At 45.5% G+C, this 563,517-nt stretch overlaps 13 protein-coding genes, 1 long non-coding RNA gene and 1 other non-coding gene across 44 annotated transcripts; 8 read left to right on the top strand and 7 right to left on the bottom strand.

The window, feature by feature from the left end:
- Positions 1-5,218: 5,218 nt before the first annotated feature.
- ARFGAP2 (ARF GTPase activating protein 2) lies at positions 5,219-15,174 on the top strand. 2 transcript variants are annotated; one of them, XM_075754578.1, is made up of 17 exons: positions 5,266-5,494; positions 5,780-5,898; positions 6,846-6,918; positions 7,419-7,550; positions 7,643-7,723; positions 8,551-8,653; positions 9,315-9,371; positions 9,941-9,985; positions 11,105-11,157; positions 11,580-11,716; positions 12,226-12,357; positions 12,834-12,962; positions 13,042-13,170; positions 13,556-13,682; positions 13,797-13,887; positions 14,006-14,124; positions 14,532-15,174. In XM_075754578.1, the coding sequence occupies exons 1-17, from the start codon at positions 5,423-5,425 to the stop codon at positions 14,550-14,552; spliced, it is 1,620 nt and encodes a 539-aa protein (XP_075610693.1). In that variant the 5' UTR covers positions 5,266-5,422; the 3' UTR covers positions 14,553-15,174. The 2 variants fall into 2 exon arrangements, with proteins under 2 accessions (XP_075610694.1, XP_075610693.1); XM_075754579.1 differs by lacking the exon at positions 9,941-9,985 and having other exon boundaries at positions 5,219-5,494.
- A 780-nt stretch (positions 15,175-15,954) lies between these two features.
- CSTPP1 (centriolar satellite-associated tubulin polyglutamylase complex regulator 1) lies at positions 15,955-100,111 on the bottom strand. The gene is made up of 9 exons (XM_075754577.1): positions 99,998-100,111; positions 90,125-90,227; positions 72,580-72,710; positions 31,390-31,474; positions 25,860-25,945; positions 23,114-23,309; positions 21,440-21,549; positions 18,050-18,113; positions 15,955-17,520 (listed from the first exon to the last, which is right to left on the bottom strand). Exons 1-9 carry the CDS (start codon positions 100,041-100,043, stop codon positions 17,340-17,342), a joined length of 1,002 nt encoding a protein of 333 aa, XP_075610692.1. The 5' UTR covers positions 100,044-100,111; the 3' UTR covers positions 15,955-17,339.
- LOC142602061 (uncharacterized) lies at positions 18,183-21,433 on the bottom strand. Its single transcript, XR_012835720.1, has 2 exons — positions 20,578-21,433; positions 18,183-20,540 (listed from the first exon to the last, which is right to left on the bottom strand). It is a non-coding gene; the product is annotated as an uncharacterized LOC142602061 (long non-coding RNA).
- A 13,841-nt stretch (positions 100,112-113,952) lies between the features above and the next one.
- Positions 113,953-194,984, top strand: LRP4 (LDL receptor related protein 4). Of its 4 annotated transcripts, XM_075754576.1 has the most exons (39): positions 113,959-114,152; positions 153,932-154,078; positions 163,633-163,749; positions 165,824-165,937; positions 166,382-166,498; positions 168,953-169,081; positions 169,427-169,546; positions 169,670-169,795; positions 172,097-172,222; positions 172,650-172,784; positions 172,951-173,076; positions 174,106-174,336; positions 174,639-174,795; positions 175,158-175,375; positions 175,702-175,878; positions 176,447-176,572; positions 177,243-177,451; positions 178,094-178,175; positions 178,815-178,920; positions 179,916-180,117; positions 180,445-180,634; positions 180,899-181,030; positions 181,704-181,844; positions 182,580-182,666; positions 182,880-183,051; positions 183,135-183,297; positions 183,541-183,766; positions 185,932-186,235; positions 186,556-186,774; positions 187,080-187,214; positions 187,414-187,522; positions 187,841-187,985; positions 188,504-188,617; positions 188,916-189,039; positions 189,659-189,726; positions 190,345-190,432; positions 190,964-191,105; positions 191,670-191,738; positions 192,941-194,203. In XM_075754576.1, exons 1-38 carry the CDS (start codon positions 114,068-114,070, stop codon positions 191,712-191,714), a joined length of 5,454 nt encoding a protein of 1,817 aa, XP_075610691.1. In that variant the 5' UTR covers positions 113,959-114,067; the 3' UTR covers positions 191,715-191,738; positions 192,941-194,203. The 4 variants fall into 4 exon arrangements, with proteins under 4 accessions (XP_075610689.1, XP_075610691.1, XP_075610690.1 ...); XM_075754574.1 differs by lacking the exon at positions 191,670-191,738 and having other exon boundaries at positions 113,953-114,152; positions 176,450-176,572; positions 192,941-194,984; XM_075754575.1 differs by lacking the exon at positions 191,670-191,738 and having other exon boundaries at positions 169,670-169,783; positions 192,941-194,984.
- A 2,774-nt stretch (positions 194,985-197,758) lies between these two features.
- CKAP5 (cytoskeleton associated protein 5) lies at positions 197,759-249,683 on the top strand. Of its 2 annotated transcripts, none has more exons than XM_075754570.1 (44): positions 197,759-197,871; positions 208,438-208,529; positions 209,066-209,259; positions 210,397-210,603; positions 212,687-212,858; positions 213,883-214,015; positions 214,311-214,414; positions 214,761-214,874; positions 215,108-215,212; positions 216,902-216,991; positions 217,093-217,257; positions 218,073-218,201; positions 219,082-219,264; positions 220,210-220,323; positions 221,467-221,577; positions 222,835-222,927; positions 223,562-223,747; positions 224,220-224,314; positions 225,710-225,767; positions 225,850-225,975; positions 226,327-226,463; positions 226,615-226,789; positions 227,281-227,394; positions 229,419-229,547; positions 230,175-230,369; positions 231,012-231,147; positions 231,944-232,032; positions 233,239-233,364; positions 234,063-234,212; positions 234,629-234,832; positions 235,869-236,004; positions 236,811-237,004; positions 238,770-238,942; positions 240,101-240,274; positions 240,719-240,839; positions 241,567-241,746; positions 242,207-242,394; positions 242,813-242,888; positions 244,704-244,892; positions 244,989-245,126; positions 245,653-245,736; positions 245,830-245,989; positions 247,626-247,780; positions 248,948-249,683. In XM_075754570.1, the coding sequence occupies exons 2-44, from the start codon at positions 208,473-208,475 to the stop codon at positions 249,200-249,202; spliced, it is 6,114 nt and encodes a 2,037-aa protein (XP_075610685.1). In that variant the 5' UTR covers positions 197,759-197,871; positions 208,438-208,472; the 3' UTR covers positions 249,203-249,683. The 2 variants fall into 2 exon arrangements, with proteins under 2 accessions (XP_075610685.1, XP_075610686.1); XM_075754571.1 differs by lacking the exon at positions 197,759-197,871 and adding an exon at positions 201,844-201,876.
- Positions 240,889-240,999, top strand: LOC142602222 (small nucleolar RNA SNORD67). Its single transcript, XR_012835902.1, has one exon. It is a non-coding gene; the product is annotated as a small nucleolar RNA SNORD67 (small nucleolar RNA).
- Positions 249,684-252,673: 2,990 nt separating the features above from the next.
- On the bottom strand, positions 252,674-262,723 carry F2 (coagulation factor II, thrombin). Of its 2 annotated transcripts, none has more exons than XM_075754572.1 (14): positions 262,570-262,723; positions 261,470-261,696; positions 260,438-260,462; positions 260,180-260,230; positions 259,572-259,677; positions 259,362-259,492; positions 257,379-257,675; positions 256,930-257,043; positions 256,519-256,645; positions 255,857-256,024; positions 255,334-255,507; positions 254,990-255,168; positions 253,380-253,450; positions 252,674-252,963 (listed from the first exon to the last, which is right to left on the bottom strand). In XM_075754572.1, exons 1-14 carry the CDS (start codon positions 262,646-262,648, stop codon positions 252,820-252,822), a joined length of 1,893 nt encoding a protein of 630 aa, XP_075610687.1. In that variant the 5' UTR covers positions 262,649-262,723; the 3' UTR covers positions 252,674-252,819. The 2 variants fall into 2 exon arrangements, with proteins under 2 accessions (XP_075610687.1, XP_010302842.1); XM_010304540.2 differs by having other exon boundaries at positions 261,470-261,633; positions 262,570-262,716.
- A 5,258-nt stretch (positions 262,724-267,981) lies between these two features.
- On the bottom strand, positions 267,982-272,469 carry ZNF408 (zinc finger protein 408). Its single transcript, XM_075754567.1, has 3 exons — positions 272,223-272,469; positions 271,856-272,148; positions 267,982-271,364 (listed from the first exon to the last, which is right to left on the bottom strand). Exons 1-3 carry the CDS (start codon positions 272,459-272,461, stop codon positions 269,449-269,451), a joined length of 2,448 nt encoding a protein of 815 aa, XP_075610682.1. The 5' UTR covers positions 272,462-272,469; the 3' UTR covers positions 267,982-269,448.
- A 73-nt stretch (positions 272,470-272,542) lies between these two features.
- Positions 272,543-299,748, top strand: ARHGAP1 (Rho GTPase activating protein 1). 2 transcript variants are annotated; one of them, XM_075754569.1, is made up of 13 exons: positions 272,543-272,629; positions 277,671-277,851; positions 278,648-278,740; positions 289,350-289,437; positions 289,681-289,812; positions 290,311-290,397; positions 291,030-291,128; positions 291,841-291,948; positions 293,759-293,835; positions 294,236-294,313; positions 294,858-294,986; positions 295,155-295,258; positions 295,943-299,748. In XM_075754569.1, the coding sequence occupies exons 2-13, from the start codon at positions 277,716-277,718 to the stop codon at positions 296,120-296,122; spliced, it is 1,311 nt and encodes a 436-aa protein (XP_075610684.1). In that variant the 5' UTR covers positions 272,543-272,629; positions 277,671-277,715; the 3' UTR covers positions 296,123-299,748. The 2 variants fall into 2 exon arrangements, with proteins under 2 accessions (XP_075610684.1, XP_075610683.1); XM_075754568.1 differs by lacking the exon at positions 272,543-272,629 and adding an exon at positions 272,784-272,967.
- Positions 299,749-302,050: 2,302 nt separating this feature from the next.
- ATG13 (autophagy related 13) lies at positions 302,051-325,798 on the bottom strand. 17 transcript variants are annotated; one of them, XM_075754546.1, is made up of 19 exons: positions 325,335-325,796; positions 319,755-319,836; positions 318,861-318,941; positions 318,104-318,223; positions 317,626-317,672; positions 316,932-317,072; positions 315,833-315,873; positions 315,199-315,295; positions 314,755-314,853; positions 313,925-314,015; positions 311,432-311,530; positions 310,222-310,332; positions 308,965-309,098; positions 307,720-307,837; positions 306,901-306,978; positions 306,481-306,597; positions 305,891-306,019; positions 305,557-305,674; positions 302,051-305,129 (listed from the first exon to the last, which is right to left on the bottom strand). In XM_075754546.1, exons 2-18 carry the CDS (start codon positions 319,821-319,823, stop codon positions 305,582-305,584), a joined length of 1,665 nt encoding a protein of 554 aa, XP_075610661.1. In that variant the 5' UTR covers positions 319,824-319,836; positions 325,335-325,796; the 3' UTR covers positions 302,051-305,129; positions 305,557-305,581. The 17 variants fall into 17 exon arrangements, with proteins under 17 accessions (XP_075610661.1, XP_075610664.1, XP_075610662.1 ...); XM_075754549.1 differs by having other exon boundaries at positions 310,222-310,305; XM_075754547.1 differs by lacking the exon at positions 325,335-325,796 and adding an exon at positions 324,552-324,682.
- Positions 325,799-326,339: 541 nt separating this feature from the next.
- On the top strand, positions 326,340-329,722 carry HARBI1 (harbinger transposase derived 1). Its single transcript, XM_075754563.1, has 2 exons — positions 326,340-327,258; positions 328,939-329,722. Exons 1-2 carry the CDS (start codon positions 326,589-326,591, stop codon positions 329,313-329,315), a joined length of 1,047 nt encoding a protein of 348 aa, XP_075610678.1. The 5' UTR covers positions 326,340-326,588; the 3' UTR covers positions 329,316-329,722.
- Positions 329,723-332,393: 2,671 nt separating this feature from the next.
- Positions 332,394-473,589, top strand: AMBRA1 (autophagy and beclin 1 regulator 1). 4 transcript variants are annotated; one of them, XM_075754566.1, is made up of 19 exons: positions 332,398-332,590; positions 343,408-343,663; positions 343,913-343,971; positions 344,706-344,889; positions 345,550-345,722; positions 346,510-346,576; positions 347,153-347,299; positions 348,458-348,612; positions 365,733-365,819; positions 375,237-375,419; positions 388,487-388,567; positions 389,122-389,222; positions 418,408-418,518; positions 426,948-427,136; positions 427,592-427,746; positions 443,646-443,785; positions 461,652-461,744; positions 463,352-463,545; positions 471,988-473,589. In XM_075754566.1, the coding sequence occupies exons 2-19, from the start codon at positions 343,529-343,531 to the stop codon at positions 472,476-472,478; spliced, it is 2,745 nt and encodes a 914-aa protein (XP_075610681.1). In that variant the 5' UTR covers positions 332,398-332,590; positions 343,408-343,528; the 3' UTR covers positions 472,479-473,589. The 4 variants fall into 4 exon arrangements, 3 of the variants coding, with proteins under 3 accessions (XP_075610679.1, XP_075610681.1, XP_075610680.1); XM_075754564.1 differs by having other exon boundaries at positions 332,396-332,590; positions 347,153-348,612; XM_075754565.1 differs by lacking the exon at positions 332,398-332,590 and adding an exon at positions 335,172-335,346 and having other exon boundaries at positions 347,153-348,612.
- A 17,882-nt stretch (positions 473,590-491,471) lies between these two features.
- CHRM4 (cholinergic receptor muscarinic 4) lies at positions 491,472-508,668 on the top strand. The gene is made up of 3 exons (XM_075753073.1): positions 491,472-491,609; positions 504,657-504,698; positions 505,616-508,668. Exons 1-3 carry the CDS (start codon positions 491,555-491,557, stop codon positions 507,091-507,093), a joined length of 1,575 nt encoding a protein of 524 aa, XP_075609188.1. The 5' UTR covers positions 491,472-491,554; the 3' UTR covers positions 507,094-508,668.
- Positions 508,669-508,982: 314 nt separating this feature from the next.
- Positions 508,983-514,388, bottom strand: MDK (midkine). Its single transcript, XM_075754545.1, has 5 exons — positions 514,250-514,388; positions 510,698-510,781; positions 510,436-510,597; positions 510,166-510,327; positions 508,983-509,726 (listed from the first exon to the last, which is right to left on the bottom strand). The coding sequence occupies exons 2-5, from the start codon at positions 510,774-510,776 to the stop codon at positions 509,701-509,703; spliced, it is 429 nt and encodes a 142-aa protein (XP_075610660.1). The 5' UTR covers positions 510,777-510,781; positions 514,250-514,388; the 3' UTR covers positions 508,983-509,700.
- Positions 514,389-517,876: 3,488 nt separating this feature from the next.
- DGKZ (diacylglycerol kinase zeta) lies at positions 517,877-562,957 on the bottom strand. 4 transcript variants are annotated; one of them, XM_075754538.1, is made up of 33 exons: positions 550,968-551,102; positions 542,309-543,115; positions 541,389-541,497; positions 540,578-540,673; positions 539,699-539,776; positions 539,325-539,381; positions 537,071-537,139; positions 536,551-536,622; positions 536,123-536,239; positions 535,961-536,032; positions 535,572-535,667; positions 535,211-535,293; positions 534,617-534,677; positions 534,094-534,207; positions 533,546-533,686; positions 532,966-533,044; positions 532,607-532,662; positions 531,454-531,516; positions 531,137-531,210; positions 530,914-531,025; positions 530,452-530,651; positions 530,060-530,160; positions 529,848-529,927; positions 528,655-528,699; positions 528,310-528,379; positions 526,376-526,416; positions 525,635-525,825; positions 525,056-525,087; positions 524,249-524,289; positions 523,759-523,879; positions 523,190-523,226; positions 522,798-522,897; positions 517,877-520,326 (listed from the first exon to the last, which is right to left on the bottom strand). In XM_075754538.1, exons 2-33 carry the CDS (start codon positions 543,097-543,099, stop codon positions 520,210-520,212), a joined length of 3,516 nt encoding a protein of 1,171 aa, XP_075610653.1. In that variant the 5' UTR covers positions 543,100-543,115; positions 550,968-551,102; the 3' UTR covers positions 517,877-520,209. The 4 variants fall into 4 exon arrangements, with proteins under 4 accessions (XP_075610653.1, XP_075610654.1, XP_075610655.1 ...); XM_075754539.1 differs by lacking the exons at positions 542,309-543,115; positions 550,968-551,102 and adding an exon at positions 562,650-562,957; XM_075754540.1 differs by lacking the exons at positions 528,655-528,699; positions 542,309-543,115; positions 550,968-551,102 and adding an exon at positions 562,650-562,957.
- Positions 562,958-563,517: the final 560 nt, after the last annotated feature.

The raw sequence follows: 563,517 nt of genomic DNA, 5'->3' as shown, positions 1-563,517 counted from the left end.
GGGGTTCAGTTTAGAAAACTCTGAAGTGGGGTGATCTGCAGGGAAGAGAGATTACGTGTCTGCTGGATAATCTGGAAGGGTCATGTCTGATAGGAGAACAACCCTGCCAGCTCTGACCTCAAGCAAGTTAGTGCCTGTGCTGCGGACTGCCCTCGAAGGAGGGTAAGGTAGCTCGGGACCTGCCCACTGCCCAGTCTCTCCACCTTGCTTCCGTGTGGTGTGATGAGCATGACTTGAAGCTATACATCACTCATGTGATTGTCACCTGCCAAACAGCCTGCTCCCAGAAGGGACACCTATAACATCTCCAAACTGACCATTACAGCAGGGTATAAAACTTGTCCTCAGGTCCAGGAAACCCCAGAGAACATCCGCCAGCTCACCCCTGCTTGGGGTTATCCCCAATATGTCCCATGACCTGAGCACCTGCCAGGCCAGTCAGAGGTGAAGTTACCAGACATTTGAAAATAAACATTTAAATATAATATTGGGAACGGAGTTATAAAAGAAAAGCCTGAAGACATACATGTATACACATATACACGTACACTCACTTAACAACTAAGTTCTCAGAAACAATCGCAAGCAGCATGCCCCTTCCACCAAATGCCAGCAGTTTTGCCTGGCAGCACAGCAACACCGGCTGGTACAACTGAAAAGGACAATCCCGTCTTCTCCCTTTCAAACCTTCCTAGCCCTTCCCTTACTTGCTTCAGCAATCACACGAGCAGGGGGAGATCAACTCAGCAATGCAATGACAATCAGCATTTGAGCAGGGCTAGGGACACAACTCAGCCCATGGCCACCACTTGCCAGAGCACGTGCAATGGACAGCAAGTGCAAGAGGACAAGTCTTTTGGCTGCAACACAACCCCAAATTGTATCAAGCCAGCCATGACTGTGCTTCTCAGTATCTCTTGAGTTACCCATCCATTGTGTTCCTTAATTCATGTGTTCCTTCTACCTTTGCTGGCTTTTCTCCATACCACAACATTTGTAAGACTGTACTAAAACTGTGTAAGTTGTAAACCTTAACAGAATATTCACTCTACACATAGTGTATTAGCTCCTTATCTTAGGTCTTGCTGGAAGCATTGCATGGAGTCAGTGTGTGACGTGACTGCCTGCCTTGGTGCTATACTTTTTCCTAGGGATGCAGCTACTAATTACACTCAATCCAGCACACTGGCACGCTGGTCCCCAACAACCCTCAGCCAGCTGCTTCCCATGCATCAATCCCAGAAAATACATAGCCTTACGGGAATGCTGGACAGCTTGCTGATCTGACAGAAACCTAACCCAACTAAAGGAAAAGTTTTCTATACGATCCCTGAAACCACAGGAAATTGGGAGCATCTTCTTACACACTCTGGGAAGGGACCTGCCTGCTGAGAACCTGTCCCTTGCTCTAGCAAGAGGGAGAACACCTTCTATCTGATTCTCCTTTCCTCCTCTCCTCTGTCTGTGGTTATGCTTGCTCTTTCTGCTACTAAAACCAGCCAACTTCCCTGAAATACTGAGCAGAGCTCTCTCCTAGGGTTACTGACTATCCCCAGGGGAAATCACGCAGATTAGTTAGTGTCTGTAAACTGCTTGGGGGGGGGGGGAGCAAAAAAAAAAGCTAATAGACTTGTGTTAGGAATTGCTCCTGTCTCCAAGGCATCATTCTAGGTTCCTGGTACCCCACCGCTCACATTGTGATCCATAGGAAACGATATCTCCTAGTTATTTTTCAAGTAGTTTACTGAATTTGTCGGCCCCCTTCCCTAATCTTCTCATTCAGAAAAAGCATGAGAGGCCAATGGGTCTGAGTAGGAGAGCAACACTCAGCCACCTCATCCCTCTCCTGCACAGTCCTTTTACCCACATTCTTTGTTGGGCAGCAAGAAGGGAGCAAGGTCCTTCTTCCCCTCTGCCACCTTGCTTCTGGACAGACTCCCAGAGAAGCACTTTATCTTCCCTTTGGCTCAGACCTGCAAGTGCGGGGCAGGTTTTATCCCCATCACAGCACTTCACTCCCAAGGCTCTCCAGCTCTCTTTCACAGTAACCTCATGCCCTCAGACAACAAGACTTCTGTACTGCAAACGTGTCCCCAGTGGCATAGCAGACTGCAAGAACAAGCCTCATCACCATCCTTTGCTTTCCTTTGCTCTCTGGGATGATGCTGGGGACCATCTTTTACTGACAGCGGTGAGTAACAGCAAGGCAATCTCTGATTAGGAGGCTACATCAGGCTCAGGGTCTGGTGTCACAGCAGTCAGGAGGAAAAAGGCAGATGTCAGATGTGATGTAGATGGACAGGGAAGCTGAGGGCCAAAGACCAGGCTGCCAGCTTGGAGCTCAGAAACTCAGCACCAAAGCACATGAGATGCAAAAGAAACAGATGCAGGAAATAGCAAGAACTGTGTAGTGACAACATGCGCTCGCAGGGAACAGTCAGCAGCAGGAGGTCTTTCCTGTATAGACAAAGGCAACAAAAAGAAGCTGACTGTTTCTCAGACCAGCAGCATGCTCTTCCTGCTGCTTTTATGTAAAACTGATGGACAGGGTCAGCAGCCTTGCCAGGACTGGGAGGAACCGGCATGGGCTGGAAGGCCTGTAAGGGACCCAGCTGAGGTAGAGAAGCTTGAGTAACCCTGCTGTAGCAAGCCACAACACAGTGAACAAAAACCGTGCACCCTCCATGGAGGAGAGGAGCCTGCACTGTATCTCCCCACGTCTCCTAGCAGCAACAGGCAGAGACAAAGTGTGACACTGACCTGTTGGCCTCTGAGGCTGCCTTGGCTCCTCCTGGGCACATGCCGTTTCTCTCTCACAAGCCCCAGCTGGGGTAATGCCAGCACGAACACACTCTGCCCCTCCTAACCCCCACGTGACATTTCCATCCCACAGCCAAACACAGACCAAGCGAGAACAAAGCCAGCAGAGGACAGGAAGCAGCACCGCACAACAGATGGTGACAAGGCAGAAGCAAGCAACTCAGGTTGAGACTGCTCGAGCCAAAGTGAACACCACCACTCCCAACGCACACTCGTCACCTGAACTTGTTCCTCTACACGACAAGATGCAGCTTACACAGCCTCCACCCCAGCACCATACATTTCCTCTCCTGTCCTTCTGTCTAGCTTCAGCTGTCAGGGCCCTGAGTGTACTAACAGGCCTTGGTCATCCTGAGCATCCTCACCTGGGGCCTCTACAGACACCCCTGCCCATGGGTGTGGGGCTGGATGTGTTTTCATTTAAGCTCAGGCCAGAGCTACTAGCCCTTGTCTGAGCTAAGTTGGAGGTCTGGCTGTGAGTTCCTGATCCTGACCGGTAGGCTGGCTTACTAGCCTGACCTCAGACTTGCCTTGACACCACAGATATGCCTCGTGATCACTGGGCCTGATCCTGACCTCTGGATTGACTTTCCAGCCTGACTGCAGAATGCCTCATCACCATGAGCTTGCCTGGTTATCTCAATTCTTGGTCAAACCTGGTCACTACCATAGGCCTGCCTGGCTCTCCTTGCTCAGGTACTGTGGGGATGGACCATGGCTGACGAGGGCCCAGGCCTGCTGGCTTTGGGACCTGCCCCCACTCACAGCTCTCCTTCTCCCAGGGTACAGCTAGCCTACACTGCACCCTGACATTGCCTCATCTGGTATGACTGCCAGGACAGCTGCACCATGAATGGGATCAGGGACCTCAACTATTTTAAAAATAGATGTGAGGGGAAAAGCTATCAGTTACTTTTACCTGAATTAATTCCCCAATACTGTTTGTGTAATCCCAAAAATGGGCATATAGGCACAATTAAGGTAGCAGCATAAGACCAGCAGACACCAGGGGCTATTTAAGACAAGACTGCTGCCAAGAATGAGACCTGGCAGGCTAGATCAGGCTTCACTACCCAGTTCAGAAACTCATTTTGCAGTACCTCGAATCAGATGTGTCAGCCAGAAGCCTCTCATATTACTGTAGGGCAGTGTGGTGCCCATATCAAGTCTCACTCTGATCACATAGAGCTTTGCTGATTCCCAGAATGCAAGACTTCATACCCCCATTAAACCTGCAGGGTTTTTCTGCAGGGTTTTTTTTTTTGCCTAACAACTCAGTTTTTCCTGGTTGCATCTGTATATCCCAAGACTTTATGGATCTTGCTAAGATCACGGTTCCTATTGCAATGAATTCTACAGTCTACCTTATGTATCTGTGGAAAATGTGGAAATGAGTGAAAGGAAAGCCTTTAAATTTAAACTGAAAGTTGTATTGTCCAGATGTTAGTACATAACTGGCTTTTTTTAGTGACAAGCTAGTGCTACAGAGCAATCTACTTTTGGAGATAAGGAAATCCAAATTTATTCCTTCTCAGTACTACCACGCTGCTGGTTAGCTTTTGCTGTTGTTGCCCTTCTGAACGTCCCATTGCTATGCAGTCACTTTTTTTTTTTTTTTTTGTTAAAGCATGAAACTGGCTATATGCCATTGTCTTTTAGTTCAAAGCACAGCCATATCTTTTCCTATTTTTCTTGCATGATAAGTGAATTACTTTCTAGTCCATTCCCTCCTGCTTCCAAGCAGGTAATAAGCATTTTCAGGCCCTGACACCATCTCTGGCCTAAAGTAACAACTTCCCTACCTTGATTACTGCCTCATGCTGCCTTGATAACTGCCTAGGATTAGGCAGTGCTGCTTGCTGCTCTTGAGAAGTCTCCAGCTGACTATGTAATTTCTAAGTCTCTTCACTTGTGCTGGTGTGCCAGGCCCGGTGTCCGAGGATCCAGCTGCTGCAACAGGTGATGCCTGTAAGTGCTCATCTGAGTTTTTTCTCAGGTAGCAGCTGAGCCAAGGCAGGCATTCCCTCCCTGCCATTCTACACAGCCTCTCTCTCCAGGTCACCAGAGGCTCCCCAAGAGGAAGGGACGGCCCCAGTAATGCTCCCTCCTGCCTGTGCCGTGAAGGGGCTGAGGAATGCCGCCGGCAGTCAGAGCTGATGGGGGTCTCGGAGCGTGGAAACGACCCCGTTCACGTTTAGACTCAGAAAGCGGTTTGGCACAGGACGGCACCACGAAACCCGAGAAGCGACTGGGCCGGCGGGCTGGAGCAGCGGACGGGGTGATGGCGGGGATAGCGCAGTGCGCTGAGGAGGGGCCCTGACCCGAAACGCCCACCCCTGGGCGCCGGGGCCGCCCCTGAGCCCGGGGAAGGTGGGGACTCCCGGCGAGCAGCCCCGCCGGGTGTGGCGGTGGGAGCGGTTAATGGCGGACCGGCCCCGCGCCCCCGCCGTCATGCCGACGGGGCAGGTAGGGGCTGAACCCCGCGGGGACTCGTCCGCGGGCCGCTGTGGGCTCAGGCGGCACCCGTACTGCGGCCCGGCCCCTGCGCTGATTGGGCCCGGCCGGCACCCGTCGCCGCAGTGGTGTTTGGGAAGGAGAGATCATGGCGGCGGAGCCGAGTAAGACGGAGATCCAGACTCTCTTCAAGCGGCTCCGGGCAGCGCCGGCGAACAAGGTAGCGGGGCGACACCGGTTGGCCTCCCACCTTTCCGAACCGGGCCGCTTCCCTGTGGCCGCGGTGTGGACTCGGGCCAGGCCCCGGTGGGCTCCAAGCCGTGCGGCGGCGGCCAGGCGACCGGGCAGGGGGGCTGCTGGAGCGCGGGGAGGGCCCGGGAAAAACGGCCGGACCGCGGGGGACGGGGCCGCCGGGTTGCGGTAGGGGGTGGAGGAGCGGCAGAGCCGCCGCAGGAGCTGCTGGAGGCGCCGCCTCAGCCCGGCCGTCCCTCTGCTTTCGTTTTAGTCGTGCTTCGACTGCGGTGCCAAGAACCCGAGCTGGGCCAGCATCACCTACGGGGTCTTCCTGTGCATCGACTGCTCCGGCGTCCACAGGTCGCTGGGCGTGCATCTCAGCTTCATCAGGTGCGTGGGGCCCCGGAGTGTGGGGAGTGGGGAGCTCCGGCCCGTGGGCGACCGTCGGGCAGGCCTGGAGCAGCTGTGCCTCGTCGGTGTGGGAGCATGCAGGGACTCGGTTAGAGAGAAGCGTTAGCACGGAGTGATCGCTTCGGGTTTTACATGGCTTGTTTGCTGCAGGTTTTAGGTCAGTCAGCCCTTCCAAGATGGAGTTTCCAAAGCACTTCAGTGGAACATCAACATATTACTTTTGATAACCTTGCAGAAACGCTGACTTGGAGTTGTAGAAACTGAGAGGAGAGTGTGGTGTGTGAATCTTGCTAGTAAAGCAGCAATATGGAATCTGTCTTGTAATGCTGCGCAAGGCAAAAAGAGGAATATTATTTAATCTGTTCTGTATCAACCCAGTGGGGAAGAGGTGTTGGATTTTCAGCCTATGGTTCTTATTTTCTGTACTTGTAAAAGCATTTTTATGTAATAGAATCGTGACCTTTACTTATTCAGAGATAAGTTGAGTAACTGGTATGAGACATACTCTGTCACCTAGCTTTACTTGGGTGTTCTCTCAGTTGCTTTGTCATGTGTTCTAGTCTCATTTGTGGGATGGGCTGAATATGAGTGTCTCATGTTGTGGTGAGATCACATGTAGAACCAAAATTGTTGCCTGAGCTTTCCTAGCTCAAGCTCTGCTCTCCTAACAAGCAATACAAGTGAGAGGTTCTCTAAATTTGGACACTGCTATTTGGTGTGAAGCTGAAACTGGGGTTTTTTTCTCCTCACTTTACAAGTTCAAATTAATTTCTTACGGGAGCAAAGAAGTTACCAAGATGTTCTTTTCCTCTTTGCCTCCTACACTCTGGGACAGTAGTGGGATATCTGACTGTTCTAGCTCAGAGCTTGCTTTTGCATTTGGTGTGCCTGCACATTATTAATAGAAATAATTGGTTCTCACACAGGTCCACAGAGTTGGATTCTAACTGGAACTGGTTCCAGCTGAGGTGTATGCAAGTGGGCAGCAATGCCAACGCGGTGAGGAGCCTCTGTAGGCATTTTGCTTGCTTTCCCTCTTGCTAATCGACATCCTCTGTTTCTCATCCCTTTCCATTGTGTGGCTTTCTCAGTATCAACCTCATCTGCAATGTGTAATGAGGGGAGGTGTTTGTCAGGTGTGCTTGGAAGTCAGGCTGTGACCTTTTGAATGCATTGTTGTCTAATGTGCAGACCTGTTGTTTCCTTACATCTCATTTAAACGACAGGTGTAGTCCTCTTAAATGAAAGGAGTTAGTATCACTGATCAGTTTGAAAGCTCATGGTCAGCATTGTGACTCAGAACCATCCTTGTGTGGAGGACAGGGATAGCTTGCTTAGGCTTCTTGGAGAAAGCTGATCAGCAAATGGTCTGTTCATGCTGTGTGCTCGGTACATCATCCCTTGTCTCTGGGAAGCTTCCTTTTTCTGTTGAGTTTATGTCTAATGCTTGTTTGAGTATGATCTAGCAGCCAGGAGACTGAGTATTCTTCTCTTTTCAGACTGCTTTCTTCCGCCAGCACGGCTGTACTACCACAGATGCCAATGCTAAGTATAATAGTCGAGCTGCCCAGATGTATAGGGAGAAGATCCGGCAGCTGGCAAGTGCTGCCATGGCCAAGTATGGCACTGATGTAAGTCCAAGCAGCTCTGTACTGTTACATGCATAGTGCTGGATGCTGAGTCCTGTAAGATACCTTCTTTTTTTTCTCTCTCCTCTCTTCAGCTGCTTATCGATGGACTGAGTGGAGCCCCTGGGCACTCCCCTGACAAGAGTGATGCTGACTTCTTCATGGAGCACACACAGGTGAGAAAAATTGTCTAAACCAGACAGCCCTAACAGCTTTCAAATAGCCAGCTGTTCAGCCAGGAGCAGTCCTGCTTAGTTTGGAAGGACTCTAAATTGTATACTCATTCAGTAGTAACATGGAAGAACTAAGATTCAATCATCAACCTGGAACATAGTTACAGATCTAAAAAATCCCTCATGGGACCGTGATATACATGTCCTTTGTTTTCGAGACCATCTTTATCCTCAAGGAATACTCAGAGCTACTGGCAACTCCCAGGAAAACGCTTTGTGTACCTCATTAATGTGTATTCTTTCTGTACAGTTAAAGCAAGAACTGGTTATTGCTTTGAACTTCTGGTTTAGTCAGCTTTTCAGTGTGTAGACCCTGGCAGTGCAGATTTGGGCAACTGCACAAGGTTATGTGGGCTTTCTTAAGTGAATAGAGCAATGTGAGAATTTGCTGTATGGCAATAAAGAGAGTAGAAGCTGAGATTATTTTTTCCAGGGAAATGCATTCACACTTTCTCACAGATTTAAGTTCCTTTCCTTAACCTGGGAAGTCCTAACGGTAGCCCAGTCTGATACTACTGTCAAGTAGTACTTGACAAGTGATGCTGTCATTCCTCCTGGCCTTCCATTCAGCTTTTTTTTTTTTAATTTTTTGTCCCTGCTTAAGGGAATGTGGACTTGTCCATACATTACCTTCAATGAAGGCATAATTTGGAGTTGGAACACATTTGCTTTGACCTCAAACTGAATACAGGTCACTAAACCTGAAGTAAGTTCAGGATTGTTTGGTTCATTCATCTTCTGCAAATCACCAGAATAGCATCTCCTTGCAGTCTTCCAGTACCTGGGATGTAGCAGATGCCAGCCAGAGTCCTGCACAGTCTTCTCCGGAGGTGGAAAAGGCAGCAAAGTCATCAGAAAGCAGTGAAATGTCGAGTGAGTTCCCTGCTGAATAATTTTTCCAAGAACCTGACTTCATTTCTGGGAGAATACAATTCTGTACCACAGTTGGAAGGGCTGAGCTTTTCCTTTAGCTTGGGCTTGAAGGAGTGGAAGCTCTGTGCGCTGTATGATGCTTAGTTAAATTAGTGGAGACTTCTAAAAACGCTGCTCTGTTTGGGATCAGTTTTCTGCTTTTCCTGAAGTGCACACGAAACTGTTTTGGGGATTAGCTGCCCTGTTTCCCTGCTTTCAGACATAATTATTTGTCCAAACACTGTTCTCTATCCCTTGAATTTGATGGGTCTGGAAATGGCATATGAATATAGAGCAAAAAACTATTTCTAGAGTGAATGACAAGGAAACCAAGAATCTGAGGGCATAGCTGTAATTTGAAACAGCCTTGTGTATTCCCTTGCAGAGTGTTTGCTTTCTTTTAATGTGTTAAGAACACTGCAGAGGGAATAACTTGCTCTGTGAAGACATAAAGAAGTTGTGCTTGGGAAATTGCATGTTTCAAACTAACTTAGCTTGTTGGGGGTGGGAAGGAGGGAAGGCAGAGGAGGTGGAAGAGATGTAGTGGAACTGTGAGCACCCTGAAAAGAAAGGGGTTGAGAATCAATCTGCTGGATGTTGTCTTCTGGTTTTGCGTCCACAGGTTCCAGCCAAGGCCCATCTATTGACTTGTTGAGCACATCTCCTAAAGCTCCTCTAGGTAAGTAAGACTCTTTGCTATCTCTCAGATCAGTCTTGCTCTTATACCTGCAGCTCAGTAGAGAGCTCAGTGGAGCTGGACCTGATGAGCCAATTTTCAGAACATCTAGAGGAGCTTATCTTCCTTTGAAGCCAGTACCAAGGATCTCCCTGAACCCCAAAACCAAGTCACAGTTTACTGGAGATTTCCTCCTCCTCTGGATGATCGACTTCAAAGCTGTCACCTTCCCAAAAGCTTGTTTTCATTTTTTGAGCTTTGGACAAAACTTGGCATTTGCATATCTAGAACTTGACTGATCAAGGCCACATGGCTGTGGTGTTTGTCTTTTTGGTTTGGGTTTTTTTTTTCCCCCAGAACCTTTGGAGCCAAATGAATTCTAGCTTCCAGAGTAATAGGGATTTGTATCCGATTCCCCCCTGCATTATTGTCCTGGCTGCACAAAGAGCATCTCACTGGAGCTTCTTTCCTTATTGAGAGTGTGCTCCTAGCCCACAGTGGGTTCATCCTGGGTGGAAAGCCTATGTCCTCAAGTGTCTATTCATTCCCCATGTTTTATGTCTCTTCCTCAGACATGTCCATGTATCTATCAACACAAGGGCCTGCTCCTGCCAGAGGTAACTGGCTAACAGCTAGCCTGCGCTGGCTGCTTGTGACAACTCTGCTTGCCCCTTCTGTGATTCTGCCTTCAACTCTAACATTAGTTTTTCTGTGCTTGGAGGGAGAGAATGAGCCAAAACTTTCATGTACTGTATTTGGATCTAAACTAGCTATTGCTTCTTTGGAAAGGGAAATTGCCATTTCTGTTAAATGTTTCCTGACAGTATTAAAAAAAAAAAAAAAAAAAACCCCAAACAACCCTAAATCAAATGTTAGGAACAGCAAGCTGAAAGCAGTCTTGGGTAGACTGAGTGTTTTGAATGCCCCTATTTCAGAAACTTATTGTAAGACTAGAAAAGATACAGGAAGGGCTGTCGAGAATGATGTAAACTATGGGTTGACAAAAGTTATGTGGGCATAGAAAGGAAGGAGACACTTCTGTGGAAGAAAACCCCAACAAGGGCAATAAAAGATTTTGGAGCTACATGTTGGAAGCTAGGAAAAATGTCCTGGACAGTCCCTCTGTTTGCTTTATTCTTACACTTTTCCCCAGGCATCTGCTGCTTGGCTGGACCTTGGCTGGTTGTACAAGTGTGGCATGCTTCATGTCCCCAGAGTGACAGGTTCCTGGTGCAAGGTGTTGGGGAACCTGTTGCTTTTACAGCTCACTGCATTTTAGGTCCATTTTGTCATTGGTCTGCTCATGTAAACATGACTTCAGGGTTCTTGCTTCTTTGTCCCTAAGGCATTGGCAAGGCACTGATATTCATATGGCTCTGAAGCTGTGTTTTCTTGGATTTATGTATGGAATAAATCTAGTCTTTAGCTACCCTGATCCCTACTGGGTAGGGTCACCAACTGCATGACACCTGGAAGAGCTATTTGAAGGTCTTAATCCACTTATAAGTTTCTCCAGTAGTGGACATGCTTCTCTCGGCCACCAGCCGATAATTGTGGAGCTTCTATGTGCATCTTTCTTGGCTGGGTGAAGTCACCCAGGCTTCTGATGTGAAGCTGCATGGTGTGCCCTGGACTCTATACCAGCTGGACTGTGGTGGATGTTCATGTGGGTTGCTGACTAATTTTGGCTTAAATTAGTTCACTTCTGCTTATTTGCTGCTTCCCTCCTCTTGCAGAACTTAAATCCTCCCTCATTGGAAAGAAGAAGCCAGGAGCTGCCAAGAAAGGGGTATGTCTGAGCTCTTGTTTTATGGAGAGGAGGTAGAGCGCGTCTCATATTACTGCTATCCTGGCCCTTGCTTTCTGCCCTTAACGGAGCTGTGTACTGAGGGATCAATTTGGGGAAGAGAGAGCTTTGATTATATCACTGTTTATTTTGAAAGATAGCTTGTGTATTAATGGACAAAAACAATTAGGTTTTGGATCATTACTCGTTGTGGTCTGAAGCGTATGTGGCTGATCTCTTAGCAGTGGCCACTGGTGGGTTAACTCTTGAGTGTTCTGTACTCTGCTGCAAGCCTTATTGGGTCTGTAGGTTGTGGCTGCACATGGAGACTGAAGGCCTGGTCACTGCAGCAAGGAGTAGGGTTCTGGTTTTCTTCTACGATGAACAATCTAGGGTGAAGAACTCACATGTTTTTGTTTTTCAAGTTGGGTGCAAAAAAAGGTCTTGGAGCCCAGAAAGTGAGCAGCCAGAGCTTCAGTGAGATTGAGCGGCAAGCCCAAGTGGCAGAGCAGCTGAGGGAGCAGCAGGTGGTGGAGTCCAGGAAGCAAGCCGAGGAGTCCATGTAAGTGCCCTGTTTGGGCTGAATACCTTGCATGTAATAGGTTAATGCTGTTCACCCTAGGACCACCTAATGTGAGTACAGAGCATGCTGCATGATAGGATGAGCAGTAGCTATAAGCCAATATGGTTCTTTCAGTAGGGCACAAGTTATGCTGCCATATTTTATTCAAATTAGCATTCCTGGAAGAGTTAAGAGTATTTTGTGTTTCTGTTGACCTTTGGATAGGCCTGACAAAAGCAAAGGCTGAACTGGACAGGGCATTCTGTTGGGGAGGAGAGGGAGGGAGGAGGGCAATGCTTACAGTGAGAAAATAATGGTTAGCCAAAAAGAGTTGAATCCCGGTGGAGGTGAGATGGGAAGACAAGCAGTAGCTTTCATGTGAGGATTTTTGGCAGAGCTGTTGTGGAAATGGGTGTTTTGATGGGTTGTAGGTGTTACTCTCCCCTTTGGAGGTGTGTGGGCTGAGGGGAGGGTAATGAGCTGGTACCTACCATAGCTCTTTCCTTTAGAGTCACCTCAATGCGACTGGCTTACCAGGAACTGCAACTTGATCGGAAGAAGGAAGAGAAGAAACTTCAAAACCTTGAAGGGAAGAAGCGTGAACAAGCAGAGAGGCTGGGCATGGGCTTGGTGTCCAGAAGGTACTTGGCTGTGGATGGCATAGGACAGACAGGTGCCTTGGAAGCACCTTGCTCTGGAAAAGTTACCTGAAGGCAGTAGCTTGCTGCTCTTGCAACAGATAAGGAGCTAATTTAAAGTGGGCGTATGCTGGACTATTAAATGCTTCAGGCCCCAGAAGGAATGGGCACTCTGTTTAGAGGTTCTAGTTCTCATTTGAGCTTTTGCAAAGATGTGTGTGGCCTGTCAGTGTCTAGTCCTAGAGCCCTGCTGCTTGACAGATGTCCCCCTGCAGAATACTTCCCTTTAGAGGGTAGCTCAAGACTGGGAGAGAGTCAGGATAAGCTAGATAAGTGGTGAAGGGGGCTGGCAACCCACAGCTCAAGACTTGTGGCACCTGCCCTGCCTGTGAAGGCCAGATTTAGTTTAGAGGCAGACAGGTTATAGGGGCTGGATGCTGTCAGACCCTTTGGCCCTGACTGCCTGTTTGTTGTGCTAGTTCTGTTTCGCACTCAGTGATGTCAGAGATGCAAGTAATTGAGCAGGAGACGCCACTGGCTGCAAAATCTTCCCGCTCCCAATTGGACTTGTTTGAAGATGCTGGAGGCTTCACATCTGGACCCCCCAAGTAAGACTTAGCTTCAGTGTAGTCTTTGGCTTTTCCTGAATTTAATGTCTGGCCTAAATTACCTATTCTTGGTACCTAGGTACAAATACAGTCCCTTCTCATTCGAAGATGCATTTGGCTCACGATGGGAAGCAGACTCTTCATGGGGTATGGACAAAGAGGAGGAACCTGAGGTGACCATTTCCAGTATTCGACCAGTTTCGGAGAGGTAAAATGCCTGCCACTGCTACTGTACCTTCCTTGTGTGGGGAACAATGGGATAGATAGTCCTAGGAGCTGTGGGGAGAGATGCTGCTGTGTTATGACAGGAACTTTGTGCTGCAGAATGTAATTTGCTTGGACAAGCCCATGAAAAAGGGCCTTCAGTGAAAGAGGCTTGGGCACTTCTTTGCCTTTTGTGTCCCTAAGTTTGATACAGCCTTTACGGTCATTGAGTCCTGGCTGTCCTGAGGTGGGGAGAGGGAAACCCTGATGGTAGCTAGCACTTGAGGATTTGTTCCTTTCCTTTCATTGGATGGGGTCTGAGAGAGAAGTCTGTTTCTTAACTGTGTTGGTGAGCTTAAGTTGAGATGTCTGCCCTCTTGTTTCTTCAGACCTGCCAGTAGGCGGGAGGTGGAGAACAGGACATCAGTTGTGGAATCCAACGAAGCTCGGCAGAAGTTTGCAGGAGCTAAAGCTATCTCTTCAGATATGTTCTTCGGGCGGGAGGCAGATGTGGAGGTAGATGCATTCTGCAGTGCTTAAGCTGGTGCAGCTCTGGCTTCATCTCCTGTTTGCTCAGGTCCTACTTTGTTCCCTTCCTTTATAACCTTTTTGTTCTGTTTTCTGCTGCAGTATGAAGCCAGATCCCGACTGCAGCAGCTCTCAGGCAGCAATGCCATCAGCTCTGCAGACCTCTTTGGAGATGCTGAGAACACGCACTCAGGTTTGTAAGTGCTCAGCAGGTTGGGGAAGGGGGCAGCTTTGGAGGACCTAGACTGAAGGGGGTCAGGGTGCTCTCTGGAGCTGGGGGATTAGGGGCTAATTCTTGCTGGTTCTTGTAGGTGGCATGTCAATTGGAAATGTCCTGCCTGCAGCTGACATTGCACAGTTCAAGCAAGGAGTGAAATCGGTTGCTGGCAAGATGGCTGTCCTAGCCAATGGGGTGATGAACTCCCTCCAGGTGAGGTTATGCTGTGGTACCTTCAGACAGGTTATTGTCATGCTCAGGGACTTTCACCGTATTCTGGCTTTTGCTGGAATTATCATCTTCTCAAATTATGTGGACAGTCCCAGGTAGCTGTCTTTTTGTAGCTGATGGCTATACTATGATAGCTGGCCAGTGAACTCTACTTGGCCACCCTTACTCTCCTGCTGGACAGGACACCTTGTTATGTCAGATACGCCTTTTCCCCAAAACCTCACGCAGAACTTAAAGTTAAGGCTATTTTACTTATTGCCTTTGCATAGTGTCCTGTCTAGATAACCTCCTGCTGCATTCCAATCCCAAATACCCCAAGGCTTTGTTACTTGTCTCTGTAGTTTGCATGAAGTGTTGTAGCATAGTGTCTTGCTATGTTTCCTCCCCAGGATCGTTATGGCTCATATTGATGACCCAGGGACTGCAACTCACAGGGAAGCCAGCAAGAGGCACTGATGCCACCTTTTCCTGGAGTAAACTCTGCGGGATTGTCTTAGTTTGTCTGGGGTGGGTAGGGAGGGGAGAAGGTAAGCAGAGGGGGTCAGGATATGGCTGTGCCTAGGATGCTTTCCAAATATCTCTGGATTCCACTCTATTAAAATTCAATGTGCCCTCATACCCACTGCTATCTACTAGCCAGTGGAGACAGGTCTTCTTAGAGGGTTAACCTCACTGCTGTAAAAGATATGACAGGAGCTCCTGGGCTGCCCTCATCAGTACTCCTGTCCTTCTTGGCTCATACCTTAGCTCACGAAGAAGAAAGGGAAATGCTGTTTTTTCTGAACATCGTATTACCTGGTTCCCATGGACATGACTGTTTCTTTTGTTCTGCTCAGTGCTCCTAATCCATGGTGCTGTGGAGTCCTCTGTATTTGCAGGGTCTGACTTTTACCATGGGATAATCCTTTTTACTGTCTTGTAAACCAGCATATATTGATGCAGGAGGAAAAAAAATCAAAGCAAAGATTATTTTTTTAGCTTCTAATTAATTATGAGCAAAAAAGGCCCAGGTAAAGAAGTACTGTAAAGATATTTACTGGATTCCCTGGTTATTTTGTTGCCCAGCTTTGAACTGAGGTCCAAGTCCTGAACCTCTGCCTTTGCCATGAGGTGAACTTTGGCAGTGCAGCAGTGAGGGAGGAGTGTTCAACTTGGCTCTCTGCTCCTGATTCTAAATGAGAGCATGTTTTTCTCTTCCTTGGACTATGGTGTTGAGGATGGGGTAGGAAGAAAAAGGGGGGGGGGGGGGCAGTAAGGACTAGTTACATGCTGTTAGCAAAAAGTGACACTGGGGCTATTTGTTCTGAAGTTTCTGTCAGCAACCCTCTCCCTGGGGCTGTTGACAGGTGTGTGGGGGCTGTGGTACATCCCGAGCTGGGGATGGGAGAGGAAGGGTTACTCTAGGCTGCGGTGGGGCAGGAGGGGGTTAAGAGTAGGGCTTTCCTGTGTCCCCTGTGCCCGGGCGTGGCTGCCCCGTAACAGAACTCGGGGCGGAGCCGGAGCTCTGAAGGGCGGTAGCGCCCACGGCGGGAGGCGGGAAGGATGGGCGTGGCGGGAGGCAGCCTGCGCCTGCGCGGCCGTCTGCGGTGCCCAGGCTGGGAGGGGTGAGCGGGCGGGGCGGAGCTGCCCCAGCCCTCAGGGGTGGTGTCGCCGCCTTCCCCGGCCCGGGCGGGATCTGGTGGGGCACCTCGAAAGGCGGCGGAGACCCGCGAGTGCCGCCGCCTTGCGCCGCTCCTGTCCACCCACTACCCCTACCCCCGGCAGCGCCCTGAGGAGGGAGCGGGCCGGCCCAGAAGACCCCAGACACAGCAGTGGCCTTATGCAGCGTGCTTTATTGCTGGGCTGTCACACTCACTGATGGTTGGGAGAGAAAGTGCAGTTAGCAAGCACGTTAATAAATAAAATAACTTAAATAAATAACCCCTCCCATTACCTCCACAGGAGTGGCTGTGGTACAGACTCAGCAGTACTTATGAGGTTAGTCTTAAAATAGCTCCAGCATGTGTTGAATCCACTCACCTTAGGGCTGCTATAAGCTTTGGGTTATCAGCTCTTAGCCCATGCTACAGCAGTTTAGGAACAGGAGGAGCAAGGAGCTCCCAAAGAATCAAGAGAAACTCAAGTTCCCCAGGAAATAGTCTAGGCAAGCTGAGGCACAGGAGCTGGACTAGACAAAATGTTCAGGACTGCGGAGGCCAAACTGCTAGGTTAGTTACCATTAACACAATGAGCCACTGTCTTTTTGTAGTTGTAAAGGCTACACAGTGATGCTACAACAATGCCAATATTTACAAAAAAACCCCTGGGACTCATTTGATAATTGCTTCCTTCTCCTGTAGTGCTTCTATCCACCCAGCCCCAGCAGATACTCTGTATGTTTGCAAGCCACAGCACCTATGGACAAGGAATTTAAAGACTTGCTCACTCTCTCCTCCAACCCTGCTGAAGCTCACCTTTCCAAATGACCTTAATATGCTGTTGGAGGCAGCGGGAGGCCTCACAGAAGGGAACTCAGTACAGCAGAGGAGCCAGACAATGCCACGCAGTACTTACTGAAATCAGGCTTATTTGCTATATTTGCTTTGGCAAGTCTTGGACACACGGAGGAGGAAGCAGAGGCAGGTGGCATGGCAATACCTAAGCCCTTCTTTTCTAGGAACTTCAGGAATTTCTCTACCTTTGATCATACACAGGTGCAGCTTTACTGGGAATAATTATAATGGAGCACAACTGCAGAGCTGCCCCTGGCAATTTAACCAGTCTGTTGTCTAGGCCAAGTCTGAACACAGTCACACAACAAAACGCTGGCAATCAGCCTGCGCTAGCACTCCCACTGCTCCAGCAGCTGCTGAACTGTGAGGCAGAGCCCCGGTGAGAGAATACCTGGCTATTTCCAAGTGGAGGCAGTGCTAGCGTCTGCTGGCTTGTCTTGCCTGCCAGCAGAGGGTAGCATCGCTCTGCAGCTGGAAATAGCTTCTGCAGAGGAGCTGTTCCTGCACGAATTTGGAGTTAGGAAAAAGGCAGAATTCTTCCTGGGAAGAGATGGGTGGACCTGCAAAGGGGACTGGCACAGCTGCATGCACACTGGTGATGTGGACGGAACCCACCATCAGAACAGATGCTCTGGGAGGAGGTGCCGTTCCTCCAGCGGGTTGTGGGGAAATCCAAGATGGGAATGGTGCCCACTCTCATAACTTTCAGTTTTCAGAGGAGTCTGTCTCTTCATTGGAGCCTTCACTCTCAGCATCCATTTTTCGCCGATGGTGCAGAGGTTTCCAGGGAGAGTTAATCCTGGGTGAGTTACGGACAGGCAAATTAGCTGTGTCCCCACTGGAGCTGGTGGGACCGGAGACGGAAAGCCCTGAAACCTGAGCTACCCTGAAAGAGAAAAGACAAATGCTAGGCTGCCTAACTTGTCATCTCCAATCTTTACTGTAGCAGTTTTGGAGTGAACCTGGGAGGAGGACTTACTCACAACTAGCACAGGGATGGCAAGATGTTCATGGCTAAGAAGGGGAACACCTTACACTAGTACCTACCGGATTCACTGTGTGAACCTTTCTTCCTGTTTAAACAGATCTTTCTTCTGGGCTGAGCCTGTGTCCTCCAACACTCCTAGTTTTCACCATCCAAACAAAATTTCCCTATTCACTAGAGACTGCTGCTTCCTCTAGCTCTCTCTTCGAGGCACACTTTTCTCTGTTTCTGAAGACTTTTCTAAAGATTTTGTTAGCTGCACCAAGGCACCTTGAAGAAAGAGGCCCCCTCTGCTCTGGCTGCTCTGTTAGCTCGTCTATTGTTTTATAGTAGAGCAAAGGAATAGGGACAGTACTTTACTAAAAAGTCTTCCTTAGCATGTTACCCTTAATCTGTTGCTTTACCTCCTACTTTAGGCAACTCCACTTACAATTTCTCAAGTTCCTGATCCATGGCAGGGTCCAGAAACAAGTCTCCTTTATCTGGCAAAGCCCCTGGAAAAAAAAACAAAAACAAAAAAAACCCCCACAAAGTATCAGAGCAGAGTTAGACTATTCTTTCTGAAAGAAAAGTGCTCAAGCCGTAGCAGCATTCAAAAATCTGACCTGCAAGACACAGAAAACGCTTCCTTATACTTATTAGAGAAACAGACACTGAATGTTGAGGATCATGGACAGGTAAAGAATGATGATCCATACTCTCTCCTTCACACAGGCTATACCTCAGCTCAGACTAAATGGGAGGCACTCTCAGTAGTCTCACCTCTCAGAGAACTTGAAGAGCCCTAAGGATTGGCAGTTTCCATTCACTATAGAAAACTACTGAGTACTGACTGTCAGAAAGATGACAGTCTGTCAACTTCAGGCGTCTGCTAATTGCCCCATATAGTCGCCAGTCCCAGATCCTATGAGAGCAACAAATATGTTGTTTGTACCACAGCCTGAAGCACACACTATTGCACTCAGAGAGATGTATACTTCTGTGCCACTTGCCTTTCTTGTGGTGCGCTGAGGTTGGGGATCAAAACACTCCACAGATAAAAGACTATTGCTTTCCTCGCAATTCCGGAAAGTCAGGCCTGACTCTGGTGCACGTGAAGTCTACAGGAGTAAGCACGGATGGACTGTGCTCTAGCATTGCTTGCTGTCTGGGTGAGAGCATGAAAGGCTGGACCAGTAATTGGGTACCCTCTCTCAGCATAAGGTCAGCATGCTCCTTTTCATATTTGAAACCCTATTCAGGATGAAGGGCATGGTGTACTTCAGGACTGGAAGAGCTGGTTGATCATTCTTGCCATTCTCTGAAAGGACAGTGGCACTTCAGGAAGAGCCCAGAAAGGAAGATGGGGCTCTTAGGAAAACCCTTCTTCCCAGTTCTGTAACAAACTCCACCTTGTACAGGGATCATGGGAGGGTGTTATCAACCAGCACAGAGATGACAGGAATTGTCTTCCACAGCCACTGCACATCAGGCCAGAAAAACCACAACTTTTGGTAATCTGTACCAACAACGCAGTGAGGAATGCTCTTGTTTTTCAGAAGACGTGGCTGCTCTACTCAGTACCTTTGTGAAGGGGTTTTGTACTCCCTGTGGGGACACAAATCTGGTTTCTGGCCCTGGCACCTTGCTCTTGAAGGATGGGGCTGGAGAGCCACTTGCCTCACACAGGTGAGGTGGCAGCAGTCATCAGAAATGTAGCAACGAGTGCCTAAAAATTAGAACCAGTTTAGAGCAGGACTGACTCCCCACTTCTTGCAGTTCTGGTCTCCCCCCTCCTGGAAATGAACAGGGAAGCCTGGCACCACAACACAGAGTGTCAGGAGGTGCAGTGAAGTGCCCCAGCCTGCTCCTTTTCATGGGCTCAATTAAAAGAATAGGCAGCTAAAGCTTAACTTGTTTCTGCATTTGCAGACTGCAGTGAGGTCTCTGGGCACAAATATTACTTGGGAGAGTCACTAAATAACACTTAAAGGATTCATGAATCAACATTGACACTGGAGTTAGGCTGCCTGACAAACTCATCAGCACTGCCCCAGCCTGAACAAGGCACTCTAATCCCTACCCCTGTTCCTCAAGGGGGGGCTACTGGCTTTGTGAGGCCAGAGAGAAGGCAAGCATCCTAACTGAAAGCTCCTTTGCCTAGAACTACCCTTGCTGAAGGGCTTTGGGGAGCATGTGATTCCCTACAGAGCAAAGACTATTGAAATCACCCTTCAGGAAAGATTAAAAGACACCAGGAAAAGAATGCTCCTTTCCTTGCCAAGACGCTAGCACCTGTCAGACTTGTGGCTGCTGCCCCTCCTCTGAGAAAGGCCTCGGCAGGAGGCTGGCAGGGGGCCAGGGGACAGGCCCACATTAATGGAAATGAAAACCCACACACTTTGTAGATGGCACAATGGAAGCTGTGGGCAGGATTTTTTTCCCCTGCTCATCTGTTTTCTTTGCACTCGACTAGAAGAGGATTTCACAGGGCAAAGGAAAAAAAAAGACTTTGCTTGCTGCAATCCAGGCATCACCTTCCCCAGTGAATACACTGCTTCCTAAGCCTGTTTGCAGAGGGGATTGCAGGGCTGTACTCATGCACCTTTGATATGTAATCTCCATGTTGCTGGGTAAGCAGCCCTGCCCCAGAGGAGCATTAGCAGCTTAAATGGTTTGCTGTAAGAAGGGGCTCAGCCAGGGAGGGGACACTTACTCTACTATGACACACACCTGTGCAAAAGAACAAGCTCTCAGGCAAGGTACACCTTTTCACTGAGGCTTGTCTTTGTAATATAGGGACTGGCAGATACTCAAGTCTATCTGTAGAGGGAGAGGATACCTACCCAAAGGCAGAGAAAGCCCATCCTTACTGGCCAGATGATTTGCTGAGTGGAGATGAGTGAAGATGAGTGTTTGGGCCTCCACTTAATTTAATATTACTTTAATAACCTCCATTTAACCTCCATTTAAATATACCTCTTGGATACAGCCTTGGCAAACACGAAAAGCCATTTCTGTTCCCCTTTGCAAGAGGAGGACGAGCACAAGCAAGGCATATGGGGGCAATATGGAATTGTAAGTCTGAATTCTGTATGTATTACATACTGTCCTTTGCCGATGCAACACTTTGCTTCCTTGCTCTAGAACAGTATTGACCAGCACAACATGGAAATGAGCAGTGGGATGCTACTTGGTAATCCCTCTGGTTCCCACAGCAGTCTGGTACAGAATTTTGTAGCAGTTTATGTTTTATGATACCACTAGAATTTCAGCAGGCCCTAGATTAATATACTAGCGAGATCACACTGCCTTGAGGGAAGATGGGAAGAGCTGGGAAAGATTGGGCTTTGAGTCTTTGAGCCAAGGAGACAGCAGAGATTTTCCTATTAGGTGTACCTCCTTTTCCTGTAGACGATAGCAGTCACTTAACATCTGCGGGAGAATGAAGGGCTAAAACATAGGATGGGACTTCAATTCAGTACTGTCGACAGCAGTCAGCCGCCTTACTTGTCTCCTGACCACCTCTGCCCAGCCTTTATAACCAAAAGTGTTAAAACAACAGTTCTGCTAAAATGATCAGCTATTGAAGAGGAAAAACACTGTTTTCTTAGGGCAGCATTTCATATCTAATTTTATCCTTGAAGAAGCTCCACAGCTTCAAGCAGACAGTAAGGTGCAGTGCTATGTTTTTAAAGTTTAATCCATCAACAAAAAGATGAAAAACTTTCCCTCACTCTCTTTCTAACAATATAAAATCTGGGGCATAATTACAGAGGAAATTCCACAGAAATGCAGAATGACTGAAAATGTAGAGCTGTACCACTCACAGGAGTCTTACCTAGGGCTCTGTTGATCCCCTGATCCTTTGCAAGTGCCATAAGGAATCCATAGAAAGTCAGTCTCTGTGCACTACTCAACATTTCCTTCACAAGAGCAGAGGGTGGACAGCTAGGAAGAGAGAGACAAAGAAGTCATCTTGTCTTTTAAATTATCATCTTTTTTTGTTTGTTTTTTTTTATTCCCAAGACCCATCTCAAACTGGAGAAATTAACCCTTTTAGTTGCCCTGACTCAGTCTAAAACAAACAGCCGCCTGCTTGCTTATTTAGCATTGCATCTGCTCTCCATTTACTAAGCAAGATATTTGAGCAAGTCTTACCTGTCTCTTTTCCAAGGACAGGGAGAAAAGCCTAGATTCATTCAGAGGCATATGCATCCCAACTCTTAGCATATTCTTTCAAAAATCAACTGGGAAATCCTTTCTTTTAGAACACAATAAACTTTCATGAGGGATGTTATGTTGTTATCACCCTTTTATCAGTGATAGTCATCCAAGGGGCAGGAAAACCTCTCCAATGATAGCCTAAATATGTCAGAAAACAGTATTTAGGTGGGGCTAAATTGACACATCCCCTTCTTCTACACTCATCTTAACTCCTGGCACTGACTTCTAAGCAAGATCATCATAGTAATTCTTGCTCTTACCTAATACTCAAAGGATTTCATGCAAAAAACCCCTGCCTCCTAAAGAGAAGTGTTGAACAGTCCGTGGTGTAGTGGCACCCCTGGGAGATGTGGGTGTGGGCTGGTGATCCCTCAAGCAAAGGTTTTACCAAAGCCTGGCTGAGTATTGAGCTACAGGATGAAAGGCTGGCAATGGCTCCCCTTACAGTGCTGTGCAGAGCACAGCAGACCTACCAGATGGTCTTACCGTATCCTTCCCATCTGAAGTTCTCAGGACATACAGGAATGTAGAGCTTTTGTTATTTAAAAGAAAAAAACAACCTGGCATCTCCGTGCTTAGATATATATAGTACTGGACAGCAGTTCAGGAGTAATTCTGTGGATCACAAATTTGGATTCAGGCACCTAAAGCAGGAATCAGGTGGAACTTGTGTCCTGAGTCTTTTTGTGGATCTAGCCCATGACCTTCTAGCAGGGCATGTGCTCACTACCTGCAAGAAACTATGAAGAAAGTGTCTGTCAAAGCTATACAATAAGGTCTGATATTGCTCCATCCCCTGCTGAACTAAGGCTAGTCTTGTGCCCAGGATCTGTAACTGGAGACCAGCTCCATTACAGGCTCGGGTCCAGACTAGCAGTGTGATCTTTGCTAGGTACTAAGGCTTCAAACTCCATCCACCCTAGTGGGCCTTTCCTATGCTTCAACACCCAAGCACACAACTGCACTTGTTTATCTCCTCTAGTTAACTCATGATGGTAGATGGATCTCTCCTTGAGGAAAGTGTTAATGCAGAAGTGAGAAGGAAAGCAGAGACCCAAATCGATCCATTACTTCAAGAATCAGCTCAAATCCCATGTTTCTTAGGTCCATGAAATTGTTTCTCTCCTTTCATTAAAGGGGTTTGGCTATGATGTCTCCCTTCATACTTCTCCAATGAGATCTATTAGGGAGCTACAGCTTGTTCAAAGTCCTGTATTTCTTCACAGCTCTAACCTTACAAAGGGTCTCCAGAGATGCAGACTTCAAATGTTTTGGACTCAATTTGTACCTGTATTTTGATCTATCACACAAGGACTCCAGGCACTGGTAGAAGAGAGATGCTTCTACCCCATCAAGTGGGCTGCAGTCATTTGGGGGTTGGCGCTGCCGATGTTGGCCAGAGGATGATGTTGGCACGATCACAGTATTTGGATTCTTACCAGCCAGTAGATCTTGATAAATGGCAGCCACACTTTCCAGGAACTCTGAAAAAACAGAAAACAACTTAAAACTTAGGACTATAACCAGCAAAGCATCCTCCTGACCTACCAGACCTGGGATCGAACTGTCATTCCCTGCTCTGTGTTGTACATAGCACCAACAGGAAATAAACACTACGGCATCCTGCATATTCAGATCAGATATTATGCAGGCACAAACAGCCATTTCCATATAAGTTGCTGGCTCCTTCCTGTCAGGATGATTGTGAGAGGCCACTCACTCTGGGATGATTACGAAAGGCCACTCACTCCATTGAACAAGATTCTTCTCAAGGGAACAGAGACTAGGCTAGCTAGCACATGGATAAAACAGCCAAGCGTGAAAGCTAACGTCGAACGCAAAACTCGTTTGCAAAGTCTAGAAAGTTTTCCTTCTCTGTCTCTTGCCACTGATTAAGAACTCATCCAAGCTGGGAACAAACTATATGGAACTGCAACAGGAGGAAAGGGACCAAGTTAGTCAGGGCTCCAGGCTGTATCCCAGCTTGTCTCTGTGCTGCTCCAAAGTAAATATAATACGGGATCTAGAGGAAGGGCCAGGGCAGGTCAGGGCTAGAGTTGGCAGAAAGCCTCTCCCCAGGCTCCTCGTACTACCCACTGTTTACTGCAAGAGTCTAATTTTAAACAAGTTTGTTTATGGATGTGGTCAGCAGTTTACAAATCTAGATTCCATTTGGAGCGGTTTGCATGTGTGTGGGTTGGTGGGAGAGTGTATGACAGGCTGTGTGTGTGCATTGTGCCTGGGTGAACAGGACAGGGATGGGAGGTTTGAGCGTGTGTACACGAGGGCAGGCTTGTGAGGACTCCAGTGGCATTTAAGTCCCAAGTGAATGGAAGTGTAATGCTGTGCATGAGGCAGGTGGAGAGGAAAGGCAGGACGTCAGTGGGCCCTGAGGCTGTGCTAAGGTTCTGCAGCTCACTGGAAATATTTGTTATATGAGAGAAAAACTTTCCAAACACATTTTCTGTCCGTGGCTAAAGGCATTACAAGCCTGGTTCTGCCCAACCCAAAAATCACCATGTTGAACTGTTTTTCTTTGATGAAGTGTCACAGATAATGTTGTGATATGCACAGGGGAGATACAGGGGAAGTATATACAGAGAAGTACTGAGAAAAAGAGATTTTTGTATTAGGGATAGCAGCTGACTCAACTGCTAGAAAGACGGGAACTGACAGGTTGGATCAGATCTGCAGGCCACCCAAGTCTCTCTGACCACAGACTATGCTCCACCACAGCTTCCAGCCAGTGTCTCCCAATATCCAAACCTGGCCCCTTTTGCCTGGTCGAGGCCAATTGTGAGCTACGTCCATCAGAGGGAGCTGTTTAAGTGCGAGTGGACAGAAATCCACAAGCTTCTGTTGCGTTTAGAAAGTGCTCTGTGCTGGGAGATGAGTTAAGTGGCACCCCGGCAGTCCCCAGTGCTTGGGAGAGTATCTAACTTTGATAGAGGAAATGCTTCCCTCTCTTTGCCCAGTTAAGCAGTTCTCTGAATGAGATTCCCTTTCCTCAACCACATTTTAGGGAGGCTAAGGCAAACAGGCCAATGTATTTTAAAGCAGTCTCCCTGTGCAGAACAAGCACCTGAATGCTCATCCAAGTTTCTCCTCCTTGTCTCCTGAACTTTAATTTAAAAATACCTGGGGATTTTTACAGATGTATATGTGTGGGTGAACATATGTAAATATACACACAAACTAACATGATTTGATTTGTACGTTTCCTGTCAAGAATTTTTAAAAGAAGTACCCCATGTAGTTAAAACTCAAACTAGGGGAGAGGGGTAGAATATGACAAATGACCAACAATATGAAGAAGCTAGATGGGGATTAACTGTTCACTTTCCCTTCCAACTAGGGGTTCTCAAATCAAACAAGAGAGGTGGTTCTTCATGGGACACCTCTGGCAGACCTGCACAACTCCTTGCCAAAAGGTGTTGTGGAGGTTACAAGTTTATGTGATTTCAAGGGGAGGCTGAGGAAGTTCTTGGGAGAGGAGTCCACTGGGGGTTCCTAAGTCCATGGAAATTATACCCAGTTCAGAAACTCTTTGAGTTAAAACCAGGTGATAGTTGGGTGAGTATTAGGGGGAAGAATTGTATCCATTTGCCCAGTTCCTTTTCCTTTCAAGGCACCAGCTGGTGGGTTTTTCTTATCCTGTCTCCAGCAGGGACCAATACTGTAGGGGCAGAAATGCTCTATTAAGAAAAGGAAAAAAAAAATCCTAGTAAAAGTTAATTGTTAGGTGCTAACATACTCTAGATAAAGCTGGAAATTTATGTCTCAAGGCTAAGACAAATACATGCATAAGCCATAACAGTTACAGGTATCTTGTTATTCACAAAAATTTGGAACCTCCTTATGAAGCTTCCTAATCTCTTGGCATGACAGATGTCTTTCGCCAGTAGATTCCATTATATATATATTTTCTGTGAAAAAACATATCCTTACAAGTTTCAAAAAGGTGCAGGGATTGGAAAACTGTAAGGTTGTAATTCTGTACTAATGGGTGAAGTTAGCAGCTTCCCAGCATTTACCTGAGTAGTAGAACTGGATCTGGAAAGCAAAGAGGAAATCGGAAAAAGACATCAGGCAATCCATAGCATCATCCATCAGCACAATCCTAGGATAAGATGAGAGAAACAGTTTAGCATCTACAAAAGAACTAAAGTCTGTAACCAGGAACCCCAGATCTAGAGAAAGTGCAGCTAGGGAGCTATGTGCAGCTGAGGACTGCTAGTGGCTTGGCCCAGTATAAAAGGTTAGGAGAGAGGAATAGGAACACCCACTGCTGCACGGATGTGGACACCCTAACATAAAATGAAGTCATCTTGAGAACCTGCAGCAAGGAGAAGGTCCTGAATGTCAATGCTATCACACGCTTTGGCTACAGTGTGAACAGAGCAGTGTGACATGGATGTCAAACATTCAAAGCCTGGTGGACACGATAGAACAAACAGCAGCATAAAAACTGCAAGGCTGGTTCACATGGCTATACAAAGAGTAACTGCGCTACAGACAAGACAGTTACATGAGTATTAAACTGGTGTGAGCAGAATGAGAGTTATGCTATTCCTCTGTATACTAGAGCTCATCAAACTGGGATATTTTCAGATTCATAAGGATAACAACATTTATTAATTCCTAATCTATACTCAAACAAACTCCACTTGACTACAGAGGAAATAACATTGCACTAACAATCAGCTTTCTAATTACACGCTGTGAATATCCTATCCCCCCTTCCCAATGAATGAATCGGTCTCTTTTCATATCTACCAGGTCTATCATCTGACTATCAGGTCAAATTTCTTGGGCCAGGGACAATGTTTTCTTTCTCTCTGCTAAGTCTCAGGTGCATGTAGCTCCCTACATGCATCCCTATGTTGAAGCATACTTCATGAATATGGAAAATATCAGTAACAGGACATAAAGATGAAGTATAAGTGATAGAAAAGTCCAACTCCTTTCAGGGAAAAAACCTCTGGATTTCAGAAGTAGGCAAAAATGTTCATAAAAATGAAAACAAAAACAATGCTCTGGTCACTCACTACATAAGGATAAAAAGGCCAGTCTCTGAAGTGGGGAAAATCAAATGGCCTGATCAATGACAGCTCAGGCTGGAAAACAGAAGGAAACACTTCACTTCGATGGGAAAAAACAGAGTATTCAGATGGTGCTAAAGAAAAGCAGCTGGTACTTCTTTTCAACTGTGTGCAGGTCTACCGACCCTGTACAGTCAGTATCTGGTATATCATGTCTTATGAGAAGGATTACCAGCTCATTATAGCCAAAGTACGGGTCACCTAGTAGGACCCTTTTGAACATGGGGCCAAATGCAATCCATGGGCCAGCTCCTGCAGCATCAATGGTCTGAACGCATTGCTGGGGAAACGCTGTTCTCTCTCATGTTCTGACTCCAGGGAGCTGTGTGGGAGGCTGACCTAGAAGAGTTATAGGATCTTCCAAGACTTCCCTGCCACTCAGACCAGTTATGTTCACTGTGGCAAAATCAAACATGCAGAGCAGCTTGAATTAATTATCTCAGAGAAGAAAGACTAGGGCTAAGAGGGTCCCCAGGAGAAAAGCCAGTATTTAAAACAAAACCCTTTGAAGATGTAAAAGTGCTTCTAATTTATTTATTATGTTCCAGAAGCCTCCTCCTCCTCCTGTCTAAAGAAGCAGTAGCTTCAGTTCTTAATTCTCACTAATAAGCATGTTACTGAGATTGTCAGTGGCCACATCAAGGAAATGGCTTTGAAGCTGGCAGGCAGAGCATCTTCATCTCTCGGCAATACTGCTCAGCCACTGGTGTTTCCAACCACTATTTAAGCACTGGAAATGTGATGGGTGACATCGCTGATGAGGTGCACTCCCTCCTTTGAAATGATGGTCTGTCTCACAGATACCCTCAAAGCCCAAACTCCAAAGCTTTTATCAGTGCATTTCTCCATCCTGGAGATGCAGGAGAACAACAGTGGAGAGCAGTTTTTATGTGTTCATTATGCAGAATGATATTACATCACCTTCATGACAATTAACTCATTTTACTTGTTAAATCTAAAGCTATGGTCAGTGGCTGTGCTCTGCAGCACCCAGTCCCAGTCTCTCTGTTAGAGGAGAGAGCATGAGGAAACAGGCAAAGGTTTGAGGATTTGCTGGACACTTCTTCCTGTTAAAGACAGCAAGGAGCCTCTAAGGAAGACTGTACAGCACACATGTGACAGAGAGGCATCTAAACAGAAGCAGGTGCACTCCGGTGATGCGTTACTGACTCCACTCGGCCCAGGAGCCTGCGCTGTGGAAATGTTGAGAAGTCTTTAAATCCAATCCAATCATTTATGAGGAGATTGACTGCAGCTGGCTATTTTCCCACACAGCAGTCAGGGAAGCTAGGAGAGCATCATATGCAACATATCTGCATCTCTTCCCTAAAATATCTGGCAAGGAGAGAATCCTAGCCATGGACTGTAACCCAGACAGGACCAAAATTGAGGATGAAATCTGAAAGTCTGAACTGCAACTCAAAAGAGTTCATCAGGTAGCTGATATTTCAAGGAATTCTTTATTCATTCTTTCTTGTCCAAATTAGACTTTAAGCCCTCAGGGGCACATGCTTATTTACAAAGTTAGTAGTCAGCACTCAATGAATAATGAAAATCAAGGAGAAACTCTGGAAAGGACTGAAGAAAGATGCCTATACTTGAAGGACTCTGGCAAAGGGTGTAGTGGTCTTTCAGGGTTCAAGTGGGTTTGGCTGGCAGGAAAGCCTTGCTACTGTGCCAACGGGGAAACTTTATGATCTACTGATTGCGGTTAAAATCTCAGAAACCCAGACTAGACAGGATGTCCCCAGGACAAACTCTAGACCAGGCAAGTTGAAAGGACTTTTACTGTTCTTTGCTACCATTAAAGGCTAACTGACACAATCTATCTTAAGGCCAGGCTGGCTCAAATGAGTCTTCAGGGACTTGGTTTGTTTACCGATACATGGAGGCAAACATAAGCGGAACATACAAAAAGGGGCAAGATCTGCACTCTCAGGCAATGTTTTAACGACAGGGGTACAGAATTGCAAGCCCCGCTTCCATTAGTACTGATAAGTGCAACATGAGCTTATATACTACATAAAACAGCATAGGAGCTGTGAACAACTGAGCTCTTGCTACTCAAATGCTGGCGGTGAGTTCCTTGTGTTTCTATTACAAGAGAAAAGTCAGTGCTCAGGTACAGATCTTGAAATCATGGCATCAAACCAGAAAAATCCCTTCATTTTCTGTCCTTCTGCAGTTTCAAGATTCAGAAAACCAAAAGGTGTCTCTGAAGATCAAAGGTATCTCTGTAGATTAAAATCTTCAATCTGCTAATGGCTATAACCCTTTGAAGAAAAAAACATTCAAGAAATCTCAGAGACACAGATAGCCTGGTTGTTTTTTGGGTATGACTTATGCATTTTTGTGTCAACAGGAACAGAAAAATGGAGCACTCTGGTGTCACGCAAATAAAACCTATATTGTTGTAGCCTCTGTTCTTCTGCTCTGACATTTCCTGATCTTACTCCCAGTGTTTGTTATCAGTGCATAGCAACAGCTCCTGGATAAGCGGAGTGCACCGTGCTGTGAGATCATCTCAGTCATGCAGCACTGAGACTACAACTGCTCTCTTCCCAAGAGTGCCAATAATTACACAGGTCCTGGCTGTACCAGTGAATGCTGCGGCTACTCCCACCACTACTTTATTTAATTCCTTTCCTAAGCAAATTAGCAACAAAACCATTGGGGCTGTGCAGACTGAAAGAGGAACAATGTCAGCGGGTTTGCATGTGACAATCATGCTTTGCAAGGACTCAATCAACTGGTGCTGGAAGACAGCTTGCAGAGTTCACCTTTCTAACTGGCAGAGACCAAGGAGAACAATGGGAAGCATAGACCAGCAAAAGGACAAGTAAGCAAGCAATAGATGGAAGGAAAGAGAAAGATGGTTTAGAAATACAACAAGTTTTATTAAAATTGTTGAACCAGATTAGCTTGTAACAGAATAATAGCAATGTGTAAGTAAATCTCTAGCCAGCCAAAAGTAGGAGTGAAGTCATCCCCACCTGAGCCTGGGTGCCTCTGACAGAGATCTCATTTCTCTCCAACACCTGCTCCCAAAGCCAGCTTGTCTGTCCCTACGGCACACGCACAACAATGCGGCAGACCCCTGAATGGGGCCTCTAGTTTACAACAGCCTTGTGGATTAAATTCCTTGACACAAACATCATAACGTGTAGATATGCTGAAGTCTCCTTTCATGCACCATCACAAATTCCTGCTCAGCTCAGCTGGAACCCTATGAAATGCACACCAGTGCACAGGACTGGTGCTTGTGTACCTCCATGAAAGGAAGCAGCAGATATATCCCTGCTACAGGGTTAGCATTCTTTCTTAGTCTGGCATTGGAGGCCAAGCAACTGTACTCTGTGGAGGCCCACTGGTGAGCTAGAGGGAAAAGGGGCACTCAACTTTTAGTTTTAATTGAACCAGTGCAGCTTTAACTGCAATTCGATTTGGATAGCAGCACACAGGAGCCAGGGATGAATTCAGAGAATCAGCCCAGTGGAAGTACTAGCAGATGGGTAACACTTCTCTTTTTTCACTTTCCTTAATATAATTTTCATGGGACTCTGATGCTAATGAAGGATAACAGAATGACAAATAGAAAATGAGGACCTTTTCATTATTTAGGCCATGAACAACATAGGCAGCAGTTAATATCCCGATCACGCATCTGGAGCCTGTTTCCAAATGTCATTTCTAGGTCCATGAAAAAAGTTAAGTTTCTATGCCCCCTCTAGGAATGGCTAGGAATTCCCCCTAGATGGCTAGGAATGAGAGCATTTATTCAGTAACCTTGCTGTGATCATGGGGGGGAGGGGGGGTTTGCGCGCGCACTCCTACTGAGATCTGAACTGACCCCCCACCCCAACAGATGTATATGCCTTATTACATTTTCACTATCAGATAGTTAATAATCAACTGCCTGGGCTGGACTGGAACCAGCAAGCAGTATCAGTAAAAAGTTCTATATCACATTATCAGTGCCCTGAGCCATCTATCTGCTTTAGGCCTTGTCTAGATTAAAATTTCAAACAGATTAGCTACCATGTTCTTCGCTAATGTACTTTAAAACACTGGCAATCCTTCAGAGGTTAGTACCTTTTAAATGTGATCAACCATAGGAAGCTGGGGTGAGGGGGAACACATTTTAAAGATGGTAAATTGTATTTGAAATAGAGTTTAAAATCATGTCATTTAAAAACACATTGACATTATTTTATATGCAACTCATCTTCTGAACATAGAGCCAGCAGCATTCTGCACTGTTATTTCAGTCCCTGTATACCTTAAATATACACACTCTCTCATTGCTAGAAAAACTCCCTGTTCTTAACCTCAAAACACGGCATCTCTTTTCCCCAAATCTTAAAAGCTGAAGGTCCCTGTCCATACCTTTACCCACAGATCTAGTTCCTAAGTCCACATGTGTAGGACTGATCTCGTTTTAAAATAAAGGATGAGGACCCACCTTGCTGCTTTCTGAGTGAGTTCCATTGGGAAGTCAGGGCAGAGCAGCTGCAGCAGGCAGTGGTATTCCTGTGCTGTCAGCAAATCTGCAGGAAAAGAGAGGTGAGAACATCATAATTCTTTTACAGGCTGTTCCCTCCCCTTGCTTCCTCTCTCAGAAAAAACCCTCATATTCTCTTCTTCTCTCAGTTCAAGTAGACTGGGTAGTATTGACAATATAACTGCTCCCTAAACCCTCAGAGCTGGGCTTTTCTGATGGAGTTTCTAGCAAAGACAATCAGAAAGAGGCCTAAGAAAGGGGAAATCCTATTGAAGAGGCTCCTGCAGAGAAACTGGTAACAGGTAGTGATTCAGCGTGAAAAAGAGGTAACCAAAACAGGGCAGTTTCAAGTGAGAACACAGTTTGGTTTGATTTGAATATAACCATGTGGAAAAAGGAATCATTTCAAAGTTGCTTAAATTTGCTGAAATTCACTGGCATGGTGACATTCACCACATTATGCCTGAAAACCATCCACAGAACATCTGGCAGCAGTAACAAAGGCAAACAAGGTTTTTGGGTTGCGTATGGAAGGCTACAGAATATAAACCACAGACGTTATTACTTTGGCATTTGGTAAGGCAGCTGGATGGGCTCTGTTGGAATAATGTGTACAAATCTGGTCACTATATTATAGGAAGCACAGAACGAAGATCCAAAAAACACAAGAAAACCAATCAAATGATTCATGTTTTAGAGAGCAGCTTTGTGAAAGACTGGTCAAGAAAGGCCTCTGTGGTTCAGCAGAAGGAGTCTAAAAGAGGTGACTCTTAGGAAAGCTTATAGGACCCCAAGGGAATGGAAACATACTGCTGTCAAAAAGCCCTACATGATTGTATGTTCATAGTCCAAAAGGCTGTGGACTGGAGTTAAGGAGAAGACTAGCAGAACAGCAGCAATTTTTGCAGTACTTCTATATACAGAAGAATGCCAAGTATGGAAGAAAGAGCCAGGGGTGGAAGTAGAGCCAAGCAGTAGTCAGAGAGGGGATCCAAAGGGCACAGGCATTAGGACTGAGGTACAGAGCATGAGCTCTTTTGCCACAGACGCATCTTAGCCTTCCTTAGGCTCTCTAATCAACAATGTCCCAGATGATAGGCACAACTTCTGCATATCTTCACAACTCCTCTAAGCCTGGCAGTTCGACAAAAGCGAGAGAAAGGGAAAATACTACACCTTTGTCAGATGTTTCAAGAGGCAGGTATGCAGTATCAAACGGACATTTCACTGTGACGTCCAACCCAGCCAAATTAATATTTTCAATGCTGACTAAAGAAATACTGCAGGAGGGCTGTCACCAAAATCAAGTTATAGACTGTTCCTTTACCTACATTATTAGCCAGGAAAATGGAGGAGAGGAGAGCGCTACTATTTTTCTCTTCAGTTCAGGAAACCCTATAGCCGAAAACCACTGTTGTCAGACTCTTTGACATCCATTATAGACACTCTCTAGAGTACTATACTTTGCACTGCTCTTGGGAGGACTTTCTATCTAATGAAGCACCTTAGGTTTAGGGTCATTCTATGAAAACGTTATTTTGTTCTGTCTGGAAAAGCCAACTCTGCAGTCAGAAATCTGTTATAACACAAGGAAGTCTCAGCCTGTGCAGAACTACAATACCATTGCAAAGATTTGTGCAACATATTCTACTGTAAGGATAAATACATCAGAATCTCTCTTCTTCCAAAACCTGAATACTGAGCTGAATTAAATTTCCGTGACTGCACTGAAATTACAGATGTCTGGGAGAATATGGAGGGTGCTGTAACTTTTTTGTATTGTCATTTCTTACTAAAACACAAATCAGAGGCTGCTCTCTATTGCAGATGCTACCTTGGTCCTTCAGTCAGTGTATAATCTGAGCTTGCGTTAATGATAGTATCCAGTGGAATGGTGGGGTTTTCTCCTGCAATGTAAGCTAATCAGTTCCTTGAATGTCATCAAAGAAAGTATCACCATGTTTTAAGTATAACTGCAAAAGCATATTATTGAAAAAGTCCCAGTTAGCAGGGGCAGGAAGATGCATATTTTTAATTGAATTTTCGGCTCACTATTTCTCTTTCATGACACTACACAGAGGGAAGAAAATTCTCTTCTCTGTTATTTTGTTGGATCAACAGTCATTTATAGCAAGAGAAAGTTTGGTTCTTGAGAAAACTATCTGATCATGTAAGGTACATGCAAGTTTCATAAAATCATCTTCAACAGGCTCAGCACAGGAAGCAGGTTACAGGAAAACAGAAGTTGGGCATAAAAAGGCTCTTTTGAAACAGACGCTTTCTCATAATTAGAGGACAGTATAGACCTCTTACAACTACTCTTCAAGGCTTTCTAAAGCTAGCTTTGAATAATGCTGGGCATTAAACTTCCTATCTTTGTCTAAAAAGTCTACATGTTGGTCTGAAGGAGTCACACCATTTGGAAGCTTTATGCAATTTAGATTTTTTGTTTGGCTAAGTTCAAATTCCTATTTATGCATCCTTATACCTCTTGCTGTCCATTATTTTTTCCTTTCATTTGTCAACAGATCATTATAATAACCCTTTCTTCATATGCATCTTATTCAATCTATTCAACTGATAACTATATTTATTTAAAGTTAGATCTGTTTAAATATACCTTACCCTCTACATCCCTCCCTACCTAGCCCAGTCGTATCTATTGCTCTGCTTTGATCCCCTTTAGATTTTCACAGTGTGGTGTCCAGCAGTGTATTGAGCATCCCTCATACATTCAGGACAGGCTCTAGGAGGATAATCATCTGCCCACTTTCATCAGCGAAGCCCCTTTTCATTAATTCTGAATCTTAGCTTCCTCTTTTCTCACCCTGAAGGTGAAGGAGCTTAAGATTTTTTTGAAGGATGAGGTTTCCTGAGAAAGTTGCACTTTGTTCGTGGTCCCTGTCAGGTTGCTAGACAAAGGCAGCTTGAGAGGGTAACTGGGCCTTATGCAAGCATTAGTTTTGAGGCATAAATAGGGATCTCTCACTTGCTGGAAATAACATACTTTTATAATAATTTACACTGTCTTTTTCTCCTCCCTCTTCATACAAAGTCACAGCATCATCCTTACTTCTCCATCATAAAACAATGACACAACATAGAGCAAAAGCAGAAGTCTGCTCAAAAAAACTTTGGGAAAGGGTGGCAGAGATCCTCTCCAGCCAGCACATCAGAGGGTGAAGTTCATTGTCAATAAAAGTGGAATTAATAACAGTTTCAGTCTTTGAGCAAATGGTCTATTTAGATGGGAACTGCACACAAAGCTGAAGTGGTGCAGAGAAGTTCCTTCTCTGAAGAAAGAAGCCCTTTGCTTCTTATGCCTGGAGAAAGGGCACCAAATTAGTCACTGAAGTACGCAGGCAGACGCTTTTAGGCTGTAACACAACTCAGCCTGTAGACACCCCAGGCGCCTGACCAATAAATCATATGAATTTCTCAGACTAAAGATGGGTACCTATTACACAGGAAGGGGGATCACCACAGAACTTAGGAGGTGTCTACAGTTTGCTGTGATAACTGTTTTTCTGTTCCCTACAAGCGAGGTCAGTGAAGACCAGGCAGAAAATTACATTTGCCCGTGTACCATACTGTCTGCCAAGAGCTGCTTGGAATAAACAAGGGCAGTTTTGGTGCACGACCACATTGCTCCTTCCTGTCTCCAGGCCACAGCTGAGTAAATAGTGTTCAACACTGCATGATGAAGAAAGAAAGAAAAGAAGGACGGTACCAGTCAGAATGAGTGAAAACTGGAATCCACAACCACTACTTTGGTTGCTACCACAAATTACTGTATCTCAAGTTCCAGTAACAAATGAAGCAAATCACGGACAGTTTAAATCTGACCCCACAGCACAGGGCAGTGAGCTGTACGCACTCTACCATGCTCTTGCAGTGGAACAAACTTGGTCATACCATGTGTTTGAGGATGGAGAGAGATTGCAATCTGCATGTTAACCACGTTCATTTACAGCTGAACCTAACACTTTCCTCTTCTACTGCAAAGCAGCTAATAACAAATTCCAAAGTGATTTTAAAAGAGCAGTACACGAAGAAGGAGCTGGGAAGCTTAATAGAATAAGTGCAGGAAAGTAAAGTGGTACGGCTAGAGTTGCTCAGGAAGTACTTTAACCTTTCAGTCGTAATTTTTGCTGTACTGGTCTTCAAAATCCTGCCCAGCCTGTACTACTGCTGCCACTGAGCCACTAGCAAAATCCTGACTCTTCCCTACAGATCTCACTGTGTATGAGTAGTTTATTGTCTTTTGGTGCCTGAGGCAGACTCTTCGTCATGTTTCAGAGACATAGTGGAGAAGGAAGTTTGTCCATGTGGTATAGTCTTAGAAAACAAACACCACCTTCTGGGTAAAAATGGCCTACCTTTGAGAAACATGAAGGCAGCTGCTTTGTATTTCCCTGGCTTTTAAAACATGTATTGTTTTTACCAGCTTCATTTCTGCTTTTTATGTGGCTGACAGATGGCACCTGACCCAAAGTGATGCAAACTCTAGGAATGTGAAATTATGTGTTTACGCTGCTGTCAGTGTCGTGAGTGAAGTGTAGACACACCTGAGCTGTCTTTAAACTAGTTATCTTTCATACCAACAGCAGCCTGGCCACAGAAGCCTGGAGCTCAGCGAAGGTTGTAAAAATCTACCCAGGAAGCCAATAAATATTTAGGACTTAGCCTGAATTGCAGTCATTGCTGCTGTATCTAGGCTGCTTTCGGCACAAGAAATAGCTATCTGCAATGCTGTCACAACACTGTGACAGCTATAAATATGCCCAAAGCACTAGGAGAATATTTACTGTAGTTGGTGTATGAAATCTGCCCCAAAAAGTCACATTAGTAACTTCCCAGAAACACAAGGATTGCCTTGATGAATATACATTATAGTTCCCAATTCCCATCATCTTTTATGTACAAACACTATCCAAGCAGGCTGGAGCCCTGGGCAATGTAGCCTTCCCCTTTGGATTATGGCAGGACACACAATTTCCACAGGCTGCTTTTCTACCACATTAATGAAGTCATTCAAGAGTCATAAAGTCATAGAGCTGTAAATCAGTCTCCTGGAAATATAACAGAGAACAGCCTAATAAATAATATTTTTTTTTAAATGTTGGGAGAGTCTTTCCTAGCCTTCAGTTTTTAAATGTTTCTGGTATATGTATCGCATCCTTAGGATTCTCTCTATATTTGTACAAGCTTGCAACCTTGTAGAAAAGAACAAAAACAAACAAAAGCCCCTAAAACTTAACGTCTATGTGTTCTTGTGCTGTCTATAGGAGTCACAATTTTACAAAAAAATGAATATAAACATGAGTATTGATAATACTGCAACTTCACAACTCATATCTGGCTAATAGGCTATGCTCTGCACATGCCTTGTTCACAAGATACCTATGGCCTAATATCCTACATAGATCTAGTGCTAATAACAAACAGAAACCCAAAAATTCTAGGAAAATTAATCCATGTGTAGGACCTAAGCAGTGATATACAGCTGTGTAAAAAATCCCATTTCTTCCTCTAATACTTTCTACTCTAAAAAAAAATTTCTTCCTTTTCAATTAATCTTTTATAAAATTTTGCATTGAGAGATTTTATGAACTATCATGAAAAAGATTGGTTCTTGTTACTTGAGATAATAGTTGTTTAAATAAGAATTTGAAACAAAATAAAAACATTCAAGGGCTGTTTCTTTGACTAATTCACTTTTTCCACTGACAAGAAGAGATATAAAATAAACAGAAACCAGATCCAGAATATGCATTTGTCTAATTTTAAAAATTTATTTTCCTTATTTTCAAACAAACAAAAAGCGAAACAGCAGGTCATATAATTATCCCGATAATTTGAGATGGAAGGTTAAATAAAGCTAAATTAAACAATAAAGAATAAGCACTCATGCACTTTCCCCTTAAGTTGTATAAGCATGTTCACATAAGACGTGTACAGCACGATTCATTCCGCCCTTGAAGTGTACCAACAGCTCCCACAGTCATTAGAAAATAGTCCTAAGAGCATAGGAAAATCAGAAGAAAACTGAGAGAGACCAACCTGTTACTTTTAAGCAACAGGAAAATGCACTAGAAGCCAAAGATTTCTGCCAGGTTAGCTTAAAACCAACTTCATTTCTTAAGGGAACGTTTTCTAGTGAATAGTTTAAAGAGGGTAATTATCAAATACGTTTCATGCATCAACATAAGAATGTGTGCTTTACATGGAGTCTTGGACATAAGTAGCTTTAAAAGACCATGTGGCTTTGTACCAATATCTGGCTCAATCTCATTAGATACTAGCAAAAAAACCCCAAACAAACTATTTTCCAAGTTTTAATAACTGGATGCATTACCTCTACCTTCCTGATGGTGAAGTTCAACAAGCAGCTAAACCAATCTAAAGCCTTACTCCTGCTGAAAGGGGCAGGTCTCCCTCATTTCTCTCCTTTCCTTTCCCCTCACCTGTTGCTGGCCACGTGGTTCTGAATTAGCCCTTGCACCAGCTCTGGCACTCAACAGGCCCCTTGCTGAGAAAATTCAACTTTTTTCCGGGGCTAGTAAGTTGAACTGACTTTCAGAAATATCTGATGAAAGCTCATGCAAAGCAAGCTGTGGAAAAGCATGGTCACATGCAAGGAAGAGAGAAGGTGGAGAAGGAGAGCAGAACCTCCCCTCCTCAGCAGAGAAAAACTGTTAGATAGGCTCAGGTAATTCCCTGCTTAAGATGTTTTAATTCTTAAAGTCCAGGATGTATGCAAGGCATTGTCATGATCCTCCTAATTAAAAGTAGGTTCAGCTGTACTGGCTGCTAAGATGGTTTGTGAACAGTCTGAGACATACTCTTAAGGCAGAACTTTTGGCATCCTTGCTATCCAAGCAGGCAGATGAGTTAGGTTATTCACAAAGCCCATCTATTCTTTCCACTGATACCGTTTAGGTCCTCCCAGAAGGGATCCCAGAGCATCCTCAGGAAAGGACCCCAGAAGATTTTGTGTCTGACATGACAGCAAAAGCAGACAGGGTAACTGAAGAATGCACAGAGTTGCTAGAGTTTGGCTCTGTGGGGGGGTTCTTCCAGGAGGATACTTGCAGCACTGGCTGCACCCTGGATTGCCCCTCCTGACCTGTGAGAATATTAGCAAAATCGTGCCAGACATAAAGGTGCTGCTGCAGGCAAGGAGTCTTCACAAACAAGATGTTTTGCACTCTACAAAAGTAGCATGGCTGCAAACAGCAGACTTAGATATAGGTGACTCCTGTTGACAACAGGTAGAAAGATCCAGCTTCTGATGTGAAAAAGCAGAGTGACAGATTTAGTGAGATTTGCCGGGAACAACCTGTCAGACAAATATAGTGGAGAGCTAAGCAGACTGACCTAAAAAGATTTGTTTGGGGAGTGCTGCAAGAGAGAACAGTTAGAGGGGATTAGTACTGTGGTTGAGCAGAAAGCTAGTTTTGAGGCACTCAGGTAAGAAGGAAAAGATTCAGCTGCAGTGAAGAATGAACTCATTTGTTCTGGACGGACTCTGGACAGTTCATATGAACAGTAAACTCACTGAAAAGTAGGCTTATTATGGGCAAAGCTCCAGTAGCACCATATTTTGAGTGAGCTAGAGGTTTTTTAAAGAGTAAAATCCTCTAGATGGTGTGATTGTTTTCCTGCCCTTTGATCTTGAGTCCTTTTATCAATAAACTACTTGCCAGATTAACAAAAACAAAAAATGAATTTATACAGAACTGCTCCAATTCTATCTCCAAAATCCAGAATCTTGCTGTTTATATAAACTTTCATCATCCTCTAGTCCCTTTCAAATTCCCCATAATTATCCTTCAGTACCAAACGTTTCATGTGGCAGCATTACTTCAGCTTTGAGTGAATGTTGCTCAGGGCAGGATGAGCTGTGCCAAAGGTACAGTCCAAGGCTATCATCTGGCATGCTTATGTGGTTAGCAGGGCACATCCGCAAACTGAAAAATTTAAACTTTCATTAGAAACGTAGAAAAAGTTCTCAGCTCTCATGGTTGTAAAGAAAACATTCCAACAGTGGAAGAGTTTAACTGATGCAGTGTGGTATTCCTGAATCCACGGACAGCCTGAAACATGACTAAAGTTTGAACTTTCCACCTACTTTGAGGACCTTAACACTATACAAAATGCAACACTAAAGACAATATTAACTCTTTAATTTCTTGTTTTAACTACAGGATGGGACTTTGAATGAAGGTGGAGCTTAAAGAATTCAGAGTTCCTGAAGTGTAAGAACAGCAAACAATAAGAAAGGAGAAGCAGACACATTATTTCCAGAAGCAGAAAAAGAAGATAGAAGGTGACAAGCAAAAGGACCTGGTTTAAATTTTCTAGTACATTATTGACTACAGCAACCAAATAGTGGCTTAAACTTTATTTACTACATGGACAACCAATTTTCTCCATGCAGCTTTCTTTAATGTTTGAAAGATAATTCTGTGCATATTCTGAAGCACACATAATCCTAAAGATACGCTCAGCTCATTGAGGTGATCCAGAAGGACATGTAGCCTGCTCCAAAGGACATAGGCCTGAAGCAAACAAAGAGGCTAGTTTTGTGGACTACAGTATGAAAATGTATGAATTCCCCTCATGTTTCAGAGGCATGAAAAAGTCAAGTAAGAAATGTTAAGAATGTCCTAACATGTGAAGTTAAGTGTGATTATATGTAAGTATTCTTGGGTAACTGTAAGCCTGTGGAACAGCAGAGATCACCCCTGGTAATCCTCAGTCTGTAGCTACAATGGAAATGGCATCAGATAATAAGAGGCACTTTAATCTACCAAATACAGGCAGAGCAAAACGAAACCAAACCAACACAACACAAGACTGGCTCTTAAGACAGATAAACTAGAAAACTAGAAATAAGGTACAATTTCAGAGTGACAGTAATTTGTAACTGAAATGCTGTGACATTATGTTTCAACTATGAAACTATTTTTCCCTTTCACTGTAATGTCACTAAGGATGTAACTAGCACATCTTCCAAGCAATAGGTGAACTAATAGATTTAGACTGCTTCTATCTTGTTCAACAGTTGATTTTTTTCCTCGCTTTGAGTTTTCAGTCACTCATTGAGAAAATAATCAATCCAATGCCAGATCTAATTGGCCTTGTAAACAATAAGGAGCAAACATTCCTGTTGGAGTTCTGGCCATCTGGGGGGCAGACCGCTCAACCACTTGAAACAGGACCCACAGCAATCTTAATAGTGAAGTACAGGAATGCCGGCAACACTTCACTGGAGGGGACCATCAACATTTCCCCAAGCTCTCAAACAGCAGCAGTAATCTTTAGACAAGATGTGGATCAGCCTCTATTCAAGAAAACAAGTTGTCATTAAGCTTAAGATCTTCAAAACAACTAAAGAATTCATAGCTACACATCAGGAGATGGGCAGAATAAACAGGCAGGTGGTACGCAGCTGCATCTCATGCAATACAGGACCTTACATACAACCCCTCCTCCCTCAGATATTTACTAGGTCTAGTGACAATAATGGGACTATGGCCAGGGAGAGGCACACAGTCTTCAGTTACTGTTTGGTATTTCCTTTCTGCTTTGGGAGCCCCAAGAAATACAGTTAGCTGACAGACAGCTCATCTGTGTCATGCACGCAGGGTCAGGGAGCAGAAGAAAGCTATAACATTGGCCCAAAAAGAAAAGGAGGTAGAGGTGAAGGAGGACACACAATGAACTATGGAAATGCTGCAGATTACTGTGGAAATCTCAGATCGAAGACCTCCTTGATTTCCAGTTTCTTTCTAGCCCAACCTTTCCAGGAAACACCAAAGAAAGGTTTCAGTGAACCAATTCCAGTAGAATCATGTATTTTCAAATACTTTGAATCTCCCAAGTGTCTCAGACTTCAAAGTGGCATGCGAAAGTGCAAAGTGCAATGGTCAACAATTTTCTCAGAACAATGAGTGAAGCAGAAATGTTTCGGATTTTCCTCTTTTAACAACTGATTTGGAAGAGGCTGTCAAGGAACAGTGCAGTCGCTACAAACACCCCATGGAAGAGAGACAAAACATTTAAGCATAATTTAGATGACCATCAAGGATAGCCATGTGTGTCTCCCCCGTCTGCTCCTCCACATAGACTCTTAAATAATCCACTGCAAAGTTTTGAACAGTTAACTGCACCTTCACCAACAGCTGTCATCGCAGCAGGCACTCTGATACTGCTTCTCTGAAATGTGTCTATCATGAGCCCAACCATGAAAGAGACAAGTTCAGGCTTGTGAAGAATGGAGAATCCTACATGCCACCAAGATTGACACCAGTATGCAATTATGCAAAGCAGTCCACTCACTGTGGTTGAAACTCAAGGAGGTGGTTGTGATCCACAAAGCACTGAATGGTCTAGCACCTCCTTTTCTGTGCACTTGTGTTTACCGGGAACCACTTGACTACCTGAACATGAACTGAACGCTATTCATAGTCCTGGCCATTCTTTGACTTTAGTGCACAGTATATTTATATATAGGTGTATATACAGGCTATGCAGTATAATCCCAAGCACCCAGACTGTTGGCTAATTTTCACCAATTTCCTTTCACAAATTATAATGCTGAAAAACAGTCTGAAAGGAAAGGACATAGTTTTTATGAGCCTTGGGAGTCAACAGTTAGAGAGTCTATTCATAAAAATAAGTATTGCAGCATCTGGACCTATGCTTGGGCAGTGTTGTTCAGTCAAGTAAAATGTTCTCAAACACACCGATACTGAGTCTCTTTTATAAGTATAAAAACTCAAAAAGAAAAACGAACCTCAAACCAAACAAATCAGTAAGAGGACTGGCTGGAGGAAGGTAATCTGGTTAATGACAAGACTGAAGAAGTCATCATTAGTTATTTAGAAGGAAATGCAGTGGAGCATGTAAGCTCCACAGAGAATGTTTGGAGCCCATTACAATATCAATGAGCTAGATTAATGATTATAAATGACCACCACTACAGAACTGGTCTGAATGCAGAACAGAATGAATGCACTAAGAGAAACCTGAAACAACAAGGCATCCAACTACCCCTTTTAAGGGTATGCTTTTGGCTAAGGTTCTGTAACGTCTCTTGATTTTAACTCTTACAATACTCTAGTGAGCTGTGTGTCCTAAAAATATTAATATTTTTTATTAAAAACTGAGAAGAGAGAGAACAAAATAAGTTAGTTTTCTCTGTATTTCACATGGAGAAATACATGCTTAATAAGAATTTAACACAGATATTAATTTTTAAAAAATGAAACAAAGCTTTTTTTTTTTTTTTTTTTAAACATTCTTTAAGTTTCAGCCCAGCAAGTTCTAAACTCTTCAGTGTCTATTAATCCTGAAAGTTTCTCATGGACATCATGCATCTTTGTCAAAGTTAAACTTTGTCAAAGTTTAACTTAAATGCCACCTATTTTACAGCTAAATACACTTCCATGGACCATCTACCATGAACCACAAGTTAAGAATATTTTGCTGGAGGAAAGTTCAGGCAAATGCCCTAAATCCTCCAGCATTATGCCCTAACACTGATGGTATGCATATATTATGGTAATCAGGGAAGCATAAGGAACTAGACAAAAGAGTGACTCTTGTTGCAGACAGAAAAAGGACACTTTCTTGTTGCTGCACAGGGCTTTCTAGAGGGGAAAAAAAGGCCATCTACTGGAGGACAAACAGAGAGATGAATCCATACTGTAATCCTGGCTTGTAGAAACTGAAAATAGATAAGAGTTCAGTTGTTTAATCTTTTTCAGCCTCATAATGAGGTCAGGCTCTTCAGGATCTTTGTAAGGCTCTTTATGGCAGGAGCAATAAAAAAGAATATCACTTAACTGATTAGTGGTGGGATGATAGCTTAGCATACTGAGCAAATGATTTTGACCAGATATGATATGCAAGTGATTTCTCCTAAAGGAAGCATGATCAGTATTCTGTGGAAACTCCTAGATAGATTGCTGCTGTGACATAGGCTACTGAGAAGACAATGCAAAGAAGAAACAAAACACAACCTCTAAAAGGGCTAGAATTCTTGGAATAAAACAAGGCAGGAATCCTAAAACCCCAAATACAGTTACTGCTGACTAACCCGTTTAATGACAACAGTGAGATGGGCCATACATAGTGAGTAACACTGTATTAACCTCTACTAGCAGCTGGGGCCTTAGCTACATTGTTCTAGCACAACTGTACTCTTTGTGGTTTCACTTAAATTTTTTCATCTCCTATGCAACAATATCCTGACTGTTCAGCAAAAAACCCATCATGGAAATGCAAGTGTGATAAACCCTCAGAGTGGGAGTCAAGATGAAAGCTGCTCTTTAAGCATCTCCAGCCATTGATAACTTACAAAACACATGTTCCTTTTATTTGCTGCAACATTTGCCTTTCTTTTCCCATTCGATGTTGAAACTTATGGAGCAAGTCTGAAAATCAGATGGTGCAAATCATACAGCAATATAGCTTCAAGTAGTACTTAAATGTAATGTATTTCAGCATATGTTCTTGACTCAGAGGAAATGTGCTTATCTTTCAAAGCAGAGCTTAAAAGCTGAGGTCCTATTTGCTCCATACAATTATAAATGTTTCTTAATGCTGCCCTGTTGGGAAAAAATTGCTTCCTGGTGTTTCTGGCAAAAGAACTGTATCTAAACTCACTACATTCAGATGTAGCTGCATTTTAATAGTACTCTATGTGAAGTGGATGGTAAAAAAAGGCATGCTATATAAGTGTATTAATTCATATTCCTCTCACTTTCACGCAATGTTTAAAGACAACATCCATCCTTCCAGTTGTTTTTCACATGAGTTATCTCCTGTCTGGATCTGTTTCAGGCTTTGCTGTTCCAAGTCCCCACCTACATGTGCTACTAAGGGCTCTGAAACTAGTAGTGCTAGCTCTTAAGAGATTCAAGATTAAATAAAATTATTAACATATAGGGGATCCCAAAGGAAAGCAGAAAAGATCCCACCTCCTTAAAAGCTCCAAGATGTTCAGAGGACAAATACAAATTACAAGAAACAGCTCTTCAGTTATTAGAGAAATATAGAAGTGAATCTGGACTCGAGAACCTGGGTCCGCATGCCAAAACAAGACTTTACTTTTCAGCTCCTGGAATCAGAAACTCTGATAGGAAGAATGGGGGCCTTGAGAATCCATGCTGGTGGGCAACAAACAATGATGGAGTTCAAGGTTTCTAAATTATCCCCACTAAATGGGATATGTTTGGAAAGTCACTTTACATGACATGTTTATCAAGGAAAAAACAAATCTTCTATTTACTTTTGCTCTTTCCTTTTAGGAGGATGTTTTCTGGGGTTTGGTAAAGAACAAACAGACGACTGCTGCAAAGGGAAATAGACTGAGAGCCTTTATGTGTACATCTCATTTTCACTTGCAGCTTTGTATACACAGCTGTGACCAGAACAGACTTCTGCTGAATGAAGGACACACAGTTCTGCATCCACTGCCACAGCACAAGGAGCATCATCATTAATGCTTTCCAGTCAATGTTTGAAATAACAAATCAGTGAATTATTTGGGAATTTAATGAGCTTTTCCTCTGAGTTCCTTTTCTTTTTGAACTGCTGTCTGTATCACTCTAAAGTCTTTCCATGAATACACTGAAGACTTGAAAGCTTTTCAGTGCTAGACAGATTAGATTCTAATTTCAATGTCTGAGTAAAAATGTTAACTATTCTAGATGTTAAAAGGAAGCAATGAAAATACTTTCTATTATACCTATCAGAAAACAAAAAGAAAACTATACAACCACTAGAAGTCTCTGGTATAGCAGGAATATGTGGAGATGCAGGAGTGGAGTTTGTGGCTGCAATAATGTGCCTTCAGATGCTAAAGAGGAAGAGGGACAGAAGAGTTTTGACTCGATAAACTTATGCTCTGAAAAACAAGTATAATTTATTATTCATCTTTCCAGTATTTTAATTTTTGTAAGTGTGAATACTGCTGGTCAGCAACAGAAACAGGATTAGTATTTAGTGCTAATGATATATTAGCAAATGGCCATATCTAACTCAAAAATGTCCAAAAGCTGTAAGGAAAAAAATCATTGAATGAACAGGTAAAATTAAAGCAGGTGAAATAGTATCTAGAATTATTAAGCAGAAAGATAAAAAATATTTATGATTTTCTCAAAAAAGTGACAATGTTCAGCGGAGTCACAGGTCAAACAGCATTAGCTGTGCATAGGAAGTCTGGGATTAAGTCACAATTCCTCCCCTGCTTGGGAATACAGGAGAAGAATACAGTGGTCTAATGTTCATTTTTGAGGCACTTTATAACAGGTTAAAAGTTGATACGTAACATTATAAATAGAGATCTGTAATCCTTTTATGAACTTGGCTGCAAGCATTAGTGGGAATGGAAAACATGGCATGAATGAACAATTTGGAGAACTGAATAGTTATAAAAAGACTAAAAAAGATGATACTATCCCTGAAAATTTGGGACAGCAGTTACAAGACACTAGTACATTTGCATGTTTCAGGTAGAAAAGATACCACAACAAACAACAAAAAAAACCCCATAGAAAAACCAAAACACCAGCACTCTAATTTTCTCATAAGGGGTTAAGATCCCTTGGAGGAAGAGGATGGTTACTTGTCAGGGAAAATCCAGAGATCTGTTATACAGAGGCAAACTAACATAGTTAAGTGAGATATGGAAGTGGCTGGAGGAACTCTGCATGACCCTTAGGTGGAAGATGACATATATATATACATATATAAAAAAAAAATAAATAAAATATCTACTATTACACAAGGGAAGTTCAGCAGTTCAGCCAGTCTGGTAACTGTGACACTGCTTACTTTCCGCTGTGCGCCTGGTGATGCTGGTGTGGGGCACACGATAGAGGTCTTCCCATTTCTTAGGATGATGAATTGCAGTGCTGAATGTGCAATTTTGCCTTTCTTGCTGTGAACGTCAGCTAGAGCTGAAGCAGAACCTGTACGGCAAAGCAACTTCTTTCCTCTTATTTACATAAGACAGGCACAATCTCATCCTCTTAAATTATGTCCCCCAGACTTTTCACTTTCAAAGCAGAAGGCCTTGGGTCAAGAGAGAGTCTTCTGTCACAGAATGCCAAGGGAATTAGAGTATCTAATGTAATCATTGCCCATTCTGTACAGAACATCCATGGGACAGAGTCATGCATTTAGTCAGCTACTCAACACCAGCTAGATCCTTCAGTTATGGGTCTGGTCTCAAAATAATGTTGAATATTTTCCTCATTAATTTGACTGGGTAGATTATCGCTGAAAGCCCAATTGTGCCTTATTGTGCCTTATTGCTAACTGAACGAATGAGAAACAAATGAACAGAATCCCCAATGAAGAGATCTGAGAGCACTGCGAAGCAGACAGTCACTAGTATTCTAAACAAAACCTCTCTTTATTAAACTGGTTAATATCTAAATTTTTAAAATATAAGGACATACGTGTTTCTATTTCTAGGGTTTTCTTTGTCTGTTTCAAGACAGATCATCCTGTGAAATTGTAGCCCAACATCAGCTGTACAGAAGCAAGGTCTTTAAGTAATAGTACATGATACTGCATTTAATAGCGTTCCTGTGCCAGTCTGCATAATGAGTGGGGGATGAAAAGCAATCGTTTTTCTTCATGTACCGCTCAGTGAGGACAGTTCCAAGCCTGCCACACAAAACTTCTTTAATAATGCAATCCAGTGCCTTTGATTTGAGGAACACGCAAAAGAATAAACAACCTATTAATCTAAATTTTCTCATTTGCCTGAAAGTACAAAGCAGCAACGAACAAACCTCTTGGCTACATTAAGTGTACTGAAATGCAAAACTGCTTCTTTTCTCACCCTACAGTTACTCAGGAAAAAGGAGGGGGGAGAAGAGGGAAGGGAGAAAACAGGCAAGGGAAGCAGAAATGGTTTTAATATAAATTGCTCAGTCAAAACATAGGGCACAATGAATTCTGAAGAAGGCTTTCAAGTATTGCCACACGAAGGCACTTTAATACAAGTGGATATGCTCAGAAGATGAATGCAAGAGATAGCATTACTTAGTAAAGAGCAAGAATCCTCAGGCTAACCAGCTCTCAATTGAGTTGGTACTGTCAAGACGAAGGAACCACTGGTAGTAGCTTGATTAATGTTTTCAGTGGTTTTGTTTGTTTTGGGAAGCTTCAATACAAAATACAGGTGAACACTTTGATTAATGTTAGTCTCCTGACTGTCTGCAGTGGTGTGCTTTGCTCTGTTATTCTAATGTACTTGCAGTCAGCAGAGGTGCTTTCATTATCCATCCACAAATTTTAACATCTGAAAGAGAATTATTCTAGAAGCACTGTCAGTCTGACTCAGACCAAGCCTGCTGTGCCTGAGCACTATGAGTGTGGTTGGAGGATATGTTTAGGCATTTGGCTAAACAGTTTTGGCAAATGTTCCTGGTTCCCCTACAGCCTTTTTCACAGCTTGGAAGGGCAGAGAGAGATTAAAGTTGCCTGTTAAAGCAGCTTCACTACATCTATGGTTTGGGTAAAACATGCATAGTTTCAGTCAAACTCTTCTCTGTATGTATAGCAAATTATAATGTACACCAGAAAGTCAGGAAAAAGAAAAAAGCTACTTCATTGCCTGCAACATAAGTGGGCTTTTGGAAAAAGTGGAAAAAAATATTCTGACAACTTTAGGATGAGCAGAAAACCATAAACTGAGAAAAAGGTAGGACCTACACCATAGCGGAACTAATTCTGTGGGTTAAGCATCCGTAATACTTTTCATACGGAAGGTTCAGGAAGAGGCTTGAAATACCTGCAGCCAGGGTATTTTCAGTAAAATGTTATTTGAGCCAATATACTAGTCATCTTTCTGCTTTGGCTCCCACTCTTCAGCACGCAGTTAAAGCCAGACAAGACAAATTTAGCAAGCTGTTGATAGCTTATGCTACAGTTGTAAACAAGAGATCTGAAGTTATATATAAATTGTCTTCTGAGGAAGAGAAGTTTTATGGTGCTAAGAGCAAGTTTGGCCTGCTAGGCCCTTTATATCACCACCAAGCAAAGCCATAATACAAACATAAATTTTATCCTTGTTCATTGACTGAGAAGGGCAGTCCTACTCTCCTCCCTACCTTTCATTCCCATCTTCTCCATTACGCCAGCACAGCCCCATTGTGAACAGGGCAAGAAACTGATTAAACTGAAAAGTAACTTTTTTTTCCAGGTTATTTTTTGTTTGGATCAGCTCAGTGCTATCTTCACTACACAGCCAACTGCACTCCCACAAAGAAAGGGAAGAAGAGAAGAGGCCAAGGACTACTCCTTCCCTCACCAGTGACAACCTAAAAGCGCTTATCTAGCCACAGGCTCAGTTGTCTTCCTTGGGAAGAATGAGTTTCCTTGCAAGCCACCTTGTAGAATGGCTGGCCACAGCATTCCCAATAAAACTCTCCTCTTCTTTCTCCAGTGTCTGAAAGCAATGCATCACCCTCCCCAGAATGCAATCCACAAAATGTCCGTACCTCCACAGCAAACAGGACAGAGTGACAGGCAATATTTTACAAATGACAGCACCTGTGATTAGAAAAGGCAAGTGAAATCCATAATATTCCTTGTTAAAAAAAGAAAAAAGTCAACACTAGTGAAAAAGCAGGAAATTAATCTCTTGGAGAGTAAGTTTAACTATCTCCTGCATCATGCAATTCTAAATCATTACGGAAATAGCTTATGGTTATTACAGCTAGAGAATTAAGGGGATAAATCATTCTGAATTTATCTACTGAAGAATCTCTTACAAGAGTAAAATCTTGAACTAAAGTTAGTGAACAAGTGCCAGGTGCCTCCAATTATATCCTCCAGTAGCCACCATCTGAAGAAATTTAGGGTCATCTTAATTAAGGACAAATGAATCTTTAACCAGTCACTTTAGTTCACAGCAATGGTGTATGAGCCTCTGTTCTGTAGCATTCAGAGGCTGCATTTTAAATGGTTTTATTAAACAAGATAGGAACATCCCTTGCTCTGGGCAAAAAGTCATTAGATGCAGCTAGTTCCACCCCAACTCTCTTATGCATTTGTATTTGACTTGCAAAGGTGCGTCTCCTTCTAAAGTGCCATGTCTGTCTTAAGGTTTTCCAACTAAGTCAATTTTCTTTCTTAGTAATGGGACTACCTACCCTTTTGAAGGTTTGTTGGTTTTTTGTTTGGCTTTGGTTTGTTGGGGGTTTTTTTTAGAGTTAGTCATGATTATCAGGAGGTTGAAAGTGTAATAATTAATTTTAAAACTACCAGATTAGAATTCTCTGCAGAGAGCAGGTTATTAATAGCTAAAGAGTTCAAAATTCTGAAAATCCACCCACACTTGGACTGATATGCCAACATATGGCATATTTTGGCTTTGCTGTCAGTTTCTAGTGCTATTTGCAAGATTTACTATTCAACTTTATGAACAGCAAACAGCATTACAACAAACCACTCTAACCTGAGTAAACTGAAAGACCTGCTTTTGTATCTTCACAGTTTAAAAATCTATCTTTCCACTCAATAGAATAAGGATGAGCAGGGATCAATCAATTTATAGATAGTAACCCTTTTCGAGACTTTACAGCATTGCCTAAGCACTGAAATTTTAATTTTATGTTACAATTTCCTATTTCAAACTGAAATTTCCCCTGTTTACAGCTTCAGATGTTTTGGAAGTCATGCAAAGAATATAGCAAGGCTTTGTCCAAGCTGTTACCTAATTTCATGCACAGCTTATAAAATGAACAAAGAAGAACTACCTGCTACGGAATTTGTTCAGTACATGGAATAGGAAGGCAGTTAGTATTAATCAATTATTTCAGTAGTGTAAGACCCTATTTATCTCAAAAAAACCCAAGGAAAAGCCATTTAAAAACATGACAGTAAAACAGCATTATATTTGTATGGCTAAGCATTGTAAATGTCATAAAATGCTAAAATTAGGAACGTGCAGAAAACTTTACCTCGAGTCTGTATAAGTTATATCATCATTTCCTCCATTATGCAAATATTATTCTTCAGCCTTATACTACTATAGCATTTTTCCTAGTTTCTTCGTAACATCCATCATTCTTTCATACTTCATACAAATTTCATTGTCATGGTGGTGCCAAACATCTTTATTGACAGATTTTTGTATTATATTTTATTTGGATGGAATGTCACATATTTTCTTTTCCAAAAGGCATGCAGCCTACCCAAGATGAAATTCAGATAATAGATTAAGTTCTCAGCCAAAACCAGACAATGTTTTACCTACCTTTCTGATATATTTCAACTGGAAGATTCAAGTAAAACTCATCTAGGATTAGCACAGATATCTTTCATAGACTCTAAGTAGTATAAAAATAAATAATACAATGTAAAAAGGAGTCTGCTGACAGCAGTGAATAATAGTGAGAAGCCAGGAATTTCCAGAAAACTGTAAAGTGAAACAAAAAAAGAAACAGGTAGAAAAAAAAATCAGACAAAGATAATGATATGCATATCAGAAGAAAACTGTAGTAATGATAGTCCTCTTGACATTTTACTCCGTGGGGGGAAAAACAGTGTTCAGAAAAAGCGTGTGCTGTATTTAATACGGATGATCCTTCTTCTGCATAATCCAAAACATTTTCCATTTCAGTGATAATTTGGGAAGATGTCAGTAGTGGAGTGGTACTTAACATATTAAAAAATTAGAAACAGATGTTCATAATTTCTGTCAGAATTTTGAAGAGGGTTGGCTGACAAGCTCTCAGCACTGCTGAGAATTGATTTTCAAAGTCTGAAACACCTGGGAAATTTTATAGGACTAGAAAAAAGCTGAAGTCGCATTAGCACTTAAAAATTACAAGATCAGGGGCTTACTCTGACTGAAGCAGCTACCCAACAAGAGCATGCAGTATACCAGTGAGTGCAAAGATGGGGTTGAAATAAGGCCTAAAGTGCTGCCATCGGTTGAGATAACCTAGGCATCGGTACCATGGCCAGCTTGATAGTACTCCCAAACAAAATATTCAAACAGGAAATATTGGACTTCATTGGTTAATTACTAAAAGCATTCAACCATGAAAAAAATTTTCTTGGTGAATTAAGCAATCTTTTCAAATGGGAACATAAGTCTAAATGTAAAAAAGCATCAAATAACAGGCTTTGAGAGATATTACACTTTATACCGAACTGTGCTGTGATTAAAAAATTTAAATTCTTCAAAACACCACCAAACATATTAACAGGGTAACTGTTATGTCTCAAAATGAGGATGAGGAATCACTACTTAGAAGGTGTATTTCTCCTGGGATCCCCAAGAATACCCCCTTAGTTCTACATTCTGAAGGAATTTTTCAATTAATGGCCTAGAAAAGAACAAGAATTAATGATAACATTTGTGTACCATATAGAAACTGAGGAAACACTAAAAATTTAAAAGAAATGAGTAGTAACATAGAAAAACCTCATTGACATAGTTGGCTCGCACCTAGCTTAGAGTATCCTCATACATGAAACGCTCTATCTAGAAACAAAGAATGCAGAGGACTCCACCTGGGTAAACAGTTTCTATGAAGACAAGTGGAGAGGAAGGTGACCACAAATGCTCAGAATAGTGTAATCAGGAGAATAATGTGGTCCTCAGATAAGTAAACACAGCATTGTCAAGTAGAGAGGCTGAGTTACCAGCATTTGACCGATATGAAGTACCCACAACTCAGGAATGACGAGAGTTGAAAAGGAGTCAGAAGCGCTGCAAGAATGATTACATGCTTACAAAACATGCCTTACAGAGAGAGGCACAAGATGATAATTTACTTGGCTTATCAAAAAGAAGGATAAGAAATTGACTGCAACACGATTCAAATACTTAAAAGAATATAATTTTCATAAACTTTTAAAAAAATACTTTTAAGGTGAAGATAATCACATTGTTAAAGACTGTCACAAGTTGAGATTGTAGTAGCATGTTTAGGATTCTGATTTTACTAGCCCCTAATGATACTTTTCAGTTCAAAATTAAATCTTAGTAAATTCTGACCTCCAACAAAACAAAGTTATCAAATAAACAACCTTCTTCCTCTGTCAGGATAGTTTCTTTCTCACCTGGGCCTTCTGTCATCACTAGCAGTCTTCACAAGCAGTAGTTTTCTCAGGAGCAGCATGGAACGTGTACAAGGGCCACCCTACCGCATGCCTGCAGAACTACTACACATGGGTCAGGCTTCCTGCCTGTGTGCGAAAGCACGTGTGAGCACACCAGAAAGGTGTCCGAGAGCAGGCTATTTGTAGCGGCCCTCCTTCCCATGAAAACTCAGTACTTCATGGGGACCGGGCTGCAGGCCAGCCTAATTGCTCTGGCAGCACCGACAGCTAACTGCTTCCTCCTGCTATTTTTCCTAGGGGCCCTTCGGCCCCTTCAGGCTCACATGACTTAATCAAACCTGAATGCCCTTCTGGAAGATATGCAAATTATTTTTCAGTCGGACAAAAGTGTTTTGGCTCAATACTGGTGTTACTAAGTGAAGTTTAATGATGTGCTATACAGGTCAGGCTACATGGCCTAATGGTACTTTCTGGCTATAAACTTGACAAGTGTATTACTCTCTAAAGGAGGTTTTAAAACAAAGTATTAGTATATTACATTATATTATCTAACTAGACTGGGCCAAGTGTCAATACAAAGCAATAGGACCTGTATTTTATAAACTGCCAGGCAGTTTGAGTTCGGCCATGGTTGCAGAGTACCACACTCTGCATCCCACCTCTCCTGTGACCTCACACTGAGGCATTTCAATGCGCTATGCCAGCAGAAAACTAACGCAGAAGTTAGCAGCAGAACCAGCTGAAGTACTGAATATTTTTCTGCCAGTTTAGCATGCCGAGACAGATCAGCATGAGATCAGACAAGTGCAGGAGCTGCCATAAGAAGGATGTGAGAAGGCAGTATCTCACTAGCCAGCAATTAGATCACGTTATGCTGACATGGAACTGCAGCTGTAATTAAGGCATTAGTAAAGTCTCAGATGCATTCAGAGAAGACAACAGCTTCAGTTTCTGATTTATCTTAGGCATATGACCAAAAACAGTTCTCTTTTTCCTGTTAAGCTCTTACCACAAGAAACTGTGTCACTAGGATATCCTTCTCTTAAATACTGAGCTGAAACTTTTTCCACTGCAAAGTAGGATAAACCAACTATGAATGTTTCATAGCCATGTGAAGCACTGTAGTCTAGTTTTAAAGCCATTTAGAAACTGATTGTGAATAAAGACAAATTATGTTGCTTTCAAGGTAATGAAAGTACAATGTTTAAAAGAACAGGTTTCAACTTGTGGTATTTCATCTTGCCCTGGGCAACCCATTCATGCTACATGGTGGAACATACAGTCTTGTATATTCCCTTTATTTATATTAAAGATACAGTGTGGGATCATAAAATGCATTACAGGTGACAGCAAATACTGGACAACTCTACAGGACACGCATATGTACTTTCTTGTTTCTCTTTCACCTGTTAAGATCAACTCAAAACCCCAAGGACACTACAGGTAATGCTAAGATAAAGATAGTATCAGTTGTTCTAGTTACAATAAGCCTTCTGGGATAAAGTGGCAAGCATTTCACTGGGTGCAGAGATCAGCTCTTTCTAAACAACAGTGGTGTATCTACCTTATCCAGCCAGCTGCATGTCCTTGTATACATTACTAGAATTAATACTACACAGAACTCCACATAATTTGTTTATTTACAACCACTCTTCTCACATGCTAATGAGTGACACCAGCTCTTCAGAAGGAGAATTTGCTTTTCTTGCCAATGCACCCTTGGCAGACTCTGCCCTTGAAATAGAAGATTTCAGGGAGAGACTGAAGCCAACAAGAGGGAATGCAAGGGAGCATAGTATGATACGAGAAGAACGTCTGCAATTTTGCAGGGAGAAGACCCAGGTGCTATTTATTCAGATGTTTCAAGTCACACAGAGACACTAAGCTGTCCCATCAACAAAAGGTACACACTTAGATACTCAACTTCCAGAAAACGCCAGGGAACAGGTGCTCCCTTGTGCTTTAACCTGCTTACATAGTTATAATTGAAGATGCCTGCATTAAGAAATAATGCAATATATCATGCTTCCTCCCATCCCCTAAACCAAGGAAAACCTCTCTACTACATCACCTTCATCTCCATGCTAGCAAAGCCTACACAGATAATGTAGTTACCAGGCAGCTGCTTCAAACTGATTTGTGACTCAGGTAGAACATGCTGGGGTTGGGACTTTGCTTCTCAACAAGCAAAAGCTTAAAATCCTTCAAAAACAATGAAGTCGTTTCCCTCTCTTTTGTGGTCTTCCAAGCTCCTATCACTCCATAATGGTGCTTTTGGCCCTTTCAAATCACTTGACACTACTTGGAAGCAAGGGGATTGCATGCTGTAATTTTATCAGAATACATCTGTTCAGTGCAGCCAAAGCATGCAATAAAGTGCATACACAACTGAGTTAAAAAGCAATTTAACTCTCCTGATCTTTTAATAGTCCCTAGATTTCTTTCATCATTCAAACATGGAAGTCACATGCTAAAACTGTAAAAGAACTAAAGGGCTTCTTGTAGAAGTAACTTCCAGAGCACCCTAAAACTGCAGAACACCCTAAAACTGCAGAACACAGTATCTCTCCTGTACACTAGCATAACTGGGAAAAAAAAAATAGTTACACATGCAGAAACGGGCAAACAAACTCTGCAACAAATTTCAAAGCTGCTGAGCATTTAAGATATTCCACTGTAGTGGAATCTGAGGTAGTTCAGTTAAAGCCCAAACTGAATTTTGCAAAAAGTCAACAAACTGATTTCCAACTCATCCCATTCATCCAGTTGAGTCTGATCCACAGCAAGATTCAAGAGAAGTACGTGTATGCACTGTTCATTTTCTGGTGGTTTCAGAAGAAAGAATGGGGGGGTGGGGAGCTTGTTCATATTGGTAGCCCACCCAAAATCCAGCTTGTGAAGCAGCACACAAGGATTTATGCCTCTCCCCTAATTTATTAATTTTCATTTTAGCATTATGAATGAGTCAATAACATTTACTGCCACTTATGCCCAAGCTTCCTCACTTTCCTTGTCTTTATAATGAACAAGCTAATTATATTTTAGACATCTATCAAAAGCTACTTAACCTAGTCTGGTAAGCAGAGGCAGTTGTAAACCAGAATTAGTTTTAATTTATAACTATCATGGCAAGGAGAGGTGGAGTATGTTGGTTAAAATAACTGAATGATATTTTAAAAGTTATTCATTAGAATCACATTTGTGTTTTGCTACCTGCTTTTATGTTAAGGTACCCAGGCATCAGGACTAAGAGACAGGTATAAAATTCCATACAAATACCTTTTTTTTTTGTTTAAAAAAAAATAGCCAAGAATTGCAAACAATCATGCTTATAGTTCTAATAAAAATGAACTGAAACACACCTAGCATTCAGTAGAACAAAAGTATCCATTTTTCATCAGGTAGATTTCAATTTGTACACTGAAGGTGGAATACCAGTATTTATTTCCCTGGTAGCAAACCTGACAATTTCTTACCTCTACCTGATTCCATCACAGTTCACTGCTCTTTCAGTTTGCCAAATCAATTGTCTGAGTAGTTGTGTTATAAATCTGATTACTAAAGTGATCCGAGTTAAAAATAATCTTCAAAAAAATTCAGTAGTGAAAGGACAGAAAGAGAACACTGTACTGAGTATATCCAGATAATCCCTTAGTTAGGAAGGGGAAAAGAAATACTTGTGCAGAAAAATCTATAGCCTACATATCACTCTAGCTGGATTCAAAGTCCCAAGAAGTTCTGCAGTGCATTTCCAAATACAGCAGATGGGAGTCAGTCTCAGAAGCTAAACCTAAGGTATTTTCTGCGAGTTGTTTTCATTTACAATTATTTCTCATTGTTGTTGCTTATACTTATTTGGGTTTGTTTCTCCTCAAAACCATCACAGAAGGCAACAACAATGCTAATTCTTCTTTAGGACTCAAGGATAATAATATCTGTCATATCTGAATTTACCTTGAAACCATTCTGAGTTCAAAGTTACCTGAACAAGGCCCCTGAAAAGTAGAAAATTCACTTCTGGATACCTCAGTAACTTAGAAACTCAGTATTTTGAAAAAGCTTTCTTGATATATTTTTAAACACATCTCTTCTACAGAGATACAAGCTATTTCATCCTGGATTTATTTATTTTTGCTTGTATTTCCTCAAAAAGCTACTATAGTCTGAAAACAGGATTTTAGAATATCTTCTGGCTATAACTTGAACAACTGATGTTCCACACAGACTACATTGTAAGGAACATGTTGGATGACACAGTTAAATCCACCACGATTCAGGCTCCTCTACAATTAATTACTACTACACTCTGGTTTCAAATTGACCATTGCTGTGTAACTTTAGGAGTTATGTAAATTTCTTTTGCTATATTGCCTGCAAATGGTCTTACAAGTCAAATAAATAATTTTCTAAGGAAAGTTAACGTAGTAGCAAGAAAATATCCAGTGTTTTGAGGCTGCTTAAAATATTAGATTTACTTAACACTTACCACATAAACCTCTTCTCAAAATACCTTTGAGCCATTTCTTAGAAGTGATTGAATACTGAGGTCTGTGCCCTGCAGAGTAGTCAGAAGTGAGTAAAAAGGAAAATTCTTCTCTACCTATATCCATGTTACATAAAAAATGCTCAAAAAAGAAAAGACAATGTAGACGATTGATTTGCTTGTACAATGTCACTTTCATAATCTGAGTTTTTATGTTTTTAATATGTTCCATTTGTAACAATCAGAAATAGAATCATGCAAATATCCACAAATTAAGTACCAGATTTATTTGGCCAACACCTAATGTTAAACATTTAGCAAATGCTCAAATACAAAGAGAGTAAGAAAAGTGTCAATGCAAGGCAACAAATTTTAAACTATCTGGCTAATATCAATGGTCCACCTCATCTCTGCTGAAACTGTGCTAGGTCTGAAAGAGTGCAAGATGATTGTGTACATCGCGTGTGACAATCTTCTGCAACCAAACCACAACAAACAGAGCCACCACTTTCTTATTTCCTCTCTGCAGGTTTGGTTAGTTTTCACATGAATAGATACAGCTCTTGAAATCCAGTTCTAACTGTCATGAAGTTTTCCCTTCCTTCCTCCAGAACTGATTTTAATATCATCCAAAGAAGAGTTAAAAGGCAGAAAAATTCCCACAGGAAAAAAATTCTGAGTCTGAATTATGTGTGTGATTTGGGGGGGGGGGGGGGGGGGGGGCGTGGAGGAGAAGAGAAGAAAGACTGATGTTAAAGGTTTTTAAATTTCAAATGCTTATACTGTTTTACTCACTCTTGTGTATTTAAAGAAGAGTTAAATTTTCATTAAAGCCTTGATTCCATCAAATTTGGTCTATACAGATATCTAATTAGTCTCGGTTTTCCCTATCCAGTCAAAACTTCTAAGTCCAAAGACTACTTAATTTAATCCAACAGGTGGAACTCCAGGTTATAAATAGAAAAATGAAGGTACATTGAGATCAAGTGATTTGCCCAAGAAACAGATTAACAGGATTAGGATTCAGGAGCTGCCAGTTTGAATTTCTTTGCTTGTACCACATTTGCTCCAGCAAACCAAGTACAACAAGGAAAGCAGAGAAGGGAGGAAAATGCTGACATCTTCCACTTGGCAGCCAACAAAAAAATGCCAAAACCCTATTCGGTATCAGCTCTTTGCCTACAGATTCACTGCACGTACACCTAAAGCATGCCTATTATCAGAAATAATATTTTGAGTACACAAGAACTAATCTAATTTATTTTAAACCAGCCTAAGACCTTATAAGATAAAGCTCCAGACTCTGTGTGTGCATGCAATGGTGCGTAGAGGGATGTTGCAGATACATTCTTCTAACAGAGAAAGCTGAAAGAAATAATGAACAAAGTTTTCAGTAGCTGTATCACGTCTTAAAAAACCTGCTTCCCTTAGTAACTGTGTTTAATTGCTGCATCCGCTAAAGCTGGCATTGTTTACTTTCTAAGAAACAGATAAATAACATTTCATTAGATTTTTTTCCTTTAATATTAGTTCTGCAAGATGTCTTAGCTAGGATTCAAAGGAACTCTTCAAGAAATTACAAATTTTATTTCAGTGACTAGTGAGTTGTTTCTTAACTTCTCTAGTCTAGTATGATTTAATATGGTATTCACTTCCCTTTGCTTTGTTTAGGGAATACTTTAGATGCAAAAGTTGTGGAAGATTTACAAGAGAAGAAAAACATCATGGAATCAACCTTTTCTAAAAGGTTTATTCATGAGCATTACAGAATAGTGAGTACCAAACTAAAATGAAATAACACAGCATCATTAGAAAGACACATTTTGCTAAGTGTTTAATGTATTAATCTGGAAAAAAGCATGTTTGAAATGCAGAGTGGAAGGGTCATTTTTATGCTGCCTAACTTCAGGCACCAAACTTAGGTCCTCAATGAAAAGGCTGCTCTACCTCAACTGCTAACATAATCAGTATAAAGAAAGATTACCAGATAGTGATTGATGGCCAGGAACCCCTCTGAACTGTTCAGAACTGCCCTATGGATCAGGCACTCTCTGTTGACTACCAAAGAAGCCTATGAAAACTAGGTTTCCAGGTTGGACATCAAACTTGTGTACTCCAGAGGACAAGACATGATTGACACAAGCTGCAACAAGGGGCAAGTTCCAGCAGGTATTCTTTAGCTTTGGCTTTAGCTACACCAGTGCACATATTCAACTTTCCCATGCAGCAGCCTCTTTAGAGCAAATGCCAAAATCCCAGTTTGCTGGGTTCGAGATCCAAAGCTCGACTTTTAAGCCTGTATTTCCAGATAAATAGCAAGGCATAACATAGCCTGATCAGGTTCTAGACTTCTGCATTTCATTACTTAAATAAAAGAACTTAAATAAAACTTCAATAAAAGAAGATGGCCCTTCACAGAACAGATGTGCTTAGGAAATCTTTCGCTAGACATGTGCAACTTGCCTAGACTGGACCTAAGAGGAAAGAACAGCATACTGTTTTATAAGGTGGTCCCTTGAAGAACAACTTGTTTGAACAAAACTCTACTAGATAGTACTTTGAAGCTATGGAAAAACAGCAAAAGATTGCAACCTCTATATAAAAGGGAAATATTCCGAATTTACAATGAGGGAAGATGAATAAAGAAGTTACTCCAGCATATAAAGTAGTTTCTATTTTGAGCTCCTTCAAAAGAGAAAATCTCTTGCCAATTTTACGTTAGAAGCTAGCAACTTCTATGTATGGAGATTGGCTAAGTGATACAGTTACCAGCTAAATACCAGAATGCTTATGAGCTCAGGTACTTTCAGAGACGGTATACACACACATGGAATCACCTCCCTCCTCGAAGAGAGAAGAATTGTTGTGAAAGTGGCGCTGAGCATGTGGTTCTACAATAGAGATGATGAACTTGATGATATGACGTCTATCCTTCTCTAAAGACTTTGTCTAGAAAAGCAAGTAGTAAAGGGAGTTATAATGTCAAACTTCAAAAGAACTAAAAAATACATCCTACATCACCCCATGCAGGTCATGCGCAGTGATCTACTATTCTGAGTAAGGCAATGACTATTCTCAAAACTTTTAAAAAGAGAAAAAGAAGACAGGTTCTTACAATTTATCTAAACAATATTGCCGTATACTAACATATGTGAGTTTTCCTACTTGTCTTATGATGAAAGAAGCCTATATCTGTAAAAAAATACAATTTTAGCATATAGAATTAAATTCATAATACCAAAAGGCCAGACATCTTGATTTCACCTCTGAGTATGTGAACTTCAGCTAGTCACTTCTTTTCTCTGTCTCAGTTTCTGCAACTCTATAGTGAAAATAGTATTGTCAAGATTTTTGGGAAGCTTCATTCCTTACCAGCTGTAAAATATCTCAAGGTACACAGACAGCAGGTACAGAAAAATGTCATAATTAATCACCATTCTGAAATGAAGACATCACATTTGAGGTTCTGACCTTCACAGAAGAAAGCCTTGAAACACTTCTCAGTGCCTTAAGGACAATTACACTCGCTCAGTCGTTTCAAGGCTTTGATAAAAGATTTTCCAATCACAGTAGACAGAAAAAACAAAATTACTTCAGGAAGAAGCTACAATATTAACCGTTCGGTATCCTAATCATGTTGACTAGCATCTGCTTTACATTGTAACCTTGCACAGCACAGCAATCCCTCTGCCACTGCTGGTAGAAATGAAGAAAAATCATAGAATCATAGGATACCAAGTTAGAATGGACCACAAGGATCACCTGGTCTGACCTTTCTTGGCAAAAACTCTGTCTAGACAAGATGGCCCAGCCGCATCTTAAAAGTGTCCAAGTTGGGGAATCCACCACTTCCCTGGGGAGATTATTACAATGGCTGATTGTTCTCACTGTGAAAAATTTTCCTCTTTTGTCCAATCGGAATCTCCCCAGGAGTAACTTACACCGATTACCCCTTGAATCTTCCATGTGACTCCTTGTAAAAAGGGAGTCTCCATCTTCTTTGTAGCCACCCTTTAAATACTGGACCATGGTGATGAGGTCACCCCTAAACCTTCTTTTCTCAAGGCTGAACAAACCCCATTGTCTCAGCCTTTGGCAGGCTTCCCAGTCCTTTGATCAACTTTGTGGTCCTCCTCTGGACCCTCTCCAGCCTGTCCACATCTTTTTTGTATAGTGGGGACCAAACCTGAACACAGTATTCCAGGTGGGGCCTGACAAGCGCTGAGTAGAGTGGGATAATGACTTTTTATCTCTGCTGGCGATGCCTTGTTGATGCAACCCAACATCCTGTTGTCCGTCTTTGCTGCTGCAGCACACTGTTCACTCATACTCAGCTTGCTGTCCACCAGGATCCCTAGGTCCCTCTCCACAGAGCTACTTTCCAGCCAAGTGGATCCCAGTCTGTGCTGCACTTCTGGATTATGTTTTCTCAGGCACAAGACTTTACACTTCTCCTTGCTGAACTTCATAAGGTTCTTGTTAGCCCACTCTTCCAGCCTATCTAGGTCTTCCTGCAGGGTGGCTCTCCTGAAATGTCCACTTCCCCGCTCAGTTTGGTATCATCTGCAAACTTCATCAGGGTGCACTTGATTCCATCACCCAGATCACTTTTGAAGATATTTAAACAGTGTTGGGCCAATATCGATCCCTGGGGGACACCACTTGTTCGAAGAAGAGCTATTTATCGCCACCGTCTGGGTGCGGCCTGTCAGCCAGTTCCCCACCCACCACACCGACCACTTGTCTAGACCATAACGCATCAGTTTCTCTAGCAGGAGGCTGTGGGGAAACATATCGAAAGCCTTGGAGAAATCCAGGTAGACAATCTGGATTAGCAAAATCTATTAGCAGCATGGGGAGTGGGGATGATAAAGAGGAAATAAAGAAAAAACTTTGCTTCTGACATAAGATAGCAACGCAGAGATAGCTTCATACCAAAAGCACTGAGAGCTTGACTTTCTTTCAGATATTAAGTTATTCTGGGAATTATATAAGGGAAATTTTACTGGAAGGTAGATGAGAACTTTGAATATGCAATAACTTAAATCCAGCAGAAAGAGTAGGGAGAAAAGTAGTAATAGCTAACCAGACACCAGGGCTAAAAGAAAACAAATATTTGAGAAGCAGATGATCAAAACAAACAGATAAACTCAGGATGAGGATAGTATAATGACACAAAATAATAAAAAACAGGCAGGTAAAGAGGTGACTAGAGGAGGGGGTGAAAGTTCAGAAAGAAAGTTTGTCCTACAGCACAAAGGAACAAAAGGGGAAGGACTGAAATTCCATTCAGGACAATATTCTTTCCTGACGTCTCTTCTCCCTCTGTGAAAATGAACACTAGTAACACTTTGAAACCTGATACACTTGCACTGTCCAACAGAAAAAAAACCCAACAAAACCCAACATTTCTTTTTAAATGTTTGGTTTCCTTTAGGTTTATTATGTACTCCACGTACTCTCCAGCCCCGCTTGACAATATTGCTTCTTCTCTTAAGCAACACCAGGTTATTTTCTCCGTTACAAATAATACACAAGTTCTACTGGGGAGTCCATACCAGTTTATTAAATCAGCTGATGTAAATTTTGACTGCTTGTGGGGCTAGATCTTAATGCAGGAAAACCTCAGAGAAGACAAGATTTGACAAGTATCTCTGTGAGCACTAGAAGTAGCAAAGCTTTTATTCTACAGATTTGTGGGTTTTGGCTAACCGACATTGAAGTCTATGAAGGTGTGAACTTCTGTAGAAGCTTTTCCTGTGCTTGAAGTGTTTCTAAGGTCTTTGTCTTTATACCTGAAAAACCGTTTCATGAATCTTTCAGGAATTTATCTACCTGGCAAAAAGCAAAACCACAGCTCTGGATTTCAGGAGAGCAGACTTCAATCTCTTCAGAGCTGCTTGGAAGAATCCCATGGGATAAGGTTCTAGAGAGAAAAAGATGTCTAGAAGAGCTCATCGATATTCAAGTATCTCCTCCTCCAAGCTCAAGAAAGGTCCATTGTGCCAACAGAGGTGATGACAGTCATGCTTAATAAGAGCACAGAATGCAAATCACTCTCAGATCAGCTTATGAAGGAAGGTATCAGACTGTACATTATCAGAATCATGTCCCTGTGACAAATTCAAAATAGATCAAGCTTAATTTACAGACATTACTGACTACATTTCATAACTCACTTGCAGATTACAGGTTTTCCATAGTACTACCTTATCCCCATTTCACAAAGTAGTAGTAACATATCAAAGTACTAATCATGCATGCAGATCACTTCTACAGATATTCACCTAGGACTCTTGAAAGGTACATAACAGAGCATAAACAAACAATCCTATTAATCGTATACAACACCTTTATTCATGATCATACTGATTTAAACCGGACTTACAGACATTTATAGAGGTAAGGTGACTTTAAAGTGAAGTAAGAACTTCTACACCTAAGCACAGCTGTACTGTTTAGCTAAACTAATTCAACATCACACCTTTAGTCAAACATGAACATACTGAACATCACCAAGGCCTCAAAACAAAGTGCAAAGTAGGGACTTCCTGAGAGATTATGAGTTTGTAGGCATCAATTATCTCGCCTAACAAGAAAAGCTTTGCTGGAAGAGTTCAGTAACATCATTACAAAAACAGACATACAGCTCATGTCAGTCCTTTCAAGACCATGGGAAAAAATCAGTTCCTCAAAAGAAATAAATGGCACTCCCAAGCTTATTTTACCAGAATAACTGAATTTGAAGGTTTTGTGAGTATTACAGGAGGAGTGGAAGAACAGGGAGTGAGAGATTGTAGTTGTCCATATTCACAATCAACGAACAGGCGAAAAACCTGCAGGCCTGCTTGACCCAATAGGAGACATAGACTCTAAAGTCAGGAGCACATTACATAAATCAATCGGGTTAACTTAGGAAATCCAGGAAGCGAATCTGCAGTGATAGAAACCATGAATAACAAGACCATCAGAGAGAAAAGCTGTAAGAAGCAGCTGGGATGATAAAGACACAGAGATGACTGGTTCAGAGATTTTCTGTGCAGCTGGACAACAGTACTTGAAAAAAAGACATTAAAAAGAAGTAGCTATCTCTTCACTTATCATGACACCTCCTAGCACCTAGGCTACTTTGAAGAATTAATTGCATGTGTGTAAAGGAGGGTCCTTACTCTTTCATTCACACTTAACTAAAGCATACATTCTCTCTTCATAGCGCTTTTCTTCAATTTGCATCTACACTGCCCACAGTAGCTGAACACAGAGATGCTAGAGTTTATTCCGCAGCAACGAGTGATGCGGATGCACCATAATGACACTCCCCATACGTCAGCTGACCTGCTGAGACAGAACAACTAGTCTCAGGCTGCTGTCAAAGAAATATAGCTCTGCAGCTTCCAGGTCCCAAGCTAGTATCTTGAGATAGTGCTGAATTGTACCATACAGAAATACCAACCCTGAGCTTAGATTGTCTATATAAACATTGCATTACACAGCACAGACGTACACTTGAAGCCAACAGCATGGAGAGAAGTATGTTTCATGGTTCACTGAGAAGGGATGAAGATAATTCTTTCCTCAGTTTAGGCACTTTCAGTCTCAGGGCAGGTTAAGAGCCAACAGTGGGTGGAAAGCAGACGTAGGCTTCAGAGAGGCTCTTATTTTCTTAGAACCTCTTTGCAGAAAGTCACAGTATAAGGAGTCAAGAGAAACCAAGATTTTCATCTCCTTTCTCTACCTCCCTCCCTTTCAGCATCTCTGCTGCTCTAGAGTAGACTAGAAACACCATAGAACATACTAGTTAATGAAGTTAATGCTTCATAGGCCTTCTACTGGATGATTGCCTACGCATATGTAGTGCGCAGATCATCTCTCAAGACTTGTCACAAGTGAGAGAAAAGATAGACCAACTTCATTTAAATTAAGAAACATGGAACATTCAGAATCCCAGCCCAGATCACACAACTTAGAACTAATTTTATTCCAGGGAACTTCCCACAATTTGGGATGCTAACTCTTCAAGGCCCATATTGGAACCTAAAAAAGTCTTAATTGAAAAAATTCATTTCAGTTGGTTTGAATAAGAATGCTGTCATAAGGATGGGAAACTTGCCAAAAGACTGCAAAGCAAATGGTAATAATAATTACCAGTTGAATTGTGGATAATTGCTTAGCAGAAGGCAACAATGATCACTGTACAAAAGCTCATTTAAATACTTTTTGTCCCAGTTGAGTGAAACAAAGAACATATTCATTTGCCAATGACACAACCAGTGAAGAACTGTCAAAAGACACAAAACAGCCAAAAAATGTTAGAAAACAAACAGAAAAGTTTATTGGTTTAAAAAAAAAAAAAGTGCATTTAGAGAGATATACATCTAGAATAGAAAGTTGAAAAAATATTTGGAAATTAAGATGAGCTGGTGCATGTTCAAAGCTACAGTTGAAAAAGAAATGCAATATTGGTGGGGGGAACCCCAAAACCAGATTAGATAAGGAGGACTTCCAGTGTACTACATTTAATTTCACAAGCTGCATTGACAGAACGGTATGAACTGAATTCAGGGAGAGGCTAGGTGAAGACTCCATCGCTGATCCATGTGCTACTACTTCTACAAGTGATTACTGCAATACATTTTAGATGTAGGCAATGCATATGCCTTAAGTTACAATGCTTGTAGATATACCTCACCATCTCTAAAATGTAATCCTCTACTTATTTCTCCTAAGCCTAAGAAATTCTTTGTCCTAATATTCCAGAGTCATCAGTGGTTCCAGGCAGAGCTACATTGATAAATGATAAATAGCAACAGCTATAATTGTAGGGCAAAGAAACTGCAAAGTGAATAATAAAGGCTGGAGATCAATCATTTCAGCCAAGGCTATTTCATTGCAGAATGAGCTTCCAGAGAGCACTGTATTAAAATCCATAGCTTGATTATCTTTAGGACACACTGTGATACCTTACTGATTTCTAAAAGTTTTCCTACAATAACATGATATAAAGATCTGATTTGGTTTTAATAACAAAAGGGAAAAGGCAGAAGATTCTGACATTTGCTGCAATCATCACTGCACTGTTCTATGCATCTCACTAAGCAGAGATTGGCTAAGCTACAAATGGAGGTAGCGTTACAGCTTACAAGGGAGAGAGTGAAAAAAAAGAGGAATTTAATATAAAGACTTTTATGTGGAAGCATTAGAATGACACTAGTGAAGGAAGGGGTTTTGGAACCCAAGAAACTAATCTTGTCAGCAAAATGCATTAAAATAACATCTTTCAAAAAAGAGCTGGGAGAGCAGTGGTCCTTCCAGCTCTTTTCAATCTCCAGGTTACATGAATCATATGGACAGGGAATTTCTTTAATTTTTGTAAGGAATCTAGCCTTCCTGGTGAACTCAGGAAGAATTAGTCAGAGACACATACCGCTCTTCTCATTCTGTGAGAAGAATTGTGTACTTGGTTGTGGAAAACCTTCCTGCCACAAGCTCCAAAGGTAGGTAGACTTCCAATTTCCTAATTCAAGTGTGCAGAAGCAAAGAGGCAGCCAGTACACCACATGATCAATGTGAAAGAAACAAGGTAAGTTTATAAGTAGATTTTATTTCAATACAAGCAGTAACAGTACTTTTTGTCTGAAGGGGAAGTAAGAGTCTGCAAAAAGGATCCTCAACCAATATACTCCAACATAACTCTCTGCAGCAGTTTTATGCTTCAGTGGTGACTCTCTGCAGCAGTTTTATGCTTCAGTGGTGTGTGCATGGAAATAAAGTAACAATCATACCTCAGCACAAGGAAAAGATCCTGTATCTGGTGTTGAACCGTTCCAGGGTTATATACCTAAGATATCAAACAGCAGCTAATTTTGCTGGAAGCAATTTAAAATTGGGGGGGGAAGAGAAAAGCTGTTGAAAAGCACCAAAGAAAGCTGAGGCTCTAGAAAAAAGTGCCAACGGTCCTGACTGAGCTTTCTATTCACTTCTCAATACATCAGGCCTGGAACAAGTTTCTCAGTGCAAAATTTCTCTAATTGGCTGGAAAGCATTTAAGGAAAAATCTTTTTAATTAAAAACAGAGAACCAACAAGACATGAAAGCCATGGGGGTTGGGAGAGGCATATGTTGACCTTATGAAGCTTCACAGCAGAACTCTGCAGGGGCTGTTTAAACTGAGAAAGCACAGTTTTAATTAAAGAGTCCTGAGGAACAGACAATTCAAAAGAGCAGGTCAGCTAGATTCCAAGAGGTCAATTTAAGCCTAAGCAGAGGGAAAACAAGACTTCTGGTCATTTTGCCTTCCTCTGGGAGAAATCTGTTGCTAACTGAGCATTATGCTCTCTCTGTGCTTCTCAACACACAAGCTAGCTGTCAACTAACCACCTCTATGGGTGTTACATATCATCGGTAGGTGTTTAAGGGAGGGAAGAAGTTTTGTGAAGTCCACCTCAGTTTCTTGACACTAGATCACTTCTGCCCCCCCCCAATGCGTGGAATCCCAGATATGCTTATGCATACTTGAAAACAGAACACTGCATCTTGCTAAGCTTCTAAAAACAGTGGGAAATCCTATAAAAAACCAGATCCAGCATATCAAACAGAAATCCGCTTTTAAAAAACAAACAAACTTTTCCTTTACTTTTTGAAGTGTGTTGTGTTACTATCACATTTAGTGAAGCTAGTCATTTTTCCTTGCTATTTGGAGACAAAATGAAAAATAAATCTAGTCTCCAAACAAAAGGGGTTATGAAGGGCCATGTAACCAGAATCCATCAAGTAGCACAGCTAACATAGAAAAATGTAACATAAAAGCTGCTGCATTTCTCCATGAAGAACTACTTTCCAGTAATTCAAATGGATGAGGAATTAAGTAGAAAAGTAATATCTACAGTAATTTCCCAAGAGAAACAATAATGTTAGTGCACTCCTATTAGTGTATACATGGTCCTGCACACACACGGATTATTACATTTAAGTATTGCTTCTGTTCAGATTTCTCTCTTATTGGCCCTTTGAGAACTCATGATAGATGCATTTGCTTGGGTGAATGAGGTGTATATTCCAAGTCGAGGCATGGCTATTTCAAAACTGACAGGCAAAGCAGTAAATTTCCCCGCATCAAGGAGGAGCCAGATTAAGCAATCAGTTCACTCATTTGTGAGAAATTGTCTACTTTTCTAAAATCTCAGTAAAACACTCAGAAGTGGAAAGGTGGGGGTTTTGTTTGTTTGGGGGTTTTTTTTGAGTTTGCATAAGCTTGGAAACTGCATCATCTTACAGCTTTAATTTTATTCTCCCTTGCTTCCTCCAACCAGGGGGCAAGCCCTCATTTACTGTGTTGATGTATATCCTCACAGAGCTGGCTTTTATGCAGTTTATCAGGGATATCCTCCACAGATGGACAAAACTAAGAAAAAGGCACCACTCAATCCTAAAACAGAAATTCAAATCTGGAATTAAACTTCAAAGTAAATGTGAGGGTAAAATGGCAGTAAGCGCTTTTACAGCAAAAGAATAAATAAAACTGAGAACATCCTGGGAGACATGAAAGTTAGCGGATGTAATGCTTTTGACAAAGGAAGACAAAAAATGCCTTCATAGTTCTTTGCAGATATAAATCAATGACAGTACTGAAGCAGGGAGTAATCACTGCCCAGAAACAAACTTAGGAGAGAAAATTGGGACAGCGCAGAACTTCGCTGTAGAAGGCAAAGGGCATATTTTTACCCATTTCTGCACACAGAAATTCTATTGAAATAAAACTGGTGTTCGATGAATAACTCTCCATACACCTGACACAGGGCACCAAATGCAGAAAGATACCAGTTCAGGTCTCAAAAGTAATATACCAATGTTAATCCAAGCTATGTTGCTTCTAATTTCAGAACCAGCAGGTTGTTTGTCCCATGCTCTGTTGAATAGTATAGAATCACCACAAAGAGAATTTCTTACCAGGACTGTATAACTTACCTACCTCCTTGTGGTAGGTTGACCCTAGCTGGAGGCCAGGTGCCCACCAAACTTGCTCTATCACTCCCCATCCTCAGCTGGACAGGGGAGAGAAAATACAACAAAAACCTCATGGGTCAGATAATGACAGGGATATCACTCAGCAGTTACTGTCATGGGCAAAACAGACTCAACATGGGGAAATTAATTTCATTTATTGCCAATCGAATCAGTGTAGGATAATAAGAAATAAACCCAAATCTTAAAAGACCTTCTTTCTTGGGCTCAACCTCACTCCCAATTTCTCTACCTCCTCCCCCACAGCGGCACAGGGGGACGAGGAACAGGGGTTGTGGTCAGTTCATCACACATCATCTCTGCTGTTCCTTCCTCCTTGTGCTCTTCCTCTGCTCCAGCGTGGGGTCCCTCCCGCGGGACACAGGCCTCCACCAACTTCTCACCAATGTGAGTCCTTCCCATGGGCTGCAGTTCTTCATGAACTGCTCCAGCATGGGTCCCTTCCCCAGGGTCACAAGTCCTGCCAGCAAACCTGCTCTAGCATGGGCTCCTCTGTCCATGGGGCCACAGGTCCTGCCAGGAGCCTGCTCCAGCACAGGCTTCCCATGGGGTCACAGCCTCCTTCAGGCATCCACCTGCTCCAGCGTGGGGTCATCCACAGGCTGCAGGTGGATATCTGTTCCACCATCCACCTCCATGGGCTGCAGGGTCACAGCCTGCCTCACCATGGTATTCTCCACAGGCTGCAGGGGAATCTCTGCTCCTTTGCCTGGAACACCTTCTCCCCTTCCTTCTTCACTGACCTTGGTGTCTGCAGAGTTGTTCCTCTCACACATTCTTGCTCCTCTCTTCCAGCTGCTGTTGCACAGAAGTTTTTTTCCACTCTTCTTAAATGTTATCCCAGAGGCACTACCATCATGGCTGATGGGCTCAGCCTTGGCCAGCAGCGGGTCCATCTTGTAGCCGGCTGGCATTGGCTCTATCAGACATGGGGGAAGCTTCTAGCAGCTTCTCACAGAAGCCACCTCTGTAGCCACCCTGCTACCAAAACCTTGCCACGCAAACCCAATACACTCCTGCACATAATACGACGTTTAAATTGTCAAAATTATATCATCATAAAATGAGATGCTGTAGCAACAAACTATCTGTAGATAGAGTCGTGATTCCATGCAAGCTTGTGTAACTGTTTTTAATTTGATATGTGCATATGGTCTTGTGTTCTAGTGCAGTGATCATTAAGAAACAACTTAAAACTAATTTCTGGAATAATCCAATTAGAAGATCATAGAATTATAGAATCATTAAGGTTGGAAAAGACCTCTAAGATCATCAAGTCCAACCATCAAGATGTACCACCAGCCACGTTTCTAAAGAAATCTTTAAGTTGAAAGTCTAACTTTTGGCATCACTTAGTCTGACTTTTTCTATTGTTAAGAGACTCATTCCGTAGTTCAGATTACCAGTGATCTTACTTCTGGTTGCTGCTATTTGTTGTATAACGTGATTCCTTCCCACATTCATCTAAAAGCCATGTATTTCAAGGAAAGAAATCCAGGTCTAGTCTATGTCTGAGTGTGGTAATGGCCATATTTCAGCCACCATGTTGCACAGGTTCAGCTTCTTCTTAGTAAATCAGTTTAGTTCTTAAGAGACCATGAATGTTCCGAGTTCCCCTATGCACAAGAATAGCAGGAAAAGCCTCACAGCAAATGAAACTGAAATTAATAAAATCAAGGTTCTCATCTGTAGTTACTGCTAGAGAATCAGAGAAATTGGACTGAGTGGATGAAAATATTGACAGCAAGTTCTCTGAAGTGATCCATTTCTCTCTCTAGTTAATGTAAAAAGAAAATGTATATAAATGTAGAAATATACAGGTAAACATGCCATATTTGCCTGGATTAAAATGTGCAGCCACTGAATTTAAAGTCAGAAAAATATATATTGAACTCTTAAGGCCACAACCAGAGCATATTAACATCTGCCCGGCTTTTGTTCCTATGCTCCTCCTTCCCGTTCTTTTTCCACAACCTTTACCATATTCACATAAAACTGCTAAAAGTAAAAGAGAAGGGAGATATTACGTAGTGAAAACTTTTTGGCTCTTTCCAACAAATCCAGGTGCCCATCATCTGGTAAAAGTCAGATGCTAGATAGATGAAGCCTGATGAAAACTTGCATTGAAAGTACAGCAGTGGGTCATCTTCTCAATTTGTTAACAAGGTTCACCACTGACAGCTGCAATTCTGGTGGATGACTTCTTCACTATCATCTCTAACTCTCCTACAGAAATATGTTCCAGGAGTCTACGCTTTATCTTGCCTGACTATGACCTGACCTCAAATCAGAGATGTCCTCACTGCATACTGGTTAGGTTAGTACCATACAATTTACCTGAAATCTTAAAAAACATTATCCATGAACTGATATAATGATTTAGAATGTAACAAAGTGCCTATCACTGAGAAGGTGTTACAGACAGCATAGTTACTCACTTCAGTAGCTAATTACAGATTTTGTCATGTTTAGCTACAATTCTCTAATTTCCAAGGATCTAAATGGCATATGTCAAAAAAGTCAAGTCATTATTCATAGTCTTGCAAACTCTGTTCATCATGAGCAGAAGTGTTGCAAAGCTTAGCCAGAAGGTGAGGTTTTATCTATATTTAAGAGAATGGTTCTAGCCTTCCCTGAAACAAGAAGTGAGGCTGAATAGCCTGGAACAAGTGAGGCTTAATAGTAAAAAAACCCAAACACCCACCAACATTCATATTTGTACAGCAACATTCAGTGTATTTGCTTAAAATACTAAATTAAAACTAAAACAAAACATAATTTTAGTTGCGTGTAGTTACATGAGTTTATTTTGAACTCTGGCCAGGTCTGTAATACCTAATATACTGAGTGCAGTATAAGAATAGCTAGACAAGATAGTACATTGCTGAATAGTTGTTTTGGCTTTGGAGCTTTTTCCTTGTGGGTAGGGTTGGGGAACAGGTCATGCAGTTGTCAGTGGTCGCCCTTCCACAGCCATCAGGATCGTGCAACATTATCTAGGAGATGTGCCAGGACTAGGTCAGGCACAGCTCAGGTGGCAGCATTCACCACCCTACAGCCCAACACCACTATATAGTCTACCTCCTGCAGGGCTCCTGGTCAAAGCACTCAGTACTTCAACTGCCTTATAATCTCAGTGCCTGCTTCTCTCATGCTCCATACTCTATATTCTAACCATCTCTGGGTTTGCTACCCTGCTCCCATCCAGTGATCCCTGGCATGCTTTTTGTTTTTTCCACACCATCTATCCCTATGCGCAGGCTCACAAATGTCCTCCCTCTGATCTATTGTTGCTTGACATGCTGTTCTGTAATGGAAGTAGCATTGGCAATAAGGTGCTCCTATGCTACTTTATGCTGTGAGCATTTCTTTTAATATGCCACAGGCAATTGCGATGGTGTCTCACACAGTGCCTAATATTAACAACATTAGAAGATTAGAACACAGTGTGAAGTGTCAGTATTTGTACTGCATTAATAGCCTGGCTAATGATTTTAATGGCAAGGTAACAGGACAGCAGTAGATGCTGGAATACTTGCCTCCGTTTTTCCCCACTGTTCGGAAACACCTCCAGAAGGTCCGAAGAAAAGATGCCCTATTATGAGGGGTAGCTTGGACAAAGCTGAACTCACGGAATAAGATGTGTGTTCCTTGACGCACACTGTTAAAACTGTGGAGATAAAGTCAAAACAAGAGAACGTTAGAAAGCTGAACCAATGTGAATGTTCTGGGGCCAGCTGGAACAGTAGCAAGAAAACCACTGGCAGTTACAGTTTGTGAAACCAAATCTCCAAAGCTTATACCCATCTGTTCTCTAGAGAGAAGACTATTTGCAAAAACCACATATTGGAACTTAATTATAGGAATCAGAGGTTTGTGAAAGTAAAATTCATTCTAAAGAATCCCAGCAAGGGGTGTCCAAGAGCCACTTATTTGAAACCATTCCATTAGAAAATGACTGGCCAAGAGTAACTGTTGTTTATCTGACCAGAAGATGCCCTTTCTTTTAGTACCATTTGAACTTCGCTGCTATTCTCATCACAGTTTTCTGTGAAGACACCAAAAAAACAAAAAATCCTCTTTAACAGGAGCCTCAAGATTTCATTTCTAGGTTACTGAAACTTGATGGTATAGGATTCATAAAAATCTATTTCAGTTGTCATGAAAAGCAGATCAACCCTTCACTAAATGACACTTTGCGCTAGTGCATTTTGAAAAGAGTAGCTGGTTGTTATGATGGATAGTCAATTTGATATTCACATTCTTGTATTTTAGTACAAATTTCTCATATTAGAGTTGCAAGCACTTTAGGCTAACTTATTACAGTAAATATTTGTCTTAAGGCTTCTCTGAAGTGCAAGAAACTCTCCTTTAGACATGTCTAAGTTCAACATGCAAGAACAATAGAAATGCAAATACAAACACTAAATACCAAAGGGTATAATGACAGGGTTGCCTCAAAGATAGATTTGGTGCATTTCACTCTGCATCATGCAAGTGGGACAAAGCTTTCAAACACTCCAGAGAGATCATTAAAAACACTCACTTGGGACAGCTGCTTAACTCTCCCGCATAGGGGAGAATTAATGAAAAGAGACGAGTTTACTTTTATCACAGCAAAACCCCTCCATAGGTAGCATCTCCACAACAGACAAAATCTAGTGGTCAGTGTGAATCTTCTTAGTTTGCAATTTTAAATCAGCTCTTTAAATACAAATAGTTTAAATCACTTTATCCTTCATAGTATAGAAAAGGGTATTGCATTTGAAAGAGAATTATACCAGAGTTGAGCAAAATTTAAAAGTCATGTAGCAACTGGGGGTGTGTGGAGAGAAGCCAATTCAATTTTTCAGACAAGAATCACAATTTCTGTTTTTCAGTGTCCTGGTTCTCAAAAACATGTGAGTAAATGGATTTTTTTTGTCATGTGTTAAAAAACTAGGTGCAGAACACTGTTTCTAGCGCTCCTACCCAGACGAAAATGCAACTCAAAATAAGTACAATCATCTTATGAATAAAAAACACTGATGACTCTTGACTAGAATTAGGAACAGTTTCTATAAATATCATGGAAAAATATATTATTTCATATTTATGAAACCTTATTCATCCACCAGTGCTGTACAAACCAGAGGAAAGCACAGCCATTGTCTCAAGAGATTAAAGTAAATAAATAAATCATGTGCCTGATCAAAATATGCCCAAATTACGGGAAAGGACTCCCATGACTATCATTGTAAGTAAAGAGTATTCATTATACAGTGCTATAGCTCACTGTCTTAGAGTGAATGAATTCCGAGTAAGGGAAAGTAACTTGCATAAAGGCCCACAAGATGCCTGTGACAAAGCTGGAAATGGGATTTCAGATCTTCTCATCCCAAACCACAGCCTGTAAGACTTTTTTTCATTTCTAATTTGCATTGTTTTGCTGATGATTTGACAGGCTGATGAAGAAGAAAAGTTACAAATGAAAAAGAAGAAACTTCATGTAATAGGAGAAGGCAGCTTTCAGAAAGATGACATACATAAGGGAGACGTTTAGGAACAGAAAGAAGATGAAGGCACAATGATACAAGTAAATGCACCAAATTATGCTGCTCAGAACAGCTACAGCACATGCTACCCCTGGAAGCTGTAATGGAAAGGTCCAGACATGAAGCTAACGTACTATTAACTCACAGCAGACAGCCCAACTATATTAGTCCTTAATTCTAATAAGGGAAAACTTAAGTGACTTGCATTTTCAGCATGGGATGGCTCTAAACCTAGCAGGCAGAAGGGTATGATATCATTTGTTGTTACTTACTCAGTTAAAAGAGTGGGTGGATATGCTGGAACATCAGCACACCTGGATGTGCTGACAGCCAAGTGCCGCCAGCTAGTTGAGTAAAAGAAGTACAGTATTTCTTTCATTCCTCATTTCTTGCAGTAAGATTTTGTTTAACTATACAATGGAAAGATTTTTCCCCAAAAGCTCAAGCCTGCAAGCATAGGAGTCAGAATTTTATCCCAGTTAAGATGCTGCATTTCAGAGACCCTTCTTTATAAATTCCTTTTTACAAGTTGTAAAAGTTCAGCCCAAAGGAGCCAGTCCATGATGGAGCTATCCAGCAAGCAGCCCAATGACAAATCAACAGATCTATTCTCAGGCAGGGTCAAGATCACTACTAGAGACAGGAACACTGTACATTTTGAACAAACTATATATTTTGAAATTTCTCTATCATGGGTAGGTGGGCAGTACAAAAATAACTTGGCCACCTTTTCCTTAACAATTGCCCAGAGGTGAAGTTAATGGTTAATGTGGCAAGTAATAACAGCTTGCAGGTAAACCCTTCTGGAAGAAAAAGAAATGGTGACAACCCAAAGCTGTTACAGGTATTCCAACAGCATGTAGGGAGTATAACCAACACCTTACCTATCATTTTTATATACATGCGAACAGATGTCTTTTCCAGTTTCTTTTGAACACAAAAAATAAAACAAGCTGCAGACTCAGAGGAAGGGCTTAAGTAAGCAAGATATCAACAGCAAAGCAACATAGTTCAAACATTCTCAGCAAGTTTAATAGCTGCTGAGATTCTTCCCTCAGGATTGCTCAGTCTTCTCTCTGTCTGCCCTCCTCTCACTGAACAACCCACACCCTTAGCAAAGTTAGGTGACCAGAGCTTATCAGCACATTTGCAGGAGAAAGACTTACAAACAAACTACGGTATCTCAACAAAGTATTAGTTTGTCCTTGCAGAAGCAGGGAAAATAATTTTTCACTTCCCTGGTTAACTTCTCCTTCCCCTCTTTTTGGCATTTAGTGCAGCCATCTGTAAGAGATTCCTTCAAAAAGAAAGTTTTCAACAACTCTGCAAGTCTCCAAGCCTCCTACTGCAGACCTAACAGTTGCCTCAGCCCTCTACGTTACCAGTAAATAGAGTAGGCAAATTAGAACATTAACAAAAGTTACTAATGACGTGATTTTATTTGTCTTGCTGAAACTGAGACTAGAAATTGAACTGAATGTTCATTACTTAACACCAGATCGCTGCAAACACTCATATTTCACACAATAATTGCTAAACAGCTGGATGCTCTGTTAACAAAGCAACTTTTCCCATTCACTTGTGAGAATATTCTGGAAAAAGATGAGAGGAAAATAAAGCAAGGTTCTCGCTCGATGGGAAGATCTAAAGAAACTTTTGCAGTAGGGACTTCAAGATGCTTACTTTTTCACCCCTTCCCTTTACATGCCCCAGAGCAGCCAAACCACAGAAGAGTCTCTTCCAACGCCACTGATGAAAAAGCTGCATCTTGCAGCACACCCAGTCTATGCTTGTGGGACGGCACATGCACATGAGAGGAAGAAAAAGAGTTTTGGGAGGAGATAGTGATAAAACAGCCCAAGATCTCAGAAATGGCTGTGCTGGGAACTCTAGCACTCAGGTGCTGCTTCTCTGAACAGAGCTGCTTTCAGTAAGGCTTTGTCTTTTGTGTAATTACATTTCGGCAACTTGCCAGAGTTCAGAAACTTTCAAGCACTCTTTTCAAACCTTTGGACTTCTAAATAGATTGCAAAAGTCCCAGGATGCTATGGTAACATCCCAATTGAAACCCACTACAGTAGTTAGCCTCTGCCTGCTGAACTCAGGCAAAGCCAAATATGCACAATGCAGGGAGAACCCCAAGTGCCCGAGAAGGACAGAAGAGCTTGCCAGGACCCTGCTGTCCCCCTAGCAGGTGCCACCTTTGGTTACCATGCAAAGAGCTGAATGAGTTCACAGGACCCCTCCTCTACTAAATGGAAAACAAGAAACAAGGACCATTATTTCTTAACTTACAGCATTACTGCTTGTATTTTCCATTGAGAGCATGATGAAGGAAGAAAAACCTCACTTTGAAGGCTTATGCTGCTTCTCCAGTATGAACAATTTCCCCCCAACACACATTACTTTTCTTCCCAGTTACACAGGTGTCTAAGTCATTAAAACAGAATTGAGTGTCTTAAGTGAAAATAAGAGAGTCTCAAATGCAAAGTTGCTATCAGAGGCTATGTCTGGACTGACTGAAACGTCTGTAGAGAGACACAGTGCAGAGAATTTGATGTCAACATTATGGGTATCTCTGGGTTTGTTGTTTCTTGAAACACACTCTGAACTAGCTGTAGTCTGGTCCCATGGACTGAATGTTCATTTGCAGTTGGAACACATCTTCCAGTTTAGTTTCATCTGAAAGGAACCCAGGTCATGAGCTCTAAGACTGCTTCATGGTGTGAACCAAAGCACAGTAAGTAGGGATAATCAGGAGTATTAGGATTAAAGACTGTGGTACAATGGGTAACAAAGAACTAGCTCTAGCAACAGAAAATACTGAAATTCAAAAGGCTTTAAAACCCAGGCAATTTCTGTTGTTAAATAACTTATACACACACAAAGCATCCTCAAGCGACTAATCATACTTACCCCAAGGCTATGCTCTGAAATAGCAAAGTGATGTTTACCTTGCCTGGAATGAGCCCTGAGAGGGAACACTTAAAACTGTAGGCACCACTGGGAGAAAAAAAAAAAACAATCCAGTTTCACTACTGCAATGAATAAATTACTGCTGCATGAGCATAGTATAATTTAAGATCATTCTATTGTTCACCTACTGGTTTAAGTCTACTACTTGCAATATTCAGACCAATCATTAGATTGTTTCTTTAGCTGGAAGGTAGTAGGAGCATTAGCATTCCTCAACTCAAAGCTCTTGTATCAAGTGCTTTTTAAAATTTGACAGATATTAACATTTGGGACAATGAATTCAACCTCAAGGAAATCACCATCTTCCTCTAATGAAATTAGCAGTGCTTTTTAGGCACTTCCTCTGAAAGGTGTTAGTAGTGTTAAGACGAAACAGATGCTGAAAGTTATTCCTGATGACTGGCTTTAAGGAAAAATCCTTTTTTAACAACCAGGCAGATAGGAAATCATTAACACTCTTAACATTTTGGCAAGACTGGATGATGTAACACTGAAAACACAGAGACTGGATTTTTTGAGATCCTTTCTGTCTCACCCACTCAAGTTGAAGGGTGTGGAAAGAAGGAAAGGAGTGACACAAATTTTAATTTGTTTTCAGGCTTCTTGGTATAGGCTCAGGAATCTCTGTATTCATGGCAGAGTTAATACAGGTGGTACAGAGATTATCCCAAGTACCATTTGAAAGGAAATGAACCACAGCACCTGTGACACAGCTCAGAGCAGGCAGCGAACAAGTTTTCCTGTGTTGCTCTGTAGCAAATCAAACCCTCTCAGACCAGACTACAGATTCTGGAGAAGGAAAGGATTAAAAAGCAAGCACAGCAACTTGGAATCCCTTTATCTTTTTTAGAGTCCCTCTCCCTTGATTTTTGCTATGCTAGGTCAGTAATTTAACACCTTGAAGCTTTCAAATCAAAAGCTAAAATGACCTTACTGTATTGAATTATTAGCCCAGGATTTAAAAAAAAAAAAAAAAAAAAAAAAAAGAGGTAAAAGGAGGGGGGGCGGATCTCTAAAAACAGAGGCCTTTTGATCAGAGCAGCATCCTGCAGTTTGCTGTAACTCAAGCTGGCCATTCTTATATAGTAGGAATTAAGGACTCCCCCTGCCAGGCAGGGCCCTATTAAAACACAATAGCTGTTTGAAAAGGGTAAGCAAGCTGATATGGATATAATAGGCCACATATTGGGGCCCCTTTCTACTCTGAAATAAAGCTGCTTCTTAGAGTTATGAGCTGGGAAACCTAGCATTCAGGAAGATGGGAAAGGGTGTACAATGGAAGATGGTAAATAGCCCTGCAGAAGCCCTCCAAGGTGCTTAACAGAAAAGTAAAGAAGCCTTCAGAGATAAGCATCAATCAGCCAGGACTAGCTCTTTCAGTCTGATCAGGTGCTGTTTCAGACCACATGGTGTTTCAGTGAGCCTGGAAAGGTCTTGCTGGTATAAACAGAGATTTAGTTTTTACAGTAGAAAACACAGTGAGTTTTCTCACCCACAGAGACAGCTGCATGAATACCATTATAACTAGTTTTATGGAGATCACTGCAAGTCGCTAGCCAGCTTCCCTCAAAAACCCTTGCCCTTTTCCACCAAACCTAAAATAAATAAATGAAAGTTACAGAATTATAACTACACAAGGAAAGCTGCTAACTCTCCAGCTACTATATTTAGTATTTGTTCAAACTGGTCCAACTAGACATTTGGGGGCAAGAAGAAAATTCCTTATTGAACTGCTCTGTAACCTTCTAAATGCTGAGGGTATGGGAGATTCAAGTCCTCAATAAGCATTATTATCATACAGCCATGATCTCCATTCTTTGGCTTCCTTTATTAACCAACAGATGTATTTTTGTCCTCCCTGTGTCCTGGTTCTGGCAAGGATAGAGTTAATTTCACAAGGAGCCAGGACAGGTGAGCCAAGCTGGCGGGGGCTATTCCATACCATGTGACATCATGCTCACCACAAAAGGGGGCCACTCGGGGAGAGGCGGGTTCCGCGTGGCTCCGGGACGGGCTGAGCATCAGTTGGTCGGTCATCCTATCTGTAAATTGCTTTCTGTTATAACCCATTGTGAATATTTGTTACCAGTACTGTTGTTGATTGTTTCCCTCTCCCTTGCTGTCCCAGTAACCTGTCCTTATCCCAACCCTTGAGGCTTTGCCGTTGTTTTTCCATTTTCCTCCCCATCCCGCCAGGGGAGGGGTGAGCGAGCTGCGCGTGGTGCTCAGCTGCCGGCTGGGGCTGAACCACGTCACCTGTCACGCTGCGGAATTCATTCACTAGCTGCAAGATGCTACAGAAACCATGCAGTGAACCTGTGGCAAGGGTAAGAAGATGGTACAAAGAGAAACACTATTAAAAATACAAGCAACACAAGATAGTGTTCAGTTTTCCACTAGTCTAACAACAACTCTAAAAGTAGCTATGGAATTGACATTGGCTGGAGATGGACTTTGATACCAAAATGCCGATGTCCATTGAAGGAGGAGTATGAATTTGAAAATTATTGACTAACTGCACCCATCTTGTACTGCTGAGATCAAAGCATAATGCTGAGTGAAGGCAAACTGGCTTCTCTGAAAGTTGAGGCCAAAGTACAGGCATGAGTAAGGGCCTGCTTGCTCCATTCTGCACGTAGTCTCCTGTATCTCTTATTGTAAGACAGTTCAATGTTTTATAAATTAGACTTTTCATTATTTTAAAAGGCAGCAGCACAATCACGTTACAGCTGTGATGATCCAGGAATTACTGAAATATAACAATGACTCTTCCGAAGCAATTCAATACTGGTGCCGTGCATTCAGCTCCCACATTTGCTCTTTTCAGTCTTGGTTAGACTGGAGAATTTCAGAAGAAGAAAAAAAATGTACAACTAATACTCTCTCACCTATTCAGTTACCTTGGCAAGAACTATAGCACATCAAAGACTGAGCAGCTTCCAGTATTTCCATCACGGCAACAAATGAACTTTGCCAAAACTCCTTAATATAGATGAAGCTTCATCATTTGACATTAATGCTAACTCTGCATTTAGCGATTGCTTAACTAAAGTATTTGTGCTCAGTACAACTGCTTGGCTACAGTTTGTCTAATTTATTTGAAGATACGCAATAGGATTAATTTTGCAGATCATGAGGTTACCGCAAGTCTCTAAGGCTAATGTATTCTGGAATCTGTACAGTTTCAATGCTACACAGCATAGAAAATCTCAGGTTCTCTGAAAACATCCAGATTTCTAGAAACTAGACTTTTTTGTTTGTTTTAAAGAAAAGGAAGATTAACCAAGTTTTAAAAATGCATTTTTCAGCCAAGCTACAAGACTTTGGTTTGCTATTCATGGGGATAAAGGGGCAGTTAAGGGATTTTATCCTATAAAGGATAAGGAATCCTATTATGGGGTCTTATCACATCCCATTGCTGCAGGCATTTACTGATTTTTACAGCTTGGCATATCCAATTTAGGAGAAATTTTACATTTGTTGTTTTGTCCGCATTGGAACACACATATTCTTAGCAAGGCAATTAGAAATGCTGAAGATTTTCTGTGACACCACAACATTTTATAGCCTAAGAATGAATACAAAAGTTCTTCCAACACCACAAAACCAAAAAACCCACCAAAAAAAAAAAAAACCAACCCCAACTTCAATTCCGATCCATCTTTTCTTAAAGATCTTTCTGGGAAAAAATAAAGCGTTCCTCAAACTTACACTACTTTATTCCAATTTAATACAAAGTCTTATAAGCTTAGACAGATGGAAGCCAAGAACTCCTCTGCAATTGATCTCCTATATATATATAGAGTAGCCTAGACTCACGCCAAAATGCTTCATTAAAACCAGAACTAAACCATATGAGTCAGTAATACAGAGAAAGGTATAGTTACTGATGAAGGTTTCACATATTCAACAGCAGTTCTCTCGCAGCTTGAGACATCAAAAACTTTATTGCAGAAAACAGTATGTTCAAAAAAATTTCCTAACAGAAAATGATAAAACTATGCCTTGTAATTCTTAAAAGTAAAAAAAAAACAACCCACCATGTAATAAGGGAAAACACACCAATGTGTACCAAACTTCCTATGTTGTTATGTTTTTCCAAAGCTCCTATCCTCTAGTGCTTTTCTACTGAATTCCAGGTGCCAATTTCACATTGCTAAAACAGTTTTCTTCAAAACATTTACAGAAGCTGCAGGAAATCCAATCTTTACAGCATGTGACGAAGCATGAAAAGAGATTACTGCTTTATATACACATTGCAGATTGTGTGCAAAAGACTGTAAATAGTCCCACTACATCTGTTGTGGATATGTCACTATTTATCTTTCTCATTTTTTCCTATGTATTCCAACACAGTGACTCAGCAAACACAGCTGAGCAGCTTTCCAGAATGATCGAGAAAGACGCTTGTCAAAGAGTGATCTCAGCATCAAATATCTATTTTGCATCATGGTGAGCTCTACTACAGACCTTTCCTCAGTGGAAGACAGACAATGTAAGATTGCCACAGTTCACCAATTCTGACTTGAGGGCCCTTTCACTTCTGCAAGAATCCAAACTAAAACAGAGCAGAGATTTGTGATTAGAAATGCAAGAACAGGGATAAGGCAGGAACTACCCAATACTACAGATATTAAAAACAAGTAGACTGATGGAGAAAATTAAAAAAAAAAAAGACCTTGTGGCATCCCAAAAGGAATATGATGAGCACTATGAAATACTCAACTGATGAAATGACTTATGGCAAAAGAACCACAAAAAACACACATACATGAGGGTCCTTAAAGATTTTCTTAGGAACACCAATGACTTGTATATCTATTTTGTTGTACTACAAAATGCAGACAGTGGGATGGACTGGGGAGTAGGAAAACTATCTTGGTTATGCACGTTTGTGAAAAAATACTTCTCTATTACCTTCTAATCAAGATCAGAGATAACAATTTTCAACCAACCCTGGGATTTTGTCCTTTGCCCTCTCTCCCTATCCAGACTTGTTTCAAGAATAAATTTACACATTTGAAGTGTGTCACAAAAGTCTGATTTTAACTCCCAGCTGGGATGATGTATACATCTCCAAATTTGTACTAGTAACATTAACAACTATGATGAAAAGCAATAAAAAAAATTGGAAGCATAAACAGAGTTATGCTAGAGTTATGAACTAAAACTAGACAGAGGATAGTACATTCAACTCAAGCCCAGACAAAAAGCATGAACACAGTTAACTCAGATACACACAGTCCTAACGCTTGTACCATTTGCCAGGTTTCTGGACTTTGGCTTTTGGAAAATTTCAAACATTTTTTTTTTTTCAGTTTTATTAGCTATCACCACTGCCTATATGCAATTGGCTTTAACCATCGTTAAAGGAAGCTCAATTTCATGGCAAATGTGTTTCACTTCAACATTCAAGGCTGTAAGAAGGAATACAAATATACCCAACTACATAAGGTCTCCATAAGGTAGTCAGTTCACTTCTGCTGCAACTATTCTGACAAAGACCACAAATAAATACGTAATTTCTGTGATGTAAAGGAATAGGAAAGAAGTGGGCAAAGACTGCACTGCTGCACCAGTGAATACATACTAGAAGCATCATCATCTGACCACCCTGCATATAAAAGTTGTGATTGCCTCTCTTCAAATAGCAAGAGCACAGCACAGCTCATGTCAGTGTATAACTAAGTGAAGGGTTATCTACAGATAACTACTGTGTGCTGACAGGATCCTGATATCAAGTGCTAACATTCAGATGCTATGGCAAGTTCTCTAGATTTTTCTGTGACCAAAACAGTATTATAAGTTTCCTGAGTGCACACAGCACCAACGGTAAACGTCCTTCATGTTCAATTCTATGTTACTCCTTTGGCTACAAGCCTTCCAAGATTGTCCTGCTTACCAAAAAGATTCTTTACCTTTCCCCCCTACCCCATTTTTCTTTGCAAGATTTTGGACTCATCTGAGTATCCATTTACCTGTAAGATTCTCAAGAATGTGGGAAGAAAATACTACATTTTCTAATATACTGGCAACATGTATAAACTACAGTGGGAATCAGTGTGTTATTCCCATTAATATATGCATTTTTTTCCAGCTGTTTACTCAACAGCAGTCATCCCAATCAGCATATTTGTCAGGCTAGGACTTGTTGCAATGTTTCTTACAAAGAAACAACTCTGGGAAAAGCAGGAATTCATAGATCCTGCCTGTCAGGTGAAAATACCAACGCTGTTTCTGCTGTCAAGCAATTCTATAATAAAAACATCATGCTTCAGGTGGCAGATCTACAGGTTCTGGACAAAATTCACATAATTTTAATCACAAATAAAACAAGTTACCCACAACCCCCAAATCTTCCATAGCTCTCATACAAAAAGCATACCTCATGCACAGTAGACAGGGTATTGAAATTCCATTTCTAATATGGGTTGGAAAAAACTTAGATTACAAGGAAGAAACTTCACCACTCTGACAATTCTGCTCTGTAGAGGTAAGACTGGAAAGCAACAAACGGACTTTAACAGAAAGGCTTTGTGTCCATTAGCAACACTAAGTGGAGAAATATGCAACTATTATAGGTTCCCCAGAAAGATTTATCAACAAATTCAGTCCTGCAAATCCATCTACTCTGTGGAAAGAGACTTTGAAAATGTCTCTCATAGCAACTTATTCACATTAGCTGCAAAATCTACTCCTTGGAGCTTCTCGCATGAGTGCCCAGTTCATTCTCTTTCCACTGATAACCGAAAAGCAAAGGAGAGGCAAACAGCACTCTTATGCAGTGCCCTAGGAATCACAGAATCCCAAGCAAGAGCCTGTCAGGAACCATCAAGCACATTATCCCAGCTGAGATTTTCTGCCCAAAGGGCTGCTTCACAGCTAGGTCACCGACAGCAGCAGCATCATACCAATCGCATGGCTCTATGCAGTCTTGCATTGAGTGTGATAATTTTGCCCTTTTCTCTCCAGAGCAGAAAACATGTAGGAATCCTGAAAGTATTTCAGGAACACGTGAAATATTTTTGCAATTGCTCATAAGATTATATCAGAAAGAGTATCAACATTTTCTATAAGAACCTGAAGTACTGCTATCTCCCAGAGGCTACTGAGTTGCTCAAAACCAATACACACAGAACTAACACAAAAAACCCCCCCCAAAACAACCAACACACCCCTCCCCCAAAGAGTCTTACTGGGAAATTCTAGTGAATGACTCCATCTCTCAGAGAGGGAATCTGGCACAACCTGTAAAAGCCCTAAGGACCTTCTCAGTACTATACAATTGTATAAAGCACAGAGACAACGTTCTACAATGCTAGATGCTGTAAAGTATATGCAGTACAATATAATTTCTGTCTTGACGAGCTTACGCTATCCTTGCAAACAAGACAGAACAAGTTATTGTGAAAAGGGGAAAGATGCAGAGCAGATGATAGCAAGATGATAATCATGATAAGGCCTACATACATAGAGATGCAAAAAGAAAATAAATAAAAAAATTGATGGCTCTAAGCTAGCTCTAAGAATCTCTCCTCTTTATAAGCAGATAATTCAGCTTATTTCCAGTTGCCAGTTAAGGTTGTCTTCAGTGAGTGGCTTATTTCTCATGGGCATCCCATCTGTCCCATCCCTGGCCCTTCCCCCCTGCCTTTCCCCCCCGCAAGGGTGCCGAGATAATTTTAAAGAGGAGGACATTGTTTACTCTACAGATTTATTTAGGTAATGCTGTATAGCAGTACAGGACTGAACAAGCCAAAAGTTGTTCTGACACCAAAGCCTGTGTCATTGCTATTGCCAGAGAAAGCCAAGAGAGCAGTATCATATTTGTCCCTAAGGAATGAGTTGAACAAATTGTTCCAGCCAATTCAGACAGCAAGAGAAAATGAGATACTTTCATTGCTAGAAATTGATACTTCTCACCATGATAACATCTTCATATCCAAGGATCTCAAACTATATAGCACTGGCAGTCCTGTTACTCTGAACAAAGCAAATGTTCCTTTGTGTAAAACAGGGCTCTACACAGTGCAGACCTGGTATTTCGAATTGCCAGGCACACAACAGATCTAAAAGCAGTATCTGACCCCCAACCCTCCAAATACACACACCACAGACACCTTCTCAGACAAGTATTAGCAAACTGTCACACAAGATCCAGCCGGGGCACTGCAAGTTAGAGCCAGCAGAAACATCCTTTACAGAAAGAGGGGATCTCAGACATCAGCTTGCAGAGCTCAATGGAAGTAGCGATGCATCTGCAAGCTAGAAGCAGGATGTCTTTCTCAATCATGCTCCAGCTAGCAGGGAGACATTTCACTAGAAACAAAAGAAAACAAGAAATGTTTTGGGAGAAGAACATAGACAAAAAAATGCCTTTTCCCGTGTCTCCAGTTCACTTGTTTATCAAACAAACTGTAAAAGTGACAGGAAGAGTTTCCTGTCCAAGGTAAGTTATCACTGGTTAATATTTCTGAGCTTTCCAAACAGTTTTGAAGACAGTAGCACATCTACCTGCAAGGTGGAAGAGAAAGTTTCAAGCAAAGCGTTAGCCCACAAGAAAAGCAAAAATTATTAGTAGGAAGTCTCTTGGTCAATTTTTTTTTTGTTGCTTCTTCCAGCTGAAGTGGAAAAAAGCCACACAGGCTCCCTTTAAGATCCCAGAAAATACAAAGCGGGATGCTATGCACATTCCCTCTGCGTGATCATTAGCATGGGGGCCCTGTTTTTCTTCAGTACAGGAAAGATCAAGAAAACAGGATGATAAATAATGTATAGGAAGAACATGTCCCTTTAAGATATGCTGGCACAGAAGTTAGGCTGGAAGAAGTAAAGCAGCATTAGTTTGCAATTACACAGAGAACTTTCAAGAATCTGCATTTCATGGAGATTCAAAAGCAGAACAGAGATTTCTTGGGTTTGTAATGAACAAATACCAGTAGCATTTCAGCATATCTATAAAATCAAGACTAGTCCTAAGAGAGACATAATTTTACTCATTTAGCTAAAATATGTGGATTAATTGGCAGAAAGGTGATTGATCCCTATTCCTGTAATGGTCAGGACTGAGTCAGATGAGGGGAGCCTCAAGGACTCCCAAGATTGCAAGCAGATGTCCACATGATTGGGACAAATGAACAATGGAATAAAGTGGGAGAAAAAAATATCCTTGAAGACTAAAAATATTCTGGAAGGAGAACTGTAGAAATGAAAGTCAGCCCCCTGAAATCAGCAATCCTGGCGCTAGGCTGTGGATAGTAGTGGAATACATACCCAATTTAATTTCCTAGAAACAACTAGAAACACTCATCGCCTGTAGTACTTACTGCTTGATCCATACAGAGCTACATGACCACATAGTTTTCAGCTCTGAAATTTCACTCAGGTAAGCTAAACCCCCAAAGATTTTCTTATTTACCCATAAAAATAGTTGTTGTAACTAGCATAAAGATTTTAAGTTACTCACGGTGAGGTAGGACATTGCAATGCATGATGGAAAGGCCATGATTGCTCTTCAGTGGTGAATCCAGCAAAAGAGGTCCATGGAACACCACTCTATTGAAAAATGTGCCCTCTAAGAAGAGTTTGGAGAATATTTAATACCCATCCTTGACACACTAACTTCATTATTTTGGAAAAGTTACAGAAGTTGTTATTTTATCCCATACACACTAAAAAAAAAAAGTCACTTGCTTGAGCCTACCTGCTAGCTTTCTAAACCCTGGGCTGGGTCTCTAATTTTAAGTGAGCATAAAGAGGGAAAGCACAATGTGAAAAACTGGACACACATTAGCATGTGTGTCAATCCTCTCATGTAGAATAACCTGGAACAAGGAAAACACTAGGAGAGTGCACACAAACCTTCTGGAATCTCATAAGTTATCTTTGAGTTTGAAGATACTGAGATTAAAGATAAAAATCAAGATCAAGCTTATCTGCTTGGCAGAGCAATACAAAACCGGTGTAGCCTTCAAAGCACAGCCTGAACAAATGTTGACAGTTGCGTGGATGAATAGAAGTCTATTGGGCAGTGAGGGCTCACCACTAAGACCTGGGAGCCAGTACGTATGACGCTTTTGTAACAGGAAATTGGGTGTACCTACACCCATATTGCTGATCATTTATTCTCCACTTTAAATAAAGAATCCCACATTTCAAATCTTAAAGAGTTTCGCAACTCTCAAAATTACTAAGCCTGTTTGTGCTTTGGTACAGGGACAGTTTGATCTGCTAAACTCCAGACATACTATAAAAGAAATAAAGAAAAAAAAAAAAAGAATGACTTGTTCTGTATTAGTCACAGAAAAAAGACATGCAGCCTTTGCCTTTCAAGAAATCAGAAGCTCCACAGAACACTGAGTGCGAATAAAAATAATTTTAGGAATTCACATCTTTGAAAATAAACGGGGAAAAAATGATCTCTAGTACCTAAGTCAGTCAGAGGGTTGTGCTCTACGGTGATGGTTTTGTTTGTTATAATGAGCTTGAATTACTATTTATTCTTTCAAAGGCAGAAGAGGAATAGGAAGTTAAAAGCAAGTGGTTATCATGTCATGATTAAGAAATACTATAGAGAAGCAATGTGAGCAGTTTCGAAAAGTGTGGAAGACCTCTTTGCTCACCATTTATTTTTTTTAAGTATATATGATCATAAGTTTAGAAAAGGCCCTGATATATCAGCTTGAAAGCAGGTGCAAACCAAATCCGATCCGGAGAAATGCCTGAATGATGACTTCAGATGGGTATTTCAGAGCCACCTTGCCTTCAACCCTGGTAAAGAAATCCTGTCAGTGGGTGGAGGTCATGGTAGTCATGCTCTTTATCTTTCCTAAGTTCCTCTTCACTGACTATTTGTTCAGCTGACTACTGTCAGCATTACTTTCTATGGAAACTCACCTTTATCAGTTGGTGTATCATGATTCCCCATCACACCAAGTGCACAGGTTGTACCTTCATTTGCCCCCAAAACCTACTCTCAGTGATTAATTCTTCCCAACCGTCACTTAACAGTGACCACTACAACTTACTCAGAACGTGTAATTATACTGTTCATTGGTTTGTATAGTAAGAGTTTCATTCCTGAGACTATGCATTTTTTTAACTTTGGTAACATCCATCTCCTTATAAAAATCCATGTAGTACCAAGTATTATTTGCTTTTAAAGTAGATTTCTGAGGTCTTTTAAAGTCAGTATTCATTCTAGTTACACTAAGTTACAGAGAAAGGTTAACAGTAAACTAAGCTTGATTCTTCTAGAAAAATTGCCTTTATGCTATTTTGCATGGTCTTCCAGACTTTGCAGATGATTCACTCCAAGTGAAAGGTGGAAGTACTTTGTTAAGAGCAAAAGAGATAAGGTACTACCAAGAAACCATATTTTCTTGTTACAATGCCATCTACCTAAAAGATCTGTTATATGAACAGACGTAGCAAGATGGCCCATATCTTACCTCCTCTGCCAAGATGGTCAATACCATGCTAGTCTTGAACTGCTTGTTTCCTTATGTCAAAAAAAGAAAAAAGCTTTCAGAATTTCTTCTCAGACTTGCTGCAGTATTTATCTCACTCATTTAACAGTGAGAATCTCAGTTGTTTAAAAGTTGAAAATGTACATGGGGCAAGAAAATATAACGCAAGTTGTCCGATCAGTCAAATTAGCAAGTTACATCTCATTTGGAGATTAGATGGACGCTGATGTGCAGGAAAGAAAACAAAACCAAAACAAAACCACAAAAAACCCCTGAAACTGTGGTCAATTGAGAAAGCAAGCTACTCCTGTGCTTTGAGATACTCTTCCACTGCTGTATTACAGAGATTGTGGTGAAACACTCTGCACATTGATTTGCCTCAGAAAAAGGTAACAGGAAAGGAAGCAAGGAAAGATTTTTAAATGAACATCAGAAGACAGAAACATATAACCACTGCAAGCACACACATTACCAAGAGATCTTTAATGAAGCTACCTGGAAGAGTTTTTGATGTTGTGCAAGACATTAACGAGTTGGCAAAACATACAGCAATTGGCTGAGTCAATGTCAACAACACTGAAGACCAGCACACAGTTCTTCCCCAAAAAACACTCCTTCCAAATTAGTAGAAAGAGATTATCTGTGCCAATTATTATATTCATTATTTAAGGACTTACGCAGGTTTTAAGGGAGGAAAAGGCTTTCTATTAAAGCATTCAACAGGACAACAATCACAGGAGGAGACAAAACAGTTCAAATTCACACCCAGAAAAAAGAAAGAATGAATGCTGCTGAAACCAGAAGCAGTCTGTTTTTGACACCAACAGCCCTGATTAAGGCAAGCAGCATTTAGGTTTCTATATGCTTTTAAAAGCTCTGTTCCCCAAAGTGACTACTTCATGTGAATATTTGTAATAGGAAAGTACTTAACTGTATGAAACCCATGCACATTTCCGAAACATGCTCAGGCAGCCCTTGGCTAACCCAGAGAAATCCAGCATTCACAACATAATCAGCATGTGTCCAGCTCCATTCTCCATGTACCCTGCCTGTTTCCAAAAGCCCCCCTCAGGCTGGCCCTATTGGCAGCATCCTGATGTACTTACTATTCAGTGAAGAACCTGGCAATGCCATACTGACTAATATCTTCTCTGTTCTCCAGCAGCTGGCTCACTGCATCCTCCATGTACGTGAGGACATGTCTTTGAGCTGCAAATAAAAGACAGTAAGAGACAGAAATTAGAATACAAGGGGCCTGCAAAGCACAGAGCGAGACTAGCCTAGTTGCGTGCCTTACACAACAAGCCAACAAGCATTTGCTCTCTCAGTTACAGAGTAGAAGTTTTATTCTCTTAGATAGTAAAACTCCTGACCTAAATCTTGCTTGCTTTCCTGGCTACACAGAGTTAGTCATTAACAGTGCTGTTTTGTTTTTTTTTTTAAATCCCCTGAGATTCTGGAAGTGAAAGAAGAGGAGAAGTTGTGAGACTGCCTCACTGGAAAATGCTTACTCAAGAGCAGTTTGTGATCTCTGTTCTGAGTCACAGTCATCTTTCATATACAGATGGTCAATGCTGTATCTATGGTGCTGTTGCAGAGCTTTAGGTGTTCCCTGCCCTTCCCTCCTTACCAAAGCCAAGTAGCTCCAGGGTTGTTCTGTAAAGTTTTTTTCCTAAAGGTGCAAATAAAAGTACATCTGTTTCCATACAAGCATCAGTGAATGTTCATGGAGTGGCAGGTGGGGAACAGGTCTCGATGCCAAGAGAGATTTATATTGCTCAACAGTCAGTCTCAAATAACTGCCTAAATCAAACATAAGGACATTTCAGAAGTGGTAGACCTGCCAGTACCAACCACAGAATGCCACTCACTTATAAGACTCCTGAGTAAAGATATTTTGGTATGACACAAACCATTTTGCTGCTTCTACAGGGGGCAGACTCCGTACAAATCAAGCATTTGCCGGGGAGGGAGCAACACAGATTTGCCACTGAGGCCCTTTGATGTTTTTGGCTAGAAACCAAGTTGGAGCAACAAAGAGCTGAGTCTGGGGTGATGCGCCAGCTACCAAGCAGTAGACTTTCCAAATCTACAAGTTCAACAATCAGAAGACAAGTCACAACGAACCCAGGAAAATCATTCCTAACCTGGAAAGCACACAAACCCTGTTCCCAAAGCACACACCTCCATCCTAAACACGTATGCTACTGCACCTTTGCAAGTAGTGTCGTGTCCTAAAAAGAGCAGCAGAAAACCCTTAGGGGATATAGGAAAGGCAAAGGCTGTTCTTGCTCCTTGCCAATCTGCTCCAGACTTGGCAGCATCATCCCCTCACCAGCAACTGGCCAACCTCAGACCCACATCAATATTCTTCAAACCATTGTAATTTGTGCTTAATATCCTGGTAAGCATCAAGCCTGTGCCACTTGATACACAGCATAGAAGTCCTTTTCATCTTAGTGTGGGGCAGGTGGACTTCAAGAGAGGCCCGGAAATGATTATTCCCAGTGGATATAGTGATTAAAAGTATGTATGAACATTGATTGCTATCAGGGGATTTCTCTGCCTAGAACACTTTTCAGGACAATGGTAAAATTGGTTAAGCACACCCTGGAAAATACCTTGCAGCTGATAGCAAAATGGTGAGCCAAAGGTTCAAAGATATCATCTGGCACTAAAAGATACAGGGCGTAGCTTTATTTAATTATTTTAATGCAAAGGAATAAATTTAATTTATGTGAGTGATTAAAGAAAAATAGCTCTGCGCACCTGTGTCCCCTGAGGGAGAAATGAGTCGTGCAACTCAGTCACAGGCTCAAGATAACAGCAACTGGGTAACTTTATTTCAGCCCATCCTTCCTCCCTCTTCATTATGCAGCCCATCTTGCACTCAGAAACTGTCGTCCCAGGCCCCTCTTGAGCTGTCAGCCGTACCAGATGAAGCCAGGAAATGGTACTAGCAGACAGGCTTCCACTCATCTCAGCCTGCAATAAACTTCTGCTCAACTGCAAAACCATTCTCAAAACGTTGTGGGGTAGTATACACTCCTCCTTTTGTAGAAAGCCCCTATCAATGAAACATATTTTTGTTATTTTGCTTCTTCAGAGTCATTAGCCTCTCCCCTAAAAGCCTGTGGGAATAGACAAGCACAGTCCCACAGTGCTACACAGCACAATGGGGCTGACCTCTATAACAAATACCTTTGAGCCTGCTCCTGGAGAATAAATTAACTTTCAACACTGAATTTCAGACGTTTCTGTCACAGTTAAAAATGTACACAAATATATATGGGTCACTGTTGAATACAGTTGCTGGTAAAAGGATATTTCTGTTAAGCTTTTTGTTGAATGGCCTAAGGATCCTGGCAAAGAACCTCTCTCTCTATTTCCCAGAAAATAGGTAGAGGCATGGAGGAGGGAAGAAATTGGTGAGCAGAGAAGCTGAAAGAAAATAATAGCACTTGCAATCTCCCTGAGAAGTCTGTCTCTGACTTTTCAGCTGCTGTGCCATTTTCCAGGTAGCACAGTTCACACTGCCAAACCAAATTCCAGCTCTGGCTTCCAGTTCGCTGTCCGCCCAGTTCCATGGAATGGTTCAAGTAGTATGTTTCATAACCCAACCAACTCTACCCTACACAGAAAAGTCACAGAATAAAATTTAATTTGCAGGCAGGTTCTAGCAGGCCAGAGAAGCAAAATAAAGTGCCAGGAGTCTGGTTATAGCAAAATAGTACTTCCATAATTTATACAAATGGTACTTTCCATAACAAACACTGGAATCATACTGGAATGTTAACTATTTATGCAAGCAGAGTTAAAAATCAGTGGCGTCCTGTGCAAAATAAATGGGATGATTCATATGTATTTAACAGTTTCAATCTCTTTGAAAAAGGAGGGAGATAATCATAGAATACCAGGTTGGAAGGGACCTTGAGGATCATCTGGCCCAACTGTAAATGGTGTATTGGTATACATGTTGCTCATATCTTTGAGGCTTAGCTTGCAATAATAAGGCAGCAAGTCCAATTCAGAATGTAAAGCCCAAATGCTCGTGCAACTGTACTATTCACAGCTTTCTGTCTCTACTAATTTTCTTCATGACAGAACTTCAGTATACTGCAGCTTCCATGCAGGTGGTATTACAACAGGTTATCATCCTCAGCATTTATTTGTTTATGGCTTATTGCAACAAAGGCTGTCCTCCCTGCTCGTACAAAACCTTCCAAGTTAATGGTTCATGTAACCCATATTTGCTCAACTCTTGCCTGAAATCCCATGCACCTACCCCAAACTGTAAGTTACTGTGCCTGCCACAGTCATTTGGTAGGTGCCACTCTTTGCTGTCAGCAAGCTTTGCTACCAGGCAGCTTTCACAGAAAGATCTGACAGTCTAAGTTCACAGAAGAGTCTTCTGGCAGCCCATGACCTGATGTTAAGTAGATACCTTCGCACAGAGTATCTTAATTCTTACCACTAAACCACTAACAATGATGTTACACTTAGAGCCTCTGTCCTATCAGTAGCAGTATATAAAGTACAGCTCATTCAAAATTGGCTACTGCAGCACTTGAGAGAACAGCCTCTACCACATTCACATGCTCACACGCCCAAGGTTCAAAGCAAATTTTTGAATCAATGCACTTTTGGTGCAGAACCAAATTCAGGGATAAACAGTGGATGTTCAATTTTAGCACAGCCAGATCAGGTCATATAAATCTGTAAGTATGTATATGTAAAAGGCAAAATAAGAATTGCATCCACAGTTAATCCACAATCTCTACTGACTTCACTGCAACAGATTAGACAATCACAACTAATTCCATTTAGCCATAACTGCACCAAATCATTTTGCGTGTGTATTTAAACTAGTAAAACTAGTCCTTTTATAACCACCAAATGACTTTTTTCAATCTTCTTATGAGAACAAACAATCCACTAATTCATAGGTTTGATTACAAAGATTTTAAAAACAAGCATTGATACCTGAAAAAACTTGAAGGAAAAGGAAAATTTAATGTAAATACTACCACTGCATGAAACAGAATATATGCACTGAAATTCTCAAAGCCAGAAATTCAGGAAGAAGGAAGGAAATACATGTCACCTTTAAGTCATGATATTGCATATATGCAATATTTTTATTATTCAACAGTGCTCAGGAACGGAGAGGATTAAGACCTTGGAAGTGCCACAGTACTGTCTGTGTGAGTTACGTGATACCTACTTCAGCACATATTGGCAACACAATCACATTAACCATACTATTTTTTAATATTAGTTTTCTAGTTTTACAACTTAGATGCATCTCCCTAATGCTACATTGATAAGCTTCTCTTTCCAATAAATTTGCCTTTTCTAAAGGCAGAGAAGAAAACCTGAAGATCAGTATTTCAGCACACCTACAAAGAAGTGATGCTGCATGCCATACTTGAAAGGAATGGCAAACACAGGATGGCCAGAAGATGCAATAAAAATAGCAGCGGATGCTGCAAAAGAAAAATAAAGTGCACCAAACAAGGTGAAGAAAGTGTATGATTGGAATAAATTGGTATCAAATCATACCTTGTTTAAAGGAGCAACAGAACAGAGCCCTGCAGCAGAGGTAAGTATTTATCAAATTATTATCAAATCAGCTAGCTACATCATTGCTCAACTCTTCGTGAGAGATGACTCCTTCTGGAACATGAGCTGTCTACCAAAACAATTTGTACTGTATTCACATAAGAGGGCTTTTTTTTTTTTTTTTTTTCCTTTTAATGGCTGGTTCATTCCTGGCATAACTGAGTACGTTGAAAAATCAGGAGTGGGAATTCCTGGATAATAAGACCAACGTTTGTTAATTACTTGCCTTCTCCTCAACTGAAGTGCCAAAAATACACACTATTTGATGCAATTAACATTATGATTCATTTCAATTATCAGAAGTTCAAGAGCATAATAAGCTTTAATGTATTTGGAATATTTCTGGCATTTTTTAATCTCTAAGAGTGTATAGTATAACAGCTAAATACCCTTTCACTATTTATTCTAAATTGGAGCTTAACTAAGGACATTGCTGTATTATGCACATTGGAAAGACGCATCTACAGTAACACAAAATCAATTTCACGCAAATATTACCAAAACAATAATGATGTGAGTGGGAATTAGTAAGGATAGAAACTGCAAGAATAAAATCACATCAGCTCTGGAAGTTTTTCCAGAATTAATGGTCTTGCAGGATGCTGTTTTTAATCTTTTCAGATATCATTAGGGATTTAATCTCTTCAGATATTGCTAAGGAATGGCCTGAGCAAGAGAAGTATGTAAACAAAATAACCAACCTAAAAGCTAAATCACTGTACAGCTGTAGTTCCTTCTAGCTTTGCACAGTTTCACAGTGTAATTTCCTATTATCCCTCAAAAAAAGGTTTGGTTTTTTTTGAAGGGCAGAACATGTAATGAAGTACAAGCAGACCTTGTCATACCAGAGATAACACCATGATGTGAGACATGCGCTGTTACTCAGGAACACATGCAAAGTGGCCACACAGCACAACTGTATCGCACTTCGTATGTTCACAATTTCAAAACCACTTTCAACAAAAAATTTAAGAAATGTTTCAGTTTATAATTTAATCTTGACCATAACTGAAAATTTGTTTCAAACAATTAATCAGCATGCTAATCACAAACCATGACATTGTACTCTTTCAGTTTGCACTCCTGAGGTTACACACAGACTGACTTTATTGTTCAAGCCCCTCCAGCAGACCACTTCCTGCAAAATGCCACACAGCTGCTACAAATCACCACCTCACCAACGCAAAATTGTTGAGTTATTGGGTTTAAAAAAAACCAACTCACAAAAAACACCAAACTGAATTTATGCAGTGTATTATTAACATTGTGGAAGTAATTGTCGTTCTAGCTGGTTATAAGGGCATTAAGTAGCCTAATGGTTCCCTACCTATTCCTACTGAAAAAAAAGGACTGTGTGCTCTCCAGTTCTGGAAATCTACCTAGATCAGGATCAGATTTCACCTGTTGCCTTTCAAGTTAAGGTGGAAATCTTGTAGTGCAACAGCAGGTTTGGGGATGAAACCTCCATCTTTTGGAGGAAGTATTAGACTGAGTGTAAGAAGATTCAAACATATCTAACACTTCTACAAGGAAAATCTTACACATTAGTGGGGAAGTCATTCATCTTCCACGTTATAGTTCTCCTATGTGTACAACAGAGAAAGAAATAAAATTTTTAAAAAGAAAAAAAAAGGCATTCTCTCTCTTTAGACCATAAGCTCTTTCAGCCAGAGTGCCTCACAGAAGCTCATCAAATATCTAGACTGAGAGAAGACTCAGTATAAGCTGAAATGTCTGGATAACAACGTAACTTATACATTAATTATGCTGTTAAAGAAAACAATTGCACTTGGACTTTCCAACTCAGTATTTCTTAAGACTGTTTAGAAGAAGAGTAAACCCTAGGTACCTGCAAAGTCTCTAACACAACAAAAGTTCTCTGCTGAGAGCGATTCAGTTTTGTAAAAGCACCAATACCATGCATGCGTTCTTTCTAATCACGAAGCCCGATACTTCTTATGAGAGAGATGAGGAAACATGACCATGTTTCTGGCACTTAATAGCCCCGTGCTTTACTGATAAGACACTTCCCTAACAGAATATTTGTGTTCTTACATGTCTTACATTGGCAAAGGAAGAAAAGAAAGTACATCCTGGAGTTGGGGAGTAGAGGGGAGGAGAATCCAGAGAAAAATAAAAGTTCAGAAATTTGCAATAATCTACTGCTTTTTCTCCGTGACAGGAAAGGGTGGGAGGGAATACAATTTGGAGTTTCAGAAGACAGCTGCACAACCAGAACAATACACTAAATGCTCCATTGCCTGCTATAAATAACTGAGCAATCACCAGTTATTAAACCATAATGAGGAAGGCATGGAAAAGTGTCTCAAACAGGCCTCATTTTGCCTACTGTAGTTCCAGTTTCATCCATCAAATGAGAAACACATTTTCATCACTATCCCAAACAATAAGTGTTGTTTATTCAATGAAAACACTGTTTAAAATGTCCTGCTTGTTACAACATCTTCACTGTAGCCTGCCAACTCTGCGGACCACATCTCCTTTTCTATTCACTGAGTATCAGTCATCTCTGTTCTTCTACCTACTATCTCGCAATCATTGGCGCATGAGATGTGTTGCCCTGATTTTTATTTTCCAAGAACTCTGCTGTACTAAAGTTTCGCAATTATTTTTCATCTTAAGTGAAGTGAATGCTTAATTCTCTCCCTGTTCACTTCTATTTTAATTCACAACTGCTTTTATTTCCCTCTTAGAATCCGAATTGCACATGGAAGAATCATCTCGAAAAAAAAGTAATGCAGCAAGTAGCATGTAATGTTATTTTGGCCACTCATTTTATTTGTTGGCTTGGTTTTGATACTGAAAAAGGAAAAGAAGGAAAAGAGGGAAAAGAGGAAAAAGAGGTTAGGTGAAGCTTGCCCATTCCAGGTCAGGAAAGACAGTGCCATCTGATCTGGGAGGCTCGCAGAATACTTTATGTGGCAGCCTGGGGCAACACAACTTCAGAATGAAATTACAGAAAGTGAAACTTATCACATTTGCTTACAACCCCACATCAGACAACTCCATTAACAAGACTTTGAGGCACGCAATAGAACAAATTCAAAGAATGATGATTTCAGAATGCCCGGTACACCTAGAAAACATAAAAGCATCTTATGAAAGCGTGTGGGGAGGTGTGTTTATTTGGGGAGAGGGGAGGGGAAGAGATCAGGTTTTGGGGGTTTTGTTTGATTGATTTTTTAACTACTTTCCTACTGCTAATATACAATTCATTCAGCAGGATCTGTGAGCAGTTCGGTAAGTTACAAAGTCTCACCAAGACAAAAACATTGTTATTGGTAACATTTACAGCTAATAACAATACCATCACCTAACAGATCCTTTCCCCCTCCCCCCCGCCCCCCCCCCCCAACAGCAGATATTGCAACCTAAACAGGAGGATATACTAAGTGATCAACAGAACAGGCTCTTATACAAGGTATTGCTCAACCTGACATGCTCACACCTGTGTCTTTTTCTGACCTCAATGTCAGAATAATTTAGAAGGTTTTACAAAATGAAAAGGGAATGGTACATCAGCAGGTGGAACAGAGATAAAAGGAGGTTCACTTTAAGTGGGTTAATAAAGCTGCTTGCACCTAACAACCTTGCACACCTCTTAGTCTTATTTCTCAACTTCAGATGTGAAACAGAATACTGGTTTATTCTTACAGTTTAAGAATTTTTAGTTTGCTTCCTAGATTGTTTTGACTGATTCAATCCTTACTCATAAGTTTTACACAAGTAAAAGTTAAGCGCCTATTTCATTAAAAACAATTAAATGAACCTAAAACCAAGTTGGCTTGTTTTAAAGAAAAAAAAAAAAATTCCAACTTTCAGCCTAGAGCAACTCTGAAAAAGTTATGAGTCTCTCTCTTAAAGCGTAGGTTGAAAATGCTGACACAGTGTGATAGAATAGCACAAAACCAAAGGGTGTATCTATATGGCATACTGCGATACTGTTCTCAAATACCTGAACTAGCTCCAGAATTGAAATCAGCAATAAGAACTTCAGCAAAGTGAGTCTCCTGAGAATCACCCAGAACAGAGCACTAAAACTCTTATTTCTGCCTTGAGTTTCCTTACCACAGAACAGCATTGCAGTTACATAGGTATGCACAAAGTACCCTACCAGCAGCCTAGCAGCAATAGCACAAAGAGATTCTATTCTAACACAAATTAGATCACTCCTTTGCTTAAATACCTCATGTCTCTTTCATGCTATGATGTGCTTTGAAAGAACAGTCAGATCCCTCCTCATTGACACTATTGCTAGGCTAAACAAACTAAACTTTTTTAGTCTCCTCCCTGCAAGGCAGGTTTTCCATTTACTGGAAGCCAGCAGTGTTTCTCTAGTCTTGTTCCATTTTGCCAGAGATGGCAAAATCATGGTGGAACAAGCAGCACAAACCAATTCATGCTATTACTGACCTTTCCTTGTACAAGAAAGCCACAGTAAATTATGTATACCTGTACAACAGTTATTACCAAACAGTCTCTTGGGCCTAGAAAGTAATGGCTGAAGAGTTTAACTTCAAAAATACTGTCTTGACCATGTTCCAAATGCTTACTACTTGTAATTCATCTCCTCTTTAGCAATTAAATGAAGTCATATTGACTTTATTCCATCCTAATTATTTTTATTTGACACATTAACACCAAATCACTTTGCTCTTTATTTTCCTGGAACATCAAGCAGTAACACAAACTGTTAGAGCCAGCTTAAAAGGATGCAGTCTATAAGGGAGCAGCTGCTTTATAAGTTAAAAGATTTCAACTTTATGTGGGGAACATTACCAACACTACCTTATTTCAGAAGAAAAGCTGACATTCAAACCATCTCCCAACATAAGAACAGCGCCCCTTCCAAGGTTAGGAAAAGAGCATAAAAATAAGCTTGCTCATGGGCTAAATGAGGTTACAGTCTGCCATTGAGCAGCTGGACGCTGCTTGCCTCTACTCACACGGTGCCAACGAGACAGGGGAGGAGGCCGCAGCTCACCTCCCTCACGCCGGCGCTGCCCGAGCGGAGACCACACCTGAGAGCACCGGAGGGGAGCTCCCTGCACCCAAGACGGCCCCGGAGCACTCGGAGAAGCAGCGCCCTACAACAACCGACCTGTAACACTCCGATGTTGCCCCCTCCCCAGCCGAGAAGGCGGACACGAAATCACTCCGACCCGCCTCGGCCCGCCTGGGGACACATCGCGGCCCTAAGGCCTCTCGCTGCTGTCCCCGGGAAAGCCGGGCCGCAGCCACCCCCGACCCCACCAAACCCTCCCCACGCCGGGCCGCAGCATACCCAGGGGACCGAGCTCTCGGGGCGCTGCCACGCCGCGTCGCCCCGCTCTTACCCAGGTACTCGGGCCCCGGTAGCGAGAGCCGCTCGGGGCTCAGCATCCTCCCGCCGCCACTCCTTCCCGGCTTCCGTCCGTTTCCAAGGCGCCCGACGCTCCCAGCGCTCAGGGCCCGGCGCTACTCGGCCCCTCGCCCCGGCTGGGAACACGCCCCCACGCCGCCAGGGTTCCGCGCCCAAAACTGCCCTGCATCAGCCCCCGTCCCGCCCTGCCACCCCCGAGCGGGGACACAGCGGCTTCCCACCCCCACCAGGCTAGCCGGTCTGCACAGGTCAGGGGCTGCGGGCAAGGCAGGGAGGCCACGAGTGACTTCGTGGGAAGGGTCTTTGGAGGAGCGTGATGACATGGTAGCCTGGCCTTGAGTAAGGGGCAGTGGGCAACATGGCGGCCTGGCTGTGAGGAATGGGGCGGTGGGCGATGCCCTGGGCAGTATGCCCCAGGGCCGAGGGACGCCTCGGAGGGGGAAGAGCTAGTGAAGCTGAAGAGCCAAAATGGCACGAGATGATGCATGTGTAAAGTCATTCTGGTTAGATTTAGATTGGAAAACAGAAGGTGCCAAATGCCAGGGGCTGTTGGGACTACAGCTATGGGGAAAAGACCCTAATTTCAAGGTGAATGGTAACAAATTAATGAAGGGCACTGTGTAGCACCCTTATCCCAGGGAGGAGGGACTGAACATGGTGACCCATGAGGTCCTTTACAGCTGTGTCCTTCTGACCATACCACTCCTCTGCCTTTTTTTGCTCCGGAGAGGGAGGTATGGGGAGCATCAGGAACTGTCCTTCACTCATATGAAAGTAGGAAACAGTGGTAAAGTCCTGAGCCACAGGGCTCTTCCTGTTCTTGTCTGGGAGCTTGTCTGGGAATGGCCCTTGTTCCAGGGATGTAGGAGAGGAAAAGCTCTTCACATGGCTGGAAGTAGCCCTGCTGGGCTCCTCTTCCCCAGAAGCTGGTGGGGCTAAAATTCCCAAATTCCTTTGCAGTTTCTTGCATCACCATTACAAAAATCCCAGCCCAGGATGTAATCCCAGGAGGCTGGGTTTTTTTGTTTTGTTTTGTTTTGTTTTTTTAAAAAAAGGTCTGGAAGTGTTGTCTGTGTTTTTACTGACAAATGCAAAAGAGCAGAAATTAAATAAACCACTTGTTGCATGCATATAACCTGCCTTTATTCAACTGGAGAAAAGAGGTGAGCATAACTGTTGGCAACTCATCTTTAAGCTACACTCAAAGGACAGCCATAGTTAAAAAGGGGCAAAGAAGATGTTATAACTTAACTATTCATAAACAGATACACCCCACCCCAAATTGCCTGGACCACTCCCCTGTCTTTCGCTTGTTCTGTCTTTAAAAGGGTATGGCTTAGATATAAATATTTCAAAGATGGGCAGAGAGAATAATTTAAGAAGCAGACAATGAGACAGTCCAGTGTGAAGAATGATTGGAAAAGTGTAAGATTGTCTTAAAGAGGATAGGCTTAACATATAAAGTGATACCTAAAATGATTTGTGCTACAATGAAGCTTGTTTAAAAAGTCATATTTGCTCAGTTTTGCAGTTTGTTCATTTGGTTATAGGCTATAAATTTCAAGATGGGAATTTTTTTTATAATAGATACAGTTAGCTTGTAGAATGCATTGACACAAGATATTTTTGAGGCCAGGAATTCAACAGCATTTAGAAAGGAAGTAGATATTTTCAAGCAGAATGAGAAAACACAGGATTATGTTGTTACATACAAAAGCATAGGGGAAAAACAAGAGCACAACATCTGTAGGAATATGAACTATCCTACTTCACAGTGAAGCCAATTATCTGACTAATGGAGTTTTGGAAAACATTTTTCCTAACATGATGTCTATTCCATAACTGCTCACTTTAGGGTTTCTGGCACTGTTCAGTGAGGTATCTGGTTCTAGGCCACTGTTGGAGAGGAGAAATGGAATTTGATAGACCCCTTGTGATCATTAGGTTTAAGAGCACAGTTCCTGCACTTTTAAAACTAGCATCAAGATCTCTATTTTCACAAGCAATCCTTTATCATCAGCCAGAAAGTTTCACTGGTGTTCAAAAGCCAAATCTAAAAGCCTTCCTCTCCCATATTGCTGGTCAGCTGAGCTGGTAGGAGCTTTGCACATGTTATGCACTGTTTTGGTTTTGGTGTTTAAACCATTTCTGTAAACCACAATTTAATCTTGATCAATATCTAGAGCACTTATTTACAAGAGGCCTTCAAAGTCCAGTTTTAAGTATACAATCTAATATTTCTATTTTTAATTCTCTCTGGGATTTTTTTTTTCTTGTTACCGTTTGGTCTCTATGTGTTGGACTTTATTATTTCCTTTAAACCAGCTAAGGGAATCCTTTTGGACTCTGAGCCCATTTGTGGTCATAATAATGATAAGTTTCAGTAGTAGTGGCGCCTGACTGTTAACGACTCAAAGAAAACTATATAAAAACAAGATGTTGTTTCTGGAGCCATTTATAGACTTCCCTGTTTACTATTATTTCTCTTTGGGCTTGCCAAAGCCAGGATTAGGTGATATAACAGATCAGCTGAAGCACTCACCTGTTCTCTCACACTCATGACCTGAAAAGGGAGCAATGCTGCCAGCCTGGCCATAGATATTAAATTTGTTTTCCCATATTGATTTTAGAATCCTAGACTACTGCATTTAAATAAATTGAGAAGGCTTTTCTGGGTCACTGGAAAATATCTGCAAGTTTAGTAGCTGCCCCCAAAGAGGTAAATCTAACAGTGGCTTCATGTTCTTTTGGACCCAACTGGAAGAGTGATGGTGAAAAACCATATTTTTCTCTGTCACAACCCTTTGGTAGATTATCAGAGGTACAGATCTCACTTTAGGGCAAGCCTATGGAGTACATTTTTAGCGCTGCCATCTACCCTGGGAATCATGGTGGTGCTTACATCTCTTAACTAAAATTGCTGAGGTTTTTTCTACCAGGTACATTTGGGAATCCAAATTAATCTTTCAAGAAAGATCAGTTGGACTACATTGATACATTTTGTGCATGCCCTCTTTCAGAATTAAAGTGACTTTGATTTGATTTAGCTTAATTCACTTCAAAGTGTGGTTTAAGTAGCCTTTCAGAAATCATACCTTTAGGTAAATTGGGCTAATTTACTTATATAAGAGTCCATGTGACCACAAGTTTGAAAATAGTCAGTGGTATAATTTAAATTATGTCATGAAAGAAATTTTATTATGTTATGATGCATGGACTGAAAATCTTTCTGTGTCAATTTTATAAGCACTTCTCAGCAATTTAGCTTAAATCAGATTTCTATTTTCCTCCATTCCCACATAGTTTGTCCCCACTATGTTAATTGCTTAGCTTGCTATTTGTTGGTTTTATGTTCACCTTCTCAAATGATACTATCAGTGTTGAGCTGAAATATTTCCCTTTTATTAGCCAAAGTTCTCCTGAGAACCAGCTCCTCTTTCAGAGAGGGTATTATATAGAATAATAAACAGGACTAGATATCAAACAACAAATTCCAGAGGAAATGCCTTGTTTTAAACAGACTGAGTCATTTTATCTGGCTTCTATTACTTTTCCTTGGAGTGAAATATTTTATTTGCTTAGAAATTTAGCAATTATTGCTAAAGTAGTTACAATAAAGCCTAGACGTATTGGAGGAAACTTAACTTTTCTATTTTTCTTTCTTCAGGTGACAGTTGGAAATGCTATTGCTTTAAGCATTACAACTAAAATGTACAAAGAACTAGGCTGTGGGCAGTCTTCAGTCCTGTGCCATCTGACTTCTATGAAATTAATGTAAGCCAGTTTCACAGAAACACTAGGAAACTGTCTCTCGCCTTTCTTGTTCATCCTTTGAGTGTCCAAAGCCTTGTCCTGTTTTAAAACAGTTAGCTAAGATCCTCTCTTGTGCTGGACTTAGCTTTCTGGGGTTTGGTGGTGCTTTGTATTTTTTTGAGGCTTCCCACACATTTGCCAGCTGAGTTTTACCTAGTACATGAGAATTAATGAAATTGCAGGTGTGATAACAAAATGTATGTATCTTAAGACACCCAACAAACAAATCATACTGAGAGGAGAAAAACATTGAGTTAAACAACTGTCAATCTTTATTGATAATCTATTATTTTGGGCACCACAGCAGAGAGAAAATTTGAGGAGAGACCTGAAGAAATGTAGAATAAGAGCTTCACATTCTATTATTTATGCAAATTGTTGGAAATCTTGTAAGTGAAATTAGGATTCTCTTACGTGAGACATTTTAAAAATCAATGGCACTGAAGCTGGATGATTCATTTATGAGTCAGTTGCAAACCCATAAAAACCTCCCATTAAATTTCTCATTTAATAATTATTTTTATGAATTATGACCAAACTCTCTAAACACATGCACTAAAAATAATATTATCTTAAATAAAAAGGTCAGCCAAAATCACAATGAAATTATGATGTGATGAGATCTGTATTTTCATATTGTTGATTCCTCAGGAGACATTTACAGAGAAAGATCCAGTACTTCTAGTGCTTATCCTAATCTGAGCCTTCTCAAGCTGACTGAACTGTTTATCTGGTTCACGTGTAGCACAGTGGTTTCGCACAAGTAAACCAATTATTTTCCTTTGCTAATGCAGTATTAATACTAGTTTACCTCTTCAGGTAAAACCTAGACAAACAGATGGGAGTTACGTTGTTCTTTAAGATCAATGGACTTGAAAGAAATGATTCACAAAGTTTCTCTACTCCTAACATCTGCCACAAGATGAAGTCTAGAAACAACTGTGTGTTTTCCAGCTAGTGATAGGACATGATGACAGTGGCAGCTCTCTTAAGCAGCCAGCATTTGTACCATTAAAGGGCTTAAATTTGAGACCTGTAGTTGTACCTGGAGGTCTTAAGTCAAGAATATACTTAACAGGTAAGATGTCATAAGCATGCAGGAAACTGCTGTGAACATTATGCCATCACAATTTATTTTTTATTTACTGGTTTAGCTGCATTTTAATCTGAATTGCTGAAGTTTTGTTTTACCCTTTGAACTAGTGGACAGAAAGAAAGAAAGCAGAGATCTGATCTGATTTTGAGGTCTCTCTATATTGATGAACTTTACATTCACCTGAGGATTTAGGTCTAATCAAGTTCCCAGATCCTTGTATTTTAAATATAAGTTGTTAGAAAAAAAACCTTGAAACATTCTTCTGCTCCTCAGTCATAGGAGTACTTCTAAATTCTGGGTGATCTGCTTATGAGAAGAGGGGATATTATTATGACAGGTTCTGTGGCTTATGGAGGCCATATCTTCATTTTAAAATCAAGGGTAGCTGTAAGTTGTATGATAGATTCCTGGCATGTATTAAATGCACTGTCCAAATTCTGGTCGGTTTGAGCTTAGTGTCAGCAAGCAAAGTTGGCTTTTTTTGTAACAGCAAAGTGTTGAAAAATTCTCCTTCAGTTTTTGTTCCCATTATCTCGTCAGGAAGGAAAGGACAACATCTTTAAAAGTACTTAAGTACCAAGTGAGTGACCCTTCTCTGCTGGAATGCTGCCCCACTAATGATGCAGAGAAGAAAAACAGCCATTTCTGGCAGAGTTTGCAGGATCTCTCATGCCAAACAAAAAAGTCTAAAATGCCTGGTAAAAATAAATATCACTATGAAATTCTGGCATGGGAAATATTTCTGACAGCCAAAGCTTAGCTCATCCTGGGGGGTAACCCAAGAAGGCCTGCAATTTTCATTCTTCATTCCTACTCATTGAATGTTCCTTGCAAACTTAAGCTGCCAGACTATGTTATCTATTAGACCAGGTGTCTGTGTGAGAAAATTATAATAAGTTAATGGCTCTGTGTGTGTGCAAGAGAGTAGGCAAATCTATGTGGGCACGAGCTATTGCATTGTGGGCTGAAGTGAAGCAGTAACTCTGACGGCTATATGGGCCAGCTGTTACAGGAAAGGTATATAACTTTACCTGTGTGCAGTACAGAGGTTATCACATTCAAAATACTCTGAAAGTATTTTGTCTTATAACATTTACAGGGAAAAGCAAATGATGGAAGCAAGGGGGAAAAAAAAAAAGAAAGAGGAAATCACAGATTCATTAAAATTGTGGAATTGTTGCAAAATTCATCTTAGTTCTGCTTGTTAGATACAGAAAAGAGAGCCTGAGTATTTATTAGGGCTGTTGTGAGAGAGCACTGTGGAACTCTGCAGCTATGCAAGAGCTAAACTCAGTAATTTTTTTTTCAGTGAAAGCACATATTGGAATCCCAATCATTCATTCCGTAATATAAGAGGACAAAGCAATGTATGTTCTTTCCTTTGTGCTGCATAATACTCGAGGTGTTTTCAAGAATAACATCTTTATGGAGTCACTAGAAGAGAAGATAGAGACCAGAAGATGACATAATGGTTGGAGTACTTGGGAAGAGAAGTTGAAGAGTAGTGGATGGGAGATGGAAAGGGTAGTATGCAAATCACTTACCAAGAGAGAATATAAGCCATGGGAGACTGAAACAACAAATGAAGATCATGGCAATTAATTCTAAACAGAATAGAGGTAACATTTTCCAGAATATAGTAGCAAATTAAGACATCAATTAAGTTTTTTCTGAGAAATGTATTTAAATTTGTTAACTTCATCATGCTAGTTTCTAAAACACAGCAAAATAGATTGACCAGTCCGCATTTGGAACTGATAATAACGTTAGATATAGTAAGAAAATGTCCTTAAGATTCCATCTCTTTATGTGTTAAACTTTACAGAGTGTTAGTGAAAGAAGAGTTGTTCCTTGAATGCTTAACATTTAGATGTGGATCAGAGTTTCTCTCAAACTCTGTGACTGGAGTCCATTTCTGATATTTACTAAGCATACTCAGGGTGCTCTAAATTATGTGAAACAGAAATCTGCAGTCTCTGTGATGAAGTTTTCACTGTGCATTAAAAGCATGGGTTTGCGCTTGCTGAAGTGACCGATAAAGTTTGCATCAAGTCTGCTGACCTAGAATGAAGCATAAATGGAAGCGCAATACACAAACCCACATTACCTTGAACTCTCAGAATGTTAATATTATGTTAATATGCTTAAGTATCCTAAAATGCTAAAATTGCAATGACACGGACACAAGTATATGTGGCTAGGAGGGAGGTTGGACATGTGTGCATATGCGGGGGTGGCTGATCTCAGGCTCATCTGGAGGGTGTGTGCAGCTCTGGATCTTGCTCCCACCTGTGTCTTTATTCAGGACTCAGTGCTAGTAAGAAGCAATTAATTTGTTCCCTCATTCGCATTTATCAAGGGCTAAGATGAGAGAGGGAGAGGTGTTAAGAGGCGTCTCTGATTCAGCCACCTGATAGGAAAGGAGATGGTTGACATGCAGTATTTCTTATCAGAAAGACTAAGGGTTATATCTTGTGCATGCTGGCAGTACTTGCCTAACGCATCATGCCAGTAAAGTATTAGAACTGAATCATCTTCAAGAAAGAAAACACTCTTTATCTGTCTGTCTACATTTTTACATGTCACTCATCTCCATAGTGGCAGGGCTTCTGCAAACAAGAAAGGTTTGTGAGCTGAGGGAAAGATACGTTTATGTCTTCCACATCTATTCCTAGGACTATTTGTTTCTCTTATAGGCCCAATTCATGTATTCTAGTTTTCTGAGAAAGGAGAATTCAGCCCATCAGAGATATTCTGGGTACCGAGACATAAGGTCACCTTTCTTTCTGACTGTGTGATTGATTTATACCACAAATTTTTTATCTGAATACAGAGACTATTGATGACAAATTACATTAATAGCTTGAAGTCAAAGAAAGACATGGGTCTTCAGTTCTTTGGAAAATGGTTCTCTGTGCAGTCAAAAATTAATTTAGGAGCCACAACTTGCTACTTAACCATTTGAATGTGTTTGGAGAAGAAAGGTGGTTAGGTTTCTGTCTTCAAACAGAATTCTTCTACTGCTAGCTTTTAAAAGAACATTTTCCTTTTATGCTCTTCCTCTTTTCTCTTCTTTTTTTCTGTGCCAGAGTCAAGGTATTAAACTGTGCTGTTCCTGAGGGTAGGCCACAGGCTACCTTTGCAATGCAGACATTGTGCAAGGCCTGGGCAATTGCCATTTCACTGCAGGGAGGAGTCTCATCAGGAATAGAAGAGGGTGTATTTGCATTATTTTTACCTAGAGGATGTAAGGGAACCGGCAAAAGAAGGAGCAGAACCAGCTTGCAAGACGCCCAGGAAGAGCTACCATCTGAAAGAAAACATGAAGAAAGGTTTGGTTTTGTTTTTTCCTCCTAGTTTGAGAGTCAATTTACTTTGAATTTGGGTTTCTTTTTTTTTTTCCCCAGAGTGGAAGGTTGAACAGCCTGGCAGGTTGGCTTCAGTCCCACCTTCCAGACAGACAGACAGACAGACAGACACACACACACACCCCCCACCCAAAGGGGGGGGTCAGATGAATGTGCGCTTTGGTCATTAAATTACAAATGCCTTTTGCAAGATTCTTCATATCTCATCTTCTGAATGTAGCCATTTAATGTAATCTTTAGTTTTGCTGTTCTGTACTGCAAAGTAGAATTAATGGTGGTCCATGAGATGATCACAGTTTCCCAAAATAAATGTGCAATTGGAATGCTTAGAAGGCAGTAGATAAATGAAAGGTGAAGAAAATGAAGTAACACATAAGCTCTGACTTGTCAACTTGAATTTTATTTTGTTATAAATTAAAACAATTGTGGTAACACTGCAGAAGATGGCACGTGGATTACTGTTTTCTTAAGAGTAAGCGGGCAGTAACTTGAGAAACACTGTAAAGGAGACAGGACTTGAATGTTTATGACATCTGTGAGCATATCTGGGTATACAGTAGCAGTGCCACTGCTTAGAAAACTTCAGGGAAGGCAACAAGGGAAAAAGTGATAGCATAAAATATAAATCAATGCTAAAATTTCATTTAATGTATTTAACACAGAGACCATCATTTACAAACTAGGTCACCAGCTGAGAAAGCGGTAGGTCCCTCAGCGCTTTGGAAAATTAAACTGTTTCTTTACATGTCCAACAGTGAATTTGGAGGCGCAGCTGTGTAACTGCATCATGCTATGTATGGATAAAATCTTTTAACTTACCTGGCATTCCAAGCTGCCACCTCTTTGGTTCACTGGTGACAATGAAGAGGGAACCGATGTGCGTAATGTAGCAGTGGAATAACAACAGGAATGAAAAGGGCCATTGGAAAATCCCATAGTCTGTTAGCACGGAACCCCTGATTTTATCTTGAACCTAGAGCTCTGTTGGGAACAACTTGCTATTTTCCTGGCTTTTCTGTGTAGTTAGTGGAGCTCACTCATAATACAGAATGTGATCAACCAGAGTGTAGAGTTTGTAATGATCTTTCCAGTTAGAGTTTTCTGAATTATATCCATTGTGGAACTTAGGTTTGGGAGGGGTCCAAAAGATCACCTAGTTCCGCCTGCACTGCATGAAGACTAAATACATCAAGGCTAGCACCAGCATGCTTATCAAACTTTGTTCTTAAAAAATTCCAGTAGAAGAGATTCCACAGTCCCCCTAGACAGTCTGCTCCAGTGTTGAAAAATCCTTAGCTGGAATGCTGATCAACAAAACCTTTTAAACGTTTCTTGTCACAAATCAAGTTGACTCTTTCATGTCTTTCTACTGGAGCCACAGAGAAAAGCTGATCAACATCTCTCTAATGAGCTTGTATGTATTGGAAAGCTGCATCTCGCTTGAAGGTTTTATTTTCTTGACTAGGTAAATCTTCAGCTTTTTCTCAAAGGGTTTGTTTTCTAAACTTCTTGTTCTTGTTGTTATTTTCTTGTTTCTCTTCAGCTCTGTTTATATTTCTAAGGCATTCAGCCAGGACCAGACACAGTATGCCACTCGGGGCTCCAGTACCATGCGAAGTTAAGAAATCAAATAAATTGTCTTGTATATGACACACCTGTTAGCTCATTCCAGAATTAAATGCCTTTTTTGGCAGTGGCACTGCACTGTTGATTTATATCGTTTGTTATTTGTACAACCTTATGATCTGTTTTTGCTATATTTCTGTCTAGTCAGGAATTCACATTGTTTATTGATGTCTGTTTCCAAAGAATAATATTTTATATTTATCTTTTCTTTTTTCTCCTTTTTGCTTTTTTGGACAACCTGTGCAATTTGTCAATAGCATTTGGAGTGTCTGATTTCACCCTTCCTATTGTTTGCATCCCCTGCCATTGTTCTGAGGTTATCAGGTTTTTTAGCACAGATTTTACAAGCATAAATATTACATCATCTAAGTTGTCAGTGACCATACTAAACAAAAAAGAGCTTAGGACCCTGAAAGGTGACTTTCTGAGATGCCTTTGCATTTTGATGAATAACCACTAATGACCACTATGGTTTTCTTCTATCAGATGCCTCCACACCTTCCACTAGTTGTATTTAAAATGTCATTCTATGAAGGTGACCCATGAGACAGTGCCAAAAGCCGTACAAGATGTATCATGTCCGTTGCCTTCTGTTTACCCAGTGAGCTTAATATTACTTAAAAAAAGGGAACCTGATTTAGCACAAATGCATTTTGCTTATTTTCCATGTGCTTTCTTCATTCTATTAAACTAATTCATTCTATCTCAAATATTTAAAACATGATTGCTCCAGACCTTTCTGAACATAGCCATTAAGCTATCTGATTCTCTTCTAGGAAACTTGAGGTGTGGAGAGGCATCTTCCCAAGGAAGGGCCCTTTTGAATGCATTAAAAATACTTTGACAGGGAAGATCAAAACTGTCCATCCCATTTTTTTCTTTTCTTTTTTTCTTTCTTTTTTCTCCTTTCTTTTTCTTTTTTTTTTTTTTTTTAACCTCTTCTTAAGGTCTTTGTGGGTTTAAAATAGTTAAAGTGTATTTTCTCTAGTAATCCTACCTTGTTCTGGTTCTTTTCTTTCTTTTTTTTTTTCCAATGACACCATGTCCTTGGTTCTGTTTTCCCTGACACAGGGTTGCTATTTAGAATCACTCTGAAAATGGTGCTAACTTTTCATATTATTTCATAGTGGTTATTTCCTGTCATTGGATTGGTTTATTTCTCTAATGTGCCTGTTTGGAGCAGGGGGGGGGAGAATTATGTCCCAAAATGATTACTCTGATAATAATCTTCTCCCTGCTCCCTTTATAATGCCTGGTGTGTTTTCTTTCTTAAGCATGTTGTCATATAAAATAATTGTTAATTATATTTTAATTACTTCTTTCTCATCTTTCTTACAATACTTGTGTTATATATCACTTATCAGTGATTATAAATTACTACAAGTTACTTCATAATGTTCCTCCCTCAGAGCTGTGGGTAAAAGCTACCTACTGCATGGGTTGAAGTGCATTCTGACATTTACACAGTATTTTTTAAAGTTATTTGGTCTGAAAGAGGCAAGTCCTAAGCATATGGTTCAATTTTACTAGCATTATTTAGCAACCCTTGTACTTTTCTTTCAACAAAAATATCTGTTTTGCACTGCATAGATCTACTTTACAATTATTCCCCAAAGGTGTCACATGGAATCAGGGCTATATTCATAGTATTGTATCAACAGGTAGGTAACTGAGAGGTTTAATATTATAAATTTCCATCTGCTCAACTGCAACCTATTTAGGAGATCATTGTGAAAGACAATACTATGTGCTTCTCTAACATTTCACCAGGGGATTTCAAAATGATTTATAAGACAGAGATATAATTATGGGGAAGTTAAGCTTGGAGAGGAAAGTGATTTGCCAGAATACAGGACAAGATGCAGAGGACTAGTAAACATACTTTAACAAACATGAGTGGGTAAAAACATTTGTTCCCTGGGGAGAGAAGGACTGAAGAGCTAACAAGTGAATTTATTTGTGTTTAGGACAATATTTTTCAAGAGTCTTTTGTTTCAAGCACAGGAAAATACCCATCTCAACTGCTGGAAGACTGTTCCATGACCTAAGTATATAATTATCAGGAAGTTCTGGGCTCTGTGTCTGTGCTTTATCATGTTCAGTACTTCGGCATCTAAACTTCTTACGAGCTTCTGTGAGCCTGAAGTCAGCAGGGCTCCTCTGATTTATACTCCCTGAGGATCTAGTCTGAGTAAAGAATATAAACTTAAATGAATTTTGGTTATGTTGCCCTGTATTTTAGAGGGATACAGTAAGGATTTTACATGGTAGCCAATCAGCCAACCCCTAGTCAGAGTGACGTTAATGTTTTCTCTCGCTTAACTTCAACACACGGTTCCAAACACTTTATTCATCTTAAACTCTGGTATCTTGGAGTTTACTCCTTTACAATAATTGCATATTCTTTCCATGCCTCATTCTGCTACTGCTTCCAAGTTAATGTTAGCATAGAGAGGTTTTTTAATCTCTCAACCTCAATCAGTCCCTCTTAGCTACCTGTGTTTGTTGTTACTCTTCCGCAACTTTGTACACTTTGCTTATCAAATGCGTAGAATTCAATGCCATAGTCTACGTGCTATTGCACTCGTGCTGTGTAAAGCAGATCTATTCCTATCCTGAAGCAGTGATTCGAATATGAAGTAAAAAGTCTGCATTTTTTAAATTTTGAGGGCCATATTTATTTTAAATTTATGCATGGTTTGCTGCTTACTGTTTCTTGTGGTGTTCCTGTTCTTGGGAGTTCTCCTCAGTGAAGCTCTGTGTTGGATTATTTTTTTCTTTATGTTGAGCTCAATTTGTCAAGACTCAGTCCCTGCTTTAATTTTCTGTTGACGTTTTTAGTAATATCCCTTGTCTTCACACTTTTACACTTAATTAATAGGAGCAGCAGAATTGTCTCAATCACATGCTGTGCTGTTTACTTGCTCTTGTGATTCTTTAAAGGAGAGGATTAATTGCAGCTTCCTCTGGATTCATCTCTGCAAAGGCTTTAAATAAGACCATTCCTATCACCGGCCCTTTGGTGTCAATTTGACAAAATTCCCATCTTCCCCTGTGGTCGAGGCTTTGGACTATCTGAATCAGCTTTACATTCAAGTTAATACTTTGAAATCAACTGAGATCAATTATTTAACAACAGTTTCTTACATTGCCAGCCCTATGTATTAAAATGTCAAATCATGCCACAGAGGATCATAAAACTGGCTTTAACGATGATGTCCAGTGAAAGCTTGTCTGCTTTTAAATGCAGCACAGAGACCAGAAGTCACTGAAGACCATTGCCCAAGTGCTAACTCGTACAGGCAACGACCCTAGCTCTTTTTTTAGGGTATCCGACATTCATACATATCAGCTGTCTCCACACACGGCAGCTATAGGGAAAATACCAAATAGCAGAACACTTGTCATGACAGAGGGAGAAATTAGACTTTTTTTTTAGATAGCAACATGTATGCTGGGCAAAGGGCTCGGGAATGAGGCGCTTAGAGGCTTTCAGTTTCTGAAGGGTGTTTGGCAAACGGGGATGGGACAGGGAGAAGAGGCTCGGTGATTTGCCAGGGGTATAGACAGCCGGCACAAGCCAGGAACCGGTGGCAACGCACGAGGGAACCGCTCAGCCACCGGAGGACACCGGGCAGCCTAGAGCCCGGAGCGATGCTCCTTGGCGGCGCTGCGGGAGTTGGGACAGTGAGAGCCGACACTGACAGCGAGAGCCCCGAGCGCAGGGGCCGCTTTAGGAAGGGCTTCTCCGCCCGCAGAGAGGGACCCGCACCCGCGGCAAGGGGGGGACTGGGGCCGGGGCCGCGGGGCGAACCCGGGGGTCTCGCCACGGTGCCGGGCGGCGGCCCTCGGTGTGTGTGTGTGGGGGGGGTGTCTCGCTGTGGAGCCGCGGTCCCGGGACCGCCTCTGTCGCGCCGAAAGTTTGCGAAGTGCCTGGGCGCTGGGGGGAGCGGGGCGGGGGCTGCCCCGGCAGGGCTCCTCCTCCGGGGCCGGGCCTGGGCCGGGCGGAGCGGGGAGCGAGCCCCCAGCCCCGGAGCTGCCGCGGCTGTGGAGGGAGCGAGCGGCGGCCGGTCCGGAGTGCTGCGCGCCGGGGGAGCCCGGGACGTCGCTGTAGGCGGCCCGGGCGCGGGGCGCTGCCACCATGAGGCGGCGCGGCGGGGGCTGCCTCTTGCCCGCGCCTCCGCAGCTCCTGCTGCTGCTGCTGGGAGCGCTGCTCCGCGCCAGAGGTAAGCGGCTGCCGCGGCGCCCTCTGCCCCGCGGCGGCGCGGGGGGCCCGGCCGCCGTCCCGGGCTCGGCGGCGGGAGCTCTGTCCTGCCGCGCCGCTCACCTGCCCGCGCCCGCCGGGCGGGGAGCCCAGCCCTGCCCTTCTCTGCCTCAGGACAAAGATCCGTGCCCCGTCCCGCGTCCGGACGCGGGGCTCTCGCCTTCCCCGTGCTCTGGAGCGGCGGGCCGGAGCCGGCAGAGTCCCCCGGCAGGCCGGGACGCGGGTACCGGGACGGCGCTGCCCTGGCCGGGCGGCAGCGGAGGATCCCCGCCGCCCACGCGGCCGCTGCCCCCCGCGGAAGTTTGGCGGCGGCGGGCGCGGGCTTTGTTCCCGTGGTGCGAGCGGCGGGCCGGGCCGGGGCGGGCGCGCAGGTTGCCTCGGAGGCTGCCGTGCCCGGCGTGTCGGGACAGCCGCCGCTCCGGAGCAGGAATGCAGCCGCGCACCCGCCGCGACGGGCCCCTTAAAGGTACAGCCTGGCTCCGCGGCGGCGCCCCGGGCTACCTGCCTCATCTCGCCTCGGCGGGGACCGGGAATCCTCCCGCAGCGCCCTGGCAGAGTGGGGCCAGGGTAGGAGTGGTACCAAAAATAGGAGAGAGGGAACAAGGGGAGAGTTTGGCTGCGGTCTTAGCGAGCAGGGAAGCAGTTCCATGAAGTCTCTCCGGTGAAAACTTTGTGGTTGCTCTGTGAACTGAAAATCAATTGCTGTTTTTTCCTTTTGTGCGGTAGTGCTTTATTTTACAAGTGCGCCCGGTGGAGGAGAAAACATATAAACGCTTCGCGGAATTGTTTGTAACGAGTTTTGAAGGCTTTTGGGGGAGGGGTGCGGAGAGGAGATACGTACCTCGTTTCTCTCCCTTCACTCCTTTGGCAGCTGCTGTATAACTTCACCCATACGTTTTCTCCTGTGCTCCTCTGAAATTACAGGAAGCATTTGTAGTAGTGCTGCTGACCTCCATCGTTCTACAAGTATTGCCTCTGGGGCACAATCACATGGGATTTGGGTTTCAAGTAGTATTATTTCTTTTCTAACAAGAAACCTAATTGCAGGCAGCTTTGAAGAAGGTGCTAAACCAGCTTGAAAAGGCTGAGTAGAGGGCTGCAGTTCTGCGTACCAGAAAATCTGCTTTTTAGAAACCAGAAGCACTCTAAGCTCCCGAGTGCCACACAGATACTTAGCTGCAGTCTAGGAGTGAGAAGGATCTAAAGCATGGATCTTAGTGTAGGTGCAGATCTGGATGTGTTTTATTTTGGCTGTTACCCAGGTGCTCCTAGTTAATGTGTCTGGGCTGTTAACAGCCATGTGGGGGATGTCTGATTGTAAAGTGCAGGTTTGCTTGTAGGTGGCTGTGCCTTGATGTCTCCAGGACGCTTTTTATGGCAGTTTGTCTCTCTTTCAAGTAGTTCTCCCATCAGTGCACTTTCCTGTATGCTCTTGTCAAATGAATGTGAGTTTATGATTGGAGGTGCCAGCTGCTTCCAGAAGTGAGTATCCTCTTTCCTTCACGGGAAGAAGGTACACTTTGCAATAAGAACACAATTTCTGAGCAATTTTTTTTCCTGTTTGAAGCAAGGAAAAACATGAGCAGGTGTCAGAGAAGATGCCAAAGTTTGTGACGAGTTGGTGTTCCTCCCCTCAGCTAGAAATTTTTCACCATTGTCCCTTAGAAGTACCTGCAGGGACGGCATACAGCTTAACTGTCATAAAGCATCCACAGCCACAGAACAGGTAAATTGTTAGAAGCACTTGGTCATTTACCACTGCACCTCAGTACAGGAGCAGGTAAAGCAAACAAGTCTGCAGGATTGACCTTTGACCTTCTTTTGGTGGATAGTGGCACTTAAAACTGGAGAAATTTGTGCCAAAAAAAGAAAAAAGTTCTGCAAGTATCTTGAGCTTTTGGAAGAGTGTGTTACAAGAAAAAATGGATATATAAAGAGAATGCAAAGCTAATGGCATACACTGCTGGTGCGTGGTGATAAAGAAGGGCCTGATGTTGTGATGGTCTGCATTAGTATAAATACAGAATGTCACAGAACCTGTCTGGGTGATGTGCTTGCCGGTCTGGCTCCTGGGACTCTGCCAGAAAAATACATGGCTAATATCAGAGCTTCACTTCCCAAACATCTTGACTACATTTTAGAGTCACAAACCTGAATGTGATACCTCTATAGAAGTATAGTTTGCAGCAGGAATTGCGATCTCGTTACGTGTGCTTGGCATTGCTATTGGTTCTACAGCGCTCAGCCAAGTGCAAAACACCCATTGCCCTGTTGTCAGCTTAGAGCTGATAATGCTCTGCATCCTGGGTGTGTTGAGGGTACGTGAGTTTACTGGTGGATCAGGTTGGATGGTGTTCACACATCTCATGATCACCCTGAATTATCTTGACTTTCTTTCTGTCGAAGTGGTGAAGGCACTGAGTGACATCCCCACTCTTGTAAAATGAAGTGTAAGATGCTGCAGGAGGCTGACAAGTGGTGGTGGATTTTTTATTTTGTGTTGTGTTTTTTTTAAACAGTTCTGTGTCTACTAAAACATGGTCGCATTAATAGAAAAGCATAAAGCATGAATCTTCCAGTATGAAGTTAACATTATCGTTTCACTTATTTAGTGCAGATAAGCAATTTTCTTTCCAAAAGCTTTCAGTTGTGTGCTTTAGCACTGTTTTCTGCAATAGAGAATCCCTTTTTGCATCCTGGGAGTGTGGCTGCAGCAACCAAATTAATAGGTGCTTCGTTATGTGAAGTGCTTGTGTTTCCAGAGTGTCTTGTGAACCTTGAAGAGGGATATTCTGTTCATGTGGGCCACAAAATGGAATTTCAGAAAACTTGGAGCTACTTCTCTACATCCTATTCATTGAAGTTAGTTACAGACGAAAATGTGGTTGGATATAAACATTATCAATTGTTTGTAGTTCAAACCAGAAGGCAGTACTTGCTGTATGTTAACTAGAAAAAGAAATTGAAGTGGTCTGTAGTTCTCCAGACTGGTGAAATTAACATTAAAAAATGATTAAAAGATTCATTCGATGAGAATGATCTGTAGTCTGATAGTCCTCTTGAATCTTCATGCACTCTTGTGAAATAGGCAAATACTATCCTTGTGTTGTTAATGTAGCAAGTGAAATAGAAATTGTCTTGCCCAAGGCCAACTCCATTTGCCCTAGAATGCAACTTACCATTGAACACAATAGAATATATGCTTCATAACACTTCTAAAAGCTGATAAAGAGATGGTATCTTGAAAACCAGTCAAGGTTTTAAAAATATGTTTAAAAAGTAAGTGCATGTCCTACACCTTCGTTGAATTCCTCTGCTGCTTGTGATGTTTGTGTCTTTTTCTCTTTTTAATAATACTTCTATTTCTCCAGCTGATGATCAAAACACTCATAAAATTGCAGAAATTTTACTGACTCTCCATTGGAAAGGGTGAATTGGTATGTTAAGAGTTGTTAAATGTGTAAGAAAAGTGGACGCTTTATTTCTCTAGTCCTCTGTTATTTCCACCTTAGCTATTTGTGATGTTCGCTCAAAGGGGTTCACATGGTAAGGTGATATATATGCACATGCACGCACACTTGAACTGTCCATCTTTTAAGATGTCTGGCTTTACCTGATACGACATCCAGAGCTGGAGCTCTGGCATGCAGCAAACCCACTCCATTAATTGGCGTACTGTATTTAGTGGCTATCTGTGTTTCACACAAATCATGGCAGAGAATGCTAATTGTAATTGTTGTCTGTGAGTCTAATGTACTTGATGATTAGGCTCTTGCTTTTTGCGTCTGTAGTACCTGTGGTTCTTTGCCATGGCTGTCATGTTGGGCGTTACTCTTTTATGGGATTTTGTTGTCTATTCTGCATGAAGTCTGGGCACTGTAATGCTTCTTGAATCTCTTCTTTCTATATTGTCTTCCCTGTAGATTTCCATTTCCCTGTAATTCAGATGGTAACTACATGGATCCATAGTGATTCCGTAGGCTTGTGGTTTATTCATGCTGTATATCTGATCACTCTGGGACTGTTATCTTGGGAATATTTGGCTTCCATCCTGTTGTGGGTGAGTTAGTGTTCAGGTTTTTCAGCTTTCCAGGCATTTTTTTGCCTCTGTTATGCAGAACTGCCTCTTAAATGCTGAAATATTCCAGCCTGCATATTTAGTCTGAGACACTCTTGAGCTGCAGTCAGTGTTTCTGCGAGGAGCAGAACTCCTCCTTGGCTGCTGCAAGCCTAGATGAAAGGAGGCTTACTATGGAAGGGTAGGAAAATAAGTTTTCATAAAGACTTTATTAACATCAAATGGAGCTGATGTTTGTGGACTTTTGCCTTGCTAAATTGTGGATGACTGAAACTTGTCATATCAAGGAATTCCGTTTGTTGTTTAAAATAGAAGAAAAAAGGAGACTGAATAGTCGGGATCTCAATTTTGATGGTATGAAATACATGCCTATTGCAGGATGCTTAATGTTAGCACAACTTTGGGTTGTGAAAAGTAATAACAGAAGCTTCTGTTTTTCATGAGGTGGTTCTTAGGTCATTAGATTTTTCTATATTTAGCCACCAGTCAGCAAGTCACAAACCATTAAGATTAATGGACAGTATTGTATATGCGTATTAAATGTTTGTGCTGCAAATTGCAGTTTTGTCAAAAAGCATATGACAGAAGACACTGAAGAATCTTGCTTCTCAAGCTGTTGTATGTTAATAGGAACTTTCTGATGTTGCAATACTTGGAACTATGAAGCGCCGGCTATTTCTCCGGAACAGTTTAGGATGAGAGCAAAATTCACCTCCCTGTACTATAGTGATGTGAAGTTGTTTAAAGAAATGTTGTCCAGCAAAGTTTCCAGCAGAGAAGGTGTTTGCCTGAAAACAGACCACATATTCTGTAGTGTCAAGGTGACGTTTTACTCCTGGAGTTAAACTTAACCAGCAGTGAGATGTTACGGTGACTCCAGGCAGGGGAGACCCCTCTCCTGGCTACCAGTATGGTGACTTCCTCCATATGCCCTAGCAGGGCATAGTCTTCTGTGTCTCTTTGTTACTGCCTGACAGCCCCTCCCGGCTGCTGGAGCTTTCTGTTTCTATTGCATAGCAGCAGTTCTTTAATCAGAAATCTTGTTAGTATTCAAGGATAATTGATCCGACTCTCTGGTAGGGGGTGGGGACCCAGCCTTGCATCCTTCTCCTACTTGCCACCCCCAGTTTGACCCCTGTTGTCTCTTTGTTTTCTCCTGTTAAGTTTGTGCCAGTGATGTGTGTGTGTGCTGTTTTTCCAAGCAGCCTGAAGTTGGCTGTAACCAAGAGCAGCAGTTAAATAGAGCCCGATTTCCCCGCTTCCTGGCGTTTAGTTGTTCGGCTCCATTTTCTGGTCTTCTGTGTTTTTGATTTGCAGAGAAGGAACTTACTTGGTGCCCCCGGGCATCTCTTAAACCCATTAGAACAAACTCCATTATTTCACTGTACTTAGAAATCCTCCTCCTTTAGTCCCAGCATCCATCAAAATAATGTATCCTCTGTAAGGCCCTCTGGAAAATGTTTAATAGGATCTTTTCAAGCTCAAGGAGAGTTCCAGTTGGGAAGGGGGAGGGGAGAAGGCTAATGGAAGATCTGACTGTGACTTGCAGTAAGCCCGAACTTGGCCTGTGTCAGCTCTCCCTTCACCTCCATGCTGAGGGAGTGCTGAACAGAGCGGATCCAACACTGGGATCAAAGCTGGAAACAAAAGGCTTTGGGAGAAAAATTTCCCGTCTGGCCAAGAGGCAGCCACACAAAGGTGGTGCATAATTTATCATTCGAGGTTTATTTCTGCTGTGCTCCTTCTGGAGAGGGAAGGAAAAAAAGAAGTGACTCTCCTGCTGTTTCAAAGGGAGTAAGTGATGGCTTTGGAGACTTGAGGCAGGAAGGGGCCAGAGATACCATGGAAAAACATTTTCAGTGCAGTCTGTACCCAGCTCCTCTCTTCTCAGACATGGTCAGACATTATTTCTGTTGGGGGGGGACCCTATTCTTGCCTTTTGAAGTTTCAAAGAGTGAGTACTTCTAACTTCTCTGGTCATTCCCAAGTCGCAGTGTATGGAGTGGTGCTGCTCTTGGCAAAATCACGTTCTCTGATTTCTTGAGGTATATTTCTCTTACACAGTGCCACAGTACTTAGACCAATCCTTAAGGTAGCATGGAGGAAGAGGCTACATTTGCCCCAAAGGCTTCATAGTCTAAATTAGATATCTGACATCTGATAAGGATCAGGGATGTGATAATTCTAGTGGAATAGATAAGGTCCAATATTAAAATAGCATAGCTTTCTAATTAAATTTCCTTTAGCTTTGATTTAATGGGAAAAGCTTCTGAAAGTTTTTCATTCCAGTCACTTCTTAGAACAAGGATAGAGAGGGTTTTTTGGGTAGGAGTTGGCATCAAAGACTGCTGAAAGCTGGTAACTGGGGAAATAAGGATGAGGAAGCATATGCAAGAGTAGTGTAAACCATGAGAAGGGGGGAAAGGGATATAGGAGTACAGATATTAACAGAAGCAAAGATAGGCATTTTGGAAATGAGAACCAAGGCCTTGAGCTGGCAAAGGAACAGAAGAGCTGTGTAAGGAGATCCAAGTGGAGTAATTATATGGGATCTGATGGCAGAAAGTGTTGTTAATTAGGTAGTATAAAAGATGGAAGTTTTGAAAGTGAAGATGAGCACTGAGCAGAATTTTCCCTGCCTGCTGAGGCAGGGAAAGACTTATTTTAGTAATGCTTTACAGGAGGATGTAACAACTTGTTGGGAACGCTCAGCAGTAAAGTCCCTGACCTAGTGAGGTGATTTTATGAAATATCAAGAGCTTAGCCATGGGGGCAGGGGATGGAAAGGGAGGCTGATATTGGCATAATGCTGAGATGGTGAGCCCATGACATAGAGGTGGTGATGGAGCTATCTGCAGCATGTGGGACCTGTCAGGCTTGAGAGCACATACAGCCAGAAGGATTTTTTGAGTGGGACGACCAGGAAGATATTTTGGAGGACAGTCTGGTCTTGAGAAGTGTATGAAATGGGAGAGCAGAGTTGAAGAGAGAAGCTAGGAGGCTGGAGATGATTGCCTGGAAAAAGGCATAAAGTGAGAATAGGAGATTACTCTTGGCTTGGAAAGCAGTCTGGGTACAGAAGCAACAAGACTGGTGGCAGAAAATAACACCTTTCCTGGAGAAGGAGGCTATTTCTCTTTCTCTTCTCCATTAAGAATTGCTATGTGAAGGAGTGAGTCACTAGGAGAACTGTTAAAACATAAACATGTGATGTTCTCAGCTTCCTTTTCTGGAAGGCTCATAAGAAGCATTGTGTGACTGTGCAAGAAGGTTAGAGGGAAATACGCCCTCTGCTCCTTTAGCCTGAATCTCCAGCTATGTCAGTTTGTTTGGGTGACAGCTGGTAGTGTCTGGGAGAGGCTCTTGCCTAAGGTGCAGCCGTTCACTGTAGCAGAACCGTGTGTCATGGGATCTAGGATTAGAATAAAATAAAGACACACCTTCATTTTTTTTCTTTCTTTGTGCTCCCACTGAATTTTAGTTCTGAATTTCCATAACTGCTGAATAGTCAAATCCTTTCTTTGCAACTCTGAGGGCAGGGAAGAAAAATGAGAAGTCTCAGGACTGTCATTTCCTGCTTCTGTTCCGAGCTCCTGAGGATGAACTAGGAGGTGGGATAATTCACTGAATTAAAACTGCAGTCGTTAAGAGGAAGCCAGCTTTAGCGCTGGCCTTTCTTTGTGATTCAGAGTTTGTAACTTCTTCAGGCTTAACAAATTTAGGAAATGAGGTTTTTGAGATAGTGTTCCACTCACTGTGATTTTTGAAGCCTGTTGCTCTTGAAAAGCCCAAGTTGAGTTTCTTACAGCTGGAGGACATGCCCCTAATTTGTGCTGCCCTTTTAAAAAAGGGCCTTGATCAGCATAGCACCTATTACTATGAGGAAAAACATAATGGGTCTGGCCGTGAGAGAAAACCGGAGTTTGTGGCATGGTGAAGGGCGATAGATTGGAGGCTGCCATTCTGGAGGCTGTAATAGCCAAGAAGCAAGAGAGGGTAGTCATTGGCAAATAGGAATGCTAGTGGACTATCTGCACTTTTGTCATGGGTCTCAAATAGTAGTATCCAGTGTCTAAATCTTAGAAAGCATGATGTGGGAGTAGGTGGGAGACTAGGTTGGGTCTCCTGACAAAGGTCTGTTTGCAGGGCAATGACTAGTGCCCAAGTTTAATACAAGGAAAGAGCAGGTTGAATTGAGAGCTGTATCCATGCGGCGTCAAAGTGGTGAAGGGATTTTTCCTGGGCATTGACTTGAAAAGAGAGGAGGACTGCATTGGGCTGGGTGGTGAGGTCACAGCCCTTTGCTGTCTTTGGTAGGCATTAGGGAAGGCTGCCCCTGGGTCTGACTTCTTTTCTGTACCAGTAAACGACAGCTGCAAGAGGGTGTTGACTCATGAACAGCTGATTCCTGAGCAGTTAAGATGTCTCCACCACAAGGGTGGTAGCCTCATGTGTTGTCCAAGTTTGAACTGTCATTGCTCGTGAACCAACACCGTGTGTTGGCCTTTGTTCACTGCGTTTTTGAGTGTAAGGAAGAATTCAGACCTGCAGTCAGCATTACCTTAAACAACAGAAGGCCTTTAGGCCTTTCGGGCATTTGCTGTTTGGTTGGTTTTTTTCCAGGTCCAGAGTTCTTTTATCTGTGGAGCAGGTGGATGCTCTGTCTGTGCCTCAACTCCCCTGGAAGGGCAGATTTGTCATCTTTGGCACTTATGTTGAGTAATTTCTATGCTACTAGTACTCAAGCAGGGAATAACAACCTTGTTGATCTGTGCCTTCTGCAACCTTCCACTACAACCACTACAAACTTATTTGACTTGAAGCAGTTCATCCACTTGCAAGAGAAGCCAGTTGTTTCTCTGAGCTTTCTCTTGTTTGTGACCTCCTTCCTGCGAATTGGAAGATGAGGAGCTGTAATCTTTTGTTGCTCTTAGTGCGAATTCCAGACTGGAACAAAATAAGCTAATTCCTTAGTTTTCCAGTCAATTGTCCCTAGGAAGTATGGAAAAAAAAAAAATTGCTTGCTTGTTATGCTTAGCTCTTCACCCACAAGTCTTCAGAAGTCTGGGAGCAAACGTTTAAGACGAAAAAGAATGTCCTTAAAAAAAAAAAAAAAAAGGGATAATTCCTGTGATATTCTGTAGTAACTTTTTGTTGGTTGCTTGTACTGGAGAAGCAAACTCTTGATGATGGTAATGTGCATGCTGGAAGAAGAAGAAAAGCTCAGATGATTACTTTCCGAGAAATCACCCATGAGCAATTTTTGTGCTACAGATGCTGTAGGACAGACTGGCAGGGAAGAGGGGATGGCAGGCACTCGCCTACTTTAAACGCTTGGCAAACACCCCTGTTTAGCTTAACTGGCACATGAGGCCAAATGTAACACAGTTACAGTATAGAACTAATGAGAGATACAGGTCAAACTAAACCTATGTACAATCCATCAATTGTAGGATAAAAATAAATAGTACTCAGACAGAAGCGTTTGAGCAAGGAAGGGAGTGAGGCAGAGATGACATCTTTGGTATGTACATCTTGACTTACCCGCTCAGGCGAAACAGCCTCTGAGCTCGGGCTTCCGATTAAGTGACTGGGACAGCTGCCAAAGCACCTACATTTACTAGCCAATATGCTGCAGTGCATTGGTCCTGCGGGTTAATCTGGGGAAGGCATGGAGTGATATCTGGGTTTTGGGCTTTTTCTTGAATGATGTCATAACAACATGCTTTGCATCCTGTATGTCAAGATCTTAAAATATATGTGGTGGGGATGCTAAAGCTGCCTTTAAAGTGTTGTGAAGAGGGCAGAGTTATGCCACAGAAGACCAGATGTGCCTAGGGAGCCAGCTTTTCTGACCTTGCAGGCTGCATACCAAAGTCTCTAAGGTATGTGCTTATGGCTCTGTGCCCTTCAGAGACGAGCAGAAAGGGAGTGGTTCACAAGAGAGAAATGACACTTCATAAGGAGAGAATTATCCTGTCACAGGACGGGGCTGGGCTGAGGTGGAGGAGGAGCTGCTGCAATATCCCTCAACGGTGGGTATGCAGGAAGGTCCCTCCACAGCCCTGCACTAGCCAGCCTCAGGAGCCCTTGCATGCCTAAGGTGCTGTGCCAGTGCTGGCTATGTAGTGGCTCTAGCAAGCAAGACACTTTTCAGCTACTCAAACAATGAGAATTGAATGCAATACTGAGATTTTTTCCCACTATACTATTTCATGGCAAATTAAACTTTTGACTTCTACAAGAATGAACTCAAGAGCTCTGTATGTTCTTACATTGTAACCAAAGGGAAGTTAACTTTTTTATTTTCAGACCTGCAAAGACATGGTACAATTAAATCTATGAAATCTATGTAGTAGAACTGGAAGGATTTCCATTGCTGATCTTAGCACCAAAACCAAGTCTTTTTATGCAATCTCAGACAAAGCAGCAAAAACTATGTCCACCTAAAAGTACTAGAGAACCATAGACTGAAACCAAATGAAAACACCGTCCCTTCCTACAAAAACATTGCTTCTGGGATTTGGCACTCCTTTTGAGGCTAATGAAGCAAATAACTTAATCCAAAATCCATCTGTTTGAGAAACTAGTCTGAATCTAAACCAGAACACAAGTTCCTGTAACAACAACAACAACAAAAAGTCCAAACCTGCTAGCCAACTAGACTGCAACGAGTTATTGCGCAAAGTTATTATGTGGGCAGATAGTACTGAATGAAATGTGCAAAATCAAGTCAAACTCTTAGCAAATACTGAACTGGCACGTGCAACTTTGAGTTGAAAACAGGGAGAACACTGTAAATTAAACAGTAAATGTCTGGGAAAGAAGTAAAAGGAGAGAGTGAGAAGGAAATCCTCTAATCCTGTGAGTAAAATATAAAAGAAGATTACTGAGAGTAAGAAAACACTTACCTTACTAGAAATAAAGCATTATTCCTTGGAATATTTTCACTTCTGTCATTGGATTCCATGCAATGTAGCCTTCTCTATTGCAACCTCTGTGGAGGCAGGCACTTCATATGTTGAATCCACTTCTGGGAGAAACTCAAGTGTGCTGTCTCTTACATGTGGGTAACACTTGCAGAGCTTGTTTTGCCAATAAAAGTGTCTTTGAATTGACTGTGGTGGGATGTGGTACAAGTTCTGATGCAACATGAGGTTCTTTGTAAGTGCAGATTTTGATGAGAACTCGCCTCTGAAAATCTCTAGTAATTTTGTTTTCTTGTTGCTGTTGTGAATTGGCTTCTTCCCTTCTGTCGTCCATTGTTGTATGTTTGAAAATGAAATGTCTTCCATCTGGTTAAGAAATTTGATTTATGCTTGGAGGCCTGAACTACTGCCTTTGCTAGTAGGAAATAAACAGTGTTCCAACTGTCCCTAATTACCATCCACTTGCCTTCCTGCAGATCCATGTCTCTTGCAAGGGCGCTAGAAGAAATGACTTATGGATCGCGAATTGCATTTTTCCTGTCCTATAATCCTTCATCTCTATCAACTTAGTCCTTTACTCCTGTTTAAACTTTATAAATTAAATATACTACTTAGAACGATTAAATGATGGGCTGGACAGTGGAGATGTGGCTTGCCTGGAACACAGTCAGTGGCTTGTTTCAGGGACGTTAGGAATGTAACTGCAAATCACTTACAAGGCCATGTTACTGATTGGAGTAGGGCTTAGTATAATCTTGCTTTTTGGGAAACATTGTCTTCAAAATACAGTTTTAGAGTAATACAAAGCCCATGTTTTGGAATATCAGAATGAGAGGAATTTTTGTTCCTGCTGCCTTTTGCTTTCAGTAAACTTGATCTCTCAATGAGAGATAATTTTTTTTGGTGGGGCTGCTAGAATGTTGTCACTCTGAGGATTGTTCTCTGCCTGCAGTACATGTGGCCTGGCCTCTGGCTGCAGGACTTCTTGATGCCCAGGGTGTAGTTTCATGTTATGCCTAACCTGGTGTAACGGTTGGGTTGCCCCACAAGAGCGGTCTCGCCCCCCTTGTCCCTTTGATAGGTCTGTGTGTAGGTCTGTTGGATCAATTGGTTCAGCTTGTTGATCTGTCACAGAACTGACCTGCAAAATGGTGAAACTGGTGACACCATGGGTTGTGTGGTATTGGCGAGCTGAAGAGAATTGCTCTTCAGTGACCTGATCGGTATAGACCTGATGGAAGGATGGAGGAAGGCAAGACCAACTGTTTCTTTGCCACTGGTTGACTCCTACTTCACTTTGCTGTAACAGTAATTTGATACGGCTTTCCCTGGAAACTAGAGAAGATGAGAATTCAAGCCCAAGATTTAATTTCTATGGCTCATGTAAGCATAGGCTTCTTTATTGTGTTGTATTTGTATGACAGTTTTAATGCTGTGTTAGTGTCAAAGGGGGGTGAAAGATCAACCTGTAGATGTTCCAACTGGTGCAGTACATTAAATGGTGATGTCTTTTGTAGTGGAAACTTCTGTTCGTTAAGACTGGAAGCAAATACCTACTATCTTGTTTTACTTGGTCTAAGGCAGACTTATGTTCTGAGTTCTTGCCAGAGAAATTGTCAATCATATGAAAAGCTTTATCCCCTTGCTGGCGCCTTGACTCTCCTTCCTTAGTCTTGCCTTTTAAATGACTGGTGTCTAGCAAAGAGTTGGTTTTTGACCCTTGCTTGGAGAATCTGGATCCGAGTTTTGCTTGTTCTCTCCTGATGCAGTGGTGTGTTGTGGTTTGACCAGCCTGGCCTGAGCATGCGGACAAAAGGAGGCATTATCCCACCCTCCTCCACAGCTGATGCAGAAATGGCAGTGCTGATGCTAAGTGTCTGGTTAGTCAAAGGATGACAGAGTTAGCTGTTCGGAAGCATAAGCTGCCTAAACGGCCATTCCCGTTCTCCCTGAATGAGCACATGGCAGGCCGAGGGGGAAGATCTACATGGGCTGAATCTCACACATGAATTGTCAATTGGATCATGTAAAGATTCACTCTGATGGAAATCAGAGCTTCACACTGTTACATGCAGTGTGTGCATAAAATAAGGACAATCCATACTCTGAAGAGTTCATAATTTCTACATGTAATAAATTGACAGATGTATTGAATAACAAGAGAAAAACCCACAATGAAATACTGATTAACATAGTAAATAAGGGCTCCACTTAAATGTTTTGCCTTTTAGTCTGTATGTTGATACTCCTTGCCCTGTCCTCTCCATCCCCAACATGATCTTTCTGTTGAAGCTGTCTTTCTCTAATTTTTTTTTCCCTCTGACATGCTGCAAGCAACATTATCTGATTGTGATAGGCACATTTGTTGTGTCTGGGGTCTGATGCTGGGAGAGTGAAAATTCTTCTCAGATGTAATTCCCTTCTAAGAAGATCTAGTTGCTGATTTTGTCCTAGATAGTGCATGTTCCTGTTATCTGCTAGCGTGTTCGATAAATGGTTAGCATTAGTCTAATGAAGGGTATCATATCTGAACCCAGCTCACAAAGATATCTTCTGCCTCCATGACTCTTCTACGTTCTCCCCTATCCTGACCATAGCAGCTCTTAGTATGGATTGCAAATGGATATTTAACCATGTAACCACAAAGGTTAAGAAATTTGAGAACAGAAGCATAACTTGGGCTTGGTTAGGAATCCAAGTGTTAAACCCTAGATTTCTGACTCAGGATAGTTTAGCTGTGGCCAACTTGAAATAATAATTGTTGAATGTTCCTTTTCGCTGCTTTGTAGCAGCAAGCTAAATTACTGGGTAGAATTCTGTAAATACGTAATTGGCATCAGTGGCTGTATTTATGCAGTAGGTTACGTGGTTTTCCCCATAACCTTTGGAGATCATCTGTACAGAACTGAACTTTGGAGTATCCTCTTTGCAAGCTGTAACATAAAGGTTTCCTATGATTGTTGGGCCAGGTATGCTAATGGTTGGGGATTTTTTGTTTGTTAGTTTTCTTCCTCTAAGGGTAGTTGACATCTTGATTTTGGAGACTACAGGATTTTTTCTTGCAAGGGTAAAGAACTGAACCATGGTGACTGGTTAAGAGCTGGTGCTTTTTTCTGCGTACAGAAATGAGTGGCTTTTTCCCAGATTAGAACATCACATTTTTTTTTAAACATTTACTGTACTCAAATGTAGATCTAATTCACCATGTTTATTCCTTTTCACAAGAATTTTCAGCACAGTAGCATGTGTATCCTACTTCTAAATGTACGAACATTTGGTAAACAGACTGTAAGAAGAAAATAACTCTTGAGCCACTGTAGTAAATGTGTCTGTAAAGCCTTAAAGAGGAAATGACCCCAACTTCTTCTGTTAGTTTGGCTCTGAGGCCATGGTTCTGCAAGCAGTGAAGCAAAGGGAGGAATCAAACTGGGCTGGGTGAGGAGGAATTGCAAATTTGAAGAATCTTCCATCTTTTTGCTGCTCATCGTTCACTGGACCACTTCTTCCCTGATCGGTGTTTTACCAGGCTGCACAAAGCTATGCCAGCTCTTGGGGATCATGGGACTCAGAGCAGGGAAAGGAGGGCTGGGAGTTCTTTAAGCTAGCACTACTGATGAATATGAAACCACAGTCTTGAAGCTTCTTTCTCATTTTGAGCAAGAATCAGTGTGTTTCTGGAGGACCCGAGAGCTGTGTTATCACTTAAGGGTAGTCAACTCAAGGCCGCTTCCTGTCCTTTGCTTATCGTGCACAGAAGAGGATTTGTTTTGGGAGGATATCTGGCAAAAAAATCAAGAAACTAGGTTATAGCATGAAGGGCAGAAGATTATATCTTCCCCATGGAAAACAGTCATGCTCTTCTGAGGACTCGATACCTAAATCATCTTGTATGTATTTCAGTTTGCCAAGTGTTTGTGCAGTTATAAGGAGGGACATGGGAATGATTTCCAGAATGCTGTTGCTATTTGTAATTCCACATTTTTGATACTGTACAATAAAAAATGGAGGGAGGGGAATGAACCTCTAAGCACACTTTTCAGAATCTGGAATTAATGGACCGCATTCAACCTCAGACCAGGAAATGAGAAAGCTAACTGAACTCAACCTCTGAGATTGACATGTATGCTATCATGACCGTAATGTTGTGTAGCTTAGTGGCGCACTGTGACTTCAGTAGATCTGATCTTGACTCATCAAGGCTTGTTGGCTGAAGGTCCAAATGTACCAGATGTTCTTACTTAGAGAATGATCTGTAGGAATAAATGTTATGTTCTTACAGTGTCTGGGAATGGCAGTGTTTGGTACCAGAAATATTTAGCAAATCTAGTCAAGATACAAACTGCACACTAAGGCCTTTTTTCCCACCACAGAAATCCATTATTTTTTTCAGACTGAAAAAAGTCATTTTACTGCACAACTGTTAAAATGGATTACTACATAACTCTTCCACTTAGGAGTGGAAAGAGAGGGGAAAAAAAGTGTGTTCAACTGGAAAAAAACAAACAACCAAAATTACCCAGGAACTTCTCAAGGTAGATTGTAATTACTGAAGATAAAATTCTTCTATGAATGGAAGTAAATAGACTAGAAGCACTGTGTTCTGCCACATCTTTACTGCTATCCAGTCATTTTAGGTAGCATTTATGGCACTGGTGGGCTTGGGTCATTCTTTGATCGGAGGAAGTACTCTATATTTGGCTGAATAACATCACTTCTCGCAATGCCCACAAAAGCTTGATTCAACTCAGTTTATCTGTTGCTTCCTACTCCCCAAAGTACAGTGGAATAACAGAAGGAAAATGGTTCTTGAGTCATCGCAATAAATACGTCTGTAAGACTGAACAGAAGATGCCACGCTGTCTTGTCATGGTTTTTGGCCCTGAGATCATGGTTCTAGCAAAAGACAGTATGCCTGCATGTTGGATGAACTTTTCTTCTGTAGGCAGAAGAGTTTTTAAGAGGCTTTAAAAAAGTGTCAGAAGTTCTTCCAGGGCTGAATGACGTGCCTACTGAAGTGATTTGTGGGCTTTGTGAGGAATCTGTGTCTTTTATTTAGATATGCACTTCAGATCCTGGAACTTGGTCCAGGAAGTAGTATCAGAACTAGTTCTTAATAATATTGTTAATACAGGGTCTTCTCATGAGAAAAATCTGCAGGCATCTTTAGCCTGCATTTGTATGGAAGCAATGGTTATTTCAATATGCGTGCATACCTTCTCACCCAAAAAACTGGTCCCAGAGAATAAAAGTTTCATGAAAATAGGCAGCACAATAAAGGGAAGGCACCACAGAAGCGACTTGGCTGTGGGTGAAGATTCCTTGTGAGTTTGCATCTTGTTAGACATGAAAGAATCCCCTCCCTCCCTCCATTTGGCAACAGATGCACCAAAATTGACTATTGGAGATGAATCCATCTGAAACTGGCTTTGTTAGTTCTGCTTCTCATGTAGCTATTGAGATTAATCAGGTGTGCAAGTTGGAGTCTTGCTGGATGTAAGCCTATTTCCAGGTTCCCAAGCAGTGGCAGCGGTCCAAGCGGTTAGTTCACCAAGCTCAGGAGATATTCAGTCCTTTCTCGTTAGGAGGCAGAAGTCTTCAATGGGCTTTAATTGGGTTGCACTTTAGGACTGCTCAAAAGCTTTGGCTGGTTTAGGATGTGGCTGCTTGGCTGCAGAGTGATATTTCTGGCGAGAAGCATGTTAAACTTGTGTTCTGAGCTAACTGGCTGCTGGCTGGTTCTCAAAGATGAATGATAGGTTTGGGGTGGGGTTTTTTGTTGAGGTTTTTGTTTTGTTTAAACTCGTGAAATTTTTGGACTGGATTTTATCTGTTAAGGTTCTGATATTGCGCTCATCCCCAGCTTAAGGGTCCATGGAGGCTTTGCTTTCATACAACAAGAAATTTTAACTAGGATATCTGAAATAATTACTGCTCCCAGTGATCCGCCCTGTGCCTCTGAATAGCTGAATACAAGGTAAAATATTGCTGAATGTCACAGTTTACAGCCTGGCAACTTCCATTTATTTTAGCGTGCTGGATTATAAACTGGTGCTTTAGGAGCTGTGCACAACTGTCCTGAGGTAGTATCTTGCCAGATAAGATCCTCTGGATTGCTGGGTCTAGTCTGATTGAATTGGAAGGAGGCTGCAGGCGTGATGCTCTTTTCCCTCTGGAGACTCGAATCTCTTGGTCTTCAGGCAGTGTTCCAAGTCCTGTGTGCCTCAGCTTTAGCCTGGCCAGGGTGGAAGCTGGCTGAGGGGTTTTGCTGAGGGCAGGGAAGGAAGGAAAGACGTCCTGTGTGCTTCCAAACCTCCTCAGCGTCTTGGAGCGCAAGAGAGACATTATATAATGCAAGTGGAACCAATTCTGATGGTCTTTCCTAATTAGTTACATCAGAAACGCCAAGGATCTTTACTTCTTTTACTGATTTTTCTTTCTTCCCCCCCGCCCCGCTTTTGTCTTGCTTTCAGTTTACCCATCTGCATCTGGTCTTGCCCAGGCAGCTGCTGCTCTATTTGTATGTTCCCTGGGGGAGCTCTGGTGCTCCTTTAAGATCTCCTGTTGCTTTGGGAATTCACCTTTTAGACATAGTGCTTCATTAGCCTCTCTCATTTGTTTAGTACTGTGAGAAAAGATTTCCCCTCCCAAAAAGCAGAAGAACAAGTTTCCAGTGGCATCTGCTTGAGAGAAGAGCGTCTCTGTGCAAATAGAGCAGGTTTAAAAGCCTCCTGCTATTGGCAAAGGAGCGGCTGGGTAGTTTTTGAAGGAATATTGTTCGACCGAGTTGGCACTAGGAGGCCCTTTGGAGGTGAGGGATGAAGGATTCCCCCCTGCTCTTTCTCACCCGGGGAAGGGTTGCGAGCAGCCGTGCTGCCCCTGTGCACTGTTGTCGTCCTCCCCTGCCTTGGTCTCAGCACAGGAGCTCCTTTTTGTTCCTGTTCATTAGAGGCACCATTCGGGATTTTTCGATCCATCGGGTTCTGCGTTTCCTCGTGTTTGCCGCCCCTCTCCCCTGCCAGGCGTTGTGGGAGAGTCGTCCCCTCTGCAGGCGATGGTGGGAACGGACCCGGCCTCACTTATCACCAGTGACAAATCAATGGCAGCCTTCAGAAAGCTGGCCCCCAGGATCCCTGCTCAGCCCAGCTCCGGAGCAGTGGGAGGCTTCCCTGGCAGATAAAGGACTCCTTGCAGCTCTGACTTGTTGCCTTAAATCTAACTGAGGAAACCTTTTCATTCTCTTCAGCAGTGGCCCCCTCCCCTCTCAATTTGTCTTGGGGAAGGTGGGCGGCTAGTAGAAGCGGGGGGCATTTGGGGAGGCGGGGGAGATGGGAGTGGGGGAACATTGGGGTTTGTAACGGTTTTTCTGTTTCTCTTTCACAATAGTCTGGCTAGTGCATGCAGAGCTGGGCTCACAAAGCCTCCCCGAAGTGCCCGGAGTCCCGCAGGGCGCCTCACAGTGCAAGTTTGCTGTGTGTATTCCTACCAACAATACAGCTGGGCCCAGCAACAGGCTCCAGCTTTGGGCAAATATTTCTACAGCTTTTCCTTTATCACTTTTGAGGGGAGGAGGGTAAGATGGGTTTGGGAGGTGGGAAGGGGGGAAAGAAAATTTGTATATGCGAGGGAGGGGAAAACAGAGATGGGTGGAGGGATTTATCTCTGGCTCCTGCAGTCCAGGCTTCCAAAGGGAGCCTTTGTTGGCATTCAGCATCCAAGCTACAGCTAGTGTGGATGGGAGCATCGGTGTTGGATCTGAGGGGGGAAGGAGATTTAGGCAGACAACATGTAGTGGTTTGGGCTCAGCCAGTCTCCATTTTTTGTTTTTCTTTTAGCAGGAGACATTAGCTGACAAGCCCCTTCTGGGTGGTTTCATCCAAAGTGTTGGTGTAGGCTGAAAGCACAGTCTTTTCTTGTGCTAAGTGTGTCTATCTTATTTCTGCTTAACTGTTCTGCATGTTTTTATGCTTGACTTCATTTTCCCTCTACTACCTGTGATTTAGCTCTCAATTCTAGTTATTTGATCTGGGTCCCAGCTCCAGATGTGGAAGAAATCAGAGAAATAATGTCTCTTTAAAGCAAACTATTGCAACTTGACTGTCTGATAGGTTTTGGCCTTGGGAGTTCCTTGAGCCCATTACTGTAGTCCTGGGATAGTCAGGTAAGCTCATTTCTTACGTGCTGGTTCTGTCCCCCATTTCTAAAGCCACAGCAGAGATACCTAAACAGCATGAAACTGTTTGATTGTGTCAAGAAGAGATCATATAAGCCCACTTCTCCCTAGCATTATGGGGAAAAAGTAACCAGGCCACCTGCTTTTAAACATTCCTTTCCATTCCTGCAGGGCTGGCAGCAAGCTTGGCGTGCCCACAGTTTGGGGCTAAATTCTTACATTGGCTAAGTCGTGTGGCATGCGTTATTTGAAGTGTATTAAAGATTCAAATGTCATCTTAGACCTGATGCTCTTGTTCTAGTAGGAATGATGCCAGAAGCATCATCCTTGTTGCAGATGCATCATGTCAGAAATTAAATTTGGGCAGGAAATACTTACCTGTGTCAGTATTCTCCCAGAGCAAGGAGTACTCTTGCTCTAAGGTCATAGTTCCACAGATGCTTTACGCTGAGCGTAGCTAGGGGCTGCACATATGGAGACTAGACTTCCTGAACTCTCTGGCCAAGGCCCGGCTCATCCTCCATTTCCAATCAGTTAAATCCCAGCAAAATTTCCAAATTGAATCCAGTCTCCAAGCGATCAGCAGAATTTAGTAAGTAAAGGCTTACTCTGGGTCAGTGTATGCGAGAACATGCAGGATGAGGGAAGGCAAGACTGTTGTGCTATGGTAAAGCTCGCAGTCAAGTTTTTAGCATGGATATAGCCGATGCTTTTAATTAAGGGACATCCTTGTCTCTCATTTGGAGATGAGGGTAGAATAAGAGTCCTTCTTTGTAGGAAGAAATTACTAAAATGCCAAATACAGACCTGAGTCAAAAGAATGTACATAACTATGGAGATTTTCAAGCATCCTTATCCTCACTGGCATCTGGTGACTGCCCCTTTCTTCTATATTATTCACGATAGAATATTTGTAGAAGCATTCCATCCTTAGAGCATCACAACTACAAGCAAGGCAAGGTTTGTAGGGAGAGAGAACAACTTTAGTTAGACCAACTAATATGGCCAGAAAAACAGACAAGCTTTTGGGAGCAGTTTCTCCTGAGAACTAAAATGGAAGCCTAAGTCTTAAAGTGCAAGTTGAGAACAGTTGCTTTGAGTTCAGCTTGACTGTGTTAGTGGATTAGAAATTCAAGAGAAGGCTCCTGAATCACGTGGAGCAGAAGGGGATGACGTGTGGGAAAGGAGTGGTGCCAAGCCTACCTGATTTTCTTTTCAGTTGTTAAAGTTTGACCAATTTTTAGCTTTCCAGGCTGGAACTCGAGGGGGAGAGAGAAGAGTTTCTGCTTAAAACTGCCTGTGAAACTTCAGTTAGAAATTAATCAGTGAGTTTGGAGAATAAGGATAGGGAGAAAAATGCCTTTTTTTTCTTTTTCCCCCATGTTTAAAATCTTGCCGTAGTACGGAAAAGCTTGAGAATGTTTGTTAAGCCTCCCATGCTCCAGAAATACAAAAATGCGGAAGAGGCTTAAAGATTATTTAGTTTCCCTGAAATTCACCCATGTATGGTGTGAGTTGTAAATATTTGAAAATTGGTACTTGTGTGTGCTGAGTATGAGTTAAAAAGCCTGACAGCAACAGCCTCTCTGACTCTGTGATGGACACTGACTATCCAGTGGCAGGCTTAAGTTGAACAGGAGGTCTGCTCTAATTATTCCCCCAAAGTGAAGGGCTGCAGAGGAACTGTAGTCTAGATAATGCCTTCTGAAAGGCTGCCCTCTGGGCTGAGTGCTCCTTTGCTGGCCTACAGGCAGTGAGGAGGAGAAGGCAGCTGCAGTAGGCTATTTCTGTGTGATACAAGGCAGTATTGAAGATTGTGTTGCAATGCAAGAAATAACATGGAGTCCCCTATGGAACTGTCTGTCAGCCCACAGGCCGTAAAGCAGGTGCACAATTAAACTTGGGTGTGTGTACTCAGTGGGAAGGGAGAGAAAGGTGGCTGTGTTTGCACCTGATTTCTGTTAGGTTTGAATTTCTGGGCATTTGGGGGGGGGGGCGAAGTTTAGGAGGAAAGAGTAGCAGGAGAGAATTGGATTATGGAAGTAGGGAAGCTTGTTAAGGGACAGAAAAAGGATGAGGGAATGTGGGAAGGTGGAAGGAAGGTTCTGGGTAGCAGGTGTGAGATGGGAGACTGTCTTCTGCTCTCTTTTCCTACATCTAGCCTGTCCCTCTTGCTCCCAAGTTGCCCTTCTCTGTAGTGGCTCACCGACAAAGCAACTTGTGTCTTTCAGGTTCTCTTCTGTTGCCTGTTCCTTGCCTTAAAAAAAAAAAAAAGAGAGAGAGAGACTTGCAAGTTTGAGAGGGCTGAGACTGACCTGTTTGGCACAGTGTTTTACTTTCATACCACCTGCGTTGCTCCCCTTTCCTTCTGTTGTGTTTTAAGAGCATCTAACAGTTCTGCAAACCATTGCTTGGCTCTTCAGGTTGGATACCTAGGAACAGAGGTTTCTGGCTTGAGACTGTGGCTGTCTGAGATCTATAACATGGAGCTGATGAAACCATTCAGAACAGTAAGATGTGAAGACAAAAGAATCTGTGTTTATGGACTGCTTGACTGTTATGGTGATGAATACCATATAATAGTTTTACATTCAGTTCAGAACTTTGTGCTGCAAGTAATGTGGGGATTGTGTGGTGTCGTAAAGTGCAAAAGGGGCCTTTTAAAAGCTGTGCAGGTGAATTTAATTCTGGCATTTCATTAAAGCCTTTTTAAACTTGCTTATAATAGATTTTAAATGTCCTGTGTAATCAATAGCAGCTGGATTTATTTTCTTCTGAAGTATGCTGTGTAAGATACTATCTTTGCCAGACTGTTGCTCAGTTCTGCATACCAGGAAGGAACCCCTTTAAATTCACACCTGTAAAAGTAAATTTACTAAAATCTTCCAGGTTCTGTAACACTAGACCTGGTCCCTCATTTCCCTTCGATGGAGAGAAAGAGAGAGAGAGAGAGAGAGAGAGAGAGAGCGCTGGTGTTGGGGAGTCATGGTGTGTCTCTTTGCATGCTGTTTACTGCTGCCTCTGTGGTTAACCTGTTCCCCGTGGACCATTTAATGGCGTCTAACTTTTTACGCTGACACGTTTCCTGCTCTGTTGGGGAATACATATGTGTGTGTGTGTGCGCGTGCGCGTATATATATGTATATACTACAATATTATTTTTTCCTTGGAATTATCCCATAGCATCTCCCTTCTGTTCCTTCAGGAAGAGGAGATCCAAGTCTCTCCTAACAACTGTGCTTGTAGCCTCTTTCAGCCTCTTTTCACCCATTCCCTGGTGAATGAGTTTCGAGGAAAGGCCACAGGTCTGCACAAGAAAAACGCAGGGAACATGAGTTGAGATCCACGTTAATTTCCCCCGGAAACTGCCTCTCTGTAATTACAGTTCCAACATCCTCCAGAAGAAAAGGGCCCTGTCCCCCCTGCAGCCCCCCTGGCAACTTTGATGCTCCTTGCAGCAGGGAAACCAGGCGTGGAGCAGAGCAGGTCAGCTGGGGCCTGAGAACGCTCCCCTTCTGTGTCTTCATTGCCGGGGGGGGGGCTGTTCCTCTCCCCAGCCCCCTTCTCGCCCCTTCCTCCAAATCTCCCAAGTAAATACAATTTTATTTTATTATATTGCTGCCGATCTGCTGTTGTTTTTCATACAAAAAAGGTGGAAGGGGCAAGAAGGAACGAAAGAGTCTGGCGACAGGAAGAGATGAATTGCTGAAGAATGACACTGGCAGGGACTATTGTTCATTTTAACGCTGGAGCAGGAGCAGAGAGAAACGTTCACACGCCATTCTTGGGCATCCTGCTGGGCAGGCTAGGAAAGGGGCATTCCAGCTGGTCATGAGATTTGGCCAGGCAGATTGAATTGGGTTGAATAGAGTGCTCGCCGTTTTTTATTATTATTATTTTTTTCTTATAAAGAAACCCACTGATTAATTGCAATGGAACCTGATAAAAGGGAGAGTCTGAAACCCACATAGACGTTACAGACATAAAGCTGTCGGCCTACCAGCATGTGATAACTGGGCCTTAACCCTTTACAGGGCTCTTGGGGGATGGGGATGCTCACCGGAGTCAGCGTTGCCCAGTCTATGTTTACATGTTGTGTGAGAGAGGACTTCTGTCATTTGGGGCCGGAGTTGTGTGCACAGCAGGAGACCTGTAAACAGACTGCATCTCATGAAAGACAAGTGCCTGAAGAATGAACATACCATTTAGGGATATTTTGTTCATGGAGAGGTTGTATGGGGATTTACTTAAATGTTGTTGGCTATATTTTAGTAGTTTTGCAGAATTTAGCAGCCCTTGTCTGTATCTATCTCTGTCTGTGCAATCCTGAATATGACAATAGGAAAAATCTGTGAAGAGAACTGTAAAGTTCCACAGGCCTCTTGAGGATTGTTGCAAACACACTTGATAGAAACATCAATACCCTTGTGGGGGACATAACATCAAAAAATAGGTAAGTATTTAAAAGAATGCTGTAATCTGAGAACAAAGCTATAGCTCAGCTGAACTTGGAGGCTGATGGGGAGATTGAAAGTGGATGGACAACTTGGACGTACATTGTCTCAGCAGTGATAGGATGGAATTTCAAGATGCTTAGAGACCCCTTTCTATGAGTGAAAACTCTTGGTCTTATTATATATTGGTTTCATTTCAAATGTGTGGGGAAAAAAGTCCATGTTGTGATACTTCTGGTTTTCTTTAACTCATTTTTTTTACTCTGCTGATTTAGTGTCTGGACATGGTTGAATGCCCTCTGCTCGTTCTCTTGCTTCTTTAATATCATGTTTGTAGTTTGCTGCTTTTGTTGAGAAGCACAGATGATTTATTCAAACAGACTCTTCAAGCTTTGAAAGGGGTCTCTGTGTTGCCGTGTGAGGAGACTGGGAGGGAGGACAAACACTCTTGCCCCCCAGCAATGTTTAGCTTCAAGTGTGACATAGTAAAAGATGGCACGTAAGATCTCTAATGAGTATGCTCTTCAGTTGTTTTATCCTATTCTATAGCACCCTGTGCACATATGCATCCCCTGGCTTGGAAGTGTTTCTCTAGGGAGGTGGAAAGAGCAGAGATACAGTAGGAGCAAACAAAGGTCCTTTGTTGGCCCTGGGAAGATGACAGAGAGATTGCTTTTTGCTATCTAAAGCTCCTTGTTCTGCTTTTTGCTATCTAAAGCTCATCTCTCCCAGAGAGAAGAAATTGTGGAGGCAGTAGGAGCTTTCCGAGATGGAAGCTGCTGCTCTTCCTTTTTGGTGTCCAGCATCTCTGGTCACTTCCATCAGAAGCTACTGATGCAGGTTGTGCCCTCACTGGCTTGGCTTCACAGGAAGCAACTGTTGAATGGAGGAGTCTTTATGCTCAGCTCCTTCCTGTTGGGAAAAGGACAGGGGGAAAAAAGTCACAATTGAAGTACGTTTAAACTCTCTCTGCATAGACATTCGTATTGGATTGAGTATTCAAGGGAAAAAGGGCATTATGTTGTTTGAATCCCTGCAATTCATCAGTAAAATGGAGAACAGCATGAACAGACAGGATCTTGCACTGTTTTCACTGCATCCTCTTCATGAAAAGAGCCTGCTGCAAGAGCTGCTCCTGCAGGCAGCTGTGTACCACTCCCTCCGAGAACATGGGATCTGTCGAGATCACGGCCAGGGAGGCTGGAAATATCCATCTGCTCTTAGCTAACCAAGAATGAGAGTCTAGTTTCATGGTAACTCAGCATTGACATAGCCAAGGAGTCGGGAATAGCAGTTTCCTCAGATTCTTATTCTGTATTTTGAATGCGGAGAGAGGAGGGTAGATGAGAACCACTGTAGTTGCACAAACACCTATGAGTAAATGGGACCTAAAAAGTCTGCTGTTCCCACAGCTACGTGGGGATTGTATAGGGGAGTCACTTCACAAAAATCTTCTTACTTGTTGCTTACTTCCCATGTCTTGCTTGTTTCTGTTTCTTCTGTTTGTGGCTTCTCCTTCCTCCCTGCCACCTACTAGCCCTGCTGTAGTCCTTTCCTGCAGCTCTGTTAACGTTTAACAAATTTCCCTCCAGTTCCTATGTTTCTTTTGGCTGTAGCTCAAGGCAAACTCCCCAGATCCAAAACTAATTTAGGGCTCTGAGCAACAGTAGCATTTAAATGTTGGCTTTGTGCCATCAGGCGGGCAGCCTCTTCACTGAGAAGAAATCTAATTCCAGTGTTTATTAGATCAACAGTGGCCTCAGGGCTGGACTTCCTTTAATGTTGGCCTTTTAATAATTGTAAGGCTAATACAGGAACTTGGGACCCCCAGGAGGGTCTCAGGAGCCTGGCTCTGACCTTTTTTTGGGGAAACAGGTCTTGGATCCGTCTTAATTTGGGTCAGGGAGCATAGAGGAGCAGACTGGTGAAGTGGTGCAGGAGGTGTTATTTTGACTTCCCAAGCAGCGTGTGTAAATCCTTCCACATTTGTGCAATAGTGACTTTGATTTCCTGCAAGCTTGTTTTAACGAGCTCTCTGGGGTAAGGACCTAGGTAGGGCAGGGCAAATTGTGCCCTGGTTAAGAAGTGGACTGGGACCGCATAGGATCTGCATTAATTTCTCAGCTTGGCCACAAGCTCCTTGGGAAGTCACTTAGGGCTCAGATTTCCAAGTATGAAGAGTCCCTGCGGTGGGAGGTATGAGTATTTTGTAATACCGAGAGTCAGGTCTAAATCTGTTTGGCCAGATGTGTAATGATAGTTAAACGTCTAATTTTTCCGCTGATTTTAAATGACTTAGGCACCCAAGTACTCACAGATCTGTGCTGCTGAGCTTCCATTTTCTGCTTCTGAATTGAAGATAATACTTCACAGCTTTTAAGAGGTGAACAATTCTTCATTAATAGAAAAAGGCACTCTGACACTGTAGTGCTGGAGGCCACTCACATACCTACAAAGATGTGGTTCCATAATTAGGTAATTTTGCTTTTTGTGCATCTTCCTCCCCCTGCCTCAGTGCTGTTGCTATTATTTCATGGAATGTGAAGAGGAAACCCAATGTGAACAATATGGAATTGGCTGTAAGGGATCCTCTGGTGCTTCTTACTATTGTGGTTAATTTTTCTGGGGTGTGAGTATGAATGAACTGTGGAGCTTGCAGGTTTGAGGAAGCAGCGTTTGAGACTTCCAGTTGAAGCAGAAAAAGAGTTTTGTGACCACTTTCTAAATGTTGCAAAGGAGTCTGATGTCCAGGTGCTGTGGGAGGTGTAGGTCGGTGCTTTGTGAGCTGCCTAGAAAGCAAATGACTGCGGGTGGGCTGAATAGGGTCCAATGCACAGCATAGCTGCCTTGCAGTAACCCCAACGCTGACCTTGTTTTTCCTGTTGCCAGTTCTTTTGGGAAGAACTTATCCTACCTGAGCCCATAAAACGTATTTGCATTAAGCTTGTGTTCTTGAGTGCATGTGTGTGTATATATATGTGTGTGTGTGTTAAAAAAATGTTACTGGTAAAGATTTCTTTTTTACTTTTAAGTTAATACCATTCTCTGGTAGGCAGCACAGTTGCTGTGATGTCTCTGTGGTTGTGTGGTACCCCTTTCTTTGCCAGGCCCAACCCTGTCCTTCCAGCTCAGTCTGGCCGGTTAATAATTGCCCCTTTGCTACTCATTCTCCAAGGGCAACATAATATCATGTGTGGGGTTATTTTTTAGAAAACGATGTACAGAACAACTCTCTTTGTCCCAAGATAGCTCCGTTTATCCTGTGGTTTGTGCTTTTGAAGTCCTCCTGCCTGTGGGATTGCAAAAATGAGCTTCTGCCTCCTCATTGCCACAAAACCACACTGTGTATCCTACCCCTTCCCTGGTGAACTCCTCTGCTAAGCAGAGCTGTTGTGGTTGGCTTTCCAGTCTCTTGTGTGGCAGAGAGCTGGAAAGCTACAAAGCTTAGATGGTCCACCACTAACATGATGGCCTCTTTATAGGAGACCAAAATAAACTCCTTAATATGACCCTGTAAGAGAACAGTCTCTGTCTTGTCCAGGAACCTGGCCTTTTCTGTATTGTGCCGTAATGATGGGAAGAATCTGACTGCAGCCCACAAAGCCAAAATGGACTTTTTTGGAGGCAGAACTCGTCTCCTTGCACTATGTGCTTGGACAACTGCAGTCCAGCTAGAACATTAGGTTCCCTGAAAAGAAGGACTTTACAACACTTGTATTTTTATCTCCTGAAAAGAAGTGTATGGCTATCCATGTTGATGCATTCTGGGACTGATCAAGACAGAGGAACTTGGCTTTTGTCTTGAATAGGTTAAATGAACAAAAGAATGTTCTGGGTTCTAGTTTTGGAGAAAAGTTGGGCATATGTTCTGAAGGGCAGAATGTCCTTATAGCTAGTCCAGTGCCTGGAGCATCTGAAAGATTAAAGAGGCTGGTTGATAATTTCCTGTGGGACAAACTTACTTAGCCTATTTCAGAGAGCCAAACCTTGAAGGCCAGGTTAAAAATGGCTTCTGAATGTGCTGTGAGCAAGGTTATGGGTGCTTTGTAAAACCAGAGAGCACTGGACAAGCACTGGCACAGTAATTAACAAAGATCATAAGTGGTGTGGGAGGGGGAGCTAAAGCTCAAGAAGTTTCTGAATCTAAAGAGAAAGGAGCCAATTTCTTAGAGAATTTGTGGTAAGGAGGTGGTTGGATAAGATCATTTGTGTTCTGAGTTTTCCTAAGTACATATTCCAGGTTTTAATCCTTGCAACCCAGATCAAAAAAATACGACTTTTAGTTTTTCTTGGTTCCCTAAAGCCTCTGAGTACTGCTTTTCAAGCAAAGATGGCAGAAGTGCTTCTTCCTCTTAGCTGTCCTCTTTGGACCACTCCATTTTCTTAGTCCTCTTTCCCCTTACTCTGAGGTGCAGTTTACAGATGGTAGATTAAAATAAATTGGCATTAATTTCAGTTTTCCTTAATGCTGTGACCTGTAACTGGTTCTTCAGTAGAATCTGCCAGAGTTGGAGGCCGTTACTGTTCAAGAGTATATGCAGAGAGGAAGATGTATAGCTATCCTATATGAAACTGAATACCGAGTGGGTTTTGGTTTTCTTTTTTGTTTTAGCTCAAGTCAGACTGAGTTAGTCCATGCTCAGTGAGATGACAACTGTGTCTTAGCTGTTAAGCAAGGGATTCAGTAAAATCCCAAAGACACTTGCAGCTTGGAAGAGGACATGACAGGAATGGGAGCAGAAACAGAGTGAATGTTGGAAAAGTACTGAAAGTTTGTTTGTCTTAGAAGTTAATACTTAAGGTTACTTAAACTAAGGGAAGTGAAGTAGAAGAGGGAGGAACGCATGGATGCAAATTAAACCTTTGTTTTCTCATATTGCTGTTATGAGTGACAGATGCCAAGCTGTTTTTCAGTAGGTGTTGTAGGCTGCTTGCATTCATCTCCATTCAGTGAGGGGGAAAGATTGCAAGGCTTCAGAATTTCTGAAGTAGCTCTGAGTTCTGATTCTTCCAGGTGGTTTCCCAGAAGTGACAGAGCATATCCTTGCTGTGATTGTAGTAAACCTTGGGTGCTCCAATGGCTGAGGTAATGTAAGGCTCACTGTAGGATAATTGTTTCAAGTATTTACTCTTTTGTTAACTTTTGCAGGTGCATTGCAGCTCTGTGCTTTTGTGATCTACTGCCGCCAAAACCCAAGTTAGCTACTTTAAAACTAACTTGAGTAGATCGACAGTATGCCTTAGGGACAGCAACGAGTGAAGCAGACCTTTCGCAAAACGCTGTCTGTAGCAGCAAGAGCAGGGGTCTGTTCTAGGGACTTGGTGAGAGCCTGCTTTGCCCAAATGCCTCCTTCCCTAAGGCTGTAAGGGGCAGCATTTGATTAAAGTGGTGCTTTGCCTTTAGGGGAGTAGGTGCACTTTGGTTGTCTAAAATTTTAAAAACATGTATATGGATCTCATAGTTGCCCCAAATGTATACATCTACTACTGTCACAGAAATATCCTCTAAGATGTATATGAATAAAAGCTGCTTAGGTTTTTTTCTTTTTGGACCCTTCCTTGTGTTCTCCAACAAATGTCAATAGCGTTCTTATGCCTCTGTGCTTCTTTCCCTTTGTTTTCTCATTTTAACTTATTTACAGAAGAGGAGGATGAGAGAAATCCCTCTGTCTATGAAGTAATGGAAAAATTAAAGGAAAGTTTATGGAAGTTAAAATACCAATGTTTTCTGTCCTGTAACTGGGAAAACAAACTCCAGTGTTTCGCTAGTCCTGATCAATGTCTGTAGCTTATCTCCATGAACTTTGATATAGTAGAAGGATTTCTGACTGCTCAGTAAGCTTCGTTCTCAAGAACTGTCATACTAGTGAAACTCTTTGGTGACTGAAGTAAGTGAAATACATCAGAAGTACCTTTTTCCTATGGACTATCTCTTTAAAACAGCAGGTTGCTTCTCTAGCTGGCACTTAGCAATTGTCTGGTATCGTGAAGGTCTGCTGGTAACATTTCTGCTGTCATGCCATTATTTTCTAAATTTTAGTGTCTACTGTACTGTATGATTCATGATAAATGAGCAGTAAATTGTTCACAACCCTTATGGGACAGGAAAGGATAGAGGTTGTTAGTGTGTGGTTTAAAAAAAAAAATACAGTGAAAGAAATGGAAAGTTATGTGTCTCATGTTGCTGAAGTGACTAATTCTTGCAAAGCATGATGTAGGCTTAAGGTAGTATTTTAAAGTGTCTAGCATGTGTCTAGGATATTCTGAAAGGGTTTGAGTCACGTAATTCTGCCTGCCAGGCCGTGGTGGTCCAGCTAAACATTCCTGCACTGTTATAGAGACGATGATGATATTTTTAAATGATGTTATGCAGCAGCAACCTTTTATTATTCCACCCATTTCTGAGTGGTATTTTATTTCTGTTTAATGTGCTTGAGTGGAATGGTCTTGCATGACAAGTAACTTAGTGCTGTGGTTGAGCACTTTATATCTGTCCCTCTAGATTCTTCATTGTAGTTCTCTATTGACATGCAGTTGCACAGGAGCTTGCAGCTACATAAGGAAATGCCACTCCAGGCTAAAATCAGTAAAGTGTGTTTCTTGATGGCATTCTTCAGGTGGTATAACAAAATATGGATTAAATGCCCTCTGCTTAAGAGAGAAAATCTGCAGAGAATGAAATGCAAAGGCTGGAAGGGTGCTTTTAACAGCAATAGGAAAGAAGTTTCACGAGGTGGGAAGCATAATGCTCTTGCTTCTTGGAATCCAAGTTTATATGTAGGAAAAATGAATTAGTCCACAGAGAAAATATAAATACATGGGTTAAAAGGATTTAGGAGGCTGAAGCCCTTCCAGTAAGGGCCTTGAAGGTGAGAAGCAGAATGTCAGAGATGATACACTGCAGCTCATGACTTTCTGTGGTCTTTTTTTTTTTTTTACCAAGAATCTGTGAAGGTGAAAACAGATGTTCCCACTGTCTAATGGTTTTGAACACGCTTGGAGAGAGAATGGGAAAACTATCGTCTTGAATTGTGATCTTTTGAAAGGCTTAAAGCCCTTTCTAAGATATGTCTTTTTGAATTGACATTGGACATGACACCCGAAGCAGGCTGATACGGTGCTTGGTTTCTTGAATGACAGCATTGATTGGCAGGCATGCGGAGCTACAGAACAAAACCTACATTTTTGACTTGTCAGCTGCAAATGTTTGAGGGAACCTTGTAGTTAGAGAAAGTGGGACATTTGCCATTTAATGGAAAATAAATATGCAAAAAGCATCACATATGGTCATATTTCTGCCAAAAGATCTGGATACTGGAGTCAAGATGTTTTACCAGGTTCTTACAGAGTGGTTCTGGTGTCACCAGGGAAGAGCTGCATAGGAGTCTGAAGAGTGGACTGGGGGGAAAAGTCACTCAGATCAGACTTTCTCCTGTCTGGCCTTGACTGGTAGAATTCCTCTGTTGTTTGGAAATAGTTGTCATTCATCTGCCTGCTACTTCTTGCCTGCCTTTAGACAGGGACTTTGGACTGAGATTTTGATGTGTGTAACATGCTTTGGTGGTTGAAAGGTTCCTGTTTCTATACTGGGACTTCATGAGTTGTCTACCATGAGCTATTTCCATAGGCAACTGAGGGGTTGCTCAGGAAACAGGATAATAAAAGTCCTATTTAAAAAAAAAAAAAAAAGAAAAAAAAGGCACAGAATGGATGATTGTTGCCTTTTGTCTGATTTCAAGAACTAAATGGTCAGCAGGAGAGAAAAAAAATGCCCTGTTGGTTCAGGCTTCAAACAGAATCTGTTTGAAGTCTTGTGGGAGCAGTGTGCCATAACACACCTTTGATAAATATTTTGTTGCTGTGGTTAGAATATGCTGTTTAGTTTCCCTATATCAGCCTCTGTCTGGAACTCCAGTCTTATATCTGAGTTCTCCACAGGGAGAAAGTTTCTCCCTCCATGATGTGACACTTATGCATATTTAGCCTAAAGTATTTTTTTGGCTGCCATATTGTGTCGTAACATAAACCAATGGCTAGTTTGTCTTTTATTATTGCTCCTTGATTTCTCCAGGCATTGCTGCATCCCAGATTTTTCTTTTCATTTGAGTATCTGTTTCAAATTATTTTTCACCAGATGCACTAGCTTTAAAAAAATAAATAAATTTAAGATTGAATTTTAATTTCCTGGCCAACTCTAATCTTCTAAGGTCCCTTCTATGTTATTTCTTTTTCCTCTGTGGTCTTTGTAGAAGAATATCGCCTATTTTGATACTATTTGCAGGCATCTTTAACATGATAGTTACTCTCTCTTCCAGATCATTAATGAAGTTATTTAATGGGACTGGATCTAATGCTGATCCCTATGATACCTACTAGCCATCTCTACTCCCTGCAGCTTGACTTGCTGCCATTTCTTATTATCTCTTGTTTATGGTCCCTCAGCTGATTTTTTTTTTTTTGTCTGCATGTACTGGTAACCAAGCCAATTTGAATTAGTTTTTGAGTAGAATTTCACGGCCATTTCATGTCCCTTCAGCTGCACCTTCTGTTCAAAGACTCTGGGTATATAGAAACATAGATTAAACCTTAATATATTGTGCTGATGTAACAGCAGTATCCCCACTTCTAGAGGGGGAGAAGTAATTTTGTCAAACACTCATCCTAACTCTATCGGTATCTTCTACAGTATCTAGAGACCTCAGTTAAAGTCATGTTGTTTATTGCAAGGTGTTTGTTTATGACTTGAAGGATTTGGGAGAAGGAACTATAACTATTGCTTCTTGATCCTTGAGTCTTCATGTTCAAATGAAATCCTTCTTCAGTATTTCTTTTTCAATACTTGTTTCTATAAATGCTTTCCTATGCCCTGGGTGCAGGGTGAGGTTTTTAGTGGGGTTGGTAGTCTTTACTTTTGTGGGATCAGAATTGGGCCTCAAACTCAAACACGTTTTTAAAGGCCTCGTATTTCTTGACCCGTGCATTGTTTCTGAAAATACGGCTTCTGTTCCTGTCTCCCTCTACCTCATCATACGCCCATCACACAAAACACTAACTCAGTTTGCACTTTTGTTGCACCCCTTATTTTCTTTAGGCCCTAATTAGCAGACACTCTGGGGAATTTCTCTTCCTTATGCTTCCTATTCCTTGTGGTCGTGTGAAGTGTAACATTTTTCAGGTCTAACCTGCATGGTTGTGCAGTTTAATGTAAGTAATGAAGGGCTGTTGTGCTTAATAGTGCGCCTCTGTGTAGAATTTGTTCAGCAATGTGTTTAATTGAGAACCAGCTGGTTTGGGACTGAGGTATCCCTGCTTTTGCAAATTGAGAGGGGAACCTCTAAGCCTGGAAAACTTTCATCCTCGCTTGAAACCTGCCAAGTAGACATAATACACAATTACAAAAAAGCTTGTAACATCTTCAACCTCTCCTCTCTGGCTGGTGTGGTTTTGGTTTTGTATTGTTGGGGTTTTTTAGGTTTTATTTGGTTTTTTAAACTTAGCACTATCATATTCTTCCTCCAAACAAAACTGAAACAGTTCTGTTTAAAGCTTTGAAAACTTTTGCGTTGGTCTTTCTAGTGCGATTAATTTTACTCTAAGCAGGCATCGAATACTTGGAGACCATGTGGGTACCCAGTCAGAACTGCTTCAGGTACTTCCATAATGGGAGTTTAAAAAAAAAACAAAAAAACCCTGTTGGCTTTTATCAGTGTGTGGTGCCCCTTCTGACATCAGCCTGTTGTGCTGTAATGTTGCCTTTGCTGTGTCTGCCAGCAGAGCTCTGGGCTTAAACAATGGTCAGCAAATCCCTCTTCTAAAGCTGGATTAACTGTACTTTCCTTCAGTGGAAACTGCTATTTGGGTAAGAGAGAGGAATCCAAAACTTTCATTTTCCCTCAAGATGGGCAAGCAAAGAAAGCTGAGCTACTTTGCTATAGAAACACTGGAAATGCTGGATGAAGGAGGAAAATGTATCAACTGAACTATGTTCGAGGCCGTCTTAAATGTCCAAGGTCTGCCCTCATCAAGGTGTATATGTGATGGGAATGTAAAAGCAAGCCTGACCTGGAAGAGGAGAAAGAGAGAAAATGATATCTGACGCAGGCCCTCTAACACCAGGTGTGCAAGGTTAAGGTGTTAAAGGCTATGCTATAGAATTCACTAATTCTAACACCAAATAAACAGTGAGATGCTTATGGGTTCTTAAAATACAGAAATAAGAAAAGAAGTGCATCTGTTGAAGCCAGGGCAAAATGTTTGGATGCTTAGTCCAAATTTGTTAAAAAATGCTTCCAGTGCTACTGTTCTGCACATTCTCTGGGGGGAAGAGAAATCACAGCATTGTGCCTGCCACTATTAGGACTTTTTCTCATTTTTCCCTTTAATTCCATTATTCGTATTTCAGTTCTTCTGTACAGTCCTGGATTTCTTTCTCTTTGTCACTGTAACTGTCAAATATTTGTATTCTATTTTCATACCCCTTCAGTATCCACTTAGACTTTGTTCTCTGCCCAGGGTTTTTATAGGGTAGGACTAAAATTATAAAGACTGGTACTGTCATCTTTTTGGTTGTGCCTCTTGTAGCAATGAGGTTGCAGAAGGATCTTGCCTTCCATTGAAGGACTTCTGTAGGCCATGAAATGTGGAGTTAGCTGCCTGTTCATGGAAGGAAAGGAACTCAGATCCATGTGTTAGTCCTGGACCAAAAGAGCGATTGTTCTTTCCAGAGACTTCTCATTCTGAACTGAACAGTCTGCTACTATAAATCATGCCAAATATTTTTGTGGTTCTAGGTTTTCTAAACCTGTTGGTGCTATTTTCTTTGCTGTATAGAAGAACTAAATGCATACTCAGCCATGGTTGGCTGTGCTGCTCTGTGTTGCAGGTACATGCAGAATTGCAGGATGGTGCAAGCAAACTGATGGCTGTCGATTTAATACCACTACTTTAAAAAAATTAACAGTAAGATTTTCTGTGTTAGGATGAAGGGGAAAAGATGCAACTAACAGGGTGGTGTGGAGTGGAAGTCTCTTATGTAGTCAGTTCTTGGTACCTAGAAAGAAAGAAAATGTGGAAAGGCAGCATGGCGTTGACCATAGATGCTAGGATCTTTGGCAGTTGTTCATGCAGTATTCTTGGTCAACATCCATTTGAGCAAACTTCATATTACGGGACAGTGAGAAAATCCTGCTATTGCTAGAATGCCGCCAGGGCGTGACAGAGCTGATGGACCCTGAAAAGTAGGAACATGTTCATCTCAACATAAGAAAGAAATTTTTACAGTGAGAACAATCATTCACTGGAACTACCTCCCCAGGGACATGGTAGAGTCCCCATCGGTGTAGGTTGTCAAGATGTGACTGGACAGGGTGTAGATAATCTCATCTAGGCTCCCTCTCCCATGAAAGGTTGGACTAGGTCATCTTCCAAGGTCCCTTCCAGCCTGGGCTGTTTATAAGATTCCATGTTCAAGCAACAGCTGTAGAAGGTTGAATTGCTACAAAATGGTGGTAAGAGCTGCCATCTGTCATTATTTTTAATGAAAATAGAATTAGCATCTCTCCTTTTGGAAAAAAAGCATGCCATCAGGACTTGAAAGAACAGTGTTTTCACTTTCCCCTAGAAATCTGCTGTCCCTAACAAAACAAAAGCTACAGAGTTCAGTTTGCTAATTATTCTGTCTACTTAAGCTTCCTTTGTAATGTCAGTGTTTATGTGAATCTGTGGCAAATACAGGGCTGTTATGTAATAGCTCTGAGGGTTGCAAGTGACCTCATCAGCAAAACGAAGCTTTGTATATTAGTTTTTTCTTTATGGGCTATATTATTTGGCCTAATGAAGAGTTCCTGGGGGGGAGTGGGGGGTAGCAGACTAACAAGTTATTTCTTTAAGCAACCCCACCTACCCTCCTCCAAAAAAGATGTGTAGAAATAACAGGATGATTATTGACTTTTGCTTTTCAGCCAGAAATGATGTAACTGTTTTGCCAACTTTAGACAGAAAATTACAAAGATCCTAACTATATTTTTAAGGGTGAGAGGGGAGGAAAAAATCCACCCTCCCTTAGGAGATGTTTTAGTCATCAGATGACTGTGAGGATGGGGAGGGGATTCAGAAGGAATCAAGAAACTGAGCATACCATGCTAAATTTAAGGTGATGGCAGATGTTAACTCAGGCCTGTGTTTAAACTGACTTCCTGTTTTTAAAATCTGGAGGCTGTTTGTATAATACTTTGCTATGAAAACTGTTTGGTTACTGGATCCTGCTGCTGTCGCATCTGGAGGGAACCAAGCCACTGACAGTGCAGATAATTTTTTTGGTTACTTGTACACATGGGCAAGTGAAAGAGTAGAAAACTTGCGTGGTGATCACGTGAGGTATCAAGAGAGGCCAGGAAAGTTGAATGATGTCAGCTCAGCACCTGGCAATGGCTCTGTTTAGCTTTTGTGTATTGTTTTGTATATATTGCATTGTTAAAGTATGTTGGGTTTTTATCTCCTGCATAAGTGAAATCATTTTTGTGTATAGAGGGTCGGTAAAACGTCCAAGCCTGCAATGTTGATGAAAAGTTTTAGGAAAAACATTTGTCGTGGCTAAAGCCCAGAGGTACCCCTCACTGTTCCTGCTCCAGAAGAATGTGCAGAAGTGTAAGTAGATATGTCGGCTTTGATTGTTGGTCCAGTTGCCTGAATGGCAAGTGCTGACTTCCGTCCTGTTCCTGGACCCCTGACTAACTGGGATTGAAATGTGACACTGGAGGTTTATGTTCCACCCTCATGCGCACTCGGTTAGTCTTCTGTCTCACGCTCCCTAGGTTTAATGAGAGCTCAACATTAAAGAGTAAGTCTTCCATTGAGGCTTGTCACACCAAGTGCACTGCTTCTGCTTGTCTGTGAGGGAGTTGGAGAAAACATGCTTCTCATCTTTATCCTTCCTGGCCCTCTATTGTTACAGATAAAGTTACAGGGTAATGTCACTGGAACTCTGAGCACTAGGAAATGATCATGGGATACCAAGAGTGAAATACTATCCACACTGAAATAATTGAGAAAATTCCTGCTGTCTGCAGGGGGTCCCAGGTTTCATTCAACCTGTTCTTTTTCTTGGGTAAAGACTATTCATCCAGGATTGATTCTTCTGATACTGTTTATAGGTTGAAATTATTGTTCTCTCTGAACAAAAATGTGCTTTGCTTGTCCAGGTGTAAGACTAGGGTAAAACATGGTTTATAAAACGCATCATTTTAAAGACTAGAAGGTTAGTTACCCTAAGGGTCACAAATCACAAAGCATTAGACTCACAAAGGTCATAATTCAGACTAGTTAAGCAAAGTGTGCTTACATAATAGTACTACAGATACAGGCTAGCGCATATGAGTGTTGGCATCTGGGTCATAATGTATCCTTCAGCTTCCAACGGTTTCTATAGCGTGGTAAAAACACAAGCCAGAGATAATTGAACATAACAACTCTAATGAGGTGGGAAGAACAGATTTAATATGTGTGTGTATATATATAAAACCTGATATTAGTACCAACTTTTGAAGATAACTGTGTGTTTGACAATGCAGCAGATTAAGTTGCAGTTTGCAGATTGGGACAGCTGCACTAATTCTTTCTTTGCTGTTGCAGAGCTGTATCTTCATGCTGAGGAGCTAAAATAACTTGCTTTTACTTTTTTCCCCCAACTCTCTCATTTGTGCTTATCCAGAAACAAATTATTAAATATATTCCCCTAGTTTAAGAATTGGTTGTCTTGATGTTTGATCCTTTCCTGTTGGTGAAGCTACCCTAAGACATGGTGGACCCTGGGCAAGATAGAGCCAGTCACCAGTATTCTCATACTTGTTTTTTTTCTAGGGGTAATGAGGATGATGATCATCCTGGTGTACTCCAGTAGCAAGGGATATTGGAGCTGAAAGTAGTTGGGATAAGTGCTTTGGAGTACTGTTGAGGAAAATGGTAGAAAAATTGCTTTGGAAAAGGTGACTTAAACAGCAGCTACCTTGGGTACAACATACAGCTGGTTCTGCCTTTCTAAATAGTAGTAGGCAACAGCAGAAGGTGGTTTGTCCTGAATTTCCTGTGCTGCCAATTTGAAGGAACTTGTTTGATTTCTGGGGTTCTTCTGAATTTCCTTGTGTTTATTTCTAATAGTCGGATATGTTGCACAGATGATGCATTGCTTTTCCTTAGGGATGTCTACTGCTTTTTTTTTTGCCTTCTGACTCTACATCACCCACTTGCTGTGTTTGAGTCAGTCTTTGCCCTGGCCATACCTGGTAAATCCTTTGAGGATCTGACCACTCTGCTCCCTTTCATTTGCCTTTGCTTCTTTCTGTTCCTTATTCACTGGATGTTCTTCCTGCCTCAGTCCCTTGTTACACCAGATACTGGCCGCATTCTCTAGCATCCACAGTAATGTCTTGAGATGTACTTTTTCTACTAAACCTTTTAAAGATAATTTGCAGTGGAGATGTGAGAAAGAATAAAAAGCTCATTGCACCCACGGCAGTCTGTGAAGGGATATACGGCAACCAGTTTGGTTGTCCCACATCAGCAGCTTGTGGATGTGCTTGGAAAAGAGTTTGTAGTAGGGCCTCACAACCTGCAGCGTAGCAATGGGAGCAGGCAGCAGAGGCTGGCAAAAACCTCCTCGGCCAGTTTTGTTGCAGAAGAAACTTATCATGGAATTCTTCCTCAAGGAAGAAGTGCATCCCCTCTAAATGTAAATCTTAACTTGCACAAGTGGATATCTTCGCTGGAGGGAATTCTGCTGTTGAGAGAGCTTGCAGAACAGTTACATAAAACTTTGCAGAAACTGCTTTTCCCAATTAGAATGGAAAATAATGAAATTATGAGGCTTTTCTCCCCCCCCCCCCCGCCGTTTAGGATTTTGTGGATAGGTTGCTACAGCTCATGGTTCATCACAGATATACTAGGTGTAACAAATGAAATCAAAAAGTCTGCAAAATAGTTCAGGATGTATATAACTACCACTTGGGGCAAGTATCCCTCTGTATTTCTTTCTTTATGATCTATTGTTTAATCTGAGAGCTTTATGTTTGCTTGAATTGTAGAAAGAAGGAACCATGCAAAAAAAATCCAGTCACAGACTAGCCTGAGGGGATTGTTGATTGAAAGAATAATAATTTGTTTAACAGTGATATTGATTATATAGATTGTCTAGATGATGTCAGACAGAAGTTCAGGCATGACCTTTCCCTTTTGAGAGATGGGCTGTAGCCTGTTCTCTCTCAAGGCAGAGATTTATTAAAAGGCTGTGTGGGATAACATCATAAATAGCTGCGTTTGCACAATGGTGAGAGTCAAGAGTTGTGCAGAGTATTCTGTAGCTGGGAGAGAGGAGAAAGAGTTGGGAGCTCCTTAAGCTAACTTTTAAGGTTGGAAAAAAATGTTCTTATCAGATTATATATTGACATTTGGACTGCATTGTCTTTTGGTCAGTTTGTAGAGTTAAAAATCATATCTTGCTTTCATGAATGTCAGTTATACACAGGATAATGTCACAGTTTAGTCTCTACAGAGAGAGGAGTTGTGGGTTTTGGTTTTGTTGGGTTTTTTGTTTTGTTTTGTTTTTCCTTAGAGTCTGAAATGTCTAAAGCAGTGACATGTAAAAGGTTTGCATCTAGAAAGTTCAGGCTCTGGAGTAGACCCCAGATAACTCTCTGAAGTAGAACCTTTGCTATTCCTTCTGTTGTGGCATCAGAACTAAGTGGAGCGGCAGCAGCACTGTGCTCTAGGAGAAGACTGAGTTTGTAAAATAAAAAGAGTGTTCTTATACCTGGGATTACTTGAATATGATTGTGACTTGTCAAGTTATTTTCTGGATGATTCCCAAACCTTTCTTTGGCAGGTTGATGTTTGCTGTTGCCTTCAAATAGCCCCTTTCCAGGAAACTCTGCATAGTACTTGGTCTCCTATTTCAACAGTGCAAGGGAGTGAATGTTTTCCTTTGCAGTAGAGTATGTGTTCATACATGCGGTGTGTACATGGAGAAAAATTGCGATGTCACTTTGTATTTAATGCATTTACCCTAAAATAGACAAATCTTTTCAAAATATCTTTGTTTGTTTGTTTGTACCTTTACAGGTGTTACAAGTAGCACTGAGTGCTCCTGTGGACGTAATCATTTTACGTGTGCTGTCAGTGCTTTTGGTGAATGCACATGCATCCCTGCTCAGTGGCAATGTGATGGAGACAATGACTGCGGGGACCACAGTGATGAAGATGGCTGCAGTAAGAATACCATTCTTGACTTGTGTTTGTGAAAACTGAAGGTTTTAACTTTTTCTCTGTTTTACAGGCACATCCTAGTTTTTGTATGATGAATGTTTAAGCTGTAGGTGACATACTTTTGACTGACTTCAGTACTCGGAGTCTAACAGAGCCAGAGTCCACTGACATAAAGCATAGTGAAAGCCCAACTCTGTCTTTTACAGCTCATTTTAGATGGCTGTTGGATGTGAATGTTTTAGAGGGAGAAGAGGGACAGAGAGAAGTACCTCTTTTTTTTTTTTTTCCCCCCCATCCTTGCAAAAGCGCTATCTGTGAACCTAATTATGTTGGTTTGCTATAAATATTAATGGAAAATAAATAAGCAGCGTGAAGAAGTGTATTGAGGGTGTCTGCCCTCTTAAGTAACATTCTAGTTTCTGTCCTGGGTGCCCTGTGAAGGGAGGGAAAGGTAAGCACTGTAATCAGCATTCATTGGTCTTGGGATCTGCTGAGAAAAGTTACCTTGCAGCTACTGTGTATCTGCAGTGTCAGCATTTGCATAGCTGAGCCTGGCTAGGTGAGAACTGGTAAGAAGCATCACTCTTAGTGGGTTTAGTATGATGGAGATGAATAGAGAAAACCTCTTTCCCTGGAGCCACAAGTAAGTTGCTTTCTTACCTCGTCTCTTTGGTTTCCACAAACCATGGTAGAATCGAAGGGTGGAAAAAAAGCCTGATTTTGTAGAACTCCCTTCCTGAAAGTTCCCCTAGAGCTGAAGATTTAAGGCTTCTGTCAATAAACATGATTTACAAATTTATCTTCCTCTGTTGGATGTTTCTCTAGCCTTCCTTGGTTTCCACTGTTGACTGCTGTAAGGAAAGGTGTATTGGTTTGGGTTTTGTGTGTGTTTGTAACAGGAATTCATGCTTCACAAATCTATTGGAATGACGTGAAAGAGTCAGTAATGATTTAGACAAGAGGTACTTGTTGATAAGGTCTATCTTTGTACTTCAACAAAATCCAGCACCAGAGGTTTTTAAACTAAGCAGGGGTGGTAGGACTGGGGGGCAGGGGGGATAAGACCTTCCATAGCACTATCAGGAGATGGTTCAAAGGTAACAAGAGTTGCTTGTTCATACATCATGTACTTAAGCTGTGGATCTCCTTGCCACAAAACATTGCTTTCTGAGAATGTTTGAATTTTCAGAATCAATCTGACAAGTTTATGGATGTAAAATCTACTGATGGCTGTTAAAGATGAATATGCCACCTCTTGTTCGGGAAGTCTTTGTATCACAAATAGAGGCAGATCTTGTCTTCTGAGGAAGAACGTTTACTCACATGCTATGTTCCTACACTCTTCTCTTGATGTCTGCTGTTGCATTGTGTCTCTCTCCGTGGCCTGGGCGAGAGGAACCTTTTGGTCTTGGACAGTTGTCGTGGTTTAACCCGGCCGCCAGCTAAAACACCCATACAGCCATTTGCTTGTTCCCTCCCTACCCCCGTGGGATGGGGGAGAGAATTGAAAAGGCGGGGGGGGGGGGGGGGAAAGTGAAACTTTTAGGTTGAGATAAAGATAGTTTAATAGGACAGAAAAAGCTGAAAAGTCCTTGACTGCTTGGTAACAACTAAAACCACCAGTGTGTTATCAACATTATTCTCCTCCTAAATCCAAAACACAGCACTATACCAGCTGCTGGGAAGAAATTAACTCTATCCCTGCCAAAACCAGTAGAATGATAAAGCTGTGGTCATGGTGTATCCCTAATACATTAAGGAAATCTGGCCCATATGGATTTGAATGGAATCTGTGCAACCTAGGGAGCAGTAATGAACTGTGATCAATCTGCTGATACTCTTAGGCACTGGAGGATGGGAAGTCTATAAAGGAGAGGCAGACAACCAAGTAAGGCAGAGAATGTAGGAACTGGGTTTGACTTCTGCCTTCTTTACAGTTTCTAACAAGGCAAAGGGAGGAATAAGGCTGAAACAAAGGGAGCTGTCTAGAAAACAGCACGTGTGAGATAGATAGGAGTGTTTAAACATTCAGAATATGACTTGTGCTGTAGGTCTCTGCAATCTAGTGGGAGAGGCAAGCTAGCATATACAGAGAAGGACAGTAGATTTGACAAGATGGGAGGGTAGATAAAAAGCTGAATTTATACAGCATAGAAAAGTGACTCAAGAGGAAGGACTAGAATATGAGCTGCCTTTTTAAATATTGCAGTGTAGTAGAGTAAATACAAAGAGGAGAACTATTTCAGCTGACAGCCAGAAGTACTCTGAGTGCAACTTAGTGGGAAGAAGAAAGGAAAAAAGAGAGAAAAAAAAAAGTTAAAGAATGGGGCTAAGGGCTCTGTAGAAATGTTAAATGCGTGGCTTCAGCACACACATGCGAGGTTGAAGTGGAGGAACCCTATGACCACTTATTCCGTTAAGCCTGCTGAATCTTGCTCTGAGTAGCTGCTCATTACAAGTCCAGATATGTGATATTATAGGTCATTTGTAAGAACTAGATTGACCCTACAGTGTAGGTTCATAGTAGTTGTCTGTGCTATTTCCTATCTTGCTTAGTCATTATGGCACTGAAACTTTTTGCTAGAGCAGATCACTTGCTAAATCCCTCTTTCTTGCTTGGCATACTGGAGCCCTGTGAAGGTGTACTCATTTGTGGGGTTGACTTCCCATTTGCCCTGTTTTCTGACCGTGCCAAGCATAAAGAAGGCAGCAGAAGTGTAAGAGCAGGGGTGAGGTATGAGCCCCTTGGAACAGCAACTCAAATTTTAAATCAGTTTAAGCTTCTCACAAATCAGCACTGATGCTTGCACATAGTACAAGAGAATGGTCACTTCACAGATTTTCTTTCCTTCCATGGCAATCTGTCTGTGACATGCATACAGTGTTCTGGTTGGAGTGAAATTTTGGACAACTTCTCTGTTTTGAACTTGATTTATTTTTTTATTTATTGACTTATGCCAGGTCTGAAATTGGTGAAATTTTTAAAAATATAAATATTGAGCTGTAGGTTTGGGGTGTCCTGATGAAGGCATCCTACAAGCCCCAGATATATTAAAGTCCTAGTTCAAAAATTAGTGAGATTCCTCAAAAACCATGGGGCTAATCTTCATGCTCGAGTGAGCCCACTGGTTTGTTCTGACTCATGAACCTAAGCCTGCACAACCATTTATATGGACTCTTCTGAGATGCTAAAGCTGCCAGGATTCTTTTTCAGTGATATATGGAAGTACAACTCTGAGTTTTAAAGACAGGAATTATATCATCATCAAGTAGACATCTCTGATCCAAAGAGTGAACAGAAATGATTGCAAAGAATCCCACAGTTCCACTGGTCTACTGCAGAGTTACAGGATTTTGTTTTTTCTCCTGTGAATGTCCTAACTTACCAGAAAAATAAAGCTACAACCATGCTTGTTTTAAGGTCTACTTTTACTTCAGTGTATCACCTCATACACATACTGTAAGCCGATACAGTGACAAGATTGAGTTCCTGAGAGAGTTCTGTCTACTTCCTTGGCAAAGGGAGAGGAGAATGGGAAGACATCAGACTGTTGGACTCCTAATAAAGCAAGAGAGTGGAACTGGGCGAGAGGGAAGGTGAAAATTACTTTAGCAAGTCAAGATTCAATCTTGCATCTGTGTCTATATAGCACTGCATATGCTTGAGTGATCTCTTATTTCAGTTAAAGAATGACAGCTTGAAACACAGTGTGTTTTTTTAAAAAAAAAAAAAGTCAAGAGTAAAAGATACTTGGCAGTGAGTGAAAGGAGTTAGAGCTATGAAAAAGAAGAGCAGACACAGGGAACATTTCTTCCTTTTCAGAGAGAGATTTTCAGTTTTGAGATAAATTCTTAAAATGTGTTTTGGGTTGGTTTATTTGTTTGGGTTTTTTTAATGTTTTGTTACAAACTATAAAACAAATTCCCACTTTTTAAGTCAGTTGCACTAAGTTTTTCCTCAACTGTTACCCTTTCTACACACTCCAGACATTTTCCACTTGTACTGGTGTCCGTGGAATGTCTGCCTCTCATAGGTATTTTCCCATCGTTTTTGGAAGAGCCGTGCCTCTGCTTACCTGGCTGTGACGGGAACTGTTTTTCTTGCAAATCTGAAGCCCTGCTGTGATGGGAGCCGATTATTCTGTGACATGTTTGCTTCCTGCTCTGGATCATGTTTACAAGCCCAGGGTGCTGTAGTAATAATAGTAATAAGCAACCTCCCAGTTGTCATGCCAGCTTCATAGACTTTCTCTGGTGTCAGCTCTCTGGCTTGCTGACAGTGTCTGGCTTGGAAGCCCTCGCTACACATGCACAGAGTAGCTCAGCTGCCTTCATGCCTTGTGCCAACAGAGCCTGCTTTGGACTGTCCCTAACGAAAGCCGCATGCAAGCGGAGGAATGGTTTTCATTCTGCCCTCCTGCTTGCACTTTGAAGTCCAGCGTGGTGTGAATGAGTCTTACTTCCTGTGGCAAGGGTGAAAGGACAACTGAGTAAACTTGGCCTGGGGATTGATAAATAGTTCTGTTTCTCATAAGATATGCCAAATCCCCTCGTAACCATCCCCCAGTAGAGCCTTCTTACTCTGAATTTGGGATCTGTATCATACATAATCAGCTTGTAAATGTGTAGCTCCTTGGGACACAGCTTAGCTCCATGCACTGTTCTACTATATTTCTTCATTAAAAGGGACTGAAGAAGAATTTATTCCTTTTACCATAAAGCTTACTGAAAGTGGTCTGTTGTTCCCGTCTCATTGGGAAATTTAGGCAGTTCCTGTTGAGCTACAACTTATTCAAGCCTAAGAGAGGGTCTTTTTGTTGCCAGGAACAGGGCTATCCATATAGCCTGCTTTTCAGGCTCACAAATTTTTTGAGGTGATGTGAGGATAAAAATCTCACAGGTCTTTTACTAAAGTTAATGGAAACTTTAAAAGAATCATCTTCCTTCTACCCTCGCACTTAATCACTCAGGTGAAGTGTGAAGCTCAGGTGAAACTTCACTTCTAAACTTAAAGTTTTACTAATTTGGAACTCTTAACAAGAGTTCAAGTTTCTTGGTATGAAGTTCCATATCTGAAACTATACTTGATCGTTTTACTGGGCTTTGAGTATGTGTGTTTCCTTTAAAAGGCATCCGAATTAATGCAGTGCCCCCCTCAGGCAGAACACTTGTGATCAAAGGGCCGTGAAAGATTGGGTGCCAATACTATTTTTAAAAACTTTTTTCTTTGTTCTTCTTTTTTTCTTTTTTCTTCTTTTTTCTTACCAGCGATATCCTCAAATACAGTTCAGCAGTGCTATTGGAAACATTTTATGTTAATCTGGAACTAGATTTTCCAAAATGTAGTTAGTAAAACTTAGTGTCTCTTATTTCTTCCAGAGAGTGGACTCATGTCCTTTATTCTTGTTTCTGGACTATTTGCCCACTATGCTACAGATCTCAGCAAACAGATCTACGTTTGTGTGTATGTATGTGCTCATACACATGCATTAGTGTGGACATAGCTGGGAGTCAGGCTGCAGTTATTTCTAATGTAGATAGGGTGAATTTTTTTTTTAGTTTGTATTGTTTTTTAAATTAACTTCTCATTCTTCACATGACCGAGAGTTTGTCTAATTAAACAAGCAGTATTGTTTAAATTGCTGCGCTCCAGAGCTCTGAACACCAGTTCCTTGCTGACCTTGGGTACAAAGCAACCTGCTTACTGCAGGCAACAGGGATAAAGTGTTCAAAGGACAGTAGGACGTGATTCAGTCTGCGTTTCACCTTATAAACTTCCCTTTTCCCCCACCCTCCCCCTTCTCCTCCTGCTCGGCCATAAAAGAGCGCCCTGTGTAATAGGAGTTGGGAGAGGGGGAGGAATAGCAGGCTTACGATAGACCTAGCTTTGCTGAAGTCTTGGATGATGTCCAGTGTGACCATGCAAAGGGATGAGCTCAGGGAAATGGTTGGAAGTTCAAAGGCCTTTTTGTGTTGCTGGCTGTCAGTTGACAGATGCGCTCTCTTGGGCTGTTGCTGCCCAGCCTAGCTCTTCCACCGGCTCACCCTCCTGGGGCTTGTTCCCCACCCTGCATCTCCACTCTGCCTGGGGACAAACTAGTCCCTGTCTGTCTGGGCATTTTTCTGTCTTCAGCTCCATCCTAGGACTTGCCTTTGCTCACGTCTTTTGGGAAAGTACTGTTTCTTTGCAGAGATACGGAGAGATCAAACTGGAATTGAGCAGGGCAGGGGGGATGAGGCTTAACTGTGTTTACTGTTGCATTACCTAATCGTGCTATGAGTAGGGGTGAAAGCACGTTAGTGCAATGTATGATTACTTTCTCATCAGTGGAAACGGTGCCTGTGAAGGACTTGCAGGTTTCTTAGGGAGTGATTAAATATCCTTCATTTTACAGGGTGGGGAAGTGGGGCTAAAGAGACAGAACTACCCCATAGTCATGCAAACATCAATATCAAGCTGGGAAGAGAATATAGAGGTTCTGTTTCTGTTCTTTTATATGCTGATCCAGCTTGTCTAGAGAGGTCTTGATCCATCTCTGGCAGCAAAAAGGAGTTCTTACTGCTTCATCTGTATTGCCATGTACTCTTCTTCAGACCATTGTCAGAAGAACATGGAAGCGTGGCTTTTAGAATGAGTTAAAGCAATAAAATACACTTTCCAAATTGTATAGCTGTTCCATGATGTCAGGACAAAATATAGTGGAGGTTGTTTGAATGTCCTAAATGTGACATCTTAACTTTTGAATTTCCTCTTAACTTCAAATTTCCAAACACTTTGGATATATTTACAACAGTACTAAACATTAACTCTGGGCTAGTGGTATGCCTTCAGCTTTAACTCCTTAAGAATAAAACTAATCAAAATATGAAATAATAAATGACTAACAGAAGGGCTGAATAATAACAGCAAAGGGCTGTAGGGTGGAACTTAAGCCTGGGAGGATAGGGCTGGGAAGAGGGGGTTAGGAAGAGATTGCCCCCATGTGAAAGCTGCTGCTGGAATCTCTTGCATTTTCCTTTGAAGCATCTGTGACCATTATTAGATTCAGGTTATGAGTTTACGTGGATCCCTGCCCTGATCCCATTGGTAGTTCCTCTGCTCTGAGACATCAGCCTTCATTCATTAGGGTGGGTTTTTGTTTTGTTTTTGTCTTAAGTGGGTTTGTGGGGTTTTTTTCTTCCTCCTTTAAAGGAGAGCTCCCGTAGAAGGGGATTTATTCCCCCCCCCCCTCCGGTGTTGTCTGGGCTGGCACACACTTGCTGTCTGCTGGGGTGGGAATTAGGTCCTCCTTTGTATGTGGCAGTTTGTGTTTTGCCCTCTTCCCCTTGTTCCCCTCCCTTGTGCTAGAAGCTCAATTTTTATACTTGGGGGAGTATGAAATTGGCTGAACTGCTCCCTGTAGGGGTGGAATTTCATTTTGTGTTGTTACCTCATGAAGGGATGCAGCAGTTCAGTGGGATAATGGTATCAGCTCTGAACCAGTGCTAATGGCCTAACCCTCTGGGAGCCTGAAGAATTCTCCCCTGGAGAGTCAGCATGCAAATTCCCTTCCAGGCAGCTCCTGTGCAGTCCTTTGGTGATTAGTCACGCTGGGACCTGGGAGAGCAGACAGAAAAGCATATGCTGGGGGGATGGTCTCAGTCCTGAAACTGCAGCTGAGGCCAGGGAAGATTTGCTCAGCGTGCAAAGTTGTGCTTGGGGGAGAGGGGGCTGATCCATGGGACTGACCCTCTGAATCCAAAAACCTGTCTTGGTTTTGTTTGGAAAGCAGAGTGTGGGAACTGGAGTGTTTTCCCCTTCTGTTGGCCCTGGGGAAGAAGGGGAAGCTCCCTCTCCGTTTTGATGCAGTGGGATAGGGGTGCTCAGAGAAAGTGTAGTGTAAGGAGAGGGGTCAGCCTTGGAAGAGCAGGGCGCTGTCAAATCTGTGGGGTGAAAATACAGATTTGTATGCTTCCCTCCCCGTCGTACCTCTCTGGGGCCTAGAAGTGGCTGGATCTGACCTGGATATATATCTGCATGGGGCATCCTGGATGTGACAGGAAGAACCTTTTCCCAAGGTTCTGGCTAGTTCCAGATTCTGTATTTTGTCATTAGTGCAGCGTTCAGCGTTGAGAGCAGTGACGTCTGCAGTGATGTCCTCTCAGATACAGAGGTGCGTATGCTTGTCGTAGTGCAGGAATGGCTGAGAAGATGATCCGAATTTGTGGTTAGGGACAGAGATGTTAGAGCAAGTCTGAATTTAACTGTGCTAGTGTATTCTTAGGGTGGGAGGCTTTTAGGACAGGCACTTGGTGAGAAATGTCGGAGGACATGGTATAGAGAGCTGTGAATGATTCTGTATAGTGTAATCCATGCTGCTTTCACAGGATGTTGGCAGCATTCCTGGGCCAAGGGGAAACGGAGGGTTGAGGATGCTGGAAAAGCTGAAAATGTGACTGTTTTGTTTTCGTTATTAAATCCTCCTCCTTTTGTGCATGGCTGCAGTCTTCACCATCTCTTACTCTCCCCCCCCTCATGCTCCCACCTCCAGGATAGTGTTGGCAGAGGAAGTAGTAGCAGTACAGCAGAAGAGGGCTGGCCAGCCTGGTGACAGATGGGAGATGCTGTCGGCAAGCTGGGCTGGGATGAAAGGGTTTCGGGCACTAGCCTCTCCAGCCCTTGCCTCTTTACATCGCTGAGCTAACCTTGTTCTTTGGAGAACACACCTGTCAGGAATGGTCTTGTGCAGCCCCTTCCCGACCACAGCTGGCAGCTGGCAGCACTTAAAAGCATGAACCTCCCAGGGTTGAGTGTTCCTCTCATCTGTGAGGGGAAAGGACAGGGCTGGTGCTCCCCCTTGAATTCCAGCTTTGTGGCTCCAGGCCTCTTTGAACACTGTGGATCTGTGGTTCCGCTCCATTGTCAGCAAACTCCTGTGCAGGCAAGCATCATCCCATGTCTGCCCCTTTCCTCCATCCCTTCTGGAGACCTCTAGCAGGGTTTGGACTCTGTTGTCCATACCTGAGGCACAGTGTATTATCCCCAGCAGTGGATTCCTGCCTCTAAGCTTCTCCTTGCAGGTTTATTAGACAAAAATGCTGGCAGAATCTCCATGCTGGAAGGCACACTGTAGCATGTATCTTGCAAAAGCATGTTCCCAGAAACGTTGCTTCTCATAGTTCTCACTCTAAAGAACTTGCTGTGTAATAGAAACAGGATGGGCTGCACTGGGAAGCACGCAGGAAAGATGTTGATAATATAATTTTGCTTGTTATAAAACAAGTGGAGTTATAGGAGGACAGAAGGCTCAAGGATGAAAGAGGGAAAAAAAGGAACTCAGTGAGGGAATTGTGGCAGCTACTTTATTGTGGAAAGGTCAGTGCTCCTCTGGGGAGGAGAGACTGCCAAGCTACAGACCTACCCTGGCCCCTCATCTGAGGGACAGCTCTTCCTCATTACTTTAAATGTTGTCTTTTGTTTTTAAGAGGTGTAGCCCCCCTCCCTTAGGAGGGAAGGAACTTCACTTTCAGGAAGGAAGCTGGCTGAAGCTCCATGAGGTGTTTCTTTGCTGTTGCAGTGCTGCCCACTTGCTCCCCCCTGGACTTCCACTGCGACAATGGGAAGTGTATCCGCCGGTCCTGGGTCTGTGATGGAGACAATGACTGTGAGGATGATTCTGATGAACAGGATTGCCGTAAGTCGCCTCTCTGAGGGGAGAGGGTGGGTGCAGTGCTTGCCTGCTGTGGCCGGGGAAAGTTGACCCTTTTTATTTCAGGAATGTAAGAGTTCATTCACTGAATCAGACCTTTGGCTTGTAATAAGCTATATCCTGCCTCTGACAGAGGTGTGTACCTGATGTCCATAAGCCCTGCTGCCTTGGCACCTGGCTTGCTGTTCAGCTGCATGTCCTGGGGGAGGGGATGCTTCTCCATGCAGCTGGAGAACCGTTTATGCCCTGCAGCCTTGCTAGTTAATGTCGCATGAAGCACTTCCCTGAACTTAGCTCTTCGTGTCCTCCCCTGTTCGTGGAAACACCTAACCCCTGCCAAATCCTACTGAACTGCCTGTCTGGATGACTTCCTGTGGCCTCAGGTTCCACTGTCTGACTTTTCTGTTGTGCTGGGCTGTCCCCAAGCATCCTCTCCCTTCAAACAGAACTCCCTGAGGAGAGGGAGGTGCTGTAGGGATGCTGCCCCTGCAGAGACTGGTTATCCTGAAAGCTGACTGTCTGCTGCCTTGTGAGGTGCCATCTTCAAAAGAGCTGCCCTGGCAGGCTGCTGGTTGTGAGCACTGCCATTGTGTTTCTACATATTATTACAATGGAGGGAATTTTGCCTGAGTCTGGAGTTCAGCCCCCTCCTTTCCCCTTTGTGTTGAGGACAAGGGTTATTTGTGGTTGGCTTCCATTAGCAAAAGGTGCTCAGGGATACAACTTTTCTTCTCGACAACAATTCGTCAGGTCCATACTTGGCAGCACGTGCCAGAAAACCAGCACGTTACGTAGCACTGGAGCTTCAGCTTCTCCGAAGCTGCGCTGGTTGCTAGGGCTGGCATCAGGCTGCAGTTAGGAGCAGAACTGTTTTGCTGTCTGGTTGAGATGGTTGCAGCTGCTTAATAAGCATCACTCTACAGCCCTTGAATTCTACAAAAGTTGTGTGCGTGGTGCTCCGGAGTGACTGATGGAGGAACCACATCTCAACAAATGCAAAAATAAAGCTCTTGGCTGTAAAGTCTTCTGTGTCCAATACTTGTGTAGAAATGAACTCACTTTTAGATCAGTGTGATCTTTGCCTGCCCTTTCAGGCAAAAGACTGGGAATTAAGGTTCAGGGGTTTGACATCTTGTGTCATGCTGTGGATCACAGGACTAAGCTCAGTTTTCCAGTCTCTATTATAAATTTTTCATGAAAGAAAAGGTATATAGGTCTGGGTCTGTTTGGTCTTCTGTTTGTCAGCAAAAGTTGGAATGCCCCTGTATCTAATATAACAATGGAAAAGAGTGTGATCAAAACCCTAGTGTGGTTAGGACTAGTGTCTCCATTAGTATGGAGACTAATGAAAGGAAGAAGGCAAGGTTTTGTGAGTAGGAGACTCCTAGGGGGTTGTTAAGACTAGCACATAATCATAGGAGGGTTTCTGTGGGACTGAGGTCCGCAGGTGCTAATTTTGCAGTCCCTTTCTTCTCCTCACTGGTCTGCAGACAAGCTTCCTTAGAAGACTGGCAAAGAGAGCGGAATGAGGCTGCAAATACTGAGGCATTTGGAAAAGGAAGTTTAAATTTTCTTTCTCTCCCTTTTCAATGAACACTTCCTTTGAAGGCAGCTTTGGCATTGTTGTGAAAAGAAGGTGGAGATATAATTCTACCAGCAATTATTTGTTAGATAATGATAGGGCCTTTTAATTCATTTAAAAAGAGGCCTGGATTGCCTTTTTTCTGTGCAGGGACCTCTTGAGCATGGCTTGGGGCTGTGCTAGAATTCCAGCACAGGGGACTTGTCTCCATCTCTCCGTTCCAGGTACTTCCTCCAGCCCATGTTCTCAGGTTTTAGTCTGCTGTACTATTGACTTGCAGATGGAGTGGAAGAGAGACACTCAAGAAATCTCAGAGTGGCTTTCCTGGTATTGTTAGGGGAAAAGAAATCAGCTCTCCAACATTGCAGCATCCTTGGAGGACGATGTTGCTTAATTTGTAACGTGTCACAGATTTGGTGTTCTGCAAGGCAAATCTTCTTGCATTGCCTTCACCGTATCTCCATGGTGTCCCTGCAGCTCCACGGGAGTGTGAGGAAGATGAGTTCTCATGTCAGAACGGATACTGCATCCGCAGCCTGTGGCACTGTGATGGTGACAACGACTGTGGTGACAACAGCGATGAGCAGTGTGGTGAGTAATGTGGCCCTACACATGCTGCCCTGCCAGTGCTTTAAAAGGGGTTGCACAGACTCCCACTTGCGCAGTTCTAGGATCCCCTGAGCATGGTGAGGACTCGCAGCTGGCTTCTCTGGGCTGGGCTTGTAGAATATCCTGTTCCCAGGGCTGGCTGCTTGGGATCTCAGGCTGCGTGGCTTACCTGCCAGGCAAAAATCACTTGAGACCTGTTATTCCTTGACATGCTGTTGTGGAGTCCCGTGGATTCCTTTTGAATCCATCACTCTGTCAGTTAGATGAACAATGATGGTTTTGCTCGGGCACTGCATGACATGCCTGTGTATGGTTTAATGAGCAGTCTTGTTTGTGGGTGCCCTAGGAGCTTCAGGAGCATGGTGTGGTTGTTTCCTGGGTACTCTGAGAAAAGTCAAGGCTTTGTTTGCATTGCTGTGTCTGCAGATATGAGAAAGTGCTCGGAGAAGGAGTTTCGTTGCAGTGACGGTAGCTGCATAGCTGAGCACTGGTTCTGCGATGGTGACACAGACTGCAAGGATGGCTCGGATGAAGAGAATTGCCGTGAGTGCTCTCCTTGCTTTGTAACCACAGGAAATAGCCCTTTGGACCTGCTCCTGTCTTGGGGTTTGGCACGTTTTCTGCAGCAGAGATCAAAAACAAGTTAGTCCTGCCTGTACTGGCAGCTATGCTGCCTTCCGTTGCCTACCCCAGAGGGCACAAGAGGATGGTATATCTTGCGTGTTACCTCACAGGCATACTTTGTCAGTGCCTGGCTGCTTCTCTGTTCCTTCCCATGGCTGTGCGACCTTCAGTCAGAGCAGGAGGCTTATGCTGTACTGAATACAGCTCTGTATAAAACGAGGAGAGAAGGGGAGAAAACTGTTCCCTTCTTTTTTCTCTTGTCTGATTTCTGCCTGCAATTTCTGGGGGACTCTGCCCACTGACAGCATCCTTAGGGACTGCACATCCCCAGCTGCACGCTACAGGGGCTGCCTCTCTGACCAGCCTCTCTTCACTCGGACACTTTATGCAGGATGTGGTCCGAAAAGGGCTGATAGGACAAGTTAGCTGGAAGCTGATTTGACTGGTGGGGAACAGGGGCTGTGAGAGCCCACAACGGTTGTTTTCTCTTCCACAGGCTTGTAGCAAGTGGGACAGGAGTCTATTATGTCCCTTCCTAACCCCCACTGCCTCTCTCCTGTCTGCGAGTGCTGTCGGTGTCTGTGGAAGTTGCAGTGGTCCCTTCCCCCACCCTGCTCTCAAAGGCATTTTGCAGAATTTGTTCTAGATAGCAGGAAACTTCAAAAGGCTCTGGGAGGGGGATCAGGGCCGCCAGCTCCTGAAGGGCAGGGGGAGTGGATGCATGGGGGAGTTGTCTTTTATCTCTCCAGATAATGAGAGTTGGCAGGGAGCCAGGGGCTGCAAACATTTCTAAGCCAGAAAAGGGCTTGAAGAAGAATCCAGCTTCTCTCCCTCTCCTTTCCCCCTCTCCCTTTCTCACTCCCTTTGCCATCACTTCCCAGCAGGCCATGAATAGTCCCTGTGGAAGGGTAGGGAGATGTTTCAACCTTGCCTCCTGCGGGAATGGAGCGGCACCCAGAACTGGTGCCCCTGCTTCTCTGAGCTGGAATGCTGCTCTGCTCCAGTCCTGGCTGGCAGTTGTCTCTATAAGGCATTTTAAGTAACTCACTAAGAAGCTCAGTTTGGCTACTTGCCTTTCTCTTATCTTCCTCCATGTGGTTGTCATCTCTTCCTTATCTCCAGCCCTGCTTGTCATTTATCTAGGACAAGGTGGGACTACAATGTTCTTTGTTGTTGTTGTTTATTTTTTCTTTTTTGTGTGTTTCTTTTGGGGGTGTGTGTTATAATTGAATCACACTACGTGAGAATTTAAGTCACTGACTTCATTTTCTCCTCAAGGGCACCCAAACACTCCTTTCAGTCTCCTTTGATGCACACGTTAACACACGTTTTAGTATCTAGCCACTGGATACTCACTGAACTAAAGCTCTTCCTGCATGCCTGCAGGCTGTGCCCACTACTTCAGGTTGGAGAGGCAGGCATAGTTCACTTCCCAGACTGTCAATCTTTCTTTTCCCTTTTGTTTAATGGATTTATTTTCAGAGCTCCTCAGTTGAAAGACTCATATGGCTGAAACATGCAGTTCATTCTCTGGACGGTATGAGAAGAGGTGTCAGATTCTGCTGTGTGGGACTCAAAATATTTTTTCATCCCTTCCCACATAGTGTACTGTTGTACAGAGAACAGTGGGCAAATCCTTGACTATAAGTTTGTTGGGCTTTGCCCAGGGTCATCTGTCCGGCAGCGCTCCTTACTGATAAGGCACAATTTGTTTTGGCAACAGCTTGAGAGGAAAGGGAGAGGGGAAATCCTCAAAGGTCAGGTGCAGACCTGGGCACCTTGCTGCTTGATTGCTTGCTTCCTTTGGTCTTCAACTGCTTATTTTTGTGAAAATTCCATACTTTACCTTTGCATTCTGACATGCCTCAATCCTTAATATAGAGCTTTCCCGAAGGTTATCTTTATTTTGCCATCTGTTTTTGTATCTACCTTTTTCAGGTTTAATAAACAATTTAAACACTTTCTGGAGGGCACTAAGACAACAGAAGGTGACACTTTTGGATCCTTTTTGTTGCTTTCCCATCAACCCTTTCTTCTTCATAGCTGTTTCCTTCTCTAGAACTTAATGACTCTTGAAAAGTTAGTGTTTATAGGCTAACATCCTATGTAATTTTCTTTCTTTTTTTTTTTTTTAGTGGATTGTCTGCACGGGTGTCTTATATATAACCTTTAACCTGCCCCTCAGTGAAGCACAGACATCATTCAAGTTCCTCTCAGTAATACAAGTCATGCAGAAAAATGCAGCAGTTGGTAGTAATTTCCAACACCTTTCCATTGAATATTTGCTAGTCTGTTATTAGACTGAGAAGGTTGCATGTAAAGTGGATTGTGCCCTGTCACCTCAGGCTTTTTTTTCTTTGATTCCCTCATTAGCATCAGATGTTCCAGCTGCCACGTGCAGCTTGGAGGAGTTCCAGTGTGCGTATGGACGCTGCATCTTGGACATCTACCACTGTGATGGCGACGATGACTGTGGGGACTGGTCTGATGAATCTGACTGCTGTAAGTTAGCGCAGGGTGATATACTGGTCCAAGCATCTGACTTGCAAACCTAAATGAACTTTGCATTGGCTGGAGGCAGGGTGCAGTGTAGACAGCAATCTAATTTTTTGCACATAAGCTGACTCCTTCATTTTATTTTATTTTTTTAACTTGGGAAGGTAAGAATAGTGACGGGAGTCACTGTGTAGTCAGCACAGTTCTGCGTAGAGAAATTAAAGCAGTTTCCAAGAGGAGTCTATTCAGGACCAAGTTCCACAATAGTGGAGTGTAAGGGTGGTGCTGAGGGGCTTTGGGGATGTTATACTCATCTGAGTTTGCTCTTTATATTCTTTACCATCTCTGCAGCATCTCACCAGCCTTGTCGCTCTGGAGAGTTCATGTGCAACAGTGGCTTGTGCATTAACGCTGGCTGGAGGTGTGATGGAGACTTCGACTGTGATGACCAGTCAGATGAGAGGAATTGCAGTGAGTGCTGGGAACTGGTGGAAACTTAGTTTCTCCAGATGTAAAAGAGTGTTTGGGACTGTTTGGAATTGGGTCTCTTCTGATCCTTCTTGCTCACCTAATGTTCTTTTTTTGGTCCCCCAGCTACATCTATGTGCACGGCTGACCAGTTCCGGTGTAAATCAGGGCGCTGTGTCCGTCTGTCATGGCGTTGTGATGGGGAAGATGACTGCTCTGACAACAGTGATGAGGAGAACTGTGAGAACACAGGTTTGACCTGCTGCCTTGCTGCTTATAGCTAATGTTTCCATCCTGGGGGTAATAGGTAGCGAAGTCTCTTTTGGATTGCTTCACTGAGTTCTGCCTAGAGTTTCTGTCCTTCCCAAAGAATGGGATCTATAGGCTATCTTATACACTTGCAAACGGGTGCAGGTCTGTGTGCTTAAAGTAACTTAAGTGATGGTGTTTTCTGTATCTTCCTGTCCTGTCCCTACTCTATGAATTACCACAGAGCTCTGAGATGATTCTGTTCAGACTTGGAGATGTTAATAGTGTGCAAAGTTGCTTCATTTGTCAAATGGACTATGTCTAACTCATGCCTTCTACATAGTTCTGGATAGCTTTCATGTTGCCTTGTGAAATTGCCAAGCAATTCTAGCAGGCAGTGGAATAAAAAATGGCGTTTTGTGGAAGTGAAGGATAAAGCCTTTGTTTTAGAGATTGGGGGTGTCAGCTTCTTCCTTAGATAGTTGCTCAGGAGTCTCTTCTTCTAGTAATCGTTGCTCACACAGCCATTCTTTCATATAACAGTGGTTATGGAGAAGAGGGAGGGTTTCAGCAGACCCTAGTGTTACGGTAGGATTCAAGGAATGTCTAGAATATCTGTTTTCCTTAAATCCTTCAGGATGTTTGTCGGCCTTGTTGAGGAATAGTGTGTACTGGTCCATGAATTCATCCCAGTGAGTGGGGCCCAGCTGTGTATACTGACCCTTCTGGATCAGTGTATTTTAAACAGTGGGTTTAGGGGTGACAAAAGGGATTTGTGAAACTGTACCCCTTGTTTGGGCCCGTTGAGGAGACGAGAGTGTGTGTTCTCTAAGGACAGCTGAGCTGGGAGGACCAGGAGAGGCATGCGTTGTAGTCATTTGAGAGCAGCTGCTCTAGATCGGTCAGCTGTTGTAACCACCAGTGTGCAGGAGATGGTGGTGATCCTGGAAAAAACAAGTGTACTTAAAGACAGACTGGTAACCCTGTTTCCACACCCTGATAACAAAGGAATTTAGAGGTATGGAAAGAACAGTTGCCACTCGGAAGCCAAGTCAAACTTCTAGAGGCACTAAAATTCAACCTCTCCACCTCAAACCAAACCCAAGGTGGCTGAGTACAGCTGTAGTTACTGTAAGGTTAGTTGTGCAGTTCTGCATTAGGTGATAGTCAACAGGTAAAAATTAACTCAGGGGTTCCAAGCAGAATGTGTACTGGCTCATCTAAGCGAAAGAGTTTGCTGTCTCCATGTCTGTAGTAAGAGTTAAAATCGTGTATCACCTCTTGGATTTAGAGCAGAATTATATTTTTATTGGCCATAGAGAGAAGATTCCTAGAATACTAGGAGATCAGCTGACGTCAGGATCTTTATGTTCGATATGACAAATGCAGTCCAAGTTTCAGAATCCTTTATATAAAGCATTCCTGTGCTCTGAAAACTGAATCTGCATGTGATTTGGTTTTATGTTCCCAGTTGGTGTGTCAGTTAATTCTTGTTTGTACTTGTTGTTATTCTCACAACTGCCCTTTTCCATGCTGCTCCCAGGCAGTCTGCCAGTCTAATTGTTTCTTTTCTGATAACTGTATTGTCCTGTTGTCTTCCTAGGATTATCAGAGGGTGATGATTTGGAAACCACTAACCGAGTCAGCTTAAGAGGTACAAGAAATAAGAGGCAGCAGGACAGTGCAGTTATTCCTGAAGAAACAATCAGATGGGCAAAGTCCCTACAAACAGCATTACTTTACTTACAAGAATTCTGTGGAGTCTCCCTGCCAACAGCAGAAGTTGAAGCGTGTAGCTCATGTGTGAAATCCTGTTGCCTGAGCTCAGATTTCAAGGATGCGTGTAAATCTCATTCCAAGTCTGTCACAGTGCAGTTAGGGCTGGACAAGATGCTCATTCCTAGGCAGGTTTAAGATCCATAGCCATGCTGGGGTGACATATCAGATGATTAAAGTGAGGAACTGACTCCTCTCTTGCACATACTGAGTAGGGTTGTGGAATCTGGAACCAAAGGAAACTAAGCCAGGACCTTCCAGTCATTCTGAGAGAAACTAAATAGCTGAACTTCCCAATAAAGCAACATTGCGTTTGGTCTGGAGGAGAGTTTGCAGGCCTCCAAATCAGCATAAAGATGTGTGGAGCAGTAAGGAGTGCAAGATGAGCTGAATTTAAAGAACGAGGAAGTCATGGATTTGTGCTCATATTTGTAACAAATCTTAGAAAATGTTCTGTATCCTTTTCTTCACCATGACTGTTGTTCCATCAGTAAGCTGTGGTGTGCTTACTTTCCACTTCTCTTGCAGGGACCCCTCAGTGTGCCCCAGACCAGTTCCTGTGTGGGAATGGGCGTTGTATTGGTCAGAGGAAGCTGTGCAATGGAGCAAATGATTGTGGAGATGGCAGCGATGAGAGCCCGCATCAAAACTGCCGTAAGTTCTCAAAGTTCAGTCTTAAACGTAAATGGAGGCACTGTGGTGTGTGGGAGTCTATCTGGTATTGCTGAAGGATGTGTGTAAGGAAGAAAGCCTGAGTTGTGATCACTGGAGATAGTTGGAGGCTGAGGAAAATGACCTTGGTGGTTTTGCCAATTACATACTGCAGACAAGGAATAATGAGGAGAAGATTATGATCTCGGGTATCAAAGTTTCTCTGCAGAGATAGTGAATCCTGAAAGCATATTATTCTGAGTTTTGTTGTCCCCTTTGGTTGTGGCCTGCAGGGGAGAGTTCTGACTGCGAAGAGACACCTTCCAGCCTGTGTCCTCCCCTTCTTGCTCAGCCTGTTCTGAAGGGCGACTGCTGCCAAGCAGCTGCCTTGTGGTTTTAGCTCAGTTATCTCCGCATGTTCCTTTCGCAGGTCCACGAACAGGGGAGGAGAACTGCAATGTCAACAATGGTGGCTGTGCTCAGAAGTGCCAGATGGTACGAGGGATGGTGCAGTGCACCTGCCACACAGGTTACAGGCTCCTGGAAGATGGCCGATCATGCCAAGGTGGGTTTTTGGAGCAGTAGCCTCCTCCCTGCTGCTTTGATGTGCTTGAAGTTGATGGCTATGATAGGGTGCAAATCAGAGCATTGAAAGCAGATGCAAGCTATTAGAGATATTGCCTGACTTGTTGATCTAATGGTAATTTTCTCCCTTTGTCTGTAACATGCAGATGTGAATGAATGTGCTGAGGAAGGTTACTGCAGCCAAGGCTGTACCAACAGTGAAGGAGGCTTCCAGTGCTGGTGTGAGCAAGGCTACGAGCTGCGACCTGACAAGCGTAGCTGCAAAGCTCTAGGTAAAGAGCTTCAGCCTTATTCTGGTGTGTGTGTGTTGGTCCAGTTCTCATAATGGTGTCTCTAATGCTTCATTGGCAGCGTTATGCTGTTCACCAAGCCAACATGTGAGGAAAAGGAAGTACTTGGATTTGTATTAGATATGCCCAGGTTGGTGAATGCCTGTGAAAATTTTGTGTGATTTTGACCACGGAGAGCTACCTTACTGTTTCCTTTCCCTGCCAGCAGGACGGCCCTTGCCTTCTTTTCGTAGTCCTTTGTCATTCCTGGTGTCCCAGACCCTGAAACAAAACAAACCTCCTGCCTCTGTCTCTGTTCAGGAAGTGTCTTAACCTTTCCAGTCAGTGAAGTTGTGTCACACCTCCTTGTGATTTGACCCTTGATGCTGGTCACCAGTCCTGTATGCTGTGAGTGGCTGCTATATGGACATCTGCTGTTTTTTAAGGGCATCTATACACTTATTTAACTTTATTCCTGAGCTCTTCTAATGTAGGAGCTAACAAATTAGAAATTCCATTTAAAGAATTAAGATTTCATTAGGAATTTCCCTAATGAAATCCATAAAGGATGTTGATGTTGTTTATATTTCTTTCCTCTGCAGTGGAAGTACCTGCTAAGTTTATATCTAGCTGAGGCAGATTTTAGGTGTGTCTTGTCTGTGGTAGAAGATGTGGTAGAGCATGTATGTTTGTGTGGCTAGGGGATGGATATAGCAAAAGGAAGCTATATCCCAGCTGCCAAGTGGCTGCCTAGTGGTATGGTTTCAGAGGCTGAGGTGAGGCAGGCTTAGGTGGGACCTGGAATGATTGCTTCTTGCTGAGTGAATGTTTGTCAAAAGGTTTAAAACTGCTCATCTTTGAGTTAGGACTATGTATTGAGGATGTGAAAACAGCTCTCTAAAGTGTTTTGCACTTGGGACTTGATTTCTTGCTGCCAGTGCTGCAAAACTATGTTGTGGGACTTGGTGCCGAGGGAAAGGTAGGCAGGACCCTGTCGAAGTACTCTAATGCTGTCTTCCCATATATTCTCAGGGCCAGAGCCAGTGCTGCTCTTTGCCAATCGAATTGATATCCGACAAGTGTTGCCTCATCGCTCAGAGTATACTCTGCTCCTGAACAACCTGGAAAATGCCATTGCCCTTGACTTCCACCACAGCAAGGAGCTGGTGTTTTGGTCTGATGTCACTCTTGATCGCATCATGAGGGCCAATCTGAATGGTAGCAATGTGGAAGAGGTAGTTTCTACAGGGCTGGAGAGCCCAGGTGCGTCACCACAAAAAAAGGCAAAAGCCTGGGGACTGACCATGGTGTGAGAATAAGGGTGGGTGAGTGGAGAAAAGTAGGTACCCAGCATTCAAAATGGAGTGCATCTCCCTGAGCAAGCAGATGGGTTGGATGGAATGGGTGTGAGATCAGTGTCCCCCTGGAGTTAATCTTGGCTGATGGGATAAGAGGCAGGAGGACTGAACTGTGCTTCTTCTGAGTCTCGGAGGGAAAGGGAAATATTTTTCTGAGCAGATCCTGCTCCTGGTTTCATTCTATGCTTAATTCTCCCCTGGAGATAGGTGGACTTGCTATTGACTGGATCCATGACAAATTATACTGGACAGACTCTGGGACATCTCGAATTGAAGTAGCAAACTTGGATGGCAGTCACAGGAAAGTCCTTTTGTGGCAGAACCTGGAGAAGCCTCGAGCAATTGCCCTACATCCTATGGAGGGGTGAGTGAAAACTTAGGACTCCAGTGAGTCCTCCATGCAAGTGCTTCCAGGTGAACAGTGAAAACCCCATCTTTGGTCATAAAGGCTGCCTCTGGGCTTAAGCCTTCCTTTGGTACTGCCAGTTTGGGGAACCTGGCAATGCTGGGGACCTTTGGAGCCTTAATCCTACTCTAGGCCCTTCAGGTTTCACCAGCCTGAAAGTGCTGGGTATTACTGTGTTGGCTGTCACTTATCACATGGCTGTGACCCAGTCTTATGCTAGAGGTCACAGAACTGATACTGTTTTGCCCTGATAGGGAGTGATGCTGGGTGCATTATGTGGGACATGAGTTTTCTAGCCTCTCTCTCCCTGCTTCCTCCAGCACTATCTACTGGACTGACTGGGGCAACACTCCCCGCATTGAGTATTCCAACATGGACGGCTCTAATCGGCGCATCATTGCAGATACACACCTCTTCTGGCCCAATGGACTGACCATTGACTATGCAGGACATCGAATGTACTGGGTGGATGCCAAACATCATGTCATTGAGAGGGCTGACCTCGATGGGCAGAATAGGAAGGCTGTTATTAGTCAAGGTAAGTAACAGAGCGACATACAGGGAGTGCTCCCTGCAGTAAAGATGACAGAGTAACACAGTGCTACTGAGTTTCAAAGCTACTGGCTCCTGCTTCTATGCTTGTCTCCTGTTCTTTCAGTGTGGGATGAATTCTGCCAGGGCTGAGGGATGGTGCTTGCCACCCAGTCTTTGGTGGACAGGAGAGAGGAATTGTCTGTTATATTGATGTAATGTGGATTCAAGCGGGTTAACTGTGGACTAAGGGGCAAGAGCTTTCCCTTGTCTCCCTGCTAGCCTGAGTCTCGTTGGACCTGACTGTATCCCTGTATTGGATGTCCTTTACAGGCCTCCCGCACCCATTTGCTATCACCGTGTTTGAGGACAGTTTATACTGGACAGACTGGCACACCAAGAGCATCAACAGTGCCAACAAATTCACAGGCAAGAACCAGGAGATCATCCGCAACAAACTCCACTTCCCTATGGACATCCACACGCTGCATCCTCAGCGCCAGCCAGCAGGTAACTGCAGAGAGGGTAGAGACCCGTTTGAGCCACTAGAAGACCTGCTGCCACCCACCACCCTGTAAAGCAGGGAGATGGCAAGCCTGAACCTAGGACACCGACACATCCGCCGCCTCTGTCCTGAGCTGCCGCAGAACTTGCTCCATCTGGCAGTTCAGTTGAGGTCCCTCAGCCCTGGTAACCTGGTGTTAGGTGTTACCACAGCTCCCCCTGCTGACACGTGGGAGTGGAGGCTTTTCAGTAAGACAGACTTGTGGCTTGTTTATGCAAGAGCTGTTTGGGGGGGGGGCGGAAATCATAAGTGAGCACTAGTAATGACTGACACTTCCCTTATTCCTCTTCAGTTGCCATAATCTGCTCCAGAAGTGGATTGAGTTAAATCCTTTATTTTAAAATTGTTCCCTATAGGTGGAGTTAGTGCTTTAGTTTATAAGTTTTCTTATTCTCAATTAACTTCTGGGTAGACAAGTGATCTTACTCGTGTGGATCTTGACATCTCTACTGGTGTTTTTTCTTCTTTACTGTTCGCTTTATGCGTGGTTGTTTTTGTCTTTGGCTACTTGAGCAGGGAGAAACCGTTGTGGGGCCAACAACGGGGGCTGTACTCACCTCTGCCTGCCAAGCAGCAAGGATTACACCTGCGCCTGCCCCACGGGCTTCCGCAAGACCAGCAGCCATGCCTGCGCCCAGAGTAAGTGAGGTGGGCCCACAGCCTGCATGCTCAGATGTTTGGCGGGTGGCAGAGGGTTGGCAGTGGGAGTAAGCAGCAGCAGTTGCTTCCAAGGAGATGCAGCTGGATAGACTGAGTTGGTAGTATTAAGTCCCCCACCAGAGGATGCTTCACCTTTTTTGATGCATTTCCCTGTTGTGCAATCCCATTGCCCTCACTAGGCTTGATGGGTGGGAATACAGAGAAGTTCCATCCTTAGGCCCTTATTTCAGGGCTGCCATTGGTGCCATGCCACCTGTCACAGCTGATTGTTTCTCTAAAGCTTCCATAGGAGCTGTGTCAGTCATGAACAAAAAATTCAGTCTCCCTGATTACCACAGTTTCTCTTGGTTTTCAACCATGTGGAAGAATTAGGCCAAATGTTTTCTAGATTCACAAGAGATGTCATAGTTATTTGATTTGGAGGGAGGTCTATGCCACTCTTTGAAGGAGACAGCTCCCTACTACTCTGTTCCCCGCTGTCCACCCACCCCTCGGTGATATTTTGCTACAATTAAAATCCTGGGCTGTGACCTGCCAGTGAGAGATGATGTAAGTGGTTGAGGATGAATATAGCAGGGAATTGTCTGTGTCTATCACTGTGTTGTTGAACTTAGAGAAATTAAAAGAAGACCTTTCGACCTTTGATCAGGTCTTGACAAGTTCCTGCTTTTTGCCCGAAGGATGGACATCCGTCGGATCAGCTTTGACACAGATGACCTGTCAGATGATGTCATCCCCCTTGCTGATGTTCGCAGCGCTGTGGCTCTGGACTGGGACTCAAAGGATGACTATCTCTACTGGACAGATGTTAGCACCGACTCAATCAGCCGAGCAAAATGGGATGGATCGAGCCAGGAGGTACAATGTTAACTACATGTGGAGGCCACCTACCCCGGAGACTACTTAAGCATCAGATTTGAAGTCACTGGGATACACTGATGTTCTAAGGAGCTGCAGTTCGTGCTGGATTTGTTGTTCTTTAGTGTGCCTAGTTCTGGCTCAGAAGAGCCCTGAGATCACTGAACGCTTCATACACAAGTTTGGTGTACTTTCCAGCTTGTATGGAAAACCTTGAATTGGGACACGAAGCATGTTGATTTGTAAGCTGTGGTTAGTTCCTTTGCTGTAGCCCTAAAATCTGAAAGCAAGAAGTACTAAATCCTCTTTTATGTACTACATTTGGGACAAGAGCCATGCTCCTTGGGAATGCTTTTTGCGTATGCCCTTAGGCTAATGTTGCCATAAATGAAGGGATCAGAGTTCAATTTGGAATTGCAGTTTGAATAGACATGAAAAACAGAAGTTCAAATAAGTCTTACATTTGGAGAAACATCTAAGTCCTTAATGCTCTCTCTCAAATGGCATTGCTCTGCTTGGGCTTTTGCCTTTTGAAAGTTAACACTGTTTGTGAATGGGTAGTGCATTGGACAAATGCTTTCTTGCTAAGGTCTAATCTCACTAAGGAGATGAAAACCAAACACTTTCTGGTTTTTTTTTTAGGTTGTGGTGGACACCAGCCTGGAAAGTCCAGCTGGACTGGCAATTGACTGGGTCACCAACAAGCTATACTGGACTGATGCAGGTACTGGGATCCTCTGCTTTACCTAGGCTTCTGTCTTCCTTATTAGTCATGAAAACTGAAAAACAGCTGGGTAGTTCTATTTGTTTCATTTGTCTGTTTCTGTCAAGTAAAAAATAGAGTTGCATCTCGTGCGCTTGTAACAAAGCGGGAGTTGAGGTGGAATCCTTAGTTTAATTTTCTTTGCAGTATCCCCAGTACTAATTCTGTAGAAAGGTAGAAGTCAAGCGCCACTCTTGTCTTGCTGCAGAGCTTGTGATTGTGTGTGTTTACGTATCTTCCAACAGTGTATCTGGGGGTGCAGCAGCTAGAATTTGGAGGATGTTCATGGCTGGAGTGTCACAGTTCAGAGAGATGTAAGGAAGGTGATTCTTTTCTAGCTGTTGTCTCATGCCAGTGCAGATAGCGTGGGGGCTTAGGAGAAAGCTGGTTTTCATTCATACAGGACTCAGCACCAGTGACAGTCACAGAGGTGACTTGAGAGATCTAATGGAAGGTGACACTTTGAGCCACATTTCTTACCTATCTTCCAGCTATGAACTGAGATGGACAGAGGGGAAGAATGCATTGTTGTATGGATGGGTTTTTTGCCTTAGCTTTTGCAATTCCAGAGGTCTTTGATCTCTCTCTTGACTTTTATAGGAACAGATCGGATAGAGGTCTCCAACACAGATGGGACGATGAGAACTGTTCTAATCTGGGAGAACCTAGACAGACCTAGAGATATCGTGGTGGACCCTGTTGGAGGGTGAGAGATTCTTTCTTCTGGGATGAGGTGGCAATTCTTTCATGTCTAAAGATGTTTGGGTTCTTTGGTTTTGTGCATTCCCCTGTTCTGCAATCTTTCTCTCTGGTGCCATTGTTCTACATCCTGCCAAAGACTGAAATTAGAGACCTGGTTTTGGATGCTAGTGGAACAAGATAAGCAGGGATAATTGCCTGTTGTGCTGTAGAGCTTGCAGGAGCTGGCTCATGTTTTCATTTGTTTATCCTACGGATGTAATAACTAAAGATGCGATACCAAAAAAATGTTGAGAATGAGGCCATCTAGATCTTTTCTATTTCTTTATTTTACATCAGTATTGAATTTGTATTCAAGCTCTCTGCTTATCAACCAGAGTTCAGTCAGAAGGATCTCCTCAGGTAAATTACCGCTGATCTCAAGCAAGCTGTAACATCAGTGGCCTCTTGGCTTCAAAGCACTGTGTCAGAGTATTGAGGGATCAACTGTGCCATGGAAAGCAAACCTGAGTAGAGTAACAGAAACAAATGGTTTCAATAAAGGATTGTGCTTCTGAATCATGAGACCTTGTGGAGCTGGGGACCGGGTGGATGGAAGAATCTTGCCAGCCATGTCTTTAGAAGCGTTGAAGATCTTGAATAAAAGTGTGCTATGCTTTCCTTGAGTGGATTACTGGAAGACCAATGCAGCAAGAGTAGAAAAGGTCTATGGTGGAGACTGGTAAATAACTAGTTATTTTTTAGACCTTGAACTATTATCTTGAAATTTTCCCTCCATGTTGTAACTAGGCCAGCACATGGGCAGTAGAAGGTATATAAATTTGAGTATGATCTTAGGTACAATACAAGAACCCCAGGCTGGACATGAGTACGATATTAATCTAATGCTGCTTCCTGCTAGGGCCTGAAGGCACCAGGCTCTCTTGCTTCTCTGTTACACTGCCTGGCTGTAGTGGCAGTGAAGGATTGCGGGCATTCACTTCTGTCTGGGCTTGTGTTCAGGTTCATGTACTGGACTGACTGGGGAGCCAGCCCAAAAATTGAGTGTGCTGGTATGGATGCCTCAAACCGCTTGGTGATCATTTCCTCCAACTTGACGTGGCCTAACGGCTTGGCCGTTGACTATGAGTCACAGCGCTTGTACTGGGCAGACGCAGGCATGAAGACCATCGAGTATGCCAGTCTGGATGGAAGCAACAGGAAGGTAAGGAAGCTATCTTTGAGGAGGGAGTCTGGGAGCCTGAGGTGTAAGTCCTAGAGCACAGAGTGCTGATGGCCCCTGCCTCTCTTTCCAGTTGAAAGTGAAATCTCCAAATCAAGACATGCTGAGCTGCTTTCACTGGGAGAGAAGAGCTCCCTTTCAGTTGCAAACTGTGTGTGAGGGAACCTTCATTTGAGGGCTAATGTTGCCCCATCACTCTCCTTTTGCTGTGACTGTGCATTATGATGTTGAGAGGGGGCAAGGGAAGCCTCTTCCTCTTAGTGACTTCTTAGTAATGTTTTTTGGGGGGGCTGGGGGTAATCTGACCAGGTGCTGATTGGGAGCAATCTGCCTCACCCCTTTGGACTTACTCTTTATGGCGAGAGAATCTACTGGACAGACTGGCAGGCCAAAAGCATCCAGAGCGCAGATAGAAGGACTGGGCAGGCTCGGGAGACGCTGCAGGACAATCTGGAGAATCTTATGGATATTCATGTTTTCCACCGGCACAGGCCACCAGGTACAGAGCTCACCCCAAGCCACACTGAGCTGAGAGCTTGCTCAGGCTCTGGTGTGTGGCACAGCTCTCCTGCAAGGAGCTGACCCATCTGTCAGCCCTCTATGCCTTAAGTCTCTGGGTGGAATATGAGAGCATGAGAATAACGCTTGGCTTGGTATTTAAGCGCATTCTAGAATGCATTTCTATAGCTGTTGCACACACACCCCCCCTTTTTTTTTGTGCCTGTGCTACTGGCTTATGGCTTTCTCATCCTCTTTGTGATAGTACATACAGCGTGTGAAGTTGGCAATGGAGGCTGCAGTCACCTGTGCCTTTTGGCACCTCTTCCAAAAGGTTACAGCTGTACTTGCCCTACTGGGATCAACCTGCAATCTGATGGCAAGACCTGCTCCCCTGGTGAGTCCTCTCTCTGGGATCCTCATGCAGTTTTGTATCACAGCTCCATTTTGCTCCTGCCTTGTCAGAGAAAAAAATTCACTTTTATGTGCTTATCTGCTTTACCCCTTGAAAAACCTATTTGATGCCTGTACCTTCAATTTGAGTGGGAATTACTGTGAAGAAACTTACTGATAACTGGATTGATGCAGAAGAAATTGTTCTTGAAATTCTGTTGGGCAACTAAACCACATGTTGCATTTTCCCCATACTTTTGCCCTCATCTTGAGGTGGATTCTTCTTTAACTACAGGGTGCTACATTCCTTAATAGGTCTGTACAGTCCTCCCATGGACCCTCTTTTTGACCATTGTGGAAGGCACTCTGCTTCAGGCCATGGTACATCCACTTTTTTTCTCCTTAGCAGGAAAAAACCTGACTCCTAATTCTCGTTTCCCACACATCTTTGCAGAAGTAACTCTTCTGTGAGTCCACTCCTTTTCAACTATGATGTAAAGAAGCATTCGATAACACTCAGTAAAGCTTTTGTACCCAGACTCCCCACAAGCCAATCTGCCTGAGACTTCCCCTTTTTCAATAAAGTGGATGTCACCTCCAGAATGTTCAATAACTGATGCCTACAGTTGACTGAACTTGTTCCTTGCTGATATCTGTCCATTTGCAACTCTCTGCAGGAATGACCAGCTTTCTGATCTTTGCCAGAAGGACTGACATCCGGATGGTGTCTCTGGATATTCCCTACTTTGCAGATGTTGTTGTCTCAGTCAATGTCACCATGAAGAACACCATTGCAATTGGAGTGGATCCTCGTGAAGGTCTGAACTTTGTGTATCTGACTGTCTGTTTGAAAGACAGCAAGTGACTTTGTATCTAAGTGTCTGAGTAAAGACACAGGCGCAGTTCTTACTGTGGGCTGTGAATTTGGGTAGTTTTGTTTTGTTTTTTTTTCTAGCATGTGCTGCAAATATTCCTTTCCAATCAGAAAAGGAATGTCCTTATAGGAAAACAGAGAACCCCAACTATGTGGAAAAAGCTGCCTGCTATATTGACTGAGGTTCCTGTGCATTTTTGGATTTAAGAAAGCTTTCCTCCTGCTGACACCTTGTACAGCAGTAGAGCTGAGAGTCTGGCTGTTCGCGTATACTAAACATCTGATACTGTGCTGGATGTAAACCCACTGTTGTACAGCAAGGTAGATGATCTGATTGCTGTCCTCTGGGACATTTTGAGAAATCAGATGTGGGACTCTACTACTAGCTGATAAAGTGTTATGTGTTCTCTGGCCTTGCATAAAGGTCAGAGTGCCAGTGCTCCTACATATTTTGGGGAGGATTGGAACACGATAATTTGTACTGTTTCATCACTCTAGCTTAATAGTCTTGTGCTACTGTCATTCCTGTGCAGTCAGATCTGTCTTGAACAGTGTAGCTGGTAGTCAGAGTCCTGGCACTGTTTTTTTTTAAAGGTTTTGCTGTTTGATTGTTGGGGTTTGTTTTGATTTGGGTTTTTTGTGAGCTTTTTTTTAAGTTTCTCTTTCTTCTTCCACCCAGGAAAGGTTTACTGGTCAGATAGCACACTGCGGAAAATCAGCCGGGCTGCCCTTGATGGCTCACAATTTGAGGACATCATCACTACAGGTAAGAGAGATTTTGGCCTGGGAGCCTCTTGCCTCTATGCAGCATGAAAAGAGAGATTCTCTGATACCCTGGTAGAATAATCTTTAAATTTTTGGTGGAAGGGCAAGCAAAGCCTAAAGCAACTGTCTGATGAGGTGTACAAGGGGAATTCCAGAAGTTCCTGACTAAACTGGGAGGATGAGCAGTGACCAAAACACTTTTCTGTTTTCTCAGGTCTGTTGACTACAGATGGGCTGGCTGTGGATGCTATTGGCAGGAAGATATATTGGACAGACACAGGAACAAACCGGATTGAAGTGGGCAACCTCGATGGCTCCATGAGGAAAGTCTTGGTCTGGCAGAACTTGGACAGCCCTCGGGCAATAGCTTTATACCATGAGATGGGGTTAGTGTTGTCAAGAGGCTATCTAGGGGTTAGAAGAGGACTTTTGACCTCTGTTTCCATAATGCTCACTGGCTTTTCCCCAGGTATATGTACTGGACGGACTGGGGTGAGAATGCCAAGCTGGAACGCTCTGGGATGGATGGCTCTGGACGTGCAGTGTTGATCAGCAACAACCTGGGCTGGCCTAATGGACTGGCAGTGGATAAGGCTGGGTCCCAGCTGCTCTGGGCTGATGCACACACTGAGGTCTGATTCTGTTCTTCAGCACTGTTTGTCATTGGGTATTTGGTAGCCTAGAGGCTGTTTTGAAGCTCTTGAGCAATCTATCAAAAGAGCAAGGGGAACATAAGCTTTTCTGAGAGTATGGGCTGTGGGGAGGGTGGACTTGAATAACATCACTTGCTTGGGCTCTTTCCCAGTTGATATAGTAATTGCTAGCAAGAGGATCAGTGTTTTGAATGTGAGGCTGTTGTTTACTTCTTTCTTCAGCGGATTGAGGCTGCAGATCTCAATGGTGCTAACCGCCGTACCCTGCTGTCTCCAGTGCAACATCCCTATGGCCTTACTTTGCTGGACTCTTACATCTACTGGACTGACTGGCAAACTCGCAGCATTCACAGGGCTGACAAGGACACTGGTGCCAATGTCATCTTGGTGAGGGCAAACTTGCCTGGCCTCATGGACATTCAAGCTGTTGATAGGGCACGGCCCCTGGGTGAGTTGCTGGGCTGCTCCCAAATCAGTAGGTGTTTGTGGTGACTAGGGGAGCCCTTCAGAGCTGTCATTGAAAAAAGTCCTTTGGTATAAAGCATGAGTGATAGAGTAAGTTCAGCAAGGCCAAGTGCAAGGTCCTGCACATGGGTCAGGGCAATCCCAAGCACAACTACAGGCTGACGGAGAATGGATTGAAAAAAGTCCTGAGGAGGACTTGGGGGTGTTGGTGGACTAGAAGCTCAACGTGACCTGGTAATGTGTGCTTGCAGCCCAGGATGTGGTTGGCTTTCTGGGCTGCATCAAAAGAAGTGTGACCAGCAAGTCAAGGGAGGTGACTCTCCCCCTCTACTCCGCTCTTATGAGACTCCACCTGGAGTACTGCATCCAGCTCTGGGGTCTCCAGTACAAGAAAGACATGGAGCTGTTGGAGCAAGTCCAGAGGAGGGCCATGACGAAGATCAGAGGGCTGGAGTACCTCTCCTGTGAAGACAGGCTGAGAGAGTTGGGGTTGTTCAGCCTGGAGAAGAGAAGGCTCCAGGGAGACCTTCTAGCAGCCTTCCAGTACCTGAAGGGGGCCTACAGGAAAGCTGGAGAGGGACTGGTTACAAGGGCATGGAGTGATAGGACAAGGGATAATGGCCTTAAGCTGAAGGAGGGGAGATTTAGATTAGGTATTAGGACGAAATTCTTCCCTGTTGAGGGTGGTGAGGCACTAGCACAGGTTGCCCAGAGAAGCTGTGGATGCCCCCTCCCTGGAAGTGTTCAAGGCCAGATTGGATGGGGCTTTGGGCAACCTGGTGTAGTGGTGGGTGTCCTTGCCCATGGCAGGGGGGTTGGAACTAGATGATCTTTGAGGTCCCTTCCAACCAAGGCCTTTCTATGATTCTAACTTCTCAAAAAATCAGCTTTTCTTTTCTTCTTCCCTCTTGTTTAACTATTTTTGCGCTTCTCCCTGCTTACCCAGCTCCATAGGTCTGGGGGTTTTTATTACTGCTGCATGCCTTTTGACCCCCTTCATCCCATTTCCTTCACTGGATTGCACCGACAACCTCATTTTCAGACACAGCAGAGCCTCTTTCTTAGGAGGACTGAATGAGTCACACCCTATTAGGCTTCATCAGAGCCTACTGGCATTGGACAGTTTCCCTTTTTTAAATCCAAAAGGCACTAATTCCTCTTAACTTAGTTGCTGAAACCTTATTTCAAGTTCTAGTCATTTTTTTCTCAACTATTGCAGGCTTCATCTTCCTGTCTGCCATTTTGCTATCCAAAATCTCTACTTCTTCAGTTGCTCTTAATATATCATGCTTTGCAACTATTCTGTGCCAGAGTCAGATTCTTTATGTTACTCTTTGGGGATCCTATATGGCCCCATCTTGCCTCATCGCTCTTCAGTGGGAGTTGTTGCTTTGTGCTGTGACTTTGTTTTGGTGGAATTTCCCTAACACATACTTCTACAGAAAACTCTGTGCTGCTGCTTCTGTGGCTACTAACACCAGAATATCACTCTTGACAGTATAACTTTACAATAGAACTTAAAGCTAACCAAAACTTTAGCCGTCATATCCACTTCGTCTTCTTCCCACTCCCTGCACCTGTCTTCTGTGCTTATCGACTCCTAGTAAATGTATGCTGGGTTTTTTTTTTCCTAATTTAAAAAAAAAAAAAAAAAAAAGGTATGACCCTAATATGTCAGGCACTCTCAGCAAGCTTCTCTGATGCCTTTGTTTACTTGCCACTGTGTGCAGCTAAGTTGAAACAGAAGCTTCTTTGTCAGCCTGGCCTCTGGTGCATTGTTACACTGCTTCCCCACAGGGTTGGATCTTTCTGTCAGCATTACCATTTGCAGCAATAATAAAGCTAAACTGCATTTGTGAGAATCTATCAGCATTGGCTGTTCCTTTTTCCATGGGAAAACTATGATTAGCAAGGAATGCTGCTTCTGTGCCCTCCTGTTCTCCATGCCCAACCATGCCCATACCCACCACGAATCTTGGAGGGGAGGGAGGCAGTTGCTGTATGAGAGGCTGTAGATTCCCAGTAAGGCTGGAGTGGTAAGGATGAACTCAGCTGCTAGCAAGTTGTGCGTGTATATAGCCTTTAAAATAAAGCTTTGGTCTGTGGGACCACAGTGATCCTTAAACTATGTTTTCCCTATTTGTAAAGGCTTCAATAAATGTGGAGTTCGTAATGGTGGCTGCTCCCATCTTTGCTTGCCTCACCCCACTGGCTTCTCCTGTGCCTGCCCCACTGGCATCCAGCTGAAAAGAGATGAGCAGACGTGTGACTCTTCTCCAGAGACCTACCTACTTTTCTCTAGCCGTGCTTCCATCCGTCGTATCTCACTGGACACCAGTGACCACACAGATGTGTACATACCTGTCCCCGAGCTGAATAATGTAATTTCTCTGGACTATGATAGTGTGGATGGCAAGATTTACTACACAGATGTATTGCTTGATGTCATCAGGTGAGTGCCAGTCATCTGCTTGTTTGCCCAGCTACTTGTGCTGGTTGTGCCACAGTGCGCAGCCGGTAAGTCGGGGAGGCTGAACTGCTGGCAATACACCACTACTTACTTACACCTTGTCTTTGGTACACAGCATCATGTGTATCAGTGAGCTAAATGCTGAAGGTGTGTTCAACATGCTGGAGACTATGGGGAAAAAGGTATTAGGGACGTAGCAGTATGAAGTGGCCCTGTGGTTCATGGGGATGACACATGGAGGTGTGAAGGCTTTCCGGGAACTACCCGTTCCTCACTACCATTTGTCATTGGTTTCCATCCAGGCGGTCTGATCTGAATGGCAGCAACATGGAAACTGTTATTGGTCAGGGTCTGAAGACTACAGATGGCCTGGCAGTGGACTGGGTTGCCAGGAACCTCTACTGGACAGATACAGGACGCAATACCATAGAAGTAGCTAGACTGGATGGAAGCTCCAGGAAAGTGCTGATCAATAACAGCCTGGATGAGCCTCGAGCCATTGCTGTCTTTCCCAAGAAGGGGTAGGTATGGGGCATTGGTGGGGCAGGGAGAAGGGCTGTGCAGAGGCAGATTGGAAGAGGAGGTTGTGGCAGGAAGAGATGTGCCGTGTGAACCTGCAGGTACCAGCAAGGGGCTGACTCTGAGGGACAGATGTAATCAGGCAGGCAGTGAATTTGAAGGTTGGGCAGATAGTTGGAGAAGCAAGCTACAGACCATGTGGTCTTTTTTGAACCTGAAGAATCTGGCAGTTTAATTCATAACGAAAACTTTCATTAGGCTAAATGACATGTTCTTTTCTTCTTACTCTTGCCTTTTATCTCTTCAGGTACCTCTTCTGGACAGATTGGGGTCACATTGCTAAAATTGAACGGGCAAACTTGGATGGCTCTGAACGTAAGATCCTGATTAACACTGACCTAGGATGGCCCAATGGATTGACGTTGGATTACGACACCAGGAGGTCAGTCAAAGATTTTCTTATACTTGCGTAGGGTTAAGGGATGTAATGAATTCTTTTTAGCCTTCTTAGCTTGGTTTATTGGAGTAGGGTTGTGGGTTTTGGTGGGGTATTTTTGTCTGATCCATCTTGGCTAGCGAATGACTAGAAAGTAAAGAGGGATTGTACAGATGGAAGCTCACCTCTGTCCCTTTTCCTCCAGGATTTACTGGGTGGATGCGCATCTTGATCGCATAGAAAGTTGTGATCTCAGTGGAAAGCTACGGCAAGTGTTGGTCAGCCAGGTGTCACATCCCTTTGCTCTGACACAGGTAAGAAGATTTTCCTGCTGCCACCTTTCTCTCTGGTCTGTTGACGAGTTTGGACAGTGGAGCCTGGGGACATGGAAGTGTTATCGTCTGGGGAAACCAAGATGGCTTGGGGATAGTACTTAACTCTTCTGTGGAGCTAACAAAGGAAGTTTGTCTGAACTCCTGTGGGGTGTAGACACTTATAAGATGGGAAAGGGTTGAAAAGACCTTTGTTTGGGGCCTTCTACCACTGGGATGTGTGTTTTATGGGTTTCCTGTGTCTACATGGCTAAAGATGCTAATGGCTGTGGTTTTTTTCTTTGCTGGCTCCCTGAGCAGCAGGATAGGTGGATATACTGGACTGACTGGCAAACCAAATCTATCCAGAGAGTGGACAAATACTCTGGGCGGAACAAAGAGACAGTCCTGGCCAATGTTGAGGGACTGATGGATATCATTGTGGTTTCCCCTCAGAGACAAACAGGTAAATAGGAAGACCTTAATTCAGGCAAATGCTAATTGGAGACAAAAAGAACTCTGGAACCACTGTGCTACTGTAGATGTCAAGCAAGGTTGGCATCCTTTCTTATATTCAAACTGTTAATGCATCTTCCCTGGGCATATTCCTTGTCTGCCTGTGACATTTCAGTCAAGTGTTCTGGTGTTCTGTTACAGCTTTGATTAGCAAATGTCACTTCCTTTGTTGTTCAATCTGACCTTGTGTTAAAATAGAAGAATGTGAGAGTTTTTTTAACTGTGCAGCTGTGTTGACTGGGCTGCTGTCTAATGATTTCCAGTGCCTTCCTTTCAAGACTGCCCTAATCCTACCAGTGTCTGGCTATTGTCAGCACTTTCTTAGCAGTCAGATGAAGGGCATGTACCAGACCATAGTAACTTGCTGGATTTCTATGAAGTATCTCTGGCTAAGCAGGAAAAAAGGTTGTTGCTCTGAGCTCCTACCTGGTCATCTGCAACATATTTAGAAAATGGCTTTTCTTCCAGGTACTAATGCTTGTGGAGTGAACAATGGAGGCTGCACTCACCTCTGCTTTGCCAGGGCTTCTGACTTTGTCTGTGCGTGTCCAGATGAACCAGATGGGCGGCCCTGCTCTACTAGTGAGTTTACTGAGTATCGCTTGGGTAGTTGCTTCTATAAGTGAGCCACTGTCTACTTATGCAGCGGCAACCAGAGCATCTGACGCTCTCCAGTGTATAAAAACTTATGCAGAGTCATACACTGGAAGTAAGGCGGTTATGAGCAACGGAGCCGCCTTCTGTCCTTTTTGCTGACAGACTGGGTTTGAGATGGGAAAGCTGCTCATACAGGCCGCTTCAGAAACTCTCTATAGCTTACCAAACTTGTTAATCTGTCCTACAAAATTAGGGTCCTGCTTGTTTTCCTCTGTTATTCTAGTTCCTGGTGTGGTGCCCCCTGGTCCTGAACCCACCAGTGTAAGTGAGAGAAGTCAGACACCAGCTGGCAGAGAAGGTACCTCAACGATCAAACCTCTCACATCTCTGGAAGCAGTGGAAGGAAAGTAAGTGCTCTTATTCTCTTGGAATTGGGGTGTGAAAGTCACAGCTTGTGCAAGGTGCAACATGCAAGCCCCCTCTGGCTGTCATCATGAAAATGTACCTCTCTAGCCAAAAGAGACTACTCCAGCTCCAGAATTCATGTATGTAATGGGGAAAACCATTTTGACAAAGAATGCAGAACACTGTTGAGCTGGCAAGAGATGCAGCGATCTTTCTGTCTATTCTATTGAAATGTGTGTCTAGGCTGACTGTGCTGAAGTGTTAAAATGCTCCTGAGACGATATGAATTTTGCTTCAGCATTGATTCTGAAATTTATGTTCTGATAGATAGATAGATACATGCATCTGTGTACCTGAGAGGTGGATCTAGAATGACTCAGATCTAAAGATATTGCAGACCTATAATTGATATATATTGTATACAGGCACAAACCCCTATATGTATGCGTATGGTCCTCTGTCCTCTGGAGACAAAAGGATAGTGAAGAAGAGAAAGGAAGGCTCCTGTTGTTGAACTGGAAATGGAAGGGATATCAGAGCTCACCTGTCCCCTCCTGTTTTTTGATACCCTTGATACTGTTGGTACTACTTTCAGTAACTAACTGTCCTTCTGTCATTCAGCTGCTCTGACAAAGATGCTAGACGAGGCTTGTGTACCCATGCCAATGAGGCAGTGTTGGCAACCATGGGTGAGTTTCTTTTCTTTAATTCTTCTTTTCTTTTCTTTAACTCTTCTCCAGAGTTCCTTCAGATGTGCCCAGGGCATTCCAGTCCACAGGGCTTGAAATTCAAATTTCTGAAACTCAGACTTGAATTACTCAAATGCCCTCTGAGCAGAGCAAGGTGTGTCTAAGGATGAATGTCAGACATACACATTCATTAGCCTATATGACTCTTCGGTCTGAAGAATAGTTCTGTTTTCTTTCATCCCATACCTCATCCATTGGGCCCTTTCCATTAATGATACACTTCTTCACCATCCCCTTTGTGTTTAGTTGAGGATGGTTGACTAGGGTAATTGTTTCCCACTGCAGGAGTAACCTGTCAGCAAGGGGATCTAACTCTTCCTTATCCAACCCTGTTACAAAGATCTCCTTGGTTTGCTGGGGCCTGGGTTGGAGGAAGGGTTATCATATGTTTGGTTTCACAGGAAGCCAAATAAAACCCTCTGCTAAACCTTGGTGTGCTGACATTTTACTTTACTTACTTCTGTACGATGTAAAACCTCTATTAGGTGCTACACCAAGGTCAGTATTATCCACTGGAAGTTAAGGAGTGCATAAATTACCCTTGCCATTCACTTTCAGGAGAAGGACTGCATGTCAGCTACATTATTGGAGGTCTTCTCAGCATCTTGTTTATTCTGCTGCTTATTGCCGCTTTAATTATTTATAGGTAAGTAATCTTTATCCCCCTCTCCTGTCCGATAGTAACATCTGGAGTTGCAGGAGAAGCAAGCTCCTGAAATCACTTCATCTTTCTTTACTGTGATTTACAATGCCTTTGTTCTCCATTGGAAGCAGTGTTTGATGATTGTATTTGCAAGGTTTGAGTCCTGTGCATTTGAAGTTTTGGGCATGCAGCACTGTTGTTTGAAGCCTTATTGGCTAAATTTTCTGCAGAGAGCTTATGAGTTATGGACAAGGATGTGAGATAATACGTATCTTGGTATATATGTGAGCTCACGTGCTTTTTGCCAGATAGCTTCGCCTATTACTGCCAGTATAGCTTTTGTGGTTATGTGGCAGTGCTGTGCTGTACTGGTAGCTAGGGAATGTACTTGTAGCTGAAGAGCCGGGTGAAGCCAGCATTCTCTCTCTGAGGGACAGTGAAGCTTGCTGGGAGCTTTCCACTCACTGAGCACTCAGGAACCTTGGATCCTGGCAGTAGGGCCCTGTGTCTTTTCTGACATCTCTCTCCCTCTAGGCATAATAAGTCCAAGTTTACGGACCCTGGCTTGGGGAACCTAACCTACAGTAATCCTTCATATCGGACGTCTACCCAGGAGGTGAAGATTGAAGCAATTCCTAAGCCAACCATGTACAACCAGTTGTGCTATAAGAAAGAGGTAAGAGCTGCTACTAAGGACATGGGAGCCCAGCTCAAGCTGCTGAGTATTACAGGCCTTAGCATGTGAAAATGTTGCAACTTGTCAGCATTTACTTCTAGGACATAGGAGGACAGCTTCAGTGAATTGCTCAGACTCCTGTGGAGGTCGACCAGCAGCACTTCTTCCCCAGTGAGCTGTAGTGAATTAGACCTGTCTTTAGCTCTCTTGCTTCTTCCCCACTCCCACAGTGTCTTGTATTTCATTTGCATTGGGTGCTGGCCCTCGAAATACAGGAGTCAAAGGGAATTGTCATCCCTGGACCCAGTCCTGGTTAGTGACTGTTGCACCAAGGTTGCTTTGGACAATCACCAGGGGAACCAGGCAGCCAGAAGGGGGTTGGTAACAAGAATGTGGCTCCTGGCTGTGCGCTGCCTGGAAGGGGTGGGATAGGGAGAGAACTGGAGACCTTACGAAATGGAGCATTTTAAAAGCCCTGCAGAGGTCTGCCCTGTGTGCCACAGGATGGAGAGGGTTTAATATGATATCTTGCAGCACTTAGTTTCTCCTCTGTTTTTTCCTCAGAAGCTTTCTTATCACTCAGATAGCTTCTCATCTTCCCTCTTCTGATTTCCGTCCACATCCTCACGTCAGGTATCACTATCACTACTCTATGTGTTTGATCCTGCCTCCCTCACTCAAGCTCTGTTGTGTGGCTCAAGCACTGTCCCATACTAATTGCTCTTTCTTATTTTCCCCCCTGCTTTTATGTCCTTAAACCAGCTCTGTTGTGTGTTAAGAAAGTATAGATAATTTTTTATGGCAGATCCATTGGTCTTGGCTTTGGCTACTGATACTCAGTATGTGAGATTTGAAGAAGATAATTTCTGTAGGACTATTTATGATAATCTATTAGATCACTTCGTTCTCTAGCAGGGATCATAGCAGGACTTACGCAGAGCAGAGTTTTCGCTGGCTTTGTTTTTCAAAGGTACTATCCAATAGATTTCCCAAACTTTCCTGCAATTTTAGCCTTATCTACTAAGGATAAGCCAGGATTATTTATCAGGGAATCTAAATCCTTTCCACTTTTCCATTAATTCTGCTGCTCCTAGATATACTCAGATGTATAGTTCCCTGCCCCCTCCACTTTCTCCTCAGGGATAGATCAGATGTTCTAATGCTCCTTATATGTCAGTGAGCCAAGTTAGATTTCACTACTTTAATCTCAGTGTGGTCCCTTTCCCCTCTGATCATTTTCGTTGTTTCCTTATAATCTCCTTCCCTGGTATCACTGTGAGACTCAGACTCAGCAGTGGTATTCCAGCTGTGCTTTCCTGAGAGGCTGATCTAGAATGACTCAGATATAAAGATATTGCAGACTTAGAATCGATTCTCTGCCTACTTTTATCATGAAGTGTTCTGGCTTCCCATTTTGTTGTTGCTTTTTTCCTTTTCCCATTTTGTGTGTTGTTGTTGGTTGGTTTTGGTTTTTTTTTTTAATTAGTTTTTTTAGGCTCAGTGTTGTTCTTACTCCCTGCTGTCAGGGAAAATATATATAGTTGAATTAGAAGAGGCAGCTCATCCTCATTCCCCTTCCATGATTTGAAGGCTCCTGGTGTTTGGAATGAGAGCTCTCACAGGGAGGATTTGTCTGCAGGTGGTGAAGAACTGAAGGGAAACTTAGAATGGAACTGAAGGGAAACTTAGAATCACATTGTGACAGTCAAAGCCAGTGACTGTTTACAGGGAGGTCCAGCCTTTTGTCTGCTTCACTGTCTACATTCCAGCTCTGCTCTTTGACATATTTTTCCATAGATGTATTGGGTTTTTTCATTCATCTTTCTGCTCCCTAGACTGGTCCTGACCACAGCTACACCAAGGAGAAAATCAAGATTGTGGAGGGGATATGCCTTCTATCCAGTGATGATTCCGAGTGGGATGACCTTAAGCAGATTCGGAGCTCCCGAGGAGGGATCCTCCGGGACCACGTCTGCATGAAGACAGACACGGTCTCCATCCAGGCTAGTTCTGGTTCACTGGATGACACCGAAACTGAGCAGCTGCTACAGGAAGAACAGTCTGAATGCAGCAGCGTTAACACAGCAGCAGCCACTCCTGAACGGCGTGGCTCACTCCCAGACACAGGCTGGAAACACCAACGCAAGCCCTCCACAGAGAGCGAGGTCTAAAGTACACGCGACTTTGGAAGTGCTCGTACCCTCCCTAGCCTCTGCTCTGCACAAAAAAGACAGGACTCTGCCTGCCAGGCAAGGAAGGGCACAGAGACCAGCCTCTCTTGCGAGGGGCCCAGAGACTGACTGCCTTTCAGCAAGGAGCTTGGGCAGCTGTGCTGTTGTGGTTGGAGAGGGAAGATGGGTGGGTTGGAACCCAGAGACCCTATTGGCTCATTTTCACTGTCTGTGGTTTATTTATATGTTCCCTTTTCCTGGAAACTGCCACATTAACTTTTTGCAGTGACTCCTCTGGCCTGAATCTGGTTCAGATTCTGTGTTCTCTGGCAACCTGCAAGTCCTGTGCTGTCCAGCTCACGGTTGATGCCCATGAAGAGAGCAGAGCTGCCTCATTGTTAGCTCCTGGTCACAGAAGTTCCCCTAGTCATTCCAGCACTAGCAGCACTCTTTGAGGCTTTGTGTTGAGCGGTCTCTGACTTGAGAGAGGTCTCGGAATAGATGGGGTATACTTTGGGGCTCCAGGGGACACTGACACAGCGTCAGGTCACCTTTTAAGGGCATAAAGAGGGTAACCACAGTTGCCGTGACTCGCTTCGTGAGAGCATCACTGCTTTCCCATCTGCTAGTAAAAACTTTAAAGAACACTCAGATTGGAGCACTGTGTCTGTTGCTGGCAGTGGACACTGCTCCTGTTCTCCCCTTTCCTGTTAAAACATGTTTCTGCTCTGGAAAAACAAGAGTCAGCAAATGGCCTTTTCAGAACTGCTCCCTGTGGGTACTGGAGTCAGAGTGCTGTACTCGAGAAAAGAAGAGATTGGTATTGTTCTTAGCTCTGCAGAGCTAATGGGAGGAAATGGATCTCAACAAGACTAAATTCTGCCCTTGCCTTTGCCAAACTGATACATTAAAAAAAGAAAAAGAAAATTTGCTAAGTCCCCACCAGTCCCAATTCTGCAAGGTCCCAATTCTTTTGGCCTTTAGGACCTTTGATTACCATAATGAGGGAAAAGAGGGATTTCCTAGGTTGAGTCTTTCCCAGGAGAATGCTCAGTGGTGACAGTTAGGAACTGCTTTATTACTAGGCCATTTGACCTAGAATAGGAGACAATAATCGGGGAGCTGTAAGGGCCATTTTAAATAGTTGTTTATCAGATAGAATTGCACTTTAAGCTCTTCTGTTACCACTAAATAGCTTTCCTTGCAAAGTCACTTTTCCATTAGCTGTATGAGCCTCAGTTGTTCTCTGGCCTCCAAGGCCTTTACCCTCTAGGGGGTGTAATCCTACCCTTGCAGTTACACCCCAGCAGCACCTGGAGCTGGGGCTTGCGTGCTCCTGTGGACTATTGCCACCTTTTCGTATTCTCCTGACTTCTCTTGTCATCTGTTTGTTCAGAGGGAGAAAAGGTAGAGAAAATATCTCTTGATGCTTCTTCAAAAATTAGGTTTGTATTAACCTCTCAAGTCATGTGGATGCTATGATGGTAAAATATTAAGTGTTAACCCAGATACTTGGAAGCAGAACTTCCCAGTGAAGAATCTCTCACGGCAAACTCGGTAACCTCTTTATCTCCTGGGAAGAGGTCAAGTACATTCCCACCTGTGGTGTAAACAGAGCACAGCATTCACTAGGGGTATGGCTTAGAGGTGTGGGGAGGATGCATCTCCCATGCAATATTTTTCCAGCTGGTAAAAAAAAAAAAAAAAATCCATCCTACTCTGCTCTAACCTTGTTCATATACTAACAGTCCTGCTACCCCTGAAAAACACGACAGTTGCCAGCAGGTTGGCTCTACTTTTTACAGTGGAGGTAGCTTTGCAGAAAGGGGAAGGTTGCAGCTTTGACCTGGCTAGGTAGCTTGAAACTCTGTCCATACCTGCACCATTGGGCTGACTGGTGTGTATACTCCTGTGGAAAATGAACTGGAGATAAGGCTTGGAAATTTCCCTGTGTTCATGTGGGACTCTTCCTACTCCCAGAGGTTTGTTGTTTTGTTTTGTTTTAAATTAGATTTTTATTTAATTATTTATTTGATTGACTCCAGCCTGGGAAGCATTGTTTTTGTTAAGCAGAGGCACTTTTGGATTGAGGCATGGACTCAACTGGGAACTGAGAAAGAAGTGCGTATCACTGACATGGACCTTGCCCGTCTAAGCTGCCTCATGCAGGGACAACACCAGAAGGCTCAAGTGTAGGCAGAAGAATAGATTTGAACAGAAACCACACATAGGGGCAGGGGCACCAGAGCTGGGAGTGAGTGGGTGTATAGGGGAGGAAGGCTCTGACTTCTAAGAGAGCAGGGTTTCTTTAGGTTTTGGGTGGGAGGGAGGGGATTGCCCCAATAGCTTGTGTTTGCACCAAAATCCTGAGGTGGGACAGGGGTGAAGGGAAACATCTGCCCAGACCTGTCACTTGAGGTTCAGTCAGCCTGTCAAAATAATCGCTGTCTGAGTCACAAGTGCAGAATGGAAAGGAAAACCTAGTCAGTCTTTTCAACAACTCATGGTGCTTGTGATTTCCACCTTGATAAATATTCTCTGCAGCTTCTGTGGAGGGACCCTGTACACTCCAGCCTAACACCCGCTCATAACTGTGCTCTGTGCTCTGCTCCCTTCCTCAAATGATGATGGTGAAAAGAAGCAACAAAATGTCCCACAGCCTCTCCTCTACCAGTGAGGTGGGCAGAAATTAATTTCTTTTTCCTAGAGACAGCCCCAGTGAGATGCTGCCAGGGTGGTGGTGGGGTGGTGTGCCTCATGGTTCCCCATTCTGGGGAAGAGAAGACCCTTGTTGCACTTAGGATGTTAAGAATGTAGAAAGGCCACTGGAGGATGATCTCTTGAGCACTGATTTAATATGTAAAAAGCAAACCTCTCTCCTGTCTGTCCTGAGCTAACGTCAGTGATTTCTGTGTGTTCCTGTGTAATGGTTTTAACGTTACTCACTGGAGACATTGGACTTTCTGGAGTTATTTAACCACTGTGTTCAGTATTTTAGGGGTTGATGATAATTTAATATAAATTTAGCTTTTCTTAAACAGTCTGCCTGGCTTTTAGTTGTGAATCATGCATGTTATTTGGACTCTCCTCTGAAAGAGGAGCTCCCAGACCTGTTCACACAGAACCTCAACTTTGCTTCAGTTGAGAAGCAAGAAGGTAGGAATGGATCTGGGTTCTTCTGATAACCTGATTGTAACACACACTACTTCTGCCACTGTGGCTTTGAATCAAGGGCCAAATATCTACAGTTACAGTTGCAAATTCCTGCACACACATAATACCTCTCACCCTGCCTCCACCTTGCTTTTTTTCCCTTTTTGTTACCATTTTAACACAGCAACAGCAGAAGAGAATGTTCTTCCTTTTAGAAAGTATTAGGATCGTAGTGGTCTCCAGCCTCTGTCCAGTGGAAAATAAAGCTCTGAAGAAGAGCTAGTTTTTTATCTGTAAGGGGTTTTGTTCAAGATTCTGTGGCTTTTTTTTTTTCTATAACCAAGAGTTTAAATGGTTCAAAAATCTGAATAATGAATGAAACATTCACTAATAACTGGCACTGCAGTACTGGTGCTAATCTCCTTCCCCATTTTCTTCCTTTCTGATGAAACAAGTACCAAAACCATTTAAACCACTTTTGCTTTATTCCTGCTTATTTCACAGTTGAAGCACAGCACAGAAGTGATGTTGTTGAGGTCATGCAAAAAATATAATTACCTCCCTTTTTTAAAAAAATCAATAATGCTTACACAGTGTGGTGGGGAGAGATGGCATTGTAGGATTAATTGCAGTTGTGTTGATGGCACTCTCCTGTCCGTTGTCTTCTATTCTGATTACCCCTAAGACTTTTTCCTTCGCTTGCTTCAGCTGAAGCAAAGAAACAAAGGAGGGAAAACACACTGTACTCCACCAACACACAGTTACTGCTTGCAAACTCAGTAAATGTATTAAAGATATTAAAAAAGAGAAAGCCTACTCCATGATAACAGGACTGGATGCAGCCAGGAACACCTTTCCCGCTCCTTTGCTGCCCTGGTCCTAACAGGACGGCACTGAACTTGAGCTCAGAGCTGCTCCAGCCCTTTGTGAAAGGTGACGGGTTCTGCGGCCCAGCACGGCTGCCTCAGGACGCCACCAGAACCTCTCGCCACCGCTGCCGGACACAGCGGGCCCCGCAGCCGCCCCACCCCCTCAACCAAGGCCACGGCGGCTGCTGAGGGGCCCGGGCCTCCCTGCAGCACGGCGGGGCACGCAGACGCAGCTGTTTCCTTCCCCGGCGCGCCTCGGTGGTCATCGAGCGGGGGTGTGCCAGGCCGCAGGCCCGGATGGTGCCGCCCGAGGCCGCCCCGTCGCGGTGCGCTCTCCCCGCGGCGCCGGCAGAGCCCGACGGGGCCGACAGCTGCCGCCTCAGGAGAGCACCGAGCACGCGTCGTCGCTGCCGGATTCAAACGGGCCAATAAAGTGAGCGCGTGCGGGCGTGGGTGGGGCCGGCGCCGGCCAATTGGCAGTGAGGACACTGGGAGGTGCGGGCGGTGTTAGTGATTTCAAACCCCGCCGAGGAGCGGCCGGACACTCGCCGCGCCCGACCCGCTGGGGCTCAGGTGAGAGTCCCCATCGTTGTCCCTTCCTCGGTGGGGCTTGGCCCTTTCCTGCGCTCTGCCGCGGCTCACCGGGTCCACAGGAGGGCGGGGTGGGCCTCCCCCTGCCGCTGGGCCTCAGCCTCCCCCGCCTCACCTGGGGACTGGGCGGAGGCGCGGTCCTGAGCAGCGCTGACATCCCTCCACAGGAACGACCTGGGCCCGCGGGCTTTGCCTGGAGCCGCTCCTGTGGCTGGGGGGTGGGTGGGGGCTACGACTGCTAACGGTGGGAGGCTGCGGCCTGTAACACGCTGCGCTGTAGAGTCTTAAGGGGTGCCGCTCGCCTAGGCCGCCCGCGGAGCGGGGGGTGTCGGGCCCTGTAGGGAGCTGCGGCTCGGGCGGTTCTGCCGCGGTCGCCTCCTTCGTGTCATCACTGTGGGCCCAGGCGCGGTTGGGAGCTGCTGGGGCCTTGCCTGGGAGGCGGCCGGCAGGGTGGGCCCGGGCCCGGTGAGAGAACAGGTCTTGGCCTTTTCCTAATGCCCACCTGGGATCTTCTGTGCCCCGAGCGTGTGTTTCGGGGAGGCTGCGTGCAGGATCGGTTTCCCCTCTAAAATGACCTGGGGAAAATGTTCCCTGAGGTGATTCCAATTTTAAAGCGAAAGGTATGAGCTCATCTCCATTTCTACAGCTCGTTAGGTGCAGGTGTTAGGCTTGGATCTCCAGGGTCCCTCACCAGGAGGTCCTTCCTGTTGAATCTTTTCTAGTGTGTGTGAAGAGGGTCTGGGCAGGAATGTGGGTCCTGCCCCTCTATGTCATTTCATTCTGTTTCTGAGTCGGAGTCTTGTGATTCTTCTTAAGGTAGTAGCCTTCAGGTTGGTGTGCAGGAGGTTTTCCTCCTGAATTTGGATTTCTATCAGTGAGAGACCCAAAGTGTTGCATAGCAGAGGCTGAGGAACGATACTGCTGCGCAGCTTAAGCTGACCTGAACTCTGTTCTAAAAATAAAATAAAAAAATAAATCACAAACTCATCTACTGAAATTTTCTAACTGATTTGTGTTCACTGTGTATCAGCTATCTAATTATGCTGCAAATTTTTTTTCTGGTTTATTATTTTGTGTTTAGTGTTACATCTTCTAGTACTACTGCTAAACTGCAATGCTGTTAAAGTTGGCATTTGCAGATGAGAAAGGGATAAGTAGTTGTCAGGATTGTGGGCTACCAGCTGTGGGAGACCTTCTTTATTCATTACTTGTGTATCAGAGAAAGAATTGCTATAGACTTTCAATGAATGCATCTATTGGTTTGACACTGTAAAGTTGCATATTTCCAAATGCTGAGAGTCTCAAATATTGAAATATTCTAAATGGCTACTCATAAAAATCTATTATTAAAACTTTGTGATAGGGTCAAGTTAGAAAGAAGAATGACTGGGTGTAAATTGCCCTTATAGTTTTCACTTTTTGGTATCTAACATCAGATCGGTTGATTGTGCAAAAATTAGAATTTGGTTTGACTTTCTTGCCTCAGCCAGACTTGGTGTTTCTTTAAACTTTGCTAGTTTGGTAGCTTTCCCCCATTTAAAACTTACAGATGCGCCTTCTTTCCTGCCCCCCCCCCCCTTCAAGAGTTGCAATAGGGTTAAACTTTTCAAGCATCATCAAGAGAGTGATATATCAACAAAATGGCCTTCAAGTACAATGAAGTGTTTCTAAACAAATTGTTGAAGAAGTATTGAAGGTAATTCTCAGGAATGCAAAGTTGGAAACATTAACTAGTGGACCTGCTATGGAAAATATTATTTATGCGATACCAGCATACCAAAAAAATGAAACTTGGGATTTCAGAAGCATTGTAAATTAACCAGACTGCTTTACATCTGTACTGATGCAAGACTTCGCATTTGATGTTCAAATATAACAAAGTGAATGCGTGGTAGTGGAACGTGATTCCTGATTCTTGCACATGTATGACTTGTGTTTGGTGGGACTTCACTTCCACGCTGGCTCTTGTCCTTGCCCTGATATTGGCCGGTTATGTAACCTGGGCCTGTGCTTCTGAAAACCTGGCCTGCCACGGTGGACCCAATACTGTTTTAACAGACATCAGTGTGAGAGTATGGTCTCGTTCCCATTTCACAGTCAGCTCAGAAAACCTGACTTCCAATGTAATGTTAAGACTTGGTTCTCTCTTGTGCATCACCATGTGTGTTAGGTGATAAATTTACGTCTGAAAGTCACTTGGTATGTTCTAAGCTTTTTTAGTCAATCCTTTTTTTTTTACTTGCTACCCTGATTAATTGTGTCATCTGCAAACTGTAACACCTCTGTTTGCCCCTTTTTATAGATCACTTATGAACATCTTGAACAGTACATACAATTAGAAACTGCTCTGAATGTTTTGTGGAGTAAGATAACTGTCTCTCAGTCTTAAGTATCTAATTTGGAAGATTTTGTTGTGTAGGACGTATGACTTGAAGGACCCTTGAGAGATATAAAAACTTGTTAAGCCTAATTAGAAAGTTTACAAAATTGTGGTCAGCGATCCTCTGGTTCTCTTTTTTCCCCTTCTTATCTGTGCTCTGTTCCACGGTACCAGTCAGATGTCCTTTTCTGGTTTTTAAAAGAAATGTATAAACTTGTATTGCTAATTTATTTGTAAACTATTTAATGTAAATAGTTTGTGAAGTCTCTGCCAGAGTAGGATGGCATTAAAGCTGTTTGCATCTCAGCCTAACAACATAGTGTAAGGCAATAAGGTGTTGCTGCCTTTGCTGATGCTTTGTTGTAGACTGTTCCAGTGGTTCATCTTATAGTGGTGGAATTCTAAAGTGTGACACAGGAAAGCCTTGTACCCTCATGTTTAAGTTAAACATTGCCTCACAGTGAGCAGTGTTGCTGTTGGAATAAAGAGCCTCTTGACCTGAGCGGTTGCGCATTGTTTTGGGCTGTCTCTATGACAGCTCAGTTGCTGTGAATGTCAAACACTGAAAAGCAGAAGCTGTTGTGCATGTTCATGCCTCTCAGTTGTGTATGTGGGGTGAGATGGTAGAAAAAGTAACTTGGGCAATTATTTGGTGGGGAGCATTGCTGGTGCGCCAATGTCTGTTAGAGGCTTCTATCTTCAGCTAGCTAAAAAAATGTCTGAAGAAACACAGCCTTGCATCATATTGCTTCTCAGGAGGAAGCTATTGACACCCAGGTTCCACCATACCAGCTGCTTCAATTGCTATTGTCACTGTAGAAAAGGCATCTCAAAATGTCAGGCAATGGGCTAGAGAGATTGCTGATGGATCGGTTCCACCAGAGCACTGTCATTACACATCTCACAGCAGAACATGAAGTGCGATGATGGTATGGTGCCAGGCTATTCATTCCTTTGCTGCCTCCTTTGGAAGGTACTGGGTTGCTCGTTCTTCGTGGCAGGCCTTGTTCCTCCTGTCGGTTTTCAGAACTGCTCCCTTCTTCAATTAGGGGTTGCTGGATGATGGTGGCCATCATGTCTACTACGTGTTCGGATGTGACCACAGCTACCTCTGTTACAAGAATAATTGTTCTGACGGATATGGGCGTTCAGGGGTGCGACTTATGAGAACAGCAGGCCTGGCGGGCCAAGCTGGTCACTGGCCACCGCGGTCCGGTGGCCCCAGCCGCAGGGGCAGGCGCCGCAGCCGCCGGGAGGGCCGAGGAGCGCCCGCAGCTGCCTACGCACCGGCATCGCCGGGGGACGCGTGTCCGTTCCCCGCGGGGGAGGGCTCCTCCGCAGGGGCCGGGCTGCGGAGGACGGGAGGGAAGGGGGGGTGCGATGTGCCCGGGGCTGCCGTGGGGGGAGCGCGGTGGGGCCGGGAACCCGGCGCTGCCCTGCCCTGCCCGCCTTTGTCTGGCCCCGGCGCGGGCCGGCTCCCCGCCCAGGTGCGGCCGCGGCGCCCCGAGCCCCGCCCGCCGGCGGGGAGGGGCTTTGCCCGGCCCGGCCCAGCCCGCCCGGCGGCTCCCCGCCCGCCGTTGCCGCGGAGCCGGCCCGGAGCTGTCAGGGTGAGTGTCCGGCGAGGCCCAGTGAGCAGCGCGGGCGGTGCGCGGCGGCGGCGGCGCTTGCGGGGCCGGGCCCGGCCCTCGGGCGGGGGCGGCGAGCAGAAACAATGCCGGACGGGCGGCCTGCTCTGCCGCTGCCGGCCCGCCGCTGCCCTGAGCCCCGGCCGCGGCCTGCTGCCAGATACCCGCTGCCGATGCTGCCGCGGAACTGGAAACCTCCGGGCTGCGGCGTGCGGGGGAGGTGGGGTCCGCGGCGGCGGGGGAGAGGAGGAGGAGGGGGGGGGGACATCTGGGGCTGCGGGCGGGGAGCCGCGGTGGAGCATGCAGAAGTGGAGGGGTGCTCTTCTGGAAGGTGCTGGGGATGGCGGGGGCGCCGCTAGTCGGGGGAGAGGAGGGCCGTGCTGCTGTGTTCGAGGGTGCTTCCCTTGGAGGAGGAGGAGGGAACTAGTCATGGAGTGTGATGTCTCCTCGAGAGCTTTCCTTCATGAGCAGGCCATCCTTTCAAAGAACATCACATGAGCCTTTCCATGCCTGAGCTTTGTAAACACCTTAAGGCATGGGGGAGTTTGCAGCTTATAAGCACGGCCCCACTGACATCTTTCACTCTAGCCAGCCACGCTTAGAATTATGTCAGTACACACAAACTTGCCGGTGGGTTGCTCTTTTCCCTCTTGCCCTTCTCTGCTCTGTAAGACTGGCTTTACTCCAGGCTTACCCATGCAGTGAGAAATAGCTTTTGCTCTTAGCTGTAGCAGAAGGTCAGTTTATTTTGCATTGTCCCTCACTTTTAGGCACATGGAAAAGAATGGCCTCAGTTACTTTCAGAGACCATGTATTAAAATATTTTTTCCAGAGAAATTAAGTTTCTATCTCCCTTACCACTAACTTGCCATTTGTGCTATTAAGATGTCACTGAGCTGAGTTAGGATGTGTGAGTTAGAGCGGGCAGGAGAGAATTTAATGCTGTTTATTCTTGAATGCCATTTCACTGCTGCTGAAGTAGTAGCTTCTCTCAGCTGCCATCAACTCTACGACCTGCAAAACAAGTCCTTTTTAGCTTGCATTTCTCCCATTTTTTCATTATTCTGAGGTCCTGCTTTCCTTTCATCAAGAGTCTGTGTATCTCACGACTTCCAACTCATCTTTTACTTGAAAATGCCAACCTTTAAAATCCTAGGAAATTTTTATTGCATAAGCAGCAAGTAATCTTTTGTGGGTTTTTTTTAACCTCTTGTTCTTTTGTCTAACATGAAAATATATGTGGACTGAAGCTGGAAAGAACGTTTATAGTTGGACTGAAAGTTCTTCTGAGTCTCTGCTACTTTTGCAATTACCTGTAGTTCAGGATTGTTAGCTAGACTTCCAATTTGCCTCTTGATTATGTGGAACTTACACATTGCATTATTTTCACTGACTGATTAGGCTATGGTTCTTAGATTTGTGTGCTCTTCAAAATACTTAGTATGTCCAGGTGTTGTTTCAAATGAAAATTTAACTATGATATGATTACTTGAATTTTTCAACCTTTTCTTCTAAGCTACTTTATCTTGTATCTAATGAGAAGGTTTAGCTGGCAAATACTGAAAACATGCAGTGCTAAACTTCTGAGAAAGTGAAACTTTATCTTTTCAGAGCCAAAGAGCAAATATGACCCAAAACTGCCATTAAACAAGTAAAAATTCTTTCTGCTAAGAAAACTCTGACAGAGAACTTTCTACTGAGAAGTATAGTTTCATTGAAATGTGACATACAGCTTTACACTCCAAGCATGTGCCTTACTGTATTAGGAATATATCAAACACTTTTTCCCCTCTAAAAAGGCCTGTCTTGCTTTCTCAGAACTTACTCTTTTAAGAGTGAAGCTTTCAAAATACCAAAATGCTTGATGCCATTCTTGTGCAACAGTGATGTTCAGGTGGACAATCAGTATCAATAAACATCTGGTTTTGTTTAGCATAAAATGGCTTCCTAGTTTGCCATTGCACATTTTCTATAGAAAATGGTCTGGAAGCTGAAACTTCATATTAAAATGCAATTATAGGTGATAAATGTATGCTTCAAAATAAAACATTTACATTTCAGGATGTTTACGATGATGTGTTTTCTTTAGCAGTACCCCATACTATGAAGCTGTAAGGCTGATGCTATTCAGCCCTCAAAAATTGTGGCAGAGAAAGTATTTATTTAGAAGCTGAGTAGGAGCTGTTCAGAGCTGTGCGTGGTTAATCCAAACTTTAATGTATTGACACTTTCACATAATCTCTTAATGTGTTAATAAATTTGTTTCTTAAACTTATTTCTATTCAGTGGGGAATTCTCACTTTTACATTTGAAATTCTTGCATTTGTGCTGCCTTGTAAATATTTTCTCCTCTTGCTGCTTTTGCATGGTCTCCCTTTGAAAGACATCCTATTCTTTCCTTGATGGTCTTTATTTTCTCACTGCTCCATAATATAGGAACTTGTCCTGCCAAGAACTGTCAGGGAGGATTTGTTATTCATCTCCTCTGCAGATTCCTCAGCTGACTTGCTTTTGGAAATGTTGTATTGACCACATTAATAACAAACCTCTCTCACAAAACTTATTTTGGTGGTTCAGTCACTTTGGAGGTCTTGTTTTCTGGATTCTACCAATATGAGTATTGTTACTGAAAAACTTAAATCTGTTTGTTCTGAGTGGTGGTAACAAGAAAGCTATGTAGGTCAAACACTTCATTGCTGCAAATTCACTAGTAATACCATAATTTAGCTGCATTATTGTATAATGAGGCTACTTGCTATTTGGATGTTGAGAAGTAATGGCTGAAGGTTTACATATCTTTGTAAAGAAGCTTTTTTTAAAGAAAAAAAAACAACCACAGAAAACAAAAAAAAAAAAAAAAAAAAACCCAAAAAACCTCCAGTTTTTGTCACATGTGGGATATTCTCTGAACAGAACCCAGTAACTTAATTGAAGGGAGAAACAACAGTCTTTTATTCTGGTATATGCAAGATGTGGACAGTATAAGATCTTGACGTAAGGACAGGTGTGAGCAGTGTTGAAGCTAGGAAGATGGGATATTTAAGGAGGAGTTCTCCCTCTGTGACCGTGGAATACTTTCTGATAAACTGTTCTAAAGAGATTTGTGAGTTATTGGGGGGAGGGGAAGTATAATTTTATTGCTATTTTTATATGCCAGATTCAGCACAGAAGGCAACTTAACCCATTTTGTAATTGAAGTAGCCATTGTAGATGTTAAAGACTAAAAATAGTAGGGGAACTGACTTGAGACTGAAAAACATGGGTGAGAAAATACACTGTTTCATAGGCATCCATCTCCCCTCTCTGTGTCTGTCCCATCAGGTGTGTTCCCCACCAAGTTGAGTACATCGTGATGTTGGGAAGGGAAATCCTAGATCCTTTTCTTCTAGTTTCTATAACACATCACTAGAGTGTCATACTTTATAGCCATGAACTGTTGTGTATGTGTAAGGGTAAAAATACTTGTAAATCAGTATCAGCCTTGCAATGGACAAGCCTTTCTAATGAGTTGCTCCTGACTTTAGGATTGTAGTAAGGTAGTTGCTGTCCTACAATAAGATTTGCCATGGTGGAACAGATTTCTGTAAAGAAAGTGTTTCTTTTTATTGTTGAGGTAGGAAGTTCATGCTGCTGACAGTTTTCTAAATGATCAGGGTGTAGACAGGGGTCTGTCTTAGTACAGGTGCCAAAACTCTTTATTTTGGTGTTTCTGCTGCTGGCAGGTGTGTTAGTGCTTTATTTCTTTTTCTATTTTCTTTGTGAATAACTATTGTCCTTATGTTGGTTCCTTATGTTTTCCTCAACAAAATGATATAGATGGGTAATGGTTTGAATTACCTCCAAGTTTCTGAGCAAGATTTGGAACTATCTAATCTCCTATAAAGTTCACTCTGCTTATTCTGGACAAAGGCATGTGTGAGTTCAGGAAAAGATGGCTGTAGCTATTTCTCATCTTGCATCCACACTGGGGGAGCACCCCATTATTTCTATACTGGTATGTTAAGATTATGTAATTCCTGATGCAAACACAGCTTATACTGGCAAAGCTGTGTCTTTCCTGATGGTGCTTGGCTGCAGAGCTAACTTGGGTGACAGAAGGACGTCTGCTGCTGTAACCACGTTCACGTTAAGGCATTCCTGCATCCTTCGCTAGGTGAACTATTTGAAAAGTTTTTAATGTTAACGCAGTCTCATTTTTTTTCTTTTGGAGAGAAAGCATCACAGTCATAGAGCTACATATAGTTTTATCCACACCTCCATTTTTGCCATGAGTGTCTTGCTTTGCGGGGGGGGTGTTTTCTTTGGGGTGTATTTGCTTTTGGGTTTTTTAAAATAGGTAAAATGCATTGAATTTGAATCAGGAGACTGTTGATTTGTATTTCATTTTCAACTCTGTCCTTCAGTAGGCTGAAGGAAGGGATAAGAGAGCAAATGAGAGATTTGGGCAGAGAAAAAGCAAGCAGTAGAGTTTCAGAAGAGTTTAAACAGATGAAAGGGGGCTCTTGCAAAAGGCTGTTGGGACTTTGATACAAAAAAGATGTAGTAACTCACTTGCTCTGTTGACATCTTGTGATTATTTGGTTTTGGTATGGCATTTGAAAGCTTAAGTTTTATTTTCATTGTAACTTTTCAGTCAGATTACCTTTTCCTTGTAATTCCTGACATGATGGAATGGTGTGACCAGTATTTAACCCAGAGCTTTCTTTAGTAAGTTGTACACTTAAAAAGATAGTGTACTAGAATTAACATTTCAATGGAAGGGGCTTTAGGTAGCCTTACTTCTGTGTGCTTCTTCTTACATGATAAGCAGAGGGATCCCTTCATTCTCAATGGTTTATAGTTCTAGGGGTTAATTAAGTCCTCATTGTTTGCCCTCCTAATGATTTTTTTTTTGCCTTTTTTTATGAAAAAAATAAATTTCTCAGTACCACTGTGCTGATGTCAAGAGAAAGTGTCCACATCACTGTTAGTGAAATGAGGACAAACCATAATAATGCTTGAATATGTTTGTTTATATGCGTAGTCAACTTCTGTCCTGACATTGGCTTTCATTATATTGCCATTGGGCAAATCAGTAGGTTTATGCAATTGTAGGGAGAACAGAATTAACATCCATAGGAATTTATAAATATTTAAGGCAAGTTTTAGTAGTTTGGTCTGTGTGTCATGGTAGCTGGTGGGAATTTGGGGTTTTGGTTTTTTGGGGGTTTGGGTTTTTTTAAATATTGGGGGGTTGGGTTGTTCTTTTTTTAGTTATCTTCTAATGGGGGGGGGGAGATTTTTATTGTGCACTAGTCTAATTTAGCTGTTGAGTTAGCTGTATGTTAGTGTTGTGTGGCTGACAGAAAGCTTTGGGGAACTTGCTTATGTTAACTTATATCCCTAATTCTAGGGGTTAATTTTCTGCAGAGAACCTTTGTGCATTAGGTGAAATATTTTGCCAGCAAAGCTGCATACTTTAACCTACATAGGCTGAATTTGCATTAGGAATATTCTGCAAGTATGGTGTATTTATATGCCTGTAGTGACTAACTGTTGTATATGCTGGCCAGTTTTTAGAGTTTTGGTCATCTTTGTCTATGCATTCAAACTGATACGCCAGAATGTGTTACTCCTTCTCTGGTTTGATTTTGTTTGTTGATAAATGTTGGGAACCCTTTCATTGCTACTGCTGTTATTTTCATTTTGCTGATCTCCCACATCAGGCATATTCTCTTGTTATTCTCTGAGCAGTCAGGTTATTTGTACAACATATCTGAGACGGGCATTGAGCCTGAGGTCTCATCTCTCACACCCTAATGGTCAGTATTCCTATTTTAATAAAAAGGAAAGAGGGTGGAGGAGAAGGAGGAAAACACTTAGGAACTTGAATGAATAAGGATTTGAGCCCTAGGTGTGGTAAAAATTGATCTCTTGTTGACAATTGCTGATGCTAGCTACATTAGAATTAGGGCATAAAGTGGCCAGCTTGCAAAAATGAGGTTTGTTCCTCTTGCAGTACTGTTCATTTCAGTTGTGCTGTTTGTAAAGTTGTTAAAATGGCTGTCCTTACACTAACACCCAATTATTTTTTGACACTGATTCATGGCACCTGTTGCTGAAAGCAATGTGTCAGTAAAAGTCAGTTTTCTAGTGTTGATGGGTACTCATTTCATTTTAGCATCTTAATGATAGCATATTCTTCCTCAAGCTTAGAATTGTTTCTCCTCTCTGATTCTTCTAATTCACTTCAGAATTCTTATATTCTGCATGCCTTCTTGGCTTACTAAAACTTTCACAGATTGAGACTTCTAGTGTCTGAAATAGTGCAAATTGCACTGCTCTCTAATTTTTAATGGCTTCTGGTAACCTTCCAGGGCTAACAGAATAGTGGTCTAGTCTTGTTAATGCATATATATCTAAATATAATTACAAGCTTGGGAGAGGGAGTTGTGCACTAGCAATAGATTTGCTACAGAATTGTCTTTGTTTTAAGTAGAAGTATGTTGCAGGTAGCACCTCACATGTATTTTTCCATGTTCTAACTTGTTTCTATCTCCACAGGAATTACTGTAATTATAGAGAGAACCTGAATTACAATGGGGGACGACAGTGAGTGGATGAAACTGCCTGTTGACCAGAAATGTGAACACAAGGTAGGAAATCTTGTTTTCAGGTTTGGCTTGCTGTATGTCTCTGCTGTCGTGATTCTGTGGTACTCCTCTGTATAATTACACCATAGTTAGGTAATCTCATCAGCTGCACAGTGTGGTCTGAAACTGCATCAGTTCTAGCTAACCTAGAGGCTGAATAACATTTACTAAGCAGAATTTAGTAGCATGATAATCTGTATGGTGTAAACGTGTGTGTTGAAAGATCAGTGCACTCATTCATGTGGAGAAATTACTCATCTGTAGCTGAAACTATTGTTGGGCTCCCACCTACTGATCAGTGATTGTTAGAGCTTATGAAGAGCAGTGGGGAAGACTGGTATCTCTCTAGCCAGATCATTCTTGGCAGGAGAAGAATGAATATTTTGTCCTGTCGCATGTTATTCACATAGTCATTGAAGAGAAATCTTGCAGATGCCAGCTTACTGAGCACACTTTCAACTATGACTGAAGTATTTTGTGAAATTGGTGCATTAAGATTGTACTAGCACAACCTTTGAATGTCTGATTTCTGCTTCCAGCTGTGGAAAGCCAGATTAAATGGTTATGAAGAAGCCCTTAAGCTCTTCCAGAAGATAGATGATGAAAAGAGTCCCGAATGGTCCAAGTATCTTGGATTGATAAAAAAGTTTGTGACAGACTCCAATGCAGTGGCTCAGTTGAAAGGCCTGGAAGCAGCGCTTGCTTATGTTGAAAATGCTCATGTAGCTGGGAAGTAAGTATCCTTTTCGTGCTATTAGTAGGCTGCTACGACAACTTGATGTCCCTCTCTGAGAGAGGCTGTAGATTAATTGTACAGTGGCCATAACGATTCTGACTTTACTGTTGAGAGCAGAACTTGCTTTCTGATCCAGAGAATTTGCCAAATGGTAGGCTTTCCTTGTAGATGGCCTCTGTGTGCATATTAACTTGTTAGAAATTGCTTACAATGTTCGAAGAAACTATTGGAGGCAGTAGTAAAGATTTCTGAAATGATAAAGTGAATCAGTAATTTGATGGTATAGGTGCTGTGAACTGGAATCCCTGTTCTTGTTTGACTGAAACAGTCTGTACATACAAGGAGTCCTTTTTTCCAGGGAGATATTAGTGTAATTCATTAATAAAATAAAATGTAGTTACCTTTATGTGGTGTTGCATCCAACGTAACCAATATGAATCTTCATACCTGCCAATTTCTTCACAGGAAGCTTGTTAATATTTCACTGTTGTCTACCCCATGAAATAGCCTATGCTCCTGAGAGTGAAGTAGAAGCACCTAATGGACCAGATCAGTGTTTTGGTCCACTGACTTTGTGACCTGATTAAATGAATAAGTCTTTAAAACAAACAAACAAAAAACCAGACCAAAACCAAACAAAACAACAAATAAACAAACCATGGCTTTGTTTAAAAACCTAAGAAACTTCCAGACACCTTGATTTAAAAGTGGTGTAAATGATTTAGTTGATCGGAAGCTTTGAAATAGATATGAAATGGTGTGCTGGGATTATGTACCAATGCTATATGTTAGTTAACTTTAACGTATGGAATTCCAGGAAATAGCAATTATTTGTGGACTTTAACTAATGTATATTAATGAGTAGGCTTTTAAGAAAATGTCTACTATTGACTGTCTGGTGCAGTCCAGTATTAGGAAAAAGTTAACTAGCACTCCCATGTGCAGGAGTTCTTTTGATTAAACTAGAGGTTGAAGTCACCTCTTACAAAAGGTTGTTAACTTAAAGTTTAGCCCCTGTTATATGAGGACTTGCTGAGTTTTAATCCATGGTTTGTGTGTGCTTTTATCTGTGGATAATGGTGTAGAACGCCTAATTCACTTAAGTATTCCAAAAGTAACACTCTTATTTTTCAGGACAACAGGAGAAGTAGCGTCTGGAGTTGTAAATAAAGTGTTCAATCAGCCAAAAGCCAGAGCAAAAGAGCTGGGTCTAGATATATGTCTAATGTATATAGAAATTGAGAAAGGGGAGACAGTACAAGAAGAATTACTAAAGGGTCTGGACAACAAAAACCCGAAAATCATAGTAGCGTGTATAGAGACCCTGAGGAAAGCACTAAGGTAAGCTTTTAGTTTTCAGTTCTTCCCCACCCTAGCAGTATGTAGAATCTAATTTGTTGCTCAAGTCTTTTTAGCAGGCCCTTGTTGTTGAATAGGATGTATCTTTACTGAACTGATATTTTTTTGACAACAGCAGTTGAGAGCATCATGGGATCTGTTAGATGTGAGGGATGTCTTTGTTGTACAAGCCGCATCTTGGTAAACAGTTGCAATGAACTACAGTGATCCAAACTACCGTTTTCACAATGGACCTCTGAAAGAAGGGCAGGATTAGTGTGTCTTGTTCCAGACTGTGGAGCTTCTCTTCTGAATAGCTGAAATAAACTCACTCATGGGAAAATGAAAATGTAGTCTTTAAAAAAAAAAAAAAAAAAAAAAAAAAACCAACCCAAAACCAAAAAACCCAACCCCTCACTGTTGTGAGCATCTTTAATTGGGTATGCTATGTGTGTTTTTTGGAAGAAAGGAAAAAAAAAAAAAAGAAAAAAGTTTATTGCACAGTAAGCTTCCATTGTCCATATAATAATTTCTTTATTAAAAAGAAAAGCTGATAATGCTCCCTAAAAATGAAATCCAATTTAAGATGGGTTAGTTGGCTTCAAGATTAGATTTGGAACATCTTTTTTTGTTCCACTTCAAGTATGTTTGAGTTGAGTGAAAAATACTGAGGTTCTATCAAATTCTTTTACTTGGTGTGTAAATATAATTCACTGTCCATTAGATTATTTTTTTATTATTCAAAATGAAACAGATAATTTTGGTATTAATGGACAGAGTACTTTTTCCTGAGAAAAGTAGTTCATGTGACAACTCTATAATGTAGATGGAGAGTGTCTTATGCTAGGTATTTTTAGAGAACTTGCTGATGCATACGTGGTCCTTGTTAAACTTAATTCTTCCAGGCTTCTGTAATAAAAGTCAAAAGAAAGCACTGAGCTTAGCACATTACCTGTGCTTCTACTAAGTGAAACTACTGTCCCATATTTAAGAATATATTTTAGCTATTTTAAATTGCCTTAGCTAATCAAATGTCCTTTTAACAGTACAGTGTAATTAGAAACCTGCTTAATCTTCCTCAATATCTTTCAACTAACTATATGTATAAAATGTGTATAATACTTACTGTTTCTCAGAGTGGGCTTGGCAATAAAATATTTACCACTAAAATTCTTAGAAAGTGAGACATGTAAGTTTTAGTTACTGAGCACCCATTTTTACTAGCTTTTTCATGTGGTACTTCATTAGAGGGAAGCAGAAGGAAAAGTGTGATTGGAAAGGTTAATTCAGAATTCTCAAGGAAAAGAAACGCTTCTGAATCACGAAAAAATTATGGCTTCTGAAGTGATTTAGATATGTTGTTTTAAGAACTGTAGCAGTTAACTTTACTATGAGTATGAAAAGAAAGTTCTTGTTTTCATTCAGCAGTGATTGAAAAAGAAAGTTTAATTTATTAAGTTCAACAGGATGTAGAATCTGCTGACAGGGAAGAGTGATTGGCTGGGGAAACGTGATTTATGTGTCCTTTCAGCAGTACGTATTTCAACATGTGTATTTTCTGTGAAGATGACCCAGGCTCACTATAATTAATCTGGTCCAACAAGTAGAAAAGTGACTAATACTTTTACTGCAGTTTGCCTCCAAGGATAGACGAAGGAGATTCTAATCTGATTTTTTAAAAAAAAAACAAAACCAAAACCAGGTCATACAAATTTTGATCTAAGGACACTTTTTTTCTCTCTTTTTTTTTTTTTTCTTTTTTACCCCCCGGTAAGGGAACAGATTTAAGCAGCAGATTAGATTAACTGCTTTGAAGTAATATCAGAGGCCTGATTTTGTAATTCCAAGCTGGGTGTGGAGGGTAATTATGATAGGGTAAATATTCTTTAAATTTTACAGTAGCTTAGTAGCTTCACAAAATAATAGCTACAATAATGATTTGAATAAATGACACAATTTCTAAATGTACACTTGAAGCATTCCATAGATGATTTTTTTTTTTAAATAAAAAAACCACCCCAGTTATTATTTGTGGCTCACTCTCTGGTTCCTATCTGGATACTGATTCCATGTTTTTAACTTTCAGTGAATTTGGTTCAAAAATAATCTCACTGAAGCCAATCATTAAAGTATTGCCAAAACTTTTTGAGTCTCGGGAAAAGGCTGTTCGAGATGAAGCCAAACTCCTTGCTGTGGAGATTTATCGTTGGATAAGGGATGCTCTGAGACCTCCATTGCAGAACATAAATTCTGTTCAGGTAGGCAGAAAGTAGTTCTGTATCCAAACGTTTGAGAAAATACTTCCATGCTCACTCTCCCTGATCCTGTGGTGTTGGGCATTCTTAAAGTCAAAGCTGGAATTTAAGTAACAGCAATGTTATTTTTTAGTTTCCTGAAACTTTACCTAAAATGTTAGTCTTTGTCATTTGTAAGGAAATCATGACAATGTTTTTTGTTTCTCTAAATATATGTGATGTTGCATGGGGAAGCATCATATTGAAACTGAGGAGGGGGTTTGAGAAGTAGAATGGTATTTCTTGGAGGCCTAACTCAAGGGTAAATGGTTACTCTTATAAAAGACCGCTGCACTGAAAGTCTTCAAGTCAACCATTTTCCTTCTCAGTTTTCCTTTTTCCTGAAATTTTTTTCCTCTACACAGCCCTTCAGACTTGTTCTGGTGGTGCTCAGGATGTGACTGTTCCCCTTCAGGAAGTGGCATTACATTATGATGGATAACTATGCTATTGGAGATGGAATGTTCCATTATTTTAAAACTTTATAAATTACTTATGCATTCTTCCCTCCTACCCACTTAATTGTTAATTGTGTTCTGGTGGAAAGCAGTAACTTGCTGGGAAAAGGTATTGTTTAAAAAAACCAAACGATTTTGTCAAATGTAGCTCAACATATTTGTCTTGTCTCAGTTTTAGTGTGTAATAATAGCATGGCTGTAACAAAGATCTTCATGCTCAGCCATTTTTATTTTAAAGCTTCTACAGAGGGGACACACCTTTCTGACCGTTCTACGGTTTGTTCTTATGTAAATATTTGCATTGATATTTTTGTTGGTAATACTCTGTTCTGTGGATATACTTGGTCAAAAGCTTCTGAACAGTGAATGTGAAGGGGAAGTCACTTCTGTGGTGGCAGGAAAAAGAACTTAAAAGGTAGTGGTGTCTTGGCTTTGAAATGGGAAAACTCTGTTGCTTTCCATAAAGCGTTGCTTGTCTTGGAGTATGTACAAAATGTCTCTGATACGATGCTCCTTTTCCCTTTTGGCAGCTAAAAGAACTGGAAGAAGAGTGGGTGAAAGTGTCATCAGCTGCCCCTAAGCAGACCAGGTTCTTGCGTTCCCAACAGGAACTGAAAGCAAAATTTGAGCAGCAGCAGGCAGTTGGAGGAGATGCAGATGGAGGTAAAGTATTTAATCTCTGAACTCCATTGGAAAGTATATCACTGGTGTATTATTTGTGAAGGAATGCATTAAATAATAAAGGTGGTTTTACTCAAACTGATGCAAAATGTGTGTGGTGCAGTACACAACAAAAAAATGTGGTTGCGGCAAAAACTTTATATGAAAGCGTATCTGTCCTTTGGAATAGCAAAATCACAGCTGCTGATAGTGCTTTTTAAACAATGAGCCTTAGGTGGTGCTGCAGTCAAAACTTCATTTCTCATTCTGCTTTTATTTTTCTCTCTTCTGGTTGCAGGAGGTGATGATGAGGAAGAGGCGGTACCGCAAGTAGATGCATATGAGTTGCTTGAAGCTGTAGAAATTCTTTCCAAGCTTCCCAAAGACTTCTATGAGAAAATAGTAAGCATAAACTTAAACGCTACCAGTTAATTCTATGACGTGTGGAGCTAATGAGTCTTAAGACTTACTGCCATGCTGCAATGTATGCTTTACTGCTATAATAACAGACTAGTGTAAGTAAAATATAGACTATCATAAATAAGTATCAAAATTTGATTTACCAGCAAGAAAGCTGTAGTTTTAAGGAGCTGAGATGTCCTGGGAAAGGACTGTATTTCATATTTCATTGCAGTATTGATGTTGAACTGTAGAGAGACTTTGGCTTTCTCAGGATAGAATTAAATTTTAACATCTGTGGTTTGTGGCAAGTATGCTTCTCTAGAATTAATGTAAATTTGCTCTGCAGGAAGCAAAAAAGTGGCAAGAAAGGAAAGAAGCTCTAGAAGCCATTGAACTGCTGGTGAAAAATCCCAAATTGGAATCAGGAGACTATGCAGACTTGGTGAAAGCTCTTAAAAAGGTAATAAAGAGTACACATATCGTTTAATATTTTTTGTAATTTATTTGTTTTATACTTTAAAAGTTACAGTTGAGATAATACTCATTAATAGAAAATTATTAGCTGGAACAGTGGTGGAAATAACCCAATCTGTGGCCCACCAACTATTCTAAGAAATTCTTCCAAGTCTCTGAAACTTGGATTTTCAGTCTTTAACACTGTCGGTTTGTTTTTTGTTTGTTTTTTGTCTTCAGGTTGTTGGAAAGGATACAAATGTTATGTTAGTTGCTTTGGCTGCCAAATGTCTTGCTGGACTAGCTGCTGGCCTCCGAAAGAAATTTGGACAGTATGCAGGGCATGTAAGTAAGACTATGTACTTTTTTCTGGTTTTATTAATGCTGGACACCAGGAAATACCTTACATTTTTTGCCCGTAAAACCTTGTAATTTAGCAAAGGTATTCTTTGCACAATTATGAATGCTTACCTACTCCTTAATGGAGCAAGTAGTGAAATATCTGCCAAGATCTCTTGCAGCTTCAGGTTAAAAGGGCCTTGTTTATTCACATTCAGCAATGTGAAGGTTACTGTTGCAATAAATTTTCTGTACTAAGACAACTCTGCATTACTCTGCCATGAAATGAACTTTATTTACATTACCTCATCCTGGAGACACACCCACAGAAATGCATTTCTAGGCCACAGTGGAAAAAATAGCTTCTGAAACTGAATTCTTCTTGGCAGCTCCATGATGTATGCTTTAGACTGGTTGGGGTTTTTTTAATGTTGGGGGAGAGTTTGGTGGTGGTTTGGGTTTTGTGGGGTTTTTGTCTGCTTTAAATAGCCAAACTGAGATTTTTAGTACCAAAATGTGCTGGTGATGTAGTTTAGTGCTCTTTTCTGTTCTCCTTTGCTATTCTTCTCTTACCAACAGCTAATATCAGGGAATTTGGGGAAGTTTAACCAGTCTCTGGAAAGAAAGGGAGCTTTTAATTAGTTGTAGTTATCTTACTTGTTTCTCAAGCCTCTGCTGCTGTCTTAAGCTGCTCGATCAAATTTTTCTTGTGATAAGCAAGAGTGATGGGGTAGAACTTAGACATGTGAGAACTGGTATGTCTGGCTGCTGGTAGTGTTATGTTTTGTCGTGCATCGGAAAGTTACTGAATCTCACTGCTTCAGAAACATTCAAGTCTCCTGAACTCTGAACAACTGTTTGGACAAAGTCTCCTTCATTCTGAAAGCTGTCTATAGTTGGAAGAAGCATTCTTAAATCTGTTTACACTTGATTTGTGTTTTAAATGTTAACCCTCATAGCTGCAGAGTTAGTATTGAAGTTCTTATTGTTAGAGACCATACTTAAATGGAGCTGCTGAATGTGAGAATGTCTGCTGACTTTTTTTTTTCTTTAATTTTTATTTGTTTTTCAGTAGTGACTGACTGAGCAGCTACATTGGGTTTAAATTGCTGTGAAATTCTAGTATGGCACAGTTTAGTATCAGGTGTGCTTTTTCAAGGTGATAAATCTGAAAAAATATTGCTCCAGGAAGGATTCGGGTTGTTTTAGAACAATGGTCTGGCCAGCTGTTCCTCAAATGAGGGCTTCTTAATGAGCCATCCTAAATGCTGTCAGGAAGCTGGGAAGGAGGGGACAGGTTATATACTTTCTTGGATTCTTATAGTACAAGAGCACAGCACTCTGTGCTGGGAAATTGTTTAATTTCCATTCTATCACTCTGTGTTGTTCCAGACCAGTAGAGCCAGAGTATTCATCTGTAATTATGTGAACTTGTAGATCTACCTTTTGTTCAGCTTTGCTCAAAATTGCTCAAAAATCTGTATTTGTTAATAGCTTGACTGGAATCAATTTAATATTGGAAATCAGCTATAATAAACTAGTTCACATTGCTATTGTGTACCCCTGGAGGGATCAGCAGTGATGTTTGCTCCCTGGTATTTTGCAGAGAAGCAAATAATGCAATTGGACTTTCCAGTTATATTAGTGAAGAGTGTATTGACTTTTTTGTTTGTTTTCTTTTTTCCTTTTCCATAGGTTGTTCCAACAATTTTGGAGAAATTTAAAGAGAAGAAGCCTCAGGTAGTGCAGGCACTACAGGAGGCCATTGATGCAATCTTTCTTACAGTAAGTAAGAGTGACAATTTTCCCCTTGTCTGAGAATTGGTCTCTAGTTTGATTTACCTTTCTCTTACTTTACTGAAACTAATCTTTATCCAACACTGTAGACCACATTGCAGAACATCAGTGAAGATGTGTTGGCGGTGATGGACAACAAAAACCCAACAATTAAGCAGCAAACATCCCTTTTCATTGCAAGAAGCTTCCGTCACTGCACACCTTCTACTCTGCCAAAAAGCCTGTTAAAACCTTTCTGTGCTGCACTGCTCAAGGTAAAGCAGGAGGAGTTGGGTATTTCTCTGGCATTGACTTGAGCACTGTTGTTGTGAAGCATTGGATTGTTTTGGGAGAAAGACCCTTCTGGCAGTGCAAGGACTAAAGAGTTCTTGTGTGCTTTGTAGCCATCAGAGTCAGTTTTGAGTGATGTCAAACCTGAAGATGACTGTCAGTCATGGGAACAGTTCAGTCTCCTTTTTATTAGCTTCTCTGAAGCTGAAGACTCACCAAGTTTTATAATAGATTTAAGACAGTGATTTGTGACTAGTAAACTTCTGGGCACTGTGCCACTTGCTTCTTGCAGACATCTCTAGCAAGCTTTTGTTGGAATGCCACATATCATTTACTGTGAATAAAAGAACCATCATTGTTTACACTGATAAATGGTCTAGTGTAACTGCAGTATGTGAATCAATGTTGTATATTTTTTTCATTGCAAAATAGCCCTTTCCCTGTTATGGGAAATATCCCTGGCTTAAAAAATGGAGATTTGAACAGAGTTGCAGAACTTCAAACTCCTTGTGAACTTTCATGGTGTTGCATTATCTATTAAAGCATGAATGTTTACTGCCTTGTGTGAAATATCCAAAGATAGGAAACTGGCTATATCTGAGAAACAGTAGACTTGATCAGTATATAGAAAAACAAAAGTGAAAAACAACCTTTTTATTTTTGCAGTGGAATGTTAAGTATTATTCTGTAGTAGATGTAGATTTCTAAAAAGGGGAGGGGATTTATACAGACGATGGATTTAAGAATCTGTTTAGATGTGAGCTGCAAGTCATATAATACAAGTTGTCTTTCTGTGCAGCATATCAATGATTCTGCTCCTGAAGTAAGAGATGCTGGATTTGAAGCATTGGGCACTGCCTTGAAAGTGGCTGGAGAGAAAGCTGTGAATCCCTTTCTAGCAGATGTAGACAAACTAAAGCTTGATCGGGTGAGTTTGTTATCATAAATGTTGTAAAACAAATTCTCCATTTATCCATTTAAGATGCATCTTAGGCTAGAGAAGACTTAAGAGAATGCTTTAGCTAATGACATTCAGCACACTTGAAAACTTTTTTTTTTACTTAAGTTACTGATGTTGCAGAGAATCTGAAAATCTCTATTTCTTGCTAGATAGATTATCAAGCATCTTTTCTTTGACTTCCACTACCTAAAATGCATTAGTATGTTAACATCGCACCTTTTCGTTCTTATGTAAAGTATCTGGCTTCAAGGCTGTGTTATCTATGAAGTGGGTTGTGAAGTTTCATTTGGGGGTTTTTGTTGTTATTTGTTGTATGTGGGATTTTGGTTGTTTTGGTTTTGAACACTTTCTCTGTTGTCTTGAAACAAAATTTAGGGGTTTAGGTCACAATCACATGGTCTAATTCTGTATTACTAGGCAGGATTTGGTATTAAAGACTTACTTTCCGACAACAAAGTTTTCATGCTTTTGCATAAGCTAACAGGTTTGACTGAATAATGATTTTATAATTTAAGGTGCTAAGAACTAGTCTTTAGAGCATCTGTAAGTATCGAGGGGAGTGTCAGTGCTTTCTATGTGTATAAATACACTTCATTTTGAACTAGGAAAATTATTCTAGCAACATAGTGATGGCTGATGCCATTGGCTAACATTACTACTGTAAGGAACACAGGATAACAAAATTTTGTGAAGTAAACAACTCTTCACATTTTTTTTTCCGGAGCATTCAAGTTTGAGCCACTGGTGTTGAAGGGATGCTGTACATCTGATTGTGGTAGCTAAATAGCTTTTTTTCCCCCCCTCTCTTTTTTTTGTTTGTTTGTTTTGCTTTTTAACTGCTTGTCAGATTAAAGAGTGTGCTGAGAAGGTAGAACTGGTTTATGGTAAAAAGACAGGAGGAGCTGCTGAGAAAAAAGAAGGCAAGCCTGTTACTGGAAAGACCCCTGCCCTTTCAGGGACTGGTGGAGATAAAGAAGCAAAAGAGGCAGCAACCAAACCAGGACCACTGAAAAAAGCACCAGCTGTGAAGGTAAGAGAGACTGCCAAGAGATTGTCTGATGATCACAGTTGTCTGTGATTGCATCAAATAGTTACTTATTGAAGGTGGCCTGTTGAATGTCTCCTTCCACTGAGGAATCACTGTCCTGTAGGAGTAGGTGAGCCCAACAACAAAAAGAATCTGGGACTTTCTGAGAATGTACATGATGAAATTTCAGTTTTTAATGATACAAAATGTCACTTACATCTTAATACCAAATTTTGGTGTTCAAATAGTGATAGACCACTGGAGGAATTCAGAGGAGCCTCAGATGTTGTAACAATAACTTACTCTGTGGTGATATAGTAGTATTTGGCTGAAGTCAATGTATTTTCTTATAACTAGCAAGGTCGCTACTTAAGTGTGGACTGTTCTCTTTAATGTTGTTTTTAGTTTGTTACCATACATAATTTGAACCATCAGCCTGTATTGCTTTAAAATGATTATTTGGATTTTAAAAATTGACCTAAGTAGCACTATAGATGGTCTGTGCAATAGCCGGCTTATTTTTCTGGGTGGGAAGCCTGGAAATGAATAGTAGAATGGATCCTTTTTTTTTTTTTTTTTTTTTTAAAGTGTATCAGTACTCTTTTAGCCTGGAAAAGAGACACCAGTTGCAAGTTTAATATCTAATCGGTATCCACAGGAGAATATATGGAACTTTTTCACAAATACATACCTCTCTCCCTTTTCATCTTTCATTGTCTTGTGTGTCCCTGTTACTGTACATGTTTCATAAAACCTGGTAGTCTGAAAGCAACATATGAATTAAGCTCTAGCATAAAACTATTTCTTTGTCTGAAGCTGTTATGGTACTGGACATGTATGTATTTTTTGACATTAGAGTGTAGAAATGTGGAAAACCAGTAGTTCTTTTGGTATCTGATGAACTAGAGACCTGTTTGATCTTGGTTAACCTGTGCATTTCTTTTCTAGTCTGGGGGCCCACCCAAGAAAGGCAAACCAGCTGCAGCCGCAGGTGTGGGAGGTGCTGGGGCTAAAGGCAAGAAGGGTCCTGAGACCAAAGAAATATTTGAATCGGAGCTCTCAGTGAGTATTCCACTATTCTCTGAAATAGTCCTCTGTGTAAGTAGTTTTGGTTAGTCAGTTCTTCAGCTACTACAGAATTTTCACTGAAGTTGGGGGTTTTTTTGTTAGGACAAGGGAAAGCAATACATTTAAATAAATGCCGTTCATTACTGGTAAAATGGCTGTTCAGTATATTCTGGTAAAGACAGTAACCAATAAATTATGCTAATGAACAGATGAAAAAAAAGTAGTGATGTGACTACTTTATATGTAACTTAGGATGCATGATTTGCTGAAGGTGTCTGGTATTAAAAGCCTGAGAATACAGTATTCTGGAGTTTACATTGAAATCTGAAGTAGGATACAGTAGTAATTGAACAAACTAGTGCAAGTTTATTCCATGCTGTTCACATTAAGTTACACATCAAGAAAATGATTGAATTCTGCATGTTAATTGAGCATCTACCTATTTTCTTGGTACGGAAGCAGGTAAACTAACCTATCTGTAGGTCAAACAAAAAAACCAAAAGGTAACAAAAAGCTATTAAAGCTTTGCTTACATGTATCTGCAAGGTTTTTTGGACTGCAGTTTTCATTCTAAGCGACACTCTAAAGACTACTTTTCCATTCCGTTTACATTGAGAGCTATAGAGTAGAAAATTAGTATACAATTCTGAAGGTGATACACCAGTGAAACAAGGGAAGCTTTTGTTATTTTTCGTATACTAAATAACTTGAATTCTTCATTTTGATAAAATGGGTGTGGAAGATGTGTCTTCTCCCATCCACCCTTACCAACCACTGATTCATTGCTGTGCATGCTTAGTCAGACTTCATACAATATTATCTTGGAAATTTTGGGTTACATCTGCTTGATTCTAGAAGTAGCTAGTGGCTGCTCAGGATTATTTTTGACTGGCTGCACATCTTATACTTTTCAGGGATTACTTTTCTGTTGTAGTACAGTTTAGCAGCTTCCTAAATTCTTAAGGCCCCTAAACTATAATCCATATAAAATCTTTCAATGTACAACAGAAAACTACTCATATTTTGTAAATGCACCACAGTGCAAAGGTCATTCCAGTATATTACTTGTCCTTGAGGCTGCTGCCCTCCTTCAAAGGGGTGCAGTGGGGTGTTAACCTGGTTTTGATCTGTCTGCAGATAGAAGTATGCGAAGAGAAAGCTGCTGCTGTCCTTCCAGCTTCTTGTATCCAGCAGTTGGACAGTGGTAACTGGAAAGAAAGGCTTGCCTGCATGGAGGAGTTTCAGAAGGTAAGTTTGTAGCAGTTAAGAAGAGAGGCAGGTAGGGAAAGAGAATGAAAGCAATAATTTCTTCAGCTTTTTAGTCCTGGTAACTCTTTTAAGACATACCAGTAGTAGTGATATTTCAGCACTTCAGATGGGTTAAACAATACTTGCAAAAGACAAGTGGCTTATCTGATTTAAATTGGCTCTTATTTCATAACAATAGTGGAGTAAGTCTCTTAGTTTAATGTAGATAGTTATGCTTTTGTCAAACATATTTGTATGTGGATTGAGGATGCATAGAGGTCTTTTTTAAAGTGCTAAGTAATTCTAAAGCTTAATCTCAAAGATAGCTAGGTTTAAACAAAAAGCGTTTTGCAATGACTGGGCAAAACCAGTTGCAAGGAAGTCCCTGCTTATTGCGTGATAGGCAGCAATTGATTACAATACTAAAATTTCAACTGGCAAATAGTTTATGTTTGAAGCCTTATATGATACTAGCAGTCTTCACAGCTGGTGGCGAATGCTTCATGTAGTCACAAACAAAAAAAGCATCATGTGTCACTCAAATGTGAAGCCTGGCTTATTTTTCCGTGGTATCCGTCATCAGACCTTTGAGAGTTCACATTGAAAAAGGCATCAACTGGTAGATGTACAAATAGTTCGTATCACTACACCATTATAGTTGTGACTGAGTTTTAAATATTTTAGTGGAAAAGGTGGCTAAGTTAAATTATGAAACTGTGACTGGCTAGACTGAAATGCTGCTGCAAAAGCCAGCTTTACTCAAATGTAAAGATGTTACAGTTTCAGTAGAATGGATAAGCCTAACAGCAAGTCTAACAGTAATTTAGATTACATTCAGGCTTAATCTCTGCTCTGTAGTCAGTATTCCAGTGGGAAAAGTGCACAGTATGCTTCCTTTTAAAAATAAACGTTTAAAAAGGCAGCTTGGAGTCGATTATTTTTTGCTTAGTAAGCATTAAATTCCCAGGGCTGGAATGGTCAACAGTGGTTGTAGGGACACTTGTTAAAGAAGATGCCATACTTTTATGGTAATCTGAACACTGTAGTTTTAAATGTTGGCTCAGTACCTGTCAAATAGGCTCCTTGTAAAAGTGGGTCTTGTAGTAACTCTTTTCAGGTAAATTCTTACGCTCAGATTTTCTGCAACTTAGTTCAGTATTAAGAAAATATTTATAGGATGTTTGAGGTAACTCGCATTTGTGTGTTGAGTTTTGTATCACTTGTGACCTATTGGCTACCTTAATGTTTATCCTTTAGGCTGTTGAGCTTATGGAGAGAAGTGAAATGCCTTGCCAAGCTCTAGTAAGAATGCTGGCCAAGAAACCTGGTTGGAAGGAAACAAATTTTCAGGTAGCACATTACCCTTCAGTAACTAACAGTCCATTTTTGTTACTTAACGTGAGCTGTATTTCCAACTAAAAAGGTTGTAGGTGCATATATGTCATTGAAGATAATCCTAGCATCATGACCATAGTTGTATCTGTAGCTAAATAGAATATAAATTCTGAAAGTAGATTTTATTTCTGCTGACAGTTGAGACCTAGAGACAACATTTGAAAATACCTAGATGTATGTTTATTCATGTGTGCATGTATGTGTGTATATATAAAGTTCTAAAAGTAGGCAACAGCTGCTCAATATTACTGTGTATAATAATAATATAGATATAGATCTATAATAGATATCTATACATATCTATAATATAGATATTAAAAACATGTATTTGTATGTATAATCACACAACCTTGTATGTGTGTATAAAATATGTATTTGTGTACATAAACATGTTTGTGGTCACATTCTTATATGTGTATATATGTTTCTGTGTGTATACACACACAAATAGATACTTTATGTATACATTTGTGTTTACCCACAAATACATATATTTATTTTGTTATATATCTCTAAATATATAGAATAAAAATTTGGTCTAAAATACATGAAGACATGAGTAACTTCCTTGCCTGTGTGGATGTTCCAGGTGATGCAGATGAAACTGCACATAGTTGCACTGATTGCACAGAAGGGAAACTTCTCCAAAACTTCAGCCCAGGTTGTGCTGGATGGGCTCGTAGACAAGGTTGGTGACGTGAAATGTGGGAGTAATGCAAAAGAAGCCATGACAGCAATAGCAGAGGCCTGTCAGTTGCCGTGGACTGCTGAGCAGGTGAGTAAGCAGCAAAGGTATTCTTCCAGTAAATAAAATCCAAAATACTATGTGGGGTATTCTTTCAGTCAGAGGAGTAAATTCTAAATCTCTGATTTTTTCTCTGTTGCCTAAAGGTGATTTGTTTGCTCTCAAGGTACCTCCTAAGGCAGAAGTTAAATACAAGTTCCTCCAAAAGAGGAAATAATGACTAGTAAATTAGTATTTTGTTGAAATACTGCCAAAGCAGGTACACATCCATAATAAAGGAATCTCTGGCTGCCTTTAAGTACTTCATGAACTTCTGGTTCACTTCATTTGAAATCATAGTCTGCTACAGTGACACAATAAATTTTTCCTCGCATGTTACCCTAGCTGTTTCTGTTTACTTGCAGTGCCCTGTGTTTTTTGCAGGTGACTTCACTCCTTTATTACACTGCTTTGTCACCTGGTTTGCCAGTGAAAACTTACACTTAACTCTCTTCTGTTGCAGGTTGTGGCTATGGCTTTCTCTCAAAAGAATCCTAAAAACCAGTCAGAAACTTTGAACTGGCTTTCAAATGCAATTAAAGAGTTTGGCTTTTCTGGGTATGTCTTTTGAGTAAATTGCTAAGAGAAACTCGAATGAAAATGTTTCTAAGGACTAAGAATCTGTCCTTCTCTGTCAAATTGATCTGAAGAGGGTGGCTGCAAGTGCATCTGAACTCTTGTTCCTAACTCTGGTGCTAGCTCTGTCAGGTGCTCTTCTAGCTCTAAATGTATAAATGAAAGTATCTGACATTACTTACAGGATAGGGTACTATTACACTACTAGATGCTTAATTCATTCTCGGCCTTCTCTGAAGAGCATTTTTCTTAAACTTTATATACTATAGGAGAGGACTGGGCAAGGAGCTGTGGTATTGCATATCTGTTTTTCCCGTTCTACTTGGATACACTTGCACCCGGGGATCACTACGTTTTATAGTTTAAAAAACCAAAACCTGACAGCCTACAGAAGAATACATACCAGCATGCTTATTGCTCTCCTTAGGAGAGATTTTGAGGCTGATAACAGGATGAAGTTTTAGCCAACAAAGTAGCTGTTATTGCATCTGGCACTGTGAGGGTAGGAAATGGATTCTCCATCAGAACCAGGGATAGCATTCCTTAATTATTAATCACCAGTCTCTTAACTGAATGTGGTCAAGCATATGTAATACAGTTTACTCCTGAGAACAAAATTTCTAAGCAGTTAAGACTTCAAATATTAATTTATTTGACTACTTGGGCAGTTACTATGCCTGTCTAAGTTGCTTCACAGCTATTAAATGGATAATTACATTGATTTAAGTCTGGAAAGCAAACTGTTCAGTAAATTCCCCAAAACCTATGTATTTCCAGCAGGGTAATCTATGTGTAGATATGATACTAGAACAGTAGTGTCTGAGGCTGCACAAAGGAAGCTTCTGTGATTGCCTATTTTCTCTTCTATTGAATTCAGTGATGGTATAGAAGATTCAATAATCTAAACTTTCTTTCTCTTGTAAACTTCTTTTTGAAATTTATGTCTCTTTCTGGAAGATCATGAGACAGAATAACAAAGAAAAAACCCCTCGCCTTTAATATGTAGCCATATATCAGGTGTTTAAAATGATTGTAGGACTGAAATCTTGAGATGAATCTAGAATCCTGTGAGTGATGTAGTTTAAGAAACTTTCCAGCTGTAATAATAGTAGTCTTTAATAAATTATTTTGTTTACTGTATTGATTTTCCTAGTAGGCTGTTCCTCAAACTGGTATCTTTCAGTAGTTATTTAGATAGCTACCATCTACACTGTACCTGTGATATTATAAGTGCAAATATCTTCTGCTTGTAAGTTAGTTGTATGAATCTTTTCTTGGTGCTTTTTTTTTTTTTTTAAAGCATATTGTGATGACTTTTTTCCTTGTTGGTGCTTTCTGTGTTGCATTTTACTTAGGGAAGATATCTTTTTCCCACAGACTGAATGTCAAAGCTTTCATCAGTAATGTGAAGACAGCTCTTGCTGCGACTAACCCAGTGAGTAAATTTAGAAGTTTAGTCCTGAATTATTATCAATCCTTAATTTGAAGACTGAGTGCTTTTATCCTCTTTCTGACAGGCTGTAAGGACTTCTGCCATTACCTTGCTGGGAGTCATGTATCTTTATGTGGGACCTCCTTTGCGAATGTTTTTTGAGGATGAGAAGCCAGCCCTTCTCTCCCAGATAGATGCAGAATTTGAAAAGGTATGAAGTGTAGCTCTCTTACTACCAAATATCACTAAAACTACTTAGAAACTTCAGTAGCTGGAATACATAGATAATATTGTGGTCTAACCTGTATTTTTGTAGGTGAATCAGATTTTTTTAAGACAGCTCACCAAAGCAGGTGCAAACTCATTATGTCTAGCTATGTCAATGTCAATAGTCACTTTTTTCATGATGAACTTCAAAAGTTTCTCGTTTTGTTTGAATAGTGTAATGTTTTAGAAGTCTATCACCCTGAGAGAGTGCATTCATATCCTGCAAGTGCTTTTATTTTTAACGTCAAATGAAAAACTGTAAAATAGCTATTTCTGATTTTTGTGTTGCATGCAGATGCAAGGGCAGACGGCACCAGCCCCAACTCGTGGCATTTCCAGGCACAGTGGGGGAGGTGGGGATGATGGTGAGGAAGAGGAACAGGAGGATGTTGGGAATGATGTTGTGGATCTCTTGCCGAGAACAGATATTGGGTAGGTTTGGATTCTACAACCTGAAGACGTACTTCCACTGTAATTCAAAACTTTGTGTTTATAAAGGCTTTCTAAGCAGAAATCTGTGATGTTCAAACACTCAAATACAATTAACTAAGAAAATGAGCTTTTTACCCTTTTTATCTTACAGTGATAAAATCACAGCTGAACTAGTGTCTAAGATTGGGGACAAAAACTGGAAGATCAGAAAGGAAGGTCTAGATGAAGTAACAAGCATAATAAATGATGCTAAGTTCATACAGCCAAACATAGGAGAACTTCCAGCTGCTTTGAAGAGTCGTCTCAATGACTCCAATAAAATCTTGGTATGTTATTCAAAATCCTCTTTAAGCTGTTTCCAGTTTAGAACTTAAGACAAACTATTTATAATTTCTGAACCTTGCTTATTACACAGTCTGTTACAATGTCATGAAATTAACAGTTGGAAAACAGTGAATTATATATTTCTAGATCGTATATTGGCCTATTTTTAAAATATTTGCCTTTGGTTTTGCTTTGTATTTAAAAAAAAAAAAGTCTTCAAAAAAAGGGAAAAATCTACATCTACTCTGAATGTAATGTAAGTAAATCTAAACAAACAAACAAATGAAAATCCCAAAATTAAGTTTGACTAACTGCTCTGCTTCTCTTCTATACTCTGTGTGATGAATTTGAAGTCTGGAATAGATATCATTGAGCAGACATTCTAAAGTAAAAGTCTAGCTGTACAGCAGTGTTACTTTTCCCTGTATGACTTGGACTTTTGTCCATATGGCTGTAACAGTGTTTTATTCAAAGTCTTTTTGTTTGTGTGCAGGTGCAACAAACACTGAGCATTCTTCAGCAGCTAGCAACAGCAATGGGCCCCAATATCAAACAGCATGTGAAAAATTTGGGCATTCCTGTCATTACAGTCCTAGGAGACAGTAAGGTAGGACACTCATCAAGATCTCTTTCCTCTTTTGCTGCTCACTATCTGAGCTGTGCCTGAGAATAACTGTTGCTGCTTGGACTTGCTTTTGAGAGGTGGATGGTAATTAAAACTTCTTTGGAAACTATTTTGAAAGGTTCTTGCCTAAATGACAACTTACTATCCAAATATGAGTGTGTGCCTGAATATATATTCTGCCTAAGATGTATTCTTCTGCTTGTAAATAAACCTAGTCAGTGTCATAACTGAGCTTTTAAATGAAATGTGGTGACTGTATGCATACTTCTAACCCTGAAAATACACCATGTTAGACGCTCATCAGGTTTGCTTGTAGAACTTTGGTTCTTTTAGCGTATTAGTGTGAACTCTGTAGGAGACCTTTGAACTCTAGGTAGAAACAGGCTATGCACAACTGACACTGAAGTTTGTATAATGTCAGTGTCGAGCTTGTCAGGATGCTATATCAAAGTCAAAGCTGGGACCATGGGAAAGAGCTATTTGAAGCAGTGGGGGAAAGCAGCTCGGGAAGATGCCAGTGTCTTGTGCCAGAAGTCACAGGCAGTTATCAGAGGTGGCATACTTCAGATGTCTCTACTCTGAATGTGAGTAGGAAAAAGAGCAGAATCTGGATCTACCTGTCCCAAGCAATGGAAGGACTAAGATTGGTCCTAGGGCTAGATAAAAACGCTTAGTTCAAATTTTCTCTTTAAGGGTGTTAAAGAACTGAGATTTTATGCGACTAAGTTGGATTCTTCTAATCAACAATTATTGTGAGGGAAGAGCAAGCTCCCTTCAGTTCCAAGTACATGGCTTAAGGATCAGACCAATTGTGATTAACTTGTACTGTTACTAAAATGCATAATACCAGTGTTACTTGTAAGCACTGTAATGCTGACAGAGTATTATATACTCATTCAAACATTGCTACAGAAGTAACTTTTTTTAATGTATAGCAAGATTTACCTAGTTTATCCAATTGCTAGAGTTTTTGAAGATGAGGAGGATCCTTTTTGGGCCCTACTTTGAAATGTTGATAATGGACCCACTGAATAGTCGAGAAAAATCAACAGCTTGTAGCATGAGTGAAGACAAATTAAGTTTGGGTGATGGGAACCAAGGCCTCATCAAGAGAGATTGATGAGCATCTATTTACTTGCAGCACATGATTTTTTTTTTTTTTTAATCTTTTCCTCAGTGAGATTAAAGATTGGACAAGTTATTTGCAAGGATGCTCACTTCTTATTTAGATACATGCCTGGATATTACCTTTGTATTTCAAATCAATTCATACTAAAACTAAATTAGTCTGTTACATTATCAGCTTGCCTCAGAAATTCACTGTAGTCAGAGACACTTATGTATGCAATCATGTCTATACTGATAACATTTTGAAGAGCTATGGCTGTTAAGTATTGTGTCTGACTTCTCATAACTTTACATAGCTGCTTCAAAAAAGGGTGCTGTGCTGAATTTTGCTTTCAAAAAAAAACACCCCTCTACTGGAAGACAGAAATTGGTAGGAGTTAGAGGGCTCCCCTGTTCCTGATTTGACTTTTGCTTGTGTGTGTCCTAAATAAGTGTGCCCTAGTAACAGGCTTAATAACCCACTTGCCTTGACTTATGAATGTGCTATAAGTCTATTTTAAGCATTGGATAAATCACTAACCTTATTCTTTGGCTTGTTTGAGAATTAGGAGGCTCCCAAAATTCTCATCAATGAACGGTAGCAGGTACAAAATGCTTTTAAAGATACCCTTTGTCCCTCTTTATTAAACTTTTTTTTTTTTAAATGATGGTAGGTAAGCATAGTCGCTGATCAGGTGATTTCTGCAGCTGATACCATCACTAAAACTAAATTTTTCTGAATCTTAGGCTTCTCAAGCAGTGAAGAAAAATAGAGATTTCAAAGCCTGTGATGTAGATGGTTTTTCCTTTCATGGGAAAGATGAATCTATTGCCTCTTCTGTTGTAATCTTATGACCCCTCTTTAGGATCATTCTTCTTAAATCTTGTTCTTGCTACAGAATAACGTTCGTGCTGCTGCACTAGCAACTGTGAACGCCTGGGCTGAACAAACTGGCATGAAAGAGTGGTTGGAAGGGGAAGACCTGTCTGAGGAGCTCAAAAAGGAAAATCCTTTCCTAAGACAAGAGGTTGGCTTCTGTTAAGTAAACTTCCTTATGTGTGTCTAAGCAAAATAACCTTACTTGCTATGGACTATTTTTATCTGTGCAGACTGAAATGACACAATGCTACGGTTACATGGGTAAACAAGTAGCTGTGTCTTCATACTGACATAAAATTGTTAAACCTTAAAAGCCTAATAACAATCTTTCTTCCTGCATGATAGCTGTCATTCAGATTTCAGTACCTCTGAAATGAAACTTTTTTCTGTTTTGATCAGTATTTTTAAGAGCTAGTGTGTTTTCCCTCAAATTAGCCATGTGGTAACGAAGACCAGCTCAAACATATTGCCTTCTCTTCATTTCTGAAATTCTGATGATGTTTTCAAAAGGAAGAAATAACCTGTGCAGTCTTAAGAGACCAGGCTCCAAGTTATAAGAGAGATGTATCTAACATACTGTACTTATTTTTTTTTTTTATTGCTGACATGAAAGTTGATGTTGGTTAAGAAGAATATTTGGCTGAACAAAGGTTGGGGTGGGGGCATTTTTCTGCTCACATAGAGGTATGCAAAGGACTACTATTCAGGCTCTTGTTGCCTGACAGATCACTGTGAGCGCTTCTTCAAAAACTTTTAAAATAAAATTTTCTTTTAGCTTCTTGGTTGGCTGGCTGAGAAGTTGCCTACCCTTCGCTCTGTTCCTTCTGACCTGCTCTTTTGTGTGCCTCACCTGTACTCCTGCCTTGAAGATCGAAATGGGGATGTGCGTAAAAAGGCACAGGATGCCCTGCCATTCTTTATGATGCATCTTGGCTTTGAGAAGATGGCAAAAGCTACCGGCAAGCTGAAGGTATTTCCGTCACCAAGATTAGATAACGTGACCTTGAATGAGTGGATATTAACAAGTCACACTCACAGTCTCATGATATGTTGTCTTGATTCATGTAAGCTTGTCTGCATTGAATATTTTTCAGTCCCCTGAAATAGTATCAGGGGGCTGTGAGTTAGACCTTTCTCTGCTTCAGAAAGACTATGGGCTAGCACAGGTTAATCACTTCAGGAGCTTGATGTTTATTCACTCTGCTTTTCTTCTGAAAAAAATCTACCTGCAGACAGCTTCCATACCAGTTACTGTCCAACTGTAAGCCTTTGAACATATGCTTTAAGATGGCTTCTAGCAATTCAGTGTATCGTATAGACCCTTGAGTGCTGAATCACTGTTAGGGCACTCCATTAATGTCATAGGACGTCTCACCTAGAACAAATTGCTGGTTCACGTGTTTCCCATAGGTCTTGGAGAAGAAACTTAATAGAAGGGTGTTTTTACCTCTCAACAGAAATATCTGAAAACATTTAAGATAAATGTCCTGGAAGATGCTAAACAGAGAATAGCTTGTTTCAAACTACTGTTATTTTCTTGTTTGTGGCATGTATTGGTAATCAGTATCACTAATCTTTCAAATTTCCCTCCCACCCCGCCCCTGTTCTCTAGCCAACTTCCAAAGACCAGGTACTGGCCATGCTTGAGAAAGCCAAAGCGAACATGCCAGCCAAACCAGCTCCTCCTGCTAAAGCATCTTCCAGAGTGGTAGGGGGAGCAGCTCCAGCCAAATTCCAACCTGCATCAGGTAACATCTTGTACATTCTGGGAAATAGCTGAGAAAAGGGTGGGTTTTGAAGTTTTTTGACATAAGAGGAAGAAACATACTTAGCAGGAGGAGAGGAATTCAGCATGGTTAGGGTTACAAATAGCAGTGTGATCTAGTGAGTTCTGTCTGCAGTTCTGGTCTTATTTGCAGTTGAGTCACATTCCAATGTAGGGGAGGCTTTTTTTTTTCCTTAATGCACAACCATCTGTCAGCTGCTCTTTGAAAATACCTACTTGGTATTGAGGCTAAAACCTATGGACTAGTGGGTTATTGGGGGTTTTTTTGTTTTTTGGTATTAATCTGATTTTAACACAACACTTTCTAAAATGTTTTCACGTGAATTTTTATCTGGACTATTTCCTCAGTATAATTCACTGTGGGGCTACCAGAATGCTTGTGCTGACACAAGAGAGAGAGTAATGGGACTAGGACTGAAGAAGCAGTCCTACTTTATCTCTCTGCTGGGGCTAGTTTGCTTCCTCAAACTGGGTGCAGCTACAGCTCCAGATGTTAGCCTGCACAGTGTATGTGGGTTTGCGTTTTTAAATTCTTTTGATAATGACAAATTTGCTAGCATATTATGATCTTAATTGTGCAAACTTTGTATGCTAACGTGGAACTTTAGATACATAAAAGAAGTCCATTAAATCCTCGGACCTCTGTGTGATAAGCATATTGCATCCATGAACAGGTTTTTTTCTGTCCTAAGAATGGAAAACTGTGCTGACCTAAAATGGGTTTGTTGGTAGTTTGAAAAGGTCTGTTGTTTTTCCAGCACTTGCTGAAGATTCAGGGTCCAATACCATGGAATCCAAGCCTGATCCCAAAAAAGCCAAAGCAGGAGGAGCCTCCTCTAAAGCTAAGGTATGTTAATTTCATTTTGTATAAAATCAGTTCTATGAAGTTAATAGCTGTAGCTCGTTAACATATTATAGATAGAAGAGCCTAACCCCTGTTAGGGACTGCTTTTACCGAGAATCTTTATGCTTGTCTGAGTTCTGAAGTGACAAGTGTTCCCATATCACTCACTCAACCACTACTTTTTTCATTACCTATTTAATTTTTAAAGTCTATGTTATCAAAAATGCAGTCTTGTGAGCAGTTCAGGCCATGTTCTAAATCTGTTTGGCCTCCTTGATTTCATCCTGTTGAGAGTTCGTTCTTACCATTGCAGCTCCGGTGTTATACTTTGAACAGTAATTTTTGAACCCATGTATCAAAAAAAATTCATAGCTCCTTTACAGTATAATGGGTAAAATGTTCTCAATCACAAGTGCAAAAAGGGAAGGAACGTGCTTAAATAATAATCTCAACTGATTACATTTGAATTTGTGGTTATGTTTTTCTGTTTTGTGTTGCTGTAATTTTTTTTGCTGTTAATTTCACAGTTTGTCCTATGTGTATAACCAAAACCCCAAATTGTTCTACGGTCCCGTTGCTTCCATTGTCTAAAGTTGTGCTGTAACGAGAACATTTGGTGTAGACTCAGATCGATGGCAGGAATGAACAAACAAACCTTGAAGGATGTTGTAGATTTGCCTAATTTGATGTATTCTTCTGTCAAAACTCTGATGCTTGAGTTAATGTGTCTACTGTGAGCACATTAAAAGGTTTGGAATGGTAACTCTTAGGAGTAAATAGCTGTCTAACAACAAAGCCTTTTTTGTGGCTTATTTACAGCAGTCAGATGTTAATAGCAGTATGTCCAAGGGTAATACCAGCCTGTCCAAAGCTAATACAAGCCTCAGCAAAGGCAGTACCAGTCTGACAAAAAGCAAATCTATCAAACAGGTACCACGTTGGGTTTTAGGGATGTGTGTGGGTGACTAGCACACTGAGTGATGTGTCATTATTTCACAAGGTACTACTGCTCACACTGTCATGGGTATTGCTTCCACAGCAGCAGAGCACATACTTTCAAAATTCTAATCAACATTATTCTTCCAGCTTCTCTCTGGCTCTTATACACGTGGGCAGCATGAGATTGGCTGGTATCTAATGCTTGCAATTGCTGGGACTGAGGCATATATGTGTTTTGTGTTGCCTGTTAATACCTTGCTTTTTTTTCAGGGTGTACAGGGGAAGAAAGTGCTAAGCAAGCCTAATTTGAAGGAAGATGATGATAAATCAGGTCCTATTTTTATCATAGTCCCAAATGGGAAAGAACAGAGGATGAAAGATGAGAAAGGTCTGAAGGTGAGAAAAATCTGAATGTATTCACAAGTTGTGAAGGAGTGTAATTTTTAATGCATTGTTTCAGCTTTTAATTTAGAATTAAACACACTATGGCACGAAAGCGCTAGTCTCTGTCTGTTCCTTGGATTGATTATCTAGTTCTTCAGGTGACTTTCACAGACCAATATCTGGTTTGTTGTGGTGTTTCTCTTCTGATTTCCAAATTTTCTGCATTTATACACTCTCATAAAAGCCAAAGGCCTTTTTACAGCTTCCAAGAGATGGTCTTCAGTTGTGAAATATCATCAAGTTTTTACCTGAAATCACTCAACTAATTTCAGTTCTGGAATACATTGTAAATGCTTTAATACACACATTTTGAACAGTCCTGCTTATCAAGCTTGTCTTTTGTAGGGAAATTCTGTTACTTAAACAATGGATGTTATTTGTAACTTGCTAGTAAATAAGCCTATCTATAGTTTAAAAACAAGCACTTTAAGCGATAATAATTGAGATAATTGCTTAAAGATAACTACTCCACGTAGAATTTTTCATGTAAGCCAAGGTGAGCAAACCACTGAATTTTCCCCATTACTTGTTGATAACAAGAAGACCTTGAAAACAGATTATAAAGCAGAATTAAAAGGGATGCAATTTGCATATTCTTTCAGGAAGAAAAGGTGTTACTTACTTTGAGTTCCAAATGCTGTCTTTTACAGGTGTTAAAGTGGAATTTCACTACTCCCCGTGATGAATATATTGAGCAGCTAAAAACTCAGATGTCCACTTGTGTGGCCAAATGGCTGCAGGATGAGATGTTTCATGCAGACTTTCAGCACCACAACAAGGCACTGGCTGTTATGATTGAGGTGAGTCTGGACCTGTGGTAGTAGGTGATGTTGTAGGGAATTATTCTGTGCTATGAAAGATTCTGTTTGAATTAAAATCAAATAGGAATTCTCCAAGTAGCCAAGGGTCACTGTTCTGTGAAGTTGAAGCCTTAACATATATAGAAATAATTTTTAGAGGCATGATAAATATAAGTATTAATATTGTTTCTTGGGAGAAGGGAAAATTTTCCTCACTGGAGACTTCTCTTAGAACTTCAGAAAGCTGTGTAAGTTAAAAGTGAGTACTTATGATTCCAGGAATCAACCAATAAAGGTAGACCATCTTATCAGGCATAGCTTTTCCTTATTCTCTGCTCTTTCCTTGAACAGTGTGTTTCATTTTGCACAACCTCTTTTTTCTTTCTTTTTTTTTTTTTTTTTTTTTTAATTTCAAGCACTTGGAGATTGAAAAAGATGGAGTCATTAGCTGCCTGGATCTGATCTTAAAATGGCTTACCCTGCGGTTCTTTGATACCAACACAAGTGTTTTGATGAAGACACTTGAATACCTGAAATTGCTTTTCAATTTGTTGAGTCAAGAAGAGTATCACCTTACTGAAAATGAAGCATCCTCTTTCATACCATATCTTATCCTAAAGGTACAGTTCACTTTGCAGAAACTAGCCTTATTTTTCATGAGGAATATAGCAGGATACCATCGCACACTGTAATATGTTAATTCCAAATATATTCTGAATGGAGTTAAATCTGGTTGGTGGCTGGTCACAAGTGGTGTTCCCCAAGGCTCAGTATTTGGGCCAGTTTTGTTTAGTATCTTTATCAATGATCTGGACAAGGGGATCCTGTGCACCGCCAGTAAGTTTGCAGACACCACCACATTGTGTGGGAGTGTTGATCTGCTTGAGGCTAGGAAGGCTCTACAGAGAGGTCTGGACAGGCTGGATCGATGGGCCAAAGCCAACTGTATGAGGTTCAACAAGGCTCAGTGCTGGGTCCTGCGCTTGGGTCACAACAACCCCATGCAACGCTACAGGCTTGGGGAAGAGTGGCTGGAAAGCTGCCTGGTGGAAAAGGACCTGGGGGTGTTGGTCAACAGCCAGCTGAATGTGAGCCATAGTGTTCTCAGGCAGCCGGGTGGGACCAGCAGGACTAGGGACATGATTGTCTCCCTGTACTCGGCACTGGTGAGGCTATACCTCGAGTGCTGTGTTCAGTTTTGGACCCCTCACTACAAGAAAGATGTTGAGGTGCTGGACTGTGTCCAAAGAAGAACAGTGAAGCTGGTGGAGGGTCTAAGAAGATTTCGATTAGGAAAAGTTTCCTCACCAAAAGGGTTATGAAGCACTGGAACCAGGCTGCCCAGGGAAGTGGTTGAGTCACCATCCCTGGAGGTATTTAGGAGACGTGTAGATGTGCTCAGGGACGTGGTTTAGTGGTGGACTCAGCAGTGCTAGGTTAACGATTGGACTCTTATGATCTTAAGGGTCTTTTCCAACCTAAGTGATTCTATAATTCTATATTGCATATTTGCCTTTAAAAGACATTGACCAGAGAGGATTTTTGCATTGAGAGTTATTCTGTCTTTCCTAACATTATTTAGACTAATTGACAGTATCATGAGACTGTTTAAAATATTCTGTATTTCTTCCCCTCTTTTTTCAACTTTTGCACTAGGTAGGAGAACCGAAAGATGTCATCCGCAAGGATGTACGTGCCATTCTGAACAGGATGTGTCTCATCTATCCAGCCAGCAAGATGTTCACTTTCATCATGGAGGGGACAAAATCCAAAAACTCAAAACAGCGTGCAGGTGGGAAATGGCATGATGAACTGGGCAATTGCAAAGTACTTGAAATTGCTTTGGTTTCCATCTTGGAAAACCCAGCATAATGTTTGGTGGAATGTGAGATATGCCTACGTATAGTGTTTTATGTAAATGCTTCTAAGTGTTTAAAGGATCAGATTTTAAAGTAATATCATCTTGCTTTTTTATTTTTGGTGTCTTTGTACCTTCCAAAGATGAGCAGTCTGTTTAAATTGCTATTTGCATTAACATTTTGAGTCTCCCTTGAGTAGGCTTGTTGTCTTAGTGAAACCATACTGGGGAGAACAGTGACAATACTGTTGTCCAAGTAACTAAGGGCATCTGTTAATCTGATCAAGACATTTGAAATAAATGTCTCTACACCCTACATCTTTCTCAACTTTATTATAGAAATTATTTGTGGTGTGGTGTTTGTAGTTCAAACAATTCCCTAGTTGCCTTGAAAATCTCATCCTGATAGAAAGTTAAATATACATAACATTGCAAGCTCGCAACTGTTTAAACTACCTAGATGTGGAGCTAACTGTAACATTGCTGATATATGGTAATGGGAAATATTTGAAGGGTACAGGGATGACTGACAAGCTTTTGGATGCTATCTGTGTGAAGTAATCTGAACCTTTAGTTTACTAGTCATCCCATAAATCACCTGGAATGTATCTGTTATCAGCATTGTGACTGACACTTGTCTGCAGTGAATATTCAAGTTGTGCAAGCAACACAGAAATTAGGAGGGCTCTCTTCCCAGCAGCTTTAAACTTGAATGTGCATGTGTCGTTTTCTTCCTTTAGAATGTCTGGAAGAGCTTGGATGTCTGGTTGAATCATATGGCATGAATGTATGCCAGCCAACTCCAGGGAAAGCCTTAAAAGAAATGGCGACTCATATTGGTGATAGGGACAACACTGTGCGCAATGCTGCACTGAACACCATTGTGACTGTCTATAATGTTCACGGCGACCAAGTGTTCAAGCTGATTGGAAATGTGAGTGTAACTGGAAATAAGATTTTTTTTTTCCTTACACTTTTGTAGGGGATTAGCACTGTTTTGCTTGTGATTGGTCATGGCCCATTTTGCTGTTGGTGTCAAAAGCATTTTATAATGTTGAAAACAACTTGCTACACCATAGATCTTCTAAAAGTTAGCTTGTTAATTCCCGATTGTGAGAGATAACCTGAGTGTTCATGAATGAAAAACTAAATTGGAAGAAATGAGCAAAACACTGTCTTCCATGGAAATCAAATTGTTTATGAAGAGTAACTTGCTTTATAGTCAACTGTATAGGTAACACTTGTGACTTATAATGATATTTGGATAACTTGTTTGGCCAAAAAAGAATAGTTGCTGGGGTTCCAAGTACTCCTGGCTTTATTTTTTATGCCCATTTCCACCAGCTGCTTTGCAGTTGAAGTCTGGTAAGTTTGTTTTATCTTACTGCACTCCAGTGCTTACCATCTGTGTCAGTACTGTGTTGCTTTGTATCACTGCTGTTTTGTTCTCTGGAAATCATACTTAGCTGTGTCATCTTAAAATGTAGTAAAAGTTAAAGGTGGCAAAACTCAGTTTCCAGTCTCCAGCAATGGAAAGCTAGTCTTCTGTGTTGTCTGCAATTACTGTGCATAACAGATTAACTAGACTGAATTCTAACCTAAATCAAGAGCTGTTAGACCATTTTCTCCTGTTCTCTGAATTTGTGGTCTTGGTAATGTTTCTAGCAGCACTTAAACTGATTGGAATATGATAGGTATGTTAATGCCTGTGCTAATTTTTCGTCATGTTGTATGCCATAGTGCATACAAGCTACTGGAGGGATATTTTATGGAGTGCGATGAGCAGGGAAGCAAGGCTGACTTTTTTTTCTTTCAAACTTTCTGAAATGTTGAAATTTGTGAAGATGGTTACCAGAGAAAATGAGTCAAATTAATGTTGCATTTTTTATTAACACTTCAGATTCCTATCTTATTTAAACTATTTTTCAGAGTGCAATCTACTGCCTCCTCAGTGTTGCATAGTCTGTTTGTGTTTGGATTTTCAAGGTTAGGAAAAGAACTGTAGCACCTGAACCATTCAGCCCCTTCTAACCATGGTTTTCTGAGCTTCAGTATGGTCCATCTAGTCCCAAAACACATGGTTTCTCAAGAAGGTTTTCAAATCATAGGGATTTTGGAGAGTGCTTCCCACAAAATTGTCACTGCTACTTTTGTTCAAATGTAGTTATTGGTAACCTTCGGTCCTGTAGGTAAGCAGACCAATATGATTCGTTTCACTGCATGAGTTGGAGTGTTCAGTTGGCTTACCTTGTGTTCGGGTTCAATTATGGATATATTGTTAGAAGGAGCCTGGCTTCTGTGGCAGCATCCATAGTGTTAAAGCATTGGTTGGGGTGTATAATAGGGGATATAGAAAGGGTGAGGATTTTTTGTTGTTTGAGTTTCTTTTTTCAGCAATGCAAGCAACAATTAAACACATGATAGTACCATAGTTTAAATTCAAGATTACTTGTTTCTTGGAAATTATGTGGCTAGAAATAGTGTTACAGCTTCTCAGTATGGGTTAACTAGCTCCTAAAGTAGCATCTGGCACTCCAGAGTGGCCCTGTAAGATTGCTGCTAGATGGTAGTATTGACAGTTCGTGCCCTTGGTATTAGAGGACGTTAGTCTGCAGTAATAAGTGGTATACCTCCTGTAGGTGACCAAGGTTTCAAAAATCCATACAACTCAAATTGAGTGAAAGCATGATGTGTTACAGCTTTCTGAGAAAGACATGAGCATGCTGGAGGAGAGAATAAAACGGTCAGCCAAGAGACCATCTGCTGCTCCAGTGAGACAGGCAGAGGAGAAACCTCAGCGCACTCAAAACATCAGCACTAATGCTAGCATACTGCGGAAGGGACCAGCTGAGGACATGTCCTCCAAACTCAAGTATGTAATGATATGTTATGGTCTGTAGCCTGCATAGTGTATGTGCTAATATCATGTCTGGTGGTTTTATTTTAGTTCCTGTATCATCATCTTTGCATGTTATGAAAATTAGCCAAATAGTATAAAACAAAATGTCTGAAACTTTTTTTTTGTTTTGTCTGTCTTGAAATCTTTCTAAATGGTCTTGTGCCTTTTTTCACTGCTTCTCCATGGACAGAATTATGTATCGCACTTATAGGATGTAAGTACTGCCCACTAACTCCTTGGTAGCAAGGCTCTTGTATCTTTCAGTTTCTATCCTAGTCCTCCCTTCCTGAGAGTGACAGGTTTGCCATAGCCAGTTCTAGGTTAATTACAGGTCTCCGTCTTAAAGAAACCAAAAATAGGGGTTTCCACCAAGGTGACTGTAGATAAAACTGTAGGCAGACGTGGCACTTCCACATTAGGCAGCTGTTAGAAATATTGGGCGAACTTCTTATGTGTTACATTAAACTTGGTGTTGACTGGACCCTGTCCTTAATTTGTTAGGGCAGACATACAGCACAGAACTGGATGAGCATATGTGAATCGTAGAGCCTGAGGCAACAGTTCCAGAAACAAAAAGCTCAGGAACAGCATTCCTTGGCACCTGCTCATTATGTTGGAATAAAAGTCCCTGTTGAGAATTACGTATTAGAATATTTCTTTGAAAAAGCTAATATGCAGCACAAGTCATGTGAGATGCTGGGAGTCCTAGGTTCAGATGAGCTTGCAAAGTTGCTATGTACCTATGCATCCTATCCATCACTTAAAACCAAAAACAACTAATGTACTTTAACGCTATATTGCATTAATGCTACTTTTAAACTGTGCTAAATATCTCTCAAAATGAACTAGTGCATACCTATCACAATTGCAGGGAGTCTCCTAGTGGATTATAAGAGAAACTAGGAAGTTGGGTAACTAGAAGCTGCTCCTCTGGCCTACAAAAGCTTATTTTATTAATGGCTAGGGGAAAAGCAAAGGGGGTTATTAGGGGGCTTGAATAAAATCAGAACTTCAAAATTTGTGCTATTCTGTTCTGAGAGCTTTAGGGCTACCAGTGGATGCTAGTGCTAGTACTCTTGCCTCTTGTCTATATATATATATTAAACACCTCTCTCCTCCTGGTTTCTGTAGCCAAAATCGCAACATGGGCAGTCACTCTGAGACAGCACATACAGTTCCACGGGAATTTCAGCTGGATCTTGATGAAATTGAAAATGACAACGGTACTGTCAGATGTGAGATGCCAGCTCTTGTGCAGCACAAACTAGATGACATCTTTGAGCCAGTCTTGATTCCTGAGCCCAAGTGAGTCTAGTTTTAACTCCTAAGTGAAACCAATAGGGCTACTTAAAAACTATTTTGAGAAGCTAAATTGACCATGCTAGTTTCTACATGCAGAGTTGCTTACACAAGAAGGTAGTGTCAGCTAATTTGGAGACATGTCAAAGCAGCAGTCTGTTGTACTGTTGTGGAATTTGGAAAGCAGTTTTTTTTTTTCTAGTGAAAAACTTGAGTTCTGCTTATGTGTGTTTATAGTAAAAGGAGCTTGAGTTTCTAAAGGCATCATTACTGTCTTTACAAGTAGTGCAATAGACATGTTAAAAAGAGTGATTCCTTCCTTGAGTATCCCCTGTGAAGAATGAAATACTTTTCCCTTGTCTCTAAACCGTCGTTGAAATACAGCAGCTCAGTGTAAGTTCGAGCTCTGTCTCCAAAGAGTAATGATTCCTGTTTTCTTCAACTGTTTAGAATCCGTGCTGTGTCCCCACACTTTGATGACATGCACAGTAACACAGCTTCTACTATCAACTTTGTCATTTCCCAAGTAGCCAGTGGTGATATAAATACAAGCATCCAGGCTCTGGCACAGGTAAGAGAATTAAGGTAGCAACTAATCACACTGTACTAAACTATTTGTCTGCGAGGGTGATGAGTTGCACTGTGGTGGAGCAATCATGTCGGGTGACATGGACTCTGCTCAGAATCTCCCTGATGACAAAACTAAGTGCACAGGGGCCATCTGACTCGCTTTAGCAATAGAAATTCCACTTGATGATGTAGAATAGATTCTTAACATGGAAGCACGAAGTTTTTTTAAAAAAAAAGCATATCTCTCTGTCAACTATCTGTGCTACAAGTTTGAGAAAGCCAGTGAGACAACTTTTAAATGTAAACTATTCCACGGATCCTCAGCAAAAGAATTGTCTTGCCTCTTAACTTTTACATGTTTCTAGAGTGGCTTTAACTACTGAGAAGTATTTTATCCAGAAGATTTCATAAAGCTATTAATTCCAGAATCCATAATGCAGTATTTCATGTTTTCATTTGTGTACAGGATAGGATTGCAGCTCTCACGGATCAATAGTTGGTTGTATTTGGATTAGCAACAGAAGTCTGTGACTAGTGGTTTCAGGTGAAAACTTAGAATACAAGTGCCTTGGCAAATGGATTGGTCAGCGCAAGACCTTTCTTATAGAAAAGTTTTAAAACTATAGTTATTTTGCACTGTTTGCATTATATTGACTTTACTTGGGTGTTGTTTTTTGGTTGTTTGGTTTTTTTTGTTTTTTATTTGTTTGGTTTTTTTTAAATCTTAGATTGATGAGGTTCTCAGACAAGAAGACAAAGCAGAAGCTATGTCTGGCCACATTGACCAATTCCTAATAGCTACCTTTATGCAGCTTCGGCTAATCTACAATACGCACATGGCAGATGAGAAGCTAGACAAAGATGAGATAGTCAAACTTTACAGCTGTATTATTGGGAGCATGATCTCGGTAAGGCTTTCACCTAAAGGTTAAGGTGAAGAGCAAGTAAGTTCTGTGCGGGAGTTGCAGGAGAATGGAATGTGTGTCCAGAGCTGACCTGTACTTAGGTTACCTTACTGTTGAGTCTTACTTACTAAGATTTGTTGCTAATTGTCTGCCCACCAATGCATCTTTTGAGAGGGAGTGGGGAATGAGAAAGTGAGGAAGGGAAAAAGATGTATTTGTTTCTTATAGAATACAGCCACTCTTAACACTTAAGCTCTGTTTTAATATTGTTTACCTTTTGAGTGCTTAGTTGGTGGCCTAAGTATTTTCAGAAGTCACTCAGTAGAAATAACTTCCTAATTGAATTTTTCTTGTTTAATGGGAAGGGGAGAATGTCAAATGGTTTGACAGTGTAGTCTAGAGAAATCCCTATATTAAAGCATTGCGTGCAGGGAAAACTTCTAATAGTGTTTTCAATTTGTAGCTATTTCAGATAGAGAGCCTGGCTCGAGAGGCCTCCACTGGTGTGCTGAAGGATCTAATGCATGGTCTTATTACGTTAATGCTGGATTCCCGGGTTGAAGACCTTGAGGAGGGTGAGCAGGTCATCCGATCAGTCAACCTCTTGGTAGTGAAAGTTCTGGAAAAATCTGACCAGACCAACATCTTGAGGTAAATAATGAAAATTGCACAATTACTGCTGCTCTTCACCTGTTCTTGTGTGTTCCCTGAATGGCCAAGTTTGTTTAGTCATTCTGTCAGCAAAGAACGATGTCTGTAAACATTCAACTGGCTGATGAAGAATTGTTACTGATTGTCAGTGGTGATCAGAATTTGACTGCACAACCTGCACAGCTGCAGGCAGGCTAAACAAACCAGTTTAGAATGATTCTATATGCTTTGTAGTTTCAGCAGACTGCCTCTTAAACTCTTGTAATGTACTAAAAAAGAAGAGCTGTTACACCACGTGATGTCAACTGCTGGACTAGTCCCAGTCTGGTGTCGTATTCTGTGGGGAGCGAGCATCTTTTTTTTTTTTTTTTGTCTCTAGCACTTTCCGTGTGTAACTATTATAAATTTATCCTTCCAGTGCTCTGCTTGTTTTGCTCCAAGACAGTCTACTAGCAACAGCCAGCTCTCCTAAGTTTTCAGAACTTGTCATGAAGGTGAGCCTGTAAATAGAGGTTTTGAACTTACTTGGTTTATCTGAATCAACTTAGCTGAAAGAACAGATACATTAAAAAGAAAAAGTGAACATAACTTGAAATATTTCTTGTAACTCTTATAATCTTAGAAATACATGTTATATAGAGACTTCCCGTATGCCAGGAAGGAGCTTAACATCTGCTAGTAGTTTACAGAAGCTTGTGTGTACTAACGCAAACTCCATGCAGAGGTGTGCAGTTACCTGCTGGGCTTATTTGCTTAGGCTCAGTACTCTGCTATGGATTCAAACAGTCCCATGCTGGAGCTGGTTTGTATTTTGTCATCTCTAAGGACAGGCAGTGTGAACATGCAAATGTCTGCCTTTAAAGCATGGGCTTAATCTTTTTTTTTTTTTTTTTTAATAATACAACACCTTTTTGTAACTGGCATGATTTAGAGACTTCTTAGGCATTCTTAATGAGGTTAAACCTAAAGAACTCATGCTGTGTGGGGGTGTACATAGCATATATGCATTATCTGCAGTACAGCTAGTTACAAAGAGAAAGTATGTACCAGTGCAAATATAACTTGAGCAGATAGACATGGTGTGTGTGTGTCTATGGTAGCAGAGTGAAATGGCTCAGAACTGCCCACTGTAGGAGAAGATCTAAGGAACCTGAAGGTGCACAAGTCCATGGGACCCAACGAGATATATCTGCAAGTCCTGAGAGAACTGGCGGATGAAGTAGCTAAGCTGCTCTCCATCATATTTGAGAAGTCATGGCAATCTGGCAAAGTTCCCACTGACTGGAGATGGGGAAACATAACCCCCATTTTTAAAAAGGGGAAAAAAGGAAGACCCAGGGAACTACGGGCTAGTCAAGTGTCACTTCTGTGCCCGGCAAGACCATGGAGCAGATTCTCCTGGAAACTATGCTAAGGCATGTGGAAAATAAGGAAGTGATTGGTGACAGCCAGCATGGCTTCACTAAGGGCAAATTGTGCCTGACAGATTTGGTGGCCTTTTATGATGGGGTTACAGCCTTGGTGGATAAGGGAAGAGTGATTGATGTCATCTACCTGAACTTGTGCGAAGCACTTGACAACATGACGTGGTAATGTTAGCTTGCAGCCCAGAAAGCCAACTGTGTCCTGGGCTGTATCAAAAACAGTGTGACCAGCAGGTCGAGGGAGGTGACTTTGCTCCTCTACTCCGCTCCTGTGAGACCCCACCTGGAGTACTGCATCCAGCTCTGGGGGCCCCAGTACAGGAGAGACATGGAGCTGTTGGAGAGAGTCCAGAGGAGGGCCACGAAGCTGGTCAGAGGGCTGGAGCACCTCTCCTGTGAGGACAGGCTGTGAGAGAGTTGGGTTTGTTCAGCCTGGAGAAAAGAAGGCTCCGGGGAGATCTAATTGCGGCTTACCAGTACCTGAAGGGGCCTACAGGAAAGATGGTGAGGGACTGTTTACCAGGGAGTGTAGTGACAGGACAAGGGGTAATGGGTTTAAGCTGAAGGAGGGTCGATTTAGATTAGATGTTAGAAAGAAATTCTTTACTGTCAGAGTGGTGAGGCACTGGAACAAGTTGCCCAGAGAGATTGTGGATGCCCCCTCCCTGGAAGTGTTTAAGGCCAGGTTGGATGAGGCTTTGGGCAACGTGGTCTAGCGGAGGGTGTCCCTGCCTGTGGCAGTGGTTTTGGAACTAGATGATCTTTGAGGTCCCTTCCAACCCAAACCATTCTATGATTCTATGATAGTTTTGTATAATCTCTGCTTATATAATTAAATGCTTCTTTCCTTGAGTTGTCTTGCTTTAAGTCAGCCTCTCATTCCAGTGTCTGTGGAGAATGGTGCGTCTTCTTCCGGAAACCATTAATAGCATCAATCTGGATCGGATACTACTGGATATCCACATTTTCATGAAAGTCTTTCCCAAAGAGAAGCTGAAGCAATGTAAGAGTGAGTTTCCTATAAGGACACTGAAGACTCTGCTTCACACCCTGTGCAAGCTGAAAGGGCCCAAGGTCAGAGCAGTCACTAGTCATGTATTTTTAAACTGGACATTCATGTGGTCTCTAAAGCTGTTCGTTTGGGTTTTGTTGGGTTTTTTCCCCTTTTAGATCTTGGATCATTTAACAATGATAGACAACAAAAACGAGTCTGAGCTGGAGGCTCACCTGTGTAGAGTAATGAAACACTCCATGGACCAGACTGGAAGCAAAGCTGATAAGGATACCGAAAAAGGGGCTTCTCGCATAGTAAGTAATGTAAATAAGTTGGTAGGGAGAGGGGACGTAAGGCAATTTATTTAAGAAACAAGCTTAACTTTGTGATTGTGGAATATGAAGTAGTAATATCCTTTCCAACACACAGCTAGTGTTGGAAATAGTGTTTTAGTTTCACTTTTGTTTATGGCTAGTTTAGGAACTTGCAGTGTGTTTCTCATTACCTGAATGATCTGTGCAAATCCCAGGATGAAGTGCTTTCCAGGACATTCAAGTGTGCTGCGTAGGTTTTATGCTGCCTGCTACTGCTTTATCTACTAAAAGCTAACTGTACTCAAAACAGGTTTTGAACACTGGCTTCTCTGAAGGAGTCCTACAGCTTGATGATGTCCTTATTCTGTGTAAACAGTTGCTGTGTAAAACCCTAATTGCTTCAATGTTTTCTTCATCTCGGAAGCTCTATCCAGCTAGCAGGTCTGAGGGCACTTGTGCCTTTGTCTAACTTCCCTTCATTTTTATTCACTTTGTTTTAGAAGTCTCCTTTTATTTATTTATTTAGGAGGAAAAGGCTTCAAAGGCCAAAGTTAATGATATTTTGGCAGAAATATTTAAGAAGATTGGCTCCAAGGAGAACACTAAGGAGGTAAGTGCTCCCTTCCTGCAAGGAAGAGAGCATGATACACTAGAATGGTGTATGCGGCAGTTGTAGTAATGCACGGGAACTTTTCCCTCCCAGGGTCTGGCAGAGCTGTATGAATACAAAAAGAAATATTCTGATGCAGACATTGAGCCCTTCCTGAAAAACTCCTCTCAGTTCTTCCAGAGTTATGTGGAAAGAGGCCTTCGGCTGATAGAAACAGAACGGGAGGGGAAAGGACGCATTGCTGCTTCTACAGGTACGTGTTATAGCAAAACTGATTTATGAGAAGCAGGGAGATATAAGGAGAGCAGTTACATATCCTCTGGTAGAAACTAATATTTGCATGTGTTTATGGATTTCCAAAGTGAGTCAAGTATTTTCTTTGCATTTGTGTTGCTTCGTGAGGCACCACCACTTGCAGGCCTATGCAGTCTTTGTTTAAAAAAAAAAAAAAAAAAGTCATAACCATTGTCACACTAAATGTAGAAAACATCTGAAAGGCTTGGAAAACAAGTGGTTTGAATTATCTTGCAGGTGAATGTTAGCCTATGCTTCGTGTCTCTGGTATTAAGAATTGTTTCTGCAAAGTATACAGCTGGTTTATAACAGCGGCAGCTGTCAGATTTTTGTTTTACCTTTTGGTTACTAAAATGGTACAGGAGGCTTTTTGATAGAGTATTGTTTACTGTGGAATTGAAAAGTTTATTTTAAATAACTTGATCTGTTTCTATAGCAGTCTTTGACCCCCTTTTCAATAAATCAGATTTTTAATTGGATAAATTACTGTAAAACACTTTGTTAGTGAGTCTTTTCATTGCAGATAAGCACAAATGAGTATTTAATGCAATATTAAGGAGGGAATGTGACAAATGGTTAGCCAACAGTTAAAACTGATACACAGCCTGGCAGAACCACCTTTGACTTTCATTTATTTCACACCTCAGTGTCCTGTGAGACTTCAGCCTTTTCTTCCACTACTGTTCCTTCTCCTATCCCTGTATTGTAAATTACTGCAGTAAAATTATGTAAGTTTCTTCCAGAACCTCCTAAATGTTTCTGCCTAGATAGGACAGAAAATTTTACCTTTCATTCTAAAAGTCCTTACAACCAAGAAATGTTAGTTCAGCAGTTAGAGATTTCAAAACAGAATTTACATGCCCAAATTTTGTCTCTTTTCTCCCTAACTATAACAGTTTGATATAATAAAGGATATTATTCCATCTTGCAACTCTGCTTTATTTAGACTAAAGTATAAATGCTCAACCTTATTTCTCCCTTTATTTTAAATACCCTTGCAGTAAACTACTGAAAACAAATACCTATCCACACTAAGTCTTAGAACTTGCCATTCATTTCAGAATGGAAAGGGTTTTTTCGTAATATAAAATCTTTTCCTAGCCTTTTGGTAGGGAAGCTTGAAAAACCTTGCTACATGCCTTCCAGAAATCACTATTTCAGATTGAATTGGAAGAAGCTGCTTTAAGTTACCTGAAGAAGAGGTAAAGAGAGGGGTTAGAATCAGTGGTGAGGTCTGCCCAGGAGTACTACTGAGCTTAGAAATAAGACAGAGGAATCCAGATATTTCCTGTGCTGCCAATTGAGTTGTCTCTGTTGGACATCATGGTTACTGCTGATACACATCAGCATCTTCCTTGCCACTTCTTAAATGTCTAGATTTCTTTTCTAGGTTTTCAGTTGTCACTCTTGCATGGAAATTAAAGGGCTGATATGCTTATACTAGCAAATGCAAATAGCTTGGTAGTTTATAGGTTGGTTGATGCTTCATCCATTGCATTTTATTTCAAAGAACTAAGAGGCATACACTCTCTTTTTGATGTTTTTAATATTTTAATCTCTTTTTTTTTTCCTACCCCTTTCCCCTCATTCTCCAGGAATTTCTCCTCAGATGGAAGGAACGTGTGTTCCTGCTTCTACCCACACTGTATCTTCATCTATAGGAAACACAAATGGGGAGGAAGTGGGACCTTCAGTTTACTTGGAAAGACTAAAAATCCTCAGGCAGCGTTGCGGCCTTGACAATGCAAAGGTATTATAGTTGGAAACACTTGTAAATCCCCAGGGGGGCCACTTCACTTGTACTTCTTTAAGAATTCAAATGATTGGTTCCTAGGTGCCCATGGCAGATTCCAATCAGAATTGATTATACTGCATATGCTAGTTATTCACTGCATGTCACCATGCCTGGTATAAATGGCTTTGCACTCATTACCTGGCCAAGTAGGCTTCTGTTTCAGTCTGCTTTTGTTTGCAGCGCTGATGTACGTGCAGGTTGTTTCTACAGCCCTGTAGTTTGGTATCGTCCCTTGCCATGTAGTTATGACTCGGATTCAAATAACTACTCTTCTCTAAAAGCTAATATATATTTACCTCTGAGTTGAATGATGTGGAAACTGTAAGATCTTTCTGCTGTGAAGGAACAGTCAGAGCTAAACAAAGACTTTGAATGAAGTTTTATATATTTTTAGTATTGGAAGCCTGTGGGCCAAAACTTCTAGCAGTCTGTGTTTTAGGAATCTAGTGCAAATTACTGAAGTTTGCACTCAGCTACATGAGAAATGATGTTCTCTCTAGGAATAGTCATCTAGGCACATCACTGTTTTTAACCTTTAACACAAACTTGCTTATCAGCTCACAGCTCTGAGGAGAGGAAATGTTTCCTAGATGATAGTAACAGGGTAATTTAATGCAGATGGAAGTATCACATTAGTAAAAGAACAGTGAATTGACATTGAAAGTCTTTGGCAGGGTGGATCTTGTCAATCAATCCAAGTTTCCTCTTCTCATTCCTCCAGAAAATGGAGGCTGTTGATGCTGTGCATAAGCACAGACTTTCCTCTTGTGGGGTTAGAATTCAGGCTGTTCAAGACTGCAGCAGGACATCTCAGTAAAAAACATTGGTCTGCTGTGAATTTTTGATCTCTAAAGACTGTAGTTCCTTTGTGTCCCTATTGACATCAAGCTAAACATCAGCTACTTAAATGATAGGGATTAAGTAGTGTAGTTAGCTTTGCATGGTTCTGACTTTGATGGCAACTGACTTGATCATTTCAGATCATCTGTGTTGTATTGCTCCTTCCCCCTCCTCTGTTTTTAGTGTTTCTTGTGAAGATGAAAAGCTATGGATTATGGTTTGTACTTCTTATGTGGCTTTTGCCACTATCTGTCTTAACGCTTCACTTTCCTTCCCCCGTAGCAGGAAGACAGACCACCTCTGACGTCTCTGCTCTCTAAACCAGCAGTCCCTACGGTTGCATCCTCTACAGATATGCTTCACAGTAAGCTCTCCCAGCTCCGTGAGTCACGGGAGCAGTACCAACATCTGGACCTGGACTCCAATCAGACTCATTCCTCTGGCATTGGAAGTACCCTGGCTTCACCCTCTTCTGCAGCAGCTAATATTGATGACTTGAAAAAAAGATTGGAGAGAATAAAAAGCAGTCGCAAATAGAGATGCAAGAGAGACAGTGTCACTGTTGCTTGGGCTGTCTGCAGCTTTAGTTTACTAAACTAGAAGTCTTCATAGTTAAATGGCCTCATTTAGGCCTAATGTATACAAACTGGTTTATGTATAATACAGTGGATTTTGGGGGGTTGAGTCATTGTGGCACAAGTATTTGTACATACTCTGCTTCTCAGTGAGCATCTCTTTGACAATAGAAGGCTGTCTGTGTATTAGTTTTAGTGTACAGACCTGTAAACAACCATCCTCTTGCTCAGACTAGTTTCTCATAACTTGGGTTTTTTTTATTTGTAAAATTGTCTTTAAGATCTTTTCCTAGTTCTTAACTCTTAGAAGATCTTTAGTGATTTCACTTTTAATTTTGTGAATTCTTCTCCATGTAATCCTTGAACTGTTGATTCTGTATGGACACATGGCATGAAGTAACTAATTTAAGTGTCTTTTGTAAATAAAGTTTGCATTAACTATACCAGCCTCTGTAGGAACAGCAGTGACTGCTGGTTGGAGAAGTCACTCTCTATTTCTGAATGTTAGTCACTGGGCATCTAGATACCAAACTAAGCTATTCTTGACATGAACCTTGGGGTTTGGCTATATTTTAAGGAAGACGAGTGAATATATACTGTCTGCTGGTGCAATCCTGAGACTTAGCACTCTTACTTCTGTGAGCTGTAATGCATTTTTCATATAGTTGGGGTTTTTGTTTAGAATATGTTTCTGTAACTTCAGAGCAAGTTGAGAATATTTGGTTTGCTGAAATGCTTATTTTAACTTATCTAGTCCTTGTGATGCCTCTATCCAGATTGAGCATAGTCCCATCTGTGTAAAATCCTTTCTTTGAGGGAGCCTGCTGCTGTTGATATGGAATAGATTAGCAGTGATGTACAGTCAGTGGACTCACTTATCCTGAACTCATTTGGTTAAGCAGTCTTCCTCACATATTTTTCAAGGCCAGGTAGACCTCACCACCACATTCTTTTTGCTCTTTAAACATCTGATGTCAGCAAACTCTATTTTGTCTGACAGAGACACCTGGTAGTGCTAGTCTGTGAAAGCTGTAGCTGCTGCCATGCTGTGTAGCCTTTCTAGCCCTTTCATCTCTAGAGAAGTGACGAACCTTAGTACCTTTCCACCTTACTACCACACTTCCATGTGAGAGCTGGTTGTAAAGCATAAATTGCACATCTGTTCCATAGCTAGAACAGAATTATTGAAGAGTTGGACAGGCAGGTTTAAAATAGCACACTTCTGCTCTAGATTTCAGTCTGTTCCACATAAATGCTGCTTTTGTTGTTTGCTCTGTGGACCAGCAGCCTCTGCATTAGGGCTGTTTCTGAAACTATCTTGCCTGATTACAGAAAAAATGTGGCTTTAAATTAGTACCTGTACAACAGATTTATGCCAGAGCTTCTGCAAATGGCTGAAATCTTCTATTTACAGGACCCTCAGGCTGGGGTTGCAGCTGACGTAATACTGCTTGGTGCTTATGGTGAGTTTGTACACTGTGATAGCAGGTGACTTGTGAGTGTTCTCCATCCTGTGTTAATTGACATGATGCCATTCATTGCTTGACCTCCTCGATTTAGTAGTCACAGTCTCCTCCCCTGAAGTGGGCATGCACTTTCTTGTAGAACAGAGCTGTATGACAAGTGGAGGTTTGGCCCTTATTGGTAAGTGCTGAGGTTTTGCGCACCTAAACTAGGGCTGTTTGTCAGTGTGTGTGTTGCCTGGCTCTAGAGTTACTGCCGCTACCTCTCAATTACTAGCTGCTTTTTGAAACTTACATTTAAATTAATCCATATGTTCCCTTACCATGTCCGGCAGATGTTCTGAAGATCTATTTGTTAATTAGCTCAGGATGTTAAAACAGCAATGCCTGCAAACCTGCATACAACTATTTTAAATTTGAAGCTGAACTGGAAGTAAAGTACAGGAATAATTGAGTAGCAGAAGATATAGTTGCTTACTATGAATGAGTTTTTGCCCTGTGTCTCTGTAGTGTTTGGCTGGACTCAATATCCTGGGAGTTCTGAACTAAAACTTGTGCACATAAATTAATAAAGCCTAATCTTTAGCCCAGACAATATTTAAATGACATTAAAATGAATTTTAAAAATGATTCCTCTGTATTGTTTGTAACAAGTCAGTATTAACAGTGACTTCAGAAACTGTATGGTCCTGGTTCCCCTCTTAGATATGCAATTTCTCGCAGGTTCTTAGATAGCAGTGAAAAGGTGAGGCTAAAAATGTAAACATTATAAGGGCTAAACATTTTCAGTGTCCAATGCCTGTGGTTATCAATGACCTTGAACAGTTGTGGAACTTGAGCTCTTGTTTGTTTCTTCAGATGTCTTTGAGAGGTTGGTTTTATGCTTTCTTTGGGCAAATTGGGCTGTCTTCAAGTTCGTTCCCAAATGAGCCATCTTCAAGGAGGTGGCCAGACAGTACAATTGATCAATAACTTTGTTTATATCCAGCTAATTTCAGATCATTACCTCTACTGTCACTTTTTCAACACTCTGCTTCTTAATACTCTGTATGAAGCACAACAAAATGTCACTGTTGCCTCTTCCTGTGACTTGATGGCCCAGTGAATGAGGAGTTTAGGAATATAGGAGCATATAGGAGCAAGGACAGTTTTCCAGTCTCATTATTACTTTTAAGAGAAAATTAGGCTGAACAAATTGGCTAGTCAAGAATATAAGTTTACCACTGGGTCCTTGGTCATCTGCAAATTGCTGCTAAAGAGCAGTTCATGAAAGAACTGAAGCTTCTTTGGGGAGTGATCCCTAAACAGGCTTTATAAGACAACCAAACAGGTAAAGTGCAGGATGCTTCCATTGGAGGCCCTTTGACAATGACTGTGCATAAATTGCTTCTTTCTGAATCTTGCTATGCAGGTAGAAAATACACTTTAAGGACCCAGCACCACCTGCCATGTAGAAAGTTACTGCCATACAGTACTGGAAATGCTACTTAATGTATTCAAGCCGGTATTCCTCTGTAGGATGAATTGCATACAACTGGCATCTGTAACTTAGATCCTAACCTTGGTAATGGTGGTGCTGGTATTTGTTGTCTGCTATTTTAGCTGAAAAATGTTTGTCTTAGCAAAACAGATCATAGTTGCTTTATTTTTGACATTGGTATTGGTTGTTTGTGTAATGCCACAGTTACTTTCTGTTTTAGAAATTGAGAGAAGAACATGCTGGAGACAATCACCCTACAGTAAGTTGACTTGAAGGGAGGAAATAGTGCTGGAGGGCACAAGCATGCTTACTGAGGCCATCATCTGAGGTATCAAATCTGTTGATAATTATAGCTGATAGAAGGAAGAAGAATTTGTTTGAAGCACAACAGGTAATTAGCAGAACAACTCGTGCCATTCTGTTGGTAGTCTTGGCTACTGTGATGGCTTAGATTCAAGTGCAACTAAACTCAGCATGAATGAAAGGAAGATGGGTTTGAGAACTTTTATTTTCAAGGGAGAACACTTTCCTTTGAGTTGTAAGGATATAACTGCTACTTCAGGATCTTCTATGCTTCTCTCTTAGAAGTGGAGCATTGTAAGCAAAACTGAGAGCAAGCAAGGCTAAATGCTTCCTCTATCGCCCATGTTTTTCAATGGCTTTTCGCATCCACTTTTTCAGGCGGAATACATGAGTATAAAATCCGTATTTGCCATCTCGGTCACAGCCTTCTCCCCATGAAACTATTCCCACTTGATACCAACGGTTGTCGTCTGGGTTCTAAAACAAAGAAAAATGGGATTAGCACAAGGAGCAAGAGACTTTGAGATCTAAGCCCTGTATGCCCCCAGTCTGGTTAGTGATGGATACTGCTTTGGAATTCAGACTGGCATCTGCTAGATAACATAGCTGCTTGGAGTAATTTTTGTCTCCTCTCACTTAGAGGTTTAAGAATATTGGCCATCACTCATGCATTATGCAGCTGATTTGCTGTTTGTGTTGAGAACTCAGTACAGAAATGGGACTGGATGATTGTAGGATTCAGCCCAGTTGCTCAGCTTGGGCATGAGATGGATTTGCTTCTGCCACTCAGCAGTCTCCATCTCTGCTGCTGTTTATTTTAGACTATTTTGAAAGTTCAGCATAGTACCAACCTTGCTCTGTATGTTTTATGAGCTTGAACTTGTTGAACATACCTTCATGACAAAAGGTCCCCCACTGTCCCCTTCACAGGCATCTCCTCTCTTTGAGTCTTCAGGACTGTAGCCTACAGGCAAGAAGAAAGTTGGACATTTGACTGTAGGGCGAGTGGCTAGTGTTGGCCATCTCTTCCTTGAAGTATTGCTGCATAAATTTTCTGAGAGCTGTGAGATTGCTTACTGCTTCTGCCAACTATTGGACTTAAATTCAAAAAACTGCTCTGTCTTTTATATTATATGTAAAATGGCTAGCTCTGCTTCCCTCTGAAACGTTCCTGAATCCACTTCCACCTTCTGTGCTCTCATTCCTGTTTTCTTTCATCAGAATTGCTGTTGGTGTCTGCTGCCACTGTGTTCACTGCTGTAGCTTGAGCTACTGTGCCTTTCTCTTGTCTTGGAAACTTCTGTGTGTAATACTTCATGTACTCTGTTTAATTCTGTTTACTATAGGGAAATATTGCTGTCCTCATTTGCACCTTCCTGTCATTCTGCTCTTTCTCCCCCCCCCCAACTGTCTTCATATAGTCTTGCTATGAAGAGGAAAGGGATTTCACTTTAATTCCTGATGAACTAGACAGTATCTTTGCACTTTGCCATCACCCATGTCTCCCTTTTCTGCTGTATGTCTGCATCTCAGCTAATTTTCAAGACTGTTGTCTAGAAAAAGAAACGATAAGAACATTGTATTGTCAGTATACTTGTGAAACTGGCTTCCATCCTAACTCAAGCAATCATATTCATCGTTAGTTGCAAGCAGCACAAACTCAGTCAAAAATCATTGGCAATTAGCTTATAGGAACTGATAAAGTCTGCACAAATGAAGAATACAGCAGAAAGTATTAAACCACTACATAAATCCACAGTCTCTTTATATCTTGAATTCTGTGTTAACCTTTATTCTCTCTTAAAAAGGGTATAGTGCCAGAAGAGATCTAGAAAGATACAAGGATTATCATGCCTTCTATATTGGGAAAGATTAAATAAGTGTTTCTCACCTTGGAAGAGAAATGACAGAGCTATAAAGGGTCCATAAAATAACATACAACGTAGAGAAGAAATATTTTTCCCTGAGTATGTGTGAGTACCTCTTCAAATTTGTTAGACAGGAAGTTTAACAGAACATGAGGAATTGCATTTTTCTCACGTGCCTAACTAATCTGTGGAGCCTGTTGCCACAGAAGTTGTGGGCGTAAGTATGAATAGGCTCCAAAAGGTTGAGAGAAGCTAGTAGAGAAGAAGGGCTTGTTTGGCTGTTGAGTAGGATAACTGTGTGCAGCCTTTAATTTAGGAAGTCACTGAACTGTTCCATATACTGGTCAAAAGGCAATTTTATATGGGTTCAGGTCTCAGACAGCTGTTGATACCAAGCACTGTGGCAGAGGCTAGTCAGCCTGACAGCATGGTGTTACAAACTTGATTCATAGCTTTATGTTTTCCAGCTGTCATGTTTTCTGAGAGCTGGAGAAGTTCATATCGTAGGTAAGTTATTCTTTATGGAGGGCATCTGCAAATTTATCATAAAGTAACCTTGGTGCCTGAGCCCTGCCAGGAGCTCAGAGCCCTTGTCTTGTGTGGCAAGTTGGCCTGGTGTCTCCAGAGCTACTTACCCGCACAGAACATGTTGTCAGTGACTTTAACTTTGGTGGATGCCTTGCAGGTACCTTGGTCTACAATTGGCACATTGAGCTGTTGCAGAACTGTGGGGAGGTTGCTTGGGCTGGTGGCCCATGTTTCTTTCAAGTTTCCCCAACCAGTTACTCGCCCTTTGTAACCTGCCAGCATCAGCCTGTAGAAGGAAGCACAAGTATTATCAAACGTATTGTAGCAGCTTTCTCCTGCCTGGCTCTCTTGCTGCAAACGGCCTAAATAAGGCATTTTTTTCTGTCTCGTTTGAAGGCCCAAAGGTGGCTTTTGTAGCCTGTGTTTTTAGACTGTGGGACAGTCTCCTCACCTTTGCACAACCTCTTTGGTAGGCAGGCAGACAGGATGGATGTAGTCACTGAAGATGATGGGTCTCTTCAAATGCATGAGTGCAATGTCTCGGTCCATGTTCTCTTTCCAGTTGTACTTGGGATGGATGATGATTTTATCCAACAGAGCAATCTTCTCTTTGTTCTTTTCATATCTGAAATAGTCATGAAGGAAAGAACTCACCGTACTGTAGTAACTGAGAGTCTTCTGGGGTTCATGATACTCTCAGGTGCTTTGTACTCTGAGGCAGTAACTGTCTTTACTCTGGAGTGCCCCTTTAGACTTTCCATGCTTCTGCCCTCCTTTTCACTTTAACCTTTAGGATCAGCAAGAGCAGCATCTGACAGCTCCATTAGATGCTGTTAGTGAGGCATGTGACTCATGGCTCACATGAGACATTGGCTACATATGTTTCCTTGGATACTGAACAATAGCCCAACGTCATTGTATCTCAGCCTTCCTCTTGGAGTAATATTTCACTCCCACTTCATCTAGACTCTTACTTTGCCCTTATGTGCTTGCCAATCCGCACCAAGATGTCATTTGTAGTTAAGTTCTTGTCCCAGGGTGGATAATAAAGACAATGAGCAGCAGTCAAGACCCAGCTGTCACTGATGAGGCTGGCACCACACAGCAGCTCTTGAGGACTCTTTTTGTAGAGCATCACCTGCCTGAGAGACAAGGAGGGAAGAAGACTCAGCAGGACTAACGGCATGGCTGGCTGGCTGCATCTTGGTGTCATGCAGAAAGAGCAAAATTTGCCATGAGCAGGGAAGAGTGTTGCGCTATACTAAGACATAGGTGGCTCTCTAGCAAAAGTCTCCCTGGGTGTGTATATTCTATGTGGTAGGCCATTTACCCTATTTCTGTCGCCTGGAGGGGTTTCTCATCCTCTCTGCTCCAGCAAAGCTGGGAAGAGGAAGAGACAAAGATGAACTGCACCAGCAACTCTTGCTTTCCCAGGCAGTTGCATACTTGGCTCAAGAGGAGAGTTTCTTTCCAGCTATTTTAGTACTGCTCTGTCAACCACTTGGAGCAGTTTTGATTAGAAGCCATAATGCCCATATGCTGTCTGAGATGGGAGAGCCCTTTTATTTCCCCTGCTTGAACTGAAGAGAAGGGAGATGCAATTCCCCGTGAAGGACTATGCAAAGATAATGCTTACCAGGGGGAACTGCCAACTTCTGCATCGTCCCCATGCACAACTCTGCCTCCCATGTAGGACTCCAGCAGCTCCTTCTCACTTTTGTCTGTTACCTTTTTCTTCTCAAATAAGGGACGAGTGCCACAGTCTGAAAAAACAGGCAATCTGACTTTGTTACTCTGCCTGATTCACAGAGGAAAAATGTTGTCTACAGTCAGCATGCTAAGCTTGAAGACCCTAGGAAGGAAGTGCTTACTAGCTCCATGGTCATAACTGGAGCTTGACTTTGGAGGGTCCTTCAAGGAATTTAAATCTCTCCCCTCCTTTTGAAAGCATTTGGAAAGCTGGTGTTTCTGAGGAACAGCGAGTGCCCTGTGGGGAGAAGCTGTAGACTTTCTACGAACTGCGATGCTGTATCTAGTTTTTGCTCACCTGCTTCGCCTAAACCAAAAGTTTTGTCATCAAAAAAGGTTTTGAACTCTTGAGGAAGGGTAGTACGTCCTGATATTCCCTCCAACTGTTCGTTCCCATCCTCTAGCGAGCTGTCTGAGACACGGAAAGACAAACATGGTAAAAGGCCTAGCTGCATTCCATAATTATCAGCAATGCAGATATTCCTTTCCGCTCATCGTGAGTCTGATGAAGGAATGCTCTTTTACAACCACTGTTCTTTTTAATGTTCCTTGTTCACCATTGAGTTACCTGAGGGACGTAACAGGTTAGCACACGTGATATTAGGACAAACAGGACTTCCACATACATGGTGCACATACTTCCTTATCTGTGCCTCCCAGGCCAAGCACTTCACCCTAGTCACACATACTGTATTGTTTGCCACTGCCTCACAAACGTGCCTACCCAAACCAATGCAGGCTTCTCACCGCAGTAGTGCAGATCACAGTATTCAAAGTTGGGTGGTTCATCTGTGACACACCAGACACCCTCGTCATCTCCGTCGGGATTCCGACAGTAATTCTCCACCAGCTTCATGTCTGGGTCGATGTGTTTTCCGTGGAGCACCTCTTTGGCTTTCTCAGAGTTCCATGGCAGGCACTTAGCTCCAGACACAGTGACTGAGAGGGTCCCAGTGTAAAGCATGCCTTTCTCTTGTTCACAGTGCTCCACCGGGGCTGGTGTTGTGACTTGTGGAGTGAATTCAACTGTCGTCCTGTCTTCACCTGGAAAGACAAGAGAGCTGTGAGGTAAGCCATAGCTTTGCACTTAGAAGTACTGTTATCAAATAGCACTGGAGCCCCTTTACTAAAGCCCAGAGTTCCATGGGGCGTCCTGTTATGTTTAGGAGCTCCCATAGTGCTCCCATGCATGTGGTGGCCCTCGACAATATTGCAGTGTCAGAGGTGGCTCTTTCAACAGGACTAAGAGGAGGTTGGCACTACTCCTCATGCTTCTCTTTACTGCTAAGATGTGAGGGACAGTGTTCTGTTCCTTTCTGGGCTATCTTTGAGAACCAGCCTAAGGGATAGGTAGGTGCCTCAGGCATCGTAATGCTGCTGTGTGAGAGCCTCCAATGCCTTTTTCTCAAATGTGTAACTAGGCCATTTTGGGGGGGGGGGTAGCCTTTTACAGTGATACGCTACTAAAATAGCAAACTTAACCTTTGCCAATGTTTCTGTATCTGGTGATGTGAGAAAAGATTTTCCAACCAGACTTTCCATGCTTTTTCTTGCAAGCATCCTAATGGCTCCAAGCTTGAAGCAGCGTTTCCTGAGTGAGTGGGCACCAGATAATCTGTTCTGCAGCAGTTGCTTGGCCTCGAGCTGCGTTCTCCTTGTGCACTGGGGGAATCTCCATGTGAAGAAAGACCCTCTGTTTGACTACTCACCCCGGAGCACAACAGTCACTGAGCAAGTAGCATTCACCTTAATCGGTGAGGTTGCTTTTGTGTGAGATTTCCTTTGCATTCATGTTGACATGAGTCACTGTGCACAAAACCAAGGCTTTTCTAGTCCTGCTCTATCTGTGCAACAGTAGCAGTAGGCTACTGTAGGTCAGAAAGTAACTAGTGAACAGAGATGGCAGAGATGCCTGATCACCCCAAAGCACAGCAGTATCTCTTTCCAGTTTACCATGTTGCAGACCAGGACAACGTTAATGATTTTTAAAACTTGAGAACGTCCCTTGGTCAAAATGGTTGCTGACCCCTCTGACTTTCACTTGTAAGAGTTGTTGTGTCTGGCCTCTACTTTTCAGAGAGAAATTTCTGCTGTGAGAAAGTTCTCTGCTTTCTACCAGTTCTTCTGAGATGGAGGCCAAGCCCTGGGGGAGACAGCTTTGTATCGTGGAGAAGTGGGAAGGTATAAGTGTAGGGAGATGGTTCTCCATCCTGTCAAGTGTGATAAGAGAAGGGCGTCTTCTCTTTTCTTGAGATTGTGGGTATTAAACTGCACTTCTCTGTATGAGTGAATGTTAAGACAGGCAGTCAAGCACAAGCTGTAATGGTTTTGTCCTAAAGGTGGGAATTCAAACAAAAAAACCCCAAACCAGTATGACTCATTGCTGTCACAAATTAGAGGCAGCTGAGCCAGGATTTTGGGGTGCTCCTGACTAGCAAAACTGTAGATGATTCCAGGGAACTGCTGACACCAGATTTAACTTAGATCTAGATTAATGAAGTCTAGAGAAAACAGCACATTAGAGGAATTTAGCTGAAGCAGCTGTATGTGCAATTTAGTGACGACTCTTCCTCAGCTCCTTTACCCTTTAAGAGCCAGCTCCTCTACTCCAACTGCTCTCTGTTCATGTAAGATCCCTCCCTCCTAACCCCCTCCCCTTCCTTGAGACATTTGGTATGGGTTTCAGTGCAGTGCTCCCTGCCAGCCAAGGGCTTGCTGGGGCATACATACCACACACTGGGATGGGACACTCCTCCCGTTCCACCGTTGGGTCTCGGGTGTAGCACCACGGACCTTCTAAGTTGTTGTCTGGGTTCCTGCAGTAGTTCTCAATGAGGTTGGGATGAATGGTGGCGTTAAATCTATGAGAAAAAGACTGTTAGGCTACGTAGGAAGGACACACTGGAGAACCCTTTAGGGGTGTGTGGGAGATGAACTTACTTAGGTATATGTGGATATTTGCTTGTCCACACTTGACATTCAATCCCTGATTTGGTGTAGCTAATTGTCCCCCGATAATTCTGGCCCAGACCAAGAGAGCAGTTACCTGTCAAAATCCCAACACAGTGTAGGCCAGGGGAAAGGGTCGTTGCATTTTTCAAGCTCAGAGGTACCATCCCACAAATCCCTGTAACTTTTGCTGCACATATGAGCCAACACAAGCACAGGCATTCTCTTCGTGGGGCAGGAAGAGCAAGAAGCTCCCTCTGCCTCATCAGAGGGAGCTCGCCCTGAGGCTCTGTGCTTTGCTTTGGCTGTGGGCGCAGGTCAGAGCCCTCGCAGAGGCTGGGCCTGGGGACACCTGGCTGCACCACAGGGAGAACATCTACCCCATGCTGTTTCCATGGGGGAGTTAGGCTGTTTGTGAAATGGTTAGGGGGGAAATAAAGAGGGAGAGGAGAATTTCAAACTCCTCTCCTGCTATTTTTCTTTCTAATCATATGGCTTCACCAACTTTAGATTTTTTTTTTTTCCTTACAAACTCTGCAGGAAGCAAATTCTTGGCATTCACTGTATCTGGGAGATTGAGGTCAACACGAATTTCTTACCTTCTAGACAAGCATCCAGAACTGTCCTGGACTGTCTCATGCCCTGACATACTAGCAAAATAAGAAGAAAGACATGCATTATGTGAAAGGAATCCAAATAAGCATCACAGTTTGAACCAGTTTATCATCTAGGGACAAAACACAAGTGCTTTGTCCTGGAAAGTAAGTTCTTGTAAGAGGGTAGGGAGCCATCTCTCCAGGATGGGACAGTGCATCCTAAGAGATAGGAGAGTACCTGCAGGGCTTGAAGCAACTTACCTTGGTATTTTGACCAAAATGCCTCCTGTAAAAATAAAATAAAATTATATATTTAAGAATAGAAATACAGAACATCAGACCTTGCTTAGCTACTGCAATTCAAACCAGTAAAAGAATGCCCCATCACAACAAATGGAACAAATTAACCTAGCTCTGTTGATGTCAGTTACTGTGGAGTCCAACAAAGCAAAAAATCTGACATAAAACCGCAGTCCCAGTCGTCAGACTCAGGAATGGAGAGAGTACTGTTGTTTCTAAAATAGACCGAAGATGCTTATAACATTCATCAGCCTGCAGAGGAAGCAGAGCCTGTGCCACAGTGCAGAGGTCCAAGGAGTTGAACCTAGAACTTCTAAGGCCACAGATCATATGTAGGTATTGTTCAGTGATTGGGATTTACATCTCTGCTGCATTTGCTTTGGAAAAACTCTACAGCGGTTGTACCTTGCTGGCTTAGACTCCTAAGGGTTCATCTGTTTACTGTTGTATTCTTGGGTGTGGAATTCAGCTCTGATACTAGCCTTGGAGCTAGGAGCATTTCCCAGAACGATGCAGAACAAATTTAGCTGAGCGTGTGAGTCTGGAAGCCAGAGAAAGGGGTGATCTGTGCAAAAGCTTCAGCTCAAAGGAGCTTGAGGCACCTGCACTATGTATTTGGTTGCTAAGCCAGCTCTTCTGTGAGTCTCTGGGGCTGCGGCGGTTCAAATGTGTGTGGCACCATGCTGAACTAGTGGAAGATCAATTCCGGATTGATGGTTGAGGAACGACTCTCTCCTTTTCATTTCAAGCTTAAAATAGGGAGGGAAAAGGGCCTGAGCTTTGAGCAGCATTCCCTGGAGTGGCTCCAGGAGGGAAACTCCCTCAGGAAGCCTGAGCTCTCCCTGGGGCACACACACATCAGCCTCATCTTTGTATCACAGAATTGAGTCTTACAACCCCAGCCCCTGGCTGCACGTGCGACCTGCTGGTCTCTCACTATAGGGGTCGACTGAGGGAATATTTCTCGGGACCACCCGTGTCCCCTGTACGTACTGTCTGAACGGTGGATTCAAGGGCTTCAAAAGCCTCCTCGTAACTGCACATCTCCTCCAGGCACTCTCGCTCCAGGTTTCCCTTAAGCATCTCTTCCAGAAATCCCTTGTTGGCACGTCGTGGGCGCTTGAGCAGTGAAAGCGCCTGCCCCTTTTCCAGGAAAACTACCGGGTCAGAACACTGCCAGTCAAAGGGGTGTTCACAGTGGGAGGGCCCCTTTCTCTCCCCTTGCAGTTTCCAAAAAAAAAAATAATCACACAGCTGACATGATGATCCCACAGCCCAACCTCCCCCAGTGCACCATACAGAGAGAAGCCCTGTCAGGTCCACACCTGATGATCAGAGCAGGCTCTCTATAATTCATCCTGGGGCTGGCAACAGAAGGGGCAGGAACTCTCCACTATTCTTGGCAAAGCTGCTCGGAGCATTTGCAGCTAGGTAGAGGCTTGTTTGCTTGGAGCCTGCTACTGCTCCCTGCCAGCCGCTGTATTTCTCTCTTGCCAACCTCAGACCAGTGTGACAGGCACAACTTGGTTCCATCTTCCTGTTCAGACACCCTGATCTGAGACCTGTAAACAGGTCTTCCCACACACAGCAGTAGGTCAGAGAGCACCTAACCTTATATGAAGAAAAGATAGATGAATCGGAGGATATGAGAAAAGGAGCAGTAAGCAGGAAGGCTGCATGCTGCATATGACCTAAAGTTTAGATAAGGGACACCTGGGGAGGCAATGAAAAATTGCAGCCACCCAGGCCAGCTGAGAAACTCCAGCCCAAAAAAAGCCCACAGCTGTGCTACACAAGGTCCTGGTCTGAGCCATGTTCCCCTTCCCCACCATCTCCCAGGTGACCCACAAAATCCACTGAGCTGTTGTCACCAGCCTTTCCTGCTGGGTGCTGCTGCATCCTCCTGTGCAGGAAAGCCCTATGCTCACTCCACGCTCGGCACTCTTTCACTCCCAATTTGAAGCTTTTAGAAGGTCCTCCTGCCTTATCAAGAAAACCTGCCACCAGCTTTACCCCTGGAAAGAAATAACCCCATCTTTCTTCCTCCTGTCACCCACTGGTACTGTCCTTTTCCCCGTGCCATTGAGTCTTACCTTCGGCATGGCTCAGTGTGAGATGCAGAAGGCTGGAAAAGAGCAGGCCCCTCAGTACGCTGGTTTTGTTGTGCGCCATGCTGTACGGCCCTGGCTGCAGGGGAAATGCAAAGGGAACAGAATAAGCGGAGTCACAGCCCCGCTGGGTTAATATTGAACCAGAATGAAGAAACAGGACTCCAGAGGTCGTGGTGTGTCAGGGACAGTGGGACTGAGGCTCCTCTTATCCCTCCTCTCTTGGCATCTCTCCCTCCCTTCAGGGCATCTTCATTTTCTTACTTAATTGGTGGAAGCCAAGCAAAATGTCTCTGGATCCCCATAGGACTAAAATTAGCATCCCATTTCATAACAGGGAATGCGGCATGAGGAGCAAGAGGACAAACTTCTCCCAGGGCACAGGGAGAACTCGGGCTGGCGTGGAGAGGTCTCCCCCAGCTCCCAGCCACAGCAGCGCTCTTCTTTTCCCTCCACACCACTCCGCTCCCCCTGCGGCTCTTGGCACCATCACTGCCTCCCCACCACGCTGGCTCGGGTCCCTGCCGCTGACTCTTCCTGGAGGCTGTGCTCCAGCAGCCTCGCACGAGCAAGGCTTTGAGAGTTCCTTAGCCATCCCCAGTCCTTCTCTTTTTAGCTGCAAGCCCCCCCTGCTTTTTCTCCCCTAGAGTCCAGTCATCTTTTCTCCCTGGGGTTATCACCAAGCTCAGCCCCAGCTATTTTGGCACCAGAACACAGAGTTTAAGTTTCCCCCCTTCTCCCTCACGCGTGCCAAGGAGCAGAAGGGGTGCCTGTGACAGCCCACGTGGAATTTAAATTTTCCTCCCAGCTAGGTCAGCAATGCCACTGGCAGCGTATACTTCCCACTGCGTTACAGTTCCTAGCGGAGTGCAGGAAGATGAAGCAGCATGAAGTTTGGGCTCCCCCTTGTATTCCCACACTGGTGGAACGTATTAAAGTACATCCAAAAGCAAACAGCAGCTCTGACATGCAAGGAGCTAGTATGCCCAAAACCAGCCAGGAAAATAAGGGCTTCCAGGAACAGGGAGGCAGGAATAGTTCAACTGTCATGACATGAGTGACAATAAGTCAAGAACTGGGCTACCAGAGCTGGAAAAGCTCTAATGATGCCTACAGCAAGCAGAAAAATTGGCACAGTGAGAAACCAGCAGACAGCAGGGCAGGGTGGGGGTAGTCTCAGGAACTGCCACATGGCACCAAAGTGCTTTCTGCCAGCAGGGAGCATGTTTTGTGCTGTGCCTCCGTGCAGCAGATACATCTGTAATGTTTATCTCCATAGAAGGAGTGCAAATATTAGCATTAGGGTGGCTGAGGAATGACTCTGTGGCCACTGGTACAAAGAGCAGTTGCAGAGGCTCCCTCCCTCATCTATCTCCTGTTCTCACCCACACCCCCCTCTGGATTTTGGAGACACCTTTAGGAACACTGGGATGACCTGGATGGAGATGACCTGGGTGGAGGAGTGTGTGCACACAGAATTAGGCACAACCCTAGAAACACCCTGTGTTACTTGGCAGGAGGAAGCAGCATTTAGGAGGAGCGTGCAGGTAGGGAGGCGTCAGGGCACAAACAGGTTTTGGAAGGGTGGTGAAATTAGAGCCGCTGCCGTCCCACGCAGCAGCCACCACCACCACCACTCCTCGCTGCCGGAGGAGGCACAAACAGCCCCACATTTGTGTAAGCCCAGCTGGCAAGCAGAGGGCCTTGCTCAGCTGATGGAGGAGGAGAGAATAGCAACAAGAACAGTTTCTTTACTCTCTATATGATAATTCGGTTTTGGTCTCACATTGCAGGTAGGACAAGTGACCTCAGGGCTGCTTTCACCAGACATAATTGAGCAAGCCCATATAGATATGAATGCAGGAAAGAAACATCACTGCAGGAAGACTGCCACCCACCCCCCAGTTGTAGTGATGAGCGCGAGACAGATGCTGCTGTGTTTTATGGAGGTGTAATGCAGCTGTGCAAGTGGTCATTATGGATCCCAATAAGAAAAGCACCCAGACTCTGTAAAGTATTGATTAAAACACCATTTGTTGGGGATAACATGAGAAGGCCAAAGGGGATAGCATTAGCTAATCATACATCCCTTCAGACGCTGGGAACACCAAGTAGTACAGCATCAGCCCATGCCGCACTGCACAGACAGTGCCTGTGCTGAGGTTCACCAGCATTGCAGTCTTAAAGGTTTTTATAGGATTTTCTCAGAAGTAAAGAACTCTGTCATTTCTGCTGTCAATAAAAAGGACGTTCACCTAAGAATATGCTGCCTCACTCTAAGCTAAAGACAAGGACGCGGTGGTGGCATCACCACCAGGTGCCAAGCAGAAGCACCGTAGCCCCTCCATGTTAGGTTTAACCAGCTGAGTTTATCCTGCAGCCAAGTCGTACGTGCAGCACCAGCCTGCACCTTCTCATCTCAACTTGTAACGCGGATCACTGGAGTATTTCACTTCATAAAAGCTTCCAATATTCTCAGTCACTTTTTTATTTTCATTCCTGCATATCTCGCTGTCTCTTCTTTATAATAACCAGGCAGCCTTTGCATTGCAGTTTAAGTCAACATTGTTGTATTTATGCATAGATTTTTACCATCTTCTTGTCCTTCCTTTAAAGGAAAGGTGTTAGCATCTTTCATGGTATCATGCATTATATAGGGTTAACTTTAAGCAACACTAGAATACAGAAGGTAAGCTTGGTTATCAAACAGGTATGAATATCTTTTAATACTCACCTATGTCACATTTCTTTAACCTTACTTCTGTTCTTGTTCCTACATTAATTCTGTTGCTTAAACGCTTTAAAAAAAACCCCAACAAAACCTTACTGAATCCAACCATTCTGTCACTATGTCTGGCTGCTTCTTTTCCAGTTGCCATTCTTCTTTCCCTCTGTGAAAGGGGACAAACCCACCTACCAGGGCCATTGGGTTGGTAACTGTAACTGCTGAAACCTTTTAGCTCAAGATTACTCAAGGTTACATCCATCACTTAAGTTTCAACTTTTTCTCTACATAGATTTAGATTAGGTATTAGGAAGACATTCTTTACTGTGAGGGTCACGAGGCACTGGAACAGGTTACCTGGACAAGCTGTGGCTGCCCCCTACCTGGGAGTGTTCAAGGCCAGGTTGGATGGGGCTTTGGGCAACATGGTCTAGTGGAGGGTGTCCCTGCCCATGGCAGGGGGGTTGGAACTAGGTGATCTTTGAGGTCTCTTCCAACCCAAACCGTTCTATGATTCTATGATTGGTTTTGCTTTGTAATTGGAGATTTTTAACTACATCCTGGGACATTTTCCATCCCCTTCTGGTATCTTTCAACAATGTTAGTAATTAAACATGCTGGCTCTTTGTAGCCTTTTCTTGTTCTGTAACACGCTCCTAGGGCTCCTCTCTGTTTCTCCCATTGCTGTGGTTAGCCTCTGCAGCAGGACAGCCTGCATCAGCTATCACCTCTCCAGGGGCTTTGACTTCTACCCCTCGAACATTTAACGCTTCCATCTATTCACCATTCCTGTAAGCAAATTTTATCATTTCATTTTCTTTCTGCCTTCACCCACCTATGAGTGATGGATGCTATTTTCTTTCTTAGGGTCAAAGACTTAAGATTTGTACCTCCACCCTCCCAGAGTTATGGCTTTCAACCCAGCTGGGAGTTTTGATCTCTTTCCCTCTATGAGTTGACTCTTCTTTTTAAGTGAAAAAAGTCTTTGCTGTTTATTTCCTATGTAACTATTTCTCCAGCTTCCAGAGAGCAGAGTATAGAGGGTTTAGCCTTGGCCTATTTTCTTGGGCCTTTGTCTGCTCTATGACGGTTACAGTTTGCTGGTTCAATACTTTGGGTATTGCTGAATATTTTCCTGAAGTAAGCTATACAGTTTGATCATCAATTGCAACACTTTGGGTACAATTACAAAGGATGAATCCCCCATCCCCTCACAGGACAGTGGGGAGAACTTCAGGACGCGGGGAATCATCCCCTTCCCTCGCAACCTGCTGCCACCTTTTCATTCCAACACCTTGGTCAGGTTTAAGCCAGTTTACAAGCTGGCTGAGGGTTGAACCCTGGCCGTGGTGTAAGGTTTAAGCGTAACACTGAAGTTTACGTGCATGCCTGATACCTGGTGAGGCCCTGCCAGCATGAAGGACCCCAACCATCTGACAGATGGATGTGTGCTTGTCGCCCCGGAGCATTGCAGCAGCACCCTGAAGCCCTGATGAAGCCCTGCCAGCATGGCGGAGTCCCACCAGCCAGGAGACCGGTGTGTTTGCTGCCTGAAGGTGTAAGGGTCACAGGTGCACAGGATCTCCAGCCAGCCAGGTGATCCACGTGTCTGCTGCCCCGAAGCATAATGATTATCAGCATTATAATGCAGCATACTGTGTGACTGTTCCCCATGCCAGTGTGTGGGACCAAGCAGGCACCCATCCTCTTCCTTGCTATCCTTCCTCCAGTAAGGTGTTTCTCACCAGAATCCTGCCAACTACACCAAATGCAATGCACGGGTGCAATTGTTTGTTATGGATCCCAGTAAGAAAGGCCCTCAGAGCCCATAATGTATTAAATAAAATACTGTTTGTTGGATATAACACAAGAAAGGGTATAGCATTAGATAACCCTACACCCCTTCAGATGCTGCAGACACCAAGTTGTACAGCATCGGACAGATATCTAGTCAGGCCATCGCATGCTGTGCAGATTCCACCCATGCTGATGCTCACCAGCATCGTGGTCTTCAGGGCTTTTATAGAATTTTTTTAGGAGTAAACAATTTTATTCATGTTTTGCTGTCAAGCAAAAGATTGTTCACGTAAGAACATGCTGCTTCTAAGAAACAGACAAAGACACGGTGGTGGCATCATCACCAGGTGCCCAGTGGGAGCCACCTATGGGCTCCTCAGTCAGGATGAGCCAGCTAAGTTTATCCTGCAGCCAAGTGATACGTGCAGCACAGCACAGACCTCCCCTACCTACTCAGATCAGCTGTTAGGTGAGCAGTATTTCTCTGAGGACCTCCTAATTCATAACTGTTCCTACTTTTTCCTCTCCTAATATCTCAGAACAAAGGCGGCAGTTACAGGTCAGCAGATTAAGCAATAGGGGCCTGGATTCTCCCCTTCCCCCAGCTGTTCCCCCTTCTCTCCTGGTTGTGCTGTGACAGAGGGCACATGCTTCAAACAGTGCACGAGCCCAGCTCCAGCCGGAACACTTTGCAGCTGTGTCAATATTTGAAAACTGCAAGTTAGAATGGGCACCAAAGGGAGAGCAGTAGGAAACACTGCGGCTTCAAATACAAGCCCCCTTCATACACTTCTGCTCCCACCGGTCCCTCTCCAAGCACTCCGGGCAAGGACTGAGCTCATCTGCCCCCTGGCTTTAAAGAAAATAGCTAAAAATAAGGACACCCAAAGGTTTATTAGCTGGATTCACCTTCCATCTTCACTTCAAAGTGTCATGGATCTGACTCTAGCACCTTGTCTGCAAACTGGTCGAAAAAGTTGAATGTAGAAGGCACAAAGAGAGGCTTTTCAGATTGTCACATCACTGTGTTCATAGCACCGCAAAAGGGAACTGTGCTACTGCTGAGTCCCCACTGACCCTATACTCTCCTCTTGCGCAGTGGGCGTAAAAAGCCCAGAGAATTTAAGCCTCTAAACAAAACTTTTTTGGGAAATGCAGATGTTAGAAAGGGACAGAGAGCAAGAATAGCCAAAACTGAGGACGCAGCAAATGAAAGCAGTGTTTGCGTAACACGTGAAAAGGGAGCGGAGGGTGGGCAAGTCTGAAAGACCTCTGCTAGAGCTGGTACTGTCGGTGTCTTCCTATGAGGCCATGGTCACGTGGCATTGGGAACTGTGCACTTCCTTCCTGAAATGGGACCAGTTTCCTTCATCGTGCCTCAGTTGGCAAACGAGCACTGAAGATGGAGCAGCGGGAATACCGGGGTGTAGCTGTGGTGGTGCTGTCTTTTAGCTTTTTGGTGCAAGCGCAAGAACAACATGGAACAGAGGAAGCAAGAATGTGAGAAAGGGAAACAGAATAATGAACCCAACTTGAATGTGGAGGGGAAAGGCAAAATGTTCTGACCGTACCAAGATGAACGGTTCAACCGTGGGGACAGTGAGAGTTGGACTGTACAATGCTAGTTGCACAGTGAGACACAAAGCTATCCTTTCGTGTCCTCAGAGAGACCGTCCAGTCACTGCCAGGAAGCTGATGCCAGGCAAACCAGGTGACAGTGGAGAAAGAACACTCAACCCTAGCTCCAAGGCAGGACTTTGCTTCTGCTGTGAAAAATGCTCTTCAAAATACCCACAAGAGAGACATCCTGTAAACGATTGGGAAGCTGCTTCCCAGCAACGTCTGGCATCAGCATCACCTTCAAATGATCAGAAGTGCTGCTGAGCTCCAAGGGTAAAAGCCCAGGAAAGTACTAGAATAGCAACAATTAAACAGAGAAAGGAAAACCTGAAAGGAAGGCGTTGTTCAAAGCCGCTGCTTTGAGACTTTTCCTGCCTTCTCCACGGTGCACTGTCACCCACTGACAGTGTAACAGAGGCAGAGCAGATGCACTGCTCATTAACGCTGTGGGTGTCTTCTCTCAGAAGTTATTCCCGTCAACAGCCAATGCCTTCCCTGCACCAGGCCTGGCACGTGGGATGCGCAGGCTCATAGTTCCAAGGGGCAGCTACTGAAAAGACCCAGGTCTACACAGGCAGTTACCTCCAAGACTGCCAGATCTGCCTGGGGGTGAGCCACGGGCCCTTGTTGCTACAGAGAGACAAGAGAGCTAGGTTTTTTGTTTGGTTTTCACCCCATTTTAATAAGTACATAAGAAGATCAGCCGGGGCAGGCTGGGACAGTCAGGTCCCGGTCTCAACCTCCACCACTTCTGCCACTGCTCCGAAGCCTACCCCCTCCTGGATGATGACCATGTCACTTGGTGAGCCCTTGTCCTGCACTATAATGCACTTGTCCTCATGCTCGGAGATGGTGATTTCAATGATGTCCTTTGCTGACGGCAAATGCCCAACGGGCCTCCCGTGTGCCTTGGGATCTGGGGTGCTGCCTTGAGACTGGTAAGCAGCAATGCAGTGACCACTGGCTGTGATCAGCAACTCAGCCTCATTTGCTGGCCCCGGCACCTCCACCATTAGCAAGGTGGGCTCTGCCGCAACCTCCTCCTGGTGGCCCTTCCTCTGAGGCCTTTTCCTTACTGCCTGGGGTAGGTCCACAGCAAGAGAGGCCACTGCAGCGGTGAGTTCCTCGGGGTCCTTTTCTGCCTTGTGGGTGAGCACATGGCGCGCAAGGCTCTGGGGAAGGGTGTAGCCCATGCCACAGAGCTTGCATTTGTAGGGCTTGTCAGCCAGGTGGGATTTCTGGTGGCGCCGCAGCTTCGTGGCCAGGGTGTAGGACTTGCCACACTGCTCACAGCGGAAAGGGCGCTCGCCTGTGTGCAAGCGCTCGTGGGCACGCAGTGTGTGGGGGTCCCGCAGCGCCTTGCCGCAGACAGTGCACAGGTGGGCCTCACCCGTGTGGGAGATGAGATGTCGTCGCAGCTCTGGCAGCTTGGGAAAGGCATCGCCGCAGAAGTGGCACTTATAGGGCTTCTCGCCCGTGTGCAGCCGGAGATGCTCGCGCAGGTTGCTCTGCTGTCGGAAGTCCTTGCCACAGTAGGGACAGGCGTAAGGGCGCTCCCCCGTGTGCAGGCGCATGTGGTTGCGCAAGGAGCCGGGGTTGGCCAGGTGACGCCCACATATGGCACACTGGCATCCCTTGGGACCAGCTGGGCCAGTCCCAGTGGCCAGGTGGATCTTCCTGTGAATGCGGAGAGAGGGCCGGCGTGCAAAGGCCTTGCCACACTGCTCGCAGGAGAAGGGGCGCTGACCGGTGTGCAGGACCTGGTGCTCCTGCAAGTCTCGCTTGGTGCGGTAAGCCTTGTCGCATTGGGTGCACTGGAAAGGCTGCACACCCCGGTGGGCCAACACGTGGGCCTTGAAGCTCTCCTCTGAACTATAGCTCTTGCCACACTCCGTGCACAGGAAGGGCTTGTGGCCAGCATGGACGAAGTGATGCTTCTTGAGGTGGCAGAGCTGCAGGAAGGCTTTGCCACACTCCCCGCAGCGGTACTTGCGCTTGACCATCTCCTTCTGGGACAGAGCCTTTGGCGAAGGGCCTGGGCTGCCAGAATGACCCTCCACTAGCTCCGTATACTCCTCCTGCCTCTTGGGTCCCTCCAGTGGGCCCTTTCCCCCATGCTCTGGGGATGCCAGTTTGGAGTCTTTTGAAGTTTTGCTCTCTTTCTCACAAGTCTCTACACTCTCTCCTTCAGCAGGACTGGGCTGCTGGGATTCCTGCCCAGCTGTCCTGCCATCACAGTCCTGCAGGCACTTCTGGAGCTGGCTGGCCAGAGCATGCGTCTTGCATGGTTTATCAACCAAGCGAGCACTGAGTCGAATCCCGCTTAAGGGCGACAACGGATCCAGGTCTTCTGGACATGCCTCTTTATGCCCCATCTCCACTTTTTCTGCTGCAGATCTGGGATCCACACCCTCATCCAATTCTTCCTTGTACCTGCAATTGGCCTTAACAGTTGAGATGGGCTTGAGGTGCTGATTTTTGGTCCTCAGCACCCCAGCTTGCCATGGCTCATGTTCCGAAGTTGTGCTTTCCTGTTCTTGCAGCCTGTGGAAATGTTTGGTGGCCGGCCTGCTAACCTCAGTAGGGACATCAAGGACTGTGGTTTCATCAGCTACCACCCTGGAGACATCAGGATCCCCTGCACAAACACAAAAGCATGGCGGGTGAATTAATGCTGGCTGTTGTTATATGGCACAATTACTGCTAGATCAGAGGAACGTGAACCTCAGAGACAGGTACTCTGCTAACCAGTAATCCTGGGGCTCTGGCATGAAACCCATTACTATTATGACCTTTTTTTCTTTTAAACTGGAGAAGATGGGAGGAATCTCGTTTCTCACCACAGACAAGTACCTGTGCAGCATTTCTGGTATTCCACAGGCAGTATTTCTGGGAGATACCATCATGACTATCATAAAAGACGGCAGCATGCTCCCTTCTCGGCTGGTAGCTCTTCAAACCCACGCAAGGCCAGGACAGCCATCTCGGCGGGGCGCACACATGCCAGAGGACGGCACGGTCCCGAGATCTGAAGGCGCCAGGTCGCCAGCACCTGGGACCCGAGAGCCGGGACAGCCAGGCCGCTCATTTCACCGAGGCTGGGACGCGCGTCCCCGGCACGACACCTACCTGCGAGGGGCTCCGCCGCCGTCCCGCCGGGAAAGGCCCCGTCCCCCTGCACCGCCACCGCCGCCTCCGCGACGGCCGCCGGCCGCCCCCTCGGCCCGGCCTCCCGCGGCGCCGCTATCCCCTCGCCTCCGTCCGGCCGCCGCTCCTCCGCCGCGGCCCCGCGGGCCTCCTCGGGCCAGTAGAGCAGCTCCGCGCCCGCTGCGATGGGCCGCCGCGCCCGCAGCTGCAGCCGGCCGCCCGCCCAGCCCAGCGCCACGTTGGCCTCCGCCTCCTTCGGGCTCCGCTGCACCAGGCTGCAAGGCACGGCCACAGCGTCGGCCGCGGGCACGGCCTCCTGCCCGCACCCCCCGCCGCTCCCGGTACTCACCTCCTCCAGCCCGGCCCCGCCGCCTCCTCCCAGGCCCCGCCGGGCGGCCCTAGGAGAGCCCCGGCGGGCAGGGCCCGGCCCACGCACCACACGCCCGTGCTCTGCGCCCGAGACAACGACGGCCCCAGCGCCAGCCCGGGCGGCAGGCTGCGCAGCGCCGGGCAGGCGGCGCCGAGCGACTCCTCGGGACCGGGCCCGCCGCCGCCCGCAAGGAACGCGCCGAGGCCGGGGCGCTCCATGCCCGCGGAACGGTGCGAGGGAGCGGCGGGCGCGCCCGGACGGTGTGCGGCAGCGGGCGGGGCGGGGCGGTATTCCCCCGGCGACGGGCAGCGTTTCCGGCGGGCGGCGGATGCCGGCGGGGAGGTTGACAGGCGAGCGGGCCGGGCGGCGGCTGGCGGCGGCAGCAGGTACCGGCGACGAGCGGGGCGTGCTGCTTGGGGAGGGCAGCTGAGACTTCCGCGCAGCAGCGGCGGCGGCGGTGGGGCCCGGGGCGGGGCCCGACGGTCTGTCCTGGCGCTGCCCGGGCGGGGCGGGGAAGGGGCCCGGCGGCGGGGGCCGAGCGGGCGGGCCGGGGCTGGGCTTGGAGCTCCGATTCCCCCCCTCCCGCCCGGGTGTTGCGGAGCCCGGGAAGCGCCAGGCTCGCCCCGTGCGGGGAGGCGGTTACTTCTGCAGGACACACCGCGCCCGGGACCTCGCTGCCCGCCCCCGCGGGAGGCTGCGGGGCGCGGCGGGAAGAGCCCGTCCGGTAAAGCGGGCCTTGCGCTCCCGGTACCTGGGCGGGGAGAGCAAGGGCTGGGAGACCGCGGAGGTTTAGCCACTTCTTGGCGTTGGCGGTGTAACCGGCTGCCGGAGCTGGGGCGCGGGGCCGGGCCGGATCGGGCTTGTCCCGTCCCCAGCGGCGGGCACTGGCCGGTGGCTGCAGAAGCGGCGTAGGAGTGCTGCGGTAGGGGTGGGGGGGAACGTGCCTTCCCTTTTGGCGCCTAACAGCAGGGGCTGTTAGATGTTCCTCGCGTTATGCAGCTGGCATGCGTTATGGGAACTTGGAGTTTTCTTTTAACAGTGCAAACAGCAAATCTATTTGCTATTTGAGTCTCTTATGTGAATCTTAAAGTTGACTCGGGGTTGTCGCAGGAGCTCAGTCTAAGGAACGGGAGAGAACCAGACTTAGGGTGCAGAGGAGGAGGAGGAAAGGTGCAGCCCCTGTAGGGCTGTGCGTGCCCCCGTTTCCTCACGTGCGCCGTGTGTGACAGCCGGATCCTGCGTGGCACTGATAGCAGCCTCTGTACTTTGTGCTACAGCTCCGAGAGAGGAAGCAGAGCTCAGCGCTTTTGCTCTCAGACCCTGCTGGGATGGATGTCTAGTAGGCACAGGGGTGGCCTTCAGCAAAGGATTTGAGGTGACTGGGGAAGGAAGGCTGCTCATTTAAAAAGCTGTTGCAATAATGAAGGGCCAAAAGAGTTTCCCCAAGCAGCAGTGTCTGTCCTGACTTGGTCACGGTGCACCAGACAAAGCCGGTATGGCTCTTGACTCTTCGATTCTTTCAGAGTAGTACTGGGGTCGTGGTGCTCTCTGTGGTATCATCAGTCTCGATGTGAGGGAAGACTTGGGCTGGATTTTCTCAGTGAGTCTCAGTCCTGGAGCTTATTCACGTGAGTGAGTACTTTGAAGGTCTGCTGCTGAGTAACTGCTTCCTTTTTTTGCAATGCGCTTAATACTAAGACTGTGGCAAAGTGCAGGGACTTGATGGATGTGTACAGAAAAACAGACATTTGTGCAAATGAAACGAAACTGGGAGGAGGTGCAGATGGCAGCAGAGTCAGCAAAATAATATGGCCACCCCAGAACTGGGATTCTTTTGGGTCTGAGCATTGCTTGTTAATTGGGCAGAGAAGAAGAGGCCACTTGGCTTTTGTAATTCTTTACTGTGTGTAAGTACAGGTCCAGGGCATGGTAATACATGCATGGACGTATTTTGATGTGTAGATTTACTTCTGAATTAATAGTACATCTGGAAGAAAAACAGGAAAAGGAAACTGCTGCGTAGGTGTAGCTTAGAAATAAGTGATGAAAAAGTAGTGAAACTGGAATTGCAGAAAAAAAACAGTCTGCATGAACAGCAGCTACCAAGTGAACTGTCTTCCCTGGATAAATTCTGGTGGGATCTTGTATAAGTAATCTCCAGCTCAGGATTTGTGTGAAAATTGTATTTTAAAGAGCTGAAGTTTCTGTCCTTCAGCAGAATGTGCCGTTCTACAGCACATCTCTCTGTTACCAAGAAAGTAAATTTTTACTAGACAGCAAGTGTTCAGATCAACCAGTGTAGATGCAGAAAACATACTTAAATGCTTGGAAAAATGGAAACGGTTGGCTCTTTAGAGCCTGGCAGTAAGTAAATGCTTCTGATGTCAATTGTGATTCTTTAGTTTTTAAATGTTTGACTAGGCTTTTTACTTTTTAGATCTAGGTACGTCATTTTTCTCACCTTATGATTGGCTCTACAGGGTGCATCACTTGCATCTTGTCATGACATTGATCTAAAACAAGTGGGGTTCTTAAAGTGTGTTATGTCTGCCGAGGTGCTGGGTTTTGACAACCATTTCACCCTTATACTGATACAGGACGGACTTTCTGTTCAATGACAGGTCCTGCTTATGGGTCATTTTTGACTACACAGGGAAAAATCTCATGCAGCTGCACTGTCAGGAAATGAAACGTGTACCCGAATATTAAGATCCCCAAGTAGTTTCTTACATCCTATCTCCAGGTCTCTCCTCAGTGCCTGCTGGTTCCCAGGCATTTAGAGGATTATATTTCTCTAAACTGTTCTAGAGTTACCTGATGTGAGACCCCATGCTTTTGTCTTTTGCTCTCTTGGGAAGGGGCTGGGGAAAATTCTGCAAAAGCCTGCTAGAGCTCTCTGGGAGCTACAGTCTGGTTCACAAGAAGGACCTGAAATCTAAAATGTCTTCTGCTATGGATCCTCCTTCCATTAACATTTCTGCCATAGAGCACTAACCTAGAGCCAAGGAATGGAGCTGCCTGCCTGGCTGTGAAAAGCCCATGGAGGTATCTGGGGAGTCTGGTCTGCCTTGTCAAGGGGTAAGGAGAGTTTAGGCAAGAGCACTGTTCACTGGGCTCTTTTTCCTATGTGGAACTGTAAGGATCCCACTAACGACTTCCTTCTTCCACGTGGTGCCACACTAGGATTAATTTTATGCCTAAGGGAAATCCCCCCGTGCTGTCTAATAACCAGCACTTCTGCCTCTGATCAAGTGCCACAAGCTGACTGTGAAGCCAAGCTGTGATCCATGTAGGATGAAATGAGGACACTTGGTGTCTTGCTGGCCCTATGGCAGTACCATGACTGCTCTGTGAGAAGATTTGGATTTGGTCCCTAAGCACTTCAGGACCTCACTTTGGGGACACTGTTGTTACTGGGCATCCCCAAGAATCTCACATGAAAGGCATCTGAGTGGATCGCAGCAGTTGAGCGTAGGTCCTCTGTCCCCACCAGGGCTGGGAAGTCCCTGGGAGCTGGGAATGCTGAGGGGCTGTCCAGGGGCAAGGGGCATGGATGCTTCCTCAGCGTGGGGTGCTGGGTTGTGGGGCTGCTGGGTTGCGGGGCTGCTGAGCTGCAGTGGGGAATGCTTGAAGCACACTGAGTCATCGGAGTTGGTGCCTGGTGTTACCATAGAAATCGGATCAGCTGCAAGGGGTGGGGAGTCCTTGTCCCTTGGCTCCTCTGCTGCATGGTTCCAGCATGAGCTCATGGTGCAAGGGAACCTGATTTCTTGCTCCTTGTCCCTTTGAGATCAGAGGAGGTTAGACAGCTCTCGTGGCCCTCACCAGAGGGCAGGGATTGATTTTGCTTGGGTCTCTGTTGGCTGTAGTGGTCAGACTTGTGTGTTTCCCATGCTGTCTTGGTTGATTCGCTGCCCTTATACGTCTTGCTCTTTCATATTTTGGGAATCTAATTTCATTTGCTTAGCAACAGCTCCCAACCCTTTAGGAGCCCCAGAGAGGTGAAAACTGGTAACAGCTAAGGGAGGACAGCAAGTAGTAGGCATGGAGTGATCCAGAGGGAGAGGACAAACACTGAATACCCAATTTCCTGTACTCTCAAAATGCATCCCCAAACTTGGTCACAAGTGTTGCCCTGAGCATGGATGTGATGCCCTCCGATGCTCAGTCTTTCACAGTTTTTGTCCTCTGTGCTCACATCCAAGTAACTGTTTCATCATCTTCTCTGGATAAATATAATCTTTCCACACAAAGGCATCGTACCTCCTCAGATAATCTTTGAACCCTTTGCTCTCCTCGTACTGCAAAACAAGCACAAGTCTGTCTGAGAAACAGCGTTACAGAGAGTCTTGCTGATGCAAGGTGTCACTTTGTTTTGCTACAGTTCCTCTTGGCTTGCTGCCTGCTGGCTACTGAATTACGGTCTGTGTGGTCTGGGTGAGCAATCCAGATCTCCATACTTGTCCTTTCTAGTGTTTCCTTGCTTATTTCCAGGACACTGGCATTAGAGGATAACAGCTGTTGCCTAGGGGTTGTCCCTAAGAATTGGTACCCTTAGGAGGTGCTGTATGCGGTGCTAGCTCAGTCCTGGGTTTGACATACCTTCTGCTCCAGGTGAGAGAGGAGAAATATTTGCAAGCAACAGCAAACACACTGAGCTGTCTGTTTCCTGGACCCTCTTAATTCCTTGGTATCCTCAGTATTATGGCGTGCTTGGTGAAAAATTATCAGTCTAGCAATATGGTTTTAAATTAAAGAGATGGTTCCTTGCTGCTTGCTCTCATGTAGGAGAAAGGATTTGCTGGGTGATGCTGAAAAGAGACGAGGGTTGTATGTGTATTGTTCTGCTTGTCTTACTAGCTCAGCCTACAGAATCCTGTTTTAAGAAGCTGTTCACTTCTGTGTTCAGATCCCAGCACGCTGAAGCACCCACTTCAGTGTCATTGAGAGCTCTGGCCCTCCCTTATGGGGAGAAGGGTGGGGGGTGTGTGATTCCTGGGAAAGCTTCCAGCACTGGGCCAACTGTGGAAACAGCTGGGCTTTGTGCCAGCCCTTCGGAGAGAGGGCGAGCTCGGAGCTGGTACAGCGAGTGTATCAGGCAGGGGCTGGTGTAGCCTGTCGCCTTCCTCAACATCTTGCTGCTGCTCCTGCTTCAGGAGAGAAACTGCTCTGTACAGAGCTGTGGTGAAGCAGAGACTCGCTGAGAGGATTGGTATGGGCGCCTGATGGCCTTTTGATAGCAATTAACATGAAAGAAAGAATCTGACATATGTGGTGCTCCTGGCTTGGAGGAGGAGGAGGAGTTCCTGCCTGTGTTAAGGGGGAGGAGAAGTGTGATCTCTGGATAAGTAAAGATAAGGGAGGATTTGGGGAAAATCTATGGGGAGGTAAACTTGTGATCTCTGTGTCTCACCTAGCAATCTGCAGTTCTCATTCTAGACGCTGCAAAATAAACTGCGGTATTTGGGGACCATGGCTACAGACCCACTCTCGGAGCTTCAGGATGACCTGAACTTGGATACCGATCAGTCCCTCGGCCAGCTCAAACTGGCCTCCATAGATGATAAGAGCTGGCCTGCAGATGAAGCCCCTGCTTTTCCCAAATCAGGTAAGTATCCTGCATGTTTGGGGTCTGGGTTTTGGCCAAAAAGCAATTGTTTGTCTTGCAGCTTTGTGGTCATATCTACATATACAGAGAGCCCCATCTCCATTTGAAAGCTTTATAGACACATTAATCTTGCACCACACCCAAGTGAATTAGCCCTGCCATTGAACAGCACTAAAAAGCTCAGAGCCAGCTGATGTAAATATACTCTTCTCAGTCCTGTCTCAGGCTGCACTTTGGTGCTGACAGTACAGACATGCTGTAAGTCCTTGAGTGTCCTCTATTATGATCTCTTGCAGGATAGTTTGGCCTTCCTGAGTGGAAGGGTCTTGAACTTCCATGTGGGAGATGGGGCTGGAGATATGAGTTGTTGCTCTGAAATCCTGTGCTATGGACTGCTGCCCAAAAGAGGTCAGGGAAATTAGCTTGAGGGCATATAGGATGACCATCCATCAAGGGACAATGTTAAGAACCTCCTGCTGTAAAAAGCCACGATGGTGTCCTTGGCACTTGGGTTTTGGTCTTTGTGAATGTTTGTGACATAACCAAACAGTCATTTTTGAGAGGGTGTACAGTCTGAGGGACACACATGGACCTCATAGGCTTGACAGGTCTCTTCTGAAGTCATTGCTGCTTTTGTCCACTCAGAATTTCAAAGGTGGGTTTCCAAGGTGGACAGGTGCATTAGTCCCTCCCATACTGAAAAGCCATTTTTTCTCATCCCTCTATCTCTATTGTACCCCTCGCCAAGGTGAGGGGTACCTTTCTTCTAATTGCTCGTTCCTTGTGTTTTGTGCAGAGGACTCCAAAGGCTCCCCTGAGCCTGTCACTCACCTGCAGTGGGATGATCCCTACTATGATATCGCCAGGCACCACATTGTGGAAGTAGCAGGTAGTGGTCTTTCTCTTTTCTCCTTTAATGTCTTTGCAGCTGGGCTGAGGAAGCGTCTTTCTAATGGGGTTGTGGGGGCATCTGCTGTATGCCAAGCCCAAGTGGCAATGACAGCTGGCATCATAAAGAGAAGGAGCACCAAACTTCTTGAATGTTTGCGATATGTGTAATTTTCCATTGACCTCGGTTAAACTTGCATTCCTTCTTGGCCCTTACTGTCTTGATTATATTTGCAGGACTTGGTTGCTTTTCCTGAATTGTTTTAGATGTAGCCCTTGACTATATCCTGAGCACAAGATGTTGTTCTTGCATGATAATGCCACAGAAATTACCTAGTTATGCAGTGCAGCTGCAAGGTCCTCAACTGAGTAATCCACAGTAGGTCTGCCAGCTCTCTTCTATCTGAATGGCCAGAGCTTCACCCTGCCCAGAAACAGCATTTACATAAATCTGAAATAGGGGGAATAGGTCCATGGCCCACTGCAAGGAAAGATCTGATCATTTAGGGTCACAAGCATTCATATTTTCTCTGTGTGGTTGTCTTATCCATATTATTTTAATGACACTAACACATGGTGATTTACTGCTGGGATCTCCACAAGAAAGGGTTTTGGGGGTAGTTTTTAGGTTGCTGTGGTAAGTCTGAGGGAAGGGTCATCCCAGTTTGTCTTGAGTTCCTTGCTTTAAAAAAAAAAAAAAAAGCACCTCTTCAGCCTTTTGTGACTTGATTCACACTTCCTCCTTCATTATCTGTAGCCTCCTCCTACCCCTCCTGTTGCCATTTCTCTGTACCTTGGTCCCTGCCCCACATGTGAATTTGCAGCGAAGCAGAGGCACAAACTGGAGTCCTCCTAATGCAGGGTTGTTCTGCAGCAGGGTTTGACCACAAAGGGAAGATTCTCAGGCACTCACCTTGGTAAGAGTTGTCCTGACATGACTCTTTGCTGGGTTGCCTTCTAGAATGAGCTTTCTTTCCCCTAACCTCTCATGTTACATCTTTTGGGGAACAAAATGATAATGGCAAACTCAAAGCTTTGTTGTCCTTTGTCTCCTGTGTGCCTCTGGCTGCTCAGGTTGACAGGCCAGGTGTTGGCATTTGGGCCATTATGTCTTGTAGATTTGCCAGAAGTGCTTTCATTTGCAGATGTGTTACTTACCTTCTTTTCTGGCTGGAGGTTCAGGACTGGAGTTTTTAGAGGTCTGTACCCTTGTCTTCCCACTGCTGAAACAGGGAAGGGTCAGATGTGTGGACTCCACCATTTCAGTGATAATAGCTAGAATATTTGGAATGTGAGTGGCAGAAGTAACTGGTGTTTCTGGACTCTGGCAGCTGGTGAGTTAAATTATACTGTTGCTCACTTCAGACAAAGTGCTTAGTAGAGCCTTGAGATCAGAGACATTGATAAGACTGGAACGTCAGCCCAAACCAAGCATATACTTTGTGTGCTGCCTCCTGACGTAAGCACCAGTCTTTCTGTGGGATTTCTGTTCCAAGATAATATGATTTTTATTATTTTTTTTTTACAAGCTCTCTGAATGGAGTATCATTCCAGTGGAGGTGTGTCTCAGTGGCTGTTGGAATGCAGCCATTTGACATGTTGTCTAGGATAGCAAATGAAGAATTGTCTAACTTCCTGAAAGGATTTCAGGGTGGTATGATGGCTGACTGGGAGGTGTGCCTGCATTCTGAAAGAGATCTTTTCCGTCGTGGTTTAAATTTGTGCTTCTAGTGAGCTCTCTGTCCCTGTCATGTCTCTGTATAGTGCAGAAGCAGCTCAGAGAAGCTTCTGTTGCTGGCTGCTCCTGGCCCATTTTTACCAGTAGCTGATTTATCTGAAAGCATGTGCTGGTCCCCCACACAGACTGTGGTGCAATGCCTTTCTTTGGTAAGGAAGAGCTAGTAGCACAGCTCCAGATAGTGGGTATGCTGCCACAGTTCTGAGACTTGCTGGTGCCTCATCTCCTAGAAGCAGGGTTTATGAAGTTGATCAAAGGGGCCTGAGTTGTAATCTGGACTCTGGGGTGAAGCTGTTTGTTCAGTTTTCTTGGTCAATAATTAATAATGTTCACTGTTCAGAGAATCAGACGGAGTAATGTTCTCTGGGCTGTTGTTGGAGGCAAACAGTCTGGGAAAATCTGGAAAAATCCTATTAGAAGTAGCCTGGAGAATCAAAATATCACTGGAGGATTAAAATGGAACTGTTTGAATCTGGCTCTACCGACAAGTTGTGCTTGTCAGCACCTTCAGGTGCAATGAACACTTGCCACGCTGAGCCTGAACCAAAATAGCTCCACCCCGCTTCTCTTGTAAATATTAGCAAATGGCAGCAGATCAAGGGTAGTTTTATCCATTCTGCTGATATATGAGCTTTCTTTTCTGTGTCCTTCCCTTTTCTGCACTTCAGAGCAGAAAGCATAACTCTGTTCCTGCCTTCCCTGAAATATATTCTGGGATGATGATGCTATTTTGAGACAAAACCAGAAGGCTAGTTCCCATCCTTGGGCTGAACTCTGTGATCCCAGGGTTATCCTGTGTGGTCAGAAGAGTAATCGCTTCTTGCAGGATGGGTGCACAGTGTCAATAATTTATTAAATGCCCACTTTTGATCATGAAAAATTAGCATGTTCATTTTCTAGCTGACGATTTCTGATTCAGTTCAAGGCACGCCAGATTTGAATGTCCTAACTATCTGGCCTAAAGAGGGGGGAAAAAATACTGAAAAACATTTTGCAGAATTTGTTAGAAAAATAAGGTTTGGGAGTTTGCTTTTCACTTAAAAATAGTGCAGCAGTTTCATGGAGACTGCCCTTTGTGCCCTATGCTCCTGTCTCTCCTGGAGGCTGGGATCTTCCCAGAAGAGGCTGTCCATGGGGCACTGCTTTTTGCCACTGGAAGGAGCAGGCATGTCATTGCTGTCCCTAGCGGTGGTGTGTCCCAGGAAGATGGGGGCAAAAGGCATCCAGACCACAGTTCTGAGGGATTACCCTGGCATCGTTATGAATCAGAATATTTTAGTTTTGGGAAACCTTTTGATTCTGGGATTCAATACTGTTCTGAAGGAAAGAGGTGATACTCTGCCTACTCTTTCAGACCTGCCTTAAGGTGTGTGTTTCTGGTGTGTTTCACACAGGCTCTGGAGAGGTCTCTGCGTGGTTTTGCTTTTCTTGACTCTGATTTCCTCTTTTTGTGAGCATTGTAGCAGATAAATTCGTCTTTACATGTGGCTAGAAGTTGGAGCAGAGGCAGCTTGATTTCACTTCACAAACCACTTCTGCAAAGTGTGGGTTTTTTCCTTGCTCGCATTGCATAGCCTTCGGAGGAAGCACAGGCTTCCGTTTGAAGGCTGTTAAGGAACTATCCCAAATTTCTGTTACGTTTAAGAGTATGCTCCTGCTAATTCTTATATGGCAAAGGTGCTGCTTCCATCTCCTTGGGGGTTGAGGCAGACTAGTGTGACATAATTTTGGCCTTGAATTTCAGCAGATGCTGAATTGCAATAATATGGCAGATAATTAATAATGGTCTGAAGGAGATCTCTGATGATGGCAGTGCCTACTGGAAACCTGGGGCTGTGTGGGAAGAGCAGGGCTCTTGAAAGTTGCTCTCTGGCAACATGTTCCTTCCTTGTTCTTCTGCCCAGTCTGAAATACTGGTCTTGCCTTTGTGATAAATATGCAAACCTGTGGCTATGAGGTGCATCAGCATTCCCATTTTATACAATAACTGGCTTTCTTCCTTTTGGGATAAGAAAACTGGGGCTTAACATGTGAATGTTCTGCTGCTGTGAAGGCTAGACATTGGTGTAGCACTTGTCAGGAGAGTGGCCATCACCGTTTCAGCTAGGTAGTCCCTGCCCGGTGACTTCAAAGCTTTGCTGAAGCTCAGAGCATGTTTCTGCCAGTTTTTGTGGGAAATCTGCTGCCTCACAGCATTAACTGGTAGTCTGCAGGGCTGCCCTCACAGAGAAGGTGTGATGCTAGTGTGTGCAAGACCTGCGATGGAAGCGGGAAAGCAAGATGGAGAGCTGGGGGTGTACCTTCTTGCGTGTTACTAGACTGAAACTGCGCTTTCAACAGTGAATCTTTTTTTCAATGGTGAATCTGGTACCAAACCTACCTGAAAAGCCTTGTGGCTGGCTGTTGGCTGCAGGTGCCAAAGCCGTAACTAGTGCTGGTGATTTGGTGTCGCTATTGGTGACTGACATGGGGAGGTAAAATCAATCTTGGAACACCAGTAGCTGTCGTTTCACTAAGCGGGCAAAGGCAGAAGTTGCAGACAAAACTTGTGTTGAAAGGATGTTGCAGTGTGTCTTTGGTGGCTAATGGGCTCAGCAGAGGCCTCTGATAAGAAGGCTCTTTTTCCCTTCTGGTGTGGTATGTTATTATTGGCTCTGTTAATACAGGGTGCCTGCATTTCTGCTGCTTTTGGATGTAGTTTCTGGCTCTGAATTTTTTATTATTTTTTTAAAGAGTATTTGTGTGATATGGAATGATGAGTTGCTTCTGTAGAATTAGGCCCATCCAAAGCAAGCCCAGCTTGTGCACCATGTTTTGACATGCAAGATCAAGGGACTGGAGAGTTTCTAAGGGATTCTAAATTCCTAAAGGAGACCAAGGGAATGGAGAGTTTCTTTCTAGAGCTTTGCTCTGCACAGGCTCCTGTCTTGATAGGCCCAAGTGGGTCTGTGAGTATATAGCTGTAAGAGTGATGGAAAGGGGCTGGGCATAGCAATAAATGTTTTCGTAGACCCCTCCCTGCCCAGAGGAACTTTTTTTCTTTTTTCTAATTGGCAGCTTTGGGGTTTTTTTGTTTAGAATCTGCTAAATTTTTTTTTTTTTTTAGGAATCTATGGCTGTGTTGAAGATCTAAGTTGTCCCTGTCTTCACTTTATTAGTGAAATTTAGCTTCTTGCAAGACAGTCTGTTGGATGTGTTACTCATACAGCATGATGCTATTCTCTATACGTTTCTGAAGTTGTTCAAATGACCTTGACATTCAGAATTAATTGCATTTAACCCTTTTAAAAGTGGCAGTATGACAGTTGCCATTTTGGTGGTAGGGGAAGTCAGGGTCAGAAATTTGAACTGTGATTATACAGAATTAGTTGTGAATTCAGGAAAGAGTTGGGAATCATGGGTTATTGTTACTGCCTCTAATCGTTAGATAAGGTTGCTTTGGAGAGGAGCATGGGTGAAAAATGAAATAGAAAGAGCTTGACTGCTGCAAGGCAGCAACTAAATGCATCCCAGTGGCAATCTGGCTAGACTCTGAGACTATATACTCAATATTACTTTCTGGGAAAGCATGCAAAGCTTGGCTTGCTATAACTTTGTTTCTGTTCCTCCAGACCAGGGTACACTTGATGGGGCCCAACCAGGTAGGTAGATTTTTTGTGGCACTAACATTTGGTACTGCAGATCATGGTATTCCTTTAGCATGACTGTGGCCTGTAGCTGGACTGTCTCAGGGGAGCCCAAACTTTGCTCAGCCTTAGACTGCACTGGCAACTTTTCAGGAGTGCAAAGGCTGGACCTCTGCCTTAGGCACAGCAGAATCATCTGAGCCAAATTTGGCGTGTGGGCTTTACTTTGGGCACTTTGGGGCTCTTGGGTCTCAGTGTAAATCCTGTTCCTCTTCTGTCAACAGTGGTGGCCTGCTTGGACCAGTTCAGTTTGAACTCACATTTACCTCGCTGTCATGTGTGCTTTGGAAGTTCATCCTAGGATTGCTTCCTATTCCTTCATATGATCTGCTGCTGCGCTCATGTGCTAAGCAGCCGGTGCTTAAACCAGATTCTCCAGCTGAAAGTAACTGTTATCTATTTCTTCTCCATTTGGCAACAGAGATGATGTGTTTTGGTAACTTGTTCCTTATTCTAGACTGAAGCTGTACTAGACTGCTCTGTGCTTGCTGAGCATTTGTTAATACTCTCTGGACTTCAGTCCCGAGCCTTCAGAGTTTGGCTGCCAGTGTTTTTGCACTTCTCAGTGTAGATGAAAACTTATTTTGGTGTGAAATTCTTTCTACTGTTTCTGAACAGCAGGCCAAGACCTTCGTGCAGTCCATGGAAATGCTGATCCTCACTGCTTCCTTACGTGGGCTTTTCTCCCCCATTTGCCATGCTCTCAGGCATCCTCCCATTTTGCATTCCTTAATCTAACCCCAAGTATATTTTGTATCAGTTAGAGCTGCAGTCACTTGGCAAGGCTTTATGATTCTGGCAGTGTTTGGATATTGGGAATATCTAGGTGGAAGATGTCGTTCATTGCAATACTTCTACTTTGAGCTCCTTACCGTCTTTTCTTGAGGGGCTAAATCCACTTTGGAATTCATCAGACAACTAAAATCTACTATACTTAAACACTACCCAGCTGTGTCATAAGCTTGGCAGGAACCTGAAATTACATTAGAAAAGTTTTTACTGACAGTGGCTCTGATAAACATCCTAAGCTTTGTGAAACTTGTGTACTAATGTTCCAGAATTATGTAGTGGTGTCCTCTCCTTGACCCTGAACTCTAACTTTGCTGTTTTACCAGTAAGACTAACTTTTGGTGACAACTTTTATCTGTCTGCATTCTCTCATTATCAAAGTACCAGGATATTCCCATTCAAATCTTTCAGGCAAGGATACCTGATGAAGGCAGGAATGAGCAGGGTCCCTGGATTGCAGTTATGCTGCCAGTGAGTAGTAGGACAGCCTCCAATCATGGCATGAAGATTAAAGGATATATTTCAGGAGAAATATCTAGAAATACATAGCAGGATTTGCAAGTCAAGCATGTATTTTTTGTGCTGGCTGTACAGATTCATTTAAGAGTCCTGTCTCAGGACAGTACTGCTACTTTGATATGAAGTTCTGCTCTGATACGTTTGTATTGCTGCAGGTTGCCATCTGAAACATTAGCTTCAGTATTTAAACATCACCCCTTTTAGAAGTATGGCGCTGCAATGATGGCTTGGAACCACAGCAGTGATGTTCAGAAGTCTCAGAAGTGCATGCACCATAACAATATTCAGGACAATTAGCATGTCCATCAGTGCTACAAGTTAATATCTCCTTAGATGAGCAGCTATCTTGACTGGACAGGCTTTGCATATTGGCTGCTTTCTTGCTCTTTGATGTTAAAAAAAAAAAACAAAAAACAACTGAATTACGTCCTATAGGGAGGTAGTTTAATTCCAGTGTTGATTGAAAATATTTTTTATGTATGAACTTACTCACAAAGGTATGCACATTGTTGGGGTGCTCTGTGAATACTGATGGTACATAATTGCTTCTTTGTTGGTTTGTCCTTAGCTATTGAGCATTCCTCTTCTAGGAGAGGTAGAAGGCAGCCTGAGAAGCTGAGTGATTACTTCATGGTCTATAGTTGTGTTCAATGAAAACTTTAGCTGTTTGCAATTGCAAACAAGGGGCGAAAATCTTGATACATAAGATTAATATTGTAAACAGGAAAGCAAACAGTACAAGGGATGGAGCATCTGGGAAAGATCAAGCCCTATAAGAATCTGTTTGGTAGGAGGCAGAAAGGCCACTGCAGGCAGTGTCCTCCGACAGCCAAGAATGCATGGAATGGGCTTTAGGTTCTTATTTATAAATTGGAACAACTGATTGGTCAGCTTTGATGCTGAATTTTGAATTTTGTCATGTCTGGAGGAACCAGACTGATCTGATACATGTCAGGTGGAAACGAGATTGGCATCTGGTTGTTTTGAAAGTGTCTGTGTTGACGTGCTGAGCTCAGTGTGATGAAACTGGAGTGAAACCCAGAACTCAGTTAATGGGCATGCTGGTTCCTGTGTAGCTCTCGCATAAATTCGTTCTGATTTGGAAGGTAAAATGGGCCACTCCTTTTTCAGTTATCCAGAGGACTACAGGTTATCTTTTGGTGTAGATGGCCCTGGAAATTAATTATCCAGGGGTAACGTGCCATGTCCCCTTTGACAGAATCGTGGATTGTCTGTTTTTTCTTTACCAGCAATCCCAGACCTTTTCACCAAGGTTATATATGGAATGAGATTCTAGACTTTGCATAGGCCCTGCCATAGGCTTTCATGTTATTCCAGAGGAAGATGTTTAAGCTATGTGGTTCCTGACTTGCGACTTGTCAGTTCTGGAAATCAGTGCCCAGGAGCCTGAGCTGAGTGTGTGGCCACCCACAACATCACATGAACATGGTGCTGTACTGCAGTTCTTCGCAACCAAGACCTGCCTTGATCAAGCTTGCAGTCTGCTCCTGGCCCTCAGACCATCCACTCTGATGTGAAATGCAGCCTCTCAGTTAACTGGAGATAGCACTGATTCTGACTTTAGCACAGAGCTATGATCTGCAAAGGTCTGTAGTGTTTCTGACCATTCTCTTTCATCCCTACAAAACTAATCAGATTCTCAGATGCTGCCATCTTCTTCCTGCTCTGTGCAGGCAGGACCTTTTGTCTTCCAGATGGAGACATATGAGTGGCTCAAGGCCACTGGGAAGAGTCACAATACGGCACATTCCCTGCCCAGGACTTTGTAGTCTTCACCTTTGTTTTACAGACAGCTTATGTGCATTAGACCCAGCCCTAAAGCTCATAGCAAGCTACCAAGAAACTCTGGGCTAGGCAGAGAGTGGGCTACCGTGGGATATGCAATGTCATGTTGGTCTTGTGGCCTGGCTGTGACTGTATCTGGTTGTTCCAGATGAGCCTTGCATCACTCTCTCCTAGTCCTGCATTCTGGGTCATGCGTCTTCCCTAATTGCCCCTTACCTCCGCATGTGTATGTCAGTGTGATGGCCTATGCCACCCCTTTCCTGATCTGTACCTAGTGCTGCCTCAGTGTCCCTAGCTTTTGTAGAGGTTCTGGCTTATGTGCATCAGTAAATTCTGTCTCTTGTGTTGTCTAGTGAGTGACTTGAAAATGGTACTTGCAAGGGAAAAATATAAGTGAACAAGTAGCAAGAGAATCTGTTCTGGCCAGGATGGGGGTAAAAGAGGGTTAGTGGCATCGTAATGTCATGGCTGGTGTATGTGAGTTCTCTGGTTGCCGTTTGCAGCACCAAGTGGTCATCTGTTACTAACAGGCAGGGATCCCAGATACCTCAAGTTTGCTGTTCCAGGGTTCAGTTTGAGATCTCAGTTGTTGCATGGCAAGTGTAACCAAGCGGTAGTTGAGAGCCAGAGCCCGTGCAAAGGTGAGAAAATGGCTGCATGCTCTGAATATTGTAAATCAGTGTGGGGAAAAGGAGATCTTTCAAGAGGAACGATGTATTGCAGGGCTGTCCAGCATAAGTAGCAATCCTTGCTGCTTTTCTGTGCTGTGGTCTGTATGGGATGGTTGCGCCATAGGGGAGGAAGGAGGGTATTGTTGAGTATAACCTCAGTAGCCCCTTCCACTGCTCCGTGCTCCTTCTGCTTGACAAGAAAACACAGCTCTTGGAGTAGGGTGAGTAGCAAGAAGGATGGGAAGACTTTAACCCTTCACACTAAAGGAACTATTTCATCTCCACTGGTGCTAAAAAGCAAGTCATCCTTATGAAATGGATTGGGTGTTGTGTTTGGGAGAGAACCAGACTTTTTCTCAAACTCCGTATGTCCAAAAGATTTGTGACTTGGTTCTTACTTAATCTAAATCTCTCAATTCCCCTAGCTTGTCCATGCCCATCTGCTTGGGTTTTGTTCATGGGGCTGAGATCTCTGCTCGCAGAAGTCCACTCATGTACGAAGACTTGCTTTGGGGGAATCTGAGCTTGTTGTCTCTGAAGCCTGAACTGGTGGCTGGGAGTGTCCTTCCCAAGATGAGGGTGCTTTATGGGTGGTTTGGCTCCAGTGTGATGGGGACTGTTTTCTGCTGGCTTTTTACATAGAATGCTTTGTTGTGCCTCACTTTGCAGCTCCTTCCAGCTCAGGCTGGAAAAATATCTCTGTGGATGGAAAATCTAGGAAGCAGTGAACAGCTTCTTCTGCAATCCCTCTGGAGAATCCAGCAGTCCTGCTTGGCTCATCTATAGAAGAGGCCTGTGACAATGCTTGCTTCTCATCTCTGGCATGTGGCTGGGACTGCCCTGTTTCTAGGAATTTCTTGGTTTCTGGATTATGAAATGGCTTGGTTCTGTGTGCCGGACTAAGCTTCAGGTGAAGCAAGAAACAAATGCACCAAACCACATGCAGTTAGTCTTGGACTGTGTGCAGGACAGAAGGAGTGGTTATTGTGTTTGTGAGGGGCAGTTTTCCCTGTGCCTCCTTGGGCGCATGTGCATCAGGAGCAGTGCCCATGGGCAGTGTTGCAGGATTAATGCCGTGAGCACTCTGCTCTGTACTTGAGGCCTCCATCCCTACGTGTCCCAAGGCATCCTGACTTCCAATCCTTCCTCTTCTTTCAGGGCTGGAGCATGGACTCTGTTCTCCATTTGCATTGTTGACTTGCCAGGTCCTTGGTGTTCAGGTTTCTGCTTCCATACTAGGCCCATGGTAACTGCTGAAAATCAGGTTTAGCTTTGCTGGCAGCTGTGGCAATCCAGACTTCGGCCTTGTTATGGCAGTTTCCAGTTCTCCGTTTACCCCTTGCTGCCAAGACCACAATGTAGTCTTTAAACTCCCTGTAATCTCTGGCATTTCATCTGCAGGTGATGACAAATATGGAAGGAAAGTAATTTTGTTCAGTGCCTGCCGGATGCCCCCAAGTCATCAACTTGATCATGTGAAACTGCTAGGGTGAGTAGTGTCTTAGGAGGCTGCTGTTAACTTCTTAAGCCTGACGTAATTCCCAGGTGCTGGATCCCTGGCATCAGATCTATCTGCTGTAGCTTCTTTAGCTGGACACATCCTCCCAAAGTGCTTACCTCCATTGCTGGGGATGCAAATCCTCTGTTAGGGCACACAAAAATGAGGCCCAAAGGGAGGAAAAGCCTCTCTGTGGCACAGCATGAAGTGAGTTCAGCAATTGTCTCTTCTCAGGTACTTGAAATTCACACTGGACCAGTATGTGGAGAGTGATTACACACTGGTGTACCTGCACCATGGCCTGACCAGTGAGAACAAGCCATCCCTGAGCTGGCTGCGGGATGCCTACAGGGAATTTGATCGCAAGTGAGTAAGGCTGCAGCAAGCAAGGATATGACATGTTGTTCTGTAGTCTAACATAGATGATCTTCCCCAGGTCCCCCATGTAGCTTGGTATCATAATTTACTGTCACTTATTTCTGCTGCTTATGGAGGTGGGTTGTTGTTTAATGCAGGCTGAATCATGGGATAAACAGCTTCTTCTGTAGTTACATCCTTTAGGCCAACAGGCAAGCAGCAAAACTAGGAGCCAGCAGAAGGGTGTCAGCCGCATGGTATAATTGTTGCTTCCTGGTGAGGCTGCTCGCTGCTTCTTGGTGAATCTTGGAATACAGTCGGGCGTGCCCTTAGGCTGCTGAGTAGCCTGACACAGCTATGAAGCATGGGAGAGCAGAGGCCATGGGTGCTGGGGAGTGGTGAGGATCAGTGCAAAAGGAATGGAGCACCCGGGGTGCCTTAATCTTGTGGAAAGGTTGGTTCCTCTGCTTAAAGTGCAGTTCATCCTTACTTAGCTCCTCTTGGCAGGTACAAGAAGAACATCAAAGCCTTGTATATTGTGCACCCAACTATGTTCATCAAGACCCTGCTGATTCTTTTCAAGCCTCTGATCAGGTAGGAAGCACTATAGGAGGCTCACCCACATCCTCACGCTGCAGGGGAATAATGGGGCATTCTCAATGGAGCACAAGATGAGCCCAGGCTGCCAACCCTGCCCTGGCGTCTCACCCTATGCTATCTCCTCCTGTTTCTGAGCTCAGAGATACTCAGACACAAGAAGTACTGCTTTGGGAACCTACGGAGTTTGCAGCTCTATGCTGCTCCTTTTCTATCCAGCCAAGCAGAAGTAAAGTGTTGCAGACTCTGCTAAAAATGAAAAAGGGAGTGAGAACATCACTCCACATTATATTTAATTCATTGTGTTGATGCTGAAATCCTAATTCTGTAAAATAATTGAAAACAAAGCTTTCTCCAGCTTACTGCTAAGCTTAGGAAGGAAAAATCCAGTGTTCTAGGAAGCCTGCTGCTGCTAGGGCTTCTAATGTGACTTGGAAAGTCTTGGTATCTCCTGGTAAAATACATGGAGTTGGAGAACTATGTGGGTAACATCTCTACTGCTTAGCCATACCTGCCCCTTTACACTATTGATGTCTCTTGCAGACCTCTGGTCTCCTTGCCTGTAATAAGTCTGTTCTGATACTGGATTTCCTGATTCCTTACATACCTACTTTTCTCTTGTTTTTCAGCTTTAAGTTTGGACGAAAGATTTTTTACGTGAACTTCCTTAGTGAGCTGGAGGAGTATGTGAAGTTGGAACAATTGGGGATCCCAAGCCAAGTGCTGAAGTGAGAATGCTGCCTATCTCCCATTTGCTTAGGGTTCTGTGAAATGGGACTTTTCTGGAGGAATGGCAAGTGGAGGAAGAGATTGTTCCACTCAGGCAGTGGTTTTGGAGGGAGTGCTGACAAAATGCCTTAAAAACTGTTGTTTCTCTCCATGCTCCTTCCCATGTGTCCTTGGCCCCAGTGCCCAGTTCTGTCCTTCAGTTAAAAATCCTGCTCTGGTGCAGCACCTCTCCTGCCTCTCCCACTCGCCCCTTAGGGACTTCCCGCAAGCTGCTGACCTTAACACTGACCTGGAGCTCATGGTGCACACCTGCTTTGCTCATTCTGCACAGTTCAGGTTGTCTTTGGGGCTTCCCAAAGTTGCCATAATCTCGGTCCTACCAGATTGATTCTGTCCCTCACGCACACATGCAACTGTCTCATCACCAGCAGTGCTGTCCTGGGCTCCTGCCCACGCTGTCTGTCATCCTCAGCTACTCCAGTTCCTGATTCCAGATAGAGATTCCTTTCTCCCTGCTTTTTGCTGGCAACCAGATGTTTGTTGTTCTTGCGTCCGTACTCCAGAGCTGCCTGTCCTGTTTTTGATAGGTGAAATCAACCATGCTACGCTGGAGCTGTTACCAGTGGGTGTGCAGCAGGTCACATGCAGTGCTGGGTTCATGCTCTTTCTGGGAGGTGGAGTGACTTTTTACTAGTCTGTGTTTTGCCACAGATACGATGAATATCTGAGATCCCTGCAGAAGCCTCCACAAGTGCCCCAGAAGCCAACACCCCCACGTCCACCGCTGCCAAACCAGCAGTTTGGAGTCTCGCTGCAGCAGTGAGTATCTCTGGGTTGTGCTGCTTTTGCCCTGACTTGTTTGATGTGAGGTCATTGTATTTGTAACTGAACAGCAGCAAAAGTGGCTATAAAATTTCTTGCAGTTCAGACTTTCTACAAAGTTTTAATCATTCTTCTGAGGAACTCTGTGCTCATGTCCAGATCCTGACTCAGTTCAGTTCCACCCTCTTGATTCCCCAGCTAGATTGTATCTAAATTAGGGTGAGGTAGTTTCTGCAGCTAAGGGTCACTAAGGGAGGAGCAAAATAAGGGCCATGGGGACGGCTTCATGCCACTAGAAACTTCCTTTAAGCAAAGGAAGTCTGTAGGAGGCTGATCAAGATGTCTTTAGGGCTATGCTATTTTGATTGAGCAGTGCTGCAGATCTCTTATTTTTTTCCATATCATAAGTTCTATTTTAAAAGCACTTCTATTCACCCTTGTACTGATTCCCACTCCCCATTCCTGCACGGTGACACAGACAAACACAGACACTGGCAAGGGCTAGTGATACTGGCTAAGTGTTGAAGGTATTTTTAACTTTGAGTGTGATTTTGCCTCCCTGGAGAATGAGGAGGAGCCAGTACTGCGTGGCCAGACAGATCCTCTGAAGCGATCTGGGAACACATTTCCCAGCTTCAACGCAACATTTCCAAATGTAACCCCCGTGGTGCTGTGTGCCTGAGCTTGTTAGCAGTCTAGGAAGGGTGAACAGCCCCATGCTATCAAGTAGTATAGACAATCGAATGTGAGGGTGGCAGCGAACGCCTCAGCATCACTAGGTCTTCCGTGACAGCCATTGGGTTGATACATCTTCCGTTACAGGAGCGGGGTGCGTAAACTTATCCCATGTGTATTTCTCTCATGTCAGCTTCTTTCTGCCCTTGCTTCTATGGGGAAGGAAGAAGGAAGCTTAACCCTTTTCACCTGATTCATAACTAGTAGCCTTGCCTTCTGGGAACCCCTTTGCCCTGGCATCTAGAGGCTATGATTTTTACAGAAGATAGAGAAATATTCACAGATTCAGAGATGGGTAGGGGTTGGAAGGGACCTCTAGAGATCATCTAGTTCAACTCGCCTGCTAGAGCCGGATCACTTAGAGCATGTTGCAGAGGATGGCGTCCAGGCGAGTTTTGAATATCTCCAGAGAAGGAGACTCCACAGCCTCTCTGGGCAGCCTGTTCCAGTGCTCTGTCACCCTCAGAGTGAAGAGGTTTTTCCTCATATTCAGATGGAACTTCCTGCATTCCAGTTTGTGCCCATTGCCCCTTGTGCTGTCACTGGGCACCACAGAGAAGAGCCTGGCCCCATCCTCCAGACATCTACCCTTTAGATATTTGTAAGTATTGATGAGATCCCCTCTCAGTCTTCTCTTCTCCAGGCTAAACAGACCCAGCTCTCTCAGCCTTTCCTCATAAGGGAGATGGTCAAGTCCCTTAATCATCCTTGTAGCCCTCCGCTGGACTGTCTCCAGTAGTTCCCTGTCTTTCTTGAACCGGGGAGCCCAGAACTGGACACAATATTCCAGATGTGGCCTCAGCAGGGCAGAGTAGAGGGGGAGGATAACCTCCCTCGACCTGCTGGCCATGCTACTCTTAATTCCTGTGGTGTAGTAATGAGCTCATACTTGCTCCAGTGAGTGAAGTAGCATGATGGGTGAAGAAGAGCGAAGGCTGGAATAATGGCTGAACCAGGGACCTAGGTAGCAAGAAACTATGTGGTAGAGCTTGTGTGGGCAACTTCAAGATTCAGGGGCTGCATGCAGGGTGGGGAGGACCAGTCATTTGTAACCTTCTATCTTTTTCCGCAGTCTCAGGGAGAAGAGCCCTGACCAGTCTCCTGTTCCTCTGGTGGTCAGAGACACCATTGCTCATTTGCAGGAGCATGGTAAGTGTTCAGGGGAAGATGCAGCCTCTCTTAATTCCATGTCAGTGGCTTCTCCTCCACCTAAGTTCCCATCCAGACTGTGGTAAGATACAGAAGAACAGCAGTCCAGAATAAGGTGTAAAGGCCTGAACTAGGTGAGTTAGCCTTCAAGAGAGATTGTGCAGAGCTTAAGAGACCTTTTTCTTCCAGTTGTCCATACTCCCACTTACATAAGAGTAGTGAAATGCTCCTTGTATCATTTCCCTGGTAGTGGAAGCAGAAAGAATTGCTGTACTCTAAAAAAAGGGACTTGTTGACATCTATCTGAACACCCCACAGCATGGATTTATGATTGTTAAGACCAGCATTTTTAGAGACTCACATGGCTGATCTGTCTTCTCCATCTGCTCTCACCTCACAGCTCTTGCTACAGAGGGGATTTTCCGGAGATCAGCAAATACACAGGTTGTCAGGGAGGTCCAGCAAAAATACAATATGGGTAAGTGTCCAAACTCAGCAGAGCCCCTTTCATTCCCTAACTACTACTGTCCAACTGGAACTGTGTTGGAACTAGTCCATCATGGCGTCTCTCTTTCTCTGAGTGGCCTCTAGGTGAGGCCCCATCAGGGAATGACCTGAGTTGCGAGGGAGAAGCATCTGATACTTCTGCTGAGTGGAAAGCATATTCCTTCCCACTCAGGTTCCCCTCACTGCCCTTTTCCTTCCTGAAAATTTCCCTGTTTCTTGAGGTGAGATATACCATCTTAGTCTGGTTATACTGGAGGGACTGAAGATGACCAGGAAGAAACTTGGTCATCTGTTTAATTTGATGACTTCTAAAGATGTAGTGCTGGATTCAGCAGTGCTCTGCATATGCTTTTGGGACACATTTTTCCACTCTGCTAGAAGATGTGGTGCTTTAGTACCCTCCCTGTGTTCTTTAAAATACAGCTTCCATAGTTCTGGGCTCTGACCACCATGTCCCATTTGTTGTCTGGAGAAGGTTCTGCTTTGGCCAGCGAGTCTCTGCTCTACTTTCTCAGGTGTGCCTGTAGATTTCCAGCAGTATGAAGATGTCCACCTGCCTGCTGTGATTCTCAAGACCTTCTTGAGGGAGCTACCTGAGCCCCTCCTCACTTTTGGCCTCTACAGCCATGTTGTCAGCTTCCAGAGTGAGTTGTAACAAGACACTGAATGTTGCACTGGCCAAAGGGGCAAAGATACTTTCAGGAGGGGGCAGTCCTGCATGGGATACCCTGTGACTGCAAACAGGGCTTTCATCAGGGTGGGTGCTGAGGATTCCTCATGGACCTGCTTGTCCTATCTCTCTTGATTTTCAGGTGTGGAGGAGGTGAATCGAGTGGATGTTGTTCGCAAAACACTCCAGACTCTACCAGAAGAAAACTACCAAGTGCTCCATTTACTGACAGCCTTTCTGGTGCAGGTGAGCTGCTCCAAAGGTGGGCAGTCATATTGTAGTTCAGTTGCCAGTGCCTTGCATCAGCTTTTTGACTGTCTGCTCCCTCTTTTCCTTTGAGAGGAAATGGGTCTTAAGCTAGGAAATTGCCTTTCTTATGTTCTTGTTACACAGAGATCAAGAATGATCATGATGAGCTAGCCTAAGCGGTTGCTTCTCATAACGGTGAGAAGTGCAGGCGGGCATTAAGCCTGTGTGGTCTGTACCAGGGAGGCTGAAAGCTCCCCAGGGTGGAGGTACAACTGCAAATTATCTGAGTAGAAATCTTCTACTAGGAGTCTTGGATCCACCCTACAGAACTTTCTGGTGCCAGGGAAGCCACTGCAAGGCTGTTCTAGCAAGAGGGAAGATAATTTTGTTTTGATTGGTGACCTGAACTGTAGAGATAGTGGCTGACAGTGCTCTTGGTCCTATTGGTATGATATGGCCTGGTGGTTAAGCCATAGTGGTAAATGGCAAGATATTGCTCCTCGCCTCCTGAATGCTGAATGTCATGTGTGTTTCCCCCAGCCATCTTCTGGCATTGACCCTTCAGCTTCTCTCTTCCCCTTCGCCCCTGGGGAGTCTGTCAGCTCTGGCTTTGGGGAGGGTTGGGGGCAGCTGCTGTGTTGTTCTGTAGGATTCACAATGGTCTCTTTCCTTCCCCCATAGGTCTCTGCTCAGAGTGACAGAAACAAGATGACAAACACCAACCTGGCTGTTGTGTTTGGCCCAAATCTGCTGTGGGCCAAAGATGTAGCCATCACCCTAAAAGCCATCAACCCCATCAATACCTTTACCAAGTTCCTGCTGGACCACCAGAAGGAGCTCTTTGAGGATGTGGAGGCCTGAATACAGGCCAGTCCACACCAGCACACTGTGCTCACCTTCCCGCCTTCTTTCCCACCTTGTCTTGGAGCTGTGACCAAGCTGTCTCCAGTGCAAAGGGACCATTGATCCTCTGGGTGATGAGCAAAGCGAGGGCTGTGGAGATGGTGGAGAAAGTGTGTAAGTAAGCAAGCAGGAGACCTGCTGCTCTGGATGGGGAGCTGGTCTCCCAGCTGCTGAGTGGAGTCCTAAACCCACCTGCCAGTCTGTGCAGCTCCTCCAGGGCTCATCACCAGTCTGCTGCCCTATCAGATGACCTGCGTTCCTTTCCTCTTTCCCTCATGTGCAGTTTTTCTGCCCTCCTGGTCCCTTCCTCAGCAAAGATCTTTTTTGTTAAAGCTCCCGATAGCCCCAGCTCACCCGCCTTGCCTCAGCTGGGCTGTCTGGGCTAGGACAGGCTTGCTGGGTTTTGTGACGGAGACGTTCTTGCTGCGAGTGCCATCTCTCAGCACTGAATGTGCATCCTGCCTTTCCCCAGAGGCACCTAAAGCAGGGAAGGGAGCCAGGCAGCCCTTGTGCTCCAGGTAGCAGTATGTCCTGCACTTGCAAACACCACTCTAGACCCCATACTTTTGGCCGGCAAGTGAAGGACCAGCTCACGGCACACGGGCTGTATTACCTGTCAAACTCCAATACAAGGAAGCCGAATTTAGCCCAAACCCCTCTGGGGTCACCCACTCCAGATACTTTTCAGTGTTTTCTGGGATGTAGTGGGTGAGGTGCCTCCCATAGTTACCCCTCTCAGGTATGTTTGTCCCTCCAGCGGCATTTCCAGCCCGGCTGGGAAGGTTCCTGCCAGCCCTGGCTGTGCGGGAGGGCTGGCTGGTGAGTCTGAATTGCAGGGAGCAAGTGCCCTGGTGGCACTGACCTGCTGAACGCTATGCTGCCTTTCCCTGTGGCAGCAGCACAAGGCTGCTTCTCCTCCTTCAGGCACATGTATCTGTGCTGACTGGCGCAGACCACCTTGGCTAGTTGTCTTTTTGAGCAGAACTTTCCCCAGCACAAGCGTAACTGAGAGCATGGCCTTGAGGGGAAGGTCTAGGAACTGGGACTAACCCTCACCCTGGAGTGCACCAGGCCTGGATTACGAATTTCTGCCCAGGTGCTGAGCACTCATGTGCCAAAGCTGTGAGGGAACAGCTATTCCATGCCAGGGGCCTTTGCCCCATCTCTCCTTGTTCATACCTTCCTTCTGTCCTACCACGGAAGCCTTGGCAGATGCATCCCCTATGCCCTGGGCATGGCTGGAGACATCCAGGTTGTCTGCAAGGCAGGCGCGAGCGGGGTGGGCCTGGCACCTTCACAAAGCAGCTGCAGTACTGTAAAGGCCTCACTGTTGGTTTTGGGTTGCAGCATTCCCGTTACCTGAGCAAAAAAAGATCCTTCTCCTTAGCCTGGGCCCAGCAGGGGGTTAGTAGGGAGCTTCTAGCCTTACTTCACTGGTGTGTTACATCTTTGTATCTTGTGCCCTGCATGCCTGGGCCAGTCCTCCCTGCTGCATCGGGCCACAGGGACAAATCTTTTGGACCAAGCAGAACTAATTTTTAAAAAGCTACTGGATGCTAAATAGAATTTGCTTTTTCATAATATTTTAGCCTGCCTTTAAACACCGACCAAAGGTCGGTGCCCCAGTTGTAATCAAAATAAGTGACATCTGCTGCAGGAATTACGGAAATTGTTCTTTCTGCTAAGCTCTGGAATGGGGATGGGTGTGAACACAGGCAGCTCTGCAGGGCAGTGCAGGTCCAGCCAGCTGACTCGAAGGAGGCACGTGGGTGGAAACAGCGAGCAAGAAACTGAGCATTACTAAGGCTGGAGCGAGATCTTCTAGGAGATGGTTGGGTCTGATCCCTTCTAGATACTGGGGGACTTTGCCCTATGGAGGCTACAAGGCTGCTTAGTCTCCCCCTTCCAAGAGTAGAAGTCTTTCCTGTTTGGCCAGGATATGAATTGTTTCAGTCTGAACAATTCACAGCAGTAACCAAATAAATGTTTTGGAGGTAGAGATACTCAGCTCCTAATTCACTTGCCATCTCTGCTAGAGTAAGTTAGCAGGGCTGATGTGCTGCGGAGGAGTAGCCTCCTGGGATGGACAGTGTGGAGAGAGGTATACTTGCCCCAGTGTTTGTTTTAAGAGGCAAGGCTTTCTGGACAGCCTGGGAGGAGCCGGGAGGCTGAGGGAGCCCAGTGCAGCCCCTGTCTCCCTGCAGGCCTCCGCTCTGTGTAAGCTTCAGTATGGGGGACACTTGATGCTCTGACTGTATCTGCAGCTGACACTGGCCTCGCTTATATCCCCCTAGAGGAAAAGCAAACCCAGCTAACTTCTTCTGGGACAAAGAAGCCCAAGGTCAGCAACTTGGAACAGGAAGTGCCTGTGTGCCGGGGCAGGAGGCCTTGGCCCTGTGTGCAGCCCAGCTCTCTGGGGAAGGTGGCACATTCCAGCCTTGCAGAGCAGCGAGGACCGTTCTCTGCCCAGTAGCCAGAGGAGCAGTGCTGGGGAACCTTAGCTCCTCTCCAGGGGGAGAGCAGGGATTGCTGCAAGCGTCTGTGTTCTGGCTGGAGTTTGTTTGATGGGTGCGCTTTTTTTTTTTTTTTGAAGTGAATTCTTGAAATAATGTTTCCTTTTTTAGCAAAATGGAGACTTGTGCATCCCCTGCAGGCAGGGATAAAAGCCTGCTCCAGTTCGGTGCCTGCAGGGAGCAGATTTGGAGGGTGTTCAGGAAGGTGCTACTGCTTATGGTGGGAAAGTGCTTGCAAAATCCTGGAAGGGACCCAGTGTAAATACCCCTTTTCCTCTGCTGCTCCTCATGCTGGAGCTGCCAGGGGCCCCGGAGCAGGCACAGTAACCAGGGTGGCTTTTGCTTCTGCAGTCTGCTCCCCTGAATGCCTTGTATTGAAATGTCCCTCCTGTGACTTGAGCAAGGAACCGGCCTGGGCCTGCCTGCAGCCTGCACTGGGTGGATGGCCACCAGAGCTTGCATCTGCCAAGCCCAGGGCATTAAATTCCTTCCTCATCTGGTCAGCCCCCTCATGCAGGCTGGTTGGGCTGGATTTCTCTGGGGAGCAGGTATCTGGTTAGGGTGCTGGTCTTTGTCAGGTTTCTCCTTGCTGTAGAGCTGCCCAAGGATCTTCCCTGGCTCGTCTTTCAGGTTAGCTATTAGCCATTTCTCCCTGTGGGGGTACTTGTTCCACTTCAACCCTCTGCTTTTTCGCACCTAGACCATTCCCCTCTGCTAAGCCTCCTGCTGTCTTACTGGCCTCTGATCCTGCTCCCCGACACCAGAGCTTTTGGGTGGTGCAGGGGGGCTGGGGTCACCTGGATGCCTTGTGGCAATGTTTGCTAATTTGAGAGAGAGCTGAGGGCCAGTTTGGTCCCAGTTTCCTCTTTTGTGCATGGGGGCTCCTGTGCAAAATTTTTGGCTTTGCTTTTGTTGCTGGTGTTCCCTGCCTTCTTTTCTGTTGATGTTCGTCAGGTGCAGGGCTGGGGTTTTTATGGTTCACATTGTTTATTTCCTTCTAATCTGCACCAATCTTATATTTCACAGTTTGCACTTTTTGTATTTCAATAAAAATCAAAATGTAATCCCAGATCCAGGTGTGTCTGTCAAGTGACAGCAGCTGTGGCACATTTACAAGAAGTAAGGCTGGCTACCCTGCCAACCACAACCGTGCAGAGAGGGAGGAAAGTGAGTATGAAATACCTCCTGTGTGAGTAACTCTGGGAAGAAGTACTAGTTTGCAGGAGCCTCAGGCTGGAAACAGAATTAGAAAAAGAATGAAGTATTGCAACTTCGGCTCCTTCCTGGGCTGGGCTGGGCTTCCATGTTACCGTCTCCTTGTTGTGATGAGCAGATGAGTAATCTGCTGAGGATTGCCCTTTCCCTGAGGTGTGTCCAGGCAGCTGCCCAGGTTGTCTATGGCCAGGTGCCAGTGGGAGCCACCGGCAGGCTCCCCAGTTAGGATTAGCCAGCTAAATTTATCCTGTGGCCAGGTGATATGTGCAGCACAGGCCTGCGCTGTCTCATCTCAATTTACATGGATTGCTAACTCCTCGATGTACAATAGTCTTCCGGTTAAGACTGCTACGCTTCATCCCTTGATCCACGTACAGTTAACTACCTTTTCCTAAAGACACTGTAATTTGCTAGTTACATCAGTATATATACATCTTGTATATAAGAAAGTCTCTTACATACAAAGTGATTACTACAGTGACTACTACAAGTGTAGCAACAAGTGAACCAAATACTGTGCGCAAGAATAGGAGGAGAACAGAGAGCACTGGAGCTAAAAGCACCACCTGCAGTAGCCTGAGCTGACTGTATCAGCAACATCACAAACCTCCTGTTAACAGCAGTTGGTCCTATCTCTGGGCTTGGTCACGGTGACCCGTCACTGCTGAGGCTGCGCCGTGGCAACATCTGCTCTGGCCTCAAAGGAGCTTGGGAGCAGGTGGATCTGTCCCGACAGGGTGCTGTAGGTGGCAGGATGTACGCTGTGCACAACCACATGGACAGTACTTAACACAGCGTAAACAACGTTGCGCTGGATGTTTTTTCATGTGTAGCTGCCCTGTGGCCTTAAGGACGTTATTCTGAGAACGCTTTTTTTAAATATGTACAGTATGCTGACAATTGGATGGTATTCGATTGTTCATGACCTTGGTGATTAAGCAGCCTTCTATGACTGTTTACTTTTTCACTTATTTGCTGATGGTTTTTCCAATCCCTTGTTTTACTGGTGACATAGTGAAGAGGGTAGACACTGAAGGTCCTGCAGAAAGGCCCACATCCCACAGGATGGTTTATGTGTTTGTCAGCAATTCATCTCTCCCCACATTGTGCAGTGTTTAAGTGCATGACATGATACAAATACACACACGCCCACATGTAATGTAGATAGATCAGCATCTATAAGGTTGCAATGGGTTACTCAGTTTACTGTGTTACCTCCTGAAGATAAGATTAAGAAAGATTGCTTTTAATATTTATCCTTGTTCCCCAAGCTGGAATATTTCCCTTCATAGAAGCTTCCACTGTACACAGTCATTTTTTTTTTTTTCCCCATTCCTGCCATTTTATCCACTGTCTCTTCTTTATAATCAGACACCCTTTACACTGCACCTTAAATCAGCAGCTGTTATAGTTACACCTAGATTTTTACTATCTTGTCTTTCCTTTAAAGGGAAGGTGTAGGCACCTTGCATGGCATCGTATATTATACAGGGTTAACTTTAAGCAGTACTAGAATGCAGCTGTTAAGTTTGGTTATCAGATAGACATGAACTACACGGTGCAAGCAGCATGCTCTTTCACCAGTATTTCTTGCTGCTGGGATACACACACTAATTCTTTCCACATCTTATTAGTCTCTTCTAACTCTTCTTAGTCTTTTCTGACTCTTCTGTCAGATCAAAACATTCCCACGCTCCTTTTAAGTATGTAGTAGCAGCTAAGTACAATGCAAATTCTGCTGGGTGGTTGGGGTTGTTTTTTTTTTTTTTTCTTTCCTCCTTTTCCCACCCCTTTCTTTTGGAGACAGTAGTTCAGCTGGGGTGGGACATGCAGCTAATTCTGTTTCCCACTCACTGGGGAGGTCACCAGGGCCAAACACTGTGTGACTGTTCCTCATGCCTGCATTTGGGGCCAGCCAGGCACCCATTCTGTCTTTTCCTCACTATCCTTCATCCTGTAAGGCAGTCTCACCAGCATCCTGCTGCCTAGTCCAAATGTAATGCACCGGTGCATTTTACCCCCCTCTGTTGGAGGCAGCAACCTGCTCTGTCCTGCACTCGCTGACAGGCAGCTCTGACCATGCCCTGTCCTGGAGGAGAAGGACCGAGAGGTTGGTCCCAGACCTGTCAGTACACACACAGAAAAGCACAAAACAGCATTGCTTACATAAAAGTTTTATTGGAAATTCTTTGAATACTTGAAGTACACTGGAGACTATTTCCAAAACAATACAATTTAGGAGCCTTCCCCTTCACCCAAAGTATCTGTAAATCAGCAGCTACGTACATACTGTCCTTAATATAGAATTGAGCAAACAGCTGCTAAAATAAACAGCCTTTGTAACACAATCTGTGGCAGGCCACAGCAGCAGCAGCTGGATCTTTCCTGAAGCGGAGCATTTGTGCAGTAGTCAGAGAACACAGAGCCTAGATGTAGCAACTACGTGTTGAAGCTGAGGAATGCCCAGAAGAGAGGCACGTAACTCAGCCCTAGAGAATCTCTTTATTGCTATGGCCATCCAGCTCAACACTAGCAGCTTATATAGGTGAATTTCCAGCCTTTTGAAGTAGAAAAAAAATGTGCCACACTGATGTTCTGCCTTATGAGATGTGGGAGCTGTAGCCATGTTAGGAACTGCATCAACAAATGAGAACAAGCATTGGGCCCAGGGGACCTTCTGGACAGGATTACCATGAACGGCCTGCTTTCTGCCAACTCCGCAGCTTGTTGCTGTTAGAAGAGGACAGCAGTAGCACTAGCTACATGAAGTTCAACCTAGTCTGTTCTTCTCCATGAACAGAGTGTGGACCAGCACTTAACCCCACTTCTGCTGCTTTGCAGCCCGGCTCCTATCACTTCCCCAAGCACAGCGTGTATGTTAAGAGAAAGGTGACAGCAACCACCTGTCTGAGAGCTACTTCCTACAAGGTGGCAGAGACCAACTTCCTCAGCAAAGGTCCACTAATTCCTTGTGTTCCTGCACCCTTCTGCAACACTTTCCACCCGTAAAACAAGGTGGCTCTGGCTGCAGGGATCAAGTATTTGTTAAAGCCCATGTAACTTAAGCCCTCTTGTGAGCTGTTTATCTTGGAAGCTTTCTTAAATGTTTGTGCATCTTATTTGCAAGAACTAAGCAATTTCTTTGTGAGGTTGCTGAAAACTTGAATTGGTTGAGTTAGCTAAAAAGGTTCTGGTGGGTAGCTTTCCTTCAACATAGCTCTAACCTAGAGTTTTAGAGCTCACGTGGTCTCCCACAGAACACATCACCCAACAAAAAAAGCTAGTAATGTTCAAAGCATTGCGTTGCTCTGACCTTACAGTAAGCTCTATTCTGAACTTGGTTCCTTGCTCTAACAGTGGCACTGAAATAGTGTTCTAGAGAGGAGGTGGGGTTGCCCTGTCAGCTGCTAGCAATCTGCTTTCAATTAAGAATGCAGCTAAGTTGAAGAAGCTGCCACATTGCACTAACTCGAAGGCTGGTTACTCAGCTACTCTAAGGAAATTAAGACAGTTCCTCACTACTGAGGCAACACAACCCCAATTCTGAAGGACGAAAAAAAAAAAAGTGTTTTAGGACAGTAAGGGGTCTTGCAGTTGCTCACTCTAGTTACACATGGGAGGAGGAGAGAGAACCACCTGAAGACCTAAATTATCTAAGTTTCTGATTAGTGTCAGTTTCTTCTCCGATCCTTACATCAGGCAAAAGACAGGCAACAGCCAAATCAACCACAGAGCACTGCCAGCCAGTCACACTCTTGATAGCCAGATCATTACAAAAATAAAATTTCAGCTAATCAAAAGCCAGCTGATTAAAAAGTACCATAAGCTCCCACAAAATGTGCTTCTTTAAAGAAGCTGCCTCCTGAATGGCTGAAGAACACTGCAAATTCATCCATGCCTATCAGAATACAGCTTTTAACCAAGTCCCTGCCACTCCACTACACTGATGTGTGCGTTTCATTCTATCAGTGGGCCCTGACTGGATGTAATGGACACATAGTCCCCAAAACAGAGCATTATATTAGAATAATCAAGTCTGTCTTAGAAAATAAGTATATCTTGGATATTTTCCTGCAAAGAGAGACCAGTCTCACTGGCCAGGGTTCCATGGCACACTTGCTGTCTGCAGTGATCCAGGGCAGAATGACCCGCACTACTACGTGAAAACAGAACATCTTTTAAATATAGGTTTCTTTAAAAGCAATAAATATTTCTTGATTCTTAAGATCATCTATTAACCATAAAGCAGGAAGGTTTGCAAGGGTTAGAGGAAAGAATCTTGGACTAAGACTCCTAGTTACATAACCCTAAAGAAATAGGATTCCTAGTATTTACAGTTACATTTCAAAAGCAGAGACTATGAATTCAGCATCATCACAGCTGCTGCGTGCAGGCTTGCCAACAGTCAACACTGGTAAACTCAGCATGGCTGAGTATCGGTACACTCGGGAAGGAAATGTGGAACGCGCTTCTATAGTTTTATTCCTGCTTATCAGCTGGCATAACAGAAGGCCTCACGTGTGTAGAGACCCAGTTCCTTAGAAGCAGGAAAACAAAGGTAACTTGTATTACACAGGTCCCAAAGCTGATGTCACTCCCTGGGCTCCAGGCACTCACGCTGAAGTCAGGATGAAATGCCCCGTTCTGCGGAATGGATGTCCTGGACTTAAAACTGTTGAATCTGCTGAACTCACAGACCTTGGAAATGAGCCAAAGCTTTCTATGCTCTAACAGGATCAGAGACTGTAGGAAAAAGTCTGTTAGCAAGAAGCTACACGGAGGGAACTTACACCATAGGACCTCTGGAGGAAGCATATGGCAACTTTTCACAAAGCCCCTCCACACAGAACAGAGGATGAAGAGAAAATAAGTTTCATACACTGGAGTTTGACTTCCCGTGTCCCTACTGAAGTCTTAAGTTCAAAACTGACTGTGAGCAGGAAAAGCAGTCCAGAACTATGTGGTGGTGTAGTTGAGGAAAATCAGCAGATGAGCTGTATCTGCTGTTGAAGAGAGCAATCAAAGAAAGCTCACTTGATGGAAGGAACTAGTCAAAGTGAGACAAAAGGCAGAGCAGGGGCGACAGAGATACTTGTTGATATCATTCTCCAGGATGCCTTCATGAGGAAGAACTGCTGCAGCAAAACTGGAAAACAGCTTCACTGCAAGGTTTCTACAAAGGCGTCAAACTCTTTGACATTTTTCTCGTGGACTGCCAGCTTCTCTGGTAATGAGTCCTGGAAGGGCAAAGAAGGGTGTAGATCAGGGCCCATTCACGGCAGATAAAAGGAAGCTTTCAACACACACTTTAAGGCAAAAATTCTTTTTCTGAGTCATGCAACCCCTCTCCACTGCTCCGGGCTCCCCCTCCCACATGCACAAAACCAGGCGTCCTCTAGCAGCATCCAGCAAGTGACCCTGAGAAGGGCACTCTGCCCAGCGTGTGTTTGTTCTGCAGGAACAGTAGGTGCACTGGGGCCTCGCCTTGTGCAATTCCTGCCACCAGCTGCAGCACAAAAACCTGCTCATGTCACTGCCTTCATCAAGCTGCTTGAAGCTCTCAGCCTTCAGTATTCATTTTTCCCCACAGTATGTTACAATGCCTGGGAGCTCAATGTAGCACTCACCCAGACGTGACTTTCACCAGCTACACCAGAATTTTACCTCTGCTCAGGCTGCAAGATCAGGCCTAGCTTGCCACTAAGTTTGACACGTTAGACGTACAATTACTCTTGGCGGTTTGAATGACAGCCACGGCAAGCATGCGGCAGCAGCTTTCAGCCTGAAGATAGACACACCAGGCTGAGTGTGCCACTCACACCAAAGGCTCAGGTGTGCCACTAACAAATTTGCATTTGTCTGGAACATCGTATTAGTGAGGGAACCCTTTTGGTAGGGTCTCTCTTCTGAAGAGACTCAACTTTTTTCAAACTAGTAATAGGGAGAGCATTATAAAGAACACACGATTTCCACAAACAGAAATTTCAGGGTTCCATACCAAATCCTCTGCCATGGACTGCGCTCCAATGTCAATGGAGAGGCTGCTGAGTTGAGGGGGGTTCTGAAACTCACGGTAAAACGTCCCCAGGTCCATTGGAAGAATGTCATCTTTTGAAAATGCTGGTTTCTAGAATCAAAGATACTGTTGTTAATTCCCATCCAGAGACATTGGCTTCCCTTCTGCCATAATCTCAGGTGAAGTAATTACCTGCTATCAGTAAACATCTTGGCATTACAACTGTTTCTGTAATAATGCAGATTAAATAACTGAAGGGGAGCCAAGACTTATGCTTGCCTGAGCACTTGGAAGAGCGCACTTCCTTGGGATCTGGCTCCTTTAGGGATTAGAGAGGACACCAAGCGCAGGTGTTGGCAGGGAACTGAAAAGAGTATTTAATTTGTAGCTGTTGGTTCCAAGTATCAGTGTCTTTGCAGTTTTGGAACTGTCAAGCTCTAGTTTGGAACTGTGAATCATGGGTCTCTACCACCCCCACTGAAAACTGCTCTTACATCACTTGCTGTTGTACCAGCACCTGAAGCCCAACTAAGATGCAGCTGTTATGTGAGAGCACTGATGAGGGCACTTACAAAGTCAATCATAACAAAGTCATCGTGGGTGTTCCCTGTGCTGCTGCCACTGGAGCCCTCCGAGTGTAAGCTGCCTTGTAGAGGAGATTCAGTGTCTGGGGAGTCAGGAGGATTGACCTGCCCAAGAAATCAAAGACGGTGAGTACTGATCTTATGATCACATCTGTCTGTGTATTTTGACAGTGTGGGGGCAGTGAGGAGGTTGGACAGTAAACGTGGGCTACAGCAGGGGCAGCAAATGCATACTGCTTGCATATCTAAAGAGCCCAAGACTCAGCATGGGAGATTTCTTGAAACCAAACAAATATGAGTAACTAGTTCTTTCCTCAAAACCCAAAGTGTATTCAAGGTAGGGAATAGCATGGGTGTTGCACAAGGGATGCTGAGAAGGCACATATTATACCTCTGGAAGAGGCTTACCATGGGGTCGTTATCTTCCAGCTCAACATTCTTGGGAGCAAACATGGCAAAAGGAATGTCTAAGTTGGCCATGGTCACCTGAGGAGATTCAGCAAACAGAATTTCACTAAGATGCTCTGCTTACCCAGCACAGAAAAGGATATTGAAAGTCTCTGTCAGGCCTGCTAAAAATTGCCTAAGGTCCTGTCAGCAGTTATGCAGGAGGCTGACAATCTCATTTAAAAGGCATAAAATAGAGAGGCTGTACTCAGCTGACCTAATATAGATACATACCCTGCAGTGCGACTGCTTATATGTGTCTTGTATAATACAGGCAAGGATTAACAAATTGCTACAAATTCAAACAATTCCCCTTCATCCATCCAAAAGGCCTAGAAGAGGGCTTAAAATTTAAGAGCAGCCCTAGGAACTGCACAGATCACTAAGCTGCCCTAGCTGAGCTCAAATGCTTGCTTACTTGTGATGAACTGGTCTGCTGCACGTCCCTTCAGGGAAGGGAGGCAGCCTTCCTCAGCTGCCTACCAGCATCCCCAGTTTATGAGCCTGTGGTAGTGGCAGATCATTGTGAGACCCCAAGTGGAGTAGCAAGTCTTCCATACCCAAAAAGGGTGTTGGCAAAGCAGGGCAAATTCAGTGGCTGACGCATCCCCAAAAGGATTTCATGAAAAACAAGCCTGTGACGAGGGAAATGCAGCAGGCAGGAATATGCACCCTCGGTCTCTGGGGTTGCCCTGGCATTGCGGTGCTTTTTGCCCCTCTGTGTCGGAATAGATGGGAGAAGCAAGGTATTGTGGTGCCCTGAGATCTACTGCGAGTTACCTGGTTAATGGGTTTGTTGACAAAAGCTCCCACCTTCCGGATAAAGATGGTCTCCAAAAGGTCACGTGGGGAGCCACACTTCCCTTCGCTGCTGTTTGATACCGTTTCTGTGTCCTCGCTGGATGAGGAAAATAGACTTAATTAGTGACTCATGGCACAAACAACATAGAAAAATCACATGCTTTACAAGACTCCTTCATTTTTTTGGGGTTTACGCCTTGTATTGGAAGAAGGACAACAGAAACCTCTTTCCTTGTACCATATCTTCTTCCTCAGTCATGAGTACAAAAGGGGAGTGCGACACTTGTGGAATCAGATTTTTGTTTTAAGCTGGACAAAAACTATTTAGTTGGATGAAAAGTTGCTGCCAACTGAAATAGGCTTTTCTTTTTGGAGATGGACTTTTAACTTCAGAATGTGCATGTTCACAGCAATTCCTGCTCATCACTACTATTTTTTCAGTATTACAGTAGTCACAAATCTGTCAGGAGGTGAGGGCAAGAACCAGAATTATATCTGTCACTCAGGTTACAAATGCAGCAGTCTAATACATCACAACAGCCACTGCCACTATGATTAATTCATAATGGCTATTAGTTATTTCTACTATGGGTATTCAGAACTTTAAATAAAAAAAAAAAAGGTTGAGTCTTCTGGCAAGAGGAAAGTGCTGGTGCAACTATAATTTTGGTTTCCTCATAGCAAAATATCTGCTTAAGATATTTGACTTGGAACTATGTGACCTTAAGAGACATCACAAGAAATAAATATGGTGACCAAAATAAAGATTTAATTAGCTGAGAGGAAGGTGACTTAGGACTGTTTGAGGTTGCATTGTTTCCTTTTAAGTAACTTTGTGCCTAAAGTTTCTTAATAAAATAGTGATTTGTGCTAACTACAACTGGTTTTGGTAACAATTCACATTAAGTCTCTGGAGAACTTAGGATTCACTTGTGAACTCAGTTCATCTTGTTGTTTTACGATCAGCAAAAACAGTAGAGAGATTAAAAAAATAAAATTGATAATAAAGTTGACATGACAGAAGTTGCAAGGTTGTTAGTGAGTGGCAGGTGTAAGTAGATGGGTGAGATCATTGGAGAAAGAAAGCTGCTAGTTGTTTTGTGGGATGGAAAGACAGTAGTTATGCTACAAACAATAGATAAAAAGGGGGAAACCAAAAAGTTTTATCTCGACAGGATTATAAATGGGCTAGCACAAGTGGTGGATCATCTAAAACCAACCTACCTACTAGAAGGAGTAGCTGCTGAGTAGTGGACTCCATCCAGTGGGGTGCACATCCTCTCTTGGTCAGCTTGAGTGCCATGTGCTGGCTGGCTAGGAATTGGGGGAACTCCCCCTTCTTTGCCTGGACCAATCAACTGAGATGGAGAGGAACAGTCAAGTTAGAGATCTCAAAAGCAGGCCAACACCACAGTGCAATACAGAACAGGTTCCGTCATACTGGGACTAAGTTGTGGAGTTTTTGGCATGTGACTGGGCTCTAGCCCCCGAGAGGCTGAGAGGTGTCAAGTAGAAGGTGATCACAACAATACAAACTTTTTTTTTTTTTTTTTTTAATTCCCTTCCTACTCTACTCCTCTCCACTTCAGGCCTGTTTTACACTGCAGAGCTCTCTGGCCATAGGTCCTCTGCTTCAAGAAGAGGAGGGGGCGGGGGGGAAAAATTATATCCTTTTGCTATGACCTCATTGCTCTCTACAGCTTCCTGAGGAAGGGAAGTGGAGAGGGAGGTGCTGATCTCTTCTCCCTGGGATCCAGTGATAGGACATGTGCGAATGGCTAAAAGCTGCACCAAAGGAGTTTCAGACTGGACATAAGGAAGCATTTCTTTACCAAGAGGGTGGTCAGACACCGGAACAGGCTTCCTAGAGAGGTGGTCGATGCCCCAAGCCTGTCAGTGTTTAAGAGGCATTTGGACAATATGCTTTAACAGTTGGTCAGCCCTGAAGTGGTCAGGCAGTTGGACTAGATGATCATTGTAGGTCCATTCCAACTGAAATAGTCTAGTGTATTCTACCATCACTGTGTCAGGAGAACTCTGGTGTAGCAGCAACATCACAGGCAGAAAAAGACTTCTGTCAACTTTATTTGTCCGATGAATGGATGCAAATATGCCAATATGGACTGTCAGTGTATCCTCGGTCTAGGCTACAGTGCTGTGCTTGGACAGCTACAGGGGCAGCAGCTCTGTAAGAACAGCCAAAGTCTGGGATCAGTGACACCCTGGTGCAGGCAAACAGGTCTGGTGCCTGCTCTCTTGGCATAGTTTTTCCATGGGACCCCTACCCCAGTAAAGCCAGGGATGGTGAGGAGCTATTTCCCAGCTCCTGTGCAAGTTGTGCTTTCTCTATACTTTACATTCTTTTCATTCCTGACGGACAGGATACCAATGCATGCACTAGTTTCAAGGCCTCTCTCAGATGTACAAGTGACACAAATGGTTGCAAATACCAGCCACGCTTGTTCTACCCTCTACAAGTACCTGGTGAGGGTGTGCAGTGTTCAAGCCACCAGCAAAGAGTACAGGATACCCCGTGTCAGCTGATCCAACTCCCAGGGCAGCAGGCTGATAGGAAAGACGAGAGCTGGAAAGCTAAGAAAGAAGAGAAAAAAAACAAGAAGGGCAAAGGGAGAGGAGAGAGGAAGGGGAAGGGAAATGCCCCACAGTCTGAATAATCATCAGTCACTGAAGAAGGAACAGGAAAAGTCAGAGGCACAGCATTTCAGGCTGGCAGAAGGATGCTAGACTTTCATTGGAATCAATAATGAAGGTTATTACTCTAAAGGTTCTTACTGCAGGGGACTAAGTCTGGGCCTTGAAAAGAACACAAGACCGGTTTCCTACACACATAGGAGGAGGCTGTGCAAGGTATGACTGACATCCAGTCACAGGGAAGCTCTGCTCAACAGGCCTGTTCCACATACTGGAAAAATCACAAATACCATCATCAAATTACTAAAGAGTTAATATTGAATATTTTTTCCCCAATGCAATTGCATTATCAACTGTTTGAACCCATTCCCATTGCACATTAAAAGAGCTGATCTTCAAGGCCTGTTCAAATAGTTTCAGCCAAAGAATACAGAGTCCCATAAATGTGCTAGGTAGAGAACTTGGAAAGCTAACCCTTGTGGGATTGCTTTAGCAATGAAGTGCTGGAAGCAGTGAAACCCAGGAAAGTTCCTTGCACACCCAGGTAGGTATCTAGCTGGTAAGATTAAAACTTTTCTGGTTTAGCTTGCTTGACCTCAAGAGGAACACTTCTTTCAGAGCTCTGTGTGTGAAACTCCAGCAGGCCAATGCTGACATCACTTACAGGGGTCTGAATGATGACCAGAGCTTTTAGTCACTGGAGGCTAGTTAAGCTGAAAGGAGTGCTAATGACTGTGCAGGTTGCAGGGACACTGGCTGTTAAAACACTCAGCACTGTGCCTTACTACTTGTGTCTTCCACTAACAATCCTTGCAACAGTTGTCTATTTAGGGGTGCTTGTCCTGTCTTTGGGAGACCTTCATATGCAAAAGCATTTAAAGCAGCCGGTCTCAATAACCTGCCTGGCCCATTTTGTGTTCACCAGCCTTTCCCCTGCACAACAAACATTCCACATTGTCAAATTTGTATTTTCCTGTATTTGTTCTGTCACACTAGAACTATATGTGGCCATGTATAGCATATTCTATTGACAACTCACTTGATGTGAAAAGGCCAGTCCCATCACTGGGACCTTCAAGGTGTCCGTCACCACAGGAGGAGGGGTCTGAAAATGTGCCTTTGTAACAGTAAAAACACACTGTGCACAGACACAGACACACAGAGGAAACAAGGAAAAGAGAAAGAGTGAGAGAGGGGGAGAGAGGAAGAGAGAGAGAGAAGGACTTCAGAGAAGAACTATAAAGAGTTGGATGAACTGAATGCTAGTGAAGAGGTTTTGGCTGCAGCAGCCACACCTACACATAGAGCAGAAGTCTCAGTATTGCCAGAAGCACACTAATTTTGTAAAGAATTTACTGTTTTCCAATCTCAGTGAACTCAACACAGGTAATATTTTAGACTCCAGTGAACACTGACAGAAAGTAACTGCCAGAGACTCTGTTCCACAGCTAATTACAATTGGTACCAGCCAATTACCAAGGACAAAGCTGAGTGGATGCCAGAAAAAGCCAAGAGTGTACATTCTGAAAAAAATATAAATTATATGTATTTCAATACTCTCCATCCATACATATTCCTAATGTTCCAGCATCCTGAGGGATCGTATCTTGGCAGGTCTGTGCTGCGCCCTCAGAATAAAGGGGACCCAGACTAAGGTGCAATTTAAACACACTGATGTGAAGAGAGAACTGTCAACAGGAGCAATGTTCCAGAAGTAAACGCTGCCTCACAGAGGGTACTAATGCAAAAAGGACAATCCCATACCTTCTCCCAGTCATTTTCTTACCAACAGTCTTCAATTTCATTTCTGGGTATTACCCATGGCCAGACTTTCTCCTGAATTTTGGGCTACTCTGTGACCCACACAGACATGCTATGCTACCTCACAGGGAGAAGGTAACACCTATTGCCTTGTATCATGCAGGTTAGGCCTTGATTCTACTGGGAAGGCAGGCAGAGATCTGGACAATTTGCCTACAGAACCGCACAATTCCCAGTATTTTCTTACACATTAAGTTATATATAGAAAGAAATTAACCTTTTTTTCCCCCTTCTAATTTACTTTAGAGACCACTCTGCCAAGACAACCTTACAATTCTAACTGTGGTAACAAAGACTGGCAGTTGCTTTACAAATAAGCGCACAGCATATGGCAACTATGAGCCACAGGAAGAGCAAGAATGTAGGCTTATACTTAATGTGAATCCTCAAGGTTCATCTGTTTTCATAAAGCTTTTCCTTTCAGTGACAGCAAAGCCTTATGTCCCCTGGGGAAATGTCAACTTCAATGTTTTTAGATACACTATTACTGTTAAGTAACACTGGCATGAGCAAGCCAGTGGAAGTCTCCTTATGAAACCTTTTGCATTTAACCCATTTTGTGAAAAGGCAGGACACAGCTAGCCCACAAACTCGTCTCCTGAGCTGTGTATTGCAGAATAAGAAAAGCTTTATTCCATCAGACTTACCGTGAGTGCTGGCTGGTTAGGTCAACATTGCCTGATGCCCTGTCACCCAAAATCCACTTGGTGCAAAAATGCTTCCTAAGAAAAGCTCATTTCTAGCTCATTTATACAGTAGAATACATTCTGCTAAACCAGTCATGCTAATTCCTCTGAAGCAGTGGAAAGACCCAAAGCAAATTCTTTCATTTTGGAACAGCATTCCAATTATACTTCATTCTATATTTTACATTGACAGCAAAATAGATTTAGAGTCTTTATATTGTCTTTAAAGATCAGTAGAGCCATCTGCTTGGCTGGACAACAAGGCAGGACATTCCTGAATATTTAAAGCTATAGGACAACTGCAAATCCGGCCAAGTCTTCAAAATACAGAATTACGGAGTCACATATATAAGGACAGTAAAAGGAGGAGGAATTGGAGTTTCTGGTTTTTGCTATTCAGAAGGAAACATATGTATTTATTTTAAAATTGGAACTTAAATGAAATTTGCATGAGTAGGTGGAAGTACAGAGCATTAAGTCCCTAGTTCAATACTATGACCCAATTTCTTTGCTGATACTTATTCCTGCTGCCCCAACTAGTTTTAGATGGTTCAACAAATAAAGCTTTTGTCTTTTTCCTGCTTTCCATTCTGCAATGCAGAAAATATGACTGTGCTATAAGCATTTTCCTGATATTTCGGTGTTTCTTTCTCAATGTCAGTCTGTTACCTCTACTTACGCTGCCTGGCATCAATCTCTTGAATTCCTCTTCTTGCAGTATCGGTATGTGAATATGTCAGTACTCTGCTATCCTCTTCAAGCACATCTCAGCCCAGCTACAGGAGCCGGTTCTCTTAATCTTTCTCAGTAACTCAGTCTTTCTAGTCCCTTAGCATTTTGTTGAAATTAGTATCTAACTAGGTTCTAGGTTTTACTCAGAGTGTAGCTACATAAATAACCCACACATTAAATTTTAATTAGCAGCAGGAGGTTGCCTGTTTGCACAGTAGTTGATGTAGGAGTATGCACACTATCCTAACAGTGATTGTTCTATCTAGGAGTAAAAAGAGCCTGGTTTCTCTTACCTGAGATGGAGGAGAGGTGGAAAAAGATGTGGTACACACTTCTTGGGAATCTTCTACTGAGGGGTATACTGCACCATTGTCCTCACCAGCTCTAAAGCAGCAAGAAAAGAAAAGCTTTCTAACTGGAAATATTCCTTCAAACAAACAAACAGTAAAACACACTGGGACAAACACTGCAGGGAGGTAGAGAGTATTTCAGTGGAGTTGAAAGGAGAATTATGAAGGGCTCTCATTTACTTGGCAGAACTGAGGAAAATAAGTTAAGAAAACTTTAATTTTCCTCAGGCGCTCTTCTTCTACCCCCAAATAGAAACACTTCCCTTTGTTTTTTTAACTAAAGGTTTTATTATACCAGCTAATGCTACTGGCCTTGCTGTTTACAGAACCATTGCCAAATAATACCACTGGTCCCAATCTGAGTGCCCTCACGTGCATTTTAGAGAAGACAAACCTCATCTACAAAGATAAATTGAACTCTGCTCTTTCCCCAGTGGAAATATCTGGAGATGTGTGCCTCTGGACACGTAGTTCTACAGCAGGATTACCTGTTACACTTTCAAATTCCCAAAGGCAGCCAAGGTTAAACATCCTTTGTATCCAGGTGCTGCTGTAAGGAATTTGGGAAAATACTGGGGCTTGCTACACTCAGACTTTTGGATGTGAGGAGAAAAATGTCACCCTTCCTCATATGCTCAAGCATATCAATATGATTGACACTAACCCTTCAGTCTCCCTTCCCATGCAGTCAGGAAATAATGGAAAAGGCTCTGTATTTGGGCATAATTGATGCCTTCACCATGGCCCAGGACTTCAACTCAGTATTTCCTCACCTGTAATTGCAGGGATGCATGGGTGAAGAGCTGGGATAGGGACGGTCCACAAAGTGATCAATGATAATCCCCATGATAGGAGGGGTCCTCTCAAACTGCCTGCAAAGCAACAAGCAATGGTGTTATTGGCTTTTTCTCTCTACTCTCATCCCAATTCATGGTGCCTTCACAGAAAACCCTTCTGTTAATGGGACTGGAGCATCTTTACAATTCAGCCCTGCAACTCCAAGTATGCATCAACAATTTGGAGTTCTAGAGTCTGGCTCAGGGCTACTCAAATACTCCACTTGCTGCAAGACTTAAGCATGAAAGAGGGTATTCTCCATGAAAGAGAATCTCAGCAGGAAAGGATAAGCAAAAGGGAAAGATTTAGGAGCTCATAATATGAGGGGTTTAATAATACATTATTGTAAAACAGTTTTTGGTACAATCATATTTTCTCACCTGGTTGACATGAAAGCAAGGTTGATTCTGTAGGCACAAGACAAAGTGATGGTGCCCACCGGGGTACCCACTGTCCCAACACGGACTGTCTGGAAACCTGTAAGGTTAAGGAATGATTATTAGTTCCACTGATTATTTATGTTCCATACTTTTCTATTCTGAGGTTACATTATCTTATTTCTATAGTGTTTCCATTATCCCTTGCAATCTGAACTCCAAAGGCACATACAGAACCCATGACAAAACAGCAGCATGAGGTTGCCTTGCTGGTAGGCTTCATCTACAGGACTTCTGATGTTGCTTCCTTATCTTGGTCTAAAATATTGCTTTGAAATGCCTCTTGTTCCTGAGTAGATCATGATCTTTACCAGTCCTGCCCCTTATCAACATACTTCCATATTCTTATTTCAGTTGCAGATCACTAGAGTCAAACTGTCATTGACTCTAGATTTTGTCAAAGTACCACCATTATACCTGTCACCTTATGACAAGACCCTTCACTGGTAGAACCAGATAAAAAGCATATGGTAAACCTCAGACTTAATTTTCCTAATGGCACTCAGGAATAGTAATAAATGGCTAGCCAGTATGGAAAACAGTTCTGCTCTAGTTTGTGTGTGTTGCCCAATCATACCTTCTCCCAAGCCACTCAGTTGCACTTCACCAAAATATATCCTGCAGGAAAAGGAAAAAGAAATGGTATTAGGTCTGTTGGGGCCATAATGCTATACATATCCTTATTCCTTATTTAATTTTATGAGTTGAAAGGCTGAAACTACTTTTCCTCTTTAGAAAAAAAAAACGCAAATGACAAAAAGAAGTGGCTAGAATGCCCATCTCAAAAAACCTTCCAGCTACTTCTGAGGAAGACATGTCATGTAAAAAGAAAAAGGAAGAGAAAATGGTAGTCTAATCAAAAATTTCTCTATAAGTATTTTAAGCCTCTGTGGCAAGTCTAAAGTTCAGAGCAGAAATGTGAAGTGATAGAAACTTCATGGACAGGTCTGAGTCTAAAAGCTGATACTCATCACACAACATAAAAGATTAACTGTGTTGTAAAGAGACCTGTTCTTAAGTACATGCCAAACCAGCACTGGAGGCAAAAATAAAGGAATGGCTGGGATTTCTCTTTAAGTTCTCAGCTGTGCAAATGATAACAAACCTGAGATTTAGAATCATCTGAATTAGCTATGCAAACATGTCAAAGACTTTCTCAAAGCCAAAAACAAAGACCGGAAGGTGATAACCATGACCCACAAGCTAGTCAGATCTCACAGGCTAAACAGAGTTGAACTCAGTATTTGGATGAATAAATGGCAAGAACTACAGGAGGCAGAGCTGAGGATGCTTCTTTAAAGTGGACAAGCAGAGAGAGTCTGAATCTATACTGCAAAAGTATGCATTGCAGTTATGTGCAATGTAGACAGGCATTTATCAAATATGGGCCAGACAATGAACAACTGGATGCTAACAAGGAATTTAACCAGTGCTTGCTTGCATGTAGAATTTTTGTACTCTTCTCAACATGGTAGAACAATACTTCACAGCCTGTGCTTAGTTTTTCTTTCAATGGCTCAGATGGAGACTATAATAGTTAAATCGGTAGTAGTTAAATCCAAAGAATTTGAATTTGTGATTGCTCATCCCTTTTTACCATATTTGCAGCTGCACTGTGCAAGTCTAGAGTCTCTGCTGTTTGTATTTCAAATGGGGAATTTCATATTCTGCTTTACCTGTACAATATTACATATTCATGGCCTTGTTTCCTTGAGAGTCTGTAGGCTGGAGTTACCCTGGTTATAGCAAGCAAAGACTTCAGCAATAGAGACAGCCTGTTGTATACGGTGTATGAAACTTTGATTTCTTTGTCACACCTATAGAACACAAAGGGAAAAAATTTAGTCTTTTGTTCCCAACTAAGTTGTTTTGGTTTTGTTTGTTTCAATTTTTTTAAAATCAAAATTAGTCTGGATAATTGTTTAATGTCAGTTTTATTGCCAAAATGATAAAACAATGCCCCAGTGTGGCTACCTGTTACTGACCAACCAGCTAAGAGTCCTACTTCAATCTAGTCATCTGTTGTAGAAGTAATTGCTGAAAAATGCCATGCAGCCTTCTACTAGAAAGAAACATCTTTTCAGTATTAAAACCATTTGCCATTATAAAGTATATAAATTCTTGTATCTGAGGAAGCATACTAGTTGTAATGGAAGAATGAAGAAGGAATAAAATTACTTGTCCATTTTCTTGACACCAATATTAAACAGTTTGACTGCTGCACTAGACAAAGAGGGGACTTCCCTCTGAAGTGTTCCAGGCCACGCAGCCAATATGTGCTCATTCATCCCCATGGACTGAGCACACTTCCCCATTTCATCAGCTAAAACAAACACATGCACACAAAGAAAGGGTGAAGAACGCACTTACTTTTCATTCATTTCTAGACACCAAATTTCCAGCTCCATGGAGTCCCCCTGGATCAGAGAAAGGATGGCAAACAAAGCCTCATTTCAGAACACAAACCTTTTCACATCTCATTAACGATCAGCAACAGCCACACCTCTCAATGAAGATGTTTCTCCCGGCTCTCACTTTCTTGTAATGCAACAATAGAAAAAGGTGCCCTGGAAGTCCCACTGCACAATTAGATCACCTGAGGGAAGACCTTCCTCAAAACGGATAAGCTCTTTATGGTCTAAGAAACTAAATTTTGCTGCTCTATCATTTGTGTGTTTGGCCTCAGATATTTGCAGTGAGTTGCTTCTCTTAAACAATATGTTTCTTTTCATCAGCATACTGCCTAACTTCATAAATGAAGATATTTTTACATTGTCTTGGACGAAAGGGCAGGAGACTTAAGATTCAAGTAAAAAAAATATGGCATCTCTTTTGACTCAGTTCTCACCTCTGAGGTTTTGAGAGAAATCTCCACGCACATAGACCGTCCAACAGCAGGTAGTTGTCCTGCCAGGGCTTTCTTTGCTTCATGAGTAACCTCTGGTATATCTTTGATGGCCAAATTGAACTGCAGAATGAAAGAGATTATTCCATTTTTTTATTTCTTTGAAAAACTGCCTAATGGTACACTGGAGACAGGCTCATAGACCCATATATAACATACTAGGTCAGTGTCCACTGAAATATTTATGAAACAGAAAATTCCCAGATGGGCTCAGGCTTTACATATTTGAAGACATTTCTTTGGCTAATTCAAATGTTTTTCTTGATCCTGCCATAAAAATCATGTTCCTTTTTCCTCACTTGAGTCCTGTTTTCACCCAAAGAGTATACTGAGTCTCTTCAATTTTAATAAAGCTCATTACTTACGAAGTCCTGAATTGCAGAGTTGCAAACTTCAGACAGAAAAGAACTCATCACCCCACCCCCAGCAGATGTTGGAAATGCACCTTAGCTGTCAGGAATTGCTGAGAGGTATCATTTACCTCTCCTCTAATCAGCCCTTAAGAGCCCAGAGTGACATGTTGCATGTCAACAACAACAAAAAAAACACCTCACCACCAATGAGCGTAATTGGCTATAGTAGTTATTCTATGAATAGTTATTATAGTCTGCACAAGACTATAACGACTACATTGTGTTCTCAACACACACACACAAAACCCCCAACAGTTATGGAGCCGCTTTAAAAAACGTGACTTTACCCAGTCAGAGCCTGTTGGGGAGGATGATGATCGGGTACAGATTTTCTCTCCAAGTCGGGCCTGGACAATTACTTGTACCGTCTGGAACAGAAAGGAAAAGATACACACTCATGTTTTGAGCTCAGCAGAGCCCTCAGTCCAGAACCTGAGCTAGTGAAATCCCAAGTCAAAAAAAATGAAAGGACTGACCAGGATGTAGAGAAGTAGAGTTTGCTATGCTAATCTTCAGATGTAATCAGCTTCAGTTATTACATATAGCAGGTAAACATATTTCAGACAGAAAATCATTTTAAGCTAACCTTTCTTGGTAATAGCATGAAGTGACCGAGTCAATTTTGTGATCAGGAGTTGCACAGTTTTCAGCAATACTGAAACAAAATTTACAACTCTATCCTGAAACTGGACACACAAAAGTCAAGTGAATCTGTACAATTATAACATAGTCATTGTCAGAGTATCTACTTGTATCTATGCACCAAGCAAGGCCAAATTTTATAATTACATATCAACATAATTCAAAAGAACATTATGGTATTATTTGCTTTTGGATGCAATATAAAAATTTAGATAGGCTGAAAAGAAAGAGTGGAATCCAACAGAAGATACTACCTAATAGCTGGATGGTTAGATGTGTTGATAGGACCCCAAAGCTAACAGAGGTGTGAAGTGCCTATAACTGATTCTACAGCAGGACACTTCTGGGGGAAGGAAGAGGATTTGAAGGTAGAAAAAAGGGAAAAAGAGGTTTCTCTAGTTATTCTTGGGAATCTCCTAAATTTGCCATCAGCTTTTCTTGCTTTGGTCTTGAGCAAAACCAAAAAAAACCCAAAACAACCCAAACTCCAACCCTGTTACGCAGCAAGTATGGCATTTGCCCACAGGAGAAAAAGTTACCTTTAAAGCAAAAAATTTGATGAACTTGTCCAGGTCCTTCCTGTCCTGGGAACTGAGATCAGTGTCCATTGCATATGGCAATCTGAAATATAGCACAGGCATGGGAATGAATTCTTCCTTTAGGTTTCTGTTTCTACTTCAAGATTTCAAAATTATTTTGCCATTAGAGGCTACCTCTAATGATAAGCACCATGATAAGAATCTGTCAAGATTCTAACATGCTCAGAACTTTGGGGGGTGGGTGTGAGGTATAAAGGCGCATCAATGGTTTATCTGGTCAGTACAAAAGATACTAAAAAAGAAACAACAAAGGGGGCTCACAATTAAAACTGGGTGCAAGTTCTCCAATTTTGCTAGCTTAATTAAAAAAACAAAACAAACCCCAAAACACCCCAACACCACACTGACTGGATTCTGTACCAAGCTATCCATACATGGCAGTCTCTTCTTCAAAAATAATGTATCTTCAGTTATCAGCACTGGTCAAAACCAAGCCAAATTGTTTTCTTGAGCCTGAAATTCCATAAAGAGCATTCCAGCAGTATTTCAGCAGATACTGAAATCTATATAATAAACCATTGCTGGAATGGGCTACACCGCTTCTTTACTTCCAAGAAGTTGTACTTGAAGTAAACCTGTACAGCTACAAATCACCTGCAACCAACTGAAAATATACATTTTTGCCAAGGGATAGACCAAAATTCTCTGTTCGCTTCTCTTGAAAGCTCTGACAACAAATACTTAGCTCCCACATTCACACTGCCTTGTTTTTCAAAATACGATTGTTTCTAGCGATACAATGAACTTGCACAGCCCCTGAAGGGAGGCAGGCCAAGGCACTAATCAGATTTGTGCCACCATCATGTCACATGGCCTGGGACAAATCAGAATTTTTCTATCTCTTAGTTTCTTCACATGTAAGTTAATAATCATATAGAGACCATGGGGAGGAATGCCTTAATTAGCAGCATTAATTGTACTTTTTGCTCACAAGCCTTCAAAGTGTTAATTCACTCAATTCCTGCTACTGTTTTTGTTTTGAGACAGCTAATCACCCTGAAGCAGCTTGTCAAACATCACATATTTACGGAACGTGCTGCTCATCACAGAAACATTGGCGGTCTAAGGTCAGTGAGCACGAGCAGCTGCCGTGCACAAGGTTACTCTACTCAGTGTTCAATCTTTAAGCAAAGACTGAACTTGCAGCAAGGTACACTATTTATACAAATTAAGGCTTAGCAGGACAAAGGGGCTAATAGCCCTGTTCACACAGAAAATATCATATAATCTTTAATGACAACATACATCCAGAACTTATGTTTAAAATATTTCACTTCATAGCAGTAAATATGTATTTTAAGTAATGCTTTAGGAACATCATCCAAGAATGGCTGCTAGATAAGAGTACTGCAATTTATAGAGCATTTTATAGAGAAGAGTGCTGCTTTCTGAATGACTCAATAAAAAGAAAGCTGGACATATAATATGGTTCAAAGTTTCCAGGCTATATTCATACTGCATCTCCTAGCACTGTACTGTTCTCATTACAAATTATAATTTAATTTGAGAACTAACACCACAAGCAATTCAGCATCAGATACATTATCAAATTATCCTTTGGATATTTTAACCTCCTCATCAAAAGTATTATACTTTCTTTCACTGCCTTTACCTCCACTAGACAGAGATTACAGATCTTTTCTACTGTGGGGGAGGATGCAAAAGGAAGTCAGCACTTAAACTGCTAGATGTTTAATCCATGCAGCACGCTAACTTAACAAAAATAAGCTTTTAGTATAGACACTTCCCACTACAAAAAAAAAAAAAAGAAAGAAAAAAAAAGGTGAGAATGACCTGTTGTTATTCTTTTAACTTAACTAAGTAAAGCACTGTAAGGGTGAGATCTACAACAAAATCTGGCTGATGTGGGCAATAAAATACTGCATTAAAAAAATAAATCTTTTCCTCAGCGAAGAGAATGCTGACATTTAAATACCAAGAGACATCAAATTAGCTTTTAATGTGAAAAGAAGTGAGAGGGTATTTCTATGCGACCCCTGGAGAATGGTGCAAGGAAGTATATATATCCTTATGCTGTAGGAGAGCTGTCAAATAACACACCTACATATTTGCCTTATGGGGTTGGAAAATAATTTTGGTGTCTACTATTTCAGGAAATTTGGGAACTAATGGAAGGCATTAGGCTCACTGGTCTGTTAGGAAAAGAAACAAAACAGATCATCAGCAAGATTCTCTGTGCAGTACAGGAATTGGTTCTAATGACTATATACCCAAGTATCTCTAGAGAGGAGAGAAACAGCCACCAGAGCCATGTCTTAGATTCAAGGTTCAAAGAATGAGAGCTTCACAGTTCTGCCCTGCTGCAGCAGAATTGGGATTCTTCCTGCAAGACCTCAAACTATCTGTAACATTCATGAAATGTTTGGAGATTCATACGCTTACCTCTGAAGCTCCAAATGCCAGCGATAGTTGACTCAACAAAGCCTAAAGCAGAGCAGAAAGTATTGGGCAAGGTTTCCTATCAGGAATCTGTAATTTCAGGGGGAAACTGGGACCTTGGAACTTAGCTCCTGACATGTCTAAGGGCTGTCATCTGACAACCACCATCTCATTTTTGCAGGAGGGCCTATGGTGATTACCTGAGATCTGCTAAGGCTTTGAACAGTATTTACCTTTAGAATCATTCTGGATAAGAGTCAAGACGGGCCTGGAATTACAGCAAACATTTTATTTACAAAAATGCCTCGGTACCCTCAGGTTAGCTGATACCAGCTGACCCAAACAGGAAGGAAATTCTTTAAACTTAGTTCCACCAAATTCATTCAACTTTGCAGGTCCTCTAGGTTGCAACGCCAGCACGGTGCCTTGTTAAGTGCCAGTATCTGGGCATATGCTTAGCTCAAGGAAGACGCTGTCTAATTTTACACTGAATAACAGCTAGAAGGAAATAAACTTTGGTCTAGGTTAGAAACCCACAGATGACTGATTCCCCCTCAACCAAGTAATCCCTTACGTAAACTGATACCTCACTGCTTTAGTCTTACACATAGGCTGTTCACAGGTAAAAACAAGCATCTTCGCCACATGGCTTTTTGCTTTGTCTCCCTCTTCCTGCAACATCCATTTTCATTCTATTGCCTTTATTTATATGTCTTTGTCTCCACTTTCCTCTAAGCAGAAATGTCAGAGACAGATGTTCAAAGAACTGCCAGACATGGCCCTTTTGACATAACTTTATTCTCTCTCACAAGGTTACAGGGCAGAGAAGAACACTAGGCTTATCCAACGGTTTAACATCTAAGCATTGTGCCTCATACGCTCTGGTATTTATACTCTCTTCTCTAAGGAGCACACATCAGTGTAAGCTGATGGCACCCTATTTGCATGATGCAACCAACTGCAAGAGCCCTCCCCTTCATGAAACTACAGCTACCAGCATGCCATGCTCCAGTCTGACAGCAGCGGCCCCGCTGCCTGCAGGTACCTGTAACCTGAGCACACAACAGGTGCACAGTGACACCTGGGCATACTTACATGTGTTTCATACGTGGGAATTTAGCGTGCATGTCTATTTGACACGCACTTACATAAATGGGAAAGGAGCAGAAGCACCCGACACATACCAGACTTTATTATTACTGCTGGGGAAAGTTCATACAGACTGCTTCCATCGCCTCCCTCCTCTGAGATTTCACTGAGCCATGGCTGCTACAACTTAAAGTCATCATGCTTTCCTTTCAAACAGATATTTACCAACGCAAAATAACTACTCATGGTTCCTACCCCAGAGCGAAATTAAAATGACCAGAGGGAAGAAAGAAGGGCTGTCGCTGTACAGAGAGGACTGTGGACAGCTCTCATCCCAGCTCTACGTTCCTGGTTACCTGACTGTGCCCTGCAGACCAGGCTCCTTGTCCCTACCACTCTTCCAGAGCTTCTTTGGTAATCCAGGACCCAAATCCAATCTCTGAGGATGTCCTGTGTGAAGCTCCAGAAAAGCCTCGTTGAATCATGCAGGTAAACAAGAAGCACATGGAAGTTTTTCAAGCTTTTAATAGAGTGCCTTTGATAAATAGACTTGACTGCCAAGAAAGCTTTCCTAGAACATCCCCTTCAATGACCAAGAAGCTTCACTGCAAGCAGGTATTTTGAGCACATTAATAAGCAACTATAAAAAGATCTCCATAAAGACAGTGCTCTGTTTCAAGGCTGGGCCTACAAGTCAAATTCCAGTATCCTACAATTACTTAAAATTAATCTCCATTTTGCCTTCTTAGTAGGTTAGTCAGAAACCTGGGGAGAAGGAGGGAACAGTTCTAACTTTTAAGGTATGCCACTCTCATTCTTTAAAGTTTATGGATTCTAGCAGAAAAACTGTTTCACATAATAAAAATATTCTGATGAAATCAAAGGCTCTGTAGTTCACTATATGGTTAAGTTTTGACTGATAAAGAGGCAATTTTTCCTGCTGATCAGGAAACAGGCTTACTTCATAACCGATAAATGACTTAGGAAGTATCTACTACAGCCAGCTCCACTGGCTGAAAAACAAAATTAAGTAATTCCTGTTGACCAGCAGTGACATTCTGTACTTCCCTAAGGTCTAAAAATTCTGTCAGTTCAAAGGTCCATCCTCTCATTGTGTTTGTCAGGCTGAAGTATACAGACTAAACCAGAATCTGCTTCTACATACCCTGTACTACAACCACCAATATAATCACCAGGTCTCAATTTTTGTATGAATGTAAGTTCAAAAAAGTTGAGATTATACACTACCATTTAAACAAAATAAGGTGATCCTGTATGATCCTTCTGGACATTTAAATACGGCCTGGCTCATCGAATGGCTTATTTCTTGCCACAAGAAGGAGGGTTCCACCAGGTCAGGCCACTCCTGCAGTAATTTGGAGATGCTCTAAACTTCATTTGCATAGCCAACTAATTTTCAGCTAAGGCAGTAATTTAGTGTGTTTTTCCCCTTTACAATGTGCCTAGTCATGCGACTTTTGAGCTTTGTTAGGCAGTTTGTAGGCTTAGTCCAAAGTGTCACCTTTTCTACCATTTCAGACGGGGAAGGTGTCTCTGCTCCCACCGAATGGATGGGAATGACTCCGGCAGTAGCCTGACAGCCACAGCTCTAACAGGGAATCAAGCTGCGATGATTTGCAAACCCCTGATCCTTCCTGACAGCAAACTCACATGTTACAGGAAAACTATGCAATAAACCATGGGGTCTGAAGTTCTACATGTTTCTAACGGGCTCTGAAGCATTTTGAGTTGAAAAGACACCACTTGGAGAGATTTCAGCGGGCCACATCCTTCCCAGTCTCCACTGACAGTCACCAGCCTTTAGGAAAGCAAAGCCAAGGGGCATCGGCACGGCTGCAGCAAACCCTGACTTCAGCGAGCAGCGAAGCAAAACTAAAAAGGAGACACGAAGCCGCAGCCAAAGGCTAAAGACCCACGTCCCGATCCCCTCCCCTCGAAGAGCCGCCCGCAGGCTCCCGGAGCTCCCACCCCCTGCGCGGCCCTCCCCGGCCCCCGGCCCGGCCCCGGTACCTGTGCGGGGGCGGCAGTGCTGGCGGCGCGGCGGCTCATCCCGCGCCGAGGCCCGGCTGCCCGAGGGGGGCCCGCCGCCCCGCTCCCCCCGCCGTGCCCCGGCGTCTCCTCAGCGCCCCGCCCGGGCACGGGGGGGGGGGTCCCCGCTGCCCTGGGCCCGCTACCTGCGCCTCCAAGCCCCAAGGGCCCTGCGGCTGCCCTGGGGCTCCGGCCGGCGCCCCTCCTCCGCCTACTCCTTGGTTCCGGACCCCGGCGCCCGGACCGGTGGGGGTCTCGCAGCCGGCCGGCTCCGCTGCGGCTCGCCGCGGGTATCAGCGCCTGTGGAGGTACGGGGCCGGTGGTGGGGGGTCGAGCTGCCGCTGCCCTCAGAGCCGCGGCCTACGCCGCGCCGCCGCCGCCATCACCGCCGCCGCTGCTGTTTGTTTTCATCCGCTGCGGGCGGGGGGAGGGAGGGAAGGAAGGAGGTGCCTGGGTGTCCGCGGCGGCACTTTCCACGCGGAGCCGCCGCTCCCCGCCCACCCGCGCCGCCCCAGGCCGGCAGGGGAGGCAGCCGGAACCGGGATAAGAGAGGAAGCGCTCGCCGCTGGTCTTGCTGGTAGCCCTGCTGCTGTGGCGAATCTGCCGCGGCGAACGTGGGGGCTCCGGCGTGGTGGTGGTAACGGCCGCGGGCTCCTCGGGGGCGGGGGGCCGCCTGGAAGCGACCGCAGGCCGGTAAGGGCCGGGTCGGGCGCTGCCGGCGCGGTCACTCCGCTGCCCCTCAGCGCGCAGGGGTGTCCGGCAAGGGCAGGGCCCGTCGGGCCTGTTTCACCCGCCCAGCAGCGGCGTGGGGGGGAGGGCACACACGGCTACCGGCGGTTCGTGTCTCTGCCATTCCGGGTCTGACCGTGGCCGGGTCGGCGGTGAGTGGGGACGGTTCCCAAGCCCGGGAAGCAGGCTGCTGTGGTGCACCAGCCCCCGCCCCGTCGCGGGCAGCAAATTCCGGTCAGCGCCAGGCCCCCTCCTGCCAGGCAGGGCTAGAGAGTTGGCAGCTCCGCAGTGAGCCCTCCTGCTTCGGCCCCCGTGTTTCTGAAAGCAGATACAAAAAAAGTAAAAAGATTTGCTGGATAGCCTGAGTAAAAGGAAAACAGTAAAGGGGTCTGAAAGGCTGACCAGTAAAAACTGTTCTGAGTCTCCTTCCCTTTTGTTTTATGCAGGTGAAGGCTCTGGCAAAGCTCTGTAACAGAGGAGCCCCAGAGGACCCCCAAACCATTAGCCATGGCCGTACCTATTGCTGTTCTTGACTGTGACCTCTTGCTCTATGGCCGCGGACACAGGACTTTGGATCGCTTCAAGCTGGAGGACGTCACGGATGAGTATCTAGTATCCACGTACGGCTTTCCCCGACAGTTCATTTACCACCTGGTGGATCTCCTGGGAGCCAGTCTCTCTCGCCCTACACAGCGGTCCAGGGCCATCAGTCCGGAGACGCAGATACTTGCTGCATTGGGTTTCTATACCTCCGGCTCCTTCCAGACTCGCATGGGGGATGCTATTGGCATTAGTCAAGCCTCCATGAGCCGCTGTGTTGCCAATGTAACTGAGGCATTGGTGGAAAGAGCCTCACAGTTTATTCACTTTCCTGAGGATGAAGCTACCGTACAGTGCATGAAGGATGACTTTTATGGGCTGGCAGGCATGCCAGGAGTGCTGGGGGTGGTTGACTGCACCCACGTGGCAATCAAAGCACCAAATGCTGAGGACCTGTCCTATGTGAACCGAAAGGGTCTCCATTCTTTGAACTGCCTGATGGTGTGCGATGCCAGAGGAGTCCTCCTGAGTGCAGAAACGCACTGGCCGGGCAGCCTGTCCGACTGCACGGTGTTGCAGCGGGCAGCCCTTACAAGACAATTTCAAACTGAGCTACATAAAAATGGCTGGCTACTTGGTAAGTCAATTTTTCATCCTTGTTTTCTGTGGAAAGTCTAATGGTGGTTCCTCTTTGAGTCTAGAGCCTCTGGGCATAAGTGATATGTTTACTTCTGATTTCCTGCAAATTCCTTCAGATTTAAGATTCAGTTTGGACAATCGTCCTAGAAGTCTAGAACAATAACTTCCAATCTGTGTTTTACAGTCTGATTATTGTATGTATTAGTTTACATTCAGTTACCTGGTTTTCTGTATCCTACACTGTTCTAAGCCCAATTACACAATTTTTAATTCTATGTATGCTCCTAGTTCAGCTGTCTTTCACTGTATTACTGTGGTGGGTTGACCCTGGCCGGGGGCCAGGTGTCCACCAGAGCCGCTCTATCACTCCCTTCCTTCTTTAGACAGGGGAGAAAAAGTACAACGAAAAGCTTGTGGGTTGACATAAGGACAGTGAGAGATCACTCACTAATTGTCATCACGAGCAAAACAGACTGAACTTAGAGAGGGAATTCATCTAATTTATTACTAAGAAAAACAGAGTAGAGGAATGAGAAATAAAACCAAATCTTAAAACACCTCCCCCCCACCCCTCCCATCTTCCCGGGCTCAACTTCACTCCCGGCTTCAACCTCTGCCCCCCTCAGCGGCACAGGGGGACAGGGAGTGGGGGTTACGGTCAGTTCATCACGCGGTGTTTCTGCCGCTTCTTCCTCCTCAGGGGGAGGACTCCTCTCATCGTTCCCCTGCTCCAGCGTGGGGTCCCTCTCACGGGAGACAGTCCTTCATGACCTTCTCCAACGTGAGTCTCTCCCACGGGCTACAGTCCTTCATGAACTGCTCCAGCGTGGGTCTCTCCCACGGGGTGCAGACCTTCAGGAGCAAACTGCTCCAGCGTGGGTCCCCCACGGGGTCACAAGTCCTGTCAGCAAACCTGCTCTGGCGTGGGCTCCTCTCTCCACGGGTCCACAGGTCCTGCCAGGAGCCTGCTCCAGCGTGGGCTTCCCACGGGGCCACAGCCTCCTTCAGGTGCCTCCACCTGCTCTGGCATGAGGTCCTCCATGGGCTGCAGGTGGAATCTCTACGCTCCCTCATCCTTCCTCCATGGGCTGCAGGGGGATCTCTGCTCCGGCACCTGGAGCACCTCCTCCCCCTCCTTCTGCACTGACCTTGGTGTCTGCAGAGTTTCTCACATCTTCTCACCCCTCTCTCCAGCTGCAAAAGCTCTCCCTAACTGTTTTTCTCTTTCTTAAATATGTTATCACAGAGGCATTGATTGGCTTGGCCTTGGCCAGTGGTGGGTCTGTCTTGGAGCCGGCTGGCATTGGCTCTGTCAGACACAGGGGAAGCTTCTAGCAGCTTCTCACAGAAGCCACCCCTGTAGCCTCCCCCCCCCCCCCCCCCCCCCCCCGCTACCAAAACCTTGCCACACAAACCCAACACAATTACATACTAAATGAATTTTCTTAAAACTCTTCTGTGCTCTTCCAAGACTTCCGTATGTAAAACAGAGTGGTTTTTATTGTTTGTCACATCTGTAAACCTGAGTTGTTGTTTTTTTTGTGTTTTCTTGTGCCTTTTGTTTTAGCCAGAGAAATAAGTTATTCTGTATCAGCAGTACAGAAAAACAAGGGTCAAGAGCTGAAATGTGGTTAACTGTAGATATGTAACCTGTCCTACTCCTTTTCACTGCTAACAGGTGACAGCTCCTTCTTTCTCCAAACATGGTTGATGACCCCTCTGCATATCCCCGAGACACCTGCAGAATACCGTTACAACATGGCGCATTCTGCCACTCACAACGTCATTGAGCGGACATTCAGAACCATTCGGTCGCGTTTCCGCTGCCTGGATGGGTCCAAAGGCACCCTGCAGTATTCTCCGGAGAAATCCAGCCACATCATTCTGGCCTGCTGTGTGCTTCATAACATCTCCCTGGAACATGGGCTGGATGTGTGGTCTTTGCCAGCCATGGGACACATGGAACAACCAGAAGAAGAGTATGAGCAAATGGAATCAATGGACTCGGAAGCCTGTCGTATTCGTCAGCAGCTTTTACTTAGTCATTTTAGCTAATGTTGTGACAGAGGGGAGGCTTCTAACGGTTCATCTGGGAAGATATACAGAGTAAATATGCCCCTTTGTCTTCAAGTCTGTAAAGACTAAGTAGATGTGAGACTGGGAGGAAATTTTACTCTCTTCATTTCAGGTGGTATTCTGAACTTCTCTCAATCTCTCCAGAAATGCAATTTAATTGTTAAATTTTTACTGTTGTGTTGCTTAGACTCCCCTTTCACCTGACTTAGAGAACAAAAAAACTGACTAATATGAGATCAGTGGAGAAACTTGGGAAATTGTCTTTAATAATGATGAAAAATCTGTAAGCCTTGCACTGTTTTACAAAGCAACAGTTCTATGCCACTTTGTAATGCAAAACACTTATGATTGATTTTTTTTTTAAACAGTATTTCACACAAATTAAACTTCCATGTGGGCTCATGTCTACCATGAATTCATGAGCAGCAGAGCAAACATTTATCTTTTTGTTTGCAGGTATAAATTCTTGATAAATACCATTTTGCAGTTTTTCATATCTCACAAACCCCAGCAATTCCCCTGAAAGCTGACAGCTGTGTTCTGGGAGGGGTCTGGCTTCTCGCTGGGTACACACTAGTGCTTCCATGTACCTAGAAGGTCAGGCTGAACATTTCTTCTTTCCCAAACAGACTGGAGAAGATGTTTAAGCTATGGTTGGCTCTGTCAGTTACTTAACAGGTATCAGGAAATGGGCTAGTGAGTGTAAGTCTCTCACTAGATGTGTCTGCCACAACAGAAAACTACTCGTCTTGTTGGCTGTTATAAAAGAAATGCCAAAGACTGGCTGGGTCACAAAAATTTAACTGATTGCAAAAGTTCTCCATTTAGATCAGAGCTGAGGTATGGGAAGGCTGCTCTCCCGCTGCTGGCAATCTACCCATTCAGTGGAAAAAAGACGACTAACGCACGCAGTTGTTGCTGGCACAAGACTGGGAAGTTTCCTGGCAATGTTTTCTTTCCAAAAGATGCAAGTGTTTCCAAGGATCTCTTGACAGCAGTCTGAGAAAATTTTGCTTCTTGGATTGTATTGTTTACTGGGCAGTAAATGAAGCAAAAGTAATAGGGAATGCAGAATGCTGCAAAAATGTAGCTACTTAAAGTAGCAGTGCAACCATCTGGCAGAGCATCGGTCTGTCCTTTTAGAGGAAATGAGCCTGGATCATGCCCCGTGTTTGAAGAGTAAGAAAGTATGGGATGCATTCCTAAGTGCAGCCTGGAGATGCAGGATTACATACAGTTCTGCCAGGTTTGCAATGGCAGTAAGCACTTACTAGCTTATAGAAAACCAAGGATGCTTTATGAGGTATAAGCAAGATGTTTTCATGAGTCTTGATGAGAACTATAAAGTATTGTGTATATATATATTGTATATATTACATCTGAGATGTAATTCTATTTTCTTTACACGTCTTCCCATGAGGTATCACATAAGAACTACTGTTGCTCACTGTGGCAAAACCCCTGCTCCTTTTACCTAGGAAGAAGCATACAAGCATTGTTTTCTAAGAGAAAAAAAAAAAGCATTTTTAAGGTAAGAGATGCTGACATATATGGTGCCTGATGGCTCATAATTGTATTTGATGGTTTATGCTAAAAATGCTGATCTTTAGACCTAAACACTGAATGAGCTGTGTGGGTCACTAAGGTCAAGTGAGACTGGGACACATGTAGGTACAAACACTGTCATGCAATAACGAGCTGGAGTTTCTCAACTTATGCTATGAATAGCTCTTCTCAGCATGTGCTGAGACCAGAGCGAACTCAAAGCGGAGGCGCTTCCCGGAACACGTTTGCTGCTGGGCTTTGTCTTCCTTCAGCCACTGTCACTTTCGGTAGAGTTTAATTTCAAAGCTGATTTCACTGCTTATCAGTTTGGGCAAAAACTGCATCGGGCTGCACCAGACAAAACCAATTCACTCAAAACTACTATTCTTCTTTGAGTCAGATGTCAGTACCCTTCAGTTCACTTGGGAAACGGAACTTCCTCAGCTAGAGAACTCTTTGCCCCGTGTACTCTGAAGCGGCTTCCTTCAAAACAATTTATCTACTTTTCTCTTTTCCCTCAGGTTTAGAAAATATTTAAATGTGACAGCTGAGATCCATGTTTCTTTCCCATTTTCCAGCTCCCCTGTAATTTTATCTCATCTTGCTAGCTGCATTCTGGAGTATTTACACAAGTTTGTGCATTGCCAGAGCTTTGAAAAGCAAAGTCTACCCTGTCTAATGTCTGATAAATCCTAATCATCTGTTGGAGGATGACAGTGACTGAGTGCCTGAGGTACTGCAGTTTTCACTACTTGACTGAATTCCTTGTAAAATCCCATCACCAGCCCTTTTCAGTTTTCCCTTTAAGTACCTCCTCGAAGGCTGTCTAGCTGTGCCGCAGGCTGCCTGTGCTCCCTCCAATCCTGCCTATTGACGGCAAACCTCCAGCCCTAAATTTCACCTGTCCGGACGTTTTTGACCCTTCCTTGGCTGGCGTGCTGGTGCAAAGCGCCCTGGCTTGCTCAGGTTTCCCTCTCAACCTTCAAGTCCCGAACTCGCGGGGCCCGAGGATGCAGTGACTGGTGCTCTTTCAGAAAAAGGAGTCTTTTCAGTTAAATCTCATCTGACGGCCTTTTCTTTCTCTAAACGTCTTTCATTCTGATCCCATCTATCTTTTCTTGCCTGTTTTTAATGACAGTTTTTCCACTCTGTATCAGTCTCGAGCGGGGGGGGGGGGGGAAGCCACGAGATGCGGAGAACGCGCCGTAGGGCGAGCTGTAAGAAAAACAGTCCAGGCCAACGAGGGAGGGGGTGCTGCCTGCCCGGGAGGCCTCGCCACCTCGGGGTAACAGCCAGCACCGGCCGTGCGAGGCCCAGCCGCAGCCCGGCACGGCCCCGAAGGGTTTCCCGGCAGCAGCCCGAGGCCCGGCCGCTAGCGGCACCCCGCCGCCCTCCGGGCTCGACTCGTCTCGCCTGCCCTCCGTCTCCCCCGGGCGGCCGCGCCCGGCGCAGCACCGCACCGCACCGCGGTGGAAGACCTCGTCGCTCGGCTGAGGTGGCCTGGCGGAGTTCTAGCTTCGGCTGCTCGGGCCTTGCTACCGCTCTCGGCGCCGCTCTTCGGGTCCGGCTCGGCGCTCGGCTGGCTCGCCTGGCCGGAGCTCGGAGCGGCGGCGGCGACGACCGAGCACTGTGGGCCGCTCCTTCCGGGCCCGGCCCTGGTCCCGGCAGCGCTCCGTTCCGCCCGCCCGGCCCCGGCCCTTCCGCACCAGGTAGGCTCCGGGCCTACGCGCTCGGCCCAGCTCTAGGTCAGGGCCGCGCCGCCGCTCCCCAGGCGGGCGGGCGCGGCCGTCCCCGCGGTGGCGCCCCGGAAGGTGGCGGGCACCTGCCCGCGCGAGGGACTTGGGCCGCGGCGGGCAGAGCGGGGCCGGGGAGGGGGCCGGGGTTCGGTGCCCGGGCCTTTGTTCGGGAGCTCCGGGACCGCGGCCTGCGGCGGGGGGAGCGGGGAGGCCGCCGCAGCGACAGCGGGCCCCGGTCCCTGCGGGCCGCGCTGCCCCGGTCCGGCCACAGCCGGCGGAGGGCGAAACCCGCGGCGCTTGTCTGCCGCTGGCCGGCCGGCGGGGCCGGGGTGGGTGCCGGGAGAGAAGGAGAGGGGAGGTCTCCGAGGAAAGCGGCTCCCGAGTCCCGGGGAGCTGCCCCTGCCCCGCGGCCGGCCGCCCCAGCGCTCCTAAACCCCGAATTTTTATATCCGAACTCGGGTGCCTCGAGCTTCCCTCTCCATCGCCCCCTTCCCTCCTGCTGCTCCCACCGAGCAGGCCGGGGCTTCCATGCGCCCGCGGTCTGGGTACGGTCAGGCTGCGTTTTGGGGCTGCTGTTTTGAAATAATAAATATTTTTCTTGTTGTTTTCCGGCCTTAGCCAAATAAAACGTGAAGTAAGTGCTGTCTTCTCTATCTCTCCTTCTGTTTTTCATCGTGTGTTGCAGAACGTTTGCTTGTGTAAGTAGTATTTTGCATAAAATGCATTCATGTGTGCCTCTAGTACGATGACACTTGATTACCTCTTTTCTTGTGAGGGAGCATACCCAGTTAATTCACTAGCTATAGAAACGGTTTTCTTTGCACCTACAATATGCCTCCAGACAACATATACATTTCTGTAGTGTTCGTTGAGTTTTTTGAGATTACTTCTGATCGTGTCAGTACCTTGCTTTCTGCTGTCTTTGGAAAGCAATTTTTGCAACGCAGTTCCTGCACTGAAACAGCATTTCATCTGCAAGAGATGTTTTAGATGGTTACCCATAACTTTTCCCAATACACGCTTTTACAGTATCGTTCTGTTGTGGGAGACTGATTCAAGAATAGCCATTATCTAGGTGCACGTTAGTCCTCAGGAAGATCAGCCTTGTGAATGTAGAGTCTGTATAAATGTGTTCAGGAAGAGTGCTCAGTGCTGCTCCATTTTCTCTTCTGTATGAAATGTTCTTAGATCTTTATATAAAAACCCAATGTGTTTTTCTATATTTGTCCTTGTTTACTGCTCCACCCAGTTCGGTGTCCTCTGCAGATGTCATCTGGCTTCTTTGCCTTTGCCACTCCCATCCTCTTTCAAATTGCTAATGGGGATGTTAAAATGGGACCTAAGAATGACCTGCTGGTAACGTACGCTTACTGCCAATCCATTACCGAACTGTTTAATTTTGTTGCTGGGTCAGTTTTCAGAATGTGGTATGGGGTTAAATCCAGGCAGATTTGAATGCCTTATGGGTGATGTAGGCATCAGTACCTGAAATTCTCTGCTAAATTTAAAATCCTTGTTTGTATTCTGAAAGGTTGCTGTAATGCGATTTCTAACATTCATAATTCTTCAGTATAGCTTGCTTACTAGTTCTGTAGTCCACAGTTAGTGTTGCTGTAGATAGATATATTTTTAAAAATCGGCCCGTTTGTGTCTCGACGGTGACAAATTCGGTTTGTGGCAGTGTGAATGTTAATGAGTACGGCAGTCCGTTAGTTTTTATATTTTTTTCTAATACTTGGAATGAAGAATATATTTGGATCCAAATATCTGGACTTGCCTTTTCAGATTTAGTTGCTGGGGAGTTTACACAGAATGTTTACTTTGCTGACAGCTTCTTAGTTTTCTTTCTTTTGCCCTTTTCTGAGTCATAACTGACCCTCTGGATTCTTGTTAAGTTGTTTTCTACTTTTCCATTTTCTGTGCAGCACTTTTAACTTTTATGCAGCTGTAACAACCAGTTATAAAGGCAGCAAGCAACAATACTGTCTGCCAGTATTCCTTTGCCATAAGTTAGGGATTTGAATACTTACTCCTTTTTTTTTGTGTCTTAATTTTTTATAAAATTTCTGGAAAGTAACTTTAGTATCTTTTATGCCATGGTTAGCAAGCTAACTGAAGTCAAGGCTCTTACAAAGTTATTGTTGATGTTGATACTTATCAGCACTATTAATATATTAAGGTACTTTTTTCCCCCCTATTGAGTTTGTATTATTGGAGACCTGATAAAGGGCATAATGCATGTTAATAGTTTCCTTGTGTGTTTTGTGTTAGTAGCCCTGCACCAACCTAACAAGGAGGGTGATAGAAACAAAATATTAATGAGGTGAGGTCAAAAGAATTGTGGTTTTCAAAAGCGAATAACGAGGTGATATGTGGTGGAAGAGGGTTAATATTAGAAATCTTTTAATGGCAAGTTGTTAAATGATATAGTAGTTGCTTAATGAAAGACCTATTGATTGGGTTGCTTAAAATAAGATGAGACCTACTTGTCTGCCTCTTGGGATTTAATGTTGCTTGTTAAGAACTCTGACAAGGATTGTTGTCTAGTAACTGTTTGTTGTCTCCGGTTTTTGTAAACTGTTTGCGGAAGGCGCACAGGATGATGAGGTGCCAGGCCTGAGCATGGAGAGAGTCATCTTAATCTGTGTGCTCGTACTGCTCCACTTCAAATGTTCTCAGTGAGGTCTTTTGGGCTATCCCGGCAGAGCGATTCCTGCTGCCCCTTCCTGGTATGTAGCACTAATTCTTTACCTTGAGCAGCATAGAATCCTGAGAGGAGCCTCTGACTGTGTTTTGGACACTTTCCCCCCTCCCTTTACATTTCTCCCACAGTCTCGGTCCAAGGCCAAGAAGGGAAAGGGTGTCAAGAATTGGCTGTGGTTTTTTTATTCAGAGTCTAAATCTTCTTTGTCTCCCACCTCTTCTTTAGTTCTGATACATCTGTGCGTGAAGACTTCAGCTTCTGTCTAGATCATTTTTGCTTTTTGGCTTGTGACCTTATTTGATTGTTTCCATGTGAGCAGGAAATTACATGAACTGCGTTTTTTTAAAATATGTTCTCGCTTCCAGTTGCTTTTTCTTTATTACTTGGATAAGGTGTACATGCCTTAAGTGCAGCCTTGAATGCTTAAAATACATTGTCTCATCTTGTGGATACCGGAGGCTTGCTTCTGCTACTCTAATGTTGGTGGTCCCAAATTTCTCTTGCATGTATGATGTCACTAGGGGGCATTTGGCTGTGGCTCTTGAGCTTGAGGAACCTTGATGTGACTTTTAATGTCAGTACTGGGATTTTGAATTGAAAATTCCTTTACTTTCCTATCTAAATGAGAATAATTATCTTAAGGGGTTAATCTGAATCGTATGTTGCTTTATTTCTCTCTATATATATTGCTCTAGTTCTCTTGTTTCTCTGTCCCTTCTTTCCTGCTGTGTGCAGTCCTTAGCAAAAGATGCCATGGTCAGAGTATGGAATTTGGAAAACTAACTCTTAATCTTCTGGATCTCAGTTCTGCTGTTTGACTTATCTTACAGCTTTGTGAAATTATATTTATTCTCTTCCTATCTTCTGGATTGGAACTAATATCTCTCTTCTCAAGAATTCATTAAGTTTATGTGGAAATGGTAATAATAGTCATGAAAGTGCTCCATATTCTCATTGGTAAATGAAACTGTCAGAGTCCAGACACAGCTGATCACTTTTATTACTTCTCTTCTTATATTTACCATTCATTTTCTGACCTTTAGGAGTTGATAATCTGCAAGTTTCTCTTCCATTTCCTCATCATTTTGCTGTAAATAACTAGTAATGTAATGTTCTTCTTTTGACTGAGAAGTTCTCTTGAGAGTATTATAGTTCATTTAATCCAGACCGGGAAGACAAATCAGGATTCTAAGGGCAATCAGCTCCTTGTTGCAGTCGTATAGGATCTTGAAATGACAATATACTATTGACAACTTTGTAATGTAATTGAATTTCCTGAGCTGTTTGTAGTTTCAATTTAAAACATGGTATCGAAATTTTTTAATCACGAAGCACTAATACAAGTTACTTTTCTCTAGGAATCCTGTTCTGATTTATGCGTTTAGAGCTGTGGATATAACTTAGAGCAGTGTATCTAGTGCATCTGCAGAATATGTGCTTTGAAATTACTTTGCAGATCTCTCTGGCCTTAATCGAGGGAAAACTTCAGCTTACAGAATACTACTTTGGCGAATATCTTAAAAACTTTGAATACTAAAACCAGGGCCATATAATGAAAGTGCCTTTGTGGTATTAGTTGCATAGTTGCATCATAAACTTTCTTTCTTCCTAAGGCTTTTTTTAGTGGTTTTCTTTTTTTCATATTTAGGGGCACATAGCTGAACACTGGCTCTGTGCTCTAACATCAGGAATCTACATGATTCTAGTGTCTTCAGTTAAGCTGCTTTTGTTTTTTTAAAAGCATAATCAAGGACACAGAAGTAGAAACAGAGCAAAATAATGGATTCTAGTTTTGCTTTTCTCATTGTTTTGATTAATCATGCTTAAGATAATTGTTTGTTATACCTCTGTGGGCTATTTTTGTTAGTGGGTTAGCCTTGTTTAAAGATTCCAGTGCAGTGAAACTTTATTTCCAATTTTCTGTTCATTTAGATATTGCTGCAAGATAACTTGAAGTTACTCAAATGTCTCAAATGTTTTTGAGGGTTTTTTTGTTTGTTTGTTTTTAACCCAAGAATGAGCTAGGACCTCTGAGAACAGTCATAAAGCTCGTATGGAAATACCACAAATGGAGTCAAGGGAAGACAAATCATGTTGTTTGAGGAAAACTTAAATATGTAGCTGATCAGGTACATTGTCAGAAATTCATGTGGCCCTGTCGCTTAATACTCAACATAGACAAGTATTGGAGGAATGGGACTTAAGTTTTGATCTGTGTGGAACTATTCTGGATATGACTCACGTCACCCTTTTTTTACCAATTTTGTTGTTGTTACAGCATTGTTCAAATTCCAGTGCTACATAGTTCGATTACTTACCAAACTAGGACACTTTGAGTTGCCTTGTTTGTTTAGCTGAGTTGATGCAGTGCAAAGAGGGCAAATCAGCTTTTTTTGTGTTGGTTTTGCATAAACTTTTTTTTTTATTTTGCTCCATATTTCAAGTGGAGACATGGAAAGGGTTAGTGGGAATGGTATGACACTTGGTATTAATTGAATCATTATTTTTAATAAAATTGCTAGTAGAATTCAGGTCTTCTATCTGGGATAATGTTTCTGGGGCTTCTTACGTGGTATTGTTTCTCTGTATTGCAGAAGGGAGGGAAAACTTGGATTGTAAACAAGGAACGGAACTAGAAAGTCCCTGGAGCTGTGTGATTGCTCACGTATATTCCAAATGATGTTTTAGGCTTCTGGTTCGTTCTTGGAGATCTGTCTGTGGGTCTCAGAACCAGAGTTTATTGCTTTATCAATGAAGCTCCTGTGAAAGGAGGAGGGGCTGTGTAGGCTGTAGTCATTGGCAAAATGGTCTCTGACTGTCTTCAGTACGCACAGTGTTTGCTTCTTTGCTCTTTTGAGCTTCTGAAAGACATAGGGGTCTTGACAGAGCAATTCGCCTTGAAATTAACCTGTGTAAAATACAAGGGAAACTGATTTGTCGTACAAAATACCTTGAGGAAATAGCATGACTTGTGACTGCAGCCTACATGAGGATCACTGGTAGTGAAGATGAAGCATTTGGGCTGTACCGCTGCATGTGCTGGTTTTATGCCTGTCTGATGATCTTCTAATTGTTCTTGGAGAACTCACCCACATGTACAATACTGGGAATGCGGAATTATTACTAATATTTATTAAATTACTAAAATTGATTAAATAAAATAAAAACTCTTGAACTCTTTAATATCTTGATGATATTCAAAGCCTGAGATGCTGCAGTTTAATTTGGAATGAATGAAATGGCAAGCTTTATTGTTAGTGCTGGACACTTTGCTTAAGAACAAACATTTTCAAAATGAAGTTACTGGTTTACAAGATAGGTAGGCCTGTGGCCAGAGCTAGAATAGTTCAGAGTACTAATAATCTGTTTCTCTTCTTTTCTAGAGACAAATTTGCTTGTGTTTTTTGCAGGTCAGTGACATGCCTCATTGTTCACAATAGTTTTGGTTTGGGTTTGTTGTGTTGTTCCCCGCCACCCCCCCCCCCCAATCTGTGTTCTTTTAATACAAAGTATACAGCTTGCACTGGCCCATAACCTATGTGGACCATACCCATCTGACAGTCATGCATTCTGGAAGTCTTAAAACTTAACAAAGGGACTTTGAGACACAAACTACCAGCACATGCTTTTTTCCTGTCTGGTCTTTTCTAGGGAAGCTTATACATGCATTCTGTCTGTGGGTCCCAGATTGCAAAGCCAGAGACAGCTTTTATATTTCACTTTATGTTGCCTCTTTCTTCATCAGTCACTTGAGACCTCTTTGGGCAGCAAAATTGTCTGAAATTATTTGGACATTTATATCTTTTGGATAGAGCTTCTGTTTATAAATAGCATTTACTGATTGCAACTTTTTTTCCTTTTCTTTTTAAATGCTGGTAGAGCTGTTTATGCTGATTCTGTATGCACACATCAGGAAAGGCTTTTAGTGTTGGGCTCAGCACACAACCAAGATGTCCTTTGGAGTGGGTAATAGATTTGTAGTCTGAGAGCTGAAGACCACATGAGAAAACTTCTTTTCCCCAATGAAGAACTGAATAACATGAGGTAGTACTCTGATATTATTCTTTGTATCAAAGCCAGCTGTGCTCCCAGAAGGTGGTACCAGAATCTCAACAAAATCAATTACATCAAAGATGTTGGGGGGTGAGGGGAAAGGCACGTTAAGAGATGGGACCATCATCTCTGTAAGCTGCTAAAGTGCTGCATAATGCATAAAATATCTTGACATCCTTTCTATATCGCGATTGGAATGTGCTTCTTTTTATTCTTCTTCTCTCCCTACCTTTTTGTCTGTTTTCAAGGAATCCTGTACTACTATGAAGTATTACCAATTTGCTGCTTCACTTTGGTTTCCTAGAGGTTCAGTGTCTGTAAAAGTGACAATTACAAGTGAGCTTATATCGCTCTGAGGCTGGGAATTCTTAAGGCTTCTTCAAGGACAGCTGGTGCAGAGCAAGAAAAGGCTTGGAGTTGGGCTCTGCAAGGTTCTTTCCAAAACTGTAAACAGTCCAGCATGCTGTCCTGAAATGCCCTGAAGGGAGAAAACTGTTAAGGAAACAAAGCTGCCAATTATAGAAAAATTTCTGACTCTCCACTTTCTGTCATGCCCTGGACCACATCCAGGGCATCAGCTAATCTTTCAGTTGCTGGCTTCACTTTTGGTCATCCTGATTTAAAAAAAAAAAAAAAAAAAAAAAACCCAAACCCAACAAGAAGAAGAAAACAGAGAAATACCAATCCCTGAGCAGTTCCTTGTTTTGGTCGTCAGCTGTTTATCAGTTGCGATAGCATGGGTATTTGTAATAGAAGCTGTTACTGAGTCAATCCGCCACTTTCCTGGACAGGTTTCGTCCAGTGAGCTGCAAGTTTTCTCTATGTTGAGGCACAAGAAGTATTTTTAAACCCACTGCGTTTCATTTAAACTTTGTTAGTCAGATGGCTACTGAGTAGCTATAAATACAGTTGATACTTCCATGGTTTATCTGCTAATGGTATTTAATAACATGCTGTCGTTATTTGACTTATATTTGAGCAAAATGTTTGGAGTTGGTGGGTATCTTTACTAGATTAGAGAAGAGACTGGCTGCTTTAAAAAAAACAAACAAAACAAAAAACCCAACAACAACAAAACTTCCAAAACCAAAAAGCCCCAATAACAAAAAAGAAACCCCAAACCAACACTGAACATATGATTCAATAATAAGTTTAAAGGCTTCCTGCTAAAGTGAATGAAGGTAATGCCCGTGTCTACACTGCATCTGTTTCTCCATTTGAAGGCTCTAACTTTCTTTGCCGGTCTGAAGTGTCACTGAACTCCACCAGCTAGTGGAGAGCAGTTACTGTATTCAGGGTAATTCAGATAAAGGAGTAAACTTTCCCCTTATGAGGCATGGATAACGCTTGGCCCCCAAAGGGTTCTAACAGTGGAGTGCCAGCCCCACACAAGAACGATGCATTCAGTGTTTTCTGAAGGGATCCCAGCTTTTAGAAATGTCGAGCAGGGTACTGTATAGGCATTCGAGCCCTGAGTTTCTTTTGTTTTCTTTTCGAATGGGATAAAGAGGTGAGTTGGAAGAAGCTCAAAAACAGAGGGACAATCCCTGAAGGAAAAACATCAAGTTCAAACATGCTCAGGAGGCTCACATATGAAGCATTTGTTATAGCCAAATTAGTTCAAGAAATTAGTACACATCTGCAAAGATTTAGATAAGCTGTCTTAATGTAGGTACTTGCCTTTATATAGTGAAGGTGACTTGGCCTTTCAATAAGGTGAATGCAAGAGGTTCGTTAACTGCAGTTGTACGTTTTGCCTGTTTCTTTATTTTACAATATATGAACTTGCCTGTGGCATAAATAAACATGAAGATGTTTGTTAAACCTCTTGATTTCCATGTTGCTATTGTACTTCAGGGAACATTAGTCCTTCTGGTAGGACTGAAATGTTCCCATGTTGTCAGAGCTTGTTGTTACTCATGAGTAATTGGGTTACTCTGCTTGTAAATTATCAGAATCTCTTATTTAGGTTGTTTGTCCTTTACAGCTTTCAAAAAGCTATTCCAAAGCCGAATGCTTGAGATCTCTTCAAACTTCCAGCTTATTCCAGCTGCCAGTCCGGTCTTCCATTTGTGTCCAGTTTATATGTTTATTCTTGTGTTGTTGTAGTCCTTACTCCTTGAATGCACCCATATAGAATATTCAGCTACTGTTTTCTTGGTTTTTACTAGATGAAACTAGATTTACAGTTTCCTACTGTAAAATAGTTTTTTATTGCCTGTATCGTTCTGAGCTGTCCTTCCCCTCCATGCTGCTTACCATCTGAATCCAGTCATTTTTGAGCATGGGTGACTAGTGCTGTTTGCAGAATCCAGATAAGGATTTATTGGCATTTAATGAAAAAAGATTTTTGGTTTAGTGAATCCTGCGTTATACTGCGCTTTTCATTGTATTTACGTCAGTTATCCTTGTTCTAGCTTTTTTGGGGTCAGGGCTTTTTTAATCTGTACAGTTGCTCTTAAGAATCAGCTTGCAGCATGACATATTTAGTTTTTGTGTTGCTCTCCAGTAAGGCTTTTATTTTGTAGAATAATTCCTACCTAATGTTTGGCTGACTTTCACAGATTCTCAAAAGAAGGCTTATTTTACACTGCGGAGTGCAGCTTCTTTAAAATAGATGATCCCATGCTGTTCACATTAAACATCAGGGAATTTCCAGCTAGCTTGAATTTCTTTGTGGTGAATTTCTTTTCTAGGAAGATGGATGCCTTTACTTGTTCATCTGTTCAGTACCCTTTATTGTACTTTTAAAAATGAAAACTGGTCTGCTTTATTAGAACTTGTTTTCCTGGCTTATCTCTTCAGACAGCTCCTCCCTGTAAGCAGCAGCTGTCTTAAATCATCTGCTCAGGAGGTTTTTTTTAGGGAGAGTAGGAGGAAAGAAAAGTTTGGTAGTGACCATGTTGAGTTCCGTCATTTAACAGTTCACCTCTTCATGTGTACATGAATCTTTTTTCCCCTGTATGTGTGTTTTTTGCTCTTTAAGTTGCCACTTCCTTCTCCGTTGAATATTGATGGTTTTGTTCAGTGTAACATGAACTGAGGAAGATTTATGTTTAGATCTTTACGTTCTAAAGAGATGAGAGAGTAGTATGCACACTTTGCTGGGATCAAAAGGTAATAGCATTGCAGCAGCGTTTCTTGGTTTATGTATTCTAAGAAACTTCTTGTTTCTGGAGAGCTTTTGGTGGCAAAGTCCAATGTATGAGACCATTCAAAAGCTGTGTAACTTGACTACTATTAGGGTCACTATATTTAGTTCTTTCACAGAATTATGTTTTTTCCTAGAAAATGGGTATTGATGCTTTTCTTAGCAGCTTGAAGTGTACTAAAAGCATTAATTTTTGCCATTGTGCATTACTTGGGTGAACTGTTGTTCTAAGAGCAGTGTAGATGGGAAGATGATGTGCAGAGTGGCAAAATACATCATCACGATGGAGTTGGCCAAGTTGCTGCTGCAGTATAAGGTTTTGGTCTGATACATGGTTGTTTTCATACATTGTAAGCTATTGTGATGGAGTTGAAAGTACTTTGGACTTGAGGTCTATCAGTCGTCTTACCTTTGTACTGATAATAATTGCTATTATTAAAATTTCAGAGTAATTGCCCAGAGGTTTTTCTGTCATACTGTCAATTTTTTAACACTGTTCCTCTAGCTATCAGTTGCCCTTCCCAGATAAGACGTAAATCTTCAAGATTTAAAGATTGTCTCTTCATAAATCTTTTTTTTCTTTATTATATGCAGAAGAGACAGAGGGAAGGGAAAGGGTTTCAAGGCCAAGTTTTTATTCTCTTTAGGTGTGGTATGCCTAGGGCATGTGTACAAAGAAAGGGCTGGATGCTTTCAACAACCTTTCAAAGTAATCTTTGGCTGCAGAAATGTCAAAATTGGGCCTCAATAATGGAAAAGGTAGGAAAGGCTGCAGGGAGAGAATAGATTTTTCTCTTAAATCTAGTCTTTTGGGATTTAAAGCTCGCTCTTCATCTAGATGATCAAGGTAGAACCTGCCTTATCATTCTCTTCTCTTCCTAGGTTTCCATGAAGATAAACAATTGAAATGTGGATAGCCTATTTGTAGCTTGGTGGTGGTTGTCATCTGGAACCTGCTGGTGTCTCCTCCCAGTAGTTGGTGTAACATTGGCTGCTGAGAGCCATGAAGGTTGTACCAGAGAAGAATGCTGTCCGCATCCTGTGGGGTAGGGAACGAGGTACCCAAGCCTTGGGTGCTCAGCGGCTTCTGCAGGAGTTGGTGGAGGATAAAACTCGATGGATGAAATGGGAGGGCAAGGTAAGGTTGTGGGATAGAGGTGTGTAGCTTGACCTTGGAGTGGGGGAGGCAGGGGTTTGAAATAATTTGTCTCATGATTGTACATTTGATGCGTTACACTTGATATGCTTTCTGGCTCTGTTCAGTTCCTGCAGTGATGTGATACTAAATTTGTTCCTGCAGCGGGTTCCCCTTGTTGTCTGTGTGGCTTACAGTTAAAGTATGATCATATGACACTTGCAACACTTCCTGCTTTGTTGGCTTTTTCAGAAAGTTGAGTTACCAGACAGTCCACGCTCCACCTTCTTGCTGGCGTTTAGTCCAGACAGGTAATTAACTCCTAGTTCGTTCCCTGTTTCAGCAGTCTCCTTACACTTACAAAAGTGATGGAGACTTGTGCCTGTTGAGTTGTCCACTCCTGAATAGCCAAGTGAAACTTCTGTTTCCTGACATGCATGGATGGAACGTGCACACCTTCCTAATCTCACAGCTTCGAGAATAGTTGGTATTTAATTTCCGAGGTACCCAAGTGATGCGTAGTTCTAAGGAAAAAGGATCTGTGCAACCACTGTGGGATTTCATAAGAAACTTGAAGGAGTAAGGGGTGTTTTAGCACAACATGCCAAGTGATGGCACACCCACTGGGATATCTAGGACTAAAGAACAGAGCAGAATGATGTGTGTATTGGAAGCAGAAATGGAGGTGGGATCTCTTTTAGTGTCACTTGATGTAACAGTGGTTGAGATGGTGTGGAGAATTGGGAATATTTATTTGCCCCAGACTGTCACTCAGGAGTTCCTTCTGAGCTGCATGTTCACTCTGACTTTCAAGGTCAAGTTTGTGCTTGCAGATCGGATGAGCTCACGTTTGCATGGACCCTGGAATGTGGCTACAGGAAGCTTTGTGGTCATTGGTGAAACAGTAGCCTCTTAGCCTTTGAGCTCTGTGTGGGAGAGCTACTGGGTTAGGTGTGAACAGACCCTGTTGAGATGAAGCTAACCATGATCTGGTTTTGCTGGACTCTTTTCGTGCTAATGTTTGTCCCACCTTCTGCATTCCCAGGACCCTAATGGCTTCCACACATGTGAACCACAACATCTACATCACAGAGGTGAAAACGGGCAAGTGTGTTCATTCCTTGGTTGGACATCGCCGCACTCCCTGGTGTGTCACTTTCCATCCCACCATCCCAGGCCTCATTGCTTCAGGATGTCTAGATGGGGAGGTTAGAATTTGGGATTTACACGTAAGTCTTTCCTGAAACATATGTGTCTTTGGTATTTGGTGGGTGGTGACTTTTTTTTCTCTGAGTTTGTTTCCCAAATCTTGCCTGGTAAGAGAGCTATTCGGAAGCTTTGCTGGAACCTGTCTCTAAAAGCATAGAACAGATCATAGCTAACCTCTCCTGTCTAGAGAGGAGGTGACAGATTCTTCGTTCAATCCTGCCAGGTAGGTCATGCTCCTTAGCTGTGCCTGTTTATTTGATTAAAGTGGTACAGATAATGCTAGAGAACTTTGTGCGAAGTGCCTGTTTAGCTTATGTGAAAGACGTGCCATTTTTCATTTTACTGAGCATATCCAAACTCTTTGTTAGAGAAGCTGCTGCTCTGCCAGTTCTACCTAGTCTGGAGACAAAATGTGTATACTTACCTGGTCACTTTGAAATGCAGTGTTTTTACAGACTGCTTGAGACACACTTACCTACAAAAACACATCTGTAGTCATTGTTGCAAGTAATGTTCAAGACAGGACACGTGACCTCATATGAGAGCAGCTGTTGTTTTTGCCAAGAAAGCATGTCACTTCCATGCTCTAGACAGAGTCTTGAAGAAGTGGCACATACATGGAAACCTAATGATCTCAAACTTTGTGATAAACTGCTTGTGATTCTTGACTCCTCACTCAGGGTGGAAGTGAGAGCTGGTTCACAGATAGCAACAATGCCATTGCATCGCTTGCTTTTCATCCTACGGCTCAGCTCTTGCTGATTGCAACTGCCAATGAGATACATTTCTGGGACTGGAGTCGTCGGGAGCCTTTTGCAGTGGTGAAAACAGCTAGTGAAATGGAACGGGTCAGGTGAGTTCCTGTTTCCAGGGGAAGAGGACAGTTGTATGTGAAAAACGGTTGGATGTGGGGAATGTGGGGGGTTCCTCTGGGCTGCTGCACCCTCTGCACTGAGGCAGTGGAGGGGACCATTGCTTGCAGCTCCTTGACACAGCAGGTAGACAAACCGGTCCTGTGGGCAGAGAGAAAAGCAATTGGAAATAATATATCAGCTTGGTTGTTCATATTTGTAATCGGACGAGTGCCCAATAAATGCCTAGAATCAACTTCGTGTTCATTTGTAAGCTTAGTAATTAAACTTGTCAGCTATAAGGATGAGTGAACCCAGAAGTTGCTGGAAGAGAGTGCTGAGCCATAACTTTGGTGCAGTTATAGAGGAGACTGCATTGCTGGAAACTTGATGCCTTCTTTTGAGCAATTTAAAATAAGACAATGGTTAATATTCAAGGCAAGTTCATCTCTCCCTTTGCACCAAATTCCAATTTATAATATATACGTATATATTCCTTAAAATTTCCTGGCTTTTTTGATTGATACAGCAGTACTTGCTTCCAGCTTTTAACTTCTGTATAGTGGTTCTGTGGACTATAAAATAGCTGCAGTCTTCAGCTAGATAAGTATATTTTCTTCTTCTTAATGCTAAACTTTTTGATGTCCTTCAGAAGATGATGATGGTAATGTAGTAATGTTATCATTGCAAATATTTCATGTGAGGTTTTCTTCCCTGCTCTGTCCAGCTTCTTGTGTCAATGTGGAATGTGAACTGATGATTGATACTCTGGCTCTGCTTTTGTTTTAGGCTGGTACGGTTTGATCCCTTGGGACATTATTTGCTCACAGCAATTGTTAACCCTTCTAACCAGCAGGTAAGGGGAATGTCAGTACCTGTATTGACTGACTAATTAGAAGATGCTCTACATACATTAACCCCAGTCTGTTCCTAAGCAGCCTTGTGCTTTTCTGAAAACCTGAAGTCCTTCTAAGCTGAGTTCTGTCTCACCTTAATTGGTCACATGAATGTTCTTGTATTATGTGGAGGGCTATTAAAGAGCTCTCCAAAGTGTGTTTGTTTTGCCCTTGCTGTCTCATTAGCAGTGGGACTGATGTCCCAATGGCCCCACTCTTTCAGTTCTGTTGTGCCATTTTGCTGGATTTGAAGCTACGCGAGGTATTAACAAATGCTCCCCACAGCTGCTGACCCTCAGATGTTGGTGCTTCTCTTCATATGAACAGTGTATTGTCAGAGCTCACTGGGCCTTAGGAAGAGGTTGTCTGGATCGATAAAATGAACTTTGAAATAGTCTCAGCAAGTCAAGGCCTCTAGGGAGGGACTTATCGCATCCTTTCATCTATCTGGGATGGTAGCTGACTTTCTGCTGTTTATTTGGAGGTATAGGATTTTTGCTGTGAGGTGACTGAACTTTGATTGCTTCCTTCTGCAGAGCGATGAGGAAGTGGAAATCTCCGTGGACAGCACAGAGATGCCGCATTATCGCCAGCGTGCTATCCTTCCATCTCAGCCTGTGAGGCGCACGCCCCTCCTCCACAACTTCCTGCATATGTTGTCCTCCCGCTCCTCTGGCATACAGGTGGGAGAGCAAAACAGTGTTCAAGACTCTGCTACCCCATCCCCTCCACCGCCTCCACCACCACCACCTCCGCCTCCAGCCAGTGAGAACACAAGGGCATCTGTCTATAACAGGCTCCGGGAGCGAGTCAGCTATCCCACAGCAGAGTGCTGCCAGCACCTGGGGATGTTGTGCCTTTGCAGCCGATGCTCTAGTGCAAGACTTCCTTCTTCTCTCTTCCCACACCAGGAAAACGCACCCTCCACGTCTTCTGGGGCCACTGGCACTTCCTTCTCCTCTGTGCAGACAGAGCCTTATCAACCCCCAGAGCAGGCATCCGTAGCGCAGGAGGAGCAGGGGATACTTAACAGGCCCTCTGCTTTCAGCACAGTTCAGAGCAGCACTGCTGGCAACACCCTGCGCAACCTTAGCCTGGGCCCCACGCGGCGGTCCCTCAGTGGGACCTTGGCAGGCCACCAGTCCCGGTACCAACAGTCTGCGAGAGAGATGGCTTCGGGCTTAGGCGGGTCTGACTGGTCCAGGACAGTGCTGAACATGAGCTCTCGGCCAGAGCTGGAAGCTATGCCTCCCCCTAGGACCAGTGCCTCCTCCGTGAGCTTGCTGTCAGTGCTGAGACAGCAGGAGGGAGGTTCCCAGGCATCGGTCTATACCTCTGCAACAGAAGGGAGAGGCTTTCTGGCCCCAGGGGCTGAGGCGGACAGTGGTAGTGGCGCTGGCCCGAGCAATCCGGCCAGCATCCGTAATGAGCTCCAGTGTGATTTGAGGCGATTCTTCCTGGAATATGACCGGCTTCAGGAGTTAGATCAGGGGATTGGTGGGGAGCCCAGCCAGTCGCAACAGGCTCAAGAAATGCTCAACAACAACATTGAGCCTGATCGGCCGGGTCCCTCCCATCAGCAGACTCCACACAGCAGTGAAAACAATTCCAATTTGTCCCGGGGTCACCTGAACCGCTGTCGCGCTTGTCATAACCTGCTGACCTTTAACAATGACACGCTGCGCTGGGAAAGAAGCACGCCTAGCTACACACCAGGGCAGGTCCAAAGCACGTTTGAGGGTGTGCCTCCAAATACCAGCCAGGTGCAGCCTGCAGAGAGAACCGAGGGCAGAGCTCCTGCCTCTAGCAGGCTGCAGCTGGGCAGCTCTTCCACCCCGCAGGAGGAGAGGACCGTGGGAGTGGTCTTTAACCAGGAGACGGGGCACTGGGAAAGAGTTTACAGCCAGTCGGCTTCAAGCAGACCTGGGAATGTATCACAGGAGGCCTTAAACCAGGAAATGCCTGAGGAAAGCTCAGAGGAGGATTCACTCAGGAGGTAAGATACATGCTTGGCCTTCCTCCTCTATTTTTTCTTAAACCTTTCCCATCTAGTCTGAGTTTTTCAGTATTTTCAGAGTTAAAAACCTTTTCTCATGTGGTCATGTGCTATTTACGTAGATGAAAATTGAGATGTTGCCTTGATGTCTTATATAGCTGCCATTGTCATGCTGCACATAGGTTCTGAGGATGGCTGTAAGGACAAATGCCAGACCTCTCAATGGGAAAGGAGAATGGTAGTACAGACAGGCAAAAGTGTGAGCTCTGGCAGCACATCTCTGGGGTTATCTGTGCTCCTGGTGTTTCTCAGACACTGCAGAAGGGTGGGAACACAGGATGTGCTGTGCTGTCCTTTGTGCCCTGTCCCACGCGTGTGCTGCATATGGAAAATCTGCCCAAGGTAGGCATGGAAAATTGGGCACAAATAGTGAGAATTGCTTTCTTGAGTGCTGTGACTGGTTGAGGTTGTAGTTGTGAAGTTGGAAGGGTTAACAATTATTTCCTTGGTGTTGCCATTTGTTTTTGCAAAAAAAGTCAAAGCTCCATGTCAGTGGTTTGGACGTACGCTTTATTTGCGAGTGTTCGGTCAGGCCCATGCAGTTTGCTTGCCTTGGTAAAGAGGTAAGTTTTGAAAGTGGCTCCCATTGACCTGAATCTAGGGTGAGCTGGCTGGGGACATGCTGATCGCTGAAAAATTTAGGCTCTACTGTATTCTCTTTTAAAAAGGTGATTCTTTTTTGGGGAGGATTTTTTTTTTTTTTTAATACTTCAGATGTGTTACAGGAAAGAGAACGAGACAAATCAAACTTGCCCCAGGAAGGACCTGTGCTTCATGTGAAAGTGTCTCCACTGGCTTCTGTATATGATTGAGCTACATTGGTACTTTGGATAAGGTTTCCCTACTGGGTATCAGTTTGACATCCTCTCTGTCAAGTGGTTTGTGTGCAATCCAGTCCTGCTGTTTCTCAGAAATAGATGCTTTGTGCTGTAGGAAAGCAAAGTTTCTAGGTTGGATGCAGATGTAACTGAGGAGGCTTTGTACACAGGAGTGCCTGAGGAAAGGGAATTCTTTCCTTCTTCCTGCAGATAAGCTGATTATACTCACGCTGGAACAGTGGCTGCCTTTCTTGTTGCTGTAGTTGCATAGCAAATAAGTGGTGGTGGTCATGAAATTATTAATCTGCTTCTAAATCCTTGCCCCAGTTTTTTTTTATAGCCTGCCATAATGACAGTCTCAAGCTGATTACATGGTAACTACTTCTTTCTTGGGCCTGGACTTACCTGCCATTAATTTAAATCAGATATCCTCTAGTCCCCTAGAGGGACTATGTGCTGCATAAGGGCAGAGAGGTGAGAAGGAGCTGACAAATTTAGCTTTAAAATGGCACTTAAGTAAGTCTTGCATTATTTTTCTTTTGAAATAACCTGTAAAGGCTCAGTGTGTCCACTGTGTTGCTTGTTTTCTGGGCCAAGTCACTGTAGTGTCAGAAATAATGGGGGAAAATAACCTTTTTATTGATTAGGAGGTCAGCACATATTTGGACAGTGAACTTGAAGTGTGGTGGGATCTGTAGATGCGATCTTTTCTGTGGGAGTTGTATAATTTAAAAATGCCGTGAGGCATGTAACTCAGTCCACCCCACTGTGCAGGAGCTGGATGGGTTGCTGCCTAACAGCTGGAGTCCTGTGACTAAATCTCTGGGTCACTTGGCCTGTGGCCCATGGTGGCTGCTGCTGCCTGCTCAGTGGCTGTAGCATCTGTGCAGGGTTACTGGCTTACCTGGTTGCCTGCGCAAACAGGTGCTTTTTGCTGAGATGTTAATTTGGAGTGTTTAATTCAAAGTGTGGCTTAATGCCAGAGGAATTCCTATAAGATGAAACCATTAGTGAAACCCTTTTGGCAGAGGTTGCCGAGAAGTTCATAGGGACTCTTGTTTTCCCAGTCTCCTGCTTCTGTTTTCAGGCCTTTCTCAAGAACAGGCATGGCAGGGGCTTCTGCTGCCCGTCTAAGAAGTTAAGGTAACTGTAGAGTGGTGAGATAAGGAACCTGAGAGCAGTGAGTAGTCTGGTATTAAATGCTCATGGCAGTTTCCTTGAAGTAAAACTGCATTTCCTTTTCTGTTAAACACGTTGGGTGGACTCGTGGGGAGCTTAATGAAATCTTTACCCTTAAAAGGAGCCCTGCATGTGGGATAGCTATATCCTGCAGGTGCAATTTTTTTTTTCCCTTCTCAAACTAGCTGTTATATTTTTCCTTGTAGAGCAATAACAGGTCAGCAAGCACCCACTTACATGACTTTTGCATAGACTGAACATGCTCAGGCCCAGCCTTCTTGTCTTCCGAACCTAGGGTGTTCTCTCACAATTGGAAGTGCTGGAACCACCCCTGCACAGCAGAGGCCAAAATGTCTATTAACCTTTGCAGCTGCGGAAGTGTGCAAAGATGGTGACTATGGTTCATGGGATGTAAGCTGTGTAATGCTGAAAGTGCTGGGGAAATACAGGAGGGAAGGTAATCCTTCAAGCCTGAGAGTGCAAGCGATAACTGCATACGCACTTTCAATCCATGTAATTTTGTGCCTGTGGACCTCAGGTTAGTTCTTAGTGTTGGGGGACATGCACGCATTTGCTTGTAACCTGTTTTGTATTCTGTTCTTCTTTGTTTCTCCATTAGATGTCCTCATTGGGCAATTGAGCTCTGTATTCAAAGACCAGCTGAAAAACTTAAGATAAAAATTGCATCTGGAAATCATGTGTGTATGTTCTCATTCCCTGACCGTGGGTAGGATCCATTCCTTGACCTGGCTTGCCTGGCTGAGAAGTAGCTTGCTGGGAAGATATTGCCATAGAGAGTCAATTAAGTTAATAGGTAGTTTAATGAAGGTTCTTCCTCTTTGAATTCTGTTGATGCAGCTATGCCAGCTGGATAGGGAGAGAATTCTGCTCTTTCTGATGGTGCTGGGCTAATTATCTTGGGCTAATCATGAAGGGATTAATAGGTATGTAATGAAGCTGTTCCTGACTAGTAGCTCTGGCATCTCTATTAGGAGGAACATGTCACCAAGAGCCTCAGCCGTACAGCAGTCCTGTCACATTCAGGTTGAGCTATGTGCTTCTTGAAGCTGTAGCAGTGAGGCATGAAATTAGGGAAGGTTTATGGTCTACCTTAACCAGAAGTTGGCAAGACTGAGCTTCAGCTTTTCTGAGGTTCTCCAGGCTGATCACATTAATTCAAATGGTAGGGGGGTTTTCCCCTGTGGATCTCTTTGCCTCACTTCTAACATCAAAGTGAAAAGAGCCTCAGAAGTCCCTAAAGTTGTCATGTGAAATGTGCTGCATAAAACTGGTGATGGAAACTATTGGCAAGATGTGGATGAAGGAAAGCTAATTAAGCAACAGATGACAACTAGTTTAATTTTTCTATAACTTCCTGTTTATTAAAAAATGGATTGAGGAAGCATTGTGTTAATACTGTAATCTTAGTAAGGAAAGAGATCCTGTAAGTACTTTAAGCCATTGTTGTTATGTGAGCCGATTCAGGCTGATAATGAAAAGTTGAACAGGGAATGAAAGAGGATTCTTCTAGTCAGCTGCTTGCTTGAGAGGAGCTAGTGCCACCTTTTTAAGATCATATTTAAAATCCTAGCAGTGGTCTCCACTGAAATATGTTTCAGCTGATCAATTAATGACAGGTACAGAACTGATCCAGATGTTCAAATGCCACCTCTCTGGCTATTTCAATATGACACAAGTGGTATCTACAGAACTAGTGTGTTATTTCACAAAAAAGAAAATCCTCTGGTTTTAAATGTAATGGTGTTTCTTGGTTCTGGCATGGCACCCCAGGCCACAGTCTTTCTAGAATAGATGCAAGGAGCAAGTAGTGCCATGTGTGTCCCTGTTGACATATTCCAAACCTTATTCTATGAAACAATCCCTAGAAAAGGGGAAGAAATACACAAAGAGAAACTTGTCCTCTAAGCATTCAAGATTTAGCTGTGTGTAATATACTAAGGTGGCAATTCTGATCTTGTTTACCTGTCTAGTCAAAATAGAGACTTGAATGAATTACTGCAAATGAAAGATGAGCCCTGTCCTTTTGCCGGGCAGGTTTCATGAAACCTATGTTTCATGAGGAAACGTGTATTATCCTTATTCTTCCATTAAGAAGCTTTGTCTGGCAATTATGTTAAACTCCTCTAACCACTCCATTGCACTCATTCCAGAGGTCAAGTTCTGTAGGCTGTGGTATGAGTAACTTCTGTGCTTGTGTCTTTTGAATGCATAATGTTTTTGCCTTGCGTCACCTATTTAGTTTGGCAGACAAGATAGACTATTGTAGTCATCTGAAAATCTGAGATGTCCCGGGTGATGGTTTTGCCATGCACTCGAGTAGGAAGGAGCATATGTGAGGTGGGGGAGTTTGTATTGTCTGGGGACGCTTGTGTAAACTCCTTTATTTTGTTTGTGAGTGTATAAGAGTGCAGAGTCCACAGTGCTGTGCAAATAATTGGCCTGTAGAAGTTGCACAGCTGACCAAAGGCATTGCTTTTTGGTGTGTTCTAGTCTCTTGGATGCAGTGTGCACAAGTGACACTTGCAGACAGACCAGCTTCCCTGAACCTTGTGACAGGGTCCAGGGTGAAATTTTTGTCTTTCACTTCCTCCTACCTGCATTCTTGCTACCCAGTCATCTTTCCTGAGCTAAGATTACATGGTATTTAGCAATCTAGGATTTCTGTCTAGGTGAGATGAGAAAGCTATAGGATCATGAATGTGATCCAGTCATTGGTGCTATACATTGCGAATGAGTTTGGCTGCATTCCCTTTCCCTTAGCAAAGGTATAAATGCTTTATCTGTGGTTTCCCCTGTTAGCCAAATGCAGACGTCTGTGCCTTGCTCTTGTCAGGCGTGTAAAGGCCTGAAGTAACACCAGGTGCAACAAGGTGGAAGCGGTGGTACCATTCTCACCTGCCTGGGCAGTAAAGTGACTCCAGCTCATATCATGTCTTGATGGCCTTTCTGGCAGCACATAGCGCCCTATACATACAACAGGTATGAAAAGAAACACCTAGCCTGTTCCCTTTTGAATTTCTGAGGATTTATTTAATTTCCATATTGCTTTGCTACCACAAGGGGGTAATGTTGCTTCTGCTCTTTGCTTTCCCGTCTCCTTGCGAAACCAGAAAGTTTCTGAGTTCTTGTATAAAGAAAACAAGGTAGCTTGAGGACTCCCCCAGACCTAAATGGCAGCTTATCTCCTTGGTTACCGTACATTTGCAAGTTCTTCAGTGTTTGGGGAAAGGCATGAATGGGGATCCTGAGGGGAAATGGCTCTGATACAGAATGCAAGTAAGGGAGCAGCTTATCCTCTTTTGTCTTTTGTAAGGGTTTGAAAGGGACACATGTGGATCTCAGGTGAAGCAGGTATTTTGTCTTTCTGACATGCAAATGCCCATGAGTTAAAGCTGTGAAAGACCAACTTTGCAGAAATTGTCTCACTTCTTGCTCATTGCCTACCAAGCTTGAAGCAGACCTTTATTTGTAGTCTGCCTTGTCAGAGGGTTTGTTTGCATTTAAATGGTTGCTTATCCGTCCTTTGGATGCTGCCATAATACGGGATTTATTTTCTGGAGGAATGTTTGGCAGATGTTGACTGGAGTCTGGGCAGTCACCTTTTCCATGGCACTGTGTTTATTTTCTTGTTCAAGTATGCTATGAGCTATTATCTAAATTTTTGGGCTTTTCCATAAGAAGGTCATCAATATGTTTGGTTGTTTTGTTTTGGGTTTTTTTCCTGATGCTAATAGGCATGGCTTACTCATGGCCATGAGGGGATGACTCTTCCGGTTGTAAATTGCAGATATGATGTTGACTTGTGGTTAAGCTGGGACCAATCTGTGGTTAAAGTAGATTGACAGGATCAGAACGCTCCCATTCCTGCCCAGCAATGGTGAGTGCTGTATGTAAAATGGAAGAGAGTATCATCGCTTTTGTAGCTTGTTCTTGAGTTTCTGCTGGAGCCTGAGCTTCTGATGTGCTGCTCTGGTTTTGATCTAAATGACCAGGCTGTTCAGACTTCTGCATATGTTGACTTACGGTAGCTTTCTCACTGTGTAAAGCACTGAGTGAAAAGGTGCATGTCACTCATATCCTAGCCTTAAAACCAAAACAACCAGAACATTTCCTTGCCCCCTGCTGTGGGTACAGAGTTGCATACAGAGACAGTTCTGTGTCTGAAATTTACTGTCAAAATAGGAGAAGACGGTAGTGCTGCTCCCTTTACTTTTTTGGGGGGAGGAAACTAAAGCAGGAGGGAATTGCCTTACCTACAACTACAGAATGCATCTTGTGGTGGAGACAGAACACATACCTAGTGTATTCCATCTTGTTTTGTTCCTTGTTTCACAAACCCCACATTGTTACTATTTTTTTCCTAATTGCTCACAGCAGTTGTGGCTTGCTTATTCAAGTCTTTAGTATCTATTGTGGCAGCAACGTGTTCACTGAAAAAGGGGGACTTGAGGAGGAGGGCGCACCTCTGAGCTGTGGAGAAGAGAGGCAGCAGTATGATGCTGGCTGCTCAGACTGCACATCAGTGGGATCATGGCCTGTGCCAAGTCTACATGGACCTACCCAATATTATTTCTCCCCATCCCTGACGTTCAGGCCCATTATTTATGGAAACCTTGCTAGCCTGGTGTCCTGGCATTTGCAGTTTGAGCTCAGCATTTTGTTTAAACTTATAGTGTGTAGACCTTACCCGTGCTGTGGAAAGAAGGATTTTCTGGCAGCCTTGTAGTTTCCATGTGTAAGGTGATAGTTTTGGAAAAGTTTATGCTGTCGTGTTTTCAGGTTTGGTAAGAAATAATTCCAAAGATGTTTGTTGCAAGTCTTGAAAACAATGGTGCTAGAGGTAAGTAATATCTCAGTAGATAGTGAGGAACAGTGGGGTAAATAGAAGTTATGAGGGGATTTGCAAGCAGAGACAAGAGGTTCAGGTTTGTGGTTGGGAAGAGGGGCTTGAGGGGAGAAGGCCAAAACTGTGAGGTGGGGGAATGATTTCTGGAAATGTTAGCCTGGACACACAGACCTAATTTGTCAGTGCCAAACATAAAGTGATAATCCGAAGGTGAGATGAACATTTAGACGTGATAATTAGCTGTGGTGATGGGTGAGATGTGCAGGTTGTGGACAGACTTGGCAAGTTTTCTTTGTCTGACCTTTTCTAAAAATGGAAAATACAAGTAAGTTTTATCACGAGGATGTAACCACAGCCTGAACTGCAGGAGAGGCTGCCGTGATATCTAAATGGCCAGTTGATGTCTATGTGAGCTCTGAGGTTATTCCTGCCACCCTTCCAGCTTTGTGATTTTTTTTTCATCTCCATTGGGCAGGAAAGACTTTGTTTTACTGACATGGCAGAAGTTTGAGCTCTTGAATCCACTGGTAGTTGTTATGGAGAAGAGCAAGTGAAAGAGGTGCTTGTTTTCTTGCACAAAGGTTCCTCCCCCTGCCTTTGCTGGTTTCCTGAGTTAAGATTAATGTAAGGTTGTTGGAGCCCTTTTACTTCATTACTCAGAGTTGGTGGGGGAAAAAATCATGCCTTGTGCTTTCCCTCTTGCAGTGACTAATAGAGGTCACTCCTTGCTGCTGAGTTTCCCTGAGTACTTTAGAAAGCTGAGCATGGCGCAGCCTTCACCAAACTTGCAGAAAGGCTTAAGCCTCCTTCTTTTTCTTGGCCTGAATTTAAATATACAGCAATGACTGTAGCACACAAAAAGAGATTCTTTTCCCCATGTTACTCTTGCAGCAGCTTGGCTTGCAAATTAAGCAGGTATAGAAATAACTCTGCTTTCTCAAATACCTTCATGGTGTTTCCTCAGTCAAACCGCTCCCCTTCTTTTCGTTTTTTTTTTTTTTTTTTGGTAGTCCAGGCCTAGCAATGAGGAGTTCACCTATAAAAGAAATAGGTAAACTTTGTTTCTCTGCAGTCTCCAGGAAACGGAGACCTGTTTCCCTACAGGTATCTGGGGGATTGTTCTGGGACTTTGCTCTGTGTTTGCTCCAGCATGGCAGCAAGGGAACTTGTTGAAATTGGATTCCAGTGATGTCTCTTAATGAGGTTGGAAGAGGTACAAATGAGGTTGGAAGAGGTACATTCTTCCAAACTGGCTTGCTTTTTTGTTTCTGCTGAGGAGTAATGAGATCTAGAGTTGCGTGTGTTGTTTTGGGATGGGTTTGTTGTGAGGGGGTTTTTTTTGTGGGTTTTTTGTTTTGTTTGTTTTTTCTTTGAGGAAGGCCTATAGGACATGACCATACAACAAAGATATTAGGTAAAGACAGATTACTTAGAAATTGAAAGACAGCTGACTTCAAACAGATAGCTATTTGAGGATACTATAAAACATACCAGTTCTTAGCTTTCCTACAGACAGGGAAGAAGTGTGAATAGCTTCCCTCTCTTGAAAGCTGCCCTTTGTTAGGTTGTCTGTCTCCTGTGCTGTCTGCACAGTGGCTTCCCTGCAGCCTTCTGATCCAGCTGCTGCAGGGTGGGCAACATGTCCAGACAAGCTCGCTTGACCTGGAACAGTTGCTCTTGTTCCCATTTTTTACTTATGTCCACTGAGCTCATGTACTTGTAATATTCTGTCTAGGGGATGATGTTCAACTTATGATTAATGGTGGTCTTTGACATGCTTAAACTATCTAGCTGTGATTCAACAACTTTTGGGCAGGCCCTCAGACCTTCTATTTCAGGCCTGCTTGCTCAACTAAGATCTCTGTGTAGCTTTCTTGAGGGTGGGGAGGAGCTGGAGGTGTTGGCAGTATAGTGGTGCCCCTTACGCTAACACAAGCCCTAATTGTTAGATGTGCCGTCCCTTACATATATTGCCTGCATGCACTCATTCTTCACGCTCTTTATAAATGTACACAGCACAGTGTGTCTGGGGACAAAGTGCCCTCATCCAGTTATTCGCTGCTTATTAATCTGGGCTGGAGAACTTGCTGTAGAGCAGCATGCAGCTACTTTCTGGTCCTGGAGAAAGAGGGACCTGTGATCTGAGTCAGTAATACAACTGTAACCAAAATAGTGATGACTCTAGATTTCTCCAGTTGAGCTGTTCTGGTCTGTTGAATAGCTAACATGCATTTTAAACATTTTCCACATACATATTTAACTGATTGCGCCAAATGGCTGTTTGTGTGATGATGTAACTGACCCCCTCCCTTGCTCTTCTTGAGAAAGCACCTGCTGGAACTGAAGGCTGTGAATAAACAGGGTTCATTATCTGCCAGGAAACTGACTCATTTTTCTACTTGAAATGCATTAGTATCAAATCCTTCCCCTGTCTTCATGAAGTGGGAGGGCTGGGGTAAGTGGCTGAACTGCCCTGCTGGTCATCTGTTGACCTGAATCTCTTCATTACTCCAGCCTGAACAAGAGCATTTTAAAGGAAGTGATTGATGTGTGGTGGGACCTCTGTTTTCATAGCCTTAGAAGCCTATGGAGATAATGGTATGGCTTCTGCCCCCTCAGGAAAGACACCTCCTCTTCAATTCCCTATGGAGAAGCAGGAGCCCTATGTAATTATCCCAGAAGCTGACGCAGATCTGTGTGCGTGGGTAAGCAGAGATTTCTGCTGTCCACACAATCTGTGGTGTTGGGAACTCCCAGAACGAGGAGAATTTGAAGCAGACATTATGCTTAGGAAGGTAGGTAGAAGAGCCCTCAGAAGAGTAAAGCTGTCTGTAGGCTGAGGGAGTTCACTGTGTTGGCTATGTTCTGGCCATGCTTTCAAGCCTGTTATCATAACTATGATGACGAGGAACTGTTTCCCTCTCGCTGAATTTCTGATATAATTGCATGTTGTTAAGGGTCTAGGTGGAGGAATGCAATGTCTATCTTCAGCTTAGCTGAGATGCCTGCCCCATTTGGAGCACTGCTATAAAACTGCCAGTGTAGAGCAAAATAGCACATGCAGTAGCTTGAGCTGATTTAAATTTCTTCTCCCCTCCCCACCCCTCAAGTTTTGCCCCTGCAAAATGAAAGTGTAAGATCTTTCATAATTCTTTTCATGTTGGAGTTATTGCCAAACTCATCAATGCTGTCATCACTGCTCTTGACCCTTTTAATGTCTATCACGGATGTGTGTTTCCTCTTGCCTGTTGAAAGAACACATTAATCGTTCCCCGGGTGCCGTATGACAAGGACCTCTGCATAATGCTAGCTCATCTTTTGTTCTGATGCATGGCCTTTGTCAGCAGGTGAAGTAATAGATTAACAGTGCAACCTTGGCTCCACTTAAAAGATCTGTCATCTTCCTCAGAGCCACTGACTTTCCCTATGATGATGTCCAAAGGCGCTGTGTAGCTCTTGTGGCATCAGGTGGTAAATGGAAGTTGAAGTTCCTAGTCCAAGAGCAGAGATGCAGTAATAGTACAATTCATCATGTGGTATCACTTTCTAGTTAAACTGATTTAGGTAAATGTTAAAGGGTAAACTGTGTTCTTGAAACTCTGCTCCCTGCCTTGTGATCAGGAGAACTCAAATCCCGATACTTGTTTCAGCTGTTTGAACTCTTACCTACAGTTCTTTGTTTCATGTAATCGTGCCCCTTTTCCTTGGACTCCTTCCCATCCTGGCTGAAGACCTGACGTGCTGTCTGTATTCTGACTGAGAAATCCTTACAGCTTGTTTTCTGCAGGATTCTTACCCAGAATCAGTGAAGGGGGAAAAAAAACTTTTTAGTGATAACTTCTGTCCTATATCAGACCTACTTCTCTGACAACTCCACACCTTCCAGCTGGGAAGGATGTCTTCTCTGTCCCTGGTTGCCCTTCAGATTTAGCACAAGTTCTTTCTCACAGGCAGGTGAAAGTGTTCTACAAAGGCCATGTTTGGAACATATTGCATCTTTGCTGTCACTGCTTTCCCTAAAGAAAGGAAATTTTCTTGCAAAGAGTGTTCATTATGTGGAATAATTTTATTTTAAAAAAAAAAAAGTGATGAAAAGAATGCCTAACAGGCCTTGGATACTCATAAGAAAGGCAGCTGCCAACTCTTGTTCCTCACGGAGGATGAGTTGTATGGGAAAGATGTGAACGAGGGGATGGAGGAGCTAACTTGGAGAACTGCAGAAGTGAGTGTTGAGGTTTTCATCAGTAGTGAAATTCTCAGGGTAATTATCACTTGTAGACGGTTACAACTGTAAAGTTTGACCATCTTGTTTGACTGTTTCTTCTCTTCTAATCATCTGCTTCTGACCTGTCTTAATTCACATCTTGATGCCAGGCTAAACACGTCTAACCATAATCATGTGAAAGCTGAAGCAGTCTAGAAATGTTAGCTTAGAGGTATCAGAGTAGATTATGTTAAGGACTTAATTTTAGAAATCATCTTTTCAAGCAATCTCTAGAACTGCATACAGATTGCTTTTTTATTTTAAGCTTGAACATGAAACTGGTGGTAGCAATAGTGTTTTTCTGTTTGACAAGAACTACAAAACTTTTATGGAAAATGAAGCTATGGAACAAAATGCTCAATGGTTTCTCCTTACGTGATTTCAGTTTGGTCTTTGAAAGTAGGCAACACAGTACAGAGAAGTCTGAAGTATTTTTTCCCTATTCTTCTGAGAAAAGGGAAGAGGGAAGAAAAAACCCCAGGCAGTACATTGGATTGGTTAAGATTTTTGTTTAGAATATTTTTCTGATGTTTTATTGAGGTTATAATTGATCTCCCAGAATTAATTTGGCTTGTTAACAGTTAATAATCGAGCTTAGGATTAGAGAGGGGGTAGCAGTGCTGTGCTGTTGGGCAGCTGGAGAGCATTCAGCTGTCTTCATGCTTTCAGCTTTCTTCTTATCTTTAGGTTAAACATTGCCTTGCTGTAAGAGGAAGATGACTGAAGGAAATCTAGTTTTAAACTTACTGTTCTTTACATTCCTATGAGGAACCACAGGAGCGTGTTCATAGGGAGGAGAGCGCAGGAGAACTGGCTGCTGGCTGTAATTTGGAGGGCTGAAAAAGGGATGCAATATGTAGTGCAGTAATTTCACCTCCAAATGGGCAGTAGGGAATATGAAAGCCTTTCCAGGGAAGATACCAAACCAGAGGAGAAAACTAATAGAACCTGCTGGAGTTGTCGATAAACTTCTGCTTCAAAGGATAACTATGAATTGCTCTGTCTTAAGCTCTCTTCAGAGCTGAAGGCTGGCACTATGGGAGGGGTAGGTGTGCTTGCTCTCATTAGGGTGCTTCATTTTACTGGTTTGCTCTGGTTGTTGGTGTGCAGCAGTAGCTTAGGAGGATGGCAGCTGACTGAACGCCCTTTTGATTTTAAGGAAACTAAGTCTCCATGCTGTTTGTTAGCGCCTCCCTTTTGGATGGGGAAGAAAGCCCTTCCCTTGGTGTCGCTTGGAGTAGTGCTACTCAGTAATGTGCGTGCTGTGACAACAAATCTAAGATGCAGTGTAGAAATTGCATATCATTAGAAACTGTTACTGAGAAGTTAAATTTGCTGCATTTAAGTATCTTCTCAAAGCCTGCTGAGATGAATCACTCTGTCCCAAGAGGCTTTGGTGGTGATCCTCACCCCCGTGGGGAGAGTGTGGGTATAGTCCAAAGGATGATGTACTGTGAGGAGATTACTTCATGACTTTTTTCCCCCTCAAGCTGCAGCTTCTGGCATTCAGCTGCTTTGTTCCTGAGAAATTTCCCTTTTCTGCTTGTAGTGTCCTGTGTGTGTGCACTCTCTTGCTCTCTCCTTTGTCCAAAGGTGTCCTGTAACTTGGACCTTCCTTGCTTCCTTTCCCCCCTCGCTAGCATTTGCTGTTGTTTGCACACCCGAGGTAACAGTGAGTGTAGAGCGGCAGTTCTGTAGCTGCTGATATCCGACAGAAAAGGAGTCTGCTGAGATCTCAGTGCTGCGGAACAGAGGCGATTTGTATGTTCTTGTAGCAGTTTTAATAAAAAAAAATAAACCAACAAAAAACTACAATCCCCTTCCTCCTGTTTTAGCAAGCTGGGCCAGAAGCATGTCTCAGGGTGAGCAGAGTTAATCTTCATCATTGCAGCATTGACTGACAACCTGGAGGATGATAATGTGTGATTTTAATTTTTTTTTCCTTGTGAGCGGGGGAGGAGAGTGGAAATTGCAGTTTCTCTGCTAATTGTACTTTAGATGTCATTTGTGACAATTTCATATTGTCTAGACAGAGATAGTGGAGCAATTGCTTCCACAGAGCCTAGTGTTAGCCTGTTATATATCTGGGTGGCAAAAATGGGGTAGGTGGGAGAGGAAGATGGTGCTGTAAGCTCCAGAAAGGATTCAGGAGTCAAGTGTGATCTACTGAAATGTTTCAAAAGGAGATGTGAGCAATATGCATTTCTGTTCTCTCTTTGCATGTTTCTCTGTTGGAAACTTAGATGTTTAGTGGCTAGCAGTTCCCTGTAAGAGAGCTGCTTCTATTCATCCATGGATTATGTTTATCCTCCTTAGCAGAATTGCTCCCAAACTCAGCATTTACCGTGGTAGGATATTGGGCCACCTTACATTTTGGGCTTACTGAAAACAAATAGTCTGTCTCTCTTCTGGGGCTTTGGGTGGCAAAAGCTATGAATGTGGCACCTGACTTGATAGAGTGCAGCATGATTTTAAAAATATTTATCTGTGCCTTCCTGGGGGATAGTAGGTTACACTACCAATGTCACACGTGGGACACTTTATTGATTATTATAGCAGTGTATCTATTATTGAACCCATTTGTCAGTACCAAATGCATTTGGATCTGTAATTTGGGCCTCAAGGGCTCAGTCTAGAATGAGTTAGTTAAATAATAGATTTTATTTGTGTTTAGTGCTCTTGTTTCAATACAGATATTGTTGTTCTCTGGAGCACTAAGCACAGAGATGGTCCATCTGGATCTCATGCAATTGCATGTTGCCTTGTTTTGGTTTTTTGCCTACTATATATATTTATATCCACCTGTTCGTAGCTTTTAGCAGTTACTGTTAGCTGAATTACCTTTGTCCACCTGGTCTGAATGTGGCCCTAGTATGTGGCTTGTGTGCCTCAGTGTGAGATAATGCAGGAGCTGAGTTTGGTCTTGGAAGACTGCTGGAAAGGCCGTCTTGGCTGAGACCGTTCAACTCAGACAGTGCAGCCTCAGAGAGGGTCCTGGGGAGTGTGTTTAATGGAGTGCGTTTATAATCCTGCTCCCCACAACCCGCTACCTACTGGTCTTCCTAGGGAGCCCTTCTGGTGAAGGAGGTGCTCCTAAAGCAGCAGCAGCTCCTGTTGCTTCATGGACTGGAGTTGCAGGCTGTTTGGGTAAAATCACAGGGCTGTGAGGCCAGTAAGAAGTCTTTTTACCCAGATACCTGGCCATCATGTGGCTCATGCAACTGTTGGTTTGTGTTTTACTGAAGTAACACATACCAGTTCTCATCTGAGGTGCCAGGTACCTGGTAGAACAAGGCTCTTCAAGTATTTATTTCAAGGATCAGATAGGGTGTAGAGGTGAGAAGTGTAGATTCCCTGAAGTGCTGTTCCCAAGCCAAGCAGAGGGACTCCTGACAGACCCATGCTGAGTTACTACGGTGTGTGTCCTGCTCCTGCTACCACACCCTTCTGGTCCCTCTGGTTGGTATATGTTTTGATTTCCTTCAGTGCAGCTGCTGGCTGGTTTCTGAAGGTGATCCCTCTAAGTCAATGCTTGTCTCAGGCAATTGCCAGCCTTTCAAAAGGTGAGAAGAGAAATATGGCTGGAGAATACTTGGAGGCTCCTTTCTACCAGAGCCTGCTGGGCCATGCAGCATGCACTGCTCATCTTCCCTTGTAGCTCTGATTTTGGTGTGTCATTTAATGGATAGACCCTGAAAGGCTGGGAAAGAGGGTGGCGTGTGTAGTATATAGGCATCAAGACTTTTGACAGGGTTGATTAGTTTGATGATTATTTTTGTGTGCACGTTACCAGAACAACATAGACATTGCAGGGAAATGGCATCAAACAAATCACTTGCACTGTGTGTAGGTTGCTCACATCTGTAAGGAGGTGGCTGCTGTTTCTTGGATTGTGGCCCTGCCAGGATCTGTGTGCTCTGGGAGCTCTTTCTCCCCGATTGAAGTCCAATGATTAGGCAGGATGGTCCAGAAGGCTGGCAGCCTTGGCATATCCAGGCTGCTTGCAGACTGCTGGTTTTGGAGTGCTCTGCATAAGCAGCTCTGAGAGCAGATTTCTAAAAAACATGTTGGCATTGCTGTGGCAGTAACCCAGTCTCTGAACTGAGCCAGTGGTTTAGAAAGAGGCCAGCTGACTGCATAGGTAGAATATCCCTTCTGCTAATTTTAATCTGTCTGCCTTTCCCTCCAGAAGTAATAAAATCAGCTTATATTTGATGTAAGTGATAGGTATACCTCATAGGTATAGGACTTCAGGTATATCTCATAAAGCTGTTGCACCATTTGTTCTGGATTAGCTGCTTTTAGGTATATTGACTTACGTATTTGGAGCAGGAGAGAGGATTTGGTGAGGCAGGATTGAAGTATGATAACTTTCTGGGGAGCCAAGGGATTCCTAATATCTAGCAGTGTTGAAGGTTAGAGCTTTTGACTCAATAACCTGGGGAATTAATTAAAGTTTAAGAGATTTAATAACTGTTCTTGAATAAGACAAATGGTTGCCAAGCAACTTTGTGCCAGAGAGGACAGGATTTCTTGCCTTCTGTAGAGTCCCAGGGCTTTGCAGCAAGTACCGAGTCTCTCAACCTGACGCGTGCCTTTCCAAGTAACTGGCATGATCTCTTGCTCTTTTCTGTATTCTAGGTTTATAATGTAACATTGAAGTGCTTTGGTTTGTGGGGGTTTTGTTTTTGGTTTTTTTTTATTATTATTTTATTTTATTGCTGGAAGGCAGTGAAAAGTTGTCTTGAGATCCTGATGGGGGGCTGCTGCTGGAAAACCCATTCTCATTTGCATTTCTACTGTCTTTATCTGGCTAGAAATAGGAAGTTGGGTGTGGATTTTATCTGGTCCTTTTCCTGCTTCCTGTGTTGAAGCTTGCTGTCCTGCATTGCAAATGCTAACTGCAAATTAGGAGTGTGGGGCTACGATCGATAGGTTCAAATCTCTCTCACCAGTTGTGTGTGGGGGTGAATAGAATAGATATGGTGTTGGACTTCTTTGACTTTATAACCACAGCGTTTTCATTATGTTACAAACTCTGGAAAACAAAATTTAGCAGGAGTTCTGAGGCAAAAAGACTTGAAAGGGAACTCAGCAGCCTTATAAACTTTGGCAGTTGATTTTTGCACTCTCCACACCCGCCCCAAATCATCTCTCTTGTGCTAATCTAATGGCTGCAACAGGCTTGAATGAGTCAGTCTTGAAACAATGCCATCCTGTGCTTTATGACAAGAGGTGCATGTAGAAGCCAGAGTGGAGGACATGTTCCTGCTATATACTTTTGATTCTGCTGCCTTCGTGACTCAGACTCACTTCTCACATATTCAAGCTGTCTGGCTGCATTTGCATACATTTACTTCTTGAGTGAATATGTGGTATCTCTCCCTGTGGCTGATTAAGATACAGAGGAGATGAACTTGGTTTTTTTTTTTTTTTAGCTGAACACCTCTCTTTCTGAGCCTTGAGCCTAAGATTGAATATCTTGCTGTGAATAAACACCAGTGGTTCCCTTAAAGTCCACATGCCAAAGTGTGTTCTTTGTCCTGTGCTCCTTGCCCATTCCCTGTGTAGCCACCTTTGAGTAGATAAGAATTTGACAGATGGCCAACGCAGTGTTAGTGTTTATGGACCTGACAAATTGTCATGGCTTGTCTCCAAAGGAGAAGTACACCTGTATCTTTCTCTTGGAAAGTGGGTTTGGGACGACTCTCCTTTCTTACTCAAGGTGTTCTTTCTCCTGTGCAGTAAGAATATTACACTTTGAACACCTATGTGGTGAAAACACTTATGCCATCAGTGAATGGTTCAGTATGTTGCAGAATCCTCTGCACTGATGATAGAAATGGTCTTAAGAGATTTTGGAAAGCAGAGCATAAATAGGAGGGATGTTCCTCAATGGTCTTTGACTTCGTCATTTGTTTTTCCTTTCTAGGAGGTTGCTGGAGTCTTCCCTCATTTCGTTATCTCGTTACGATGGAGCAGGGTCCCGGGAACATCCAATCTACCCAGATCCAGCCAGGTAAGAGCTAAATGCAATCTAAAGGCATTTAAGTTTCATAGGCAAAAGTATAACTTTGGTATAACTCACTGAATCCTTTGGGAATGGTTCTAATATTGGGCCCATCACCTCCTCAATGACTTGCCATGGGGGCAGGGTGCAAACCAAATGAGAAGATGCTGTTAAGTCTGGAAGAGAATGAGGAAAAGAGGAAGAAATTGCTGTTGAAGTAAGCACATAAGCATTCCTGAAATCATTTGGGATGGAGAACACTAGGTGACAAGTAGGTCCAACAGTAAATGGGATTATATCAATAAATTTGAAATCTCTTTTGAAGAAAAATGAAGGAAAAACAAATAGTCTATTCAGGAGTAAAGGAGAATGTAGTAAAGGCAGTTAGGAGCTGGTGTGAGCAGACAGTGTGCTTGGAAGAATGGAATGCCTCCATAAATGTATCCATATGAGAGAGAGCATAACCAGGATGTTATATATATACACATAACTAAGAACAAAATACTGACAATTATTTCTGAAGAGTCATGAATCATTGACATTAGACATAGAAACACCTGTAGTGCTGCTTAATCTCCCGAAGAGGTGGGAGTGTTTCAGAGGACTAGAAAAAGCAAACATGGCAGAGTTATCAAAAATGGAAGGGAGTGATCTTTGCAGTTTCTCTTGGTGTATTAAGAAAGCAACAGATGGGATAATGTGACCCATAGACTCTGTCAGAAGAAATGATAGAATCGTGAACAGCAAGCAGCTTTGAAAGCTTTCGAAGAATAAATCGTGACAAATAAGCTTTCTTTAGATGGGTTTAACAAAACTATGAATGAGGAAAACTCAGTAAGTGTAAAATATATCTGATTTAGCCTCTTAGGGAACCTCTGGCATAGCTGTGTGAATTGAAGGCTACTAGGATTTATCATAAAAGAGAGTACAGGAATACCAGTGTATGAAAATTAAATATCTAAGTTGCTGAAGGAGGCTGGTTTGTTTTAAATCTCATCCTTTTTTACATCATTAACAACAAAATCTGCATTTTTATACAGATGATGCTCTAAGTACAGGTTCTGAAGTAAAAGGCTATGTCGCAAACTGGCCACACAGTATAATTAGCTGGTAAATTACTCCTTGCTAACTATGTCTGTAGATAAAGCCTTGTTGAGATGAAATCTTGTATTAGGCTTTTTTTTCCATTTACTGCGAAGAAAGCTACTTAGTAAAGATAATTCAAAGGCTCAGGAATGATGTAAATAAAACTGTAGTGAGGTGAAAGTAAGGTGGAGTATGCTACCTATATGCAAGGTCATTGGGAATCCAACCTAGGTAATTGCAGAAGGTCTTGGCAACTGCATGTCAGAATGATGCTGATGAATGTAAAAGCTTTCCAAATGGCAATTGATTAAATGACAGGTAAAGGGATTGATTTACCTGGAAACATGAAAATGATATTTTACAAATGTTAATTGAAAGGTATTACTGCATTCAGGTCAATTTATGAATGCCAAGAGCTGCTAAATGGCTAAGGAAGTGCACCATTCCTTATTTCTGGAATGCGTAACCCAAAGCAGGCAGATTTACTGAGCAGAAATTGTAAGAAGTGATTCTGGCTCTCTGGGAGCTGCCCTTCAAAAAAGAAAAGGAAGGGGGCCTGCCTAGGTGTCTGAATTCCTTTTTTTTCCTTCTGTCGGATCTCTGCTATGATGAAGCTCAATAAAATGTATGGAAGCGGATCAATGCCTGAGCCATTTCCTAGCATAAGGAGCACTGTCAAAAATATTTTTCTACTTGAAGCCATTTTTGAACTGATATGATGGTGTAGACAAGGAGGGGGTGTGGCTCTCTATGTCAGTGACCAGCTGAAGTACATGGACTCCATCTGGGGATGGATGAGGAGCTGAGCAAGAGCTTATGGGTCAGGATTAAAGGGAGGGCAGGGACTGAGGACATTGTAGTGCTACAGGCCACCCAACCAGGGAGACTGAGCGGATGAGGCAGCCTCATGTCCACAAGCCTTCATCCTCTTAGGGGACTTTAGTCACCTTGATATCTGTTGGAGGGACAACACAGCAGGGCACAAGCAATCCATGAAGTTCCTGGAATACATTGATGATAACTTTCTCCTCCAAGTGATAGAGGAGCCAATGAGGAGCCATGCTGGACCTTGTTCTCACCAACAACGAGGGTTTGGTAGGGGATGTGAAGCTCAAGGGCAGCCTTGGCTGCAGTGATCATGAACTGGTGGAGTTCAAGATCCTCAGGGCAGCCTGGAGGGGCGTCCAGCAAGCTCACTACCCTGGACTTCAGGAGAGCAGGCTTTCGCCTTTTCAGAAATCTGCTTGGTAGAGTACCATGGGACAAAGCCCTGGAGGGAAGAGGGGCCCGAGACAGCTGGCTGGTATTCAAGGGTCACCACCTCCTCCAAGCTCAGGAGCGATGCATCCCAACAAAGAAAAAGTCAGGCAAAAATGCCTGGAGGCCTACGTGAATGAACAAGGAGCTCCTGGGCAAACTCAGACACAAAAAGGAAGCCTGCAGAGGCTGGAAGCAAGGGCAGGTAGCCTGGGAGGAATACAGAGAAATTGTCCAACCAGCCAGGGATCAGATTAGGAAAGCCAAAGCCCTGATAGAAATTAATCTGTCCAGGGATGTCAAGGGCAACAAGAAAAGCTTCTATAGGTACATCAGTGATAAAAAGAGGAAAAATGTGGGCCCCTGCTGGAATGAAATGGGAGACCTGGTTACCAAGGATATGAAGAAGGCTGAGATAATCAACAGCTTTTTTGCCTCAGTCTTCACCAGTAAGTGCTATATCCACACTGCCCAGGTCACAGAAGGCAGGGACTGGGAGAATGAAGAACTGCCCACTGTAGGAGAAGATCAGGTTTGAAACCATCTAAGGAACCCAAAGGTGCACAAGTCCATGGGACCTGCTGAGATGCATCCACGGGTCCTGACGGAACTGGCGGATTAAGTGGCCAGGCCACTCGCCATCATATTTGAGAAGTCCTAGCAGTCCGGCAAAGTTCCCACTGACTGGAAAAGGGGAAACATAACCCCCATTTTTAAAAAGGGGAAAAAAGGAAGACCTGGGACTACAGACCAGTCAGTGTCACTTCTGTGCCCAGCAAGACCATGGAGCAGATCCTCCTGGAAACTATGTTCAGGCACATGGAAAATAAGGAGGTGATTGGTGACAGGCAGCATGGCTTCACTAAGGGCAAATTGTGCCTGACAGATTTGGTGGCCTTTTATGATGGGGTTACAGCACTGGTGGATAAGGGAAGAGTGATTGATGTCATCTACCTGGACTTGTGCAAAGCACTTGACACTGTCCTGCACGACATCCTTGTGTCTAAATTGGAGAGGCATAGATTTGATGGATGGACCACTCCGTGGATAAGGAATTGGCTGGATGGTCGCACTCAAAGAGTTGTGGTCAACAGCTCCATGTCCAAGCGGAGAACAGTGACGAGTGGTGTTCCTCGGGGATGGGTATTGGGACCAGCGCTGTTTAACATCTTTGTCGGCAACATGGACAGCGGGATTGAGTGCACCCTCAGCAAGTTTGCCGATGACACCAAGCTGTGTGGTGTGGTTGACACACTGGAGGGAAGGGATGTCGTTTAGAGGGACCTTGACAGGCTTGAGATGCGGGCCCTTGTGAACCTCATGAAGTTGAACAAGGCCAAGTGTGAGGTCCTGCACATGGGTCGGGGCAATCCCAAGCACAACTACAGGCTGGACAGAGAAAGGATTCAGAGTAGCCCTGAAGGAGAAGGATTTGGGGATGTTGATTAGTGAAAAGCTCCACATGACCTGGCAATTTGTGCTTGCAGCCCAGAAAGCCAACCATATCCTGGGCTGCAAGTCAAAAGAAGTGTGACCAGCAGGTTGAGGGAGGTGATTTTGCTCCTCTACTCCACTGTGGTGAGACCCCACCCGGAGTACTGCATCCAGTTCTGTGGCCCCCAACATGAGAAGGACATGGAGCTGTTGGAGACAGTCTAGAGGAGAGCCACAAAGCTGATCAGAGGGCTGGAGCACCTCTCCTGTGAGGACAGGCTGAGAGAATTGGAGTTGTTCAGCCTGGAGAAGAGAAGGCTCCGGGGAGACCTTCTAGCAGCCTTCCAGTACCTGAAGGGGGCCTACAGGAAAGATCGTGAGGGACAGTGTATCAGTGAGGGCAGTGATAGGACAAAGGGTAATGGCTTTAAACTAAAAGAGGGTAGATTTAGATTAGGTGTTAGGACGGAATTCTTTACTGTGAGGGAGGTGAGGCACTGGAACAGGTTGCCCAGAGAGGTTGTGGATGCCCCCTCCCTGGGAGTGTTCGAGGCCAGGTTGGATGGGGCTTTGGGCAGCCTGGTCTAGTGGAGGGTGTCCCTGCTTGTGGCGGGGGGGGGGGGGGGGGGGGGTGGAACTAGATGATCTTTGAGGTCCCTTCCAACCCAAACCATTCTCTGATGCTCTTCATGTGACGGTTCAAGTGTTTTTTAGGTTGTGGTAGAAGCTATAATAGCTTGAGTTTATAAGGAGCTTTGGAAGAAAAGTCCAGTGTTGAAACTTCTTCTAAGAGGGTTAATTTGTTCCAGTAAGTGTCATTGTCCTTTTCAGAGAATGAGATTCATATATGCATAATCAGCACGAGCTGGAAGTTTGAGTGGAGTAAGATTAGAGTATTCCTTCATAAACCTTACCGTAGTGCTAGGCTAGCAGTATCTTTTAACTGTCCCTTTGACATGTTAGAAATTGGGAATATGATTAAAAGGAGTGTTACTGCATTTTGAGGTTTTTTTTGTAGCATAAGTTTGTAATGGAAAGCTATGACTTTCAGATGTTCTTAAATAACAAAGTGGAAAATTGAAACAAAGATGAAATAAGCATACATCCTGTCTCTGAGTGTATGTGTGTTTAAATATATATTAAAAACATATATACACCTCCTTAAGACCAAGCTGTCTCCAGTGGAGTCTTTTTTAACTACATCATCTGAAGAATTGATTTTGAGAGCGCGTGTGTGTGTTAGTTTTGTTTCTGCATCTACTGTCTGTAATGATGCTATGTTTGAATAACCTAGGTCAGGAGTGAGGCGAGGAGAGCATTTTTTGAAATTCCCTCAGATTTAGAATGAATATTCTGATGTAGACTGCAGTTGTCTTTCTCAGTGGCCTTGCTGAACTTCTGTAAGGTCAGCTTGGCTGTTCTGTCATTCACCACAGTTTCTGTATGTACTGAGCTCAGAAAACAATCTGCAGAGGAATCGAATAAAGCTGTCATCAAAGAACACCTATGTTGTGGTTTTTTTAAATAGAAATACTTGAAAAGATGCTCCCAGACTGCATATATGAAGCGTCACAAGGGTGTTTGGTAGATACATCTCTAGAAAAACATCTAAGGTCCTAGAAGGTTACTGGGAAAGAGACCTTCAGGCCAAATGTTGCCTGTTGAAGGTTTAAGTGGAATAGAAACAACAAAGGTTGGTGTCTGCTACCAGTATTGCCTTCATCTCGAGGTTTGGCAGTATGTATGCTACTGTAGATATCACCAAGGAAATAAAGGACACCAATCAGGTAACCCCTTTAAAACATGTCTGCTGGTTGAGAGACATTTAGAGGTGTGGGCTGTAATAATGTCAGTGAACATCCTGACCATCAGCACCAACACAGGGTTTTGATGAGTGGTGTCAGTACTTCTGGAATGTTAGGGAACTCGGGGGTCTGCCCAGCAGTATAGTGCTCTTGGATGCAGACATACCAATTCTTGTGGCTGTCTTGGGGAACTGGGTCTAGACATTCTCCGTTTGATGTTCTTGTGATTTTTTTTTTTTTAAAGTTTACTTCCTGAGAAGATACTAAAATGGGGGAGGGTAAAGAGAAAGCAGCCTTTGTATAAAAAAAAAAAAAACAAAACCCAAAAGAGGTCATGTTGTCAGTAAATATGGCCAGCTGGTTTGCATATCTGGCTGTAGCTGAGGATGCTGTGCTGTGTAGTAGCTCGCTCTTTAGTATTCATGATCCCATTCAGAGCAAGATACTTGAACTTCACTAATGCTAGCAAAACATTTCCGTCCCACAGTTCCACTTCTCACTGGCCAGCCAGCAGCACTGGGTGCCAAGAGAATGCACTGCCTTGATGATATGGTTGTTGGATGAGATGGAAGCTATTCAGTTCTGGTTTTTGCACTGCAGCATTTCTCCCACTCAGTGCCTTGTTCTGTGGTGGTCACGTGTGGCAGCATAGCCTCTCCTCCTCTGAACCATCTGCTTCAGTAAATAGGGTCCAGTCACCTCGGAGACTAGGTTAATTTAGCTCCTGTGGTGTTGTCAAATACAGCCAACTGTCCTGTGGACGCAAACTTGGTTTAAGAATTACTGGATAACCTCTATCTGTGTTTTGCCCCTGCTTTATTAGAAGCACAGGTGAGAAATAAACAGACTAGGCAGTCTGCTGTGACTGGTGTGTGTTTAGCCAGTTGGTACGCTAACTTTGGTCAGGGGCTGATTTAGTTGTGTTCAATAGCTGAATGAACCGAAGAGATATGTTTAATGTTAACTGGTGTTTCTTATGCTGCTTTGCAGCCTTCTCCTCCCTCCAGGACAGCTAAATCTCTTATGCTGGCTTTCAGCTCTGGTTCTGATTTCTGTCATAACTGTATTCCAAAGAGAGATATAACCTGACAAATACAATTAATTTTTTCCCCCTTCATGCACTCATCTGCAAAGATTAATTCTTTAACCTATTGCTTTCAATATGTTTCTCCCCTGCCCTTTTGTATTTTATCCCTTGCACCTTTCTCTTGGTATATCAGACCTAAGCTTTTTGTCTTCTCTTTGGAAATCTTTTTCACAGTCTATCCAGTCTACATACCACGTGCTGTCAGGAGGTGGAATCTGGCATCTCGTCACCCACTATGGCCAGTCTTTATTGCCTTCTCTTTCTTGTTCCTCTAACAAGCACCATTGTGTTTTTTCTTGTGATGTGCTGCATAATTTGAGAAGACTAGATGTCTACAAAACTCGTTCTTCGTATCCTTCTGTAAAACTCTTGCTTGGTGTGATATTAACAAAGAAAAAAAATTCAGTGATTACACTGGTGGACTGCTGAGACCACTGTTTGTGTTGTCCAGTGTTGTCTTGTTTCCATGTTCCTTTCTTTCTCTATGTGCGCATACTATGCCGTAGACTTATTTTTAGGCATACACAGAGGCTTTGGCTTATGGAAAAAGCCAAAGAGGAGAACAGCTCCTTGTTCATGAGTGCGTTGCTATAATGCCTTGCTTTTTTATACTTGGTCTATTAAGTCTTCAGGAGAGTAGAGAGAAGCGCTGTGTTTGTACAGTGAAGCCTTCTGTGTTATATAAGCATGAACAGATTTAACTCATCAAAGAGTTCATAAAAGATCCAGGAGGAATCCAAACCAGAGTGTGTGGTTCCCCTTACTCTTTTGCTGCTTATTGACTAAGTTTTTAGACCCCTGAGCCTATAGTGTGTCTGCTAAACTTGCCTCTTTACCAAGATGGCAGCCTAATAGGGTACAGGGAGCTTACCTTGGGGAAGATGCTCTCTTTGTGTCTACATGGCTTCTAATTCCTTCTTTCTTGTCACCTTCTCTTTTGCTTAGATGCCCTGAATGTGTAGCGCAGTGAGAGATTGAACATCCTTGATGGGTGTCTGCAGCCAAAACAACATTAATACGATCTATCCCTTCAAAAATTAGTACATTTTTTCCGTGCTGCTCTAGGGAGCAGTCTCTAGAAATACTATTAAATGCAGTTTTCCATTGAAATATGATGTTAGGGATAATAGCAGAGCACTTTATCAGACCTGGTCTGATTGTTTGCTGCTCATGCTGTTGTGGATGTGAAACTTGGCCATATATAAGCAAAGTCTTATTCCCGGTACATTCTCATAGAATCAGCAGAGCTCTGGAAGGAAGAAAAAATAAAAAGTCTTCTAACAATCATATTATGAGAGATGACTATGGAGTTGCATTTTTGTCGCTGGTTGTAGCATAACACAGTGAAACTGTGTGGTATTGGTCACTATAAAGTTAAACATATCCTTGAGAGTCTTAATGGCTGATGGTGAGGTCCACTGTAAAACTAATTTAGCTTGACGCTATTCTGAAGATGGTTAGTATTCCTATAAGGCAGACAGACCATCTCTTTGTGATTGCAAATGAATATATTTTCCTCTCTAGACTATCCCCTGGAATTCACTGTTCATTTGAGGTTTCTTGGTTTATTTTTTTCTTTGTTTAAAGCTGTTCACACTTTCATTTATAGATTAAAAATTAGGGCTGCTGTCTCCATTATCGGTCTCTTGCCCAGGGTGCCTTTGCAGGAAATGAGATTGTATTTTTATGACCCTGGGAAGTACCAGCCTGGTAACTTCAATAGAATAAAAAAAACCCCAAAATCAGACACATGTATGGATTTGGGGGGGTGTGGGGGTGTGTGGCCTAGAAGTTCAAGGAAGAGACATCTTAATATCTAATTACTTGGGGGGGGGGGGGGGGGGGGGAGGGTGTTGTCATCGCCTCTCCTCCCTCCAAATTAGAGTTCAAGTCTAATGGAAATAAGGCTAAAGAAATGATTATTCAAGCATCTAAGGAGTCTGGACTTTAATACTGAGTAAGTGTGTCACAGAAAGCTTGTGCTAGGAGCTGTGGATATATGCAGGGTGGGAAAAGAGTATGTTTTTACCTGCCTAGCGTCAAGGAAGAGAGTAATACTGGCACATGATAGCTGATGCAAACAAAGGCCAAGTTATGGATGAGAGAGAATTAAGAGTTAATTGCAGAGGAAGGTTTTCTTTTCAGGTGGGATGCAAGGCTTGTAACACTCCTCTTAACATACATCTACTGGATTTGATGAAATTGCCACTATATGAAATCCCTACCATTTGGCTTACAAAGTAGTTTAACAAAGCTGTTAAACCTTTTTTTCTCCTGCTTGATACTTTATGGTGCTCCACAAGTACCCTCAAAACAACAGCACCTTTCTTCAATCTGTATGTGAACACTGCTGCTGTTTGGCATTGCAAGCAGAGTTCACATTGGGAGTGGGCTTGATTCTTACCAGGGATATTTGCCAGGATTAGTTCTGTGAGCTGGTAAAAAATGAAACAATGATCTCCAAAGAGTCCTGAGAAGCAAACTTCTGTGTGCTGTGGATGAGCTTTTTGTCTATAGGTACTGTGTACTGCTGCTGTTGGCACAACAAGGGAATCACGGGAGAGTGCAGCTTATAAAAGGAAAATTACTTCTACTTGCTTTCTTTATTTACTCTGTCTTACTCAGGGGTAAAATGCAAACAGGCAATTTTGTGATGTGCTGGTACTGTCCTGGCACTTGGAGCTCAAAAGGAAAAATAGAACTGGCTGTCATTCTGTACTTGTGTAATGAGTGTCTGTATATCTCTTTCTTGCTCAGGTTGTCTCCTGCTGCATATTATGCTCAGAGGATGATCCAGTATCTTTCCCGAAGGGACAGTATTCGACAGCGCTCAATGCGATACCAACAAAACCGTCTCCGCTCTTCCTCCTCCTCTTCTTCCACTTCAGAGAACTCAAGCCCATCCGTAGAGGGAAATGATCTGGAATTTGAAGATTTTGAGTAAGTGTGCATGCTGCCTTGCCCTCTTGCTTGGGTCTGTTGTCAGCACAAGACTGCTTTGTGGCTTCCTGCTGTTTACTGATCAAAGACATCTCAGACTTCCTGTAGGAACAGGTTAAGTCATTCAATCAATAATTAGAGCAGTGATTGCTACAAATGGGTCTTGTCATTTCTGTTATGAAAATTAAGGATGCTTTAGGCTACCTTCAACATATCAGGCTATCTCAACCAGATTTAAAAGACTGGTTAAATAAAGAAAAGGAGAATCTTTTTTTCCCATGGAACAGATGGGGAGCCAAGGGTTTATTAGAGCCTTCAAATCTTGAGACAAAACAGGAACCACTAAGAGGCTTTGCAGGACTTAGTTCTTTGGTCTAAGGCTGTAGGAGACAGCCAGACATGTTCTGTTACTTTTACTTGCTCTGTCTATACAGCTTTGTCAAATTAGTTGAAGTTCCTGGGATTTTTTTTTTTTTTTGAAGACTTGGTGATTGCAAATCTGTGTGAAGTTAAGGTTTAGTTTCCTGTAAGGAGAGCAAATGGCCTCTTGTGTCAAAGTGAGGAATGACTCTGCATCCAAACCCTACAAGCCACTGTGTTTCCTTCTGAGTGGTTCTCCTGACAGACTTTTAAAGTCTGCTCTCCAGCATCTGCTTTTGGACTCCTAGTGATACCCAGTGTAATCCCAGCAAACAAATCTGTTGCAAACCCTTTCCAATAAATGGAAGTGTAGTAGTGGATTGTTTAGATGGCATGAAGACCAAAGGCTCAGGAATTTAGATTAAAATCCATTTTAGCAGAAAAGAGAATACGACCTTTTGTCCTGGTTTCAGCTAGGATGGAGTTAATTTTCACAAGGAGCTGGGATGGGACACAGCCAGGACAGGTGACGCAAACTAGCTGAAGTAGTGTGCCATACTATATGATGCCATGCTCACTATAAAAGGGCGCTAGTCAGGGAGAGGCAGCTCTGGGTGGTTCTGGGATGGGGTTGGTCATTCGGTGGGTAAGTTGCATTGTGTTATCACCTGTTTTGTATATTCTGTTATAAGTACTGATGGTATTATTTCCCTCTCCCTTTGCTGTCCTGGTAAACTATCCTTATTCCTTACCCTAACCCATGAGTTTCAGCTTTGTATGCCTGTTCTCCTCCCCATCCCACAAGGGGGGCAGCGAGCAAGCACCCGTGTGGTGCTTGGCTGCCAGCTAGGGCTAAAACACGATACCTTTCTAGTCTGTCTTCAGTTCTTTACTTTTAAATATGGGATTTTGCCTATGTACTTTTAAGTATTACACTGAATTTTCTCCCCATTCGTGTATATTGTGTTTAAAACATAGGATGATTCTGAGCATGGTCATAGAAGTAGTCTACGGTGGTAGCATAGTAGGGAGGTGTGTTTTGGAAACTGTGAACTCCTCAAAAATCTGGGCTTTGTTGCTGCTGCCAGCAGAGGATGCTGTCAACTTTGCTACTATCATGACTTTCATGTTCCTTTGCTGCAGTGGCACATACTTGAGATTGCATGCTGTTAAAGCTCCATGTCCTTCATGTCAGGGTGAAGTCCCTTTATGAAGGACACTGGTAACACTAGCTATTTCCAGAAAAGCAATAGAATGATCCCTCTCTGACTTTTTAAGTGGTGGTAGACTTTTTTTCTCCTTAGAATGTTGTTCTGTGAAGCTGTCATTTCATGCTCCAGCAATTAAATATTCATAAGTACAGGGTGAGTGAATGCCTTCCCCTGTCATTGTGGCCTTGTTTGTGTAAGATGTAAATGAGGGAAGATAATGCGGAAGAGTTACTGCCTGGTAGCTTTTTCTAAGCAGCTTTGTGGTCTGGAAGAGCAGAAATATGGTGGCTGCTGGGCCCATTTTGTGAGGCAGGTGTGTTGCAAGGATAGACCTTAACATTTCCATTATTCCATTTCATTTGTCTGGGGCGGCTTGTTCTGCTGGGAAAAGAAAAGGTGGTAAGTTCTTCATTCAGAGCCAGGCAAAAGCCTGCAGAGAAGTGTGTTCCCCTGCAGATAACGTTCATACAGTTAGAGCACCCAGTCAGGGAAGCAATTCAATCAGCCATGCTAAGGTTGTCTTTCATTTCATACTGAGCAAAAAGAAGTGTTTGTTCCTTACTGTGCAGTGGCTGAATTTGTTGGTTGAATATTTCATATTGAATTCTGGTCTGTGCATTCAAGACATGCTGTCTTTTTCCTTTTCTGTTTCATTATTTCTCCTGGCTGATTAGAGGGAGCTGCTGTGCGGGAGTCCTTAGAGCTGGAACTTATCTCGTGACTCATTTGATTTCTTCTGCTGACGCTTCACAGTATATCCCTCCTTCTTTGCTTGCTCACCTGAGCAGAGTCATGTATTTCTTTGTGTATTTCTTTCTTGCCCTGATCTAGATGCTCTGGCTTCCCAGCTTTTCCAGATCTGATGTAGGACAGGGAGTTGCTACTGTGTCTAGCTGTCTGCAGATCATGCTTTTCTCGTGGAATCCAGTGTAAAAGCCATAGCAAATTGCCTTGATGCTTTATCTTTCTATACTGGTCAATGTTATGGGTAAATATTCTCTCTTACATTTTCCTAGAGATCAGGAGAAAGATGTAAGGGGCATTAAATACCAGTTTGTTTTACTATACATAGAGCTTTGGGCAAGGAGTGAGCTCTGTGCTTGTGCAGGGTGCCTGGGAGACAAGCCTTCCTGTGCTCTCATCTTTTGTGGGGTTCTGAGGTTTTTTATCTCCTCCAAGATTCATTATTGTGTCTTTTCAGCTTTGCTTACTTAATGGTCTAGTAAGGGGCGTGAAAAACTTGGCCCCTGCACTGTTTGCCTGCATATGGCCTCTAAATTTAAGCTAAAGCCTGACCTCCTATCTGCCAGTCTACTGGTGTCATTTTCTCCATGCAGTTTCTCCAGAATCTCATTTGTATTCATTCATAAATACCTTTAGTTTGTGATAGCAGTAGTTTTGGTCTAAGAATGTGAAGTAGAGTGGGTTTTATAGGTATTACTAATATCCTTCTATTACACTAGCTTTTACGGACAGGGGAGGAGGAGGGAGAGACACAAGCTATACCTGTGTTATTTGGTCTAATAAGATGTTATCTCTCTATGTGCGCTGCCTGTGTTTAACCTGTCACTGTTGTCATCTTACTACTGCTTACTGAATACAACTGACAACTGTAAACTTAGTCATGTCTGCATGAAAGCGTTGAATACAGTTTGTAATATATATACAGATTTTAATATTAGGTTATTAACAGATAAATTGATATGAGTGGGTTTTAAGCTTAGCTTTAGCAGAATCCTAAGCTAAAATGAAAAGGCTTCTTGTATTCTAGGATAAGAATCTCTGAATGGAGAATGACGTCACTTTACTCTTCCAGCATAACTGGTAAAAATAGATTCTTTATAGACAAGTCATAGATGTTGAACTTTCTAATTTCAAGGTCTTTTTTGAGTGTCTTATGTTTGGATCACATAGTATATTTAGATTTTTAGAGCTAAACTATCTTTTCTTTTGACTTCTTCAATAAGTTTGACTGGGTCTCTTCTAGAGACTTCCTTTAATCTAGAACAGCTCTGATGCTGGAGACTGTGGGTGATGCTTCTAGGAGTCCTCAGATAGCACAGGCTAATTTTTTCCATGTGTGATTCTAAATCTGTCACCATAATCAGAATGTGGCAGTGTTTCTGCAGATGAATTCTGGCCTTCGGTGTCCCTTTTTGTCTGCAGTAGGTGTGCGAACAAATACACAAATACAGGTTTGTTTTATCTGTCAGACTGAAAAGCAGATATATAGGACAGTGCACCAGCTCTGTCTGAAAGCCTTGCTCAAATCCTTCACGACAGTTCTATAAAGGCTTTCAAGCCAAAGCTAAAGGTGTGGCTGTAGCTGACTCCTCTGTCTGCTTTTGAGAGTGGGCTGCCTGGTAGAATATAGATATGAAGGAGCTTGGTGATTACACTCTTTTAATGTCTACAGCTTTTTCCCCTTTCTATCTTCTCCTTTTTCCTTCCTCCTAGGAGGACCTGTGCTGGGGTGGATCCATTCAGTTGTGCCATTGTCACAGACTAGGAAGGTCTTAATTGTGTCTCTACAAGAAGAAGGGCCTGAAATCTTGTTTTGGTGCTTTATCTTTTTAATTTCTTTTTGAGATACCACTGAGCACACCCGGACAGAGAATATAATCACTATAGGCACTGTTTTACTGAGACCATAATGGGCATTCTGTTTTGTGGAAGCAGGCTCTTGCTTTGCAGAGATGATGAATCACTTACGGAAAGCTTACAAGATTCATGGTGACATTATTTGGCTTTACTTGTCAAGTTAAAATCCTTTCATTTAAGGCATGTTATGGACCAAAACTTGTGGTTTCTTAGATGGGCATCTTGGGGGGGGGTGTCTCCTCATAAGTGCATAAGATACACAAGTATGTGCCATACCTGTCTTCTGCTGATTTTGGTTGCTTTATTGACACTGTCATGACAAGACCTGCCAAATCTGAGTTCCTCCAACAGCCTCTTGACTTAAAAGGTTCTAAGATCACAACTTGCCAGCTGGCCGCCACTGCATTAAAGCTGTCAGCCTCATGTCCAGTTTCTTGAATATGATTTTCATTTATTTCAGAGACTAGTATGGTAGATTTAATTTGGCCTTTTCCATAGGTGAAGTGTTTGGTTTGCGAGTCTATTTTGTGTCATAGTTGGTGTTCCACCTCAAGCTGGTATTTTGGTTTAACTTTTTTATGAATTAAGGAGAAAAGTGAATGGCTCATTAGACATTTGTGCAAGATATCCAGGCAACCACCCTTCTTTTGGAATGTTTTCATTTGAAGCATTTTTTTTCTTGTTAGCTTCTTTAAGAACCTTGACTTACGCATTGGTACCTGAAAATATTAATTAGGAACTGGCTGGAAGCAATTGTGTCTGAACTAAGGTTATGCAGTGAGAGAGAGAAGGCTGTAGCAGTGTGATTACTCAGTGTGCACTTGGGTGGTAGGTTTGGTTTTGGATTCTGTTCTCCCTATTACTTTTCAAGTGGAATAGTGGAAGTGGGTTTTGGGGAGGGAGTTGTGTGTCATGGTGAGAATAAGCATGTGGTTTGCTTAATGGCTGAGACAGTAAGAGATTTTGGAAAGTTTGAGTGAGGGGAGAGAGAGGTTGGAGATTACCAGTTACTGAAATAACTTCCTCCCTACGCTTGTGAAGGAATTCCATGCTTGTGTTTAAATCCGATTTCTACCTTTTCAGTCTGACTCTATGTCATTGTTTGCTAGAGACACAGAGCAGTGGGAGCACTAATCTGCAGAAATGCAATCAGTTCAAATGCACCTGCTGTTTCCACTTAGATGCCGATGGAAATGGATTTTTAGGATTCATGACACATCAGTATAATGCAGAAAAAGCAGCAATTTCTTTCTGGAAATCTTGGATGGGGCAGTTTGTTATCTGTCTCTCTTACTTGAGCAGCTACAAATAATATTCTTTTTAGCAATTTGTTATTTGAGTTCAGATAAAGAAATTAAAAGCAAGATTGCTATTTGTTGTATGTACTTGCCTTTGTTGTTTTCTTCCCAGGGCCCCTTTATCTGTGGTTTTGATGCTGTTTCCTCTACTTCTGGCTCTGCGTCATTGTTTTTGATGGAGATGGACCTTCTCAAAACTGCCTTTCAAGAGAGACCTGAGTTTTGTGGAACTTGGTGGTCACTTTCTGTTGGGTTTTTTTCTTCCTTTCTGTTACAGGTTTCTGGAGCAGTTAGCGCTGGGTTGTTGCTTCAGGATACATAGCAATTTATGTTAATTATATTCATCATCTTAAACACAGTTGCAGACTAAGAATGCTAACAAGTCGTGGATGAATGGGAATGATACTGAATCTACTCTTTGAACTTCATTTTTCAAGGATTAGTGAGAGTCTTAGCTTGGCTTGTGATCTCCTCATAGTAGCCTGCAGCTTCATTTTCCCTATTCTTTTTATCTTTATCTTTTGTGACAGTCTTTTATATTCCCCTTATCTTAGTCTTAATGTCTAATAATACTGCCTGGATGCAGTGACAGGCAATGACTATTTCCTTGCAGCAGTACTGCAGGATATTGCTAACTTCTCCAGCATAATGTTGTTTTACCATTAAGTCACATTCCAGCAAGGCAAGTGTCTTCATAGCAGGGTGGTGAAAGAATGAGTGCTTTTTGAAAGATGACAGTTGCCAGAAAAGCTCACATCATTTTCCATACTGTTGGTTGCCTGGGCTTGTAGAAACAGTTTTGATGTCAAGATGGTAGATCTGAGTTTTTCTGCTACTCAGGAACTGTGTTCATTGTTTTCCTTTTGCTTTTATTTTGTGTCTGTGAAACTCTTAAGTCAAACTAGGTCACCTAGTAGGTGACCTCTGGTGTTAGAGTGATTAGAAAGCAAGCTGTTCCTTGTTGCTGGCCACACAGAGCAGGCAGTGGTTAGCATTCTTCAAGCCTGTAGGTCTAACAGATCAGCATTGTTTGCGCAGTTATGTTTTCATTCTTGTTTCCCTTGGAAGAGCAGTAGCATAATGGTGCAATATATTTAAAAAAAAAATGAAAGAAAAAAGAAAAAAATGGTGCTTGCTTTTGACACTTCCAGTATTGAAGCCTGATGGGGTGGCCAATTGTGTGAACTGTGTTCAACAAGCACCAGTTGTGAAGTTCCCAAGTGATTAGAATTAGGCATAGTGGTGTTTTCCCTAGTCATGCTCATGTTTGGATGAATGTTTGAAAATAGCTAATTAAGGGGTCTGAAAGGAAGGGTACTTGTAGTGCTGGATGCCCTGGGTTTTTTTATAAAACACTGAATACAGTGGTTTCCTTCATACTCATGTACCATGTCTAGGCTAAAGAGTAGAGATTCTCTACCTTCCTCTGGCCTCTCATGTTTCTGTTTTCTAATGATTCGCTGTAGCTATGAAGCGTATCAGTCTTATTCTAAAACATGTCATCAATTTGTGAGCCTGCCACACAATGAGGTGATTAAAATAGAGACAACTGGATACTGCGCCTAGATAAGAGTGAGTGCTTCATTCTGCTTCCAAATCAGTCTTTCTCTGAAGCAATTAATCCTTGGCATTTAATGGGCAAGTGCTGCTGTTTCTCTTGACCAGGTGATAAATCTTCTCTTATGTGATGCTTCTCTGAAACACTTGATCTTCTGAAGTGCCATTTTTAATCTTTTAAATACAATTTCCCCTGAACAGCCCTCTGAGAGGTAATCAAGGCTGGGGGTTTGTTCTGCTCTGGTCAGGAGAGCCATTAGTAACTCAGCAGTCTGCTGTTTTATAGGAAGTTTAGCTGATAAATAGATAAAAGTTTTCCCTTGTGTTCCTTTGAAAAAACTCCTGTGAAAAACTGGCATTTTAGCCTTCAAAAGAACATAGGAAGATGGAAAGGCACCATGTCTTGGGTGACTTACCCAACTTCTTTATCAATTACTGTATTGAGTAGGTATGCTAAAATTCTATTCTTCTAGTTCCTGTCTCTCCAGCTGGGTAGTATTACTCTTTGCAATTTCTCTAATATTTTTATTCTTCAATTTTGTTTGACTTCCAGTGTTACACTTGGGAGTTAGCTCCATGATCCTACTACTTTTAGTGCCAGGAAAGGCTTTTCGTGTAGCAGATGCTTCTTTTTGCTTAAATTTTCTTGTTTCTTGTTGTCTGCTTCTGTTCTGCCTTAAGTACCTCTCCTTCAGTAATGGTCATACCCTTCAAGGATGAGTAGATACATTTATATTAATGCCTTTAATTTTTACTGTATTATGTATATTCTTTTAAATAAGTGGTTTTGTTCTTTTAATGTCTGTGGATGTCAGTACTTGTACCCTTTTTGATAGGAGCAGTGCTCCTGACTTGTTTATCTGTATCTACTTGTGGAAAAGAGTCCCTGCTCAGAGATAAGCCAGTTGTCTTGAATCTTTTCTCTTAAACATAATCCTTGTTTTAGGTGAGATATCCTTGTTCTGAGAGCCGTAAGTAGGGTGATCTTTTACTGGGTTGACTTTACAACTTTTTCAAGACTTAAGGACTGTGAGTAAAGTAGCACATACTGGATGGAACCTGTATTTTTTGATTAATAGACGAGTCCTACTGATCCAGGAGATGGTATTCCAGCTACTCTGTCTCTCTGCAAAGGTACAACTAACTTGCAATGTGGCTTTTCCTTTTGTCTTCTAGGATACCTGTATCTCACTGAAATATTCAGAATGTCAAGGTTTTATTTATTTCATGTTTACCTCTCTGTTTTGAGAGGCTTGTTTCATAGAAACACTCCCAGTTTTCCCTAACTTCATTTGTAGGAGATGCTCAGGATCTTGCAGGATCAGACAGAGGAAGAACTGAAGTTTTAACATCACCTGGTATTTGCTGCTCCTCTCAGTTGTAAAGGTAGTAGTTAACTTTGTATCATAGCGTTCCCCACACTGTATGTCCCTTACTCATCAGGATGGTGCTGGAAAGTGATTGACGTGTTCTTAGAATCACCAGCAAATGTAATGTTCCCCTCACCACCTTTTTGTCCTACTTACATACCACTTGTAAAACATAGTACACTCTTTGTCTTGTAGTCCTATGCAGCTCTTGTGAGTATATCCTTCTCAGGATATGTCATCTGTTTTTTATCTAAATCAGCAGTGAATCCTGTGAATTGCAAGATTTGGGGATATCTTTAATATGACATCTTCCAGGTGCCCTCTTTAGAGGACCTGGGGTCAGTCTTGACCAACCTCTAAAGCCAAATGAGTTTGCGTTTTCTGATAACTGCCTTTGTGCTACTCCTGCTCTTCTTGCTTTGCGCTACTCCTGCCCTCTGTGCTATCTCCTCTGAAGTAACCTCCTGCAGTCTTAAAAAATTGATGGCAAGTAAGTGGAGATACTTAATGTTTGAAGTACTGAGAAAATGATACTGGGCTTTTTTTTTTCTCTTACATCAAGATGGTGCAACTGAATCCAGTGCCAAACCTTAAGGATATTAGTAAATGCCGCTTAACCAATTATTTAGCATTTCTATTGTATGTAAGTGTCTAACCTCTGCAATAGAAATTGATTTAGCATTTTAAATTGGATCGCATGAAACATGATAAAATGCTGAAAATATGGTACAATTGGCTTGGTCTGATATAATTTGATTCCAGTGAACTTGCATGGCTTACTGGTGCTGGCTGATAATTAAATGGCTTTTCAAAATGGTCATTGTTGACCTAATTCTATTGGCTGTGTAGTTAGTGGGAGTTTTAATATTGACTACAATGGGAACAGTTAGACCAACAGATTGCATTAGAAACCCCATGCTGTGTGTTTAATTTCACTTCCTGATACAACAATCTCTAAATATTAAAGAGAATTCTTGCCAAGATAGAAAAGCAGAACATAGCTTTTTTCCTTTCTGACAGTCTTGACTATTTTCTGTATCCACGGAGTTATTAATGAGGTAGCCAATTTATCAGATGAAAAAGAATGCCTTTTTCTCCAAACTTGAGGATGCAAAGTTTTGCATCTCCATCTTTTTTCAGAGCTAGCGTTGCTGCTCCATTATATTTACATTGGTCAACTTTTCTCTCAACAAGCAAACAAAACAATAGCAGAAAAATCCAAGCAGATTTGACTGTCTTATCCAGTTTAGGATAAATTTTCATCCTTCTTATGCCCTATTAAAGGTCCATGAATCTCCTGAATGTTTGGGAATTGCTTTCTTTTCCTGCTCCGTTCTGTGTTAGTGTTAATGCTATTTTCCCCCTACCAACTCTTCTTCTCCATATCGCTGTTTTGATTTGTCCCACACTGGTACCTGAACAAATTATGAATAACCTGAATTTTGAGCCAGACCCTTAAAGTTGTTTTGACCATTTGTTGGTTCTTGCAGTTTTCCTCCTGAGACAAATTAGTCTGTTAATAATTATAGTATTAAGTCTCCCTTGTCACCTTACATGCTGATTACTTCTGATTCTTTCCTTGCATCTTGCTCAATGGATTGCTTAGTTCCTTCATGATTATTTTTTCACTGCAGAAGTTTCTGTATGCTGTTCATATTTGCTGGTGCACTTAAAGGGCATTGCAGGGCACCTATTTAGCCCTGTTACAGCACTCGTTGTGGCATGTTTTTGTTTCATCTACTTTTGCAAGGTTATTGAGTTGTGTTACAGAAGAGGCTTTTTTTTTTTCTTAATGTAGACATACACACTCTGAGGGATCTGCTTTTGCAGGTTATATTAATTAAACTATCCACTGCACATTATTAGCTAATGAGTCTGTAGGTAGTTGACACTAAATAGAAAGTAGAGTGTTAGATCTTCAGCAGCAGAGAACTTTGGAAACTTTTCATTTCTTGCCGGAGTGTTTCAAGCTGGCACTGCAGTCGTGCTAACATCTGCTCTCCTCCCTCTGTCAGCAGGCTGTATGTGGTACAGAAATAACGTAAAGTGCCACCCATCTTCACTGATCTGTAGGGGTGTTTTTTATTTTCTTTTTTAGAAGGTGCAGAAATAATCTTCAGCTGGCACGAGGGTAATATCAGCTGTTCTAGCTTTTCAGCACTAGATGCTTAAAAACAGTTGCATGTAGTTGAGCATGGGAGTTTAGATATCAATGACTCTGTAAATTAGTGATTCAGAGTAATGTTTAGTAATATTCCTCTTTAGCACAGGGGAGTGTATCTTACACTTACATTACAGTAAATAGGAATTCTAACGTTTTCCAAGGATAGTGACTGTTTCTCATTCCCAATTCTGCTGTTTGAGTTATAGGGCAGTGGCAGTTGGGGTGTTGTGTTTTTTAATTTCTTTTTTTTTTTTAGGGGATGTTAAAAATAGATTGCTGTCTCTTGGATCGGTAGAGGCTGTGTCTGTCATGGTGAAAAGTCTAGTCTATATTTTTTCGCTTTTAGGCTTTTCGTATTGAGGGAGGGTTGTACGCACAGTGAATGGGACAGTACAGGATGGAGTTCTCACATCAGAAAGTCTCACTGATGAGAAAATTCGTGTCCTAAAATGTTTTTGTGGATGCTAACAGCATTGGCTAGTGGAATTTTAAAAAATCTTGAACAATTAGTTGCTTTAGGTCTCTTGATCTGGACTGTAGCAGGCTTTGCACCTTTTTTTTCTTTTGTTTGCTGGAGCTAATTCCTCATTCCTTTTGAAACCTGCTGCAGAGATTCTCTTCAGCTGGAGAGTTCTGCAGGATGTAGTCCTGCTGTTGTTGCTCTTGCTGATATTTGCCCCTTTCAAAAGCATCTCGTAATTCTAGTAAATGTCTAAAAGCAAATGCAAACCCTGCAAATCATTTTGCTGCAGGGCTGCCTATCAGCATCATTTCAGAAACTGCTACATGGACTTTTAAAAAGTGTATTTCTTGTCTGACTTTCACTAGCTCTTTGTGTATGGCAAGATCTGGAACATGACACTTGTTTGTTCCTTTAGCCTTTTCTCTTTAGCAGGAAAAGTTGGTATGTCAGCATTCGAGTTGGTAGGATTCCTTCTGTTGTTGATCCGCATCTTAATAGGCTGGAGGCTTCTGATAAAAGAACAGCAGCAGTTTTTACGTTGCTGATTTTAGGAACCCTGCTGCTTACACAGAAACCTCAGGACGAGGTGGGGCTTTGGCTGTGAACTGCAAATGCTGCGTCTGCAGTGGGAGGAGAAATGGAAGCTTTGAGCTTGGATTTAGATTTTGTTTTGGTGAAATAGTTTGAAATGTTAACGAGCTTTGCAGAACAACCTCTGCTCTTGTGTTCCTGGTTCCTCAAGTGTGTGGGAAACAGCCACGTAATGGACTTTCTTCTCAGCCCACGTTTCTTGCTCACTGACTTTAAAAAAGCAAAACAAAAAAAAATATAAAATGCACAGCTTGCTGGAGTGGGTTAGGAATGTGCTGCTAGTGTGTTGCATAAGGAATGTTTAGTTTCCTAGTGATTCCGAGGCTCTGCAAGTAATAGTCTCCCCACAACTGTCTGGGAAAGAGACAAGTAGGGTTGCAATTACAGATGGGGATCTGGAATCCGGGGAGAACAGACTTGCTACTTGTGCAAGGTCATGCAGAGAGTAAATTTCTGAATGGAGAATAAAGCACCACGGAGGTCTGTTTCAGAACTCCAGAGTCACTGATGGAGTCTCGTTATTTTCCTTGCAGTTTTAGTGCTGTGTAATTGCAGGTCCTCCTGTGACCTCTGAATGCAATATCAGGATTTTTGTTTGCTGGGGACTTTGGAGGTCCTCCACTTTGGCCTCCTGCTTGTTGTGGGGTTGTTATTGCCAAAATCAGATTGGGTCAACCATGGCTTTGTCTAGCTCCTGTCTTGAGACTTCCAAGGATGGCAGCTCCATAGCCACTGTGGGTTACTTGTTCAGTGTTGCACTGCCCTCCTGGCAAATAAGACTTTCCTGTGTCTGCTGTGGGACAATAGATGCTAGACCCTTTCCTCTCATTCTCCAAGGTCCAGACGTTTATTGTGAAACAGAATGAGAGGTTTTTGAGGAGGTACAGTTTTGTCTGACACAACCTAATACTTCTGACTTCACTGGAAAAGCTTGTGAATGGTGAGATTCTCTTAAACTGTGATGGCACTTAAACTGGACCTTGAGGGAAGGAGCGCAAAAGAAGTTTGCAGATTATGCTCTTTTGCCTGCACTTCTGGAAATGAAAAAGTGAAACTTAATAGTTCCCTTTGACTAACTGAAAGTTCTCCTAAGGACTGTGGTGTGCTTGCTTTTGCTCTCCCAGCCCAAACTCTAAGGTCTTTCCTTCATTTGCTCAGGTGCTGACATTGATTCATTGACTCTCTGTGGTGGTGTTGATACTTCTGAGACACTGTCAAACAATGAAGAAAGTGGACATTAAGTTACCCATATGTAAAACTGTCAGGAGTCTTTGGTACAGTAAGTTGTATGAATTTGGAACGTTAGAAGCATGTGACTTACACAAGAGAACCATTAAGTCTCAGTGGCATACTAAGGATGGCTAGGTGATGTTGTGAGTTTTTCTTCGCTTGGAGAATACTTTATTACATAGTATTTTTAATGTACAGTAATTGTTTTTTCTTTTACTGAAGGGACAATGGAGACCGATCCAGGCACCGAGCTCCCCGGAACGCCCGCATGTCTGCACCATCACTGGGGCGCTTTGTTCCAAGGTAAGGCTTGTACATGTAAGAGTAAAAGGGTGTGGAGATCTTGGAAGTACCAATTGCAGTACAGCACTCTGGTACTTTCACATGGATTCCTTTTCTTGCCCAGCTGCTGCATTCTTGTTTGCAATTTCTGAGGCCCCTGAGATGGCACGTTAGCATGATCAACTCATCCTGTGACATTGGAAGGACAGCATGGTCTTAGTGCTCCTTACGTGCAGGTTGGGGCTACAGTGTGAAGGCAGAACAGGAGGGTAAAAGAATCTGATCAGAGCTTCTCAGCACAACGTGCTGGTTTGAGATTAGGAAGCTGTTGTAGGAGGTAAAGGATTTTCTTAAGCTGATCTTCACAGCCACATTGATCAGAGGAGGATCTAATCTGTAACTTGGCTTTTGTTTGAAGCAGTGAAGTGGTTGGCTAAGCAGAGTCGTCCAGCCTTCCCTCTACTAAAGTCTGCTGGAATATAGTCATGTTTCCTCAAAGTAATTGCAATTGCAGTCCAGGGCTGTAGTATACTGGGATGTCTTTCTCCAAGTGAGGTTACTGTCTTTGTTTGCAGACGCTTCTTGCTGCCAGAGTACTTGCCTTATGCTGGGATTTTCCATGAACGGGGACAGCCTGGCTTGGCCACCCATTCCTCTGTCAACAGGGTTTTGGCAGGTAATGAGACTTTCTTGTTTGCAGTAGTCATGTATATTAGTGGTATTTTTCTCATGAATCTGAGCAGAGGATTGATGAGGAAAAAATCTCAATTCCAACATTTGAGGTTCTATTTAAGTTGCCTGAAACAAGAGAAAGGACTGTTGGAATGATGTGGTGAGCTGTCATTCAAGTGCTTGGGCATTGCAGATTCCACACTTCAAGTATGTGTATGGGAGTCTCTGCATGAATTGGGGAGGGGTGCTGTTCACAATTCTCCCTTTGTTTAACTTCCTCCCCTCTTCCTCCCCTATTCCTAGATGTCTTTTCCTTAACAACCTGACAGACTAATGATCAGCTTGCTGCAGGTCCTTCTAATTGAATTATAGGGTGCCTTGTTCGTGTTCCGGCTGGCAAGACGCACACAAGGCAACGTGGGATTCAATTAGGATCTTTATAAATGCATATTAAAAAACTCAGCTGCCACCACATACAGCACACAGGCATTTGGGAGTCTTAAAGGGCAGGCAGAGGTGGGAAGAGAGGTTGGGGGAAGAGGAGGAGTATGGCACTCTGGCAGTTCACGAATGAGATGGTTATAGATGACACATATCTTGAGGGTGGGTCTTTTTTGGCTGCGTCTGAGTTGCTCTGTAATTAACCCCAGTGCAAGGGAATCATCTTGGAGCTTGGGGGGCAAACAAGGGATGATGTATGGACAGGTAGGTTGGGATGTGGTTCTCTTTCTTCCAGTTGGTAATCACAGGACCACCACTGAAAGGAGTGCTGAAAGGTTTCTCAAGAGGCCACATGACCCTTTTCCTTATTCTAAGGCATGATCAACTATGCCTAAACCATTTTGGACAGGATTTATCTAACCTGTTCTTGAGAGTCTTCACTGGGATTTTCCCAGCCATTTTGGGGTGAAACTGTTGGTAGTTTTGCATGGCTGATTTAGCATAGCAGTGGTCTTGTCTTTGATAACAGATTTCTGGCATCTCACAGACTTTTATCTCTCTGGACATTTTGGTTTGAGTGCATGGTTCGTAGACCTTGCTGTTGCAGTAATAGTAAGAGCTCAGCCAAAGGCTAGCCTCCAAAGCACCTCTGCTTTTTTTTCCTTTGGGAAGAGTGGAGCTAGCCTGTAGCTTCAGCTGACGCATGTACTTTCCTGTGCTTGCTGCCTGTGTGGGCTTTGGCTGTTGGCACGTGGAAACAGCACACTGGCAGATAATTACTTGCTGCCAGGCAACACTGCAGAACTCTTGTGTGGCCCAATTTTGCTGGAGACACCTGTCTTCAACCCTCCTCCAGCCCTCCTTGCAGTGTGCCTGTTCTTTAGTGGCTGGGAAACAGCCTGGCTTTTTCTCCTTGCACATTTTAGGGAATTTGAGCCCCAAAATACACGTTTGCTGTTTGTATGTACACAAAGGTTAACAAAAGAAGGCAGAAATCGTAATCATGGGATTTTCAAAAAACGAGATCAATCTTTTCTGTATGGCGCTGTGCTGAGCCTGCTTAAGGCAAGGTTTGTTGGCTCCTACAGTGTCGTGGAACCTCACACTGGAACGGCTGGGCCTCTACAGTAAAGGCTTTTATTGACTTAAATATAAAATTAATTCTAATGCAGCAGCTGCTTGTGATACATTAACAGTCTGTTTATTTTAGTCTGTACCTATGCTTTCAGCTTTCGAAATGTTTTTTACATTTGTGCTTAAAAACATGTTAATCTGTTGCAGAAACCAGGAGAGTTGAAGTTGTAAATACTAGGTGGAGATGTTGTAAATACTAGGATGGAGTTCTCATACTTGAAAGATGAGAACTAGAAAATGAGGTTGCAATTGTGGAATAGAGAATTTCTTGTATTTATTATGTTGGTCAGCAGCATTGTCATTTTCAGTATTATATTTCAGAGCCATTGAAAGTTGCAGTGCTGATACGCTTTCCTTTTTAATTAGCCTGTGCCAAAGCTTGGGGTAGTTCTTTCTTCACTATCATAGTGGAAAACCTCTACTCAAGTTCAAAACTACTTTAACCCAGGTTGTTAGTTATGGATGAGGTTGCCAGCCTTGGCTGAGGGAAAAATCAATCATCTATCTTCCTATTAACACAGGCTAATCTAAGCTTGAGTGCCTTAAATTGCTTCATCCTACCATGTATCCAGACTGTCATTTCTGAATTATGTTTAAATGCATAAATGCCAAATGTATTTCTTATGTAACCTCTACAGCATTTGAGAAAAGATGCCAAAAAAAGCCCCGTATTCCTAACCTGACAGCTTTCTAAAAACTGATGATAGACTTCTGTGGTCAAGTATGAGTGAGAGCTGTTGTTTGGGAAAATACATCCAATTACACTTCTGCTCCTGTCCCCTGCCCACTTACTGCTGTATGCAGAGAGGAAATCAGAGCAGCAGACAGAGATCTTACGGGTATGTGTGCTGGTTTTGGCTGGGATAGAGTTAATTTTCTTCCTAATAGCTGGTGTAGTGCTGTGTTTTGGACTTAATATGAGAATAATGTTGATAACACACTGATATTTTAGTTGTTGCTAAGTAATGCTTATACGAAGTCAAGGACTTTTCAGCTTCCCGTGCTCTGCCAGTGAGGAGGTGCACAAGAAGCAGGAGGGAGCATCTTGTGAATTCCTTTGGTGTGTTGACTAAATTTCTTAATGTCAAAGCTATTGCTGTTGGGTTCTGTCCACATTTACTTTTATCTCTCTGCTTTACATGAACAGCTTTCTGTTGTTTCAGTATCATTCTCGTGCAACAGTTACAGACAATAGCTCTGTGCTAGGGAAGGCTACCTTGTGAATAAATTCTTGGAGCAGTCTGGTTTAACGAACCACTAAAAATTAGAGGTTATCTAAGCAGGCGGGGCTAGTACAGCACCATAGTAGGTTTGGTAGAATGAGTCTGACGTGCCAGGCGGGGCTTAGGTCAGGCTTAGAGAGTCCTTTGTACTAGTCAGGGACTGGTGGCCATCCCTGCGCCAAGGCACTTGCAGGCGAAGTATAGGAACAGTGGCAGCAGATGGTTTGAGTCGGTGGGAGTTCAGGGGAGAATGAAGTGATACTAGTCAGCATGACAGACAGTTATCTGCATGCCAGCAGCCTAATTTGCATGTAGCACTGCAACAACAATGAGTCCTACTAGCATGTTCCTGCCCAACTCCTTATCTACTGGTGCAGTTTAGACCTATCAGCTGATACGATACACTGCATCGCTGTGCTTTCTGGCATCAAGTAAAACACCATGTGAAAATATATTACATCAACATTGTTACCTTTAGTGTTCAAACTTGTAATCACACCAAAAAGTGTTGGTAGTTTGACAAGTTATATTTTCCTGTAAAGTCTATGTTGATTGGCAGTAATTACACTGTCCTCCTTTAATCCTTTATTAACTGAGTCTTATATCAGCTTTTTCATTATTTTGTCTGGAATCAATGTCAGGCTGACAAGACTGACATGTCTCATCCTATTTCAACCTTTTAAAATACTGGTATAACGCTAGCATATTTTCCAGTCTTCCACGTTCTGCTTTTATTTCAAGACTCATTACAAAACCTGAGAGTTCATTTAGCAGCTCTTTTAAGGCTTTTGGTAGTGCGGGCTGTAAGCTTCCCTCCGGACTCTCTTCTCCGTGGTGAACTGCCATAAGTGATGGGGTTGTGGTCTCCGAGGAAACGTCCATACAGTGAAGGCAAGTTGAAGTGGTTGTTTGCTAAAGTGATGATGAAAGTCGTAAATACATCTTGGCTTCTCACTCGATAGGACTGGCCGATTGCATGTGGCAATACAAGTGAAATACCGAATCTTGGGGCCATTTCAGTCTTCTAGTCTCTTGGGTTCTCTGCCATTTGCAGGCCAACAGAGTGGGGTTTTTTTCTTCTTTTATTGCCCCCCACGCTGTGCTTCCCAGGAGATACCAAAGACCTGTTCTGTGGGATGAGGTTACACCTTTTGTAATGGGAGTTAGTACTGCTGCAAAGTTCAGCAGTGTTAATATGCCTGGCTCTGGATCCAAGGAACACACAGCTCAGGATTGTGTTTACCACCTCCTACTGCTTTTTTGGTTTGTTTTTCTTTAAGCTGAATATTTCTGCTCACTGTTTTGTTGGGATTTTTTTATTTGGTTTATTTGGGGTTTTTGGTTTTTATTTGGTTTGTTTGATATTTTTTTGTTTTTAAATAAATTTGTCCTAAGTCACATTACTTAGCAGTGTCCTGCTCACAATTTGAGGGCCAAGTCATGGATATCTTTTGGCATCTGGTAGTAGACAGATGTACATTTTAATATCTTTGTAAAAATCAGTAAATACATTTTAAAAAAAAAGATCCACTTCATTGCTGTTGCAGTGCTTATGACCTCTTGTTCACCTATGTGAACTTTTCGTTTAGGCTTTGTAGTAATTTTGGGATAGAGAGAGACATGCTAATGGTATAGTGGAACAAAGAAGGCTTTATTTTCAGTTCAGTGGAAGCTTGGAGGAGGAAGAAAATCAGTGTTTGCCAAGGAACTTTGCAGGAGGCTTTAAAAGTTACCACAGATGCGTTTGTTTACGTTCCTGTTACTCAGCAGGAGAGTGCAGGTGAAAGTTTAATGGTTTATGATAGAGTTATCTAGCTTTGTGAAATGCTTCTGTCTCACCTCACTTTGTTTTAATAGACATTGTGCTGGTTTTGGCTGGGATAAAGTTAATTTTCTTCATAGTAGCTAGTATGGGGCTATGTTTTGGATTTGTGCTGGAAACAGTGTTGATAACACAGGGATGTTTTAGTTACTGCTGAGCAGTGCTTACACAGAGCCAAGGCCTTTTCTGCTTCTCGCAGCACCCTACCAGCAAGTAGGCTGCAGGTGCACAAGAAGTTGGGAGGGGACGCAGCCAGGACAGGTGACCCCGACTGACCAAAGGGATATTCCATACCATATGATGTCATGCTCTGTATATAACTGGGGAAGCTAGCCAGGAGATGGGATCACTGCTTGGGAACAGACAGGGCATCAGGGTTGGTTTTTTTCCCCTCTGCAGGTGGTGAGCAATTGCACTTGTGTGTCAGTTGTATTATTATTATTATCATCATCATAATCGTCATCATCTTCCTTTGTTATCCTATTAAATTGTCTTTATCTCAATCCACGAGTTTGGGGGTTTTTCCATTCTCTTCCCCATCGCACTGAGGGAGAAGGAGGGGTGAGTGAGTGGCTGCGTGGTGCTCAGTTGCCAGCTGGGGTTGAACCATGACAGGCATCTATTTAGTTATGTACATCTCAACAAACAAAATATTTTTCCTTGCGTGAACACAGATCGTGTTTGCCTGTTCTGGCTTTGCCACCAGACTTTATCTGTTTAAATGCAATCCAACACAGTTGCTCTGAGTTCTCCACCTCATGGGGAGATCTAGACTCAGCATGGCTTAAGGGCTGAGTGATACAGTACTCTACATTTACAGTTATTGAGTGATTATAATTGCTATTTCAGGGTAATAGATTCAGACCAGAGACTGAACACTTACATGTATTCAAAAAATGAGCTTGATATTACAGATTTTTCCATAGCCCACACCTATCTAGAGTATAACCTCCTACAAGAACAATAATGGTGCAGCTCTGGATGTCTCTTCTGGGGTTGCAAACAAAGCTGTCTGTGGCCTTGTTACACTGGGGTAGGGATGAAGCTATAGGTGAAGCTAAGAATCGGTTGACAGCCTGCCTTTATTTGGGATCTAGGACTTCAATGTCAGCTGCTGTTTTCCCAAAATCATATAAGCTATCCCATTCTTCAAAGCTTGGCTCCCTGGGAGAATTCTAGGTCACGTACCTTCAAGTGAATTTCTGTACTTCAGCCAGAAACTGCTAACGCACAATTGTTAGAGTATTTGAAGTTTCATTGGGATGAATATTAGCTAAGTATGGTGGATAGATGTTGTCCTCTTCCTGTGACAGGAAGATTAGTTGCCCTAATAAGAATTAGGGTGATGACCTCTCACCAGTCAAATTTTCCAACCAGACCCACTAGCTAAGGTGCCTCCTAGTGCATGTTCCCAATCTGTTGATCACTCTAGCTGTGTTTAGGGCTAATGTTCAAATACAAGTGAATGGCTCTAACCTAAAGCCAGTTAAAATGGATGTTGATGAGCCTGTGATACGTACAATTGGATAGAGCATTGGTTGCTGCTGCAGCTAGAATTAGCCCAGTAACCTTTCACTTCTGCTCTAATGATGAAAGCGATCAGGATAAGAGGCTGCTTTGGTTGCCTTGGAAACCATATTGCAGGCAGATTCTCCAGTTGTTCTGGCATTGCAGGTGTGATTGCCTCCTGTGGCTCAAGTCATCTTGACCTAATCGTGTTCTGTCGTGTACAGTGTCAGTGAGCTGTGAATTCTGTTCTGAGATGCCCCCTTCCTTCAAATGTGCTTGCAGTGATGCAGAGCTGTAGAGAGTAGGCCTAAGATGACTTGAGAGCTCCAGAAGGCCAGCAAAAGTTGATGAGGAAACATATCCTAGTTGTCTCTGATGTACCCTTGTTTTTCTCGCTATTAGTAGGTATGTGTTCTGTGGCAAGGCTTTCTGTGCAGTTGCCTGAGACTTGAGTGTTGTTTTGAATTTGTACCTTCAGTTGTCCATCACTGGCTTTTTGCTATTAGCTTGCTTCTGCCTTTTCATCTAAGATGCCTACATGAATTTGGATTAGTATCCTGATCTAATCCTGCTTTTCACAATAGACAGATCTGTAGAGTAATACAATCAATGAACATAGCTGTGTGGCTTTCTATGCAGTGTGTTTCTGTTATAAGTCTATTGGGTACTGCTTAGTCTGGAAAGATGTGAACCTTTGAGTAACCTCATTCTCTGTGGTCTTTCTGTGATCTACGTCAGTGGACACTAAACGACATAAGAGGCTTAAAATATGCCTCAGGTTCTTCTGTGACTTGAGAGCTATAGATATCTGTCGCCTTCATCACAGACTTGAGAACTGTTTTTAATTTCTGTCAAAGCACAGCCTTTCATGCAGAAATGTAAGGAAGAAAAGAGGCTGGAGTGCTGAATTGCAAATGCACAAACGAACTCATTACAGTGGGGAGTGGAAAGTGTGCCTTTATGGAACTGGTGAGAGGTATCCTCAGAGTTGTTGATTTCTTCAACATAGTACTTAAGCTTCTGAAGACAGTAGGATTTTGGAAGTGTGGAGAAGACTTTAATTGTATGACATCCTCTTATTTAAGCATTCACTTAAACTTGCTTCATGTGTTCTAATGATACACAGCCCATGAGCTTTCATGAAGGTTAGCTGCTGGACCTCAGCTCTCATCTGCCTTTGCATCTCTTCAAAGTGCTGCTTTCCTAGAGCAGCTTTCAGCTTTGGAAGTTTTTGGTGTTGCTGCTAGATCATACTGGAGTATCTCATGAATAAATTCTCCTGATAGTTTGGTGTCATAGATGGATTGGGCGAAGGCAGAATAAAGTCATATACTGTGAGTTAACTTGATGTTACTATTAGATTCATTATTGACTTCTACTTCATAGCTTCTATAGCTGTGACTACAGGATTATATCACATCGTGTCTGTGGTCAGAAGGTGAACTTCTTAGCAAACATTCTTCACATGAAATCCCTCTCCCAGAAGGTAGAAATCAGTTTGTTAATGCTAAAAAAAACAAGCCTAGAAACCAAGTTGTAATACATAACTTCTTGTGGCTATGCAGGGATGGGAGAGCTGATCCACAGATGCTGTGCTCTCCCTAGCAGGTCCATCTTTATAGTACATCAGTCATTGTGTTGCAAGACACCAATGAGTTTGTTTTTTCCGGCTCTGTGCTCTAATTGGCAGCCAGCTGCCCCTTTTCTCCTGCTGTACTCTGTGTCATCCTGTAGCATTGTACTTTGGCACAATGAAGGCTGTGATAGGTAGTTGATGTCATTGGCATTTGAATGACCCGCAGGCCATCTCTTCTGAAATACTAGTCCTGTGCAAAAGTGCCCACAAAAGTTCCCAAGCTGGTGGCATTGGGTTTTGATGCAGGTAAATGCTCCTCTGAGCTAAAGGGGATTTAGTTCTCCTGTCTAGCTAGATGTCTCCTGAAAGTGGATGGTAAATTGTGTTGAGAGAAAGCCATTAACATATGCATTTATGTGGTGGAAAAGGTTGTGTGCGTTGTTTCCAGTTCGCCTTTCTCTCCCATCCAAAATATCAGATTCTACAGTGAGAATCTATGCGGTTACTATTTGTCCTCCTTTTGAGGTCCACTCCTGCTGTACACCGTCGCATACAAAAAGCAGAGGCAGCTAGAAAGCATCAGGGTACTTTGTGTGCTGGAATGGAAGAACGTTAATCTGTTTATAATGCCCTGCTTGCTCTATGCCTCTGTTCACTTGCTGCTTCCATTTAGCAGCAAAGGTGCTCTGTGGGCACAGACACTTCTCTGTTGTCAGCTGTGAACCGATCCAGTTTGAATTCTTCGGTTGGGACATTAAGAGTGCAAAGCACTAGAGATTGAAGGGCGGAGGGAATGAACTTGCGTCAGAACTCTTGTAAGATGCTATCCTCTATTTGATTCCAGAGACCAGAGTACTCTCAAGGCTTGAGTATCTCCAAAACCAGTTTAATTTCTAAAATTTGTAACAGTATTTTGTGTATCAACGCCTTTATATGGAAAGAGCTGCCTCTTCATACCTGAGAGCTGGAGATGCTCCAAAAGTCTCTCAAATATTGCACAATAAAGGTGAACTAAAGAGTCAAACAAAATAGTGCTATTAGCACTTTAAAGCTTGCTCTTGCTCAGTCCTTTCTGTTCTTGTCTTTCCTTTATGCTTTTGCAGCTCAAGCCATAGTTCATCTCAATCTGCTAAGTCTGAGAATGTGTTAATTGAGAGGGATGTGAGTCAACTAGAGATAAAAATCCACAGCTATGTGCACTATGGGGGGTATTTACACTGTAATTTTTGGGGCATCTGACTTAGGAGGCTAAGCTTCCTGTATAGTTAGCGGAGAAAAAGAAGCTTCTGTTCTGATTCATCACCTGAAGTGAGCTGAACTTAGGTGCTCTGAATCTTCTGTGGAGCTGCCAGTCTATTTATCACTGATTATACGGAGAGCTTTGGAAGAGTACCTTTCTGCTGTGGATATGTTAGATGCTTAAAATTAGGCAAGTTGCATTCTGCCCTTATGGCTGAGTGCAGAAAGGATAATATCTAGAAGAGGAACCTGAGCAGAAGGGATGAAATGAAAGTCGCAAAGGTGGCATAAGAAACTAAGAAAACAGGAACTCTGAGAGGAGGAAAAGCAACAGCTGTTTGGTTTGTATGGAGGGTGTTCTTTGTGTGGATTTTGCTTCCAGAAGTAAACACTGCTTGGCAAAGTGGCAGTGCCATGGTAGCATATAGCTTTACTGTTGATCAGTGCTGCTCATGCGCTTGCTTTATTTTCTACATTTATCCACTGAAAAGGGGGCAGTCGTGTCCACCCCCCCTGCCCTGTACACAAACCCTACCACTGCAGCAGGCAATCATGTTTTCTTAGAGGGGGCTGTACACTTTCTCTGTTTCTGTAGATTTTTGTTCTGGGGTTTTTTGAGATTTTTTTTTTTTTAAACTTATTCTGGACTGCAAGTATTAATGGATATTTTAAGACCAGTCAGGCAGTGCATGCTTAGCCCAGTGCTCAAGATAAATGAGTCTTGTGTGATAGGGATTTTTTTTTTCTTGTTTCTGTCTGTAATTTGAAGCTGGTGCTGCCACTGTTATTTGGTGTGCAGCACTGTTGCAAATTTAATTCTGCTAGCCAGGAGCACAGAACTTGGTTTTACAGTGTGAATGAATGTGCCTGCTCTAGGAGCCCGTTCTAGGACCACATCAATCTCAGATACTCAATAAAGACTCATGTGACTTCCTCCTATGTTATGCTCCTCAAGTTTTATGCTTCCTACATAGCACAGTCCTGTGATCTGTTTATTAATTTCTTCCCCTTCCTACACCATGTCCCTTCTTGCTGTGTGTTGTGCATTGATGCGACAGACTACAGACCTGTCAACAAGCTGTATGTAACAGAGTAGGCAAGAAGCTCTGGTACTTGGTCAGCCACTGTGCTAGATGTGATACAAGGAGACTCCTTGTTGCGACTTGATGCTCTGCCTTTTCCACATTTCATTCTCAAAACATGGCTACAGAACTCAGCAGGTGGGGTTTTGGTATTAGGAGAAACAAAACTTAACATCTTGATTTCCTATCTGTAGGAAGATAATGCGGCAGTTTTGTTGATGTGCAGAAGAGCTTTTTGCAACTGTTTTGCAGCTCCTGGATGCATTTAAAATATGTTTCTTGTGCCTCACAAGCTAACATGTTAGCTAAGTGAATGCACAAGTATTGTAATCAAGTTTTATTTGTAAGTGAATTAGCTTTCTGCTTTGTAGCTGGATGTTTTCTGGATCTTTCATCATGCCTTGCTCTTGGTTTCATGCCTCAAAACTGGTAAAAGGGGTCCACTTTGAGCATATGCAGATAAATAAGGAAGTATCTACAGGACAGCATTGTGAGGAAAACTCTTCAGGAAAGCAGACTTTGCCCTGTTCAGAGATCTGCTTGGGGCCAATATATACTGTTAAACATCTTCATTCATACCTGGGTGATGGGTCAGAATGCACCCTCAACAAAACTGGGAGGAGTAGGTGATGAACCAGAAAGTTCTGCTGCTATTCAGAGGGACTTTCATAGCCTGGGAAATGGGCCAATGAATCTCATAAAGTTCAATGAAGAGAAATGCCAAGTCCTGCAGCTGAGGAGGAATGACCCCATCCACCAGTATGGGCTGTGGACCTACTGGCTGGAAAGCAACTTTGCAGAAAAGGACCTGGGTGTCCTGGTGGGCAATATGAGCTGGCAAATGTGTTTTTGCAGAAAAGAAGGCCAACAGTATATTGGGCTGAATTAGGAAGAACATTGCCAGCAGATTGAGGGAGGTGATGCTTCTTTTCATCCCTGGTAAGGCCACATTTGGAGCCCTTTGTCCAGTTCTGGAACCCCCAGTGCAAGAAAGTCATGGACATACTGGAGTGAGTGCAGCAAAGGGCCACAAAGAGGAGTAAGGGATTGGAGAGATTGACTTGAGGGGAGAGGCTGAGAGCTGGGACTGTTCAGCCTGAAGAAGAGAGGACTAGGGGGTGGATCTTGCCAACATGATAAATAACTGAGGGAATGAAGACAAGTGAGCCAGGCTCTTCTCAGTGGTGCCCAGTGAAAGGACAAAAGGCAAGGGACGCAGATTGAAGTTCCATTTGAATTTAAGAAAACTGTGGGTTTTGGGTTTTTTTTAGTGTGAGAGTGGTCAAATGCTGGAACAAGTTGCCCAAGGAAGTTGTGGAGTCTCCATCTTTAGAGATATCCAAGTTTGACCAGAGATAGTCCCCGGTAGCTTGCTGTAATTTATACTGCTCTGAGCAGGGGGTGGACTCTAGAGCATCTCCAGGGATCCTTGCCACCCTTGATCTTCAGTGATTCTCTAAATCGTGTGAGTGCACAGGAGCAGTGACATGATGTTTGGGTTCATGGTAGGTGAGAATGGAATTTTGTTTAGCTGAAGCTGTGTTAAACGCTGTATTTCAGCAGTAGGTACAGCTGCTTCTGGTTGCATGTATTGGCATTGTCTGCTAAGCCTATTGTAAAACCTTGTGGTGGCTGTTACTGCAGAGGACTTCTGGCTCTTTCAAGGTTTATCTGAGAGCAGATGTTACTGGAGAATGCTTTGTTACTAGCTTTCGTGAGGATACTTACTTTGTGCCAAGAGACTCATTTTCGGTTCCTTTTGGTAAGCTGAACCAAAAGCTGAAAACGCCTTAGTCGCCTACTTATGTAGCATAAGTGTCCATAGAAGGAGTTGGTGTGGATTAGCAGCTGTATGTTATGAGCATAATTTACAACTTCATTTGCAAGCAAAGATTAGGATGAGCGCAACTTTTCTGGTCAAAGTGAGTGCAGACCAGTTTGTTTTACAGGATATGCTTGATGAGGTCTGAGGTGTCAGGGGATTTTTGGCTAGCATCTGGAAATGTGACTGCACTGAGATTAGCAGTAGTTGGAAAGATCTGCATTTACTCAAGCGTGCCAGACACTGTGAGTGGCTGCATTTCAGGAGTTGTGGAGATGTTTGTGGTATGTTGTGCTTGGTTATGTTGCCCTATGAGAGAAGTTTGTTAGAGAAATGTGTACAACTGCCCTCCACTTAAAGTCCTATTAAAGGGTTAAGAGGTCCCAAATAGAGAGCCTTGAAGTGCTAATTACATTTTTACCATAGTCTTTCCCAGAAGAGGTGATGGTGCAATTGCAGGGTTATTGTTACCAGCCCTGGTACGTAGACTTCCATACACATTTGATGAAGAGCGTTCAGATGGGAACAGGGTGGTACTCAAAGCTTTAAATTAGGCTGAAACAATAGGGAAGATTTTGGATAGTTAAAGGAAGCAGTTTTATGGGATGACTCTGGGCCAGAGGCAAGATGCATTTCAAACAAGCCAGCTGTTAAGCACTCTTAAGAGCCTACAGTTCAGTGTTACCAGTCTATTGCTGTTGGCCTTTCAAAGAACCAGGTGTTTGGGATCTGGGGTCAATCCACTTCTCTCTGTAGATAGTAGAACATGGAGTGTGACAGTGGCAATTTCAATCTGTTTGCTTGGAGGGCAGATATTTCCTGCAGTTGCTTCATTCCCAGTGATGATCCAAGCAATGGTACATTGTGGATAAGTGAATATTATTACAGTCCAGAGTGGGATTAGATACCTTGGGACAAGTGATGGGTATCCCATCTGCAGTTTGTGAAGGTTTGTTTTGGGCAAAGTAGTGACTCTGAAAATGTCTTTGGGGAATTGCACGTGGACCAAGGGAATATGAATTCCAGTCATGACATAGCTCTAAGACTTTATATAGGCAGGCAGTATCAGGGAGTATGAACGTGCTGTTACCTTTTTGTATGGCCTTCTTAACAGCATTCCAGATGGTCTGCAAACCCATGTGCAACTCTTTTGTCTGTACTTCAGAAGGGCTCAAAATAGCCGAAGGAAGAATCAGCTGAGGAAAACTTAAGCTATAGAATGACATAAGTTTAATGTACTTAGCTAATCAAAGTAGCAGTTGTTAGTTGATTGGTATAGGTATATCTATGTGGGGGAAAGATTTCTGATAGAGCACCCTTTAACTGAATAGACAAAAAGCACACAAAGATGCAGAGGCTGATGTCAGACCAATTTAGACTGCAAACAAATGGCAGATATTTGAGTATTAGGGGGGTTTTATTTCTTGAAGTCCTGCTGCATAAAGTTCACCATTTACCTTATGACAGCTAATTGCTGAAACAAGCGGATTTTTTTCCAGTACGTGGAGTGTCTAAACTAGCAAAATTGTTGCCTGGGCTCAAGGGGAAATATATAAGCATAGTACTGGTCCCACAGTTCCTAGTATATGTACAGGGATCTTGATGGGATGTCTTCAGTGGTCCCAGTGCAGGAGAGGTCCCACTAGCTATTTGCATCATGTCACAAGCTGTAGTCTGTTCAGTGCCACATGATGAAAGCGAGCACTGAGTCTGAGAAAGCTTGTATTTGCTGATGCACTGTCCCAGTAAGCCTTTCTTTGTATTGGTGGCTGGGAAGCTAAAGCTGGCTTTGAGATTCAGAAAGGCATTGGAGGGAGATGATGATGTTCTTAAAAGTGAAGGGTGCAGGCTGATTCCTTTTGTGTGCATTGTTAAAGTGATGAATTTCTAGATATCTTTATATCAGAAGGGGTAAGGCTTTGCAGAAAGGCTCATCTTTTTGTGGGCGGTGAGGGCCCCTTGGGGACCTGTCTCTTTGTGGGTGGTAAAGCTCACTTAGCCATAAAAGTATTTTCCCACAGCTTGCTGCCTTCTTTTTAAAGGGGGGAAAAATAATAAAAAAATTACCCACGCTCCAGAGCGCAGAAGGGAGGCAGGGACCCATGCGATCCGCTGTGCGGAGGGGTAGGAATTCTCAGTGGCCTGCTGCATTTGGCTGTCATCTTTGAACAGAATAGTCAGGATTTTTCCTTATGTGTTTTACATGGGGGAAAAAAACCTGCAGCCACAAAGCAAACCGTGAGCCAGATTTGCTACACTCAATATAGAATATCTTCATAGACGTTTTTATAGCCACCCTGGCATAAAGATGGAGGAAGCTCTTGCTATGGCAACACAGTTGTATGTTGTGTAAGGGATCTGATGAGGATGCTGCATACTGATCTCCAGCTCCCTTTCCCAGGTAGACAGCATTGTACCATTGGATCCTTCTGCTTGCTACCCTGGAGGTTTGGGGTTTTTTTTGTAATTGAGCATTAATGTATACATCATTTAATGTATACATCACTTAATCACCTATGTATACAAATCAAAGGTTGTTGCTAGCAATTAGATTCTGCAGTGATAGTTTTCCCTCCATGTAGTATCATTACCTCAGCTTGCTCTGTTGGTTTTATGCTTCTGGCCTGCTGGCTTTCCTTGATTATGGGGAAGGATGTATGGGAAAGTGTTGTAACATTAGTCACAACTCGCCTGCCTCTTCAGAGTTACTTTTGACTTGTGGGTTTGTCCATCCCAGATGGGTTTACCTTACCTATGTGGTTTACCTTAAGGTGAGCCACACTGAGAAATCGTCCTCTCTGTGTGGAGGCTGGAGGAGTTTTAGAACATGCCCTTGGCAACAACAGAGCCTAGGGGAATAAATTTAGGCTGTGGACTTTTCCTAAAACACAAAAGCTCCATTTGTCTGTGATTTTGGGGTGTTAAACATGTGGAAGGTGTTAAGTGTCCTGCATGAGACAGAGAAATTCTTGACGAAAACCAAGCAGAGGATCCAAACAGTATTTGTGCAATAGCAAACACAGGTCCTAGTCAGGATGAGAGCACTATATAAACTCGTACCAGCTTTTTAACTCGTGGCCTCAGAACTCAATCAAAAGTAAATGCAGACAGCAGAGATTTTGTACACTAACAAATACAAACAGAAACCAAGGGTGGAGGTGTACTTCATATATGTTACCCCCTTTCCACTCCCTGTCTTTTAAAAATTAGTATACCATCACCTCTGGAGTGGGACAGAAGAGGGAATGGTCTCCAGTGTTTGCAGGAGCTCAGAGAGTTTGTTTTGAACTGAACAGGAGCTACAAGTCAGTGCTACTAAGGGAAGCTGTATTTTGCTTTCTTGAGCAGTAGGTTGACACACTCTCCTGCTGAGCTTGGTGTGGGCTGTAATCCAGCAGCCCTGGCACGCAGGAGTTATCGTGTTTCTGAGAGCTCAAAATCAGTGGGAGCTGTGAGCCAGCCTCAGTGAGTGTAATTGCTCTGGGCTCTCAAGTCCTGCTGAGTTCTGTGGTAGCCTGGCTTCTGAGTCCAGCTCTTGCTGATCTGGGAACCAGGTTCACATCTCTTTGCCTCGCTTCAAGCACTGCCTGAAACTATGTACAATTTCAGCTGTATCAAGCTGCTTCAACCCACCTGTTTTTGCAGCAATGGGTGGGAAGGAGTATGTAGGTGTGGCTTATGACCCATTAGATAACTTCAGAGCTGGCAGCAAGCACAGAGATCAGTGTGGAAGAAGTTGTGGTGGTGTTCATAATTGCTCATTTGTCTCCTTCAGCATCTTTGGGGGTGGTGAGAGTGGTAGCAGTGGAAGGCATTCACAGGAGGCAAGGGAGGAGTAATCCAAGAATCAAAAATGTTACCACCTTTGTTAAGGAAGAGATAATGATGATGGTTAGACTACTAGTCCTGAGCTTTGACCAGGAAGGGGGTTACTAGAAGTAGAGCAGCTTTAATAGTATTTTGAGAGATGGAAGGTAGGAGAGAATCCAAACTGGACTTGTCAGAAAAAGTGACTGCCAGGAGTTCACAGGGTGCAGTTTGAGAGCTAGAGATGAGAAGAACCTGGGTGAATGCATTTTCCCTTCTCACCCTAGACATCCAAAACTGTGATCCAGAGTCTCTGAGGAATTTGGAGATGTAAGAAGTTAATGCATATTTGTATTGTGAGGGGAAGGAGAAGAGCATAGAAACGTGTACTGTCGCTATGGCAAGGGATGGAAATTGGCACAAAATAGGGAGGTGGGGATAAAACCGTAGAGGCAGGTGGAGTGCTTAGAAGGGTTGGGGAGATGCTTCAGTATGTGATGGGAGGAATTGCAGGAGGGGAAGGGAACGTTGAAAGGATGGAGGAAGTAATGTCACTTTGTAATTTTCTTACAAGCAACCGAGATTCTGCGTAGAGAGAAATGGAGGCTGGAGGAGGGGAGGGTTTGAGGAATGAGTCAAAGGTGGTGACGAGGCAGCTGGGATTGCAGGCGTGGGTTTCAGTTAAGCTGGAGAAACACTTTGTCTTCTTTCAAACAATTGTTCATATTAGCATTCATGGTGTGGGCATGCATGCACCCATCCATGTGATGTCTCCTGGTGTGCTGCACACACAAGTTGTTTGAGGATTTGTCTTTTGGCTCATGACAGACCAACCCAGTCAGATCTCTTTGTCTTCCCTCAGGTGCCATAGAAGAAGAGAAAAACTGTGTAGTGGAGGGAATTGGCCTGGTGACAGTTTTCATTAGAGTTGTCTCACAATAGATGGTGGAATAGGAACTGGTATCAGGAGTGGGTCAGGCTCAAAAGTCTGGCGGGGAGCTTGACTGGAGGAAGGAGGCAAACACCCAACGTGCACATGGACGCACCCCCATAATACCATTATGAGGACACCAAAAAGCATGAAGGAAATCCAAAACGACTGTGACGGAGTGGAAGAAAAGAAGACACAGGAAAAAGAGGGCTGAGGGCAGACAAATAACTAACTGTGCTTATAAACTGGAAATCATAGCAAGGTGGAGTGAGAGAGAAGGGCTGATGGTAAACACTGGAAGACATTAAGTTCTGGTGGGGAGGGAGTCAGTAACAAAGTTTAGAGGCGAGGGAGTCAGTAACAAAAAGTTTAGAGGCAGAGTTTATAGGCCACACGGAATGAGCAGATTTGCAAAGATTTTGAAAGGTGAGATGAGAAAGCTAAGGGCTGGACTGGGTTCTCTATGTGGAAGGCACGGAAGGGGTGTGAGGGGAATATGTTTCTATCTTTTCCTGGCCCAGCTTAGCCGCTGAGGTTCCACAGAAGACCCCTCATTTGCTAGGTATGCGCATGTCTGTTGACTGAGGAAACAGTGAAAGCTGAAGGCAAAGCCCTGTCATAACTTCTCTGCTTGCAAAGAAACTACCTGTAACTGGATGGCAGTCTACCCACTCTTGTGATTTTAGTGACCTATTGCCTAACTCCTGCTGTCCTCTGACTTGTGAGGCCTCATAAAATTGTCCTTTGGGACTGTAATTTTACACTGAGTCCTAGGACTGAGAGGCTGACCTGGAGTGCTCATCATCTTCTGGGCTGTATCACTGCTGATTCTTTGATCTGGTAGGAGCTGGACCTCTAGCTCTGCTGCTGTGAGGATGAGATCTTGGAGCCTCTCACCACAGTTTCTTTTTAGTTGTGACCCCCTACCTCCAGTTAAGCATGGCCTGCTCCAAATTTGAATTGTGTGTAGTCTTAAAATCTTAACGCAAACCAGTAAATTGTGATTGCCTTATTTTTATCGTCTGAATTTCCCTCCACTCTCGCTTCTAAATGCTGTGTGGAGTAGCTGTGGTGATTATATTGTATAGCAGCTTCTTGGACAGGTCTGCTTAGTATCCTCTGGAAGTGTTATGAGGTAATTCAACCTGGATTAAGGTCAAGTCTGCCCTAAAAAGAAATAAAACCCATATGAAGTATCCATTCATTGTGCAGCTACCGCATGCTCGGTAGTTAGGATGTACTTCTGCTGCCTTGAGCTTAGGTCTTAGTTTTTCTGTGTGTGGCTTTCAGTTTGACTTTTAATACTCCTTGAAATAATAGGCTAAAGTGTTAGTCTCTTCTCATCTTGTAGTTGCTTTTGTAATTGCAGTGAATTGGACCTGTCTGGCTTGAACTCTGCTGTGGCACTGATTTGCAGAAGTCACTGCAGGTTATAAGCTTGGCTGAACTCCTTGGTGGAATCCTGCTGCCCTCTGGGATCTCTGATGCTATGTCACTATTCTGAATGTTGCACTGTAACTTTCACGTTGTTACACGGTGAGTGATCCATCAGGGTGTGGACCAGCATGCTTCATCAGTCCTGCTCAGCATCCTCTGGGATCTGGGACACTCCCTGAGCCTGAATCTCTTCTTTGGCTCTGTGCGGAGATCCCTGCAGATTCACTGAGGTGCTGGAACCTGCTTTGTGCATTAAAGCTGGTGGCAATAAGGAATGAGTCTTGTTTCCATTGCTGTCATTTAGATCGTGCCAAACTGTCCTCAAAACTTCGTCCATCAGAAAGTATTCAAAACATTGTAAGAGCCAAGTACTTTATTTGCTGTAGGTTTCTTTTTACTTTGTTCTTTTCCAGCTGGAACAATGTCGTCTCCCCATTGTGTTCTTCCAGACTGGGCTTCCTCTTTTCCCATCTCACCATGCTTTAAATTTAAACTGCCTTCCCATTATTTAAACTGTTGTTAGATTTTGTGTTTTCCCAGTTTGTTTTCTGCTTTTTTTTTTGGTTGTCTCCCTGTTCACCACTTTACCCAGAAAACAGCGAGCCCAGCAGCTTACTTCCCAGTTCCTGTCCTGCCTGCTCTTCTTTTGCTTATTGGATCAGGGATACCTCATAAATTGTTCCCTTTAGCGATGTCTTTCCGGCTTTATATTCCCTGCACAAGGTTAGTGCCTATTTTCTTTGCAGACCCAGTGACTGTGCAGGACCCACTGGTCTGAGAAGAGGCTCTTAATGAGTACAACACACCCTTAAAATACATTTCAGAAATGCCATCTGTTAGCTCTTCATTTGTCCTAAGACACTTTGTTAGTTTATTATATGGAGTTTATTTAAGTTGTCAGGACCTGTGTTCTTACTAATGGAGGTGCATTTTTCTCTGAGAACATGTGACTTCATCTTAACCTCCCTGGATGAGTACAGATTCAGAACAGACAAGTATTTCCTCAACAGACCTATCCTGCTCACAGGATATTATGACTGTGAAATGTAATCAACCATTGAGCGTGTTTAGCTAAGTGCTCTCTATTGTGGTGGTAGCTCAGTCCGTGTCGCTAAGCTGACGCAGCATTTTCATTGCACATTTGGATGTATGGGGCTTGTGCTGTAATATAGCAGTGCTGAAATGTGTTTAAGGGTAGTAAGAATTTTTGCAAGTCTTCCATTCACTGGCAAGTACAAGGCTTTGAATGTGTTTCTGTGCTTGGAGCTCTTTATTAATACAGCATACTGCTATTTCCACAATGAAAAGGGGCTCTAGTGTGGAAGCTTGGTGTTGTACTGATACACAGTTAAATCTCGGGAATTCAAACCCTTCTAGGGAACATACTGCTTCTTGGATTAGTGAAAGTTTGTATTATTGCAGTGTGGTGGTTGATAAGTCATACATGTGCTCTACAAAGATACTGCTGAGGTTTTTTTTTTCCACTGCAGATGAGTGTTTTGGCAGAAGACATGCACATTTGAAGTTGTGCTAAGCACACATTCTTGCACTAAGAGCTGCAGAGGCGGTAGCAGGCATTTGGCTTACTGATTTGTTTGGATTAATAGGATTTCATTTAGTTAAAATGCACACTCACAATGAAAAAGGCTTTTCCATGTAAAAACAGTTTCACTTGTTATTTTTGCATCTATTCTGCATCTATCTGTGGCATAGCTATATTGCTATGGTAGTGCTGTTATAACACTATTTGAGCCTCTACCCAGGAGAGGAATTATTCGATGTGAACTGAAACTCTGGCCACACTAATTCATGAACTATGGAGTTGTTGATAAAATACAACCTCTGTGGAATAGGGGCTAAAGTTGGCAAGTGTCTTGACAAACAGTACCTACAAGAAAATCTCAAGAAATTGCAGGAGCTCTGAATTATCTAAAACTATATAAAGCAGTTTTGTCAAGGCTGGATTAGCCTGATACTGCGTTAGCATCTACGTTAGACAAGTGAACTGCAGTAGACCTAGTAGACAGTGTGGGTGGTGTGACAACTGTGGAGGACACAAGCATTAGTCTTGGGTGGTAAGGACATTCTGGTTAGGCAATGACAGCAACACTGTGAAGGAGTTTTTTGTTGCAGCAGCGGAAATATTCCTCTGAATCCAGACAAACTCTGCTAGACCAGAAAGTTAACTTCTTTAATGATTGTTGGAGGCAAAAATGTCTTAATACCATAATCATCCAGTTTCTCAGTGCCTCTGTTACTGGCTGATGCACTGGTAATGGAAAGGCTGGCTGTGGGTGTGCCACTGGGACTTTGCAAACTTTTTCTTTGGTAAGAGAGCTGGTGCCAGGATGCAGTCAGGCAAATGACCCTTAAAAGTCAGATGTTTAGCTTTTTTTTGCTTCGACATACAGCAGCAATATTTGAGGACTCTGCCCAGCCTGAGTCACATCGCGCAGTGAGCTCAGATGGGCTCTTGTCCTGGGAGGGCCATTTAAGCAGGAGAGGGGAAGTCTGGGAAGGCAAGTCCCTGTTCCTGGTATAGCTACTTAGGGAAGTTTGTCTTTGTGTTCTTCAAAAATGTGGCAGAGTGAGGTGGGAGCTCTGGAGACTCAAGAGCTTAGAGTCTGGTGCCTGCTCACAGCTCCTTGGTGGAAGGCTGTCCCCTTTGTCTAGTCTTTGCAAGACTCGCCGTCTGAGGCAATTAGGATTAGCAGGCACATTTCATGCTCTGAAAAGTCAGAAAGGGAAAGAAGAAGGAGTTTTACAAAAGGAAATGCCTGCCAGGCACAGATTTCGCTCTGGTTTTGTGCAGAGAATAAACACAGACATGAAGGTTAAAAAGCAGACTTCCAACAGCATTTAATGAAGGGCTTGGTAATCATGCAAGGGACTTAGTGACGGGAAAGAGCAGAGGCATTGTAAGGAGCAGAGTTGGCAGAGGGAGGAGCTGGAGCGACACACGGCACAGATCAGCTATTGAGACCTTCCTAGTTCACCTTCACAGGGATTTAGTGAAACTTAAACTCTGGCAGGAGAGATGTGGCATTTCAATTTGGAGAGTCACCTACTGTTTCTGGAAGCTTAGAAGGGAGGAAGGCTGTGAACATGGCCTTGTGTGTGGGTTCAAACAGAAGTGAAGGAAGAGAATACACATTTCTTTAGAGACTGCAGAGTTCAACTGTCTTCTGCCTTTTCGTCTAGCAGCGTGTCCTGGCCTCATTTGGTGCCCCCCTCGCTTAATTCTGAGAAACACTTCTGTCTTGCACTGTCAGTTGCTTGGGAGCTGATTTCAAATGTGGTATCTTATTGATTTTTTTAGTAGATTGATACGAAAGATGTAACTCAGTTTCTCCTTACACCAACAAAGTAGAGTTGTCTTTCTCTCCCCAGTATTTTCCAATAAATAGGTTTCTGACTACTATGCCAGGGCAGTAGCTGGTGGATCTTGTAGCTGATTCTGTAAGTATCAGAAGGATTTTAATGGTGTGTGGAATAACACAAATTTGGAAGAAAGCATAAACCCCTTTTTCCAATCCTTTACTCATTGTTTTTTGTTAGAGCTTCTTTTTGCATACAGACAAAATCATCTAAAAGGCTGAAAATATGCAGAAAAGGTCAAACCAAAACATTAGTTAAATGAAATGCAGATTGGAATGTATTTTTAGTGCTTGAATATTTTCCCTAAAAGGCTATACTGAAGGAAACATGTTTTACTGCTTGAATCATATGGTGGTATGAGACATGCTTTTAACACATGCTGCTGTCACATGGAAATAAAGAAATGGTCTCAAAACAAGCAACGACGTCCTTTAACAGCTCCAGCAGTTAACTGAAGACTCCATCCCTGACTCCTCTTCCCAGCAAGGGGCCCCAAATAAGAAAAGAGAAAGCTTGTTTGCCCACCCACTTCTCAAACAACTTGTGAGTTGTTTCAGCCAACGGTAACAGATGTTTCTTTCTGTTTTCATAACCTTTTCCTGTCAAGCTCTTTTAATGATACTGCATCTCTATTTGCAGGAAGATTTCTCTTGGCTGTCTAGCCTGATAACATTTATTTCCACCAGCCTGCTTTGTGGAACACCTCCATCTCTTTACACACCATTCCAGTACTGTACCTAGTATGAGAATTCCAGGAGTCTCACAGTGGTCCCTAAACAAAAGGGGTTTTGCTTTTTAAAATGTGTATGCATATGTGCCGTTACGTAGTGTAAAGCAATGAATATAGCAGAGCCTTCCCACAGAGCTTCCCATCCACTGCAGCTAAAAGCATCATAAATGACAAATCAGAAAACAAACAGCTAAGCCTAAACAGTCCTTGTTTGTAAAGGTTTTCTTTTAAAGAAGAAAATTGTGCTTACTGGCTTCATTGGAGCTCTACAAATGTAAGAGCACCACCAAGACATGCAGCTCTGCTTCTTTTGTAAGCAGGATTTGAAGCTTCAGTTCTCTGGTGAATGGTACTTATTATCCTGCAAGAACAAACTTTTAAACTATGCAAACAAAGTGTCCTCTGAAGCATAAGCTAAATAATTGCATATCAGTAGCAAGATACAACTATTGCTTTGTGTTCAATGGCAAAGTCAGGCTCTCACTTCTCTCATTCATCCCCTTCTCCTTTCCAGCAGTTGTTGAGCAGTTATGTTGCTCTCCACTCGCCACTGAGGTGAGGCATGAGTAAGACACTCTGGTATGCCCACGGTTCAGATGGTATTTCTCTTTACCTTTTTTTTTTTTAATGACATGAGAGATTATGAATCTTACAGATAAAATATAATGTGCAAAAATTGTTTTAAATCCTGTCAGACAAGGCTCTACTTGAGGTGATGCTTGCTAAGTCATTTAGGAGGTGGAAAGAAGGAATTCCCTCCAATTTGTTTGGTTGGATTTTTTTCTATTCAACTGCATATCTGATATTGGACGGTTGGAGAAAGTTCTTGGCAAGTTGGAGACTTAGACCATGATCTGTCCCTAACAGTAGCTGAGAGGGTTGAGGTAGCTACAGCAAGGAAATGGAACTGCTTGTTCCTTATCAGTCACCCTGAACAGGGTGAGGACTTCCTAAACAGTGACATTTGCTTGCTCCAATGTGTATATGCAAAGGCTATCATAAGATACCTTATTTGTCACCGAAAATGGGGTTTTCCTCATCTGAGAGGTTCTATGTGAATATTGTTGGCTCAACTCTTGCTGGCTTTGGAAACTCACCATGCTGTTTCATATCTGATTTTCCAGCTTCCGTGTGTAGCACGGTGACATGAGCAGGGGCATCTCTGTGAGGTGAACAAGAACAGAGCAGCAGACAATCTCTTAAGGAGAAAAATTATCAGCTTGCTTGGTGAAGTGCAAACAATTCAGATAAGAGGGGAATGCATTTGAAAAGGACCTTAACCTCATCTAGTTTCCCTGAGGGAAAACTGGACCCTGCCATCAAAGACAAATGCTTCCCAGATGCATTTCTGTGTTAATTGTTATGTGACATCAGACAAAGGAAGGTAAGATGTCAAGGAGCCATCATGACTGTACTGGGGATGGAGGCTTTGGGCAGGGCATCTGTTCATTCATCATTTGTGTTTCTTGCAAATAAACTGATTTCCTTTTGAAGTCTGAAACTTGTGGCTGGACAAGTCCATTTCTAATACGATGCTTGCATTGTTCACAATGTGAATGAAGCCCTTGGGCACTTGACTTGAGCTCCAATTAGGACAGTCATCTTCACTACCTGCAGCTGAGGCCTGCTCAAATTCCCATAGCCGATAAGATTGTGGAACTTGGCATGCTAAGCATTGCCCCTTTTAAAAGCAAATTTTGCAATAGGAATGAGCATGAATGGGAAATTGCATTTCTTCTTATTTTGTACATCTGGGGTAATGGAAAAGTAATAGCCTTTTGGATGGTTCAGCCTTCAGAGACCATAGACCTCTTAGAGACTTTCTCAGTTAACATCGAATCTAAGATCCCTTCAGTGCTTAGCATATGCCAAACCACCCTTAGTAACATTTTGTGCCTCCATTCATGAAAATCATTTTGCTCACTTCCTATTTACAACTTGCTGATACATTGAAAAACAAGCCAAATAAATCCTTGAAAATACTGGGTTGCTGTGCCTACTGTTTCTACAGTATTAACCTAGTTTTAGATACTTAGCTCGACCACTTCAAAGTGTATTCATGGCAGTTTGGAACAGAGATTTGCTGGAACTTGTCAAGTTCATATTCAGGATTTAATATATTTACTGTGATCAAAGGTAGTCCCCAAAACAAGTCTGCCCCATAAAATGCTATAGGGTCAGAGATGTGCAAGAACCTGTTACATCTCCACTAGGTTTCAGAGACAGTAATCACACTTCATCTGAATTCACATTGCTTCAGAACTGGTTGAGAGAATCTGGTGTATTCTTGCAGCAAAGAGCTTTATCCTTGGTTTGTCAAACAGATTTGTCCAGTGTTTTGGGCTTCCTGGAGCCTGGATTATAGTATATCTAGAATAGTAAATGTAAAACTCGTCAGCTGTGATAGATCCTTTCTGCAAGCGTAGGATAACCTCACTATCGTCAGCTACAGTTACAAACAGGCTCATAAAGAGGTAATTAGTTTTCAAAGGTACTCATGCTGAAAGATGCAAGTACTAATCTAGGGGGAATTTTACACCAGGGCCTAATCGCTGCCTCAAATTGAGTCACAAATTAGCTCAGGGACTTCTCTAGCTTCCTCACGCTTATCTAAGCATCTTAATAAATTTTTCTCTTACTATGAGGGGACCTGCCAAGCACAAAAACCTTAAGAGTAAAGGATCTAGTCTAGAAAAACAAAAGAGCTCTGGTATCTGTTAAATAAATGGGAAAGAAATTCACGTAACGTAGAAATTCCATGTTCTTGAAACTTGTACCCCAAAGCTTGTGTAGCTCTAGAGTATTAGCTCTTCCTCTGAGAGTCTGATAGTAGTAGTCTGGAAGTATCCTGCTCTTCACTGAAGGAGTGCTGGAGTGCCATGGAAAGTGTTTTTGCACTGCTTTTTTCCCTTGCAGTCTAAACTCAGACATTGGCTTGCATGGCTTGATTCATAAATGAGCAATAGCTGACTGGCAAAGGTTCATTTCTCGACATGCCAAGATGAGTTGGACCCTCTGAGGGGATTGTGACTGACGGATAAATATCTGTCACGTGTAGGTGGCCTATAAGAAAAGATTTGAGGATTTATTTTTTTTAAGTCTTTGTTAAGACTTTTTTCCCCCCGCTCTTTAAACTCTCTTGTCATGTGCTGAGTGGGGGTGGATGGAGATCGGGGCGGTGGGGGGAGAAGGGAGGGTTGCTGAAAGCATTTAACTTCATTTCTGCCATCACCCAGTGTTTATTACGCAGTGATAGACAGACGCAGGAAAGCTGCCAATCAAACCTACGTTCACTGCATTTCAATTGGCCTTCGCTTTGGATTTCAGCAGTTTGAAATCTACATCATCTCTGCAGTAAAAGGTCGTTCTGTTCATGGGGATGACAAGCCCGAGACCATCGGGTACCCACTGCAGTCACTTGTGATCCCATCAAACAGTGGAAGACCCAGGAATCAGGACAGACTCTGAGGTGCTTGGTGAGAACTGCTGCTTGTAAGAGCTGCTCTGCTACTGCCCACATTTAAGAAGCTGAAGTGTGTTATTTGCCTCCAGGTTACACTGGAACTTAAGAGGTGGCAACACCACCTGCTCTCAGTCAGGCTGAAACCCTGACTGGGCAAAGCCAGCTGAGAATGAGTTCTCGTGCTACACAGTGAACAAAAGTTCTGTAGTGAGGATTTTAAGTTTTCCACCCATGGTCTCAAATCTTCCGTATCAACCAATGGAAAAAGCAAACAATAAAGGGTTAGGATAGACAGTTGCGTACTGGGGACTATTCCCCCCCTAAATTAAAAGCATGCAAATATTTCAGACATTCAGTCATCTTTATTGTAGGACAGAGCATGTGGGAGGCTTCTGGCAGGACTTGGGATACAAATGTTATTCCACTTTGTTACGTGTAGCTACATATAATTTAATAATTACACTTCTCAATTACATAATTAGTATAAGTAGAGGTAATTACTTAATAAAAACATGTAGATCATGGATTTGCCATTAGTGTTAGGTGCTCTGGTTTGGAGCCTTTGAGAAATAGACCAAATCCTTCTGAACATGTACCTTTCACTCTATGAACCTTGTTCCTGTGTCCTAATCTTTTTGATAAAGGTCTCTGTTACCTGAAGCGCAAGCATTAGTTGATAGCTGTTGCTGGCTCGGAAATTTGTGCAGGGCTGTCCTGTAGATGGGGAGGTACTGCTTTTTTTCTGCATTAGCTTTTCCATGTATGATGTGACTACCTTTGGCGGTGAAGGGGATGTGAGATTTAAATGAACACCATAACTAACCTGAAGGTTTTGGGGAAAAGGATGAGAAGACCAGAATCTTTACAGAAAAAAATGCAAACCCGTTTGCTAACAGCTTTTTTATGGTACTCGTAGCAGTAGGTGCAAAAGTCATATGAGCCAGGTGAACTTGCTGTTTGTGGTGCAGTTAGTGATGTTGCTAGGCTTCAGTGATGCAGAGGGAACACACGATTGCTCTCCTAGGGTATGCTGTTCTCCAGTTTATATGTTGCTTGCTCTGCCTACAAAGGTGGTTCTCATGGCAAAACAGGTGATGACTTTGTAATGTTCATCGGTAATAAGATCAATATTCTGGAGTTATGTGCCCTGAGTAGTACTTCTGTTACCTGTCTTTGCAGTGTTTTCCTTGTCTGATTCAGTCCTGTAAGGCAGTTGCTACCTAGTTGGTGATGTTAGTTACTGTTTCCCTGCAGCAAATCCCACTGCTTGAAATTTGTACAGAAACTAGTTTTCTGTTCTTCACCTGGTGGCTGGAGGCAATGCAGCAGAAGAGCTGCCCTTGTGTATGAAGCATGGGCTTGCAATGAGGAGACTTTTAAAGATGAAAGAACATAAAATTTAATTGTTCTTCTTCCACTTCTGGTTGCAAAATGTAATTTCATTAATGCATTGAATCTGCTTTCTCTAGTGCGTATCTTTTGTTCAGAGGAGCCCTTTGTTTTGGGGTATATGGAGAATAAGGCCTTGGGCGTATGTAAGAGCAATGGAAATGTTCTTAGTTCTGCTCTCCAAGTGATAACGTGCGCATCTGACAGAGGCAGATACAGAGACTGAGCACACGCATGGTGGAGGTTTGTGAATTTGCTGGAGGCCTGGCACAGCTGAGTACACAGTGTAGAGCTGTCTGCTCAGAAGTCTTGCTCTTGGCATATTTCTGAGCTTTGTCCATAACCAAAAATCAGGATCCTTAGACAGCTTATCAATGAAAAGTGGAGTAGCAGTAGCCTTCTTGGTGTCTTTATTTATCAGGTCTAGAGTTTGCTTCCTTACCTTGCTCTGCCCTTGTTCTTTACTTTGCAGAGAAAACAAACTCTGTTAGCATGCATGCGTGTGTGTTTTCAGGCCATTTTTTTTACAAGCCTGAGTGATGTGCTGGGATTTGATCAGAACAGTAAAAATCCAGCCACCCTAGTCTCCACATCTGCCTCTGCACCACTTTGATTTACTAGTAGTTGGCAAGCTTTTAGCTTTCTGCACAGGCAGCAGGCCTGCTGTGTACTGGATACAGAGTTGTCAAAGTGATGTCTCTTCCACTATTGCTGCTGTGGCAGCAGAGTCCTAAGCCAGCCCTTTCGGGAGAACGAAGCCACTGATTGTTCTGTGTGCTTCCAACCAGAGACAGTGTGGAGATGCTGAAATCCAGACTGCGTAGACTCTGGAGGCTGTGCATTTCCTCATTTGTGCTTGGGGATGATCTTGTTTTGCTGTCCCTTATCAAATTCTATTACTTTGAGTTTCTCTGGGTTCCAGCATGCGTGTGTAGTACAAGGGCTGCATGTATACGAAGGCCTTGGAGGCTGTGAATAGCATGAGATTTTTTTACTCTAGTACTATTATGGAAGAGTTGTTTCTTCTCTCCACTTGTCTCCCTAGGGATTGCATTTAATGCCTCTGAGCTTTCTCAAATGTATGCTGACTTGAGTTACCAGTGGCAGTTCCCTTCTGCCTGGAAAATTCTGTTGTTTGTGCTAGTTTCTGAAGTATTCTACTTAGCCTTTTGCTTTGGGCTGTTGCCCAAATCTTTGGGTGGTTAGCAAGGGTCATGTCATTTGCTGGGAGTCATGACAGCCCCTGCCTGATGTAGGTTGGGCCACCCAGAGCAGCAAAGGGCCAGCTCGTAGGTGGTCCTTGCTAACACAATCTTTACTGTGTGGCAGATATTACAGGCAACCTGTATCTTCTCAGTGGAGTTTACAGTAGTAGGAGGGATTATCATAGAATCATAGAATGGTTTGAGTTGGAAGGGACCTCAAAGATCATCTAGTTCCAACCCCCCTGCCATGGACAGGGACACCCTCCACTAGACCACGTTGCCCAAAGCCCCATCCAACCTGATCTTAAAAACTTCCAGGGATGGGGCATCCACAACCTCTCTGGGCAACCTGTTCCAGTGTCTCACCACTCTGACAGTAAAGAATTTCTTTCTAACATCTCATCTAAATCGACCCTCCTTCAGCTGAAACCCATTACCCCTTGTCCTGTCACTACACTCCCTGGTAAACAGTCCCTCACCATCTTTCCTGTAGGCCCCTTCAGGTACTGGAAGGCCGCAGTTAGATCTCCCTGGAGCTGCCTTTTCTCCAGGCTGAACAATCCCAACTCTATTATGTCCTTAAAAGTGTGTGATTTACCAGGGTAACACTTTTCCTTACTATATGTATCCTGGTCTGCCTTTATAGCTGTACTGGAAGATTTTGGATCTGTGAAAATACAGCTTCACTAGTACCAATAAGTAGAATGCATTTGCACCAAATGGATTGATTAGAATTTCTGCCTCGTGATCTGGGCAAGTTTTATCTCTTATCAACTTTCTTTTCTTTCGTAAATGTGTTGCAGGGAGGTGCTTTCCTATTAATTTCCTGTGCTCTGTGGCTTATTTAGGAGGTGTTGCCATTTCTGTAAATAAGGTTTGTTTAAGAATCTGGAGTTTTGTGTATTAGATTTTGAAAGATTTTCTATGGTGTTGTCTCCCCAGCTCTTCTCTGGATAATCTTCTGAAGGTTAAATTGCTGATTATTTCCCCCTTTTCTGTAGGTGCTGTGATTGGGGATGGACAGTCGGCTGTGGCCAGCAACATTGCCAACACTACCTACCGGCTCCAGTGGTGGGACTTCACAAAATTTGATCTGCCTGAAATCAGCAATGGTAAGCTGGGAAGAACACCAGTACTTTCTTTTAAGTCTATACCAACCAGACCTACTATAAGCTGTAGGGTCTTCCAAAGGTATGTTGCGGGCCTTGGATTACTTGATTGTCTTGTTGCATTGGGAACTGTAAAATGCTTAGCGTTTTGAGAAAGTTGAATAAAAGCATGCAGAGCTGTTCCTGCTCTGCCTAGCCTGTGTATTCTTGCTATCAGCAAATCTGTGCCTAATACAATCCTCTTAGAAGAATTCTGTATCCAATCTCCTCATTCTTTTACCTACAAGTTTCTAGAGGGATATTGTCTTTATACCTTTACGTTAGAACCTGCTAATGAACTGGGTCTGAATTCTCCAAGTTATTGACATTAGTGTGAGTTAAAGTGCTGCAATACATTTTGGGAATCAGGGCCATGGTTTGTTGCTTAACACAGTGTTGAAAGCCAGGGGAAGTAGATGTAACTTCTAGCTATTTGCAAAAGCAGTGCTTCGTCCCATATCTCAGGTGAAAGCTGCTTCTGGGTCAAGAATATGAGCAATATTGCTGATTTTTATATATTTATTTTCTCCTTCCCTTTGTAAAAATTAGACCATGGTATTAAATGTGTTCTATGGCATAAGCTAGCTCTCACACTAGAAGAGACTTCCCTGTGCAGGCACAAGCGTATTTGATGCTTGTGGTCAGCTGATCAAGGAAGGACTTTTTTGAGGCTAAAACTAACTTGACTAGAAAGGCTATTTTTAACCCGGAATAGTATCTTGATATAGCTTGCTGCACAGCTGCAGAAATGTTTGTGGCAGCCTAAGATGAAGATAGGAGGTAGATATTCATGAGTGTTTCTTTATACAGTAATTTTTAGCTTAGGCCATCTCTCTGCACATGTGAAATTCATTGCCTGACTTCTCAGCAAAACCAGATTGTGTTCTGCTTTAAGGGACTGACTTTTTTAGAGAGAACATGGATTTTGTGTTCGGAAAGATTTATGCTTTCACAGGTAGCCATTGAAATGAATTAAGAAAAAGTTTCTCCCAGTCCCAGCCCTGTCTGTTCTGCAATTCTAGAAATTACATATCTGACAATAGAGGTCTCTGTGGGGTACGATCCTGTTGCTTAAAGAACCCACAAAAGGAGCACATGTAGTGACACCATAGCAGCAGAGATGTAGGGAATTGAAATCGCAGAATTACAGAAAAGTTTGAGTTGGAAGGGAGCTTTAAAGATCATCTAGTCTACCCTCCCCCCGCCATGGGCACGGATGTCTTTCAATAGATCAGGTTGCTCAAAGCTCCATCCAGTCTGATCTTGAATACTTCCAATAATGGGGCATCCGCAGCTTCTCTGGGCAACCTGTATGGAGTCATTTACCTCCCAGTCCCTGGCAAATCGGAGGAGCTGGGGAAAGCCACCGGTAGCCCATCTCAATACAATAAAGCTTTCTTACTGTGTCATTCCTACAGATAAAGTATCTGGTGTTTCACCTCCTTCACATTGTATAGAACATTGTGGTGTGATGTTTATAGCCTGGTGGGAAATAAAAGCCCAGCTTTTAGATGGTAGCTGTCAACATTGTAAAGGTGGAAGATGGTTTATATTTTGTCCTTGAGAACCAGTGTGTCTCTTGGGAAGGAACACGGAGTGTCATCTTGAAAGTAGCATACTGTGTTGAACTTGTTTGCCAGTGCTTTGACGTGTCTTGTTAAGTGCCAGACTTGTAGTACTAGTGAAATGTTGTAGGCTGAGGATCAGTGCTCAAGGCGAAGTTTTGCCACGCGGTGGCAATACTTTCCATGGTCCAGCCAGACTCTGGAACAGAATAAAGATGAAGTCAGAGGGGGAAGCATCTTGCTGCTGACTTAAATTCTTTGGGATTTCTCTGCAAGCTTGTAAAATATTTGAAGAGTTTTGGACTCATCTGACTGCTGAGGAGAAGGCTGCTGACTTAAAAAAAAATTTTAAAACAAACAAAAAACCCCCAAAAACCAAAACCACCATCCATAAAATGTTTGTAATTTATGGAATAAGAACCATCTGCTCCTCAGGACATGAAGATTTCAGTCTTCTCCCTCTCCCCTACCAGGACATTTCCATTCTGAATTAGCTGGAAATTGGGCTGCAGTTTCTGTTGCCGTTGTGCCCTTCTTGCAGGCAGGGTTCCTGCTACAAGCCCATCCCTTCTGACTCCCCACTTCCCCATTTTGTGCTTCATAGTACTTGACTTGCCCATCTCTCTGCTTCTTCCCTTTTACGTGCTGAGCCCAACTCTGGCATTTCTAGATTGTTAGCCATATCTCCCTCTGCCAGGGTCTAGTAGGGATGTATGAAGATGCAGCAGCTGTGCTCATCCTAAACCAGGTATTTGCCAAGCTTGCCTAGGCACAGAACAAAGGCAAGCTGCAAGTTTGCCAAGGTGCACAAATTTGTAGAGATATTGTGAAGCTAAATGTATAACAGTGGAGTGGTGTGTTGGACGAGTTTTTTCTGACTTTTCATGGTCTTGGAAATAAACTATTTTCCCAGTAAAACATGTGACCTCAATAGCTCCTTTTGTTTTTTCCCCATCATTTCTTGTAAATCAGAGGTGGTCATGTGAGAGAGTCCGCTTACACAGAGGGGGCTATTGCACTTCCTGGGGCTGACTTGAGCCACAAGTGGTTTGGGAGTTCAGGCAGATGAAATGATGCAGCTGAAGTTTGGGACTGCCTGCCAGCTCCACTCTCCATCAAAGAAACGGCTCTGTGGCCAACCTCCATCTCCAAGCAGCTCTTCTTCCTGTTACAATTAAACAAAGAAAAGATAGTTTGGAAGTAGGATGTTTTCCACTGAAGCAGACGCATCTGAGCAAGTGACAGCAGCATGATTAGCGCTGCGATCTCAGCAGCGAGGCCCCAGCACCCTTCGGAGCCCTGGGCTCAGGGCTCAGCTCCATGGCAGCAGCCTCGGTAACACTCAATCCAGCAAGTGCATGAAAGAGAACTCCAGTGGTCTTGGGGCAATGGCTTTGCGGGGACTTGGATTTTACTCTCTGCCCTGTCTTTCTCTATTAATTGCAAAATGGAAGATGGCTTCAGATTTCTTCTCTCCTCTTGCCAGTTTTGCTTTTAATAACTCTGAAGTGAACATGACCCAGTCTTAAACTGTAACTGTCAGTCATATCAGCATTGGGGTGGAGAATTTGTTTGGCAGCAGAGACAATGCTATCTCTGGCATTTATTTAATGTTCTTCTAGCAAGTGTTGCATGTCCTTAGAATTTCCTGCAGCTAACAGGTAATTATTGAATCGGTGAACAGTGTAGAATAGAGGCATTCCACAGGTAAAATATTTGAAGGTTTGATCTCTTGTTTATATATTTTGAATATAATTTCTCTCATGCTACTCACTGCTTATTGTTTCATTTTCTAGCCATTGTGGCTGAACTGGTCTAGTTTTTCCACATTTAGTCACGCATCAGGAATTTGTCCTCTTCTAACACTGGCTGGGACTTGAGGAAGGTGATTTGATCAATGCTTACTGATCCACAGAAGAAAAGGGGGGAAAAAAGCATGCTAAACAATGTATAAATAGGAGCAGCTGTTCAGAAAGTGTCATCCTTAAGGGTGGTTAGGAGCGGGTGGTGTGCTCAGCACTATTTCCTTTGGCAAACAGCACTGTTGCTGCCAGCGTTCCAGGCCTTCCCCAGCTTCAAGCGTAATTATGCTGTAGGTGTAAGCACTCCAAGTTGGCACAACAGCTTGATTAATTTGTTCTCTGATGTTTCTTTTGATGTGTTCTGTCAGCTCGGCGGCTGCATTAACAACAAAAGAAAACCAAGAGATGAAAGGGCAGCGTTGTTGTAAATGATTTTCCAAAAATAGCAAATTTTTTTTCCCTAAAATCTTCTGTATTGGCTTCATTTTCATAGGTCAGGCCTCAGGCTCAAAGAAATCAAATAGCCTGTGGCTTTGTCAAATGCATGGGTATATTCATCCTCCCCATATCTTGGGAATCTCGTAGATGCTGTTCATTAAAATGAAACCTTGCTGAGATCTCCACCTCTCACATTTAGACTTTTTCTGCTGATGTGGTAGGCTCCCTTGGTTCTAGGTGTAAGTGCTACCCGAGTCCCTCATCCTTTGTAAATGAGGGAAGAGCAAAGAACCATGATGCCAGCATGGACCAGATATTGAAAGACTGAAATAAAGGGTGCTCTTTCTTGTTCAGCACAACTTGCATCTGTGATGTTTTATGTTCCAGGCACACATCAAGGGGGAAAGATAGTTCACTTCTGGCAGGGGAGCTCACAATCTGTTTTGCTAAGAGGCATTCACTGTATACAACAAACTTTTAAAAAGAACAAGACACGCAGTCATGTTGGCCATCGTTGTGGACTGCTTACCAAAAACCTCTGTGCTGTGCTGAAGGAGAGGTGGGTGAGAAAAAGGAAAAACCGTGAAGACAGAAGATAAATGAACGTGTGCTATATGATAAATAGACTCTTGGTGACTGGTGATCCAAACTCAACGTTGTTTTAAAAAGACATGCAGTTAATGCTGGATGAGGAAGAGGATTACTGACCTGGAAAGGAGAAAAATAGCCATGGAACTATGAGGATATGTGTAAGACACGGCAATGTCCCTGAATCTGTAAATGGCATAAAAGAAATACCAACATTTTTTTACCTTACAAAAATAAAGATGTGGGATTCTTTTCTTTTGAATGTCCAAGGTTGCATTAGATTAAAAAAACCCCAAACTTTGCAAGCTGAGAAGAGACAAGAATCCTATAGACTCTGATTTTCAATAGCTATAGGAACAAGGAAGAAACATTGCCTGTGCCCAGAGAAATCAGTATCTGTCCCCTCTAAAACTTCTTGCACCTCTTTGAAAAGCACCAGGAGTTCATCAGTACATAAGGGTCCCTGGGCTAAATGAGACCCATGCCTTTGGTCTGATGAAGCAAGTATACAATCTCACTACTTCCAATATTGAGCATCAAATGACAGTATTTAACATTGTAGAGAAGCTGTGGCTACCTCATGGAAACTGCATCCTGAGCCCAGAGATGCAGGACAAAAACTTAGATATCTAGCAGAACAGGAATGAAAGAGAATGGTTCTTAGACCCCAAAGAAAGGGACTGGACTATATGAAAGATTTTGCAGGGAGGGTGGTGGGGGCATGTTTCACAGTGGTGTTTCTGGCAAATGCTCTCCCTGTGTAATGTCTAGTTTTGCTCTGTTGCTGGTCTTGCTTGGGTCTCTTAAGTAGTTAAACTCTGGTTTGGCTGGGAGAGTCCCAAAATTCACTTGTCCAATAAGTTCCCATCCTCCTCCCCCCCCCCTTTTTTTTCTTGCAATTTTTTTACTCTGCTGACTAGAGTACAACTACAAAGGAGTTGGTGAGAAAGGACCCCCTTAGCCATCAAGTTTAGCTCCCTGCTGTCTTAGGCAAGCACATCCTATAGTTCCTCTTCTGTCTTAAAATTGGTTAAATTCTTTGTCCCTTTTACTTCTGTAGAAAGACTATTCTAGAATCTTGCTATTCTGGTAGAAATCTTCTAATTTCCAAACTTAATAGCTGCTTTTACCCACTTACTCACCTGTCAGCATTACTTGTAAAGAGAACTGATGTTTTTCTGGCACTTACTTTCTGGTATTTTTTGTAAATACAATCCCATTTCCTCGCAATCTTTTTTTTTTTTTAAACATCAAATACATGTTTCATTTTCCCCGCTCATCTTCCTAGCTCTTTGCTGGACTTGTTACCATTTAGGGTTTAACCTTTCTTGAACATGGCTGGCCAAAACTGTGTCCAGTATCCTGCATGTGGTCTCAGCACAAGGTTGTGTATTAGCACTGATATTTCTATTGTGTGTTCCCTAGTGCAGTTTCGAATTGCCATCTCTTTCACTGTTATGCCAGGTGGACGGCTCACCTGGCATGGTGCTATGATCACCAAAGTTGATTCTCTCTTGTTTCCAACTGAGAAGCTCCTAGGTAAAGCAGAAATTTATAAATGTTAACACACTCTAGAATTCTTTCATTTCACTTCTGTTATGTCTTTGTGTACTTCAGTTCACTGTGTGGTCTGATCATCCTCTGTTAATGAAATTACTCAACTTTATCAACAGAATTCATCAACCAACTCCACTCTGTGCCTAGCCCATGGATAAAGGTAATAAATAGGACTGATTTTGAAATGAGTCACTGAAGAACTCTGCAGGAATCCTCCCAGTTTGATGGGGATTACAATAGTGCAACTTGTTGTCATGTATCCATTGGCTAGTTCACAACCTATACTGCAGTTCTTGTGTTGATGCCCATCTTCGCTTGTGATGACAGAATGAGTACTTGAGTGAAGCCTAGATTTTAAAAAAACAAAAGGGAAAATTTTAATTCTACCTTTTTAAAAATTAGGTAGTATAGTCTTTAATCTTGATTCTGTTGTCTTGCTGTTCAGCCAGCTTCAGACTAAGCACTCAGGAATTTTGTCATCTTTTGGACCGTCTGTTCTTTGAAGGGCCATGTGTATTTTAGATTCTGTTATTACAGCACTGACAGTGACTGCCATTATTTACCTTTTTCTGTTCAGCATCTTTCTGTTTATACTAGGTTGAAAATTACTGTTTTTAGCTTTGAGACTGGGAAAAAATGGTTGAATAAATTTAGAGTACAGGTGTAGGTGGTTTGGTACAGAATGTAATTACATAGTCCACTTTTTATCCTCGTTTTCTTTTTCATTGGAGTTTCTTAAATGGAACAGTAGAAGTTGATACTCAAGCATGTAGGAAAGCAGTTCCCAGGAAAAATGTCTTTGAGACCAGAAGGACTAAAGATGAGGTTCAGCAAGTGCTTTAAATCAGCAATGGTGGAAGAAGGAGCAGTCCTGTCTGCTTCCCCTTCATAACTTCTTTTTCTGCTGCTGCAAGTGTCTATGTGGTGTACCAGACTGGGAAACGGTTCTGGCTAAAAAGCGTTCTAGACAACATTCAGTAATTTCTCAGCCATATCAGTTCCCTGATGTAGCTTTCTTTCCACAGAAGTGTTGGAAACAAAGGGCAGAGATTGTTTCTTCTGGCAGCAGTGCCAGTTTGTTAAAGCATTGAGTTACAGCCTTAATTTGATTTGGAAGTTCAGACTTTCAGAAGTATGCACAATGCATTCTTGGCACTGTTCTTTTGTTAAACTAATAAGGAGTCAAGCCCAAGAAGTGCCTTCATAAACTCATCTCAATTTTAGCTGAACAAATCAAAGCTACTTCTATGCTGGATATGGTCTGACAATGCAGAAGAAAATTTCTGGACTGTAGAAGTTGACATAGTGCTCCACATGATGCTGTAGCTTTGAAGTATGTGAGATGGGTTTTTTTCAATACAGAAACTAGCATGCAAAGTTTCTGTATTGCAAATGTGGACTTTATTTGTATTTTTTAATATTTCTGTCCCCTTGGGTTTGAAAATACTAGAATCTGAAACTTCCCCATCCCTAAAATAGTGTGTGCAATTTCAGCTCCAAACCTCCTGGAATAATTGCAGCAGTTTTAGTGGCAAAACTGGAGCATGTTTAGGTTAGGCTGGGGGAGCAAACATAATTCCAGCCTCGTCTTATCAAGCCACCATTGAACTGTTGGTGATGACAATGCTAAAAGGCCTTGGAACCTCATTGTACTAGGAATGGCACGATTGCATAGTAAGATTCAGTAGCCCAAAGAGCTTGTAGTCTGCATGTGTAAGGCACAGAGGGGAAAAGATTTGTACGAGGTCATCCAGCAACTCACCACCAGAGGTTATATTCACAAAACTTATGTTTTGTGAATTGCTCCTCGCTACCCTGTCTGCTGAACAGTTATTTCACTGATTGCATGAGTGTCTCAAATACTGGCGTAATTAAATGGAGGACTGGTTGGAGAAGTCTCTGCCCTTTCTCACTTGCTTTATCCAAGATTGGTGTGAAAATGAGCTGTCAGAAATGAATGTCTCTGCAGGGAGGAATTTTTTTCTCATCTCCTGTTTACTGGAGATAAGGGGAGCTGGAACTAGGGGCTCCACAAGAGAAGGGGAAATGAATTAAGGTGTACTGTTTCTAATGATACCACTGCTGGAGTTTGTCAGAGTCACAATTTGAGACTTGTTTAAACTGTGCTGTCCTTTGCAAAGGATGGTGTTACGCTCAACAAAGGAGGGGTTTGATAAAGTGCAATTGCCACTATTTCTTGGCTGAAGGCTCCAGGAGGTGAGTAGATTTCATTTCCTGGGCTCATTGCAATGTCTTATCTCCGTTTTGGAGCAAGTTTTACATTAATCAGGGTATTAACATTTCATAAACTTTTGGAGGAAGCTAAATGTCTTGAGTGCCTTTTGCATGTACTGTCCAGTCTCCAACATTAGGTTTAGATCTTACTGTATTTTCTGTTGAACCTGAGTGCTTTAATCACCATTCCTTTCTTTCTTCTTTGCAGCCTCTGTGAACGTGCTTGTTCAAAACTGCAAGATTTACAATGATGCTAGCTGCGATATCTCTGCCGATGGGCAGCTGCTGGCAGCCTTCATTCCCAGCAGTCAAAGAGGCTTCCCGGATGAAGGAATACTGGCTGTGTATTCTCTGGCACCCCACAACTTGGGCGAGATGCTTTACACAAAGCGTTTTGGTAAGCATGCAGCAAGAAGTCCGGGTCGATGGGGGTGCGAGAAGTTACCTCAGAACTCAGTCTTCAGTGAGAAATGCAATACTCTGAACATCAGTGATTGTAGTAACAGGAAATATTTTATTGGCCTTTCAATCAGCCACAAATAATAGTACTGTCATGGAGAAGCTTGTGGTATGGTCTGGACATGTAAGGTGCTGGTACAGGGTAGCTGCTAAGGGATAGTTTTTTATTCCTTAAAGAACTTCGTTGTCTTAGTGGGATGATGCTTGCAGGAAGGAAACATCTCACAAAATTTGTACTTGTGCAGTTCTCCTTATTCTTCTCTACCCCTTATAAGAATGAGCCTAGTATGCCATACATTATGGAAATGCCGGAAGGGAATGAAGAAGCTGTGAGGATGAAGCGTGGGGAGGGATATCAACCTGTGAGAGAAATAACCCCGCTTCTCTTCCTAGGCCCTAATGCCATTTCTGTGAGCCTGTCTCCAATGGGCAGATATGTAATGGTGGGACTGGCTTCCCGACGTATCCTGTTGCACCCCTCCACAGAACACATGGTTGCTCAAGTCTTCAGGCTGCAACAACCCCACGGTGGAGAAACCTCTATGAGGGTGAGTGTTTCTGTATTCTGTTTCTGTGTGTTTTCATCAGTGATTTTGTGTTGCTTTGGCTCTCACGTAGTAGATAGTTGCTGGGTTATGATAGCAAAGAGGTAGCGTGCTCCAGGCCCACTGAATAATAAACACGTGAAGGAATTTATTAGAGGCATGCAGACATGGCAGGAGAACATAAATATAACAGAACTGTGAAACTTTACTCTGGTTTCAAATATGATGACAAATACATTCCATGTTGTGGAATACATTCCTAAGTCTAGATATCATTCAAAGTACCTAGTACATCTTTAGTACTCCTTCTGGTAATATGCATCTTGCTTGTGGTACTACAGTTGGCTTTGCTGAGGGAGTTTTTCAGCTGAGGCTCCAGGATCATTTCCTAGCATTCCTAAAAGCAGCTAACCTCAGGGAGAGCAGCCACCAGCAGTTTCAGGAAGGGTAGGAGCCAAGCTTCATGTTGTACTTGCAGACTGAAAGTGAGGCTTACCATACTTTTGCCAAACAGGCTTTTGTTGGCTATATGTCCGTGAGCTTTCTATGTATTTGTAGGCATATTTTGGCAATGGAATTCTCTTTCTGTGCTTCTGCTTTGTGGAAGAGCTGAACCATGACCCACTCTGACTCATTTAGTACCTGAAGGAAAACATCTCTTTGCAAACTGGCAAATAGAGTTAAGAGAACATGTATGTTTTGCTTTGTTCGTCAGTGGAGCATGTCAGCTGTTCAGTGATAGTTTAGGATGGGAAAAGTCATGTCCAGCTGCTAGTGCACCAAGAGTCGAGGAGGCAGAATTAGGTAATTTCTAAAGCTGAAATTTGGGCTGGATTAAAATTTTAGACCATGTATTCAGGTGACTTGTTGCAGGAGATGAAAAATAGCTATTCAAACCTTTTCACCTTGGGGGATAACTTGATCATAGTGGAATTCATTCCATGAGCAGCTTTTTTCTCCTCTATCTTTCTCTCTTTTTTCTTTTTACAATTTTTTCTTTTTTAAAAGGCCCCTCTGATTATTACTACCTTTGGCAGAGCTTTCCCAGTGTACAAGGGTTGCAATGAGCCATTTGTCTAGTGGCCTGGCAGTGGGGAGAAATTGCTTGATTCACCTTCAGACTCTGTAGTTGCTCTCCAGACTGCTCGTGATTCAGAGAGGGTCATCTCAGCTTCATCGTTACATGAGCTGCTTTATCAGCTGATATAAAACACTTTTGTTTATTGTCATCATCTGCTCCGTGTTATAAAGCAAGGGAAGATCAATGATGAGGATATTCTTTGGCTCACTAGTCAGCACTTTTTCAGCCCTGGTTCTGGTATGAGCCTCTTAAGGTAAGAGACAGAAATTAAAAAGTATCTGTGAAAAAAAGCACAATTTGGTTCGCAGGTATGGTTGGTGAAAGCTGTGTGGATATGATAAGATCACTAATTACATGGATTCAGTATCCTGTTAGATCCTTTTAAAAGTGTAGTTTGCCCTGGTACTGTTTCTTTTTTCAGTTACTTCAAAATCCTAGTGAAATACATAGCTTTTACTGACAGATACAGGAGTATCCCTTCCCACAATCTTCTTACCATATCATGGTAAGTTAAGATAGAGAAGTCCTGTTAGCTAAAATTGTGTCTCTTCTTCTCATCTGTCCTTTACATTTGCTCTAAACTCCAGTTGCTATGGCTTCTAGCCCTTCCTTTTGGAGGTATTTTTTTGTAGCCAGCTATATCAGTAAGCTTCTGTCTAAAACTTCCATTTATATTTCTTCATCTCCATTTCAAACATATCTTTCCCTATGGTGTGTTATACTCTTCAAATGTTTGTACCTTTGCTCTTAGTCACCATTTAGTGAAGTAATGCTTTGTATTCCCTTAATCTTTTCTTGTAATTCAATCTTCCAGCTTTCTCTTTTTTTTTTCTCTTCTGAATTCTCTCCAAAATACCCTTCTTTCCCCACCCCACCCCCCCCCCCATTCTGGGATATGTTTAAATGTACGTAATGTGATAAGCATAGTCTTACCAGAAGCCCACAGAGGGTATTTTTTTCTGCTTTTTTTGGACTACAGGGCTTTACTTATGCAGTCAAAAACTGTCTTTTTTTTTTTTTCCTTTTTTGCTGTTATGGTACATTGAAATTTTTGTACAATTTTTCCCACTCTTGCTTTTCAGACTTGCTCCACATCACTGCACTCCTGTCTTTCTCATCTGCTGTAGTTCTGGATTATTTCTCTCCAGATGGATTGCATGTATTCTAAAGGTTGCTTTTTTCATCTTTCTTGCACATGTATTTTTAGCTTCCCAAAACCTTTCCCCCACGTTTTCAAATCTATCCAGTCTAGCAGGATTTGCTGACTAATTTGCTGTTTTCCCCTTTCCCACATCATGTTTAAAGATGTCTCATTTCTGACTGCTTTGGACTTTCAGCTTTCTGCGTGTGTGACAGGGTCACAACTAGACCAGTTTGAACTAATTTGGTTGAAGAGCCTTCCTATGGGATGATGTTGAGTATGTTTCAACATTCTGGTGTGGTGTTGGTCATCTTTGTGCAGTCTGTAGGACCAAGCTTGGAAAACATAAAACTGTTAATCTTGTAAATATTATGTCTTCATCTAGTTGTAAAAATAGTAGATGAACTGCAGGTATTTCTTCTGTCTTGAATTTTGCAATAAGACTGCTCCATAAGTTTGTAATACTTTTCAGGACATGTAAAATAAAAATAGAGCTTTAAGTAGGAAACTTTATAATATTCTTAGCACACTGTCTTTACAGAGGCTGCCATATTCGTATTCAGTCGAGTAAAAAACTGTTTGCAGCTTGGCCAGCATGCAGTAGAAAAAGGTTTAGGAAACCTGGTGAAACTGTATTCTTCAGTCTCTAATTTAATGTGCACATTAGAGAGAGTCAGAAAGCATCCTTGTTTCCTCAGTGCCAACAGTTTGTAATACAAAGCAATTGTTACTCAACTTCTTAATTAAAAATAAGTCATAGCCATGTTCTGAAGCAATGCTTTGTGGATATTTTAATTTTACATTACTCACAAAGCTCTCGAGAGAAATTCAAGAGAAATGCTACATCAGATTCTATGAAAATTCTTGTAAGTTGTCTCATGATTGTTCCTTCCTTCCCTGATGCCTTTTGGCAATCGATGAACCAGGAGAAGCAGGGCTTGGCAGTGTAAGTCACTGCAAAGTTGTGACAACTGGCTGAGGAGTGAAATACAGTGATTATTTCTGCTTCCAATTAAAATGGAAAGACCATTCCTCCACACCCTTGGCTAACAGGTTTCTGTTTCTCAGAGAGGTTCCTCCATCTTGCTGTTGAAATAGAGGTTTTGAAGATGAAATTAATCAGTTTTGTTATGTGAAACTCTAATACATTTAATTGCACCTAGAAATCCACTGGCTGCTGGTGTAATTTTCAGAGTTGGAGAGAAATGTTCTCTGCAAGAACTATAGCACTTTTGGATTGTACTAAGGAGCATCTGGGTTATACAAGTGTGCATTGTCTGTGTACGTCTTGCTCCTAATATTTCAGAGAGATTGGGTAGAGTTCTGCGGGTCAGGGCTGACGTGATTTGACAGGAACTTTTAAGAAGGGTAAGAAGGAAGACCCAGGGAACTACAGGCCAGTCAGTCTCACCTCCATGCCTGGCAAGACTATGGAGCAGACCGTCCTGGAGACTATGCTCAGGCACATGGAAGATGAGGAGGTGATTGATGACAGCCAACACGGCTTCACTACGGGCAAATCGTGCCTGACAAACATGGTGGCCTTTTATGATGGGGTTACAGTGTCGGTGGATAAGGGAAGGGCAGCTGACATCATCTACCTGGACTTGTGCAAGGCATTTGATGCTGTCCCACGTGACATTCTTGTGTCTAAATTGGAGAGACATGGATTCGATGGATGGACCACTTGGTGGATAAGGAATTGGCTGGATGGTCACACTCAAAGAGTTGTGATCAACGGCTCAATGTCCAAGTGGAGAACGGTGACGAGTGGTGTTCCTCAGGGGTCGGTACTAGGACCAGTACTGTTCAACATCTTTGTCAGTGACATGGACAGCAGGACCGAGTGCACCCTCAGCAAGTGTGACAACGACACCAAGCTGTGTGGTGGGGTCAGCACGCTGGAGGGAAGGGATGCCTTGACAGGCTGGAGAGGTGGGCCCATGCGAACCGCATGAAGTTCAACAAGGCCAAGTGCAAGGTCCAGCATGTGGGTTGGCGCAATCCCAAGCATGGCTATAGGCTGGGTGAGGAATGGATTGAAAGCAGCCCCGAGGAGAAGGACTTGGGGGTATTGATTGATGAGAAGCTCAACATGACCCACCAGTGTGCACTTGCAGCCCAGAAAGCCAACTGTGTCCTGGGCTGCATCAAAAGAGGTGTGACCAGCAGGTCGAGGGAGGTGATCCTGCCCCTCTACTCGGCTCTTGTGAGACCCCACCTGGAGTACTGCGTCCAGCTCTGGGGGCCCCAGTACAGGAGAGACATGGAGCTGTTGGAGAGAATCCAGAGGAGGGCCGCAAAGCTGATCAGAGGGACGGAGCACCTCTCCTGTGAGGACAGGCTGAGAGAGTTGGGGTTGTTCAGCCTGGAGAAGAGAAGGCTCCAGGGAGATCTAACTGTGGCCTTCCAGTACCTGAAGGGGCCTACAGGAAAGATGGTGAGGGACTGTTTACCAGGGAGTGTAGTGACAGGACAAGGGGTAATGGGTTTCAGCTGAAGGAGGATCGATTTAGATTAGATGTTAGAAAGAAATTCTTTACTGTGAGGGTGGTGAGACACTGGAACAGGTTGCCCAGAGAGGTTGTGGATGCCCCATCCCTGGAAGTTTTTAAGATCAGGTTGGATGGGGCTTTGGGCAACGTGGTCTAGTGGAGGGTGTCCCTGCCTATGGCAGGGGGGTTGGAACTAGATGATCTTTGAGGTCCCTTCCAACTCAAACCATTCTATGATTCTATGAGGAATTGTGCTCAGAAATGGAGTAAAAGTAGTGAATTGTCATCAAATATGGTAGAATCATGAGCTAGAAGTTCATGCTCTTTCTATTCACTCCCTTAAGATTGATCTGCTTAACATTTCAGATGGAAACCTATCTTTGCTAAAGAAGAAGTTTGGGTTTTTGACTGAGGCTTAAAAAGCTCTATACTAGTGTTGACTTTTAACAAGAGTGGTATGCATAAGCTTCCTTTTTTGTTGTTTGTGGTTAGTTTCTTTTGCAAACATAGATAACATGTCTGTAGCTGGAGAGTACAGGGAAGGAATTGCTGTTAGCAGACCTCTAGCTTGGAGTGGTACAGGCAGCAGTGGTACTGGGAATTATCTGGAAATATTTGAGTTTCGGAGATGGGAAGTTTGGAGAAAGGACTCTGAATATGGAGTAAGAATAGGTTTTGTAGCCTGTTTTGAAAGCATAAGTGGAGCTGGTCTCCAAATAAAGAGGATCTGTTTTCAAGCTGCTTGGGTCTGGGGTTATTTCTGATTTTCGTATGATTCCAAGGGTATATGGAGGTTAAACAATGTAGAAGAAGATGAAATTAGAAACTTGGTTAGAGCTGCAGTTCCTTAGAAATGTAGAAGACTAAGGATCATATTGCTCTGGATCTGTTTAGCTGTGGGTATTAGTGAGAAAGAAGGCCAGAAGGTAGTTTTATTTCTGGCATTCACAAATTCTGATGCCCTTGCAATGTTTAGTGTTTTTCATTTTACCCAGAGGAAGCTAACTCTAAATATCAGAAAAACATGATAACTGTAATCCAAATTAAAATAAAACTTGGAAAGGAACTTTTAAGCTGAGGATACAAGTAGTGAGTTAAGTGATAGAAAAATTTGATTGACATGAAACTGAAGAGGAAACCATGCAGTTTGTGGGGATAAGGTGACTTAACTAAGCCCCATCTCAAATACTGCATTGTGCTTTGAATCTGGAAGGAAATTCAGGCTGTGGAGATCTGGAATTAGCTCTTGACAAGACTACTGGTATTTGGGAAACATCCTGGTGCAGTGGGTCAATAGCCTGGATGGAACGGAATACGTGTACGCTTCCATTGTAAACAGATGGAGAATTCCAAATACCTCAGGAAGAAGGGCCTGAAGCAGAAAGGCACATGGAGATTTAGCACAGAGCCAAGCTTTTTTTCCAGTGTTATTAACTCTTAACGAGAACAATGCACAGAATATGTGAGAAGATGCACAATTTCCTTGAGTGCTGTTGTCTTCTGAGCTTCATGCAAGTGTCAGTAGGACATATGCAGCGTGGTCTGGAAAGGTCACTATCAGACCTCATTGAGGAACTGGAAATGCTCCTGCAGCCATTAGCAAATAAGCCTGACAGCAAATGGCTGTGCACGTTTGCTTTGCTGGAGTGCAAGTTACAGTTTTGTCAGAACCTTTGATAATTTGAAGTGAAAATTGATTTGGAGACTGTATGGAGATGGCTCACTGTAATACGTTATCTCCAGTGGAAAAGTTCATACAAACTAACATATTTCTGAAAACAAGAGTAGTTTGCAAGAAAGAGGGTACCAACGAGTACCATGAAAAAGCATGCTTATTGGTGTGGTCCCTTGTGTCTCCTTTTGAGAGAGATTTTGATATCTTCAGGTTGACTGGGGGAGCTTCTAACAGCTCTTGAGTATAACTGCAAATAATGCATTCAGTTACCACCCGAAGAAATTTTTCGCTGTTGGCAGAAGTTGAACCAGGTAGATGTTTCTTAGACTACCAAAAGTCAAGCAGAGTCACAGACTGTGGGTGCTTGTTGATACTAGGAAGAGGGCATGGAGGCAGAACCCTTTTCTGACTGATATGGGAAATCCCTCCTTTTAATACAAAGTTGAGCCTAATAGTCTGGTTGAGGCCAAATGGTTTTATAGGCTCTGTGTATCGGCAGATTCTAGCAGGTATCTTTAGAAAAACAGAGCATATACAAAACCCATGTTGGTAAGTACTGCTTCTGTAGGGTGCTGTAAGAAAGAGCTGTATTCAACGTCACTGGAAAATGCAACGCCATCTTGGTGTGGCAGATAGCATGAAGATTTGCATAGATGTGCACATTTGAGTATAGATGCAGGAATGGTATGTTGTACGGGTTAGTTAAATTGCTATCTTGACTGACTCACCCATGTCTCCATGAAGGCTGCTGAGACAGAATTTACAAGAAACTGTAAAAACTTAAAACTCATTAGAATCCCTTCCTAAATATTGTGTTAATATCTCATGTGATAGTTAAACATGGGAGCAGTGTCAGTTTTAGCAAACTAGTGTGAAGAAAAGGCAAGTGACATCTATTCAGGATGTTTTTACTTCATGGGATGTGAAGTCAGAGCCAAGACCTTTTGTTTAAAATGGGTTCCAGTATTAGGACTGCTGAGCTCTTGCAGGTCAGGTAAGGCCTTGAGCCCATCTGCCCCACAGTAGCTGCTGTTAGCTTTGGTGCAGTTGAGAACATAGTTTTAACTGGATATAAAAAATTATGGCAAAGGTGGTTCAGCGTCCGAGATTACTTATGTGCAGTCATCTTGCCCAAGTCAGGAAGGGGCAAGGGAGCCAAGGTGAATTATTACCAGATTTGCACTAAACTGGCCATGGGCTGAGAACAGGTTTGCAATTTCATGAAGATTATTTTTTTTCAGTACTTCTTCCTACCATCTTTCTTGAATTAAATTTAAGCCAACTCTTTCCTCCAATATTTATTCCTTCCAGACGTGTAGGCAGCTGCATGACAGCCTCTTTTCATCTAGATGAGGATGCACGTAGCTGTCATCAACATATTGTTGACACTTGATCTTGTATGCCGCTCTATTGAGGCTCAGCAGACGGAGAGCGGGGTGGAATGGCAGCTGTGTGTGAATCCTTTGCTCTTGTCATTAGATCTTTAACATATTGTAGATTTTGCTGTTACACTCTCAGCATGACATTTAATAGGGAATTCACAGGTACTGCTTTTGGTTTGCAGTCTGAGTTAAGGGCAAAAATGGAGAAGGTTGTCATTCCTTTTGCTATAGAAGTGACCATATTTTTATTAGATTGTTTCAGCATTGTGAGCTGTCGGTGTTTTTTGCAAGAGATGGCAATAGCTGGGAGCACAGTCCTGTTTGCACAGTTCAGTTCACTTGTGCATCTGCACTGAATATATACGTATCTATCTTCTGTCACGCTAACACCCCCTTTGGCATTCCTGTTTCTCTCCTTTCATCTGTTCCAGCCACACGCATGCACAATTGAAAGGACAGTTGTTTTGTTTAGCAATTTCTTGCTTACTCAGCCCTAGGTTTCAGATCCAGGCTTGGTCTAGTCCCCTAAAGGGCTTTTTGGAGATATTACTCTGGTTTAGCAGCCTTTGGGAGGCGGGTAATAAATTAATGAGCCACTTCAGTGCAAGTGTGTTGTTTTCCTGAGTGAGAGCTTTGTTACCCGAGATGATCCATTTCTTCATAAGACCTAGGTTTTTTTAATGTTTTTTAAGTTTCCCACTAGTTATTTTTAAGCTCTTTCTCATGTAGTAGTTGCATGGCAGGCTTGTGAGATAAAGTACCGGCTGATAATGCCAAAAGCTAGCCTAAAGAAAGAAAGAGTTAGGTGTGCTGTAATGAGACTTCTCCTGATTTGAAGGATCAGCAATAAAGTGTATGATTATGGATGGTCAGGAAGAACCAACAATGTTTTACCTTTGCAGAAAGTTTCTCAGTCCATCCAACAGAAGCTTCTGGTGCTCACCTGTTTTAGGAATTGGATCAAGTATCCTTGGTTAAGGTTTCAGTTGTTGCCGAAAATTAAGGGTTAGTTCTCATTTAATTCACTGTGGCTCAGAAAGCAAAGCTAGGATTTTCTGCACTGACAACAGATGCAGAAAAAGGCAGAAAGAGGTTTGTTGTATTGCTGAAGACTGAAGAAGAATTTCATATATGATCCTACTGCATCTGGGGAAGATAAATGGAGTTGAAAGAAATTTTATTTGTGCTGAGCATTGGATGATAAGATCCATTTGAGGATAAGACTGACAAATCCAAAAAGATAAGTGCATTATTTTTTGCTTCTTCCATTTTAACGGAGAAGATCTAATGGAAAGACGTGTATGTTGTTGGCAGGAATCAGCTGTGGGGGAAGGGTTGAGAGCAGCGTAGACTAACCTGCCTAGTAAGGGAAGACTGGGAGCAAAAAAGCAAATTTTCTATCTGCGTATAGATCCAGAAAGGAGACCCCTTCCAAACAAAGGGGAGACTTGCCTTGTTGCAAAATACTGGTATACATTCTTATGCATAAGTGTATTGAGCCATCAGTGCATTATCCCAAGGAGTGTTTGTTTTGCTTTGCATTCAAGGCCCTCTGCTTTAGACAAACTAGACTTGAATTCCATTGTAGAGGGCTCTGGGGTTTGTGGCAGTGCAAGTCTGAATTTCAGCAGCTTTTGTGAAATTCATTAATAGAAGACAGAGTAAGGAATGTAATCTAAGCAAGAAAAGGATAGTGTTATTTATTAAGGAGATCAGGTTAGGATGTCTGTTTCTTATTATGCTTCTGGACCTTAGAAAGCCACAGACTTGTTTAAACTAATTGGCAGCATTATAGAAGTCAGTGATGCAGGTGGCTTCCTGGCAGCTAAGCAAAGGACATGTAGTGCTTTCAGTAGAGTGGTGGATGCTTTACAGCAACTTGTCTGATACCCTGGTGTTGGAGATGAACTATTTAACACATTGACATCAAAAAAGACCCACAAAACTGGTACGATCTTCCAGTGGCAACACACTATTGGGATGAGTAAGGCAAAAAAAGATAATGAATTGATTTAGATGCTGTTCAGTCTCAGTAAGGTGCTTGCAATCAAAAAAAAAAAAAAAGGGAAACTTCAAGTTCTTGTTCAAGGTCAGGTTGTGGAGCAGATGATGAAGGGCAGATGGGGAAGAGCCAAATGTGTGCAGCCCTAGTTGTACTGCTGTTGGTTTTGCTCTGTTTATGCCTTCATTCTGTTGCTTCACTTAATCTGCGGCTCTGGCAAATACAAGTGCAGTTTGTAGTTTTCTGCGCTTCAAACAGTACGTAGGCTTTGCTTGGAGGTGTGCTCTCAGTGAACTTAATAGTGTTGTGGATTGGCCGTGCTTTTAGGGCTGCCTCTGTATTACATACTTCATGTAGCTTAGTTTGCTGAAGTGTGTTACAAAATGAGGTACCTGTGCTGGCCAGAGGCTCTGGTATAGCTGCAGTTACGTTGGCAAAGCTGTGCAGCCTCTACAATTGCTTGGGTGGTATAACCTTTATCCATATGAAGAACACTTTGTTTACCAGCATAAACTTTATATCTGTGCAGGCATGAGTACAGCTATACCCATCCAGCAGAGATCAACGCTCCTTTCTGAAGCTCTTTTCTCTGTAACCCAGGTCAGAGCAGCTGTGAGACTGTGGATTTTACCAGTCTTCCCAGTAAGAGGTTTCTATTGGGTTTAGTACGTTAGATGTTTCTCTACCTGTGTGTTTTCATGGTCAGTCAGCTTCTGGTGACAGCATCAATTTAGTTGAAAATTAGTAATTGCATTTTAGGCTGGTGCCTGATAAACCCATCTGATCTGCTCCAGTCTTTCCTCTCCCTTTACCTGTCAGGATAGAGCTTCACGGATGACAAGATTTCCCCATGTAAACAAGAGAACATCTGCATCCCCTCCCCACGCAATCTTTATCAAGGCTGATCTAACAGCCCAGCTTACTGCTTGGGCTAAGTAAAGGTAATGGCTTGAAATTTATTGGCATCTTGAAAGGCGATGCATCTAGATGAGAGCAGAAATGTCTCTATTGAATTTAAAAAGATAAAAAGCAAGAGTTCCTGCTGAGTTTCCATACCCACTTGTGCCAACTTTCTCTTCTTCTCCAGCTTCAAAACATGTTCTTTCTTTCTTGAGTGCCAGAGAAGAGAAGAAAGGTCCCACTCTGCCAAACAAGTAGTGTTCATCACTCCCCTGCTTTCCCTTGCTCTTCTTAGAGGTGGGAAGGCCTTGAGCAAAGAGACGGCTGTGTAGATGACACAGTGCCTCCACTTTGGCCAGGCACAGTGCTGCTCAGATCAGGCGAGCGGTGCAGAACCGTCACCAGCTGGCAGCAGGAGCAGAGGCTTGGGGCAGCTGCTACTCTGATGACTGAGAGGATCCTGGCGATTGCCCTGTCCAGCTTTTTAATGTTGGCACACCCCAGAAATGGAGGGGAAAGGTGGAATTTGAAGACCATTATTAAATAGCAGCAACTTCCCTGGGACGGAGCAGGAGGGAAGAGGGAAGCACTAGGTCAGTAACTCAGCCTTTGCAGAAGAGAGGCTTTTAGCAAAAAGTTTTCTTAACCCTCCAGGGCAGGTACAAATTAACTGTCTAGCTCTGGGCTTATGTGTTGTGCCCTGGGCCCCCTTCTTCCCATGTAAGTCCAGCAGCTTGACGGTGAGGAAGAGATCATTGGGAAAAATTCCTTGAGGCTGTTGATTGTCATGCAGCCTTTCCTGGCTCCCTGCCATAAGTATTTAGTTTAATACCTAAGGGTGCTGTACTATGACAGGTGCTACAGTACTGATGTGCCAGCACTGACAAGTTGGAGAGGGAGCAGCAGCAGTGGACTTGAGGTGGCCTTTGCACTCCACATGCAGCATGTTTGCTGAACACTTTGAGGGCCTATTATTTTATTTTCCTCATGCCTTACAGACCTGCTTTTTCTGAGCCATCTTCCCCCCTGCTGAATTCAACATTGAAGAAGTGTCTGTGAAGCGATGAAATGAGCTTTAGGTAGTTCAGTAGATGATATAAGGGCCCACTCCTGCTCAGGGAGGACGGAAGAGGCACACCAGAGACATAAGTAGTTGCTTCTAGTGCGGTCTTTGAAAATAGTGAAGTGCAGACATAAATTACTGAACCAAATCTTTTCCTGCACTTCATGGTTAGAGGGATGTAGAATGGAAGTGACCAGTTGGTTCTTTAGTGAGTATTGCTTTCCCTTTGTATGAGAGTCACCTTTTGTGTGGAAGCTTAGCTACCTAGGCAGTTCTGGTATTTCTAGAGGAAGACTTTTTATCTTGCTGACATCCCCTGAAGAGGAGAGATGGAGTCCCTGAAATGACAGAAGACTTCTGAAATCTCCTGTGAAGTGTGGGGAGATCACCAGAGACAGGGTTTTCTACAAACATAAGCACAGGTCAAGCAGTTGTTCTGTGTAATCCAGGCTGGGTCACGTGGCCCTAAAGGGAAGGGGTAGGACCTTTCTTGCCTGTTGAAATTACGTTTATACGTTTATATTGTTGCCAAGAAGAAAACGGCTTGCTATACTTACATTGCCTGTTTGGGCTTAAGCTTCCGTGGGGATGTTCTGAAGCTCCCACTCCTGAGGCTTCAGTGTTTATAGTTAGAGAAACATACCATTCAAAACTGTTTCAGAACAGTATCTGGAAACAAATGCAACTGCCAACTTCATAAAATGCTGAATCGCCGCATCTAATGGTGTGGCTGTGTATTACTGAATTAGTAGTGTAATGACACTAAGAGCAAGTTTGACATTGGTTATGGTGAAGAACCTGGACGCTTGCTGTGACTGCTGGCAGTGATTACAGTCTAATGAAGTGTGACGCAATACCATATCTGTCCTAAATTACAATGCCAATTAAACTCTCTGGAGGCTGTGGTAAGAGTGTGGTGGGCACCTTAAAGATTAGTGGACTTTTACAGCAGTGGTTCTAAACTGGTTCCTGAACCCTTGGCCATTAACATGGCTGTTACACACAGCCTGCAACTAGTCTGTGGACCAGCTCTTATGAGACGGGACTGGTGAGTTACCAACTTTATGCATTTGTATTGCTAGTTTTAAGAGTGTTTGAGGGTTGGCAGTAATCTCTTGACCTAGAAGCTGGAGAATCGTGTTAGTGTAGGATTCCTGTAATAACTTGAATATTATTCCTAGAAGTTCAGAACTGCAAAGCATAGAGAATCTGACTGACAAAGAGGTGTGGTCACTCTGCAGTATGTTTTCAGGCTGGCTACTTCTGTTGAAATACCTTAGTAACTTTTTATAAGATTTAGCAATGGAAACAAAAAGACCCAAAAAAATTTCCGAAATTAGCTGTGATCTATGGAGAATAATGCTTCCTGGCAGGCTTCTGACCTTCTTTGAAGAGAGGGACCTGCCGATGTTGAAGGAACTTTAATTTTTTTTTTTCTACTCTGTGGATAGAGTAGAGGGGGGTCTTGCTAATGGATGCAATTGCAACAGCCAGTCTGTATGACTGCATCAGATTGATTAGCTGGGTCCTGGTTACTGCTGCGAGTGGTGATTATGCCAGTACAGCTGCTTTCTCTTTTTATGTACTAATTACCACACGCACGGATGTCATCACCCTTAACACTGCATGGAGTTGTCCCATTAGTGTGGGAGTGGGAAGCAGCAGGGGACGGGAGCTCTTCGGCGTGACAAGCTGTTTAGAAGTGAATGGAGTGGAGTGATGAAGCAACTATTCTTACACAGAATTTTTAAACCATCTTGTCTTTGCGATTCTGCCCTCAGCCAACATTTTTGCAGGTTGTCAGAACCAGACCCGTGTCCTTGGCAGCACCTTCCGTGGGGTGCTATTTACTGCAAAGCACCTGGACGCTGAGCTGTAGCTAGCAAGCTTCCCTCCTTGACACGGCTGGTTGCGGAGCCTGTGGGACCATGGCTGTGCAAATTGACCTGCCAGCAGAGGACAGCTTATGGCTAGCCCAGGAAGGCTTCTCTAGCTGTGAAGAGAAACTGTTTGTTTCTGACTTACCAGAGAAAGATGTGATGGAAAACCCTTGTAGTTCTTGAGAGATTTGGAATGCTTATTTTATGAATTTATTCTCCCAGCTCTGGCAGACCCCTCCTTCCTCCTCCTCAAAATCCAGTCTCCCCATCTCAGAGTGCACCATAATCTCCATGGTAACAGGTGTTACCATCATACATCTGATTTTAATTCCCCCCCCCCCCCCGCCTTCTTTTTCTCTTCTCCCCCCTCCCCAGGCAAGGTGGGGAGGGAACAGGGCAGACACAGCAGAGATGGGTAAGAGCTAGATAAATCCCTAAGGGCCTATTCCTTCCATCCAAACACCGAGTTTCTCTGAAAACACTAACTGCTGACTGATAGCCAGAGCGAAGAGTGACCAGCTGCTGTCATGCAGAGAAATCCTTGAGGACATTTTCTCCTTTAATGTGGCCTCCTCAAAGGAGAGGTTAAATGTGTTACTGGTGACGGGGAATAACACGGCTGTATTGTTTTGCTCTGGCTTGCTTTGTTTGCGTTACGATTGTCAAGATGAAGGTTCTGGGTACTAGCTATCTGAGGGCATACAGTTAAGTGGTCTCTGCCTCAGGCTTCTCAAGTTAAATTTTCAAACAGATGAGATGTGGGGTGAGCAATAGAGCTACAGAGAAAAACAGCCCCAGTTTGTTAGCTACCTGATGAGTCCCACGCTAATGAATTCAATAATTATTACTTCAGGCTACCTCAGCAGTGCAGTAGTGATTGATCTGCATTCCCATCTACTTTTAACCTGTTGTTCCAGCACATCCTCATTCCATTTCCTGCTTCCTTGTCCAGCACCATCCCCTTTTCTGGGGAGTCTGGAAGAAAGGTTTTTGTGATGGATGGTTGCGCACTGGAAAATCTAATGAAAAATCTATCTTTCACCTGGGACTTACCCCATTGAAAATCTAGATTTGAAGTCCCATGTTACCTGCAGTGATTACAGGTTTAAATCCTAGGTACATTTCTGCAGAAATTCTGTTAAAGATTTAGACTTGTAAATGCAGTCTTCAGTCCTGCCCTTCTGAAGTCGTGATGGAACATGCTCTGATGGCCCAGTTCACTGAAGCAGCTTGACCCTGTCTATTCCTGGTAGCCAAACTGACTCATTACCCCTCTTTCCACTTCCCATGCCTTTGCTTTTATGATCTACATGTGTCATATTTTCTGGCTAAATGGAGTATTGTCAGTATAGCCAGTTCTGGTTGCTGGATGGCAGGGTACAGGAATGCATTGTGCTGTACAAAAGACATTAGCTTCTTGGAGTAGAAGGAGATCATCTGCATAGGTATAATCTGTTCTGCTTTGTCGTTCTTGCTTTTCGAGCTCATACGCTTCAGAAACCAAGCTAGCGCAGACCAGAAAGCCGAGCTTGCTATTGTTCCTTTGTGCATATGGTTTTCATTCACCTGCGTTAATGCAGCATTTGGGAAGCACTGGCTTGCAGTCTTAGCAGCTCTTCAACTTCTTACCTTACTGCAGGTAAAATGGATGGTGTTGAAAGGGGACCTGAACTGAGGGATTTGTTACTTGCGTACTTGTGTTATTCTCATAATCTCTGGATTTTGATTTTTCTTTGTGCAGTGTTTGTGTGTGGGTTGGTCAAACTCTTGAAACATTTTCAGGAGGCTGTTTAAATGTTTAAAAAAGGGAAGAATTGTATATTTTTTGCATAAAGTTTGGTTTGCTTAATAGAAACAATAAACTCTTGATACTGAAAGCCCATGAACTTGCCAGTTTCCTGTTCCACCCTAGTGAGTTAGGATGAGAGGTGAAGACCAGAAGAGTCCCAGTTGTCCTGCTTCCTAATGACTATACCACTTGTCCCCATCACTTTAATTAGTTTGAATAGGACTGTGCAGCCCACTGAGTGACATGCAGATTCTCCTGGGGGCAGAATTTCTTCTGCTGCATAGCTGCATGCCAGTCAGTCTATTAAACACTTAGGGGCACATTAGCAGCTGCTTACTCTCACTACTGGATTAGTGGTTTTTTGCAACATCCTGTAAAGTGACATGTCTCCTTGGCCAGCTGTGCTGCCGCAGGGAGATTGAACATTTGTTTGAGCCTCCTTGGCTCTACTGCCTTGTATTGTCCTGTCAAGTAATGTCCTGTTATTGTTTCAGAGAGTTTTCAACGTTCTGTACCCAATGCCTGCTGACCAGAGAAGACATGTCAGCATAAACTCTGCTCGCTGGCTGCCCGAGCCAGGCCTGGGATTGGCATACGGCACCAACAAAGGGGACCTGGTGATTTGCCGACCAGAGTAAGTGATTGATTGCTTTACATAGATTTACAACTGCTTTGGCCGTTCTGTTCTCAGGGCAGTGAGGATAAGGTGGCTTTTCACTGCTTGGGGCATTGTGCTTGAGGGACCCATAAACCCAACTCCTAATTCTCCTTTCGGACTGCCACAGTGTTTACGTGAGTCTCTTCCAATTAATGTTTGTTTTGCTGATTGTAAACTTCTGAGGCTGTTTGAAGTGCATCTCATTAGCTCATTTTATTTCCTGTGTCTTTCTAGGATTTCTGGATTTCTGAATCCTTCATTTCATGTATGTCTAGTGCAGTATCTTTCAGTCTCTCTAGATTTATGAACTTGTAAAAGTTTCCAATGAGAACAGCAAATTTGAGCTATTTTCCTCAGCTTTCATAGACCCCTTAGAGTCGACCAACCAGCCTGAAAGCTGCTGACCTAGACTTATCAAATACTTGTTACAGTATTCAAGCATGAGATTTTATGGACTGCAAAGATTTTTTTTTTTTTTTTTTTTTTTTTTTTTTTTTTGGTCATGATTATGAGCAAGCCAGTGAATTGTTTTGGTCCTCACTTGAAAGCCCGGTGTTGTGATGTGTAGACTTAAACTCCCTTTTATTTGTACAGTGCCCTGAAGGGTGTAACTGTCCCTTTGTAAATTGCAATTAAACACAAGCTAATTTAGATGTGGTGTGACACAGATGATGACTGAGCATCTGAGCAGCGAAACATTTTGCTTTCAGTGTTCTTGGGGAGTCTGTACACCATACTTTGTTGAGACCCTTTTCTCTATTGTGTGCTGCAAATGCTTCTTTTGGAACAGTGTTTCTTTTAAGCTGCAGGAATGCCTCAGGGATTTCTCTGTTTCACTTATTTCCTGGTACTAAACTAGCTTGGTATTCTTCACGTGTTGAAGTTCCTTGTAACTTAAAAGCTGGCAGCTAGAAACTTGCAGCACTGCTGGTGATCTTACCACATGTGTGTGGACTCCATCTGTTGTGCATGAGATCAGGCATGTGGTGCTTGAGGAGAGTCATATGGTCAGTGTAGAACCACTATCTTAAATGAGAATAAATATATATAATTGTAATAGTGACTAATTCAGTACAGCCTTCTGGTGAAATCTGTGGTTGGAATTCAGATTGGACCAATTTCAGTAGTATAGAATGCCAGTGCTCTTCAAACAGCCCTCTTGTTCTCTTGTACATAATCTTTCATCAAGGCCTTATTTATACATGAAGTTCTACAAGATATTATTATGGAATAAGCTATAATCACTCTCTTCCAAGATAAGTGGCTTTCTTCAAGAATAGTTGCTGTACTTTCTAAGCAGAAGAATTATTCAGGAATAATGGCGCTGCTCTTCTCGAACTATAGAGAGTTATTCCAAGTTATTTTCAGTATAGTGAAGTGATAAGATCTAGTCTACTGATTATGGCTCATGAGATGAACAAGAACCCAGGGAAATGAAATTGCCCTGAGGGTGAATGCTTTGTTTGCATGCTGCAAAGTCCAGCTTGGTCTGGCTGTCCTGGCTTGCCAAACCCCACACAAGGTATCCATTCTGGTGCTTGCAGTAGCCCCCAGCTAAGCAGTGGCATGGTTTAACCCCATCTGGCAACTGAACACCACACAGCTGCTTGCTCACATCATGAGCGTGATGCCATATGGTCTGAAATGTCCCTTTGGTCAGTTGGGGTCAGCTGTCCTGGCTGTGTCCCCTCCCAACTCCTTGTGCACCCCCAGCTTCCTCACTGGTGGGGCGTTGTGTCCCAGCAGAAAAGGCCTTGACTCTGTGTAAGCACTGCTCAGCTATAAGGAAAACTTCTCTATATTATTGTGTTGAGTTTGCGTGGCAAGGTTTTGGTAGCGGGGGGCGGGGGGCTACAGGGGTGGCTTCTGTGAGAAGCTGCTAGAAGCTTCCCCTGTGTCTGATAGAGCCAATGCCAGCCGGCTCCAAGACAGACCCGCCGCTGGCCAAGGCCAAGCCAATCAGCGCCTCTGTGATAACATATTTAAGAAAGAGAAAAACAGGGAGAACTTTTGCAGCTGGAGAGAGGGGTGAGAAGATGTGAGAAACTCTGCAGACACCAAGGTCAGTGCAGAAGGAGGGGGAGGAGGTGCTCCAGGTGCCGGAGCAGAGATCCCCCTGCAGCCCATGGTGAAGCAGGCTGTCCCCCTGCAGCCCATGGAGGAAGGATGAGGGGGTGTAGAGATTCCACCTGCAGCCCATGGAGGACCCCATGCTGGAGCAGGTGGAGGCACCTGAAGGAGGCTGTGGCCGGTGGGAAGCCCACGCTGGAGCAAGCTCCTGGCAGGACCTGTGGATCCGTGGAGAGAGGAGCCCACGCCAGAGCAGGTTTGCTGACAGGACTTGTGACCCCGTGGGGGACCCACGCTGGAGCAGTCTGCTCCTGAAGGTCTGCACCCTGTGGAGGAGACTCACGTTGGAGAAGGCCGTGAAGGACTGTCTCCCGTGAGAGGGACCCCATGCTGGAGCAGGGGAACGATGAGAGGAGTCCACCCCCTGAGGAGGAAGAAGTGGCAGAAACACCGTGTGATGAACTGACCGTAACCCCCACTCCCCGTCCCCCTGTGCCGCTGGGGGGGCAGAGGTTGAAGCCGGGAGTGAAGTTGAGCCCGGGAAGATGGGAAGGGTGGGGGGAGCTGTTTTAAGATTTGGTTTTATTTCTCATTCCTCTACTCTGTTTTGCTTAGTAATAAATTAGATGAATTCCCTCTCTAAGTTCAGTCTGTTTTGCTCGTGAGGATAATTAGTGAGTGATCTCTCCCTGTCCTTATGTCGACCCATAAGCTTTTCGTTGTACTTTTTCTCCCCTGTCTAAAGAAGGAAGGGAGTGATAGAGCGGCTCTGGTGGGCACCTGGCCCCCAGCCAGGGTCAACCCACCACAATTATCAACACTGTTTCCAGCACAAATCCAAAACATAGCCCCATACTAGCTACTATGAAGAAAATTAAATCTATCCCTGCCAAAACCAGCACAGTGACATGTCTCTTCTTGCCACCTCACTAATTAAAGACACAACAGGAGCACTTTCATGGTATGTTATGGAAGCACTGTTAGTCCTTCTGCAGCATCTCTGTGAAGCCTTTGTAGCTCCACATGTTGCTAGGGCACTCTTACATGTCCTTACTTCTATCCCAGCAACAATCATGCACAATTCCAACAAAAATAAGCTTTTTGTATGTGAACATGATGCAAGGTAGCTGTAGAGGTGGTTTGACAGAAATGCTTCAATAGGTTTCCTGCTGGTGTATGTGAATCGCTGATGCTTCTGGTGATTGTTGCAGACATCATACGGACTGGTGGGTTCTTTTTGGAGCAGACACCTGATATGTTCTGTTCTCAACTGCACCATTTTATAGACCAAGAACAGCCAGAGTGACTTAAAAACCTCTGCATGAAGGTGTAGATATTCACCGAGCTGAATAATTTGCATTGAGACTCTAACATAAGAACATATATAAGAGTGAGGCTCTATCAGAGCAGAAGTGGCTTGTGGCTGTGATGTCTGCCCCAGATCCACTTGGAAGATGCTCAGAGAAAGGAAAAATCCTGACATGTATATGCCATCTCAGTAGTTCTTGGCTTAATAGACTTGGTTTGAGGTTGGTATATCTGTTGACTTTACCTTGAGAAGTTAGGGAGAAAGATGAAAAATATTTGGGTAGTTTCCACACACAGTAATACAGAGGAAAAGAAATATTAAATAAAGGATTCAGCAATTGATAGAGTACTATATGGGGGATAGTCTAGCAAACAGCGGGGTTCAAGAAAACACTGTACTGCTGAAAACACCCCCACTGTTCTAATTTGGCAAAGAAAACTGAGGTCAGTAGCAAACAACTGGGATAGTTCTAATTCCCTGGGTCTTTATTCCCATATACAATGGAGGCATTTGAAACCAAGTACTACAGGGATCACATAAACAGGTTGGAATAGCAGCTGTGCCTCAAATACAGGATTTGAAAAGCATGTGCTTAGAGAAAATGAGATGAGTAAACTGGAAATACAAGCTGACCAAAAAAAAAAGGGCGTAACTTGAAGCTCCATGGGCTCATAATGAGAGGCTATGCAAGTAGTCCTTCCAGAGTTCTAAAGAAACCGTAATTAACATCAAATGTTTTGCACTATGTTGCTAAGTTGGGGTAGCACTGATGGCAGTTTTTGTTGCAGATGGAAATGGGGAAGGTCAGGTTGTGTTGGCAATCCATAATGTGAACTCAGTATGCAGGTTTATGGGGTATGTTGTGAAGGAAAGGAAAATTAAAACCGTGGGAAGTGGGATCAAATGCATTGTGCTTTGACTAAGGTGGAGTATAGCAGGTTGGATCACTGTCCTTGAGAATTTTATGTATTTATTTTTAATTAAAGGGTCAGCTAAGGACATGATCCAGGTCTAATACCTCTGTGTTTCAGTAAGGCAGTTCCCATGTTGGAACTACAATAAATCTAGTTAATTTGTAAAAATTTAGGATTATAACAAGATCTGGTAAAAAGCAGGTGAAGAAGGCCTGGCTAAAGGAAAGAATACAACATGATTGAGAGCTGGACTCTGTCACAAGAGAGGTCATTGATGGACTTTCTTAAGAACCTGTTCTGGGTCTGGTTATTAATACTATTTACACTAATGCCTTGTAAGGGCAGGCTGAATAAATTTGCAGAGGATGTGACATTAGCCTTGTCATTGCAGAGAAAGATCAGAGTATTGCACAAGAATTGGATTGCCTTGAAAGTGACTGGAGCTATAGAAATGAGAACTTAACAGTACGAAGTGCACTTAGTGACTAATAACACTGAGCTCAGTAGCTAAAATGACAGAGGAGGAGAAAGACCCGACGTTTTAGTTGATCGTAGGTGATTAAGCCATCGATACGTGAGGCTATAAAACCAGCAAATTTAGTTCTAGGATAAGACACAAGATGCTTAACAGCAGAGATAGCAAATTGTTAGTATTGCTGTAGAAGAAACTAGATACATAAGCTGGAACAGTTTAAAATTCTCATATCCATTTTCAGAACTGCCTTTGAACTGGTACAGTAGTTGAGAAGAGCTGCTAGCACAGTCAGTGGAGCATTTTTATCAAAGAAAACCTGCAGCTTGGAGTCTTTAGCACGGCTGGTAAGGAAGGGGTTATATAGCCTTCCATAAATCTCCAGGAAAGGACAACTATTTAAATTTATATACTTTTTATTAGACAACAAAGAGACATAAATTGACTGTGACTAGGTTGTGGCTGCGAACTAGAGAAAGGTGGCTAGCTAGCTGATTTCTGCAGTAGCCTGTATGTCGGTTGGGTGGATGCAAAAGCCTTAGCTGTTGGGAGATGCAGCTTGGCTGGCTTGCAGAGACCAGTGTGTGACTTGAATATTTGTGGCTGGGGGTGGGCCTGGATTGCTGAGCCGTGAGGCAGTTTTCAGTATTTCAAACCCAAGACCCATGTCAAAACAGGTGTTGGCAAGTTGGCTCTCGGAGCTGTTGTGCTGTAGGGAGGTGAGGTGGTGACAGCAGTGTTCATCCACACTTGGAAATGCACCTAATGGGCCTGAAAGAAGCCTGTGAGAAACTGGAATTCATGAGCCGGTACAGCACCTGTGAGGATAGAATAAGTGTTTTTATTAGCCAAAGTTATAACCGCTAGCGGGGTTGCATTCTGGTGAGTAAAGAAAGGACATTGGATACTTGTTTTCTTAGATTTCAGAGTGATACCCAGCTCACTAAACTGTGCTGTTGAAAAGCATCAATTTGTTTGCTCTGCTTTCTATGTGATTAAATTGGAATAAACTTTTAATGTAATATCAGGAAAGTTCCTCCTTTCCCAAACATTCAAAGGCCAACTAACTTACGTTGTTTACTAATACGTTAGTTTGAATGTGCAGTATTAGATACAGACTTGTATTGAAAACCCAGAGATCCCAATTGTCAGTGAATAAATACTATTCCAAGTAAGGATGATGAATAGCAAAGGTGGTGGAGCGTGTCTGCCTGTCCTTTGTATGTTCTTTTCTTTTTCTTGTTTAGCTGCTGGTTTCACTTGCTTGCGAATAAACAGACTTTCCATCTCTAGAACAGGTCTCAATGACTTGTTTAAAACTTTTTCTACTTTTCCTGCTGAATTACTGTCCTTTGGAGGATTGGTCTGTGTGAAAGCAGTAGGAAAGGAACCCAGCTTTCAGAAACAGCTTCCTCCGCAAGTGACTAACAGGACAAGCAATTTACTTTTCACGAGTCTGATCTTTCGTTTTTGTTTGAAAAATCATCAGCCACCATGTAAGAGAAGGATTCACTGGGAGAAGTTTCATGGAAGTGACCCTTTGGGAGAGAGCACAAAGTTCAGGAAGCTGATATGAAGAAATGCATCTGCAAGTCCTGAAGATGCATAGAGTAACGAACATAGATCATAGACAGTGTAAGTGTCTTTGGGGGATGCTTCATGCATGTCTTGTTGCTTTTCAACCAATTGCAGTGCTGATAGGCTGGAACGAGGGTTCTCAGGTCTGTAGTTCACAGGTGAGTCCTGCTGATAAGACAGTTTTGGCCCTCAGATGTGGATTGGAAACAGGTTGTGGTCTGTATGAAGTTGTCACAGCCTGTTCCTTTTTTGAGGGTCCTGTAGTCCAGTTTTGTCATGATTCTTTGTGTAGATCATTGCTAACTGATAGACCTGCATACATATTAGATCACGAATCTGCTGTCTGCCTGCACATGGCTTCACATTACCACATGGTAGTCTGTGCTTTTAGGATGTAAGATAGGTTTGTGTTCAGTCCAGAAGTGTGGTGTTGAAAGGCTCTGAGGCTGCCACAGAGGATGGGCACCATTCAGCTGAATCAAGGCACTAAATTCATTTCATGCCATGCTGCACAAAAACAGGAATCCCTTTAGGCACGCCACTTGAGGTGGCATACTCCGCTTAGCAAATGAAGTGGACTACTCACTGTGGCTTGGAGGTCTGTCTCAGGAGGTGGTACAGAAGAGTGTGAATTTCCCCCTGCTTCTGCTATCCTGCTGCACACTGACTTTTCTGCATGGCTGATAGTGCTTTTTAGCCTCCCCAAGCTGTTTCTCCCCAACCATGTACTGCCTGACATCTTTTGTAACTATGACGAGTGCTAATGCTCACTAAAGTATTGTACGTCTTTCTTGGCTTTGTGTGGTTCAAGGTTTGATTCAGTTCTTGAATCTTTGGGTTTTGCAACATGGAATGAAATACACCGTGTCTTGTATAGTAGAAACACCTCTGCTGAATTAAAAAGGAATTTGTTTCTTTTAGTGGTCACAGCCTTTCCTATCCTGTCACATCCTAACAAGAGCTTTCTCATTCAGAAACACCCCTGGTGGGGCTTCTCAAACATTAATTGTCTTGTAGAACATGAGCGGGTGAGACTGAAAGTGAGGAGGAGCAGACTGCACGCTGCTTATTGCCCTTTGCTGGCTGCTTTTGTGGAGGACTGCCATGGGAGAAAGGGCAGGGGGTCCAAATATCAGTTCTTCGTCATTTCATCTTGAGTGCCTGCCCGCCCCCCCCCCCCCCCCCCCCATGCTCAGGAGCAGGTTCTGGAAGGGCTCAGTGCTCACGTGCTTTTGAAAAGTAAAAACCTCAGTGTTCTGAGAAAACTGTTTCAACACCAAGCACTCAAAGCACCTTGTCTAGGGCTAGCTATGTAATGCAGACATCCACAAGAGAGGAAGGATTTCTTCAGCAGACAGAGCCTCTGGTAATGGAATTAAAATAACCCCTGAAGATGTATCTGGTTCAGAGGCAGCATCCCTTGGAATTCTCTCATTGGGAAGTAGGTGTGGAGAGTCTCAAATTGATTCAGTGCTATGCAGTGTGCATATTTTAATTCTTTGTGGCGAGATCTGTCTCTAACATGAAATTATTCTGGGAAAAGTCTCTTCACGATAAATTCCGATGCTTTGCAAAGGATCATTGCAATTGTCTGTCCATGCCAATCCAGGTGGTTTGGTGGGTTTTTTTACTCCCATGTGAGAATTGCATATCGTCTCATCTGGTAATGGGGACAATGTGTCTGCATCTAGTTATCGGTGTTGGTAAAGAGATGGTAATCTGTCCAGCTGCGTGGCGACATGTGTCTCTGCTGGCTGGCTCCATTAGTCAGGCTCTTCAGCCTCTAGCAATGATGCCCCCCAGCAGCGTGAGCCCTGGTGCATTGTTTGCCTTTTAAGAATAGCTTCTGGAGGATGGAGTAAACAGAGACAGAAGGAGGAGCTGTCTTCCTTCATGTGTAAGGGAGGGATGTTAGCAACTCTGCACAGAGAAATGCTCTCACAACTGTTAACTGGGGCGGCTAGAGATACTGGTTATGTCCAAGTCCTCCCTGAAGATGGCCTTTTGAAAGGCAGCATCTGCATCCTGGCCTTTGACCACAGCCAAGTAAGCGAATGCTTACACAAGATACATGGAATTTTCTAAATGAGGGTAAAAGATGATTTTGATTGATAAAAGGACTGAAAAAAGGGGAAGGTGGCCAGTTTTGTGCTGAAGATGTGTCCTGAAAGCTTACAGTTTGATTTTGTTATTCATGCATTTAAAAAAAATCTGAAATTAATTATTTCCAAATTGTGCAGAGAAGCCTTAGGTATCCCTGAGTGCCAATAGGCTCAGTCATTGCAGATGCAAGAGAAGTGGTAATAGGGAGGCTTGAAACAGTATCTCCATTCTGATACTGTTTTTTATTCCATTTCTATTTCCGTTTCTGTATGTGAATTTGATATCCAGGATGAATGATGGCATTAGGTGGAAGATGCCCTCATAAAATTCCACTTAATATGTCTATGAATCCTAGAGATAAATTTTGAGAGCTGCTTTAAGTCTTCAGTTATAAGTAAGTTCATTTCCCTCACCCAATTCTTCAAGATACACTGAAGCACTCACTAGTTAGTGACATTTATTTTCCACCATGAGGAAGGGAACTCGGTACAGAGCTCAGCGTTAAAGAAACTTGACCTGCTACTTACCAGTTTGTGTTCTGTGTCACTGGGCTTCTGCAGGTCCTTACTGGTTCTCAGATTGGGTAGCAATCTTTCTAAGAGCATGGCCACATACTCTTAAGAACAGTTACCAAATGCTTCACTTATATCTATTCAGATCACACCTGCTGCCTTTTCTTCCTTACCTTTTTTCTAATTCTGTCTACAAAAGCAATTAAATTTCATGCAAGCAATTATTTGACTTACTGCCTACTGCATGTGGCTCACTCTTTCATTGTTTTCATATATCTTCTTTTCTCTCTTTGTTATATTACTGTCTTTAAGGATAAAAGTTACACTTAGGAAAGAGTAATTGTCAATTTAAGTATGGCTTTCTTTTTGAAGAATGCTCTAAGTTGGCTTTTTTGGCCTTTTGTTGCTTCCTCAGTTTTTTTGTAAGGTAATAAAAATCAGATGTGAATGGCTCAAAAAAGTTCTTAATTATTTTTTTTTTAAATTTTCTTAATGATTTCAACTAGCTGCTATGCCTAGCTCCTTTTCTTACTCCCTAATTGCCTAAGTATCCTTGGATATTTTTTAAGTGGAGACTTCAGAGAGAAAATTCAGTATCTTGTCCACTTTGAGTCGTCATTGATTTTTGTCCTTAGCCTCACTGATGAGTAGAACATTTTTCCTTCTAGTACCATTTTTCTCATGTTTATTTTTAGAACGTCTTTGCCCTCTTTGGCAGCACCAGTCCATCCTGCTTTCTTATAACCTTTCTTCTCTCCGCAGGTCTATACTAGACTTTCTTTGTTCAGTTATTTACTCCCTTGGCTTTCCAATAAGATCATCTTTAGTTTTCCGGTCTTTGATCCAATTTATTTGTGGAGTTTCATTTGTTGTCCTTTATACATGTGTTTTCCAACAGGACTGTAGTGAATCCAGCTAGCAAATAAAACAGCCAATTTTTTCTTAGTTTTCTTTCCCTTTTTTAAATTCTCAAGCTATCTGGGTGAGGTAAATGGTCTCAACTCAATGTCTATAAACTGAATTGTGGGAGTAATAATTGTCAATTGGGGGGGGGTGATAGTTTTTCTTTTTTTTTCTTTTTGAGCAGGTTTCCCCCGTGTGCTAAACAGCACACTTTTTAGTTGGCTAATTTCAAAGCTACTGAAGATTAAAAATGTAAAACTTGGCTTGCTCTGTGGATCTTACTGAGATTAGACCAAGCCAAGATCTTGGTTCTGGAGCTTGGCAGCTTAATGTGTGCACATCGCAATGTTCTATTTAAAAAAAAAAAAAAAAGCATTTGCTATGCTTGCTAATTTTAAAAGTTTATTTTGAAATTGATTTCTCCCATTCTAAATGTGTTTTCCTGGTTTAGTTTGTTGGCATATGATCTACAAAACGAGCCTACTTCGAAGTCGCTTTTAAATCAACATAAATGTTAGTTTCTGCTAAAATGCTAGTGGAAGTTCAGAGACGACTAAAGACTGACTTTGGCTTCCGAGACTTGTAGCAGTTTCAGATGTTTGAGGCCTTAGAAGGCTTATGCAATTTGCACTCCCCCAAAGACTCCTAACATCCTAAATTGTCTAAGCCACTGGAAGAGCTGATGGATCATAAACAGCTTAAGATATTCTGAGGGTTCAAAGCTCATTTGGAGTATAATGTGCCTGTAATCACTTTAAGCAATTAACAAGCCTTTTGGTTTTTAGAGGACATTAAGCAAGTTATCCATCTTTAGAGCTTGATTTAAGGTGATACCAGGCTAAATTGTTCTTATTTAAGGAACTTAAATTCTGGAGTCTGTTATTTACCTTCCAGAGGATCCCTGCATGCTGCTTGGTGTGGTTGGAGTCAGATAAGTGAAGGACACCATGGAGTACTGGGAAGAAAATCACTGAAAACTCAGGAAATTATTTTTTGGTCTATTTCTGCCTTGTTTACTCCAGGCTATTTGGCCTGGATGGTTTGTTCTTATTCACAGAAACATGTTTTTTATTTTTTTGCCTTTTTTTTTAGTAGTGCTAAAACTACTGTGTAGTGCACTGTATGATACACCAAAAAAAATCTTACCAGTATTGTAGGAGCAAATCTTAACTCTGGGTCTTCCTTGCACAAGTGTTTTGTCCATCTGCTTACAGAAATGCATTAATTAAAATATTTTGCATTTAATGATGGCCTCAATATGCCCCCTCCAAATTGGGATATATCCCTTCTAAATGTCAAAGTAGCTGATGTCTAGTTACAACATCAGTAGCACAGGAGCTGCTTTCAAAAAACTGTTGTGGAATTTCATTAGGAGAATTGATACTAGCATGAAGGCTGTCTGTGAGGGACTTTTCTTATCCTTATTCTCAACATAGGTTTTGCTGTCTAGCTTTGTGTCCCTTAAGGGCAGCGCTCTCAACATCAGTATTTGTACTTGGATCCCAAGATAATCAAACATCCAGACTTTTATACAAAATTCTCTTGTTGTGCTCTGTCATTGTCTTGGTGCTTAATTACCATTTATCACTCCTGTTGAATGTGTTAGAAGACTGATTCTTAATTTAAGACTTTCTCCCTTGGAATGTGAGACAAATTCCTGTTACGGTTTCTGTTGATGCGTCCTCCATTTCAACTCATTTTATAGAATCGTAGAATCAGAGAATGGTTTGGGTTGGAAGGGACCTCAAAGATCATCTAGTTCCAACCCCCCTGCCACGGGCAGGGACACCCTCCACTAGAGCAGGTTGCCCAAAGCCTCATCCAACCTGGCCTATGACTTTACTCATCTGCCACACGCAAACTGTAGATAGGTTACAGTTGCTGACTCCTGGAAGTCACTTGGATTTTAGCTGTAGTGCCCCTGTGGATCAGAAGAAACCATTCTGTAATCTCTCTTTGCTTTCTGTCTCTCTGTCTCTCTCTCTTTGAGGTATCTAACATCTTAGCTGACTGATGACTCTCTTTCTTAGCTGAGATGTCACATTTTTGCCCAGGGAAGATGACTGTTAGAGGTTTAGAGATGTGTCTTCTTGTATCCAGCTTTAGTTGCCCAGTGATGGGCAGAACAAACTTGTGCAAATTCACGCTGTTGAGACAGAAAAGTGTTATTAGCTACTGATGCCTCCAAATTTGTAAGGCTGACCTCATTTAAATGATGTGAGTTTGAATAGAGCCTCCTCAGAAATCCTGATATGTAACCTAGCTGGCAGGACCGCACAATCAAATGAACGGGGCCAGTCATCTTGCATGGTGTTCTGAGTTGAGTTGGCATCCTCCCTGAAGCAGGCACATGGCTACCAGCTGCACCAAGCTGCTTGCTGTCCTGCTTCTGCAGCACCTTTGGCAGTTCAGGTAGGTGTCAGGATGTGTTTCTGTATGTTTGCTGGTTTCTAGGCAGGTGAAGCTTGCAGGATTCTAGAAAATTAGCAGGCTGTATCAGTATAGGGAGCAGAAATGCACCTGCTGCTAGTTGCAGAGAAGGGGTGATCTTTCCATTGTTCCTCTGAATGTGATGAATAGGATAATTTCATACGTCACTTAAATGTCTGTGTGGTTGTTAATCGTAAACCGCAGATCTTGTGTTCTGTACGACTTACCTTGTTAGGACCTCGGTCTCATGCTCTTCTCCTGGCTGGTCATACGTGGGCTGTATGCCAAAGAGGTGCTCTGAAATAGGCCAGTGGCAGTGAAGCTGCCACCTCTTCTTTGGTCAAAAGGGATTACTGCCCAGCAGAGCTGCTCCAGGAATCCCATTTGCTGGTTCCATACAGTTTGCACTGCAGCCAGTTTTGACTTGGATTTGTCTCTGCACGTGATTCATCGCCTGCACAGAAAGCTAAATATTTATGAAGCAGGGTGTTAGAAATGATTGTTTTCCTATCCCGGCAGCTGCTGGGAGTGCCAAACTTTGCCTTGTACTGACAATACCGTTGCCTAGCTAATCATGGGAGCCAGGGATGGGCTTGCTGTGCTGATCATCACATGCTGGCAGAAGAGATAATGAGCTGCTGACAAGGATGCATCTGGAATCTGGCTGAGTATTGCATTGTGTGAGATACCGTGTGCTGCTGCTTCCTTCCCAAGTCAGGGCAATGGGTTCCTGTGCCTTAGCATAGTGTCACCTTGCTCTCTGTAGCTCACTCTACATTTCCTTGATACAGTTTGAATGACAAGTTTACACAAAGGGACGAAAGCACATCCTGGGAAGTTCAAATCCTTTGTAAACTAACCTGGTTTTGTATGCTTGCTCTTAGTGAATAGACAATATATTTGAGAAATCAGCTTTAAGAGTAATTTCTGTTGTGGAGAAAGCGAACCTTGGCAGCGTGAAAAACAGATATTCACCTGGCTGCGTGCTGCGTGGCATCGCTTTGCAGCTAGCCTTCTCCATGTTGTGCTTGCAGTCTTCATTCTAGTGATGGGGTTGTGCTGATGTTTTTAGATGGGTTTGCAGGCAGCAATGTCTTAATCAAAGTTTAATTCAGTGCTGTAGCAGGTAAGTATGCTACTGTTGGGCCTTTCCATGTGGCAGGATTTGAAGAAGAGCAGTGCATTTGCCCATTGGTGCTACCTTTTTCAGTACTGGGGATGGTTTAAGTTGAAAAAAACAGTAAGTGCTTTTTATGTCTTCCTGGACATGCATACCCTACTTGCAAATTACGGGGTTTTGTCTTGCCATCTTGCTCCTGAGCTGTATTATGACGGCAGAGTTGGGGAACTTCCTCAACTCCTGATTTTGGATATGCCAGCTGGGGGGTTACCCAGATGTCTAAGTCGGTTTGTGCTGACCTGTGCCTTGTCGATTTACTTTTCAAATACTGGTTAAGCCAATGCAGTAAATTCTGTTTCAGCTTTCTTGTCATGTATGAATAATTTTGTCATTAATGGCTGGAGCTTGGCCCTAGTTTCTTCAGGGGGGACATACCTGAGCTGTGTAGGCAATACCTCCATGCAGAGGGAGAGGCTGTGCTGCCTAAGTTGTTGGCTCTTGGTACTTAACAGGCTCCACTCTGAATCCTTATATGACTTTCAGCAAAGCATGCAAGTCTGTGCCCTTCATCCTCTCCAAGCTCGTTAATGATGTGAGCTGGACACAGGCGTGAAGGAAAAGTCCATCTCGGAACAGATCCCTGCTGGGAAAGTCAGGCTGTGAGCAGCTCTGCATTTAACAAAGCTAATGGAAATTTCCAGGGAGGGCTTAGAGAGCTTAGTGACAGCCATAAAAAGGAAAAAAATAAGAACTTGACTAAGTGGACTTCACTGTCCATGACTGACGCAGTGTGAAGAATTGCAATTTTTCACCCTGAAGCCCAGGGCAACAAATGTCCTCCTTACTGCATCCACATCCAAGTAGCAACATGCTCCGTGGTACACAGAACTTCTGCCTTATGCCTTGGAAAATGTAAAGTGCTTCCAGCATTTCCATGTTGAGAGTTTGATGGAGCAAAAGTTAAATGCTTACATTACCTGAAAAATATTCATTTCTCCAGTGTAAGCTCTGCTTCTGTGAAATGAATAGTCAGGCCTTGATTTGCAAATCTCCTGGGAAACGTACTGTGAAAGGCTTGCTAATTTACAAAATTCAAGCAATATTTTGCAATGGGAGTTAAAAAACCTTTAGGCTTTCTGAAAAGGGAGATCGCACTGTTTTAAATAGGTGTGGTTAAACCAGTGCAAATCTTTAAGCTTAATTGAAAATCTGATTTAAACCAAGGTAATTGTGGTTGTCACACGCATCTTTGTTGTGTACTTAAGTTGGTTTAAGGTGCAATTATGTGATCGAGTTTCTAATGCAGGCATGGCCTTAAAACTGACACTTAACCCATACAATTGCAGCATTTCTTTGATATTTTTGCTTATTAAGAAGGGAAGTGATGATCTTTGTATAAAAGATAGTGCTCAACCAGTTGCCTCTGTTAAGTTCAGATATTTGCTTTCCTCACAGTACCTTGATGCAGTCTGAAACATCTCTTCTGTAGCTTCAGTCAGTCATCCAAAGGCTGGAAGACTTTGGGGATCAAAGCTGGATATTCGTCTTAGGGCTGTGGAGAGGCAGATGTGGGTTCCAGGTCGGAGAGATGCAGATGCATGCAAAAGAGATCGAAGATCGTGCTGAGGGCTTTATTGCTTGAAGTCTTTTGCAAGAGGTGGAGTTGGGAGAGGGTAAGTTGGTTAGTTGGCCAAGGGAAGAGTCTGCTGAACGGTAGCAGTGAGGATGCTCGCTGCTGCAGTAGCAAGTGCTGACTGTTTGTTCTGAGCCACTTTTTTGGCCCCACAGGGAGGCACGCTCAGTCCAGACTAAAAAGCCATGTTAAAGTGGTGTTGAGGATCTCATCATGGCCAATCTAGTGGCTTTGGCTTAAGCCTGTTCATTAGCGTTCCCAGCCTCAGCAACAAGAGCAGTGACACCAGCTGCTACAGGTCCTCCATTCTCTGGCAGTAAATGAGTAGCCAATAGGACCCTGGCAGTGAAACTCAGTTGATAAATGACAGTGTTTAAAACCAATGTGCAAAGTCACGTATTAAATGGAATGGCTGTTGATTTCATTGTCCAGGGAAAAGTGCAAATTGACAGCATGGAGTTAGAACAGACTTTCCTGTCCAACAACGCGACTGTATGGTAGTGAGCCTCTGCAGAATAGGTGGGAGCAAGGACGGGAGTTTTTAACCTGATGTACTGCATGTCAGCTTGGTACCATGATGCTTTTGTAGAGGCGAGATGAATCAGACTCAACGAGGTGTGTGCAGGAGCTGAGCTTTCTGTGTAGTGTAAGAACACGGTGTTTGGAGGAAGAGAGGAAATACAGTATTGCCAACTCACATTTTGGCCTAGGGAAAGCTTTGCAGTCTTCTGGTTTATTGTCTTGGGAGCTGGCAAGCTGGCAAAGACAAGCTGAGCACACCGAACACCTTGGCGAGGAATACCAGTCATGTAGGTGGCTGTGGGGACTATGCCTGTACTTTGAAAAGCATGAAGAAGTGTGGAAGGAGGGGGAGAAGAGCACGGGTCGGTTTAGCTCTGTTGTGTAATAGCTGCAGATACCAAGCAAACTAGACTTATTATGGAAATTTTGACTACCAGGTCAGAAAGTCTTGCTTGCCTAGGGAGTGTGCTACTTTGCAGAGAGCAAAGTGCGACAGCTAAGCCTCAGAATATTAGGCAGGGGATGGAGCAGCCAGAGGGACTGGCACGGTTTTAGTGACAGGTTACCATCTGTCAATAAACTTTGAAGCCTTTGTAAATCAGCATCTCCCCAGTAGCTGCTTTCATGGGGTGTAATGCAGCGCAGGGCTAGCTCAGCGCACCAAAAAAAAAAAAAAGTGATGACTGATTACTTCCTGTAGACTCCATGCATGGTTTTGCTGACCTAATTTTCTCCAGCTTTCAGCCCTTGGTCCTGACGTGGGGTGCTGTCACCCCAGCAGTCTAGCCCCAGGCCTCCAGCACACAGCTCTCCCATCGCAGCATGTCTGGCCTGCAGTGTCCTCTAAGCTGGAGTTCTTGCCAGTTCTGCTGAGGCATCTCATTACGGGGACAACAGCTTTTGTATGTATGCAAAACACCATGTTTGTGCCTGAGCCATAACCAGCTACCAACTACTTGCTCTGAATCCTTCCTTGAGATTATGAGACCACACTTAGTTCATGCTCTGAGACTGCCTGCTGTGTGATGCAAGTCCAGCTCTTCAGATGCAATTCCCTTCTGTCCGCACAGGACCTTTTTTCTTTTTTTTTAATTTCTCTTTTTTTCTTTTTTCTTTTACTTGCCTTGTGGTGACCACTGCACAGCACTGTTAACTCTCCACCTAGCAGCAGCATCAGGTGTCTGCAGTCCAGCAGCCATAGTACACAGCACCATGTGGAAACCTCCAGGCCAGCTCACAGGGAGCTGGTGCAACAGCATGGCGTGGCAAAACACTGTAGAGAGACTCTCTCTCCTGTGGTAATGCAGCCCAGTAGTGCTTCTGGAGGTGGGACACAGCCATAGGTGGGAGATCTCCATACTGCCTTGGACTGCACAGCGTGTGCCTGTCCTCTGACATTCCTGTACGGCACAGAGTAAGCTGGATTCGCTCTTATCCTCTTCCAGTTTAAGAGCCGTTGGGCCTTAGAAGCAGCGGGAGACACAGCGTTATGGTTATGGTGGTTTAGTTTCTGCAATTGCCCGTAGTCTTCAGAAATGACATGATGATTAGCAGCTATACACTGTTAACCTTGCCTGTTCTTGCGAAGTGATTAGCCAGCCCTGGCTTCATGTATCTGGGAAATGCACTGTGAAAGGTTGCCAGAGCATTGGCTGTTCTGTTAAACTTAGTAGCGTTATCTGTAAAATTCAAGTTTTGGACTTTTCAGACACACATGTAGTTGATCCAGTACCAACTCTTTTGTGAAAACTTATGAAAATATCCTCTACATCTGCCCTTGCTCCACAGTGACTATCAGTGAGAGGGCTGTATAGAGATTTATTTATAGGTAGAATGAGAACCATTTGCAAAGAAACTAAGTGTTTTACTTAGCATTACCTAGTCCAGGAAATGCAGGCAGGCACCACAGAGAGAATTGGCCTTCCCATTCCAATTCTTTGTTTAGTCACTTGAAGTTAGGATAACCTGATTTTATACACACAGTTGTATGTCTTCATTTCCTGAAGATCTCTCTGCTTCTGTTGCTGTGCCTTAGTGCTAATGTTGAACTGCAATGAATGGAATATTCCAGAGCAATGTGGGTAATACAGCCCTCCATGTTTGCAATGCTGTTTATGGTGATGAGCCCTTTTAACAGAAATGTGAACTGAGCTAGATCTGCAGTTTCCGTAGGGCAGGAATCAACACTGTCCTTGGTGGTGTGGGGATATAATGTGTGCTGGCTGGAATAGTGCCCTGTCATGCTAATATTTCTTTTCCTTCTTTGGTGTTTCAAGGGCCTTAAACTCTGGAGTTGAGTACCACTGGGACCAGCTGAATGAGAACGTCTTCACTGTGCATTCCAGCAGCAGGAGCACTGAGCGGCCTGGGTGAGTCTCCTGGGTGTGGGTTAGAGAGACTTGACCCTTTCTGCTGCTTTTGTTACATCTGATGGCACCACTTCTTCTTCTTTGTTCTCTTAGCACTGGCAGCTTTAAATATGCAAGTTTTCCCCCCTTTGACACTGCCTAATTGGGTCACCTGGTCTGCTTCCAGCCGGTGACATTCAGTGCCCCAAAGTGCTGCCAGTGATAGTGAAATACATGTGTCATCCGTGGCCTCAGTAACAACTGTTGCAAGCTGCGGGAGGAACATGTGGGGCTTGATGTATCAAAAACCTGCAAAGTAAATGGCCTTTGGAGGATAACTGAAGGATGGGGGTCGTTCACAGAGATGAGTGCAAATCCATTGGGCGGTCCTGGTGACTGATTTTCATCCCTTTAGTTTCTGGTCATGGGATAGTTGTTTCTCAGCTATAAACTCTAAAAATAAAGCTAAATCCCTTGACAGCCCTATTGGCTGCTTCATCCAGTCTGTCCGGTGATGCACACATTAGTTATTCTAAACGCAAGGGTGATGCTGCAGTCCCTTGCTTCTTGCCCCAGTGACGAGTACTTCTCTGTAAGCCAGCTGTTCTCAGCAAGAGGGTGACAGTCTTATTTCTGAATTGTGAGCTCTAGGATCCCAAGGAAGTTATGAGCTAGTGTACAGGGCAATGTCTGCGCTGTCCTACAGCCTTGGTCTGATTGAGGGTGAAAAACAAGCAGTAGAGATTCTTTACTCTGCCATGTGAGTAGATATTGCTACTACTCACATTTTTTGACAGCACGTATCAGTCTTGCATGATGGGCTTAGGAGCAGCTTGAAGGCGGAAATACTGCTCAAGAATGAACTAGCTCAGAGAGGAAGAAAAGTGTGGCAGCTTTCAAAAACTTATGAAAAAAGGTTGTGAATGAGGAAATATTTCCTAGAATCTCTTTACCATTCCCAGCACTTACAGCCAGAGGTCAGTTTTGGAAAGAGCATCCAAGCATTGTCAAGATTCAGCTCTTGTAGCAACTGTTCGATTCTGAGAAGCTAATGAGCCTTGAGGTGATTCCTGTCGTTTGCTTTTGAGAACAGAGAAGTTGTCTTGTCCAACTGGAATGGGCAGAAATGCCTGCTGGAGTGCATTCATGTGTGATGCTGACAAACTAGGAGGTCCAGAGGAGGGAAGGGATATGGGCTGCGTCCTTGGGAGTTAAAACCGCCCTGCTGACGTGCAGAGGGAGGTTGTCTGTGTGTTTATGGTCCTGCGCTGCATGTTGTGTTCCCTACTCAATTCTGTGACCCTGAGACGGAGTTGTTCTGCAGACTTAGTGATGCTGCAGGGGTATCTATCTATGCCTGTCAGACACGCTGCTTCTGTGGAAGGGTGAGTGGATTGTAAGACTCTGTTGGCTTAAAACTCAAGAGACCAGACAGCTGAGGCTGGAGAGGAGCATCTCTGTGTGTCTAAATAAGTGCAGGTCACAAGTCCCTCCAGCCTCATCTGCATAGGGGCTAGCAGGTGCCTGGCTGGAGTGGAGGCAAGAAGAGGCTCAAACGGATTCTTCGATCTTGCTGGGGCACGTTGCCTCCAATGCTCCTGGTCTTACTTGTTTTTCTCTCTTTTCAGAACCAGCAGAGCCACATGGAGGACAGACAGGGACATGGGCCTGATGAATGCCATAGGCCTGCAACCCCGAAACCCCCCCACCTCTGTGACTTCGCAGGGTACCCAGACCTTGGCGCCTCAGCTGCAGAATGCCGAGACTCAGACAGAGAGGGAGGTACAGGAGCAGGAATCCGCCTCTGCAGGGACTGGGGAAGGTAGGAGCTCAAGCAATGATTTATCTGACGGAGCGTACCTGGTGAATGAGGAGTTTCTACATAGGTTCCACATCCTGTCAGTACATTTGGACACTCCTTTTATCTCTTCAGCAAAGATTTCTCCAGTCTAATTTGCCTGTAGCCAGGCCAAGATGGTCAGGAGAGTGAATTTCTGCTCATATGAATAGAGAAGTTGTCTTTTTCACATGCTTTTAGAGGACAAAATGAGCTTTTCTGCAGACCATTGTATCTTTGTAGAATCAGCTGTACTGATTCTACAGAAGTCCTCACAAATCTCCTGAACTCTAACCATTGGTAAGTCTGCAAACTGTTAAGAATTATCCTTTCTGCCTCTGCATTATAGTTAGCTTGGTCCTTCAACCTCTGCATGTAAAACCTGCTCAGCTTCTGGATACAAAATAAAATACTGTAAATCGCTTCTCACAAAGCAGGTATGAGTAGTCTGTTTAGTCTGATCAATGAAGGCTGTGTGATGAGTGTCCAGCTCAGCTATTCAAAAACGTCTCTAGTGTTTTCCAGTCCAGGAAAACTTACCAACATGTAAAGAGCTGGAAGCAGCTGATGTGCAATTCCTATATGATGATAAAGTCACTGATCTTTTGAAAAGCATGATGATTTTTTCCAGGCTTCTTGTCTTTACAGTGTATCATTGTGCTTGATTTCAACTCTGAAGGCTTCGCTAGGAAGGAGTTGGACAGTATATGCATAGGAAAGACAGAAAATCAAAGAAACAGTTTTGAAGTTGTTGGTTCATGATGAACCCACTTGGCTTTGGGAAGCAGCCCATGACATGCCTGTTTGTACCTGTGTGCTTACTTGTGCTCTGTCACTCTGAAAGATGCTTTTTGGCATGTGACTCTTACACAATGCCTGTTGTGCAGCATCCAGCGTGTGTGATAAGGCTTTGCGTGTCTCTGATCTCGACTCTTCTGTTCAAAGTTAAGTGGCAAATTCCTGACCTCTGGGATTTCCCATCCACTTATCTCAGCGGAGCTGAGATTAACCTCTCTGGAAGGTTAGTACAGTTGAGGGCGTGTGAATAAGGCTGGAGCGTAGGATGGCTGGACAAACGCTGAACTTGTGGGAACTGGTTGTTCCACTGAGTGTGGTATGCAGACTGAGAACAGGGTACAGTATGGGACCTTCTTGCATCAAAGCTTGCATGCATGTTGCATCATGGCTGATGCTGCAGGCTTGGGGGTCTTTCTGTGCTCTGTTAAACCAGTAGAGTTCTCCAGTACTCCTTCTCTCTGCTGCTGTTCTGCAATCATCTGAAGGTTTCATTATCTCGTTCTTCTAATTAACCTTTCAATTTTCAGATCGAGATCATGGTTTTTAACTAGACCATTAATTAGATGGGGAAGGTTTGTCCTTTACCACTGCCTTGGGCAGGGTATCTCTACAAAGAAGCAAAACATGTAGCATTTGGAAGAAAAGGAGTGCAGACAAGAAGCCTTAGGACAGAGACTTCTCTTTGTCTCCCTTTCTTGCTTGGAAGAATATTGACGAGTTCCACATCTGGTGTGATTTCTGGCTCAGATGCTGACTTATTGCATGTCCCCTTGCAAGTGGCCTCGCCTGCAAAATCAGCTGTGACACTCCTGTCTCCTGTATAAGGATCTTTAGAACAAAGGAGTTATTCCAGTACAGATGCACACACTGGAGATGAGCCAAGCGGTCTTACCCTGTAGTTGATCAGTTCTTATGCCAGTTGCATCCTTGGTGGAAATTCCTAGCTCAAGAGTAGCTAAAAACAGGGATCTGTCAAAACATGAACTATCAGAAGCATGTAGGATCCAAAACACCAACTAGTCCATGACAGAAGAATAGTACAAGGACCTATCATGAAGCAGAAAGACAGATTTTCAGCTACTGTTACCAGCACCTCAGCCAGTTAGCCAGGGACTTTTGTGGCACCAGTGGCCTGGTTCATCCAAGAGTCTTTGTGCTTCACATTATGCTTAAGCACCATTGCCCTGATTGTGACGTTAGAGTTTCTGTTTTTCCAGCATCATAAATTCTTGTGATGCCCGTCCAGTGTGTTCAGGCAGGCTAGATTAGATGCTGTGCTGCTTTTCTGATGGTTAATTTGCCCACTGTATCTAACATAAGTCTTTGTTGAAAGGGAAACAGTGTTTCCCAATAGCAGGATCTAGATGTCAGGCACACAAAGAGAAGAGAAAAGAGGAAGAAATGTGCTACCACTAACTTGGTGTGTGACCTAGGGCAAATTATTAATCATCTACCAAATGGGAATAAATCTTCCCCATAGTACAGTACACCAGGGGCTGTGAAGATTAATTAGTGTTTTGTATGGGGCTTTGAAGATGTAAATCACTATGTAAAGGCTTAGCAGTATTATCAGCAGCAGAATGGATAAATCAGATGTGATTCTGAGTAATGTAAAGGAAAGTGTTTTAGTTATCACCTCATCATGAGGGGTGGAGGGAACCAAAAGAAAACAAAAACCACTTGAATGTTTTACACAAAAAAAAAAAGAAAGAAAAAGGCTAGTGCTACCCCCAAGAGTGGGTTTCTGTCTTATGTCCTGTCATCCCTGCTGTTACCAGGATTCTAGCTCAGGGCATTTCTTCTAGATATGTGCTTACTGTACTACAAAAAAAAAAAAAGTATGCAGAATTGCATCAGAAATCTAATTAAGCTCTGTGCGGGTATAAATAGTTTCCTTTTCTCATGCAAAGCTCTGCGGGGACTTTGCTGTTCTGATTATCTTTCTACCTCCTTTGGAGGAATGAGTATATGATGACTTTATTAGAAGTGAATTCCTCTAACGTCTGTATCTTTTTGTTTTGCAGCAGTTGATAGCTGCCTTGTGAACTCTGCTCCCAAGCCGCGCACAAACCAAAGGAAGTTAGAGTTGAGAGAAAACTAGGGGATGCACCAAGAAATGCCTAAAACAGTCCTTCAGCTGTCTCCTACTTTCTTTTAAGCTGACAGACATAGTGGAAATAGTGATGGAGTTGTAACTTTGAGGCACTCTTAATTAGAAACAATCTGTTGGGAGTTATACTGTGCTTTTCCTTGCAAATGGACAGGCATGACGGGGGAGGGATCTGTATTCAACTGGCAAATTAAATCTCACTTAAAAACCAACAAAAATTCCTAATGATATTTAATGGCCCAAAGCTTTAACCTTTAGAAATTGTAATTCCCAGTCCAGACTGGGTCAGGCTGCTGGATCTGTGAAGTAGGGTGCAAGTGGCAGTAACTGTCAGGGGCTGCAACTGTGCAAAAGGTGCTGCAGGCTGAGGAAAAGGGACCTTTGCAGAGCTGCAGGACACTTGCTTGCACTCCCATTCTGTCCCCTGGCTATTGACCTGGCTATCTGGTTGTTTAAAAGAAAAAAATAACCCATACTCAAAAAAACCTTGATGGAAATAACTGAAAGGCAATTGTCATCTCAATTCCTATCATCTGCATTGTCTTTGGGGCTTAAAATTCAGATAGCTAGCTCAATGCTCATTGTGCAAGTAGGCACATGGTATGGACTACTGAAATTGTAGTCATTGGAAGACTTGCTGTCATTCGATTGCTACTTTGCCTGTCTTTGGGGGAGCAACATATTGACTACTGTCATGCCATACACAGTTCTTAACATGTTTGGTTGAAGTGTTTCTCACCAGCTAGTACAAATTTCCATCGTGTCCAACTGCTTTCAGAGGTTGCAGCAGATACTTTTGAGAGGGAAAAGGGTTGTAAAATGAAGGCTTGGGTTTGCGGGATTCAGTCTGTTCAAACTCTTAGTAGTGAAAAGCCAGCGTATGCAACTGAAACTTCCCTGGTATAAGCAAAGCATCCTGAGGATGCCTAAGGAGCACTTATAAGCAGAGCCGATGTGCCTGCGTAATTTATTTAATCTGAGACACGAGGAATGTGTGTCGGGGGGCTGCATGGGTGGGAATACCCTGTCCCCAGCCGAGCCTTATGAATGCTAAAAAGAAACATGTTGTTTTACGTTAGCTAAACACGTTCTTGCAATGCTATTGTCAGATGTGAGGTGACTTTTGTGCGATTAGTGTGGAAATGGGAACCAGGGATCAGCTTCCAGATCTGTGTCTCGTTCTCCAAGTAGGAACGTGGGTAGCTCCCTTAGCCTTTCATCTGCCCGTCCATCTGTAAAATGTGCGTCATATGTCCTATAGAACTGCAAATTTTGGTTTCTCTTTAAAGCTCTCTGAAAAGCACTACCTAAAAAAGAGAATCAGGTTCTAGAAGCACATACTACGCAAGCCTTTACAGTGTGCGCTACTCCAAGTACCTGGCTCTCTTGGGATTAAATTATGGGGGCTACTTTTAAACTCTCATTACAAAAATAAATTTCACTCATACAAATCACCACGGTGAGATACTGCTAAGAAATTTGTTCTAAGTCAAAGCAGTTGTGTCTTTTCTGAGTTCTGTGGAGTTGTTTGGATTATCTACCTCTGAAAGGAAGTGTGAACATGCTTCTCAGCTTGGTTGGGGAGAAAAGTAACTGGTAGTATTTCTTCTGGCACTAAGGGAGATGTGATTATTCATAGCTGGTTATGCTGTGCTGTGACCCTCCCTTTCCTATTCTTATGCAAGGAGTGAATTCATTTTAAAATGCTGGTATTTTTATCTTTGAGCATCTGAATTAGTGGGTCAGCTCACACCTCAGAGCTATTATTCCATGTTCTCTGAAGACTCAGATATGTCTGCAGTGCTTACTCTTAGTTCTAATTTTAAAGCTTTGTTTGCAAGCTGGGCTACTAACTACTGCTGGTTTTAGAAAGAGGAAAGCCGACAATAGGGAAAAAGTCAAGAGCAATGTCAGCGTATCGCACAGCCACAGAGGAACCTGATCTCATCCTTGCTTCTGTGGGCTTTGCTCTTTATCACGTGTGTGCCTAGAGATAAACAAGCTGTACTCCCCATAAGTATGTCAGAGACCATTTAGGAGTGGAAGTGCTCCTGCCACATGCCCAGCTCCATTGAAAGATTGCCAGATGTTTTGCCTTTGTAGTCTTCTGCGTCGAACCCTTGTCTTGCTGCAATAGCATGGCAGAGGACTTCTAAAGACAGATGCATTAGCTAGGGAGTATTTTGTTAAATGTTGGAACCAGTCAGCTGGATTGACAGAAATACCCTGGTCTTTGGGATAATTACTCTCAAGAGTGATGTTTTGTGTCTGTGTTTGGGATACATGGGGTTTTGAACCTCTGGAAAGGTCACTTTGGTTAGAGTAGAAAAAGTTTGTAGGGACGCAGCACTGTGAACACAACACTAATACTTGTATTGCAGAAGGGAACCGTGGGTGATGTTTTTCTGTCCTGTCAGGCACAGAATTCGTGTCCCTGTCCAGAAGAAGATGGAGACTGTGTCTCAAGACTGTTTCCTGCTCTGTGATGGATTGTGATACAGGGACAGCCTAGATGGAGGATAAATTGGCAGATGTTATGCTTACACTGGTGCTTCATACACTGGAGCTGGTTAGCTCAGTTTTCTAGATTTTTGTCTGTAGTGCTCTGTAAGGTTTTTCTGTTTCTAGAGAATGAGAGCTTAAGATAAAGGATTTTACAGAGCCTAGGATATCAGAAGGTAGTTTTGAGCATAAAATGAGAGAAGAGGAATTGCCCTCTCCATGTGGAGAGTTAGAAGTGCTGTCACTTAGCCTATTCCTGCACAAGCTCAGGTTCTCGCTCTGGATATGCCTAAAGCCTTTGGAGTCTGAAAAAAGTGTCACAAGCATGGGTTTTCTCTCTGTCCTGGGTTCAGCTGGTGGTGCAGGGAATGGGGGTTTGGCCACTGCAGCAAGTTGAAACTTCTAGCAATCTGAGGTGTGGGGTTTATGGCATTGCTGCTGTTTTGGGTAAGTGCCTGTGTGTACGTTCTGAACCTCCACCAAATGGAAGTTAGCTTATTTCACTTGCATTGAGTACTAATGTAGTCTGCATTGGCAGCCTGGTGAAAGAACATGTGTGGGAGTCACCAGGCAGTAGAAACGGGCTGTATGTGAGTCTGTGCTGCACTCAAGGCAAATCGCGCAGGAAGCTTTGCTCTGAACCAGTCAGCCAAAGCCATTGTTGAAACCTGAGTGGGGGAAAGGAAGGCAGAGGTGCTCGTTGGCTTCTCGAATGGTGAGGCTCACTTCTGGCCCTTGACGGGCAGTCTTTCGGAATTTCCAGCGCTGCTGTATCTCTGTGCTCATGAGCTGAAGGCTCGTGACTTGCTGTTTTCTGCTGTGGCATCAGCCCTTGCCTGTTTTCTGAGCAAGCAGCTGCCTCAACTGGAAATTCAGCCATGGCACCTGGTAGTTAAGGGGCAGGGAAGAGCAGGGGGTGCTGTGGTGTGCCCTGCCTGCATGGGCTTCTCTGGTGAAGCACGTTTGTAATGCTGAGGAGCATTGGCTGGGGATGCTTGCTAACTCGCTATTCCAATGCTCCTGTATTTGTCTAGTTTGTAGTAAGTGATCTGTCAGGAGTACAGTCCCTGCTGGTTTGGGATTTGTGTAAACAGGGCTGACCAGCATGTCTCTAAGCCAGGTTGCACATCTTGGCTTTCCCAAGCTTCCTCTCTGGCCTGGCCAGGTGTTTACAACTGCCCTCAGGAGGAAGCAATGACTGAATCCAAAACCATGCCTCTCAAACCTTCCACTTACTTCTGCTCATGATTAATGCTTCAGTATCCCCTGGTATGCGTGTTTTTCATGCTGAAGTCTCCAGTCTAATAGCTGCCTCTGCTCTCAGTCTTCCATACTGGTCAGCCAGATCCCTAGTTCGTGCGTCAACCACATCCTGGTTCATGCATCAGCCACATCCTGAACAGGATTTCTCTGCTAGAGTTGTGGGTCGGGCTCTGCCCAGGAGGTATTCTTGCTCACTCCTCTAGGCTCTGCTTCAGATTGTCATGTGGTTACAGGTGTCTCTGTGGTCTCACTGATGCTTTAACCAAGGAGCTGTGTAATTGTTGTGTGTATAGTGGATATAGCAGGCTTACTACATTCCTAGCAGAAAGGGACTTATTTTACTTGTGAGGATTAAATTTGCCCTTAATGTCCATAATATTTCTACAGCAGGGCAGTAGGTCAGTAGAATTGCTTGAAGATGAAATTAGCCATACCCTGTGGTGGAGGAAGCTGGTGGTGTTTGATGCAAGTACCACTGAGCCCACAAGGAAAGGCAATAAGCTGTCACTGACAGACTGCACAACATCTTAACAGCTTTAACTGTCTTGCTTTTTTAAAAAATAACCTCTACAATGGCATGATGTAGACTGTGCTGAATACCCCAGCTCTCATGTTGAATACATGATCTCCACCCCAAAGCGCCAGGCGGTTTTGTCTTCCTAGTCAGCGTACCATTTTGGTTTTTATTGTGTTTTAACTCCTGCCTACATCTAGCCTTGTTGACATTTGTGTTCATTTCCTTGGTGCCAGGAGAGCTCATGGCTTTCTCCTCTCCTCTAATCAGCACTGCGATAGCTTCGTGGAGCTGGGAGTGAGATTTATCTCTTTAATAAGAATCATCAGGATCCCACTGTGGAATGATTCTAGCAGTTTATGATTACAGATTGTTTTCCCCAAACAGTCCGGGTAGGGTTTGTAGCAAAAGGAGGATGCTGGGAAACAGAACTGGGCTGGACTTTCCTGCCATGGGTATTTAATCTCCTACGTGGACTATTTCACTGTGAGATTTTGTTCTTCAAAAGTAATCTTCAGCAGCCAAGGCATCTGACAGTGGTTCCCTCAGAGCTCGGTACAGCCTGACTATGAAGGGAAGGCTTGGAGATAGAGTAGACAAAGACTCTAGATCTTAAAAGATGGTTTTTGCATTCCTCAGAAGATACCATCAAGGGGAGCAGGAACCTCCACACTTGATCTTTCTTTGATTGTAGGTGATGTGGAAGCACAGACCATGTTCTTTAGCTGCTGTCTGCTCTTGGCCAGCTGCCTATGTTCTCCCTGATACTGGAGAAATTTCCATCATGTCATCTGCCTTGGAGTGTTCTCAAACAGACGAAGCAGGAAAGGTCACAGGACTGTTTAACACCATGGCGAAATGTTTGATTTATTGCAGTGCAAACTGAAGTTTTTGTTCCTGCCCCTGTGGGACTGTCTGTGCAGCTGTGAGAAAACATGCTGCCTCTTTGACTCCTCTTTTTTCCTCACCTGCATGGCTAGATAAGAGCTGCTTCTCCAAGGTTTGGATGTGCAAGTCTGTGAGGGATACCTGTGGGAGTGGCCAAGATGTTCTTGCAGAGTTCAGTGCATTTGTTTGGCACTTCACTGAAAGTTACAGAAATAAAATATTGGGCTCCCTCTGGAACAAAACCATCTTGCGTCCCAGCACATGCGCACTGCGTGATGCATCTACCCAGCACGCTTTCTCTTTGTGTTGTAGTTTGCCTGTGCACCAAAGTTGCTTCTGCTTTCTCTTGCAGGTGAAGGTCCAGAGTATGGGGCCAGTGGGGAGGACGCCCTGAGTAGGATCCAAAGGCTGATGGCAGAAGGTGGCATGACTGCCGTGGTCCAGCGGGAGCAGAGCACCACCATGGCGTCCATGGGCGGCTTTGGCAACAACATCATTGTGAGCCACCGGATCCACCGCAGCTCTCAGACTGGTGCAGAGTCTGCCGGAGTTGAGGGCACATCAGCACAGCAGTCCACCTCACAGCAGCTGGCAGCTGAGCTGGAGGGACGGCTCCTTTCAGAGTCTATGCAGCTGTCAGAGCATGGCCTGAGCCCGCGGACAGCCCCTGGCAGGAGTGAAGGACAAAGCGCTGGTGATCTGGACCTGCCAGAGCAGGCTCAGTCCTCCATGGACACTGAGGGACCAATTGAATACAGTGACCTAACTAATAATAACCATCTTCCTGACAGTACCAACTTCTATAGTAATGACAGCACCAGTGAGGAGTCACGGAACAGGTAGAGATTGAGTTTTGTGTTGGTGCTACCCTTGTACTGCTCAGCAGAGACCTGTACCTCACAGCTGGCCAGGAGCTGGAAGAGTAGGGACGTGTGGCTCTGACAGGATGCTGGCATTTCTGAGGGCTTCTCTATCCTGGGTGAGTGGGAAGGGATAAGGAACTGTAAGGGAGGCCATGGGGAAGAAAGTGAACTTAACTTCCAACATTCCCACTGCTGAAGAGTTAACAGGAATATGAACCATACTGGCTGCACATCATGCAGATTTTTAAAGCCCTATGGGATCCCCTGAGCTCAGCCCTAACCCTGCAATTCGGTCAGTGTCATCCTTTGTAAAGCTTCTTTCCTGTCCTCTTTCCTGCACTTTTATGCCCAGGGGCTGATCAGTAGAGTGAAGAAAGGGAAGGGGGCCTGCAGCATCCTTCTGGAGACAGGCAGTCCAACCGGGCAAACCTGGGCGTGATGCTCCAGCGCTGTTGCTGGGGTGGAGGAGTCTTCCAGGCCACAGTCCCACTCCATGGCACAGCACTGGTGCCCCCTCAGAGTGTGGTGTTCAGACACCCATCCTGCCTGCGCTGTGGTCTTTTCTGGGAGGAACTGGGCTTTGCCAAAACCTGCATGGCTCAGGATCTGCTCACAGGTGGGGATCTTTCCTTTTTAGAGTTAGTTTAGTACTTGGCAGGAACCTAAGCAGAGCTGCTATATAGATGGGTAGAGGGACAGGGGCTACTGCTTTCTAGCCAGGATGCAGTTCATGCAAGGATGTTCTAAGCTGTGCCAATGTTAACGTGAATGAGCCATCCCAGTGGTTTCATGGTGCCAGGACTGAGCTGCACCTCCTTGGCAGGGGGCAGGAAATGTCTTTCAGCTCCAGGCCAGGGTGTGAGGTATGGGTCTGTGATGTAAGGTGTTGCATGTGAAATCTTGACCTTGTACATGTAGTTTCTAGTGGAGAAATCAAGGCTCTGATATTTTGTTTTTAGTCTCAAATGTGATTTTCCTTTTCGTTTGTAACTCTCCATCCCTAGCAGGCTTGTGGAGGAAGGACGGGGAGAGCGTGAGTGCTAACGAGGGAAACACCAAAGATCAATGTCATTAAAATATGACAAACCCTTGCTTGACCTACTGTCTTCATTTGTGTGATGGTTGTCTCTGTGTTTGGTCTTGGGATAGGTACATCCCACTCAAAAGCTCAAGGTAGCTTACAAATGTCAGGTGATGACCACCCCCTTCCCAGGAGGAAGGCAGGGCTCAGTCTTTTAGTTGGAAGTCCAAAATTGGGAAACAGGGAGGAGCATTTGGGAGTCTTGGTTGCAAATCGCCTTTTAACCAGTCTGGAGATGAGCAAGCACTTCTGCGTTTCCCATCATTCGAGTACTGCAGTAGGGAGAAAGAGGAGCGTTTCTCCTATCCCGCTTAAAAAGGTATGTAGAGATGCAGCACTGTCTATCTTAGGCAAGCAGAGAGTGGTCTGTCTTGCTGACCTCTCAAAGCAGAAGAGGGGTGCAGTATCCGGCTGTTCTGGATAAAGGAATGCATGCCCCCGTGTTACCACTCTGCGGTGAGGGATGCTTCCCTTGCTGTCTGAGCACCTGCCGGCAGCTGCTGCGCTCCTGTGCTGGCTCCTCTAGACTCTGTGCTGCAAAGACATTACAATAAATAAGACTGTCATTAGGCAGCACTCAAGCTCCTAGTCAGAAGAGTCTGTTAGAGAACATTAAGCAAATCTTCTCTTAAATCACAGCCTGGAAATGAACCTTAAATCAAATCAGCTGCTGCCAGGCCTCATTGCAGAGTGTTAATGAGGCTCTAAAACCTGCCCTGAGCCAACCGCATCCCTGGGCTGACAGGAGAGCAGCCTGAAAAACGGGATTCCCTTGTGTGGTGAAGGGAGGGTTTTCATGCATCCCTGTATTGCCTCAGTGTGGGGTGGCCTGAGGATGTGCTGGCACTTGGGAGCCAGAGGAGCTATGTCTCAGCTGAAGATGGGCAGACAGGGCGGTGTGGGTCTAGGCAGAGCTGTTTACCGTTCTGCTTGAAAACAAAAACAGAGTCTGGAAAAAACCATGCTTCTGCTTCAGGTCAGCCTGGCATCTTCTCTTCCCTCTCCCTGTACGATTCCTGGAAGAGTCTTGAAGCCCATTCTTGGTAGATGTGTTGCAGAGCATTTACAGATGTCCATTTCCATAGCCAGAGCCAAACCACCTATGGAAAAATTTCCATCACAGTTGGAGGAAGGTCTTCTGGGATGTTTCGCTCTAGTGTTGGCAGATTCTCAAAGACCTGGCATGCCCCATTGCTGAGCGCTCTGGCCTGACAGCTCTGCTGAGGGCTTCCCCTTAGTCCAGATCTGCCCCCGTTGGAGACGATGGCAGAGTGGGCAGTAAGCTCCAGCTGGGAGCAGGAGCAAACCACAGCTGCCGCCTTTGACATCTACTCGGGACATCTCTGAAGCTCCAAAGCAGCCTTTCATTTGAGGCTTGTAGGGGAAACTCTTCCAGATGAAGTAAGGATGGACGCCTCATCAGAGCAGGCAGCTTTGATGTTTCTTCTGACAGCTCTTTGTAGCTCTGTGCCAAAGGCTCGTAACAGCTGCAGCCTGACTCCTGCGTTCGTACAGGCTTTAAGCAGGAACAGTGGGCAGGGTGGGTGTGGGTGGGCTTGATCTTCAGATGCTGCTTTGGCCGTGCTTTGTAGATGACCCGCTGTGGCCGCGGAACTAAGCACATGCTGTCAGTGCTGGTGGGCTTGTATGTAGAGTGTGCAATGCTTTTTTTTTTTTTTTTCCCCGAGTTCCAAACCTAGAATCTGCCAAGCTCAGTTTCTGTCCCTGCCTGAGACCTGACGCGGAGGGAGGTGGGTGAGTGGGAAGAGGGGGGAACAGGAGGGAAAATTGAGCACGCTTACGCCATGGGCTCGCTTTTTTCCTCCCCAATGCAGTTTATTTCTTATGCCTTCCATGCTTCTTGGACCAAACTCTCTGCCTTGGACTATTCTGGCCCAGCAGTCTTCCTTGGTTGGTTTGGGCAGGGTGGAGCTGACCTGTACCCTTCGGCAACACCCGTGAATCCGCACAATGACCTGAGGCGTTGAGCCCTGTGCAGAACAGGCGGCCGTGGGATTGCCTGCGTCCAGGACAAGCGCAGCAGCGGCACGGGGCTCCTTTCCCAAACCTCGCAGCTCACCTTCTTGCTGCAGTGTGATAACGCAGCGCTGAGTCAAACGCCCTGCCAGGAGCAACATGGAAATCCAACAAGAGCTGCCTGAGGAAACCAAATCAGAGCTGTGCATGCTTGCCGGCCCAATTTAGGAGGCAAAATGAGAGCTCTGCTGCTTAGGAGCAGGAAATAATCTTAAAAACTAAGAGCTTTTCTCAGCCTTAGCCTGTCAGGAGCCTTTAAATGTGCTAACAAAATCCTGGGGAAAGGAGAAATACTGTGCAAAGAATTTTATTTAGCTTTCAAAAGGCTTTTGATAAAGTCCCTCACAAGAGGCTATTAAAGAAATTTAGTCACCTCAAGGGTGAGGAGGGGTAGAGTCCTCCTGGAGATGGACGCTGTTTGAGGTGGGAATTGGAGTCAAAAGTAACAGCCAATTCTTGGTGTGGAAAGAGGTTAATGGTGGGTTGGTCAGGTTCAGTAGGACCCAGTGTTCTCTAAAAGCTGTAATGAGCTGGAAGAGGAGGGGAACTGCTGAAGATACAAGTTTATTTAGGTTAGCTGGGAAGAGAGAAGGTGCCAGAAGCCTGGGGCAGCGGGAGGTGGTAATGGTTGGAGCTGCTGTGTTGGAAGGGGGCTTTTGTATGAATCCTTCATGGCACTAACCTGCACGGGCACCGCTGCAGCCAGTGAATGCTCTGGCACCCCGGGGCCTGGGACCAAACCAGCTGGTGAGCACTGCCTGGAGGTGAGACCTGGGATCCCACGGGGGGTTGCTGAAGCCCTGGCAGGTGGTGCAGCAAAGTGGTGAGACCCTCTTGTCCCCGGGAGTCCTGTGTTTTTTGCCCTCTCTCCTTTGCTGGCCTGTTGCTCCATCTCCAGCACTTCCATTTGACTCCCCCTGGAAGTCCCACACCATACCCACATGTGGCTGGCCTGGGGTGTCTGTGGGGTGACCCTATAGCTGGGTGGTGCTGGGACCCCAGCTCTACATGACGACCAGGAGCTGTGCTGGGCAGGAAGGAGAGGACAGGGACCAGGTCACAGCTGGGTGCATGGGGAGTCTGCCGCAGCGTTACGGGTGCCGAAGCCGAGCCCCATAGCTGGTCCCTCTACCTGCCGCTCGAGCTGCTGACCGGGGAGCAGCTGCCCTCTCTGCTTGGTCCCAATCTGTCAGAGAAGCTGTTCTCCAACAGGAAAAGGCAATTAATTAAAGTATGCAGCATGCAAGCCATCCTCCTCTAATTGGGATCTCGGTGTGCAGCACATAAATGTCATGCCTCTGCGTGGAGGGGGCCCTTGGCACACAAGGGGGCCAGAGGGGACGCAGCAGACTTTAATTTCCAGCTGCCACCCTCTGCCAGCCAATTAATGTCGGTGCCCCTTTCTCCTCGCCCCTGGGAGCAGAGGCCTCTCTCCTCCCTGCCCTGCTGCCGCTGTGCGGCTCCTGCACAGTAATAGGCGGGAGGCTCGTTACAGCCCGCTCGGTGCGCTCTGGCGAGCACGGGGATTTGTTTCCCCACAGCGTCTCGAACAGAAGCGCCTCACATCTGTTCTCGGTTAGCTCCCTCGGCTCCTGTTTGTTTTGCCTTTCAAGTGGTTGTTGCTGGCGTGCAGCACCGGTAGGAGCTGGCGGGGATCAAGCTGTCCTCCCCGGGACGCTGGACTGGGCATCGGCTCCCTCCCAGCCAGGAGCCAGCAGCCCAGAGGGAGCACCATGAGGCTTTCCTTCTGCCTCCCATCCAAAAACCAACATGCTGTTCCTCCAAGCATCGACCCTCCGTGCTAGGGTCTTGCCTGCCAATTCGGGCCAGGCTCTTCCAGCTTGGTGGTGCCTCGTGGGACAGACTGAGGGGCCCAAGTGCTGCACGGGCAGGGCTCAAACGACTCGGTGGGAGAGGGACAGTGTGAGCGATGGGAGATGTGAGCCCAGCAGGGAGAAAATGCCACCGCTGGAAGAGGCAACCAGACACTGAGGTCTCCAGGAGGACCCGTTGCTGAAACTGGACCGCAGCTTGTGTGGAGCACTGCAGCTGGGCTCTGCCGCCCCACGGAGCCTTCGCCTCAGCTGTGGCTGGCAGGACGGTGAGCTCTGGGCTGGCATATGGGTTTTGGCAGCTGCTGAGGTTTCTCTTTCTGTCCTTGTGTCCAGCTCTGCTCCAGCTTGGCTGGTGGAGTTGGACTCTGGAGTCCCTGCTCTTTCCAAGCTCAGGAAACACCCAAGGTTCCCTGGCCCCTCCACCTTTACCCTCTGAGCTCCTAACTCCAGCTTGACAGAGGCTGGAGGAAATAGCAGACACTGTGCAAAAACATGAGATGTCATGGTAATTTAGGCTTGGTCTTTTCTATTTCTTAGGCTCAGCTACCTGTCCAGGCCAATATTCCCACCCACGTGGCTGCCATGGGTGGTGCACCACTGCTACAGCTTTCCCCAAATCCTTTCTGTGTGCCACATGGATGACAGACCAGCAGAGCTCCGGATTGGGTGCCGGTCACTTTGAGCGTTGCTTGGCACGCACAGCAAATGCTGTCCTCCTGTCTGTGCTCCTCCTTGCAGCTGCAGGGGGAGAGGGAAGTCTTGAACATCTGGGAGAAAACAGGAGGCCAGCACAGGTTACGGTGGAGCTCTGTAGATGCTCTGTTGTGAGTAAATCGGGGAAACGGAGAAAAGGGTAAAGGGAGCGACAGGGGTTTGGCTGGCAGTTCCTAACGTGCAATGGGGCCCGGCACGAGTGTGGACACGGGGCTCCTGCTCTCCAGTGCTCGCTGCTGTGTTAAATGAGCTCCAGTGTCCCTTACCAACACACATGAAGCGTCCACGCTTAGCCCTACCCTACGTTGGTGCATTCTCCTTTTTCTTTGAGGCCAGATCAGTTTGCCTGGAGTTGGAGACCTGCTGCAAGATGGCAGGCTGCTCTCCTGCCTCTGCCCTGCCAGAACCACCCCTGCCTGAGGCGCAGGGGAGCAGAGCTGGGTGCAGGGCTGGCCCCTTCCCGTGCATCCGTGTAAGTGTGTGCGGGGGTGGGCTCGGGGGCTGCTCTGGGGTGGTTTGCAGGTGGAGAGGAGGGTGCCCGGGCAGGGGCTCTGGCCGTGCCCCCCGGCAGCAGCCCTGGCTCTCCCATGAACCTGCGTCTGTGAACCGAGGTATAGGTGCCCCCGGGCAAGGGTGCTCTCCTGGGCTGTTTGAAAGGCTGGTGCTCTGCAAGCACAGGCTTATGCCCCCCCCCCCCCCCCCCCCCCCCGATGGCTTTTGTGTATGAACCTGGGTTAATCTGGTGCAGAGATGACAATATTTTTATCAAGAATTTTGTGGCATGCAATTGCTGCCTGAGAGCAGGGAAAGCACGCAAATCCATGGCCCTTCCTGGAATTTAATGCTGGACCCCTGATACCATTGCAGCTATTAAAGCCCATCCCTCAACCCCCAGTTCAATAATACAGTAATATCCTGATAGCATCAGGAGTTGGCTCTGGTGGCAGATGGGCTCCAGTCCCTTCTCCGTCACAGCACCGGGCAGTGCCACCCCATCACAAGGAAACTTTAATTTGCAGATTATTTGTTTTGGTGGCAGGCTTTGGAGGAGGGGACGAGCAAGTTCCCGTTATCAGGGTGGTGGTTGCTGGCTGCTGACCAGGCGCTGCTGAAAGCCAGAGCCCTTTGCTGGGCTCTGTCAGGCTCTGCTGGCTGGTATCCAAACCCAGCTTCTCTCCTTCCCCGGGGTCGTTGTCAAACCTCCCCAGGGGGATGCAGCCACGGCTCTGCCCTTTCCCTGGGGGTCATTACTCCTGGATTTGCTCACCTCTGCCAGGCAGGGCTGTACCCCCACCGAGGAGGGCACCCATTCGCAGGGTCCCCCACCTGTGCTCCATGCCTGGGCAGGTGCTGCAAACTCCATCCTGCTTTGGCCACGGGCAGAATTAGAAAAGGCTCAAAGGGGCTAATGAAGACTGACTGGTGGCGGCCAGGGAGGCTGATATTAAACCATTTAAGTGCTACAGCAGTACAGAGGGCTGCACTCACCTGTCTGCCCACTGCAAAAGTTCCCAAGGAAGCCTTGCCAGCAGCCCCCTGCTAATCACCTATATCAAAGCAAACACTAATTAAAACAATTATTTAGGGAGCGATCGAGGCTGGTCCTGCTGCATTGCTGAGGGGGGGCCGAGCACAGCCACAAAACAGTGGCTTTGGGGGACCTGGGACCTGGTGTGGCCAGCAATGGCAAGTGGCACTGAGAAGGACAAAGGCGGTTTTGTAGCCCAGGGAGCACCTGGGCCATGGGGCGCAGTCTGCGAAGAGGAAGAGAGCTGAGCACGCAAAGACAGCAGTAACCTGGTGCAAGGTGCTGCCCTGCACCCAGCCTTTCCCACCCTGCTCCATCTCCCGTGGCCACTGACAGCGTGGGAGTAAGGATCTCGCTCCGGGGACCCTTTATTTCAAAGTCACGCAAGTTCCTCTGCAGTGGCACCGGCTCTCGGGCTGCTCCCCGCAGAGCTGCAGCCCTGGGCAGAGTGGTCGGCAGTGCTCGGGGTGCAGTGACCCAGGAGAAGCCTCAGAGGCGGGTTTGCTCCGGAGGCGCTGAGGATGGCTAAAGCTGGCATTGTTTTTTTGATGAGACCTCAGATTTGGTTGACAAAGGTAGCTGTGTCGGCATAATATGCTTAGGCTCCTGTAAGGTATTTGACATAATACTTCCTGACAGCCTGATCGGAAATTAGCCCTATACAGCACTCTGTGGGTTTAATGCAGCTAAGTGCAATGCCGTATGTTTGGGGAGGCAGAATGTAGGTCGCAGCAGTGAGACAGGGCTGCGTGCCGCAGGCGGCCATGCAGAGGTCACAGTGGCTGAGGTCCCAGGGGGACAAGCAGCACCGGTGGGTCCTGTCCTGCAGAGGGGCTGAGCTCGATGCCTAGAAGTTACTCTGGAAATCAAACTTGGGGTATAGCTGGGCACTGTGACTCTGAGGTGCCATAAAAGAGCTGGCTCGGGGACACCAGCAGTCAGTAAACCACCAGCAAGTGAAATTCCCATCCAGGTCGCTTGTGCCGCTCCCTGCCTCGGTGCTGTCTTGGTTCTGCTTGTTCCCCTGCAGTCCCTTGCTGTGGGCTCAGCAGGACAGGGCATCTCCTCCGCCCTGGGCTTCTCCAGGCTCCTGTCCCCTGCCACCTTCCCTGCCCCTTGGCCCTTACCCTCCCACCAGGTGATTTTCTCTAGCAACCCCATCCTGCTCTTCCCACTGCCCCGAGTGTTACGAATCTCACGCTCATCAGCATGCATGGGCTTTCCTTTGTAGGAGCGCTGCCTCCCACGCAGTTAATGGGACCGATAGGAGCAGGACGGTCTGGAGGTGATGCTCGCCAGGGCTCAGAGCCGCCCGCGGGATGCGCCAGGGTGATGCAGATTCATGGGCTCTGCTGGCAGAGAGCAGAGCCAGGTTGCGAGCACCTGTATCCTGCCCACACCGTGGGGAGGGGACATGTCGGCCGCCTCAAGCGTTGCCCTCAGGCAGACCTGCTCTGCGTGGACACACGCACATACCCACCCCCCCACCCCCCGATGCTGCCGGCCACAACGCCCATCATGGGGCCCTCTGCCCCCCCAGCCTGCACAAATATTAGCTTAAGGGATGGCAAACAGCCCTGAAACTGTCAAGATTCTTCCCGCCTTGAGCAGCCCCTGCTCCATCTTCATCAAGGCTGTTTAAGGCCGTCCAGATGGCCTAATGGACCTCATCAAAGTACAATTTGTATCACAGTGCACAGCTATTTGAAGCATCCCAGCTCAAGGCTGGCAGTAACGCTTTGGCTGGGCCAGTGGAACGTCTGCCTCAATTCACTGAGGAGGTGATGGATGGAGGGACCGCGCTCTGGAGCCCAACGTGGGGAGGCTGGCCCTGCACCCAGGGGTGAAGAGGGACCCGGGGGACTTTCTTATGGAGGCTGTGGGCTGGTGCCGGTTGGGTCCCCTCGAGGGGGTGGCAGCCTTCTGGGGGATGGACGCAGATGCAACAGGTCGTGTCCTTTAAGAAACAGCTGGAAAATCCCTTTGAGCCCCTGTAGGAGCACGGGGGTCTGTCTTGCCAGCTGCCCTGTCCCTGGCTCACAGCCTCGATGGTTTGAAACCAGCCCTTTGTGGTCCCAAGGGGTTGCTCCTCCCTGCCGCTGTCTTTAGCTCTTTCAGGGGGATTTTGTTAAGTGCTGCTTTGCTTTGCTCTGCTCTCTCTGGATGGGCTCTGTGTGCTGCAGGGGATGTGCTCCTGCCCCACTGCTGAGGTGGGACAGGTCCTGTCCCCTGTGCTGGGGCTGCTGTCAGGTGTCCAGGCAGGGTCTCAGTCCCTGATCAGTAGGAATAAATAAAATAGTTTTGCTCTCCAAACAGATAAGACCCCAGCTACTTACTTTCCTCTTTTGAAATACTATCACTAAGATGATGTATTTTTTTAATGTGAGTAATAAAACCCATCTAGGGTCAGGTACTGAACTGGGTAGGAATTAATTCAGCTCATCAGGGTGCATCATCCCTCCATAGGAAATCTGCCCTCAAGATGTGTTTCTCTCACTCACGTAGCTCTGAAAAATCTATGAAAATAGATTTTCCCCACTTTACAGTAGTGAGAGGGGAACCTAGCTGCTTTTTCCCTGTGTTATGGGGGTGCCTGCCATCCCACTCCACGGCAGCACCTGGGGGATGCTGGCACGCCATGGGAGCCGGGGGGGAGAGCAGCGCGGGCACGAGCGACTGCGGGGGCAGCACAAAGGGAGACTGGAGGAGCTGGATAAGGTCGCTCAGCCAAGTACCTGCTAAGCAGGAGTGCAAGGAGCAGTGGCTGGCAAAGGTACAACCAGAGCATGGGAAGGGGTGGGGGGATGCCTCCCCTGTGGTCTGAAGACATCCCCCTCCTCCTGCGGTGACCTCAGCCAGATCCCGCCTGATCGACAGTGGCTGTTAACACCCGGACTCTAGTGAGGCAGCTGGAAGCACTTGTTCTCTGGAGGTGTTGGCAGCTCCTCTCCTCGCACTCCAGGTTGCAAGGCCACATTCCCACTCCCACTCCCCCTTTGGAAGGGGCTCATGGTCCCTCACTGCCCCTGGCTGGGCCCCCATGGCCCTTGCTGCAGCTCTGCCCTCCAGCCTAATCACCCAGGGGATGGAAATTAAGTCCCATCACAGGCTCATTTTTGTTAATGAAAACACCAGGCTGGGCTGGGGTTTTTATTTATTTTGCTGATGTGATTACCTGCCTCCCACCTGCAGCTCCCCCAGCCCCTGCCCAGCAGGGAGGGGGATGCTCCACATGGGTTAACGGGCTCCCACAGCCAACTTTGCTAGATGCCATGCCCAAAAAATCCCAAACCTCCATCATCCCTGCCCCAGGCAGCTCCTCAGCCAGACCCCACCCCGGCCGGTGGGAAGGCTAGCTGCAGTGCTGCGCTGGGGCTCGTTCCTGCTGTGGGTGGGGGTCTCGGTGCCAGGTCCCCCCGGCAGAGGTACTTTCCTGCCTACCCAGCCAGGGCACACCAGCCAAATCGCCGGCTGGGGGCTGGTGTGGGGCCTGGGCAGAGCAGGAGCTGGCTTGGCTGCTGTGATAGAGAAGAGGAGGAGGAGGAAGAGGAGGGCTGCATGCGTCTATGTGTGTGTGTGCAAGGGAGCGCCCATGGAGGGGAGAGGGGCTGCAGCCCAGACAGACAGAGCTGGGCTGGCAGCCTCCTGCCATCCTCCGCCTCCTCTTGCGCTCTGTGCTCTGAGAAGCCTTATTCAAATAAATGATGCAATTACTGGGAATTAAGGGGAGGTGAGGGATCGATGCCAAAACAGAGGCTGCTCATTTCCAACTTCTCTGGATCCTCCAGGTTTTTCTGGGTGCCCTCTCCCCCTCTCTCGAGGTTTCTCTTTCTCCCAGTGAAAGCGTTGGAGGGATGGAGACCAGCCTGGCTGGAGGCTGGTTCCCTCCTCCCTCAGTGCCTTCTCTGACCTTGCTGGCTCTTTCAGTGACTTTTTGACTTTTGAGTCCCCTTACGGGGGCTCATGCCTCCTCCTTCCCCGGTGTCCCCAGCTCCAGGGTGAGTGGTCCCAGGACTGCAGGGCTGCGCCTTGTAGGCAGCCCCGGCCCCGCCGCCCTCCCACTCTGCAGCAGCCCTTTGCTCGCCTCCCAATTCCCCAGCAGACACTGTAGTGAGATTATCGTAATGATGCCCGACAAGGCAGTATCAGGAATTACGCTGATAAATCTAAACAGACAGCTTATAAAAAAAAAAAAAAGCCAACCAAAACTGAACGCAGGCCTGTAATTTAATACAGGGTTATTAGCCTGGCCAGCAGAGAACAGAGCTTGCATCCTGCAGCCTCAAGTCTCCTCCGTCCCTGGCTCTGCCTTGAGAAATGTTCTCTTGCCATAACGAAAGACTTACAAGATGAGCCAGGTTTTTCTCCTGGCTTGGGGTGGTGGAGTCTCCTTGGCGAGTCCTGGGGCTGAGTGGGGGGTACAGACCTGGGGGTGAATGGGAAACCCTGATAACACTGGGCTGCCTTTGTCCCCACAGCATGTGGCAGCTCGGTACCCATCGCCAGACCCTGACACGGGGTCTTCATCCTGGGATAAACTCCAGTGGGAAGAGGCTGGGGAGCCGGGGTGAGGAGAGGGGCAGTGACACGTGCGGGGGGTGTGAATGCTGGGGGACTGCCCGCTTTCAAGCTCGCCCCCCTGCCCATGATCACGCTCACCCCGTGCCAGATGAAGGCAAGTGACTGGTGGCCGGGTACCTGCCAGGTGTGGGGAGGTGCAGGGCAGGGGCAGCATCTCGGGAAGGAAAGGATCTGCTTCCTTCTGGCTGTGTTAAATCCCTTATTGGCACAGCAATTGCTGACTGTTTTTTTATTACCTGATGTGGTTTTTTGCACCCTCGCTGTGTTCCTCTTGGTTTCCTTCCCTGCGAAGGGGACTGTAGAGAGCATTAACAGTAATAGAGGCTTCATGCAAGGTAAATATGTGTGTGGGGAGCACAAATCCTGACCAAATGGGAGACTGAGCTGGGCTGCCTGAGATGAGACACACACACATACAGCTCTTTGTCCCCCAGCAGCGCCGGCAATTACCTTAAACCGAGGGACGCGTACCTTTTTAATAGAGATGTTTAAAAGAGTGGGTGCATTAAGGCAAATATTTATTAGGCTGTGTATCAGAAGGCAGGTTCTACCAAGGTGCTTGGTGAATTAAAGCTGGTGATGGAGTGACTGAGCTGCAGACAGGGCTGCCTGCTCTCTGCCCCAGGAGAGGAGAACCCCGGGGGGGCTGCAGGGAAGCCCCCAGAGGGGTTTGGGTTTGCCTCCATGCCCCCAGCGCAGGGAGGCTGGCAAGCCACAAGGCATCTGTGCTCGGTGGTTCAGTGCCTGTGTGGGGCTGGGGCTTGTCTCCTCGCCTGGGATGAGTTCCTCCTCCAGCGAGCGGCTGCCTGCATCAAGGGTGGGTTTGGCTCCATGAAGTTCGTCAGGTTCAGGGGCTCCATCCCCCTGCAACCCCGGGGGCCAGTGGACCTGTGTCTCCTGAAGCTCTGCAACAGTTGCTGGCACCTTCTGCAGAACCTTATAGAAATGGTATAGACCGACCTCCGGAGCTGGAAGGTGTCAACATGGCAGGTAGTCCAAAAGCCTTTGGAGGGGAGCCGGCAGCAGCCAGACTCTCGTGCTGCCCAGTGGGCTGCCGGGGACCCCGTGCCGTAGCAGGGAGGAAGGCTGAGCGCTCTCACTGCTGGCGAGGGATCTGCTGTGCACGTAAGCACATGGGTTAGTGAATTCATGACTTAATGTAGTAGTGAATTAGCAAATTGACAAGTTAGACTAATCTGTTAAAGGGGCTTGAGCCACCCTCTGATTTTTCCCTGATGGTCAGGCAGCAAGCCCTGTGGGACGGTGCCTGGGAGAGGGGCACGGGGAGCATGGCGGCCGGCTGCCAGCAGCAGGCAACCGCAGGTAGGTACGGTGTTTCACCGCACGCCGGCTAGCTCCACAGGCCAGACCTGGCCCACGCTCACAATGGTCACGGGGGAGATGTGCCATCTTCTGCAGTGGCATGGGAAATGGCAGGGGAACAGCGCAAGCCTACATTTCCACTTTTTCTATTTTATTCTTCCTTTTTTTTTTTTTTTTTTTGATAATAAGTATAAAAGAAGTGATTCAGAAGCACTTTCTTGCTTCCATTATCCAGAAAGCATATGAGTTTCAAGAATGGGGACTGCAACAAAACAATTATATTGAAATATTTGAAGTCGTGCTTATATGGCAAATGTGACAAAATTGAGCACAACCTTAAAATAGCAGCACCAGCAATCTTTTAAAACACAAAAAGCAGATGATTATTGACTGAAGAGATTGCAGCGCACCAGGCTGGGCGGCAGGCTGTTGTGTTTAACTCTCTCCAGAGGTGTGTGCTCCCTGTGCCTCCTCGAAAGCCGCGGCGGGCACAGCCTGCATCTGCCCTCCTGTTTTCGATGAGCTCGAGCAATCACCAATGCCCAACAAACAACTTTCTGAGGTGAAGTCTCACGTTTCACCTGGCGTACCCCCTCACATGAGTTAAGGCACCGATATCTGCGGTCAAGCCATGAGCACGGGTGCCTGGTGGTCCCCCTGGCATTTCAAGGATGCTCATGTGCCAGTGTGAATTGCACTGGTGTGCCCTAGCCAGGCGTGGGAGTCACAAAAATCTTCTTCATGCTCACCTGGCTTCCCTGCATGGGCCAGAGCGGCTGTACCCCGCTTTCCTGGCCATGCCCTGCCAGGGACCCCAGGGCGAGTCGGGGCCACCAGTGCCGCTGGGGCCGCACCTGCTGCGTGGCTAAACATAGTCACCCGCTCCCTGGGGCTGTGGCTCTGGCATCCTTCACTGGTGCTAAAAATGACATTTTCCAAATAATGAAAGAATCTTTCATTATCCTGTCTCTCCAAGCAGCCCGGGAGGCTGGGAAACAGCTGAGCACTAAGTGACGTGTCTAATGCGGCTTCAGCGTTTGTGTTTTTGTTCCTCTGTCTCTGGTCCAGGCATGCTGTGAAGCATGAGACGATGTGGCTGTGGGTGACTCCTGGGGCCCTGGCCGAGGTAGCGGAGCATGACCGGGTGCCTTTGGGTCGCCTCGTCTCTTGGGAAGGCTGCAGCAGCCCTGCTCCTCCCCGGGTCCCGTGAGGCCTCCGGCCCTGCTCCCCCGCAGCATCGCTCGCTCCCTGCAGCGTGGTTCTGTCCCGGCACATTTTGGGTCCTGGCTCACCCCAACAGCCCTCCCCCAGAGCTCACGTCCGGGGTGCTCGCAGGGTGGTACGTGCCTGCCGCCGCCCTGGGGACCGTTGGGGGGATGAGGGCGAAAGGCTGTTGTTTCCCTGGGGATGGTGCTTGATGGGGAAGGTGCTTGATGGTGCTCACACCATCCTGCCTCTCCTCAGCTGGGAGAGCAGCCGCGGGAGGCTCCAAGCAAACGTGGCCTGGGTGTGGTATTTATTTCAGACCCTTTAAACCCTCCCAAGCCCCTTTACGGCTGTGCCATCCCATGCCCTTAGGCAAAGTATTAGGAAAGAGGCTGGTGACTGCAAGGTGCCGTCCTCTCTCCCATGTCCCACAGGGATGATGCTGGCCCAGGGGCACAACCCACGTCCCCCATGGGCTGTGTCTCACCCACCAGCGCCCGCAGGGCAAGAGCCCACCCGTGGGTGGCATTGCCCTGTTGCCTGCAGCCCTGGGCACGGGCAGAGAGGCTGAGTTACTGCCCTGGCATTTAGACTGCCGCCTCCTGCCAGGCAGCGCCAGCTCCGTGCCAGAGCGCGAAGGGGCTGCGTGCCCGGGGGCTTGCCCTCGCCCTGGCCATCCCTCAAGGGTTCCCCAGGGTGTGCCCTCACTTGGCCAAGAGCAGGCAGAGCATCTGCTCCGGCTCCCTGTGTTGATGCTTTAATGCTCTCATCGACTGCTGAGCGAAGCCTTCGTGCCCACCTCCCTTGGCGGGGTGACGCTCGGGGAGGGGGGGGGGGCTGAGCCTTTGTCACTGTCACCGGCTGTTTTTTCTCTCTCTGCCTCTCCCCTTCTGAGTTGGGTTTATTTTGTTGTTGGGCTGATAGACGGATTAGCATTTATCACCAGGCTGACTACCAGAGGGTTATTAAAAGTGATTTGCAATGTAAATACTTTCATCATCAACCACATTTTCTTTAGACTAAGGTTGACTTTTATGAATATTAAAGCCATGTGGATGGGTTCAGTGGGTTTGTGGGAGTACGTCTGTCGGAGGGAGGGGGGCTGCCTGCCTGCGCTGTGCTGGGAGAGGCAATCTGGATCTGCCTGAGGGCAAAGGGACCTGGTGCCAGAGGGAGGGAAGCGGAGCATGAAAAGGTGTGTGTGAGGCAGAAAGAAAACCTGAGTGTCTTGGAGAGGGACAGAAAGGAAGGAGAGGGAGCACGCGAGCATATGCATGAGAGCATCTCTCTAGGAGCGGGACGGGAGGACAAGCTGGGCCCGAGGCGTTTTCGCTGGAGACCGGCGGGGGCTGCAGAGGGAGGGGGAAGCCTGGCCAGAGCTGGTGGCAAGCAGGTTTGTCCCAGGCAGCGCCCAGTCGCCGGAGGCGTGTGTCTGCGCAGGCACACGTCCCGTGTGCTGCAGGGATGGGCGATAACTGCTTCTTCACCTGCAGAGGCCCTGCCATGAGCTGCAGGACCAGGGCCGAATCCCCCAAACCCTCCAGCAGCCACAGGCTGGCATTAAGTTGGGTACCAGGAGCTGGTACTGGCTGCTGCCGAGGCTGCTGCCTGCTGTACGCTCTGCATGTGAGTGCAGTTACTGGGAATCTCTCAGGGATAACGAGTGGATGTTCCCTGGCCTGTGCGGGAAGCCAGAGTAAATTACCCATAACTGCCTTCCCTGCTCTTCAAACACACCCATCTCCTGAGCACCCGCTCAGTGGTGTAACCACTCCTCTGCCTCAGGGTGGTTATGGATCGGAGCTGTAACAAGCCAAGATGGAGCACCAAGGTGGCCCACCTCAGGGGCCAAGAAGAGAGGGGTGGCTTTGCCTATTTCTAGGTATTTGTGTTGTTTTGATGTGAGGGCAATTTTTGAGCCAGAGGTGCCTGATGGAGCATTGCCAACTGATAATGGAAGAGCAGCAAGGCATCCGGCACAGCAAAACTCGTGGGCATGGCTAAAAAGGAAAAAGAAAAAAAAAAAAGAAAAAGAAAAAAAGACAAAGAAGCCATCCAAAAATAGAGGATGGAAATACAGTGATGTAGAAAAGGGAGATGTTACATGAGAAATGGCCAGCTCCAGGTGTATCCTAGATCCCTACAAGGTGACATGTGCTGGCTTTTACTCCCCAGGTACCTGCCAGACCAAGCCATGTCAGTCAAGCAGGACGGCAGGAGACTCAGGCTGTCACAGGTCTTAATCCCAAAAGAGAATAAGGGAAGCCTTTCCTTTGCTTGGGCTACTGACCATGAAGGTAGGTTGGCCTCTGGCTTCTGCTGTGGGGCCACTGCAAGTCCCTCCTGTCCCACTCCACAGCCTGGCACAATGTATCTGGCCAAAGGAAGGGTTGGAGTGGAGTTATTGTTTTTCTTGGCCAGTGCCTACATGGGCAAAGAAGGAAAGTGATGTCACTTTGGTGACAGCAAGAAGGGCTGGTGAAACTCGCCAGCAGCCCATGAGCAGGGAATGTGCAAATATGTCAAGGCAAGAGAAGCAAGTGCTATCTTTAATTGAAGTATGTGTAGGGAGTCTGGACTTTCAGAAACTCTACTTCTTCTGACTAATGAGAGTGCATAAAGCTAGGCTAAGAGTTACTGAACAGTTTTGTATTCAATTTGGTTATGCATTTCTATCTCCATGACTGATCAGCTTTGGAAGAAGACTTCTCACTGTTCATTACAGTCTTTTGTCTATCCATGGGGAGTTGGAGTTTGAAACAAGAGTCCAATCAAATAACCCAACTCCAGTGCAATCAAGTTGTCTTTGAAGCAGATATTTCCTCAGTCTGATGAGTTCACCCAGAGCGTGGCAAAGGTTTTTTTCACATTAATTTTTTTAGGGAGGGAGAAGGAGGAGGAGAGGGTGGTATTTATTTGAGGTCAGGGCTTCGGGGTGAGGCAAGAGACTCCAATTAACTGGCTGGAGTCTTTGACAGGTTTTGGTCACTGACTGCAAAAACAGTGTGGGCAGATGTTAAGTTGGCAAAAGTCAGCGAAGCCTCACTGCGGTCAGCGCAATCACATGGCTACACACCAGCTGGCACTGGGAAAGCTTTGTCTTCTCGCTCCTCGAAGAAGGCAGGAGAGAAAATGAATACCAGTTGACTGAATGTTCACTAAAGAAATGCCAGGATCTGGCCTGACCAAAATGAAGACAAAGCACCTGCCTCTCTGCTGTGGCAGGGGCCTCGGTGTACAAAGGAAGCAGCTGAGCTGTGGATGCAAGTGCTGAGAGGCTTTAACCTTTCCAGGGCGCAGAGTGAAACACTTGGAGCTGGAGATGTGTCAGCAGAGAAAATTGTCTGAATTATCTTGCAATGTTCTCTCTGCTGGGATTCAGAAATGTGTCTTCATCTCCAGGGAGAAGATACCAGATTGCAGGGTCTGGGGAAAGAGAGAGGTCAAATCTGTGAACTGGGCACATCTGGCTAACATTTTAGATGAGATGTTTACATCAAACACTGGCCTTTAGTTAAGTGCTGCCTCCCAGAGCAATAGATGTAAGAGTGAGGAGGTGAAGGAGTGGATGGTGGGAATTTGTCTGAGACTGTAATCACTCAAAGGAGGGAGAAAGTGGGGCGTTTATTTGTTTATGTGTATTTATGTATGTATGTGTGAGAGCTGAGCAGATGGGGAGATGATACCCATGTGCATCTGTGAGACTGCACAAGTGAGAGGCAGAGGGTGGGTGAGAGAGTTGGTCTAGGTATAAGCAGAGAGAAGGGGAAAGGTGTAGAAGGAAGGGAAGACAGATATATTTTTTTTTCCCCATTTGTATCCGCTTGCTTGAAACTTTCTCATAACTACACTGAAAGGGGAAAGCAGAACCTGTGGGGCAGTCAACTGATTGTGAAACTGCCTGCCGGTGCTTTTGTTCCTGGGGAAAACCCCAACACAGAGTACCAGTGACAATCCCACAAAGAGGTCAAGTGCGTTCAAGTTCGCAGATGTGCGCGCCAGGACCGGATTTTTAACCGTATTTTGAGGACCGGGGAAAGCGTCGAGGACTGCCTTTGCCCGGGTTGTGCAGGACCCCGCTCTTGCCTCTCCCGGCTCCTCGCTCTCTCCCGCCTCAACGCCCCGGTGCTCCCGGCGCTGCCGGCCGCAGCGGAGCGGGGCTTACTCCCCCGGCCTCCGAACGGGGCTGGTGGCTGCGGGGAGGGGGCAGCGGGGGCTCCCGGCCGCTCCCACCCGCCGCGCTCCGGCTGCCCCCGGGCGGGACCCGGCGGCGGGGAGCGGGCGGTGCCGGGGCGGGCGGTGCCGGGGCGGGCGGCTGGCGCTGTCCGCGGTGCTGCAGGGGAACGCTCCCGCCGGCCCGACGGGGGGACCCGCAGCTGCCCGGTACCGCCCCCCACCTCCCCACACAACATCTGGCCGGCGGGGGGGGGGAGCCACATCTGGAATAGGGGGGAGAACAGCGGCGTGGGGATTGGCGGCGGCTCCTGACGTCGTCGTGCGCCCCTCTTCCACGACCCGGTGCGTCTTTGGCGGGGGGGGGCGCACATCTGGGGGCGGCACATCTGGGGACGGGGGAGGAAGGGGGCGGGGGGAGGGAGGAGGACCGGGCCGAGCCGGCAGCGCCGGGCCCTCCCCTCCCCCCGCCCCTCCCCGCCCCTCCGCCGCGCACGGCGCCGCCGGGAGCCGGGAGCCGGCCGGGGCCATGCGTGCCGGAGCCCCCGACGGCGCGGCGGCGTGCTCGGCGCTGCACCATGGCCGCTGAGAACCGCTCGGCGACGGGCGGCGGCGCGGCCTGGGGGCTGCCCGGTGAGTCGCTGCTCGGGGGCTCCGTGGGCGGGGGGGGGGGGGGGGGGGAGAGGGGGCAGGGCAACCCCGCGGCCCCCCCCCCCGAAAGTCCCTGCGGGGGGTGGAGAGGGAGGGCAGCATGGCTTGAGGGTGCATGGGGAGAGGGGTGCGGACCCCCGGGGGATGTAGCACCAGGTCGCCTCGGGAATGGGGGGGGGGGGGGGCGTCTCGCTGCCAACTTTCCCGCACTCCTGCATCCATCCGGGAACCCCAGGGGTGCCCCGCAGGTCGGGATCCCCGCACTGGTTCATCGCCCCGGATTGTGTGGAGTCGTGCAGGGCTGCAGCCCTGCCAGGGCACCGGGACGAGGTCTGGCACCCCCCTTCCCTGCTCCCATCTAAACCGACACCGCTCCCTGAGATCCGTGGTCCAAGGCACCTCGGGTCCCTCTGATCACCTAGGACCTGGCCCTGTCAGCACCCTGCCACGGGCATATGAGCAGCCTGTGCCCCCGGGGACAGGCACCCCCACAGCAGGGAACCCAGGGCGGGGGTTATTTGCTCCCCTGGTGCCTCGTCTAGGAAGGAGGTTTGTTTTCTGGGCAGGAAACTACCTGCCTGCTTTTCTGTATTCCAACAAGAGGAGCAGGGACAAGATCCCATATCTTTTGGATACTTTGTCCCCATGCCGGACAAAACTCCTCTGGCCCTTGTGGCCACCTCGTAGGACATGACTAGGCAGAAGTTTCCCCACCTTTCCGTAGAGCCCTTTGCCAGGTTGGGCATTGCAAGAGGGGCAGATCTTGCCCCATCCCGAGGTGTGGATCCCATCTGCCCTTTAGCCCTTGCTGGCCCTGCTGCACCTTCCCTGCTGGTAACAGCAGAGCTGTCCTGTGCTCTCCGTTGGCCCATTGTGGGCAAGAGTTGGGCAGCCCCACCCTTCTTTTCTCCCAAAATAATGACATTGCTTTCAAATTGGGGAATGGTTCTTGTCATTTTTTTAAATGTTAGCTTCTCCTCTGTCCTGCTTTCAACCCCTCCGACCATGCTGTGACCGCATTTTCTAGCTGGTCTTTGCAAAGCCCAAGGCTAGAGAGATACTTTCCAACCTGAGGAACAGCTAGCGTTCCTCTGTGTCCTGCTGACAGCTGGCAAATGTGGTGGGCTCTGCTTGGGTGTTTGGAGGCACCTTGCTTTGCCACAGGTGCCTTGAGTTACCTCCGAGGGTGGCTCAGCTTCTGCTGTCACTACTTGCAGGATGAACAGAGGGGCTGGGAGGGCTGGTACCCACCCAGTGGGGTGGCTTGTTGATGCTGGCACTGTCTATCAAAATACTCAGATGCCAGGGTCCTAGAGCCCAGGCTTTTGGTGAGACATCGCCAGTTACAACACTCACATTGAAATCACAGGCGACAGCAAGATGCTTTTTGCTGTCATTACTGGTGGGCACCACTTCCTACTTCCCACCGCCTTGACGTCTGTGATCTGAGTACCTGCTGCTGCTCTCCAGCCTGGACTAGGCCCCTGGGAGGCATCCAAACAAAGAGCAGGGCATCTGAGGGGGCGATTTCACGCATACAGAGATCCTAAGAAATAGCAACCTGTCCCTGGTTCACCCCTCAGCCGGGCTGGTGGCCAGTGGGCAGAGCCCCTGGGTGGGGAACGTGGGGACGAGAGCAAGTGTCTGCAAGGGGGTGGTGTCCCTGTGCCCAGCAGCCCCCGGTTCCTGCGGGAGCCAAGCCAACGGGCCCTTGCTCGGAGCTGGCAGCAAGTTCCCAGGTCTGCTGGACAGAGCGGCAATGGCCCTGGGAGTGACTGGGTGAGTGGGCAGCAGGAAGCTGGCGGGAGGAGGAGGAGGAAGGCTACCGGTAAAAGGGGTTTGTTTATTCACATGAGGGGCATACCCGTCTCAGTGGGGTCAGTCTGTTTTCTTTCACAGAAGAGAAATGAACTGAAATGATTAATTAATGCTGTGATCCAATTACTCCGAGTTTGCAGAAGGAGCATGGTTTTTCTCTTTAAACTGTCCCCACGAGGATCCTATTGGTATCAGGTTTTGTCATGGCTGGGTTTTTGTTGTTTTGTGTTTGTTTTTTTTTTTTAAATTAAAATGACAAACATCTCTCAAGAAAAAAAAAAAACAAAACCACAAAAAAACAGGGAATAAAAATAGTGAGATCAGGACAAGCGGCTGACACCGAGCAGTCCCTAGCATGCCTTGCTGTGAGCCCTCCTCTGCCCACCCTGCTGAACCCCGGCCTGCAGCACCCGCAGAGGTGAAGAGGGCTGGTGAGTGCCCAGCTGAGGTGGCAGACGCAGCTCTGCAAAGGCAGCGGAGAGAGCAATGGCGAGAGGAGAGGGAAATGGAGGCTGTTTGCAAGGGGCTGGTGCTTTCTGCACACACGCAGTTCCTCTTTCCACATGCACGTACATACAGCAAAAGTTTCATGTGCGCAAGCTGACCCCTTCTCCTTGGCATGCTAAATCAGGGCTTTGATGGGCGCCTTCTGGAGAAGCAGGCGTTGTCCCTGAGCCAGTCTCTGCTCGGTCTGAGACAGGGCTATGCCCTTGTTGCTCTCCAGTAAGCCAAGGGAGATTTCCTTTGCATTTCAGCATCCATTCTGGGCTGGCTTTAAAACTGCCTATTTAAAAGCCATGTGTTTTGGGGAGATGCGAGGGTGTGGGACCTGGTGCAGCCAAAAAGTGGAAGTTTGGACCAGATCGTTCCCATCTACTTCCCCTCCTCTCTTCATCTTTCTGCCAGCATCCCCCGCTGACCGCTCCTGAGCCCGCCTTAGCACCAGCGCCCACCACGAGTGTGCCGGGGGAGCTCAGCACCTGAGCTGGGTTGAAGCCTCTTCAAGCTGGCATTAGGAGCCACGCCAAAGCCATCCCTCTTCCAAGGGATTTGGGTGACCAGTTAGAAAACAGCTGCCAGTTTCTAGGATGACTCACGTGCTTGGCAGGCCAGGAGGTGAGGGTCTTAATGAGGGTCTTAATGGGTGGCTGTTGTTATAACTCATAGCCAAGTGGAGGAGTGCACCAGCCCTGACAGTCCCCCTGGGAGAGCACTGCCCACCACGACATCCCTTTAACCCTCTAGGCAAGGACAGGCTCCCTGCATCCCTTGAACGTACCGAGGTTGGCCCTTGCGCTATATTCAAATTCATTTGCTGAAGCTTCAAGGGGGAGTTAGGCATTTCCTGGCCAAATGAATCTGGGGAGAGTGCTCCCCAGGCAGGCTTGCCCACTACACCAGTATTTTGCTGGTGCAGGAGCATTGGGCAGGGTGTCTCTCCTACAGGCTCCCCCTTGATGTTTAGCAGCAGGGTTTTAGCAGCAGACACGCACCAGCCCCTGTCCCCCCCCAGCAGAGAGCTGGGTGTCACCATGCTGTGTGTGTGTGTGTGTGTTGGCATCCATCTCACCTTCCCTGTGGATAGATGTGCCGGTCCTGCTGCACCTTGACTCTGGGCCAGGACACCATCATTTGACCCCGCTTCAGACCTCGAGCCCCCTGGCACAGCGAGCATTGGCAAGTGAGGCTCTGCCGGTGACGCTCCCCACCCCGACCCCTTGCGAGCTGGGCACGGCTGCTCACGCCTTCACCCTGGGGCTGCTCCTGGGACCCTCCAGAGATGCCTTCAGCCCGGAGGCTGCACTGCACGGAGGAGGAACTCAAACAAAGACTCAGTTTACACTTTGTAAAATGTACATTTGCTGACAAAACTTCACCAGCCTATCCAAGCCCCCAAATGCAGCGGCTGCAGGCACAGAGCCTCGTCCTTCTGACAATTCCCCAAACTATTGCCGGAGGTCCTGCAAATCAGAGCCGTGGGAGTGACACCGACCATCCTGGCTTGCTGTGACCCTGTCCCCATCACCCCTGGCATCCAGTGCCCCATTCAGTGCACAAGGCAGCGGCAGAGATGCCCAAGTGCCCCGTCCCCTTCCCACCCCCCCCTCCTCCCAGCGTTAGATATGCTGAGATACGCTGGTGCAGAGGACCCGCACCCACCCCGGGCGCTGTTTCTGTGACTCAGAGAGGGCTGGAGAGGGATGTGGGGAGCCACAGGGCTGTTTGCTTGTCTTCAAGAGCCTTGTGGAGGATTTCATCCTAGATCAGCTGGCACAGAAAAAGCAGCAGCTGGGAAGTTTGCCCTTTAAAGGCAGAACTCAGTGTAAACCACGGAGCTCCTCGGACGCAGCAGGCTCGGCCAGAGCTATCGACTCAGTCCTGGGCTATCGAGGCTAGCTGCACTCCTCTAGCCAAGAAAGCCAGGCAGAGAAACAGCCCCTCTGCTGTCACAACTGCTGCTAAATCTAATGTGTTTTATGGCACCTTGCAGGTCGTAGCAGCAGCATGTCTTGGCACTGCTGAAGCTGGACAGGAGGCAGCGGGGGCTGGCACCAACTGCCTCAGCTGGAGGCATCTGGAGGACGGGGGTGAGGTGTTGTCTGCAGGTTTAAGGCTCGTGGCAGAATTGGTTTGTGTTGGCCGGTTAACGGGTTAACATCTTTAGGCTCTTTAAGCAGAATTAGATTGATTCGTCTGTGGGAAATGCAAAGCTCCAGTTATGCAACACCGAGGTCTGAAAACATCACTCTGCAAACACAATGTCCCGGGCCTGGCGTCCGCTCCAGGTCACAGGGCGGCTCTCTAGAGGCATGCATGGCGCCTTGCTTCGGTGACCCCCTCGCTTGCCAACCCCGATGTTGATGTTAGCTGGGCCCCCCCACGGGCAGCGCAGCGGGCTGGCTCTGCCGCAGAGGGACAGGCATCCTTGTGGGATCTTTGCGTGACTGAGATGGGAAGGAGCGTAGCCTGCATCTCACCATCTCTAGTGCCTTCGGGGTAGTTTGGATCCCGGCTCTGCCAGCAGTTACATCACGTACAGTCCCAGTTAAAGCCAAAAAAACCATGCGTGCGTGTGTGCAGAGAGAAGTGGAGAGCAATGAAACCGTACTGGCATCAGCCTTTGCCTGACAACGGGCATGAGTTGCCTGGGCTTGGGTCTGCTTTTCTGCAGCACTTAGGAGCAGCATTTAGCATGGTCATTTCTAGGCTGTTTGCAGAGGTCAGTTTACACACCATGGCCCATAAGTGATGCCCAGCTCATGAAACTTTTTGCTACCACGTGCAGCCACAGGCAATGAGGTGACTAACCCCCCCCCCCTCCGCCCCGCGCAGTGCTGCGGGATGCTGTCTGCAGCATTAGCGTAGGGCCATGACAGGCTGGGGACTACCATCCTACGGTGAGAGAGGTGACTCCTAGGCAGAGCTGGGCTGCCCAAGCAGGACAGCTGCAGACCACAAAGGTTTCCAGCCCAGCATGGCTCCTGCTCTGCCCAGCCAGGAGTCAGGGGGAGTCTCCAGAGAAGGCAGCAGGGAGAGATATGCAGGCAGTGTCCCCTGCATGAGGTCTCGCTCTCTCAGAAGAGTGTCTCAGGGCAGGAGGCTGGGGAGATGTGTAATCCCACCCTGGCAGCCTGAAGCTATTCCCACCTTCTTTCCCGCCATCCCTTCCCTCCTCTGTGGTGGCCACAGGCGCAGATTTCCTACCTGCTCTCCTCCCCGGCCCCCACGCCTCCCGTGCTGCCTGCCCATGCTTTGGGCTCCCCTGCCCACCTGCTTTGGCTCCTGTCCTTCACACTGTCCCATTGCTCAGGCATCACCTCCAAGGCCAAACCCTCTGGCCAGTCTTGTGATCAAATGGGGTGCAATATTTTCAGTTTCCCCACTCTAAAGGTTCCCCTCTGCTGTCTGTCCCCAGGACTAGGGCTCTCCTCTGCCACATCCACATCCACCCTGCAGGGCCCCTTCTTATCACCAATTTTGTGCTGTTGGCAGTCCCCTCCATCAGCTCTCTTTTTCTCTCACCCATCGCTTAGCTGGCTTATTTGTCCTCTCAAAGCCCCGCAGAGCGTCGCTCTGCTGCACAGGGCAAGGGGCTATGGTTCCCATTGCCCGGTCTTTAAAATTTCAGATGAGCACCTTGGTGCTTTCCCCTCTGTGGCCCTTCGGCTCTGGGATGAGTTGCTTACGGAGAAACACAGCTCCCCTCTGCCCTCCTGACAGCTCTGCTCTGCCAGGGCAACACCGCACCCCTGATTCCCTGAGCCACATCCCCACCCCACGGCCCGTGGGGACCCCGGGGGCAAGGAGGGTGGGCGCTGAGTGCTGCGGCTTTCTGCGTGGGGGCCAGCCCCCGCCTTGCCCAGCGTCAGCCCTGGCTCCTCGGGGTGGGTGGTGGGTGCCTGGTGCGGGTGGCAATGGCTGTGCGGGGCAGTGGCAGGGTGGGGGGGGGCTTCCCTGTGACTGGTGTCCCCAAAGAGGGGCTGAGCCCATCCCCGTTGCTGTCTCCAAGCATGGCCTGTCCTTGTCCCTGGGGCAGGGAGAGCTGTTCCTCTAAGCAACCAGATCTGGGGTCTTGCAACTCCCTGCCCTCATCCCGTCCCTCCCGGTCCCGCCTTCAGCACCGTCTCTCCCGCAGGCGTCTGATCCTGGGCACTAACCTCTCCCTGGGCAGAGCCCAGCTAATCCAGACAGCCACTTCTTGTTGTAATCCTCTGTCATCCTCGCCCTCCTTCCCCTCTGCCGGCTGAGCCCAAAGCCCTTCCTGGCAGTGGGACCCGTAGCTGCAGCAGGGTTATTTCTGTTGCGCTGCCTTGAAACAGCTGGGTCCTATTAAAGCTTCAGCCCAGAGATATAAAAGAACATGAGCATCTCTCTGAGGCAGAGAGCATTAATGCAGTAGATGGGAAGGAAGAAGCGCAGCTCTAGCCCAGGCTCAGCTGAAAGCCGAGCACCTTCCCGGCTCAGCGGCTTGGGCTGAGCTCTGACACCAGCCCAGAAACGCAGCCCTGGGAGGCCCAAGGCAGAGGGCACAGGCGTGTGGGGACGGTGGGCCCCCCAGCCCCTCAGCGAGATACCCCTGCAGTGAGCCTTCTCCCCCTGTGATGTTACCCACCGGAGCTGGCCCGGGAGCTGCTGGCGAGCCGCCGGTGCCCAGGAGCTGCGGGCTGGGCACAGCGGGGTAAGGCCGGGGTTGGGTTGCATGGTGTTTGCCGGGCGCGCTTGCTACGAGCGTTCCACTGGTAGGTTATTTATTGGGCCTAATAATTGGGTGACGGATGGTTAATTCATTGTCAGAGTGGCCAGCATGCTGGAAGCTTATTTATAGGAGTGACTTTTAATCACTTAAACCCACTTTCTCACCAATTTGCCTCTTGCCTGGTAATGCTGGGGGTAGATGGTGTGCTGCCTCTTACAAGCTGTGTGTGATACAGGGCAAGTTAGCGATACAGGCAAGCACTGGCGGGGGCAGCTCAGGCAGGGGGGTGCAGCCGTGCCAGCTGTGGGACGCTGATGAATGTGCTGGGCTGGGCGCTACTTAGGTGGGCAGCTTGTAAGCCATGGCTCTGACCTGCAAGCGCTTCTCGTGGCTGGGTGCACGCTGCCTTGGATGGGGTGCCTTGGTTTTGCTTTGAAACCCAGTGACAACCACCTAGTTACAAGCAGCAGCGAAGGCAGGGGAGGCTCCTGGCTTGCTCGGTGCGGGTGGTCAGGTTAGGTGACTGCAGCGCTCCTTTCTGACCCCGGATACAGGACATTTTCAAAACCTGATGCACGAACACATGCCAAGTGCAGGGGGTATTCTCCAGCCCCCTCACCTTCCCCTGAAAGCTGCCAGCTCCTGCGCCACTGTGAGCTCGCTGCTTCTCCAGTGGCTCCAGGAAAAGCCGTCAGAGACTCCCAGCTTGTGAGGATGGAGGAATTTGCTTTGTCTTGTCAGAATCAGTTGAATAGCAGCAGAAGAAAGAGGAATAAGTTATTTAATGGAAAAATAAAATGCCCAGATCAACACCATATATTACTGGCAAGGAGCAATTCCTCCAGCGCGATGGCTCAGATCTTCTCTGGAGCAGGATAAAGACTTCAGGGGCCCATCGACCCTCACCGTGCCGGAGGGGTGCCAATGCAGATGCCAGCTGGAGCGGGATGGCAAAGGGAGCCCTGCCATCTTAACACAGCAAATCCTGCCGGCCCCTCGTCTCCTTTCTGTTTTCCTGGTTGGTTTATTGCCTTCATCGCTGCCCATGCGGAGGCACCGGAGCAGCCTGACGCCGGCCCAGCAGAGCCCTCCCTGACTGGGCAAACCCAGGCTAACCCCCCCTGCCAGGCACAGGCTCCCGCTTGATTTTCTCCCCATATATTGTATTTCTAAGAAGGTGCCTGTTCCTGGTATCTAGGAGCTCTATTTTCACACTCTTTGAGGGGTGTGAATCTGTCAACCAGAACAAACCCTCACTAGATGTAAACTGGTGCCGTCACTCAGGAACTAATTAACGGCTATTAGATAACGCAATTAGCACCACAAACTGTCATCCCTCTGCAGAGTGTCACCCCTTCCCTTTGTGTCACAGACACACGTGAGCCATAAACACAAGTATCCCTTCAGCATCTTCTATCCCTCCCCTCTTTTTTTCTCCCTCCCTCTCCCTCCCTCCTCTCCCGAGGCCAGTTGTGGCTGCGCTAACTGCCCAGCCCCGCATCACATCAGCAGTTTGACGTGACAGAACTAATCCCATTAAGATTTTCATCCTCTCGACGCTTTTAGGAAGGCCAGGACAAGCAGGGGGCTGACAGTGGGGCTGGGAGGGCTGGCCTGGCTCTTTCCGTCGCTGACACCGGAGCAGATGTGCCCTGGCTGCAGCCGGAGCAGGGGGTGACATGTGCATTCCCCCTGGATGTCCCTGAGGTGGAGGGGGCCAGATTCCTTCCCTCCTGGACTCAGGCAGCCCCCAGAGCCCAGCGCGGTGCACCCAGCCGGGAGCTGGCAGCCACGGCCACCCTGTCCCTGCTGGGGCGGGAGCCCCCCAGGATCGGGATTTCTTCAGCTTTGCTGTTCCTCCAAAAGGCTGATTGCACCCGTGCAGAGGAAAAGCCCGTCTGCTCTGGGAGCAGCTCACATTCAGAAGCCTTTGGGAAAGTAATGGTTTCTCTAATTCCTACCCTTCCCCTGCGAACATTTTCTTCCCCTGACAGGCAGGTGCGCAAGGGACTTGTTTTCTGGTGGCGAGGCTTGCCGAGCGTGCTGGGTGCGTGCACAACCCTGCTTATTCCCAGAAACCTCCATGGCCCAGCCGTGACTCTGCCCCCACCTGCCCCTGCTTGGGGGCCCCAAAAATAAGGATGGGGCTGGGATGGAGGCAGTGATGGAGCAGCGAAGGGGGCAGCTGGCAGCGGCACGAGGGAGAGTGGCCACGGAGGGGCGTGGGGAAGCTGTGCACAACAGGGAGCAGAGGCAGGGGACACTGGGGCAGCAGGGCTACTTGCTCCAGGAGCTCATTCCAAAGCTTGAGGTCCCACCATCACCTGTGACTTCACCACGTCAGTGGGGAGGGTGGCCAGGTCCTGCCACGTGGAGAGCGACAGGGTGGGCGGGAGGGAGCGAGACACTTCGTCCCACATGGGTTGAGTGCTCAGCAGATGCTCGGTCACTACCTGCACCCTATGGAACACCTGTCTCTAACCAGTGCAGACTTTTTGGGTACGGGGTGTCCATTAGCAGTCCATGACAGGGCTTTCTCCTTTCCTACCTGGTGACAGGATGCAAGGCACTTTGCAGGGGCTGACAGGCTGGGAAGGCTTGCTGGGTTGGCACACGAGGTGTGCGGCAATGAAATAGCAGGAGCTTTCCACCGTGCCCGCGGATGTGACCGAGGAGGGATGGGCAGGACTGGCTTTCCTCTTGCTCTGGAGCTGTCTCCTCATCCGACAGTGGTGGCACCCATGATCTCAGGCAGCGATGGGGAGCCTACTGTGACAAGCACTGCCTAAGTTAGGTAGATCCCACCCAAATTACAACCTTCTCTGCTTGGATCTGCGGCTGCCTGTGGCTCGTGTCTTCATCCATAACATGCGAGATATTGAGTGGGAAGGAAAAGGTGTTTTCCTCTCTTGAGGACATGCTTGCTGAGTGCTGCGGCAGCCTCAGAAACCCTTAGACCAAAAGATGCTATCAGTGAAACATTAGAGGCTCCTAATGGCTTCGATGGAGAGGAGAAAACCAGCCATAAATCACTGCCAGAAGTCCAAGGGAGGGAGGAAGCTGGTGATGGAGTTTGCTGTTGCTGGTTGGTAAAAGCAGGTCAGGACAGCACCCAGTGGGCGCCACAGACAAGGGATGGCATTTGCAGGCCGAAAAGCCAACTGGTGTCACAGGTGGGGGCCTCAGCCCCAGGAGCCGTTCTGAAGCGGCCTCTGGGCTTTGCCAAGACTGCATCTCCTCCCCGGCTGCAGTGCTGGCATGGAGGTGGAGGGCAAAGGGGGATGGAGACAGGGAGGGCAATGTAGGACAGGGCTTGTGAGGGGAGGCAGAGGAGAAATGTGCTCCTGGAAGTGCAGGAGGAGATGGGCACTGAGGGGGGCTTTGGGGAGGGATTTAGTGGGGAGACCTCAGGGCCTGGAGAAGTTCCTTGGTGTCTGGGATCTTCACAGCGTCAGGGACAGTGATGTGGCTGGCGTGAGAGTAGAGTTGCACTGGTGAGTCCGTTGCAGAATGGCAGCACTCCTGCGTGCTCCCTCTGTCCTCGGGCACATCCTGGGGGTGCAGGCAGAGCTGGGGCTGCCCGAGGGCTGTGCCCCCACCCGGGCCCTCCCCGCACAGCCCAGGTGCTCTCCATCCCAAAGGCAGACGGCAGGATCTATGCCCAGTGCCTAGGCAGGCACAACACGTGGCTTGGTCAGCCGCTCCGAGACCTGGCGAACTCACAGCACCCTTCGCCTGCTCCCAGCTCTGGACCGAGCTGCCTGCCCTGCTCGAGGAGGCAAAGGCAGCGCCGGGCTGTCCCAGCTGGCTCAGAGAGGGTGTCCGGAGCAGAAGAGAGAGACATCAGGATGGAGAGAGCAGAAGATGGGGAAAGAAGTGATGCCTGATAGGCTGGGTCATGGCAGAAAATAGCCAGGGTGTCTGAGGTGAGGGCGAGTGGTGTACACATCTGCCGGCTTCTACATGTTGTTGTACATCTGCGTTGTACGTATCTTCACACCCTTAACCTTTTTCATTCCCCCTCCTACCCTCAAATGGGAGATTGCTTTCGGTTTTGCCCTTCGGTAATGGCTCATTGGCTGCAGTTGCCCGTGTCTCAGCACACCACTTTCCAGCATGACCTCTGGGTGGCATCCAAAGACACGCGAGTGGGGCTGCGCCAGCCTTTCCCGCCTTCATTTCTTGTGGCCTGCACAAACGGTTTGCTGGAGTGGGACCAGCCGGACTTTTCTTACTTCGGGCAGCTGAGAACACAGGCCTCTGTCAAGGCTGATAATTCATTAAATGCACTTAGAAGAGGATGCCGGTTCACAGACTAAAGTGAAAAAAAAAATATGAAACCCTCATTTTAGCAGAGACGGAAAGGTTTCTTTTCAAGATTTTTCAAATTCTTCCTGGAAGAGCTGGGGTAGATATCTGCTTGATTGCTAGCTTGTCTGATCAGTTTGATTAGCTGTTACAAGAATGACAGCTAAATCTCCCCATCTCATCAAAGTGAAGAATTTAAAACTCATTTCAATTGTACTGAAACCAACCCCCAAACTGCCACGATTATATATTTTTAAGTCATTTTATACACTTATCACCTCTTCTCACATCCCTGGCTGGGTGCCCAGGAAGGATGGCAGGAGAAACCACTTCTCCTCTCCCTCGATGCATCCCTTGCACGAGGAGCTCGGTGCAAAGCTGGGCAGTACCGTTGGGCTTCCTCAGACTTGAGCATTTAGTATCTGTTGAAAGGTGCTGCTTTCTTTTCAAAGCACTTTATCTTCATGGGCCACGCGTAACAGGCTCAGAGTATAATAGCACAGAATTATTTCTCTGGCCCTCCCCTGCGCGTGTAAGGCAAACACAGCCACTATTGCGGCTGTAGCCTCACTAATGCAGAAGCTGCCTTAATGGCTGCGCTGGTATCCCGGCTTTAGCATCTCAGCAGCCATGCTTCCATTGTCTCACACCTGCATCTCTTTAAAAAGCAGTTATATTAAAATTTGGCTGTTTGCTCATGGTAGAAATCTCCTACCCTCACCACAAAGGCAAGGGCATTTCTTTTCAAAGAATTTAAAAATACAAACTAACCCCAAAGCCTGCTAAACCCTGTTTTGGAGAGGAGTGTGTTAATGGCTTGGTTATACATTTAGCAAAATCAGCTTCAGGAGCCCCAGGCATTTGGAGCCAGCGCCGTTTCTCACGGCAGCTTGCAGAGACACGCCGTGCGAAGCCTTCCTGCTGCACGTGGCCACCCGCCCACCACAGCAGCGCCCATGGGGCTGGGTGGGCAGCCCGGCAGGACCCCCGTCCCAGGTGGAGCTTGGGGAGGCTGTCCTTGCTGGGCTGGTGGGGTTGGGGCTCCCCCAGCACTCAGGAAGAGGCTGGTGAAGACCCAGCTGGTTTTGGGGGCCCAGGTGATGTGGGAGAGGCAGGTCTGATGGGAAGCTTCTCTATCCAGCTCATCTTCCCCAGCGCCTTTGCTTCTCCTTCCCCTTCCAGGAAATTCCCCTTCGTCGCAACACATCGATTTCAGTTCTTTTTTTTTTTTTTTTTTAAGGTTCATTCTCCTCTTACCTTGGAGAGTTAACCACAGGCATCTCGGTTTGGATGAAGGCAGTCTTTCTGTCCATAATTTTTGCTGCATTTCATAAATAATTCCATGTAGCAGGCTGAGACGGCTGGGTTCATCCCGTACGTCTCCACGGCCAGTGTGGCTGCAGTTGCAGTGCGATGTGGGACTGGGGGAAGGGGCCAGCATTTCCCAGCATCGCTGGCTGATGGCACTTGTGTGGCCCCTTCCCTCTCCCGTGCCTGTTGGGGCTGGGTTGTGAACCAGGCCAAGACAAATGACTTGGTTTCAGCCTTGTTTGTGTTGTCTGCATCCACCTCTGAGCAATGTCACCTCTTTGTCAAAAGGCCACCTCTGTTGGAAAGGTTGGTGCCCCTCAGTAAGACGTTGTGGGACTTGCGTGAACTCCTTGGGGCTGAAGCCATAGTGTAACTTGCTGTTTTCCCTGTCCCAGATTTCATCTTCCAGAAGGAGCTGTTTGCTGCCAGAGACACAGGTGAGCTGCGCGAGCCGTGGCATGGGCTTTGCGGAGCACTTTATCTATGGGTAACCCCCTCTTGGGGAGGTGCTTTGGGAAGGCCAGCAGGGTGTGCCTGGGGCACACCATAAACCTGCTCTCACCCCTGGGGCAGGGCACTGGCTCCGTGCCGTGCTGCCCTTGCAGTGAGTGCTGTGCAACTCCGCTTGGTTCCACAGCCCCCTTCCTCCTGCAGCCCCTCGGCCTCTCTGCGTGCCTCCCTGGGGCACGCTGGGGCTGTGCTCCTGCTGGGACATGGGCCCTGGCCTTGCGGAGAAGGGACCATTGCACCCTGGCCAAAGGGCTGTCCCCAGCCCTGTCCCTGCTCCTCTCCCTGCAGCCTCCTGTGTCTCCTCCTTTGCTAAATGGGGACACAAAAAGTGTCTTCAAAGAGGTCCTGGGGTGAAGGCTGCAATGGCATATTTTTGAGCAGTAGCCAAGAGCGGTGCTGGCCTGGGAAACCCAGAAGGCAGCAAACGCTGCCTACACTGGGGCTGGGCAGCCCCCAGCCAGTGCCCGCTCCTCGTCCCCAGGGCCGTACCACGAGATGTATCACGGGGTGTTGCACGGCTCAGCCTGCAGACGGGGACATGCCACTTCTGCAGCTCGTTAGTGTTGGTGTTACAAGAGGACAGCTAAGGGAGGGTATTGGGATATGCTCCCCAACTTCCACCCTCCCTGCTCCCCTGCTGCAGACTTGGTGTCCTCATGCACACCTCAGGAAAGGGCCAGGCAGCAGCAGCGCAGCAAGAGCAGGAGGTGGGAAGGGAGGGACAGAAAGCAGGAGAAGAGATGCAGTGAAGCTACAGCAGCCTACGGCCATGGTGCTGTGGCTGAACAGATGCAGGAGCTGGCAGGTATAATAGTCTCCCATTCTGTCCCCGCTCCTCTTGCAGACCACATGCACAACCTCTCTGCTCAGCCCTGGCAGGCAAAGATGGCCAACCTGACCTACGACAACTTCACCCTGGGCAACCGCTCCGAGGTGGCCATCCAGCCTCCCACCAACTACAAGACGGTGGAGCTGGTTTTCATTGCCACGGTCACCGGCTCACTCAGCCTCGTCACCGTGGTGGGGAACATCCTGGTGATGCTGTCCATCAAGGTGAATCGCCAGCTCCAGACTGTCAACAACTACTTCCTCTTCAGCCTGGCCTGTGCGGACCTCATCATCGGGGTCTTCTCCATGAACCTCTACACAGTCTATATCATCAAAGGCTACTGGCCACTGGGGGCTGTGGTGTGCGACCTGTGGCTGGCTCTGGACTACGTGGTGAGCAATGCCTCTGTCATGAACTTACTCATCATCAGCTTTGACCGGTACTTCTGTGTCACCAAGCCCCTGACGTACCCAGCCAGGAGGACCACCAAGATGGCGGGGCTAATGATCGCAGCTGCGTGGATATTGTCCTTCATTCTCTGGGCCCCTGCCATCTTGTTCTGGCAGTTCATTGTGGGAAAGAGGACAGTCCCTGAGAGGGAATGCTACATCCAGTTCCTCTCCAACCCGGCGGTGACCTTTGGCACAGCCATCGCGGCTTTCTACCTGCCTGTGGTCATCATGACAGTGCTGTACATCCACATCTCCCTTGCCAGCAGGAGCAGGGTGAGGAGGCACAAGCCTGAAAGCAGGAAAGAGAGGAAAAGCAAGTCCCTCAGCTTCTTCAAGGGCCCCCTGATCAAACAGAACAACAATAACTCTCCCAAGAGGACCGTGGAGGTGAAGGAGGAGGTGAGGAATGGGAAAGTGGATGACCAGCCCTCGGCACAGACAGAGGCCACTGGCCATCAGGAGGAGAAGGAGACTTCCAATGAGTCCAGCACGGTCAGCATGACCCAGACCACAAAAGACAAGCCCACAGCAGAAATCTTGCCAGCGGTGCAAGGACAGAGCCCGTCCCACCCCCGGGTGAACCCATCTTCCAAGTGGTCCAAGATTAAGATTGTCACCAAGCAGACTGGGACCGAATGTGTCACTGCCATCGAGATCGTCCCAGCTAAGGCAGGAGCCTCTGAGCACAACTCCCTGGCCAACAGCCGCCCGGCCAATGTTGCCAGGAAGTTTGCTAGCATCGCCAGGAGCCAGGTACGGAAGAAGCGCCAGATGGCAGCCCGGGAGAAGAAAGTCACCCGCACCATATTTGCTATCCTGCTAGCCTTCATACTCACATGGACTCCGTACAACGTGATGGTCCTCATTAACACCTTCTGTGAGACATGCGTACCCGAAACGGTGTGGTCCATCGGCTACTGGCTCTGCTACGTCAACAGCACCATCAACCCAGCCTGCTATGCCCTCTGCAATGCCACTTTCAAGAAAACCTTCAAGCACCTTCTCATGTGCCAGTACAGGAACATTGGCACAGCCAGATAAACTGGCACTCAGGGACCACTTCAGCAATGTTACAGAAGTCCTTCCCTTTGCCTCCTTTGCTGGGGCAGTCCTCTGCTCCCCACTCACAACAGTCTGCACAGTCTGCAGTCTGTGCAGTGATTGCAGATGATGCCCTTCATCCAACGCTGGCAAAAGGCCAAGGCACCTCAGAGCTGCAGCTCCTTCCACTCACCCTGGGCCTGGGGACTAGCCTGGGAAGCCAGCAGGAAAGCCGAAGGCAAGAGGAGGAGATGTGGTCGCCAGGAGCCCTCCCCGGCTCCCTGCTCTTGAGAAGCTCGCCAAGTGGCATCAGTGTTTGTCGTAAGACTGGATGCCTCTTCTTCTCCTGGCCAACCATCTCCAGGGCATCAGAGCTTGTCTGCATGCAGACGGCATAATGCTGGATGCTTTCAGTAAGCTTTCAAACTGTTTATCACCCAAGAAGTGAAAAGAAACCAGGGCCAAACATTTGCCAGCCATCTTGGACCAGGCTGGCTCAGGCATGCTCACGGGAGTCCTGATGGCTCAGCCAGGCCCCCTCCCAAGGCAGTCAAGATTGCACTGTAGCAGATGTGGCAAGCTCCTTCCTTTCTCTTGAGAGACGCCATCAGACATCCTCACCCAGGAACCAGGGTGGGAAGTTTTCCCTGGGCTTCGGCTCTGCTCTCCCCTTCATGCCCTTTCTGCCCTTGGCCAGCAATTGGCTGGACAGACAGACAGACCAACCAAGCATCTCACTCCTGGGTGAGGAGTGTGAAACCCAGTCACCTCCTGCAACGACGAAAACTAAAACTGCAAAGAAAAGCAGTGGTGTGGTACAGGACTTCTTTCCATGGCCCCGAGGGAACGTGGCCCGAGATGTGGGCAGCAGCGACAGTGAAAATAACTGTGCTCGGGAGGGACTGGGCAAGCTGGGGGTCTTGGAGGGGATCAGGAAGAGGGTCTGCAATGTGGCCAAGGCACCCTGTCTCTCATCTGGGCCATGAGCAGGTCCCCGCTCTCCCTGTGGTGGGTGTGGGAGGCCTGATGCACGGCTCCAGGCGTGGGCGAGGATGGCGGTGGTCCCCAGCCCCACTCCTGCCCCAGGTGCAGGGGGATGCCCCAGGGAGGCCAAAGGAGCCGGCTGCTGATCTTTGTAAATGGATGTAACCCTGTTGTCGGTGTTGTGGCGAAGCCCTCAGCATGCAGGCTTCAGCCAGTGTCTCCAGCCCCCTCCCAGCCCACCTGTGTGCACAGCCCAGACCACTCTGGGGCTGCTCCTCAGCTTCTCCCAAAGCCAGGTCTCTGCAAGCATTGGCAGGCATGGCCAGGTGCAGACAAGGGACACGATGGGGCCACGCTGGCACCAGCAAACTTGGTGTCTGTGTCCTTCCCATCCCCACACCGGGGTGATGCTGTGCAACCTGGAGAAAGGCTGTTCTGGCCCAGGTAGGGACACCCCCTGCCACTGCCTTTAAGATAATTCACATAGCGGTGCCCAAAATGCCTGGTGGGCTTTTGGGTTTTTTTAAACTGATACAAGCACGACCCAACCCACCCCGAGACAAATAAAGACCTCGGACCAGAAACCAACCTTGGCCATTGCGTGAAGAGTGAATGAGTTGTCACTCTGTTGCTCCTCCCCAGCTCCCTGGTGACGTTTCCTGCAGCGTGGGGGTGACAGCCCCATCCCTCCAAGTGCAATGGGGTACAGCCCAAAGTGCTGTCGAGAGGAGGCTGTGGGGTCTGACCCATGTACCTTCTCCAGGACTGGGTGTGGTGGCACCCAGGCCACCGCTGCCAGTTGCACGGTAACTTCACTGCTGGTCCCAGTGGGGTCGGCAAAGCTGAGGTTTGCTGGGGTTTCCTGCACAGCAGCACCACGTGGGGATGATGGGTGGGTTCAGAGGTTTTTTTTTTTAAAAAGATTTTTATTGGAAAAGAAAACAAACCCCATTTTCCAAAAGAAGCGAGAGCTCCCACCCAGCACTGGTGTTGGCGTGTCGAAGGCAAAGGAGCCACAGCCCAGGCATGGACACACACGGTTAGAAGAGATGGAGGAGTGGGGACGCGGTGGTTCCTGGGGACGGTGGCTTTGTTTTCCCCAGCTGTTGCAGAAAACTCCTGCCCTGGCCAAAGGGATGCTGGAAGAAGCCCCCCCATGCTGAGAGCAGTCCTCACATGGGTGAGGGCATGTGAGTGATAGGGTTACTTGGGCGTTCAACACCCAGCCCTTCCCTCCGGCACCGGTAGCCGGCAGAGGAGCGGGGAGGCTCCCAGGCTTGCCAAAGGATGCGCCAAAGGCAACTCCTTTGTGCTGGAGCACGGAAATATGTGTGTTCCCATCCCGGCTCTCCAGGCGCATCCCAGCAAACCCCAACACCAGCCGAGAGCAGGCGAGGGGGACGCACCAGCCGGTGGTGAGGAGGGGGGCCGCCCCTCCTGCGGGGCAGGTGGGTTTGCTCTCTACAACACTAGTGATTAAAACAAGGCATCGCAGTGAAAGAGGAGGTCATGGAAAAGAGGAAGGAGAGGAGGAGGAAGACTGGAGTGTGGGCCGGCTGCAGCTGGGTGTCCAGCCCCATGGGCACCATGGCGAGAGGCCGACGAGGATGCTGGCTTCCCGCTCTAGTCCTTCCCCTTGCCCTTCTTTGCTGCATCCAAGAAGCACAGGAGACAAGATTTAGTGTGTCTGCTGGCAGCTCACCGATCCCCAGGTGCTGCCATGGCAGAAATGCAGCCAGCACGGCTCGCTCAGCCCGGTGCAGGGGCTGCATCCCTGGGGGCAGCCTACCCCCACCATGCAAAGCCAGGTTTTGGACCAGCCCCACTGAGGAAAGGGGGAAATCACCATCCCACCGAAGCTGATGGTGACTTGAGGGGGGACCAGGGTTTTTCCTAGCAGCACCTGCTTCCCACCCAGCCAGCAGCTGGACTTTGGGGCTGCCACATGTGCTGATGCAGAGGGAAGAGCATCCTACGTGATCCCCCACACCACTGCCAAAGCTGAACCCCAATGGACCAAGCTACCCCTGAAGAGCTCCTGCCCGTCCCAGCAGGACCCTTTGGGGGACAGGGGTGGTAAGGACTGACCTTTGGACTTTGACTTGATCTTGGAAGAGCAGGGCTTGGTCACATAGACGATCTCCTCGCACTGGGCATTGTACAGGGCTTTCTTCAGGATGCCAGAGCGAGTCTTGACGCCTGTCTGAGCGCTACACCCCCCCCAGCTCTCAAATTTGTACTTGCAGTCGGCTGGAAGAAAGGGGAGAGGCGTCACAACCAGCCAGGACCTGGCATGGGCAGCAGCCCCAGCCACCCAGCCCAGGGTGGTCCCCAGCCACCCCATCACCATGCACCCACCTCCAAACTTCTTCTTCCAGTTGCAGGGGATCTTGCATTTGAGCTTCTTACTCTCGCCTTTGCAAGTTCCCTCACGGTAGCCCAGGCCACAGTCCTTGCTGTTGGGGACGCAGGGTCCCCAGCGCCAGTCCTCGCAGTCAGAGCCGTCCTTCTTTGTCTTCTCTGCGAGGGAAGGGGGAGTGGGTGCTCACTGCAGGGACACGGGAGCACACCCTGAGCTGCCCCTCACCCCATCAGCCCCCCACCCCAGGCTGCCCCTCACCTTTCTTGTTCTTGCCAGCCTCAGCAGTGGCAGCCAGCAGGATCAGTGCCAGGAGGAAGAGGAGGCCCCGGACCAGCATTCTGCCTGGGGAGGAAGGAGAGAGTGAGGAGGGTGAGGGGTCGAGGTGCGATGTGGCAGCGAGGAGGAGGCACGGCGGGCTGTGGCCAGCCAGGCTGGGAGTGAGACAGCAGCTGCCTCCATTGCACAGATGCGTGCGTGCGTCCGTGTGTGCGCGTACACCTCCATGCCCTACTCATTGCCACCCGTTAGACCATGTGTATTAATTGCAACAGGAAGGTTAATTGTGCATCTCGGCAACTGCCTCTGCCAGGGAGCTGTTGGGCTGAGAGCTTGTTCCCATCCCTGCAGCCCTCCAATGCCCTGCGTGTGGCCGAAATGCTCTCTGTGGGGACCCCCGCACCCCACACAGCAGCTGGGGAAGGCGCTTTGGTTGGGTGCACCCAGCACCAGGCAACCCCAGGGCCCGAGCTGCTCCTGCTCCCAGAAAGCAAAGCATGCTGGCAGTGGGGATCCTGCTCCCCCCTGCTGGTCCCCTGCCCCCACTCCCCTGTATTTCTCTGTGGCTTCTTTACTCAGCACCCAGCAGGCTTCCGCCCCACACCAGAAAGTCCTGGGACTGGAGGGGTGCAGCTGCCATAGTACCTTTCTCCAGCTCCACAGGAATCCGGGGTGGGGGGAAGAAGAAAGCCCAGCAAAAACAAACCCGCTGCCATGAGAAGTCTGAGAGCTAAATCAATGGATGCAACACCAAAAAAATAAAGTCCCCATGGCATGGGAGCTTGTTGGAGAGATGGAGTGGGAAAGCACCCATGCATGCAGGGGGGGTAGCGTGCATGTGTGTGCATGCACCTGGAAGCATGTCAGGGACGAGGGTGCATGCACACAAGGGTGTAGCTGCTGGGGCCCTGCCCCCGCCATGGTAGCCTTGGGCCAGGTGACGGCTCTCCTCTGGATCCTCCATGGGACACTGCTGCCAACACTGGGGTCCCAGCTCCCACTCCCAGCAGGTGTTCAGATGTGCAGAGTTGGCGTCTCAAGTCTGATAGTCCCTTCCTTGCTCCCCCAAAGCCTTTTAGGATGACACCCATATCTGTGTGGCAGCAGGAAGCCAGCAAATACATCACACCTGCCCTGGCTCCACAATGGGTTTGGTGGGACTGGGTTGTAGAGGTCAGGACACACCATGTGCCCTGGGGGACATCAGTGCAGGGAAGAGCCCAGGGTCAGCATTTGCTCCCTGCCCCCAGGCTCCCTGGGCAGAGTGCTGGAGAGAGCAGCTCCCCGCATTATTCAGGCTCCAGTGCACTCACCTTTTATGCGTCCGCTGCCGCGAAGCTGCCGGCTTCGCTCTGCATTGAACTGTCACAGGGAATTACACAGCCCGGCTGGCTGAAGGCGCAGCCGAGGGGGTGAGAGCTGCCTTCCCCCTCAGGCCCAGCCTGGCCGGGAGCCATTCTGCTGAGCATGGCACAGCTCAGCCCTGTTCCCATCCAGCTGCCTTCAAAGGGGACAAGAGCTCAGCCCAGACAGGCTGGTTACAGATGGCAAGGCTGGGGCTGAGCAGAGTTACGGGCACTCCTGTCCTGCTTTCTGCAGCATCTTGGATGAGGCAGCACCTCTGACATCTGCACTATTCACTGCATCCCCCTGACTTCAGGTACTCTGTAAACTTCTTCCATCATTTGCTGCAAAGCATCTCCCTGTGCTCCTGCATCTGCCTCCCAGCCCAGCACCTTCCAGCTCAGGTCCTGCAGATGTGGCCTCCAAGCACCCAGGGCAGACAGGCCCAGGTGCCGTGCTCACCCTCTGCTCCCTACAGCATGGGAACCATGGGGGCCTGCCCATGTGTAGACAAGGAGGTAGGAGGGGAGGTTCCAAGGGGCAGCCCAGCTACAGCCCCAGGGACTCCTGGACCTGCTCCAGGCTCTGCCCTGCACATCACATCCCCCAAGCAAAGGTCTGCAGGGACCCTCAGCCATGGCTCATCCTAAAGCATTCATAAGGGAAAGGCAGTGCAGTTTTCCAAGTGGTTTTCCAAACAGTCTGATCCCTTCTTTGCTGGTCAAACAAGAGCTAGCTGTTCCTGGTCGGGCTGCCAGTGCCATCAGGCATGTTCACAGAGCCCAGCTCCTCCCGCATCCCTGCGTGGCCCTGGCTCCTCTCCTGCTCAGATCCCGGCTGGTGCTCACACCGTGTTGGTCTCTCCCAGGAACGGGCTGCATGAGCAGAGCAGCCTGAAGCCTGGCCACACCATGGCCATCACTGTTTCCCCTTCTTCCCCTCCTCTAGCTGCCCTGGGTTTGAATAATCTAGGATCAACCCTATTAAAAAAAAAAAAAAATCACCTGGTGGTGCTGAAGCAGAGCCCAAATAGCCACCACTGCAATGGGAGAGCCTGGACGCCTCTCTGGACACTGCTCAGGGCTAGGTAGTGCCACCGGCAAGTGCCTCTCCTAGCATGGACCACACCATCCTCCCCGGCTCCTGTCCTGGGAGCAGGTCGGCTGCTGGGCTGTCAGCCTCTTCGCAGCCCCCTCTTCCAGCAGCGGGACCTCTCGGCTCGGCTCAAATTGCAGCTGGCTTTGGCAGAGGTGGGCGCAGGACTGCTGCCCTCCCTTCGCGGGCTGAGCTGCCCCCCAGTCTCCGGGCAGGGAGCCCAGCGCTTTGGGGAGCCCATGGCTTGGGGTACCAGCACCCTGCCAGCAGGGATTTCCCTGCTGCCAGGAGAGGGGAGACAGCTTTTCCCCGTGCGCCAAGGCGTTAGTATGACCAGGAGGCTTTGCTGGAGGTACTGGAGGGGAGCAAAGCCGCGGGGCTGTGGGGCTTTCCAGCAGACGGCCTCACCTTCCCCTCACAGCGAGGAGAAGGTGCTACGGGGAACGGGTTTGGGGCAGAGAGGGGAGCAGGTAGCGCCATTCCACGCTTCTGCCCTCTGCTCCCTCCCCAGGGCAGGTGCTGTGCCATGACCCCAGTACAGCCCCTTCCCCTCCGGCTGGTCTCCCCCCTCGCCCCCCGGAGAGGCTGGCGGTGGCCAAGCCCGCTCCGGGATAGCTCCCCGGGCTCCGGCCGGAGCATCTCCCACCACCTGAGCCCTCCCCTAAACGGTGTGGGTGCCCCCCAAGGGTGGGGGGGACTAAGATCCCGGGCCACTGCCTCAGCCCCTGCCTGCTCTCCAGGACTCCTGCCTCCCTCCTAAACTTCTTCCTCCTGCACCCCCAGGCACTTCCCTGGCTCCTCGCAGGCGAGCCCGCACTCGGGGGGCCTGCTGCCGCCGGGCCCCCTGCCCCTGCCCTGGCCCTTCCAGCAGCTCTTCCCCAGCCAGGGCCATGTCCCTCACCCCGGCAAAGCCCCTTCCCCCGCCGGGGAGCCCTCAGCCCGGATTACTGCCGCCTCCCCGGGAAGGCCTGGGGGAAGGTCGCCGTTCGTCTTAACCGGAGGCGCCCATCCCCGTGGCGTCGGGCGGGTGGCAGTGCCGTCAGCGGGCGCTTGGGGTGGGGGTCCGACCCCGAGTACCGGGGGGCCCACACTCACCTGCGGTGCGGAGCGGTGCGGAGCTGCTGCCTTTGTGTGGCGGCCGCGTGCGGAGCCCCCGCGCAGCGCACAGCGGCCCCTGACGTCGGGCTCGGCTGGCAGCAAAAAGGTGGGTTTTTTAGCCCAAAACTTTTCGCAAGCTCCTCCTCTGCCCCCCCCCCCCCCCCCAGCCAGGCACAAAGGCGGGACGGCCGGCGGGCGGAGGGGCGGCCCCGGGGGACAGGCTGACACCCCCCCCGCGGCCGGCGGGAGCGCCGCGCCAGTGAGTGTGTTGGGCTCCCCGGCACGGGACGCGGAGCCTGAGGGGTCAGGCCCCAGTGGGGCACGTCCTCATGTCCCCCCTGCCCTGGACGGGGTGTCTCACCTTCCTCTGGTCTCTGCAACGTGGTACCAACGAAGCCGTGGAGTTCAGCCGACCATGCACCCCAACATGGCCAAGTGGCTGAAGGGGTGCAAGCTGGGCAGGGCTCCCCTGGGGCCCACCACTCTGAGAGCGACTAGAAGATGGCCCCTGGGGCACCCCTGGGTCTAGATGGAGTGAAGGGAACCACCCTGGTCTCCACCAGCTCTGTGGATGCCTCCTTCCCCATCAAGGCCACTGGCATTGATGGAGGACCTCTCATGGTCTCCTCCCTTTTCACTCTTCTCTGCTTGCTCTGCCCCTCGTGGGAGGATACCAGGCAGGGAGGAACCTGCTCAGCACCTGAAGCAGCACATCACTTTCATGCTGGCCCAGGTGTCCCCCCAGCCCTGTCACTCATGACCTGCCTGTCCCCAGCTCAGCCATGCTGCAACCCTTCTCCTTGGACCAAGCAGTGATATGAGATCAGACTGCTGGTTGGGGATGAAAGGACCTTGCAGACATGACTGCTCCCTTCCCCCCATCCACTCCCCTTTCTTAAGAGGTGAGGAGATGCAGGGGCTGAGCCAACTCTCTTCTGGAGTTACCAGCCAGAAAGGCAAGTGTCATGCCAGAAGAATGGGGCTGTGGTAGGGAACGGAGCCATTTTTCCACTCCTTACCCTGAAAGAAGGCTGCTGAGAGCCGGGCCACCACAGGTGGGGTTAGGGGGGGCTGTTTTTTATGAGCTGCTTCACAACCAGCAATTGCTTTCTGAGAGATTCCTGCATTTAGCTCACACCCTGCCAGCAGTTTCCTGAACATCTGCAGAGGTTTAGAGTAGGGCTGGCAACCATGGAAGCGCATCATCTCCCCTGCTGACTGCACACACAGCAACGGGTGCTGCTCTGGGTGGCAAGGGGTTTGGACACGGTGGCCTGTACCTTTGAGCACAGGGTGCAGAAATGGATCCTCACAGCTGGACAGGTAGCAAAGCCAATAGTCCCCCAGCCCCCCATCGCTGGGCCTTTAAACCAAAGCTGAAGAAAGCTGCAGAGACAAACTTCACGGTCAAAAAGAAGGGGAAGGGCCTAGGTGTGCTGCTTTTGGCTGGGGTTCAGTGGCATCAGGTTTGCAAGACTGACTTATGGGACTGTGATGAGCAAACCAGGGCCTGGTGGAGCTGTGAAAGAGCTGAGCATGGGGCAAGCACTGCTGCTTTTCTTCAGCCATTTCTGGCCAGAGAAATGTTCTCCATGCCAGAGACCCTGCTGGGGTCCCCAGGGCAGAGCAGTCCAAGGTGCAGTGAAGTCCTGTGTGAATTTTCACTCCTTCCTCCATTTCCAGCCATTCCCATTCCCTTCCTGTTGCCTCCTCGGGCTGGGGACCAGGAGACAGCTGCTGGCTGCATGGGAGAGCAGAGATGTGTTGGTGCACATCACTCCCCGCAGTGGCTGTGCTTGGTCCCTTCAGGCCATTTCTGAGGGATGGGGAGGGGAACGGCTCCTTCCCCAGCTCAAATAAGCAGCAGAAGGCTGTGTTTGCAGAAAGGGGCCTCATACCGAGGGAAGGAGGGAGCGTGACCAAACCAGGTGTGTTTCCCTACAATTGCTTAACTTGAGCTTTTTACCTCTAAAACTGTCACAAGATAATTCATGGCATGTCAGCTCCACATTTTCCATCTCCAGTCGAAGCCTGATCCTGGGGGAACTGTTACTGCACAGTGCAGCAGTGCCCGTGCGGGGACCGAGCTGTGCGCGGGGAGACTTTTCCCTGTTCAGACTTGTGGAGGTGGGCATGTGGCAGGTAATCATTAACGCAGCCAACTGCTGTCATCTCAGCTCTGTTTAGCTGGGGCTGGGCTTGCGCAGCCTTCCCCAGCCTGCACATGTGCCCCCCCCACCCCCGGTGTACACCCTGAGGTGCGTTTCCATCCCACGGGAGGGCCAGACAGACCTCCAGACCTCTGACACGCAGCTGCAAAGGAGAAATGGGGGATGCTGAGGCCCTTTGCAGGAAAGGGTAGGGGTCTCCATCAAAGGTAGACTGCCCCCCCCCCCCCATTACAGCGATTGCATTTGGGACTGCTTTTCTCCTTCACCATAAATTTGACACCAGGGCGGCTGGAAAACTCTCATTGCCATGGTTACTGACAATCCTCACCGCCAAGACGTGGGCCAAGCGCCAACGTGCTGGGGTCTGGGCACTGAAGCGGAGTGGGCCCCCTCCTCCCAGTCACTCGTCCGCCGGGTCTCTGGGCAGCAGCCCAGGGGGGCCGGGACAATTTGGTGTGCCTTACACCCGCTACAGACCCCCACTGTTAGCTCTGGGCAGGAGTTGAAAGGCTGAAGGCGATGAAAGGGAGGCGTGGAGGGGTGGAAGGGACAACGCAGCCAGGGAAGGAGGCTGCTTCTCGGACGGGGAGGGGGCGGCAGGAGTGACAGGCAGGCTCCCAAGCTGCCCTCAGGAATCTCCCCATCACCCATCGTTTCCATCCCCGTCTCCCTCACCAGTGCGCCGTCGGCCAGAGCAATTACCTCCCTTTTGCAAAGGAAACTCTGCAGGAGAGATGGCGTTGGCCACAGTCATCCTTACGAGTCCAGGGCTGGAAGCAGAAGCATCCCTAATCCCCCGCTTTTGTAATTGGAGAGCGGTCCTCCTGCTGGAGATAATCCCAGCCCTCAAGGCTGCAGCCCCAGCGCTCGGCACTGGAAGCAGGACCCCAACGCTCCTCTCTGGAGCCAGAAATGAACGGGAAAAGCCCCTGAGCAGGCTCGTCCCCCGCAGAGCAGCATGGCTGGGGACAACTCACCACAAAAAGGGTCAACAGAAACGTTTTGAAATCTGGAGGCTGGATGCTGCTGCAGTACCCATCGACAGCCGTGCGGCTGCAAAGGGCAGGGCAGGCCTGACGCCAGAGCTGCTGCCTGTCGCCCAGAGAGGAGCCAGAGCGGGGCAGGAACAGCCGGCTGCCAGCTCCTGGTTCACACTTCCAAGCCCTTCTGGATCACTTGGGATGGCTGTGCACTTTCTCCCTGTTCCACGTTACACCAAATATCGATGTATGCCACAGAGCTGGGAAGAAGGTCACTCAGGACAAAGTCGCTGTATCTGGCAACTGTCCCAGAGGGATGCTGTGCAGGGAAGCGGGCAAGGACCTGGCCCAGCAGGGAACTCCTCAGAGCACCCCCAGTTAGGACAGGGGCAAAAGCCTCAGGGTACAGCCTTGAAGGGTGTCACTCATGCAGTGCCCACCGCATTCTCATGGATGCGGCCGGAGACAGGAACTAAAACATCCATCTCTTTATTTCATTTGCAAGAAACAACAACATCCAAACAGTCCAAGTCGAAAAGCAATGGGAACGCAGACTCACACCAGGCCCTCGGCCTGCTGGAGCTGGCACCCTCACAGAGTTACAAAAATACAGTCCTACAACAGCATCTAGAAACACAGACCCAGGTATTGCACAGAACCCCTGCCCTCCATGGACAGGGCGACCAACACCCCCTCCGCCTTCGCCGAAATACAAGCCAGGCTTGGAATTGCACAGCAACTCAGCTCACGTGCACACGGAGGGGCCACACGGCGAGGGGGACAGTGTGTCTCTCAACTACCTGTACAAAAACTATAAGGGAAGATACAAAACTGGGGAGAAAAGGGGAAGCTGGGGCTGTAAACGCCTGTGGGCCAGGCTGGGCATCCCGACTCGGGGGCAGCAGTTTGCAGCTTTGAGAAGATGACAGCGCCTTGTCTGTTGGTGGCCAGTGAGCAGTGCTGATGGGAACTCTGCACACTGCTGGAGCATCCCAGCTCTGAACATGGTGGGACACTGTTGTTATTAATGGCCAATACCGACACTGGCCCCTGGCACTCTGCACTGCGCCTCTGCTCCCCACCACAGCATCCCCCATCGTCCAAGGGAACTCTGACCCTATCCAAAAAGCCTGAAGGGTATTCTGGTTCTCTGCAGTATCCTCATACCCTTTTTTTGGTATTGGTATTAGGAGAGATTTGAACTGTGCCACCCAGCACTACCCAGTGGGTGCAGCTGGGTGTGAGTGCAGGTGGACCCACACAGCAGCAGCATCCTCCCCTGGGACCCAAGCTGCTTCACAGCTGCTGCCCACCCAAAGGGGCCGAGCAGGGCTGCAGGACCTAGAGCCATCAACTCTCCTCCTCTGCTGGCACCTCCTGGTCCCAGAGACTGTCAGTGCTGCAAAAGCCTTGTTGAAGGGCAGGCTTGGTGCCTCTGCAGATGGTCAGCACCCATAGCACCCACAGAGGAAATTGGTCGTGGTGCCTCGTGCCCTATGGCAGATGGTAGGTGAAATGCCATCCCATTGCAGGTGTGACTCGGGGCTGGGAGCCCTGATGTTTTCTATCCATCCAAATCCCTCTTTCTGATAAAACTGGAGAGGGTGAGCTGATGACCTGCCCAGGGAGCTTGTGTCTGGGCTGGGCGAGCTCCCAAGTTTTCCCTGCAAAGCCCTGTGCCCAGTTGGGGGGATGGCAGGAGTCAGACTCAGAGGACACGTGTTGACAGGTTGGGAGGCATGGGGGGGAATCCCTGAGAGCAGCACTGACCCCAGCACTGCCCCTCCAGCCCCGTACAATGTCTAGCATTGGGGTCAGGGAGGGGGGAGCTGAAGCAGGGAGGGCAGCCAGATCGAAGTCAGCATTTGAGAAATCCAACGGGCTCCACCGCAGCCACTGCCCAAGCCAAGCGCAACTCCCCACCATGGCTACAGGCTGCAGCAGGCTCACGAAGAGATGCTCAGCAGATACCGGGTGTGCAGGCCACCCTACTCAGCCCTGCGAAGGGAAGGACAGTGGGAGGGCTCAGTAGCCTTCCTCCATGCTGTCTCTGCCCTGGGCCAGACTGCCAGTGGCTGAGCACTAAAGGCAACCAGGAGGGCAGCAGCTGCCCTGCTTCCAGCTGCACCAGTCCCAGGTGCTCTGAGGAAAGGCTGGGTGCGCCAGGGACTTCCCTTCTGCCACAGAAGGCCCCGGCAGGGCAACGGAAAGACCCGCATAGCCCCAGATTGACAGGAGGGAGGAGGAGGCAGGGGCAGTAAGTCATGGTGCTTCCCTTGGGGCAAAGTCTGAGGCTCACGGCCTCTGCTGTCTACCCGCAGAGCCTGCGACTCCTGCGGCTTGCCAGACAGGAGAGGAGGAACAGGACATGAACCTAGCTAAGCATCTAAAGGAGGGGCACTGCCGGCAGGGAGAGGGGGCGAGCAATGATATCCCACAAGGATCATAGGTAGGAGCCTGCAGAGGGGGGGCGCTGGCATCACTCCCGTGCACAAGGGTGACGTGGGGCTTCAGCCTGGCCCGCCCCAACAGGACTGCAGGATGGAGCCCATCCAGGGCAGGGAATGTGGTAGATGAGGGGTGAAAGGGGACACACACAAAGAGCCAGGCTTCAAGTCCCAAATACTCATTGTCCTCATAAACAGAGTCCCAGCCCAGCCTGGGGCAGAGCTCTGCTGTCTCCATCTTCTCAGGGGACCAGGTTGACATCTAGGGAGGGCTGGGCCAGACTCACAGCTCTGCCAGTTGCCGTCATCATCCTCTTCTCATCCTGCCTGAGCTGGCTTGGGCTAAGGCACACCGAGCACTACACAGCTGTCTCCTGGTCCTCCCGCTGGATCATCTGGTAGTGCTGTCGGTTCTCGAGGTAGGCAGCTAAGTCAGGATCGTTGGCTTTCTCAGCTCGGTGTTTGGGGGTGTCTCCCTGCGTAGGGGAGGCAAAAGATGTCAGAGTGCCAAGCACTGCCTAAACACTGCCTTGGCACCTAAAGGTGTCCCCGTTCCTGCACTGAAAAGATGGCTGCAGCTGGGTCCAGCAGAGCCCACAGCCAAGCCCCGAGGTAGGTGGTAGCCGAATGCTCATGTGCTCGCCACAGAGCAAAAACGTGCTCCTGAGGAGCCTGACTTTGCTGCAGGGCTGGAAACTGTCCCCTGAAGGGCCATCAGCCCCGCATGTGGGCCAGGATAGAAACTGGCCCCGATTGTCACCAGCCCTCCTCTCCAGAGGTGACAAAGGTTGGTCCCCATGACCTGCTCTTCCCTAACGCTGGGGAAGCAGACAGGAGAGGGTGAGGAATGAGGGGTATGTCTGGGGAATGCCCGGGAATACCAACCCCCCTTCCCTCTCGCAGCCTGGCTAGCGCTCCTGCTCCCGGAGGAGGATCGCATTTCACCAGCTTATTGCAGCCATCTGGACTGTGTCCACTAATGAACTCCTGCACTCCATAAAAAGCAAATCTGTTAACAGCTCCCAGCTCCGTCTCCCTTTCCCCCTTCCCTCCCCCTGCTCCTTGCTCCTCCTCGCCAAACGCCCGGGCTCTGCTCTGCTGCTGAGAAAGGCTGCAGAAACCTGGCACTCTGCCGCAGCCATTGAAAACCTGCCACAGAAGGGATGCCTGGCCTGCTCGGCTTGTCCCCTGGTGCGCAGCGGGGCACGGGCGGCTGCGGCAGGGTGCCGGGGCCTCCAGGACAACCCACAGTGTATTTCTCCAGCAGGAACAATGGTCAGACATGCAGAGCCTCCGCTGGGCCTGGATGCAGCTGTGGACAAAAGCCCATTCGTGCACGGCTGCGAAGTGCAATGCACCAAGAAACCCCCTCTTTTGCACATGCACCCCAAGACCTGGGCACACCCCATGGTCCTGCACACATCCCCCCACGCACATGCAGGCAGGGGTAGGGAGACTGCTCTGTGCTTTGGTGCCAGTTCTCCTTGGGGGGCCTCCTCTCTGCAGCCCCTTGAACGCAAGTGCTCATTTAACAAAGCGGGGGAAAGATCAGAGGAGGAATTGAGTTTCTTTCCTGTCCCCCTGCAGAAGCCCCACTGCAATGCTGCCTGCCTGCAGCCTGAAACCGGAGCTGCCAGGGCCCCTCTGCCCAGTCGGGCTGAGGCACGCCAACCGATAAAGGCTCGGCCTCCCTCACCGCGGCAGGGTGTGGGATCAGCCCGCTCTGAACCCGTGCCACAGGTCTGACGCCAGGGCTTCTAATGAGGTGGGTTCCTGCCTGCGCAGGCAGGCTGTGACCCAGGACCCAGGCGAGGTCAGTGCAGCAGCACAGAGGGGTCCCCAGCAGCTACAGACCCGGACACGTGTTTGCACAGGCATGTACAAGCCCCGTTCCCTGGGGCAGCCTGTCATGCCTGAGCAGGGCTCCCTTTTTGCTGGCAGGTTGGGGGCTGCTCCCCTCCTTCATGCAGATGAGGGAGCTGGGGGCAGAGGGGGGCCATGCCCCCAGAGCTGCCCTCTCCCCCCGCCTCTCCCCAGTCACCACCTCACCTGGGCATCGCTGTCTCATCCTGTGGCTGCTGGCTGAGTCTCCAGCCAGGCCAGCCCCGCTCCAGGTGATGTGCAAGGCCCAAGCCTTGGCCAAGACCAAGAAGGAGTGACAAGAAGCCAGAGGTTGTCTGTAGAACACCTCCCTGGCAGCTGGCAAGGGGGCTGCACATTGTCTGAGGCAGCCCCCAAGCTCCACCAGCCCCAGCAAGTTTGCAGCCCCTGCCTGGGCTCCTGCCCTGTCCCTCACACCCACAGACTGCACCTTCTTGGCTTATTCCTACGTCTCCTCCACTACATCCCATTGCTATGAGCCTCTGCGAGATGGACACACTGTGTCCTCTCCACCACCTGCCTGCCTCAGGAACCTCCTGTACCAAAACACAGCCTCAAGTCCCCTTCCTGCAACTCCTCTGCCAGGGCTGGCACAATTTCCCAGCACCAAGGCACATCTCAATAAACTTGGCACGTGAGGGAAAGGGCTGCCGTGAACTGCTCCTGCTCCCCACGGCTGGCTTCACCCACCGAGAGGAGCTCCCAGTGCCCCATCACAGCTGCCCGCGGGGGAGAGTGGAGGGGGGCCCTGCAGCTGGGAGGGAGCTCATAGTGAGACTGTCCTCGCTCTGACCCCAGAGGGTGGGAAGAGGGAGACAGGGATGAGACATTCCAGCCCCTCGCTTCTAATTTAATAAAACAACAGGGAGAGAAGCACAGGGAGGAGAGGGATTTAACCCCTCTGCAGCTGGGCTCTGCTGGGCAAGCGTGGGTGCTTCATGTCAGTTCCTCTCCGGCTGGCAAAGATCCCAGAAAAAGCACTCTTGCTCTGCTCCCCTGCTGGCCCCACTCCTGCCAGCCCCCCAGTCCTCCCAGAGAGCCCCACTGCCAGCCCTCCCACCATCACCTGCAGGTCCGTCTTCATGAGCGAAGCCCCGGCCTCCACGATGTAGTGGCAGATAGTGCGCTGGCGTAAGGCTGCAGCCTGGTGCAAGCTGGTTTCACCACTGGGGAGGAGAAAGCGGGAGATGTGAAATGACCCCTCCAAACAGGGACATGCAGCATGTGTGGGTGACAGCGAGGGACAGCATTTCAGCTGCAGCAGAAGCTCGTGGTGGGTTGCACACTTGTCCAGGCAGCCCTGACAGAAGAGGGGGTGCTGCTCTGGGACAGTCAGTCCAGAGAGCACTGGGAACCACGGCTGGTAATTAGAGCAAGGGGGGCTGGTAAGTGCCCAGACAACTGGTCACCTCACAGAGGGTCTGGCCAACAGGTAATGCAAGTCAGTCAGCAACTTACTTCTCCTCCTCCGTGGCATCAAGGATTTCTGAAGGGGCTGTGGAAAGAAAGACAGTGCAGGGCGAGTGAGACCCAGCTGCGGGGCAGATGGACCCACCTACTCCCCAGTCACACTCTGCATCTTTCCATAGGGGCTGCTATTTCCATGCTGCCTGCAAAGGTCCTGACTCCAAAGTGCTCAGGCCAGCAATGGCATCTGAGCCCAGCTGAGCCCAGGGAAGAAGAGTTATTGTGGACTCATTACAGAGAAATATCTAAATAAAAATAAAGCAGCCTGTATTTCAGTGGGAGCTGCCAAAAACAACAAGTCAGCTGCCCTGAAGGCAGAAGCAGGACACTGAAAACTGTTTCCCAGAGACGTGCTGGTCCGTGCCTGGATGTGGCAACAGCCACGGGGGCATCCCAGTACTGGCGGACAGATGCCAGGGAAAGCCCACATGCCAGAAGGAGGAGGTAGCAAACCCAGAGGGAAGGGACCTAAGCCCAGGAGCACCTCCTCTGAGCAGAGGGTTGGGCTTCTTCGGCTGCTGGGCTCCTTTGCTAAGGGTGGCACTCTGGCCCCAGCTCACCGTTCTCGATGATGTATTTGACGATGTCTTTGCTCCCTGATTTGACGGCATGGTGGAGGACGGTCTGGCCCGAGGAGTCTCGCACCATCAGGTCTCTTCCAGCCCGGTGCAGCTCTTGGAACTACAGGATTGCCAGGTTGCTCAGGATGAGCTGTCTTTCCCAGCTCCAAGCCCCAAGCCCCAGCATTGCATCCCTGGGGTGCCCAGCAGGTTGTGTGGATATTCAGGGCCTGGCAGGGAGCTCTGTCCAGCTCATTCATGCCGCCAAGTCCCTTCCCTCCATGTCCCCCAGGAGAGAAACAAGGCTCTTTGCCAGGAGCCTGCCTGCTCCTGGAGGAAGGCCCTTGAGAGGAGCTGCTCCAGCGCAGTTGCGGAGTGCGGCTGGCAGGGCTTCCCATAGCCAGAGGGGAACGTCAGCTGAGCAGGCTGCCAGGCAAGCACTCAGAGCCAGCCCTGGCTGCACATCGCAGCAGGCAGTGGAGGCACCTACCTTGCTGAAGTTGCCGTTCTTGGCAGCTTCTATCAGCTCATCTGCAAAGAAGGGAGATGGGTTGGGGTCAGAAAAGCCGAGCTGTAATATCGTTTGGCTAATTGGGGAGCCAAGGGTTGGGCACTGGAGGCTTGGGAGTCAGCTGGAGCTCCTCCAGGTGCTAACCCCTTGGTCAGACTGGTTTTACATGGCTCCCCTACCTTCAGGCATGTAAGGGACAAGCCAGGGGAAGAATGGAGACCCCATGTAGCTGGGGGTGCAGCCAGACCTCAGCCCCAGGGAGATGTGCATGCAGGAGGGGCAGTCTCTGCCCATGGGCAGGATGACTGGTGATGGAAGTGGGGATCAGATCTCCTGGGCATGAGCCAGCGGCCAAGACACCTCTCACCCATGACTCACTCACACTTCTAGGCACTGGGCTCTGCTCAAGTTCCAGGAAACTCTTTTCATTTGCTCAGCTCCACAAGGCCCCTGACCTTGTGCTCCCACCTCCTGAGCTCCCCCTGGCAGAGACAGCCCCCCAGCCCAGCCCACAGCACTCGCTCAGCTCTGCAGGTGGGGGATTAACCCCTTGGCCATGCCATTTCCCGCACAGCAGGGCTGGGAAGGCACCTGGCCAGGCTGCTCCACAAATCACTGTCAGGTCTCTCCTGCCCACCTCTGGGGTCACCCGCCCGCAGGGCTCTCTGCTCCCACCTAGCACAGACAGCAGGGCTCTTGCCGGCACATCAAGGAAAGGACAGGCTTAAGAAGACATGGCAGGGACCCAAAACAGTGTGACCTGTGAGGGGGTGTGACAGGACTCACCTTTGTGTGGGAGACAGTGCTCAGGCTCAGCGCTGGAAGGGAAGAAGAAAAGGTGTAACTAACCCTGCCAGTCCTGGCAGCAGATTGCCCAAAAGGGCATGTCGTGGGTAGAGAGATGGCTGTGGAGAAGCCTGCCTGTGGCACTCCTCCAGCAGGCAGGAGCAGAGGCAGGCCAAGGGACTTCACTGCTCTTTCGCCATGCCATTTGCTTCTTCCCTGATATGGGTTCTTCCCCATCCCCACTCCCATTTCTGCTGCTGCTCCCAGCTCTGTTGCTCACCCATACCCAAGGCCAGCCTCAGCTGGGCTGAAAGACACCCATGTCCATTGCCCCACAGGCCAGGCACTGGAGCCTGACCCCATGGCTGAGCGACCTGGTGATGCCCCACTGCTTCCAGCGGCACTGGCAGAGGAGCAGAGAAGACAGGATGGCATCTCACCCCTTGGTCTCATTCACCACTGAATTCCTGCTCGCTTCCAGGGAGCCCCTGGCCCAGGGATCAATGCTGTGAAGCTAACCCTGTCTCTCCCATCACTGCTCATCCTTCCTGAGGTTCAGCACCTCCATTCCAGACTCACCTGGGGGCAGGAGAGGAAGGTGGAGAGGAGGAAGAGGAGGGAAATGCAAAATGGTGCCCACTGGGTGCGGCAGATGAGTCAACGAGGTCAGGCATGGCAGGAGAGGTGCCCACAGTCTGGGTGATCACCAGCTCTGGGTCCAGCACATACAGCTCATCCTGAGAAATCTCTGTCACATAGTTGAGGTGCTCCTGAAAGAAACAAGTCAGCCCTCTTCAGAAGCAAGACCTACTTCTGTATAACTCCATCCTCTCACATCCCATGCCTTGCGGGGGAGTGCTTGCATCTTGTTCAGCAGAGTGCTGGTGGCTCAAAGAATCCTGGGACCTGTGCTGGGAAGCCTCTGCATCTCCTTCTCCTTTTCAGGCTTCCCATCTCCTGCTAACTTAGCAGATGACCCGTACATGTCATCTCCACATCCCCCTCATTAAGATGAGGTGGGTGCCCAGCCAGCCTTGCTACAGTGCTATTCCTTACCCCCTCCGCTGTAGGGTCCCGTCGGCAGCTTCCACTCCAAATCTCTGTGCTCCCACCCATGCTCCCTCCCTTACTGCGGGAACCTGGAGGTGCTGTGGCCGGCCGGTCACACCACCCCTCAGGGGCTGCCACAGGGGAGGGCAGGGCAGCGGTGCGAGACCTGCACGCCCCCGAGGCTAAGCCTGCCTGTCAGTCCGCAGGACACCCAAGCACCTTCCCAGCAGGTGCCAGGGGAACGACAGCAGAGGCCAAAGCTACACTCACCTGTGCACGGTCTATCCTGTAGAACCGATCAGCCGTGGTTGCTGCAAGACAAAAGACAGAGCGAGACAGGGTGATTCTTGGCATGGGATGAGGAAGACAGCCACTTTCCACCACTGAGCAACAGCGAACTATCCAGCCACTTCATGGCTAGCATGGAAGGCACAGAAAAGCAAACAGCATCCCCTGACCAGGATTAGCCCCCTTCCCTTTGGGATCCTGCTGTTCTCTTTTCCCTAGAGGCAGCCCCTCAGGCCTGCAGACCACTGTGGCCCTATGCAACATGCTTTGCTTGCTATCTCCTCCTCAGTGACTCCCAGCAGGGAGCCACAGGGAAGGCAAGAACACAACTAGCTGATGCCATGACCTTTCTGGGGGCTTTCAAGTGCTCCAGCCTTGCAGCTGCAATGCAGCGTTAGCCCAAGCAGATGAAGCTCAGGGCTGTGCAGTGCACATCTCAGCACTTGCTTGCACCAGGTGAGGAACTGCTCCGATTCAACACGATGCACCTTGTTGCAGAGCACTGAGAAATTGGGGCACTAAGCGGGGCTGGGAGAAGAGGGAGCTCAGCCTCCCACTGACTTGACTGAGTAACATCCCACAGACTACCACAAGGCCACATCAGAGCTTGTGACTGCGGGGTACAACAGAGCACGCCACCACCGGTTGTAAATCCAAGCCCGTCTCCTAGGACGGCAGGAGAGCTTCAAACCAGCCTCCAGCCTGTTGCTGGCAGCAGCCTGTCCGAGTGCATCCCTCTGCTCATCCCTCTTCCTTAGAGGAGAGATCCCCACAGCAGGAGAGGAGCTCCTTCAACGCCAACGGAGCTAGTGGCTGTGCTGGAGCCAGACCCACGCAGCCACCACACTGGGGGGAGCGGGGAGGGGCTGGGAACTTATAAACAAGAGCACAGCACCAGGACAATTGGTCCTCACACAGGGTGGCACTTCCCCTGTGTCCCACCAGGCTGCTGGTGCCTTCCCATGTGAGGTTGCTGCGGTGGGACCCTTGGGGACCTGGGGAATTCCTTCCACAGAGTGGGGATGGGCCAGAGTAGATGAGAGGAGTGAAAGAACCCTATCTATCCTGTCCTGCCTGGAGATTTACGGTCAGGGAGGTGCTGCTGCTGAAGGCCTGTAATTCAGCTGCTTGAGTGAGCCTGTGCCATGTTGGATGAGGCTCTGGCCTCTTTCCTGACACATTTTCCTGAGCCCAGAACCTGCTGCTGGGAGGCTGGCAGGAAGAGGTAAACCGGTCCTGGTACAGCATCCTGGTAGTGACACATGGGAGCAGCAGTGCCAGCAGCCCCACACACAGGGCTGGAGCCCCAAAGGGAGAAGCTGCATCCTTTCAGCCTAGCATGAGGCTTCCCAGGCCCACTTTGCAACCAACGGCTGTGCTCTACGCCCTGCTACTGGGAAGTCAGGGAGATGAAGTGCCACCAACAGTCATTTCTCTCAGCCAGCTTCCAGGTACAGAGGGAGAGCTCTAGAGCCTCTCAGTCAGTGAAGGCAAAGGGACAGGAGAAAGCTACTTTCAGGCAGGGGAGAAGAAGCAGCTGGAGCCCAGCAGAGAGCCGGCTCCATATCACTGGGATGCTCATAGTGAGCCTTGCTCTGGGCATGCTGGAGCAGGGGGGCCCCCTGCCTGCATGACACAGGAGAGCAACCCCAGCAGTCCCACAGCGACGGGACACATACCACCAAGCTGACTTCAGGTCTGGAGGTAGAAGACCAGCAAACATCCTTCGCTCCACTGGTGGCCAGCAGTCAGGGACACAGCCTGGGGCAAAGTACTGCTGCACTTGGCCACAAAGACCCCAACATCCACCAGTCCCAAGTCCCACGTGGCTTTCAGTGATTTGTCACTAAGGGTCTGTCCCCTTACCCCCCCAAATTCAGACACAGTCAGCACTCCCAGGGGAAGATGATACTCACAGTCCAGGAAGCACCACTTGGGCGACAGCTTCTGGGATGACAGTGTCTTCGGTTTGGCTCCATCTCCCTCCTCCAAAAAAAAGAGAGGATAAAGTTGCGTCTCTTGACCTGCCCATCTCTCCCCAGAGTGTCCCTCCTGCTTTGGGAGGTCCCTGCAGATATGGAGGGCCACAGGCGCTTGGATGGAAAGGGGAACTTGAACACAGGCACAGCACACCACGATGGGACAGACTGGAGCTGACACACACCAGCTCCCTGGAGAGACAGGTGCCACAAAACGAGCCCACAAACCAGCATGGTGCACATGACAGATGGGCCCAGGGCACGGAGCAAAGCCATACACACCTGAAAGAGCAGGCGCTCTAAAGCAGATGGCTGTGGAAGGAAATCCTGCAGAAAGGCAAGGTGTGCCGTTACAGCTTTTGTCTGGGCGGCCCCCCAGCCCCTCTGTTGTCCCACTAGTGTTCCTTAATGTGCTGCCCTATCTGGCTTTACACACTGCGTGGCCAAAGTCTCTGGTCCCTGCCCTGCTTTGAGGCCAGAGCACAGTGGTTGCCCAAGGAGAGAGAAAAAGTAAACCACGAGGTGATCGAGGAACACCAGCCTCAACACACACCTTTAGAGGCACAGGAGGTTGCAGAGGCATCAGTCTACCGGGTTGATGCTGTAGGAAAGCGTTACCCTCTGAGCCTGGGAGCTGCTAACCATGTGCCTGTCTGCGTGCCCTCACCAGTACCTGGGCACAAGGTGGGCAGGGGACAGACATGCAGAGCAGGCAGAGCAAGGAGCCGATGCCAGCATGCCAGCCTGGGCAAGCAGCTCTGCAACTCAGCCCTGCAGGACACTACGCGCACGCTGGATGGGATTCCTTCAGGCACAAGAGCCAGCTAAGTGGGGACTGAGCAAGACCCTTCAATCTTCTGAGAGAAAATCAGACTGAGCAGTGCAGCACCAGGAGGCACGCTGTGGGCTCAGAAGGCATGGCTCACCAGGAGCAAGGGTTACACAGCCCATGTCCAAGTCATGGACACGCGCTAGCACATTGGCAGGAGCACAAAAGTTAGTACTTGCAAATGAAGAGAGTTGGAGGGGGAGCAACCCTAATCCAGGCACCCTGGGAGGGGCACAGCTGTGCCAGGAAACACAGAGCCCACAGAGGGCTGAAGAAACACAGCCACAGCAAATAAAAGGACAGAGGAAAGGCCTCCCCAAAGAGCCAGGGTGTGACAGGCCCCCATAAAGATGTATGTTGGCTTTGTCCACTGCCCCATAATTTTTCTGAGCCACCGACACTCTGAGCCTGCAGAACAAAGTCAGAAGAGCAACACTGAGAAAGAAGCTGCCAGACAGCAGGGAGCAACAAGCCATCCAGCTTGGGGTCCTGTCTCCACCATGGGGTGAAGGCAAACCTTGACCTGCTACCAGAAGCAGGAGCATGTGCGTTGGTGTGCGCAGGTCAAGGAGGCATAGAAATTCCTTCCTCAAGCCCCTCCCATCCTCAGCATCCAGCCGTGACCACTTTGCACATAAAGCCTCACCTCCTGCAGCTTCTCAATTTGGGTCCGGCACAATTCCAGGTCGCTGTCTCCTGGAACCACAATGATCCCCAGCGGCACAGCTGCATGACAGGGCACAGACACAACTCAGGTAGCAGCCCTCCATCCCCAGCACCTCATACAGCTGAGCTGAGGGCACTGCCCGACTTAGGGACTGCAGCTCCCACCCCCTGGTCACTCAGCTGGTCACTCACAGGCTTCCTTGAGCTTTTCCTTGTCATAGTGCAGTGCCTCGTAGTCACGCATGCTGATTCGGCTCACCCGGATCCGCAGCCGCTCGGGCACTGGCTGCTGGCTGTGTGCAGGAGGGAAGGAAAAGGGAAGAGATCAGAAAGTGACAGACCACTTTCTTCTTATCCCACCCACCCCTCCAAAACATGCAAGAACACAGACTAGGGTGGGGACCCTGGCACCAGAAGCTTCTCCAGCAGCAGGGTCTGGCCACACTTCTGTGACCTGATCCCTTCCCAGGTCCTTCTTGAGAGAGGACTGAAATGCCTCTGGGAGTGATGGATCAGTCCCATCCTTTCCCCCTCCATCCCTTCTGCTTTGGAGAGGAGGTGGCAGATTGATCCGAGGAACCTACTCATTGAGCAGAGGCATGGAGTTGCGCCGCTTGGTCTTCTGCACCATGTTGGCTTGGTTGCGCAGGGAGATGTGGATGCAGGAAGGTGCCAGCTTGCAGGGCTCTCCATCTACCTGCATGGGGATGGCCTTGGACGTGGTGAGAACCACCTGCCGGCACTGGCACAGCCGCTCCCCATGGCCACCAACCTGCAAGGCAGCCTGTGAAAGGGTCCAGAGTGAGAGCAGAGCACGGGCTGAGGGGTGGATGCGGGGAGCACCCATTGTCAGCCAGATGTCGCAAGTGAACCAAGTTCTAGAAGGGATCCACAGAGACCAGGGCATGAGAGCCTAAATCTCAGAGGGTCAGCACTACAGCTCCTCAGGAGGGAAGCTGGGGAACGAGGGGGCTGGCTGACGCCTGGTCAATGGGACTAGTCGCTCCCCTCATTGCTAGGTACAACTGGCAACAGCACCAGCTCACCAGGGATGTCATGGTGAAGCCAATAACTTCAATGCAGCCGTCATCGTGGCGCTGTGGCTCGAAGTCGTGGTGCTCCCCAGGGTTGCCCCAGGGCATGGTGCCTGCACAGTACCTGTGAAGGGATGGCAAGCGATGCATGAACATGCCCCTCCAAACCCGAGCAGGGATCTGTGGCATGGGGGTGAGGAGCCCAGCACATGAGGCAGGTCCTGGGACTGCTCACCTGGGGATGTTCAGGAAGACCAGGCACTGGGGCTTCAGGTCCTGGATCTTGGAGGTCAGGTCTGTCCCATCGCACTGGAGACAAAGCAGGGACATTCAGGCTGCTGTAAGGGAGGGCTTGGCCCACCCTACCCAGCTGGGAGGAAATTACCTCCTCCTCTGCTCCCCACAGTGACTGTCCTCCAAGCCAGGGGAAGCCAATGTCACTGGGAACACATCATCTCCCCAATCCTGAGATACCCAGTGTGCCAATGGAGCACTCCTCACCCCTCGGCAGCTCAACCCCCACCCTGGCCCAGAGCACCCCTGCACACTCACAACCAACTTGACGTGTTTCGCTAAGTCTTTGGAGCTCCCTGTGAGGAAGTCGGAGAAAGCCGTCTGCCAAGGCAAGAGACAACATTAGCACCCACACGTTCACTGAAATGAGCAGCCAGGAAGCCTGCCACTGACCTTCAGACCTCAGCTGCCAAGAGCAGCAAAACTCTTCCTTGTCTATTGGCAGAAGCCCTCTCTTCTCCCCTCCCCAGAACAACCTGATCCATTCCTCTGGCCATTTTGCCGACCAAAATCCTCAGGGCAGCTTTAGTAACACCTCCAGTATTCCTTTGCCAGCCCAGTCCCAGCTTTAGGGAAGAGCTGGCAAGGTCGGTCTCCACTCGTGAGAGACTCAAGTCACAAGAGACAAATTCGGTCTCAAGCTGCAATTCAGTCTCAAGCTGCAATGAAGTACTATAAAACAGAGCTGATGTGACCCCATCTGGAGATACCAGGAGAGACAGTACGGCCTCTGTTACACAGATCCTGGGGTCCCCTTTGGGTTTAACTGTATGGAGAGGAGGGGAGACACAAACAGGAGAGAGATGTGAGATGGTACAGAGCAGCACTTGGCCTTTAGTACTGCTCAAATACTGGTCACCCAGCCACATAGGTAGGGAGGTATATTGAGGATGGGGGGATGGACAAACAAAGATGACACTGAGACACAAAGCTGTAGAGGTGTGATACAGGAGGGTGGCATAATTAGCCAGGGAGTTGTAACTGACCCAAGGTATAAAATAAAAGACCAAAGTAGTGTGGGGACTTTATGGAAAGGCTTCCCGTTCCTCTGCAGGGGGGACAGCCTGCCTCCTCACAGCTCCGGGGAGGTCCTGCCTGGGTTGACTGTCCGTGAGCCGGAGAACAAGAACAATAGTGGCAGGAGATCAAGACAGCAACTGTACCGCAGGCCAGAGAGCAAGCTGTACTGCCAGCAGCACTCGCAGCCAAAGAGGAACTGCGACTCCCAGGGTTGCAGCCTTTCTCCAGCACCTCTCCAGCTTCGAGGGGGGCTTAGCTTGCGTGTACATGAAGGCCCGTGTAACTCAGATGAGTGAGTTGAGGATGCAGACAGGAGCTGGGGCCATGCCTGTGCTCCAGCTGATGCTAAGGCTGCTATGAAGGCATGCCCTGATATCCTCCACACACTCACCCCAGCATAGAACATTTTATTCCGAAACCGGCTGTTGAACTTCTCTGGGTTGGCCTCTAGGGAAAGGAGAAAAAAAGTCCAGGTCATTGGCCTGCACATGGAAATATTTCACTTGCCAGCTCTCCCCAGACACGGCTCTCCAGCTAGCCTCAGCCAGGATGCAGCCCCCAGCTCCCTTCCCATGCAGGCACCGCTCTTCCCCCCACCCCTGCAGCCTCCACTTGCTCCCCAGGTTTCACCTCCAGCCCTGTCCCTGGGGCAATCCTCTTGTTCACCTTCCCAAGCAGTGTTTTATGGGCCCACATCTGGGGCACCCCATCACTACAGACCCTATACCCAGCCCTGCCATCCTGCCGTACCTCGGGATTCGTGGAACTCCAGCGTCACCCGCGCGTCAAAGCCAAGGCTGAAATAGTTATTAAAGACATCCAAGGGGAGCTGAAATGGAAAGGAGGAACAAAGATGAGGCTGACAGTGTGTGGCCACAGCAAAGATGAGGTCAGGCTATAGCAGAGCCATGCACTGTGCTCACGAAGCTGAGGGGGTGGATGCTTGCCTTCTCCCCCCAGGAAAATAGAGGTCACCAGCCTCCTAGGACCCTGGCTCCTAGGGGTAAGGGACACGGCCCAAGGGGTCACACTCTGCTCTCCAAGATACCTGCAATCACCCATGTTTCTGCTAAAGAAACAGTCTCAGAGGGGACTGGGCTTATACCTGTTGCAAGCAGTGGTTAAAAACCTCTGGTGGACATGTAGTTCTGATCTCTACACATGTCACCATGAGTGCCATGGGTCAGAGCCATGAGAACAGGAATGGAATTGGAGCAGGGAAATGCCAGCCCAACACATAGCCCCAGGTGCTGGTGCTGCCTGAGCCAGCGGGAGAAGGAGAACGCAGACCCCCAGCACAGGGAATGAACGTGGAGAGGAGGTGTCCCACCTTGTCAGTGGCCACCTCATCCTTTTCCTCAGGGTTTGCATCAGGGTTTGGCTCCACACGGAGGTTCCAGCGATCGAGCTGCACAATGTTCCCATCTTCCACGTGTGACAGGATCTTGGACAGAGGTTCATCTGTGTAACCCTGGTGAAGAGTGGGAGTTGGTAAGTCTCCTACCTGCCTCCCACAGAGATGCCCCAGAGACAGTGGACTTTGGGAAGACATCCCAGAGCACAAGATGTAGAAAAGATCCATTCTACTTGAATGCACAAAGTGGGAATTTAAAATTAAAACAATACATCTTCCTTCTAAAAATCTCCCAAAGTTTGAAATAATGATTGCTTTTGTTAATGTCCTAATAGATTATAATCTAATGCAGAATAATTCAAATGTCAGAAGAACAGAAACATCCAAATGGCACTTATTTGTTGGTCTGTATTTAGAGAAAGTAAAAACACCCAGCCCATGCAAATCCCCACCCATGTGTCTGGAACCAGAATTGAAGCACTCAACCCCTCTGTCAGCAGCAGGCTCTTGTGCCCATCACTTACCCCACCCCAGTTCAGTGTCCTGGCCAAGTCGTTCCCTGTCCCCAAAGGTAGGATGGCCACAGGAGGTGGTGGGTTGAGGCGTAACTGGTCCAGAATGGAGAGTATCCAGCCCACCTGCTCGAGCAAGAGAACACAAAGAGACGGTTGGTTATTTCAGGGACCAGCAGGCAGGTGGAGGTGACTTAGAGCACTAGCGATGGCAGAGGGGCAGAGATGGGGTCCCCTTAGTCACCGCCGAGGCTATTCACAGTCTGTAATGCTCCAAGTGGGTGCTGTGGGAGATACCAGTAACCCCAGCAAGGACACTGGCCCCCAAAAGGACTACAAATCCAGACACACCACAGACAAGCACTCTCTGGAGCAGTGCATGAGGGGACCCACAGTATCCAGTGCCACCAGCTGTATCACGGACACAGCGTGTACATTTTGCCCTGTTCTGGATTACAGTGAGGAGGGCTGCTGCTGGCACTGGAAAGGCCTGGGGCGAAGGGCGCTGCAGGCACAGAGGGGCTGGGGGACTCACCGTGCCGTCTCCCCCGCATGCCAGGATCCGAAGGTTGTGGACCTTGCGGTACAGCTCCAGCCTGCAGGGAACAGGGAGGGTGAGGAGGGGAGAGGCCCTGAAGGTGTTATGCAGCGGCTGCAGGGGTCCTTGCCCTCACAGAGCCCTTGGCATTCACAAAGCCACGTGCACATCTCCCTCCCCATCGCCACAGCAGTTCACAGCAGCGGGCAAAGCCACAGTAGCTTTGGCTTCACCAGCTCTTGCAGAGGAAGAGCGGGGCGTCCACAGTCTGCATAAACATAGATAAACCGAAATGCAGCAAGCAGCCAAGACTCACATGACATTAATTGAACATAATGAACTAGGTCTGGGAACATCACCTCACAGCTGGTCTCTTCACCACTAGCCTTAAGATTAGACCAGCCCTCTGGCAGGAAACACTGACCACAATGTATCGTAGAGAGGGCTCTCAAAGCATAAACTTGTTGGACATCTCTTTGCACAAGGGAGCTACGCAGTATCATGCTTCTGTCAGCCGTGGGAAGAGCTCTGGGGAGGAATCTCCGGGGCAGGGATCGGGGAGAGAAGGGTGCTGCCCCCATCAGTACTCACGCCTCCTTGGGTCCACCCTGGCTGAGGTCAAAAACTTGCCGTGGGTTGAGATACCACATGAAGGACTGGATGATCTTGGCTCCCTATGGGGAGAAGAAAGACTTCAGGTAACAGGGAGTTCCCAGTGAATGGCAGAAAGCAGCATCTGGTCCTGGGGACAGGCCAAGACAATGCTGTTCTGGGGGCACTCAGGCAAAGCCTGACCTAGGTGGGAAATGCCGGGCAGCAAACAGGCATTGTGGGGGTTGCCTTGCCTCTTCTGCAGCTGAGACATCACCAAAACTATGATGAGACCTCAGCAGCCAAATGGCAAAGCCTTCACAGAGCTGCCTTCTCAGGGAGGCATAGGACAGGGCCATACCTGATTCCCACCGCTCTTGGGGTTCACAAACACCAGCAAGGGCTTCATGAGAGGAGCTGGCATGGGCTTGATGACAAAGGGTTTCCACCTCCCTTCCTGCAAGAGACACTACAGGTCCTTCAACAAACTTGGGGAAATGCAAACTCCCACCTCCAGCTGAGCCATAACATCACGCAGGTCAGGAGTGGGAGGAAGAGAATGTCCCAACCACCTCATTAGCCTTATAGCTGGGATTTGCCCTGCCAGCAGGCACCCTCCTCCTTCCACCTCACCCTCCTTAACCTCAGCACAGACCCAGCAAAGCCCCCTTGTTTCCCAGTCCCGCTCCTCACTGTCCAGTCCCTCCACCCTTCCAAGACATGGTCATTCCCTTTCCCCTCATCTCTTACCTCAGCCCCTTTTTTGCTGGATTTCCGCTTGAATGATGTCCTCTTCTTCTTCTTACTAGATTTCAGTGGATTCTAGAGAGAAAAGAAACAAACCCAGAAACTCCGTGAGGAGCTGCTGGGCAAGCAGGAGTTATGAGAGCCACAAGAGCTGAGGTCACTTACCTGGGGCCGCCGGACCCGCAGAATCCAGGTAGGAGGAACGACGACAGCAGCGTGAGCCCCCAGCGAGCAGGGCTCTTCGATGTGTTGCAGCATGAAACATGACACTTTGCTGTGGTACTGGGGAAGGAGAAGACAGAGAGAAAATTCAGCTGCTCAGTTTGATGGGGACAGCCACCTTTTCCTCCTACCAGCTCCCCCATGCCAGTGCAGGGAGTGCTGGAGTGAACCATGCAGGAATTTTGTAATGGGAAGGCAATGAGGAGAAAGTTTCTTGTTAGGAGCTTGCAGCTATCACAGTACAGCCTCTTCTGGTGAGAGGAGCTGTTAAGGGCAGACTCAAGAGAAGCAGCTTGGGGAGTCCCAGCAGAAAGCAGAGGTCATTAGGTGCAGAACAAGCTGGTAAGGCATTCAGTGGGGGCTTTGCTCACCGCTTGCTTGCACCAGGAACAGCTGATGGCTACAATCTCTTTACTATGGAAGGCAAACTTCTGCTGGAAACCCTGTGGAGGGAAGGATAAGAGACTTAGGGAATTCCCTCACAGCTTTCTACCATCCAACAGGACTTTCTCACCACTAAGAGAGACGTTAACAAAGAGAGCGTGCCTGCAGCTGGAGCTCTCCAGATCTCTATCAGATAGCCCCAACCACCACTACAGCACCAGGGAGGCCACTGCACTCTGCAGGGGTGTCCCTATTGCGTGAGGAAAGCATGTCAGGAAGACAGTCCCCTCCAGGATTGATTTGGCCCAGGGGGAGAACAACTCTATGTGGGAAGCACTCACGCAGTGCTTCACTGTACAAAACAGGGCACGCGTCTTGGTTTTGCTGTAGGCTGCTGCTGCCAAACACGAATGGTGGGACGTCCCCAGCCCTGTTCTTGTCTCTGGTTTGACCTTAGCTTTCCTTCAGGCTGAGGAAAAAATAAACAAAACTAAGATGCCCTCTCACCTTGCCACATTGTCGGCATTTCCCTTCCTGCCGCCTCCGGTGTACCCAGTGATGCCGGACAACGATGGGCTAAAGGGAAAAGAAAAGAGAAAAAAAAAAAAAAAGGAATGAAAGGCCCAATGTGTGAGGGCACACAGGAACAGGCAGGAGGAATAGACCCATGTCAGCCAGGACTTCTGCTCTTACAGTAAGCCCACTGCTCACATGCACCAACCCCAACCCTCTGGGAGAAGGCAAAGCCAAAGAATGAGGAGGTGAGAAGCCAAATTAAGGTCCTCAGAGAAGAGGGAATTAAACCCAGAAAAAACAGGAAGGAGGGGAGGAAAACTGAAGATTGAGAATCACACAAAGCAAACCCAAATGAGAGTGGGCAAGCAGTAGCACAGAGCGCTACTGTGCCCATAAATCACATCTCCGTTCCTTAACATCTCTGCCTATAAGCCCCCAGTGCCAGGTAAAAAAACATGCTGGTGGAAGGTGTGAAAATCCCCAGGGAGACACAGTTTGTGCCCACAGCGAGAAGATTGAAGTGCTCACAGCTAAGCAGCAAACCACCTAGCTCCACGTTCCTTGAGGAGAGCAGCAGCCTCAAAGGCCCCCACATCCACTTCACTGCTGCTCTTCGCCCCAGGACAAGTCCTGCCAGCCTGCCTCAGCACCTGCCCGTGGGGAAGGGAGCAAGGCTGCTCACAGGCACCTTCTCCCTGCCTGCATGTTCATGGTGGGTGAGGGCTGGGACTTGCAGGAGTGATTGTGAGGGGGTCAGGAGTTTTGTAATGAAGTACCACATTTCCTATATCCCACCCTCCTCTTCCAGCCCTGGATTGGGAACAGCATAGAAGAGAGGGCAGCAAAGAGAGAAGAGGGAACGTGACTTCACAGCCCAGCACAGCAGGGCTCAACACCCTGCTCTTGGCAGCTTTTGGGATCATGATAATAGAGGCAGAAACTGGCAGGAGATCTGGGTCAGCTCCAGTGTTGCCTGCTCTGAGTGCAGCACACAGGAGAGGACAAAGAGTCCTGTTGGCTTTAGTGGACATTAATCCAGTGGCAGCAGAAGGGGGGCTATGCCCTGAGCTCAGTTCTGGGTCCCAGCGGGCACATCTAGGGAAAGGGCTGACCTTGAAGGGGATCCCTGGCAGCACAAAGGCCAGAGAAGCACCTTTCTAGGGAAACAGGAGGGAAAAGCCCTTGGAGGAACTGAGGAGTATTAGAAAGACAGGATGGAGAAGCAGAGTTTATGAGAAAAAGGAGGAAAACCAGGAAAGAGAGGGGAGAGAAAATATGTAGAGGTTGGAGAGGAGGAAAATAGAGACAGAACAGTGAGCGGAGGCAGAGAGTTGTCAGCAGAGCCCAAGAAGTAAGTGAAGGACAAATAAGGGAGCTGGGCTAAGAGTGATATGGGAAGGAGGCACGGCAGGAGAAGCAAAAGGAAGAAAGGAAGGTTTAAAGTGATGCTGAAAGCTTCACCTTACCAGGTCACACTGGCACTTCTGAGCAGGCAGCCCTGTGTTTGACTACCCTTCCCCTATTGTGTCTGCTGTGTCAGCACAAACACGGTGCAGAGGCAGCAGCTCTGTTACCAAAATGGCCCATGACTGAGCCATCTACACCCACTCCACAGCACTGCGTGGGCTACGCTGGCTCCACAGGCTGGAGGGTGAGGCACGAAGGCTGACAGGTGCTTCCACCAGCACAGTTCAGCAGACAGGTCCCAGGCCACTGCTTACTCCCAGCACGTTAAAACGCAGGCTAAAGGGGTCCGACAGCACCACTGTGGGCATTTCCCACTGCTACCTGCAGTACCTGTGGCACCCAGGTCAGGGCTGAGTGATGAAGCCAGAAGTGAGCCCATATTGCTCCCTTCCAAATTGTGTGAGACTTGAGGAACTGCTGTTTGCCACAGCCTCCTCTATCTCCTTGGGGACCAGCACAAGGGGGGAAAAACTCTCCCAGAAAACACTATTTGCAGGTTCCCCCATGCAGATGCAGGAGCTTTAGAACATCCAAACCAGCAGATGCTCTGCGTTTGCTGCCTGCGAGCTCCTCACTCCGCACGCCCAGTCTGTGCTGCTGCCTTGCAAAGAAACATCCCTTTTACTGTGCCACCTCCTTGGAGCCAGGAGGCAGCACAATGCCTGCACTCTGATGGGCAACGCGCTGGCAGCACCTGACGTCTTTGCCACCAAACTGGAAAGAGGGGTTGGTGGGGGTGGGGGGCAGACGTGGGCAGTGTTAGAGGCACATCTCTCACCTCCCGTACGTTCCGGGATCCTGATTCCCTGAAGGAAGGTTTGCAGCGGAAATTTATCTGTAGATAGAACACACATGAGAGGAATCAGTAAAACCATCATACCTGGAGTTTACTTTACTACAGCAGGCCCAGAACCTCTGGAGATGTTTGGTGCTTGCTGCAAAACCCTTCACATATCTCTGTTCCTGACCAAAACGGGGCCTGGGTTCCCAATCATGTCACTAAATGCTCCTTTTGGTATTGCCTCTCTTTGCAATGACACATGGCAGTTCCCCGATCTTTTTGTGTTTAACTACCCAAGAGGAAGGACTGCCCAGAAAAAAGGCTGTTACAGTTTTGCGAGCCACAGAGAGGGCTTAGTAGGCTCTACTCACCTTCTCCAACTGTTCGATGCAGGGTGTATGCACTACGATCTTGCAGGCTGCACACTTACGCCTGGAGAGAGGTTTTTGCTGGAGGATGAGAAAAGGGGAGAAAAACCATGCATGTGAACAGCAGTGTTCAGAGGCCAGCAAGCTCAGCCTCCCATCACACCTCCTTCATATATTTCAGGATGCAGAGCAAGCCCTATAGGAAAATCAGACACAATCTAGACTCCTTGCAAGGGAAGGAATCTAAGCACGTGCCTAGAGCAGATGCTCTCAAGTCTGGCACAGAGCAGGGAAGTACTCTCCCGCTGTCCTGTCCCGCAGTCCTTGGCCTCTTCTGACACTGCTTGAGAGCACCATGGAAGCCGGTGTGAGAGGCACCCGCAGGGCTCCCCGGTAAGCCCCATGGGCAGGCACTGGATGACATCAGTGCTCCGTGTTCTGCATCACAAGCAGGACTGAGCCTGCAAGCTGGGAGGGAGGACTGCAGCAACCCCGTAAGATCAGTGCTGCCTACAGGGTCAGGAGGCAGCAGGCCTGGGTCTCCAGCGCTCACTTCTATCCTCTACTGAAAGGTTTTGGATTCAGATTATCCCTCTAAGGATGTGGGATCCCAACAGCTTCTCCCTGGAATATCATCACATCACCCCTGGGTGAGCAGCAACCCTGCGTCGGGTACCCGTTGCAAATTGAGCACCAGCACTGGCAGAAATTGGGGATGCAGCACTCTAGGACACAAAGGTAAAGGGACACGCTCCCCACCTTGGCAGCCCCCCAGATCCCTGCGTGTCCCCCGGCGGCAGCAGCAGGGTCTCCCCGCCGGGTGGCAGCACAGCCCGCATCTGCGGCCCTTGCTGGGGAGGCGGGTGACCCCAGGTGACTCACCAGCAGCTTTGCCATACAGTTCTGCTCCCCAACGTAGCAGAAGTCCCCAGAGACATTGGTCTCAAACCAGATGTGCTCCCCATAGACCGCAGTCTCCTGGAAGGCACAAGACAACACGTTTCTCTCAGAGCACACCCAGATGGGCATCCGAGCGCCTAAAATGCTTTGTGCGAGGGACAAGATACTGGACAACTCTAGGGGCTGGGAAGTTGGAGCTAGGTGTAGGCCAGGAGACAAGGTGCACAGAACAACCAGGGCCAACATCCGGACAGAGCAAAGCTCACAAGCTGCTGCCATGGCCTACCCGTTGGAAACAAGAGGGTCCCAGGAAATCACCTGCAAGACCTACAGCCCAGTTGCAGTGTCCTCCACAGGGGAGCTACTTCCATCGCCCCCTGAGATGAGGCACTGGGGCAAATTCAATGCAGGGGACTCTCCTGAAACAGCTTCTGTTCTACAGCCTCAGGGTACAGCTTAAAACCTGCTGGGCTTTGCCTGCAAAGGAGCAGGGACTTGCTCCTGCTGCTTGTCCCCAGCCACCAGAAGACCTTGGCTGCCAGGAGCAGAAGAGCTGGCAGTGGAGTAGCTATGCCATCCTCCCAGGAACCACCTGTGCCTGCACAGCCTTTCGTTGTAGCATCAAGGGGTGCTGCCAGCAGCACAGATGCTGGCACCAGCTGGTGGCAATGGTGGAGGCCATAAATGTGTCAAAGCTGATGTCACCTGGGAAGCCTCAGCCTGGGAAGAGCCTGCTGCTTCTTGGCCAGGAGCCCTTTCCATGCAACACCTAGCAAAACACGCTACAACTTACGCTCCAGTCCACAGTGTTGCGTATCTGCCTCTCCGAGTCACTCCTTAGGGCTAGTGCAGGGTTTGGCTGGGCTACCATATGCTGGAGGCTGGACTTGGCAATAGCTTTCCTGGAAGACAGAAGAGGGCTGGCTATTAGATCAAGGGAGGAGGAATGTGTGCAAAGCACAACCTGTGCCCAGGATGGATGGTGAGGCTGGAGCAGGAAAGCTCCAGGATCAAGTGGCTGGAAATGAGGTGAATATCCAGCACTGCCGGCCGAGGAGTACCCACTCCTGCGAGGCAGCCCCGTGGGACAAAGAAGTGCTGCCAACGTGGCTGATGGCTCAGCTAGAGACACCCTGCAAAAGGCACAGCCTGGGCCCACTGGGTCAAAGCCCTCAGGGATGACAGGTCCATTGCAAAACAGCCTAGGATGCTCCACCGAACTGTGGTGGCGGGGCTGCCTTTGCAGAGACAACCCAGAGCCATTGCCTGGCAGAGGCTCCCCACAGCTCTCCCATACCAAGGTGCCTCAGAGCCTGGGGCATTTTTGGGGACCAGTACAATCAGCTGGGAAAAAAGCAGCTGTCTGTTTGGGGCTCGTGAACTTCTCCCAGATGAGCGGAGGAAAGGAACAGCAGAGCTGGCCAGCTGGAGAAAGGGTACATCTCCAGCCCACAACCAGGCCTGCCACCTCCCTCTGGCACCGGGCTGGCAGGAAGGGATGCCCGCAAGCCCCAGGGGTGGCACAGAGAGCATCAGAGGTAGCACTGGCCTGAGTGGGAGATGCTTAAGGGACACAAGCAGCACTGCAAGAGACCGATGGCAGCCAGGGCCAACAGTGCTGAGCTCCTTCCTTCCTTCCCCACTGAGCCTGGTTCTGCACCCAGCCTCCCCTCCTCAAGGCATTGCCCGCTTGCATGCCACCACCATACATACAGCAGCCGGGGGCTCCAGCCATCCGGGGCGGTGTGGTAGGTGGGCTCCGGTCCCAAGCACTCGGGGAGAGCAGCAGAGGGGTGCCCAGCTCCAGCTGCCCCCGCACAACGCTGGGCCAGCAGCCGCACGTGGCCAGAGGGGAGCAGCCCGGGCCGGGAGCCATCACTGGAGCGCCGGCGCTGGCTGAGGCGGCGGTAGCAGCCCGGCAAGCCGTAGGCGGCCCGGCTGTACATGAACTCGGTGGGCAGGCGGTGAGAGGAGGCACGCCGCAGGCAGCGGGGGCCCCGCGACAGAAGCCCAGCCTGGAGCGGCCGCAGCCGGGGCAGCATGGCCAGCCACCTCTCCTCAGCCCACCGCTCGCACCGGCCCCGCTTGGCTCCTGCTGCCACGCTGACACCGCCATCCTCCGGAGACTCGGATCCAGAGCTGTCAGTGCGGGGTGCCCTGTCCCCCTCCTCTCCGGTGGGGATGAGGCTGGCCAGGAGGACGGAGGGACCAACCAGGTGGGCATCGATAGCTCGTGCCTGGCCCCCGCGCTTCGTCTGCACAGCAAACCTGGGGCTGAGGCAGGGTGGCGTGGTGCTGGAGCGGCGGCGGGGGCTGGGGTGCCGGGGCAGGCCCAGGCAGGAGAGGGCTGGCAATGGGGTGCCCGAGCCACGGCGACGCTGGGCCAGCGAGGCAGAGGGCAGCCCCACCTGGGAGCGTCGCCTGGCCTTGCTTGTGGGCACGGCCACTACACTGGTGCGCCGTGGCCCCTTCCTCCCAAAGTGCCGCCTAAAAAAGGTTTCCATCACACCCGGATGGTGGCTGTTAACACAGAGACCAGGAATTAAATAGGCTCCCCTGTGACTCCCCAGGCTGGGCTGCAGGAATCAGGGCAGGGAGACGGGGTGGGGGGGAAAGGCAGGGGACCGAGGGTGGGAGCGGGGGACATGGCAATGCCACCCAGGGCACGCAGCAGGGCTGGGACCCGCTGGCTGGATAGGCAGACTGCTGGAGCTCCCGCTCCTCACAGCTCCCCCAATCCTTGAGTTTGACGGCTCAGCACAGGGTGCTGCGATAGCAGGGCAGGTGTCACCACCTGGCCGGGGCCCTCTACATCCCCTGCTCAGCACTGTGGGATCGGCAGAGCTCCTGCACCCCGAGGTGCAGATCAGCCCTGGCAACTACCCCCACCACTCTCCTGGTGCTGGTCTACCTAGTTTCCACATGGAAACTGCTCTGGCTAAGCATCAGCCCCAGGAAATTTGCAGCAAATTGAAATTAAGCCCTTGCGAATCCTAAAGAAGAAAACCAACTGGGCAAGTAAAAACAGGGCAGGGAGATTTGGTAGAAGCTGGCTGGGAGAGCTACAGTAGTGTGGAGGAGAGCTAGGAAAAACAACCCATCCATCCTGCACAAAACTTCCCCCTCCTGGTGGAAAAAGTTTTACCAGGGCTCTCAAGCTTTACCTGCCCAGCCCTCAAAGCTTGACAGGTTGCCCGGACGTTGAAACAGTCCGTGGAAATCCCCAGGCCACAGGTGGAAGGTGCTGCAGCAGTTTCAGCGCTGGTGGCTCGGCATGCAAAGCCTTCGGAGTGGAAGGGGCTGAATCTGACTAGCTCCAGCACTTCCCTCCTCCACAGCCAGTGCTTCGCTTCCCACCCTCCAGCCACTGCCTCCCTTCAGCTGCTAAATAGAGAGGATTTATTTGAGGGCAACTCAAACAAACCACCAAGACCCACAGTTTATAGAAGCAAACTTTTGGCTCTTCAGTATCTCCTGAGGCAGGGGACTCTGGATCATCGCACCCTGCAGGCACACACAAGCCACCACCATCACTCTCAACAATTTCAATGCTGTACAAGACAGCTCCTCTAGCCATCACAAGGCACCCATCACACCACTCACCACTGCATGGAGGCTGGCACCTGCTGTGCTCGCCTCTACCTTCCTCCCTTCTCATGCTCTTTATGCACTTGCCTGCTGGTCAGCAACACCAGAGGACCTTCAGGAGAACACTCTGGCCCAAATCTCCACTGCCCCAAGGTCCATGCAAACAGACAAACTTGTCTGAAACTTCCCTTTTAGTTTGGGATATGCATGTATGATGGGACATACATGTTATTTTCTGAACTGCAAACTGGAACCTTTGCTTAGTGCTTGTACCACAAAGAACCCATTGGGCTATACCTCTACTTCTTTTGGAGGAGTACAAAGCTGAGTTTGTATTTTTGGAGAGGGTCAGGCTTGGTTCATTCTCCTCCAGCCTGGTACACAAGGAAGCCAGCTCTTTACTTTCTACAGTCTTGTTGCCATGTCTGCACTCAGTAATGTAGCACAAGGAGGGAAGGAAGGACAGCGATGCCCTCCAGAGAATCTGCAGTTCAGACAGCAGCATCAGGGCAGCTAAAGCCTGGTTGAACTGAAAGCAAATACAAAGTGCCACCTCCTCAGAGGCATTTCTCAAGTCCCACCACAGTGAGCAATGCAGGTACACCCAGCACTACCTGGTCACCAGCAGGTTAACTATCACACCCCCAAGGCTCACGCAGCTTTGCGGAGGGTAAAAGCATGTTTTACTGATCACCCTGCTTCCAGCCAGTTCCTGACGCAGAGGTGCTCCATTCCTGTTCCTTCTCCCCATCATCTGCAGGATGACGCACAGTAAACAATGATGCACAGTAAACTGTATCACCACCAACAGGTGTTAAAAATTGTCCAAACAAATAAAACATTAAAAACCCCAAGCGAGAACACTGCCCAGGTGTGGTGTGTTGCAGCAGACCCTTCTTGGCTAGCTTTAGCTGCTGGGGGGAACGTACTGTCAAACTCCATCCTGAATGAGCTGCATGGATGCTCCCTCCTGCCCCAGATATTCCACTAGCGTGAAGTTGCTGTACTGCTTGCTGAGCTGCTGCTATGGGCAGGAAGATCTCTCAACACAGCTTCCTTCCTTTTTGCACCACAGTCTCGTGAGGAAATCTGCTAGAACAACCTTGGCTTGACATTTATGTTTGGGTACTAGCTGATTATGGTCCTTTTTATCTTCAGGGGTGTCTGCAAGTGGCACATGGACTCGCGCTCCGGCCACCAGTAGTGAAGGTTATTACTGGGCAACCATCTGACAACCCACAACAGCACCACGTGGCAGCTCAGATATTATGGTGAAGATAACCCCATCTCTTGCAACTTACTTCCAATCTGAGCTCCAAATGGTCTGTCACAGGTGTTGAGTGCTGCTGCTGGTGGAGCAGACGGACTGACTGCCAGGGCTGCCCAGGGTTGATGTGCACCAGCAGAGCTGCATGCAGAGCAGCCAGGGAACCATGCACTAGGTGGAGAGGAGCCCGAGAGGAGCTAAGCCCTGGAAGCCCCTGGCCTAACACCAGCACACCAAACATCTGTTTGCCACCGAGACAAGACAGAACGGCCAGTGCCTGTGGCTGCTCTGCAGACTGCATTGCTCAGCTCAGCTAGGTGAGGAGGCTGGATGGAGGCAGCCTGGCATTTGCAGGGTGGGAGGGAAAGGAAGTACTGCTGCACGCACTAGGATATCAACTCTACTTACAGGCAGCTTTGCACTATCATTTCAATCTCCTTCTGTGAATGAGGAAGGAGCCAGCAGCTCTGGTCTGCTCATGATCTGCAGTCAGAGCTCTTGAGAGTTTTGGGGGTTTTTTTCTAACCAGACCCCCCAGAGCTCCTCAGCCTCCTATGCTCCTGACATTGGTGGGCAGAGACGCTGCTGAAGCAGGAATATGTCCTGGAGCATGGGCAGACAGCAGTGCTGTCCTCGACAGCTCGGGGAGGAGGAGGCTCCTGCAAGAAGCTCCCTGGGCACTCAGAGTGTAAGGACAGAGCTAACCTTGGTGGCAGGATGTAAATGCCCTTGGAAAGTCAAGCAGGGATCAAAGAGGAAAAACTTGCACCTGGTAATTTCAGCAGACACAGAGCTTGTGGACTGGCTGATATGGACACCCTGCTCTCCAGAGCCATCAGCCATCCCTCCTGCAGTGGCGGTAGTTCCAAAACCAGACAGGCTGACTCCTAGGACGAAACGTGTAGTGTCCCTCAAGGCATAGGCTCTGCCCACATCAGGAAGAGCTGCTTAATATTCAGCTCCAGTTATTCTGCTTTGCTTCACTAGCCTCAAGCAAACCCCCACGTACCATACTGAACAGGCCCTCTGTGGACTTAGACATGTAGAGGGATGCTGTGCCACACACCTGCTCAGCCCTTCCTCCATGTTATTATTCCCTCTGTCCCTCCAGCAGCCTGGTCTCTTCTTGCCAGCACCCAGAAGAAAGACAGATCCCAGGTTACCTTCATAAAGTGCCAAACCTGGCCCCCCCTCTGCTGGCACCAAGGGTGGCAAGAGGACCCTACAGCAGGACACCACCAGCAGCACAACACACAAGCCGTGGGCTTTAGAGAAGTCTGGACTTGAAAAACACCATCAGCTCCTCCCGAACTTTCAGCAAACCTCCAGTTAGTTGACTGGAAAGCATTTTTTCCAACAACGGGGCTACAGTAAGGGAAACAAGTCCAAGAGTTTCACCCTGCTCCATGACGAGTGCCCGTCCTGATGGCAGCTGGCTGCGTCCCGGCTTGCTGTGGGTGCTAGGGAGCTGCTGCAGCATCGGAGCTGGCAGCACGCAAGCAGGAGCCCGTTTCAGTTTACAAGTTGTCTTCCCCTGGCAAGGACGCTTGACTTGCACAGCTCAACCACAGGGAAAGTGTGTTATTAATAGCCACCCCTGCGTGACACCAACATCTCCTGGGCTTCTGCCTCTGTCTTCTCGCTGCCAGGACAGCGGAGGGACTGAGGGACAAGAGCCCGGGAGCCCATCCAGGGAGCTACTGCTCATCACCGCCTCACTGACATACTGCTGCTTGCCTTCAGCCTCAGTTTCCACCACGAGCTCGCACCTCCCCATCCTTTCGGTGCTCTGATACTCAATTTTCCCATGTACGCTGCCATCCCTACACCACCCCTGCTGAGATTCTGTCCCTGCTCTCCCATCCTGCTCCCAGGCATCAGTCACTGACCTCTCTTCTCCCTCAGGCTCCCTGGCCAGCCCTCTCAACATACCACGAAGGGCAACCAGCACAGATGAGGTCTGCAGAGGAAGGTCTCCCTGTGACGGCTGGGGAAGGGAGCACGCTGGTCAAGATGTCGTGCAGCCCTCAGGGCTTTGGTTAAAGTGAGGTGAGCAGTGATCAGCAAGTTCCCAAACTGTGCAGTTTGCTTCTACCCAAAATTTCCATTCCAGATGTAATCTCTCATATATACAAGAATAAAACAGAGTCAGAAGCTCCCCTGTGCTGGGTCCAGCATAAGCAAGGAGATGCGGCTCCCCACCCCGTAGGGAGGCTCCATCCAAACCACGACCCTTTCAAAGCATTGCAACGGGTGAAGCTGTGCTCACCTTCTATTTTAGGATTCATTCATTTGATCTACTGCAACAAGTGCCACCGCCCACACGGGCCAGAGCACCTCACTCCCAGGTTCCTGAGCTGCAAGAGCATGGCATTCCCAGGCTGTACTGTACAATCCTGTATTGTACAATCCTCAATTGTACTGTCACCCTCATAGTGCGGAGGAGGAGATTACTGCTGCAACCTTAAGGTTGCCCCTCCAGGCTGCAGAAGGCAGTTTCTGGTCCTTGCAGGGCATTCAGAAGGGACCAGGTCCCCACCTGTCTCTCAGTGAGCCCCACGGTTGATCCAGAGGACTTCACGCTTCCCTCCTAGTAAGAAAGCAAGGCAGGGGCTTAGAAACCAGCTGGTGGTCACATGCATGCAGCTGCAGAGGACCTCCTCCCAGCCTGAGGTCTCTGCATGTGCAGCCCCAGCACCCCTCTCTGCAGGGAGCTGTGCAGAGGCCCCTTCCAGGGCTGCTGGGCACGGACAGCGAGAGCAAGGCAGGCCTGGCAACATCTAAGGGCTTTGCTGACTTGCTCAGAAACCTGTCAGTGCTACTGGGCACTTTGGTTGACCAACCTGAAGGCCCCAGGACTGGATTGCTTCACCAGAGACAGGCAGCAACTTCAGTCTGGCCTCTCTGTACCCATCTTGCACACAGTCGAGCAACCTCCTGCTCCCATACATACACAGCTCTGCTCCACGGTGCCGCAGCAGGGCCAGCGCGTGGACCCGATGCAAATACCCTGACACACCCCAGCCACGAAAGGGTAATGGGATCCCTGCATGAGATGGCCAGAAGCAAAACTCGCCCACGGGGTTTATTTCAGGGGATGGGAATTTCAGGGCACACCCCAGGCTGGCAGTGACAGCTCAGCATCACCAGTTCAGCATCACTTCCGACTGCAGGTGCCCTGGGCGGATCACCACATCATCCACACCAGGGATGAGACATGGCCACTAACTTTAGTTAGTGCTCCACTAACAGAGTACTAACTCCGTTGGGACCTGGGGACACCACACGGAGGAGATGAAGCCTCTAAGGTGCCGCCTTTGAACGAGCAAGGCAAGGGAACGGATGCAGGGACAGGCACCAGCAGCTCCTTGCAGAGGTTTGTAGGCAAGGCAAAGAAACAAAACACCGTGGCTTTGCGGCTTGTCACAGGAAGCTTCTCCAAGGGGCAAAGCCAGCTGGAAGGAACTGCCCAAGGCCACCCAGTGACCTGACCGTGGTCTCCACCAATTGGCCCTGCCTTGACCAAGGCAAGGCAAAAGGGATCAGCCATCCCACCCTCCTGCCTGGCCCTTCCCAACAAAATGCTCTGAAGAGAGCATTCTCTGGGAGAACAGGGGCCAAGAGCAGAAGGGCCTGAGACTTTTTTATAGTTCCTAGTATAACCCCACATCCTTCTGGTGGCAGCTCCATGCTGCCTCTCCCCAAGCTCTGCATGACACCCTGGTGCCACCTGCCCTTCACTGGCTTCTCAGGGCAAACCTGAGATGTGCTTCAAGGCACATCTCCCAGACTAGCTCAGACCCTCCACTTACGCTTCATGAAGTCAAGAGTTTGCCAGCCCTAAGGCTCAGAGTAATGTTCCCATTACAACAATGTGATTTCCTTTCCAAAATCCATGGAAGACAGTGTTTTGTCTTAATTTAAACCAAAGCTGTCTCCTTGGAGGCTCCTGGGCTGACTCCGGGCGTTCATATCCCTTGACAACTTTCCACCATCATAACATTATGAAGTTTATTTGCCACTACAGTAAATAATCTGCCTCCCGGTTATCAAGAAACCTGACAGCCCTGATTTAAACAATCTGTCACTGTGTTTGGCTGGGGAGCCAAATGGCAAGACTGACGGCCTTGGGCAGCAAATTAATCTGGGATGAAATACAAAGGGTGAGCAACCACCACCAGAGCGCCGGGGCCACGGCAGAGCAGGGGTCGGGGGAGAGGCCGGCCATGCAGTTTCTATTTTGGTCCCACGAGCAGGACCAGCAACACTGCCTGGGAAGGACTTTGAGTTTCTTGTCTCTCTCTCAGCTCCCTTTGCAGAGTAACACACACGAAGCAAAGCCATGGGGGGCTCGGCAGAGTGCCCTGGCAGTTTTGGTGCCCAGTCCATGGTTTCTTTAGCAAATTCCCACCATTCTCCCCAAGGCTGGTCCCCTCCTTCAGTATGCACAGCTCTACGCCTCCTGTAGAGGAGGGACTCGAGGGACATGCTATTTAAAGGGAGGCTGGTCCCACAACCCAACTGTCTGATCCAAACTCCCTGAGCAGCCCCAGAATTTTCTCCCTGAGCACAAGGAAGACATCCCAGCACGGTGCCACCCTGGGCAGGGCAACACACAGTGTCTGCCCAAGGCACCAGCCCCTGGGAGGAGGCGATGAACCTGGCGTAAAGATACAGCTACAGTGTGGCAGATGTGGCACGCAGGCAGCGATTCCCAGGGCCGGGAAGTCTTTGGACTTCCCAAAGGCATGCAAAGACCTTTGCACCTCCCAAAGCAAAGCCAAGAGAGCCTCAGGTGCTCAGCTACAGGCACTGATAACAGAAAGATGGGAGCCACATGCCTCCCTCCAGAGAGGGATCAGGAAGGGCATCCCACTACCCCCAGCAGAAACAGGGCACCTCACTGCCACCGGCACCGGGGAGGTGCCAGGAGCCCACAAGTCTTCTCTAAACTATCTCAGGGCAAAGTGGCCGGGGTCCAGGGATCCCAGCGCAGCACAGGCTGGCTGCCCATGCCACTGTCCTCTGTCACCTGCAGTTTTCCCGCTGCCATCCCCATGCCACACAGGCTGGCAGAATGCAGCCAGTGCCATAACAGGCAGCACACCAGGTGGTTGGAAACACAACTCTGGCAGGTAAAACCCCTGCCCTCCTTCCAAAGAGGAAACAACAGCCAGGTGCCACCGAGTGCCATGGCAGCTGCGTTTCACAGAGCCCCCATCTCAGCCCCGGAGACTGCTTGTAGCCTTAGGAGCTCGCTCCAGCCTCCGGGAGCAAACATAGCTCAGCAGAAGCAAGGTCTCGGGGATGACACCGGGGTCTGCTTCCCCCTGTCTTTCCCCAGCGCAATGGGACCCGGTACCTGCTCAGACCATACCCACAAACTAAGGGCTGGCTCCCCCAGCCCCCTCCCATCCCCCACCCAGCACAAACAAAAGCAGCAAAACACAGGGGACAAGGAAAAAGAAGAAGAGGAGGAGAAGAGAAGGGGAGAGCATGGGGAAAAGCCCCCGTGACCTGATCCGGAGCGGCGCAGGGGTCCCTGCAGGTGCTGAGCGGGTGGCGGTGGCTGCGCAGCAGCGTCGGGCCAGCCCTCCCCAACCAAGTCCTAGTTTGGAGAGCGAGCGCTCGGCTTCTCCCTCCGCCTCCTCCCCGCTCTGCAAACCCTGACTGTGCTCGTTAAAATAACCAACTGCACTTCCTCTCCGAGCAGCCCCGAGGCCAGCTCGTCCCCAGCCAGAGGCGCACGCACCAGAGGGGGCCCAGAAAGAGACGGGTGTCGTCCCCCCCAGCACCCAGCTGCCCTCTGAGCACCCAACTGCAGCTAGGAGATGCCACCACTTCCCTCGGAGTGGCAAGAGGAAGATAAGGGGAGGAACCTGCTGAGGAGGCGATTCTCTGCCGCCTCCTTGGGACCTCGATAAAGATAAAGGGGTTTGCACGGCTGATGAGAGCCGAGCCACTTGCTACGGAGAGCCTGTGCTCATGCACAGGAGGAAACTTGCTCCTGAGTTACGGACAGTATCTGGTCCAGGCGGGCTCCACAAACGTCTCAGGAGCTTTTTACCTCCCCTTGTTGCTGCAAACCCCCCATGGGACTTCTCACAGCCTGGCTGGGGACTTCCCTGTCACACTTCGTTGCTATACGGGTCCCCCAGCCACCCCCAGGGACCTGCTCCTGGCCAAATACCACCTAGCTCCATTTTGGGGTCACGAAACCCATCTCCGCTTTGGCCTTTGCAGAGAGAGGAAGGGGGGGTCACGCCAAAGGCCAGCTTGCTGCACGATCCTCGCAAGGCGTTGAGTCACCAGCTATTGTTATTTCGGTCATTTACCCTGTGATGGGAGTCGATAGCCATGCACGCGGCCGTAGTGAGTCAGCGTGTGCAGCCGCAGCTGGGACCTCGTCCTTTCACACCCTGCCTTCTCCTGCCTGTCCCTTCCCCTTGCCTACATGTCACGGCTAAAATTAGACTGGGAGCTCTTCTCCTCTGTGTGCAGGAGCGTGCGTGTGTTTGGACCGTGCCCAGTGCTCCTTGGGGCCTGGAGAGAGACTGCAGTAAAATGATCATAACAAAACGTCACGGGAGGTTGCTGCCAGCACGGCAAAGGCGGCCAGCTGCCTTCTCCAACGGGTATCTTGAAAGCAGTTCACAGGAAACCATTAACCAGAGGGGAGCCAGGCCCAAAGGCTGAGCTACCACCACGACTGCCATCTCTGTCACAGCAGAAGGAACTGGTGGCCTTTGCAAAGTGGTGGGAAACAGGGGTGGGTGAGGACACGTGAGCAAACCTCTCCACTGCGAGAGCTGCTGCGGTGATTGCATTTGGCCCTTTTTTCACCGCACCAGTGGGGAAGGGGAGCTGGAGGTGCCCAGGGCAAGCAAGAGATGTTCACCCCTGCTCAGCCCTCTCTCCCCTCAAACCCAGCAGCTGCTGAAGGATGGAGGACTCTGCCTCTTTCCCTACACAGGATGCACGTCCTTAGAACTTCCCTTCCCAGTGCCAGGAAAGGGCCAGCTGGACTAGCAGTCGAGCAGGTCCCAGTGTCCTCGCAGCTCCAGGGCAGCCATGGTGCCAGCTGTGACCACAGGAGGAGGAGAGGCTGTGGAAAGGCCCCTAGGAACAGCCCTCAGTCCACCGCTGTTAAGACGCACTTACTGGGACAGGCAGGATGTTTTATCAAAGAGGAAATTAAAATCGTGCTATCACTAGCTGCCTATTCAGAGCAAAGAAGCCTGATAAGAGATATGTGCAGCTCCTCCCCGGCCCTATCTCCAGCTAAGGGAGCTTCTCTCCAACTGCCCCGTGCTCCACTTTCCCTGTCCCCAACAGTCTATGCACAGCAGATACCCTGCTGACACTGACTGCAGCTCCTCACCCCCACCACAGTCCCACCTCCCTCCTGGGCTGGCAGGACCCGGACTTGCAAATGGAAACAGCCCAGAGGGATGCCCAGCTGGCCCCCAAATCCCTTCCAAGTCAAGCAGATAAGTAAAAGACCAGGTCACTGGTTCTCCAAGTCCCTTTCCCTAGAGGCAGCAGGAGTGGGGAGCCCAAGAGCACCCTCCTCAAGCCAGCCAGGCAAACCTTCCTGCTGTCATTCTCCTCCTCCCCCAGTGACACCCTACAAACACGCACACAGGCGAATGGGAGGCACACAGGCGAACGGGAAGCGAGGGAGACCTTTGGTTCCCTGCTCTGCTGTTACAGGTTTCAGTCTGCTGTGTTAGAGCAGAAACCACCGCTCCAAGCCGAGAGGCTCCCCAGCCCCACGCGGCCCTGAGCAAGGCTTTCCAAGCGAGGAGACCCCGGTCCCACGCACCTGAAACCACACCACACGTGGCAGCCCCTGCAGGTGTCTGCAAGGGGGGGGAACTGCTAAGCATCCCTGAGAAACCTGGTTTCCCCCCCCCACACACACAAAGTCTGAGGCTAAGACAGGAAAGATACCTCCCACTTCTTTGTCCCAAGCCTTCATCATGACCCCGTGACTAAGCAAAGCACATGCGAACTTGCCACCCAAAAGGCATTTGTTGGTTTCACTGTGACCCTGTTACTGATTATCAAGTCTAATCTTTGGTTTCACTTTTTCACCTCATGGCAGTGAGCTACCAAGTCTTTTTCTTTCCCACCTCAAGTCAAAATTAAAGTAACCCCTTTTAGCAAGGTTAAATCTATCACTACTTGGTTTTGCTAAATGTCAGCTTGTCCCTCTGCTACAAATGGGAGGGCAGGAGAAGCTGATTTTTTTTCTCCTCCACCCTTTTTGTTCAAATGCCCTCAGCATATCTACTCTTACATTTTTCCTTTTCTTCTCTCATCCTAACATCACCATGTCTGCCAGCTTCTGCAGCCTCACCAGTGGGCTCTTTTCTCCCACCACCCTTTGGAGAGGCGATCCCAGGGAAAGAGACACTGCTGGTGCAGAGACTAGACCACTCTCTCCCTTCCCGGTACAGACTAACAGTTTACCGCAGACCAGTGGCTCAGGGCTGCCTCACTCAGCTCCCCAAGTTTCTCTGCTCCCACTCCCACAGGGTGACACCGGGTGCTCCAGAGACCACCAGAGCACGGGGAGCAACTCAGGTTCCAGGTGCAGAGGTTGGGTGGGTGCCACTGTGCAGCTCCAAGTGCTACCAGGATATGAAAGCCCGTGTAGTGATGAGCTGGCTAACAGCTGCCTTGGCTGGAGGTTTACCCCGAGCATCAGCCAGCCTGCGGCAGTGGCTGACAAGTTTAAGCCAGCAAGCTCACCGGCCACTTGACCCACAGCAGCACCAAAAGAGCTCCACACGGACGCTTTGCAAAGTCCTCCTTTGCAGAAGAGAGGAAAGAAAAACCAGGAGCGAGGAGAAGAGGCTGGTGACCCTGCAGAGGGGACATGCCACAACACCCTGCTGAAGCAAGCTCCAGAGAAAGGGCCGGAGCTGCACAGCAGAGCACTGAGCTCCAAAGAGCGACCATGCCCTCTGGTGTTCAACCCACAGCACTTTGGACCTCTCCAAACCCCATCCGCCTCCCCTGTGCAGAGCACCAACCAGCCACACTCTTCTCACCCCTAACACCTCCAACCACGGACTCCCAAGCAGCACTGGGACACAAGACTTTTGTGTCTACAAGGTCAGACAAGTTGGGGACCGAGCGGGGAAACTCAGAAAGACCCAGGACACCATGCAGATGGGGTGATACTCAGAGAAACCATTTAGCAGAAGCCAGGAAGCAGCAGTCCTCAGTGGGGGTCTTCCACGGTGGTGTTTCTGCGCAGCACTCACACCAGCACAGCCAAATCCTGACCAGGCTGATGTGCTGCTCCAAAGACCATACCGTAGGGAGCCTGGGAACAGGGCCTGGGACTTGTCCCTACCTCCACATTTCCTTGGGAGTTCTCATGAACCCCCAACACCATGGCTAGCCTAGGTATTGGCTCCCACACAGCAACTACGTCCCAGCAATCATGACTGCCTCCCGGGCCCTGGTTTCCCACCATGTCTGGCAGCCCCAGCCCGACTGAACTTCAGGCTGGGCTGCTTCAGCCATTTAGCTAAACCACCTTCTCAGCATTGTCATCTTAGGTCTTCAAAGCGTTCAGCATGCACAGGGTCTAGGGGCTATGGCCCTTATGCTTACAACAGCTAGGACATGGAGGAGGAAGACCTCAACTGACCTTCACCCCACACACTAGCAAAACGGGGGCTGCCATGTTAGCCGATGAAGTCCAGCAGCGAGCTGCCCTCTAGAACAAGGTTAGTGACACAGGCAGCAGGCAGGCAGCCAGGCTTTTGGTGGCCTTGGTTAGTGCAGACACAAGAGGGTGACATGGGGCAAGACGTGGGTGGGAGGGAGGAGAGCTCTTGAGCAGAAATGTTGCGGCAGCTGCTGGGACTGCACAGCCTGTGCAAGCCAATAAAAATGCCACATACTTATACACTGCCGGCCGGTGCTTTATCCTCCTGGATCCCCATTGGCCGGGCTGGCTGCCCTGGAGACAAAGGAAGACACCTTTGTGGGGCAGGTGGAGTCTAGGGACACAAAGAGAGCGGTCAGCAAGCCCTCCCCATAAACACACCTGGCTGCCCCGCTCACGGCACTGTCCTCCCCCTCCATAGCTTTGCTGCCCCGGCGCCATCCCTCCACCCCACACACTCTCCCCACAGGCTCAGCATTTGCAGACCCCAGGGGTGCCAGTCCAGAGCCACCTCCAGCCCGAGCCAGCTGGCTGCAAGAGCCTAAAGATGCCCAGACCCTGCACCTCCACAAGGTGCACGGCTCAGGGATGGGGCCAGGCTGGCACAGAGAAGAAGCCCTGCTTCCCTCCCCCCCTGCCAGCTCCTGGCAGCCTTCACCTCGACCACTGGGTCTGGGCATGGATTTGAATTTCAAATAAATCACGAAGGCGCTCGTGAAGCCTTGCACGGAGGAGCATTGTTTGGTCAGGGCAAGGCAGCTCACCTGCTCCCAACCCTCTGGCCCCTGCGCGGGCACCAAGCCCTAGGAGCCCCAACCCACCGCCAGTCAGGGGCCGGGGAGCAAAGCTCTTTGTGACCTGGTGCAGAGGGGAAGCGCCTTTCTTAGGGCTCCTCCGGCACCCACCCCCACCACATCTGCTTCCTCCATCGTTCAAACGACAAGAAAACTCGTGGGTGGATAACGCCATTGTTCGAGCCCAGGCGGGGGGGTCCTCACCAGCAGCCTCTGCTGGAGCATCTCCTGGCCCCAGGCCAACCCGTAGCCCAGCCAGGAGTCAGGCTGGGGAGCGGGGTGCCTCCGACCGTGCACCCCAGCAGCTCTCACAGGACAGGAGCCCTGCCGCCTCTTAATCCTGCCATCTGTCAGCCTCTGATGGGTGCAAAATCCCTGCAGAAAACATCCCCACCCCCTCGCCACATTTCAGCAGCTGCTGGGCACTTGCCGCCAGAGTGCCCCACGCCACGTCCCCTTGCGTGGTGACCTCGGGCTTGGGCAGTAAGAGGCTTAGCGCTGGATCCGAGCAGCTGCTGGCCAGGGCTGCGGCAGCAAGGCAGGACGAGATACAGATAATCTGATTGAGAGGGAACTTTCACACGGAGGGGCCGGCACGTGGCCGGCTGCACGGCCCCCTGCTCCCTCTCCAGGCTGGCTATGGGCCATGCCCAGAGGCTGGGAGCACAGCAAGAGGCACCAAGCTGTCTTAGGTACTTCTGCCTCATGACTCTCCATCCTTATCCTGCTGGTGAGCCCTGCCCCAGAGAGGAGGTGGGACCACCCCAACCAGCAGGCAGGAAGGAGTTCCCCCGCTCTCTGGCTCCGCACCTGGGCTGCCAACGGTAAGCAAGGGATGGGCTGTTCCGGCACCCACGTTTCCTGTGGGAGCCGAGCTGCGCCAAAACGAGGGGAAAACCCTCTGACACGAGCCTTTTCGTTAGCTCCCCTGACTTCCTGGGACAGACAGCCAGCAGGGCCACGTGACTTTCTGCAAAGCCACAGCGTGTTTTGGAGCCAAGACGGCTCCCGCCCGCAGAGAGCCGAGCTGCAGCTGGCGAGCAGGGGAAGGGAGATGGGGTGAACGGAGCCAGGGAATGGGCGAACACCGAGCTTTACCCTGCCAGTCCCGGGTGGGATTTTCACACCTCTCTGGCTGGAACTCCTCCCATGAGGCTGGGACCAGGCTGCGGTGTGGCACCCTGCAGTAATGCCAGCTCAGCCAAGCCGGCCGGCAGCAGCCCACGAGGCGCACTGAAGCGTCTCCCACTGACTCTGGGCACACAGAGGACAGGGCGGCAGTCAAAAGTGGGACTACCTCTGGCCAGACCTCTGTCTGCCCCCAGAGAGGAGCTTCCAATACCAGTACCACGTACCTACCGCCCCGCACCCACATCTTGGGCAGCATCCCCCAGTGCCCCAGAGACAGGTCCCCAGCTCCCACCGGTCGCTGCTGGCTGGGCAGGGCTCCTGTGAGATGGGGGATGCCTAGCTTATTTCTCCAAGCCCTGAACCACTGGGAAAGGCTGACAGCTGTGAGATGGACAAAGCTCAGGCAGGCTGTTCCCAGGCACAGAAGCAATGGCTGCAGGTAGAAACTGGAACTGGCAGCCTAACCCAGACAGCACAACCTGCCCCACAGGCAGGGCTGAGGCAGGAGGCCCATTAACTCCTACTGTCTGGGACAGCAGGGACTCAGAAGAGGTCCTCTGTTAGTCCCTGGTGCTGTGAGGAAGTTTCCCCTGGGGGCAGAGCTCTGGTTAACTACAAAGTTAACACCCCCAGGCACCAACCCCTAAACCACAGGCAGGAGGAGAACAGTGTTTAGTCTAACATATGCATGTGGCATGGACCTGAGGGCTCTATCCTCCCTGGGCACTGGCCTGGCCAACGCAGTCTCATTGCTTGCCTTGGCAGAGCTTCACCCTCCACTTGATGTCCTGATGGGGAGCAGAAGAAAGCCACCCAGCTCCCAAAAAGAGCCTGCAGCTGCTGCCGGGCCTGCAAGTTGCAACAGAAACATGGGGTATGACTTTTGTAATACTGGAGAGTAGGCCCAGGGAAAGCTCCTGGACTTGGGATCATGAAGACAGAGGCACTTATTCCCTCGGAGCCTCATGCCAGCTCAAGAACCAGCAGGACAGGTTTCCCCTATTTCCATGCCTCATCCATGTCCCTGAGTAGGTCCTGGGCCAGAGTCCCTACCTCTAAAAGTCCCTGTCAGAAGCAATTCACCTCCTCCCAGTCCTCGTTTCTTCTGGAAAGGATGGTTTATGGGCCCAAAGGTCAAGGAGCCTAAGCCTCATCCTGCAGCCCTAGCTCTGCTCCTCAGCTCAGCATCTCAAAGTCAGAACCCATTTACGGGAGCAAGCAAGCGAACGTGTGGCTGAAAGCTAACTGAAGAGCTTCAGCTCATGGAGTCACCCGGGAAAAAGAAACCAGAGCTCCACTGAGAGCAGAGCTAGAAGTTATATATAGAGGCTTTGTCAAGTCTCTGGGGAGACTGTCTGCTCCCCAGGCATGACACCACGATGAGAGAAGGAAATCCTACATTGCATCCCCCACTGCCTGCTGGAGCTCAGGTTGCCTTACACAAGAGCATCCCCCAAATCCCAGAGGGCTGGCCTCACCCAACGAGCATCTGCTCTTAGTCCCAAGAGGACCCATGCAATCAAACAGCCCCCAAACTCTCCCCCTTTGCAACACTTGTGGCTCTGCCTCTCCCCTCTCAACGCTGTTTCCTTGCGAAGACCCGTGCCCACTCCCAGTGCACCCCTATCCCTCTGCTGCCCTTGTCTCCTCCCATCATTTTTGTTCAAAGGAGGGAAGAGGTCCCTTGTCTTCCCTCCTCTCAGCCCCTCGAGGAGATTACAGGGTTTCCTGGAAGGGATGCTCCAACTCCAAAGCAGATTAGAGGTCCTACCACCTTCTCCAGTGCGGGTGCACAGTGCTGCGGCAGCCCCTGCTCTGATCTCGGGAGGGCAGCAGAGCCATTGGCAGATGCCTGGGACTGTAGAGACGAGGCAGGTGGCAGGCAGAGACTGTGCTAGGGAGGGCCCCAGCCTCCAGGAGCAGCCAGGCCTCCTGCACTCTGATCCTTCCCTGCCTCATCGGGAGGCTGCGTTGGCTGCCAACAGGCATGGCTGCTCAGCATGCCCAGCACTTGGATTTTTTTTTTTTTTTCCCCCGGCAAGATCAAAAGTCCCTGAGCCGCCCCATGGGAAGTCAGGCCCGGAACAGAGAGCACAGAGCAAACACAGCGGTGGGAACCGCTCTCCCAGCACATCCCACTGGCCCTGCAAACAAGCCCAGGTGTCGCTGCAGGGGACAGCTGGGGACTCCCACGGGTGTCGCTGGCCTGGGCCCAACTAATGCCACCCATCACCTGTGAGCTGGATGGGGAGCAGAGGGTGGAAGGTTTCAGAGCCAGAGGCGTGCAAAAGCTGCATGCGTGGAGGAGGAGGGAGATTGCTCAACAGCTAGCTGGCAGCAAGGTGCACTGTGAAAAAGCCTGTCCCGAGGTAAGCGCCACTCTCAGCCTGCCAGGATGCAGATCACGCACTTCAGGCTCCCCACCACCATCTGCCAGGGTACCTGGGCCTCACCCCACTGCACAGCCCCTCAACCGCACCAGTGGTGGGGAAAGCAAACCCAAAGCCCTGTGCCCCGGCTGGACCCGCTCACCAGCCAAGGGCCAGCAGGTTTGAGGACCCAGCAATGGGGATGATGGTCCCACCGGCACATCTCCCCCAGCTTTTACATGGGTGTAAGCATCAAGCTGCAAGAATGACGGTGACGAGTGACGTCCCAGAAAGACGTAGGTGGGTGCTCAGCTCAGTTTCTCGAGTGCCGTTTACCCACAGGCCGTGCCACCCACAGACCTTCCCCAAGGCTCGCACGCAGGCTCCAGCGCTGGGCCTGTCAAAGGACCATAGCCGAAAACTTGGTCCCACACTCTCTGCAGGGCAACTGCCCACCGGCTGCCCCAATGGCGGCTACGGTCCCTGCTTACACTGTCGTAAGCCATCACACATACCTCCTTGAAGGGGGATGTGTTAAAGATCCTAAAGCCCACAGGGAAGACCTATTTCAGCATCCCACCTCTCCAGCATGGGGGACAGCAAGAAAGAGGCTTTGCCCCAGCACTCGCACTCCCTTCCCACGTTCCCCCTGGAAAGGGTAAACCATGCTGCTCACTCGCAGCACAAGAAACAGGGCACCTCAGAATGAAATTTAATCCTAACTACCCATTATCTCATCAGCCCCAATCTCTTTATCAGCCCAATTAAAAGAATTACCCATCCGTGGCCCGGATGCACGTATTATGCACTTGTCTCTGTCAGCTCTGGAGCCAATTACTACACCCTCCTGTAAGGCAATTACAAGGTACAGAAATAAGCCCGCTTGCAAAACACAGGGGACTAACATACCATCGGAGGCCAAACCTCAGGGGCTTGCCCCTTTTTTTGCTTCAAATCCCCTTGGGGCTCACCTGCCCTGGGGACAAGACAGGCTTTCTTGCCATTTTGTGGACCTGTCCCTTGGCTGGCCGTGGTATGCCTCCTGGTGTAACTGTGGGCAAAGCCCAGCAGCACGTGGCCACCTCTCTCCTTGAGGCCAGGGCTCTCCAGAGACTCACTGCTGGTAGCAGGCAAGCTCCTGCCCATTGCCTAAGTTTCCTCTAGACCCACTTCCCAGCCACATATGCTCTGGCTAAAGCCCAGAATCCAAGGGGGTGCAAATTTCCTCACCGATGGCTGTTAGAAAGCATTTGAGGGGTACGTGCTCGCTGTACTTCTCGCCAAAAGAAAGTGCGGTAAAGCCTTCCCCCGCTATTCCCTCAGAGGAGATGGAACTTCACATCGCCCTCAGCTCCAATGCTCAGGTGGGCACAAATTTGGCAGTGTGCATCCAATTATCCTGCGCTGCTCCCTGCCGAGCCCACCTCCCACGGGCGCGTGTGGGAGCCTCTTCCTTCTCAGAAGCCCATGGGAATTTCTCCTCACTCCCCTGCAGCTCCAGGTGCTGCATTCATCACCCCCAGATGGAGGAAACCAGGTCCACCGTCAGCAGAAGAAGAGTGAGAGAAGCATGCATGCACCAAACAACCTGACAGGCATTTCCAGCCGGCCCAGTGGGTGTGCTGGCCCCCTCTAGCTCAGTGCCTCCTGCCCATCCCACTTTGCCTCTCCCCCACATGCCTATGCTGCAGAAGGTTGTTCACATGTGGAAAACTTCCCCTCCGTGTAGGCTCTCATATACTTTGCAGGAACGGCAGCCCCAACCCTTGGGAGCCAGAGAGAGATGCTATGCGTTATTAGGGACAGGCCAGAGACTGCCAGGAGTTCCACTGCCACCAGCTCTGAAACCACAGCAGAAGAGAGCACCACTCCATGGTGGGGTGACCTTGCAAAGCCGTCCACTACCAGCTCCAGCTTGGCTGTGGAGGTTGAAATTGGGGCCTTTCCCCTCCATCCAGCACCCATGACACCATTCGGGAGTACTGCATCCTGCTTCGGGCCCCCGCACCCCCGTATGCCAAAAATGCTGATGAGCATTTGAAAGTTCAGCAAAGGGACACCGAGATAGTTGGGGGTAGGAGCTATCAGATACAAGGAGAAGCTGAGATAACAGGGATGGTTTGGCCTGCAAAAGAGAAGGTTAAGGGGGAACATTATTACCATCTTCAGCTACCTAATGGGAAGGTACAGAGAAGATTGAGCCAGACGCTGCCCAGAGGTACACAGCAACAACATGAGACACAACAGGCACAGGCTGCAACAAGGGAAACTCTGAATAGGTATCAGGGAAAAAAAAATCCCCAGGAGCTGAAGCACGGGAGCAGGTGCCCAGGGAGGCTGTGCAGTCTCCATCCTGGTGACACTCAAAACTCAACATCAGCAGCCTGATTAAATTCAGCCCTGCTTTGAGACAGCAGGGCGGACCAGGTGACCTCCGGAGGTCCCTTCAGACCTCAGTTATTCAATGTTTTTACACACCTGCAGATGGCAGGGGCACCCCTTTGCTTACACAGGCCAAGAATCCCCCCAAACCCACGAGGTCAATAGCCAGGCTGCGGGAGGCACAAGGGGCCCGGCTGGCTGGGGGGAATGGGTGCAGCTGGGATCCCAGCAGGCAGCACAGGACCGGCACAGCCATTGCCCAGGTGTTGCAAGACTGCCGGTCTCGTAGCCGAAGCACAGGACGGGTGTGCGGGGATGGAGACAGGCGGTTCTGAGCGGGTGGAAACGAATCCTCCAGAGATGAGGTTCCGATTTTTCTGGAGAAGAAAGTGGGTGCAGCGAGGGCGATGCTTCCTAACTTCCCATTGCTCGTTTCAAGAGCTCAAAAGGAGGAAAACGCATTCTCATCCCCTCTCCATCCCCGCACCATATCCCGCATCCCTCGGCGGTTTCGCTCAGCTCAGCCACTTGCCGACTTTATGACCGGAGTCAGCCCCCTCCGTGGGGCCTGGTGCGGCGGGTTCGGGGTACGGCGGGCTGCTGACAGCTGCCCGGCGGCGGGAGGCTCCCCTCCGGCGGAGATGAGGCAGCGGCTCCGCAGCCTCCGTTCAGGATGCTCCAGCTGCCCGTGGCCAGCCCTTGCCCCGGGGGACTGGCCGCCTTCTCCGCCCCCCCCCCCCCCGGCCGCCAGGTGCCGGGGCGGCGGGGGGGAGGCGCTGCCCGGAGCCCGCCCGGCGGCACCCGCCGTCCCGCTGCCCGCTCGCCCAGTGCTCACCTGCGCCCGAAGAGCTTGAGGCCAGTGAAGCGCTTGTTGCTGTGCCGGCGGCCCAGCGGAGGCGGCGGCGCCGGACCCCGCTCGGGCTCGGCGCCGCCCGACGCCCCGGAGGAGGCGGCGGTGGCGGCGGAGGAGGAAGAAGAGGAGGCAGAGGGCGAGCCGCCGGGCGGCGGGGGCCGCGCCACCTCCATGGCCGGGCTCGGGGCTCGGCGGCGCCGCTACCGCCACCCCACGCCAGGGGAGGGGACGGGGGGCGGTGCGGCCGGAGGGGAGCTCCCGCCCCGCCGCGGCCGGCAGGAAGTGCGGCCGCGCACCGGCAGCCCCGCGGCCGCGCCGAGCCGCCAGCGCCCCCTGCCGCCGCACGGGCCGCGCGGTGAGCGGGGCCGGGGGCGCCCCGCGGCGGCAGCGGGCCGGGTCCCGTGGCCCGGCGCCCGGCGCTGCCGGCTCAGGAAGTCGAGTGTCAACTCCGCGCCCGCGCTCGGGAAGAGGCTCGGCGGCAGAAGCAGAGCCCCCCCCCCCGTCCTCCTCCGCCTCCCATTGTTCACCGCCGGACGGCGGGGACGGAGCCAACAGTCCCGCTGCCGCCACCACCCTCTCCGGGGACCGGGAGCCACCGCCGGCCTTGCTGCTGGGGCGGACGCTGCGACTCCCTGCCCGCTTTTTACCCAGCCCGGCGACCCGCCTGCCCCACTTGTCTTCCCCATCTCCCGGAGGACGGCCAGCTGGGCAGCCGGCTGGCTCGGAGGGCAGAGGCTGGCCTGCTCCACAGGGCTGGCAGGGCTGAGGCTGCCTTCAGCACGGAAGCGCTCTCCCCGCCTGGCAGGAGCGATGGGCAGCCCTCTTTTGTGTGGAAAATGAGCTGGCCTTG

The sequence above is a fragment of the Balearica regulorum genome, chromosome 5 (assembly GCF_011004875.1).
Source record: "Balearica regulorum gibbericeps isolate bBalReg1 chromosome 5, bBalReg1.pri, whole genome shotgun sequence".
NCBI lineage: Eukaryota > Metazoa > Chordata > Aves > Gruiformes > Gruidae > Balearica > Balearica regulorum.
This window is presented reverse-complemented; position numbering and strand designations above follow the sequence as displayed.

Coding starts and splice junctions, on each gene's coding strand:
- ARFGAP2 (XM_075754578.1), top strand. CDS start 5,423: ATGGCGGCGGAGCCGAGTAAGACGGAGATCCAGACTCTCTTCAAGCGG. Junction 11,717..12,225: donor AAGCAAGCCGAGGAGTCCAT/GTAAGTGCCCTG, acceptor TCTTTCCTTTAG/AGTCACCTCAATGCGACTGG. Junction 14,125..14,531: donor GGGTGATGAACTCCCTCCAG/GTGAGGTTATGC, acceptor TTTCCTCCCCAG/GATCGTTATGGCTCATATTG.
- CSTPP1 (XM_075754577.1), bottom strand. CDS start 100,043: ATGCTGAGCCCCGAGCGGCTCTCGCTACCGGGGCCCGAGTACCTGG. Junction 72,711..90,124: donor GCCAGGTTCTTCACTGAATA/GTAAGTACATCA, acceptor TTATCTCCACAG/TTTTAACAGTGTGCGTCAAG. Junction 17,521..18,049: donor GATCAGGAACTTGAGAAATT/GTAAGTGGAGTT, acceptor TTTCTCTTTCAG/GGTAGCTCAGGTTTCAGGGC.
- LRP4 (XM_075754573.1), top strand. CDS start 114,068: ATGAGGCGGCGCGGCGGGGGCTGCCTCTTGCCCGCGCCTCCGCAGCTC. Junction 166,499..168,952: donor CTCGGATGAAGAGAATTGCC/GTGAGTGCTCTC, acceptor TTCCCTCATTAG/CATCAGATGTTCCAGCTGCC. Junction 180,118..180,444: donor TGGATGGAAGCAACAGGAAG/GTAAGGAAGCTA, acceptor TAATCTGACCAG/GTGCTGATTGGGAGCAATCT.
- CKAP5 (XM_075754570.1), top strand. CDS start 208,473: ATGGGGGACGACAGTGAGTGGATGAAACTGCCTGTTGACCAGAAATGT. Junction 218,202..219,081: donor ACAAACTAAAGCTTGATCGG/GTGAGTTTGTTA, acceptor ACTGCTTGTCAG/ATTAAAGAGTGTGCTGAGAA. Junction 225,768..225,849: donor CTCTTGCTGCGACTAACCCA/GTGAGTAAATTT, acceptor TCTTTCTGACAG/GCTGTAAGGACTTCTGCCAT.
- F2 (XM_075754572.1), bottom strand. CDS start 262,648: ATGGCGCACAACAAAACCAGCGTACTGAGGGGCCTGCTCTTTTCCAGC. Junction 259,493..259,571: donor AAATATCCACATATACCTAA/GTAAGTTCATCT, acceptor TTTTTCTCATAG/ATTTAACGCCACCATTCATC. Junction 255,508..255,856: donor GGCAAGCACATAAGGGCAAA/GTAAGAGTCTAG, acceptor TGACTATTTCAG/ATATGAAAAGAACAAAGAGA.
- ZNF408 (XM_075754567.1), bottom strand. CDS start 272,461: ATGGAGCGCCCCGGCCTCGGCGCGTTCCTTGCGGGCGGCGGCGGGCCC. Junction 272,149..272,222: donor GCGGGGCCGGGCTGGAGGAG/GTGAGTACCGGG, acceptor CGTGCCTTGCAG/CCTGGTGCAGCGGAGCCCGA. Junction 271,365..271,855: donor GGCGGCGGAGCCCCTCGCAG/GTAGGTGTCGTG, acceptor GTGTTTGTGCAG/GGGATCCTGATGTCTCCAGG.
- ARHGAP1 (XM_075754569.1), top strand. CDS start 277,716: ATGGCTACAGACCCACTCTCGGAGCTTCAGGATGACCTGAACTTGGAT. Junction 291,129..291,840: donor ATCCCAAGCCAAGTGCTGAA/GTGAGAATGCTG, acceptor GTTTTGCCACAG/ATACGATGAATATCTGAGAT. Junction 294,314..294,857: donor CCAGCAAAAATACAATATGG/GTAAGTGTCCAA, acceptor CTACTTTCTCAG/GTGTGCCTGTAGATTTCCAG.
- ATG13 (XM_075754546.1), bottom strand. CDS start 319,823: ATGGACACTGATCTCAGTTCCCAGGACAGGAAGGACCTGGACAAGTTC. Junction 311,531..313,924: donor CCACCTCTCCTCCATCTCAG/GTAAGAGAAACC, acceptor GTCTGTGCACAG/TGTGTTTTTACTGTTACAAA. Junction 307,838..308,964: donor GCAGCTACTCCTTCTAGTAG/GTAGGTTGGTTT, acceptor TTCCTCATCCAG/CGAGGACACAGAAACGGTAT.
- HARBI1 (XM_075754563.1), top strand. CDS start 326,589: ATGGCCGTACCTATTGCTGTTCTTGACTGTGACCTCTTGCTCTATGGC. Junction 327,259..328,938: donor TAAAAATGGCTGGCTACTTG/GTAAGTCAATTT, acceptor CACTGCTAACAG/GTGACAGCTCCTTCTTTCTC.
- AMBRA1 (XM_075754564.1), top strand. CDS start 343,529: ATGAAGGTTGTACCAGAGAAGAATGCTGTCCGCATCCTGTGGGGTAGG. Junction 346,577..347,152: donor TTAACCCTTCTAACCAGCAG/GTAAGGGGAATG, acceptor TTCCTTCTGCAG/AGCGATGAGGAAGTGGAAAT. Junction 389,223..418,407: donor TGTCAACAGGGTTTTGGCAG/GTAATGAGACTT, acceptor CCTTTTCTGTAG/GTGCTGTGATTGGGGATGGA.
- CHRM4 (XM_075753073.1), top strand. CDS start 491,555: ATGGCCGCTGAGAACCGCTCGGCGACGGGCGGCGGCGCGGCCTGGGGG. Junction 491,610..504,656: donor CGCGGCCTGGGGGCTGCCCG/GTGAGTCGCTGC, acceptor TCCCTGTCCCAG/ATTTCATCTTCCAGAAGGAG. Junction 504,699..505,615: donor GTTTGCTGCCAGAGACACAG/GTGAGCTGCGCG, acceptor CTCCTCTTGCAG/ACCACATGCACAACCTCTCT.
- MDK (XM_075754545.1), bottom strand. CDS start 510,776: ATGCTGGTCCGGGGCCTCCTCTTCCTCCTGGCACTGATCCTGCTGGCT. Junction 510,328..510,435: donor CTGGAAGAAGAAGTTTGGAG/GTGGGTGCATGG, acceptor CCTTTCTTCCAG/CCGACTGCAAGTACAAATTT. Junction 509,727..510,165: donor GATCAAGTCAAAGTCCAAAG/GTCAGTCCTTAC, acceptor TCTTGGATGCAG/CAAAGAAGGGCAAGGGGAAG.
- DGKZ (XM_075754538.1), bottom strand. CDS start 543,099: ATGGAAACCTTTTTTAGGCGGCACTTTGGGAGGAAGGGGCCACGGCGC. Junction 536,623..537,070: donor AATGCCGACAATGTGGCAAG/GTGAGAGGGCAT, acceptor TTCCCTCCACAG/GGTTTCCAGCAGAAGTTTGC. Junction 531,211..531,453: donor CGAAACACGTCAAGTTGGTT/GTGAGTGTGCAG, acceptor CTTTGTCTCCAG/TGCGATGGGACAGACCTGAC.